Source organism: Homo sapiens, chromosome 2 (genome assembly GCF_000001405.40).
Source record: "Homo sapiens chromosome 2, GRCh38.p14 Primary Assembly".
Taxonomy (NCBI): Eukaryota; Metazoa; Chordata; class Mammalia; order Primates; family Hominidae; genus Homo; species Homo sapiens.
The window spans coordinates 236,305,088-236,878,001 of NC_000002.12; the positions used below are offsets into that span (position 1 = coordinate 236,305,088).

Here is a 572,914-nt window from a genome sequence, read left to right on the forward strand (position 1 = left end):
AGGGCCTTCTGGCTGTGTCCTCTCATGGTGGAAAATGGAAGGGCAAGTGAGACAAACCCCCTTTGCCACGCCCTTTTATAGGGGCACCTAATCCTGTTCATGTGGGAGGAGTCGCATGGCCTAATCACCTCTTAAAGGGCCCACCTCTTAATACTATCACCTTGGCAACACCTGAATTTTAGTGGGGACACGTTCAAACCATAGCAGCTATCAAGCCATGGACAGGCAATTCGGTTGGCAGCTTATATATTATGTCCTAGCTGCTCCCAGGCATGGTCCATTCATAAGGGGCCTCTGGCCATTTGTCTGGTGGCAAGAATGCCCACAATCTTCTTCAGTTTCTCCTCTTTCTGATTTTCAGTGCATAAGACTGGGTGTCTAAACAGAACTTCTGAAATCTTAATGTGCATTTGAGTCACCTGGGGATGTCAGAAACAGCAGATTCTGATACAGTAGGTCTGGGGTGGAGGATGTGATCCTGTATTTCCAAGAGTGTTTATGGGGACCTGCAGCATCAGTATCACCCAAAGACTTGTTAGAAATGCAGTATCTTGGGCTCCTACCTTGACCCACTGATAAAGAATCTGCATATTAACATGAGCCCCAGGAAAGTCAAAAGCACATCTAACACCAAGAGGCACTGCTCGTGGGGAGGGTGCAGCGTGGCACATATGGAATCCCGGAGCTGCAGGCGAACATCTCTCAGGCAACCAGTGCGTCGCGTTCTGCCAGGTGCCCTCACATGCACTGGGGCCCCAGTCAGTTTCTTTAAGCCCAATCCGGATCTTCCATCCTTTTTGCTTCCAGGCGATATTTGTGATCCACTGCTGTCTCTTCGTGGTGTCTCCTGATGACATCTGCAGGGGCCCCCTGTGAACTCTTTCTAGTTAACAGGCATCACTTTTGTGCAGTGAGCCTTCCTTTTGTGCAGTGAGCCTTCCTGTCCCCACTTACCTGCTCTGCCCTGCAATCCTAGGGGCCCTGGACAGAGATGGGGTCCAGTGGGCAGGGTCTGAGGATGTTTTATTGACCTGCAGCTGTCCAAGGGCTCTCTGGGAGGTCGCAACATAAGGCCACATCATGCTGCCCCTGCCAGCGCTCCTCCTCCTCACGGCTGTCGGGTGCTGGGCTCCTGGGGTAAAGTGCAGGGAGAGAGAATCTTAGGAGGTTTAGTGGCCTAATAATGCCAGCAGGACACTGTGGAAGACAGTGGTGTAATGTCCTCAACTTGTATCCAAGAAACCAGCTTTCAAGAAGATTTTATTGGCCCCAATATACTCATATCAGCCCCACTCTCCTGATCCAGCTCCTCTTATCACCCCGGCAATCTCCATTCCATAGGAATTCACCCAGGCAACAGGAGGAGGGCTTGGAAACTCCTTCTTGTTCAAGGGGCACTTGTACCTCTTCCCACAGTCAGTAGAAGTCATTAGGATGTCACATTTCCAATTATACATGTCACCCCACCCCACAATGAAACCAAATTAGATATGTCAACTGAAGTGTGTGTGCGTGCCCTGGATATGGTGGGGATGGTGGTTTGGTAAGGTCAACATAACTGTCATATTCTAATACAATTGGCCAAGACAAAGAGAAATTCATGGACAAACACATTTATTTAGCTTTGGGGAAGGCATGTCAGATCCCTCATTCTAATAAGGAAAGAAGGAGAAGGGGCCCATGTCAAATTTTCTATTCCTAAGCATTTCTTCCACATTCACTCAAATATGAAGCCTGTCTGGTTAATATCACACCTCTTCAAACATCGGCTCTTGCAGCCTTAACTTGCTAATATTATCCTGTGTGTAAATTATCACAGAGGCTAAAAGAGGTTATGTCCGTCCCACTGTATAATCCTCTCCCGTTCTACACCCCCTTCTTACACCATTGCAGCCCCGTCCTATAATAAAGTGAGGGAAACATTAGGAGGGATGGGGCGGGGTGATTGTGGGATGGAGTCTTCACTTGACCATCAGAGATGTTTGTCCTCAGAGTCAGGTCCTTCCTCCTCATGTGAGTCCTTCTATACCGTGCACACAGTACTGCCCACTCTAAGCAGTCCTGTCCTTAGGGATTTTGAGATTCAGGGAGGACATTTTCAGGTGGATTCATCAATTCCTGGATCGTCAATGCTCAGGACTTGCCTCTTCAACATCCGGCATGAGAAGAACCCATACAGAGCGCACATCTCAAGCAGACCCCCTGGCTCCTACGACAGCGCCCCAGGCTTAGAGGCCCGCGGGAAGGGGAGCCTGCAAAAAGCACCATTCAAAGGAGAGGGGAGGCTGTGAGGAGGGAGATGGCAGAGGCCAGTGCCTGCAGACCCCTGTCCCTGAGCCAGGGCTGTTTGAGCCACTCCCTTTAACATGCTATTTGTAAAGCTTATTTTTAAGCCTCACAGTGACTTGTCAAGACAGCAACTTCCTGGCCCCCTTGCAGTTAGAAGGCCCTCTCTCCATTGCCCATTTTTGATTTAATTCTGGTGTTTTCCTGCAGCCCAGCTCAGCGTCCTAACAGTGGCCCAAAGGGTGATGGCGGGGGTGTCCTCTAGGATCATCTAAGGCAGGGGGTGTGAGGATGCCAGACTCTTGCAGCAACATTCTATGGAGCTGCCTTTCAGAAATGTTCATCCCACCGGTGTTGAGGGTGTGGAATTAAAATCTGATGGAAGCATTTTCTCTACTCTCAATGTATTTGGAATTCATTTCAGCTTTTCCCTGACAATAGCTTCCCTGCTGCTTTCTTCTTCCCTTTTGTGTCTGGGTGTGGCTGGGAGGTCCTGGGGCCTTTTAAATGCACAGTGACACAGGTGTCCTCATATGCTTGCGGGGGCACAAGCATCGTGGTGTGCTTGCAGTGACACAAGCGTCCTCGTGTGCTTGCAGTGACACAAGCGTCCTCGTGTGCTTGCAGTGACGCAGGCGTCCTCGTGTGCTTGCAGTGACGCAGGCGTCCTCGTGTGCTTGCAGTGACGCAGGCGTCCTCATGCGCTTGCAATGATACAGACATCGTGCTGTGCTTGCTTTGCCAACTGAAAAGTGACCTGGGAGAGGGTGGAACCAGTCAGTGTCTGGGTTCCTCTGAAGGCATTTGCAGACACTGACAATTCAGAAAATGTCTCCAACCAGGCCTTGCTTCTCTCAGTGTGGAACACACCTGCCTTTGGGCAGTTCCTCTGATGGCAGGAATGATTGACAGGCATCCTCTGCTGGGGGTGTCCATCATCCAGGAGACCCCCCTTGGAGGGCTGGCAGGAGGCCGTGTCCCCTGGTCTGTGATTTTTATTCTTCACATCACCTTCTGTGTGTGTGAGCCTCCATGCAGCTGTGCCACTTTCGGGAACATACCCAGTAGACACAGATGCAGCAATGCACAGAGATCTCTGTGTGGGGATACTCGTGGTACAGTTGTGAGTGGCCCAGATGGGCAGCTGTGGCAGCTCACGCTAGCGCTGCTGTGTGATAGTGAGCCCTCTGTGGCCAGTGTGGGGGCTCTGCCTTCCATCCAGAAGGAATGTGCAGCATTTGTCCTTCTGTGCTTGGCTAATTCCACTTAACATGGTATCCTCTAGGCTCATCCATGTTGTTGAAAAGGAATTCATTGAGTTTTATGGTGGAATAGTATTCCATCTGTGTATATACCACATTCTTTTAATCCATCCCTCCATAGATGGACGCTAGGGTTGATACCATATCTTGACTATTGTGAATAGTGCTGCAGTGAACACAGGAGGGCAGGTATTGGACCACCACACTGTGCCCCATAAATATGCACAATTATTATCCAACAGTTAAAATAAAACTTAAAGCAATGAAACAACAACAAGAAAAAAGGAACACGTGCTTCTGCTGCAGGGGAGCTGTGAGTGGGAGCCTCCAGCTGTTGGGAGCTCTGGGGTCCACCTTTAAGCCAAAGTCTTTCTCTTCCTTTCCGGGCAGCACCTGGCAGGTGATGAGAAGCCAAGAGAAAAGGTTAATGGCTGATGACCAGGTGAGACCCACAAGAGAGGCATCAGAATACACGTGTTACCTGCGCTGTGCGTTTCCTATAGGACATAAGCAGCCGCACAGTGGCCGAGAACTCCCTCGCGGCGGCTCCCTGCTCCAGGCACTCCCCGAGGTTGTGCTGTGCCCTGGCCCTGTCAGTCCACACTTCAGAACCACACCGTGCATCACAAGGTCGATAGCTACTGGAGCCTTGCACAAAATCGGCCCAGTGAAAATGTTCATTAAATGAGTGTTTCTTTCAGTCCTAATTACCCTTCCTTCCCTTTCTACCAAGTCTAGCCCATCCCGAGAGGTTCCAGGGTCCCAAGGAAGAGACATCCCGTTTACTCACAGAGACATCCTGTTTACTCACAGGTGGTCATTGCCTGTGAGCATTTGCAGAGTGGGTGGGAAGGCAGGGGCAGGAGGAGGTGTGGAGGCCCCCCAGGCAGGCTCAAAACGGACATTCTTTAAATATTTGTCCAACATTTACTTACTGGAAATGGCGAATAGCTTATTTCCTGTTAGCAAATAAATATACTCATCCACAAAATGACACGTCTCCATCTTTATATTTAGAATAAGAGATTTCTGACACGCATGGGTCATCCTAGAGCATGTTCTTAACCTGGAATTGATGGAGAGCAGTGCTTGCAAGTCTCCACTTGAGGGCACTGTGACCCCAGTGTTGTGTTGGTGTCCCTTTCAACTGGACCCCGGGCAGGTGCCCGACGGTCCACCTCCTCATCCAGCTCTCACCGTGCTCCTGGAGGACGGAGGGATGTTTCCAGCCTCACCAAGGAGGGAGGCCTTGAGCTGAGTGACTGGCATCTCTGCTTGGGCACCCTTGGCCACCGGAGGAGCAATCTTGGTGAGAAGAGCTGGTGCCAATCCCTCCTGGGGTGGCAAGCTCTCTGGTGCTGCCTGTGCACCCGTGCCTGCCCGCAGTTTGATCAGTGATGGGTGTGGGAGAGGCTGGGTCCACCTTCCTCACAAAGAAAAGGGTGTAGGGCAGCCTGGCCACCAGCAAGGTCACTGCTAAGCCTAGGAGGACAGGCCCATGAAGCAGCAGTGGGGATCCTTTGCTGTCTGGTTGCCACCTTTGCCTTGGTTGACCTGGGAAAGATCTACACTCCTCCCTTTCCTGGGCCCAGGAGAAAAGGCAGGAGCTGGCTTCACCAAGGCCCAAGGTATCCCAAATCCAGATGCTAAGCATTTGGAGGATGGCACAGAAACATCTGCAGAAGAAACTCAGCCCTGGCAGTCCAGAAGTTCCTCCCCAACTGGACACGGCACTACTGTGCCCCAGGGACATACAGGGAGCCTTGATGGTTCCAGTTTCATCAACTCATTATTATCAGCATTATTTAATCCTGGTAGTGCCATAATCCTTTCCCCTGTGTATGTGTGAGTATGTATCATGCAAGATTCAAAGTCACTTGATGTCATGAGGAAAATAAAGACTCTCTGCATAGAGCAGAAATAATTTGCACGACCAACTTGGGGTTGAGTGTTCTCAAATGAACTCCAGTGGTCCCTGGGCTTTCAGAGGGCCAGACAGGCACCACTGTCGAAGGGCTGCGTAACAAAAGGCCCTGGCTGGGTGCATTATAATTTGCTCCAACCAGTTCCAAAGTACTCAGATTTCCAGTGATGTGAAGAGAAATACTAATGTCACAGGACGTGGGCATTGTGCCTCATATAAATACACACACAAAAGCTAGGCGAGGGTATTTTGGATGTCTTGTTGGGGAGGATGTAATTAAGCTTCCCTTAGAGAATGCTTTGAAGTCTGTGGCTCACTGTTTTATATAAAAGTAACCTCCCCATTCACCGATCTGTCAGTTGTAGAATTCTAGCCAATTGGGAAAGTTGCTGAGGGAGAATCAATTAGTTTCCACTTGGAGTAAAATCTATCTTTCAAGAGGGAGCTATCATGCCTGCTCTGGCTGTTTGAGTCAAGCGCCAACCAATCTCACCTCTGGGGACGACACACTGTGCTCAGGGAGCCTTGGGGGTCCCTTGGCCAAGTGCAGGTCTCTGCACAGCCCCCAGGTGTGTGCCGTGGGGAGGCATCGGTTTCTAGCTGGTATCAGCTTCCGCCAAGGCCTCACTGCCTCTCAATGAGATCTCCCCACCCTTCTGAGCCCCATATACACTCGAGCCTGGCCAGCAGGGCAAGCGCCACACCTGGGTGGGTTGTGTTGGAGGTAGCAGGTGGTGGTGCTCACTCCACAGGGTTGGAGGCAGCAGGCAGAGCTCAAGCTCCCTGTGAGCTCAGGAATCTGCTGGCAGTCTTGTGTCTACCAGTTTCTCCCGATCCCAGGGAAGAGGCTCAAAGTGGGGCCTTGCTCCTGTGTCTTATCAAGAGTGAGCCTTGTCCTTCACCTTCCCTATCTCATTCTGGTCACATTTCTCCAGACGTGGCCAGAACTGACCTTGCTCTGCATCCAGTATTCCTGTTTTCTTAGGATCCTGGAGGTCTGCTGGTTACTGTGGTAGCAGAGGGTGGTCCCAGTGAAGCAGTTATCGGGATACTAGGTTCAGAGCAGAGATAGTGCAGAGCACAAAGGGAAACAGCCAGGACAGGCAGCACTGTGGGCTTGGCCAGCTGGATGGGGTGCGTGTGTGTGTGTGTGTGTGTGTGTGTGTGTGTGTGTGTGTTGGGGCTCACTTTTGTCTCACTGGGCCTCCTCTTTGAGACAAGCTCATGCCTGGACATGCAATCCTAGGCCTTGGAGTGTGACAGGATGCTAAGCCAGGCTGGAGAGAGCAGTGGCTGCTAGTTGGGGATGCAGGTGGGGTTTGCAGAGGATGAAACTGTGCAGCCCCTTTTCCTCCTATTTCTTCTCCTCTAGTGTTTTCATTCTATAGATATGTTAAGGTGATGTGTCCCTTCACTTTCCAGGCCATTGTTTAGCTAAGTAGATACAAGCTTTTGTGTTGTTTTCTATAATATTTTAAATCATTAATTGATTCCTTAAAACTCACATTTCCCATTGTTCAACAGGTTACCCACTTTTCAAAAACCTATCCTAAGATTCCAGATGTGCTCCCTAAGGACATATAGAGATAAGGATTTAGTACAAAAATTAAAACTAACATCAGGACTGAGACACCACTGAATCTGCTTTTCCACAGTTACTCAATTTACAGAACTTTCAAAGCCATTTCAGTCTACCATGCCTTCACACAGAGCATTATAGTGGCCCAAGCCTCCATTTTAGAATTGTGATCTAATTTCTTTTAATTTACATGTGTACATCATAGTTCTTAAAAAAAAATATTGTATTCTAATTGCAAATGTAGTGTGTATTACATAGGAAAAGCCTGAAAAGTGACAAAGAAAATAAGCATTCCTATAACTGATTCTGATATATGCCCCCCTAATTCTATATGCACATAAGTATAGCCTAAAATGCATAATGATAACTATATTTCATACTTGGAGATTAAAGAAAATCTTAGTACCCAACAGGAGATAGATTTTCAGAAAAAATTGTATAGGTCTAAATCTATATAGTGAAAAGAAAAAAGTAAAAATTAATGAGTTAACTATCTTCAAGAAGAAAAATAACAGCAAGTTAAATCCCAAGAAATAGAAGGAAAGAAATGATAGAGATAAGAGTAGAAATTAATAAAGTAAAAAATTACAATAAAGACAGCCATCAAATAAAAAAACTGGCTCTCTGAATTTTTATTTTTAAAGGAAAGATAAAGCCCTGATGAAACTGATTGAGGGAAAAAAGAGAAAAGGCACAAAAAACTAACATCAAAGAATTAAAAATAGGACACTATTTCAGGTCTTACAAATATTAAAGCTAATAAGAAGATATAGTGAAAAACTTTATGCTGATAAATTTGAAAATCTAGATGAAATAGACAAATTCCTTGAAAAACACAACTTACCAAAACTGACACTAGAAGAAATAGAAAATCTGAATAGTCTTAAATGCATTAAGAAATTAAAATCCTTTCTATACAGATGGATTTACTCATGAATGCTACTAAACCTTTAAGAGAATATAATACTAGTCTTACAGAAATTCTTACAAAGAACAGAAAAAGAAAGAATATTTTGCTACTGATTTTATGAGGTCTTGATATAAAGACCTAACAAAGATATTACAAGAGAAGAAAGTTATAAAACAAGTCTCATTTAAGAACATAGATGCAAATATTCTAAGCCAAATACTACTAAAGAAAATAAAATGATATACCAAAAAAATACACTATAAACATAACTTTGTACTTGAAAATGCAACACTGGTTTAACCATTATCAATCAATCAATTATTACATATATATCAGGCAAAAAATTGTGACAATACCAAATGCTGATGAGGATGTGGAGAAACTGGATCATTCATACATTGCAGTTGGGAATGTAAAATGGTACTACCATTACGGAAGATGGTTTGACAGTCTTGACAGTTTCTTATAAAGCTAAACATACATAGAACTAGCAATTGCACTCTTGGGCCCTTATCCCAGTTTTTCACTGAAAAACATATTCACACAAAAACCTGTATAGAAATCCTCATAGCAACTTTATTTGTAACAGCTAAAAATTGGAATGAGCCCAGATGTCCTTTAACAAGTGAATGGTTAAACAAACTGTGATGAATCCATACCATAAAATACTATCAAACAATAAAAAGCCGTGAACCTTTAATACATGCAACAACATGGGACTTATTCCCATGGAATTATGCTGAGTGAAAAAAGCCAATCCTAAGGGGTATTGAACGTTTATTCCATTTATAGAACATTTTTAATATGATGCAATTTTAGAAATGGAGGATGGATTCTTGGTTGCCAAGGCTTAAAGGAAGAGGAGTAGGAGGGAAGTAGATGTGGTTAGAACTGGGCAGCATGAGAGATCCTCGTGGGGTTGGAATTGTTCTTTTGTATCTTGGCTGTGCTCATGGATACACAAACCTGAAAAGATGATAAAACTTAATACATATGCATATACACACACAAATGAGTACAAGGAAAATGGTGGAAATCAGAATAAAATTGGTATGTTGTATCAGTGATATTATACTATAATTGTGCAAAATGTTACCATTGGGGGAGATTGGGCAGCACCTATGCAGGATCTCTCTGATATCTCACTAAAAATTCAATTAAAAATCCTTCAATAAAATCAACATGGTAACAAAAGGAGAAAGTTATGTGATCATCTCCATTGAGGCAGAAAGAGTATTTGCTACAAGTCCACAACCATACATGATAAACATTCTTAGCACACGAAATGTGATAAAGTATAGTTTCAAAACTTTGTACCTAATGATAAAATGTTGAACATTTTCCTGCTGAAGTCTGAAACAAGGATGTCTTCTATGATCACTTCTAGTCAACATCATAACTAAATGGCCAAGCCAGTGCAATAAAGCAAGAGAAACAAAAAGCTATGAGAATTGCAAACAAATAAATAAAACTGTAATTTTCCAAAGGCAATATGCCTATGGACGTTTAAAAACACCACAGAATCTAAAAACAAATAATTAAAATTAGATAATAAGTTTCACTTGTTGCTGGATATACAACCAATTCAAAAAGTAAATTTTATTTCTATATACCAGCAACAAACAGGTATAAAGTAAAACTTAAAAATGAAATTTATAACGGAAAATTATCAAATATCTAGAAGTGAATCTAAGGAAAGATGTGTAAGATATCTACACAGAAAATTACAAAACATCATTAAGAAAATTTAATGGCTAAAACAAGTGCTGGGAAATATCACTTTCATGGACTGGAAAACTCAATAATGTAAAGATGTCTGTTCTTCTCAAATTGATCTATAGATTCAATATAATTTACATTAAAATATTAGTTTTTTGGTGGAAATGCATAAGCTGATTATAAATTCCTTTAGAAGTGCAAAATGTCAAGCATATCTAAGACACTTTGGAGAAAAACAAGGTGGGATGACTTACTCTATGGATGCAAACCATTATTGTAAAGCTACAGTGCTCAAGTCAATGTGATATTGGCAGAATGATAGACAGATGCAGTAGATCAGAATAGAGGATTTGTAAGCAAATCACTGTCTACATAAACACTTGTTTTCATTGTTGTTGTTGTTTTTAAATACTTGTTTTCAATGATAGAGGGCACTGAAAAGCACTGGGAAAAGAACAGTCTTTTCAAGAAATGGTGCTGGAGCTTTGGGTCAATCACATATTCATATGGCTCTGAAATAAGACTTGAACCATGAACAAAAATCAATTCCAGGTAAACTCGCAGATATAAATGTGATAAGTGAAACAATAAAGCTTCTGAAAAGGGGAGAAATAGGAACGTTTTTACACCGTTGGTGGGAATGTGAATCAGTTCAACCATTGTGGAAGACACTGTGGCAATTCCTCAAAGATTAAGAACTGGAAATACCATTTGACCCAGCAATCCCGTTACTAGGTATATACCCAGAGGAATATAAATCATTCTATTATAAAGATACATGCATGTGTATGTTCATTGCAGCACTATTCACAATAGCAAAGACATGGACTCAACCCAAATGCCCATCAATAATAGATTGGATAAAGAAAATGTGGTACATATGCACAATGGAATACCATGTAGCCATAAAAAGGAATGAGATCATGTCCTTTGCAGGGACATGGATGAAGCTGGAAGCCATTATCCTCAGCAAACTAACGCAGGAACAGAAAACCAAACACCGCATATTCTCACAAGTGGCAGCTGAACAATGAGAACGTGGACACAAGAGGGGAACAACACACACTGGGGCCTGTCGGAGGGCGGCGGGTTTGGGAGAGCATTAGGGAAAAGAGGGAATGCATGCTGGGCTTAATACCTAAGTAATGGGTTGATAGATGCAGCAAACCACCATGGCACACATTTACCTATGTAACAAACCTGCACATCCTGCACATGTACCTGGAACTTAAAATAAAAGCTTCTGAAAGCTATTAGCAACAATAGTGTCATAATCTTGAGGTAGGCAAAGAACTCTTAACATAGGACACAAAAAAACTGTAACCACAAAGACAAAGTTGATAAGCCAAGTTTCCTTAACATTAAGAACTTATTTTCTTCTCTCTCTCTCTCTCTCTCTCTCTCTCTCTTTTTGAGATGGAGTCTCACTCTGTTGCCCAGGATGGAGTGCAATTGTGCGATCTTGGCTCACTGCAACCTCTGCCTCCTGGGTTCAAGTGATTCTCCTGCCTCAGCCTCCAGAGTAGCTGGGATTACAGGCACCCACCACCACGCCCAGATAATTTTTGTATTTTTAGTAGAGATAGGGTTTCACCATGTTGGTCAGGCTGCCCTCAAATTCCTGACCTCAGGTGATCCACCTGCCTTGGCCTCCCAAAGTGCTGGGATTACAGGCATGAGCCACCGCAAGAACTTTCATTAAAAGACACCATTATGACAGTGAGATGGAAGCTAAAGAGTGGGAGACAATATTCACAACCATGCACCTGCAAACAGCTTCTCACTAAAAGTATAAAATTAATAAGAAAGAAATAGACAACCCAATGGAAAAATAGACAACCAACTCAGCGGGTTTTATTAAAAAGTACGGTAATATTCAAGTGATCACTATGCATATGAAAAGATGTGCAACCCCAGTAGTCATTAGGAAAGAGGAAATTAAAACCATTGTGAGATACGACACACTCCAGAGTGGGGACAATGAAAACGCCTGACCACACCAAGTTGGAAGGATGTGGAGTAGTGGGAGTTTGCATGCATCGCTGGTGGCAGGGAAATTGGAGCAGCCAACGCAGTAAACTTGGTGGCACTGCGACCACATGTGATGATGCTCTGGGGCGAGCAGCTGTCTTCCCAGGCATATACAAACAGCAGTGTGTGCACATGTGTGCAGAGAGACAGACACAGATGTCCACAGCAGCATCATTCATAATAGCCGCAAACTGAAGAAAAAATCATAGGCGCTCAGCCGGGCGAGGTGGCTCACGCCTGTAATCCCAGCACTTTGGGAGGCCGAGGTGGGAGGATCACCTGAGGTCAGGAGATCGAGACCATCCTGGCCAACATGGTGAAACTCCGTCTCTACTAAAATACAAAAAATTAGCCGGGCATGGTGGTGCACACTTGTAGTCCCGGCTACTCAGGAGGCTGAGGCAGGGGAATCACTTGAACCTGGGAGACAGAGATTACAGTGAGCTGAGATCGCGCCACTGCACTCCTGCCTGGCGACAGAGTGAGATTCCATATCGGGGGAAAAAAAAAAAAAGATAGGCTCTCATTAACAGTAAAATAGGAAGCCTAAGTATGGCATCTACAAGGAGATACTACGCAGTGATGGAAGTGGACGAACTGCGACTGCCTGCAAGGCTGCAGGAGTCTCACAAGCTAATGTTGGCTAGAAGAAGCCCGACGGAAATGAATACACACTCTTTACTTCCATGTACATAAAGTTCAAACCCAGCTAAAAGTAACCTAGGATGCTGGAAATCAGGACAATAGTTGCCTTTGCAAATGGAGAGGGCAGTGATTAGGAGAAGGGCTTCTCAGGAGCTGGGAGCATCTCCACTTTACATTTTGCTAGTTGAGCCCTTTTCTGTGCTTGTGTCATAATTCAACAAAAGCATACATGTTTACACCCCTCATGGATATTTACATTTTTCTAAAGGATGACTAGAAAGATTTATTTCAATATAAGGAGTCTGCAATGGCGTTTTCAGGCACAATGAGTGCTATGGTTAAAGTATTTGTCTCCTCCAAAACTCATGGCCCCTGGCATGTGGAGTGCCTCTATCTGAAGAACAAGAGGAACTCAGAGCTAGAAGCCTCTTTATGGGGATCACTCCAGGTCTTTTATTGATGAAGAAATAAATATGGCTTCCTGGGGTCCCGTGGGAGGGTCCCAGATCACCCCTCATTCAGTCTCCATCCTGCTCCTCCCAGGCAGACACCGGTCTCACGGTGCGGTGTAGGGGAGCCACACTGTGTCCTGGAAAGTTCATTAGCTTGTAAAGTGGTGCAGCGCTTCTGGCCTGTTGCCAGTCCACGCCACTCTCCTTGGGTGCAGCAGTCCCGCCCCACCCCGCCCGCCCTCCTTGGGCCCAAGGTGCAGCTGGGAGCTGGGTGTCTGCGTCAGCCTTTCCTGCAGCTGGGGGCTCCTCTGACTCCCACGGGGAGCAGGAAGCTGCTTTCCCGCTGCACTCGATGTAAACAGTAAACACATCCCAGCACCTGCCAGACCTCCCTGTTCCGCTGCTGCTGTCCCTGCCGCAGCCCTGGGAAGAGGCCTGAGGCCCAGGGGTGTGCAGGCCACCAGCATCTGCCATGAGCCCACCGAGGAAATAATGGCAGCTGTGGGACTGCACGCATGCCTACGTGTGCATGCCTGTGTGTGAACACATGCATGTGTGGGGTGTTGATGTGTTTGCATGTGTGGGATGTATGTATGCATGTGTATCTGTGTATGTGTGTTTTTGGGCCTGTATATGTATATATGTATATGAGTGTGTGTAGGGAGTGGTCCATGTGTGTGTTTGTGTGTACATGTACACATGTGTATGTATGTACAGCATGTGGTGTGCATATATCGTTTGTGTTTGTATGTGTGCATGTGTTTGTGTAGTGTGTACAGATCACATGTGTACACGTGCATAGTGTGTGGTATATATGAATGCCCTGTGTGTGTGCATGCATGTGTATATGCTGTACATGTGTATGTATGTGTGCCGCCAGATTGACCCAAGGTCACTCAGAAGGTTTCTGAAATTAGCCCAGCCCAGCGAGCTTTCCATAAAGCCACAACCCTCTTGACAGCACCCGGCTCATCTTCCTTTCCAGACAGGTTGGGAGTGAGGCCTGAGGAATGGTGGGCACCAGGCTGGCCAAGGGCTCCAGAGGTGGAGCCAGGGTTATTCAAGAGGTGGTGGACAGACGTGCAGGGCACCCCCAAAGCGGCCCCAGCAGGAGAAACAGAGCAGAGTGAAATGAGAAGAAGGGTAGTGGGAGGATCTGGAGAAGGGCCCCAGCTTTTTTGGGGCCCCAGGGGCTTCTCACAGGACCCTTCTGCCATGCCCCTCCTCCTTCTTCATCGCAGCCTGCACTTCCATTCCAGGAAGGTACAGCCTGCCCCATGGCACTTGTTCTGCTGGGCAGGGTCTGCTTTGGGCACTCAGCAGTAATTGAACAGCAGGTGGCGTTCACTGAGAATGTGCCCTCGTGCCAGGCATTGTGCCGTGTACACGGCTCAGTTTACTCCTCACGATAGCGCAGGGAGGCAAAGATGAAATGCACGTCCAGGGAGAACGCTGTGTGCTGAGCTGGGACTTATCCAGGCTCTGCCCAGGCTGCAGCTGGGATGAAGCCTGAGTTAGGGTCAGTCAGAACCTTGCTGTAAACCACTAGAGTTGACTGAAGAGACTACATTTCTAGGATGCTTAATCTCTTGATCAAAAAAACGTACTGTGTTTGTTTGCCACGTTGAGGAACTGGGTTAGTGGCCTTGGGAACTGTGACAGTCACCTGACAACAAAACCAGTATGCAGTGGAGAGGCCAGAACCTACCCTGCACTCCTGGGTTCCCAATCGACTCCCCAAAGCTCAACGTGAGAAACTCACTTACTGAATATCTATAAAGCAATAAACACTTGCTGATTGTACCCTCTGTGCCAGGGACCTTAAATACACTATCTTGGGTGATTATATAGGCGCTAGGTGCAGCTGTTAAGAAAAGCTAAAGAATCAGAGAGACCTGCCACTTCATCACGAACTCTCAGATTCTCCATCAGAAAAGGGTTCTTGCAGGGATGAAGCCAGGCAGTGCTCAGCCTGATCCCTCAGCCTAGGTAGGGTTTCCTCTTCCTCATGTTCATCGCATGGATCTGGCCTTGCACATTCATTTGTATGACCATTTTCTTAATGTGTCCTTCCCCCTCAGACTGCAAAGCAGCTCACTACTGCATTCTCAGCCCCTAGCACTGTGCACGGCACACAGAGAGTGCTCGGTGAAAGATTTGTAGCATGAGCCAAAAAACCACTGCTATGCTGCAACTGTGAATTTGAGTGCAGCAGAATTGTTAGGGGACCCTGCACTGACGAATGAATGATTCTAGTGGTGGAGGTTTCAGGTGCTTTCACACATATATTTTGGACCAAGGTCCTTTTGGTTTCCCACGTCCTGTTGCTGGGGCGGCTGCCAGCTTGGTTTACAGCCCACAGTCTTGGTCTGCTTGGCTTCGTTTCGCATCATCGCGTGCTTCTCTTCAATTAAAGTCTTAAGACTTTCAAGGACAGGACAAGCCACTTATGCCGGTGGCTTGGGTCCCACAGTATCATTAGTGGCTAAAAATCACGTCAGTCCTGTGAAACAGCCCTGTGACCACCTACCACAATTACGGTCTTCATATTAAATGTGGATATGCGTTTGAAAAGGGTCTCAAACAGATTCTTCAGCATCAGGGCCTTTCAATTTGCTGTCTCTGAACGCAGGTGTTTGGTGAAGCCCCGACGGTCTCCGTCTCAGGAGCATCTTTTCAGCAATGCCCTGACATTGGTTTTGGGCCTGGGACCTACTTATTCCTACATGCAGAGCCACCTGAGAGGTCAAATTGCACTTTAATCAGACTCCATCCCGCAGAATGCTCCCTTAATGAGGGTTAAAGGTATTAATTACTGTCCCCTCCACTTCAGAATGTGCTCAAGAGGAGCTAATTGTCACATAATGGCCCAGGGCGGCTGAGGCCCTAGCAGAGCTCTGAGGAGTCTACAGCTCCCTCCGCCGGTCCCTCCGCCGGTACCCCCCCGCCCCCCGCCATCGCCTTCCTCCCATTTCATCCCACAGAGCTGCTGTGCTTCCTCTCCCCATCAGATAAAAGTGGGAGTTCTAGGGCATGGCGGCCTCACCTTCCAGGAGGACTTTGGGTTTTCAGCGTGGATGGCCAATAGGCTCAGTTTGCTGACCTGCTCCGTGGATGACAAGGTACCATGCCTTCTCCTACTGAGTCAGTGTGACCAGTGCCTCTTTAGAGGACAGTCTGTCAATAGCTACCCAAATGAAAGACTCACAGGTGATTTGACCCAGTAATTTCCATTCTAGGAGTTAATCCTACATACTTTTATTTATTTATTTTTTTTTGGTATATACCCACGAAGACTATGTAAGGGCACTTATTACAGCAAGGATGGAATAGCAAAAGGGTGGAAATAATCTAATTATCTGTCAGAGTGGACTGATTAAATAAATAATGGTATATCTATAAAGTGGGGTAGTACGGAGAGAATACAAAATGAGGCCCGTCTGTATGTGCTGATATGAAACAATATTCAATTTACAGAATTAAGCAAAAAGAGCAAGAAGGTAGAACAGTATATATGTTCTAATGGCGTGTTACCATTTGTGTGAAACACGCAGAATATGAGTATGTGTGTGAGTATATCTAAGCGTATCTACACTCCCTCTCCACACCCACTCACACACAAAGCAGCAGGCTGTGATGTAAATATCAGCATGTGCTGAGCTATGGAGTGTTGGCTCTGGCGGACTTTGCAGTGACAGACAAAGGGCCCTCTGATCCATGGGCAGCAGAAAAGTGTATGTATCTTTGGCTCAGAGGAGGGGCTGGCTGACACTACCAAGCTTTCAGACAGAGCTCATGGCCCCATGTGTGACAGAGCAGGAGCACCGTCATCTCTGACAGTTCCAGCTCCCTTTCTAGCCTCATGCATTTCAAGGATATCACTTCTCTTCCAACTGCAAGCAGCCAGAAAGAGCAGACAGTAAGACCCATATAAGACATCTCGGGCACAGAGGGTGGGGGGGAAGTCTCTTGGGTAACCACCAACTTCACACTCATACAACGGGCCCCAGTAAAACAATGGACCCTAATAAGTACATTCCTTTCCCTTTAGATGTGCTAAGATAGGGGAGCTAAAAGCAGACTCGGGGGTATGCCTGCAGCTGCAGGAAGATATACGGGAACAGACACACAACTCTCCCTCCCAGATAAGTGAGGCAAAAAGACACAGAAACATTCCAAGCCTGTGATAAGCTCTCCTGCCCTAAACCTTTAAATACTCTTGGTCTGTAAGAGAGAATGCCTCTGACCTAACTCAGCCAGAAGCCCCTCTCAGGTTTATTCTCCAAAATCAATCTGTCTTTGACTCTTGAGCTGCTTTTCATGTTTCTTTCCTCTTTTTTTTTTTTTTTTTTTTTTTGAGACAGAGTCTCGCTCTGTTGCCCAGGCTGTAGTGCAGTGGTGCAATCTCAGCTCACTGCAAGCTCCGCCTCCCGGGTTCACGCCATTCTCCTGCCTCAGCCTCCCGAGTAGCTGGGACTACAGGTGCCCGCCACCCCACCCGGCTAATTCTTTTTTTCTTTTTTTGTATTTTTAGTAGATACGGGGTTTCACTGTGTTAGCCAGGATGGTCTTGATCTCCTGACCTCGTGATCCACCCGCCTCGGCCTCCCAAAGTGCTGGGATTACAGGTGTGAGCCACCGTGCCTGGCCTCTTTCCTCTTTCTTGAATTCTTACACTGTGGAAGTAGAGCACAAACTCAGCACTGGGCAGGGCAGGAAGCCATCCTTTGGGAAAAGGCTGAGTGAGGCCCTGGCAATCACGTCTCCATGTTAGTGTGCTAGGAAAAAGGGAGTGAGTGTGTAGACAGGATCTTTAGCTATCTTTACCAGTTTTTAAACTTAGGTTACTCTAACGCCGTCCTGCCCAGTACATCAGTCACACCAGCCATGTGTGGCTATTTAAATGGAAATGAACATTGAATACAATAAAATATTCAGTTCTTCAGTTGCACCAGCCACATTTTGAGTGCTTAGTAGCCTGGTAGCTTAGTGTGACTATGGACTACTCCTACTGGCAGATCACAGATCTAGAACTTTTCCATCATTGCAGAAAGTTCTACTGGATGGTGCTCTAAAGCATAAGTATCAAGTTTCCATCACTTAATTACTGTTTATTAAATGTTACCTGCACAGGTTTTTATGAGTTCTGAAAAAGTGTACTTGTCGTGAAACTAAGACCAAGTGAAATGGTATTTTAAAAAACGGTTTACTTTTACCCTCATAGTTTTCATTTCTTTGCAGTGCAGATGTCATTGCTTTGCAACAGACATCAAATCCCAGAGCCCTGATGTTCTCTTCTTGGGCCATAAGTGGGGTCCCATGACACGTGAAAGGATCTTGGCAGAACCATCTTGGAGACAGGAATGTCAAAGGGCTCTGGGATGTTAGGGTGGGGGAGTCTGCCATTTCTCAGGCCACCCTGGGCTTTGGCTAGACATAATCTGAAGTGGGTAAGGGGAGTCTGTGGAAATTGGGGCACCTTTGGTAATGAGAAGGCAAGTCTGTGGAGGGCACCCTGAAGCCAGTAGTTTGTTCGAGGGGACACTCAGGAGGAGGATGACTTCGTGGGGAGTGCGGAACTGTCCAGGGCACATCGGCCTGTGACTGTCTCTGTCTGTCCCAATTTGTATCAGTCTGCTGTGTACAGACACAGGCTGGGGGGTGTGCTGGTGGCCAGAAGACACCTGGAAACCACAAACCTTCTTGGCCATTGATGATCCAAGCCACTGGGAATCCTGGCAAAACCTGGATGCCTGACCTGGTCTATGCAGTGTGAGATTTTATGAATTTCTGTGGTCTAACCCCAAACTGTCAGACAAGGTATTCTTAAAATTCAAGTTAAATTCATCCCATCTCAATTGAAGTCTACTTCCTCTGACTGTGTTCTTACCACAATTTAGAAGTGGGTTACTTGCTATCTTCCACCAATAACCTTTCACATCCTTACACGATTTAAATTTCTCTTTTGAGCTTTCCCTACTCTTTAATCTTTTTCTTATGTACCCTGTGTTATTTCTTCACGTCGGCTTTCCCTTCTCTGCATTTACCCCATTTTTATGCCATGGTTTTCATCCAGTCATTGGCCTGATAATTTTTCAGTCCTTCCAGTGAGGACTAGGCGGGGTGGATGATGTCCAGGCTTCAATATTAGCAGTGGGACCTGGACTCCAGCTATCTCAGCTTCAAAATTAGGATGTTGAAATAGTTCATTTGTAAGATCCTGTTTTCGCTCCAGCAACCAAATTACCGAGTCAGTTCAAGGACAACACCTTTATTTCATTATATAAAATCTATTACTAGAGCAAAGAATTAATTTATTAAAATAGATGCAAGATACTATACAGTGTACATGGATTAATAAAAAGCTAGTGTACTGATGATATACTCATTGCTTACTAATTGTCAAACTAGAATATTCTTTAACTGTCACATTTTAAATTTGACAACTAGTACTGATGAGAGGAAGAGTCCAACTTGGAAAGACTGTGGAGGGTGTCAAGAGTGAATTTCAGTTATATACAAACTTGGCGTGGATTAAAGCTGTGGAAAGTTATGATGAACACCCAGCTAGGTGTCCAGCCTGGGAAAGGCATAACAGCACATGCAGTGGTTAGCGGGTTTGCGGCATCAGCTCACCTGCACACTGCTAAGTTCCTTCCCCTGAGGGCTTCTTCAGGCGGGCAATGGTGAATCTTTTCTTTGGCGAGTTGGGGTCCTCTCCATCCCAGAGAGACTCAAGCATGGTTCTTCAGAAAGGCATTACTTTTTCTTTTTTGCCTTTTTCTCTTTCTTTTATTTCCTTTTCCCTTTGTCCTTTGCCTTTTCTGTGCTGCCTCCTGTTATCGCCAAGGCACGTTTTTTACCCAGAGGAGTTTTGGCATACCAGTTCTGAAATACAATAGAAGTTTCGGAAAAGGTCAGAATGACACCAATTCACCGCAATACTCTTAAAAATAAAGAAAAGCCTGCTAAGCAGGAAGGGGCAAGCAGCCATTGTACTTTGGGCATTTAAGGTATGCTTGACACAAGCTCTTTCTCAGTGGGTTTTCCAGACTGTTTTTCTGCATGATTTGAAACTTCAACCTGTATTTCTGCATGATTTGTTAACTCAGGGAGTTAACAATTTCAGAGAATCTCAGGCTAAACCTAACCAGCCATCCTTCCCAACAAAGTTGCCTGTTTTTCCGGGGTTGGGTTTTCTTGGTAACGTGAAGGGTGCTCATGGTTCATATGTGGCCATGTTCAGTAAACAATGGGCGGCCATTCAACTACTCTGGGGGAGTTGCTGTTGAAACCACGGTAGAAATAATGGAGCCCAAATACTAACCAAGAACTTAGTGATTGTAACTGGCCCCACAATGGCATTTTTCTCAACCTTTGCGTTTTATTTGAAACCTAAGAGACATTTGGGTTTATAAACTTTATAGTAGCAATATTTCATTGCAGGATTATATTACATGTTATTTATCGATTCTCCTATTAATGGATATATGACATTTGAATTTTTGGTTATTATGAAGAATGCTGAAGTTCACAATTTTTACAAATCTCCTTGTAACTATGTGAGAGAACCTCTTTAGGGCACACATTTAGAAATAGAACTCCTGGGGTTGTAGGGTTTGAACATCTTCAATTTTACTTGGTATTGCTAAATTGCTCTCTGAAGTTCTGTAAGTGGGAAACTCTCTTGGTCTTTGTATGTCTTTTTTTTTTTTTTCTTTTTTTGAGACTGAGTCTCACTCTGTAGCCGAGGCTGGAGTGCAGTGGTGTGATCTCAGCTCACTGCAACCTCTACCTCCTGGATTCAAGCAATTCCCCTGCCTCAGCCTCCGGAGTAGCTGGGATTACAGGCGTGCGCCACCACACCCAGCTAATTTTTGTATTTTTAGTAGAGACGGGGTTTCACCATGTTGGCCAGGCTGGTCCTGAACTGCTGACCTCAAGTGATCTGCCCGTCTCGGCCTCCCCAAGGGTAGGGATTACAGGTGTGAGCCACGGTGCGTGGCTTCATATGTCTTAAAATGTCTCTTTTCTCCTGTCTCTTGTATGCCAGTTTAGCTGGATACAAATATTAGGCAGATAGTTGTTTTTCCTTAGTACTTTGTAGATATTATTTCACTATCTTCTGGCACCTATGGTTGTTAAAGAGATGTCTGATTTCCCAATTGTTTCTTTGTAGGTAATCTGGTAGGTTTTAAGCCTGGCTTTTAATCTTGTTCTTAAGTTCCCAACAATATATCTAGGTATAGATTTATTTGATTTGTTCTGCTGATTACTAGGAGTTTATTAGTTAATAAATTATTTTACTTGGAATTGATTTTTAATCCTTCTTTAATTCAGGAAAATTCTCAGTAATAATATCTTTAAACAATTGTTCCTCTGATACTTACTGTATTCTTTTTGTGTTCTAGAACTTATTGTGTTCTAGAACTTCCATTAATGAAGGTCAGTGTCTTCAACCCACCTTTGATGGATCTTTGTATTTTTATGGATTTTACCTTCTTGTTTTTTTGTGCTGACTATTTGGGGGTACTCCCCAGGACCATCTTCCTGTCCACAGATTGCTCTTTGATCATGTTTAGTTTAGAGTTCATACCTCTTTCATTTCCTTTGTCATTTTATACTGATTGCCATATTTTTAATTTCTAAGCTTTCTTTCTTTTTCTTTGCAATTCAGACCTTAGCTTCTGACTCTCTAAGCTTTCTTTTTGTAATATTTTTTCATAATTATCTCTTCTCATTTCATTTTTTTCCAAAATGTTCTGTGCATTTCTAATGGAAGTCATGCTCTCATTTATTTTTTGAACATCTTAATTATATTAATTTAAACATTTTGTCAGATTGTATTTAGCACTAGATTTCCTAAAATGTTTTGGAATTTTGATTTTCAGATTTGTTGTGTGTGTGTGTGTGTGTGTGTGTGTGTGTGTGTGTGTGTGTGTGTGTTTGAGATGGAGTCTTGCTCAGGCACACATCACCACACCTGGCTAATTTTTGTATTTTTAGTAGAGGCGGGGTTTTGCCATGTTGTTCAGGCTGGTCTCGAACTCCTGACCTCAAGTGATCCACCTGCCTTGGCCTCCCAAAGTGTTGGGATTACAGGTGTGAGCCACCATGCCTGGCCAAGATTCATTTTGAATGGGAAGTTTTGTTTTGGGCTCTGTCTCTCTCTCCTTATTCTTTCCTCCATAGCAGTTCTACAGCTGCTTCTATAAGATCCTCTAAACTCAAATACAGAACCAGGTCTTATAATGATGTTTTTGATTGATGCTTCCCTTAATGCTTCCTGGTGATATTAGGGATATCAAAGATCCAGTCATAAAAGAAGCAGGTATTATCATTTTATCTTTCACAAACTGTTCTTTTTGTTTTTGTTTTTGAGACAGAGTCTTGTTCTGTCACCCAGGCTGGAGTGCAGTGGCACGATCTTGGCTCACTGCGACCTCTATCTCCCAGGTTCAAGAATTCTCCTGCCTCAGCCCGGGACTACACACGTGCACCACCATACCTGGCTAATTTTTGTATTTTTAGTAGAGACAGGGTTTTGCCACGTTGGTCAGGCTGGTCTCGAACTCCTGACTTCAAGCGATCTGCCTGCCTTGGCCTCCCAAAGTGCTGGGCTTACAGGCATGAGCCACCGTGTTCAGCCAACTCTTAAACTCTCTTTGATTTCTATCCTTTATTTTTCTCTATGCTGCATTCTAGGCAATTTTCTTTGCTCCCTTTTTCAGTTCTTTTGTTTTCTCTTTAGTTTTGTCCAGTCCACAGACAATTTATTCACTGAGTTATTTATTTATTTATTTTTTGAGATGGAGTTTCGCTCGTTGCCCAGGCTGGAGTGCAATGGCATGATCTTGGCTCACTGCAACCTCCGCCTCCTGGGTTCAAGCAATTCTCCTGCCTCAGCCTCCGGAGTAGCTGGGATTACAGGCATGTGCCACCACGTCCAGCTAATTTTGTATTTTTAGTAGAGACGGAGTTTCTCCATGTTGGTCAGGCTGGTCTCGAACTTCCGACCTCAGGTGATCTGCCCGCCTTGATTCACTGAGTTTTTAATTTTAATGACTATATATTTTTTTCACTATCAAAAGTTCTATTTGGTTCTTTTTCAAATTTTCCTGTTTTTCCTCCCTAATGTTTCTGGTCTTTAATTTAAACATGCTTATTTTGTAGTCTCTTTCAGAATGTCCTTTTATCTCAGGTTCTTGGTAGTGCTATTCTGTTATTTGCATTTGCTGACTCTCCTTGGGGTAGATTATTGCTTGTGGCTCATAATTTTTTATTATGAACTCATCTTTAGCAAGGCTGGTATTTCCTGTAGGAATCCTATGTACCCTGACTTGGCTAAATTTCCATACAGAGTGGTTTTTAATTTTGCTTTTGATGTGACTTCAGGGGTTTTAATGATACCATTATCATTTTAAAAATTATATTAATATTTCAACTCGAGATTCTGGGACCATGGAGGTAGTACAGATTTGGAAGTTTGACATGCATGGTGTAGGCTTGGATTTTGATTTCTTATGGGCCACTTTTATTCCCCACCTAGATCCCTGAGAAGATCACAAGTTCCTTGATGCTTCCCCATGGCAACCTATAAAGTGTTCCAACTTTGTGCAGTTCCAGCATTCTGTCTCTCATGGGCCTCTCCTTGCCTTTCTGTTTGGATCTTATACACCCCTAGGCCACCCATGTATTAGCTCATATAGTTGTTCCTGTCTTTGAGATGTACCTCTCTGTTAGTGGCACTGGGGGATTCCCTCTTCCTTCTTTTAGCCTTGGCTCTGTTTTTAATGTAAGGTGAGGTGGCCATGTACTTAAGGCGATGAACTCCTAATTTATCGAGACCCCGTACAGAATATAGTTAATGAAGTTCGCTTTGGGGAAAGGTATGAATTTCAGCTCTGCTACTTTCTAGTTGTTACTTGCCTCTTGTATTGTTTATTTTATTGCTGCTGTGGCAAATTTCCGGAAACATGGTGGCTTTAAGCCACACATTTATGATTTCACAGGGCTGTAGGTCAGAAACCTGGAACGGGCCTCACTGGGTGACAATCAAGATGGCTGCAGTGCTGTGTCCCTTTCTGGAGCCTCCAGGTGAGAATCTTTCCCTTGCCTTTTGCAGCTCTCAGAAATCACCTGCTTTTCTGGCTTGTGGCCCCTGCTCCACCTTTGGATAGCAATGCTGGGCTACCTGGAGTACCAACGTGCCCTTCTCAGACTGCTCTCTCTGGTTTTCTCTTCCAACTCCCTCTTCGGCTTTTCATGATTACATTGGACTCACCAGGATAATTCAGGATAATCTATCTTCAGGTCAGCTGACTAGCAGGCTTACTCCATCGGCAGCCTTAATCCCCCTGTGCCGTGTAACCTCACTTATTTTCAGGTTCCAGGGATGAGGATGTAGACGTCCTTGAGGGGCCATTATCCGGCCTACCATGCCTGTCCATATCTCAGTTTCCTCATGTGCAAAACAGGGGGTTATGAGTCTAAATGAGTCAGTACAGTGGCTGGCACATAATAAGCAGTCAATACGTATTAGCTAACATTATTAGACTTACTATCATCGTTATCATACATATTCTCTCCATCATGTCTGTGGAGCAGGGTAGAACGTGTTTGGAGAATCTGCAAGGTCTTCATCTGAGATAACGTTGTCGGAAGCACAATTAGGTGAAATTTCTCAGGGTTTGCCTCATTAGAAGGAACCATAGCAATGGTATCACATTATTCAGGAGAGTGTGAGGGTGTCACTCCATCTATCCATGTGTTTAATGAATGTGTCCCTAAACAAATTTATTAAACATCTACTTGGGGCCAGGCACAGGGCCAAGCACTGTTGCTGTAATGGAGGCACAAAGGGATTGGGTGGAAAGGGTAATGATGGCAAAATGATGCAGTTTCTTTTGAAAATGAATAGAGCAAACAAATACACCAAGAATGGATGTGTGAAGCATATGCATTCTCATCCCGGGTCATAAAAGGGTAGTAATTCCTTTTCTTGAATAGTGTGATCAGACCTCAAGCACCTATAGATAGAAAAACTTCTAGAGATTACTTCGGAAAGTTAAAGGCTCAGCCACGAGAAAGGATAGGCTTCCACACCTTATCATCTAACTCCTCAAAATAAGGAGGAAAATTAATATTTTAGAAAGGAGAAAAAATGGGGAATTTCAGAAAAGAATATGATGTATCATTTGAAGAGGATAATATCAGCAATTATGAACAGGTTTAAACAGTTAACGAGAATATTACTAATAATTCAAATGCTTGGTAAACACTCAGCTAGAGTTACATTTTTTTTTCAGCCTTGCCAGAGCGGGGGTCAGCAAAATATGGCTGATGGGCCAAATTTGGCCTGTTGTCTGTTTTTGCAAATAAAGTTTTATTGGAACCCAGCCATACGCATTCATTTCTGTATTGTGTATAGGTGCTTTTGTACTATGATGCACAACTGAATACCTGTGATAGAGACTGCATGGCTCTCAAAGCCTAAAATATTTACTATCTGGACCTTTATGGGAAAAGATTGCCAAGTTCTGTGCTAGACCATTACTTCTGAAATCATTATTATGACTATTTTTCACCTTTCTAATGCTTCACTGAAGAATTAGGGGCAAACCAGGAAGGAATCATAGTTTTAGATTTGATGGAAAAGTGATGTGTTGCAGAGGGAAATTTTCCTGATGTTAAGCAGGCTCCCAGAGATAGGCTTGGATGGGAATTTCAGTGCCCCTTCTGGTGACTGCACAGCCAATATTGTGGTGGTCTTCAGTTGCATGCATATAATCTCTTACCTTTGGAGTTGGTCAGGGAAACTTCCTTCAGAAAGACAACACCACTGTATTTATTTTTGCTTAAAGGAGAGCAGGCAGAGTTTGAGGAGTGCCTGCTGGCCTGGGCACTCCTATAAGAGAGGGTGTTGGGAGAGATAATTCTCAAAGTTTCCTTCAGATCCAAAAAGTTCTGTGAATAGGTCAGAATGTATTCAAACATTGGAAAACTAAATTTTGATGAGTTATCTTGTGGCTTCCTATCGCAAATGAACTGAAACTGAAAAACAAAGTGTTCCATGACAATTGTGGGCCCCAAACAGCATTGGCTTGAACTATACTATTTGGGGAATGATTTCTCTACGCAAAACTTATTCCATAATACCAAATATGAAGTAAAAACCCAAATAAGTATATGTGTCTATGTGAATCCAATGGTGTTGAAGCTGCTACTCAATTCTGCAATTGGGCTGTTAATATATAAGGCCACACACCATGGTTTTCCTAAAATTTGGAAGATACATGCTTTACTGCCAAAACCCCAAAGATTTTGTCATCCAAAATTTCAGGTTTCCAAATTTCACTGTATATGGCCGAGTTCCAATTCACGAAACCCACGGAACTGCAGAGGGAGGAGGCAGCGTGAGGAGTGTCTGCTGCTAAGACTTGGTCATCAGGGTGTTCATTTACCTTAAAGCTCTCTTCTTCCTCTTTGTACACTGGATTCATGCTGGTTATCGCCGTAATAAACTCAACTGCAGTGAGAGGTTTATGAATTTGCCGCCGGATTCTCTGATCTGTGAGCACGCCTTTAACCACTTCGACTATATGTCCTTGGGTGAAGCCGTCAGTGACCTTCGCCAGGCAGCTGACATTCAAGGCACTGGTGAGGACTCCTCCATTGCGTTCAATGATTTGCTTCCACAGAACTGTTGTATCCAGAAAAGACACAGAGAACAAGGGTTACCACAGAGAAATCAGTGCCAGTTTCCCTCTCGGTTGAAAGTTGCATCTCATCAAGAAAGGAATACACAGAAGTCTACTCTAGCTTATTTGTAACTCAAATGAACCGAAGCCAAGTAACTAAATGCTTTCCTCTAGAGAATTTTCAACCATAAGCCATACATATCAATGACCCTGAGGTCTATAGATCCACAAGTGCCCTGCAAATTAACAAGGAGAAACACAAAACCACCGTCAGTATAGTTTTAATGTGGTACCTGTAAAGATGTTGACAATCTGTCAACACTGGAAATTTTCATAAGGTGTATAATGGCATCTCTTCTCATCAGAATATTGTATTTCCCAAGTAATTTGGGTAAGTAGTTTAACTTTTTTTTTAGATATAAAGTTAATTTCTCACATTATTTTTACATCTGGAATCAGAATGCAGATTCCAGTTTTCATCAGCTACTGCCAGGGTCAGTTCCCTTTCAGTGGAAGACACTGTATTACACATTTTATTAAATAGAGCAATTTGACCCTTATTCTTTCCCCCTCAGCAACTGTAAACACGCATTGGTTGACTAGAGTCCTTCAGATGAGTCCTGGGTGTTCTCTGGTTCGTGGGACCTGGAGTAAATGAGATATTTCAATCTGAACACAGGGATGCTGTGAAAATGAATTATGAAATAATTCTGGATGCTTAACTTTAGAGATGGAATGAACTCCTGTACAATCCTTAAAATCATTCTGTATTTGGAGAATTACCTCTATTCTGTAAAGGGAGCACAAGGGAAGTAAAGGAGACTTGCTGTAACTTATTTAATTATATCGAGACGGTGGAGAAGGGTGAAGGGTGTTTACAAGAGCATCTGTCAGTCTCAGCACTGGGATAATCTGGTCAAATATTTCTAAACCATTTTGACTTTTCTTGAGGAACACTTGAAACCATTTTTTAAAAAATGACCATGACTACCTGATCTGAGCATTGTCAGGCCTGGTAAGCGGTTAATTCTGAGTCTGTTAAATGACTACATCACACAAGTATGTTGATCCAAAAATGGCTGATAAAATGAAAAGATCTACTTACTATAAAGGAATAAAATGGCCTATAATGTAACTATGAACCAAGCTGGAGAATCTGGCTTTTGGGCCACGAGCTATTGCAGCAGTTCACTCCCACTGTCCTCTTTTGGGGGGTCCTTGGCCCTGTGGGTGAGCTGAGCTGCTGGGAAAGGGTGAACTGTACCTTGGGGCCTGCCAATTTCTCTGAGCTGTGGATGCATAGGCATCCAGGGTTTGGAGATCTGCAGTGAAACCAAGGAGGGCCACAGGGACCCCAAATTGGCCTAAAGGATCATGAAATCCCTGATCTACTCTGCTCCTGCCTTGGTGGGTTTCTTTGAGCTTGAGCCCCAAACTAGTCTTATCCGTAAAACAGGCATAGAAGGATTGACTTCTCAGTGCTGCTGTGAAAAACAAGCCCAAAAATGTTTGTAAAGCGCTTGGAAGTGCAGCAGCCCGGCACTTGGTGGGGACTTGACTTTCTGTGGCTGTGTTACTGTTGTTATTACAATGACAATGATTGTTCTTCATTCTATATTGCACTGAAGTTTCCTAACCCTCATTAAAACATCAATTACAAAAGACAACACAAAATAGGCTACAAGAGTGTTTCAAAGCCTGTTTGTGTAGCGATGGATGGCAGCCGGTGAAGATTATCCTTGTCTAAATATAACTGTTGCAGAGTTAGAGATCAGAAAACATAACCCATGGTAAAAATGATCATCACAACAACAACAACTAGCCCACATCTTCACTTGAGATCTGGTGTGTCTTCCGTCCAAATTTATAACATCTAAACAAAGTACCACCGGGTCTGAGTGGCGACTCTGGAAGCTGAGAAGGGAACATGATTTATGGGAGAGTCACAGGTAAGGCCCCAAAAGCTGAAGTTGACATCCCAGGCTGGGTTTCATGCTTGCGGACTTGGTTCTGGGCACGCATGAGCAAAATTCCTGCCGTGGTGCAAAAGGGAACTATCAGTGGGAAGGGGTGAGGGCCACGTGCTCACTGGCAACCAATAACTAACTCTCTCCCTGGCTTCTCTGTGAAGCCACAACAGTCACAATCTTGGAAGTTTTCTGCCCAAATCATCCAACCTTCTTGCAGGAGTAATCACTCGATGAGTAGAGATTCATTAGTAACGGTGTACAGTTACTGTACTGGGAAAGGGTGAACTGTACCGTGGGGCCTGCCAGTTTCTCCGAGCTGTGGACAATTAGGCATCAAGGCTTTGGAGACCTGCAGTGAGACCAACAAGGGCCAGAGGGACATGTAAACCCGCTGCTGCCCATTTAAAGTGTAGGATACTTGGTGTTCACGGAGAGTTTCGGTCAAGATTCCTCTGAATACATGACTCATTGGTTACTCTCCATAGATCACCATTTTTACTGGAGTTGCAGCAAGAGAGCTCTGTGAGACAGTCCCAGCTGTGGTGGGACCTGCCCACCTGCCTGCTCATCTGAAGATCCAGAGAAGGGGATGCAAAACCAGGCTTGGCTTCCTTCCTGCAGCTGATGAACTCGAGCTGTTGGTCTTTCAAAGAATCGCTTCTATTGCTTTTACACAATCACCCACTCATGGTTTCTTGGCCCTTAAATAGCTGCTGTAGGGCCCACGGTGGTGTCAGGTGTGGAGGGAGGCACAGCGTGGTGGGCTGGGTGGAGACTGGAGCCGGCAGTGAGCATGGGAGCCCCAGAGGCTGTGGGGTCTCTGGCCCAGAAGTGCAGTGGGGAGCACAGATGCACTGCAGTCTTGGGGTGTGGCAATGGCTGTGTTGGTGAAGACCAAGGCTAGGGGCCCCAGAGTGTTGAGGGCAGCAGAGGGGCTCTCCAGGCCAAGTGCTGAATTTTACTTTCCTCTTTTGGAGGCAAAAGGCTCCTCACATCTTCAGACCAATCTACATTCTCTTTCCCTTCTTTGGATGAAAGAGAATTTGGCCTTTGGCTCCCCTTCATCTGCTGTTGACATTCCCAGTGGATTCTGTCTTGGCTGGCGCTCGAGATGACGCAGTCTCTGAACATTCATTTTTATTTGGAGTTTTCCAAAAGCCTGAGAGGTGAATAATGTGATGTGGGTGAGCTTCTGACCCTCTGAAGCCTGGAATTGCAGAAAAGTCTGAAGACAGACCCTGGACCCATCCGACCAGACACTGGGTCTGGGTGGGCCTGTGATGAATTGGGTTATTAGCGAAATGCACCCCAAGGAGAGAGGCAAGAGGAGGAGGGCACTGGGAATGTGGAGAAACGGAAGCCCGAAGGGATTTCTGGGGACCAGACAGGGCATCCATCAGCCTGGGGGGTGGATTTTCTTTGCAGAGACAGCTTGGTCTGGGGGAAAGAAGGAGAGATTGAATGATGTTTGGTGAACCTGAGGGCTGTGTTTCCTCTACAAATCCACCCTTCACTTTTCAGCACCGTCTGTCCCCACGTGGCCCGGAGGAATTTGAGGAGTGGGGCCGCGGGGACTGCTGCACACCTTTGAGCTCCATTGCGGGTGGAGAGACAACTAAGCCACCGTCTATGTTACGGATTGGCAGCCCTTGCTTTATGGACTGGAAGATACTACTTTTGATAGCTGCAAAGACAAGAACAGTCTTTCTGTAAGACAGATGTCCCAGCCACTGTGGCTATGAAAACTTCAAGGTCACTGGAGGAAATGCTGGATGAGGGGCGATGACGTCGGCCAGAATGGCGGCCTGAACACATCACTCCCCAAGACAGAAATATTGAGGAGCTGTGCTTCAGCGGACAGAACCCAGGGCCCCAGAGAAGTGTCTGGTGCAGCTTTATCATTTGCCCACAGGTGGAGGGATGCTTTCTCTCCTTCCTCTCCCATCACGATGCTGTGAGGAGATTCAGGTAGGAATCTGCAGCGTGATCTGAATCCTAAGCGATGTGTGGTGTTTTATCAAAAGAACAAAATTGCTGACCATCCATCAATAGCTTCATTTTTAAAGGGCCTATAGTTTTGTCAAACAATAGAAACCATTCTGTCCAGAGTCCAGAATAATGCTCCAGCCCCTTTGAATTAATAATACCCTACCTTATTCCATTAACACAGCTTAAAATATAGATACCATACAAAAAAGGAAGAAAAAAAGAAGAACGCATGAGAGGAGACAGGGGTAGTCCTGCTAAGGCCAGGGGTGTGGAACCCCCGGCATTGGCTGTGTGGGCTGCGGCGAGACTGTGGTGCCTGCCCGTCTTGCGCTGTCTCCTTTCTCGGCTGGACAGCGCTGCCCCCTTCATCCATGTTTCTCATTCTGGCCAACATGATCTGGCTGGAGGAAATGTTGGCTTCTTCTGGGTCTAGTCCTTAAGATCTTCTGTGACTCCTCCATCCTGTCTTCCCTCGCTTCTTTGGATGCTGGCCAGGTGCAAAAGGTTCATGGGGGACGTTTTGAGGCCCTAAAAGATGAAGAAGGCACTAGATGGATGCAGAAATAGCTGGGCCTAAAGTGTTCCTGTATTTTGTGTATAACACTGATTTAGAAAGCCAGGATCACAATTTATCAAGACAGAAATAAGCACATGTTGCAAACACAGTGGCTAATAAGCTAGCTGTTTATAGCATGCAGGGAGTAGATGGTTGTTCTTTTAGCAAAAAAAACGGAGCAGCAACTTACGAACAGCCAGAGAGGACCGTATATGCCCTCTGCTTTGCGGTGCTCACGTGATTGGAGAAGGAAGAACAGAAACCAAGTCTGACCTAATCACTGTATTACTACCATTCATGCTGACCACCACCACCACTGCCACCACGGCCACCACCACTGCCACCACGGCCACCACCACTGCCACCACGGCCACCACCACTGGCACCAGCACGTCTGCTGCTCCTGCCACTGACCATCATCATCTCCAGTGTCAAATGTGACCTTTGCCACCATTCCCAACACCCTCCCCAGAGCCACCCACACCACCATCAACACAGTCACCCTATCTCCCGCCTCCTCAGCGTCACCCCACACTGCCTCCACCCCTACTGCCAGCAAGCACTTCTGTCTCCATTAGCACACGCTGTCACCTCCCGCCAATCCCCTCCACCATCTGTAACACCAACAGCACCATCGCCATCTTACCTCCAAGTCCTCACCGCTCCCCGCCAGTGCAGTGTTACGGTGGCCCCGCCACGAGCCACCCCTGTGCATTCACACCCGTGTGTCCTCGGCCTCCCTCGAATCTGGGCTGGCCCTGTGCCTTCCTCTTGACCACAGAGGGTGGTGATGGTGCCTCTGTGTGGCTTGTGAGGCTGGGTCACAAGAATCCTTTCAGCTACTGCTCCAACTTCTTGAAACATGTGCTCATGAGATAACCCGTCGTGGGACCCAGCTGCCAGGTCTGAGAAGCTGCACTGAGGCCAGGTGCAGCCTGTCCGGTCGACATAGGCCCCGCTCAGTGCCCACGACGGCCAGCAGCAACTCCAGTCACATGCGCGAGCGATCCTGGGTATCCACACTGTCCAGTCTCCAGACGAAGGAGACTCAACTTTCATGTGACTCTCACATCATGAGGTACATTAAGGAGAATGCCCCAGCTCTGCCCAGACAACCCTTGGAAGCACATGGTGGAATAACGTGCTGTTTGAGCCTTCAGGGAGGTTTTCACACAGCACTAGATAGCAGAACGGCCGCCAGCACTCTCCCCAGCTTCCCCTGCCGTTCACCACCCGTCCTTCCCTCCTCCTGCCCAGCCCACACCACCTTCTTCTCTTCCTCTACCTCCACTGCCACTGCCGCCAACACCCTTTCTCTCTGGGGGCCACATGGGGCCAGGTGCTCTGCTAACACCTCGTGAGTGTCACAGCAGCCCTGTGGCGTGAACCGTTCTCCTACTTCACAGATGAGAAGATGAAGGCTCAGAAGGTGACCGACTTGTCAGGGTCACCCAGCTATGCAGGGGCAGAGCCAGGATTCTGAGCCAGGCGTCCTGAGAGCCCCAGCCCAGGCTCCTCCTCGCTCCACTGCTTTGCCTCCCAGGGGCTCTTTTTTTGTGTCATTCCCATTAAAAAACATGTTTCAAAAGAAGTGGATTTTGAATCTATTTAAGGAGAAGGAATTGAAAAAGTAAGCTCTCGTTGTATTTTAATGTTCATTTTAAGTAAATCATTACACAAGTGGACTTTGAGACTGGAAGAAAAAAAAAAAAACCCAACCCGGTGAAAAGAAACTACACTCTATGAGGAAGACACCATCACCATGGGTGCAAGGTGAGTGATCTTAATCTACCCGTCCCAAGAAAAATCAGCACCCACAAGGCTTTTGTCACTGTCAGGGCCAGAAATCATAATCCTTGTCCAGTTTCCTTTTGTCTTGGGTAGAGAGATATATGCTAAGAACAGAACGTGACCTAGTGGTTTATATCTGCAGCACATGCTCTGTGTTGGGTGCAGGTGCACACACCCCACCGGGTGCAGGCTCCCCTCAACTCATCTGGCGCCCACCGGGTCCAAGGGCCGCCCTCCTGGCAAGCACACAGTGGACAGCCCAGCCTCAGCTATCATGCATGGGAAGGGGCTGGGGGTACTTGCCGTATCTGGAAGCATAGTCTGGTCTGGGCACCAAAATAATTTTCTGGTAAACTTTGCAGAAAGATTGGAGTTCAGCATCGAAGGGACGCCGTGTGGTCCCCACAATCAGAATCCGGTCATCTGGTTTCAGGAGTTTCAGGATTTGGGGAAGGTGTTTTTTCAGGCGTTTAGGTTCATTCTGGGAGAGAGAAAAAAAAATTGGTCCACATATAGAAAAAAAGAATGAAAAAATGAAAGAAAATTTACTTAGGATGCATTGCAGCATCCTTTGTTAAAGTGATTGCAAAGCTCTGACAAACACAATTTCTTAAGGTTTGTCCTGGGATGGGTCTCGGAATGTGCTTCCCAGTATGACCCAGTGGATTTTAATTGTCAGTGTTTCCTTTCCTCAACCTCTGGTGTCCAGATTTAGAGGGTGGGAAGGAAGGAAGCACCTTGGCCCTAGGAATGGGAAGTGGTGGCTGATTTACAAACGGAAGGAAGCTCACTCGGACCTGTAATGAGCTGTGGTGCTCCCATTTTCCTAAGTTGTTTGGAAGCTGGACACAAGACTTCCTTTGCTGATTGCTGGAACAATGAAGAGCCCAGCTCCTGCATCTCATGTCTGAAAAATACCTGGTTACATAAGGCTGTGAAACTTATCTCTCTGAAGCAGTTGGGAAATAGTTTGAACCTGAATTATTTTAGTATAATCTCAGCACTAATGAGGGAGAGGAATGAGCGAGAACAGGCTGGCTGTTCAGCACCCCAGGGAGGACGACTTCCAGCCCGTGGGAGTCAGATCTGACCATGTTGCCATGGGCAACAGCCTGGCTGCAAACGAACCTCGCCCCCAGTGCAGACAGCAAAGAGGAAGCCGGGGAAGGAGAAGCACACCAGGGGCAATGGTGAGAGCCTCTGCAGAGACTTCCCAAGCACAGTCGAGGCCATTTTTGCTCCCATTTGGCTGACGGCTAATGATGTTCCTGCGTCTTTTCATGTGCTTATTGGTCATTTGTGTATCTTATTTGGAAAAATGTGTATTTAGATTGTTGGCCCACTTTAAAAGTTGGGTTATTTGTCTTTTTATTATTGAGTTGTAAGGGTTCTTTGTAGGTTCTATTAATAGATAGAAGTCCCTCAATATTACATGGTTTGCAAACATTTTCTTCTGTTCTGTGGGTTGTCTTTTCACTTTCTTGAGGATGTCCTTTGCAGCAAAAAAGTTTTTAATTTTGATGAGTTGCAATTTTCTTTTTGTGGCCTGTACTTTTGGTGTCATATCTAAGGAACAACTGCCTAATCTAAGGTCACAAAATTTATGCCTATATTTTCTTGTAAGAGTGTTCTAGTTTTAGCCCTTATTTTTAGGTCTTTGATACATTATCAGTTGATTTTTGTATATGGCGTGAGGTAAGGGTCCAACTCTTTCTTTTGCAGGCAGCAATTCAACAGTCCCAGCATTACTTGTTGAAAAGATTATTCTTTCTGAATTGAATTGTCTTTGCACCTTTGTCAAAACGAACTGTAATGTAAGGCTTTATTACTGGATTCCTGATTCTGATCCATTGATCTATGTCTCTTCTTAGGCAAGTCCACACTGTCTTGATTGTTGTAGCTTTGTGGTAAGTTGGAAAATGAAATTGGGACATGTGAGTCCCCCAACTTTATTTTTCTTTTGAAGAATGTTTTGGCTGGATCTCCTGAATTTCTGGATGAATTTTAGGATCAGTTACCAATTTCTGCAAATAAGCTGGCTGAGATTTCATGGGAATTGCATTGAATATGTAGGCCAATTTGGGAATTATTACCATCTTAACAAGATTAAGTCTTTCAACCAATGAATACAAATGTCTTTCCATTTATTTAGGCTTCCTTTAAATTTTTCAGCGTTTTTGTAGTTTTCAGAAAAGTCTTGCACTTCTTGTGTCAAAGAACTTTGTGAGAACAATTTCTTTTATTTTTGAGACAGAGTCTCACTGTGTCATCCAGGCTGCAGTGCAGTTGCACAATCTCTGCTCATTGCAATCACCACCTCCTGGGTTCAAGTGATTCTTGTGCCTCCTGAGTAGCTGGGATTACAGGTGTGCACCACCATGCCCGGCTAATTTTTGTATTTTTAATACAGACAAGGTTTGCCATGTTGGCCATGCTAGTCTCGAACTTCTGACCTTAAGTGATCTGCCCGCTTCGGCCTCCCAAAGTGCTGGGATTACAAGTGTGAGCCACCGTGCCTGGCCCTAAGAACTTTGTGAGAACAATTTCTATAGAGTGGTGGGGGTAGCAAGCCGATGGTGGTGGGTTGAGGGGTGAGTAGGGTGGTGAGAAGAGACTTGCCTTAAAGAACAAAGCAGGTGGTGGGAGTGACTGGGCATTTGGGGTGCACATGTGAGCTGCCCAAAGAACAGTGGAAGTAGGACTGATCTGACAGTCCTGGTGAGGCTGGAGACTGAGAATCCATGGGGGTAGAGACACACCTGCATGGTCTGAGCCCACCCTCAGCAACCCAGTTGCCATGGTGATGGCAGTGTGATCCCTGCCCTTTCTGAGGCAGGAGATGACACTGTTACCTTTCTGTCCTGAAATGGCAGGGACATTTGAAATGAATCAGCCTATCTGGATGACAAACGTTGATTCTGGGCAATGTCCAGAGTGACATCCTTGCTGATGGTGAGGTGCAGTCCCATGAACAGGGGACAGAAATTGGTGTGTCATTCAACTGGTAGTTCCCCTACACTCAGACCACCCCCATTCCAGTGCAGAGCCGTCTGTTATGCACGAGACCTGTGCACTCATCCATCATGCCAGCAAACCACCCCATGATCACCTGGCCACCTCCAAAACCGCCGCCCCTACCGCGGGGCCTGCCAGCCCCTCACAACTGTATTACTTTGGGCAATTTCAAATTAGTGGCTAGCATCCACGCAGCAATTTCAATTTGCTATTCTGCAGTTAGCTCCACAATACAACCGCCACAGCCAGCCCCAAGAAAGCAGCGATTCCTTGGCAGAGGCACTATCGTGATGTCAGGGAGGCGCTTGCTAGATGAAGTAACAAAGGGTAATGGGGCAGAAAATGCAGGAGCAGCCCGTGCGCCTCATTCTTTACCGCCTTCACCTCAGATACAAACAACTGACTGAGCGCACTCGAGGCGCAGGTGGGAGGAGACGCTACTCTCCTAGGAGGAGGAGAAAGGAGCGGGCCTGGTCCAGGCGTCTGCAGGGGGCAGGGGTGTGTTTGTAAAAGTGGCAGGGGTTGGAGTGGAGGTACTTGGAGTTTGGACTTTGCTGAAATTCTAGAGGTGTGAGGGGTTCTTTCAAAGATTGCTGAGGACAGTGTGAGGGGAACAGGAGTGTGTGCAGGAGGACAGAGAATTCCGGAGTAGGGCCCATTTGGTTCTAAGACAAGAGGGCCCCAAAGGCAGGTTTTGGGATGATGTTTGGAGTGGCCCCAGGGCTCAGAGGGCCGCAGGGATGCGGTGTGGTTTAGGTGCACCAGGAGGGCTGACCCAATGGGCAGAAGGCGAAGCTGGTGGTTTCCCCCCCATGTCTTCCAGCCTGTGCTGTGTGTGGTGGGGAGAAGGCCCCATTCTGGCAACCTTGTTTCTGAATCCCAGCATGACCCGAGAGCAGCTGTGCGCCTTCTGGGAGCCTTTGTTCTCTTTTGTGTCACAGGGAAAACAATGCCTTCCTCTCAGGGTTGCCGGGAGTTTCCCTGACATATGTATTGTGCTTGGGAAAGAGGAGGTATTCAACTGATGTCCCCCACCGCCACCGGGGTCCTCCTTTTCCTGTCCGCAACAGTGTCCCTGCGCCCGGGAAGTTTGGCTTCCATGCTCGGGTGGCGTCACTGATCTTCGCCATGCCCCAATCCCCGGGTGAGCTTCCTGCCTCTTATTGCGGGAGGGGCCTCACCCAAAGGCAGAGGGGCCGGAGGGTGCATTCAGTCACTGGATTTTCAAGGGGATTTCCCGGAGTCCCTCAACCCCAGGGCAAGGTCGGCCCTGCTGCCTGTATGGCACCCGTAGCTGGTGGAGTGCCAGCCTCCTGGATGTTCTTCTCTGTGCCTCTGTGCCCTTGGGATCAGGGCAGCCTTTGGGACAGAGGCCGGGGCAGGTGGGAGGAAGGACTAGGCTCCCTAGGTGGCTGAGTGATGCAATGAGGAGCAGGTTACGATGCCTCCTGGGCTCCTCTCACCTGTGGATGCCTCTGCTGCCCTTGGCTTTTGGTCACCTTCAGAATGTGGACGTCCAATGCTCATGGCCACCTGGGGCCCTGGTGGCAGAGGATCTTGGGTGAGACACAGAGTCTCAGAGGCTGGGAAGGACAGCAGGACTGGCCCAGTCATGGCTCTGGAGACGCAGGAAGGCAGCAGGAACTCTGCAGCCCTGCTCCCTGAGGGGCAGGCCCCGCAATGCCATCACTGCACGGTGCAGGCCGAGTGGAGCTGGAGTTCCGTGTAGAGCTGGGCATGCACACGCAATGGTTTCCTCCCCCGCTCCTCTCCTGCTGCAGCATTGGAGCTGGGGGTGGAAATACTGGGGGTGGGAGGTGGAGGATGGCATTCATGCCTCTTGCAGCTCTGAGTCTGGGGTGGCTCAGGTCCCCTCGCCGGCCTTGCAGATGCTCAGGAAGCCAGGGTGCCCTTTGGCTTGCAGTCCCCTAGGACTTATCCCAGGGTGTGACTCCTGGTCCTCAGTGCAGTTGACCTCCCCAACACACGACGGACTCCTCTAATGGGAAGTGAACAGAGAAAACGTCCAGTTCATCCACAGCAAAGACCATGCCTCCAGTGGCCTTCATTTCCTACAGGGACAAAGCTAGGCATGGGCAGGGTTTGCGGGAATCGGGGATGGTGCTGAGAGGTTCGCTCTGTGTCAGGAGCACAAGGGCTGATTCAAGGCAGGGTTCCGCAGGCTCGGCTGCTTCTTCACGGCTTTCAGCTCCCTCCTCAGCGCGCCTCCTTCCCCTCACATCCACTCCCTTTATGCGAGGGTGTCTACAGGGTATATTTCATTCCCTGCCTCCAGCTTTCTCTCAGAGGCCCCCTCTCAGCGCTCCTTCCCCAGTGCTCCTCTGGCTCTCTCAGGAGGAACATTCCCGTTCCCCTTGCTCTCCCAGACTCAGATGTGCAGTGAGCAGGCAGCCGCAAGCACTGATGGCAAGCCCAGGGCACTGTGGGAGAATGCAGGGGGCTGCATGAACTCAGAGGCCGTGCGGGCTGAAATGCTTTCATTTAATAGTAAAGGAAGCGGAGGCTCAGAGAGGTTAAGTTACTTGTTTAAGGACACACAGCCAGCTGTGTGAATGCTGTTCACTGCTGGCCTGAGTTCCAGGCCAGTGTCTTCCACTCCCCAGGCTTATGTCTGGTGGGAGAGGGAGTAGCCCCTGCCCATGAATGAGCCAGGTTTCTGATAACTCCAGGTGTGTGACACGTGAGACGAAACACTGCCCTGCATTTCTCTTAGACGTGGGACCTGGTGGAGAACCCGGTCATTCCTGCCATCCATTTTGCATACCTACTTGTGGACCTTTTCAAGTTTTTCTGCAATGCAGCAACTTCGCCAGCAGAGGGAGTGAACTACAAGAGTCCCAGATTAAATAATAAATGAGTTCTCTGAAGACTTTCTGAAATGACAGGGCAATCAAGGCTCATTTGGGGAAGAAAAGATTGAGCTTCCACTCTTTATCCAAATCATCTCTACCTGCGAAAAGTGATGTATAATACATAAGGATCAAAAGTGATTAAAATCCTTATGAATTTAATCAGAAATTCACAGTTAACCACTATTTGCTTTGGTGCAAATTGATGTGGAATAACAATCTCGTGTATCTGCACATTTTTTTTAACTTGTGGGAAATTTGCTGGTGATTTGTGGGGGGAAGTGGTGGAGGAGGGGGACCATTGAAAGGAGAGAAAAGAAGGAAGGAAGCAATTGAAAAAGGACTCCCTGGAGGCCCGAATGTGGTGCACTTAGCAGTTCTGCTGAGGGTCTTTGTTCATCAATTGTGGGCCTTTTGCTATTTATTATGATGAACAATAGGAAATCCTAATAATAACTCCTATGTGTGCCATTTGCTTTAACTGAGCAGAGTTCTCTAAATTGTTTCTTACCTCTGAATCGTATGTTTGGGTGGAAAATCCCTCTCCCCTTTCTTCCACACTTTCTTTCCTTCTAAACTATGTCTCATAAAGTCAGACCACAGAACCCTTTCAAATACAGTTAGGGCAGACAGAGACCACTACAGAGAGCCCCAGTGTTTCCTTCCTCGCTTGAAAAGGCAAGACCTTCTCAAAAAGTAGAGGTAGGCCTTGGTAAGGGCCTCCTTTGGAGGAAAGAAAAGGCAAAAGTAAGGCATGAGAAAGTCCTCACCATCTTTTCTGCGTTGGGAACTTTTTTGTAGAAGGTTTTTTCTGTGTCTTCAATCCACACCACGGAGGGCTGGAGCTGTCGAGCCACCTGCAGAGGAAAAGGCAGGGCCCTGGTTGTAAATGCACTTCCCTCTCAGGTGTGCAGAGCCCTGGTTGTAAATGCGCTTCCTTCTGGGGTGTGCAGAGCCCTGGTTGTAACTGTGCTTCCCTCTGGGGTGTGCAGAGCCCTGGCTGTGAACGTGCTTCCCTCTGGGGTGTGCAGAGCCCTGGTTGTAAATGCGCTTCCCTCTCAGGTGTGCAGAGCCCTGGTTATAAACGTGCTTCCCTCTGGGGTGTGCAGAGCCCTGGTTGTAAACGTGCTTCTCTCTGGGGTGTGCAGAGCCCTGGTTGTAAATGTGCTTCCCTCTGGGGTGTGCAGAGCCCTGGTTGTAAATGCGCTTCCCTCTGGGGTGTGCAGAGCCCTGGTTGTAAATGTGCTTCCCTCTGGGGTGTGCAGAGCCCTGGCTGTGAACGTGCTTCCCTCTGGGGTGTGCAGAGCCCTGGTTGTAAACGTGCTTCCCTCTGGGGTGTGCAGAGCCCTGGTTGTAAATGCGCTTCCCTCTGGGGTGTGCAGAGCCCTGGCTGTAAACGCGCTTCCCTCTCAGGTGTGCACCTGCTCTCCCCGTGCGGCTCATCAGCTCTGCTGCACAGGCACAGAAATGTGTTCTGCAGCTACAACCTGCCCCACCACGTCCCTTCCTTCACAGCAGGACAAGTCCCCACCCCCCCCAACCGCTCCTCTGTCAGTCCTGTTCTGACAGGCAGGACAAGCTTGAGGACAAACATTCTGCTCTAGGACCTCAACATCCTCTCAGTTTGGCTTGAAAGAAACCCACAGTTTTCTGCTGAAAATGAATGGAGAACTGGGCCACGAGTTTTAATTACCGCCTCTGGCCGTTCCCGGGTTTATTCAAGTTTGCTTACCATGAGAAAAACCGTTTCAGCACTCGGGCCCCCACGAGGCTATTTGTTCATCTCTGTTTGGCTGTGCCTTTGTGGCCTAGGCTCCCCCTGAAAGGTGGCTCCGAGCCCCTCTGGACAAGCAGGGCCTCGCGACAGAGCTGGGATGGGACTTACCCTGGGCCCATGAATAATTGCTGTACACCTAACAATCTCTTCAAAGCACCCCTGTGATAGCGAAGTTCAGGTATTTTTGCAACAATTTGTGCTTTGTGCGAAATTGTGACAGATAAAAGCCATGGTGAATACAGCGTTATGTACTCCTATTTTTATATTTCTTAAAACATCATTAAGGCAGCAGGCATGATTTTAAACCAAGACAGTCATTCAGTGAGTGATGGAAAAATCGCTAGGGACACTCTACTGTGTCTGCCTCCCTGTCATTATGTACGAAGTGGCAAGTCAGGGCTATAAAGCAGATTATGCGCCTTCAAAGGCAGAAGTGGGCACTGATTGAACTGGATCCTTGCGCTGGCCCAACGCCTGGGCCGGCTGCATTCCCAGGCCCCAACACACACGGACATTCAGAGAGAAAAGAGTGCCAGCCAAGCACCATTTGATAGGTATTTTGCAGACCCAGAGTCACAGAATTTAGGAACTCAGAATCCCAAATTTTAATCGTGATCCCTGAGCCAGTGTGGTGTGATAACTGCAGTGAATGAGTTGGCAGACATGTGCCAGGCATCAGCCACCTATGTTGTGCCCAGCATCACACATGGTCAGAGCCAGCACACACCTGGCGCTGCCTCCTCCTGGAGGCCTTAGCACATGTGGAATAAACTGCTCATCTCATCTGAACCCTATGAAGCAGATAACAATGAACCATTGTTATCATCCCTGTTTGCAGACAAGGAAACTGAGGCTTGCAGACATTAATTGATGGCCCTGGTCATACAGGTCCAGTGTGGCAGAAGCAGGACTGGAGGCCAGGCTGGGGGCTACAATCTGTGCTGGCAGCTGAGGCAGCCTATGCGGGTTCCCTCATCTACTCTCACCACGAGCGTGAGGGGCCAGCCCTAGGACCTCTGCTTCGGAGCTGAGAACTGAGACGAGTAGGTGGTTATGTTACAGTGGGGAGCTAGTCGGGCATGAGCAGGGCAGGAGAAGGCTCCTTCCAATACATACACACACCAAGAATGTCAGGTGACCATCCCATGATGGGCAGGTGGTTGTTTTCTGTATTTCTATAATAATCATTGGTCACAGCCAGCACTAGCGAAAGGCAGTCTCCCAATAAACAGAAACACCGGAAGTGGGTGATCAGCAGCTTCCCAATAAGATCTCAGGGGTTGGGCGAGTGGGTTCAACCATGTGCATTAAGAGGCAAAACGGTGGAATTTAACTGGCCTATGACCTTCTAGGGACATTCGACTGGTAAGGGAGGAGCATCTCAAGTGAGCATGCGCACAACTCCAGTGAACACACTGTGCATGCATGCTCCCTCCCAAGTGCTGGCAGGCCACTGTGCATGCGGACAGCCCACCCCAAGGGAAGAATCAGGAGAGAAGGGACGCAAGACCCCAGAAGCATGCTAACATAGAAAACCCAGGCTGGAGTGCAGTGGCACGATCTTGGCTGACTGCAACCTAGAGCACGAGACCTCTCACCCTTCGTTCTGCTGAATGTGGGGGTGATCTGCATTTGTGAGCACTTTATTTTGGCCTTGCCACTAGGATTTTATTTTTTGGCATGATCAGGGAACATTTTTACACTGCTGGTGGGAATGTAAACTCATAGAGCTGCTATGGAAAACGGTGTGGAGATTCCTTAAAGTACTAAAAGTAGAACTACCATTTGATCCAGCAATCCCACTACTGTACCTACCCAGAGGAAAAGATACAAAAATGATTCTTGCACATGCATGTTTATACTTTGCACATGCAGCACAATGCACAATTGCAAAATTGTGGCACCAACCCAAATGCCCATCAACGAGTGGATAAAAAAACTGTGCTATATATATATATATATATGATGGAATACTACTCAGCCATAAAAAGAAATGAATTAACAGCATTTGCAATGACCTGGATGAGATTGGAGACTATTATTCTAAGTGAGGTAACTCAGGAATGGAAAACCAAACATCGTACGTTCTCACTAGGACGCGAAGGCATAAGAATGATACAATGGACTTTGGGAACCTGTGGGGAAGAGTGGGAGGGGGGTGAGGGATGAAAGACTACAAAAAGGGTGCAGTGTATACTGTTCAGGTGATGGATGCACCAAAATCTCACAAATCACCACTAAAGAACTTACTCATGTAACCAAATACCACCTGTACCCCCAATAACTTACGGCAAAAAAAAAAAAATCAAAATCTCAAATCTCAAATCAATGAGTAGGTTATTAACTATAGCACCTGCCAGTGGACTCGAGGAGCTAGTCTATTTCAAAGCCTAGCCAAGAAGACTAGCTGATGAGGAGAAACACCAAGCCGGGCGCTTTGCCCCCGAGCTTTCATCAATGAAACAGACAAAATGCTACAGGATAAAGGAACTCTCTCGTCTTCTCTCTTCATCTTTGATTTTTAAAAGAACGTTTAATAAAATCAGCTCTCTAGTAGATCACAGCAAAGTATTAAGTGATTCTCCAGCTTAAACATTCTGTGCTTCTACAAAGAAAGCTTTTGCATAAAATGTAGATTCGAAGGGGTCTCTGAGCTGGCAATCCGGAGTTCTAGTCAGTGTGCAGGAGAAAGTTGCCACAGGAGGGAAATCCAGGAGAAAATGTAGGGTGGGCTCAAGGGCCTTTGGAAATGGAGCTCGACGCTGTACACTGAGCTGATCTATACTGATCCCGGCTGGGCACCATACCCTCTGCTAGAGCAGCAAGGGCAGGAAGAGGAATGGGATGGGTCCGGTCCGAACAGGGTCACTCCAACCGGGAAATGCACCCAGTCAGGGGCGACAGCACCACGTGGTGTTGACAAAAACACATGCTTGGAAGTTGGAGAAAAGAGACCCCTGTGTGCAGAGTCTCACAGTAGCAGGTAAGTGAGGAGGGGGCGGAGCACAAGCCAGAGAGGGAAGCCTCTTTCTTCCCCTGACAATTCAGTGCTTCTCACTGGGATCACTAGGGGAGCTTTGGAAAGTACGACCTCCGGGTCTCAGCCCTGGAGATTCTGGTGTGACTGGGGTGTTGTCTGGCGTTAGCAGTTTTGAAAGCTCCCCAGATGATGCTGAAGAGCAGACATGGTCAGGAAGCCCCGCTCGGAAGCACAGATGTCTACTATGCACTGGCTTATGCACAGGTTCCCAAAGACCCTGCCCTGGTTTCTCTGCACTCTCTCAATACCACCTTGAGGGCTGATCTCAACCACTCTGGTAGCTTCAGCTGGCCTCTACGTGCTGACCACAACCAAATGCACATCCAGAGCTCCAGGCCAGAGTTTCCCATCCCCACATGGTGCCTGCCTACTGAAGCCTCAGAAGGCCACCTTCCCTCCCTCCATCCTGCCTCCTGCCCGTTCCCTGCGTGACTCTGCTCCTACCCAAGCCAGAGGCCTGGGTATCCACCCTTGTCTCATTCCCGACACCTAACAACCCCACAGTCTATTCATGGCACTTCCTAATCCCTTTCAACTCCAAGTCTTCCATTCTCTCAGCTCCTTGGTGCAAGCCCCCGATTTCCTTCCAACATGGCCTGGGCACTGCTGCCAAGGGATGGAGCTGAAGAGTGAGGAGGGGGCAAGCTCCAAGGGGCCATTGTTCCCTTACAGCTATTTTGAGTTTAAGTCAAAAGCTTCCCTACTTCCAGCTCCAAAAGTAAATAAGAAAATGAGACGTTGTATGTAAAAGGTTTATACTTCGTAAAGATAATTTGTAATAACAAAGGCAAGATCTTATTTTTTTTCAGTACCTCTTAAGAATCTCAGTTTTAGAACTGAATCCAATGGAGAAACCATCTTCGCATCAACAACTATCTCTTCAGATTGGATAAAGAAAATGTGGTACATATACACCATGGAACACTATGCCGCCATAAAAAAGAATGAGACTATGTCTTTAGCAAGAACATGGATGGAGCTGGAGGCCATTATCCTTTCCTTAGCAAGTTAATGCAGGAAGAGAAAATCAAATACCACTTATTCTCACTTATAAGTGGCAGCTAAACAGTGAGAATGCATGGACACGAAGAAGGGAACAGCAGGCACTGGGGCCTCCTTGAGGGTGAAGGTTTGGAGGAGGAAAATGAGTGGAAAAAATCATTACTGGGTACCGGGCTTAATGCCTGGGCGATGAAATAATCTATACAACAAACCCCTGTGACACGAGTTTACCTATGTAACAAACCTGCACACACACCCCTGAACCTAAAATAAAAGTTAAAAACAAAAACAAAAGCAACCGTCTCTTGTCTTAGCTGACTGCACTCGTGGCTGCTGTGGATCACTTCTCGCGATGTCCACGTGGCAAGCAATGGGTTTTCCATAGTGCCTATTGGGGCCTCTATTTTCTCAACCCAGATGGGAATTGCAGATGTGAATACCAAGTATTTCAGCGTTAACTTTTCTCTTTTTGCTCTTAACAAACTAAGCTGCGCAGCCTTGAAACAGGAGTCGCCCTAACTTGGAATGATTTTGAGACCCACAATCTTGTTTCCAGCATCAGATTCTAAATCAGTTGTTTTGAAAACGGCGGCTCCATTCTGTTGACTGTGAAGTTAGCGATTGTTCCTTTAACGTGTAGCTCCTTCAGAACTAATGGGGGAATTCCATGCTTCCTGAATTTTTAACACACACCTGTGAAGGAATTGCTCTCCCTAGTTCAGCAGCTTTGGGGGCACACAGGGTTGTACAGGGCACTCTGGAGTGATGTGGTTTGGAAGGGCTCAATTATTACCAAACAAGACAGAGAACGCTTCCCAAGAGTGTTCTCAGATGAGGATAACGATACAACTGACTTCATTTGCAAAGTGCTCTGGCGTCCAGGACACCATTTGCATCCTCACCGGACACATGCTCCATGTGTGCCAAGCACAGCCAGCGGCTCTCCCCTTTCACAGATGAGGCTGCTGAGGCAGAGCCAGGTGAGGGATGAGTCATGTGCTGGCTCAGCAACTGGTAAGTGCTGGAGGTGGGAGCGGGACCTGGGTCTGCCCAGCACCCACAAGCCCTTGCATGGACCAGGCGGCCGCCACACTGCCAGGGGAGATGGGATGCCTATTCCTTGACCTGTACCGCTACCTGATCCGCTACCATCTTTCATCCCAGCAGGAAGAATGCTAAAACCATCACTGTCTTGCCCTCCAGAGCTCGGATCTCTGGCTTTCCTGACCTTCCCCTGGGGAAGCTGAGGGGCCTGCTGGTCACAGGACCCCTGGTGACCATGTTCAGGTCTGGCCAGAAAGAAGATGGGCATGGAAACTGGGGCAGTGTCAAGCGGAAGCTACTTCGTCCAGGAGGGATGAAAGGGACAGAGGCTGCTTCTCTTGGAGAAAAGAAGACTTGAGGCTGGTAAGTTTGCTGTTTTCAAACGTGTGAAGGACTGCCATGGGGAAGAAAGGCAGGTTTTGCTATGTTTGGCCCTGAACGTAGAATGAAGGCTGTTCTTTCATTTCTTCCTTTATAAGACATTTACAGAAGAGCTTGGTATGCCAGGCACTGTGCTAGGTGCCAGGGTCACAAAGAGTAATAATGCAGGGTCCCTGACCTCCAGGAGCCCACCTGTGGTAAGGGAGAGCAGACCTGAGGTTGAGGGTGCTCCAAGGAAATCAGGGTGTCAGTGAGGGGCACCAATGACAGAAAGTGGGAGAAGTGGGCGGGTGGGGGGAACCAGGAACGGAGACCGCAGACAGTGGTTAAAGCAGACAGGTCTTCCGAGATCTCCAGAAGATCAGATGGTCTGGAGAGGGGGAAGCACCCTTCCTGGGCCAGGAGCCAGGGCACAGGGTGAGGTATCCTCACCTGGGGCACATGGGGAGCACCTGGCACTTCTGGAAGGGGTCAGAAAAGTGCACGGCCATGCTACAGAGGTTGCTTGTATCCTGGAGGCTGTGGAAGTCCTGGAAAGGACTTTAATCAAGAATTTTGATCCTTTTTATGTTACAGAAAAATCCCTCTTGGGAGTGTGTAGAGGAGGATGTGGTGGGAGCTGTGCTGGCCTTGGGGAGCAGGCAGGTGTGGGCGGTGGGCACAGTGAGGACAAGGCCCAGGCAGGGAGGTGCTGCGGGGCTGCTGTGGGGAGAAGATGAGAGCCCGCAGCGGGGGATAGGCAGGGCAGGATGGGGAGGGCAGGACTGGCCAGCCTCAATGACAGTGGGTTGTGGGTTGCAGGAGGGGTCTCGATGCTAGATGCCCAGTGGATGGTAATGAGGGGGTCAGTGCCAGCTGCCATGAGCCCCTGGGCAGCAGGGCAGGCAGGGAGGGCTGCTGGGGCCAGAGAAGAGGAGAGAGGCAAGGGCAGAAAGGGCCTCCGAGGCCACAGCAATGGCAGTGGACGCCTCAAGAATGGATGGAAGGAATTCTCGAGTAAAGGGGGACAGTAGATGAGGCCGGGAGAGGGTGACAGAGAGCCCGGGGCCACACAGGGAAGACGATGATAGAGGAGGAGGTCCGGGCTGCCAAGGGGCAGCAGCCGTGGATAGAAGGGATGGGTCTGGAGCGATAGCTAGCCTCGAAGCCAGGGGGCCAATGAGCAGGAGGGGGGCGGCCAGCGGTGGCCTGTGCTGGCCAGAGAGTTTGGTAATGAGGAGGTCACTGGTGGCCTTGGCGGGGAGTGGAGGGAACAGAGCCAGGTGACAGGGAGAGCTCCTTCACAAAGACGGGCAGACAGTAAGCCTGGGGAGGACGTGGCGCATGGGGTAGTCAGTGCCCAGGAAATGTCTGGGGATAGCGTGGGCTAGGGACAGAAGGCAGGAGGATGGGCTGGGAGGAGAAGGGCTCATCTTCCTTGCACCACAGACACTGGGGGATAGGGTGGCTGCTGCTGCAGGAAGTGTGCAGGCCAGACAAGAAATGTTGGCAGGCGCATCTGCTGGGAATAAAATCTGCCCTTAGAGTTTGTGGAAAAGCAGTGTTCTTTAGTAAAAATCTCAGAATATACTGAATGGCATAAACAACACCTCTTCTCCCTCCACCTAGAATCAACCGTTGAACACTTCCTGTCCTTACAGATCCTTTACGAAAATGGGATCTTGTTCAACACATACTGCTTTACGGGCTGCCTTGTTCATGTCATATGAAAGTTATTTCTCCGTTATCATTTTAACAGGAAGCACCAGCATTACGGTTCTAATTAATCCCCTGGTTTTGAATGTATAGATGGTTTCCATCTTTTACTACCCCAAATAGTACTTATTTAGGGCACCTGGCTGAGAATTTCCTTAGAATGACTGCCAGGAGAGGCTTCCAGGTGGAGGGGCCTGGACATTCTGTGCGTGTCGTTTTTATGCGTACTGTCACACTGCCCCCCCAGGGGTTCCATCTGTTTACACTCTCCCCAGGAATAAATGAGGGCTCTGGCTCTCTACACTCTTCTCCTCGACAAGTATTAATAGTAAAAAACTCTCTGCCAATTTGCTAATGAAAAATGGTATCCTTTGCTTTTCTAATTTTCATTTAGCTATGAAAAGGCTTCATTTAAATTACCCACAGATAGTTTGAGGTCACGGACAATTACATTAATTAATTCGTAATTGAACTTTCCAGAGTTCTGTCGGGTAGTTCACGTCACCTGCCAGTAGAGGGCTCTTCGCTACTATCAAATATCACTAGAGGGTTTTTGTTGTGTGTCAATTATGAAATAAAGACAAATTTCCACCGTGTGCCTTTTCAAATTCTAGGAAGTTCTAGCAAACAACTAAAGACGTCTCTATCCACATGCATTTTATGGGCTTGATCTTTTGTATTTTCCAAAGAAACACTGTCAAACATTCACCATCAGAATTAGATTCTCAGGGGATAATGGCTCAATTAAAACCTGTTTGTGTTTCGGCATGCATGGGTTATGAAGATGCTCTGCCCAGATGACCCCTGGACGTTTTGGAGGTTCTCTCTGAAAGGATCCTATTTTGCTTGCCAAGGAGAACTGCAGGAAAAAAAACAGCTACTATTTTTTTCAGCTGATGTGTCTCGGCTGAAACTCATTCATTCATTCATTCATCCCACACATATTTACGGAGCATCTGAGAGCTCTGTGGTGGGAAGCAGGGGTGTCTGGGAGTTGGGAGACACGGTCCCTGCCTGTGGAGGGTGCAGCTGCCTGTGTCTGAATGGGTGTCGCTGAGTGAGGTGCTGCGGGGTTAGGGGTTAGGGAGGGTGCAGGGGCGTAAGGCTTATTTGCAGGGGGAGGGGGCTCACTTTCCCATACTGTGGTCACTTGGATTCTGTTTAAATACTTCATATGACATTTTGGCCTGCATTTCCACTATTTAAAAATTACATTTTAAGTTTCTATTTCCTTGTAATACCTTTTATGTACTTGCGGAGGTTACTTCAAGTCCTCACTGCAATTAGCTGGATATAAACCATAGATGATCATCAAAAGAAGGGCAGAGGTATACTAGAATGAGAAGCCTGGCTGGGCTGGTAAACTGAGGCAAAGCAAAGAACTAGAGAGGAGCTGGGATGCAGGGGCTCACAGGAAAGACTGGGCACAGTAACTAGGAGGGGACATGCGTGTATGTCTGTGGTCAATGTGTGTGTGTGTCAATGTATGTGTGTGCATGTGCGTATGTTAGTATGAGGTATGTTAGTGTGCACATGTGTGCGTGTGTGTGTATGAGTTTATGTTAGTGTGTACATGTGTGCATGTGTGTGCATGTGTGTGAGTGTATTAGTGTGCATGTGTGTGTGTGGGGGGCAGGTTGGTGCTAGTAACAGGAACATGTTGATGCAATTAGTGCTTATCCAGACTGTGTTCAATGGGAAGGTGTTGGATGGTGGGGGGCGTCAGGCTTACAAACCACCTGAACTTAACTCTTGAAGCCCCGTCTCCTCCCCAGCCCACTGCCCACCACACTATGGCCAATGAATTCTCGCCAGGTGGAATGGACTCTAGCCAGCTTGGAGAAGCCTGTGTGCAAAGCCATTCTCAACTTCCCAAGGTACCTCCATCGCCCCCACCCCGAGTGTTTCTGGGTTGCCTAAACATTTTGAATGCTCGTGGCATCAAACCCTGGTCCCGCCTTGTCCCCACTGCCTGATACACAACACCTGCGGATGCCACTCTGTGTTTTTGGTGATTGACAGCCTGCAGAGTGTGTTTCCACACCTGACTGACACACAGTGCCCGGGGCCTCCACAGCCTGATGCCCTCCCTGTGTGGGGTGCTCCCTGTCGTCACTGGACAGGTGGAGTGGGACATGTATCCCGGGTCCTGGAGAAGCCTGGCTCTCTTGTTGCCTTCCTCCTGGGAGTCCCCTTCCCACGGCAGCCTCTGACACAGCTGGACCCGGCTACATGGCCCACCCTGGTCTAGGGGCCTTTCTTTTGTGTTCTTTTTTCTCCTTCTTTCTTTGCAGGTGCATGTGTCTGAATTCCGAGAAGTTTCCTATGTGTCGGGGTCTAGGCTCCCTCCCCACCCTGGGCCCCTCCCGGGTGTCTGGTTTGACGTGGCCTCCCAGGACTGACACCGATGTTCCAGGCAGGGGAAACAATGGCAGAGGCCTCGTTGGCCGTACAGACGCCGGCATCCCCACCCACAGTGGGTTTTGATGGACTCTGGGCGCTAGTGAGGTGTCTGTCTGTGTTCCTCACTGTAGCACATGGTCAGTGTGGCCCACTGTGGGGCGGGGAGAGTGGGGAGGCCCTGCCTATGTGGGAGCAGGCTATGTGGGCGCTCTCTGCACTTTCTCCTCCCTTTTGCCAGGAACCGAAAACTGCTCTGAAAAATAGTCTATGTAAAAAAGAAAAGGTTCTGCAGCCTATGTGCATGTCGCTCCTCAGCCTGCAGCTGCGTCCGCACGCAGTGGAAGGTGAGCCTGGCCTCTTCATGGACGACCCACTCAAGACTCAGGGCACTGGCCTCCCACCGTGTCCATACCCGAGGCTGCACTGGAGCCGCTAAATCCTGTGTCCCTCTCCCCATGTCCTTACTCCTCTCTTTCCTCTCCCCCTCCTTTTTGATTAGCCCTGTTTTAGGGGCCAGATGTAGGCCTTGGGTTATCCTTACTGATATTCACCTTGTAAAATGAGACTAACATATGTATTACACTAATTGTACATCTCTCTCTCTCTCTCTCTCTCTCTCTCTGTGTGTGTGTGTGTGTTTTAAATCAACCACAAATAGCAGCAATGTCTTTGTCTGGGTTATTAATCAGGAAGAGAAGTCTTCTTCTATGAGCTACAGAAACATACCTTTTATGAACTACAGAAATTGGCCAGGCACCTCTGCTGACACCTGGACTAGCTGTCTACACCACCACACACCACATCTGGGCAAGAGCCCTTGGTGTGCTGCCATAAGGCTGCTGGCTGTGAGCCCACAGAGGAGCCGGGTGGATGGTACTGGGGCACAAGAGCATCGAGGGTCCCTTTTGTCCAGATGCTGCAGACCACTGTGGGCCACGTGTCCTACAGCTGACACTGCCTCGGCCCCGTTCTCCCAGGTCCTCACTCTAACTCAGCCCTCAGGGGCCAGGTCACCAAGCAGAGGGGAGGAAAGCAGAACCTAAGAATGTCCAGGGGCAGAGAGGGCCCTCGACCCAGATCCAGGGGGCCGCTGAAACATTCTCTGCTCCAGCCTCCTTCCCTGCGCCCTGCCCTGGCCTTCCCTTGCCTGTCTAATGAGAGGTCTGGAGGGCGGGGGCCATTCTCACTGGCAAGGCGGATACAGGAAGAAGCAGGATGGCCTTCAGTTGCTTCATCTTCTCACACTGGGATATTCCCAGCAGACCCGCTGGCCCAGGAATGGCCTTGCCCCTGTGTCTTGTGGAGGGCACATCCTCCCACAGGGTGGGGCATGCGGAGCCGATGCTTCCCCAGAGGCCAGCTGGGGGGCCACGCGACGGTCTTGGGGCCTGACCTAGCGTGAAATCCAGAGGTCAGACCTCTGGTTCTCTTGCATTTTTGTTGACATTCAGCACTCTGAGTGTCACTTTTCTCATCTGTAAAATGGGCACGTTAATTCCTACCTCATCAGAGCTTTCATGCAATTAAAAGAGAAAATATGTGTAAAACGCCTTAGCATGTGCCTGACTCCAGGGCGGAGGTCAGAAAAAGCCCTTCCCGCTCCGCTGTCCCCTGGTTTACTATTATACAGACTCAAGGAGACTGGTACCTGGGGGGTGGCGGGGGTGGTAGGCAACAGCCCTGCCTTATAACTTCTTTCACCTGTGAAATGTTTATTGCATGTTCATCATTTGTCAAATATTTATCAAATATTTATACTTTTTATAATATGTATATTTATATATTATATATATTCATATATATTTATATATTATATATTCATATATCATAAATATATATATTATATATTCATATATTATATATCTATATATTTATATATTCATATATTATATATCTATATATTTATATATTCATATATTATATATCTATTTATATATTCATATATTATATATCTATATATTTTATATATTCGTATATTATATATCTATATATTATATATTCGTATATTATATATCTATATATTATGTATTCATATATATCTATATATTATATATATTCATATATATTATAAATTATATTCATATAGTATATATCTATTATAAATGTATATTCATATAGTATATATCTATATATTATAAATATACATATATTATATATTTATATATTATATATTCATATAGATCTATATATTATATATATTCATATATGAATATATATATTATATGTATATATATTATAAATATATTTATATAGTATAGATATTATATAGTATATGCATATTTATATTATAAATAATTTACATAGTATATGTATATTTATAAATTATATATATTTACATATTACATGTATATTTATATATTATAAATACATATTTACATATTATAAATATATTTATATATTATGAATATAATTTATATATTATTACATATTTACATATATGCATAGTTATATATTATAAATATGCATTTATGTAAATATATATTTATAAATATATAAATATGCATATAATATGTAAATATATAAATTATATTCATAATACATAAATATATATTTACAATATGTAAATATCTGATATGTAAATATGTATTTATAATATATAAATATACATATAATATGTAAATATATAAATATACATATACTATGTAAATATATGTTATATATACATATACTATATAAATATAGAATATATAAATATACATATACTATATAAATATGTAATATATAAATATATACTATATAAATATACATATACTATATAAATGTATTTATAATATATAAATATACATATACTATATAAATTCATATATGAATATATAATATATAAATATATATAATATATGAATATATACTCATATATAAATATATATGAATATATATTTATAATATATAGATATAATATGAATATATATTTATAATATATAGATATATATTATATGAATATATATTTATAATATATAGATATATACCATATGAATATATATTATACACTATATGAATATATATTTATAATATATAAATAGATATATACTATATGAATATATAATATATATACTCTATGAATATATAATATATATACTATATGAATATATTATATACTGTATGAATATATAATATATAGATGTATACTATATGAATATATAATATATAGATATATATACTATATGAATATATATAATATATAGATATATACTATATGAATATATATGATATATAGATATATACTATATGAATATATAATATATAGATATATATTTATGATATATGAATATCATATATAAATATATATGATATATGAATATATATCATATATAAATATACATATAAAAAGTATAAATATTTGATAAATATTTGACAAATGATGAACATGCAATAAACATTTCACAGGTGAAAGAAGTTATAAGGCAGGGCTGTTGCCTACCACCCCCGCCACCCCCCAGGTACCAGTCTCCTTGAGTCTGTATAATAGTAAACCAGGGGACAGCGGAGCGGGAAGGGCTTTTTCTGATCTCTGCCCTGGAGTCAGGCACATGCTAAGGCGTTTTACACATACTTTCTCTTTTAACTGCATCAAAGCTCTGATGAGGTAGGAATTAACGTGCCCATTTTACAGATGAGAAAAGTGACACTCAGAGTGCTGAATGTCAACAAAAATGCAAGAGAACCAGAGGTCTGACCTCTGGATTTCACGCTAGGTCAGGCCCCAAGACCGTCACGTGGCCCCCCAGCTGGCCTCTGGGGAAGCATCGGCTCCGCATGCCCCACCCTGTGGGAGGATGTGCCCTCCACAAGACACAGGGGCAAGGCCATTCCTGGGCCAGCGGGTCTGCTGGGAATATCCCAGTGTGAGAAGATGAAGCAACTGAAGGCCATCCTGCTTCTTCCTGTATCCGCCTTGCCAGTGAGAATGGCCCCCGCCCTCCAGACCTCTCATTAGACAGGCAAGGGAAGGCCAGGGCAGGGCGCAGGGAAGGAGGCTGGAGCAGAGGACGCTTCAGCGGCCCCCTGGATCTGGGTCGAGGGTCCTCTCTGCCCCTGGAGGTTTTTAGGTTCTGCTTTCCTCCCCTAGTAGACTATATATAGTAGACTATATATACTATATATATATAGTCTACAAGTAAATAGTCATTTACTTGTAGATACATTTCTTAAAAAGGAAACGCTTCCCCTCACCCCTCACTCATTATTCTATTAGTTACTGTTTGTAAAATAAATCCTCCAAACACAATGATCACAAAATGGATTTGAATTTACAGTTGTGAAACAAATCGGAGACTCATTTTCCCTGCGTGCTTCCACGGTGCTGTGAGTGAGGCGAATGCCACCTGCCTGAAGTGAGAAATGACAAGCATTTCCCTGTAGTTGCATTGTTTACCCTCCCGAGATTAACTTGGTAACAGGACTTCTCTCTAGGAAGAATCCATGAGGAATCAGGCCCTTCTGTTATTTCACCTTCTCCTGCAAATGCCATGAACCATATTTTGCTGCTCTTGAGCCACAGCCCGTGTTCTGCAGCTCACACGGCACAGTCAGGCCCTCCAGCTTCCTGCCGTCAACGTACCAGCACAAGCATCCTGTCCTGCTTGCCTTTGGTTAATTAAAAGCAAATACCTCTTTGCAGTGCAGATAGCTGCTCTGTCAGTCACACTGGGACACGGTGGCCTCACCGCACACAATTTTTAATTGATTGACTCCCACTCCTGAGACCTCTGGGTCTTTCATTAATCAGTTATATACACAAGAAAGGTGAAGTTTAATGAGGTGTGTGTCAGGCACTCTGACATGAAGTGGCCCAGGTGGGTGAATGTGGTGCTCCACATTTTAATAATTTTTGACACCCAGCATTTTGCAGTCCACACAATGCCAGTTTGTGATAATTCTAATAAACGCAAAGATCGCTTATCTGGTATCAAGACAAAATCTCTCAGCAGCAGGAACAAAGACTTTCCTAGAGTGAGAACAGAAAGATCACATCCTTGCTCTGTCCTAGATTCACACCAGGAGCTACTAAGCTGTTTGGTGAGTCAGAAAATGGATACTTAATTCAGCCATTCAGCCCTATTTCAGTGAGCGGCCGTATAATGCAGTTTTGAAACTTGGAGGCTCTGGAGCCAGACTGTGTGAGATCCTATCATTGCACTGCAACCAGGAAAATTACTAAAATGATTTGTGCCTCAGTTTTCTTAACAGTAAAATGGGTATAATGAAAGTGTCTACCTCATAGAGTTGTTGTAAGGACTGAGTGAGTTAATACGTAGTGATGTATGCAACAGTCTGGGATATATAGATGCTTACGAAACACTAATATTTTTATATTTATGTGCTTCTGTCTGTTACTTGACAAATGTCAACAAAATTTGATGTTTAGAATGAACAAATGCAGGTGTTCTTTTGGGCAAGAGGAAGGGTTCATTTTACCTTTCCTCTGAAGAACTTAGTGCTTACAACTTGGTAGTTAAGCACATGGAGGCCACAAGTCAGGCTGCCTGGCTTCAAATTCCAGCTCACCTTCAAATCATTGGCTAACTTTAGATGTGTGCTTGCGTGGGGAAAGATTCCAAGCTCAGTGAAAAGCAATAGATGAAAAACAGAGAACGCAGCACATTCCTCAGCTACTGCCAAGTCAGAGGAGCTTGGTAAACAGGATTTCCATTGAAACTCTGGAGTAAAGACCATATTCCAGGACTAAGAGATTTGCTTTGGACCACAGACGAAGTCAAAATAGACCCATATTAACAAAATGGAAAACGAAGTCTCTGCAAGTTCAAGCTGATCAGCCAGTAATTTAACTGCCTGCTAGAACAAAGCCCCGCTTGCTTCAGAGGCTCCACAACGTACCATCCACAATGTCTAATATACAATAAGAATTATCAATCAGATGAAAAACAGAGAAATGTGACACATGGTCAAGGGAAAAGCAGTCAAATAGAAATAGGCCCCATGATGACCCCGTTTTGAAATGAGCACATAAGGACTCTAAGGCAATTAAGTTCAAAGACTTGAAGGAAAAAGATGGTCATATGAAATGGGCGGATAGAGAACTACAGCAGAGAAATGAAAACGAGTAATAAGCAAATGTAAGTGCTAGAACTGAAAAGCAAAAGATAAGAAGATCAGAAATAAAAAATAAGAAGATCAGAAAAAAGAAAATTTGTTGCCAGCAGATCTTCACTAAAATAAATGCTAAAGGAAGTTCTTCAGCTGAAAGGGAAATGATACCAGGTGAAAACTTAACTTGACAGAGACAAAGAGAGTACTAAAAATGGCAAATATATGGAGATGTATAAAAGAGTATATTTCTTCTCTCAATTTTTTAAAAAGACAAATGACCATGAAATGCAAAAATAACATTCTATTGTGGTATATATAACATTTATAGATGTAAAATGTATAATAAGAAAATGAAGGACAGAGATAATAAATGGATTATGTTGTCACAAGATTCTCATATTTTATGTAAAATACCATATTAATTCTACATAGACTGTGATAAGAATGACTACAGTAATCCGTAGGCCACCACTAAAAAAGAAAATAAAAAGAGACCAAAAAGAAGGCAGGAAAAGAGAAGTTGAATGAAAGAGGAATGAAACAAATGGAGAACAAATAGCAAAATGGTAGACTGAACTCAATCATCTAAATAATTGCATACAAAAATAAACGGAGCAAATGCTCTAGTTAAATGACATATGTTGTCAGATTGAAGAAGAAAGCAAAACCCAACTATGTGCTATCCATAAGAAATGCACTTTAACTATAAAGACATAGACATATTGGAAATAAAACAGCATAAAAATATACCGTATACACTCAGCATAAGAAAGCTGATGTGGCTCCATTAGTATCAGACCAGGTAGATTTCAAGACATGGAGTATTTCCAGGACAAAAAGGGTCATTTCATAATGATAAAATAATCAACCAGGAAGGAAGACATAACAATCCTAAACGTGGATGTATCTCATAACAGTGCTTCAACATATATGAAGCAACTGACAGTACTACAGGGAGAAATACAGAAATGCATATAGTTGGAGAGCTCCTCAAAATTCTCAGAAATTTTGAAATACTAAAAAATATGAAATTAACCTAAACAATGAAATGAACCAATGAAAACAATAACCCAATGAAAGGTACAGTTGACCCTTAAACAACACTCATTTGAACTGTGTGGGTGCATATATACACAGATTTTCTTCCATCTCTGCCACCCTTAAGACAGCAAGGCTAACTCCTCCTCTTCTTCCTCCTTCTCCTCAGCCTCCTCAATGTGAAGAAGACAAAGATGAAGACCTCTATGATGATCCACTTCCACTTAATGAATAGTAAATAGATTTTTCCTTCTTTATGGTTTTCTTAATAACATTTTCTTTGCTCCAGCTGATTATAAGAATACAGTGTATAATACATACACCATACAAAATACGTGTTATTCAACTGTTTCTGTTATCAGGAAGACTTCCAGTCAACAGTAGGCTATTGGTAATTAGACTTTTAGGGAGTCAAAAGCTATACGTGGATTTTCAACTGCACAGGGGATTAGCGCCCCAACCCCTGTGTTGTTCAAGCATCAACTGTAGGTAAATGACTTGAATATAAATTTCAAAAAAAAGTTGTACAATGACCATAAAGTGCATGAAAATGGTGGTTACACATTGTATACTCTACAGTTTCCTCTCTGAACGCCTTCCTTACAAGCATGAGAGAAAAGGAGAGTGGGATGTCCTGAGTCGCTGCAGTGGGAGGGACCACGTGGCTAAGGGAAGAAATCCTACTGCTGTCGCTCCCTAGTTTTTTGGTGTATTAGCGTGACACTAAGGAGACATTCCTGTCCGTTTATCATTCCTGTAAACTGCCTCGTTGATGAGCATCTCTCATGCTTTACAGCCCCTTAGAAAGCAGATACAGAGCCAACACCTAGCCTCCAATATGGGACAGTGTTTGCCACCATGTAGGCTTTGATACAGTAAAAGCTGGCATGGCAGCAACTGAAATGAATAGCATAAGGCTAACCTGGAGGTTCTCAACCAAGTAGAAATTAAATTTTGTAAAGCCTTGATACTAAATATAAAATATCTGTATCAAAGTTCTTTCAAACGCATTCATTTTGTGATGATAAAATGGAGACCCAGGGAAGCTAGGAGCTTAGCTAAGATCACAGAGCTGCTCGGATCCTGTGATATCAGCACGTCTTTACATTACTCTGGTCGGCTTAGGTGCCTGCAGGCTTTTCCATCACACCTGTGTGAGGAGTGCACAGAAGCACAGAAGGTGCCATACCTTGGCAACCCATGTCATGTGAGGAAGAATCCAAATAATGCAAATATCTCTACCTGATGCCAATTATTACAGTGAGGTGGGCCGAGCAAAGAAATTGTGGGTTTAATTTTCAATGAGACATGAAAGCATTTCCAGAAGGGTTCCTGTGGCAGAGGGAGGGTGATTGGGATGGCACAGTAGGGTGCTTACGGAAAGAAAAAAGTTGTTTCTAATTGTGTGTGTTTGGCCATACGCAATAATGAAGTAATTTGCAGGAGTAGACAATGAGGAAATTTAAGACAGTCATGCTTGTCTGCCAATGGAAATTATCTGCAGGGTTTGAAAATGTAATTTGAAAGAGGGAGGAGAGTTGGAAACCAAGAAATGTAATCCATACCTTGAAGACTGCATGCAGCATCATTTGGAGGCCATTTTTGCCAGGGTATTTCCCAGCAATGTTAGAGGAGGACAAGTTGAAGAGGTTGGCTCCCGTTTCGGTGCAGATGGCATGGACCAGCATTTTCTTCCCTACCCCAGACGGCCCGGCTAACAGTAGCGATTTCACCAAAGGAGCTTTCTCATGCACTGCTGCAGAACCTAAAAAAGGCAGAGGCAAAGGTGCTAATGTTCTGCCAAGAAAATCAGTGGTTCTTCAACTAGGATAACTCAAGGTCAAAACTGCATCGTGTGACTCCACTTTCTGCAACAGTGATAAAGGCGTCCAAAGCATTTCAAACCAGAGACACGCCTCCATCCCAGCTGGCTCTGTGACACCTTTAATTTGTAGGTCAGGGCTCGTGGTAGAGCCATAGGGTCTCTGCGGGTCCTTAATACCCTTCTCCCCCTCTCCACATCAGTATTTCCCCTGAAATCATAATTTTAAAGAGCATTCCTGCAATAGCTTACCTCTGGCTTTTTTTTTTTTTTTTTGAGTGCTTTCTCTGCTTGTCGGCAGCAGCATTAAATTCTTTGAAAGCTTGGGAAGAGGAATGTGGAGACATAGACGATAAGGTTGACTAAGTGTTTATTTCCTTGCACCCCTCTTGCCTACCATTTAGTGATTCTTGTGAGATCAAGGGAGGATGGAGATGCAGGCAGCAGCAGCCTGAACTTCTTTCTCCTGCCCTGGTTTCTAGCTGTCAGTAGCGGCAGAGTTAACCTGACGCTTGATAATGAAGTGACTTGAATTACTGGAGTCATTCAGAGGTTCATGCCGTGTTCTCCACCACACTGTCAATTTCCTTAGTGCCCAGAAGGGGCCTCAGGTGTGGGTATTCTCCATTGCAGAGAACACAAGCAGAGCAGATATTGGGCACAAAGCAACTAAAAAGTGAACGGGATTAAATTCTGGAAAGTGCTGTGATCAAATCATTTACTATCATGTTAGTTTGCGTTCTGTCACTTAATGGGCTCTTTTTGATACTCTGTAAATGTCAGTATGATGATTATGCTTTTCTTTTTTCTTGTATAATTGAAAAGATACAGAAAATTTAAGTGATGATTAGACACCTAATTTTTATGGTTACCTACCATTCTCCACATAAACTTGGAAAATAGTTTTGAGCAAATTCTCTTTACCACGTAACTCAATGAGCATGCCTTTTTTGTGGTTAGTAGGGGCTGCGGCAATCTAATGGGATAAAGGAGAGACTCTTTTTCCACAACAGGAGAGAGATGCCATTCATTTGCCCTGCGTTGGACACCTGGGTATGGAAGGCTGCTCTGTGGTAGCCCTGGCTGGGAGCTAGTGTGGGGGTCCGTGGGAGTGGGGACTGTGGCGGGGAGTGACACAAATGTGGAAAAGACTCAGGATTTGCTGTGGAGAGTTCAGGCCAGGGGAGGAGCTGAACCTGAGTTGCCATAATGAGAACGGGAGGCAAGCAGTGAGAAGGTCCAGGAGAGCCACAGGGAGTTCAGAGAAGAAACTGCTCCCCGCGGAGGACTCAGGCTGGACTTCCAGGAGGAGGTGGCATCTGGGCCAGCCTCTGAGGAATGGGCAGAATGGTAGCATGCGGTGAGGGGGGTGTGTGGGCAGGCTTCATGTGGGGCCGGGAAGCCAGGCTGGCACAGGGAGGGGTGAGGAGCCAGCGGTCAGGGGCCCTGAAAGGTGGTCGGGGACTGCAGGTGCCAGGCGGGTGCTGGCTGAAGCCAGGGGGCCGGGAGAGGTTTCTGGGAGTGGTAGAGGAAGGAGAGAACAGTGCTGAGGACAGAGCCTTGGGTTGGGAGGGGGCAGCAGGAGGCAGAGGAGCAAGGGCAGGTGAGTGGACCCGGGAGAGTGTGTGGCAGTGACACAGGCAGTGGCCTTCCAGAGAAAGGGGGTGGTCACCAAGGTCACCCAGAGAGGTGAAAAGGTTGGTCCAGGGAGGCCTCTTCAACGGGGGCCTGGCTGACCTCAGGGAGGACAAAGGTGGACAGAGGGCCCAGGAGCTGACAGGACACACATGTGCCAGTGTCCACAGCTCTTCCTGCCCCTCTCGTAGAGTTACCAAGAGACACAGTATGGTTCCAGTTTTCGCACCTGAGCCCTGTTCAACTTTCCGAGAATTAAGAGATAACAAGGAGGCCAGTGTTCTCTGTCCTCAACCCAGTTTAGCCCCTTCCTAGCCCTGTGACTCCAAGGAAGTGCCCCTGCATCTTGGAACAGCTTACGAATCACTAAAAGCTGGACCACGTCCACCTGGAGGGGTCTGGCAGGAGATGAAACAGTGGACACGGTTTCTGCTCTGTGAGCATGCCCCCACCCTTCACTTCTCCCTGATCTCTACGTGGCAGTAATACCTCCAGGAGGGTGGGTGGATGCTGACCAGATACTTCCTGGGCTTCCTCTTCTCTAACAAGGTGGTTTCGGAGTCTAAGCCCTAGCCCCAGGCTGCAGCCGGTGTCTCCTGGCCAAGTATGTAAGCGGCCAGGAGATGTTCTCAAGGTCCTCTGCTGAGTGGCCAGGTTTTTAGTCTGGGCAGCCGCCACCATCAAGGTGATCTAAACAACTGGAGCCCCCAGACATTCCTTTTTATGACAGGATGTTATTTTAATGTATGAAATGTAAATCAGCCTCCCAAAAGCTTAACTGTGCACACAATTCATCTGCCTAACGTTTCTATGCATTCCAAACACTTGGCACACATGCCCTGTCATGAGAACAAATGCCCCAGCCAGCTCTGCTCTCCGGAGGACCTCATAGCCCTTTTGGACAGTAGGTTCCTCAGTGAGAAAGGGAGGGTGTGGGTGGGGTGCTTCCTGAGGGCCCTTCTGTGGTGTGTTCAAAGCCAGCTTGGAAACCACAGATACCACCTTGTATCCTTTGCAGCTGTGAAATACACCAACCTCATTAGGGAGGCGTTCCCTTCCAAACTTGTTGGCTCTTGGTTCTTTCTTTCTCTTTTATTCCCTCCCTCCCTCCCTCTCCCTCTCCCTCCCTCCTTCCTCCTCCTCTCTCTCTTTCTCTCTCTCTCTCTTTCTCTCTTTCTTTCGATGGAGTTTCACTCTTGTCGCCCAGGCTGGAGTGCAATGGCGTGATCCCGGGTTCCAGCAATTTTCCAGCCTCAGCCTCCTGAGTAGCTGGGATTACAGGCACCTGCCACCACACCCGGCTATTTTTTTTTTTTTTTTTTGTATTTTTAGCAGAGATGGGGTTTCACCATGTTGGCCAGGCTGCTCTCGAACTCGACCTCAGGTGATCTGCCCACACTGGCTTCCCAAAGTGCTGGGATTACATGCGTGAGCCACTATGCCTGGCTCACTGGTGCTTTCTGTCTTACTGCCTTCCATGATGCTTCATGGAAGTGTGAGGTCTCCTCTATTTTATTTCCATTGACACTTATACATTTATTCTGTTGACCACAAATTATGTTGCCCCTCAAATATGATATATTTGTTATATATAATATAAATTATGTGCTATTATATATTATATAAAACATATATATTATATATATATAAATGTATATTAACCCCAAATTCCATTTACTACTTCTGACATCAATTTAGAAGAGGAATTAACTATTTCTTGCCAATAGGCAAGTTCTGAAGTCTTAAGTTCTGAAGTCAAAGTGGAACAATAAGGGTTTGAACTACTCCCATCTCATTTTAAAGCAAATTAAAAACCCAGAAGGTGATTTCTATTTGAGAGTTGTTGTCAGAACTGAAACTCCTGGCTGGAGTTGCCATCCCTGCCCCTGGTGATTCAGGTCATACACATATCAAAGCCATAAAGAAAAAAAAAAAGAAAAAAGCGAACGTGAGCCGCAGATATCTGTGCTGTGGAGAGCCCATCTTTCCTGCATCGCCTGCACACCACAGAGCTCTAGTGTGTCTGTCTGAAAAAAGTCACAATTGAACCTCATTTAGCAGTGAGAGTAGACGTCGGTGAAAACTGGCAGGGCCTTAAAGGTGATCCTTTAGATCCATGAAACACACTTGCACTGACTCCTGAAAGGCTGCCTCTGTTTAGGACCTAGTAATAGGAGCCTGTGGGTAAAAGGCAAGTGGTAGCCCTAGCCCGTTCTCTAATTTGATTAATCGTAATTGCAGGTACTTGCTTTGCCTATTATCTCCCCAGCTCATTGCCTGTATGTCCTTCAGCCCAGCACTGCTAAGCAGGCACGCAGAGAGGGTGCAGAAGTGCTCTCCCTGGTAGTACTTTGTGTGCTGGTGGGTGCACTATCAAAATGAAACTGTGCCCACTCAGAATTCTCAGTAGGAAAAGTTAAGGAGCACTGTACTTTTGATGACAAACAGGAACACACTGTCCAAACCAGCAAGCGGTGCAAGCTGCTTTGGAAAAGGCACATCCGCGCACGCCGAGTCTTTACCTAATGGCCAGATTCCGTACAATGTGATGAGCTGTCTGACATCCAGGAGGGAGGGCATGGGTTCTATGGACACCTGGCGAAGAGTAGTCCCCAGGTAGCTGTACTCACCTGGAGAGAAAAGAAACAGAGGAACAATAAATGGAAAACAGCGCTGGTCTGAGCTGCATAATTTTGGCATCTGCAAAACGATCGGAGAATACAAATTGAACATTTCAGAGCAAAGAGAATCCTATTAGGAGAGTCATTATGAAGAACACATCTTTTCTCAGATAAAGGTTTGAAGAAAAGCTATCCAGGCAAGAAAGCCCTGCTCTACTAGCTAGAGTAAACTGGGAATGATGTTGACTATTATATTAGCCTCCTAATACTTTCTAAAACAACATTTGAATATAGAGTTATGTGAAATGGGACAAAGTGCTAAAAAGAAGGACACACAAAAAAGGCTGAAATATAGGGGGCTCTGCTTTATTTATATTCCAATAGATTATGTATAACATTTGTGCAAACTTTATAAATAAGTTATTTAAGATCGATGTAGAATTTGTATTGGAGCAGTGTAAATCTGAGTGTAAAATGCAGTCATTTGAAAGGAAGGGTATGAGTCTAATTTAGGATAAATAGAAACATCTCCTTTTGAGGGTAATATTCATTTACATTTTTATCATTTTTAAGAGAGTACCAAAGGAATAATGCAGAAATAAATCTTTACAGGTTTAATTAGAAGATATCAAAGGGCTTAATTGTAACTAGTCATAAATCTGAAGTGTTATTTTCTAACTAATTTAGATAAGGTCACCAAGAAAATTAGTTTGGCTGTCTCCATTTGTCATGAGGACGGACCTTTATAGGTTCATATGATTCTCTCTTGATCTGTATCTGAATCTGGAGTAAAAATATTCAATGAACGAATCACCATGTCTGGATTTTTTTCCCTGATGCTTTCTTCCTATAGCGAGTCCTGGTCCTGCAGAGCTTCGGATGCTACATGTGTACAGCAAGTACAATATGCACATTTATGTGTGTAGGAAACACTGAAAGTATCCCAAGCTTTTAAGTATTTTCAAATGCTAAGAAAATCAGAGTTAAAATTCAGACAGTGACCGCTGTTTTGTTGTGGGGCAGGGGGCAGCCTTTCAGAGCCTCCACATGAACAAAACGTCCTTGGCAAGGACAATGGGTATTGGTTGGGAGAATGAGTGATAATGAAAGCATCTATTATGGCTTCAGATACCACACTTTTTAATGAGCAGGTAATAAATAGAAGAGTGGTTAATTTAGCCTCCACTAGAATAGAAAGAGATCCTGTAACAACCGTTAAATCCAGCGCTCATTGCCAGTAAACATGACATTCAAGGTGACAGGAAAGTGACCCCAATTTTCCTGCTTATCTAAACCCATATTAATCTCCAGATGCACCATATTTTCTAGAACATAACAGATCTTGTTTAAACAAATTATATTCAGTTGAATTAGTGGGTGTTGGTTCTAACAGAGGCAAGGACACAAGTAGCCCCGGCTGCCTGCCAAGGTCTGAGACTCGCACTGAAAGCACATTCCTGTGTTTGCAGTGGCCCCACACAGAAGCCATGCCCCTTCCCATCCGTGCATTCGGAGCTCGGAAAGTCCAGCATTCCCGGCACAGACATCAGATCTTCCACAGGGGAGGGAAGAAGAAAGTGGCAGACGAAAAGGCATTTAGGATAGAGGGCGTGAAAATGCCAGGAAACCCAGATCAAGAGGGCAGAAAACCAAACAGCGGCTGCACGACAGGTGGAATCGAATCCCCTTGCAATTCTAAGTGGAAGTCCTAATCCCCAGCATCTCAGAACGCGACCTTATTTGGAAATAGGGTTGTCGCAGATAGATTTCATTAAGATGAGGTCATTAGAGTGGACCCTAAATCCAACAGGACTGGTGTCCTTATAAAAAAGGAGAAATTTGGACACAGAGACAGACATGCACAGAGGCAGAACACCACGTGAAGATAAAAGCAGAGAGGGAGGTGATGGTTTTACACCAAGCATCACCGAAGATCGCCAGCCACACGCCAGGGGCAGCTGAATGCCGTGCAGGTGCAGCCTGGGGTGCTCCATCCAGCCACTTGCTTAATGTTTACAGCGATTTAGTGAGGCATTTGCTGTAATTACCTCATCCCATAGTAGTGGAAACTGAGGCACAGAAAGAGTAAGTAAAGGCCTGGCATCTTGGAGGGAGGCAGCCTCAGAAAGACGAGAGGAAGGAGAGATTCCTTGAGCCTGGGAGGAGAGACCGGTCAGTGGTCCCTGAGCAGCGGGCATCCAGCCCCAGGCCCTGGAGGTCTGGGGGGCCTTCATGGGCACCGGCCCCCAGAATTTCTCTGCAGCACCCTGGTGCTTCCTGGGAACTGGGGGCCTTGAGGATACCTAGGGCAGGGGTGGGGACTGGCAAGAAGGACTGAGTTTAAATCACCTTGGTAGTATAGGGGTTGTGAAGCCAAATTAAAGTGATATAAAGAAAATAAGGAACTTGCTATTTCTTGCACACCTGAGATTGTGGCAGGTGCTTGCTGCTGGGCACAGGGCCAGTTCTGGAGCAGGGTGGCCATGCAGGGGTGCAGCAAGCAGTGGGGTGGGTGGTGGGGGTGGGCTGGTGGGAGCCGAGGGCTGGGCCTGGAGGAAGGTGTTGTCCCCAGCTCTGCAGTGCAGGCTTTGCATCCTCTGGCTCTGTTCCTCCCCTTGTCTCCTGTAGCTCTTATCTGCTGTGATTCTAATGACTGTTGAGATTCTAATGACTGTTGGGAGTTCAATGGTGTTGAGGACAGAGTGGGATTACAAATCTCAAGACTAAAAAAAGCAACTTCGTGTCCAGCGGCTGAGCACGCTGGATCTGTGCAGAGCATTCCTGGCCTGGTGGAGACATCCATCCGGGCAACCACATTCTGCGTCCGGGGATCCCTGCTCCTGCCCTGCCTGGATGAAGGGCTGGGGAGGAACAGCCCACATCCACCCTCTCTCATCTTCTAGAAGCAGGAGAAATAAACGGCTCTGGGCACTCAGGCTTTGCAGTGCTGGCCTCTGGAGCAACGGAATAGGCAACAGAGGAACCCTCTGGGCCATGCCTCTGTTGTCAAGGTGTTAAAAAGGAACCAAGATAATAAATTCAAAACCAGGGAACCCAAGGGTGAGTGAGGGTGCCTGGGTCCTCATCTCGTTAATGCTCTTCTTAGACAAGATGACGAGGCATGACTTATCTGGGTGCTGAGAGCAGTGTGCTTTCCAGAGGCAGGGGGGCATTCCCAAGCCCCCTGAGTTTATGTGATCAGGAAGAAGCTCCCAGCTGTGCAAGAGCCCAGTACCCCTAAGGTAGGAAGTCTGCAATGCCGTGTTGTCAGCGCACACCGCTCTTATGCATTGCACTCTCTCTCCTGAAGCCCTCACCTTGTCCTGGTTTTATGGGTATATAGAGAATGCTCACTACCAATCCTCGTGCCAAGGTGTCTCACGTCATTTTTGATTGTCAGTAGGTCATTCTTAGCAGATTCTTCAGGAAGGGCTCAGGGGGAAAACTGCTGAGTTCTTTCATGTTTATCAGTTTGTGTCCCATGTACTTGAAAATAAACTTGGCTGGGTACAAAATCCTAGGATCCTGCTTCCTTTCCCTGAGCATCTTATGTATGTCACTCCATTTACTTCTGGTGTAAAGCATTGCTGTGGAAAAGTCTGAGGGTAATCTAATTTTCTTTCCTTTCCAAGTCATATGATCTCTTTTACACAGATACCCAAAGGCACTTTTATTAGAATGTCTTCTTGATCAATCTGAGTCAATATTCTCAGATAGACAGTGTGGTCTTTCGTTATGTGGTTTTAATGTTTTTTAAACGTCTAAACCCTTTTCCCGTTTGCCCTGAGAATACTTGCCAGAGGTGCTTTCGACCGCAGCATTTACCCCAAGATAACTTTGCCACGAAATATCTCGTTTTTATTATTATTTTTGCAGAGCTCTAGTATACTGACTTCAGAAACAAAAGACATCATTCTATCTATAGCATTCTGTTTTCACTAGTGGTATTTCCATTTAGGAAATATAGTAATTCTTGATTGCCGAAAAATATCAAATCCTAGGAAACGTAGCATTCCTATGCATGATCTTGACATCGTTTTCCAGTGGTTGTTGGCTGAAGATTCATTTGATGAATCTGATTTTTTCTGAAATAGACAATTCTGATGATTCAGAAGATTCTGATATTAGTTCTGTTTAGAAATAACTCCAAGAACAGTTTTTGTATTTTATTTTCACATTGAAAATCAGTCAGATTTGCTTCAGCCTCAAAGAACACGTTTACTTAAAGTTAAATGATCATTAGCAGCGAGCTGCACTTTTTTTTTCCTAAACAGGAAAAGGCCTAAAAGAAATGTTCATGAATTAAAATTATATATATTTATAAAATTAAAATTTGAGACAAGGTCCTGCTCTTTCACCCAGGCTGGAATGCAGTGGTGTGATCTTGACTCACTGCAACCTTGAATTCCTAGGCTCAAGCGCTCCTCCTGCCTCAGCCTGCTAAGTAGCTGGGACTACAGGTGTGTGTCACCATGCCTAGCTACTTTTTATTTTTTATTTTGTAGAAAAAGGGTCTTGCTATGTTGCTAGGCTGATCTCAAATACTTGGTCTCAAGAGATCCTCCTGCCTCCGCCTCCCAGAGTGCTGAGATTACACGTGTGAGCCACTGTGGCCGGCCAAAATTCTTTGCATTTTTTCTGTTCCTTTGCTTTGATTTTCTTCTTTAGGGACTCGTATTATCTGTATGTTGGATTTTCTTTGTCTGTCGTCAATATTTGATATGCTCTTTGAATTCTTTTAATATCCTTAATTTCTAATTTTACTTTAAAAATTTGCCTTTTTGCCTTTTATTTCTAAAGCATTACTATTTTTATTTGCTCTTGTATTCATTATAATTTATTTTTTTCTAAAACATTTTCCCCTTTATTTATATTTATTGAGATTTGTCACCTCATTTCTGGGTTTTACTCTTTCTATTTTATGCTGTTCTCACACGTCTTCTATAATTCTTTAATGTATATTAACTTTTTTTTTTTTTTTTGCGACGGAGTCCCGCTCTGACCCCCAGGCTGCAGTGCATTGGCACAATCTTGGCTCACGCAACCTCCCTGGCTTCAAGCGATTCTCCTGCCTCAACCTCCTGAGTAGCTGGGATTACAGGTGTGTGCCATCACACCTGGCTAACTTTTGTAATTTTTGCAGAGATGGTGTTCCTCCATGTTGGCCAGGCTGGTCTGGAACTCCTGACCTCCAATGATCCGCCCACCTCAGTCTCCCAAAGTGCTGGAACTACAGGCATGAACCACCGCGCTTGACCTCTTACTGTATATTAACCTGTTTTGAAATAGGTTTCAGTATAGACCTGCTTTGTGGAGATGTCTTTTTGGGAAGTTAATGTTTTCTTATTCTTTTTTTCTTATGATAATTTTGCATGGGCATTGACCTTGAACTTTTCCATTGCTCAAATTTATATGAGTGAATAGTCCAATACTTTTAGAAGGAAGTGTGGCGCAGGATAGCTTTTCCAGTTTCACAGAGCTCCCTCCTCTGTCGTCTTTATAGATGTTAAAAATGCGGTGGTTTGCTTTCTGAGATGTTCTGGCTCTGGTCCCCTCCCCTAATTTCTTCTGGGCCTTCTCTATGCTTCATCTTTACTTTTCCCATCCTGTTCAATTTTGATTTAATTCCCAAGAGTTTCTTTGTAGTATGGGCCCTGTGGAGGAAGGCACTGGGGTGGGTCACCGCCCCAGCTCCTTCACACTTTCTTATTCCGGTCCTTTACACTCATCTGCTATTGAGGTGGGCCAAACCCCTCCTAGTTTCAGCTTTGATTCTTACCTGGCCCACTGCACATTACCTGGCCCATTGCTCTCTGGTTATTTTGGGGTCTCCTGTTCTCAGGTCCTTTGGTGTCCCTAAAGCTTGTACTTTGGGGCTCAATGGGGAAAATTTGTCATTTAGTTTTGGTGCAAGTGTTGCCTGGGGGGTTTTGGTCTTGTTTTCTAGTTGCTCTATTTTACTATGTGGGGATTTGGGAAGATACACTGCCATCTTTCAAGCTAAGGACCTTAACTGGGAAAAAATGAAAATATGGACAGGGGAAAAAATGAAAATATGGACAAGGTCAAAGTGTGCCAGATTTTGGTGGATATTTGACTACTTTGGTTAGATTGAGTCATTTTCACTTAGAGTCTGTATGAATTTGTTCTTGAATTGCTATAAAGAAATACCCAAGACTGGGTAATTTATAAATAAAAGAGGTTTAATTGGCTCACGGTTCCGCAGGTTATACAGGAAGCATGATGCTGGCATCTGCTCAGCTTCTGGGGAGGCCTCAGGAAACTTACAATCATGACACAAGGCAAAGGCGGAGCAAGATGTCTCACATTGTGAGAACGAAAGCAAGAGAGAGGAAAGGGGGAGATGCTACACACTTTTATTTTTATGTTTTTATTTGTATTATTATTATTTTTTGAGATGGTGTTTCGCTCTTGTTGCCCAGGCTGGAGTGCAATGGCGTGACCTTGGCTCACTGCAACCTCCACCTCCCGGGTTCAAGCGATTCTCCTGCCTCAGCCTCCTGAGTAACTGGGATTACAGGCGCGTGCCACCATGCCTGGCTAATTTTTTTTTTTTTTTTTTTTTTTAGTAGAGATGGGGTTTCTCCATGTTGGCCAGGCTGGTCTCAAACTCTTGACCTCAGGTGATCCGTCCACCTTGGCCTCCCAAAGTGCTGGGATTACAGGTGTGAGCCACCGTGTCCAGCCTGCTACACACTTTAAAATGACCAGATCTCGTGAGAACTCACTACCATGAGGAAAGTCCCAAGGAGGATGGTACTAAACCGTTCATGAGAAACTGCCCCCATGATCCGCTCACCTCCCACAAGGCCCCGTCTCCAGTACTGGGGATTATAATTCTACATGAGGTTTGGTGGGCGCACAGATCTAAACCACATCAAAGTCACTCTTAAACGGCTGACTCCACCCACTTTGATCTTAGGCATCTTAAAGATGCTTCCTGGAAATTGACAGATCATTGAAAAAGTTCAGAAGGGATGAGAAATTAATAATTAGTTGAGAAGTCAGTCCGCACATAGGTAATGAGAATCTACCACGTGCCAGGCACTGTACTCGGCACTAGGATCTTTTGTTCAGAAATCCAAACCATAAATAAGAGACAGTTCTGTTAAAAACAGCCATTTTAAAATATTAACAGAATTAACAAAACAGAATCAAGGTACAGGAGAAAATTCTCCAGCACTTGAAGAAGAAACACAGAAAGTAAAATAAATAGAAACCCAAAACATATCTTAATAAATATTCCAGCAAAATTCTTATGCTATTAGGAAATGTGAGGGCTCCTTTAAGCCCTCAAGAAGAAAACAAGGCTGTCTTGCAAAGGGATTAAAATAACCACCCTTTGATCAAAGGAGAATGCCAGCCTTCTTGCCCTCACAGACCAAAATTGGGTCAATGTAAATACCAGGATGGATAATGATAGGGACAGACGATAATACATTGAATAAAAAAAGAATCCATGTGTCTACACTGATAACGCAATTTTAAAAGATTCCACACTTCCTCACAGAAGAATGATATCTATTCAATGTAGAAGGAATGATAGAAAAATCTCCACTTTTACAACTGCTACAGCAATAACTGATGCAGATACAAAATCATCAGTGGGTGCTAAAACGCTGCCTGAGAGGCTGCTGGGAACAGAATCTCCACAGCCTCAAAATATCACCCCTTGGATTGATTGTTCATTAATTATAAAGGGAAAGATGATGCTTTACAGTGGAGAAATCCCGGGAACAGCACCTAAGCCACAGGATTAAACTTAACCTCACCACTGATGGGACAAAGTGGCATTAAGTGCCCCCAGTGGGAAACACTGACAGGGAGACACCATCATTTTCCTGTCAAAATGTTTAACCTGAATCGAATAATGAGAAAACCATGACACACATTCAATTGAGAGACAGTCTGTGCACAGCTCAGACTCTTCAAAAATGTCAGTGTTGTGAAAGATGGCGGAAGGCTGGGAAACTGTTCCTGACGGAAGGAATTACGGGAGACAGAAGAGACACAACAATCACTTGCACCATCCTTGGCTGGATTTTGGATGGAGAAAGACAAGTATTTATACAGGACATTATCAGGACAATTGGGAAAGCTGAAGGTTCACTGTATATTAGGTAACAGTATTGCATTTGATTTTCTGAGTGATTTTCCTTCTGTGGTTATGTAGGAGAATGTTGTCATTCATTGGGGGTAATTTCTTCATAAAAGTAAAACTAATAACTGCATTACGGTAGTACAGTTATGAGGAATTTTAAGCTTTAAGTGTGTTTTCAGGTCATCATGGTGTTTTTTAAAAATTTAGAGAAAACCATTAGGTGAGGCTGTGATAACAAATGTCCCCACCTCATTCCTCCCCAATATTTGTGTCTCTATTGGAAGGTATCTTTTGGAAAGAATTCCTCCAGTAAGGATTCTGTTGTGGAGGCCTTAGGTGCTGCCCCAGGTGCATTTTTTACAAGTGAAATCATTAACAATTCCCCATTTCCTTAAATCAGATTATGCCAGAAAGAATGCACCAAGGAACCTTGCTAGTAGGTTAAAAACCTGCTTCTATTACGTTAGGGGAGAGAGCTGCAACCATTTTATTAAGAGAATCTGTTAGTCCACAGCATCCTCTTAGGTTATTTGAATCAATTCAATCCAACAAACATTTACCAGGAGCCACCATCGGCCAGGTTTTGGCTTGAACAAAAATGTAAATAAAACATATTTCCGGCTGCTGGGATTTCAAAACACAAGAGGTGACACGTGACACATACATGTATTATTCTCTGTGTACTCACCAATGTAATCAGAGAGGTTGACTTTCAGAGCCTGGATCAGTAATCCTTCTTCCACCAGTTCCTTATACAGAGACTCGATGGTCCTGGGGAGAAAGCAGAGTGTCTGTTCCAGAGGCACACACACAGAAATCGGCGGTATTTCTGTTAATGATCACATACGCGGAGAACTTAAACCAGATCTATTTCAAAGTACATTTGTTCATATGCAAATAAAAGGATTTTTGAAGTGTTTCTACAATTTGGGGATAAATTAGGCTTTTTAAAAACAATACTTTCACTCATCCATGTGTGTATCTGATGTTTCCCATTAATAAGAACGATATCTTTGGGCGTCTGGGACCAGCTCTAACTCCTGCAGTCTGCCCTTCCATCAGTCTTCATGATGGCACAAATATGAATTAGAAATTACCCAATAATAGTAATGCAATGGACCTATAATTATATATTCGGCTAGCATCTTCAAGCTGTAGTACATCATTAATCCTTTGTGAAATTTATGTTTCCTTTTAACCCAATTGCACAATTGTTTGAAAGAAACATCTACAAAGAACAAAGACTTATACTGAAGATAATTCTTATATGGAAGATAAAACGTCTAAAGCAATGAGGGTGATGATTTTTTAGGAGGGTGTTATACTTTACAGAGTGTTTACAGATGTCAAAACCACTTCTCTAAAAGGACCTTGAGCATATAGCCAGCACATTGGTAATTTATACTAATTGAGAAAAAAATGGACATAGTATCCCACATAACGGATGAAACTCCCAATGATACTTGCTGGGGTTTGGCTTGCAGAAATTAGATAGGTTAAACTCAAATATTATTCAGTATAATCCTTCGAGATGTTTTGTCTTTTCCTCTTCTTTATTCTCCCATCCTACTCTGGTCTTTCTCTAAGTTGAGAATTGTAAATACAACTTTATTTAGACAGTTCTTCTGACTGTCCTGTGATCCAAGTTAGTGTGATTAAAAGATACCCAAGAATATCAGTTAGACCCAAGCCAAATACTATTCGGGGAAATGTTAATCCAATGACCCTAGTCTTTGGATGACTGGAGTTGTATTGCATCAAACATTTAAAGTAGTATGCCCTCTGCTGAAAGTTAAGAAATATTTAATTTAGTGGAATTTAGGATAGCAATATTTGACCCATATATATCAAGGAAGTATCAACTGTAGTGTTTTAACTTGAATACTTATTTAATATAAACAATATACGCATAAAATATTAACATAAATTTGAAGAAGATTCTCTAACAATCGAACAAATGATATTAAGAAGGTCTGAGGCTAGGTGTGATGGCTCACACCTGTAATCCTAGCACTTTGGGAGGCTAGGGTGGGCGGATCATTTGAAGTCAGGAGTTCAAGCCAGGCTGGCCAACATGGTGAAACCCCATCTCTACTAAAAATACAAAAAAATTAGCTGGGCCTGGTGGTGGGCAACTGTAATCCCAGCTACTCAGGAGGCTGAGGCAGGAGAATCGCTTGAACACCAGAGGCACAGGTTGCAGTGAGCTGAGATGGCGCAAGTTCTCTCCAGCCTGGGCGAAACAGCGAGACTCCGTCTCAAAAAAAAAAAAAAAAAAGCTAGAAGACACCGTGGCACAGTGTGTGAGCATGGGCTGCACCCTCCTCAAGGGATGGGACTCCGAGGCCCCTCTGCCCCCCAAATCTGCCCCAGGAGGTGCCGGTGTTTACGCATGGACAGATGTGTGCCTCCCCAGGAACTGGGGCACCTGAGACTCAAAACGCTGACCAGCTGCTTCTTCGGCAGCAGTCAGCCACAGCATCTCGACCTGGAACTGCTTCTCAAACAATGCAGCCTTGAGTGGAGAAACCTGCAGCCCCTCCCCCTATGGATGTCCCGTGACAGCCATTTCTCTAGAGAGCAGAAACCCACACTCCCCCGACTGTGTTTCCAGGGGCTGCTTGCCAGGGCCGCGGCAGTGTTCTGGCCTCCCTGGAGGCCACAGATGCCCAGTGCCCCTCTGGGTGCTCTGCCCTCCTCTTCCCCCCGCAGAGAGCTCTAGGCAGGGCTTTCTCCCTCACTGAGCTTCCCTCCAACAGAGTTTGGGGAGAGTAATGCTGGGACACAGGGAGAAGCAGGAACCCCCAAACAGGGTAGCGACAGGACTAAGGGAAGCGGAGGGAACCCCCAAACAGAAGAGTGACAGGACCAAGGGGAGGGAACCCCCAAACAGGGGAGCGACAGGACCAAGGGGAGGGAACCCCCAAACAGGGGAGCGACAGGACCAAGGGAGAGGGGAGGGAACCCCCAAACAGGGGAGCGACAGGACCAAGGGAGAGGGGAGGGAACCCCCAAACAGGGGAGCGACAGGACCAAGGGAGAGGGGAGGGAACCCCCAAACAGGGGAGCGACAGGACCAAGGGAGAGGGGAGGGAACCCCCAAACAGGGGAGCGACAGGACCAAGGGAGAGGGGAGGGAACCCCCAAACAGGGGAGCGACAGGACCAAGGGAGAGGGGAGGGAACCCCCAAACAGGGGAGCGACAGGACCAAGGGAGAGGGGAGGGAACCCCCAAACAGGGGAGCGACAGGACCAAGGGAGAGGGGAGGGAACCCCCAAACAGGGGAGCGACAGGACCAAGGGAGAGGGGAGGGAACCCCCAAACAGGGGAGCGACAGGACCAAGGGAGAGGGGAGGGAACCCCCAAACAGGGGAGCGACAGGACCAAGGGAGAGGGGAGGGAACCTCCAAACAGGGGAGCGACAGGACCAAGGGAGAGGGGAGGGAACCCCCAAACAGGGGAGCGACAGGACCAAGGGAGAGGGGAGGGAACCCCCAACAGTGGAGCGACAGGTGTTGATCCATTAATAAGACCTATGGGAAGAAAAATATACATTCAAAATTACTTCCCACATTATTAGGGATTTTAATTAAATTCCTTGATAATATTTGAAAACCTACGTACTATTTATTTTCAGTGTTAAAGTACTTTCAGGCCACTTCAAGTTAAAAATGAACACTTGAATTCATTCGTCCTGCACTGAAGCTGGGCCCATGAAGCTCTGAGAAAGGACACCGCCCTTCCTGAGACTGGGCCTCACTGCTCTCATTCCTTCCGCGGCAGGAGCAACGGCCTCAGCAGAGGCGCTCGGGCAGATTCCTGTCCTGTGAGAACTCAGAGTCTCCGTATTTCCTCAAATGCTTCACCAGGGTGTTATTTCTTAAACAAAAAACTTAAACAAAAAATTCCATGAATTTTAAAACTTAAAAAAATGTTATGACGTCAGAAGCCATGGGGGTCCAGGTTTGCCTTCTGGGCCACCCAGGCATCTTTCCAGTCTGGGATTTGTAGGGACTTAGAGGTGGCTCCCACCACTCCGGGACTGTGGAGGATGAAGAGGGCGTGGCATCACAGAGGGGGCGTACTCGGGGTTCCCTGTGCTGTTCTCTGGGGCTGCTCACGCGCATCACAACACAACGAGTCCATTCCTCACCTGTCAGCTGTCAGATCTTTATCCTTCTTTGCCTTCTTCTCTTTCTTTTTGCCTTTCTTTCCTTTCTTCTTTGGAAAAAAAGGAAATAACCAACAATTTAGTCAAAACAAGCAAGCAAATAAGTCCTAGAAATTAGCTAAGCACGTTGTTTTCTGGGGGTGGTGGGAGGTGGAAAGTTAATTGTGGTGGCGTGAACACAGAGCTGCCGTGTTTTCATGAACGTAGGGACTGGCCTGGAAAATCCCAAGTTGCTTATGTGGTGTGTCCTTGTGTGGACAGACGTGAGGTCCCCACTGTGGAACTTGCACAGGGCCAAATTCCAAACAGGGAAGAGCATTCTGACTTTCTGGGCTCTGGCTTGGTGTCCCACAAAGGATGAGAGTGCCGTGTGCACATACAGGAGTCAAGCTGTGCTCACCTTTGGTGCCTGATATAAGCTGAATGCTTGTGTTCCCCCAAAACTCATGAGTTGAAGCCTACCCCCAAGGTGCTGGTATTAAGAGATGGGGCCTTTGGGAGGCAATTAGGTCACAAGGGTTCCACTCTCATGGAGAGGTCTGAGGGAGCTTGTTCACCCGTTCCACCATATGAAGACACAGCTAGGAGGAACCATCTTTGAAGTGGATAATGAGGCCTCACCAGACACAAAATCACCAGACTTCGAGTCCGCTGGTGTCTTGATCTTGGACTTCACAGCTCCCAGAACTATGAGCTATTAATTTCTGTTGTTTATAAATTACTCAGCCTAAGAACGTTGTTATAGCAGTCCAAACAGACTAAGGCAGTCCCAATCGCCTTTCACAGCTCCCAGAACTATGAGCTATTAATTTCTGTTGTTTATAAATTACTCAGCCTAAGAACGTTGTTATAGCAGTCCAAACAGACTAAGGCAGTACCCAATCGCCTTTCGCAGCTCCCAGAACTATGAGCTATTAATTTCTGTTGTTTATAAATTACTCAGCCTAAGAACGTTGTTATAGCAGTCCAAACAGACTAAGGCAGTCCCAATCACCTTTCTCTGTTGGCATCTAGCCCCACATCTGGAGCCCTCAGGGCCTGGCAACAGTCTACCTCTAGTTCCCAAGGGGCTTTGCACTCAGGTACTTGTGACAGCCTAGAGAGACATGCTTCAAATGTGCTTATTTCATGTGCTTATTTGCCATCTGTACATCCTCTTCAGTGTGATGTCTCTTTATGTCTTTCACTTGTTTTCTAATTGGGTTGCTTGTTTCTTAACTTCTGAGTTTTGAGAGTTCTTTATATGTTTATTGTTTCAGAGTTCTATATATGTCTAGTATATGAATACTAGATCTTTGTCAGATATGTGGTTTGCAAATATTTCCTCCCAGTCTGTAGCTTGTCTTTTTATCCTCTTAACAGGGTCTTTCACAGAGCAATCATCTTTAGTTTTGATGAAGTCCAATATTTCCTTTTAAAAATTGTGTTTTGGATGCTAATTCTAAGAACTCTTTATCTAGCCTAGCCCCCAAAGTCTTCTCTTTTTGTTTTTCTAAAAGTTAAGTCTGTGACCCATTTTGAATTAATTTTTATATAATGTGTGAGACTTAGGTTGAGGTCCATTTCTTTTTGCTTATGGATCTCCAGTTACTCTGGCACTACTTATTCAAAAGTGTCTCTTTCCTCCTTTGAATTGCTTTTGCACCTTCATCAAAAGTCAGGTAGGCATGTTTGTGTGGGCCTATTTCTAGGATCTCTGTCCTGTTCCACTGATCTATGTGTTTAGCTCTTTACCAATAGCATACAGTCTTGATTACTGTAGCAATATGATAAGCCTTAAAATTGAGTAAATTGGTCCTTCTCACTTTATTCTTCTTTTTCAAAATTGCTTTAGTTATTCTAGTTCCATTACCTTTCCATAAAAATTTTAGAATAAATTTGTCTATGTCTACAAATTATATTTCTGGGATTTTGATAGAATTGCATTAATCCTATCCTATAAAAATATCCTAATGGACATTTTTACTATGTTGAGTCTTCCAATTCATGAATATGGTATGTCTGTCTATTCAGATCTGCTTTGATTTCTTTACTGGCATTGTGCAGTTTTAACATACAAGTCCTATACCTGTTTTGTTAGATTTACACATATGTATTTCATTTTTTGAGTGATTTAAAAATCACATTCCATTTTAACTTTGGTGTCTATGTATTCATTGATGATATGTAGAAATATAATTGATTTTTGCATGTTTATCTTATATCCTGCACCCTTGCTGATGTAAGCTGATTTGGAGTTTGTAGATTCCTTGGGATTTTCCACAAGAAAATAATGTCATCTGTAAACAAAACCTTTTAACCTTATAATAGTTTTAGATTTACAGAAAAATTACAAAAACAGTACAGAAATACCTCTCACATAATTTTCCATATTAACATCTTACATCAAGTATGGGACATTTGTCACAACTAAGAAACCAACATTGGTATAATATTATCAATAAAAACCCGAAGTTTATTAGGTTTCCACTAATTTTTCCCTAATATCCTTTTGTTTTCCAGGATCCCAGGAAGGTTTTGGAGTACTGATCTAACGTCTTTATTTGTTATTGGTGTGTTGAAGCTTTCTATTTCTTCTAGATTTGGTCTTGGTAGGTTGTATATTTCTAAGAATGTATCCATTTCTTCTAGGTTGTCCAACTTATTAGCATATAATTGTTCATAACAGTCTCTTATGATCTTTTTCGTTTCTTTGACATTGGTTGTAATTTCCTCTGTTCTATTTCTGAAGGTATTTAAATCTCATCTTTTTCTTAGTCTAGCACAGAGTTTGTCAATTTTTAAAATCCTTTCAGAAAACCAGCTCTTAGTTTTATCATTTTTTCCTATTGTCTATCTATTCTCTATTTCATGGATTTCTGCTCTAATCTTTGTTATTTCCTGTCTTGTGCTAGCTTTGGGTTTAATATTCTCCTCTTGATCTAGTTCCTTGAGGTATGTTGGTTATTTGAGATTGTTCTTTTTTAATGTAGGCATTTATTGTGAAAAACTTCCCTCTTAGTATTGCCTTTGCTACATCCTATAATTCTTGGTATGTTGTGTGGTCATTTTTTTTTTTTTTGTTTTGTTTTTAAAACAACTTTTTTTTTTATTATACTTTAAGTTTTAGGGTACATGTGCACATTGTGCAGGTTAGTTACATATGTATACATGTGCCATGCTGGTGCGCTGCACCCACTAACGCATCATCTAGCATTAGGTATATCTCCCGATGCTATCCCTCCCCACTCCCCCCACCCCACAACAGTCCCCAGAGTGTGATATTCCCCTTCCTGTGTCCATGTGATCTCATTGTTCAATTCCCACCTATGAGTGAGAATATGCGGTGTTTGGTTTTTTGTTCTTGCGATAGTTTACTGAGAATGATGATTTCCAATTTCATCCATGTCCCTACAAAGGACATGAACTCATCATTTTTTATGGTTGCATAGTATTCCATGGTGTATATGTGCCACATTTTCTTAATCCAATCTATCATTGTTGGACATTTGGGTTGGTTCCAAGTCTTTGCTATTGTGAATAATGCCACAATAAACATACGTGTGCATGTGTCTTTATAGCAGCATGATTTATAGTCCTTTGGGTATATACCCAGTAATGGGATGGCTGGGTCAAATGGTATTTCCAGTTCTAGATCCCTGAGGCATCGCCACACTGACTTCCACAATGGTTGAACTAGTTTACAGTCCCACCAACAGTGTAAAAGTGTTCCTATTTCTCCACATCCTCTCCAGCACCTGTTGTTGCCTGACTTTTTAATGATTGCCATTCTAACTGGTGTGAGATGGTATCTCATTGTGGTTTTGATTTGCATTTCTCTGATGGCCAGTGATGCTGAGCATTTTTTCATGTGTTTTTTGGCTGCATAAATGTCTTCTTTTGAGAAGTGTCTGTTCATGTCCTTCACCCACTTTTTGATGGGGTCTTTTTTTCTTGTAAATTTGTTTGAGTTCATTGTAGATTCTGGATATTAGCCCTTTGTCAGATGAGTAGGTTGCGAAAATTTTCTCCCATTTCGTAGGTTGCCTGTTCACTCTGATGGTAGTGTCTTTTGCTGTGCAGAAGCTCTTTAGTTTAATTAGATCCCATTTGTCAATTTTGGCTTTTGTTGCCATTGCTTTTGGTGTTTTAGACATGAAGTCCTTGCCCATGCCTATGTCCTGAATGGTAATGCCTAGGTTTTCTTCTAGGGTTTTTATGGTTTTAGGTCTAACGTTTAAGTCTTTAATCCATCTTGAATTGATTTTTGCATAAGGTGTAAGGAAGGGATCCAGTTTCAGCTTTCTACATATGGCTAGCCAGTTTTCCCAGCACCATTTATTAAATAGGGAATCCTTTCCCCATTGCTTGTTTTTCTCAGGTTTGTCAAAGATCAGATAGTTGTAGATATTTGGCGTTATTTCTGAGGGCTCTGTTCTGTTCCATTGATCTATATCTCTGTTTTGGTATCAGTACCATGCTGTTTTGGTTACTGTAGCCTTGTAGTATAGTTTGAAGTCAGGTAGTGTGATGCCTCCAGCTTTGTTCTTTTGGCTTAGGATTGACTTGGCGACGCGGGCTCTTTTTTGGTTCCATATGAACTTTAAAGTAGTTTTTTCCAATTCTGTGAAGAAAGTCATTGGTAGCTTTATGGGGATGGCATTGAATCTGTAAATTACCTTGGGCAGTATGGCCATTTTCACGATATTGATTCTTCCTACCCATGAGCATGGAATGTTCTTCCATTTGTTTGTATCCTCTTTTATTTCGTTGAGCAGTGGTTTGTAGTTCTCCTTGAAGAGGTCCTTCACATCCCTTGTAAGTTGGATTCCTAGGTATTTTATTCTCTTTGAAGCAACTGTGAATGGGAGTTCACTCATGATTTGGCTCTCTGTTTGTCTGTTGTTGGTGTATAAGAATGCTTGTGATTTTTGTACATTGATTTTGTATCCTGAGACTTTGCTGAAGTTGCTTATCAGCTTAAGGAGATTTTGGGCTGAGACAATGGGGTTTTCTAGATATACAATCATGTCGTCTGCAAACAGGGACAATTTGACTTCCTCTTTTCCTAATTGAATACCCTTTATTTCCTTCTCCTGCCTAATTGCCCTGGCCAGAACTTCCAACACTATGTTGAATAGGAGTGGTGAGAGAGGGCATCCCTGTCTTGTGCCAGTTTTCAAAGGGAATGCTTCCAGTTTTTGCCCATTCAGTATGATATTGGCTGTGGGTTTGTCATAGATAGCTCTTATTATTTTGAAATACGTCCCATCAATACCTAATTTATTGAGAGTTTTTAGCATGAAGGGTTGTTGAATTTTGTCAAAGGCTTTTTCTGCATCTATTGAGATAATCATGTGGTTTTTGTCTTTGGTTCTGTTTATATGCTGGATTACATTTATTGATTTGTGTATATTGAACCAGCCTTGCATCCCAGGGATGAAGCCCACTTGATCATGGTGGATAAGCTTTTTGATGTGCTGCTGGATTCGTTTTGCCAGTATTTTATTGAGAATTTTTGCATCAATGTTCATCAAGGATATTGGTCTAAAATTCTCTTTTTTTGTTGTGTCTCTGCCTGGCTTTGGTATCAGAATGATGCTGGCCTCATAAAATGAGTTAGGGAGGATTCCCTCTTTTTCTATTGATTGGAATAGTTTCAGAAGGAATGGTACCAGCTCCTCCTTGTACCTCTGGTAGAATTCGGCTGTGAATCCATCTGGTCCTGGACTCTTTTTGGTTGGTAAGCTATTGATTATTGCCACAATTTCAGCTCCTGTTATTGGTCTATTCAGAGATTCAACTTCTTCCTGGTTTAGTCTTGGGAGAATGTATGTGTCCAGGAATTTATCCATTTCTTCTAGATTTTCTAGTTTATTTGCGTAGAGGTGTTTGTAGTATTCTCTGATGGTAGTTTGTATTTCTGTGGGATCGGTGGTGATATCCCCTTTATCATTTTTTATTACATCTATTTGATTCTTCTCTCTTTTTTTCTTTATTAGTCTTGCTAGCGGTCTATCAATTTTGTTGATCCTTTCAAAAAACCAGCTCCTGGATTCGTTAATTTTTTGAAGTGTTTTTTGTGTCTCTATTTCCTTCAGTTCTGCTCTGATTTTAGTTATTTCTTGCCTTCTGCTAGCTTTTGAATGTGTTTGCTCTTGCTTTTCTAGTTCTTTTAATTGTGATGTTAGGGTGTCAATTTTGGATCTTTCCTGCTTTCTCTTGTGGGCACTTAGTGCTATAAATTTCCCTCTACACACTGCTTTGAATGCGTCCCAGAGATTCTGGTATGTTGTGTCTTTGTTCTCGTTGGTTTCAAAGAACATCTTTATTTCTGCCTTCATTTCGTTATGTACCCAGTAGTCATTCAGGAGCAGGTTGTTCAGTTTCCATGTAGTTGAGTGGTTTTGAGTGAGATTCTTAATCCTGAGTTCTAGTTTGATTGCACTGTGGTCTGAGAGATAGTTTGTTATAATTTCTGTTCTTTTATGTTCGCTGAGGAGAGCTTTACTTCCCAGTATGTGGTCAATTTTGGAATAGGTGTGGTGTGGTGATGAAAAAAATGTATATTCTGTTGATTTGGGGTGGAGAGTTCTGTAGATGTCTATTAGGTCCGCTTGGTGCAGAGCTGAGTTCAATTCCTGGGTATCCTTGTTGACTTTCTGTCTCGTTGATCTGTCTAATGTTGACAGTGGGGTGTTAAAGTCTCCCATTATTAATGTGTGGGAGTCTAAGTCTCTTTGTAGGTCACTCAGGACTTGCTTTATGAATCTGGGTGCTCCTGTATTGGTGCATATATATTTAGGATAGTTAGCTCTTCTTGTTGAATTGATCCCTTTACCATTATGTAATGGCCTTCTTTGTCTCTTTTGATCTTTGTTGGTTTAAAGTCTGTTTTATCAGAGACTAGGATTGCAACCCCTGCCTTTTTTTGTTTTCCATTGGCTTGGTAGATCTTCCTCCATCCTTTTATTTTCAGCCTGTGTGTGTCTCTGCATGTGAGATGGGTTTCCTGAATACAGCACACTGATGGGTCTTGACTCTTTATCCAATTTGCCAGTCTGTGTCTTTTAATTGGAGCATTTAGTCCATTTACATTTAAAGTTAATATTGTTATGTGTGAATTTGATCCTGTCATTATGACGTTAGCTGGTTATTTTGCTCGTTAGTTGATGCAGTTTCTTCCTAGTCTCGATGGTCTTTACATTTTGGCATGATTTTGCAGTGGCTGGTACCGGTTGTTCCTTTCCATGTTTAGTGCTTCCTTCAGGAGCTCTTGTAAGGCAGGCCTGGTGGTGACAAAATCTGCAGCATTTGCTTGTCTGTAAAGTATTTTATTTCTCCTTCACTTATGAAGCTTAGTTTGGCTGGATATGAAATTCTGGGTTGAAAATTCTTTTCTTTAAGAATGTTGAATATTGGCCCCCACTCTCTTCTCGCTTGTAGGGTTTCTGCCGAGAGATCAGCTGTTAGTCTGATGGGCTTCCCTTTGAGGGTAACCCGACCTTTCTCTCTGGCTGCCCTTAACATTTTTTCCTTCATTTCAACTTTGGTGAATCTCACGATTATGTGTCTTGGAGTTGCTCTTCTCGAGGAGTATCTTTGTGGCGTTCTCTGTATTTCCTGAATCTGAACGTTGACCTGCCTTGCTAGATTGGGGAAGTTCTCCTGGATAATATCCTGCAGAGTGTTTTCCAACTTGGTTCCATTCTCCCCATCACTTTCAGGTACACCAATCAGACGTAGATTTGGTCTTTTCACATAGTCCCATATTTCTTGGAGGCTTTGCTCATTTCTTTTTATTCTTTTTTCTCTAAACTTCCCTTCTCGCTTCATTTCATTCATTTCATCTTCCATTGCTGATACCCTTTCTTCCAGTTGATCGCATCGGCTCCTGAGGCTTCTGCACTCTTCACGTAGTTCTCGAGCCTTGGTTTTCAGCTCCATCAGCTCCTTTAAGCACTTCTCTGGATTGGTTATTCTAGTTATACATTCTTCTAAATTTTTTTCAAAGTTTTCAACTTCTTTGCCTTTGGTTTGAATGTCCTCCCGTAGCTCAGAGTAATTTGATCGTCTGAAGCCTTCTTCTCTCAGCTCGTCAAAGTCATTCTCCATCCAGCTTTGTTCCATTGCTGGTGAGGAACTGCGTTCCTTTGGAGGAGGAGAGGCGCTCTGCTTTTTAGAGTTTCCAGTTTTTCTGTTCTGTTTTTTCCCCATCTTTGTGGTTTTATCTACTTTTGGTCTTTGATGATGGTGATGTACAGATGGGTTTTTGGTGTGGATGTCCTTTCTGTTTGTTAGTTTTCCTTCTAACAGAGAGGACCCTCAGCTGCAGGTCTATTTGAGTACCCAGCTGTGTGAGGTGTCAGTATGCCCCTGCTGGGGGGTGCCTCCCAGTTAGGCTGCTCGGGGGTCAGGGGTCAGGGACCCACTTGAGGAGGCAGTCTGCCCGTTCTCAGATCTCCAGCTGCCTGCTGGGAGAACCACTGCTCTCTTCAAAGCTGTCAGACAGGGACATTTAAGTCTGCAGAGGTTACTGCTGTCTTTTTGTTTGTCTGTGCCCCGCCCCCAGAGGTGGAGCCTACAGAGGCAGGCACGCCTCCTTGAGCTGTGGTGGGCTCCACCCAGTTCGAGCTTCCCGGCTGCTTTGTTTACCTAATCAAGCCTGGGCAATGGCGGGCGCCCCTCCCCCAGCCTCGCTGCCGCCTTGCAGTTTGATCTCAGACTGCTGTGCTAGCAACCAGCGAGACTCCATGGGCGTAGGACCCTCGGAGCCAGGTGCCGGATATAATCTCGTGGTGCACCGTTTTTTAAGCCCGTCGGAAAAGCGCAGTATTCGGGTGGGAGTGACCCAATTTTCCAGGTGCCGTCCGTCACCCCTTTCTTTGACTCAGAAAGGGAACTCCCTGACCCCTTGCGCTTCCCGAGTGAGGCAATGCCTCGCCCTGCTTCGGCTCGCGACCGGTGCGCGCACCCACTGACCTGTGCCCACTGTCTGGCACTCCCTAGTGAGATGAACCCGGTACCTCAGATGGAAATGCAGAAATCACCCGTCTTCTGCGTCGCTCACACTGGGAGCTGTAGGCCGGAGCTGTTCCTATTCGGCCATCTTGGCTCCTCTGCCTGTCATTTTTGTCTTGAGATATTTTCTAATTTCCCTGCGAATTTTTTTCTTTGACTCAATGGTTATTCAAGAGTGTGTTGTTTAATTTCCGCATATTTGTGAATTTTTCTGTATTCTTTTTGTTATTGATTTCTAGTTTCATTTCATTGCAGCTGGAAGTTACTTGGAATGTTTTCAATATTCTTATATTTATTAAGACTTGTTTTGTGACTTAGCATGTGATATATCCTGGAGAATGTTCCATGCATACTCGAGAAGAATGTGTATTCTGGTGCTGTTGGGTACAATAACTGTTAGGACTATCTGGTCCCTAGTATTATTCAAGTCTGCTGTTTCCTTATTGATTTTCTGTCTGGATGATACATTCATTACTGAGAGTGGGATAGTGAGTTCTCCTACTATTATTGTATTGCTGTCTATTTCTCCCTTCAGATATGTTAATATTTACTTCATATATTTAGGTGCTTTGATTAAAGGTGTATATATAATTGTTATATCTTCCTATTGAATTGACCCTTTTATCATTAGTTAATGATCTTTTTGGTTTCTTGTGATAGTTTTTGATTTGACGTCTATTTTGTCTAAGTATAGCCATTTCTTCTCTCTTTTGCTTATTATTTGCATGAGATATCTTTTTTCCATCCCTTCACTTTCAGCCTATGTGTCCCTAAATCTGAAATGAATCACATGTATATAGCATATAGTTGGATTTTTAAAATCCATTCAGTGACTCTGTATCTTTTGATTGGTGAGTTTAATCCATATACATCTGAAGTATTTTTTGAAAGGTAAGGACTTACTTTTGCCATTTTGTTAGGTTATTTCTATTTTGAGGTTCTTTTGTTCTTCTCTGAAGTTACAAGTTGCTGTGTAACTTAACGATGTTTTGTAGTGATATACTTTGATTCTTTTCTGGTTCTGGGATCCAAAGACAGGCCCAACGCTGATTTTTGTGGGTGGGCCCACAAAAATAAAGCAGCACAATGGTTGCAGTAAATGACTTGCTATTACTACACCACAAAAGTGGAGAAAGCTGCCATAGAAGCAAGGTGCACCCAGGGTTTGTGGGAGGCCCATGGTTCTGGGGTCCAAAGACAGGCCCAGTGCTGATTTTTGTGGGTGGGCCTGGTGTCAGGGTTTGTGGGAGGCCCATGGTACTGGGTTTCACTGGCCTGGTGCTGAGCTCCATGGTGAAGTCAGATGTTCACTTCTCTGTCCCTTTCTTCCAAGATAAAACTCATGGGTCTAGGAGATCTCTCTTGGCACTAGGCTGTGTGGGCTTTGGGGTGACATGGGTAAAGTGAAACTTTCATTCTTACTCTCTTCAGTGCATCTTTTTTTTTATGATTCTGTGCTCCACCCAGGTGCTGCAGCCTCTCACCTGAATCCCAGAGCTCTTGTGAAGTTACTTTCATCTATGGATGGTTATTAAATTGGTGTTTTCAGCTTACAGTGAAAGATCTTCAGAACACCAATTCAGTTGCCTTCAGGGTTAAACCATAATATCAACACAAAATGGATCAAGAGCCAGTCATCCTAAAAAGACCACATGCATGGCCCCTGATCTAGCAAAAGTAGTCACAAATGCAGCTGAATGTGTGGAAACCTCTAAGAGAAAATGTGTGAATCACAGAAAGAGTGGCTCCAGTCATGGAACGTGGAGAAAGCTGCCACAGAAGCAAAGGCTGCCTATGCTCATGCCAGCACTGACAGGGAGAACTCTCCGCCCTCTACCTTGGGTATTCTGGCTCCAATGACAGGGCTGTCTCTGGAATGAAGGTAGAAGCAGGGGCCAAACTAAATGAACTTCAAATACCCTGATCTAACTAGCTACTCTAAACCACTGTGAGATGGATTGGTGGCAACTTACACTTCCAATTCATCCAATTCCTTTCCCTATGATTCCCTCACTCACAAAAACCTGCTCATTACCATTGGCCTCCCTTATAGATCTATGTACAGGAACAGTTGGGGGCTGTTTGGGGAATGTGCTTTGGCTCTTTTGATAGTTCCCATTCTATCAGTGGGGCTTGGGTAATATGAATCTGCAACTGACCGGGGCTGGGGAGATGTTACTCTCAGATGGTTGGGTTTATCCTATTTATGAATCCACAGGCCCAAAGGTTAAATGGTGGACCAATTAAATTTACCAAAGGCAGGCATGTTTCCCCGTGAGGTGTCCTGGCAACAGGCGGCCCTCCTGGACATGCCACAGCATGTCAGGGGCTGCTTTTCATGACTGAATCCGCTCCACCGCACCCCTCTGCAGGCTCCTTCCCCACTCACCTTGTCCTTTTTCTTTCCTGCTTTCACTGGGCGCTCCCTTTCTCTGTCCACAGCTAGCTTTAAGTTTTTAAGTTCCTGTCTCATCAACTCATCAACCTAGGAGAATACAAAACATACTACTTTTAAGTCACTTTGCATGTCTTGTGTTTTGTTTGTGAAGTTTAAAAATCCCTTAAATTATGGGGTAGGTCATTAGTAGGAAATTGTAAAGAAGCACAATGGTTGAAGTAAATGATTTGCTGTTACTACACCATAAACGTAGCTGTACCTGTATCCTGATCTCTGACTGTAATTCTTTTCGTTTCTCCTCTTTGATCAGTTCTGGATCATAGTCCTGAGAGAAATTCCAAGACTCATCTTTTTTCATCCAGATTTCTACACTCCAGAAGGGTAAAGAAAAAGAAAAAGAAAAAATTTTAAAAAGATATAGGTTAATGAAATTTTAAAAAGACGTAGGTTAATTGTAAGTTATTGCAATATAAACATAAGCCTAACTTTATATGTTATTGCATAGGATAAAAGTTTGAATAAAATAAGCTGGACAGATGAGATTCATATATGTGCTTGTAAATGCACTAAAAAAAGAAAAAAAACTGCTGATGTAAAAATATTGAGTTTTAGTTTACTCAATATTTTTTAAGTGTGATACAATAGTATTCTACTGTATTATTATAATCATGTAAAAACAATATGTTAATGCTGGGATTATACAATCACAGATGACCTTTTTTGTAATGTTTTATCTTACTTTTTTTCTTCAAATGATTCACTAAAATACGAAAGATTTTGTTGCCTGTTGAACTCTCCAGGAATTATCCCTTGCCTCCTATTACAAAACAGACAACACTAAACACACAAGTACCCAGTATTTCTCCCTAATTCAACAGCTAAATTTCTGAATTACTTTTTGGATGTTTTTGAAATCACACATATTTAAAATTTCCCTTTTGCCTCTTCCTGGTGGTTAGGAGGGTGGACCTGGAGAAACATGACCCTAGACAAAGTAAGAATAATTTCCCATCACTAAAATAAATGGAAATAGAGCTCCTTTCTCAGAAGGGAGGTTCCAAATGTATGCTGAGGTGTGGAATAGCTGGATCCTCGACGTGGGACTTGGAAGAGGTCTCCCATGGGAAGCCAAGACTTGTCATTTGGGGAAGGAGACATCTTTCTGGAATCTATGTCGAGAATGTAAAGGAAATTTGCTGGAATTTGTGAAGCTGACAACCGCCACCCAGTCTGGCCACTTCACTGGGAGCTGCCTTTAGGGTTCTGATGACCTTCAACCTAGGAAGGCAGCTGAGGACCCAGGGCACAGACAGAGGCTCCCAACCTCTAAGGGACAAGGGCTGCCCCTTGTGAAGACAGCAGAGGCTGCAGGCCTCCAAGGCAGGGGGTGGTGAATGAATGAGGGAGGCTTCTCAGCATGGCTTCCCTGACAAGCATGGCATGACCCACTGACCGAGAAGGGAGAGGGTGGTGCTCTAACTCTACATTGGGAGGAAAGTCATAGTCACAGACAGAAGCACAAATCTGGCTGCTGGAGACCCAGAGCCATCAAACGTGAAGACCTAGCATAGAGACGTTTCCCCAGAGAATTACATGGGCAAACTAATGGGAAGGAGGGGTTGAGTCTCTGAACAAACCACAGAGGACCAGGAACTGGCAAAAGGGATGGACAAGGAAAGGGGCAGGGATAAGGTGCTGTGAGACCCGGGAAAAGCTAGACTCTCAGGAGAGGTGGGGAAAGCCTGGGGAGACTCTGAGGCAAACTCAGAACTGGTGAATAGGCAGGACAATTGTCCCGAGGGTTTTGGCCACCTGCCACCTGCCTGGGGCAGCACAGCTTGGTGCAAGAGCCACTGTTTGTGGCCAGGTGGAACCCCTGCCCTACCACCTACCAGCTGGTGACCTTAGCAGGGGATAGCCTTTGCAGAGACCATTCCCCTTTCTGAGAAATGAAAATAACCCCTTCCTCACGCTGATATGGTGATGGTAAATGGAATAAAATATATAAAGTTGTATGAATAAATTAATTTTTAATAAATATTTATATATAAATAAATATATACAGTTCCAGTTTAGCCCCAAATAGTTGCTGCCATCCCCCAGGAAGCAGAGCATCTCACAGGGTCTTAGCCTACCTCATTGACACTCTGTACCCCTCGAGGGGAGAGGATAATGCAGGACAGCAGCTACACCAGAAACAGCTATGCCCCAAAGCCCCAAAGCAGGTGCATGCCAGCAAAGAGGAATAAGGGCCCTGGGGCCAGTGCCTGCGTCTTTAGTGGTCAGAGTCAGGACCCTCAGGACAGGACACCTGCAGGAAGACAGGACATGGAAATGCAGCTCCAGTTTTCAAAAAGAGTGGGTTGGGCCAGGCGCAGTGGCTCATGCCTGTAATCCCAGCACTCTGGGAGGCCGAGGTGGGCAGATCCCGAGATCAGGAGTTTGAGACCAGCCTGACGAACATGATGAAACCCTGTCTCTATTAAAAGTACAAAAATTAGCCAGGTGTGGTGGCGTGCACCTGAAATCCCAGCTACTCAGGAGGCTGAGGCAGGAGAATTGCTTGAATCCAGGAGGTGGAGGTTGCAGTGAGCTGAGACTCCAGCCTAGGCGACAGAGCGAGACTGTCTCAAAAAGAAAAAAAAAAAAAGTGGGTTGGGTTCACAAGCTGCAGCTGCTGATACCAGAGGTGAGCACAGAAGGGGCAGAAGGGGTTGTCTGCCACACACGGCAGAGGCAGGTCCACCTGCCTTCCTGGACAGACTACGGCACGGATGGCTCAGCAGGTGTCTGAGCGGGGTGGGTGGTGGGGGTTCCAGCAGGACCCAGCAAGAGCTCTTGGCTGGCCTACCTCCTACCAGCAAACCGAAGGGCAGGGCTGTGTGTGTATTGCTGGCTGAGCACCATCTCTGCCACAGAGATATGGAGGACCAGCCCGTGGTGGCGCAAGGGCAGTTGGGCAGGTTTTTGAAAATGATGCAGAAAATGATGCAAATTTCTTTCAGAATGGCTAATGTGGGCTTACAAACAGACAGAAAATAAATCACAAAGGTGGTAAATTTTTCATAGGACCAATGCACTTAGGCGTCCTTCCCCAGACAGGGCAGTCTCATAAGAGGTGGCCCAGGGATTGGGGGCACAGCGCTGGGGGTGGGAAGGGGGCTCAGATGGGACTCTGAAGGTGACTGCAGAGGTGAGGCCAAAGTTCAAGGGGTGTCTTCATTCACACGGGGCAGGTGGCCAGCCCAAAACAGGTGTGACGACAAGAGGGGAGAAGAGGCGAAAAAGGCTGATGGGCTGGAGTGGGCCTACAGGAGGCAGCTGGGAAGCCTGGGCTGAACAACTCTCTTTACACATAATCCTTTCCAGTGAGAGCCAGCCCGAGAGCCAAGGTATAGAAAACAAGCATTGCATACATTGTCTAAAGCATCCCATTGGTGGAAGAGATACTTCATGTCACTAATATGTGGAAGTTCGTTCTTTGCTCTGCACTCCCTTAGATTTTGTGGTTAGCTTGTAGGAGGTATGTACTCCAAAGGCCCGGAGAGTTTACGACTCCTGCATTTGAAGTGAATTGCTCTTTTCTAGTAAATTTTCTGAAATGTACATAAGCTTAAACTGTGAAAAACTTCAAAATGTAGGAATAACACGTAGTGATAAAACATAGGAAAAGGAATCAATGCTTCCTTTTATGTGTTTAAAATTGTAAGCATTCTCCTTCGAAAATTCTAGAAAAGGTTTAAATGTGTCATAATGTGCTGTTTACTAATAATAATCCCCCTTGTAGGATTTCTAAATCTTCTGCAATAGCAGCACCTACCTGTTACATCAGGGCATTTTAAACAAAACAGCTTTGTTAGTAACGGGAAGCTACTTTTCTTTTTCACTAGATTCACTAAAATCAGGAAATAATGTATTTAATAATAAAAGGAAGGCAGAATCTTTAACAGAAGGGAAACCATGACACGATTACTTATGTAGAAACAGTTGTACGGTAGAACACATTCTCATTCTGGAGTTGCAATTATATTTAAAATAAAACACTGCAGAGCCGTTTTGCCCATTTCCCCTCTAGATCGTTTAAATGGATTGAGTTTTCCACTGAAACTTTGCTTTTCTCATGACACTTTTGCGCAGGGCACTTTTCAATCCCTTCAAGAATTTCATGGACATTTATAAATGCAGGAAGCTATTCATGGCCCTCAAAGGGCAACAACTGCCCCACTCTCTCCTAGAGCGGAGAAAGAGCTTTTATCCTAAGAATGTGAAAAGCGAGGCCAAGGCAGTTTCACACGTGGGGGGGCAATGAAAGAGGGGCGGGGGGGGGTTAATCTTAGTGATTAAAATGCTAATGTTTTATTTGAAGAGGAAAACCTTTGATTTTTAAGAAAAGAATTCTAAGAGGAAGACATTTAATTCCTTGAAGTTACCAAAGACCTGGCAGATAACAAGTCCAATGCCACAACATCCAACCAGGAAAATGACACTACAGGCTTGCTTCTAGGAGGGACGCTGCTTGCTTTTTCAGTCTTAATGGAAACAGATATTACACAAAAGGCGTGGACAGTTTTCAGAGCTTTTGGGCCGGTCAGCAGGTTGCAAGAGTTGGCTTCCCATGGGAGCATTAGATTTCTCTAATGCTTAACGTTTGCTTGTATAGAAATAATACACATTGTTTTAAACAAAGTCAGAGTATTAAACAGATTATAATAAAAAACCTGTCCCACTCTATCTACCTGCTAATTACATTATCCAATGGCATTCTTTCCTATATTCATTTATTCATTAAAAATACATAGGTCAAATTCAGTTATTACATTTTGACTTTATTGAGCCGATTATAGGCCAGGCACTGCTCTCAGAGCAGGTGGATAATGGAAGGCCCTGCCCTCAAGGACTTGGCATTGCACTGTGAGAAGCATCCGTGAACACACACTCACACCCAAGTGGTAAGTACAGCGAGCAAAGGGTGGGCGCGGGCAGAGGGGGACTGTCACTCCACAAGGGCCCTCAAGGAAGGGGCCTCACTGGCACTGAGGCCCAAAGGGACAAGCATTCTGAGCCAGAGGAACAGAAAGCATGAGTGCCGGAGGTGGAGCGTGCCCAGCCTGCTGGAGGAAGCGCAGTGGCCACAGGGGCGTGTGTAGCGATCTGGTTTCGTGGAAGCTCTTTCGGGTGGTTTCTGTGTTCTTTTCCTAGTGTCTATATAACATGCTCATATGCTACTTCTTGATTTATCCATGTCAGACATGAGCCCCTGACTTCCTGCCATGGGACAGCAGGCTTCTGCTCTCTGGCTCCTTTCTTCCTGTGCCCTCATTGTCTTTACATAGTCGTATCAGAAGAGAAGGGAGCCCTGCTTTCCACATCCTGGGGCACCTACTGTCTGAGTGTAAGTGAAGGACAGCTTTCAGATGCCCAGGGCAGCCACAACTCCCCTCTGTGAGTCCCTTCTTGGGACATCCTAGAGAATGAGCTCTACCAAAATGAGGGAGAGGCAAGAAGTCAGCAAAGGCCAAGGAAGGCTCAAGGATCGCAGCTGAGACGGAGGGCTCCACAAAGGTGCTCTTCGGAAGAAAACAAATTAGTAAGTTACCTGGCATGTTTGAAGGTGTGGGAGTTATCTTATAGGTACATGCAGTACCAAACCAGTGAGGGTGGCTGTAAAGGCCAAATGATGATATGCAAAGCAGAGTCTTAGATGGGATGTTGTTGCAGACACATACCTGATGCCAGTGGACCCTAGCCAGGCCCACGGCCCCACTGTGTGGATGACAGTAACTCCCAGCAGGACCCACTGGATGTTGTTACTGTCATCCGAACTTACAGAAACTACTCAGTTTATGCCACTATCTCCACCCCATCCCACCACTGTAATCCCCAACATATAAGCTCATTGTTGGCAGGTGTTACCTTTATATCTCTGGGCTAGCACTGCACCTGACACCCTGGAAATGCTGAATGTTTGTTGAAGGAATATGCAAGTGAAAAGGTGTTTTTGATAGTGACTGCTCTGCACCATTAAGGAGTTGATGGATTCTTAAGCTTGGATGACAGCGGGGCTTCTACCAGTACCTGCCCATACGAGGAGAGCAACATTTACCTCCCCCAGTTGTTGTGAATATTAAATGAGATGGGCATGGAAAAACTCCAAGCCTTGCACGTCTTAGGTACTTAATAAATGTTAGTTTCCCCTTTTGACCTCCTTTCTTCCCAGTGAAAATGGATTGAGTTGCCAAATCCTGCCAGTGTCATCGTGTCCCCCAGGGTTCCCCTTTAGTTCAGCATCTCATGCAGTGGGGTGCCCTTGCCACTAGTGGTATGTAAGAGAATTTTCAGTGGCACACAGACATTTTTATCTTATATCACTAGCATATCAAACCTATGACCACATTCATATTGTTGCTTAGGATAAGGTGCAATTATTAAGGTGAAAGCCCTGAGTCAATTTAAAAATACATCTATTAAGTTAATAATATCCAGAGAAGACCAAGGTTGGGAAGGAGGCCACGAATGACTGCCATTTGGAAAGATTCCACTTCACATCCGGATTGCAACTTTCAGAAACTTCCACACTAGCACTAATGACTGAGGTCACCTTGGCAGGTCACTGTGTTTGGATTTATCTTGAGGGCACAGTAGAACCACAGGAGTTCGGTAATAGTTCTAGGAAATTAAAATGCAAATATCTGAAAGACCAGTTCCTACACTTGCGGATCCAGCCAGATGACAGCTATGCTCATCAGGCTGAACAACTGACAGAAAAATCGTGTGTCAGAATTGAGGCACACATCTTAGTTTAATAGGAATAAGACATTTGACTACACATACAGTATCAATTTTCTTAATTTAAGCAATCTAAAAATATGTTTCTTCCCTGCCACTAGCATGAAAACATTCAGCTGAAGTCTTAGGGGTTCAAAAACAGGATGGAGGTCTTGACTATCTTCTCATCCTATATGCATCTTGCCTTTTAACCAATTGTATGCTTAAGGCCACCAAAAGGAATTTTTTTTTTTTTTTGAGGCAGAGTCTCGCTCTGTCATCCAGGCTGGAGTGCAATGGCGTGATATCGGCTCACTGCAAGCTCCGCCTCCTGGGTTCAAGTGATTCTCCTGCTTCAGCCTCCCGAGTAGCTGGGATTACAGGCTCCCGCTGTTACGCCCAGCTAATTTTTTTTATTTTTGAAGAGATGGGGTTTCACCATGTTGGCCAGGCTGGTCTTGAACTCCTGACCTCATGTGATCTGCCCACCTCGGCCTCCCAAAGTGCTGGGATTACAGGCGCAAGCCACCTCGCCTGGCCAGGAAATTTAAAATAGAGACAGGCAGAATGTCTCGGTTGTGAGTGGCATACAGCAGCCTCCCGTGATGGGGTTCCCAGCACGTGCTGCTGTCTTGGTGACCATGCACGTTCTCCTAAACTGACCTTTGTATGCGTTACATCCTTCCTTCATTGCAGGAAGAAAAAGACTTGGTGACATTTTCCATTTTTCGTCTTCTTCCTGTTCAAAGCAGAATATTTTCGTTAATCTCAGGCAAGACCGGGCAGCAAAAGACGCAGACGCTGTGATAACCGTGACGAGGGTCCATGCCGCGCAGGCCCAGTCCTGGTCCCCCTGGGCAGTGCCCCTCTGGCCCGTCTAAGTATGGAGTGCTGTGTCCACTGACCAGGCATGGGTGGTCCAGGCTCACCGAAGCATCCCCTGCTGATACCGGCTTTCTCTTCTCAGTGGCCTCCCCTGGGGTACCCCATGCCCCGAGTTTGATCCTGTCTTCTTTTTTGATTAAAAAACTTTCTTTCTTTCTTTCTTTTTTTGAGACGGGGCTTAAACAATCCTCCTGCCTCAGCCTCCCCAGTAGCTGGGACTGCAGGTGTGCACCACCACACCTGGCTAATTTTTAAATTTTTCTGTAGAGGTGGGGTTTTGCCATGTTGCCCAGGCTGGTCTTGAACTCCTAAGCTCAGGCAATCTGTCCCCCTCAGCCTCCCACAGTGTTGGGATTATAGGCCTGAGCCACCACACCCGGCCTGGTCCTGTCTTCTCATGCTCTCACTCCTTCCTTGCTCTAAAGGCTGAGTTCCTAGCCTGAGTCCATCTGCCTCCCTCCTCCACGTTGCTGTAACCAGCCCTTGGAGCTACTCCGAGTCCTTTGCTGAGCTGTGCTGCTTGCCAGTTCTAGCACCAGGGCTGTTCCTTCCTCTCGCTACCTGCCCCATCCTTGAGCCTGGAGCTGCAGCCTGACTCTGGGGCCCTGCTTCCTTCCCGGAGCCAGAGTCTAGCTAGCCTCCCTACCCTGGGCCCCCCACAGCAGAGAGAGCCTGGCCACCATCCTTGGCTCCTGCTGCTGACTCTGTGCACCAAGATGGGAGATTGCGGTGCTACCCGCCGCCAGCCCAGGCCATAGCTCTGCTCTGAGCCCCAGCACAACACCCCCTCTGCCCCTCTGCCGCCAGGGTTCACCTGCGCCTAATAGTGAGAGCTAGGCCCTGCAAACCCTCATGTGATGTTTCTCTGCAATAATGTTGACACTGCCTCAATAGTCTGGTTTCCGATGACCACTATCATGGCTATTGCTACCCTTAGAGAGGGCGAAAGGAACAACGCTGGCCTCCATTTGGTCCTCGGGTTCCCGAAGCAGGCTCAGTACTCTCTATGCAGTGACAGGAGGGGCAGCAGTTGGGTGGCGCGGGCGTGCCTCCCCTGGGCTGCTTCCAGAGCACGCCCTGACTCTGGCACCTGATGGGCTCTTCCGTTTCTGGGCTCCAGGGTTGGGCTCCGGGATGCGGTGGCCTGAACACGGTGCCCCCACAGTCCCTCGTGGTTGTGTAGTATCCATGCATCAGATCCAGAGGTATTTCTCCTCTCTCTCCCCATGGCCAAGCAATCACCAAACCCCACTGTTCTGCCGTGGAGGCTTTCCTGGGGTCTCCCTGCTTCTGCCTCCAGTCCCACTGCCCTGGCCCCTTGCTCCAAGGTTGGCTAACGCAGGGTCACTCTCTTCTCTCCTGCTGGAAGGGGTCTGCAGCAGACCTGGCCTTACGACTTCCTTCCTTGGAAGCCCCACAGAGGCATTTGTCTTGGAGCTCCTGGGAGGCACCGTTCCCCACAGGACACAGTCCAAGCCCCTCAGCAGACCACACACAACCCCCACAGGTGTGGTCCCTCAGGAGTGCCCCCGCCCACCTCTGGGGCCTTTGCCCTTGCCGCCTCCTGCCTCTGCCGTCACTGCAGAGATGCTGACAAGGCCACCCTCCCTGCACCTGCCATGCTCTTTGCCCTGCTGTCCTGTCCGCTTGGAAGGCCACCCTTGTCCTACACTTTCTGATGAATTCAGAGTCTGAACAGACCTCCCGTCCTCCTGAAATCCTCTCTGATGGCCTTCCTGCCCTTTTGACAGGATTGTCACTTCCTAAGAACAGCCCGCTTTTCCCACCAGACACAGCAGGCAGGAAGGACCCCGCCAGCCCTGGGGCCTGGCCACTTGGCCTGTGTGCGACATTTGCTGGATGAAACAAGAAGAGGGAAAGTATAGGCTCAATCCATGGATAAATGTGTAAATACAATGTGGTATTTCCATACAATGAAATGTTGAACTCACCCACAGAAAGGAGCGAACACAGACACGGGCTACGGAGCGGAGGAAGCGTGAAGACCTAGGCTGAGAGCGTGAAGTCAGAACCAAAAGGCCTCACAGTGTATGATCCCGTTTATATGAAAACAGATAAACTCAGGGACAGAAAGCAGATCAGTGGTGCCAGGGGGTTGGTGCGGGGAAGAGAGGGGGGAAGGGGAGGGACTGTTTAATGGGTACGGGGTCTCCTTGGGGTTGATGAAAATGTCTCCACTGTCACGCTACTTCACTGCATCCCTCGTGATTTTTGCCAGATCTGAGAATCCCTGACCAGCAGAACCATCATTTCTTTAAAGACTCACTTAAACTTATGTTCTTTAAAGAGGCACTCTCTATTGCTGAGGTGAAACCATAGTGGATACACTGGTTTCCCGATACACATGAGAATACAACACAACCATCGGAATAAAAGAGGCTGGGTGTGGAGCCATTGGACTCTCCCCAGTGCGTGCCCCAGGTGGCTGGGAAAGCCAGGGCTTCCTGGAATCCTCCCCAGCTCAGGGCTGGCAGCGGCTCTTGCTCCCAAGACAGTGCTGGGTTACACCCTGAGCAAAGGCACACTTGGTTGCCTCAGTTACTTTCTGAGGCAACTGTAGCTCTGATCAAGTCACCTCCTGGCTCAAGTGTCCCCAGGGGCTTCCCACAGCCCCCTGAGACCACGGGTTACCAGCTCACTCAGAGGACACACCTCCTGCCCCTGCTGACTCTCATCTGTGGTCTATTCCCCTGTGAATCCACCACGTCTTTTTTCAGCTTTGCATTTCAGCTTTGCATTTTTCAGCTTTGCATTTTGCTTTGAGTCCACTGTGTCTTTCAGCTTTGCATTTGCTCAGGTCACCAGGAAGCAAGGAAGACGCAGGAAATGGGATCACAAGAGCTTCAGGGGAGGCCCGGGGTGCTCGGGAGAGGACTCTCACTTCATGGGGTGGGGGGGCATGGCAGGCTTGCCTGGAACCGCAGCCCATAAACCATGCAGGGGGAGCTGCAGCCAGCGGGGAACCAGGGAGAGAACCTGGACCCAGAAACACCAGGGGGCCCAAAGCCTATGACACAGCTCACCCACCTTCCAGAGCGCACACTAAATCAAAGCTCTCTGGTAAGAAAGTCCCACCTACGACACAAGGCTTGGGTTAGCTACGCCCCATTCCTGGCTCCCAAGAGACCCAGGCATTAGAGAAAAGCCTGCAAGAGCAGCAAGAAAAAGACTAGTAGTGGATAAAGCAAGGCCTGGGAGGAAAGAGGGAGAATTCATGAACGAAAGAGAAATTTAAAATCACTTTAATTAGTATATTTATCCTCAGATATATTATTTATCATCTGTCTGTCTGTCTGTCTCTCTCTTTCCAGGTATCACTAAGGAGTCATACATCTTTATTACTTTTTCGTCAATGTTATTGTCTATTATTGCCATTTTTGTTTTGGATACTCAGATTGTTCTATGTTTGGTCTCTGGGAGCCCCTACACTGGTGAGGCTGTGCTCTTAGGGATGGATGAAGGCAAGGAAGAGGAGGAGGGGGAGGGGGAGGGCTCCAGGGAAGGAGACTGAGGTGTGACAAAGGGTTTCCAGCAGAAGGAACAGCATGTGTGAAGTCCAGATGGGGAGGCTGTGTCTCACAGGGATGGCTGAAGGAGGTTCGGCAGCCGTGAGGACTGCGTGGGGCTGGGCAGACAGACATGAGGCTGGAGTGGCGGGAGAGAGAGAGAGGCAGAGAGAAGAGGGAGGAAAAGAGAGACAGGGGGACAGAGATGGAGACACAGAGAAAGAGGATGGCTCTTGAAAGGACCAAGAGCTGCAGGGAGCTTGGAGTTGGCTTATGAGCAGGGCAGCTACCCAGGAGCCTGGTGTGAAGGGAATGGCCCCTTGGGACATCACTCTGGCTGGAACTGGGGGTTGAGGGGTGGGGAGGAGGCTAGTTTGCATGCATATGTGATATCCATCTGTTATAGCAGAATCATAGTTTATGGCTTAAAAGTTTTGCTGGATGAATAGGTGTAACATGGTATTTAAAAAAAATTATATTTCTTTAGTTGGTGTGGCTGAACTTCATTTTATTTGCTTTTCATTTCCTAACTTTGTGGCCTTATCTTGATTTTTACAAATGAAAGTGCATGAGCCTACCTATTTACCTGTGAACCTTTCCTGAGCAGCTACTAAGGGTGGGACTCACTAGATACTAGAACTGCACAGGGCCTGCCTCTGAGATCCTTGAGTCCTCCTGCCTCCCCGATCCTCGCTCGCTGTGCCTCGGGGCCCCGACTGCAACACACCACAGCCCCTCTTCCCCCGATGCCTTTTACTAGGTGGTTCCCAGGTCCAGGGCTTCCCTGTAACTGTCACACACACGTTTCCCCGAATAGAAACCAGGGGTCGCCTTCCCAGATCCCATCCCACCACTGTGGCTGGCCTTGCACACTCTGGCCCACTTCCTGAGGTGAGGAAGGCTAGCCATGACCCGAGTTCTGATGCTCTCTTCCTCTACACAGGGTGGGTGGCCCACTCCACTGTCAGACAACTTTTTTGACTTAACCCAATGGAGAGTTAAAAAAAAAAAAAAAAAAGAAAAAGAAAAAGAAAAGAAAAGAAAGAAAAAAGAAAAAAAATCCAATGCCCCAGCTCTGCCCTAGACCAATTATGCTCAATTAAGTGAGAATTTCTTCCAAGGTGTGTGGATATTGGGAGTCGTTTTTTCCTAAAACCACCCCAGGCAGCTAGACTGAAGGCCATAGATTCATTGAAGTTGTCCTTCCATCAGCTGAGGCCCAGTTCCTGGAGCCTCAGGGAGTCTGCACCCTCTTCATGCCCTAAGTCTGCTCCAGATGAAGCCTTCCTGACTCCTATCCCCATCGCTCAAAAGAGATTTCCAGATTATTCGCCCTCCTGGCCATCTTCTGTGGACTGTTCTAGCTACCCAGGCTCCCAGTCAAGCAACGGTGCTGGTTTAATGGTCATGGTGGAGCCACGGCCGGTAACCTCCTTGGCCTTTGCGGCATGTGAAGGTGGCCTGCAGTTATGCCACTGTCTGGACATTCCCAGCACACCATGGGCCTGGAGTTAACAAAGTCCTCCTATCTTTTTAATGCATATACCATGTAGACAGATATCTCCTGCTTTGAAATTATATGAATGGTTTTTAGGTGTTTATTCGTAATGACTTGACCGGCTCAGGCTGCTATAAGAAAATAGTATACACTAAGTGCCTTATAAACAAAAGAAATGCATTTTTCACAGTTCCGGAAACTGGCAAGTCCTAGATCAAGGTGCAGATTCTGTGTCTGGTGGGGGCTGCTCTCTGCTTCAGAGACTGCACCTTCTAGCCATGTCTTCACTCCGCGGAAGGGGCAAAGCAGCTCTCTGGGGTCTCTTTCACAAAGGCACTAATCTCAATCACAGGGGCTCTGCCCTCAGGACCTAATCACCCTCAGAGGCCCCACCTCCTAACACCACCACATTGGTGATTAGCTTTCAATGTATGAATTTTTTGTAGGTGGGTGAACACAAAAATTCAGACCATGGCACCCAACAAATGTAAATTTCTTACATTTGGCCCACCTAAGTGACTTCATGCTTCTGGAGGGGAGTGTTTATTCATGCCTCCGCCATTTTCCATCTCCATTGCTTTCCACACTTGCTGGCTGAACAAATAATGAACAGGTGGGAGGAGAAGTGCGTTCTCACCTGCAGACCGACCTCAGAGTTGAGTCACTGTAGTATCTGCCTTCTCTGCTTGGCCACACCAGCATGCCATGATCTGTGGTTTGTTGCATCCAACTTTCTTGCCTTTTTTTGCAAACTGAGCCATTTCCATGGCTCCAGTTTTCTGGGCCTTGCTTTCTCTGGGGCTCCTCAAATATCACAGTTAGTAGTACTGAGACTTGACCTGCCCGGTCTCTGGGTACCGCTAAGATGCTCAACCGCACAGAAAGCTTCCTTTAGAGCAGACAGTTGCTTTCTCATCGGCCTCTCACTTTCTCTTCATGGCCCAATCAGTTATAAATCACTCAGGACAAAGCAGTTGTTAAGTGAAAATAAACTTATGGAGGCCTCTCGATTTGATTTAGACGATAGTAGTCCTCCTTTCTCCAAGGAGGATACATTCCAAGACCCCAGTGCACACCTGAAGCCTCGGATCGTACCAACCACTACATACACTATACTTTTTCCTATACAGAAACAGGCAGGTAGTGTATACAGCATGAACATGCTGGACAAAGGGATGATTCACGTCCATGGTGGGATGGGACAGGATGGTGTAAGACTTCATTCACACTGCGAAGAATGGTGCACAATTCAAAACTCAGGAATTTTCCATTTAATACTTATGGGTCACACTTGACCGTGGGTAACTGGAACTGCGAAAAGTGAAACTGAGAATAAGGGGGGACTAGTGCATATTTAAAAAGCTGGTTTATGGAAACTGACCATTTTTCGTAAGTTTCCGGCTACTGTGTGAACTTTGTCCCTTACACAACACAGATAAATGCTACATGGAGAACGTTTCTAAAGTTTCTTACTGAGAGTCAATGGGACATACTGAGAGATGCAGAGATGCAAATGCAAATGTTTCCAGAAGAGGCTTTGTTATCAAAATATCTTTGTGAAATTAGGAGGGCAGTCAGAGATAAACCGTGCGCCTTCTTCTTGCCCTCCCCAAATGTTAACTACTGCTATTATTTCCTGCCTGGCTTAAAGAGCGATTCAAATGCATGGAGGTTTTGTTGAAAATTTTCTATTGGTAAATATGTGCATCTGAAGTAGGCTGTTGAGGGATGGCTAACATCTCACACTGGTAGGGCTGTGGAAAAATTCAAATAGGGCTGCAACTGTTAGATTTTTTGAAATGAGGTTATATATTTTGAAATACATCTGTTCTCAGCGGCTTTCAGATTACCTGCTCCTCCCCTCTGGGTCCGTATCCTGGGGTGGGGGAGAGGTCGACCAGCGATTTTGAAGAGGCTGACGATTTCCCACTGATCTGAGAGTGAAATAATAATCCCCTTCTCTAGATTCAGAAGTGAAAACCAACCCAGAAACTATAATGGCTGAACACTATATTTAAAAATTAATATGCACCAAACAACGTGATAGCTTATGCAACTAAACTTGAAAAACAGATCAAGGATCTCCACTATTTTTTTTTTTTTTGAGATGGAGTTTCACTCTGTTGCCCAGGCTGGAGTGCAGTAGCACAATCTCGGCTCACTGCAAGCTCTGCCTCCCGGGTTCATGCCATTCTCCTGCCTCAGCCTCCCAAGTAGCTGGGACTACAGGCGCCCACCACCACGCCTGGCTAATTTTTTGTATATTTAGTAGAGATGGGGTTTCACCATGTTGGCCAGGATGGTCTCAATCTCTTGACCTCGTGATCCGCCTGCCTCGGCCTCCCAAAGTGCTGGGATTACAGGCATGAGCCACCGCGCCCAGCCACATCTCCACTATTTTTGAGCTTGCATTTAGCTCGTCATTTTACTTTCTGCTCATGCATTTGCGACAGCACTAGGGAATCAACATTCCTCATGGCTTTGAGGGCTGCAGAGTGCTACTCTTTCCCCCACAAAAGAAATACAAGAGATAGGAGAGAATCTACAGTGGGAAGTCTAAAAATGTACAGCTGTGTCCTAAATACATTTGTCACAAGTTTCTTTGATGGTATCTGGGTTAATTTTTGTCGGAAAGAGCTTCTTGGTTATGAGTACGGTAGTAAGAAATAAACCACATTTCTCACATGGGCCATGCAAGCTGCCAGCTGGTTACTGGCTCTCCAGTCCTCAGACTTGGGCTGGAGTCTACACCATGGGCCCTCAGCTCTCTGGCTTTTGAACTCTACCACCAGCTCTCCTGGGGCCCCCTCTTGTAGACGGCAGATGGTGGGACTTCTCAGGCTCCATAACCAAAGGAACCAATACCTTATAATGAATGAATCTTTCTCTATATAAATATAAAAGGGCACAGAAGATATCTATATATACACACACACACGGGCCACATGTACTTTTTATATATCGCTCTCCTATTGATTTTGTTTCTCTGGAGTGCCCTGACTACACTTTCTTCTCAAGCCTTCTCCTCACCTCTGCTGCATCATTTCCCCCCTGTGATCCTCTCTCTCTTTAAAGAACCTCCTCACTGCCTCCATCATAGCCTTAGTTTTCACTCCTCATTTTTTTTTTTTCAGTGGAAAATAACTTTTAGTGAGACCTCAGCAGCTGCAAAATCTATTCCTGGCATTAAGCTCCGTCTTCTACTGCAATTTGGTCTTTCTTGAGTGGTTTCATGAATATTTTCCATGAATACTTTCTTCTCTTCCATGGTCTGGGAGCAGCCATGGCCAAACTTGGCAGTGGTGTCAATGAACTTAAGGTCAGTCTTCTCCAGAGCCCGCTGTTTGGTCTCAGCCAGCAAAGACTTGTGGAGGGTGAGCACTCACTTCTTGGTTCCCACCACACATTCCTTCAGCATGACAAAGCCACTGGTCACTTCACCATATGGGACAAAGCCACCCAGAGAGTTGATATTCTTGTCAGGAAGGTCATGGTCAGTGGAGGCATTGTTCTTGATCAGTTTGTCGTCCTTGATAAGGTAGCCCTGGCCGATCTTAGAGATCAATCTTCTTGTGATCTCAGTGCGGTGATGGTAGCCTTTCTGCCCAGCACGTGCCACAGAGAAGGCCACACAGGCAGGATGCCATGCCCCAATCCAGGCCACCTTGCGCAAGCCTCAGTGGGTCTTGCAGGGTAGCTTCTTGGTGTGTCAATGACTTGTGACCCCTTTGTAGTCTTTGCCCTTGGTCACCTTGAAGACGTCAATCATCTCATCCTGCCCAAACACTTGGTTCACAGGTATGGGCTGCTCTAGCCTCTCCCGGCCCCAGTCCAGCTTCTTGGCCACGGTGCCTCTGTTCACCTGGATCTCCATCAGCGGGGCCTTCTTCTGGCGTGGAGGAAGCAGGTATATGTGGGTGTGGCAGTGACATGGATGACTTGGCAGTGCTTCTTCATGCTGCTGAAGTCCTGCTCCAGCTGCTTCTTGCCATCCATATTCTGCCATTTCTTGCAGTAATTGGTAAAGGCCTCCTTCTTAGATTTATGCCAGTTGTTAGAGAAGTGCTTTTTGCACTCATCGCTGATGTACTGAGCGAAGATGGTCTTGAAGGTCTGGAGGCCTTGAGGTTTGAGGGGTTTCCACATAGCCCACAATGCCCATAGCCACCATGGCAGTGTCTCCACAATAGTCACAGCCTCTACCACCTCCTTCTTGTTCACGTTGGATCCTAGCCTGTTGACTTCTTGCACGATGTGGGTCATGCCAACCTTGTATCCCAGGAAGGCTGCGAAGTGGACCGGCTTGGAAGGGTCATCCTTAGGGCAGCTCTTCACCTTCCCACGATGCGTGCTGTGCACTTCCGAGGCAGGAAGCCGAGGGACCCATGTCTGGGAGTGGAGGACTTCTTGTGAGACATCACGCCATCACATCTTGCTGGTAGAGCCTAATTTTTTTTCTTTTTTTGAGACAGAGTCTCCCTCTGTTGCCCAGGCTAGAGTGCAGTGGTGCAATACTAGCTCACTGCAGCCTTCCTCCCAGGCTCAGGAGATCCTCCTGCTTCAGCTGCCTGAGTAGCTGGGACCACAGGCACACACCATCATGCCTGGCTAATTTTATAAAAATTGTTTGTAGGTTTGTAGTTCTCCTTGAAGAGGTCCTTCACATCCCTTGTAAGTTGGATTCCTAGGTATTTTATTCTCTTTGAAGCAATTGTGAATGGGAGTTCACTCATGATTTGGCTCTCTGTTTGTCTGTTGTTGGTGTATAAGAATGCTTGTGATTTTTGTACATTGATTTTGTATCCTGAGACTTTGCTGAAGTTGCCTATCAGCTTAAAGAGATTTTGGGCTGAGACAATGGGGTTTTCTAGATATACAATCATGTCGTCTGCAAACAGGGACAATTTGACTTCCTCTTTTCCTAATTGAATACCCTTTATTTCCTTCTCCTGCCTGATTGCCCTGGCCAGAACTTCCAATACTATGTTGAATAGGAGTGGTGAGAGAGGGCATCCCTGTCTTGTGCCCGTTTTCAAAGGGAATGCTTCCAGTTTTTGCCCATTCAGTATGATATTGGCTGTGGGTTTGTCATAGATAGCCCTTATTATTTTGAAATACGTCCCATCAATACCTAATTTATTGAGAGTTTTTAGCATGAAGGGTTGCTGAATTTTGTCAAAGGCCTTTTCTGCATCTATTGAGATAATCATGTGGTTTTTGTCTTTGGTTCTGTTTATATGATGGATTACATTTATTGATTTGTGTATATTGAACCAGCCTTGCATTCCAGGGATGAAACCCACTTGATCATGCTGGATAAGCTTTTTGATGTGCTGCTGGATTCGGTTTGCCAGCATTTTATTGAGGATTTTTGCATCAATGTTCATCAAGGATATTGGTCTAAAATTCTCTTTTTTGGTTGTGTCTCTGCCCGGCTTTGGTATCAGGATGATGCTGGCCTCATAAAATGAGTTAGGGAGGATTCCCTCTTTTTCTATTGATTGGAATAGTTTCAGAAGGAATGGTACCAGCTCCTCCTTGTACCTCTGGTAGAATTCGGCTGTGAATCCATCTGGTCCTGGACTCTTTTTGGTTGGTAAGCTATTGATTATTGCCACAATTTCAGCTCCTGTTATTGGTCTATTCAGAGATTCAACTTCTTCCTGGTTTAGTCTTGGGAGAGTGTATGTGTCGAGGAATTTATCCATTTCAACCACTGCTCAAGGAAATAAAAGAGGATGCAAACAAATGGAAGAACATTCCATGCTCATGGGTAGGAAGAATCAATATCGTGAAAATGGCCATACTGCCCAAGGTAATTTACAGATTCAATGCCATCCCCATCAAGCTACCAATGACTTTCTTCACAGAATTGGAAAAAACTACTTTAAAGTTCATATGGAACCAAAAAAGAGCCCGCATCGCCAAGTCAATCCTAAGCCAAAAGAACAAAGCTGGAGGCATCACACTACCTGACTTCAAACTACACTACAAGGCTACAGTAACCAAAACAGCATGGTACTGGTACCAAAACAGAGACATAGATCAATGGAACAGAACAGAGCCCTCAGAAATAATGCCACATATCTACAACTATCTGATCTTTGACAAACCTGAGAAAAACAAGCAATGGGGAAAGGATTCCCTTTTTAATAAATGGTGCTGGGAAAACTGGCTAGCCATATGTAGAAAGCTGAAACTGGATCCCTTCCTTACACCTTATACAAAAATCAATTCAAGATGGATTAAAGACTTAAACGTTAGATCTAAAACCATAAAAACCCTAGAAGAAAACCTAGGCATTACCATTCAGGACATAGGCATGGGCAAGGACTTCATGTCTAAAACACCAAAAGCAATGGCAACCAAAGCCAAAATTGACAAATGGGATCTAATTAAACTAAAGAGCTTCTGCACAGCAAAAGAAACTACCACCAGAGTGAACAGGCAACCTACAAAATGGGAGAAAATTTTCGCAACCTACTCATCTGACAAAGGGCTAATATCCAGAATCTACAATGAACTCAAACAAATTTACAAGAAAAAACAAACAACCCCATCAAAAAGTCGGTGAAGGACATGAACAGACACTTCTCAAAAGAAGACATTTATGCAGCCAAAAAACACATGAAAAAATGCTCAGCATCACTGGCCATCAGAGAAATGCAAATCAAAACCACAATGAGATACCATCTCACACCAGTTAGAATGGCAATCATTAAAAAGTCAGGCAACAACAGGTGCTGGAGAGGATGTGGAGAAATAGGAACACTTTTACACTGTTGGTGGGACTGTAAACTAGTTCAACCATTGTGGAAGTCAGTGTGGCAATTTCTCAGGGATCTAGAACTAGAAATACCATTTGACCCAGCCATCCCATTACTGGGTATATACCCAAAGGATTATAAATCATGCTGCTATAAAGACACATGCACATGTATGTTTATTGTGGCATTATTCACAATAGCAAAGACTTGGAACCAACCCAAATGTCCAACAATGATAGACTGGATTAAGAAAATGTGGCACATATACACCATGGAATACTATGCAGCCATAAAAAATGATGAGTTCATGTCCTTTGTAGGGACATGGATGAAATTGGAAATCATCATTCTCAGTAAACTATCGCAAGAACAAAAAACCAAACACCGCATATTCTCACTCATAGGTGGGAATTGAACAATGAGAACACATGGACAGAGGAAGGGGAACATCACACTCTGGGGACTGTTGTGGGGTGGGGGGAGGGGGGAGGGATAGCATTGGGAGATATACCTAATGCTAGATGACGAGTTAGTGGGTGCAGCGCACCAGCATGCCACATGTATACATATGTAACTAACCTGCACATTGTGCATATGTACCCTAAAACTTAAAGTATAATAATAAAAAAAAAAGAAAAAAAAATTGTTTGTAGGGATGGGGGTCTCCCTATGTTGCCCAGGCTGGTCTCGAACTTCTGGATTCAAGTGATCCTTCCATCATGGCCTCCCCAAGTGCTGGATTATAGGCGTGGGCCACTGCGCCCAGCCAATTCTCACTTCTCATGGCAGAGGGACTCAGGAGGCAGAAAGAAAACCTTCCTTTTATCCTTCCAGAAATTCCCAGTTGGAAGACTATATAGGAAGTTCATGGTGCTGGATTTCTTCCTGCCTTCCATGCTGTTCCCATCCCCCAGTTGGTTTTAGCTCTTCCTGCTGCCTCAATATGTGGCTGTAATCCAGATTCTCCAGCCTCCATTCACATGAATTTTCCTATACCTCATCCGTGCCCCACCTTCAACTAGAGTTTTCCTGTGCAGGGATATGTCCTGATCCGCACCACTGGTCTTTATCTCTCCTGAGTTTGTCCTGAACTTCCAGCTGTTGAACCATAGACAATGGTTTGACTCAATAGCTCTAAAGCCAGCCGGTCCATCTGTTCTTAATCTTACCTCTGTTCCACTCAAGATACCTGGAGTTCACTTCAATTCCTTGGTCTCCTGTTTCTTCCACACGCTGTCAGCCAGGCAAGTCATCCTTTGTGGTATCTCTTGCATCCTTCGAGATGTCTCTTGCGTCTATTTCATCTTTTTATATCCAGTACTTTCACCCAAGGGCAGATCTTCATCTGAGCATTTATTCATGTCTTCAAAAATAATTACTGCATAGCTCTTGAGTTCCAAGAGCTGTCAGAGATGCCGATCAGAGTTTGGGTCACTCTAGCTGCTGTAGGGGAATAGGCTGTAGAATGGCAGGAGAGGAGGTGGGGGCACTGGCTGGGAGGCTGGTATAGTTGCAGCTGTGAGAGGCAATGATGCCTCTTGGTCAGGTGGTTGCCGTGGAGATGGGGAGATGTGGGCAGACTTGGGCTGTGAGCGTAGGCTCCTGAAAGAGTCTCCTGCCATTCCATATCCCTCATGAAGCCTCCCCTGCCACTCTGGTGCCTAAGATCATCACTCTCCTTTGAGTCTGCAGTGCCTCCATTGGCCCTTTGCCTGTGTAACCAAATATATCCTTTCTCTAAGCAGTGATTTTTGAGCTTTTTATAAAAGGGACCTCTTGAAAACATGAAGAAAGTCCACACACCTTTTCCCCAGAGAATGTTCCTTCCCATGAAAGTTTACAAACAACTGCAGGGTGTTTAACCATGGGGTCCCTGTTCCCTAGGCTAAGGACTCTATTATCTCTGTCACCCACAAGCCAACCTCTCACTTCTTTCCATCTTCTTCTCTTATTGTATTTCAGTGGGCACAGAAGATGCTCCAGACATACATTTCCTTGATGGCACCCTCATTCCTGATAACTTCCTTTGGAAATGCATGACATTCACTTGTCCATTTTTGTAAAGTCATGCAAAATTTGGTTTGAAATGTTCTAAAATAACCTAAGAATGTGGTTGGCTTAATGGTTCAATTTGGAGCACCTCTTTGGGCCAAGGGATTGGAGAGGAGGAGCTGTGGTCAGAGTTAGGTCTGCTGGCACTGCAGATAAACAAATGTTTTCAATGTGAATTGTGCTGTATAAAGGTCCAAGGGTCTTTCCAGAAGAAGTTAGCACTAAGTTAAAGCATTTTGAGGCTGGAGTGCATTTAGAGAAGACTCATTAATGTTCATGTGATCATGTTATGACAGGTCAATACCACTTTAAATCATTCCAAATGGTCTAACATGTGGCTTGAAAAATAACAGAGGAAACAGTTGTAAGGATGATTGCATAGTGCTCTATTACTGCGACTTTTGTTTCTAAAGCCAATGTGAGGGCCACACAACTGTGAGACAAAGGCGATTACTTTGGTATTGAAAGCACCTTTGCAGGACTGCTATCAGTTAGCAGAAAATGTCCTCCTGGCACTAGCATTGTCTTCTGTTAAAGTGCTTTCCACAGAGCATTCCTTAACTGCAGTCCACAACAATTCTGGATTTAAAACTGAGAACTCAAAAGAAAGACTATTTTTTTTGAGAGTTCTGTATATATTCTAGGTGCTAATCCTTTTCAGATAGATAGTTTGCAAATATTTTCTCCCATCCATAGCTTTTTTTTCATCCTCTTCACTGGGTCTTTCAGAGAGCAACAGTTTCTGATTTTGATGAGGCCCAATTTATACATTTTCCCTTTTATGGATCCTGCTTCTGGTGTCCAGTCTAAGACCTCTTTGCCTAGCTCTAGATTCTGAGGATGTTTTTCCTATGTTTTAATCTCAAAGCTTCATAGTTTTATGTTTAAGTCCATGACCGATTTTGAGTTTAATACTTGTGTAAGGTGTGAAGTTTACCTAGAGATTCATTTTGTTGCCTATGAATGAGAGACTAATTTTTAGAACCTCTTATTTGAATGTATTTATTGCGCTTCTTTTTTTGTTTTTAGTACAGATGGGGTCTCGCTGTGTTGCCCAGGCTGGGTGCCAACTCCTGGCCTCAAGTGATCCTCCTGACCAAGCCTCCCAAAGTGCTGGGATTACAGGTGTGAGCCACTGGGCAGGACTACTGTGCTTTTGTGTTTTCTCTTCCACTAGCCCTGAGCTGAAGACGAACATCCCAGAATGTTCTGTTTTCTTCTGTCTTTCAGTATCTCAGTATGGAGGGGCTCCAGATGGATCCAAATAAGGAACTGCGAACGTTCATATTTTAAACATTAAACTGTTTCACCAAGTTTCTTGATGAAAAGATCAAATGCAGGCAAGATTATTAATCACAAGATATTTTATTCTAAAATGGTCTTGTGTACAATTACAGAGATCCACCATGACAATCCTGCTCTTTCTCACTCCACTAGCCCTGCAATAAATTGGAAATTCACACAGAAACACTGATTCATTGTGAAATTCAACCGAAACATTCAGCAGTTCTCATGACTTTTTTTGCACTTATAATAGATTTTTTCATATTTATGTTAATTTGTAACGATCTCATGGACATGTAAAGCTTTTAGCTCTCTACCTGTGTGACATTCAGAAAATAACCTATTTTCCATTTAAAGAGGTTAGTTGAAATATTCAGATAGGATTATCCTATCTAATCCTATCTGAATATTTCAACTAACATATTAATATTTCAATTAAAACATGAGGTCTTTTCAAGTTTTCCAATTATGCATATAGAACTGGCAATTGATATGTGGTCTTGTCAAAATAGTGAAAGAACAATCATGCAGCTGGGCCCTGTGAGGGCTGGGATAAGCCAGCGTCCAGACAAGTTAGACACAACTATTTTCCTCTCTCTTCTCCCTTGCCCTCTAACCATGAGGAATTATAGTGCCTTTTGCTATAAGTCAAAATGTCAGTTCTCACAAAAGGATTTGAATAACTGGTCTCAGGAATGGTTTGAGGTACTCTAGGGTTGATACCAGAGTAAGACTTTTAAAAGTCTCTGGAAAGGGTAGCAGCATAACTTAAATATATCAATTTTTATTAGAGATGACCATTTCTTCTTTTAATAATCACATTGTCACTATGCAGATCTGCATTTTTCATGAAAAACTTCATTTCTGATTCTGAAGGCGTTTCCCCTTCATTTGCAAGCATTTCATAAATGCTGATGTTCTTAAACTTTGCTTTTTGTTCAAAACTGTTCATCGTTAAGTGACTCTTTAATAGCTAGTTAATAAAATACTTTCACCCAACAAAGACCAGATTGTGTAGCTGGTAATTTCAGATTTACACGGAACAAGCTTCACTAACAGCGAATTTTTAATTTGCAAGTATAAAACTCCCTTGTGCATATTTAGAGGAAGAGATTCTTAGAATAAAATTGGAATGCTTCCAATTCTCTTTATTCTTAGGCACTTCTTCAAAATTGTCTCGCAGAGTAAGAGTATGATTTTTAAAATTAACTGTATTCAGGGGGCTTTTTTTTTCCAGAACAAGCTAGAACTTCTGGGGTATAGGCAGAACAATAGGGCCCTAGGTGGTCTCCCAGATCGGGTTCCCTGGAAACACTCAGATGGAGATGGATGTAGGTGGTCTACTGGGAACACCACCCAGAAGGAAGAGAGGGAGGGAAGCAGCCCTGGGCAGAGGGAGAAGCTAAGTTATGATGCAATTGCAAGAGAGCTATCAGCTAATCCCAAAGGGAGCAACAGAAGCTGGGAGAACCCTTGGAGTTGTCCAGGCAAGGTGAGGGGGCTGGGCTTTGGTACTATCACGTGACTGTCCTTGGATGCAGCTGCCCCAGAAGTGGTGTAACCTCGCCTGTAGTGGCTCCCTTAGACTGGAGCAATTCCTGGGGTGGGATTTAGCTGTGAGTGTCAGCACTGTCATGTGGGGAGCCAGGTGCTTGAGTGCCTTGGTCCTGAAAGGGGTATCCAAGGGGCCCAACTCAGCATCTACTGCCAGTGAATTGGGTTGTGCCCCAAATGAGCAGTAAGGGGTCTCTTCTTTTGTTCATTCAGTGAACATCAGTGGAACGTGGTTAAAGAAAGGGATGAAGACAAATGGAGGCAGACGGAAGAACCACTGCGGGTCACAGTGCAGGAGCCGAGCATGTGAAAGGAACCACTGCCTTCAGTCGGCCAGCCGCAGTCATGCCCGGAGCTTTGAACACAATGTTGGCTTTTATTTATTTATTTACATATATATATATTTATATATATATATATATATATATATATATATATATATATATATATATAAATAATTTTGCGACAGAGTCTTACTCTGTCACTCAGGCTGGAGTGCAGTGGCACATTATTGGCTCACTGCAACCTCCGCCTCCTGGGTTCAAGCAATTCTCCTGCCTCAGCCTCCTGAGTTGCTGGGATTACAGGCACCCAAAACAATGCCTGGCTCATTTTTGTATTTTTGTAGAGATGGGGTTTCACCATATTGGTCAAGCTGGTCTTGAACTCCTGACCTCAGGTGATCTGCCTGCCTTGGCCTCCCAAAGTGCTGGGATTGCAGGTATGTATTTTTAGTAGAGATGGGGTTTCACCATGTTGGCCAGGCTGGTCTCGAACTCCTGACCTCAGGTGATCTGCCTGCCTCGGCCTCCCAAAGTGCTGGGATTACAGGCGTGAGCCACCATGCCCAGCCAAAATGTTGGCTTTTGTTACCATTGCCTACATCGTGCCAGATTTGGGTGCTGTGATTTTATGTTTACCATTACCCTCTCTCCCTTGCTCGTAACTTCTAACTCAAGTAGCTCGTCTTGCTTGACTGCACAGGCTATCCCTTTTCTCTCTCACTGTGACCTGGCACCAGGGTTCCCAGACACAGTCTGCCAGACCCTCGGAGCTGCTCCTCCCACACAGAAGTTTGCGAGTCTGTGTGCTGGTCAGAACATCCTTGTAACATGAGGAGCACGACTGTGGCTGTCTGAGCTGGAGCTGGGTCACTGCCTCTCAACAGTCACTGTGGATCATAACCTCTATCAATCCACTCTGAAGAGCTGATGCAGACTGGAGTCACAGCAGGATCATGATCTTTTTTTTTTTTTTATATTACTTTAAGTTCTGGGATACATGTGCAGAACGTACAGGTTTGTTACATAGGTATACATGTGCCATGGTGGTTTACTGCACCTATCAACCCGTCATCTAGGTTTTAAGCCCCGAATGCATTAGGTATTTGTCCTAATGCTCTCTCTCCCCTTGCCCCCCATCCCCTAACAGGCCCCTGTGTGTGATGTTCCCCTCCCTGTGCCCATGTGTTCTCATTGTTCAACTCCCACTTATGAGTGAGAACATGTGGTGTTTGGTTTTCTGTTCCTGTGTTAGTTTGCTGAGGATGATAGTTTTCAGCTTCATTCATGTATCTGCAAAAGACATGAACTCATTCTTTCTTATGGCTGCATAGTATTCCATGGTGTATATGTGCCACATTTTCTTTATCCAGTCTATCATTGATGGGCATTTGGGTTGGTTCCAAGTCTTTGCTATTGTAAATAGTGCTGCAGTAAACACACGTGTGCATGTGTCTTTACAGAATGATTTATAATCCTTTGGGTATATACCAGTAATGGGATTGCTGGGTCAAATGGTATTTCTGGTTCTAGGTCCTTGAGGAATCGCCACACTGTCTTCCACAATGGTTGAACTAATTTACACTCTCACCAACAGTGTAAAAGTGTTCCTATTTCTCCACAGCCTTGCCAGCTTCTGTTGTTTCCACACTTTTTAATAATCACCATTCTAATTGGCGTGAGATAGTATCTCATTGTGGTTTTGATTTGCATTTCTCTAATGACCAGTGATAATGAGCTTCTTTTCATATGTTTGTTGGCTGCTGCATAAATGTCTTTAAGAATCCACTCTTCAGAGCTGATTCCGACTGGATTTTGGTCAGCCATGAAGTGGTATCTGACTGCAACACACTCTACTTCAAACATAGTCATGTTTTAGGATGAGGCCATCTTCAAGCCTGAGATCCGTTTCTCATAGAAAGTGTTTATGCTGAAAGCATATGGGCCCTAAGAGTTCACTTCTCCTGCAGGCTTCACCATGAAGACCCCCCCAGTTATTGGCAAGTTCATTCCACCTCCGCTTCCAACCCCCCTACACGACGGAAGGACGGGCCCAATGTGACACTGTGTGAACTCTGATTTCCTTTGGTAACAAATACTTCTGTTAAAATATATCCAGATGTCAGCGCTAGATGATAAATTTGAACAAACACATTTTGGTTAAATTAGTATGATTATTTTGACTTTCCAGTGTTTACTTGGTTTGTTAAGCATTTTTACTTCTCTCTACCATTGAGGAAAGACAAGTGGGATAATTTATTTTGAGGAAGGAAAACTCAAAGCTATCACGTATGTGAAAAAACATGTGAGGTATCTGAGTTGTTGAAATCACGATTGATCCTAATTGATACTTACAAGTTATAGAAAATGTGGCAATGGATTGCCAATCAATATTTAAAAACTGAAAACCTGTTGGTAGATAACATGGTTTCTCTAGGAAACAAACGGCTGCACTCCCAACAGATTTGTAAATATCTCATTGACTCAAAGCAAAGAAGTCAATAAAAAGAAAATGAAATCAAATTTCTAAAATTTCATACAAATATTTTACCTTATTTTTCTCCTTTGTTCCTTTCTTTTGTTTTTTGGCTTTCTTGGGTTGTTTTTCCTTTTTCTTCTTCTTCTTTTTGTTTTTTTCTTCTTCCTCTTGGTTTGCTATGATATCCTCAATAACCTAGTGAAAACCAAAATAATCATACCATTTTCATAGATCCCTATCAAGAGAAGGACTGTTTTCCCTGTCTGAAAGGAAGTTTTTGTGCTGGTCAGTGTCATCTCTCTGCCTGGCCCTGGACCCTGCAGGCCGACCCCTTCTGGGGCATGGTGGGGCTCCTGCCTACCATCTACCCTTAGCTGGATTCATGAACAGGGGGCAGCAGCCTCAGTGTAGATGGAGAGAGAGTCTCGACGTTTCTGAGCCCAGTTCCTTCCCTAATTCCACCCACTCCAGCTCCTGGAGGTTCCACAAACTCTAGGGGAGGTCATAGCTTCCTCAACGTCTCAGCAACAGCTGGATGTGCCAGCCCTGCCCACAGCTCGTCAAAATCCAGGGGGAGGATGCCACTGCTTCCTGCTAGGCTCCAATGGCAACAGCCACTCTTGCAATAACTTTCATTTTCATGAGTTGGTTTCTTTCACCAGTGATTTAATTTATATCCCCTACAGTGACAAAAGACCTTTTATCCTCCTAAATTATAAAATATTTGTTAAAAAGTATCCAGTTCACATAGGATTAGCACTACTGGAGAATTATTATAGATTTGTTAAAAAAACATATAATTCAGTTCAATACAACAGTGTTCACTGAGCACTCACTCACTGCCATAGAGAGCTGTGAATTCCAGGAGATATAAAGGTGACAATGACAGGACACGCTTCCTGTTTGGCCCCCAGGGCTCTGCTCATGACTTGTCATGTGGCCAAGACAAGCTGCATAAGCTCTCTGAGACTCAGTTTCCTCAGCTCTAAAAGGGAGCCAGCATCTCCGTACATAGCACTTAGGATCCGCCAGGCATGCTTCTGAGAGCCTCACAGAGACAGACTCCTTTGCTGCTACACCAGACGCATGGGGGTTGCTGTTGTTGCCCTGTTTTATGGATGAGGGAACTGGGACACATACAGTGCAGTATCCCAGCCAGGGACACACAGCTAGTGAGTAGCTGAGCTGGGATTCAGCACGTGCTTAACCAGGATGAATTTCATAATGTAGGGAGAAAAGAGGCATAATGTATAAGAACACATGTCAACTTACTCCATCGTACAAAATGCACAGAGTGAAACCAACAATCCATACTCCAGTCTCAGGTACATACACATGTAGTCCAAGTACAAAGGAATGTAAGGGAATGACAAACTCCAAATTAAGTACAGCAGTTGCCTTTGAAGATGGAGCAATTAAAAAATTGGGGGTGGGGAGACAAGGGCTAATATCGTTTTATCCTAGTGTGGAGAAAGGCGAGAGGTGAAGCATGTGTTGTGAACATATTTGGCCATGCAAAAATGATCTTTTCCCAGCCTAGGCAACATGATGAAACCCCATGTCTACAAAAAAAAACACAAAACATTAGCCAGGCATGGTGGTGCACACCTGTATTCCCAGCTATCTGGGAGGCTGAGGTGGGAGGATTACCTGAGCCTGGAAGGTAGAGGCTGCTGTGAGCTATGATCCAGCCACTGCCCTCCAGCCTGGGTGACAGAGTGAGATCCTGCCTCAAAAAAACAAAACAAAACAGACAAAGGCTCACCTTGACTCACAGAATCAAGGTGTGGCTGCCCAGGTCTTCATTGTACTGGAGCACTTGTAACACAGACATTGTTTGGACCTTAGAAACTGTAAAACTTTTCTGCTTTCTCTTGTGGGCATTTAGTGCTATAAATTTCCCTCTACACATTGCTTTGAATGTGTCCCAGAGATTCTGGTATGTTGTGTCTTTGTTCTTGTTGGTTGCAAAGAACATCTTTATTTCTGCCTTCATTTTGTTATGTACCCAGTAGTAATTCAGGAGCAGGTTGTTCAGTTAAAATTGACACCCTAACATCACAATTAAAAGAACTAGAGAAGCAAGAGCAAACACATTCAAAAGCTAGCAGCAGGCAAAAAATAACTGAGATCAGAGCAGAACTGAAGGAAATAGAGACACAAAAAACCCTTCAAAAAATCAATGAATCCACGAGCTGGTTTTTTGAAAAGATCAACTAAATTGATAGACTGCTAGCAAGACTAATAAAGAAGAAAAGAGAGAAGAATCAAATAGATGCAATAAAAAATGTTAAAGGGGATATCACCACCGACCCCACAGAAATACAAACTACCATCAGAGAATACTATAAACACCTTTATGCAAATAAACTAGAAAATCTAGAAGAAATGGATAAATTCCTCGATACATACACCCTCCCAAGACCAAACCAGGGAGAAGTTGAATCTCTGAATAGACCAATAACAGGCTCTGAAATTGAGGCAATAATTAATAGCTTACCAACCAAAAAAAGTCCAGGCCCAGATGGATTCACAGCTGAATTCTACCAGAGGTACAAGGAGGAGCTGGTACCATTCCTTCTGAAACTATTCTAATCAATAGAAAAAGAGGGAATCCTCCCTAACTCATTTTATGAGGCCAGCGTTATCTTGATACCAAAGCCTGGCAGAGACACAACAAAAAAAGAGAATTTTAGACCAATATCCTTGAACATTGATGTAAAAATCCTCAATAAAATACTGGCAAAACAAATCCAGCAGCACATCAAAAAGCTTATCCACCATGATCAAGTGGGCTTCATCCCTGGGATGCAAGGCTGGTTCAACATATGTAAATCAATAAACATAATCCAGCATATAAACAGAACCAATGACAAAAACCATATGATTATCTCAATAGATGCAGAAAAGGCCTTTGACAAAATTCAATAACACTCATGCTAAAAACTCTCAATAAATTAGGTATCGATGGGACGTATTTCAAAATAATAAGAGCTATCTATGACAAACCCACAGCCAATATCATACTGAATGAGCAAAAACTGGAAGCATTCCCTTTGAAAACGGGCACAAGACAGGGATGCCCTCTCTCACCACTCATATTCAACATAGTATTGGAAGTTCTGGCCAGGGCAATTAGGCAGGAGAAGGAAATAAAGGGTATTCAATTAGGAAAAGAGGAAGTCAAATTGTCCCTGTTTGCAGATGACATGATTGTATATCTAGAAAACCCCATCGTCTCAGCCCAAAATCTCCTTAAGCTGATAGGCAACTTCAGCAGTCTCAGGATACAAAATCAATGTGCAAAAATCACAAGCATTCTTATACACCAATAACAAACAGAGAGCCAAATCATGAGTGAACTCCCATTCACAATTGCTTCAAAGAGAATAAAATATCTAGGAATCCAACTTACAAGGGACGTGAAGGACCTCTTCAAGGAGAACTACAAACCACTGCTCAATGAAATAAAAGAGAATACAAACAAATGGAAGAACATTCCATGCTCATGGGTAGGAAGAATCAATATCGTGAAAATGGCCATACTGCCCAAGGTAATTTATAGATTCAATGTCATCCCCATCAAGCTACCAATGACTTTCTTGACAGAATTAGAAAAAACTACTTTAAAGTTCATATGGAACCAAAAAGGAGCCCGCATTGCCAAGTCAATCCTAAGCCAAAAGAACAAAGCTGGAGGCACCACACTACCTGACTTCAAACTATACTACAAGGCTACAGTAACCAAAACAGCATGGTACTGGTACCAAAACAGAGATATAGATCAATGGAACAGAACAGAGCCCTCAGAAATAATGCCGCATATCTACAACTATCTGATCTTTGACAAACCTGAAAAAACAAGAAATGGGGAAAGGATTCCCTATTTAATAAATGGTGCTGGGAAAACTGGCTAGCCATATGTAGAAAGCTGAAACTGGATCCCTTCCTTACACCTTATACAAAAATCAATTCAAGATGGATTAAAGACTTAAACGTTAGACCTAAAACCATAAAAACCCTAGAAGAAAACCTAGGCATTACCATTCAGGACATAGGCATGGGCAAGGACTTCATGTCTAAAACACCAAAAGCAATGGCAACCAAAGCCAAAATTGACAAATGGGATCTAATTAAACTAAAGAGCTTCTGCACAGCAAAAGAAACTACCATCAGAGTGAACAGGCAACCTACAGAATGGGAGAAAATTTTTGCAATCTACTCATCTGACAAAGGGCTAATATCCAGAATCTACAATGAACTCAAACAAATTTACAAGAAAAAAAAAACAACGCCATCAACAAGTGGGCAAAGGATATGAACAGACACTTCTCAAAAGAAGACATTTATGCAGCCAAACGACACATGAAAACATGCTCATCATCACTGGCCATCTGAGAAATGCAAATCAAAACCACAATGAGATACCATCTCACACCAGTTAGAATGGCGATCACTAAAAAGTCAGGCAACAACAGGTGCTGGAGAGGATGTGGAGAAATAGGAACACTTTTACACTGTTGGTGGGACTGTAAACTAGTTCAACCATTGTGGAAGTCAGTGTGGCGATGCCTCAGGGATCTAGAACTAGAAATACTATTTGACCCAGCCATCCCATTACTGGGTATATACCCAAAGGGTTATAAATCATGCTGCTATAAAGACACATGCACATGTATGTTTATTGTGGCACTATTCACTATAGCAAAGACTTGGAACCAACCCAAATGTCCAACAACGATAGACTGTATTAAGAAAATGTGGCACATATACACCATGGAATACTATGCAGCCATAAAAAACGATGAGTTCATGTCCTTTGAAGGGACATGGATGAAGCTGGAAACCATCATTCTGCGCAAACTATCGCAAGGAGAAAAAACCAAACACCGCATGTTCTCACTCATAGGTGGGAATTGAACAATGAGAACACATGGACACAGGAAGGGGAACATCACACTCTGGGGCCTGTTGTGGGGTGGGGGGAGGGGGGAGGGATAGCATTGGGAGATATACCTAATGCTAGATGACGAGTTAGTGGGTGCAGCACACCAGCACGGCACATGTATACATATGTAACTAACCTGCACGTTGTGCACATGTACCCTAAAACTTAAAGTGTAAAAAAAAACTTTCAGAAATGTAAAGACTTAAAAAAAATAGTCGGATATATAATTATGAGCAGCTGAAAAGATGAAATCCTTATTTGTGGAGTATAAATTTCACTGTGGCCTTATCAGTTAAGCCTTTTAAAGTCTTACCAATTATATGGTTTATTTCATCTCTCTCCTTTTATAGTTTATTAGTTTAAATTTTTGAGTATTACATTTTCATGGTTCACAATTCAAAAGTTATGAAAGAGTAATTATACATAAATACAGTGAAAGGTTTCCTCCCCATACTGTTAACTAGCCAAGAAGATCCACTTTCTCTTTTTATTTTTTATTAGGGCATAATTGACAAAAATTTAATATATATACAGTATACAACATGATGTTTTGATACATGTACACATTGTGGAATGATTAAGTCAAGCTAACTAACATGTCCATCACCTTACATGCTTAGCATTTTTTGTGTGTGATGAGAACATTTACAATCTATTCTCTTAGCAATTAAAAATATACAATATAATATTGTTAATTATGGTCATCATGCTGGACAATACATCTCCAGAACTTTTTCCTCCTGTCTAATGGAAACTCTGTACCCTTTGACCAACATCTCTCCATTCCCTGATCTTCCCCTCCCACCCTTGGTAATCACTATTCTACTCTCTGCTTCTGTAAGTTAAATTGTTTTTTTAGATTTTATTTATAAGTGAGATCATGCAGTATTTGTCTTTCTGTGCCTGGCTTATTTCACTTAGCATAACGTCCTCTGGGTTCATGCATGTTGTCACAAATGACAGAAATTTCCTTCTTTTTTAAAGCTGAATAGTGTTCCACTGGGTATATACAATACATTATGTTTATCCGTTCATCTACTGAAGAACACTGAGGTTGCTTCCACATCTTGGCTTTTGTGAGCAATGCTGCAATGAACATGGTAGTGCAGACATCTCTTTGACACACTGATTTCATTTCCTTTGGATACATACTCAGTAGTGGGATTGCTGGATCATATAGTTCTATTTTTCATTTTTTGAGGAACTTCCACACTGTTTTCCATAATGGCTGTGTTAATTTACATTCCCACCAACAGTGTACAAGGGTCCCCTTCTCTCACATCCTTGCCAACATTTGTTGTCTTTTGTCTTTTTGATAACAGCCATCCTAAGTGTGAAGTAATATCTCATTGTTTAATTTGCGTATGTCTGTTGCGTTCAGCATTTTTCCATATACATGTTGACCATTTGTATGTCTTCTTTTGAGAAATGTCTATTCATGTCCTTTGCCCAATTTTAAATTAGGTTGTTTTCTTGCTATAGCAGTCTTTAAATTCTTTATATATTTTGGAAATTAACGCCTTATCAGATGTATGGTTTGCAAATATTTTCTCCCAATTCATAGGTTGACTCTTCTCTTTTGTTTCCTTGCTGTGCAGAAGTTTTTTAGTTTGGTGCAATCCCATTTACCTGTTTTTACTTTTGTTGCCTGTGCTTTTGGGGTCATATCCAGAAAATCACTGCCCAGATCAATGTCATGGAGATTTCCCCTATGTTTTCTTACAGTAGTTTTATAGCTTCTGGTCTTTTGTTCATGGCTTTCACTCATTTTGAGTTGATTTGTGTATATGGTGTGAGATAAGGGTTCAATTTCCTTGTTCTGCATGTGGATATATAGTTTTCTCAAACCATTTATCAAAGAGACTTATCCTTCTTCCATTGTGTGTTCTTGACACCTTTGTTGAAAATCAATTTGCTGTAGTGTGTGGATTTATTTCTGGGCTCTCTCTTCTGTTCCACTGATCTTTATGTCTGTTTTTATGCCAGTATCACGCTGTTTTGCTTTCTGTAGCTTTGTAATATATTTGGAAATCAGGAAGTGTGATGTCTTTAGCTTTGTTCTTTTAGCTCAAGATTTCATTGGATATTTGAGGTGTTTTGTGGTTCCATATAAATTTTAGAATTGCTTTTTCTATTTCTGTGAAAAAGTGTCACTGAAATTTTGATAGTCATTACACTGAATCTATAGATCACTTTGGGTAATATGTTCATTTTTACAACATTAATTCTTCCAATTCATGAGTACAGGATATCTTTCTATTTATTTGTGTCCTCTTAAAATTCTTTCACCAATGTTTTGCATGTTTTGTAGGTTTCAATACACAGATCCTTCACCTCCTTGGTTAAATTTATACCTAAATTAAAAGAATGTTACTATAAATGGGATTGTTTTCTTGATTTCTTTTTCAGAGAGTTCACTGTTAGTGTATAGAAATGCTACTGATCTTTTGTATGCTGATTTTGTATCTTGCAACTTTACTAAATTTGTTCGTCAGTTCTAATAGTATTTTTAGTGGAGTCTCTGGGGTTTTCCTTTTTCTTTTTCAAAATTTTTAAAAATTCAATACAGACAGGGTCTTGCTATGTTGCCCAGGCTCTTCTCGAAAACCTGTGCTAAAGTGATCCTCCCACTTCAGCCTCCCAAAGTGCTGGGATTACAGGCGTGAGCCACCGTGCCCGGCCTCTGGATTTTTCTATATGCAAGATCAAAGACAGGAAATTTCACTTCTTCCCTTCCTATTTGGATGCCTTCTATTTCTTATTCTTGCCTAATTGCTCTGGCTAGGACTTCTGTACTAGGTTGAATAAAACTGGCAAGAGTGGGCATCCTTATCTTGTGCAGATCTTAGAGGAAAAACTCAGATTTTCACTATTGAGTATGATTTTAGCTGTGGGCTTTTCGTATATAGTCTTTATCGTGTTAAGTTCCTTCTCTGCATAATTTGTTGAGTTTTTATTATGAAAGAGTTTTGAATTTTGCCAAATACTTTTTCTGCATCTATTAAAATGATCATATGATTTTTATCCCTCATTCTGTTAATGTGGTATATTATACTGATTGATTTGGATAGGCTGAACCACTCTTGCGTCCCAAGGATAAATCCTGTTTGGTCATGGTGAATGATTCTTTTAATGTGCTCTTGAATTTGGTTTGCTAGTATTTTGTTGAGGGTTTCTGCATCTATGTTCATCATGAACATTGGCTTATAATTTTCTTTTCTCTCAGTATCTTGCCTGGTTTTGGTATTAGGTTTATGCTGGCCTCATAAATGAATTTGGAAGTATTTATTTCTCTTCAATTTTTGGGAAGAATTTAAGAAGCATTGGTATTAGTTCTTTACATGTTTGGTAGAATTCACACAAGAAGCCATTTTATCCTGGGCCTTTCTTTATTGGAAGGGTTTTGATTACTGATTCAATTTCTCTACTCACTATGATTTTCTATTTTTTCATGATTAGTCCTGTTGTTGTATAATAATTTATCCATTTCTTCTAGGCTAATGAATTTGCTGGTATATAATTATTCATAATAGTCTCACGATCTTTTGTATTTCTATGGTATCAGTTGTAATGTATCCTCTTTCATTTTTAATTTTATTTGTGTGACTCTTTTCTCTCCTAGTCTAGTTAACAGCCTGTCAATTTTATCTTTCACAAAACCAACTCTTAGTTTACTTTTTCTGTTGTTTTTTTGAGGCTCCATTTCATTTATTTTTGTTCTTATCTTTATTTCTTTCCTCTGCTAATTTTGTACTTAATAATAGTTTGTTTTTCTTTTTCTAGTTCCTTGAGGCATAATGTTAGGTTGTTTGAGATCTTTCTTCTTTTATGGTGTAGGCATTTATTGCTAGAAATTTCCCTCTTAGTACTGCTTTTGTTGTATCTCATAGGTTTTAGTATGTTGTGTTTCCATTTTTATTGGTTTCAAGACATTTTAAAATTTGCCTTTAAATTTCTTCTTTGATCCATTGGTTGTTTAGGAGCATGTTGTTAATTTCTATCTATTTGTGAAATTTCAAAGATTTTTCCTTTTATTGTTCCTGGTTTCACACCATTGCAGTCTGAAAAGATATACTTCATATGATTTTGATCTTCCTAAATTTGTTAAGGCTTGTTTTGTGGCTGAATATATGATTTGTCCTGGGGAATGTTCTATGTGCATTTGAAAGGAATGTATATTCTGCTGCTGTTGGATCAAATGTTCTGTATATGTCTATTAGGTCCATTTGGTCTAAAGTGTAGTTCAAGTTCATTGTTTCCTTATTGATTTTATGTTTGAATGATCTGTTCATTGTTGAAAGTAAGGTACTGAAATTCCCTACTATTATTGTATTATAATCTGTCTCTCCCTTCAGATCTATTAATATTTGCTTTTCATATTTATATGCTCTGATGTTTGGTACATATATATTTGCAATTGTTATATCCTATTGATGAACTGATCTCTTTATAATTATATAATGATCTTATTTGCCCTTTTTACAGTTTTTGACTTAAAGTATATTTTGTCTGACATGATTATAGTTACCCCTGCTTTCTTTTGGATTCAATTTACATGGAATATCTTTTTCTATCCCTTCACCTTCATTCTATATGTGTCCTTAAAGGTAAAGTTAATCTCTTGTATGCAGCATATAGTTGGGTAATTTAAAAAAAATCCATTCAGCCATGCTATGTCTTTTGATTGGAGAATTTAATTCATTTACATTTGAGATAATTATTGATAGGAAGAACTTATTGCTGCCACTTTATTACTTTCTGATTGTCTTGTAAATCCTTCTTTCATTTTGTTCTGCTATTATTTTCCTGATTTCATTAACTAGTTTATTTGTATTGTCTTGTAATTTGCTGAGCTTCTTTAGAATACTTATTTTGAATTCTCTGTCATGTAATTCATGGATCTCCAATTCTTTAGGGTCAGTTACTGAAAGTTTATTGTGTTCCGTTGGTGGTATCATGTTTCCCTGATTCTTCATATAGTCTTATAAATGAGTCTGCAAATTTCAAGAAGTAGTCACCTCTTCCAGACTTTATGGACTGGCTTTGGTAAGGAAAGACCTTCACCTGTGGGCAGCAGGGTGGGGGGACAGAGGCATGCTGGGGGCACTGTAGCATCAGGTCTGGTGTTGTGAGGTACCAAGTGTTGGGGTATGTGGTGGCTCCGAATCTGGGGGAGCGTTCAGTCTTGCCATTTCAGGCAGCTGGAGTCTGTGATGTTGGCACCTGCTTAGTCCTTTGTGGCTGGGGTCAGCTGCAGGTGCACATGTGGCACTGGGGGCCAGCAGCTTGCATATGCATAATTGCAGAGGCCAGCTGCAGGTCATCAACACCATCTGCATGCATGGGCATCTTTAGGCTGAGCTGGAGGGGTGCATGCACATGTAGCTACAGGGACCAGCTCTGGGAACAAGCACAGTGTGGGGATAGTTGCTGGAGGGCATGGCCAACTGGTTATGCTCATCTAGTTGTGGGGGCCAGGCTAGCAGCTACTGCAATAGCCTGGCTACAGGAGTCAGCCTTGGGTGCATGCAGTGGTGGGGTTGGAGTCTGTGGTAGGGGGCTCCAAGGCTGTTTTCTGGCATGCATGCAGTAGGTGCTCTGGGTCCCTGGCCCAGAGAACCTGTGGAGGCAGTAGCTGGGGTGGTTTCAAGGAGATGTGGTGATTTAGGCACCTAGGGAACACGAGGGCCACTTGGGTGGGTCGGTGGGCTGTGCTCACTGTGGCAGGAGCAGTCATGTGGCTCTGGGTGGCTCCAGTGGGGGACAGGTAGGAGACTCAGGCACCTGGAGACTGTGAAGGTGAAAAGAAATGCAGTGTCCTCAGTGGTGAAAGCTGAAGGGGGTCCCCTGCTTCTGTGCAGGCAGTTGGTTTCCTCAGCTATGAAAACTGTAGGATCCTCTGCAGAATATGCTGTTGGGGTTCATGATAACAAACCCTGAGGGGTCCTCTGTGGTGAAAGCTGCAGGTGGTTGTGTGGTGGTCTTGAGTTCCTCAGCAGGGCTGTTGAGTTCCTCAGCAGGGGTCTGCTGGAGTCCTGGGCTAAGCAGGCCACTGGGGTTTGTGGTGACTTCCAGTGTGTGGCTGATCATAATACACTTGCTAAAAAGTCAACCCAAATACTTTGGATATGCTTCTAAAGACATTTTATATACATATATGCGAATATACATATAACACACACACACACACACACACACACAGAGCACACTGGCATTGTTGTGTTATGTTTGCCAATTGTATAGGTGAAAAGTAATATGTCATTGAAGTTGTCTCTTTTTTAAACCAATACAAAATTTATTTTACCTGCACTCTTCAGTTATAGCAAAATCTTCCAAGTGCACAGAGATGTACACAGGTATACACACAAATGCACATTATAAACATCAACTTGTCATTTTATACAAATGTTAGCGTATTATACATACTGTTCTTGTTCTGCGTTTTTCACCTAATAATATATCTTGGCCATCTTTCCTTAGTGGTACATACAGAACTTCACGGTTCATTTTTCACAGGTGTATTGTAACAATTTATTTGGCCATTCCCCTACCAAATAAGATTGAGGTTATTTCTAATAGTAATCTGCTACTACTAACATTGTTGCCATGAATAAATGCATGCAAATATCATTTTGCAGGTGGTGAACATATCTGCAGGATAAATTCCTTAAAGTGGAAATGCTGGATCAAGTGTATGCACATTTGTAATACTGTTAAACTTCCCACCATGGGTTGTGTCAATTTACCCTTCTGCCAGCAGTGTAGGAGTGGCCTGTTTCCCCATATGCTTGTTGTCACAGTGCATCTTGTTTGCCAGTTGCATGGGTGGAAAATGTAGTCGCTTTTGTTTTTTCAAGAAGCCAATATTGAATTTATTTTGCTCCTGCTCATCAACTTGAGCAAAATCTTCCGAAGTTAAAAGTGCACTTTACTGGCTATTAAGTCAGCCATCATTTTTTTGGGCTCAGGGCCAAATCTGGCCTGGTGCCTGTTTTCTCTTTTCAAAATATAATTTTATTGAAGCATATCATATACTCACCCATTTCAAGTGTGCAATTCAATAATTTTTCAGCAAGTATATCAAGTTGTGTTCCACTACCACAAATCAGTTTTAGAACATTTCTATCACCCCAATAAGATTCTCTCATTTCCATTAACTGCTAATCCCTTTTCTCTCTCCTTCCCAGGTGTATTAGTCCATTCTCATGCTGGTATGAAGAAATATCCAACACTGAGTAATTTATAAAGTAAAGAGGTTTACTTGACTCACAGTTCCACATGGCTGGGAAGGCCTCAGGAAACTTACAATCATGGTGGAAGGGGAAGCAAACACGTCCTTCTTCACATGGCAACAGGAGAGAGAAGTGCCGAGCAAAGGAGGAAAAGCCCCTTATAAAGTCATCAAATCTTGTGAGAACTCACTCACTGTCATGAGAACAGCCTGAGGGTCACTGCCTGCATGGTTCAATTACCTCCTAACAGGTCCATCCCACAACAAATGGGCAACATGGGAACTGGTATTCAAGTTGAGATTTGGGTGGGAACACAACCAAAGCACATCACCAAGCAAGCACTAATCTACTTTCTGTGTCTACAGGTTTACTTTTTCTAGACATTTCATATAAATGGAATAACAAAATACATTGTCCATAGTGTCTGGCTTCTTTCATGTTGCATAATGTTTCAGTATGGCATAACACTTTAAGTTCATCCATGTTGTAGCATGTATCAGTTGTGTGTTCCTTTTTAATTGCCAAATAATATAAAGTTGCATGGATATACCATATTTTACCTATCTATTCCCCAGTTGATATGTATTTAAGCTGTTTCAAATTTTTGGCAATTATGAGTAATGCTGCTATGAACATTCATGTACAAATGTTTTTGTGTGGATATATGTTTTCATTTCTGTTGGATAGAGTCCTAAGAGAAGAATTGCTAGGTCCTTTGGTAAATTTATGTTTAACTTTTTAAGAAATTGGCATGATGTTTTCCAAAGTGGCAACATTTTACATTCCCACTAGCAATGTATGTGGGTTCCCTTTTCTCCACATCTTCAGCATTTGTAATTGTCTTTTTTTTTGTATCCATCCTCATGGGTGTGAAATAGCATTACATTTCCATTTTAATTTTCATTACCCTAATGATGAATAATGTTGAACATCTTTTCATGTTCTTACTAGCCATCCATACATCTTCCTTTGTGAATTGTCTGTTCAAATCTTTTGCCTGTTTTTTGACTGAATTGTTTGTCTTCTTATTGAGGTGTAAGAGTACTCTGTATTTTCTGGCTGTAAGTCCTTTAACAGGTAGGTATTCTGTAAATATTTTCTCCCAGTCTGTTACTTGTATCTTCATTTTCTTAATGGTATCTTTTGAAGTGCAAAAGTTTTGCATTTTGTTGAGGTTCAGTTGATCAATTTTGTTTGTCAGTGTAGTTTTAATTTGCATTTCTCTTATATGTGTGAGGTTGATCATCTTTTCATATGTTGAACATCTTTTATTATGTTTCGAATTCATTTGAGTTTTCTTTTCTGAGCACTGTCTATTCATATCCTTTTGCTGTTTTTTGTATTGGGTTATTATTCTTTTTCTTGTAGAGCTGTAGGAGTTCCTTACATATTAGAAGAAAGGACTCTTGTCTGTGATACCCATCACAAATAATTCTCTCAGGGTGTCATCTGTCATTTCCCTTACTCAGGGGTCATTGTTTCCATGTAGGATTAAAACAATTTTGTGTGTGTGGTTGAATTTATCAATTTTTTTTTCTGCTATGATTTCTGGGTTTGTATCATAATTAGAAAGATCTTTCCCATTCTGAGGTTATGACATATTTCTTTCTTAGCTTCTTCTAGTCCTTTTGTGTTTTGTTTTGTTTTATACGTAAGTGTTTGATCCTTTTGGAATCATTCCAAAGTAAAGTATAAAGACTTGGGAATTTAATTTTCTTTTTTCTTAGATGACAACCTGGCTCTTCTTATACCATTTATTTCCTTTTTTCCTTTCACATTTGAGATGCTGTCTTTATTATAAATTTCCGTATGTATTTGGGTCTATTTCTTGATTTTCTGTTCTTTTCCATTGATGTGCCTTTTTAGTCTTTTGTCTGTGCCAGTGGGCTCCTAAGAATATGTTTTCATACCTGGCAAAGCTAGTTCCTCCTCACTATGCTTCATTTTCAGAATTCCACTGGTTATTCTTGGTTATTTGCTTTCTACTTAAAGTTTAGTTTGGTCATCCTCCCTGCCTCCTCCCCGCCAATGCCCCAATATAATGCTATTGGTATTTTCATTTGGATCATATTATGTCTATAGATGATGTTTAGGAGTCAAGGTATGTATGGTGTGAGCATTCCTACCTACGAGCATGATATGCTTTTCCATTTCTTCGCATCCCTCAGGAGTGTTGTAAGCTTTTCTTCACGTAGAATGTACATTTATCATTAAGCTTATTCCTGGGCATTTGACCTTTGCATTGTTGCTGTTGTAAATGGTCTCTTACATTACATTTTCTAGCTAGCTACTGTTTGCATGCACAACAGCGATTGCTTTCTGCATGTTAATTTTGTAATCCCCCCATCTTGCTTCTCATATTATTTAAAGTAGTTTTTTAGTTTATTCTCTTTGCTTTTTTGCTCTTTAGTTTATTCTCTTTGCTTTTCTAAGTATTGAACATATGTGCAAAAGGTGATCATTTGCCTCTTCTGTTCCCCTTTAGAACACTAGAAAGGGGATATATTATTTAGTAGTTCCTACAGGACAATGGTAAATAATAGTGGTGATGATGGCCATTCTTGAATTTTTCCTGACACTCACTAGTGGAAATGTTTCTAGTGAATTTCTTTAAGCATGACACTGGGTTTTGAATTAAGAAATATTTTATAATGTTCAACAAGTATCCATCTATTCCAATTTTGTAGAGTTCTATTTTTAAATATCAAAAATGGATGTTAAATTTGTAAAATGCCTTTGCAGCCTCCATAGTGAGGAGCTTATGGTTTTCCCTTTTGGATTTTTTAATACGATGCGGTGCATTCATAGACATCCTTAACCCAAACCATTCTTGCATCCTGGAATAATCACCACTTGTGGTGTTTTACTAATTTAATGTGGTGCTGGTTTTAGTGTGCTAACACGTTAGTTAAAATGTTTGTGTTAATACTCATAAGGGAGACTGATCTGTGTCTTTTTTTGTGTTCAATCTTTTTTGGGGGTTTTGATTCAATGTTATGCTCGTTTCATAAAAAGTATTTGTATTATTTTTGTTTTATTAATATATATTTCACCTTGTATGTATATTGTTATAATGACAATGCTTGGCCTATTCTCTATTCATACTATGACTACAATGACTACTATTACTGCTACTGTCAACGTTAGTAACAACTGCTACGATTTTCTGAAGGGTTTCAATATGCCAAGCTCTGTTCTAAGTACCTCACGTGTATTGTCTCATCTAATTATTACCTCAGTGCAGGGAGGTAGACGTTGCTAGTAATCTCCATTTATAGATGAGAAAACTGAATCGGAGTGTGGGGGGATGAAGCTTGTCTAAGGTTGCAGGTCTAGTGTGTGGGGGAACTGTGATTTGTAATCACCATGCCGTTCTGACTCTTCAATCATCTGTCTTTCAAGGCTAAGCTGCTTTGTGGTCTCCTCTGTTCTCTTTCAATGTGTTAACCAGACATTCTCAATTTTCTTTTGACTAGTATTTTTTAATGTTTCTCATGGCAATTTAGATGTTCTACCAACATTCTTAATCCTATAATCGCTACCTTTCTAACTGAACATAAAATGTGTCTGGATGCTTGCCATGGACTTTCAAGACACAACTTGTGCCTGGCAATTTAGCTGGCGGGACAACACCTAAACACATAAAAAAAGTGAAACAACCCCAAATCAAAATGACAATCACTCAAGGCAGGGCTTGACAAACTGCCAAATAATAGGGTCAATATTTGGTGCTCATGGAATTCAGTGAAGGAGGGAGGAGTCCTCTAGAGGGCTGAGGCAGCCTTTGGGAGCAGAGGCTGGTTTCTGATGGAGAAGTGAAGAAAGAGCAATTCCTGTGTGCTTAACTCTGAGGGCTCTTGGAGGGGAGCACAGGGACACAGGGAGGCTGACAGCAGGGTCAGTCATGCTGAAGTCCTGAAACCCCGAGCTAAAGCCTGTATTTTACTGCTGCAGAGAACTTCATGTTACTTAACGAATTTCCTGTTAAAGAACATCAGGCTGTTTTCTTCTTTGTCAATGCAATAAACAAGGCAGACGTGAACAGCATCCATGGCAGGGGTCAGCAAATTATGGCACATGGGCCGGCTCTGGCCGGCCGCCTGCCCATTTTTGAAATGAAGTGTGATTGGAACACAGCCATGCCCATCATTTACATGTTGTCTATGGCTTCTCTGATGCCGGTATTAGTCCATTCTCACATTGCTATAAAGAACTGCCTGAGACTGGGTAATTTATAAAGAAAAAGGGTTTAATTGACTCACAGTTCCACATGGCTGGGGAGGCATCGGGAAACTTACAATCATGGTGGAAGGGAAAGCAAGCATGTCTTACATGGTGGTAGGAGAGAGAAAAAGAGAGAGCACAAAGGGGAAAATGCCCCCTTACAAAACCATCAGATCTTGTGAGAACTCAGGATCACAAGAACAGTCTGGGGGAAACCACCCCAATCAGGTCTCTCCCTTGACATGTGGGGATTTGAGATGAGATTTGGGTGGGGATACAGACAAAGCATATTAATGCCATATTGGTAGAGTTGAGTAGTGCCAGCAGAGAATGTATGTGCCACAGCCTAAAATATTTACTGTTTGTCCTTTTACAAAAAAAGGATGTTGACCTCTGGCCTATGACAACTTCTGTTATTATTATTTATTTAGTATAAATTCCTCAAAGAGCATTTATGAGCCAAAGCACATACACATGAAAAGTTTTGATATTTGTTTGATCCACGTCACTTAAAAATGTCATGCTAATTTACATATCCAGTAGCAATGTATGAGAGTGACTTTTTCCCACATGCACACCAACTCCAGTCATTACAATGACTTAAAATTTTTACCAGTCCTATAGGTGAAAACAGATATGGCAACATTACTTTATACATGTAATTGCCAGTGAGTTTTAAAAATTTTTCTTGTGTTAAATTCCTGTTTATATTCTTTGCTTTTTTATCAGGGTGTTCCAATTTTTGTTATTATTTTCCGAGAAATATTTATATATGAAAAATACCCATTGTCATACATGTTGCAAATGTTTTTCCTCAGTTATCATATACCTTGAACTTCATTTGTGATTTTTTTTGGCCATTTTGCTATTTGAGTTTTGTGTAGTTAAGTATATGAGCAGATTCTCTTCATGTTATTTGCCTATGGTGACATGTTTATGAAATTTTTCTCCAATTCAAACAATTTCTTTAGTAATTTGTGGTTTAACATTTTTACATGTAAATATTTAATTCATCTGAAATTTGTTTTGTATAATAAGGAAGGCTCTACTTGATTTTGCCAAATGGTGAGCCAGTTATTATTTATTAAATAATATTATTTATTAGTCTGTCCTTCCCCATTTATTTGGAATGTCATCAGTATACTACTGAATTCTGATATATGTACCTGACTAAGTTTCTGAGCACACTATTTTAAAGTCAGACTCCTTGAGTATGAACCTCAGCTCCACAACTAATTTGGCCAAATTTTTGATCTTCATAGTTTGGAAGAATTAAATGAGTTGACTTATATAAAGTGCTTGCATGGTACCTGGCACAGAATATTTGTCCAACAAATGTTATCTGTTATTTTTGTTGTTATCTGTCTATTCATTTTCCAACATTGTGGTATTTTGGCTACTTTATATCTTTATAATTTGTTTTATATCAATATGGAAAGTTCCCTATTATAGCTTTTTTAAAAATTTATTATTATTATACTTTAAATTTTAGGGGACATGTGCACAATGTGCAGGTTAGTTACATATGTATACATGTGCCATGCTGGTGTGCTGCACCCACTAACTCATCATCTAGCATTAGGTATATCTCCCAATGCTATCCCTCCCCCCTCCCCCCACCCCACAACAGTCCCCAGAGTGTGATGTTCCCCTTCCTCTGTCCATGTGTTCTCATTGTTCAATTCCCACCTATGAGTGAGAATATGCGGTGTTTGGTTTTTTGTTCTTGCGATAGTTTACTGAGAATGATGATTTCCAATTTCATCCATGTCCCTACAAAGGACATGAACTCATCATTTTTTATGGCTGCATAGTATTCCATGGTGTATATGTGCCACATTTTCTTAATCCAGTCTATCATTGTTGGACATTTGGGTTGGTTCCAAGTCTTTGCTATTGTGAATAATGCCACAATAAACATACGTGTGCATGTATCTTTATAGCAGCATGATTTATAGTCCTTTGGGTATATACCCAGTAATGGGATGGCTGGGTCAAATGGTATTTCTAGTTCTAGATCCCTGAGGCATCGCCACACTGACTTCCACAATGGTTGAACTAGTTTACAGTCCCACCAACAGTGTAAAAGTGTTCCTATTTCTCCACATCCTCTCCAGCACCTGTTGTTGCCTGACTTTTTAATGATTGCCATTCTAACTGGTGTGAGATGGTATCTCATTGTGGTTTTGATTTGCATTTCTCTGATGGCCAGTGATGCTGAGCATTTTTTCATGTGTTTTTTGGCTGCATAAATGTCTTCTTTTGAGAAGTGTCTGTTCATATCCTTTGCCCACTTTTTGATGGGGTCGTTTGTTTTTTTCTTGTAAATTTGTTTGAGTTCATTGTAGATTCTGGATATTAGCCCTTTGTCAGATGAGTAGGTTGCGAAAATTTTCTCCCATTTTGTAGGTTGCCTGTTCACTCTGGTGGTAGTTTCTTTTGCTGTGCAGAAGCTCTTTAGTTTAATTAGATCCCATTTGTCAATTTTGGCTTTGGTTGCCATTGCTTTTGGTGTTTTAGACATGAAGTCCTTGCCCATGCCTATGTCCTGAATGGTAATGCCTAGGTTTTCTTCTAGGGTTTTTATGGTTTTAGATCTAACGTTTAAGTCTTTAATCCATCTTGAATTGATTTTTGTATAAGGTGTAAGGAAGGGATCCAGTTTCAGCTTTCTACATATGGCTAGCCAGTTTTCCCAGCACCATTTATTAAAAAGGGAATCCTTTCCCCATTGCTTGTTTTTCTCAGGTTTGTCAAAGATCAGATAGTTGTAGATATGCGGCGTTATTTCTGAGGGCTCTGTTCTGTTCCATTGATCTATATCTCTGTTTTGGTACCAGTACCATGCTGTTTTGGTTACTGTAGCCTTGTAGTATAGTTTGAAGTCAGGTAGCGTGATGCCTCCAGCTTTGTTCTTTTGGCTTAGGATTGACTTGGCGATGTGGGCTCTTTTTTGGTTCCATATGAACTTTAAAGTAGTTTTTTCCAATTCTGTGAAGAAAGTCATTGGTAGCTTGATGGGGATGGCATTGAATCTGTAAATTACTTTGGGCAGTATGGCCATTTTCACGATATTGATTCTTCCTACCCATGAGCATGGAATGTTCTTCCATTTGTTTGTATCCTCTTTTATTTCCTTGAGCAGTGGTTTATAGTTCTCCTTGAAGAGGTCCTTCACATCCCTTGTAAGTTAACAAGGATACCCAGGAATTGAACTCAGCTCTGCACCAAGCGGACCTAATAGACATCTACAGAACTCTCCACCCCAAATCAACAGAATATACATTTTTTTCAGCACCACACCACACCTATTCCAAAATTGACCACATACTGGGAAGTAAAGCTCTCCTCAGCGAACGTAAAAGAACAGAAATTATAACAAACTATCTCTCAGACCACAGTGCAATCAAACTAGAACTCAGGATTAAGAATCTCACTCAAAACCGCTCAACTACATGGAAACTGAACAACCTGCTCCTGAATGACTACTGGGTACATAACGAAATGAAGGCAGAAATAAAGATGTTCTTTGAAACCAACGAGAACAAAGACACAACATACCAGAATCTCTGGGACGCATTCAAAGCAGTGTGTAGAGGGAAATTTATAGCAGTAAATGCCCACAAGAGAAAGCAGGAAAGATCCAAAATTGACACCCTAACATCACAATTAAAAGAACTAGAAAAGCAAGAGCAAACACATTCAAAAGCTAGCAGAAGGCAAGAAATAACTAAAATCAGAGCAGAACTGAAGGAAATAGAGACACAAAAAACCCTTCAAAACATTAATGAATCCAGGAGCTGTTTTTTTGAAAGGATCAACAAAATTGATAGACCTCTAGCAGACTATTATAGTTTTTTAAAAAAACTTTTGGGATATTTCCATGCATTCATTCTTCAGATACTTGAAAATAATTATGTCAATAAAAACTTGTTTTGATTTTAATTGGAATTGCATTAACTTCATAGAATAATAAAAAGATAGTGTGTATTTGTACTTTATTGAGTCTTTTTATCCAGATAAATAATTGTTCAGTCTATCATTCAAGTCTTCTTTCATTTTCTTCAGTGAGATTTTGTCAGTGTAATTCTGTACAATCCTGTATAATTTGTCAATATAATTTCTTGTTAAATGTATTGGGTTTCCTAGGGAGATAATTACATCATGATCTTAAAACAATGATAAAATTATCACTTTAAAATATTTATCACTTCTTTCCTTTTTCTTATTTGTTTGGCATTTTTTATAATGTCCAGGGAAATATTCACCAATCGTTCTGATAGCAACTATTCTTTCTTGATCTTGACATTTTTTTCCAACAGATTTAACCTAACAATTTTATTTCCTTAAAAAAGAAAACGTTTTTAATTTAATTTAAAAAATTAGAGACTATGTTCTCATGGCTGTAAAACTAGTATTATCATTATTAAGAAAAACTAAATAAATATTGAGCACTTACTATGCACTCAATTCTGTGATTTTAAAGAATCGTAAAATATGGTTCTTGCCCTCAGAAGGTTTATAATCTCATGGAGAAGATAAGCCTTCTGTTCTTTTGTTCAGCAAATATTTGTTGAATGTTTATATATGCAAATTAAAAGTCCTTCCTCTTGAGAAGTTGACAGGCTAAGGAAGAGATAAAGCATGCACATGAATGTTATGATACAAGCTTGTAAATGGTGAACCAGTTTAATAGAAATTCAAATAAAATGCTGTATGTTTGAAGGCCCCCTACATTAAAAGAAAGGTGTCCATGTGAAGTAGCGTAGGGTAAATGTCAAATGAATGATGTTAATAGCGCAGGGCTTTAGAGGAAGGGTTAGTCACCCAGGTTGTGGGCAGTTGGGGAAAATTTTACTCAGGAGATAAGACAAATTGCCCTTATTGATTTTCATTTTGACAATGCCTCTAATGCCTCATCATTGAGTATAATGCAAATCTTCTCTTGGTTTCTATGCTAAATACTGTGAAGCTAAGAAGAGTTTTCCTATTCCTAGTTTATGAAGACATTAAAAAAATAGTTTTAAATGTCAATTTCATCAAATGCCACTGAAGCATCTATAGAGATGATCAAAGGTGTTTCACTCGAAAAAAGGCAAGGAGCTGGGTCTTGACAGCGGAGCAGGAGCTAAGCAGAAAGGCACCCAGAACTCAGGAAGAGCATGGCACACCCAAAGGAGCAGTGGCATGAGCCAGAAGCACAGGTGAGTAGGCTGCTGGAGCCAAGGGCCTGCTGAGGAGGTGGGGCTTGGAGATGAGGGGAGAGGGAAGCTGGGACCAGAACACAAAGGGCTCCTGCAGCCAAGCTACTCAGAATTTACTAAGAAAACGACCTTCACACATCATCACATCTCTTTCAAAGGTAAGACGGGAAAAAAAAATGAACTCATTTTGAATAAATATGAAAGTGTGTACAATGATGAACACCCAAAAGTATTTCCATGTAAATATTTGTAGGAAAATAACCAAGACCTAATAACGCTATAAACTCATTAATTTTAAAGTTTAAAGAAATGTCATTTGATATATTTACATTTTATTTCTCAAGCATATTTGTACCTGTTGTATGGTCTTGTCAGAAAAAATAATAGCTGACCCTCCTTCTTCAACGTCAGGGTAGTCAGGAAATGTCCCGGTTAAATTTCTGCAGGAAAAAAAATAGCAAATTAAAATGGAAATGAAGTCCTCTCTTGTTATATACCCCATTTATTTGCTTATGTTCATTTAAATGAGTGATGGTCATTAAGGGTGGAGGGTTCCCTGTAGATCAAGGGCTGGGCATGGTGTCTTGAAGAAACTGAAGGTACTGATTACATTCAGTAGCAGGTTTCCTTCCTCTAGAGAATTGTTAGTCTGATGCAAACATCTCTCTTTAAAACATATTGTACTTTTTTTCCTCCTTTTTTTTTTTAATGTTGAGATGCTCTGTGTTTAAGAATGAAGACAGAAGCACAAATAATTTCTTCCTGTTTAAAATTGAGGATAAACACAGGATTTCAAACTAAACGAAGGATGGAGTTGTGGAAATTACACAGTTAGTAATAATTGTGAAATATACACCCATGCTTTAGGTTTTAGTTAAATCTGAGGCCCTATGTTTTATGGGTTGCAAATAGTATTATTTTTCCATAATCACATAATTTCTACATTTTAATAAAGCAGACTTTGAAATTTAATGTTGAGAATTTCAGAAGGGGTAGACAGATAGTATTCTTAAAAGAAGTTGACTTTGACATGAATGTTATATTTATTGTACGTAAGACTATCTGCCAAGTTAGTTCCATTAATTCACAGAAGTACAGAATCTGAGGTTTAGAGGTGACCACCATGTTTAAAATGGCCCTTAAAAAACTGGTTCCCAAACTTTTGGCCTCAGAAGCCCTTTATATTCTTATTAATTTTTGAGGATCCCAAAGAGTTTTTGCTAGATGACTTACAGCTATCAATAATTTACTGTGTTAAATATTAAATCTGGCTGGGCGCAGTGTTTCACGCCTATAATCCCAACACTTTGGAAGGCTGAGGTGGGAGGATCACTTGAGTCCAGGAATTTGAGGCTGAAGTGAGCCATGACTACACCAGTGCACTCCAGACTGGGTGATAGAACAAGATCCTATCTCCAAAATAAACAAATAATTAAAGCTTAGAAATGTATAAAATATATATTTTAGTTAATTTAAAAATAAAGTAAGCTCATTATATGTTAACATAAATAACATTTTATGGATAATAAATATATTTTCCAAAACTAAAAGAAAAAACTAGCGAGAAGAGTGTCACAGCTTTGCATCTTTTCAAGTCTCTTTTGTGTCTGGCTGAATGGCAATTAACCGGATGCTTATATCTGTTTCTGCACTCAGTCTGTGGAAATCTTTTGTTTTGGTTGAAGTATAGGAAGAAAATCTGGCCTCAAATGGAAGAGTACATAGAACAAGAAGTATTTTAATAGCCCTTTTAGCTAACTGTGAATATTCTGCTTTGATACTACACCACAGCTAGACAACTGGTAGCTTCCTACAGGCTAGCTGTGATGTGGAATCTGAACCCATATCAATGAACTTTCCCCCTATCTGTCACATGAAAATCCATGGATTTGTCTCGTGCCTGGAATAGACCTTTTATCCATGCATGATTTTTTGTCCTCAGGTCTCGGTCACTGGAAAACGATGCTTTGCAGAATTATGTGGGTGTTCCCACAGTTGATACATTTCATCATATTGAAAAGCACATTAATTAATAACACTACAGATCTTATAATGGAAGGTCTAAGTCATGGGAACCTCTCCAACTCATAGGAGTGAATACAAATTTTCCAAAATCATATTTTTTTCTGGAAGGTTCAAATTTTACCATTGGCAACAACTGTTGTTGACGGTTTGTTCTTCTTCAGGTTCATCTGATTCACTTTTGAGGAAAAGTCTCCCCAAAACCCAAAGTCCAGAGTTTGTCAGTTGTTTTCTCAAGGGAAAGATGATGTTCCATTAAGAAATGGCTGGTTCAGTCTGAGCCTTAACCCCCTCACAGGTGTTTCTTGGAGACAATCTTCACGTTTTGGTATGCAGCAGAAGGGATTTATAAGCACTGCTGATTTTGTCACATAGAACGTTAAAAAGCTATGTGTTTCAAGGGTCAAGTCTGAATAATATTATTTTTTACTGCATCCTCAAGAACATTGTCAAATAAAATAAAAGTCGAAGGAAAAATAATAATTTTAAGTTGTGGGGTACATGAGCAGGATGTGCAGGTTTGTTACGTAGGTAGATGTGTGCCTTGGTGGTTTGCTGCACAGATCCACCCATCACCTTAGTATTAAGCCCAGAGTCCATTAGCTATTCTTCCTGATGCTCTCCCTCCCCGCAACACCCCTGCCCCAACAGGCCCTCCCCATGTGTCCACGTATGTTGATCCCATGTGTGTTGTTCCCCTCCATGTGTCTGTGGGGGACACAGGGTTCTCACTGTTCTCACTGTTCAGCTCCCACATATAAGTGAGAACATGCAGTGTTTGGTTTTCTGTTCCTGCATTAGTTTACTGAGGATAACGGCTTCCAGCTCCATCCATGTCCCTGCAAAGGACATGATCTCATTCCTTTAATATTCCATGGTGTATATGTACCACATTTTCTTTATCCAGTCTATTATTGATGGGCATTTGAGTTGATTCCATGTCTTTGCTATTGTGAATGGTGCTGCAATGAACATATGCGTGCAGATATCTGTATAATAGAATTATTTTTACTCCTTTGGCTATATACCCAGTAATGGGATTGCTAGGTCAAATGGTATTTCTGCCTCTAGATCTTTGAGGAATCGTCACAGTCTTCCATAATTTCCTTCCACATTCCCTTTTCTCTGCAACCTTGCCAGCACCTGTTGTTTCCAGACTCTTTTATAATCACCATTCTGACTGGCGTGAGATGGTATCTCGTGATTTTGATTTGCATTTCTCCAATGATCAGTGATGTTGAGCTTGTTTTGACATATTTGTTGGCCACATGAATTTTTTTTTTTTTTTGAGAAGTGTCTGTTCATGTCTTTTGCCCACTTTTTAATGGGGTTGTTTTTTTTCATGTATATTTGTTTAAGTTCCTTGTAGACTCTGGATATTAGACCTTTGTCAGATATATAGATTGCAAAAATTTTCTCCCATTCTGTAGGTTGTCTGTTCACTCTGATGATAGTTTCTTCTGCTGTGCAGAAACTCTTTAGTTTAATTAGATCCCATTTGTCAATTTTTGCTTTTGTTGCAATCGCCTTTGGCGTTTTCATCATGAAATCTTTGCCTATGCCTATGTCTTGAATGGTATTGCCTAGATTAAATAAAATTATTTTTAAAGGCAGGTGTATGGCAGTGAAGACTACAGTGTTTACTGCTGGAGCTGCTGGCTTGATTCTCTGCTACTATTGTACCATTGGTGCCAATGTCAACAAAGCAAAAATAGCACGCAATGTCTTGGTATTCATTTGAAAGCAGTTTGGCTTTTGGATTCCCTGAACAGATCTTGAAGGCCCCCAGGGGTCCTGGGACACACTTTGAGAGCCAGGCACCCTGGGGACCTGGGACACACTTTGAGAGCCATTCCCTTGGCCACTGCTGAAATGTTTCCCATGATGGTGAGCTCACTCCCCCAAGGTAGCCCATCCACTTCCGGATACTTTCTGACACTGAACTGTCATCTCACTCCCTGGACCACTGAGCTGCCCTCTGGGGCCAAACAGAACCTGATTCTCTTTCTCTACACAGGAGTTACTTTGGTGGGATCACTCACTTATTCACTCCTCCATCCATCAAACCTTTCATTCATATAGTCAACCAACAAATATCTGTCTAGTCCCAACTGGATTCTAGATGCAGTGATGGGAGACAGAGATCTGACATTCAAAGATGGCAGAGGTTGCCCTCACGCAGCTCACATTCCACAATCATATGGCCAGTGTGGATATTGGGCCCCAGGTGGTGCCTGTCCACAAGACTCATGTCTGAAACCTTGTTAAACTGACCACGCTCCGCCACAGACCCGTGCATCGCCCAGCCTGGACGGGGCTTAGAGAGAAACCATGAATACATTAGGAGTCAAAATGACAGCACTGTTTTCTTCAGTCCCACTCACGTTATTCCTTCAATAACCACTTTTACAAGGAACCTCATTGCATAATTTTATTTTCGTATTGTAAAGCTTGAGTGTTTTTGAGGACTCAAAACAAACTTAGTGACATATGAAAAAGCAAAAAGAATTTACATACATCATTTCTAACGTGGAATTCTTAATTATGGAACACATCGACTGTCATACTAAGATTTAATAATATTACATTATCATGGTGCTTTTGGCAAAGATAATATTAAATATATTATTTATTTATTTAATTTTAGACAGAGTCTTGCTCTGTCGCCCAGGCTGGAGTGCAGTGGCGCAATATTGGCTCACTGCAACCTCTGCCTTCTGGGTTCAAATGATTCTCATGCCTCAGCCTCCCGAGTAGCTGGGACTACAGGTATGCACCACCATGCTTGACTACTTTTTTTTTTTTGTATTTTTTGTAGAGATAGGGCTTCACCATGCTGGCCAGGCTGGTCTCAAACTCCCGACCTCAGGTGATCCGCCTACCCCAGCCTCCCAAAGTGCTCGGATTATGGGTGTGAGCCACTCCGCCTGGGCTATTTTTAATAGATGAACATATTTAGTTTTCCTTTGTCATGTTAGTTTATATAATTAGTCATAATCTGAAATTTAATTAGTCTTATCCTTAAAGAATGAAAAAAAAACTGTTGTAGGGTACACATTAAAAATATAAAATTTGTATCTAGAAAGTGACAATGTGCCTGATAGCTCTTATCACACATACACAGACACACCCACACATGCTTGTGCAAACAGATGGGTGTGCACTATCCCTTTCTTGCTCACTGCACTCCATCTGTCCCTCCCGTGGGTGGCTAGAAGGCCTCTGTTCCCACAGAGCTTGGACCCCTGCTGTGCGATACTCCCAGGGTCCCCTGGCTTTGCACTGACTGTCTCTTCTTGGCCCCTTCCCTGTGACTTGGCCACTTAGAGCATGTTAAGAGAGACAGTTATGAGTTCTATTTTATATTCCTGAGACTTTACCACCTTGGCTGTTGGATTTCTCCCTCCCTCGATTTTCAGCTGTGTCCTGGGGCACAAACAGGAACTCATCCTGACACATCCCGACTGAGCCTCCTCAGAATCAAGGCACAGTCGGTCCCGCTCCTGTTGTTAATCGTAAGGAAGCTGCGAGGTGATGAGTGCTTTATGCTTTGGGCTCAGCACGCTACACGAGGTGTAAAACCTTCAGAGGGGAGAGGGCAGATGATCACAGACCAGTGAATGGAAAATATTTGGCTCCCATGATGTTTCTGGTGCAAACAGATGGGGTCCGAGGCACTGACTGCAGGTGACAGCCCATCTGGGGACTTCCCCAGGAGTAACTCAGGACCCCAAATTACAGGGCGTCAGGAAGACGGTTCTCTTGGTTAAAAGTGGAAACCAAAGTCTCTGCTTTTTGTGGAACCTGATTCCTCTGAGCCGCCCTCTTGCCCTAATGGGCACTTACCCTGTCTTTGTTTTCTCAGGGTCTCAGGCCCCTGGAGAGGCACAGGCTGTCCTTTGGATGCTTGGACACACATGTTCACCAACCGTGGTGCCTGGGACCCACAGGCCGAATGCCTGGAAAACCCTCTTCTGTGCTTAGGGCTGCCACACGGTGTGGGCACCCACAGCATTCAAACAACTGGAATCGCAAAATGCTGGGCTCCAGGCCCTGGACAGGCACTGCCAGCCACACACTCCTCAGGCCTCAGGCACTGTCTGCCCATGTGTCCCAGGGAGAGGGCAGAGGGGAGCCACCACCTTCAAGAGCTGATTCGTCCACCTCGGACCTGTCTTGCCACTTCCCCTGACTGCGGCTGCTGGGCGTGGGGTCTCTTGGGCCCTTGGCATCTCCCACCTCATGCTCCTGGGGACCCTCTCCTCCTTCTGTGCCTCATCCCAATCAGACACTCCCCCGTAGATCTGCAGGATGCTCAGGTCTCACTCATTTAACAAACACGCAGCTTCCTGAGCTCCCAGCCTCCTCCAGTGACTCTCTCATCTCTGTCTCCTTCCCAGCCTGGCTCTTCAAGAACTCTTCATGGGACCTGTCTCCATTAAAGTAGCTCTCACAAGGGATGATGGGCTGTGCTGCATCCCCTGCCCCCTCATAGTCACATGCAGACGTCCAAGCTGCCAATACCTCAGGATGCGACCAGGTTGGAAACAGAATCACTGCAGAAGGAACTGGCAGAGACGCGGTCATGCTGGAGTAGGAGGGCCCCATCCAGTAGGGCTGGTGTCCTCGTGAGAAGAAGAAATGAAGGGAAGATGCTGTGAAGAGACGCTGGGAGCTGGCGAGGAGAGAGACCTGGACAGAAAGGTCCCTGGTGCCAGAAAGGTTGGGGGCCACTGTGTTACAGATTTCCTTATCTCCTCCATGACAGCATCAGCCACATGATGGGACTTACGTTTTAAGAGGATCACTCCTACAGAGGAGTGTAATTCCTAAGAAAGGCACCAGCATTCACTTGTAGGTGACCAAATGTTGACTAATGGTTCGGAAATACCTGAGAAACCTACAACGGTCTTACCAAATCAGCATCCACTTCCCGCACTTTGTGTTCCTGGGTGACCTTTGCCTTTCTTGTTTCTCCTCTTCTGTTTTGTTCTGTAGATTTGGGTGAAATGAGAGAGTCCTCACACAGATAGTCCAGGTTATATTTTTCATGTGACCACGTGATGAGTTCCATTTTCTGCATCGCTGGTTCCATTTGGTGGTTTGGATGCCCAATCGAGGAGTCGGCTTGGACCTTGCCTGTTGCGGCAATCTGAGAGCAAATGAAAGCTGGCCAGGGGAGGGTGGGGGAGGGTGGATTCAGGAATGACATTGTAGCACATGCTGCATGTCAACTTTGTAAATCAGCAAAACAGTTCGCAGATAATCAAGTGGCTTTGGAATTAAGATTCGAAGTATAATTGAGGGAAAGCTGCAATTTAAATAATTATTATGCAAAAAAGCAGCATATTTAACACAATGATTTTGCAGAGGATTTTGTGTTAAAATTGTTTTAATTAGGAAAGATCTCTGCATCTATTAAAATACTTTACAAACTGCAAAGAAAAACTGAGATAATCATCCCCTCAAAGCTTAACATCCCCCTTTTTCTCCACCCCAAAGATACACACCTCAGTAAGACCACTGGCTGTAAGATGAGAGGGAAATTATTTTATTTGATTGAAAAACTTATACTATACAACATAACTAGGGAGGACCTCTCTGATATGATGGCATTTGAGCAAAACCTTAAAGCAAGTGAAGGAATGTGCCACTTAGTATATTTTTAATTATTTACTTATTTTTGAGACAGAGTCTCACTCACTCTGTCGCCCGGGCTGGAGTGCAGAGGCGATTCTCCTGCCTCAGCCTCCTGAGTAGCTGGGACTACAGGCGCACATCACCATGCCTGGCTAATTTTTGTATTTTTAGTAGATACGGGGTCTCACCATGTTGCCCAGGCTGGTCTCGAACTCCTGAGCTCAAGTGATCTGCCTGCCTTGGCCTCCCAAATTGCCGGGATTACAGGCATGAGCCACCATGCCTGGCTGTATTTATTATTATTATTTTTCAGTCAAGGACACAGGCTCTGAGGAGGAGGCCTCCGGAGGGCCCAAGGTGCAGCCAGGAGAGCAGAGCAGCTGTAAGGCAGCGGGACAAGGCTGGTGGTCGGGGCAGAGACTATCACGCAGACTGTTGTAAGTGGGGGAGCCATGGAATTTCATGTCTAGACCAGGGCACCTTTAAGAATGACAGAGGGCGCTGTTAGTTTTTTATTTTTTATTTTTTTCTGAGATGGAGTCTCGCTCTGTCACCCAGGCTGGAGTGCAGTGGTGTGATCTCGGCTCACTGCAACCTCCGCCTCCCGGGTTCAAACGATTCTCCTACCTCAGCCTCGCGAGTAGCTGGGATTATAGGTGCGTGCCACCACGCCTGGCAAATTTTTGTGTTTTTAGTAGAGATGGGGTTTCACCATGTTGGCCAAGCTGGTCTCGAACTCCTGACCTCAGATGATCCGCCTGCCTCGGCCTCCCAAAGTGCTGAGATTACAGGCATGAGCCACTACACCCACTGGGTGCTGTTATTAATCAAACATAAACTGGGCCTGACACTAGGAAACTGGGACATAGATGAACCTAACCGTATGGGTACTGGTTTCATTCTGAGCGAGAGAACTGGGAACTCTGAGCCAACACATGGCATGACATGTCTTCTGTTTTAAAAGGATCACTCTGCTGTAGGAGGCACCTGCCCAAGGCACCATTCTGTCACGAAGCCAGGGCCAGCCAGACCTGCCCACTCTCTCGCCTCCGCCTCCGCAATACTTTATTTTGTCCACGGGGTGTTTGCCTGGCAGCCGAGTGACTCAGGCCGTGTTGCTGCCATTTCCTTATCGTACCTGGAAGGTTTTCCACCCGAGCCCCACAGTCCGGAGGCGGGGGCTGGGACTCCCCTGGGGCAGAGAAACCTCCTTTGCACTGTCGGAGGCTGTGTGCCTGCCTTGCTGGCCTGGCTAGATCTGTGGCACACTACTACTCTATTCAATTCATGTCAGTTTAGTTTATGGCTTTACAGGCATCTCTGCTAGCCCCGCAGCAATCTGTTCTGAAAATCAGGTGCTCTGTGCAGGCAACACTCTCTTGGAGGCCTATTTCTCATTATTTTAAATGGGAAAATTGAGACGCCTTACATGTGAACCACCTCCCCTCCCCAGCTAGTGTTTTGCCAGATGATGGAAGCACACTGGGCAAAGCCTGCTCACTTCCTGAAATAATAAGAGGAAAAACCAGGCTGTGAAAAGACATGAGTTGCCACTTTGCTTTTGGTTGAAAGAAAAAGGGACAGGAGGAGAAACCCCTATGTGTGTATTTACAGTTGCAGGTGCTCAGAGACAGGCGAGAAGCTGTCCACCTGGATTAGCTTGGAGGCATGCGACTGGAGGGAGGAAGACTGCTAATTTAAAAAACATATATTTCAGTATTATTGTCCTTGCTACAGCAAATAGGAACTATGTAATTAAATAAAACAATAGAATGGTTTATAATAAAAATAAATATCATGTTTGGCTTTATGTCTTAGTTTTAGAGTTTGATTATTGACTTTATAATTTTTACAGTGGAATGGGTCCAATTTTCTTTGAAAATATTTTTGTTTCTAGAGTTAGGAAATTGTGACCTGTCTTTAGGGGAGTTACATTCTCTATTTGGCTTTCTTTTTTCTTTTCTTTTCTTTTTTTTTTTTTTTTTTTTTTTGAGACGGGGTCTCGCTCTGTTGCCCAGGCTGGAGTGCAGTGGCGCAATCTCGGCTCACTGCAACCTCCACCTCCGGGGTTCAAGTGATTCTCGTGGGTCAGCCTCCCGAGTACCTGGGACTACAGGTGTGCACCACCACACCCAGCTAATTTTTGTATTTTTAGTAGAGACGGGGTTTTACCATGTTGGTCAGGATGGTCTAGATCTCTTGACCTCGTGACTCACCCGCCTCAGCCTCCCAAAGTGCTGGGATTATAGGCGTGAGCCACAATGCCCGGCCTATTCAGCTTTCTACTATTTGTTGGCTTTAACAATTAAAGCAATCTAGTTACTGCACCTCTGTTATTTTCCATTCTTACTACGTTTTTAACCTTCATTTATCATACATTACTCATTTCCATCGATTTCTGTCAGCTCCTGGCTCTCCACTTTGTCTGATGTATGTTTATGCTTTTGTATCAGTGTGATGCATTTACCTTGTTTTTCTTTATAATAAAGTTGACTATCCAGTGCCATTTGTCCTTCCTTATTGTTCTCATTTTATTTTAATCCTAATGACTTTAACAATTATGTTTTCAAGTTCAATAAATAATCCTGTTGGGATTTTAATTGAAATTGCGTTATCTCTATAAATTACCTAGAGCAGATTTATCATCTTTCCATTTAACCAGAAACATAGTCCATTTCTCCATTTATTCAAGTCTTTTCTCATTTCTTCCTTTTAACACTCATAGACTTCAATTTTCATAAGGTTCTTATACTTTTCTTCCATATTTAGCATATCCTTGATTGTTAAAAATACATTTTGCCACTTTCTTTAAAGTATTCATTTTTATTTCCTTTTCATGTCATTGTATTACCAATAATTTATATTATGGCACTAATTATATTAGGGGCAAAGGTCATCTACATTGTCCTTTCCTTTCCTGGGAAGACCTATAGTATTTCTCCATTAAGCTGTCTTGTTTAAAAAATATATAAAAAAGTATAGCTGTCTTGTTTAAAATAAAACAAAAACACTTTACATATATATATATATAGATATATATGAGTATAGCTGCCTTGTTTAAAAAATACTTGGTTTTTCATTCATTCCTTCATAACATCCCTGTAGACTATTTTTGCCAGATACTGTTCTGGGAAAAGGCAGTGAACAGAAGACATAAAAATCTCTGTCTTAATCGAGCTTACATGTTATTATGCTGTGAATTAATCTTTTCTATTTAAAAATTTTAAAAATAAGACGAGTAATTTTATCAAATGCCTTTTATGTATGAACTTAAAATGATAAGGCTCACAGGTGGGGAACCCAGTGGAGCCCACTGGCCAAGGACGCCACGCTGTGGGTGTGAAGGCTCCAATCAGAAACTTTAAAATAAAGCTTTACACCCGATAAAGAAGCAGTTGGGAGGCTAGATGTATAATGAAAATTGTATTTTACTGGAAAGGAAGCAGCCCAGGGCAGCTGCCATTGATTAGTTAGCTGTGCGATTTGGGCAAATCATCGTATCACAGTGGGAACTTGGTTAGTTTTCCTCTCTGCAGAATGGTGCAATTGAACTAGCTTTATTCATTTAGTTATTTAAAAATAAGTATGTATGCCTAGTAGACAATTTCCAGTTCCTTTCAGCTCTGGAAACTCTTTGATTTACATGTGTCAAATGCTGGGGAGGGCAATGTTAATTTTTTACATAATTTATTCCATGATTAATGTTACTTTCTTAATAGAAACACATTCAACATAGCCATCTGCCTTTACATTCTTTTATTTGCAAAAGCTGGATAAGAGAAACACGTATGCCTGCTATCTTTCAGTTAGCAAATGTGAGGTATGGAGCATTTGGTCAAGTTAAGGCCTATTAAAAATTTATGCATATTGTCAAAAATTCTTGCACAAATGTGAAAATGACCATCTCTGGAGTTTGCAGTGATTTAGAAAGCAGAGCTACTACAATGATCAATCTTTCCCCTGAGGTCCAACACTGAGCTTCAACGGGCCTCACATTTCAGACTCACAGGACAGAGATTTATCTGTGTTTCATCAAGTATGAAAAATATGTGGATGGAGGGGTTTCCAGCCGGTCCCCCCCAAGTCATCCAGCCACCTCCATTAATGTCAGCAGGCTCATAAATTTTTCCTGCGTTCTAAAGAAAGCAGCTTGTGCCACTGCACAGAAGCCTCCAAAGGTGGCAGTTGCTGCCTATAAATTCACTTACACTCAATAAAGGCAATTGACTGCACATGGACTTAATTACCATGGCCCTCCTTGGGAAACTGAGGGGCTCACTATTTCTCAAAGGAGGGGAGGAAAAAGTGTTATGCGAAGCAAGGCAACCTCTTAGCGGCACCTTACAAAATCTGATTTATTCATTGATGTTTCTACTTATTACTGGGATAGTCTTAGCAGTTATCACTCAAGACCGAAGTGTCCTTCTTGATTGGAAAGTATTATCTCGAATTCTCCTCAGGCTTGAATCCTACAGGAACCTCCCCATCCAACTTCCTTTTTTAAAAAAATTTTATTAAAAGGAACAATATATTACTCAGCACACAATTGGCTATTTCGGTTCTGGTTACTCTTCTACTCAGAAAATGGGATGCATGCTTTATTTTCACCTTTCTTCAATATTTACTTGTGTAGAAAAATGAATACCCAGAGAAGAAGAGAGTACCTTAGGAAGAGATAGAAAGATTTTCCCATTAAAGGCACTGTCATCCCTTTCTCTTCACCGACCCATCGTTCAAAACCTGCGCCATCATTCACCCAGCAACCCCTCCTCATTGATAGGAGCAGGTCATTCCCTTTTCTAACTCAGGAATCCAGAAAGCTTAGGAAAACAGACATAGGAGAAAGGTTAGCAAAATGTTCAGTCATTTACATTTGAATTCACTTCTTATGTACTACTTTTGAAAAGAAGTAATCTTTTACAAGTAGCAACAAGAGTGAGTTGAAGAAAAGGACAAGTTTAGGGTCTAGAGGCAAACTCTGAAGATCTCCCAGCCTTATTTGATCAAGTGCTAAATGAATATCTATCATATTTATGAAACACAAAGGCCTGATTGTTTCTGCTCAAAGCAACACATACATGTTGACATACATCTCCAAATGACACAGAAATTAAGAGCGTGCTAGAACAAACCGAATGGCTCTATATCCAAAGAACAGCTCTGTCCTCTGCCGCAGATGCGTTAAGTACTGTAAAGAATATGACTCCCAAGTCCTCTTACTTCCCCAGCTACGGTGACTGCAGCAGAGATGCAGTAGATTTGAGGTCCTCCACTTTCCCAGGATAGCACCAATTTTAATTTTTTTTTTTTTGAGATGGAGTCTCACTCTGTCGCCCAGGCTGGGGTGCAGTGGTGCAATCTCAGCTCACTGCAACCTCCACCTCCTGGGTTCAAGTGATTCTCCTGCCAAAGCCTCCTTAGTAGCTGGGATTACAGGTGCCTGCCACCATGCCTGGCTAATTTTTTGTATTTTTAGTAGAGACGGGGGTTTCATCATGTTGGCCAGGCTGGTCTCGAACTCCTGACCACAGGTGATCCACCCGTCTTGGCCTCCCAAAGTGCTGGGATTACAGGCATGAGCCACCGTGCCCGGCCCAGTGTTAATATTTTTAGTGGTGTCCTTCCCCTCTTTAGAGTGATTCTCTGCCCTGGATGGCATGCAGAGGGCAGCAGTGACTGCTTAGCCCATGGGTTCTTCAGGTCATGCCCCATCAGCAGCAGTGGGGAGCTCGCTTATCACTTGCATTCCAGTGGGATGGACAGAAAAGCACAATAGAGGGTATGCTGGACCCAAGGGTGCAACCTGGGACAGCCTGCGGGCCCACAAAAAGAAAATCCATTCAGCGCATTTGCCAAAGAGCCCCGAATCTGTCTTTCATCATGACTTGGTGCCCGGATAAACCAAGAGAGCCTAGAGCTGCTGGATGTTCTTAACTTGATTTACTGTGACGACCGACATCAAAACCTGTAATTTCACGCGAGCTGTGCACCTGTCCCTAAGGCCTCAGTGAATAATGCCTGGACCTTAAGTTCTCATCCCACCTCTTCCTCCGTTCAACCTAATATCTTTTCCACCAAAGCAAACAGTAGAAAAAGTTATTTTCCTTCTCATATGAGTAACCTACACATGGTTCACATCTCCACAGATCACAGCTGCTTCTGAGAATTTACTAAAAATATAATTACACAAGGAATTCAAAATAATGAGCCTCTAACTCACCTCTCTGCATGTGACCATCAGTCTCCCTCTGTCTTTCTAAAACCTCTTTTTTCATGCTGAAAGTAATTCATGCTCCATGCAGAAAACTTGGACTATAAAGGGAAAGAATACATACAGCCATGGTCCTCAGAAGATATCTATTGTGAACCTTCAGGTGGTTTCCTTTGATGTCCTTAGAAGTCCTCAGAGAGAACAATTCTGAACTTTCTCTTGAGAAACAATTCTAGTTTTACACAATGCTCGTGTTTCAAAAAGTCTTTACTCACCCAGATTGTAGTTCTCAATCTGCCAGTAACTAGGCAGGTTTTTAGCCAAGTTACCTGACTTTTCTGAGTCTGCTTTGTCATCCGTAAAATAATTGGGGCAAGCCACAGCCAGCTTTCTCAAATCCCGCAATTCTTCTCCTTCTCTCTTTCTCCCCTCCTCCATCTTTTTCTCTTTTCCTTTTAACTACACAGAACCATCACTATGCTCTGCATGAAGATGCTAAGAAGTAGGAGAGAGGCAATTAGGAGTTAGGAAAGACCCAGGTTCCTAGGTGGCACATAGTGAGCTGCATGACTTTGTGCAACCACCATCTGTTTCCAACAAAATGACGCTGACCACCTACCACTCCTCTGCACCACGTGGCTAAGGACATTCCTGCTGGCATGTTCGGAAGGAGGAGACCTACTTGGTGTTGTGGGAATCAGAAACCTGAATATGAATTCCAGCCTCGCCTATTATGAGCCATGAGCCCTGAGAAAGCCACTGAGCATGTCTAAGCCTTGGGTTCCCATGACAGCTTCCTGGGGCAGCCCCTGGTGCTGTGCCCTTGCCTGGCAGGAGCAGTAGAGAAATGCAAGTTCATCTGAGAGAAAGGACCAGCTTTTAAAGTCGTGACTAGTGATGGGAGGTGCTGCAGTCCTGAGAGCTCGGAGATACTAGCAGGGAGAGTATCAGGCTGGAGTGGAGGGAGGAACGTGAAGACGCGACATTCTGTCCATTGCCCGAAGCTCTCTGGACAGCGAGTATGGTCGCTCTCGCTATTTGTGGATTAGCTCTCAAATTCAACTGGCATCTACTGGGAAGATGACAGACAAGGAATCTGGAGGTCTCCCCAGGTCCCACAAGCCTTCGAACGACAAAGCTGAACTCGCAGAACTGTACACTGAAAGGGGAGAATTTTACTGCATTTAAGCTGTATCTTAATTTTTAAAATGAAAACAAAAATATAACGAAGCATTTCAAGACCTCCTCCAGAAAGAATGTGCATTTGCTGGCAATCTGGAGGCATGGTGCTCACCTGCCCTGGAGACTCAAGCACATTGCGTGCTGTTTTTTTTTAATTTTTAGTTTGTCTGCCCTGTTATTATCCCCTCAGCTGCATGCCCACCCCCACCACTGGCAGCCCTTGCTCTCCGCGCCTCCACCACCAGCCAGCCTCTCCTTTTGTAGGTCGGCAATGCAGCATTTTGACTGTGGGAGCCACAGAAGCTGTGTACAGCTGTGAATACAAAGGCCCCAGACTCCAGAATAAAAATATGGGGTACTATGGATATGGGAAACATCCAAATTGCAAGTCATTTATCTGAGAATCTGATGGACTTCCTATAGGTTTAACATGATTACTGAGGGTGTATCTTGTGCCACATATTGTTCTAAGGGCTTTATACTTACAAATCTATATTACTCTACCTATGAGGTAGGTACTATTACTACCCCTACCTCATTTTTAAGATGAGGAAACAGAGGCACAGAGAGGTTAAGAAACTGGCTCAAGGTCACGCAGCCCGCAAGTGATAGAGCCGGGATTTGAACCCAGGCAGCCTGGCTCTAGGGCCTCTGCCCCTCTGCATGTGTGTGGCATTTGCAATGCATTTGTTGATTAGAGATGCAGAAGACACCATCACATCACAAGACTGAAAGTGGTGGCTGGTCTACACCCTCAATCAGGCTCACCTGCTGAGGACCCCGATAACCTCAAGCCCCCGAGTTTTCCCAGGCCACCTCACTTCTGACTGATTATGTGTTGGCTTAAAAGATGGAATGTGGCTACCTAATTTACATCACTTTCAGATTCCTCAAGCTTACGTGAGTTAAAAGGAGTCTGCTAAAATCAGACTAGCAATGCCCCTCGGCCACTGCCAGAGCTGGCACCTGATGGGAGTGGGGTAGAGGGTGGGTGTTTACCTCCCTCTGCACTGAAGAATGAGCTGGATGTCAGGCATATTTTCAACAAATTAAGTAACAAGCGTAGGTGGCGGAGAAATGGCAATGCTCCACGATGGTGCAATTTGGAATTTTCAATTGGAAAGATCCTGAGGCCTAGAATCAGTCCCAGGGTCCAGAGATGACAGCCACTCAGGTGGCTCCAAAGCCCGTGGGGAGATGAGGAGAGGCTGCTGCATCTTCAGTGGCAGGAGCCCGCAGTCCCAAGGCTGGCTGTGGGCCAGGCAGCCCACCTGGGCTTCAGGCTTCTCTGTTATCACACCAAGGGGCTGGATGAAGTTACAACCAAGACCCCTTTACGATACTTTAACATGAAGCTTATTGATACATCCTGAGACCTAGACGGCAGTTCAAGCCATGAGAAATACCAATCAGAGCAAGATGTTTTCTGACAACAAGTGTACCCATGACTGCTTTGTCCAATATGGGAGCCACTAGCAACAAGGGGCCATCTAAGCTTAAACTAAAATGAAATAAGATGAAATGAAATTAAAAATTCAGATCCTCAGTCACCCCAGCCACCTTTCAAGTGTTCAGTTGCCACATGTGGCCAGAGGCTACCACACCAGACACTGAACATCAAACACGTTTCCACCACTGCAAAGTCCTATTGCACAGCCCTGGTCTGGACAAATACAAACGTCTATAATTTCTTCCTTCATTATGAACGCTATTCATGAATGAAAGCGATTATGGCGCTCATCTCATAGAGCTGTTGAGAGTTGTAGTAGACACTGAATAATGATCCCTAAAGATACTGAGTGCTAATCCCCAGGGTCTGTAAATGGTATCATATATGGAAAAAGGGGTTTTGTAGGCGTGATTAAGATCCATGAGAGGGGGAGATGATTGTGGATTAGCCAAGTATGTCCTAAATGCAGTCCTAAGTGTCCTATAAGAGAGAGGTAGAAGGAGATTAGACGCACATAGAAGAGGACAAGGTGATGTGACCACAGAAGCAGAGAACAGAGCGATGTGGCCACAAGCCAAGGAATGCTGGAAGCCCCCAGAAGCTGGCAGAGGCAAGGAAGGGAGCTTCTGGAGGGAGTACAGCCCTGCCAGCACCTTGATGTCAGTCTCCTGACCTGTGAACTGGGAGAAAATAAATTTCTATTGTTTTAAGCCACCAAGTTGGTGTCATTTGTTACAATTCAATAGCAAACCAATAATAGGGTTAAATTAGTTAATGTATAAAGCACTTCAAATTCCTGGTATAGAATTATAGAATGAGTGCTCAGTAATTGTGAGTCTCTATTATTATTATTATTGTTGAATACACATCTAACATGTCCAACCACCAAAATGGTTCTAATTACAAAGGAGGCCAGGGGCGGGGTACAGGGAAGGAGCCCACACTTGAGTTGTGACTCTGGGAGTAGGAGGTAGGGCCGAAGGTTTAAGTAGAGGGCATCAGTGTTTGCTTGATGAACAACTAAAGCATCTCCAAACCCAAATCATGTTCCTTAAATTGCAATATTTGACAAAAATCGCTATTTCAAATTGTTCATCCAGTACAAAGAAAAATAAACACAACTATCACACAATCTAGAAAATTCTAGGCCTGTAGAGCTTAAGTGTGAAGCAAGAGAAAACACACCAGAGTGGGGGCAGGAAGTAAAATCCAAGTGAATTAACTAAAAAACTACAAGAACTAATGTGAGAATTCACTTAGGGATGCACAAACTATATACAAGTATGCAACCAATAATAAGGAAAATATTTGAAGAAAACCTCATTCAAAACAGCAAATGTACATATAAAATGCATAACCCCAATAAGTAATTTGTGGGGCCCAAGTATTTTATTGGCATCACCTCATTTGACCCCACAGCATCAGAGAAGTGATGCCCAGGTGCTCCCAGCCAGCAAGGGGGCATTCGCTGGCAGAAAATGGGCAATGGGCTGCTGGGGACAGTATCATTTTTCTTACTGTTGCTTTCTTTCTCTCTCTTTCTGGCTTTCCTATAAGTCAGTTAGAAAAAAAAAGGCCAGGCATGGTGGCTTACGCCTGTAATCCCAGCACTTTGGGAGGCCGAGGCAGATGGATTACCTGAGGTCAGGAGTTTGAGACCAGCTGGCCAACATGGTGAAACCCTGTCTCTACTAAAAATACAAAAATTAGCTGGGCATGGTGGCGGGTGCCTGTAATCCTGGCTACTCGGGAGGCTGAAGCAAGAGAATTTCTTGAACCCAGGAGTTGGAGGTTGTAGTCAGCCGAGATCGCACCGTCGCACTCCAGCCTGGGCGACAGAGTAAGACTGAGGCTCAAAAAACAAAAAAAGGCAAATGATAAACTGAGAAGTCACTATTACAATAATTCAAAAAGCTTTAGCATCTGTAATACATATATAACTACATTTTAGAGATCACTTAAAGAAAAGAAAAAAACACCCAAAAGGGAAGCCCATAAATGACTGGGCATTTTACAATGCTTGCAACGAAGAAACCAAAAGATTATTTAACCTCCCTATTAATACAACACATACAAATTAAAAGATGACTGAGAAACCATTTTTCTTTTATCAATTTGGTAAAATATTTAAAAAGATCATAATCAATTAATTAACTAGTGCATCCATGCAATCGAAAGTGAGGCCATCAAAACAAAGATAGTTCTCCTTGGATGAATATTTTAAGGACAAGCGAAATCTCAATGTTAAATTTTTACAAATTGGAGAAAGAATTCCTAAAACTGTAATTAAAAAATATGTATACGTATATATGTATACGTATACGTATACATGTATACATGTATACGTATACGTATACGTATACATGTATACGTATATATGTGTATACATACGTATATACGTATACGTATACATATATACGTATATAAGTATATACATACGTATATACGTATATACGTATATATGTATATACATACGTATATACGTATATATGTATATACATATATACATATATACGTATATATATGAGAGAAAAGGACTGGAAGGAAATTTATCAAAAAATTTCATGGTAGCTATCTCTATATCCTCACAGATGATTTTAATTTTCCTCTTTAAGCTCTATCTTGCGAATGTTCTACAACGAACATTACTTTTAACATTGGGAAAAAAACTTCATATACAATAACGTAAGAATTGACTTAAAAAACAACCCCTTATGACAACTATAAGTGCTGACTCAATGAGATAAGCATAAGGATTCCAAATCGTGGGAATGCATATTAAGTGCAACTTTTAAGAATTTGTTGAGCCATCATTGTGTGTCCTATTGGAATTTATCCTGAGGACTGACCGTGTTTCATGTTTCAAAAAACAATATTTGCTTTTTATTTGCCTTTGATTTAAAAAAGCAAGGAAACGGATTTTATCAAAGTCAATCAGATAAGTGTAATCCAATTAAGGAAAATAAATTCACCCTTGACCTTCCATTACTTCAAAAAGAGGCATTTTTACATCTTTGTGAAGTCTGCACAGCACACCCACGAGGACGACTCTAACTGGACTCCAAACTGTCAGGTCAAGGACACCAGATAAAGTGTTCTCAAGGGACAGGCCGGTGAGGGCTGGATCTTCAAAGGGCGTCCATAAACGCTGGGACAACGGAGAGCGTGCTCCCAGGATGATATCCAGAGCTGCTCCTGTCTCCCATGACCCTGCCAGGACCTCAGGTGGGGAAGCAACTCACATCCACGGCCAGCCCCGTCTCCTTGCCCTTTTGTCAAAAGATGGTTGCCACGGGTGCCCAAGGTATTATACTCATTGATGTTTCTAAAATCAGGGTGTCTTAAAAATGTAAAATCAACCCAAATAGATGGCCTTTCTTTGTCCTCATATTTTTTAATGAGGGTTTCTATTATAAAAATAACACTTATTTTTTCTACTTTAAACAGTACAGAAAAATATGAAACAAAAAGTAACCCCACCACTCTAGCGGCTAGAAGTAGCCATGCTGACAGTTTCTAGTGTATCCTTCCTGAAATTTCCATCCATCTGCAAATACATATTTATTTTATTTATTTATTTTTTGAGACAGAGTCTCGCTCTGTCTTCCAGGAGGGAATACAGTGGTGAATTCTCGGCTCACTGCAACCTCCACCTCCCAGGTTCAAGCAATCCTCTCACTTCAACCTCCCGAGTAGCTGGGATTACAGGCGTCCGCCACCATGTCAAGCTAATTTTTGTATTTTTAGTAGAGACGGGGTTTCACCATGTTGGCCCAGGCTGGTCTCGAACTCCTGACCTCAGGTGATCTGCCTGCCTCAGCCTCTCAAAGTATAGGGATTACAGGTGTCAGCCACCGTGCCTGGACTGCAAACATAGATTTAGTAAGTTAAATGTGTTTGTGAATATATACAATACATATATTTTAGCATATTTGGGGTTACAGTTGTACATAGTGCTTTCAACTTGGTTTTGCCACTTAATAATAAATTAGATTTTACCCTGGCTGTATGAAACTAAAGAATCATTTCATTTACAGAAAATATATTTTTGAATACCTATTCTCTGACACACGAGAAAATGGGGAAAGTTTCGGATAAGGGAAATTCATGAACATTGAGCACACAGCATATAATCCTTGTTAATTATGGAAAGGAAAGTTTTAGGTGTAAACCAAAGTGATTTAATCAGAAGATTTAATTCTTTTGAAACAATGCCTTTCTACCTGCATTTCCATGATTGCAACTGCACAAAATCATCCCAAGTATATTTTCTCCAGACCCAATTATGTAATTGAATAAGAATGAAAAACTGTAATACCATTGGCTTGCACCATTCACTGCTTATTCATGAAATTTATATACCAGTTTCATCCTAGTACCAGGCACAGTCTTAATGGGACTTGCAGTTTACATGAGAGAGGGGGCATCTGAGTGAGCAGTGGTTACAGCCTGGAGAAATGACAGTGGCCCACACTTTGAGGTCTCAGCACCCTTCATCTGTTCACAACTCCATGAAACAGGGACAATTCTTGTCCTTATATCACAGATGAGGAAACTGACGCACAGAGAAGCTAAATGACTTGCCCAAGCTTACACAGCTATTTTGTGGGAAGCAATGGCTCCAGTTTGCATTCCTAATCATTGTGCCAAACTGCCTGGAGGAGCAAAGTGGAGGGGCTCTCAGAGCTCAAGGAGGAGACAGAAGGAACCTGGGAGGGAACAGTCAGGGGGCTTTCATAACAAAGCACTATCAACTTGAACAACAAAGTAGTGGGGCAGCACGGTGAGGGAAGGAAAGAGAGGAGTGAGGGTGGGGACCCTGAGCCCTTGGGCCCCATCCTGTAAGGGCCTCGGTCAAAGAGCGGGGTGAATGTTGAGACCCTAGCAGAAGCCCTGGGGTGGCTGAGAACTTCGAGGCGGTGCTCATCTTCCCACCTGGGCAGCATGGTGTGGGGCTGATGGTAGCAAAATGGAGGGGACCTGCTGGATAGGCCCCTGAGACCTGGGCCTGGTACCACCTATGCTCATGGGGGAGAACCAGCAGCCAGCAGAGCCGGGCTCAGACCCAAGAGGCTTGGATTGTGGGTGGCCAGTGCCTGGGGACACGTGGCAGAAACCATGGGCTGCAAAGGAAGTCCCCAACAGACCAGGTGGGCCGTACCAGTGCAGCCATACCACATGGCTGTAGAAACCCACCAGGCGCCGGGTGCGGTGGCTCATGCCTGTAATCCCAGAACTTTGGGAGGTCGAGGCGGGTGGATCACTTGAGGTCAGGAGTTTGAGACCAGTCTGGCCAACATGGTGAAACCCTGTCTCTACTAAAAATATAAAATTAGGCTGGTATAGTGGTATGCACCTGTAATCCCAGCTACTCGGGAGGCTGAGGCAGAAGAATCGCTTAAACTTGGGCGGCGGAGGTTGCAGTGAGCCGAGATCACATCACTGCACTCCAGCCTGGGTGACACAGCGAGACCCTGCCTCAAAAACAAACAAACAAACAAACAAAAAACCACCAGGGTATGAAACGGTGTGCCTGGCACTCTTTGCCCCAGCCGACAGCTGTTGGTGTAATTTCCTTTTACAGTCAGATGCAGTAAGGAGAAGAAAAATGGGGCAAGATTCTTGAAAGAGAGACATTTAAATTGACTTCAAATTTCCCCATGAGAGACAGTTAACATGAAAGAGACTACTTTAAATCAGAAGAGACAGAGTCACCTATAATTGGCAAATGCAAGTCTTCCCTCCCCCACTGCTTTTTAAAATTATTTATTTATTGTCTTTTTTACTGTGAGCCATTTTTGGTGAAGATGCAAGTCTTATACCACGAGCAGGAGTGGGAGTCTGAGAACGATGGTAGCACGGGAAAACTGGGTTTTGGTATTCTGGGTAACAGAATATGGTATTTTAAAGAACGAAAGCATTGGCATTTTTGCTGATATACTAACATTACTATGATATATTTCTAACAGCTTTATGAAGGCCTGAGTGATATATAATAAACTGATCATATTTCAAGGATAGAATTTTATAAGTTTTGACAAATGTATGCTCTCATGAAACCATCCCCAGAAAGCAAGGAGAAAAGGGATGGAGAAAGAGGGGTATGTGCACATCAATACTGTCTGCTCAATTAACAGCAGCCCTCTGTCTCCATTCATCACTAACAGTACAGAATTTACACAACATCAAATTCCTCATTTTAAATACCCCTTCATTCAAAATATCCCATTTTGCTATAAAATATACCTGATAAATAAGACATGGAAAGAAAACCTCACAAATGTAATCAATTCTGAATTTTTAAAAGTCATCACTTTTAAAATTGTATTGTAGGAAAAGATGGAACTCTCAGTCAAAAACATGTCATTGAAGCAAACATTCGTAAAGAAACTTTGATATAAAATTGAAGTATTATTGAGGAGATAGTGTATTAGGATCCCACATAAAGTTAACACAAGAAGTTTATAGTAGTTTAGGTTTTTGTAAATCACTGTAAAAGTAATTGATATGTATTAGATATCTATTGCTGCATAACAAGTCACTCCGAGCCTTAGCAGCTTGAAACAACAAACACATATTGTGTCATGGTTTCTGGGTGGGGAACCAGATGTGGCTCAGCTGGGCGCCTCTGCTTCAAGGTCTCTCACAAGGCTGCCATGAAAGTGCTGGCGAAGACTGTGGTCTCATCTGATGGCTCACCTGGGTCGAGGGGATCCACTTCCAAGTCTATGCCTGTGGTTGGTGGGCAGCACTTAGTTCTCAGGCTGCTGGAGGGGGCCCTCAGCTTCTCACTGGCTGTTGCCTGGGAGCCTCCTCCAGCTCCCTGCCTTGTGGGCCTCTCCACTGGGCAGCTGACACAATGGTCGCTGACTCTGAGCCAGCAAGGGAGAAGGCAAATGAGAGAGCAGGAAAGGTGAGCAGGATGAAAGTGATATCCCATCACTCTAGCCGTATCCTTGTCTTTGGAAGTGTTACTAGGTATAGCTCACACTTCAGGGGAGGGATCACTGGAGGCCAGCTTAGAGGCTGCCTGCCACAGATATCTTTTAATAGAATCTTTTTGAGAGAAAGTTTGATTTTTCTATTGCCAACATTTAAATTCTCTGGTCCTAACCACAGTTGGCGTCAGAGCATCTTGAGACCTGAAGTGATATGATGCAATACCCCATCAAGAAAACAGATGGGCAAGCTTGCCTTCTATGGCTCCTGGGACTGATCATAACAATCTGCCCTCTTTTCTTCCCTTCTTGAAATAAAATTGATTTAAAATCTCTTCTAATTAGGTTACCATCAAAGTGTTCTGCTGTGTAGAAAAATTCTCTGATGAATACCTTTTACAAACCATCTTTTGTAAACAAGTTTTAACTCATTTAACATTTCATTTAAGAACATTAAAGAACACCCTTAAATATGAATACGCCTGGAGCCTTGTCTCCAAAACTACCTATCTACCCATCTGATAAAGTTTGGATGCCCCCTCCAAATCTCATGTTGAAATGTGATCCCCAGTGTTGGAGGTGGAGCCTGGTGGGAGGTGTCTGGGTCATGGGGGTGGATCCCTCATGGCCTGGTGCTGTCCTTGCTATAGTGAGTGAGTTCTTGCAAGATCTGGTTGTTTAAAAGTATGTGGCACCACCCCCTGCCGCCAACCCCGCACTCTCTCTTTGGCTCTTGCTCTTGCCATTTGACGTGCCTTCTCCTGCATCACCTTCTGCCGTGAGTTGAGTTAAAGCTCCCTGAGGCAAACAGGAGCAGATACCAGCATCATGCTTCCTGTAAAGCTTGTAGAGCCTTGAGCCAATTAAGTTTCTTTTCCTTAGAAATTATCCAGCCTCAGATATTTCTTTATAGCAATGCAAGAACCACCTAACACACCATCATTCAAGGAGACCTGGTGGCCAGGTGTCTAGTCCCAGGAATCAGCAGCTGCCTCAAAGGATTATGACCGAGAGGGACCATGATTGAGAATCTCAAGCTTCTTACAAGTAGAGAGGCTGGCTAGATGCCAGAAGGGAAGGTTATTTCTGGGTCCCCTGACTTTTGGACAGACCTGGCCTGTGAAGTCCTGCCATCCTTGGGCTATGTCATGCACCCATTATATTCCAAGCCATGTGGTCACATAGGCACTATGTGGGCCGTTTTTCCATATTTAAAAAAATTAATTTCTGAATTCTTAGCCTTGGCATTTCACGTTTCTAAAACGAAGCCGAGAAACCTCATGACTCTATATCAATATGCTTCTGTGCTTAAAAACATACAATAACCTCAGCCACTAAAGAACAGACTGGATATGTCACGATGTAGCTCATGTTCACCTGCATTCGATGAACCAATGCCGGATCTGGTCTTGAAGGTTCTCCTTGATATCCACGCCTTCTATCAACTTTAGGTCATTCTTGATGGTAACCAGGGCTTCCCTGTAGTCCTCTTCATGCTTTATCTGCACCTCATTCCGCAGGCGGTCCACCTTTTCAGCCTGGATTACTGTAGCACTGACTTCATTAAAGAGAGGAGGTGGATTCTGAAAATATATACAAGCAACAAGGTTTGAGGTCATAAAAGTTACAGAGTTGGTAAAAATATCAGAAACTGAACAAATGTGTTAATATCTTCCATAGTGTCTAGCAAAGGCAAATAAGAAATACAAGCATCCAGAGGAAGCAAAGCTAACTGAGTGCATTTACTCAGTGTATTTAATCCAAAGTCCCTGACATAATGCTTTATGTTCTTTTGTTTTGAAGTTTTCAGCTTCAGTATGTTTGAGGTTTCTCTCCTGTCAACAACATAGATCTGGATTAAAAAAACTCAATCTGAGAATTATAGAAAAGAAAAATTTTATTCATTGTACAGAAGAAACATTTGGAGATAATCTTCTCAAGTTTTTTATCTAACACACTTTCTTGTTTTTTTTTTCTTCCTTTCCTACCTTCTGTTGGATTTATGTAGTTTTGTTCATTCTTGTCATGCAGTGGTTTAAAAATTATACATCTTATTTTAATCTTCTACTGGTTATCTTAAAATTTTAACATGTTACTTAACATCTACATTTCTATCTGTCTAGAATTTATCATAATCTAGAGCTTCTTTGAACAAGTATAGGACCTACGCATGTGTTCACTTTTCTTCCCACAACCTCTCGTTTTATAATATCATAGACTGCAATTAATTTTGAAAAGCAAGATATGTTTACATTTAATTATGAGATGTTCTGGTTTCTCTGTTTACCCTTTGCATTAGTCCATTTTTGCACTGCCGTAAAAGAATACTGGAGGGTGGGTAATTTATAAGGAAAAGAAGTTTATTTTGGCTCACAGTTCTGCAGGCTGTATGAGAAGCATGGTGCCAGCATCTGCTTGGCTTCTGGCGAGGCCTCAGGAAGCTTACAATCATGATGGAAGGTGACAGGGAGCCAGTGTCTCACGTGGTGAAAGGGAGCAAGAGATAAAGAAGGGGAGGTCCCAGACTTGTATAAACAACCAGATCTTGTGTGAACTGAGAGAATTCACTCATCACCAAGGGGATGGTGCTAAGCCATTCATGAGAGATCTGCCCCCAAGATCCATCACCTCCCACTAGGCTCCACCTCCAACACTGGGAATCACATTTCAGCATGAGATTTGGAGGGGACAAACATCCAAACCATATAACCCTTTTCTTCTTTTTTGTATTCAGTTTTCATTTTGCTGAAGTATGTCCTTGAGTGTAACTTTCAGAATGAATATGTACAGCCATAAATATTATAAGGACTAGCATTTCTAAAGATGTCTTCATTTGGCCCCTCCCACTTGAATGGCATTTTGGTAGTTCCCTTGAGGAATTCTACTTCTAATATGTAGAGTTTCCAGTTCCTTTTTTGCAAATTTAATTGTTGTTCCTTTGCAAATAAGCTGTTTCCTCCCTGAAAGTGTTTATAATGCTTTACTCTCAAGAGTTTTGAAAGTCCATCAAAATGTATGTAGGTGTAGGCATTTCTTCATTCATTGTATTCTCCTTTGGTAGGTCTATACAATATAAAGAATTGCCTTCAACTCTTCAAGTTTTCTTTCTATTATTTCTTTTTCTCCATTTCCTTGTCTGCAATAAACATTAGATAAATGCCAGAGCACCAGATTGATCTTTCATGACTCTGAGCTTTTATATTTTCCATTTGTCTATTTGCACTAGGTGATAGTGCAAATAGGAGAAAAAAAATCACTATGGTATGGTGCAAATAGGAGATTTCTTTAGCTTTATCTTCCAGAAACAATTTGACTTTCAGTTACGTGTATCATTTGGATTATTTAAATTTTGCAGTGGTTATTGTTTTAATTTTTGGCATACTCTTATATTCCCAGAATAGTTTCTTATTTTATACTTGTGCCTTCCTTATTTTTTGTGGTCACTATGGCGAACACTGTTGTGCTTCTGGTCATTAGGGCAGCCTGCACCAATAGCTAAGTGGGTGAAATCCAGGAATACTAGGGAGCTCTGGAGTAAAGAAATGTCCAAGGGTAAGAGAACAACATTAAAGTCCATTTTGAAAGCTGTGAAACAAGAATATGGCAACATTCAAGACCCTGTTTAGAAAAGACATTAGCAAAACTATAAACTTAGATCAATTACTTGGAAAAAAACATTATCTTAAAGATTCAATTCATGTCATAAACTAAAATAAATTTTAAACGAATTAGTTAAATGTAACACAAATGTACACACACATATACACACACTCTCTAAGAAATACCTATGAACCTCTGGAGGTGGAAGGGATTTCACAATGAAGATGTCATTAAAATACAGTGTCCACTCACCCCATAAAATCAGTTAAAAGAGAAAAGGAAACCACATATATCATACTTTGTAAATATATGCATTAGAAAATCCTAAGGAATTTGAGCCAATTTTCTAAGTTTAGTAAAATGAGAACATATAACTTTTCTTTTTTGGAGACAAGGTCTCACTCTGTCACCCAGTCTGGAGTACAATGGCACAATCTCAGCTGAACCTCTGCCTCCCGGGCCCAAGTGGTCCTCCCACCTCAGCCTCCCAAGTAGCGGGAGTACAGGTGCACACCACCACACCTGGGTAATTTTTTGTACTTTTTGTAGAGATGGGGTCTTGCCATGTTGCCTAGGCTGGTCTTGAACTCCTAGACTCAGGCAACTCGCCTGTCTCTGCCTCTTAAAGTGATGGGATCACAGGGGTGAACGACCATGCCCGGCTGAGAACATACAACTTTTATGATGCTAGAAAAAAACCCCTAAAAATTACTTTTTAAAGTAATATAAAAGCGAATATGGAATGAGAATTACAGAATCATTTTAAAGAACAATGTTAAAAACAAATGATCATTAATTGCCCCAATAAAGGTACTCAAAAGCATGACTTTTCTTTATATTATGTATTTTGTGTCAAAACTGAACAGTAGGAATTTCCTTTATATAATCATTAAAAATATCCAATTCTTATGTCGTCCAGGTAATGTTTTTCATTCCTCGTGCTTACATCTTAAGTGTGTAAGACAGAAGCATAAATTCATATAGAGACTTTAATCTCTCCAATGGCTAATTTAGTTTTCACGGAGATGTTAAAATGGATATCTGCAATAAATGACTCAAATTTCTTTTTGCCTCTGATGAAAGTGTAAAATTGTTTTGAAGTCTTGTATTAATAATGTCACAATTATCTACTGTATAATGTATCATCTGATGTTGCTTTTCTCCAAATTACGTTGTTCCTGTTGCTATTTGAAGATTTCCTTCATAGATGTTTACAGACAAACTATATTTTACCTGAGTCTTTTCTCCTTTCATCCCTAAAAATGAATGAATGAGCAGGTGACTTTGATTTGTGTCTTGTCAACAGCCCTATACGAAGTGTCCAAGAAACTTCCTAACACTTCCACAATCCATGAGTGCAACAAAACACTCAGCTGTCATTGGATTTTCCTGATAGCCCCTTGGCATGGTTCCCATCTTACATATTCCTGTACCGCGTTTCTTTATTCATGTCCACATCTATTTTTATTTTACTTTTATTTATTTATTTAGTTTTTGAGACGGAGTCTCACTCTGTTGCCCAGGCTGGAGTGCAGTGGCGCGATCTCAGCTCACTGCAACCTCCATCTCCCGAGTTCAAGTGATTCTCCTGCCTCAGCCTCCTGAGTAGCTGGGACTATAGGAGTGCACCACCATGCCCAGCTAATTTTTGTATTTTTAGTAGAGACAGGGTTTCACCATGTTGGTCACACATCTGTTATTTGAGGTAAGAATGAAGACATGACTATCCCACTTAACAGATGAGGAAACAGAGGTTCAGAACTCAGTGACTTTCCCGTCATTCCATGTTAATGAAGAATCCAGCAGTGAGGCTTCCCGGCTCCTTTAGTGCTGTGTTTCTCCTATTACACCATGCTGTGCTGTTAGTATGTGTGTATTCATGCATGTTTCTTGATATAGACTTTCTCTGACAAAAATACATTTGGGTAATTTGTGGCTCCTTTCTCCGGTTGCTTTTGAATTTAAAGGTTATAACATATTTAGGTCCTATGTTAATGAGCAGCTTTTCCTTTGGGCTAAAACATCTTTTCCTCTTTAGCAACTTTGGTCATGTGGAATTCAAATTTGTTAACTCACTGCATAAACAGCAACTCATTTAAAAATAAATTACAAATATTAAAGGAAGATAGAGAACACGATAGTATGCTATATATTGAAATACATCAGCTGTAGAATAATGCATCTTAATGAAGGCTTCCCATGTGAATAAACCATTATATTTACAAGCTTTCCATAGTTAATGACCCAGAACTGGATAACGAAACCTACATTTATAGCAAGGTCCTCCGTCAGCAAAAATATACATATTAATAATTGATGTTGCTGTAAAAATAGGACATAATGTGATGCCTCCTGAGTTTGCGGGGAAATAGGACTACATGGTCCATTAACTTAAAATGCTTATCTAATGTTTGATGGGCTTTGTCTTTAAAAATCCTTCTTCAAATTAGTAAGAGAAAATGGACATTTGTCCAAATGAAAGTCTGCTCAATTTATCAGCTGCAAATATACTTGCAAATAAGTGACTGAATGCTGTTAACTTTCTGGGGCAGCTCGCTGTCTTGCCGGAGTGTGCTCTTCGTGGCGCTTTGTTGTTACCAAAGGTGAAGAAGGAGCAGGGTAGACATCTATTCCCAGCAAATGACCATCCTGTGAAATTTCTCGCCATCGTCAATGCAGAGATTGATGAGCACCACGGCCCCCCTGGACACCTCAGTGTTCATTAGGAAGCACTTAGAGGCGCGTGTTCGGTCAGATCATTGGGCTCGCCACATGCCCTGGGTCTAATTTTGCACATGGAAGACCTCACGCTGCGGAATGCACCGCTCCTCAGTCGGTTCATTTCAAGATCATGCGAAGAGGGAGGTGTTCTTTAGTTTGTTAAAATCAGCCATTTTGTTTCATCATTTCATTTCAGAGTAATATATCTATATTTATGTATCTGTGTTTATACAATATACCTACTCATAAAGATGAACCCAGCAGGAGAAGTGAAAAAAGATAGTACAGATAGCTAGAGCTGATGGTTTGCTTTTGCCCTCTGCTCAGAGTAAAGTTATGGTAAATCTTTATCTCAGATGCAACAATTTTAGTGGGCACAAAACTATTAAAGAATAAAAAATGTTCTAGCCTGTTAAGCCTAATTTCTAAAAAAAATTTTAGTATATAAAAAAATTGCTTTATTAGGAACTGGGTTATAAGAGGTCTAGTTGTGCTTATAATTAAATAGTGGTGGGCTTTTCATCTGTTACTTTTGTGCACTACTTTCTTTAAAAATATATTAAACACTTTGATGGCATTTATGGTTTGCTAGGCACTATTTTAAGTGGTTGAAAAGTATTAACTCCCTTACTTCTCAACACAGCCTTATGCTACTAGGTAGCATTACTATCTTCATCTTATATATGAGAAAATCGAGGTACACAGAAGTCAAGGAACTTGTCCAGGGTCACACAGCCAGGAAGTGGCTGGGGCTTTGGCCTGAGGCATCTATTTCTGGAGTCTCTGTTCTTACTCTCCGTGCTTTGCTGTCTCTCTCTGCTGATAGGTTTCCTCTGACTTAAAAAAAAACACTTTTGGGTACTATAGACCATACTTTTATAAAAAATGTGCATTTGTAATTGTAATACTGCTGAACTACCTTGCAAAGAGGTTGGACTATTTACTCTCCCCTCACAAGAAGTGCATGACAATATCTGTGCTTCTATACCTTGCCAACACTGTAACGTTAACTTTTTTGATATTTGCTAACTTAAATAGGTAAAAGATGGCAATTTAAGAAGGACTTTTGAATTATGAATGATGTGAGCATCTAAATGCATGATTATAAGCTATTTAAAAAATTAATAGCTAACACTTACGTAGTGCTTACTGCATGCTACTACTGCCAGACACTAGTTTAAATCCCTTACAGACAGCAGTTTCTTTAATGCTTAACACAAATCTATGAGCTAGGCGTTATTACTACCTCCATTTTGCATGTATAGAAACTGTGACACAAAGGGGTCAAGGTGCCAGCCCAAGTTCACACAGCTAGAAAACAGTCGGATTGGAATCTGAACCCAGGCAGGTTGGCTCCAGGGTTCTTGACCTTAACGGCTTTAATCTGATGCATTAGAGCACTTTGCAATGAGCCCTCATATTAGATAAGTAAACACAGATGTCCTGCCCTAGAATGTAGACAAAAGATTCCTGGGCTCAGGGGACAAACAGGAGGGTAAGGAAGAGAATTATTTTCATCATTTAGTCTCTGATGATCTGGAGACCTGAGACAAGAATAAAACTGCATCCCAATACAAAGAAAAAACTAAAAATAAAACCAGAGGTTCCCAAGTAACTAGATTGCAAAATCCCACGTAATAGAAAAGAAAATGGTGACTTTTCCTTTTTTTCCCCAAAGCCTCCTAGAGTGGCCTTTTGAAACCACAGATGCTTCCAGGCGTCCTTCTTGAAATTCTAATCTCCTCACTCAGGTGTCTGATGGCCCTGAAGACACAGTTGTATAGGATGCACTGCTTGTGTTTGCAAACTTTTTGCTGGTGCAACAACACAAGCTGTGTGCACAGGTAGCACCATTTTTGCCTCCACAATTCCCCCCTGCAGCTAGCTATGGTAGACGCAGGTGAGATTTAAACCCTATGGGCTACTCCAAACCCTTTGCTTTACAGGATCATATTTTTAACAGACTACATTTTCAGTTCATAACTTCAGCAGTATATGATGACAAAGGCCAGGACGTTTTATAGTTGAAACTCAGTTGCACATGTATTTTACACAACAATCTATTTATTTTGAATAGTTTGTGTTTTGTTGCATGAAAAGTTATAGTTGTTGATAGTTTTCCACTGTATAAAATCAGTCAGATATCGTGACAACATACTATAATTTTTCAAGATAATTAATATCAGCCAGCATTCCATAATGGCATATCCTATCCCAAGCTCCAGGCTAGACCATTTTCCTTCAATCTGTCATAAGGGCCTCCTAACAGCATCTCTGTGAAATAGGTAGCACTCTCCAGCCCCTACAGAAGAAGAAACTGAGGCTCACTGGTTAAGTATGTCACTCAAAATCCTTCCATTGGCAAACTGCAGAGCTGGGCTTTGAGCCTAGCTCTGTCTGCCTGGGAAGCGCACACTCCCAACTGTCCCCCAATCCCATGCCTGGTTCTCCCTCAATGCAGGGGAGCAGGCCTTCAAAGCTGGTGCCTGGAAACTCACACTCGTTTCCAAGGTGCTGCTTCCTTCCCAGGACATGTAGGGAACAGCCCTTTTGCATTTAAAAAGTGTAACAAAACAAAACCAAAGCCAAACAAAATCCCACAAATCACAGCAAATGTATTTTTTGAGAATAATATTTTTTTAAATAAAAATAATCAAAGATCATCTGCAGCAAATATGATGAATAATGCACATGACCAAGCTAGACTACATAGTTTCATTTCATTTTGAAATGAAAGTGTGATCATCAAAGAGCATTTCATTTAGATTCTTTGCTCACTTTGGCTTTGACAGCAATTCCCAAAGAGGAACCCCATGTTCTGAGGGCAACAAAAGCACAATTACAATATGCACAGAGCTTTCCCAAACAGAGTCTCGGGAGAGGGCCACGCTCATTTGGGCGCCCAAGCTCGTACTTGAGGTTAGTTGTTAATAAGAAAGAAATTGAATGTATTGGCCAAAAAATAATTTAGAATACAGCTTGCCTCACGTTAGAATGGGAAAGTGAACAGGGTTTTACGATGCTTTTAGGATTCAGTAGATGCGTTTAAAAGTGACAGGTCTTCCTCTTTAATAAGTGTTTCCCCAGTGTTCTTTATTATAATGCAAACACTGATAGCTTCAGGGTAACATAAAATATATGATGGTCATGACTGTAGGACAAATTATTTCAAAGGGATCCACAAAATGAAATGTATTACAATCATTAAGTTTCCTTCTACTTGATCCACTCCATTGGCTCTGCCAATTAAAATAACTGCACATAAATTTTTAGAGTGCTATTTATTTTTCTTTGTAGATTTTAGAATATAAATATTTAAAATGACAATATCCAAAAAAAAAAAAATTTATATGACAATGGTAAGAGAAACATTCGGTCAGGAATTGAATGCATGATGATGTCTCTTGCTCTAATTCTGGTTTCAGTTACTAAATAGTCACTCCTAGAAATATGCCAAGCATCTCCTAAAGATACAAATATGGTTTTGATCAGATAAGTCAATGATTTCTACATTGGTATAGTGCAACAAAATGAAATCATAAAAAATAAATTTTAAAATGAGTAGGTAATATCTTAACCAGTGATATAGTGGAAAATATATTCAATTGCAAACATTTCTTTGATTTAGGGTGATAGATTTTGGATTTTTAAAAATGGTTTCCAGCCAGTGAACAGAAGACAACATTCTTTTAAAAACTGAATCCATATATCTCTCAATGGTGTACAATTTCAATAGAATATGTAATGCCAAGTGAAGACACACTCAAAAAAAAAGCAAACTGAAGAAAGTCACATTGAATACAAAACAGACGTTATTCTCTTTATACTATTCAAACTGTATTGCTGAAAAAATTAATACAAACTTCATTCATTTGAGCTGAGTACATGTAAACTACAAAGTAACACTAAAATAAAGTTAAAAGCATGTAATTCTATCTTTGTATGGTATCAGTGTAAGCTAGTAAGACTTTAGCATGAACAAACTGTGTTTAGCCATTGCCTAAGTTTCTGGTGTGTGGCACAGCATAGGTGTTCAGTAAATGTAGACTGAATTAAATAAAATGGAACTCTAATTAAATAGAAGTTGTTGAATCCCAACTGATTCTAAAGTAAAATTTCATGTTAAACTTAGACTGTACTAGATTAAATCTTTTGACTTCTAATTTAATTTTTAAAGTAGAAAACTGGACATAACAATTGTTTTTATCATTACATTCTATATCCATGTGTATTTTACGGGTGTTGAACAGAGAAATACTGACATATCATCATGTACCTACCTATCCATATACACCAAACAATCTGGAGATCTTAGGGGAAAAATTTATGAAACTCTACTGCCATTTAATATTACTTTTTTTGTTTTGTAAAATGTAGTACTATTTATTTTTAAAAATGAATGCATAATAGATATACATATTTTCAGGGTATACGTGATATTTGGATATATTTATGTAATGTGTAATGATCAAATTAGGGTAATTGGACTATCCATCATCTCAAATATTTATCTTTTCTTTATGCTGGGAACATTCAAATCCTACTCTTTTAGCTATTTAGAAATATACAATTGATTATTGTTAACTATACTCACTTTATTGAACTATTAAACACTAGATCTTATTCCTTCTATAGAACTGTATTTTTCTACCCATTAATCAATCTCTCTTCATTTCCCCTCACCCACCTGCCCTTCCAGTCCTCTGGTAACCACCAATCTATTCTGTATCTTCAGGAGATCCACTTTTTTAGCTCCCACGTACAAGTGAGAATATGTGATTTTTGTTTTTCTGTGCTGGCTTATTTCATTTAACATAATGACCTCCTGTTCCATTCATGTCTGCAAATGACAGGATTTCATTACTTTTTATGGCTGAATAATATTCCATTGTGTATATACATACCACACTTTTCTTTATTCACTTATCTGTTAATAGGCACTTAGGGTGATTCCATATCTTGGCTATTGTGAATAGTGCTGCAACAGGCATGCAAGTGCAGATATCTCTTCAATGTATTGGTCTCCTTTCTTTTTGATATGCACTCAATAGTGAGATTGCTGGATCATACGGTATTAGGTTGGTGCAAAAGTAATTGTGGTTTTTGCCATTACTGTTAATGGTTCTATCAGCCTAATAGTTCTATTTTTAGTCTTCTGAGGAACTTCCATACTGTTTTCCATAGTGGCTAATTTGCATTCCCACCAACAGTGCACAAGCGTTCCTTTTTCTCCACATTCTTGCCGGAATCCATTATTTTTTGTCTTGTTGATAATAATGTACTTTGATTTGATTTTGTATATGGTGAGATATAGGGGTCTAGCTTTAATCTTCTGCATATGGTTATCCAGTTTTTCTAGCATCATTTATTGAAGAGACTGTCCTTTCTCCAATGTAGGTTCTTGGAGTCTTTGTCGAAAATAAATTGGCTGTAAATGCATGGATTTATTTCAGGGTTTTCAGTTCTGTTCCACTGGTCTGTGTGTCTGTTTTCAGGCCAGTATCATGCTGTTTTGGTTACTACCGTTTTGTAGTATATTTTGAAGTCAGGTGGTGTATGTAATACCTCCAGCTTTGTTCTTTTTGCTCAGGATTGTTTGGGCTATTCAGTGTCTCTTGTGGTTCTATAGGAATTTTAGAATTTTTTTTCTATTTTTGTGAAGAATATCATTTTGATAGAGATTGCACTAAATCTGTAAATTTCTTGGGTAGTATTCATATTTTAACAGTATTAATTCTTCCAATCCATGAGCATGGAATATCATTCCATTTTTTGTGTCCTCTCCAATTTTTTCATCAGTGTTTTATAGTTTTCCTTGTAGAAATCTTTCACATCTTTGGTTTAAATTATTCCTAGGTGTTTCATATTTTTTGTAGCTACTGTAAATGGGATTACTTTTTTGAATTTTTTTTAGATTTTTCACTGTTTGCTATAGAAATGCTACTGATTTTTGCATGCTGGTTTGTGACCTGTAACTTTACTGAATTCATTTATAAATTCTCACAGTTTTTTTATGGAATCTTTAGGTTTTCCTAGCTATAAGATCACATCATCTGCAAAAAAGGCTAATTTGACTTCTTCCTTTCCAATTCTGATGTCTTTGATTTCTCTCTTTTGCCAAATTACTCTGGCTAGGACTTCCAGTATTATGTTGAATAAAAGTTGTGAGAGTGGGCATCCTTGTCCTGCATGTTTCATGTTTATTGATTTGTGTATGTTGAACCATTCTTGCATCCCTGGGATGAATCCCACTAGGTCATGGTGAATGACCTTTCTTTTTTTTTCCTGATTGTATTTTTTTTAAATTGTAATTTCCAGGGTATATGTGCAGGATGTGCAGGTTTGTTACATAGGTAAATGTGTGCCATGGTGGTTTGCTGCACCTATCAACCCATCACCTAGGTATGAAGCCCCACATGCATTAGCTATTTTTCTTGATGCTCTCCCTCCACCGGCCCTCCACCTCCAACAGGCCCCGGTGTGTGTTGTTTCCCTCCCTGTGTCCATGTGTTCTCCTTGTTGTGAATGATCTTTTTAAAGCATTGTTGAATTTGGTTTTTTAGTGTTTTGTTGAGGATTTCTCCATCTATGTTCACTGGGGATGTTGGCCGGTAGTTTTCTTTTTTTGTTGTGTCTATGTCTGGCTTTGGTACCAGACCTTATAGAATGAGTTTGAAAGTACAAATGACCCTTGAACAACATGGGGGTTAGGAGTGCTGGTGACACACACAGTAAAAAAATCTACAAATAGCATTTGACTCCCCAAAACTTAACTACTAATAACTGGTTGATCAGATGCCTTACTGATAACATAAACAGTCCATTAACACATATTTTATATATTACATGTATTACATACTGTATTCTTACAATGAAGTAAGCGAGAAAAAAGAAAATGTTATTAAAATCATAAGAAAGAGAAGATTATTTACTGCTCACTAAGTAGAAGTGCATCATCATAAAAGTTTTCATCCTCACTGTCTTCAAATTGAGTAGGCTAAGGAGAAGGAGAAAGAGGAGAGGTTGGTCTTGCTGTCTTAAGGGTGGCAGAGGCAGAAGAAAAATCTGCTTATAAGTGGGCCCATGCAGTTCAAACCTGTGTGGTTCAAGTGTCACCTGGTCTTTTCTTCTCCTTAATTTTTTTTAATAGTTTGAGTAGTATTGGTATTAGTTCTTTAAATGTTTGATGGAATTTGGTAGGGAATCCATCAGGTCCTGGGCTTTTCTTTGATGGGAGGCTTTTTATTATTGATTCAATCTCATTAGTCATCATTGGTCTGTTCAGGTTTTCTGTTTCTTCATGGTTCAATTTTGGTAGGTTGTACATGTCCAGAAATTTATCTGTTTCTTAAAGGCTTTCCAAATTGTTGGTGTACAGTTTTTTTGTCATAGTTTCTAACGATCCTATATATTTCTGTGGTATCGTTGTTAAGTCTCCTCTTAAATGTCTGATTTCCTTTATTTTGGTCTTCTCTCTTTTTTCCTCCTAGTTAGTCTAGCTAAAAGTCTGTTAATTTTGTTATCTTTTCAAAAACTCAACTTTTCGTTTTGTTGATTTGTGTGTGTGTGTGTGTGTGTGTGTGTTTTAGTCTCAATTTCATTTATTTCTGCTCTGATCTTTATTTCTTTCCTTTCACTAATTTTGGGTTTGATTTCTCCTTGCTTTTCTAGTACCTTGAGATGCACTATTAGGTTGTTTGAGCTCTTTCTGTTTTTCTGATGTAGGCCTTTATTTGCTATAAACATTTCCCTTAGTGCTGCTTTTGTTATAGCCCATAGATTTTCATATGTTGGTTTCAATTTTCATTTGTTTCAGGAACTTTTAAAATTTTCCTCTTAATTTCTTCATTGACCCATTGGTCATTCAGGAGCATGTTGTTTAATTTCCATGTTTGTATAATTTCCAAGTTTTCTCTTGTTATTGATTTCTAGTTTTATTCCATTGTCATCAGAAAAAATACTTGATATGATTTCAAATTTTTAAAATTTGTTTTGTGGCCTAACACGTACTATATTCTGGAGACTATTCCATGTGCTGATGAGCAAAATGTGTATTCTGCAGCAGTTGGGTAAAATATTCTGTAAATGTCAGTTAGGTCCATTTGGTCTAGTGTGTAGCTTAATTCTCATGTTTCTTTGTTGATTTTCTGTCTGGATGATCTGTCCACTACTGAGAATGGGGTGTTGAAGCTACCTACTATTATTGTATTGCAGTATATCTCTCCCTTTAGGTTGATTTAATGTCTGCTTTATATTTGGGTGCTCTGATGTTGGTTTCAGATATATTTATAATTATTATATTATCTTGCTGAATTGACCCCTTTATCATTATATAGTAGCCTTTTTGGGTTCTTTTTTTTTTACAATCCTTGGTTTGTAGTCTTTTTTTTTTTTGAGATGGAGTCTTGCTCTGTCACCCAGGCTGGAGTGCAGTGGTGTGATCTCGGCTCACTACAGCCACCACCACCCAGGTTCAAGCGAGTGTCCTGCCTCAGCCTCTCAAGTAGCTGGGACTACAGGCATCTGCCACCGCATCTGGCTAATTTTTGTATTTTTAGTAGAGGCGGGGTTTCAACATGTTGGCCAAGCTGGTCTTGAACTCCTGACCTCAAATGATCCACGCACCTTGGCCTCCCAAAGTGCTGGGATTACAGGCGTGAGCCACTGCACCTGGCCAGTTTGTAGTCTATTTTATCTAATAGAAGTATACATATTCCTGTCCTTTTTTTCCATTTGCATGGAATATCTTATTCCATTCCTTTCTTTAAGTCCATGTGTGTCTTTATAGGTGAAACTGGCTTCCTGTAGGCAGCATATGGTTGGATCTTTTAATTTTTAAAATCCATTCAGCCACTCTCTATCACTTAATTGGAGAATTAAGTCCATTTACATAAAATGTTATTTTTGATAGGTAAGAATGTACTACTGCCATTTACATTTTTTTTTCTGGTTGTTTGTAATTTCTTCCTTTCTTATACTCTTCCTTTGTGTTTAGGTGATTTTCTCTGGCAATATATTTTAATTAATTGCTTTTTTATTTTTAGTATATCTATCATAGGTTGTTGCTTTATGGTTATCATGAGGCTTACAACAAGTCATATAAGTTATTTTAAAAAGATGAGGACTTACCTTTGATCACAAAGAAAGGCATAGAAACAAAGGAAAAACTAAAACAACTACACTTTATCTCCCCCACATTTTGACTTTTTGTTGTCTCAATTTACATCTTTTTATATTACTTGTCTCTTAACAATCTGCTGTAGTTACTGTTAATTTTGATAGTCTTTTAGTCTTACTAGAGATATGAGTGGATTACACACCACAATTACAGTATTAGAGTAATTTGGCTTTGTCTGTATGCTTACTTTTATCAGTGGCTTTTAGATCTTTAAATGTTTTCTTTCTGCATGTTAGTGTCTTTTTCTTTCAGACTGAAGAACTCCCTTTAGCATTTCTTGTTAGATGGGTCTGGCAGTGATGAATTCCCTCAAATTTTGTTTGTCTGGGAAACACTTTATCTCTTCTTCATGTTTGAAGTTCAGCTTTGTTGCGTGCAGTATTCTTGGTTGACAGGTTTTTTTTTTTTTTTTCCTTTCAGAACTTAATAAATATGTTTTTCTACTACCTCCTGGCCTGTATGGTTTCCTTTGATAAGTCTGTTACCAAACTGGAGCTCCATTATATGTTATTTGCTTCTTTTCTCTTGTTGCTTTTAGAATCCCATTGCTGTCCTTGACTTTTGAGAGTTTATTATATACCTTGGGATAGTCTTATTTGGGTTGAATCTGTTTGGTGATCTCTAACCTTCCTATACTTGGATATTTTTATCTTTCTCTAGGTTTGAAATGTTTTCTGTTATTATTTATTTGAATAAGGCTTCTACCCTTTCTCAACTCCCTCTTGAATACCAATGATTCTTAGACTTGCTCTTCTGAGGTAATTTTCTATATATTGTAGGTATTCTTCATTCCTTTTCATTCTTTTTTTTCCCTCTGACTGTGTATTTTCAAATAGCTTGCCTTCAAGCTGATTCTTTCCTCTGTTTGATCCATTTTGCTGTTAAGAACCTCTAATGTATTTTTCTATCCAGCAAATGTATTTACCAGTTCCAGGATTTGATTTTTAGAAGTTATTTCAATATCTTTGTTAAAAATTTCTCTGACAAATTTCAAAGTTGCTTTCCTGTGTTATTTTGGAGTTTGCTGAGTTTCCTTAAAATTGCTATTTGGAATTATTGATCTGATGGCACACATGTTGCCATCTCATTAGTGTCAGTCACTGGCTTCTTGCTTTGTCTCATTGAGGTCACATTTCCTGTTTGCTGTTATTTCTTGTTGGTGTATGTCTATGTATTGTCATTGAAGAATTAGTTATTTATTCCAGTCTTTTCTGTTTGGATTGTTTTGGTTTCCTTTTGATATGTTTGCTTAGGGGTTCTTTACAATTTACCTGTTGAATTTCCTTTATTGCTAGGTAACTGCCTCCTTTTCAGTACTTTATGGAACCTTAAGCCCAGGTTTGCATTAGCTCTAGCAAATGTTTGGAGTGATGCCTGGCCCAATGGGGAAGGTCCCAAAGGGGATATCCCTGCTATGCAGGAAGGCTGGCTAGTGGTTTTTGCCCAGGGGACCTGTGGAGCCTGCCTTCTACAGTGTGGTGCTGCTGAACAGCCATTCTGACTTTGCATCTCTTTTGGCCAAGATACAGAGAAGAGTTTTGTGGGCTGGGGATGCTAGTCCTGCCTTTCCCTTTGTCTCTGGCTGCCCTAAAAGGTTTTTATCCTTACAGATACTCATGATGCTTCCTGTAGGTTGAGGCAGGGATAGTTCTCCTGCAAGGGAACCCAAGATGGGGAAGCTGGTTATTTACATTGATCTCACTTTTTCCAGGGTAGAAACCATGAGTCTGGGGGAGATTTTTTCCACACATGAGGTGCCTGGCAGATTGCGGGGAGGAGCACTGTGAATATAGAAGTCTGATTTTCTTACTATTGGCTCAGAATTTTTTTACCTCTCTGTGGCCCTGGAGGTCAAGTCATCCTTAAATCTGAGTTATGGGACATTGCTGGTGATAATCTTGGTGCTGGATATTCGTTTTTGATTTTCTGTTGGGGGGAGTGAAGCCAGGTTGCTTCTATTCTGACATTTTGGTGAGCTGCTTTTACTTTTAAATGTGTGTTTTTTTTCTAATTAACAAAGTAAAATTTGACTATTTTAGAAAATGAAGATGATTACAGACAAAAAAGAAATCTCCCAAAGCTCACACATTAAAACATCAGCTTTATTCAGACTTTGTGTATTTTCTTTCTTTCTTTTGTATGTGCATGGATGTGTGTATATACTTAGTTGAAGTATTTACACTTTAGTTGAAATCTATATACTTTAGAATTATACATATTATATGTATAACTATATGTATAATTCTATGTATAATTCTACATATTATATGTAGAATTCTATGTATAATTCTACATATTATATGTATAATTCTATGTATAATTCTACATATTATATGTATAATTCTATGTATAATTCTACATATTATATGTATAATTCTAGGTATAATTCTACATATTATATGTATAATTCTAGGTATAATTCTACATATTATATGTATAATTCTACATATTATATGTATAATTCTATGTATAATTCTACATATTATATGTATAATTCTATGTATAATTCTACATATTATATGTATAATTCTAAATCCTGAATTTTTACCTTGAGCATTTTCATGTAGTCAAAATTAGTCAGAAACATACTTTTTAATGCTGGCATATCACTACATTATACAGGGACATCATACATTATTTAACATTGTAATTATTTAACTAGATACATACTGTAAGAATACTAAAATAAGTTATTCCCAATTTTTTCGCTATTAAAAAGAACACTGTCAGGAACTTCTATGCACACACATCTCTATTTTTGGTGAGTATCTTAAAACAGAAATATAACTTAAGGATGAAGAATATAAATATCTTAACTATCCTGTGGCAACTTGCCAACTGGCTTTCAGAAAGGCTGAGTCCATTTAACTCCTTGTGTTAAGAATGAGCATCTCATCACTACCTTGTCAATAATTATAATTTTAAAAACTTTTAATATTTTGCTAATAAGACAGACACCACTTACCCCATTTCACTAATTCTAAGATGTACATTTTTCATAGTTTAGCATATCTGAAATTAGGGATGGGTGTGTATTACACTCAAGGTTGTGTTTTGGCTTATTTGGCAGCACTTTTTTTTCTTAATGGCACCTAAAAATAATGATGCATCTTACAATTGATGATATCTTAAAGATTCAATGAAATTACAGTAGAATCTCATGTAATTTTTATTTTGTATTTTTGACCACTAGCTAAGAGCCATGATTTATACAGAACCATTTCAATGTGCGAGTGAACTTTTTAAAACAAATTTAACTGTGGTAAAAGAACATAATATAAAACATACCAGTCTAACTATTTTTCAGTGTGCCATTAAGTAGTGTTAACTATAATCACATTATTGGGCAACAGATCTCTAGAACTTTTTCATCTTGAAAATGGAAACTCTGTACCCATTAAGCAACAACTCCCCTTTTCTCCTTCCCCCAGTCCCTGACAACCACCACCTACTTTCTGCCCTCATGAGTTTGACTACTTTAGATAGTGCATATAGGTGAAATCATACAGTATTTGTCTTTTTGTGACTAGCTTATTTCACTTAGCATAATGTCCTTCAGGTTTATGCATGTTGCAGCACGTGTCAGAATTTCCTTCTCTTTTATAGCTGAATAATATTCCACCCAGTGAATTTCTAAATCATAAAAATTTATAACAACTTGCAGAAATTGCTGACCCATTGGATTCTGACAGCACACCTAAACAACTAAAAAGCAAAGGACAGGCTGGGTCCCAAGGGGTTCCAATTTCCAAAAACAAATGTTGGCTTATTTTTGAAACACAAAGATCAAACAGAAATTAAGAATGTAGGTGATAAAATCAAGATATTTTTGAAATCATATCTGCTCTTCTGGTGTTATTTCTTATGTTTTTTAAGGCAGTAAGCTTGGATATCACAACTTGAGAGTTTACAAACACAGATATGGTAAGACCATGCCCTTCCACCAGGAAACTAGGCAGTTCCAAGTTTCTGGAACATGGACTTGAATTCTTTCCTCAAGCAAAATAATTATGGTGAACAACAAAGGCTGTGTGGAGAGGCCATGACTGCAGATGAAGCAATGCAGGATGAGGGGCCAGGGTAAAATGTAAACTATTCTAAAACTAAACGAACTTGCCGTGTCATTTAGAATGTGCCATTATAAAACTGATGAATATTACATGGCAATATCCTGAAAATTGAACTAAATTATATTTTAGTTATACTTAATACCACTGGCAAAACCTTTTAATTTATTTTAAATCCTAAAATCCCCAAAAAGAAAACTGAATATTTATACAAGAAGACTTAATTAAAATATGGCTTAAATGGTTAGGTTTATGGTTGATCATAGAACAAAAGGATTTAAAGTATCAACCACATAGTGGTGACCACTTTATTTATTTTCCCTGAAAGTGAAAAGAGGAAGGCAGTATTAGAAATTAACACTTAAACCTAAAAAGAAGATTAAAAAGAAAACCATATCCTCACATTGGTTAAAATGTCGTATTTGTTTTACTTCTTATGTTATTCTCTGACATTTCTACTGTGTCTGCTTTTATAAATAGACAGAAAAGAATCCCGATTTTTGTCCTACCTGACATATATATTTGTTAAGTACACAGAATTGGCAAAATGTATTTCAAATTGACTATTATTTGATGAAGGTACAATTTTAAAAGCTACAAATTATTTAAGTCATGATTCATGTCTTTTCCCCCTCTGACATAATTTTGAACATGCATTTTATCTGTAATTTTTTAGACATAAAACACATGTTTATTGCAGAAAGATGTAAGCTAAGCAAAAATTAAAAAACAATCATGGTGTTCATATTTTACATTTCACAAAATATGTAGAAACTCTAAAACATCACTTCTAAAGATACATAATAGGATATTTTAACTAATTATTTATGGGCACCAATTTCTTACAACTCTAAAGCTATACTAATATGAATATCTGTATATTGTATACTTTGCTCATATTCTTGGCTTTTTTTTTTTTTGTAGCAAAGAAATTCCAAGGGTTGGCACTACTGGGAAAAAAGGTGTGTTTGTCATGAGACAAACTGAACTTAGAAAGGCGGGCAATGAAACCCTCAGTAGCAGTCCCTGAGACTGTACTTGCCCTTGGGTCCCTGCCCAAACTGAGTCTCATCCTTACTGGGTCTCTTTTCTTTCGTTAGCATGGATTTTTAAAAGCGATTTAAGTTTCCTTATGGGCACTGTGCTGTAGGCGGAAACTCCCCCTTCTCAGCCCCCATTCCTTGGTGCCTCCTTCCCGACCTGCGTCGTGATCTGAGGGTTCTTCCTGCCTTATTTGGGGCCCTCCCTTTATTCTTTACAGACATTCTCCTACTAAATCTCTTGCATGCCTAATTCCATGCATGCTCTCACAGGACCCAAACTAACAGAAGGACTTTGAAAATCTTTTCAGCATTTGCTACATGGTTGTTTTATTAAGGTTTCTTCTCCTTTGGTCAGTTTCACTATTCATACTTCCCTAGACAGTTTTCTCTCTTCAATATTTTCTATTTTATGACCACAGTTGTTCATGACATCACCTAATAGTTTTTAACCTGCTAGTGCCTGTGGTCACTGTATACTGTGTATATGACTACATATATATATGTCATATATATGTATGTATATATATATAATATACATCATGTGTTTGTAAATATACATATACACATACATACATATTTGTCATACATTTGTATTTTCTTCTTTTCTTGATTAGCCTCACCAGGGCTCTGTATGTTATTAGCGTTTTCAAAGACTGAGTCATTGTATTTATCAATGTTCCTGTTTCAACATTTTTACCTGGGCACTGGATGGGGGTATCAAGCCAAGTAGCTCACCAGAATACACCTTAGGTCAATGCTGGAATGAGGCCCCAAAGGGCTTTGTTTCTTTTCTTTTTAAAATTACAATGTCCTTTAATGAAAACTGAGCAGGTCAACAAAGCCCCACTAGGACTGACTGGTCCCCTTCTCTGGTCATAATGAGCTTTGCAAAGAATTGGCTTCAGGGGGTTTGAGAGCTGCCTCCAAGTGCTTAAGGGATTGTCACATGAAAGGGAAAGAGGACACATTCCAAGCTACTGCAGGGACAGAGCCCAGCCTGGCAGTGGGATCTGCAGGAAGGCCAATTGCAGTTCAATGAAAGAGAATGGGCTCCTGTGGGAGGCAGAGGTTCTGTTTTCAGGAGGGGCTCGGGCAGAGGAGTCAGCCTTCCTCAGAGGCCATGCACTCGATGAGGCAAAGCATGCAGAAACATCTCTAGCAGCAGACAGACTCTAAGATGGTCCCAGTGACCCCGCCTCCTGGTCTTCTTCCCTCATGTAATACCTTCCCCTTGAGTGTGGGTGGCCCCTATAACTTGCTTCTAACCAATATGATAGGGCAAAGGTGATGGGATGCCACTTCTGTGATCATTTGCATAAGATTCTGAGCAGCCCCCCTCTCCCTGCTGGCTTAGACGAAGCCAGCTGCCATATGGAGAAGCACACATGGCATGGAGCTGGGGGCTGCCTACAGCTAACAGCTGGCATGAACTGTGGCCCAGGATCTGATGCCCTACAGGGAACAGAATCCTGCCAGCAACCACACAAGCTTGCAAGCAGGCCCTTCCGCAGTTGATCCTCAGTTGAGACCTCAGCCCTGGCTGACACCTTGACTGCAGCCTTGTGAGATCTGGAGGGGAGGACCTAGTTAAGGTGTACCCAGATTCCTGGCCCTGAGAAACTGTGAGACAACAAATTGGTGTTTTAAGCTACTAAGTTTGTGGTAACATTGTTATGTGACAATAGATAACTAATCCACCTAATCCACCTTTCCATCTCTATGATTCAGTAATCACCAGCACCAGAAAAAAAAAAAAGCCAGCTGTATCAATGCAAACCCACTGTTGTGACCGCCCATCCTAATATAGTGGTGTGCACTGCTGACATCAGACAGGAATAGCAGATTGTGACGGCTCCTAGCCTGTTTCCACATCTACAGCATTCTGCATCTTGCACAGAAATGTATAAATGGATATAACCCTGATCTCTTCAGATCTCCCTGGGCAGGCTTCTGTACCATATGGGTGACTCCATTCCATTAAATCATTTATTTTTCTTTCTTTCTTCCCTCAAAAACTCTCAGAAGAAGACACAGTCTCACATATTCTATTGTCTTTAAGAAAACCAGATGCTATCTCTTAAAAAAAACTTACCATACCCAGGAAGATCATCTCCTCTTCTCTCAGTTTTTCAGTTTCCTTACGTTGATGGAAACGTCGCCAAACCTAAAAACAAATAAATGGTTACTTGTTTAATACATACAAATATAAAGAAAACATGGCTTGCAGTTTCTCCCATATAAACTGCACATCTCAAAATGCCAACTAATCCTAAGCTCTAGGCTGTCCATGTGTGTGCTGATGGAATATTTTTTCTTCTGTGATCACAGGCAAAAACATTGTTAAAAAGAATGAACCACAGAACTAACCTATAATTGTTATTAGTGAGATTCCTTTACCTTGGTTTCTTCAAGAGGAACATTCTAGGTAGCAGGAATGTGAGGCTAGATCTAAGGACGGCACTTCATGGTTTTAAAGGAAAAATTTCCAAAGTAATGTGGGGAAATATAGTAACCTCCAAGAAATGTACAACTCAAGCTTTTAACTCAGATGCTACAACTTTATATTCCCACAGAAACCCGAAAGAAAACAGACTCTTATCCATCCTTCCCCATCACCTTCTCCTATTCCTATTCAGGGAAAATTAGGGACAGAGTCCTCATCTTCTGGCCTAATTTTATGTCCTTATACTTATTTTCTCTGAAACCTAATGCTAGTTTATATCACCTTGCCATCTGCTGTGTTTCCCTGTAAGTAACCCTAGCCTCTATTTGAAAAAAAAAATGGGGCACAAATCCATGGTGCTTATCTGATAAGGAAAGAAAACCTTACGGATTCCTTCTAGAAGGGACACTGATGTGCTGGTTATTAGTGATGGCTGCTGCATGTTTCTGGAATCTATTAAGGCCTGGTCCCTCTTCTGTAATTATATATCTGTGTGTGAATGTATTCCAAAAATCCATTAAGGATTTATATCCTCACTGCATTTCAGCAACATTCATTTCAACAATTACCAATGGTCTTTAACAATATTTGAATAAAATGCCCTGAGTTTAGTACCTATTTAGAGTAAAAATTTGAAAATATGACCAAGCTTAGTTAATGGTTTCCCCAGGGTAAGTTAATAAATCTTTCTGGAATGTAATCTAGTTCTATTAAGGGTAGGATTTGGTGTTTGAGTTTTGAAGCTCAGCCCCAAAATTGAGATGTATCTTTAGTGTATAAGGCACCTTGTACCCCAACTCCAGGAGCCCTAGGTTTGCACCTTCTGAATGCGGAGTGCAGCAGCCCAGGTATCTGTCACTTTCTTGCCAAGCATCTTGGATTGCTTTGCTCTATATTCTTGCAGATAGATTTGCTTCATGAATAAAGCCCTTAGGCGACCTTGCCGTGCCCTCTCAGCAATCTGGATTAATTTAACAGCCTCATCGAAAGGGATACTCTTTACAGGGTATTTCTGCAAAAAACAGTCAAGATAAACCAATGTTTGAACATGTTAACCACATCAATTGATCCCAGACACATCACATGCTTACTTCAAACACAATCCTGCTAAGGGTCCCCACGGCTGATCATGAGTGTGAGAACCGCTGAACACTGTTCATTTTTCCAGTGAATGATGTATATTTTGATAACATGACATGCTCATGCTGTGATCCCAAATTTAAGGGCCCCCTGACTTTCCTTTATCCTTCTGAACAAAATACTAATTAGCTCCACGATATTTTAGGTTGGCAGCAAATTATACTAAAAATGTCAATAAAATTGATTCAGTAAAACTTGAAATTGCTATCAATATTTCATTAACTTAATAGGAGAAACAGAGAAATGAAAAACCTACCTCTAATATGAGCTTTTAAAATTTAAAATATATATGAAGTAAAATGCTGATCTTAAAATCAAGTACAGAATGCCCAGTGAATACAACTAATATCGAAATCATTTTGGGGGCATTTAATTTTATATATGAAAAGTCTTCCAGTGTCTATAAACTTGCATCTTAAAACATTCAAACATGATGAGTACTAGTAAAACAGAAAAATCAGGGCTGGTAAGTAAAATGTTGTTTTGGGAGATCTCACATGGTGTATGTGGAGACAAAGTTAGGCGAGGGGCTGTGTCATTTTTTGAGGAAAGAGGGACAAGAACAAAGGGCTCCGGGTGCATGCTGGGGCCTGTGTGGGCTCTGGGTGCAGGTGAGGCCTGTGTGGGCTCCAGGTACATGCTGGGACCTGTGTGGGCTCCGGGTGCATGCTGGGGCCTGTGTGGGCTCTGGGTGCAGGTGAGGCCTGTGTGAGCTCCGGGTGCATGCTGAGGCCTTTATGGGCTCCGGGTGCATGCTGGGGCCTGTGTGGGCTCTGGGTGCAGGTGAGGCCTGTGTGGGCTCTGGGTGCATGCTGGGGCCTTTATGGGCTCCGGGTGCATGCTGGGGCCTGTGTGGGCTCTGGGTGTATGCTGGGGCCTGTATGAGCTCCGGGTGCAGGTGAGGCCTGTGTGGGCTCCGGGTGCAGGTGAGGCCTGTGTGGGCTCTGGGTGCATACTGGGGCCTGTGTGGGCTCTGGGTGCATGCTGGGGCCTGTGTGGGCTCTGGGTGCATGCTGGGGCCTGTGTGGGCTCCGGGTACATGCTGGGGCCTGTGTGGGCTCTGGGTGCAGGTGAGGCCTGTGTGGGCTCTGGGTGCATGCTGGGGCCTGTGTGGGCTCTGGGTGCATGCTGGGGCCTATGTGGGCTCCGGGTGCAGCTGAGGCCTGTGTGAACTCTGAGCAGGCTCAATGGGAGGCCCCAGTGCTGTTCCAGAGGCCCCAGAGCAAGGGAACAGGGGCTCATGTGGCCTGGCTTGGGGGGTGTCCATGCATGGATGGAAGCAGAAGGGACAGATCACTGGAGTCAGAAAAGCACCAAAGAGGCCAGGCACAGTGGCTCACACCTGTAATCCCAGCACTTTGGGATGCCGAGGTGGGAGGATTACTTGAGTCCAGGAATTTTAAGACCAGGCTGGGCAAAGCGGTGAGACCCCGTCTCTAAAAAAATTTTTTTTAAATTAGTGGAGTGTTGTGGGACACACCTGCAGTCCCAGCCACTTGGGAAGCTGGGGCGAGAGGATCACTTGAGCCCAGAAATTGGAGGCTACAATAAGCTATGATCATGCCACTGCATTGTGGCTTGGGCAACAGAGTGAGATTCTGTCTCTAAAAAGAATTTAAAAATAAATTTAAAAAGAAAAGCACCAAAGCATAGGTGAAGCCTGTTTCCAGGCCTCAGAGGGCAGCAATGGTTGCCACAGTAGGACAATGTGAAGGTGCTGAGGCTTCATGTGTGGGGCGCTGCCACCAGGGCCACTGCTGCCAGGATGATCCCTCTTCTGTGCAACAAGGCCAGGGTCAGGGGCACAGGAAGGAGTGAGAAGGAGAGGAAAGGCACATGTATACTGAGAACCTGCAGATGTCAGATGCTTTTTTTATGCATGCTCATCACATTCACAAGAGCAAACTCCAAGGCTGGTGTTACTGTGACCACTTAAGAGTGAAGACAACTGAGGATCAAAGAAGTAAGGTAACTTATGCAAGGCCCCGTGGGTAAGAAGAGAAGGAGCCAATTTGAACAGACTGACCGTCTTTCCACTAAGCAACCCACTACCCTTCAACATGGCACAAGGAATATGATTGCTTATGAGGAAGCTCTTTCACATAACAATCCCTCTGAGTTTGTTTTCAGTAAGATTTCACCGCTTCAAATTTGCAGTGAGCACACATTTTCAATAATGCACTTGTCAAGTTAGAGTAGAACGAGTATCATTCTGGCATTAAATGAGATGATGAACTTAGCATACAGTACCCAGCAAACATGAGTTAGTATCGTATTTCTTTCCTTTAGATTCCGGGCTGTCATTCTGAAAATAGTCGTGGCCATTATCAAATAATTCTAAGGGATTTTGAGTAGGGAACTCAACATGTCAAACATTTTTAAGCATTTAAGGAGGCCCACAGTGGATATTAATGTAGGAGATGGACAATAATTTTCATGCATCAAAATTCTTCTTGGGTTATATATATTGTGTGTGTGTCTGCATGCGTGTGTGTGTATATATATACATATACACATATATACATGTCTCATAAGACCCCTTTAAGCTGCTTATATACAGTACGTATCCCAAGAAGAATATATTGTGTGTGTGTGTGTATATATATGTGTATATATATGAGTGTGTATATATATGTGTGTATATATGTGTATATATATACAGTATATACCCCAAGAATATATTGTGTGTATATATGTGTATATATATGTGTGTATATATATATACAGTATATATATATATACACACAGTATATACCCCAAGAAGAATATATACTCTGTGTGTGTGTGTATATATATACAGTGTGTATATATATATATATACAGTATATATATACACACAGTATATATATATATATATATATACACACAGTATATATATATATATATATATATACACACAGTATATATATATATATATATATACACAGTATATATATATATATATATATATATACACACAGTATATAAGCAGCTTAAAGAAAGGGGTCTTATGAGACACCAAAGGCCATGGGGAAGTCGCAGCAGGGAAGTCCTTGTGGTTTTCTGAGCCCCTGGCACATGTGAAATGAGACTGGGGTGGAGATGAAGTACTTAACCCAGTGGAGGTGATAGGGGCTGGCCAAAGCTGGATGCTGAAGGAACACAGAAGCCTGTCTGCTCTGACTGAGAACAAATGAAGAGGAACAGTGAGCAGGACAAATGGCAAAGAGGAATTTTTAGGATTTCACTGTAGTGAGTGCAACGTAATCTCCCTTCTCCATTTTCCAACACAAAATCTTTAGTAATTCTGCAGTGCTCATCACTGCTTGGTGCAAAGGGATTCCTTTCAGGGAATGAAGTGTGAGTGCTTCGCTCTGACTGATGCATGGACAGAAAGCACAGACATAGGAGCCCAGTGGTGAAAGGATGGCTAGTTGACCCCCAAGTAAGTTGGCTTTGGAATGGACTTCAAGGAATTCATAATGTAAAAGAAGGGCCAGTAGCTGGGAGCAGGGGCACAGGAAGGAGAGGTCATCTTGAGTTAAATGGGTGCTATGGTTTAAACGTGTCCCACAAACTTCATGTGCTAGAAACTTAGTCCCCAATGCAACAGTGTTGGGATGTGGGACTTTTAAGAGGTGATAAGGTCATGAGGCCTCTGTCCTCAAAATGAATTAATACTGTTATCGGGGGAATAGCTTCCTGCTAAAAGGATGAGCTCACCGCCTTACTTCTTGCTCTCTTACTATGTGATTCCTTCTGCCATGTTATGACACTGCAAGAAGGCCCTTACCAGATGCAACTCCTCAATACTGGACTTCCAAGCCTCCAGAACCATAAGCAAAATAAACTTCTGTTGTCTTTAAATTACCCAGTCTGTGGTATTCTGTTATACCAGCACAAAATGGACTAAGCCAGTATGTCAGGAAAGGTTTCTTGAAGGATGGTGTATCAAGTTAGGCTCCGCAGAATGGGTACCATTTTGATGAGCAGGTATGTAAGGGAGAAGAACAAGCCCTCTATCCAGCAGGGAACATGCCTATGGGAAATGAGAGACAGCACTGGGCTGGCAAATACAGGGCATGCATTTCACCTCTCTTCTGAGGCAGGCACACAGGGCACTTTTTTCTCCTGCCATCCTCAGCATACACTTGGAATCTTCCTTAACACCATCACCCAGGCTGGCAATACCCAATGAGGGCTATTTGTAGAAAGACTGCAGGTGCTGGTTTACCCTGGGACCCTGGCCTGCAGTTGCAGCCTCAGCATAGTTACTCATAGTGCCCCTTTCACCCTGGAGTGTCCCAGCTTGAATGGACAAGTGCTGCCTTACAGCTTAGGACATGAAGGCCAGCCAGAAGGGTGAGGCAGTAAGTTACTGAAATGTATAGGCAGATCTGCCATCCTGCCAGAAGGTAGATAGGGCAGTGCCCTGTGGAAAGGGTGGGAAGAAGACTCCCCACCAGTAGGCTGCATGGGGGATGACTGCAAGAATCCAGGAGGTGGTCATGAGAGTCAGGCTAAGACAGCTGTGGAAACAGGAAAAAGATGCAGCTGCACAAATCCTGTGGACAAAGGAGGTATCGGGGCACAGAACTAAATGGATTCTGTTCCTTGCTTCCCAGGAGGGATCTTTATGGATTATTCTTCCCCCAATGACAGTCCATTCAAGGTGATCCAAGTGTCACTCAATGTATTAGTCCGTTTTCACACTGCTGATAAAGACTTACCTGAGACTGGGCAATTTACAAAAGAAAGAGGTTTAATGGACTCACAGTTCCATGTGGCTAGGGAGGCCTCACAATCATGGCAGAAGGTGAAAGGCACATCTCATATGGCGGCAGACAAGACAGTTTGTGCAGGGAAACTCCCCTTTATAAAACCATCAGATCTTGTGAGATTTATTCACTATCACAAGAACGGCACAGGAAAGACCCACCTCCATGATTCAATTACCTCCCACCAGGTTCCTCCCACAACACATGGGAATTGTGGGAGCTACAGTTCAAGATGAGATTTGGGTGGGGACATAGTCAAACCATATCTACTCAACCTGCAATTATAAAAGGCCAATCAGCATTTTTAGAAAGTGTAGTAACTTTCAAGTTCCTAGTAAGTTATGTCAGCACTTAATTATTTTACATGAACAACATTTAGCTTCTGACTTCAGCTAGATGAATTTGAGATGAAACATTAAACTGCGTTGATAATCAACAGATACTGATTTAAGTAGCATATCTCAGTGTCTAAGCTCTTGATCTCAGTGTCTAAGCTCTTGAAAAATAATGATTATATATCACCAAAAGCACATCCAAAAGTTATGCAACTTCTTATGTACTGTATAACGAGGGAGGGATCATTCTCTGCTTAAACTGAAAATAATCTAAGTGTTGCTCACACAATTAGGAGCAGCAGAAAAAGGAAGTTACACAGATTATGGATTAATGTTTGTTAAAATGATATACAAACCATGTCAGATGTATCTATTCCGCTGTCCGCTAATATTTGAGCAAGAATTTTCTCTCTTCCTTTTATTACTTCCAACTTCTCCTTCAAAAAATACTTGGGTATGGGAATATCTAATTGTTGCTAGAGAAGAGAAAGAATAAAAAAGAGTATTTCCGTCACAATGCCAGGACTAGAACTTTATTTAAAATATACAGTAAGGACGTGCACATCAAAGACGCTTGCTTTACTTCCCATTTTCATTTAAGAAAAAAAAAATGAGGCCAGCGGAGTGAGGAGAATTCATTTACTAAAGAGACACAAAGTCAGAAAGAAAATCATAACCATGCCCCTTGCTTTAATCATTACAGAAAAGCATCAAGAGTTCACATCAATTAGGCCTCAATTAACTAATGATTACTTAATAGATTTCTTTAAAGAAATACAATATTACCTCGTTTTACCTAAAATAATGGTTCAAATTGCAGTAGTAAAGTATTAAGCTGTAGAGATCTTTGAATTAAACCTAATAATTTATCATTAGCACCGACTATTTGTATGTAAATAGTCACATTTTTTTCTAGTAATTTGGTTTTATTTTTACCAAAATTACCCCATTGCAAAAATTATTTACAAAAGTAGTTTGCTTTATTGTGAAACTTGTTTTTATATAATAAACTTCTATCCTTCATTTGTGCATGTTACCAAATATTTCAAACCAGTGGGGGTTCAGATGAAAATTTATCAGTTCAAATTGAGTAAAAAGGAGTACAGAAGTGCTATTTAAGGATATGGGTATGCCCTTGGCCAATCCCACTGAGAAACATTATCCTAGAATTTCTGTCAGACCTGCCTGGCTGTTTTGACAGGAAAGCAAAGGTCTTTGTTTTCAGAATTGGCTACCTTATTTTTTTTTCCAATTCTAGGTGTGACTCCCCATAACCTCCCTCCAGCCCAGAGAATTTTGGATAGGCCTTCCCCTAAGTAAACATTTAAGCCTAAGAGGGTATCATTTTTAGGACCTGGTGGGACAGTATCCCCATGACTTCTGGGAGGTGACAATGTCTTTTGAACACCAAACCTTTCTGAGGCTCATGGAGTGCTGGGGGTGACGGGAGAGTGAACTAGCAGAGTCTAGTGGGTGGGTGTGGCCTGAGGAGAGAGGGCAGTAGGAGAAGAATGATGACACTTTGATTTAATGTGATTTTATTTATTAACAAGCACATTCAAGTGTGGTACTTTTATAACTTTGAAGACAAAACCTCATTGTCTTATAGCTCCATCTGGTCCATTTGGTACCACAAAATTATAGTTAGCAGGCAGGCGTGGTGGCTCATGCCTGTAATCCCAGCACTTGGGGAGGCTGAGGCAGGTGGATCACCTGAGGTCAGGAGTTCGAGACCAGCCTGGTCAACATGGTGAAACCCCATCTCTACTAAAAATACAAAAATTAGCCGGGTGTGGTGGCATGCACCTGTAATCCCAGCTACTTGGGAGGCTGAGGCAGGAGAATTGCTTGAACCCAGGAGGCGGAGGTTGCAGTGAGCTGAGCTTGCACCATTGCACTCCAGCCTGGGCAAGAACAGCAAAACTCCATCTAAAAAAAAATTATAGTTAGGATTTTGAGGATGAGAAAACAGAGTAACTGAGAATGGAAGAGAAGCAAAGAGAGATATTGGTTGCTCCATCTATGTCCATGATGCGTTTCATGTCCATCCCTGAAACCTTGAGGTTTCTCATTCCCTATGGAGTGGAATCTAGGAAACTTCTGGTGGTAGAGAAAGCCTCTTCCCCACCATATATGTCTCTCTATGAGGTGGGCCCATTAGGAAAGGTTCCTCACATGGCAGGTTACAGACATAGTCTTCGGACTAAGGGGCAGTTTAAGGAAGGATTTGGGGAACTCATGGAACCAAGGGCAGGAACCCAGCTGGGTGTTTGTCAGTACCAGGGTTGTGGCCAAGAATGAAGATGCCTTCAGCCCACCCCAACCAACCATGTGGGATTCAGTGACAGCACATGGTTCAGTCACTATTTCTAGGACTGCTAGGAAACACTGTTGACCGCCCTCTGCACGAAGGCTTCCTGGATGCCATCTGCTCATTTGTCACTGCTCTTGGTGCTTGGTGGCCCCATCCCCACGGCAACAATGGCATGTCCTTTAGGAAGATGATGTCCCTGGAGCAGAGGGGCCTGGCTGATGCAGCAGGAAAGGCAAGGCCGTGGAGTAGCCGCCACATAGAGCCCCAAATGCGCTATTCCTTAACAACAGGGGCATGACTTCCTATTCTTGAAATTCAACTAATAAATGTAATATTCATTAATTAAATTTAGGAATATGATTTAATAACTATTTGTTTCACAGTTATCCTAAATTGTTCATATTGTCACTTTAGTGAGTAAAGTGCACCAGATTAAATCTGGTGATTGGCCCATGCTCTTATAGATGAATGCAATAAACATAAAACTTTTAGAATAATCATCAACATTTTCATTCATTTCAGTTATTCTCATTACTCCATTCTGATAAAATAATAATGTGAGGAAAGCCTATCTCAGAAAGAAAGGTACCTCTATAAAAGCCCAAATATTTTCAAGGAGAAGAAACGTGAAACCCTCATGTAGAAAATTAAAGACTTTCTCCTTTCGATTTTACTTCAAGGAAATGTTCCTTTCAAAATGAAGGTGAGCTCCCAGGACCATGACACTGAGGGGAGGTGGCCAGTGGCCCCGGCAGCCCAGCCAGCCTGAGTCAGAAGAGAGGCCCTGTGCTCGGCAGGAACGTCGGAGGGCAGCAGCAGGGGCCGAATGCTCGCAGGAGGGGGCTGTGGTTGCCAGGCGCCAGCAGCAAGGGCTCCAGGGAGAGAGGGAAGGAAGGGAAGAGAAGCAGAGGGAAAGAGGGAGAGCAAGCACATGAGCTCTCCTTTGATGTCTGAGGCCCACTGCCATGTAAGCCATACATTCCCCTGGGTCACCACTGACCCAAAGTAAGGAGGAGATGCATCCACTTGGCAATAGGGAACCTGTGACCAACAGGCTACAGAGAGATTCCATGGAAACAGAGGAGCGGGCGCTGCTACTGGATGCTGGGAGGGTCTGTGTTTCAAGGGTGCTGATGAAAGGGCTGGCCCACTGCATTCCAACAGCCCTGGGCAGACACTACGATGTCAGGTAAGACCACAGCCACGACAGTGCCTAACACAGCCAAGAAGTGTGCAGATGCATCTGCACCAGAAAGAAAGGGAGCCCAATCCTTGTCCGTGACAGCATGGTGTAATTGAAGGCAAATGTTTAGATTTTCCGTACACCAACTAGTAAACACGGACAGGAAGTCTGTAGAGTATCGTGTACAGATATCGGGTACATATCTTATTTATAACAAAAAAAAGCAACTAATAAGAAAACAACAGAGTGCTTACGGGGGCCAGCTTGAGATCCTGCAGGATATCATCGAAATAATGGAACTCCGTGAGTTCCAGCTCCACCATCTCGTTCTTCAGCTCCAGGATGCGGCCCATCACCCCGTCCAGGACTTTCCTGATCAGTATTCGTTTCTGGGGGTGGACGAACTGGTCGTAGACATTCTCTAGGTTTCTAAAGATCTGCACATACTTTACGTAGAAGGTGGCTAATGTTTGAAAGATGAAAACCTGATTTCTTTGTGGTTCAATCATCTTCTGAGGCTCTTTATCGAGTAAAGCACCGAGGGCTTCTTGGGTCTGATGCCACATCTTATTATACATTCTGGGGGAAGAGAGAGAATTTAGATGATACAGTAAATAAAAATCACTTGGTAAAACATAAACATCGGGCCTCTGGTATAGCAAAATATAACACAGAATCAAGTGTGAGCTAAGAATATAGTTATATAGTTGCAAGGCTTGATAGACAATTTATATCCTGTTCTGATGTCCTTCTGATTTCTGAATATGTACCACCACTATTATCATCAAATAAATAGTTTAAAAAGCATTTTGTCTAAATGATATAAAGTTGTTCCTCACTTGGCCCATAAAGCCACTATTATTATACCCATTTAAAAGATGACAAAGTTGATATCCAGAATAGTTAACTTATTTGTCCATATACACAGCTGGTGAAGTATATTTTGGAACAACCAGTTTGGAAAGTAATGTAGCATTTTCTTATTAAGTTGAACGTGTGCATACCCTGTGAATGAATAATTATACCCTAGAGAAACTTGTAAATATGCATCAAGAATGATCACTTGCATTTTTTAAATAATAGTAAAAACCTGTAGATAACATAAATGTCCACCAGTAAGAGAGTGGATAAATAAATTGTAGTATATACACCAATGGACTATCACACAGCAGTGAAAAATGAATGAATGAAGTACAGCAAAAGGCAACCACTAAGAATCTTAGAACCATGATGTACAGTGTGAGAAATGAGGTGCAGGCTGGGCGTGGTGAGGTGCAGGCCAGGCGTGGTGGCTCTCGCCTGTAATCCCAGCACTTTGGGAGGTCGAGGCAGGTGGATCACGAGGTCAGGAGATCGAGACCACCCTGGCCAACCCCGTCTCTACTAAAATACAAAAAAAAAAAAAAATTAGCCAGGCATAGTGGCGCCCGCCTGTAGTCCCAGTTACTCAGGAGGCTGAGGCAGGGGAATCACTTGAACCCGGGAGGTGGAGTTTGCAGTGACCCGAAATCATGCCGCTGCATTCTAGCCTGGCAACAGAGCGAGACTGTCTTAAAAAAAAAAAAAAAGAGTGAGGTGAGGTGCAGACTGTGGCCTGGGAGGCTGAGCTCTCTGGAATGCACCAGCTGGGCTCTCTGCCCTCATTCCAGTGAGTTGAGTTAGTGGACTGAACAAAGAGGAAGCCAGAGAGCAGAGGAGTATGACCCTCTTGTCCACACCCTGGCGAGGCAACAAAGGCTGGGTGTGCCCTTCCACCAAAGCCTTAAGGTGGTGGTGGCTCTGCTGTGGCTGGCCCCAGAATACTGCCCCATCCTTTGCCGGTTTCCCGAGACTATGTCCACATCTTTGTTACTGGTCCCTTTATTAGGCCCTCATGAGTGTCCCCGCTTTTCCTGCCAGAGCCAATACCTTCATGGTAGAGATTCCCACCTTCCCCTACCAAATTTCAGGTGATTTTTTTATTCTGCTTTTACATTCAAGAACCAGGACTGAAAAGTGAACTGGAAAGTCAGTGTGTCTGGGAAGGAGCTTCACTGTAGAAAGTGGGTGTGGAGAGCCCTGATCATTGATGAAGGAGAAATCGAAAAATGTCAGTATCTCTCTGTAAGGCCTTTCCCTATGCTAAGGGGAGGGGGCAGCCCTAATCCCCTGAAGGAGAAGCAAGCCGGTCAAGGGGGCTCACCTCTTGTTTACTGTCAGCCAGGCCACTCATTCCCGTGCTTACCTGTGCCTGGCGTCCTGAGTCCAGGTTGGCTGCATGTGCCATTTTCTGCCTGGTTGGCTAGTGCCTTAGCCACTTGCTCTCTGGGGTGTACAAGTGATTGGCGGCCTAAATGTGGCCTATACAGATCTGCAAGCAGTCCTCCAATTTCAGCCCTGTCCCAGAAGAACCAGGCTCCCACCTGGCTTCCCAGGGAAACAGCTGGCTTTTGATCACCCAGCCCCACTCACTGGCTTTCAGGTCCCACATTCTCTGCCCTTCCTCCATTCCCTCTCATCCATGCCTGCTCTCCCTTTCCCACATTTTCTTTTTTTCTTTTTAGACAGTCTCACTCTGTCACCCAGCCCAGAGTGCAGTGGCACGATCTTGGCTCACTGCAACCTCCGCCTCCTGGGTTCAAGCAATTCTCCTGCCTCAGCCTCCTGGGTAGCTGGGACTACAGGCGTGTGCCACCACCTCAGGCTAATTTTTGTATTTTTAGTAGAGATGGGGGTTTCACCACACTGGCCAGGCTGGTCTCGAACTCCTGACCTCAAGTGATCCACCTGTCCTGGCCTCCCAAAGTGTTGGGATTACAGACGTGAACCACTGTGCCTGGCCTCCTGCATTTTCTTGGTATCTCTTGTCAAATGTTTTCTTTGTCCTTGTGAGTTCATAGCTTTAAAATCCTTTATTGCCATTTTGGAGGCAATTCAGGAGGAAGAGGAGATAAGTATCCATGGTTAACCACCCTGTTTGACTGGGACTCTCTCTTCTACATTCCCAAGTCATTATTAAGCAGCCCCTCCAGGCATCCTCTGCCCCAGGCTCACCATCTGCCATTCCTCAAACATGCTCCATTCTTCCCTACAAACTAAGCATCATTTATTGAAGCACTGATTAAATGTGCTTTTTTCACCTTTCTGGCGAAAAGGTAAAAGCGTATCTTGATGTTTGCAAGACTTTTGGGTTCAGATGATGATGATGATGATGATGATGATGATGATGATGGCGAAGGTAACAGCTTACATTTATATACTGTCAGTCACTGTCCTAAGTGGTTTCCATGTAATAACTCGTGTAATCCTCACAACAACCCTATGAGGTAGGCATAATTATTAGTCCAGTTTATATATGAGAAAACTGAGGCAAAGAGAAGTTACTGCCCAAAGTCACAGAGTTTGAATGCAGGACGTACATGTAGGCAGTCCGGCTCCAGAGTTCATGCTCTAAACCACTTGACTTCATCGCTTCCCGTTTGTCAGGGAGAAAGCAGACGAGGAAGGAGGGGTCCCGTGACACAGAGGTAATTACATCACAAGCAAACAGACTGAGCGTAAAAACCAACACTCTTCCCCCCAACACCCCACTGAGTCAGGAGACTGAATTCTGCCTTTAGAATCCCATCCCCAGCACGTCCGAATGCCAGATTTCTCAAAACTTAGCAATATTTAAACTATTGCTAGTGAAAGAGCACTCTTCCAGACCAGCTTATTATAAGAAAGAAGGTTATTATCAGAAAATTAGGATTCCACTTGGCACAGTGTATTAGTCCATTCTCGCATTGCTATACAGAAATACCTGAGACTGGGTTATTTATTTGTTTATTTTGAGATGCAGTTTCGTTCTCGTTGCCCAGGCTAGAGTGCAGTGGTGCGATCTCAGCTCATTCCAACCTCTGCCTCCCAGGCTCAAGTGATTCTCCTGCCTCAGCCTCCCGAGTAGCTGGGCAGGCATCCACCACCATGCCCAGCTAATTTTGTATTTTTAGTAGAGACAGAGTTTCTCCATGTTGGTCAGCCTGGTCTCGAACTCCCAACCTCAAGTGATCTGCCCACCTCGGCCTCCCAAAGTGCTGGGATTACAGGTGTGAGCCACCACGCCCAGCAAGACTGGGTAATTTATAAAGAAAAGAGGTTTAATTGGCTCACGGTTCCACAGGCTGTACAGGAAGCATGGCAGCATCTGCGTCTGGGGTGGCCTCGGGGAGCTTTTACTCATGGTGGAGGCAAAGTGGGAGCAGGCATCTCACATGGCGGGAGCAGGAGCAAGAGGAAGGTGGGGAGGTGCCACACTCTTTTAAACAACCAGTTCTCATGATAACTCACTATCAAGAGAATGGCACAAAAGGGGAAATCCACCTCCGTGATCCAATCACCTCCCACCAGACCCCGCCTCCAGCATTGGGGATGACAGTTTGACAGGAGAGTTGGGTGGGGACACAAATCTAAACCATATCACACAGAACACACATTGACTCCTGGCAGAATTAGTGACTAATAAACAATTACACTGATCAGGAACAACAACAACCATCACTCAAAAGAACAACAACAAAAGCAACACCTCATGCCAGTTCAAAGTTCCTGGGACCCTCTGACATTCTGCTTGTCCCACCTCAAATAGACAAGCAGGAGGGGCTGGAAGAAGCAAAGATGATTGAGATGATCAAGGGAATGGTTTGGCTGTGGACAACGATCAAGAACAGAGGATCAGCATGGTGTGAGTTTTCCAAAGTCCAGACTTCTAGGGCCCGAGAAGGGACAGTAAACCCAAGGCGCTCACTGGCCTGAGTGAGGATACAGGCTAGACATACTAACAGGTGTGACAACTGTTGACATAAAACAGAACCATGCTCAAGTTGCTTTGTGAGCTTAATAGGATTTGGGGCCCAAACCTGCCAGGACAACATTCAAGAGGAAAATGACAGGCTAATTTTGTTTAGAACTCGGATCTGAAACTCCACTTAGAAAACAGACTGCAGCTCCAGATCAAAAGAATTGTTCCCTCTAACCCAGGAGGGTTGACTGCAGGAGTGCTTTTCAGTTCAACACAGAGGAAAGCATAACTCCAGACAGCAACAGTCCAGCAAAACCCCAGCTTGTTTCATAGATGCCAAGAAGATGCTCAGTAAATTGTAACTTGCAGCACAGGCCTGATTAAAAATGCCCTCCCCACACACCAACAAAAAAAGAATGACGACTTCTTCAAAGTGCCAAAAACCAGTGACCCAATGGACCTTCAGTGGAGAAATGCTAGAAATATGCCCCCAAAATTAGCAGTAAAAAAGGACAAGGGGATACGTAAGTAATTAATATAAACCATTTTTTAACACCACTGCTTATAAATGGCATGACTGCAAAATCCAAGGAAATCAGTAACAAAAATACATCAATTAGTACAGCAAGGGCCAGGCGTGGTGGCTCACGCCTGTAATCCCAGCACTGGGTGACTGAGGTGGGTGGATCATTTGAGGTCAGGAGTTCCAGACCAGCCTGGCTAACATGGTGAAAACCCACCTCTACTAAAAATACAAAAATTAGCTGGGCATGGTGGCAGGCGCCTGTAATCCCAGCTATTTGGGAGGCTGAGACAGGAGAATTGCTTGAATGTGGAGGCAGAGGTTGCAGTGAGCCGAGATCTCACCACTGCACTCCAGCAAAAAAAAAAAAAAAAAAAAAAAAAAAAAAAATACAGCAAAATTGCAATACTTTAATGCAGAGAAAAAAAATGAAAGCAGAAACCCATTCACAGCACCAATAAAGAACAATAAATATTTAAGAATTCACATGGTGGAAGCCACATGAAATCTAGCTAAAGGAAATTCTAGAATGCTAGGTACAGATCAGTGCAAGCAGAAGTCACTATCTGCTCCTGTCTAAAGAGACAAACCCTGTCTCTACTAAAATCACAAAAATTAGCCGGGTGTGGTGGCATGCGCCTGTAATCCCAGCTACTCAAGAGGCTGAGATGGGAGACTCACTTGAACCCGGGAGGCGGAGGTTGCAGTGAGCCGAGATTGCACCACTGCACTCCAGCCTGGGAAACAGAGCGAGACTCCATCTCAAAAAAAAGAAAAGAAAAGCTATAAAGACAGAAGACTTTCAAGACATACATACAGATTTAATATGGCCAAGAATTCAGTAACAATAGACTAAAGACTATAAATAAATCTAGTAATAACTTTTAAATATGGGAGTGGAACAGACAGTAAAAGTTAAAAGGCATCTTATACTTCCAACATTGGCCACACCAACAAGCATTAAGTTTGTACAATACCCTGAAGAGGCTGCCTCCGTGAAGTTCAGGTGGGGTGATCTGAACCCCACAAAGACCCAAAGTCAACAACAGCAAGAGATCTCGGGTTGAAGAGGCTCCTGCTTCCACCAGGGGGAAACCACAGCCGACCTGATGGGGCAGAGCACAGCCAGATTTTCTGGATGTCTAGACCTGCTGTGGGCAGAACCATCCAGGGGAGCCCAGTCGCTCCAGGTCAGAGCCCTCATTGGCTTCAGTTGGGTCAGAGAAGCAGGACTTTTCCAGGGCCTCACGGAGCTGACCCATAACTGGAATTTTTGGTCAAAGACAGTCCTGGTGGCTTGAGCCTTCCGGGTCCTGCCATTTCTTTCTTCCCCAACTGCAGTCTGTCTGGGGAATCCCTGTCTGGGGGAGACCAGGCAAAGATTCCCGGCTGACAGGAAAATGAGCAGCTTTGAAAGCACACGGATCCCTGCATCATTACCTGTTTTCCTCAGCGCTGAGAGACGGCGTCATCTCCTTCCACCAGACCCTCTTCCCTCGAGACTGTCTCTGGCTTCCTGCTCCCCAGCTGTCCTGATGCCTCTCCACGTGACCACACCCCCTCCCACACTGGACCGCCAGGGACCTGGGCACCATGCCTCGGCCACGCCAGCCTGGGGAGCCCCCACTTTGCGCTCAGCCCATCTGGCCTTGCGCCCCACCTCCTCGCCCTGCAGCCTCAAGCCTCTTTCTGCTTGAGCCCAGCCATGAAGGTCAAATGAGACAAGAGAGGCGGCAAGATGATTTTTCATAAGAGCATTGATGAGAGAGAATTCACACAGCATAGAATTCACTCTTTTCAAGTGTACAATTCAGTGGTTTTCAGCATAGTTGTGCAACTACCACCATTATCTAACTCCAGAACATTTTCATCACTGGGAAAGAAACCCACACCCGTGAAGCAGTCACTCCCCATTCCCCACTCCTCCCTGCCCTTGGCAACCCCTAACCTAATTTCCATCTCTTTTTGCCTATTCTGGACACTTCACAGAAGTGAAATTACACGGCGGTGGGGGGGGGCGTTCAGTGCTGAGCTCCTTTCCCTCGGTGCGGTGTCCTCAAAATTCATCCACACTGTCGCATACTTTGTACTTCATTTCTTTCTATTGCTAAGTTTCCTTTGTACAGATACACCACATTTTGTTTATCCATTCGCCAGCCCATTGACACTTGGGTTGTTTCCGCCTTCTTTGCTGCTGTGAGTAATGCTGCTAGAAGCATTCCTGTGCGAGTTTCTGCGTGGAAATATGTCTTTATTTTCCCTGGGTAGGGCAAGGTGGTTTTCAAAGGTAAAAGTGCTCTACATTTAAAATAGAAACCAGTGTCCTGAGCAGCTCATCCCTGGAGGTCACTCAATCTCTTCATGCTTACGCCTCCTTCACTGGCAAACCTGGATGATGAGACCAACTCTGGACACCTCCAGGGACTACTGTGGGATGGTGATGTGGTTTGGCTGTGTCCCGACCCAAATCTCATCTTAAATTTTAGTTCCATAATCCCCACGTGTTGTAAGAGGGACCCAGTGGGAGGTAACTGAATCATGGGGACAGTTACCTCCATGCTGTTCTCATGATAGTGAGTTCTCACGAGATCGGACGATTTTATCAGGGGCTTTTCTCCCCACTTTGCTCTGCAATTTTCCTTGCTGCCGCCATGTGAAGAAGGGCATGTTTGACTTCACCTGCTGTCATGATTGTAAGTTTCCTAAGGACTTCCCAGTCCTGCAGAACTGTTAGTCAATTAAACCTCTTTCCTTTATAAATCACCCAGTCTCGGGTATGTCTTTATTAGCAGTGTGAGAACAGACTAATACAGATGGAACAACAGGTGTGAAAGTGTTCCTGGAATTTTAAATGCACTTTGCAAACAGAAGGTAATATTTTATCCATGAGACTACTTAACAGTTTTTGAAAGTATATGATTGGTTTCAGACTTGAGCATATGACTTAGAGATATGACAGATTTTGAAGTCAGGAGGCTTGTGGATGAAGACTGAATATGACAGTTAAAAAGACCAGACTGTTATTTCTACAGCTTGGCAGTTTTCCTATAACGGAGTGGGTAGGGGAGGGAAACACTTGAATATTCACTTGAATATATGCACTTCCGTGGGAACTCAAAATATTGCACAATGGGAATTCTTTTCAAGTTATTTTGCACAAGATAAAACCTTCTGAATCTTCCAATCTTAACTAGTTTGCTGTCTTCTTCCCCAAATACTCCCCCTGCCTTCTTGCTCTACGGAAGGCCTGTCTCTGCTCAGAAGCCCTCTCAGTAGAGGCTCCTGTTACCCCCAGAGCCCTCTGTCTCTGGCTGTGGGGCTGGGTCAAGGGGACCCCTTCTCTTCACTGCACCTCCAGACATTTGCCTTCCCTCCTCCCAACACTCCCAGGCTTTGAATCCCATTTCATCTGATGCTGTCACCACTGCCCCTCAGTCACCATCATCTTCCATCTACCATGATCGTTCCAGGCCACCTCCAGAGCACCCACCCACTGAATAGCATCTTGATGCTGCCTTCCTACCTGTTCCATTGTTAAGTGCTGAGTTCCTCTACCTAAGGCCAGCACCCCCTGGATCCCATGTCCTCTCACTACCAACGATGTCACCCACTTCTCCCTCCTCCTCCTATATCATTCTGGGCCATTCCCTTCCACACACAAACATTCTATTGTTTTCTGTCTTGGAGCCATGTCCTCTGCCTCTAGCTGCCAACATATTTCCTTTCCTCTGCAGCAAAACTCCTTTAAAGAGTTAGCTATGCTCACCATCTATAGTTTCTCTCCCCCTACATTCACTTGAGTAAGTCTTTCTATCTCATCATACCACTGAATCAGCTCCTGTCAAGGTCACTGGTGAACTCCACACTGCCAAATCAACAGTCAGTTCTCAGTTCTACCCCAACTTGTCTCAGGAGCACTTGATGGAGGAGAAAGAAGTTACTTCTCCTGGAAACACTATTATTTCTTCCACTCGCTTCTTCCTCATGGATCATGTCTTTGATTCCTTTGCCAGGTCTCCTCTTCCCCCAGCCTTACTGTGGATGATCCCAGGATCAGTCCTTACACCTCTTTATTAATATTCATTCTATGTCTCACAAAGACCATCACAGGCTGACAGTGAGCAAGTTTATATTTCAGACATGGGTCTCGCTCCTGAACCCAAGATCTGAATATTTTAATTGCCTATTTCATCTCCACGTGATGTCCAATGGGCACTTCCAACTCAATACGTCTTAAACAGAACTCTTGATCTTCCCCATTTCCAAACCCTGGCAAGCCTTTAACCTCTCTGCTCTTATTTCCTTGCCTAGAATACAGGGCACGTAATAGCAACAGTGCAGGCTGGAGCTACAGTGCCCGGCTTGGCACTGTTCACTTGCTGTGTGAACTACTTCACCTCTTCATCCCCAAGTTCCCTCATCTGTAAAATGGAAATAACAATATTAACAGCCCCTACGTTACAGGGTTGCTGTGAAGCGGTTAGAACAGTGTCTACAGGGTCAGCGCTGTAATACCTGTTGGAAATTATTCTTACGAAGACCAAATGAGGTAACTTTGTGCAAGTGCTGTGTAAACGACACAGTGCTAGGCACACACTTCTTTCAGTACCAATGCCACTCGAGTCTGTGAAAAGCAAATGTCAATAATGCTTTCCCAAGATCTTTCTAGACTTAAATTTCAGGACCTAGGTGTTTCCACAAAGCACCGTATTTGTTACCGTGAAAGATTAACAAAAAAAGCAGACAAAATGGCATAGTGCTTCTCAGCAATAGCCCCTAAGGGCTTGGCAGGTATACGGAAGACTGGGAGCTCATCCCCATGGGGTGGTGGGACGCGTAGGGGAGGGGGAGATCTAAGTGTATGATTTTCCTTGCTCACAAGAAGCAGATACTCTATCCCGAGGCATATTTGAATTTCCTAAAAGGAAAAAAAGTGGGGGAGAGGAGGGAAGTTGAGAGGGGAGGAGAAAAGAAAAGAAAAAAGAAAATAAGAGAAGCAGAAAGCAAGCCACCTTCTGGCTTGGGGAAGCCCACTCCATGGCTGTGGCTGGGAGCCCATCACTTACGCGTTCGACATTGCTGGCTACTTTCCCTCTTTTCCTCGCCCTCCGGGAAGCTCTTCCGTTGCTCTCTGAAGGACGGTGGCAGCAGGGGTCAGGGCACTACCAGGAGCTACAGAGGATTTGGGTGGGGGGTCTTCTGGAGGGAGAAACCAGGACTGCGAGAATCTTCTGCTTCGGGCAGGAAAAGGTGAGGCCGGGTTTGCTTCGCAGGCACGGAGCGCGCAGGCGCAGAGAGGTGTTTCACTCCTTCCCGTCGCGACCCAGAGACTCGCGAACCTCACTTCGGCCACTCAGGTGGGCGCGACGCGGCCCTAGCAACGGAAACGCCGCGCCTGCGCATTGCCTTCCGCCTGCCCCCTCCCCCCCCCCGCCCCCCGCATTCCGCGCCTGCGCCACCGCGGGAGGCCTGGGTGGGCGCAGCTGTGGGAGCCGGTCGGAGTCCGAGCGCTCCGTCGCGGGGCCCGGCCGCTTGGCGAGCCTGCTCCGGGCCCCAGCACTTAGCCTGTGGTCCTCCAGGCCGTCTTCCCGCTTTCCTGCTGGCCCCATTTTCATCCACTGTCAGCTCTGCGGCCTTGGGCAAGGCCCTTAATGATGGTGGTCTTCAGTTTTCCCATCTGTAAACTGGGTATAACAGTCGTTCGTTCAGAACTTTACTGGGCATCTATTCTGGGCCAAGTGCAGACTTAGATTCTGGGCACCCAAGACTTAGGCAGACGCGCCCTTCGGAGACTTAATGAGTATGAACTAAGGCGCGGGTGCGTTGTAAATGTAAAATGCAGTGTGGATGCTATTAACAGTTATCCGTAAGTCGCTATGAGTGTTGGCTTTCATTGCTCTTCTTTCTTCGACTTTAGTAACTGTTGAGGTTTATTTGCACATTTTAGACCCTGCAGCTCCTATTGGAACGCCAGGTTTAATGCTGTCAAAGGCGTGGAGAGGACATCCAGGTAAAAATTATAATCAGGATCACAAAACCTCTCCCCCACCATTACTAATGAAATGCGCAAAAGCATAGTAAAAGCCAGCCCTCCGCACCGCCTTCAAATAATGGAGCAAATTATTTCTCAGACGAGAAATTGAGTACAACCTTGTACCGTAAACTTCAAAAACTCAGTGAAATAGCAGCTTGCCGTGGAGAATGGTGTCCAGCCTCATCTCCACCCTCCCAAAGCCCTTCAGGGGGCAGAGACCAAGTAGACACAACACCAAGAATTCTCATTAATGCTTTTTGATGCAAAGAATACACACACTGAAAAGAAGGGGTATGAAAGGGTGAGCCGAACGAGGAAACACCTGGGGAAATCCGGCCAGATAAAACCATCCTGAGTGGAGGTCAATCCCTACCGCTCCCAGGACCTGAGCAGGGACAGGAGAAATCTCCAGGGCTTGCCTTTTTCTAGGTCCCTACATTGAATTGAGGCAAAGATTCAAAGTCAAAGGGCATGTTGTCACAGGAATAGGGCACACTCGTGACAAGAGTGGGAGGATGGTGGTAAAGGAGCTTATCAAAATCTCAGAAGAGAGCACAGAGCCTGGAAGTTGTGTGGATTCAAGGGAGCAGTCCTTATCCTAAATGTGTACTCAGGTTCCAGAAAAGCAGAGAAAAGTGCAGTATCTCAGCTCTGGAACTCAGATACAGTGAGAAGACAGTCAAAGAGAATTCGCCCACATTATATTTGAACAAACAGAACATTTTCAAAGAGCAACACGTGTTAAATAGGAATAAGACAGAAAGAAGCAGCATATCCACTGTCTAAAACCAAGACTTTCATAAAAGTAGAAGAAAAGAAAGGATTATAACATAGGCCAGACAAGTGAAAGAAAGTCTGGAGAAAATCTAACCAAATAAATAAAAGCAGAAAAATCTTTTTTGTTTGTTTGTTTTGAGATGGAGTCTCCCCCTGTCACCCAGGCTGGAGTGCAGTGTGTGATCTCGGCTCACGGCAACCTCCACCTCCCGGGTTCAAGCAATTCTCCTGCCTCAGCCTCCCACGTAGCTGGGATTACAGGCGCCTACCACCATGCTCAGCTAATTTTTTGTATTTTTAGTAGAGACAGGGTTTCACCATGTTAGTCAGGCTGGTCTGGAACTCCTGACCTCAGGAGATCTGCCCGCCTCGGCCTCCCAAAATTCTGGGATTACTGGCGTGAGCCATCGCGCCCTGCCAAAACAGAAAAATCTTTACTTGTGCTCCATGCTATAGAATAAGCTAATAAGAACATTAAGGTAATAAAATAAGAACTGGGAGAAAATATAAAACAATGGAATGAGAAAGGAAGGAAGATTACACAGCTAAGGAAACCAAAAGAAAAACAGAAGTAGTGCAATACAGAAAATAAGTTGGAAAAACCAAGAAATAGACCAGGCACAATTCAGCTGAATTACTGACTTAGAGGAAAAACCTGACTCAATTACAGTAAATGTAGAGAGGAAAGAGTGAGACACCTGAGCAATTTACAAAAAGGGTTAGTTGATATTCCTGCAAGAAAGACCTTCAACATTAGACTATTTTCAGAGATACAAGAAATGTTTTTGAAATAAAAGAATTAAATCTGCAGATCAGAAATTCTCACTGTGTTCCAGGGAAAACTGATATACAACACTCAACATCAGGAAATGTCCTGGATACATTATTGAACTTCAAAGAGAAATGGTAGGAGAAATCTGGCTAGCCTCAGATTTTGATGTCAGATGAAAATGAAGCAATATTTACAAAGTTCTTGGGGAAAAGTGTGACCCAAGACTATTTCTACTCATTCACGTTAATAGTCCCAATATGAAAGCCTTCAGGAGATACAGCACTCATGTGCAGATTGACGTGTTAACAAATGCAAATAATAGAAACCCAGTGAACATTGGCTTAAACAATAGGAAGATTTAAAATCTCCCTTAACACCAAGAATAGAGGTGGTGGCTCATGATCTCAGTGGCTCAGTGACATCATCAAGGATCAGTCTTCAATGGTCTTTCCATCTTTTGGAGCTGTCATAGTAACCATACGAAATGACTTCCTTTGTGGTCATAAAATGCCTGTCACAGCTCTAGGTCTTATATCCTCACACTGTGACATCCCAAGATAGAAAAAGAACCAGCAGGGAAATATGATACACATTACTGTTTTAGAGTAATGGGGATTTACCTGCATTAAGAGGTAGAGAGGTAGATGAAGGAACCCAATCAGAACTCTGTCAGCACAGAAGAAGGCAGGATTGGCTGTAATGTAGGCACCATTCAGTATGAGCCACCCATGAACTCTTCTAGCAAATAAATTACTTGATGATGAAATACAGACAATCAAAAGATACAAATCAGGTGAAAAAGATTAGCATAATACTCAATATGAGAAGACGGTGGAACAAGGTTTCTCAATTCTGCAAGAGAACAAATATAGTTCCTCTGTGATTATATCTTAGGAGCTTTGCCAGTTGCTGCACTTAATGACCTCTTGTTCTCTGTCAGGAAGTATTTGGGACCTGACATAGATCATTTATTAAATCTTATTAACTTTGTGAGGTAGGTAATATTTTCTTCCCCCCACCAACTTTTTTTTTTTTGAGATGGAGTTTCGCTCTTGTTGCCCAGGCTGGAGTGCAGCGATGTGATCTCGGCTCACTGCAACCTCCACCTCCTGGGTTCAAGCTATTCTCCTGCCTCAGCCTCCTGAGTAGCTGGGATTACAGGTACCCACCACCATACACGGCTACTTTTTTGTATTTTTAGTAGAGACGGGGGTTTCACCATTTGGCCAGGCTGGTCTTGAACTCCTGACCTCAGTGAAACCCAGAGAAGTTAAGCAACGGTATGTCCAAAGCCATACTCAAAATGATCATGTAGTTGGTATTCAAGTCACCTGGTAGTCTGGATTCAAAGATAACACACCTATTATCTTTTTGTTGGTAGCAACACCTACCTTACTATTTGTTTAAAAAAATAGGTTTTCTGCGAGACAAATGTTACTAAAAGCTGGTTCTCATAACAACCCATCCTTTAGGAAAAATCACTGCTACCTAGGTACATGGATACAGTAGAAAAGGTTACTTTATCCTCAACATTTAATAATTCATACAGCCTCAGAACCAGACTGCCAGGTCCCTGGGGAAATTAGTCTTCTCAGTCTTCTTGCTACATGTGACATTTGGGCAAATATTTATTGATACTTGTTCTGTGAAAAACACAATACTCAACACCATGCAATAGAAAAAAAGTTGGCTCCGATAGGAAGAATTCTGCCTGCAGGAGTGGAGGAGAGGAGGGGATCATTCAGCAGAACACAGGCTTCTCATCACACGTGCATTTTCACGTGGGGTAATAGGCCTGGAAGGGCTGTTCCAGGTTGGTCGTCAGATCTGCTTCCTTCAGATTCGTCCAGCCCCCAGGACCCTGCCACCTCCTAAGCATCCCTTCTCTGCCAACACACTTGCAGTGAGAGGGGCGCCTGACCCCTCTGGGAAGCCCATTCTGGTTTCGGAAAACTCTCACTATTGCTCTTTGGTTTTACATTGAAGCTCCAGGGAAAAACAGAACAATCCAATCCCTCTTTTTTTTTTTTTTGTTTGAGACGGAGTCTCGCTCTTGTTGCCAAGATCTTGTGCGATCTTGACTCATGGCAACCTCCGCCTCCTGGGGTTCAAGCGATTCTCCTACCTCAGCCTCCCGAGTAGCTAGGATTGCAGGCATGTGCCACCACATCAGGCTATTTTTTTTTTTTTGGTATATTTAGTAGAGATGGGGTTTCTCCATGTTTGTCAGGCTGGTCTCAAACTCCCGACCTCAGGTGATCCACCTGCCTTGGCCTCCTGAAGTGCTGGGATTACGGGCGTGAGCCACTGTGCCCGGCTTCCAATCCCTCTTTTATGGGAGCAGTCTTTGAAAAATTTAAGCCCATGTCCACCTGTCCACCTGCACCCCCCGCCCCTAATCAAAGTCCTCTTGGTTACAGAGTAAGAACCCTCAGCTTCTTCTACATTACAAGATTTTAAGTTGTCCTTCCCTCTGTGATGCTGTTAACACAACTTAGCATCCTTCAGACATAAACCAATGAAACAAAAGCTTCTAGTGGGAGGTGGTAGGCATTTCATCAAGTAGCAAAAGGGGCCCTTCCTTGAGTCTCCACACCTTAGATCCATTGTAGGGCGGTCACGCCACACCGATGACTCATGATGCCCATAGTCAGCTAACCCCCCAAAACTGCCTACAGTGTCTCCTGCTGAATGTCTCCTCTGTTATTCAGTGCATACATCATCCCATCCAGTTCCACGTCATCCCTCAAATGATCCATGCTATTGATAAACATGTTCTCAATGACAAAGCCAGGGCGCCCCACAGCATGGCACCAGAAATGAGTTCAAGTTAGCACCAATCCACAAGTTATAAACCTGCCAGCTGTGCTATCATCTGGCTTGTATTCCTCCTTGCCCTCAACAAATCCATGAGATAAGGATTTTCAAGCGCACAGTAATATGCAGCTATATCCTAGCTATAGCATTGCCTTATGTATTATGTTAGTAACTACAGAAATTTACAATTAGGCTGATCTGGCATGTCTTGTTTTTGGAAAATCCAAGATGATAATACTTGTTATCTCTGCTTCCTTTTCTAAAAACTCACAAATCATTTTAATGGTCTGGAATATTTCCTGTGATCACATGAAGTTCACTGGGCCAGAACCTGACCTATTTTATTTTAATGAGTCATCAGTCACTCAGAACCGCACAATTCTCTCCTGTAGTTTTTTTCATTATGCCATGACAATTCAGCCAAACCAGGGAACTTGTTTCTTTACCAGGCCTGAACCGGGGTTAAAGGGTCCCAAAGCAGCTCATCTGTCTACACCTCGGTCTAAGACAACTCAAGCTGCAACAGGAAGCAGGGCCTTTTCCTGCCACACGGTGGCAGGCCAGCCACTAACCAGTCAAAGTGGGGAGGATGCAATGCTTCCTGCTGCCACCTTCTCACCCAAGGACCCAGGCTCCTTCCTCACCTCCTTCGCTAACACCCCCTCCCATTTCCCCCAGTAACGGTAAGACTAAAGCATGACAAGACAGGAATACACTGTACCAAAAGATGAGGCTGTAAATACCAAGCACAGTGGACTGAGACCTTGCCCAGGAAGGCTCCTGGCAGCTTGCGGGAGAGCACTGGCCATGGAACTGACCATTAACATCCACCAAGGAGAAGCTACTTCCTTGAAGGGCCAGAGCAGGTCCTGGGCTTCCAGGGAGGACCAGAGCTCTGCTCCATCCACCCTGGTCTCTCTATCCTACTCAGTTCCATTCCAGGGTCCCATCCTGCCAGGCCTGAGTGATATTAATAAGCTTATTTTCTCTTCTTACATGAAAACTCTGAGCTTACTTGTTTAGTAACCATTCTGTGTACCTTGCTAGGCATCTGAGGTCCAAATCATTATTTTGATTCACTTTTCAAATAATTTCCTCTAAATTGGTCACTATTTCTTCCACAATTACTATGTTTTTGTCCTAAACAGTTGATGCCTTATTTTATGTCAAATGTACATGTCTTTATACAGCCTCATAATCAGACTGCCAGGTATCTGGGAAAATGTTTTTTTCTCCGTGTTCTCAATATGTATGAATTCAGTTGGGCAAATATTATGGACACCCATACTATGCCAATCACAATACTCAATGTGGTGCAATAGAAAAAGAAACCTTTGATAGGAATTCAGCCTTCAGGGAGTGGAGTAGAAGAGATAAAGGTAGGGGGTGATTAAATGTCACAGCACAAAGTCTTTTGGGAGTTTAGAAGAGAGAGGGGCTACTTTGCCCTTGGGAAAGTGGAAGGTGTTATGCTGGTGGGATTAGAGCTAGCTACGTAAAAGGTGAGTGGGGCTTTGACCTGAGGAAATGGGAGACCATGCCAGGTGAAGGAAACAACACGGCAAAGGTAGAGCAGCAGGAAAAGTACAGGGATATGTTCGTTCGAGAGCCAGTATTTGCCTTTGACCTGGGAATCGACTCAGGCCAGATGTTATATGGACTTGATAGCAGGCCGAGAACTTTGGACTGAATTGTACGGCGACCCTCAAACTATGGAGGTTTATGTGAGCAAGATAATTGCTCACAGGGTCATGAGGCAGGGGACAATTCAAAGACAAGAAGTAGAGATGAGTGGATAAACAAAATGTGGTGTATATGTAAATAGAACAACATACAGCTGTAGAGAAGAATGAAGTTCTGACACATGCTATAGCATGGATGAACCCTGAAAATATTACGCTGAGTGAAATAAGCCAGACACAAAGGAACACACTTTGTATGATTCCACATCATATGAAATGTCTAGAACAGGCAAATTTGTAAAGACAGAAAGTGGATTAGAGGTTAACGGGCTGGTGGAAGGAGGGAGTGGGGAGTTATTTCTTAATGTGTACAGAGTTTTTGGGGTGATGAAAAATTTTGAAATATAGTGGTGATGGTTGTACAACAACATTGCGGATGTAATTAATGTCACTGAATTACACACTTACAAAGCTAAAATGGCACATTGTATATTTGAGAGAGAGAAGCATGACAAGACAGAAATACACTCTACCAAAAGACCAGGCTGTAAAAACTAAGCACAACAGACTGAGGACCTCGCCTAAGGCTCCTGGCAGCTTGGGGGGAGGCACTGGCTATGAACTGATCATTGACATTGACCAAGGAGAAGCTAACTGATACCTAGACATTTTTGAATGAGAAACGAAGAATAGAGGAGAAGGTATAAAATGTTGAGAAAGTACAATTCATGGGATTGCGGTGTGGCTCAGAGAGGGAGAATTCTGAGCTGAGCTGAGGCTTCAGTGGCAGGTGGCTCGAAGGAGCAGAGCTGGAGGTTGGGCTGGGGAAGGAATGGAGGCTGAAGAATGGAGGAGCTAGAGCGAGTAAGTACAGAGACACCTACTGAAGCTTGGTGAAGGAGACAGGAAGGTAGCTCAAAAGTGATAAGCATATGGGAAGATGTTTCAAATTAGGGAGTCAGAAACTTATTTTTAGGATAAATGGAAAGAAAGAATTTGAAGATGTATTCCTCTGCCAAGTGCACGTCAATTTTTAAACCCTGGTCTAGAAGCACTCTTCTGGGATATAATTTGCACTGGCATCTCACCACCCTTATTTCTTTCCAAGAAATCCCAATACTCTGTGTTCTCACACCATACATAGACCCTTCCCTGAGAGTTTTGGTGGTGTGATTCAGCCTTTAAGGAACCAGCTGGAGTAAGTGGCAGAGTGCTGTTTTGGTAAGTCTTGAAAAGGTTTCTGTAACACCCCAGAGAAAGGCCAGGAAGGCATCATGCCTCTCTTATTGGCCAGGGCACAGTGGGGGTCACCCAGTGTCACACTGTGTCCCTTCCTTCCTAATTATAGGTTTCCTAAAACTCTCGCAATGTGTGGATCATGCCTATGAGTCTGTAGAGCCCAGGATGCTGCTTATTTTCGTTTAATATTTTACTTAGTTTATTGATGCTCAAAACTAGGTAACAATGTAGTCAGGCATGTTATAAGCTGGTTGTTCATTAGAAAATAAAAACTGGGCATTTGATTACTGTAAAATTGTAGTCAGTTGGAGCAACTGTTCCTGATTGTTCCATTTTCTCTTTCTCTTTCCTTCTTTCTTTCTTTCTTTTTCTTTCTTTCTTTCTTTCTCTCTTTCTCTCTTTCTTTCTCTCTCTTTCTCTCTCCTTCCTTCCTTCCCTCTCTCTCTCCTTCTTTCTTTCTTTCTTTCTTTCTTTCTTTCTTTCTTTCTTTCTTTCTCTTTCTCTCTTTCTCTCTCTTTCTCTCCTTCCTTCCTTCCTTCCTTCTCTCTTTCTTTCTTTCTTTCTTTCTTTCTTTCTTTCTTTCTTTCTTTCTTTCTTTCTTTCTTTCTTTCTTTCTTTCTTTCTTTCTTTCTTTCTTTCTTCAGTTTCCCTTTTGTCTCCCAGGCTGGAGTGCAATGGCACCATCTCGGCTCACTGCAACCTCTGCCTCCTGGGTTCAAGTGATTCTCCTGCCTCAGCCTCCTGAGTAGCTGGGATTACAGGCGCCCACCACCACGCATGGCTAATTTTTGTATTTTTAGTAGAGACAGGGTTTCACCATGTTGGCCAGGCTGGTCTCAAACTACTGACCTCAGGTGATCCATCATCTTGGCCTCTCAAAGTGCTGGGATTATAGGCATGAGCCACCGCGCCCGGCTGATTCTTCCATTTTCTAACAGTGTGACTTGGATAAAGTCCAGTAACATTTCTGAACCCAAGTCTATCTCTCTACAAAGGGAAGAATACCCACTGTGTCACTCAAAGCATTGTGATGGAACTCCTTGAATGGTTTTTAAGTTGCCTTTTGCTAGAAAACTGGTGTGACCTTGTGTACTTAGTATCCAGGTGATCATTTGACTCACATGTTTTATATTCCAGAGATTTCGTTCACGAAGTGTTTTTCTGAAAACTCAGTGTTTGTAGCGTTGTTGGAAATTTTCCTCACGTCCTCACTGAATTTGTATTGAAGGAATCGAGTCTTTGAAAGATGGGTTTACCTCCCTGTTTAATAAGTCATAAGTCTGTCGTTTGAGTTGTCCCTGAGTGTGAGTCCTGGAGTTTGAGAACAGTGACTGCTGTGATCCTACCGTGATTTGATGGGCACTTCTAGGCACAGTGAAAGGGAAGTGGAAGTTTCTGGTTGACTTTGATTCAGTTCCAACACGTTCCTCAGGTAGGCCTGCAGAACTGCAGAGAGTGAAGTCAGCGGAGATGAAAGTGAAAAGGTGTAAAGTTCACATTGAATTTGAAGGCCTTCTCCTCTAAACTTAGATGTAAGAAACATTTTCTATGCTTCTAAGTATAAAATGTCATTCTACATAAGAGGTGTATTTTAAAATGTCAGATATTAAACTGTCTGCGGTAACATTCCACTTTTCATGTCTAATGTTATGTCTGTATGAAAAGAAATGGATGAAATGCTAAGCTTGTTCAATTCGAATACATACCTGGAACTAAATCAAATGTGTTTCACTAATTCATAATCATTAAAAGTAAGCATTGGTAGACCCTTGGCCTAATACTTCGAGATCTAACATTCACAGTTTTGTCTTATTCTGAGCCACCCCTAAGGTCGATGGCATGTTATAATTTAATGCGGACAGTTCTACTTCCCTCAGAGGATTGCTGTAAGGATTAAATAAACAATGTATGTAAAGCACTTGGCACGAATTTAAACCAGCATGCTCTTGTGTGGCTGGCAGTCCTGTAAGCTACTGGGGAAGTCTAGAGGGCTGCTGAAAATCGGCATCTCAGTTAGCCGTATTCCTCAGTTTAGGCTTCACAGAAATCCCAGGTGTCAAAGACCCGTTCCATACAGGGTGTTCCGTTGAGGGCTCATAACATGCACATTGCATTCAGAACAATGATAACTACAAACTCCTGCAACAGCTGACACCAACATTCCCAAACAGCAAACAGTTTTGGTTGTGAATCTTGGCTTCTCTCCAGTCTGTTCCCGTAACATATCAACGCATAGTTTGCACTGGAAATGAATCTGAGTTGATAGATTTTGTTGAGAATATGCTAGTAAACTAATTTAAAGGGATATGAGCAATGTGTATGTAACCTTCTGAATAGAGTTCCAAAGAGAATAGATCTCACAAACACCAAAGCCATTTTACGTCAAATAAACATCACTTCCACTGGGAAATGAGTGTAAATTTGTGTGTGTGTTTCTTATGAGCTGCTGCTATTATCTATTAATAAAACTGCCCAGTGTGAGAAAAAAGAAAAAGGAACTAGCTGGAGGCAGGATGTTGGTTTTTTTTTTATTATTATCCTGTTTTTTTCACAAACACTGAGGCAGCTTTTGTAATCCAGATGCAGAGAAGGTCACTTTTCAATTGTTTTAACACCTGCTGTCTATTAAAATGAACACAATTTCCACAAGCCATTGATAAATTCAGTCTGAAACCTACCTCAAGTGACGGTTTCCTTTATTTTGATAAAACTTTTGAATAAATAATGTGTCTGTCCAATTTCTGGTGTGTGTGTTTGCTATTTGACTCTCATATCCCTCCTCTTACTATTTTATTTTCACAGTGCTTATAACAAAACAATAGTTTTTGGTACTGACAGTAGAAAGCTAATTACAAATAACAGCTGTGTTGTTCATAAAACAAAAGTGAAGCTAGGGCACAATGGTGCACACCTGTAACACCAGATACTTGGGAGGCTGAGGCAAGAAGATCGCTTGAGCCCAGGAGTTTGAGGCTGCAGTGAGCTATAATGGTGCCACTACCTGAGCGACAGAGCGAGACCCCATCTCTTAAAAATGTGACACACTTAGTCATTAATGAGACATACTTAAAGTCTTGAATTGGCAATGGCTCTGACTACATCAGCAATATGTAATTTAAGAGCAGAGAAAATGTCTACTTAATCTATTAATTAATCATAGAATACCACCAGACTTAATAGAAATATAATCTTGGTTTAAAAAATATCAGGCAGGAGGCTGGTAAGAATTCTTGTAGGCTTGTTTCTTCCTCCCTCTGTCTGCCAAATGTCTGTCTCCTTGTCCTCTGCTCATTCTTTTTTTTTTTTTTTTGAGATGGAGTCTCACTCTGTCACCCAGGCTGGAGTGCAGTGGCACGATCTCAGCTCACTGCAACCTCCGCCTCCCGGGTTCAAGCTATTATTATGCCTCAGCCTTCTGAGTAGCTGGGATTACAGTCACCCACCACCATGCCCTGCTAATTTTTGTATTTTTAGTAGAGATGGGGTTTCGCCACGCTGGCTAGTCAGGTCTCGAACTCCTGACCTCAAGTGATCCACCCACCTTGGCCTCCCAAAGTGCTGAGATTATAGGCGTGAGCCACCATGCCCTGCCCTGCTCACTCTTCCTACTGAGAAGTGCAGCACTTCTTGGATGAGGCATTGCTCTGTCCCAGGGCTGGAGGAGCAGCAGCCCTCACTGCAGGCAGAACGCTGCTAACCCTCGCCTGTCAGCTTCCCCCAAGGCGTCACACTGGTCTAGACCCCGTGCAGTCTGTTGCTGCTGTGGAGGTTTACATATTAAAGCCATCCTGGGCATGTGTCTGCCTAGTGTATTCTCAGGGAGTTGTTTACTTACACTTTCCATGCTACGAAAATGGTTTCAGATTTTGTAGATGTCCTGGGACATGAAATGCAGGTAAAAATACTAAATAGCTACCTTAAAAAGACTTTTTATAAAAGTATAAGTGCAGTAAAGTGGGCAACTCTTTAGCGTACAGCTCAATGCATTTTCACAATTCGAAAACACCCGTGTATGAAATACCCAGATCGAGACTCACGAGAATAGCAGAATCCCAGAGGCTCCCAGAGGACCCCTTCCAAACCCATTCTATCCCTCCTTCCCAAAGGCAAATGCTGCCTGACTAACACCAAAGGTTAATTTTTCCATTGTAAAGAAAGACTTCATATATAAGCTTTATGGGAATGGAATTATACAGTGTACAGTTGACCCTTGAACAATGCAGGGGTTAAAAGGGCACCAACCCTCCAGGCAGTCAGAAATCTGAATGTAACTTTTGACTCCCCAAAAATGTAACTGCTACCCACCTACGATTAACCAGAAGTTTTACTGATAACATAAACTGTCCACTAACCCATATTTTGTTTGTTGTATGTATTGTATAATGTATTCTTACAATAAAGTAAGCTGAAGAAAAAGAAAATGTTATTAAGAAAATCATGAGGAGGAGAACATATATTGACTGTTCATTAAATGGAAGGGGATCCTCATCAAAGTCTTCATCCTCATCGTCTTCATGTTGAGTAGGCTGAGGAGAAGGAGGAAGAGGAGGAGATGGTCTTGTTGTCTCAGAGGTGGTAGAGGTGGAAGAAAATCCACATATAAGGGAACCCATGCAGTTAAAACCCACGTTGTTCAAGGGTCCACTTTATTCTTTTGTATCTAGCACCTTTCAACCTACTTATGATTGATCGTGAGATTCATTCACGTTCTTGCATGTAGATGTAGTTTGTTTTCATTGCTGTGTGTAGTATTCCACATATGAACAGATCACAGCTTATTTATCCATTCCACTATTGAGGGACAGTTGGGTTGCATGCAGGCTTAGGTTATTGGGAGTAACACTGCTGAGATCATTCACATACATATCTTTCAGTGCACACACATACTCCTTGCTGGACTATGGGGTATACACATGTTCAGCCTCAGAAGACACTGACAAAAAAGTTTTCCACCATGTTTCTACCAATGTTTTCTTCCATTTTACCAATAAGAGTTCTGGTTGATTCCCAGGCTTCCTAACCCTTTGTATTTTCTATCTTTTTCTTTATTTTTAGAGTTGTAGTGTCATTCTCTCATAGGGCAGCCGTCTCCAACCTTTGTGGCACCAGGGACTGGTTTTGTGGAAGACAATGTTTACATGGACCATGGGGTGGGGGGCATGGTTTTGGAATGAAACTGTGCCTCTCAGATCATCAGGCATTAGTCAGATTCTCATAAGGAGAACACAACCTGTCTCCTTCTCATGAGCAGTTCACAACACGGTTCACAGTTCTGTGAGAATCTAATGCTGCCACTGATCTGACAGAAGGCAGGGCTCAGGTGGTAATGCGAGCCATGGCGAGCAGCTTTGCTTTCTCACCTGCCACTCACCTCCTGCTTTGTGGCCCAGTTCCTAACAGGCCACGGACCGGTACTGGGGGGTGGGCGTCCGGTTACAGGGGCTTTAATTTGCATTTCTCTGGTAAGAATGGTACTGAGAATCTTTCTGTGTACCTCTTTGACCGTCTGGATATTTTGTGAAGTGCCTATGGAAATCTTTTGACCCACTTTTATTGAATTTCCTCTATCTTTTTCTTATTGTTTGGTAGAAGATATTTATGTATTCTGGCACAAGTCTATGTTGAATGCCTTTATTGAAAAGATCTCCTCCCACCCTGTGGTTTTCGTTTTCTCTTTTTAAATGGTGTCTTCTAATGAACAGATTTTCCTAATTTTACTGAAATCTAATGCATCAACATTTTCTTTAAGATTAGTGCGTATTTGATGTTCTCTTTAAGAAATTTTTTACAAACTTCAAGGTGAAAAAAAATTCTTCTATATTATGTTCTAAAAGCTTCATTGCTTTATCTTTCACATTTAGATCTGTAATCTATTGAGAATTAATTTTTCTATGAAAAATGTGTGTGTGAAGTAGATGGATTGAATTTCTGTCTTTTCTATATTAAAATTCAAATCAATCAGCACTATTGATAAAAAGACCATCCTGGACCACCTGTAGTCCCATCTACTCGGGAGGCTGAGGCAAGAGGACTGCTTGAGCCTAGGAGGTTGAGGCTGCAGTGAGCTGTGATTGCACTACTGCACTCCAGCCTGGGAAACAGAGCATGACCCTGTTTCTGAAAAAAGAGAGAGAGAAACAGAGAAAGAGAGAGAGATGGAGGGAGGAGGGAGAGAAGGAGAGAGTGAGAGAGACAGAGAGAGAGAAAGAAAGAGAAAGAGAGACAGAAAGAGAGGGATGGAGGAGGGAGAGAGGGAGAGAGTGAGAGAGACAGAGAGAGACAGAAAGAGAGGGATGGAGGAGGGAGAGAGGGAGAGAGTGAGAGAGACAGAGAGAGAGAGAAAGAAAGAGAGAAAAAGAGAAAGGAAGGAAGGTGGGGAGGAAGGAAGGAAGGAAGGAAGACCATCCTTTCCCCACTGCTCTGCAGTGATACCTTTGTCACTAGTGAGGTGTCCATATATGTGTGGGTCTCTCTCTGAAGGGCTGCTGGATTTTGTTGAATGCTTTTCTGCATGTTTAGAATGATCATATGATTCTCTCTGTTCTGTTAATGGAGTGAGGTACATTGATTGATTTTTGTATGCATGTCTGGGGTAAGCTGCACTTGGTGGGTTACACTTATTATACACTGCTCAATTTTGCATGCTAAGATATTGTTGAAGATTTTTGCATCTACATTTATAGTTTTTAATTTTCTTTCTTTTAATATCTTTGTCAAGTTTTGTTATCAGGGTTATTTGGACCTCATAAAATAAATTAGGAAGTGCTCCTTTTCCTGTATTTTTTGAGAGTTTCTGTTATATTGCTATTTTCTTCCTTAAATGTTTGATAGAAGCCATCTGGGCTTGAAATTTTCTTTGTGGGAAGCTTTTGGCTAAGAATTCAATGTCTTTAATAGATATAGCACTATTCAAATTTTCCATTTCTTCCTAGTTTTGATAAGTTGTACCTTTCAAGTAATTTTATTATTTCATATAAGTTGTGGGGTTTACCATATGAAGTTGTTCATAATATTCCACATTATTCTTTTAGTATCTATAGGATTTATAGTGATATTCCCTTTGTCATTCCTGATATTGGTAATTTATATTTTCTCTTTTTTCGTTGATTGATCTTGCTAGGGGTTTATCATTTTTATCGATATTTTCAAAGGGGCAATCTTTGTTTTGATTAATTTTCTTTGTTGTTTATCTCCTACATTAGTTATCTATTGCTGCATAACAATTATCCCCAAACCCAGTGACTTAAAACAACGCACATTTATTAGCTCAGGGTTTCTGTGGGGTAGGAATCCAAGCACAGCTTAGTGGGATGCCTCTGCCTTGAATTCTCCTCATGAGGTTGCAGTCAGGGAGAAGGCAGGTGCCGTGGTGTCATCTGAGGGCTCGGCTGGGGAAACGTCTACTTCCAAGCTTACCTGAGTGGCTGTTGGCAGGATTAAATTCCTCGTGAAATGTTGGACTGAGGAATCCAGTTCTTCCTTGGCTTTCCTTAGTTCTTTTCCACACAGGCCTCTCCAGCTCACAGAATGGTAGCTGAACTCCATCTGAGTGGGCAGGCAAGAGAGAGCATGAGAGGAGCAGCAAAAGGAGAGCCAGGGTCTTTCTTTAACCTCCTCCCAGAAGCCACAGCTCATCCCTGTTACTTTTCTCTTCTCTCCGATTCTGCACTACCTCAGGTCTGAAAATGCCTGAAAAACAGACAATTCACAAATTTGATCCAGTTCTATCATTATTTATGATGGGAGGGCTGATCCAGTACCACTTAATTCATCAGGGCTGGAAAGAGTTATTCTTTTAATAAGTAATTGCTTTTGGCTTTTAGGCTCCATAGGACTTGTTGTTTCTCTGCCAAAAATTCTTTCTTTACACTTTCTGCTTCAGACTGTTTTGTTAACATCTGTTCTTTTTCTGTCTTTGCTACATCTAGATTTAATGACATCAGCAATAATTGTAGCATAAAGCTAATAAGAATGGCAGCACCTCCATTTGTAGTACTGATGGCTTTCTTGTGACTGTAACTGATTGAGTTTAAAAATCATTTCAGAAAAGCCATGGATCATGAGATACTATGCTATGAAATCATTACAATCATCTAGAATTTAAATGAATGGTATGTAGTCAAATTGTAATTTCATTTAACTTTTTAGTGTTCTATATACTTATTATTGTTATTGTTTGTGAATACAGCTTCCAATTATCTACTTCAAATCTAGAAGTGACCTGAACTGTGAGTTCGGTTTTAGTTCTCTTGTATAGAAAGATTTGACATTGGAGCATCCAAACTTCCAACCTTTGGCTCCTCTTAGAGAAGGCCACCTCCTGGGCATGGGGCCCTCATCCACATTCCTCTAAAAAGGCACTAGGAACAAGAGTCAATGAAAAGTGCCCAGAGACCTGGAGATGCAAGGAGGAGGACAGGTGTGCAGGTTGGCTAGGTGAGGCCTGGGCTGCTGGCCCGTTTGTTGGTATCTCCACATTGCTGAGACAAATCAAGAGACTCTGTTTCCCCTGCTTATGGTTGACAGAATGTCTTCAGACTCTGAAAGAGGTTCTGGTGTCCTCCTAGTCTGATCCCAGCATGAAGGTCTTGACCCTGTGCTCACACACTGGCCATTCAGCTGATCTGGGACAATCACGTGCCAAATCAAACCTTTTGGTTTATTTGTTGAAAATGCAGGGATCTCTGGTAAGAATAAATCTCTGTTTTCCACAGAACCAGAAGTGAGAGTGAGATTACTTTTATTTCTGCTTCTTTCAAGGTCTTGGATGAGTTAAAAAAAAAAAAAGAGCTGAACTAGGATTAACGAGGCTCACTTTTGCTTTTTTCTGTGATACGGAAGTTCTATTATTATTAAACAATGTAACGGATACAGAATTCAGACAGAGACAAATGGAGAAGATAAATAGCCAGATGTGGGGGGTGGGGGGAAGGCAAAGAAAGGAGAAATGGATAAACCATATAGAAGATGTGTTCTGTATTCATTTTTCATTATTTTGTAACTGATTGCCACAAACTCACTGACTTAAAACAGCCCCCATTTAGTATCACAGTTTCTGTTGTCCAGAAGCCGGAGCACAGCTTAGCTGGGTTGCCTTCCTGAGGTCTTCAAGGCTGAACTAGAGTGTTGACCAGGCTACGTTCCCTCCTGGAGCTCTGGGTCCTCTGGCAAGCTATTCCGGCTGTCGGCAGGACTCAAATGCCTGAAGTTGTGGCACTCCTGGAAGCCGCCCCCAGGTCCCAGGCACATGGTCCTCTCCCAGCATGGCAGCTCATTCCTCCAAAGCCAGCTGGAGAACCTCTCTCCAGTCCACTACAATGAAGTCTCAGCAAGGGAGCGAGTGTTTCATGCCAATCACAGTCCTGCCCACATTCGAGAGGAGAGGGCTTAAAGGCATATCTAACAGGGGTGGGAATCTGGGTGACCATCTTAGAATTCTGCCTGCCACATGCCATTAAATCAAGCATGTGGCTAATGAAGAAAACACTTTGGCTAATGAAGAAAACAATAGACGTATTTGGAAGTGACGTCTCCTGCTGGCCAGCCTCTATCGAATGGAGATGCTCTGTGAAACCTCTCTCCTACGTGGGGTTGTTGCAAGGCTGGTTGGGTCATGCTTGTGAAAAGCCTCTGCAGAATGGACCCTGCTCTGCAAGTGTAAGGGAATTAGAATGTGTGTGTGTGTGCATCTGTGCATTTATGTATGTGGGTTCGTGTGCATGGATGTGTATGTGCGTGTGTGTGCGCGCACATATGTGCATGTGTATGTGTGAAGCAAAGTATTCCACATCAGCTGTCTCCCTCTTGGCTCTCCCAATCCAGAGTGAGCCCACCTCTTGCCAGCTCCTCGTGGACCTTTGCTGTCTCTAGGTGCTTAACACCTCCCACCTGCTCTTGTACTGTTGTCCCCCTTTATATGTGGTTTCGCTTTCTCTGATTTCAGTTACCCATGGCCAATCATGGTCAGAAAATATTAAGTGGAAAATTCCAGAAATAAACAATTTATGTCTTAAATTGCATGCTGCTCTGAGTAGCATGATGAAATCTTGTGCCGACCCACTCATGGCATGAATCATCCAGTGTCTCCACAGTGTAGACGCTACCCACCCATTAGTTATCCACATCATCTTCTCCTGACATCCAACCATCCACATGGTCACGGCTCGATGATCCAGGGGCACCCAAAGCAGATGGTCCCCCTGATGCATCATCGAAGGTCAGTAGTAGCTGAATGCTATGTCACAGTGCCTAGGTCATTCCCTCACTTTATCTCATCTCTTGGGCATTTTATCAAGACAGACCATCACAAGAAGAGGAAGGGTGAGTACAGCACAATAAGACATTCTGAGAGCGAGACAAAGAAAGAGAAACCACATTCACATAACTCGTATCATAGTATATTGTTATAATTGTTCTATTGTATTAGTAGTTATTGTTGTTAGTCTCTTACTATGCCTAATTTATAAACATTATCATAGGTATGTATGTACAGGAGAAAACACAGTATATATAAGGTTCAATAGGTTTCAGGCATCCACTGGGGTCTTGGAACATATCCCCTGAGGATAAAGGGGGACTACTGTAATTTCTTTTGGACTTCGTATCCATTTCTCACCGCTTCACAACCTTTCCAACTGTAGAGTTTTTTGTTTTTTTTTTTTTTTTTTTTTTGAGACGGAGTCTCGCTCTGTCGCCCAGGCTGGAGTGCAGTGGCGGGATCTCGGCTCACTGCAAGTTCCGCCTCCCGGGTTCACGCCATTCTCCTGCCTCAGCCTCCCAAGTAGCTGGGACTACAGGCGCCCGCCACTACGCCCGGCTAATTTTTTTTTGTATTTTTAGTAGAGACGGGGTTTCACCGTTTTAGCCGGGATGGTCTCGATCTCCTGACCTCGTGATCCGCCCGCCTCGGCCTCCCAAAGTGCTGGGATTACAGGCGTGAGCCACCGCGCCCGGCCCCAACTGTAGAGTTTGCGCCTTGATCATTTTTTGCATTCCCTTTTGTGTCATGAATAAAGGAAGCGAATCCACTCTAGACGTGACCTCTTGTAAGGCTGAGCGCGGTCATGGCACAGTAGGGAGGGGCTGCTGCTGTCCTGAGGTCCTGGTAAGCGGATTCCACCTGATCCCTTCACTGAGCATCTCTTGAGTGCTTGCAGTCAGCCCAGGAAAACGTCATCTAAATGGCGCCACTCTCCAGGGCCTCTCCTGTTTTAGAGATGTTCTGTGTTTCATAATGGCACAAGACGCTACTTTGAACCGCTTTCCTTTATTACAAAAAATAAAAGGTGCTAAACACACACATGCTTTAAACACTGGCAGTAGAGTAGTGACCAGTAGCCTTCAGGGCAACTTGCAGTAGACCCTGGTGGCCAGCTTCACATGTGCAGGCAAACCCAGCTTGCAGGTGGTGCATCAGTCTCTTGACAGAAGCGAGGGGTGTGGGGTAAAGGTACCATCAGCAAGCCAAGGCTGTTTACATGGGCTCACTGAGAGCTGGCAAGAGGGCTATTGCTCATGGTGTAAAATAAATACTAGTGGTGGGGCAACATAAATCTTCTGGCTGAAGGAATTATTAGTGGCACATTGACCTGGTGTGAACTTGTAACAAGTTAAGAGGCATTATTGATAGCTTTTCTCATTCTCCAGGCTCAGAGAGGGTTACCTTTTACAGAAATGTAAACACACCAGACATGCTTTCAATAACAATTGTCAACCATGTCCCAGCTTAGACTAAAAATTCCCCCTTGGTTAGGTTTTTTGACACTGTACTTAAGACTAAACTTGTAACATGAATGCTAGCAATGTCGAGCACTTGGAATCTCAAGCTGTTTATCAGACGAGGGCTGTTCCTTATCTTCTCGGTGAAAGATAAACCAAAACATGCACCAGAAACCACCACATGTTTTCCTTCCCAATATGGGCGCCTTTTTTCTAGAGAAGAAAATTTTAGTTCCGTTTCTTCTTCCAGAGCTGAGACCTTTCACTAAACGACACATTACTGCCTAGCGGCCTACGTGAGCTCTTTCTGGGGCTGAGAACTGCAAGCTCCTCTCCTGCACAGCAACTCCTTCAGTTACTTCATTCCTGTGTGGCCTTCAAAGATCAGACGAGTCACACATTTGCCATGGCCCGCTCCTACCAGCCCTGTCTGTGGCCAGCTCTCCCTCATCTAAACTCCTGCAGGATTGTTTGCTTTTTTAGGTTGTAAATGGCGGGAAAAAATTGACTCCAGTTGGCTTAGCAAAAAGATATGTTTAGTGGCTTGCAAACCTGAGACACTGGGTGTTAACACTGCCTCCCCGCAAAGCTGAACCTGGGGCTTCCTCTCTTTTTCCCATATACTAGAATCTCATTCTCTGTGACCAGATTCACTGTCCCTGCCCGGCAATGTAGACAGGATACTTCTCTAGCTTATCTCAAGTCAGCCATGTATCTGCCAATATCAGATCATTTAAAGAGTTACAGGACTTACATCACTTTCATCTGGATCTCTTTCCCTCCCTCCCCCTTTTTCTTTCTTTCTCGTGTATAAATAAACAGATCTTGCCTCACATGCAATTAGAAGATCTGAGTACTAGGACATCTTTTCTGTTTTTCTGGGCCCTTGGAAGTGAGCTGGTGATTTATGTTATCAACAATTGAAAGCCATACTAATTGATGGACAATTAATACTTTTACTACTTATGGCAAATGAAAATGTTTGACTTTATAGTTATTGCTGCATTTCTTTTTTGAATAAATAAAACCATTCTTGTGACTAAAGTGAAAAATGTATCTTTATCAAACAAATCTCATTTGAGTGGCAAAGGACAAAGGGTTGGTTCTGCGTTTCCTTTGAGTCCTAGAAACCCAAGGGAGCATCAGCACTTCACTGTCCCCCACCATGATGCAGGGCCACTTTCCTGTGGCACCTCCACCTTGGAGCCTACTCTGTTCTTGACCTGCGCTCCTCTCTAAGAAGAGAGGGTGGGGACAAAGAGAAGGCAGAGAAAGCAGAAAAAAGCAAGATGGCAGGCTCAAATCCCACGACATCAATAATTACACTATATGCAAATCGCATAAGTGCTCTGGCCAGAGAGGAAGGCTTGAAACACCCTGAAATGCCTTGTGTCTCCACCTGGCGAGGTCTGATGAGGGAATCTGGGACCAGGCTTACAACCTACTGTTTTGAGTTGTGCTTTCTCCAGAAAGAAAAGCCCTGAATGACTCCAGACATAATCATTGTCTATGCTGCCTTTCTGACCCCATCAGTGGGGACCTTTAGAAGAAACGGCCAGGCCTGCATGGGCCTGGGTTTCAGTCCTGACTCTGCTACCAATCAATAGAGTCAGCTCTGGCTGGTCTTATCTCCATGCTTCGAAGCCCCACATAACTCCAGAGTCCTCATCCAGAAAACAGCTGTGATGGCATTTTTCCTACAAACTACTCAGGATGGTTTTGGGAACAAAATAATATCAAAAAACTGAATGTAGCTCTATTAGTCCATTTTCACACTGCTATAAAGAACTGCCTGAGACTGGTAATTTATAAAGGAAAGATGTTTAATTGACTCACAGTTCTGTATGGCTGGGGAGGCCTCAGGAAACTTACAATCATGGCGGAAGGTGAAGGAGAAGCAGGCACCTTCTTCACAAGGTGGCAGGAGAGACAGAGCGCAGGGGAAACTGCCACTTTTAAACCATCAAATCTCATGAGAACTCACTATCATAACAGCATGTGGGGAAACTGCCCCGTGATCCATTTACCTCCCACCAGGTCCCTCCCTCAACACTGGGGGATTACAATTCGAGATGGGATTTGGGTGGGGAAACACAGCCAAACCATATCAGTAGCATTTTCTTGTTTATAAAGCACCTTTCATATCTATGTCTGTATCTATATATCTATATATCTATATCTATCTCTCCTTTAGACTTTATAGTAGTGAGGCAAGCTTTATTATTGTATAAACATGAAAACAAAGTCATATAACTTTCTCAAGGTCACACAGCTAGTGTAGCAGAGCCAGGACTGACCTCAAGACTTTTACAGTCTAGAACCTCTCAGAACAAGAGAGAATTTGAGAGAGCTTTGCAAAGTGCATTACCACTGGAATCACTTGGCAAAAGGAAAAGAAATCCATGCAACTAACTTACACAAAAAGAGGATATGTTAAGAAGACTCAAGGACATATTCAGAATCCAAGATCAGCTAGACCTCATAAGGGCCATTGTTCCAGAAAAACTGCCAGGAACAGAGAGAGCCAGCCTCCCCCGTGACCTCACTCTCTCTGTGGGTCTGCCGGCCCTGTCCTGCTTCCCAGCGCAGCACTGTTCAATCCTTCTCTCTCTGCTTTTTGTCAGATTTCAAATGCCAAACCCTGGGCCTCTCAATCCGTTGCTTTTCCTAGGTAGTAAACATGTACTTGGTAAAATACCATATATGTTCTAATATATTGTTCACTGAGGAAATACTCAAGGCTCTATGAAGGGGAAATAGTCACATGTCAAGTTTAAACTGCTAATCATTTCTAAACAAAGTGGAATTATTGTTTTATATGCTGTTTCATACCAAATTTCATATATATATTGACATCTATTATTTCTCAAAACTTTTTAGCTTTCATTTTTTGTAATAGCATCTTCTCAATGTAGGACTTCTATTATATAGAATAATTACTGATCATCAACACTGACTATTAAACCTACAAGTTAAACTTGGGTAGATCATGATTTTTTTTCTGTAAGAGAAGATATAATTAGTAAATAAAAACTGGGCTATAAATCAATAATGAAATTTTCTAGAAAGCTCCAAAATGTTCATCTAAGAAGACAGTGGAACAGACAGCAGTACCAGGAGGTCTGTCTCCCAGCTTTCTCTGTTGCGTGTACAAAGACATTTGAGTTCATTCAAAAAATGATGAATTTGATTTGCTTCAGGACTTCATAGGATGCTCTGCTGTTGTGCACAGCATAGAGATGGATCCATAGATGGCTCTCAGGATCTAAAGTCAGGCAGGCTTAGCACTCATAGCTTAACTAGGAAAAGGTTACATTAGAATGCCCAGAGAAAATATTCATATTACATCAGGAGCCACACAGATTGATAAGAAACACACGAAGTAGTCAGCATGTGAATAGGCAGATTATGAGTAAACATCTTCACAAGAATCAGTACAAATAAGTGAGAAAATGTTAACTCCCAGGAGTAATCAGAGGACATAACTGCCCTCTACTGCTCACCCCAAGGGAAATGATTTAGAATGTTATGACCTCTACTTACTTCTGAGAATTTCTCCCAAGAGAGAAAAAGTTTATCTGCACAAATTAATTTTCAGTAAAGAAGTGGCATTCAATATTAGGAGAACAGTGAAATAAATTGTAGTGTCAGCCCTAATACAGCCATGATACAGTTAATTTTGAAGATTACTGGCAACATGAACATATTTATATCAGATTTTCAAGCAACAGTAAAACAATCAGAAAGTCAGAGCTGAATAGGTTCTGAGACATGGTAACATCTCCAAATCTTCCACGTATGTAATTCAGAGAATAGACTGTGTAAAATTGGGTTTGCCTTTCTCTAGTTCTCTACACAGGTTCTGAATATGACACGGATCTGGGCATACTAGCTGAAAGAGACAATGGGAAGTTTTAGAAGAGAGACACAACTGTCAGAAAATCCAGGGAGAGCTGTGGTGGGTGTGGAATTACCTGACATTTGTATTCACCCGCGTATTCCCCACCAATATATAAACTTTTTTAAAACCATAGAACCATGAAAAGAAAAGGCCTCGTTGCACAATTTGGTGCTCCCTTCATCTGTGGAGAGCAGGTGTCTGTGCCACAGCTCTGGTGGTCTAGGGAAGCATTCGCAGTAGACGAGCCAGCTGCCTCCCAGGCTGAGATCCTGGAGTCACCCTGTCAGCACGCTCAGACCCCATGTGGCTTCTTATGGTGCTGCCTCACTATCATGTCTTCCTTCTTTGGAGTTGAAAGCCTCTTCTTCCCATCTCCCCACTTTCCTAAACCCTCTGAAGTTACGTCCACACAACAGTCATGAATGGGATCCAAGGAGCTTAAGTACTACATATGAAAGGCTGGGAAACCTCAAGGCAAATACTGCCTTGATCACCTGGAAAATGGTCCTCTCTTTCACCATCACTCACAGGCCAGGTGCCCAAAGGCATTGCATCTGAGGTAAGCAGATGTCTGCAGCTGTGTGTTAGATACAGCTCCACAAAGGTAGACCCTGGGGTGAGGCCAGCCCTGTGAAGAGGGTCACACAGCAGGTGAGAGTGCCCGTGCATTTGGCCTGCTGGTCCACAAGCCAACCTCTGATTTCCTTTCGGGCATTAGTCCATGGTCCCTCCTTATTGGCAGCACATGGGAGTGGTGCCTGAACTGGGCTGCTGTATTTTATCACTTCTCTCTTTGCTGTTGAAGAACTGTGGGCCTTGAGTCCAATCTAGTAAATGTCCTCATTACACTCTCTCAGGCTGGGTTCCCAAAGTAGACTCTAAGGCAAGAAATTGAGTGCAAGTAGAGTATTTGGCAGACAATCCCAGAAAGCACTGCTATCAGGGTGGGAAAAATGTGACAGGACAGAAAAAGAAACCAACAAAGGGTGCAGGTTCAGGCAGGTTTCCACTGTGGCTTCTGGGGCTCCTTCCCACTGAGGAGTGATGATGAGACAGCCAGAGTTACTCCACCTGCAGAGCAAGGAAGCTGAAGTCTTTAACTTCCATCTGCCCCAGCACCGGCTGTGGCTGCTCCCTGTGGCACTACCTCTCAGAAAGCTCTCTGGTGGGAGTGGCAGGTGTCTGTCACAGCACACCAATGGGTGACTAGCAGGTGCCCCTGTGTTTGGGTGGCTTATTGAGCACCAGGGTAAGGCTGGAAGAAGAGGGTGTGGAAAACACTACAAGAGATTGGCAGAGGGCATGAATGGGCAAGTCATAAAAGAAATGCAAATTAAATTTTAAAAATTGTTTTGGATCTATAAATTGCAATGACTGGAAATAATGATAACACCCAGGAGTCAGTGAGTTATCTGGAGACCCACTCAGTTATATGCTGTGGTCAGATTATAAACTGGAATAAAGTTTGAAAGGCATTTTGGCAACACATACTTAGGAATGATTCTCATTAACAAAAGTAATCTGGGCATATCTCTTCCTGTCAACCTTAAATAGTCTGATACAGCTTAGAGAAGATATGGTGTGCTCTGTACCTATGGCGGTAGAGTCATTACAAATAATCAGGGACTGATAATTATCCTCTACTTAATAGTTCTTCCATGTCCCCCATCAACTCTTGCTAACTTTTCTTTCTTATAACTTCATCACCTGAAATTGTGTCATATATATTTTTGATCTGTTTACTGCCTAATTCCTTTTGGTAATGTAAGTTCTGTGATGGTAGGGACTGGTCTTAATTATGATCACCTAGATTTGTGCCTAGATAGTACTCAATGTGTATCTGGTAAGCAAATGCAGGGTTGCATAAATGGATGGATAAATGGATAAGTGGATGGGTGAGTGGATGGATGAGTAAGTGGGTGGATGAGTGGACGAATGGATAGATGAGTGGACAGATGGATGAGCACATCTTTGCTGATTATTCTTTAAAGGTGAAGAGGAGATGGTGGGTAGGTTGAGGTCTGGTTTTGCCTAAGTGAAGTGAAGCCATTGATAGGTTTGAGGCATGAACACCGCTTACCCCATCTAGTGCCAGTCTTACCTGAGGATGACTTGATTAGGAACCCATATGACACGTTGTACATCTATAAACTGATCAGACAACTCCTTTTGTGTGACCCCCAAACACTCATCCACAAAAATGTCCCATTTCCATTAGAAGAAATATCATGGTTCTCAGTCAGCTGCTTCTGCTGAGACCCCCACCTCCAGAAGATCTGGTAGAGGAAGCCCAAAGGCTCTTTCCATCGGAAGCATTTGCAGGTTGTAACACTTCTCATCCCACTCATGGAAGAGCAGAGACAGCCTGGTTGGGCGAGCACTCACTGTGGAGATGCACAGCCCTACAGGAAACAGCTGCCTTGTCCCTGTCCTGCTGAGTTTCATGGCATCACATGCTTCTGCCAACTGGAATCTTCTAGCGTGTGGTCCATGGGGATCAGATTTAAAGGCACCAAACTCTGAACAGTCGTACAGTGGCCTTGTGACAAGTAGTTTATCACATGACAATGGCATGGTGATGGTTACCTTCCCTAAAATATTAGGGAAAATTTCCCCTTTATGTAGTATATTTGCTAAAAATTGTATAAAAAATAGCCTAGTTCATAAAAGTAACACTAACCAAGTATACTTTAAAGATTACTTTTCTTGGACCAAGGATGTCTGGGCTCAATCTGCTTCCCCATCCAGGCCAGGCCTCTTGCTGATGGGCTTTGTGTGGGGACAGCAGGAGGACCACAACAGGGAGCAGGTGGGGAGATGTGGCTCACAGTTGTCCCCTGCTGCCCTCGGTTCCTCCAGCTCTGACTCTCCTGGCTCTGCAACTTCTATGGCTGACGTGTCAGCAATCGCTGGCCTTGCTCTGCTTTCTGGTGTTTGGGGCCTTTGCATTGCTACCCGTCAAACCCTGGTGTTCATAAGTGTTTGGTTTTATCCTGCTCAGTCCCACTGTCATACAAGACTCAGTCTTGGGATCTCAGGGAAACACGTGGGTCTCCTACATGAAAAGCATGGGGTCCCTTCCCTTTATGTCTCCAGCCCCGAGAGCGAGTTGCCTGATGGGAAGGAAATTCTTGGCAAATATGTTTGGGTGGAATTACTGTAAGGACTGGGTCTTTGAAGGCAGCACCTCCAAAGAATTCTAGCTTTTAATGTGGATGATTTGCTTCGTTTTCCTCGGAGTCAACTTGCCTGAGAAAGTTGTTGCTGAGTCCTTTCCAACTCAACAAGTTGAGGCAATATCTTGGAAGTGTTTTTAATGGGAGATCTCTGTTCTAATTCTCCTGGATTTCTCTTCAACTGGTTAGGATGGAGAGGAGGAAAAGAGGTCTGTTCTTGAATTTGAGTCTTGGTCTTACCACTACTGGGACTTGAGTGGTTAGACAAAAATGGTGGACAGACAGATATAAGGATTTGATGGTGAAGGAAAGGCTTTTTCACAATCTGTGTTTCTGTGGCCTTCCTGAGGGTCTCTTTCGTCCTTCATGGCCTGGCATAGGATTCTTCTATGTACTACTCAGATATAGTATGGCGCTATGGCTAGAATTTAGAGTTTTCCCAGCTCAGAAAGTGGGCAATGACCTGGACAGCCTCTTGGGATGCAGCTGGGATCCTAACTAAAAAGAAGCCAGGCTGGGCTTTCACAGGGGACAGTTGGGGTTGAGAAGCTCCATCCCCATGGCCTCCTTCCGCGGGACCCACTAAGGCTTGTTGGGACACGGCAAGCAATTTCCCATCATTATTATTCAGGGGAATTTCATCCATTCGAGTGGAGGTTTTGTCCATTTCTGGTTATTCTGAATTCCATAGGATTCCAGGCCCTTCCGGCTCTGAGGAGGAAACTTTCTAGCAAATGTGGATGCTTGTTTCCAGTCCTGTAGTTCCATATTCACATATTTTCTCACTCACGGAAGGGGTCAGGAAGAGAGCCGAAACCTCAGCAGGAAACTGGGTTGGGGGTCTAGGATGGAGCAGATTTGGAGCAATGCAGTGTTTTTGGAGCCAGGCCAGGGAATGCTGTGGTTATTACTCATTGTATTTCTAATGTTTCACAGGCAGAGCTTGGCGGTGTGCTTGATGCAAACATGGCAGATATGAACCTGGTGTTGTACCCGTGGGTCAGGATGAGGCAGGCATGGGTGTGTGTGAGGCCCTGGGTGTAGAATCAACCGAAAGTGGAGGCTTGCTAAGAAGACTCTATCTCCAATAAATCAGCTACCTGTGGGTCTGACTCCAGTCAAGATTGGCACCAGACTACCCTGGCTGAAGTGTCAGGGCCTCCCATCAAGGTCACGCATGGAAGGAGGAATCCGAGGGAAGCTGGGGAAGGTTGCTGGCTTCTCGCCTTGGGTGGAAAGGCGGAAGCCCTGGGGTGGGGGTTTAGGAGCAGTGCTTCTGTCCCCGCAGAGTTGGCTTGGCCATGACGGAAGAAAGCCCGGATCTCAAGCTGGGGCCTTCCAGAGGAAGGGGAGTGCTGATGTCAGGCAATCAGTCATGGAACTTTGATGTTGGGATCCAGTCCCTTGGGAGGGGAGTCCTTTTTTTTAAACTTTTAAGTTCAGGGGTACATGTGCAGGTTTGTTACATAGGTAAACTTGTGTCAGGGGGGTTTGTGGTACAGATCATTTAATCACCTAGGTATTAAGCCTAGTACGCATTTGTTATTTTTCCTGGTCCTCTCTCTCCTCCCATTCTCTACCTCATGATAGGCCCCAGTGGAGTAGGGGACCTTCTGAGTCCTGAGTCACAGCAGCTTTTATAAAGACAGGTTTTTCTTGGTGTCCGGTAGGCTCCCCTAGCTGGGCCAGCAGAGGGAGGTGGGTGCAGAGGATGGTGGGGAGGGCAGTGGGAGGAAAGGGAGACAGACAAGAGCAAGGGCTCCTGCTGGAGACTGGGTTCCTCCCAGGTATTAGGCCTAGCATGATGGGGTTTGTTCGGGGAGCTCATATCAGGGAACAGGAGCAGGGCTGAGAGAGTGAAGTGGGGAGAAGGGCAAGGTCTTCCACAGTGCTTCCTCAGGCTGGCCGCCACTGTGGGCTGCCGGATCCCATCCACTGGGCACTGAGGAGCTGGGGGGGACTTGCCTCTCAGAGTGGTCTGCCTGAGGACAGAAGGAGGAGCCGTCATCCAGTACATGCCTTCCCTTGGTCCAGGGCTGCCACACAGAGTCATTCCCAGGCTGTGTGGGCACCATGCGTGTGTCATAGAAAAGGTGCCCACAGGTACCTCCTGCAGGAAGCTTGTTGCTGCCACAGTGGCTGGAGTAAAAGGTGGGATGAGAAGCCGTGACGTTGAGTTCAAGCAGAGAGCTCTGTGATATGACGGGAACAAGAAAGGCTTCTGCACTGTTCATGAACTTGGTTGTAGCTTGTGGGTAACCCATGTCTTTCTATCTGGGGGAGGGAACATTGATCACCTTCAATTCCTGGGTTTCTGCTAGATGACCTGATTCCGGGGGAAGGTACCAGCTTTGGGAGTCAAGAAAAGCAACTCACCTAACGTATCTATCTGAGTCTTAGTCTTCTCACCTGTAAAATGGGAATAATAATTTATTTCCTATCTCCTGGGTATTGTGAGTTAATAGGGAATTACAATAATAAATTTCCAAAGGAAATGCCTTGCAGTGTGTAAATCCCTCTGCAGGTGTGAAGTGAAACTAATAGTGAAACACAGACGCATGTGAACTGTCGGCAGTTATGACAGCTGGCCCCTTGAGGGTTCTAGGTGCCTAGAGACTGTCTGGCACTTTTATATGCATAATATCATCTCATCCTCCTTGCAGCTCCTATGGCAGTCACTGTTATTATTCCCATTTACAGATGAGGACACAGAAACTCAGAGAGAGCAAGGGCCTTGCCCTGGGCCCTGCAGGAAGTGGTATTGGGAGGCTCCACGCTGCCTGTCTGCATTGCAGAAGCTCAGCCCCTTTCCTGCCCCAAATCTCTCACCACTGCTTGGTTAAACACGGTGTTACCTGGCTGTGTAGCACTGTGGCAAGCGGTCTACTAATCCTGATTGGATTCTAGGAATACCAGCAATGGGATGGCTGCCACCTGCTGACAGGGAGAATGGAGGAGGCCAAGGTCAAGCCCAGGGGCAGCCTGCCTTGGTCCTAAGTGTGAGCGGCTGGTGGAGATGAGCCAGGAGGAGGCAGAAGCTGGTAAGGAGGCTGGTTTTGCCTAGTACAAGGATTGTTACCAGGGCTCCATGAATAGGCTTGGGGCAGTGTCTCAGCCTCTCGAATGGCCTGTAAATGTATGGGCCCATGGGTGCATATGCTTTTTTCTAGGAAGCAGGTTCATCATTTTTATTAGTGTCATAATAATCCATGACCCTGAAGTTTGAACAGCAGTTCTCCATTGGGCCACCCTGGCATAAATGCAAGTGGTACAGGGCCCCTTGGATATCTCTGTACACATTGAGACCTGGACAACTTGTCCTTCTGAATGGCTTAAATCCCAAGAATTTTGCCTCTTTACGTGGCTGCTTTAATTTTATGTTTTTACCTTTTTGCTACTATTACTTATGAGCCAGAATTAGGAATTTTCCAAGAACTGGAGGGAGGGAAAATGTGTCCCAGCTTCATCACCCACGTGCTCTCTTCCACCGCCTTTACTTTTGTCTGCATTTTCTCCAAAAGGGTTAATGTTCTTATCAAATTCAGTTTTCTTTCTTTCACTAATGCGTATTCATGCTCTTTCAAGCAAGCAAGCAAATGTGCTTCTATTAGGCAATCAGTTCTGCAGATTACATTTTTTTAGTTGCTAGGCTAGAAAAATAAAAATAACCTAATAAGAAAGTGTTTATGTTGGAAGTAGGTATTCCAAAAAGAATAGTTCTTTTAAAAATAATTCCCCAAACAACTCTTAACAGGTCTTGATTCAAAGAGGTTTTGTTTTCTTTTTTTTTTCTAGCGTGAAAAGCAATATACATAAGCCAGATCCTTTCCTTGGGCAGCGTGGTTAATACTAGCACACATCACACCTGGTATTTGACTTCTCAGAAACTTGCTAAAAACCTTGTGTGGCCATAATCCCTGACTTGATTAACTGTTATTGAGTGTGTTCTGCAAAGTAACAGGAGCTTTAGATGTCTCCTGAAAAGAAAAGCAGAACAGACACAGATTGCCGAAATGAAACAGCAACACAGTGATGATATATTTTCACAACTTGAAATACTAAAAACGTGGTCAAAAGGATCCATCCGAGTCAGAGATTGGGCTCTGTCTGTGGCCACAGCGGAAGCCAGGTGCTGTGGGCTCACCACCCTGACCTTGGATGGATGGCAAGACTTGCCACCCCCACCCTCCTACTGAGGAGTCCCTTGGAGAAATCAATGGCAAAACTGGCCCCAAGCATGGAAAGGGGCTGCAGTTCTAAGGTGGACCGGGGCAGAGCTTGCTTTCTGTCTTCTGAGAAGTGGCTGGGGTAAGACCAAGTCTAGTGGACCTCTTGATGAGTAGATATCTGCCCTGCCCTTAAAAAGCCAACAGCAAACTACAGTGTAGGCACGGTTGCCAGATAAAATACAGACTGCCTAATTAAAATTGAATCTCAGATGAACAAGGAATAGTTTTTCAGTATAAGTATGTTCCATGCAGGTAGATGTCATGCATATTTCTGATATTGCTTGGGATATTCTTATCCTAAGAAGTGATGTGTGGTTTCCCTGAGATTGAAACTTAGCTGAGCATCCTGTATTTTTATTTGCTAAGCCTGGATACTCTAGCTCAGGGCAAAGTAGGCGCGGACAGGCTGTGTTGGCTCACCTTTCTGGTCAGGGCTATAGATTGTGCTCTCAGGTTCTAGGACTTCATGTAGCTGGAATGATGCAGTATGCCTTCTTTTGTGTCTTGCTTCTTTTACTTGGTATATTATTTTGAGATTCATCCCTGTTGCTGCCTCTATTGTAGTTTGTTCCTTTTTATTATTGAGTAGTATTCTACTGTAAGAAAATACTACAGTTTATTATCACGTCTGGATGGGCCTTTGGGTTGTTTCCAGTTCTTGTCTATTGTGAATAATACTTCTATGAGTTTTGATAGACACATTTGTGTGTGTGTGTGTGTCTCTCTCTCTCTCTCTCTCTTTGTGTAAACATTATTTTCATTTTTCTTTTCTTTTTTTTTTTTTTTTTTGTTTTTTAGACAGAGTCTCACTCTGTCACCCAGGCTGGAGTGCAGTGGTGCGATCTCGGCTCACTGGAACCTCTGCCTCCTGGGTTCAAGCAATTCTCCTGCCTCAGCCTCCCTAGCAGCTGGGATTACAGGTGTTCACTACCACGCCTGGCTAGTTTTTGTATTTTTAGTAGAGGTAGGGTTTCACCATGTTGCCCTGGCTGGTCTCGAACTCCTAACCTCAAGTGATCCACCTGCCTCAGCCTCCCAAAATGCTAGGATTATAGGCATGAGCATCCGCCTTGGCCTCCCAAAGTGCTGGAATTACAGGCATGAGCCACCACATCCAGCCATTATTTTCATTTTTCTTGGGTAAATACCTAATAGTATAATTGCTGGATCTTATATTGTATTAGTCTGTTCTCATGATGCTAATAAAGACATTTCTGAGACTGGGTAATTTATAAAGGAAAGAGATTTAACTGACTCACAGTTCTACATGGCTGGAGAGGCCTTACAATCATGGAGGAAGGCAAAGGAGATGCAAAGGGACGTCTTACATGGCAACAGGCAAGAGAGCATGTGCAGGGGAACTCCCATTTATAAAACCATCAGATCTCATGAGATTTATTCACTACCATGAGAACAGAATGGGGAAAACTGCTCCCATGATTCAACTATCTCCACCTTGCCCCGTCCTTGACACAGGAGGATTATTACATTTCAAGGTGAGATTTGGGTGGGGACACAGCCAACTGTATCATATAGTAAGTGTACATTTAACTTTATAGGAAACTGCAAAACAGTTTTCCAAAATGGCTGTACCATTTTACACTGTGGCCAGCAATATGTGAGTATTCCACTTGTTCCTCATTCTTGCCAACACTCGACGTTGTCTGTGTTTTTATTTAGTTATTGTAGTAATTGTAAAATAGTGTCTAAGAATTGTGGTTCTAATTTGTGTTTCTCTGATGATAATTCAGTTGAAAATCTTTTCATTTGCTTAATGACCATTCATGTATGTAAATAAATTTTGTGTTCGTCTTTTGTCTGTTTTTTTTTTTGTTAGGTTATGTGTCTTCTTATTGAGTTATACGGGTTCTTTCTATATTCTGGACACCAGCCCTTTGCAGATATCTTTCTCCAGTCTCTGACTTGCCTCTTCATTTTTATAGGTGTCTTTTGAAAAGCAGCAGGTTTTACTTTGATTAACTCAAATTTGTCATTTTTTACATTAATGTTTAGTGTTTTTCATGTTCTAAGAAATCTTCCTGCCTCAAGGTCACAGAACATTTATTTCCTTATATAAGTTATATAATTTAATCTTTTACATTTACATCTAGGATCCATTTGGAATGAATTTAATGTGTGGTGCAAAATAAGGGTTGAGGTTCATTTTTTTCCTCACGTGGTTATCCACATTTTTCCTCCATTTACTGAAGAGACCACCCTTTCCTCATTGATCGCATTGGTGTCTTTGTGGGAAATTGATCAATCATGTATGTGTGTGCCTGTTTCTAGGGTCTATCCTGCTCCATGAATTTGCACATCTGTCTTTACACAATAGCACACAGTCGTGATTATTGTAACTTTATAGTAAGTATTTAAATCACTTGTACCCAAATACCTGTTATAGATTACTCCACTTTCTGGCAGAATCCAAGCCAAGACAACTGGGGACATCTTACTGCACAGCTCCTTGCTAGCATCTCTACATTTTTACATTGGTACCTGTAGTGGCTTGGATCTGTTTCTGACCCTGTCTCTGGGCTAATCTATAAAAAAGCATTGACTGGCTATCCTTACCTGATATCACTGTAGAAAACATGTATTTTCCCTTCCTCTCTGCAATAATCGTATAAGATTATAAAAGTATAAGTTGTTGAAAGTTCTTAAAAATAAAGCTTACTTTGCATTTCTAATTTCTTAACTTTCAGTCTTTTTCTACTTTTGCTCCAAAAATGTTACCACAACAGACAAATGCCAGTGGTTATGTGTTAATACCAGGAATTTCAGCCTTTTTTAAATACCAAAGAACGTGTGGTTCATGAAACATCCCTCGTCTGACACACTCCCATAGCCTTATTCAAGTTTCTAAAGAATTCCCCTGTCCAAGAACTGGGATTCCACCTCTTTCTCTCCTTCTCAGAAATGTGCATCTAAGTCAAAATGATTGAGTCATATTATTATAAAGAAAATCTCCCAAGGGTCAGTACTTCTTATTTGGTACTTTATTGAGAGTAACGGGTTGCCTGTGTCCTAGCACAGACCTGCTGCTCCGTGTTTTGTTTGACTTAGCACAGAACCACGTACACAGCAGGGACCACGTACACTTAACGCCTGTATAGTGGGTATAAAAATGATATGGTTTGGCTGTGTCCCCACCCAAATCTCACCTTGAATTGTAATAATCCCAATGTCAAGGGTGGGGCCAGGTGGAGATAATTGAATTATGGTGGTAGTTTACTCCATACTGTTCTCCTGGTAGTGAATAAGTCTCATAAGATCTGATGGTTTTATAAATGGGAGTTCCCCTGCACATGCTCTGTTGTCTGCCACCACGTAAGATGTGACTTTGCTCCTCTTTCACCTTCTGCCATGATTGTGAGGCCTCTCCAGCCATGTGGAACTGTGAGTCTATTAAACCTCTTTTTTTTTTCCTTATAAATTACACAGTCTTGAGTATGTCTTTATTAGCAGCATGAGAACGAACTAAAACAACACATAAACAATCTACAAATTCAGCTGGATGCCACCATAATGCTCTGTATGCTACTGCAAGTTAATACAGTATGCTCAGTCAAGTCTGTCTACAGCAGGGAGATGTGCCTCCACCTTAGTGATGGACCTCTTGGTGATGAAAATTTAGGGCCTAACAAGAGACAGATTGCACTGTCTCTTCCCAAGCCCATGTTCAGTGACATCATGTTGATATTTTCCAATCAGCCAAGATGGGAGTTTTTACGCTATAGACATTGGCAAGAGCTAAAAATTAAAGCTTTTTTCCCCCTCAAGGAGCAGATTGTTAAACACCAGCACATCACTGGACATGACCTTTCTGCTGGTAGGGAGGCAAGGTAGCAGTTGACTTTTCATAATGTGCTGTTGCTGTGTGGGAAGAGGAAGGGCTCATCCTGACTGAGGCAGTCATTTTAGGGACCGACATCTCCCTGCTGTAGACAGACTTGCCTGGGGACACTGTATTAATTTGCAATATCATGTAGAGCATTATGATGGAATCCAGCTAAGAACAACCTCATAACCAGTCTCCAGAGGTCCGTCCAGGAGACGGCGTGGCCAGTGGTGGGCGCCCTGGGCTGTATGTCCCCATCTGTGTCTGCCTTTGTGCCACTCATTTACACCAGCAATTGCAGGAGACTGGGACCCCCTCTCTTCAAAATTACTACCCCTCTTTATGTAGAGGCACACTGCCTAAAAAAACAAGTTGGAAAATTTTCCAAATAGCTTTGACTCAATAATTATCCGACAGCATGTGGACTATCTCTTGGGTCTTTTATACCATCAAACCAAATTGGCAGCATGAATCTTATAATCCTATTTACACATGTTTTGGGTTAGGAAGGAGTGGTACAGATTTTGTTCTAAACAGCATCCATTAGTTACTACTTGTACAATACATTCTATATGCGGGCCCTGTGATAAATGTCAAGGCTACAAAGAATGTGGCTCTTGCCCTCCAGGACTACAAATTCATTGTGGAAGACTGGGAAATAAAGCAATGACAGTTGGGTGCAATCAATGCTTTACCGAACTTAGGAAGAAATCAGGGAATCTTCCCAGGTGAGGTGCTACTTGGACATATATTTTCAAAGCAAATGAGTGAGAGTTATTCTAGCAGACAAGGAAAATGAGGTTGCTTTGGACAGAGAGAGGTGAAGGTGAGAAGGAGACCCACTTGCCTCTGGGGATCTCTCTTGGACTCAGGGGATGTGGATCAGTGGCAGGCACCCATCTGGGAGGATGGGGCTCACGTTTTGTGGACCTGTGGAAATGATATGGAGCAGGATATAAAAGTGGAATCATTTTGCTCAGCTTCAGAGGATCCCCAAGAAAATGACTGCTATGTTCCAAAGCAAAGTTTGAGGCCACTCTGCAGGAGGTGGTGAAGAAAACAGGCAGCTTTATTACTCTTAACCCTTTACCCACACTGAGAGTATAGAAAAAGGCTTGGAGATAAAAAGAAGATTTTGGAGAGAGTTATTGATATGTCGTGAGTCCCAATCCCACCCCCAGGGGAGTGGATGGATAAATGTATACCATGGGTAAAGAGATGAAGCCCTCACCCTCCAGAGTGGGTGCCCAGTCTACAGAAGGCATGGACCGGCAGGGAGGGGTAACTGCAAGTGAAATCGCACATTTTAATGGAGTCACTACGCTGGATGTTTGAACTACTACCTTGGATGGTCACTTGTATTATCTGGAAGTGACCAGAATACTGATGAAATGTGACCTAAATTTCATTCAAGGGCAGGAGAAGATTCAGCATCCAGTGTAAATTTGAAAGATTGATGGGATTCAAAATAAAATTACTATATCGTTATATCCACGAATTGAATTGTGCTTGTTCAATGACATAGTGGTTACAGATATGTGCAATTTTTTCTCCTGGGAGAAGGGTATATATATATATATATATATATATATATATATATATATATATATATATATACACTTTTTTTTTTTTGAGACAGAGTCTTGCTCTGTCACCCAGGCTGGAATGCAGTATGTGATCTCGGCTCACTGCAACCTCTGCCTCCCGGATTCAAGTGATTCTGCTGCCTCAGCCTCCCGAGTAGCTGGAACTACAGGTGCCCACCACCATGCCCGGCTAATTTTTGTATTTTTAGTAGAGATGGGGTTTCACCATATTGGCAAGGCTGGTCTCGAACTCTTGACCTTGTGATCTGCCCTCCTCAGCCTCCCAAAGTGTTGGGATTACAGGCGTGAGCCACCGCGCCCGGAGGGGTTCATATCTTTATAAGGACAAAAAAGGATCCAGGATTCAGAAAGGTTATTACAGCTTCTGTGGATGGGGGGAAGGCATTCAGTTGGGTCAGGGGTCATCGTATGATCAGCTTTGCGTTGTATGCATCATATGCATCGTATGATCAGTGGCTTCCTGTCGGAGCAGGTCGGAGAAAATGACTGCTAGGTCTGGAGGCAGGGAGACCAGTGCCAGGGCTGGGGGGCTGCTGTGCGAGCACAGGCCCTGCAAGGCTGAGGGCTCGTAGCTTGGGTTGGAGAGCTCAGGGCAGGCTGGAGAGATGCCTGAAGGCCTGAGTCGATGGGAATAGGGACGAGCAGATGTTGAAGACGAAGGCAGAATGAAGACGGTCCCCGGGATTCTGGGCTGAGCCCCTGGATGGATGGTGGTCTTGTAACCGAGCTGAGGGAATAAAAGGAAAAGTGGGGTCAGGGGGATAATGACTGGCTCAGACCAGGAATTCGAGGTACCAGGTTTTGTGCTTGGGAGAGAGATGTGGGCTAGATTTGGGAGAAAGTAGAGACACGGAGTGCAGGCAATTGTTTTAGAATCTTAGAAAGTATAACATAATATAGAAGACAGAATATGGAGTTTGTTGGTTTGCTTTTAATTGGGGACACTTGGATATATTTGTAGAAAACTCAGGCCACTAGTTTTCACTCCAAAGAGGAGAACTCTGGTCCACAGGTGGTGGCTGGCAACCAGGGCAGAGCAGAGGTGGGGAAGACACATGGCCCCCAAGGAGCCTGATATCTTGGGGCTGCCGGGCATGCTTGTTCACTATAGTCACTCAGGGTATTCGCCTTCACTGCCCTTGGATTCTGTGGGACACCCCGGGTCCTTTCTGTGCCTTCGTCATCTTTAGAAGCTTCCATGTGGCTGGGAGGGCTTCTGTTTCTAGCAACTGAAGGATGTGAGACAAACGCCCTGACTTCCAGGGGCTCTGTCGCCCAAGGGAGTTTGAGAGTTCGTGCCTGGTGGGCTCACTCACGGGTCTGAAATGCCCCCTCTGCTGGGATCCAGAGCCCTCCTTCTGTCACCCTGCCTAAGAAGACAACACCCAGGCTTTCCGCTTCATTTACCGTCTCAAAGTCACATCACGTAGAAACTCAGGGTTTCTATTTGACATTTCTTCCGCATTTGTGCAGATGTCTGTAGGAAAGACACATGCTACACCCCAGGATCTGGGAGCCAGAGTGCCACAGGCAGCCAATCAATGTTTAGACGATGATGTTCAAGGTATGGCAAGAAGAGTGCACAAAATATTAGGGCTCCGGGGAAGAATGAGTGTATCAAATCGTCAATAAAAGTGTGGCAGACGGACAAAATCAACTTTCAGTGCTGCACTTTACAACTTGGTTATGAAACACTACGATTTCATGGTATATGACACGGAATCTCTTCTATCTGGGGATGTAAAATAAAACCCCTGGGAATATACTTTACAGTTCTTATGGGGAGAGCTCACTGTGTTTTCCAAGCCAAATAAATTTATATTATTAGAAAGAGAAGTCATGTTTATTTATTAAATTATTTGCCTGGTTTAGTGTATCATTGTTGAATTTCACACACCGAAAACATACGGCGTAATGAGAATTGAAAAGCCCCAACTTTAAAGTCTGCGAGAAAGGAAATGAAGTTGTGGACAGCTGTTCTCTGTTTCTCAGCACGACTACAAAGGAGGGGCCACGTTTCACCACTGTAAGTTTTGCTTCCTTTTCAGAGACTCATTGCATGTATTCCTGGAGAAAATACAGGACCACGTTTTGTGAGTTGTGAAGCACCAACGATGCGATGTTTTGCTCCCGTACCAGAATTTTCTTTCTAACGATTCTTGGTCCCAGGAGAAGCTAGATAATTAGCTAAGTTTGTTGAATTTGTGATAGGAAGATGATTTTTTACATCGTTGTAGGCACAATGGGTACTTTGATGACAGGTGTGCCCCTGGGGGAAAAGGACCTCTTTGAGGCCTCCTTCTGGAAGGACGGCTTCTCAGGGCCCACTCACTGACACACACCTCTTGACTTCAGTGATCAATGAAGTTCCCCCTCTGTCTCTCTGAGTCCATCTCTCTCCACAAGGGCAGGGCTAGTTCACATTGTGATTTTTACTACATAGATACTTTTCCACTATAAATTTAATAAAATTTGTTGTCAGTTTTTGGTGGTTATAATGATAAATTAAATTTACAGGTATCAGAGTGTGCTCTGAGATTTAAATTGTAACATCCAAAGATGAGCAGACAGCCAGTCACCGTGGAGAGGGCGCTCAGGCCTGCCAGACGTGACCACCCTCCTGCCTGAAGCTTTACTCACTACAGGAAGAGAGGGTTGGAGAACCTGGGCAGCAGAGAGTGCGCAGAGCACCAGAGGCAAACAGATGTGGGCAGTGCCATCCAGACCCTGCCTGGGGATGGGGAGCCTCGTTCAGGGGACTGGGCGACCCAGCCCACTGGCAGGAAGGGCAAGGAGGCTGTGTTTCCTGTGACCGTTATGCAGGAGGCTCACTTAGCCCACTTCCTTTGCTCTGAATCCACCCCAGTGAAAGCATGTTCTCACTATGTTTTGGCTTCTCTCTAAGAGCTGCCTACAGGGAGAGAAAGGGGCTGGCCTTGGAGGTGGTTGTTCCCACTGTAAATCAATGCAGCATTGGCCCTGTGACTTTTGTCTTCCCCTGAACAGTACATCCTCTCTTGTCGGGCTTCAGCAGCATTGACTCTAGAGTCAGAGAGTTGGAGGTTGGTGGAGACTTCTTATTCCACCTGTCTTAGATGGCATCCATCACCCCTGTCCATAGACACACATTGTCATGATGACAGGTGGTTGTGAGACCTCAGCAATAATGATTCTAGAAACTGCAGAAAACCTAGTACAGTGTGAAGAAGGAAATAAAAGTTGCCCAGAGCCTCTTTATAGAGAGCTAATGACTGTTTACAAATATTATTCTTGTTTTTTTCTTCTTGCTTTTTAACATATTTCAAGTCCTACAGTATAAAAGTGTTAGTATACTTATGGAAGTTCAGGTCCTAACTGAGAAATGTTCTTTAGAGAGGCAAATTTATCTCTAGGCTTATCTGTCAAAGAATGTATATTCTTTATACACAAAAGAATAGGCTCCACAAATATATGTATAAAGTTGGTTTGGATTTACCGACAAGCAGATTATTTTCTTTGTTCACGTTTCCTTCTTGCATATCAGACCATTTTTTTCCTGAGACCATTTTATTCCTTTAAGTAGTGGAACCTTTTGAGAAGTTCCTTTAAGGAAGCTTTGCTGGCAGAAAACTCAATTTTTTGATAGTTAAAATGTTTTTTAAATTTTTGCACTCATTCTTAATAGGTAATTATCCTGGGCTTACAATTCTAGATTGACAGCTGTGATCTTTCATCATGTTAGAGATATGAATCCACTGATTTCTGGCTTCCATTTTTGCAGCTGAAAAGTCATATTTCAATCTAATTGCCTATTCTTTGTGCAGTCTGCCTTTTCTCCAGGCTGCTTTTAAGATCTTCCCTCTTATCTTTCATTCATTTTTTTTTTTTTTACAGCGTATCTGGGTGCTAGCTCTTCCAATGCCTTCTGCCTGAGATTTGTTGTGCTTCCTGAATCTGAGGATTTGTGTCTTTCATCAATTTGGAAAACTCAGAGGAGCCACTTTCCCTGATTGTTGTGTCATCCCATTCTCTGAAGTCTTTCCTTCTGGAATTGCAATTAGACATATCTTCCACATTCCCACTGGCCTTTCCTAGTTTTCATTTCTCCTTCCCATTTCCCATGTCTATGTTTTTTTCTACATTCTAATGTTGCAGTCTGTATCTGATAATTTTAATAACTATAGTTTTACAGGTTTGATCCTGCTGTTTGTTGTTCCTGCTTAATTCTCATAGTATCTTGGGTTTTTTCATGTATTTTATGATTTAATTTTTTTTCTTATGAACTCATGATCAGTGGTATTCAGGGAATGGTTTGAGGCCTAGGTTGAGAATGCCTCTCCCAGAAAGCATGTGTGTTTGTTTCAATCTGGCTACTGCATGAAGGCCTACTTTAAACTGAATTCTTAGCCAAGATATTTTTGGACCACAAAGATGTTATGAAATCAGGCCCTAAACCCACATAAAGTCTGGTATGTTATTTTGAATTCTCAGGGAACATTTTTTCTCCCTCCCACCAGAACCTAGGTTAAGATGGTAAGATTTTCACCATCTCCCTCGTTAATCTTCCCAGGGAGGGTGTGGCATCTTGCAGGGAGGTCTTTGATCTGACTTCTCAGCTTTGTCACCTGCCCCGTCTTTCATGAGCAAACCAATTCAGGAAGAGGACAGCTGAGCAAGGACACTGTAAACCTTACGGGCAAGAGTTATCATTCAACTTAGGAGGAGAGCTCCATGTGACTCTCTAATGGCAGAGACTATGGAGCATTGTTTGAAGAGAGTTGCAGATGTTGACCTTCTCTGACATAACAGCCAATAAAAACTCACATAAGCACAGTTCAGTATTTATTTAATTGTGATTTATACTTACTGGATGAGTTTCTTGCCAACTAGCTTATTAAAAGCTCGTGCACATGCATCTAAAGAGGTCATACGATCATTCTGGAGTGTCATTCCTGATGACAAGCAACAAGGGCGCACATATTTAAAGCTATTCTTACAACTTTAACTTGAGCATCTTTTGGTCGAAAATTGGCATAGTTTAATTAAGTGAAAAACCTTAATTACCTTAGGTCCACCTTGGAAGGAACCTGAGACTGCTTTAATGTGTTACTAAGAACTCATGGTAAACTTTGCTTATCCAATATGAGATAAGCTCTTCTCATTTCCAACAAATTTGAGCAGAGACACTTTTCAGGTCCAGGTCTCTGCCCCTGCCCTCTTCCTGTGTCTTCTCCTCCAGCCCTAGCTCCGACCCTGCAGACCCAAAGGTAGAGTGAGCGGAAAGGGAGCAGCTTCCACCTTTGCCAGCCCCAGCCTGCTCCACGGTCCCTCCTTGGCCTCTGTAAGCCTGCCCATACCCTTTTGTGGAAGCCTACATAGTCTCCCCTGCTGAGGGCTCCATCAGTTCCCTGTCCCTGCCAGCAGGGTAACCTAGGTATCCTGCATTCCTCCTTAATGACCTGAAGGCTCACATCCTCTGGGTCCCCTCACACAGTGAGGTGGCATGTCTGTCTCTCTGAAAGATTAGTCTTCATGAGGCCTCTTGACTAAGTGGTGTGTCTGGTCTACTGGGAGATATGTGGCCAGTAGTTTTTCAAGCGATTTAATTCTTAACTAAATAATAGTGGAGTCAAGATGTTCATTAGGGCAGCACCCTCCTCCCTTGGCTGCACTTCTGGGTGTGAGAACAGTAGTAGGATCATAGTTGGTGCTGGAAGACTTGTGTGTGGTCCGTGTCCCACCCAACCCATGGGTGAAAGGGAACGAGCCACCACGGACCTGCCCTCCATAGCTGTGTCAGGTGCAACTATGGTGGAGCCCTGTACATCCCTGGGAAGTGTATTTTGAAAGTGGACATTATCTGTTTTGGGTTTGGCAGAAGAAAATTGGCTGTGAACTGTCCATCCATTTATTTCTGGAGGACTGATGGGTAAACAGTGTTTACAAATCATCTGTTTCTCTAATGTGACGGAGGGAATTTCTAGCTGTCTGGTGTTTCTGACATCCCCAACTGTGAGGGCCTATGCTAAGGCTGCCTGCTGTGGGCAGGGCACTGTCTGCCCAGGTACCCGGGGCCCTTTTGACAAGGGCTCTTTAAATGCAGGTTCATCAACAGCTCCAGTTCTATTGCCACAGCCAAACTGCAGCAACGTGGATTCCTGTGGGTGCATAGTCTGTTTCCATCCCTAAGGCCATGCGAGGGGCTGGCTCTTCCTGGCCATTCTGCACAGTGAAGGCGGTGTGTGAGGAGAATTCAACAACATCCTTCTTCGTGCCTGCCCCTGGTGTCCACTGGACACGTAATGTGGCAGTATGGCTTTGCAAGACGAGGTCCGCATGGGAGATGTTGGGGGTGGCAGGGTACCCGGCTGCGCACACATCTGCCAGGCCAGTGTGCACGCTGCTCACCTTGGCAAAAGAAAACCTTTCAGTTTCCATTGGTGTAGTTAGGGCTGATGTGTCAACATTCTTCACGTCATCGGGCAGTAAAATACATGCTGATTGATGGCAGCACCTTCTGAGGATATCCAGCTTGTGAGATTACTCTGCTTGGTTTCAGGTAGGTGGTCTGCACCAAGGGTGAGGCTAGGGGTGAGCAGGCCTGAGACTTAGCTTCCGGCAATGTGGGCTCTCAGAGAGCAAATGAATCCAGTCTCCCTCAGTCACCTGGGGACTGACCTGACATCTTGTCGCTGAGCAAGGCTTTGGACAAGGCATGAAACCTCTCGGAGCCTCAGCCCCTCATTGGTAAAATGGGTGTCTTAGTAATTCTCTGCAGGGCTGTCACCAGGGTTCAAAGAGCAATGCAAAGTCAAAGTCTCCATTAACGAGCGGCTACTCAATACATATTTCTTACTGCTGTCCTTATGTTTATTGTTCATGAAACCACTTTCCGTGTCATGTGCATTCACACACGGCTGCCCCGGCTGGGTGGCTGCAAGAATGACTCTTACCTTTCTATTTCCTACAGCTGGAAAGCCCGGGCCCTTCCTTTTGGTTTCGTATTACCAATCCTCCACCTTGTTTGTAAGTCCTTGTTATGGGGACAGTGCCTTCTTCCCTGTGGAAGTTTCTGCCTCAGTTTCCCTGCCTTCCTCAGCCCTGTAGGCACACCTACCCTGCTGGGCTCTTCCACAAGTTCAGGCCCTGCTTCTGCATCTCACACTTCCCGAGGGCAGGGCTGGGAGGAACCCGGCGAGCACCAGGAGAAGTGGAAGCTTGGTGCCTCTTCTCCCTCAGCCTCCCGGTGCTCCGGGCTCTGCATATGGGCACAGCCAGGAAGTCCAGTTCTCAGGCTTCATGCCCCAAGCCCCATTTCCCCTCCTACCCGGCCATTTGAGTCCCTTGTCAAGCCTCAGGAGACCCCACTGGTGGCTTGGAGCTGGAGGTGGCTGCCCCCAAGTCCAGCCTTGTGGCTGCAGGAAGGAAAGTGTGCTCCTGGCCCCCAGGAGGGACTCAGACAGCATTTCCCCTTGAAACCCTGAGGTACTGGGTGGGCACAGCAGTCCGGCAGTGCTGTGGGTGAGCTGACATCAGGGGCCATCCTGCCACCTGAATCTCCCAGTGTGTATTGTCTCTGTGGGAAAACTGGGTGCAGACACCAGCTGATTTGCAGCCTAACTGACTCCAATGTAAAAATGGACTGTGTCCAGACTCCTTCCCCTTTCCCCCTCTGGTCTAGTAGAACAATGGCTTCTAAAAGGCAAAATGGAATATTTGCAAATACCAAAATGTGCCTTGGACTGTTTGGAAACAATGTTATACTTCTCCTTTTCAGTGTGAACCAGCATTGATTTATATTTCAGCCCAGACCTCCAAGACCTTGATGGGCTTGGCTCCCTTTGCCCTTAGTTCTCTGAGCCTTGCATGTGGGACCCCTTACAAAAGGCTAGGAGGGGCTGGGCCCACCCGACTCTGAGACAGCGTTGCCCTGGTCCCGGCAGATCAAGTAGCCACGGCCTCTGCTCAGAGGCTCAGCTCTGGTCGGCCTGCTTGTCCTTCCCCTCCTCGTGGCTTGGTGACCCTCCTGTGCACTCGGGCCTGGCTTCTTCTCTTATTTAATCAGCATTTGGGTAACTGAAACCTGGTCTCTACCCCCGTAGAACTTTCTGCCTGGGTTTCCCATCCAATACTCTGATGCAGGGTATTTACAATTTTGTAAGGAAGACCCAGGGGATTTCCCAGAGCAAAATGGTGCTGGTCTTTTAAGATGGAAATGTGCATTGTGAGCCCTTGAAAGGAGAGTGAAAAGGGAGGGAGACCTTGCTGTTCAGTCGCCCTGGCCAGGACTTCTCAATGTGTCCTCCGGGTGGATGTGAGGGCGTCGGAGGGGACAGATGCTGGGGAGAGAAGGGCTGATCATGCATCTGAAGTTCATTCAACTACTTTCTATTATACATGGTGAAAATTTGAGGAAATTAGTAAAATCAGAACTAAGGGAAACTGTCAACAGTCCCCCATCACCTGAAGAAAGTCACTTCTCAGGTTTTGGTGTCTGTCCTCCCAGTCTTTCCCCCCTCCTTTTCATTCTTGCGTAGTGGTGATCACTATCGTGGCAGTGATTCAAAACAACTTTCCTTTTTGGGAGGAGGGGAGAGAGATAATTTTATTTGGAAAAAATGGTAAATGCTTGCTATTGTTAAAAAGGTAGAAAATATAGATGAACTATGATGATGCAGTTGGAATGGGGTGATTTCAGAAGTATTTGGTTTCAAAGGAATATTTACAGAGGCATGCTCTGCGTGTAGGAAACTTGGAGTTGAGTAATAACATAGAGCATGTAGCCACTGAAGGGACAAGGGAGGGAGGGACCCAGGGAGGGAGGGGACCCCAGGGCCGAGAAGTAGGGTCATAGGAAGGTTAAGGAGATATCACGCTGGCCACTTGTACGGGCCTCTTCCCAGGCCCTAGGAGAGGCCTCAGGATGTGTTCATGTTAGCAAAGTGTTTGAGAAATTTGCAGAAGTCACACATTTTAGCCAGGATCAGGTTATTCTATTTCTCTTCCCGTTCTTATTTCCTTCTGCACATTGGCCCATGCTTGGTGGTTGGAATGACACTGGCATTTTGTTTATCATGTGATACTCCTTTTCTTACAGGACTACCCTAATTTTGTCCGTTCCAGGCCGCACAACACCTGGCTCCACCTTTGCGGAGGAGATCCAGTTGCCTGCGGTTGGCTGCTTTGCAGTGCACCCTGGGGGGAGGGTGGGAGAGCAGGTGATATCCCTCTCCTCCTCCCCCCTGCTGAGGGCCCCATGGGTGAATCCCACTCCGAAGCCAGAGGCCCCAGGAGCCTTCCAGGCAGACAGTAGGTGGAGGAAGGCAGAGAGTAGACCTGGAGGGGCAGATGGAAGAGCTTGGCTCATCATATGTCCAACGCCTAAGGAAAACCACAGGTGCCATTTGGCAGATATACGCTTACAGTCCCTTAAGGGGAACTCTTTAATTTTGCTTGAGGCAGAAAAAAACAGGACATGGAAAAGCCAATAAAGAAAGGCCAGAGGGAGAGAAAACACATCACCAAGGTTCCCAGCATAGGAGAACATAGGCTGAGCTGGAAAATGACCTGGTTGCTTGGAACAGGATCACAAATTCAGTGAGTTAAGTCACAGATGCAGAAGCACCTGCGTAAAGTCTGAGAACCAAAAAGGAAGCTCCCAATTCCCTGGCCACGGTTGAAGGCACCCATGTGGACCAGCCCCTGAAACCCCTGAAGCTCAGGAGGGTTTCCCGCCATGCGGGAGGGGCACCAGCAAGCCTATGTTCAGAGAAGCTGCGAACTGCGAGTGCTGGGCTTGTGGAGTGAGGCCTCTTGGTTTGTCAGCGTCTGCTGCAGTAAAGGGAGTGGAGTGTCTCAGATGTCTTTAGAAAATGAAAATGTTTTCTTTGGTAATGTTTTGAATATTTCATCTCTACTTGTTTCCGTCATTCTGGGAAGCTTATCCTGTAGTGTTATTTAACAATCTGTTTGCGTAGAGCTTTATTCAGAAAATTGTTTCCCACCTGCTGTCTGCATCGTAGTTGGTGAGGGTCCTGGACAGAGGTTCATGAGGACACAGTACACCAGGAGTGACTCACGAGCCTCAGGGCTGTGTCCTGGGTGGATACAGAGCTCAATCTCATGGAGGAAGATGTCACTGGAAAAAGTCCTAGGTGGCTCTGATATCTGCCCCTCTCCCTTCCTCCCTTCTGGGAAAATAAGTGAGTAAGACATAGTCCCTTAACTTCGAGGGGTTATTAACTCTTCATGCATCTTATACAAATATGTATAATGTGGAGCATCACTAAGGATCCAGAGGGAGCAATCAATTCCAAATAAGAGCTATCCAGGAAGGCATCAGGAAGAAAGTAATATTTAGAAGAAAGGCAGATGTATCAGAGAAGGAAACTCCACAGTAACTTGAACAGGGAATATTTGATTCAAAGAATTTTTAATTATAACAGAGGACTGGAGTAAGGAGGGATTGGCTAGAAAGAAGTAAACAGAACTCTAAGGAAGATGGGATTAGCAGACATAGGAGCAGTCATGACCCCTAGGGCTGAGATAGGGCATCCAGGGAGAAGCCCCTGCCCCCAGGGCTGAGGTTTAGGTTTTGGAGAGAGCACTGCAGCACTCCCTGGGTGCCAGAAACCTGTCCTCTTGGGCACCAAGAAAGCTGTTCATGGGGAAGTGTCTCATTAGAGGCACCCAGCGCAAACAGCAGGGGGTGCAGGGAAGGGTCTGGCTGCCATGCTCTGGGAGAACTGGGCACCAGAGCAGGTGCGAGCAGGGCAGGAGCCCTAGATGCTAACACACCAAACTAGGAAACAAAACCCTTCCTCCTGCTGTATCTCTCTGGCACCCTCTCCTGTCAAGCTTAATATCATGCCAACTGGCATAGTAGAAATAGTTAAAGGGGCCCACACTTATTTTCACAGAACAGGCAAAAAGGGTGCATTTGTAGCTGAGAGGAGGTGAGTCGATAAGCATCAGAGTAGGGGTTCACTGAATGTCAAGTTTGGAAGGGGCTGTAAAGGTCCTATATTCCGTCCCCCGTCCTCAGGGTTTAAATCTCAAATCCTCACATGCCAATCAAGTGGTTGCCAAGCTCATGCTGAGGCATCCACAGCGGCAGGTGGCCTCCACTTCCTGTCTGAGATGCTCAGGAAGTTCCTGCTCACACTGAAGCAGTGCTGCTTCTGGAAATAATGAGGTCTCACCTGACAGCCCTTCAAATACATGAGCCGTTTTTCTGCTGTGCTTTTTCTTTGCTTTTGCTTTGTTTCTTGTAAACTACACATCTTACCTCTGTGACAATTCAGAATCTTCACTCTATACCAATCATGGGCACGAGTACACTTCTATAGGTCTAGGTCTCTGCAGGGGTGGGGAATATCTCCCCTCAAAAACTTGCTCCAGCTGCACTCTGATAGTGCAAAATGGAGCAGGACCATTGGACCGTTTCATATTTTGCCATTTCATCCATAACTGACCCGTTTTGCTGGTCATGGTGATTGATCTAGGGAGTGACTCCTGAGCTGTGTCAGAAATGGGACTAGGAAAGAGAAGTCTATTTTCATACCTGGTCATGAAACTAAGAAGAAATGAGCCCTAAAAGCTGCCTTCAGCTCTGATTCCAGCTTGAGAGGATGCATCCAAGAGGAGAGAGAAGCAGAGAAAAGAAACAGAGAAGACATCCTGATGTCATGACAGCCCCTGGTTCCTGTCATTCCTGAGGCCAGCTCCGCCCTCATTCTGCCTCCATGTGGTTACATGAGCCAGCAGATGCCTACTTTTTTGCTTAAACTAGTTCTAGTTGGGTTTCTGGAAATTACCAACAAATAATATCAACTTACATGGCCTTTTTACCTTAAAGGAAAAAAAAAAAAAAAAGAAGCAGGAGGCATTGGCTCACTCCTTTGCCACAGGGCTTCTGTAGAAGCAAATGTCACTTTAGCTAGAACTGGGAATTTGTTGTGAAGGATGTTTAGGGACAGCGTATTTAGAAACTAAGATCTTGCTCCTCCCCATGTCTTCCCTTTCCTTTCTCAACAATTCAGTCCTAGAGCAAGTAGGTGGGGGCAATCTGCCATGGGAGCCACAGAGGCTCAGAGTGGGGTGAGGAGGGTGTCCAGGGTGGGGGCTCCTGTGTGAGGAGTTAGAGTCCATGTGGGGTGAGGGGAGCATTTTCACAGAAGGATCACCCAGTCGGGGTATCAGGTCCCAGACAGGGTGAGGAGGACATCCACACCAGGGGACCAGGAACTTGGAGGAGTTGGAGCTTGAGCAAGAAGAGGGTGCTTGTGTGCAGCCAGGGTGGCGCTTGCCACGGAGATGGGAGGTCAGTTACTGTGGGAGGCTGGGAGGCTGAATAAGAGCCCCCAGAGAGGTCCACATCTTGAGCTCCAGAACCTGTGAATCGTCCCTTATATGGCAAAAGGGGTGTGATTAAGTTCAGGGTCTTGAGATGGGAGATTATCCTGAATTATCTAGGTGGAGCCACTGTAGTCACAATGGTCCTTATATGACGGGGGCAGGGGGCCAGTAGTAGGCAGTGTGAGGATGCAAGCAGAGGTTGGAGCGATTCGAGGAGGGGCCCAAGCCACAGAATGCAGGTGGCCCCTAGTAGCTAAAAAAGGCAAGAAAGCAGATGCAGCCCCAAAGCCTCCAGAAGGAAGGCAGCCCTGCTGGCACATTGATCTCAGCCCAGGATATCTAGAATTGTAAGGTAATACATCTGTCTTTTTGTTGCTGTTGTTTTTTGAGACGGAGTCTCACTCTGTTGCCCAGGCTGGAATGCCATGTTGTGATCTCCGCTCACTGCAACCTCCACCTCCCAGGTTCAAGTGATTCTCCTGCCTCAGCCTCCCAAGTAGCTGAGATCACAGTGCCCACCACCATCCCTGGCTAATTTTTGTATTTTTAGTAGAGACGGGGTTTCGCCATGTTGGCCAGGCTGATCTCGAGCTCCTGACCTCAGTTGATCCCCCCACCTCAGCTTCCCAAAGTGCTGGGATTACAGACATGAGCCACTGCACCCGGCCATTTGTCTTGTTTTAAGCCACTAACATTATGGTGATTTGTTTCAGCAACAATAAGACGCTAATAAAGTTACATCCAATGGGACTGAGCAAATAAATAATTATAACGAGGACAATGGAAGCTAGGTCTCTCACTATGGAGAAAGGAGTTACAAACATGGAAATGGAGAAAACTTGAATGAATTTTGTATAATGGATTGGAATTAGAGATGCTGGTGGGAACCAATTACTGTTAATACAGATATGTGCATATATATTTTCATGTGAACGTATGTGTGTGTGTGTGTGTGTGTGTGTGCATACGTATAGATGTCTTGGCTTTTACCACTGAGAGAGCCTGGAAGTTGCAACACACCAATAGCAAGGAGCACACTTTGCACCCAGATCTTGGCTTCTAAATCTTGTTTTCCACAAAGGCTCCTTGGAAAGGCAGATTCCAGGGAATCTTAAATAAAGTGCAAGATGAGCCCACACTGACTTTTTGTGCCAGAAAATGAGGAAGTATTCAAAGAATGATGGCCATATATTGAAAGGACATAGAGGCTAGCCCCCACTGGCCAAATCAGGAATAATCTGAGCTGTCAACTAAATACTGAGAGTAATGGATTATAACTCACGAAATAGAACAGTAAACCACAAGTTCATACAGATGGAAATAAACAGATGAATAAATTGAAAGTTTGAGAATGAGATATTTGCATACATTTAAAGAATCTTCCTTCAAAATACTTATTAATGACATAGAGAAAAGGGAGTGGAACAGCCTGACAGCCAGTTCCAATCACAGCAAACATCATCAGTCATGGGACAAATTGGTGTTGGTGACCACTGGATGGGTTGCCATGAGAACACACCCTCACTTCTATGATATGCATGCCAGAAACGTGAGACCTGAATCTTATCTTAAGGAACGATCAGACACACCCAAATGGAAGGATATTCTACAAAATAATCAACCTGTTATGTTCAGATGTGTCCAGGTTATGAAAGTCAAGGGAAGACTGAGAAACTGGGCCAGACTGAAGGAAACTGCAGAGACCAGCAACTAAAGGCACCACGTGATTCTGAGGAGTCTTTCTCTAGAACAGACACGCTCGGGATAGTTGTGATGCAGGGCAGGTTCTTGGCTTTGCTCAGGAAAGAACTCAACAGTCAGCTGGTGGTGGAAAAAAGCAGCTTTATTGAGTCCGGCAGTGATGCATCTCCGTGCCTGCTCCTTGGGGAGCAGGGCAACCCTATAGGCAGTGCGTGGAGAGTAGTAGCCTATGGGCCGCTGCTAGTCATATTTCCATCCACTGTTAATGACATGCTAATGAAGGGGCGGGTCATTCAGAAATAGCTAGGAAATGGGTGGTAACTTCCGGCTGTTGCCATGGCATTGGTAAACTGTCATGGTGCTGGCAGGAATGGCTAAGGGTGATGGGCAGCGAGAACAACCAGAGGCGCTTTTTGTGTCTTTTTCTAGTTTTGGCCTGTTCTCAATCTGGTCTGGGAGACGAATCCTGCTGACCTCCTACCTCTGCTGGCAAAACTCGAGTGGGGTCTGGGAACTTGAAGGAAGGAAAGTGTTGATGCTAACTTCCGGATTTTGTGGTTACATTGGGATAAAGCGGGAGAATATCCCTATTTGTGGGAAATACACACAAGTATTTTGAGGGTGACAGGATATGAGTTCAGCAACCTTCTCTCAAATGGTTCAGGGAATAAAGATTCTTTGTTCTTTACCTTGAAATTTTTCTCTAAGTTTATGGTTATTTCAAAATAAAAAGGAAGGAAGGGTCTCTCTTATTAATTAATTTTGTCTCACGTTGTTTTAAGCTCTTTAGAGTGTTTTCAAATGTAAGTGGAAACGAAAAAAATATAACTATTAGCATATATAAAATTTAAATCTTAAAACCATGATCAACCCAAATAATTGTAGTAGATATATTGAGATATTTATTCTTTAATTCCCTGCAGGACTTAGATATTTTTAAGCTGAATCATTTTTATGTTTTGAAGCTAAAATCTATATATTGATGTTTGAGGAGTGTGAAATCACAATACTTCAGAATGTTACCAACTTTTCATAAAAATGTGACCTGGGTTTGACCCTATGTGTTTAGTAGCCCATTAGGCCCTCTGTGCTTTGATATACTCTCATGGCAAAAGTTTCCTGGCCTTACTCAGAGATCAGAAAAATTCTTTTCTGTGTCAAACTTTACAATGAAGTGAAAGTAGAGAAAGTAATGCTTCACTCAGAACTTTCTATTCGGGGTTTTTTCTTTTCTTAAGAAAGCGAAAGCTGAGAATGAAAAATTTCAAATATAGGTAACAGCAAGTAATATAAAGTATGCCTATGTACTCACCAATAAGGTCTAACAATTGTGAATATTTTTGCCTAAAAAATAAAAATATTGTAGAGACGTTGAAAATATTCCTATGTATTTCCCTCCATCTCATTTCCCTCTCTCTGCCTGCCCCAGGGTAACCTCTGTCCTCAAGTTGGTACATAGCCTTTCTTCCATCTGTGGTTTTTTGTATAGCTCTACAAACAATATGTGCTTTGCTTTGAGTGCTTAGAACTGTACCTAAATAGTATCACTTTATCTGAACATTCTGCAACTTGCTTTTTTTATTGGGGTAAAATTTAATGAAAAGCACAGATCTTAACTGTACAGTTGATGTCCTTTGATAAATGTGTATACCCACATAACCACTCCTCCAGTGGGAACACAAAACATTTCCAGCACCCCCAGAAAATTCCCTTCCAGTCTGTCCCCACCTCTAGAGATGACTATTTGATTTCCGGCACCACAGATTAATATGACTGTCCTTCAACCGTCACATGGTGTTTTTGTCAAACAACAATTGACCATAGTGTGTGAGTCTATTTTTGGACTCTCTATTTTGTTTCCTTGCTCCGTTTGTCCTATTGAAAATACCACACTAGGTCCATTAATATAGCTTTATAATAAGTCATGAAATTGCAAACTGTGAGTCTTTCAACACTTTCCATTTCAAGAGAGTGTTAGCTATTTTTAGGTTCTTTGCATTTCAATAAAATTTAAAATCAACTTGCCAATTATGACAAAAAGAAATTTCTGGGATTTTGATTAGGACTACATTGAATCTATGGAGCAATTTGGGAGAGCACTGACATTAACAACATTTATTTCAAATCTTTTGAATACATATCCAGAAGTGGGATTGCTGGATTATATGGTAGTTCTATTTTTAATTTTTTTTGAGGAGCCCCATATAGTGTCCCATAGTGGCTGCACCATTTTGCACCCCTGCCAACAGTGTGTAAGGGTCCCAATTTCTCCACGTCCTCACCAGCACTTGTTGCCTTTTTTTTTTTTTTTTTTTGTAAAGGCCATCCTGATAGGTGTGAGGTGATATTTCATTGTGATTTTGATTTACATTTTCCTGATGACTAGTGACATTCAGCCATTAGTCTTGAGTTCGATGATCTTTTTTCATATGCTGATTTGACATAGGCATGTCTTCTTTGGAGAAATGTCTATTCAAGTCCTTAGCCCGTTTTTAAATTAGACTATTGTTCTTTTTTTCCCTGTCGAGTTGTAGGAGTTTCTTATATATTTTAGAGATTAACCCTTTACCAGATAAATGGTTTGCACATATTTCCCCCCATTCCATAGGTTGCCTTTTTACTCCATTGATTGTTTCCTTTGCTGTGCAGGTTTTTAGTTTGATATAATCTCAGTTGTTTATTTTGTCTTTCGCTGCCCGTGCTTCTGATGTCATTGCCAAAATCAATGTCATGAAGCTTCTCCCCTTTGTTTCCTTCTAGGAGTTTTACAGCTTCAGATCTGGGTATTTATCCAAAAGACTTGAAACTGGGGTCCTGAGGAGATACAAACACTTCTCAGTTCATTAAAGCACTATTCACAGTATCCAAGGTAAGGAAACAGCCTAAATGTCCTTTGTCAGGTGAATGGATAAAGGAAATGTGGTATATACATACAACAAAATATTACTCCGTCTTAATAAAGAAGGAAATTCTGATATACGTGACAACATGAATGAAACTTGACATTTTGCTAAGTGAGAGAAGCCTGTCACAGAAAGACAAATACTCCATGATTCCATGTATATGAGGTAGCTAAAATAGTGAATCTCATAGAATCAAAGAGTGGAATGATGGTTACTAGAGGCGAGAGTTTGGGGGATGGGAATTACTAATCAGTAAGCATAAAGTTTTGATGTATAAATGTATAACATTATATCTAGTCAACAATAATATATTGTACACTTAAAAATTTGTTGAGAGGGTAGATCTCCTTTTAAGTGTTCTTACCACATTAAAATAAAATCTAAAAAAAGAAGAGTATGGAAAGAAAATAACAACACAAGTGAGTCTCCCAATCCATGAACAAGATCCTTCTCCATTTATTTTATTTTTCTTTAATTTCCCTCGGTACTATTTTTGTTGTTTTCAGTTTAGAGGTCATGACTGTCGTTTGTTAAATCTATTCCTATGAATTTTATGTGTTTCAAGGTGATATATACAAACACAATTGACTTTTTTTTTTTTTGAGACGGAGTCTCATTCTGTTGCCCGGGCTGGAGTGCAGTGGCACGACCTCCGCCTCCTGGGTTCAAGCGATTCTCCTGCCTCAGCCTCCTGAGTAGCTGGGATTACAGGTGTGTGCCACCATGCCTGGCTAATTTTTGTATTTTTAGTAGAGATGGGGTTTCACCATGTTGGCCAGGCTGGTCTCAAACCCCTGATCTCTGGTGATCCACTCACCTTGGCCTCCCAAAGTGCTGGGATTACAGGCGTGAGCCACTGCACCTGGCCGCATGACTGACTTTTGTATACTGAGTTTGTATTGTTCGGATTTTCTAAATTGGCTTATTAGTTTTTGAAGTTGTTTTGTACACTCATCAGGATTTGCTGCATAAATAATCCTGTCAACTGATAATAAAAGTTGTTTTACATCTTTCTTTCCAATCCATATGGCTTTTATTTCTTTTCTTCTTCCTTGTGCATTAGCTAGAGATTCTAGTACACTGTTGAAGGGAAATGGTGAAAATGAATATCCTTGCTTTGTTCTCCATTTTAGAAGTGAAGTGTTCAACCACTGAGTATGATGTTGGCTCTAAGTATTCATATGAGGCCTACGTCAAATTCATACATGTCGAATATCAAATTGGGGAAGTAAGTCAAATCAAAATCATTCTATTTTTAGTGCACGTGAAGTTGTTATCATGAATTGATTTTGAATTTTGTCAAATGCTTTATTTTATTAATTTAGCAAGTTATACTATTTTCAAATGTTAAACCTATTTTGCATTTCAGGTATAAATCCCACTTAGTCACAGTATATCGTACATATGTTGGATTTGCTTTGCTTTTTTATTTTTAAAAGGGTTTTATGTCTCTCTTTATGAAGGATATTGGTCTATAATGTTTTCTAGTAATGTTCAGTTATTTTCAGTTTGGGTCTCTCATAAATAGTCCTGCTGTAAACATTTTTGAGTATTTCTTCTGGTGCAATGTATACAACTTGAAGTTGGGCATGTACCTTGCAGTGAAGTTTCTGGGTCACAAGGTAAGAGTATGTTCAACTTTAGTGAATACTGCCAAAGTGGACATGCCAATTCACATTCCTACCTCCAGGGACAGCAGTGTCCCTCAGAGTGTGGACTATGAGCTATTTGTTATTAGACTGCAACGAGATAAGTTCAGAAATTAAGCGTCAGCATTTAGAAACTTTTATAGAAATTTGATGTTGCTTTGACATACAAATACATAGGCTCTTCTCGTCCAGCAGTGCATTGACCAGTTTGGATACTGTCACACTTGCATTATGAGGCGGGTGTGGGAGGAGCTTCACGTGCAATGGGGACCATGTGTTTTGGTCTGCAACGGAAATTTAAAAGGAAAGAAAGGCTGGTCTGTCACCATGTAGCGCTGGAGAAGCACTGGTGCATGAGAATTCTGGTGGTTCCACATCCTTGTTCACATTCAGTAATTTTCATGTAAGCCCTTCTGGTTGGTGTGCAGTTGGATGGCATTGTGACTACAGTTTGTATTTCCCCAATAACTAAGGAAGTTGCCCAGCCTTTTCATAAGTGTATTGGTTTCATATGTGTATCTGCATATTCCTAGGTGTGAAGTACTTCCAATTTTCAAAGTATATGTGTTAAGTTTTCCTAAAACATTTACCCTGGATACTGTCCCCCTGCCCTACTCCCATATTTCCATGATGAAGCAGGTGGGCAAAATAGGGAGAGGACAAAAACCTGATTCACAAGTGTCATTCACCTGACTTTATTCATTTAGTCAATATTTATGGGCATCCGGCACGCGCCAAGCACAGTGTGTGGAAGCAGGGATGCAGCATTGAATAGAATAGCAATGTTCTTGCCCTCTAGGGATTTATACTCCAGTTGGGGAGAAGATAGATAGTGCACTGATACCTTTGGATAGTAGTAAGTGCCACGAAAAAATAGGATAAGAAGAGAGTAACTAGGATGGGAAGATTCTTTGGTTAGAATGTCGAAAGAAGGTTTTCTAAAGCAATTATATTTAAGCCTGCATCAAAATAATAAGGAGGTGGCCACATAACAGGCCAGAAAGAGAATTCCAGGAAATGAGAGGTGCAAAGGCCCTGAGGTAGAAGCAGAGTGGTCTGAGGATTAATTAGAGAGCACTCCTCCACTTTGGTCAAAATTGACATGAGAGATGCCATAGACAGTGCGGTGGATACTGGTGTTGCTGTTCCCAGATTCCGGGACCCCCTTAGGTTCTGATGTGCCTCCCCTCCACCGTTAACGTGGGTTTACTGCCCAGACTTGCGACTGGAACTGACCCTTGAGAGACTGTCTGTAGGTGGGTTACTGCAGCCGCTGTGCCCCCACAGGCTGTGATCAGGAAGTATCTGAGGGGCTGCACCCTCCCTCCTACCACCCAGCAGCCCTAATCCAGTAGTTGGAGGATGTAGGGGTATGAAACTCCAGCCCCTGTGACAGCAGCTGGGGTGAGGCAGGAGAATAGGGTCTGGAGACAGGGAGCCTAAGGCCCACCGGCCTCTGACTTCTTGGAATTGGACCGAAAGGAAAACTCCACCTTTCCATGCCCCTGCGACAGGGGCCAGAGGCCCCTCCCTCTGCAAAAACCCCCTCTCGGGAAATGCCTCTGATTGGTCAGAGGCCAAGCTTCACTTCAGCCTGATTGGTCACAGGCCAATCCTTCATTGGCATGAGGTGTAACCCAGTTGGAGGACTCTATTGGAGGCCTCTAAAGGGTACCTAGGGGTGTTACCAAATTCTTCTAGTTTAATAAAAACCCTAAAGAACATTGCAACTGGGGCTCTTGAGCCACCTGATGGATCCTGCTCCCACTCTGTGGAGTGTAGTTTCACTCAATACATTTGTGCTTTTGTTGCTTCGTTCTTTTGTTGCTTTGTTTGTGCATTTTGCTCAATTTTTGTTCAATGTGCTAAGAACCTGGATCACTCAGTGAAGACCTTCTATCTGGCAACAGGGGCAAACTCAGGGTGTCATTCAGGCTCAGAGAGCCATGGGGATCACACTGAGGCTGAGATTTAGCCAGAAATCATACCCTTGGTTGCCCTTTTCTCTTTTCCTTCCTAGTTTTTTTTTTTTTTTTTTTGAAAGCACTTCCTTAATAAATCAGTTGTCCCTGAACTCTTACCTTAGGGTCTACTTTTAAGACTTAAAAAAGTCTGCAGTCTTAGGACTTAACACCCTCTGCTATAGGTTTCTACAATTGTTTTTCTTTTAAGAATATATTTTTTCTGTGGTACTAGGTAAAAGCATGTGCCATGAAATCGGGCACGCTTGGATTGGAACGCCATGGCCATTCAGTCACAGCCACCCTTAGGCAGGTCACCTGGTCTCTCTGGGCCTCAGTTTCCTCAATTACAAAAGTGGGACAAAGACAGTGCCACCTTTATGGCTGCTGTGAAGATAAAATGAAAGAAGATAGGCAACATACTTAACAGAAAGATGGGAAAACATGAACACTCAGATTTACCTATGACTATAAAACCTTTCTAAACTTCATCAGAGAGTTCAAAAATGTTGTCAAGCCTTGGAACGTATATCTGTTGCATTCCTTTAAAACTGTATGCTATCACTGGAATTTGGCTGGGGACAGAGGAGAGAAGCGGAAGAGAAATAGCCATTCTAGATACCTGCAAGAAACCACTCATGTGCATCCTCTCGTTTAATCCTGACAAGCACCCAGCTAGAATAGAAGGCTCTATTATAATTATAAAGATAGGAACCTAACATTCAAAGAGGCTGTTATCTGAGGAGACATGGTGTTGAAGAGGTTAAAATATGCGATTCCAGCGTATTGACTAAGTTCAACACTTTAAAAACAGCAGGTGCAACAAGATGACTTTGACCTTCCTGCTGTTTCTTAAAAGCAGAGGGTGAAATTCCTATGTGAAAGATGCCCTCCCTAGATGATGCAACATTTTTATATAGTCAAAGTCGAAACTGGGAGAGTTCTGTACAGATCTTGTTAAAAATAACTCTTATCTTTTAAGCCTCTCCATATAATTTAGTGGCTTCTTCACAACTAACTCTTCTCTGTCCAATCCACTACATAATTAACTGACTTTAGCTACTTCTTTGGGGTCTTCATTTCTTTATGAGGGCTCCTGTGCTGCGTGAAGTTTGTATTAAGTTTTTCTCCTGTTAATCTATCTTATGTGGATTAAATTCTTGGACTCAGCTGGGACCCTAAGAGGAGGGAGGTAGACTTTTCCCACCCCTACAGTGTGTATATATCAGGGTTCCAAGCCAGGTTGTCTGGACAGAGGAACCCAATTCCCTTGAGTTGAGGGGCTGTCTTTGCTTTTAAGCCGTTGCCCTGCAGAAGGGGCTTGGTGTTGCGGTTATTCTGGGGGAGCGTCCAGTCCCAGGTGAAATGACTCCTGCCATGCCCAGCTACCAGATAATGAAGCTTCTTCCCAGGGTCACAACTCCAAGAATGAGGAACGCCTCGTCCTCAGGCCAGCGGCGCAGCTGAGCCTCTCTGGGCTCATATCACAGTCACCATAACTGCACTGTCTCCACTCTAACGGGGCTCCCAGATCACAGACCCTACCGGCCGCCGCTCTGGCCCGCCAGGATCCTCACGCTTTTAAGTCAGGTGCGGTTTCTGGAAGAAGCCTGGTGGTGCCACATCTACAGGCGAATCAGATCCCAGAGCAGACAGAGCTGACCACCTGCCCTGTGGGGCGTGCAACCCCAGGTGCAGATTACAGACAGGGAAGGAGGGAGGAGCTTAGCTGAAACCCCTTCCTGACCCCTTTCCAATAAGCACTCAGGGGTAGCAAAACATCCAGGAACTTTTAGTTCTGGGTCAGCTGGGACAGCGGTAGGGACAGCGTCCTGTTCGTGCCTTCTCTGAGTTTTCTATTAGGTGCCACCAAACACATTCCCACCCAAAAGAACCATTATATTGGACCTTACTGAAAAGGTTAAAATATGCATTCTGGCATGGTAACTGTTTCAGTGAAAGGCACTTGAAAAACAGCAGGTGCAAGATCACTCTCCCCATAGCAGAAGGAAGACAGCATCCTTATCCTTAGGACTAGAAGCTGCCAGCTAAAGAATACTGCAGAGCGTCACTCTAATCTTTTTAGTCACATTTTCAAAGTTTATTCTTCTCTGTTTAATCCAGTATTTAAGTAGTGGACGCGAACTGCTTGCTCGGGTCTGTCCCTCTTTCCTTCCTTTCCTTCCCTTCCTTCCTTCCTTCCTTCCTTCCTTCCTTCCTTCCTTCCTTCCTTTTCTTTGCTAGGGCCTGCCTTTCTCTGTTGCTTTCTTTCTTGCTTTCTTTGTTCGGGTCGTCATCTCTTTCCTCTTTCTTTCTTTCTTTTCTTTCTTTCTCTCTCTGTCTTTTCTTCCTTTCTCTCTCTGTCTCTCCCTCTTTCTTTCTTTCCCCAAGGAGGATTTGCCTGCCTGCCTGCCTGCCTTCCTTCCTTCCTTCCTTCTTTCCTTCCTTCCTACCTTCCTTCCTTCCTTCCCCCTTCCCTTCTTTTTCTTTTGACAGAGTCTCACTCTGTCACCCAGGCTGGATTGCAATGGTGCAATCCCGGCTCACTACAACCTCCGCCTCCCGGGTTCAAGCGATTCTCCTGCCTCCCGAGTAGCTGGGATTACAGACGCGCGCCACCGCGCTGGGCTAATTTTTTGTATTTTTTAGTAGAGATGGGGTTTCACCATGTTGGCCTGGCTGGTCTCGAACTCCCGACCTCGCGATCCGCCCGCCTCGGCCTCCCAAAGTGCTGGGATTACAGGCCTGAGCCACCGCGCCCGGCCGGGTCTGCATTTCTGTATGAGGGCTCCCATGCCGCGTGAAACTTGCACTATGCTTTCCTCCTATTCATCTATCTTATGTCAATTTAATTCTCGGACCCAGCCGGGACCCCTAGAGGATGGAGGTGGAGTTCTGCCCTTACACTGAAAGCACAATCTTCCAAAAGCAGAGACACTCTTCAAAACTTTGAAAAGAGACTTTTAGGTCCTAGGGCAATGGAATCTCGTTTTCTCAAAAAGCCCTGCTTGCTTACCCTCTCGTTTTCCCCCAGGCCTGTTTTCTGGGACAGGGTGGGAGGCCCAAGGAGACAGCCAAGTTCAGGCCCCAAGCACCCAGCTCCTCCTCCCAGGGTGGGAGCCTGGCCAGAGTTCCCGACCCACCCCGCCCCATTCCCCGCTGGCGCTTGGTCCGCCCCTCCCCGTCTGGAAGCCTCCAGCAGCCCCGCCCGGCGGAACTAGGGGACGGGTGGGGGACGTCGAAGGGCGAGGGCGGTGACCCCGGGGCCAGAATTCTCGCAGGCGCCTGGGCCGGGTGCCCGGCCGTGCGTGAGTGCGGAACAAGTCTGGGCGCGGGGAAGGGCGTGGGTGCGGGCCGTGGGTGGGTGCGGGGCAGGGCGCGGGGCTGTGGGAGGGCGCGAGGCCGTGTGTGGGTGCGGGGCTGGGTGCAGGCCGTGGGTGGGCGCGGGGCCGGGGCTGGCGGGGCAGGGCGCAGGCTGCTGCAAGGCGGCCTCGTGGATTCTGGCCCCGGACGCACGAAGCGGGTTCTACTTTTTAAAAAAACTGCGTTGCCTTTTCCTTCCTCTACGTTAGCATCCTGTCCGGGGTCCCCGGCCCATGTGGCCTTTCTTCCAGCGACAGTACACTTAGCTCAGAACGGATTGACACCCACTCTGTGTTTCCACCGGGCGCGCAGGCTCTGCAATGCGGAGCGCGTTCTCTGAAGGACAGGCCCCGGAGTCACGGCTACAGCCACAGAAAGCGGAAACCGAGCTGCAGTCCAGAGGGGATCCCCGTACATTTCCAGCGGGCTCAGACACAGGGTCCCCCACAAGAAAGAAACAGGACAGAAAAAGTCAGGACACGTATGCTGTGGAGAGTCGAGGTCTCGCCTAGATCTTGGGTGTGGGTAGACGCAGCCGCTGGCAGTTTTCCTTTCCAGCGTCTCTGGGGAGCCTGGAGATGTCCTTGGTGCCGATGTGACACGAAGAGTGATTGCGCCGCCCTGCAGAGGCGGTGGCGGGACGCTGCGCTCGGGCTGGGAAAGGCCGGCCCCAGGGCGACCCCTCCGGAGGCCCCCGGAGAGCAGGTGTGCACCTCGCCTCCCGCTGGGCAGCCAGTTCAGGAGAAAAATGTGAAGCTTTTAGCTAAACAAAATATTTCTTTCGTTAAGGGCTTTCTCCACACGGAGACTTTCTAGCCACGTGAGACTTTGACCTCCCAGTCCCCCAGATTCAGCGCTGGGACCGAGCGTCTGCTGTTATTTTTAGTAGAAGTATAAAAAGAATCTCGAAAAGTTTTAGCTCTGGAGAAGGCGTGAATACAGCTGGTGCCTTCATACACTCCACTTGAGCCGCTCTTTAAGAACTCCAGGAGATCAGAAAGCAATACGAAAGCCAGAGCATTGCACATGGGATGGGCTGGCGGGTGGCCTTTGGGTCCCTATCTTATGGACGATTTTTGTAAATGGGGCATTGGAGATGAGTATCACCTGGATCACATTTTTAGGTTGAATTCCTCCGTGGGGGGAACTTTAGCAATACGCATCCAAATAAGAATGTAGATTGCAATAATTGTAGTAAAGTGTTTGCCAGACTCATCTCAGAAAAAGACATTATCAAAAGGCATTTATTATCTTCCTAATGCGTGTCTGGCACTGGGCAGACACTGTAGAATACTATCTTGATTAGAGTCTCAAGGATTTTGTACTTAAAGTCCTTTACAAATAAAAGTATTCAAGTATAATCTATTATAAAGACTCTTTTCTCCACTTTGGGGATATACGGTGTGGCATCGATTCATTGGTCATACCAAAACTGTTACTTCTGTTTTGGAGGAATTAACAAGGAAAACCCAGGCTTAGTAAATCAACATCGAAGTTCAGAAGTTCAGAGTAATTTGTCTTGGGAACAAAGTCCTCCCTAGAGCGAAGAGGCATTCACAGGAGCTCTTGGTGTTAATGGGATTATTCAAGATATACCTGAGACCAGATAAATATTTGATGATTTTGCCAAGCACTAGGGTTTCTTTGCAGTTTGTCTTTGGCTGACGTTTTCCCCCCGTGGGGTTTGGACTTTGTGGCTTCACCAGATTTTGCAAATGAAAGAAGGCTGGGGTTTCCCAAGAGTACACTTGTGCAGGAAACAACAGACTAGTGAGGTTTACAAGAGGGGGGTGTGTGTGTGTGTGTGTCTGCCTGTGGGATGGGGGTGGCACGGGGGAGAGAGAGATGTGGGTTACAAAGCTGCCATCTAGAGGCTAGAGGCTCCTTTCTGCAGTGTATATAATGCAAGTCTGCAGCCAGCAGAGCTCACAGTTGTTGCAAAGTGCTCAGCACTAAGGGAGCCAGCGCACAGCACAGCCAGGAAGGCGAGCGAGCCCAGCCAGCCCAGCCAGCCCAGCCAGCCCGGAGGTAAGGAAACGGTGCTCGGGCAGCAGCTCTGCTCGGAAAGAAGGCACGGCTTCTGCTCTTAAGCCAAGTGGTCTTTTCAAAGGCCTTCTTTAAAATCGCTCAGATGGGTGCTTTTGAGTCTGCGGGTCTGGTTTCTGAAAACCCAGGCTGCACGCAGCTGCATTGCAAAGTGCTTTTGCTAATTCGGAGGGCTTCACCTTTCTCTTCAGAAAGCAAAGGGCAGTTTTCTTAAGTCACTTGCAGAAGGAAATTTCCATGTGTATTTAGGAATCTGGTGTTTATTTGCTGTGTGGCTATTTAAGCTCCAGTAAGCAGGGGAACTTTGCAAGAACACAGACTATCCATTCTGCCTGACCAATTTGGCATGGGGATTAGCTTGGCACCCACTGTTTACCTGTTTTGCTTCTAGTATATCAGTTTGGAAACAGATAAAATTGGCAGTAAATACGTAATTCCAGAATGATGAACACTTTATTAAGAGGCATCCTTAAATGGAGCAGAAAACTGCTGAGAATCTTTGTGAGTCCAAGATGTATTTGAATTCAGTACTTTGGGGGATTTACCAGAGTCTGTAAGTCCGGAAGCTATAAACGTGAATGTTAAACACAGCCCGGTCTTCTCTTCTCTTGATGGCACGCTTGCTAATCTAATTTGAGTATTGTTCTCTTAGAAGGTGTTAAGTCCAACTTCAATTGGGGTTGGGGGAAGCACACACACAAATCTACTATTTTGCAATTTAAATATACTCTTCAGGTAAAATGTGGATTTTGTTCAATTTTGTTGGCATGTGCAAAGATTCAAGGAGTGACTGAGAGAACTTTGGAGTGAGGTCAGGGATGGGTGGTTAGCCAAGACTTGTAACTTCCAGGGAGAATGAGAAGTTGTAAAAGTCAGACTGGCTGTCTCTCTTTCTCTCTTCCTCTTTCTTTCTTTCTTTCTTTCCTTTTGCTCACAACAGGATTACTTAGTGTTTCAAAAGTGGGAGAGAGCCTCCTTAAATGGTTTACAGCCCTTTGAATGTATTTGGTGCAGTGACATCCCCTGAAACTTCAGTCTGCAAAGTCTCAACATGGTAACTTTGTTCTTTTCTTTTTTAAAGGCAGATGCTGCTTTTAGTGTCCCTTTATTTATTCCAGGAAAAATGTGGACATCAGCTAGGCACGCCTAGCAAAGAAAGTGGAGGCTGCTGGTTTCTGTGCTTTAACTTTCCATAGATTTTAAATGGATAAACTGCTTGCCCTTCTTTCATCAGAATATGAGCTTTCCCCAGATGGAAAGTCTTTTCTAAAGCAAAGTTGCACATGGGAGCTCTAGCTTGGAAACAATTTGCTCTTTTTTCCCCAGTCTCTGCCATAAACACTTGAATGTGCACACAACTGCAGAGCTTAATGCCACAACCTCCAGGAGATTGGGGGGAGGGGAAAGCTGCCCAGGATGGGGGTGGGAAAGCGAAGGAAGATGGAGAAATGGCTGCAGTTTGCTGCCCATCAGCTTTTCTCTTTTAAGGGGCAGACATTGCAGACGTAGTTTTAAAAAAGTTCCATAAAGCATCGCCAAGGCAGCATGCCTGTGCGACACACGCAGGGCTTTGGGGGTGTGTTTTCCCCGTATTAACAGCAAGTCGTTGAAGCGTTGAGAAGGTATTATGATTTCTAATCAGGCCCAGAACAGGCCAAGTATAGGCTTTCTGAATGAAAAAAAAAAAAAAAAAAAAAAAACCCAAAACAAAAAACCCTGCTTAATCAGGAACAGTGGCTTTTTGTGTGATCATTTTAGGGCGAGAGCTCCTGTTTTCAAGTCGACGTGAGGGAAATTGGTTGAAGTCACTCAAACCTGAGGCTGAAGGGCAGTCACTTTATAAACCTTAAGAGTAACCGAGGGGAAAGAAAAAGACCTCAAAGATTGCAAAACTTTAGATTTTTTTTTTGTGATTTTGTAGAACATGAGGGGAATCTGGGGCCAGAAGGCATTTGTACCTTTAAACCAGGCAATCAAATAACTTAGTTTTATTATTAGAAGCAAGAATAGTATTAAAACGCCTTCAATTGGATTGCACGTGTGTAGGCATAATTCAGGAAGAAACTAAAGATCGTGTCATGTCAAGTGTTACTAAAGTTCAGGAAGGAAAAGACAAAGCTCCAGGACACGTATTTTCTGTTGAAATAAAAGAAAGCAAGCCAGAAATAGACAGATCAGGACAGGGAGGCGTGCAGGCGGTGGCCCTGATTTTGAATATTTGATGGTTTCCTTCAGGGAATGTTTGATGCTTTTATCGACTAATTTGGAATTGAAAAAAACAAAACAAAACACTATTGCTTCAATATTAAAGTGATCAGGGAATTGCATAATTTTATGGTGACAATTTTAAAGAGCCACAGGTAGTTTTGGAAGCAGACTGTGTTTTGTTCCAGGCACTGAAAAAGTGGATGGGGGCCGAGACTATCTCAGGTGGCCTTGAACCACTGTTGGCAAAGGGACAGATAACGAGCCCAGGGCAGTGTGGGGGACTTTGCGTTTTGAAGTCTGGGTCAGCCAGATAGTAAGCATCTTTTGCTTTTCCTGCTATAACAGATATGTGGCCATCCTCCCTCAGTTGTATATGCAGAGCCTAAGTTTGCACAGTGTCCTCCTGGGAACCCCATTGTGTCTGGCTTAGGGCGGGGGTGAGGAGGCTCTCCTAGCCTGGCTGACCTCCCACTGCCTCGTCCTAGTCCTAAGCTGGGTGGGAATCAGGGCTCTGGTTACACTGGGCCGGCCCAGACGGCAGCCTTTGTGACGTGGGAATCTCTGGACCTGCTCTTGTGGGTATAGCTTTGCTTCCCTGTCGGGCAGCTGAGCACAATAGACCAGATCAGGTTTCTGGACGTGGGATTTATTTGATCCCCCAAATCCTTAAAGTGGACGAGGGTGTCCCACGTGTTCATGTGAAGTATGTCTAAGGACCCTGGGAAGAGGTGGACTGTATCTGAATCAGGATATAGAGTTTTCTGTAGTTATTATTTTTTGCGTTCTCAAGTAATTCAAAGCAGTTATGTACTTGCATAAAATAAGATCACTCACGGTCACTAGTGAATGTGTAGTCAAGACTGTTTTCCATTTGCTGGCAGCAGAGGGGACAGACAGCTACCCATTCTGCTATCAGCCCTAGCAGATAGTCACAGAGAGTCTGCCTGGGCCAAAGCTCCCCTAGGTTACTTGGTTGGTTTCCCCATAGATTCGATGTAGCATTGGTTAAAAACACACAGACACACAGACACACACACATGCACACACACACACACCCCACTCAATGATGCGCAGTTGCCTAATGGTTCTTCAGAGGTAGTGTGGATTCTCCTGATCTAACTTGCAGGCTCAGCGTAAGCGGGGCTGGCCTGGTGGAAGAGGTGTTATCTGCTCAAGGAGACCAGAGCGTTTGCTTTTGTAGCATGATTCCCGCTGGAGAGTCCCTGGAGATGTTGGAAAGGGGAAGAGAACTCTGTTCTTAGCCACAAGCGCACCATAACCCAGTCTCTTCACCCGGCCTGGCCTCAGTTTCCAGGTGTGCAAACAGTGAGGGCCACTGTCCCAGCTCTTGTCTGGGACAATACCAAGTTTCTTCATGAAATTCCCTTGTAGGACACAGGTCTCACACTGCAGAAAGCCAGTGAAGGAGGCAGAAGTCCTGCAGGGCCCAGATGGCCAGAGGGTCCCCCTTTTCGGAGCTGGTCCCGGGGCCCCAGGCCTGGCCTGAGTTATCTTATCTATACCACTGTAGAGGAGTGATGTGTGTGTAGCAGCCTGGTCTGCACCCAGCTACCAGACCACCCCACTGCAAAGCTGCCTGTGGGGTTCGTATCACTTCCATTCTCAAAGCCTCCTCTGCTCCAAAGCCATGGCCTTGCTCTAGACTGTCCTGGCTCCTGCATGGACAAGCCCTGGTCATATTCCTTGCCCACCCTTTAAGGCCCAACTCTTACCTCCATTTGCTCTTCGTGGAGAGTCCTTGCCTCAGCCAGGCTGGGTGACTCTACCCATGGCTGTGCCTTCCTGGAACATCCTTGATCACCCCTACCTCCTTGAAGTCCCCCATAAGCCACCAGAGTAGAAACCCCTCATTTTCCTGCTGAAGGGGCATGCACCACCTTGCTCATGCCTGGGGGGTGATGGGCCTGCGTGCCTTCCCAATTAGCCGGCGGGGTCTCGGGGGTTGGGGGGAGATGTTTCTGATTTGTTGTCCTCACGTGCCCCAGAGCAGTGCCTCCTGGAACAAGAGGCTCAGTCCGTCAACACCAGCTCGGTGACGATTTCAGAAAAGTCTCTCCTGGACGCCCGTCTCCGCTGCTGGCCACAGTCGCTGGTCTTGGTGGGGCACGATTAACTGCTGGCTCATTGAGTACCTACTATGTGCAGCTGTAGCTGTATAGCTGTATAGCTGTAGCTACACAAAGTTACAGAAGACTTGGTGGGGGGTGCGGGGCCTGGTAGGAATGAGGTGGAGGGGCAAGAAACCTGAACAACGTGATGGTACAAAAGCCATTCCAGAATAGAGATGTGCAGTGTGGGGCCAGGAGAAGGTGGGAGAATCAGAAGGGCAGAGGGCATCAGTTGGGAAGAGTCTGTGGTTGGAGACTGCAAACATGTGGAAGGGAGTTTGGAGGGACACTGGCCAGGTGCCTGAACACGTGGCATTCTCTGGAAGGAACTAACCAGCGTGAGGACATGCTGATTGCATACTCAGCCACCACCCATGAAGGCTCTAAACCTGAGTACCTGTAATTCCGGCTTCACCCTCAGCTTGCAGAGTGAGCTCAGGGAGACCATTTGGATGTGGCTAAATACCCCAGGCTGCTTGCTGCAGCACGGTCGTTGTCAAGGATACTTGGTTGATGAATAAAACATCCCAGAAACGAGAGGTGCATCTCCGAGAAAGTCCTGCAATTGACAAGAGGAGCCCCAGTACCATCTGGGCTGTGAGTGACAGAGGAGTCCCTTTGCAGGCCATAGGCTGGCAGGGATGGAGGGCTGGACAGGTGCTTGCCCACCGCCGGCCACGGGAAAGTTCTCTCCCTGTCACTGCAACGTGCGACAGGGCCGCTAAAAAGGTGACCCCTGTACGAAGGAATGAATGAGATAAAACAGAGCAAGCGCTGGGAAAAAGGGAATGAAAGCTGACGTTCACTGCTTTTTGTTCTCCCTTGGGTCTCTGTGGTCCAGGAAAATGCAACATGAACCTCGATTGTTCTGTGGACCATTCCTCCCTCTATGAAAATTTACATAATTCTTGATGTCAAATTTCAAATAACACAGAAGTTTATAGAGTAAAAACTACAAGTCTCCTTTTGTTCCCTCCTCCTACCTTCCCAGCCCCAAGTTTTATACTTACTGCAGGTCTTTTTCTATGCCTTCGTGCACATGTATTTACATATAAAAATACACAAATGTAATTTTTGTGTTTCTTTCTGCATAGCTGGGGTTGTGCTGTGTGTGCGTGTGTCTGGGGTTGTGCTGTGTGTGTGTGTGTGTCTGGGGTTGTGCTGTGTGTGCGTGTGTCTGGGGTTGTGCTGTGTGTGCGTGTGTCTGGGGTTGTGCTGTGTGTGTGTGTGTCTGGGGTTGTGCTGTGTGTGCGTGTGTCTGGGGTTGTGCTGTGTGTGTGTGTGTGTCTGGGGTTGTGCTGTGTGTGCGTGTGTCTGGGGTTGTGCTCTGTGTGTGTGTGTGTCTGGGGTTGTGCTGTGTGTGCGTGTCTGGGGTTGTGCTGTGTGTGCGTTTCTGGGGTTGTGCTGTGTGTGCGTGTGTCTGCGTATTGTCTTTCACTGAACAGCATGTCGTAACTCTCCCTGTGCATGAAGGGAGGCCTCCCTCTCACAGCTGTATTATATTCCAGATGGCGGAGACACCAGGCTTTACTGAGTCGTGCCTTTGTTGAAAGACATTTACGTTGTCTCCAGTGTTTGCTCGTAAATAAATACTGCTTTAAAAAACATCTTGTGTACATTTGGAGACACATGAATATTTTGAGGAGAGAAACGTATGAATTTGTATCATCATAGAACTGGAAAGAAACGTCTTTTGTTCTGCACCCCCTCCCCTTCCTTCCCCCTGGAATCTTTTATGCAGAAACCTTAGAACCTAAGTGTCAGAAGTGGGTCTCATTCCCCTGCCTGCCCTGGCATGGGCACTGAGGCCCTAGAGACGCAGGCAGTGGGCAGGTTTGATTCACACCCAGACATGTTTCTTAGACCCTGGCCTCAAGCGGGAATGGAATTGCTGGTTGATTCCAGCAGAGGGTGACTGGTCTAAGTGGATGTCTCCTTCAGGCCCTGTGGCTATCGGCCTTCCCAACTTCCCAGCGTAAACAGACCCCGCACAGGCTGAGAGGCATTAAGAATGTATACAAGGACCCGAGGGCTGGCCCATCCAGATCTGTGCGGAATGCAGTCAGCTCTTTCTGTATGGGATGAGGTAATCCCCTGCTTTTGCTTGAGGGGACCTGTGATTTCTGTGCAGGGCCCGCTGGGGGTTCATTAGAGGCCTCCCTCCCTCTCTCCACTTTCAGATTTTGCAGGGAGCTTTGTCACCAGGCTTTTGAGAACCAGGGGCCCTGGGTACACATTTCATAGTTTGCTCTATGAAGCTTTTGTTCCTATCAGGGATTCTGAGAGTGTCACTTATTAAGATCTAAGCAGGTAATTTAGGAAGATTCTTTGCTCCAATAGTGGACGCACAACCATCAGTGAATGGTGGTCAATGAAAGTGGGCCCTGCCCACCCTAAACGTCCTGCACGCAGGCTGGGGCGGCCAGAGCCTTTGTCGCAGGCCACCTTCCATGTTACACGGCAGTTCCCTATTTTGAATAAGGGGATTGTCTTTGTCAAATAATAATCTGTTTGCTGGAGACAGCTCTTGTTTCTGAAACCTAATGCATGAAAAATACCGAAATGACAAAAGGGTAAGCTATAGTATGACATTTTTGTTTTTCTGTTTTTTGTTTTCTTTAGCTCCCATTTGAATTTGCAGAGGACTTGATGACTGCACTGTCTGCTTAATCTCCCTTTTCACTGTACTTTCCTTCCTATCTGACCCCTGGAACCTTTGGTGGTGGGAAGGGAGAGGCCCGTCCAGGCCCCGAGAGGAAAGCAGGTGGTCAGGGTGTGGGCCTCTGGCTTTGTTTCCTGGCCAGCCCCAGTGTGGGCTGCTGTTCCTTGGGCTGACTGGTGGTTAATGATTGAGGATCGGTGATCGGTGAGTGATGATAGGTGGCCGGTGATCGGTGGGGCAGTGAGGAGCTCCAGCCTCCGCTCTCTCATTCAGCCCTTGGGCAGCAACAGCCATGCCCTTGTTGGAAGTTTCCCACTGTGCCACCCGGGAGGGGAGAAGCAAGGACAGAGGCGAGGACGGCTGAGCGGGGAAGTGCCTATCTCAGAAATACTGTTTTTGACTCAGAGGACCAATGGTCCCTAAATCAAATTTTCGTCACCCAAAGAGGCAAAGGTAGAAAGCCAAGGGCTGGATGGGGGTCCCTGAGCCCTTTTCCACCTCTCAGTCCCACTCTGGGCTCTGAGAATACTGAAGGCTGCTGGTAGCTCAAAGCGGGTGAGTGTCTATTTTGTGCTAAGAGTGGAGGAACTGGAAGGAAGGACACACTCGAGATGTGGGAACCAGGCGTCTTCTCACTGAGTGACCCTGCCTCCTGCTGGGGCCTGTCCATGCTGAGCAGTGGCCAGGCGCCTGGCCAGCCGGCATCTGACATGTCTCTACACTGGAGGGCAAGTAAGACCTGAGCCAGAGGAATGTCACCATGGTGGGGGAGAGAGGTGGGGCGGATTCGGGATCCAAGTTCGGGCGAACAAAGACTGAGGGTCATTTCTTTCTAGCCCCTGTGAATGGCCCAAACCCCAGGATTTATGGCAGCTTCTGCTGTGTGGCTGTGCCAGTGGGGACAGAGCAGGGAGCCCAAGCCAGGCGCCAGCCGAGCTCCCTCTGGACCCAGCTGCTGTCCCTGCTGCTGCCCAGCTGTGGGGCGGTCCTCCATTCAAGCTCCTCTGCTCCCCGGGACTCTGGGGTCAGATGAGATCATGGGGGAAAGTGTTTTGGAAACCAAGCCATGATGCAAATGTGTTTCGTTTTAAGGAAATGGGAGAAAGGAACAAGGATTGTTGCAGTAGAGCCATGTGGGGAGAGCAAAGGTGAAATCCTTGTCTCCTGGCATCACGGGGTGGAGAGTGGAACGTCAGCTCTGGGTCATTTGGTGGCCAAGGAAAGATGGCGATAGTAGCTTCAAGGCACGGCCTGGGGTTGCCCGTCCACCCTGGAGGCAGTCTGGCAGGACAGGGTGTCCTCAGCTCCCTGCTGGGCCTACGTCCTTTTGGAGTTCTAGAGCTGCGTCTTAGGACAAGTGTGCCAAGCCTCCTGCTTTGAGTTTCTGTCCTGACCTTGACCTGGCTCACCTCCATGGGCAGCCTCCCATGCTTGGGCATCAGGGCTTGTCATAAGTCCGTGGTCACAGGGCTTGATTCCTCCTAGTGGGTGACTCTGAGGACGGCCAGGCCTCCCGCTGCAGGACCAGCGTGGTTCCCTCCATGGAAGGCTTTCAGAGTGTGGAGGGGATGCGGCTGTCTTGGGAGGCCCAGCCCTTTCTGTCAGCCGTGGAGGACACTGAGTCAGGTTAGGTCACGAGGAGGGGACCCCACAGTCATTTACATCCCGCAGAGGGAAGTGCCCAGAAGCCCGCAACAGTCTCCGCTAAGTGGGGTTCACGCCAGGTCCTCTGCTGTGAATGTGGAGGCTGTGGAGCCGAGGCCGCGAAATTTCTCACTTTTCAGGGATTCTGTTCAAGTTGTCCCAAAGGAGAAGCCCATCAAACAACCCAGTCTCTGTGCGAGCTCCCCCGGGGGCATTTACTACTCAGCCAGTGAGAGCCAGGTTTCCAGGGGAATAGAATTAAACAAGGTTCTGCTTTTTGCTGAAGGGAAAAACCGCTCCCTTAGGTGGGAGAATCCCCAGGGTTCTTTCTTCCTGGCCAGGGAGGGAGAAGGGGGTGACGTTTTATTGAGCATCGGCTAGGGCCAAGCTCTCAATTAGGCCCTTTCTTCTTTCTTCTTAGGGTATCTGTGAGATAGGTGCTGCTGTCCTGGGGAGGTAGATGCAGACAGATTAACTCTCAAGGTAAATGCTAATGAATAGAGGAGCCAGAATCCCAACCCAGGAATGTCTGATCTCGGAGTGGGCGGCTTCCCAGCTGTGGCTTTGCATACCGCTAGCGTAGCCACCCGGACCCTGATCCCCTGACCCTTGTCCTTGATCCTCCAGGAAATTCTCATATGTAACCTGGAATCCACTTTAAATGAACTCGGTAAATAATGTCTTGACTCTAGGCCAGTCATTACCTGGGACAGGTGAGGGGGAAGGGCAACCACCTGACTATGTCACTGTCAACAGTGCATCCTTGGGCTGAGGTTTTCATTTTACAGTGGGGTTCAGGCAGGGCTAATTGCTGACCCAGGACTGTGGCCTGGAGGGATTTCAGGGCCTTCCCATGGGCGGACTGACAGTAGAAGACAGCCCCTGTCAGTCTATCTGAAGAAATCAGTGCCAGATAACAATGGTACCCCGTGGCTGAATTCTGGCTGGGAGTGAAATGGTGATGGAGTGTTGGTCTCACCTCAGGTCAGCAGGGAAAACAGTTGGGAAAATGGTCAGCCCTCCTGAAATGCAGCAGGTGGTGATTTTTGTGTTTTGAGTCTTGGCACACCTTGCTGTTGAAGCAGTTGAACAAATAAAGGAATGGAAAAACAGGTGCTGACCCAAAGCTTGAGACAGCTGGTTGGTTGCCCTTCGTTGAAAACCACACGGCCAACCCAGAGTCTTCAGGTTTGGGGCGCAGTTAAGCTGTGGGGCACCCTGCGTAGGCTCACTGTGTTTCCAGAGGCTTTATGACTGCACACTGGGGCCGCCTGAGACCCAGGTTTATATGTGAATTTAGCAGACAAGTAAAAAGTGCTGAGTCACATTATAAATGCAAATTTGGAGGAGGATTTGAAATGCTTTCATTAAGACACCAAAGCAGGACACTTGTAATACAGCAGTGCCAGGAGAGGACAACCCTGCCATTCTTTGGGGACCTAGATAAAATGGCTCCACTGTCCCCTGCTGAGAGTGAGCAGGCCATCAGCATCGCGGTGGCCGGGGCTCAGCTGCCTGACGTTTCTTTGGCCCCTGTACTGTGTTGATTTCACACACTGGGCACAGCCATGCTGGCGGTGTCTTGAGAACACAGCCATGAAAAGATGGAGAAAGCAAACACAGTTTCTGTCTTGGAGCACCACATGGATTTAGATTCAGAGTATGATTTATTTTGTTTTGGAGAGTTTTATTATGAATTTTTTTTCTCCCTTCTTTGCAAAGACATTACAGAGCTAAACCCAAACAGCTGAGCCTATCAGGGCCTTGGAAAAGCATTTTTGCCTGAAACTTGAGTTTTTCCTAATGAAGTGACTTTCCTCTTCCATCTTTTTTGTTTGCTTGGTTTTCTCATAGGTCATTTGATTGCCCGCCTCAGAACGATGGATCTGCATCTCTTCGACTACTCAGAGCCAGGGAACTTCTCGGACATCAGCTGGCCATGCAACAGCAGCGACTGCATCGTGGTGGACACGGTGATGTGTCCCAACATGCCCAACAAAAGCGTCCTGCTCTACACGCTCTCCTTCATTTACATTTTCATCTTCGTCATCGGCATGATTGCCAACTCCGTGGTGGTCTGGGTGAATATCCAGGCCAAGACCACAGGCTATGACACGCACTGCTACATCTTGAACCTGGCCATTGCCGACCTGTGGGTTGTCCTCACCATCCCAGTCTGGGTGGTCAGTCTCGTGCAGCACAACCAGTGGCCCATGGGCGAGCTCACGTGCAAAGTCACACACCTCATCTTCTCCATCAACCTCTTCGGCAGCATTTTCTTCCTCACGTGCATGAGCGTGGACCGCTACCTCTCCATCACCTACTTCACCAACACCCCCAGCAGCAGGAAGAAGATGGTACGCCGTGTCGTCTGCATCCTGGTGTGGCTGCTGGCCTTCTGCGTGTCTCTGCCTGACACCTACTACCTGAAGACCGTCACGTCTGCGTCCAACAATGAGACCTACTGCCGGTCCTTCTACCCCGAGCACAGCATCAAGGAGTGGCTGATCGGCATGGAGCTGGTCTCCGTTGTCTTGGGCTTTGCCGTTCCCTTCTCCATTATCGCTGTCTTCTACTTCCTGCTGGCCAGAGCCATCTCGGCGTCCAGTGACCAGGAGAAGCACAGCAGCCGGAAGATCATCTTCTCCTACGTGGTGGTCTTCCTTGTCTGCTGGCTGCCCTACCACGTGGCGGTGCTGCTGGACATCTTCTCCATCCTGCACTACATCCCTTTCACCTGCCGGCTGGAGCACGCCCTCTTCACGGCCCTGCATGTCACACAGTGCCTGTCGCTGGTGCACTGCTGCGTCAACCCTGTCCTCTACAGCTTCATCAATCGCAACTACAGGTACGAGCTGATGAAGGCCTTCATCTTCAAGTACTCGGCCAAAACAGGGCTCACCAAGCTCATCGATGCCTCCAGAGTCTCAGAGACGGAGTACTCTGCCTTGGAGCAGAGCACCAAATGATCTGCCCTGGAGAGGCTCTGGGACGGGTTTACTTGTTTTTGAACAGGGTGATGGGCCCTATGGTTTTCTAGAGCAAAGCAAAGTAGCTTCGGGTCTTGATGCTTGAGTAGAGTGAAGAGGGGAGCACGTGCCCCCTGCATCCATTCTCTCTTTCTCTTGATGACGCAGCTGTCATTTGGCTGTGCGTGCTGACAGTTTTGCAACAGGCAGAGCTGTGTCGCACAGCAGTGCTGTGCGTCAGAGCCAGCTGAGGACAGGCTTGCCTGGACTTCTGTAAGATAGGATTTTCTGTGTTTCCTGAATTTTTTATATGGTGATTTGTATTTAAATTTTAAGACTTTATTTTCTCACTATTGGTGTACCTTATAAATGTATTTGAAAGTTAAATATATTTTAAATATTGTTTGGGAGGCATAGTGCTGACATATATTCAGAGTGTTGTAGTTTTAAGGTTAGCGTGACTTCAGTTTTGACTAAGGATGACACTAATTGTTAGCTGTTTTGAAATTATATATATATAAATATATATAAATATATAAATATATGCCAGTCTTGGCTGAAATGTTTTATTTACCATAGTTTTATATCTGTGTGGTGTTTTGTACCGGCACGGGATATGGAACGAAAACTGCTTTGTAATGCAGTTTGTGACATTAATAGTATTGTAAAGTTACATTTTAAAATAAACAAAAAACTGTTCTGGACTGCAAATCTGCACACACAACGAACAGTTGCATTTCAGAGAGTTCTCTCAATTTGTAAGTTATTTTTTTTTAATAAAGATTTTTGTTTCCTAAAAATGCATCAAGTCTCAGTTTTCAAAGTGTGTTTTGGCACTTGAATAGCACACATGATAATAATTCATGGATATATATGGCACACACAGGCCACCTGCATGAACATGCTCAGAAAAAGAGTGCTGCTGTAAAGCAAAAGCTACCAGGTTAACTTGTTTGAAATGATATAAAAAGAAAAAATCATTTGAGCACACTGCATGGTTTTTAAAAAAATTTTCAGGCAATAGTGTTTTTGGTGTGGGGGATGATTGCTAGGGTCCAGCTAGGAGAGAAGGCTGGCACAGAGAAGGTGCCACTTGCTTCTACTTCCTGCTGGCCAGAGCCATCTCTGTTCTGAACCTGTCTGAACTCTCCGTCCAGACAGGAGAGTTTCAGGGTGCAGGACTGGTGTCCTCATCTGTACCACCTGTGTGCTTCCAGGGCCAGTGGCACAGCCCCTTAAATCTCATCTGCTAAGGTAAACACCTCCAGGGGCAATATTTCCTATTGAGAGTTTTCATTTAAACCATGCCAATCAGCTACCCCCTTGAGGCCACACAATGAGCGAATCCCCAGCTTGCGCATGTCCTTACTAGTGGTTGGAAAGAGTGCTCTCAGAATGGCCAGTTCCTGCTGTGCCCTCTCTAACTCTACCTGGAGCCACAAGAATGGCGGAGACTTCAACAGACGAGTCAGCTGGGCAGGGGCTCAGAGAGGGGCTGGGCTCCCAGCACTGCCCTCACCACCTCCACCTCTGCCAAGACCTCTCTGCACAGAGAGCTGTTTGCCAACCCAAAGGCAGACCCAGATGCTCGTCTGACCTGTGGGCTTGGGCGCTGCTGCTAGGTTGGAAAGCACCTTGTGCAAGTCCTTGCCCCACAGACCCACAATGGGCAGCCCTGCAGTCCCCAGGGGCCCATAGACCGAGTGCACTACAGGGGAATCCTATTTCCTGCAAAGGTCTTCACAGCTTAGAGTTTTGAAACTAGGGCTGTAACTTACTGGAAATATGTTCTTGATACACATGTACATCCTCAGGTGCATATATACACCTGGTCTTCAGTGGGATTCTGGTCCGATAACAATGATGTAGATAGTGGGATAACAGCATACAAGAGGCAAAGATACCAAGAAGAAGGGAAAATAAGAGTAGGTAGGATGGCAACATGGAATCGGGAAAGTTCTCGACCCAAATATGTGTTCCTTGACGATAAAAATGGCTTGCATGTTTGCTGTGAGCCTTCTAGGGGTCAAGTTCAGGCAGAAATACACTTTTCCAGTAGTAAATTCAAAATGGGGAGGGGGAGGAGGGCATCAATTGCAGTCCACATGCTCAGCCTTGCAATAGATGGGCGGTAAAAGGCATTCAACTGAACTGCTATGCTGAATTGCCATCGCGGTCCATCCAGCGGTCTCTCCCACCCGCTTACCCTAGAATTTCAGTAGGTTCCCGGGGGCTAACAGTGCTGGGGTGGGTGAGGGTCTTTCAGGCTTGTGTGTCTACGTGGATGTCTGAGAGGACCTGTCGATCCTTCTGCAGGGCTCCTCTGCCACCCCAGTTCATGTGGCTCTTGCTGCTGCTTTTGCCTCGCTGGATGGTGAGACTGGTCTGGCCCTTTTCTGTTTTTCTGCTGTTCTGCAGCCTGGGGGCTGCCCCAGCTGCCTCCTCCCACACTGCAGTGGAGGGGGTGGGGAGGGAGGGTGACACTGAACTGGACCCGGACTCACCAGGTGGCACCTTTTGCTTTGGGGGGATTTTCCATCTCCCACAGGGCCCAGGGCACCGTGGCCTACTGTCCCAGACCCTCCGACGTCCCTGGGGTCTGCTGTCTGCAGGGGCAGGCTCCATCTCGGGAATGCTCCAGTGACTGTGTTCTTTCTGTTCCTTCTAGAAATCCCCTTCTTTGTCCTGCCTGGGGCTGGAAGACTTGCTGGTTTATTCCTAGTTATCTGGACTCAAAATCTCTTTCCTTTGATTTCCACTGCAGGGTCCTTCCCTGGAGCCAGGTGGGATAACAGAGGCTGGGTCAAGGGACACAGAGTGTCCTGAGGGGAGGGGAGTTAATACTGAAAAAAAAAAAAAAATCAGCCCCACCCTATGACTGTGGTGTAGAAGAGGCAGAGAGAATCCTGAGCTGTATTTGGATATGGGGTGGGCCTTGAAGGGAGGAGGGGTGGACAGGAGACCCCTGGCTCTCCTCAAATCCAGGGACTAGAGGGCCTGCAGTGCTGCCATTGGAGGGTCATTCTTTGGCGTCCTTTTCTCTGTACAGATCTTCCAAGACACCCGCCTCCTGATGTGGTAAGAAAGCTGTTAGCGCCATGACCTTGGACCCCAGGAAGGATGTCTGGAGCCCCAGGCACAGGGTGGGACCTCAGAGTTGGGAGAAAAGCAGCTTTGGCTTTCTTGATGGCGCTTCCTGGAGCCTCCTCCCATCCCAGGCTCTAATACTCTGCTCCTGTTTCATGGTTGAAATGCCCAAGGCATGGCGGGCGGTGGGCAGCGGAAGGCCACCCCCAGCAGCCCGGATGGCAGCCCGTCATCAGTGAGTCAGTGTTAAATGCTTTCCATCTGGTTCAACGTATGAGCTGCTGACCTTGATTGTACCCCAGGTTCCCCACAAGTGAAGAAGAAAAATAATGCCGCTGAAAAGCCCAGATGGAAAATCATCTGAGCACAAGGGAATACGATCTATTTGCTGGCTGATGGCTTTTGGTCCTTCCAAGAGTCTCGCAGCAACCTGGGATGGGACCCCACTGATATCTGTGGTCAGATCTGGGCAGAGCAGCAATACATTTTAAATCTTCTGTAGCCGATGCTTCCTGGGGCCTCTCCAGGAGGCAGCAGCTCCGGGGCATGGTCTATTTTATTAGGAATGTGGAAATTCTGCCTTACTGGGCTTCTACTCTGAGGATATTGGCTGTATATATGTAATGGATCTGGGAGACATCACATTTAGGTAAGCACAGGTGTCTCAGAACTCTGGGGAAAAGTGGCGTGCTGTGGATCTGTACTGTTGGGATGGATGGCTGAGGAAGACAGCAGAGAAAGTTCCCAGAGCTTTCTCCTGGAGGTATGAGCTTTTGCCCCTAAGTGCCAGGGATACCTCTGCATGGGCCTATGCCACTGAGATTTTAGTCCTTCAGGGGCAGTGGTTTCAGGTGGGCTAAATGCTTTAAAAGATCGACCCACCGCTATAGAACATTTCCCACTTCCTGTTTCTTAGTCTTGGATTTCCCAGGAAAAGCTCCCTGGTGGTTTGCATTTATGCAGGGACTGCTAAGATCCCACAGTCTCGATATCAATGACATTTGATATGGAACACGATTAGTTTGAATGAGGTTTGATAGGACATTAAACCACTCGAAAGTGGTTGAGATTTATGGTGGTTCGTTTGCCCTGAGGATGGCTGAGGACGGCCTGACTCTTCCATAAACTCTTCTGGCAGAGTAGCAGAGTTTGCTCACCTCGTGCAGTCTCTGACGCTCACACAGACCTGTGCATACACCTAGACTTGCTACCATCTGTGTGACCAACACACACTCCTGGACACAGTTTCCATGTGCATGTTTAGGACCATCCTAGCGAGAGCCTGGGCCACAGGGTTGAGATCCGCCTTCTCAAAGTCTCAGGCCTCTGCCAAGTGTGTAGCCCAAAGAACCATCACTGTTTACTATCCTGGGGAATGTGGGCCAGGTTTTAGCTTTGCTAAACTTAGCTTCCTTGTTTATAATGTTGGACGATGATAGTACTTGATTCATAGGGTAATCGTAATGATCAGATCGCACAGTCTCTGCAAAATGCATGTCACGGTGCCTGGGGCACACATAGTACATGCTCAGAGAACAACAGCCATTCTGACCACTTTCTCTGGGCATAATTTGCATTTTTCTTGAGAAGAAACAATGCATTTCAGAGAAATCGGGCAAGAGAATATCTGCCTGTGGGTGGTGAGTGAAAAGATGAGGCACATCTGTCTCAAACTCATTCTAACTGGGGACAATTTGCACCCCCAGGAGACATTTGTCAATGTCCAGAGATATCTTTAGTTGTCCCAACTTGGGGTGGGGAATGCTAATGTCATCTTGTGAGTCAAGGCCAAGAATGCTGCTGAACAGCCAGTTGTGCACAGGAGAGCCCCCAGACAGAGAATTACTGATATGGCTTGACGGTGTCCCCACCCAAATCTTATCTTGAACTCTAGCTCCCATAATTCCCACATGTTGTGGGAGGGACCTGGTGGGAGATAACTTGAGGCAGCTGGTAGAAAAGCAGCTTTGGCTTTCTTGATGGCGTTTCCTGGAGCCTCCTCCCAATCATGAGGGCAGTTTCCCCCGTACTGTTCTTGTGGTAGTGAATAAGTCTCATGAGATCTGATGGTTTTATATGGGGTTTCCCTTTTCACTTGGCTCTCCTTCTCTCTTGCCGGCCACCATGTAAGACATGCCTTTCACCTTCCACCATGATTGTGAGGCCTCCCCTGACATGTGGAGCTGTGAGTTCATGAAACCTCTTTTTCTTTATAAATTAGTCTCCGGTATGTGTTTATCAGCAGTGTGAAAACAGACTAACACAATTACTGAGTCCCAAATGTCAACTGAGTGGAGGTGGAGAGACCCTGGCCTAGGATAAAGCCAACCATTAAGACACAAGACTTCTGGATGCCATTCACTGCCTAGGGAGTTCACTGAGGGTACACAGAGCACCTGGGGAAAAGCATCTGAGTCCTTAGAGCCATGGCTTCTCCATTTCCTGCCCCTCAACTCAGCAGAACCCTAACAGGCCAGGGCAGCACAGACAATCATGCAATGTGGATTCACGCCAGCATCTCCACTGTGCCCAAATATGTTTCAACTACAGGAATTTGGGGCATTTGCCATTTACATAAAAGATGTACTCCTGAAATAGGAACACACAAATTAAACATTAGTAGACATTTTAAGTACCCTTGGGAAGCTTTAAATTGTAATTTAAGATTTAAAGTATTTTGCCTAAAAAGCTCCAGAAAGAACACGGTTAGCAGGACAGAGCTGTGGACAGGACTGCATGAGACCAGGGTGATAGATTCAGTTCTGCTTCTTATTAGCTCCATGGCATTAGAAATATTTCTCCTCAGTTTCCTCACCCTCAAAATTACCTCTCCACCTTTATTAAAGGATTGTTGTAGAGATTGAAAGAGAGCATATATGCGAATCAATGCAGTTGAGTGAATGGACAGAAGAATGAGTGAAGTACTTTGAAACCTGCGTAGGGCCACGCAAATGTTCCTAACCCTTTTCTAAGCTTTTTTTCGTTTTGTTATCGGCATGATTCATTTTTATATTGCCCAATGCTTAACCCACGTGCTGTCCAGTTATGTCACAGTATTGAAATCTATCACGCCTCTAGTGTGCCTCATTCGTTCCGGGTTTGTCTGAAGTCTACAAGGGGTTCATGTTCACCTGTCTATTGCTGTCAGGCGCGGTGCTCATGGCCTTTGTCTAGGTTTTTCAGGGCTGGGCTTCTCCAGCTCTGACATCAACAGCCCTGGGGACAGGACCCCTGTGAAGGGGGATATGGTTATCTGGATGGCATGGGAAGAGGAATGCCCAATTCTGGAGTTTTTCTTATTTTTCAAAAGCTTCATTTTTGTTGGCTTTTCATATGCTTATGCACCCAGACCTTTCCATGTGGGATTCGGAACGGCTGACAATCATGTCATTTCTCCCGACAGGTTGGGAGAAAAAAAGTGGTGGCTTCATCAGCCATTTGTTCCCTGTAATGCTCAGAAGCAGCAGAATGAAAAAATCTGAATTTCCATAGTTATTTCCGGAACTAAACTGATTAAAATCATTTCCTAGGTAGGTCGGCATCTTCCCTTTCACAGTTTTCAGAAGAAAAGGCAAAGAGAAAGTCATTGTGGCAATGGCATTAAATCTGCTTGGGTGACTCAGAATGTATGTTGGCACGGCAACATGTCATGGGGCGAGCGGCAAACATGTCCTGTCGGTGGCGGTGGCGTGTCTGAAAGGGCCTTGGGCTCCACCGTGCCATGCTGGATTTGCTTCCTTTTAGCCTTTCACATGAAAGTGTTTGAAGCTAATCTTTTCATTCCTTTACGCGGGGCTCGTCAATAGGACGAACGCATTAAAGGTTTCCCCACCGTTGCGTTTCTCAGGGCCGTTGTTAAAAGTGTGAATTGTGTTTCGTGCCACACTGTAATGAGAATTTTAATTTCATGCGCAGCCCAAAGTGTAAATGAAAAATCGTCCGTTGCCCAGCTATGCAGACGGTGAATGTCTTTCCCTGCGACATATTCCACACTCGTTCTTGTTAATTTATTCATCCATCCACACGTTTGTTCGTTCACTCACTGATGGACAAGCTTTAGTGCGCGACCACTGTGTGCCCTGCTCTGTGCTTGTCTTAAAAATGTCACAGATGGCCGAGGGTGATTTTTTTTCCTGTTAAAATGCTCCCAGCCTGGAAGGGGAGAGGGGGAATGAGACGTAGAGAAATCATTAAGGGGCAACATGGTGAGAAGGATTCTGGAAGGATCCTTTAGATTGGGGGAATTGGGAAGGCTTAAAAAGGAGTCCTCCTATCCTGGCCCAACGATGGCCAGAACCTCGGAGGGCAAGCCCCGGGGATGAGGTATGGGGATGGCAGGCCTCAGTTCCTGGGATGCCATCACTTTTGGGGGTAGACACTTCAAGGAAAAGCGGAGGTGTCTGAGAGGTGTTCAGAAGTTGACAAACACTGATGTTGTCATCATTGTGCGGTAAGAGCTATTGATGGCAGGAATCAAAGGTCATCATGGCCACTACCAGTGAGGACAGAAAAAGAGGCTTGGAGCCAGGAAGTCGGGAAAGTGGACAGAGAGGCCTCTGGGCTCTGCAGGTCAATGGCTGTAGCCTCCTTCTGGCTTTGCTGTGCAGCCAGGGACCTTGTCTTCCCCGCTCGGACAATCAAACAAGCAGCTCGGAGTTCATGACTATCTGGGAATCCTGCTTAGCCAAAAACGACATCTGTCAGATGGGTTTCCCTTTTTCCCTGGAGGTTTTCGAAAGCTCTGGTTGTTCTTGAGGATCGCTTGACCCCAGGCAGACCCTTGAGCCACACCCTTGCTGCAGGCGGTGCTCATAGAGTATGCGATGCTTGGTGGGAGACCCTCTGGAGCACTGTTCATGAGCACAAGCCTGGGCTGAGACCCAGACACCAATGGCAGCAAGCAGTTTTCACCCCCGCACCCAAGGCGGGGCCTCTTGAGACAATCACAGGATTAGTATAAATAGAACTTGTGGGGAAGCAAAATTTTAATTCTATCATGGCTCTCAGCTCTTCCCTGCTGTAGAAGGTACCACTGGACGTGTGTTTCCAGAAGGAAGGGGCAACTCTCTGTAAGCCTGAGCTCCTCTCCTCATCCCTGCCTGGTGGCACACACCGCAGTGGCCTATGCTGGTCTCCGTGGCGGTTCAGAGGAGGCGGAGACTACATTTTCATACTGGGTTCACGGTCTCACCTGGCCAGCCCTGACCCAGTGTCTCCATCGCTCACAGTCTCACCTGGTCAGCAAGACCCAGTGTCTTCGTCATATTGCACCCTCCCCTACACCAAATTTTTTTAAGCCAAGGAATTAGGGTCATCTCTACATGCAAAACCCAATCTGGGCACGGGCAGAGGTGCCTGGTGCCCACGGCTCTCTATCCCCTGCCCTCTACCCGGCCCTTCCCCACAAGGCCCGTGCACTGAGTTACTGAAAACTTGACCTGCACCCCTCAAGCTGTTGCCCTTGGGTACTGGGACCCCTCAACATAAGGAGGGCTGGACATGCCTTGGAGTCCCACAGTCAGTGCCTGGCAGTATGGCTGTGTAAGAGCCCAGCTCCTGTGCCACAAGGCAGGACCAGCTTCAGGGTGTGCGTTATGCTTTGAGTCTCCCCTTGATCACACCTTCCATTGGATTTTTCCCCTCCCCTCTCCTGCCTCACCCACTCCCTGACTGGGGTACTTGCTCCCAAATCCTCAGCTTAGGGCCAAAGGAGGCCCCAGGAGAACAGAGCTCAGATGATGTATCAGTCAGCTCAGCTGCTGCAACAAGACATCACGGACTGGGAGGCCTAAACACCAGAAATCTCTCAGAGTTCCTGAGGCTGGGAAGTCCAAGGTCAAGGTGCCCCCGAGGGAGGTTTCATTCTGAGGCCTCCTGTCTTGGCTTTGAGGTGGCCGCCATCTCACTGTGTACACACATGGCCTCTCTGTGCAGGGAGAGATAGAATGAGCTCTCTGGTGTCTCTCCTAAGAGGACAAAAATCCTATTGGTTCAGGGCCCCATCCTTATGCCCTCAGTTAAGCTTAATTAATTCCGTAGAGGCCCTACTTCAAATATAGCCACACTGGGGGTGAGGGCTTCAAAATATGAATTTTGGGGGGACACAAGCCTAACAGAGACAAAGTAATGAATGAAATAGGAGCAATTACTGAGCACTTGCTGTGTGCCTAGCCCCTCATGTACAGCCTAAAATTCAACCCAGAGACAGAAAGAGCCATTGTGTGCCGCCACAACCCATCCCAGCCAGGTAGGCAGTGCTAGTGCAAAGGACGAGGCCATTCATTTCAGAAAGAAGGGAAGCAGGAGTGGGGGTGAGGGGCCGCAGGGCACTGGCCTGTGAGCTGGAGTCTGAACGCCACTGGTCAGGGCTAAAGCCTGTGCCCAGGCATGCTGCCTGCTGCCTCCTGCCTCCTGCTCAGACAGTGTGAGGACTCTATTAGCTTCCTAAAGCCGCCGTGACCAATTGCCACAAACTGGTTGGATTACAACCACCGAGATTCATGCTGTCACACTTCTGGGGGCCAGAAGTCAAGGTGTGTTCAGGGTTGGTTCTTCTGGAGGGTCTGCGGGGTGGTGGTGGGTTCCTTGCCTCCTCCAGCTTCTGGTGTGGCCGGCAAGCCTGGGTTGGAAGATGCATCACTCCCGTCTCTGCCTCTGTCTTCACTCAGCCTCCTCCTCTGTCTCATTTTGCCTCCCCTTCTCATCTAAGAGCACTTGTCATTGGATTTAGGGCCCATCCTAATTCCAGGATAGTCTCATCTCGAGATATTTGAGTTAATTACATCTGCAAAGAGTCTTTCCAGTGAAGGCCCCATCCACAGGTTCCAGGGGACATATTGTTTTGGGGGACACTATTCAACCCACTCCAGGGACATTTCTGTCCACTAACAGGTGGACACATAGGTGTGGGCACTGTCAGACCTACACACAGGTGTGTGCACTGTCAGCCCTACATATAGGAGTGCACGCTGTTAACCCTATATGTAGGTGTGAGCACTGTCAGAACTACACACAGATGTGTGCACTGTCAGCCCTACTCTACACACAGGTGTACACACTGTTAGCCCTACACACAGATGTGCACACTGTCAGCCCTACACATAGGCATGTGCGCTGTTAGCCCTACACACAGGTATGCACACTGTCAGCCCTGCCTCCTTCCACGCAGGGCCTTGCTTCACGCTGGGCCACCCAAGCTTTCCCTCTTCCTCTCTTTTCCTGTTTCCTTCTTCTGTTTTCTGTGTTTCACATTAGGGCTTTTCTCAAATAGCTACTGATCTTTGGCGATGGAGTCACATTTTACGATGAGGACTAGAAGCCCGGCTGGAAGCTCTGTGCTGAGCTGGGCTTGGTGACCAGTGAATTTCACTGAGGTCTCCAGATGTCCCCCTGTGGTCTCCCTGGATGTTAGTGGTTGAGGGGCCTTCTTCTCGGGCTGGCCTATTTTTCCGGAGAAAAATTGTTCAATGTCCCTGGAAGTATCAACCTGAGAAGGGGCCTGGGAGGGGCATGGAGGAGCCGCAGCATCCAGCGTGTATCCTTCACATAGTTGCCCTATTTTTAGGCTTTGCCGTGTGCCCCCCATCGCCGGTGCCTGGTGTCCCGAAGCCCAGAGCCTCCGGTCTGCTTTCCTCATGGGGTGAACTTAGGTCTTCTGCCCAGGCAGGTGGGGCGAGCTTCTGACTGTTTGAAGTGAGGATGAGATATAGGGTCTTATATCCGACCAGGGTTTTTGAGATCATAATGCTTTTAATCTCACCCAGTGGGGTGTTGGTAGGTGTTTACATCTTGGGTTTCGTGGCACAAATAGGTTTGTTTCTTGCTGGTTTCTCCCTCTCTGGCCTTCTTTCATTATGGTTTTGGAAGATGACAGAAAGCAAAAGGTGAGAGGAAAAGGCAAATACACACACACACGTCTCTGTACGTGTTGTTTCTAGTTGTTGATTGTTATTTTCTCTGCTGCCACGATCATGAGGTTTTGGAAAAGAAAGCCAGTTATTTGCTGTTATGGGTCATATTCTGAGTATGAAACTTTCCTTGTTCAAATGGGCATCTCCTGAGTGGACCCCGACTGAGGGGTGATGGGAGATAAGCAATGCAGTCGGTCTGTGTTTACCAGGAAGCTGGAGCAATTTCCTTATGGGTTCACCTTCTCCACGCAGGCCAGTCCTCCCTGTCATTGACCACCGGGGCTGCCGCCTTCATCCTGTCTCTCTCGTGTCTCCTCGTCAGTTTGTCTCTGACCTCGTCTTGTCCATCCAAGTCACCCTTCACACGAAGGCTGGAGTAGTTCTCCCGAAAGTGCAGCACTGATGGCTTCAGTGTGCCCCTGCCCTACCAGCCGGCACAAGGTCAACACTCCTCTCATGCTTTGTCGGCTTTGTGAAGCGAGCTGTTAAGCCTCAGTCAACACCCCAGAGTGTGGCCAGTAGTGCACACGTGACATCATTAAACATAAAGATCATGTTTCTGACCCACAGTGGCGAAAGCGAGAAAGGATAAGGAAGCACTTCCTTTAGCAATAACAACTACGGAATGGCAAAAATGACCCAGCCTCCAGAGAGGACAGCTTGACATTTTGGGTGATTTTATGGGTGTATATGTGTGTGTGTGGTGTGTTGTATGTTGTGTTGCATGTGGAGTGTGTATATGTGCGTGTGTGTGTTGTGTTGTGTGTACGTGGTGTGTTGTGTGTGGGGTGTATGTATATGTGTGTGTATGGGGTGTGAGTCCATAGTGTGTGTATTTTGTGTTGTGTGTGTGGTGTGTGTATAGGTGTGTGAATCGGGTGTCTGTCTATAGTGTGTGTGTTGTGCTGTGTGTGGGGTGTGTGCATATGAGCGTATGTGTATATATGTGTGTATGGAGTGTGTGTATTGTGTGTGGCATGTATATGTGTGTGTGTGTGCAGTGTGTTGTGATGAGCATATGTATTTTGCGTATGTGGTGTGTATATGTGTGTTGTGTGTGTGCAGTATGTTGTGATGGGTGTGTGTATTGTGTGTGGTGTGTAGATATATGTGTGTGTGTATAGTGTGTTGTGGTGGGTGTGTGTTTTGTGTTGTGTGTGTGGTGTGTATATGTGTGTATGCAGCCTGCTGTGTTGGGTGTGTGTATTGTGTGTGTAGTGTGTATATGTGTGTGTGTGCAGTGTGTTGTGGGTGTGTGTATTGTGTTGTGTGTGTGGTCTGCATATATATGTGTGTGTACAGTGTGTTGTGTGCGGGTGTGTGCATTGTGTTGTGTGTGTTGTGTATATGTGTGTGCAGTGTGTTGTGTGTGGGTGTGTGTATTGTGTGTGTGATGTGTATATGTATGTGTGTATGTGCAGTGTGTTGTGGTGGGTGTGTGTATTGTGTGGTGTGTATGTGTGTGTAGTGTGTTGTGTGTGGGTGTATTGTGTGTGCAGAGTGTATATGTATGTGTGTGTGTGCAGTGTGTTGTGGTGGGTGTATGTATTGTGTTTGTGTTATTTATGTGTGTGTGTATTGTGTTGTGTGTATATGTATGTGTGTGTGCAGTGTGGTGTGGTGGGTGTGTGTATTGTGTGTGGTGTGTATGTGTGTGCAGTGTGTTGTGTAGAGGTGTGTGTATTGTGTGTGTGGTGTGTATATGTATGTGTGTGCAGTGTGTTGTGTAGGGGTGTGTGTATTGTGTGTGTGGTGTGTATATGTATGTGTGTGCTTAGCATGTTTGTGTGTGTGTGTGTTTGCATGTGCATGTGCACACACGTGTCAAGTGGTTGGCACTCAACGTTTTGGAGGTAGCACACTGTTGAGTTGCAAGGCTAACTGCTACACTTTTGCCAGTGATGTGTGGAGTGCTGCTGTGTCCTGATGTCCTGGCTCTGACGCTGAAAGCGGGCACAGCATCTCTGATGCGATCTCGGCTCACTGCAAACTCCGTATCCCGGGTTCAAGTGATTCTCCTCCCTCAGCCTCCTGAGTAGCGGGGATTACAAGTGCATGCCACCATGCTCGACTAATTTTTGTAATTTTAGTAGAGACGGGATTTTGCCATGTTGACCACGGTGGTCTTGAACTCCCGACCTCAGGTAATCCACCTGGCTTGGCCTCCCAAAGTGCTGGGATTACAGGCATGAGCCACCACACCCGGACCAGTAACAGGTGTTTAAAATTGCTTTTCAGGAACTAGGGGGCAGCTCTTGTCCAGTTCAAGCCATTTGAACCCACCAGCCCACCTGCGGGGGTGCTGGAAGAGTGACCTTTTGATATCAGAGGGCCAAGAACTCCACCCTCTGATTATGGGCCTGTGGCCATTTTCTGCACATCTCATGTGAAGAGCCACGTGGCTCATTTCCACTTGTGCAGATGCCCAAATTACCTCACTTTTCCTACCTGCCAGCCACCTTTCCCCACACTTTAGACCACCTGCTTTCTATCCTGTAAATATCCCTAAGCTCTATTTTCCTGGAGGCAGATTTGAGATTTGTTCTCCCATCTCCTCGCATGGTAGCCTTGTGAATAAAATCTTTTCTCTTTTGCAAAACCCATCACCAGAGTGATTGGCCTGCTGTGCACAGGCATAACACACCTAGCCAGTAACAGGTGCAGGTCAACGTTATTTTATAGAGAAAAAACAGATGCAGCACGGGCAGGTGACTTGCTTGCAGTCTGCAGGGGATAGTGTTAGGATTGTTCTTGGGGTAAGGGGTTTCCGCTGAGTTAAACTTCTAGCAGTACTCCCTGAGAAAGAGTGCTTTGTAGACAAATATGTGTAAGAAATGCTGCATTGCATTGTGGGAAATTCCCAATGCATCCTGGGCACATCTCAACCTCTGAGGAGTCCTGGAATAAAGCCTTTCAGCGTCCTTGACCATGGAGCCCTTTCATTGTAGAACATTCCAACTGGCCCGCAGAGCTCGTTTAGCCTGTTGTGCTAATATTGAACATGGCAGGGTCTCCAAGGCAGCAAGGAGACCCAACTGAGAAGGTTTTGAAACAAAAGAGATCCCTCAGGGTCTACCCGTGGAGCGTTTGGTGTAGGAGCTCTGGGGTAGGCCCCACAATGCGTGCTCTTTAAAATTTTCCAGGTGACTCTGATTATCATTCAGGTTAGAATGAGGACTCAGGTTCCACAGAGTCTAAGAGTTGAGTTTGGTTTTTCTTAAGTCTGAGCTTCCCAGAGGCAAACCAAATAGAGAGGTCAGTAATGGTGCAAATCCATCTTAGGCCTACCCTGTGGGTGAACATCTTGGGAAACATGATCTTAAGAGAGACCCTGATGGAGCATGCCTTTCAAGGGTTGTAAGAGATGGCTGTAGGGAAAGTCGCATGACGACAGTGCCTTGCATTGAGTGCAACGGAAAACATTTGCTCCAGAGGCACCTACCTGTACTGTTAAATAAGTAAGTCTTTTGTGGGGGGAGAGGGGGAGGATATGGTTTCTTCTGTGAATGTGTATTTATCCCTGGCTTGGGTGGCATCCAGGCAAATTATTATAATGCATGTCCACCCATCCCAAAAAATGTGTTCAACATAACATGGAAAAATTAAGTCATAGGAGACATATGAGATGTGTGTGAACCAATTTAAAACCACTCTAGGAAGAGCCTGAGGTTATGGATTACAACTGATCCGCAAGGTACCTTTTTGTAATGGAGAGGCAATTAGGCCTGTACAACTGGCTCCACTAAGGAGAGCCAGAGCAGGAGGAAATTCCGTGTGAACTGTGGAGCTCAGCTGCCTCCAATCTCATGTGATGACGCCATTATGTAGGACAGAGGGACCTGCAAAAAATGAAGATGTCCAACACTTGTGGAGCCTCATTACAATGAGTGGCTGTCAACAGCTTCTTAGAAAGACGGTTCCTAACAAACACCCTGGAGAGGCAGACCCTGCCGTAAATGCCCAGGAGGTGAGCCAGGTTGGCATCCTAAGGTCTTAGGAATCTTGCAGCGGTTAAGCTTGGCTACAGAAAAGAATCTGAAAATCAGTTGAATAAGTTACCTTTAAGTAACCATATCTCATCTTCAAGTTAAGTTACAAGGTTGTTAAAAGGTCTCAAAATCTTTCTTAGTTCACTGAGCATTTCCTTGTATGGAAGACTCAGGAGTTTCCTAAGAATGCTTTGCATATGTGCATTATTTTTTACCTGCCCACTCCACTACCAAGGTACCTGCAGGAGGCAGAGAGAAAGGGCTGGTCTTGGAGGTCTTAAGATAAACAAATAACGTGCAAAAAGATGGTAAAGAAATTGAGTTTTGGGTTCAAGTCCACCTGGGTTTTAGTTCTGACTCCCCCTCTGTGTGAGTTTGAAAAAGTTATTTTAATACCTCGGAGCTTTGGTTTCCACATCTAAAATAATTTGGGGATAGTCGCGTATCTTCTTCACGGGCTGGCTTTGAGGATTAAATCAGATAGCGTGGGTAAAGCGTATGGCATAGTGCCTGGTAACCTTGTGCACTCAAGGTAGGGTAATTCTTACCAGCAGATGCTTAGAAGTTATTTGTCTCTCTGGGCTCTGTAGCACTTTGACTTGCCTTCTTTTACCACACCTCTCTCCAACTAGAGTGAGCCTGAACTGGGAACCAGATTGTCCCTGTACACCCAGTTTTCAGCAGCTCGCCGACTCTTTGCCAAGTACTCAAGGCATAGTTGTTGAATGAATCAATGAATGAATGAGCAAAAGTCAGAGCTTCTAAGCCCTAAGCTCTTTGCGTTGCCTTGTGCTGCCTTTAGAGTTAATGCAGTGATAACAAACACTGTGAAAGCTGGAACATGATCGATTTAAACTGATTAAACAATTGTCTCACACTCCATCGTCAATAGATACATTCCAAAATTATTACAGAGAGAGAGCTAGAGTCCACCAACCCTCATCTTATCAGGAGACATCCTTGGAATCGGTCCTCTCACGATGTCAGATCATTTCCTGCTCAGTGCCCTGAAAACTGAGCTAGCGAATAGTATATGGATTTTCTTTTCTTTTTTCTGTGAAAGAAAAATAATTATCTCTATGGGCTTTTACTTATAAAGTAGTATCAGACCACAAAGTGAAAAGAAAAAAAAATGAAAAGGTGACTATGTTCTTGGTACAAAAGCAGGCGCTCCTGGCAGTCTTGGCTTGAGCTCTGGGTATTTTGAAGCTCCAGGAATGCCACCAGACTGGCCCACTGGACACAGCTGATTGGAAGTCCCTTATGTGGACCTCGGACTGGCTGGTTTTGAAGTCACTGCCACCATCCGGGGTGACTCCAGATAAAGAAATTCGCCTATGCAGACTCCACATCAGGAAACCAGTGGATATTCTGAGACAGTCAGCCCAGCTGCCAAGAGTAAAACATAGCCCTGCCAGAACTCCAAATCCAATTTACAAAAGAATTTTCTTCTTTCTTCCCCCTTTTTCAAGTTATAGTTTGGGCATCAGTCATTGAGTTGTTGGTTTCAAGAGCAGATACACCTGATGAAATATAGATTTGTTTTACAGAATTCTCCAAAGCCTGAAGTCATCCAAAGGCCAAATAAGATTGCATGCCAGGAGTGATATCTGAAAGTAGAAAATAGAACCTTTGGTGTTCCAGTCAAAATGAAGGGAAGATGAGAAGGTAGGTTTAACATCAAGCAAATTACACCAGCTTTTCAACTTTGAGGCTCACTTTTCCCCTCCTTTCTTTCTGATAGCTAGATTTGGTCTTAAAAGATTACCATAAGATTGTTAAACTGACAATTCATTATTTTTTCCTGACAGTGCATAAAAATAGTATGGATTGCCTTATGGGTAGAAAGTTGTTCTTAGAAGCTGGATCCCTGGGATAAAGACAGTCTTCTAGAAAGGCTGGAAAAACCAAACCATGTGGCTCGTTTTTGGTGTTAAATCCTGAAATATCTGAAATGAGGTACTGTTTTTAGGAGAGGCCAGAGGGACTTTGTGAAGATCCTTTACTGGGGAGGCCAAGCTTCCTGCTGTAGTTGTAATCTCAAAGCATTGCTTTGCTGTAAAAGACGGTCATTTCTGTAATAAGTTCTTCTCTTATATTTAGCGCCTACTTTCAGTCACTTGATCTAGCTAATGCCTATCTATTTGCATACTCAGCAGTGTTTTGTTAGGTTCTCTATGGTTAGTGTCTCATTGCATCATATTCCAGGAAAAGTGCTCCTTGAGGAGGTACCTTCAGTACCCCTGTATCTCCAGGTTCTAGCACAGGGCCTATCCCTTTCAACACAGTAGGATTAACAGAGGCTCTTGCACCTAATAAGCAATTGAATGGATGCAGGGAGATGATGGCTGTTTTTGTTAACCCCTCCCTTAGTTAGGAAACATACAGACAGAGGGGACCCATTTGGGTTTTAATTCAGTTCCAAGAAACTGCCCAGCCTGAGAAGATAAGGACCACTGGGGTCCGTTCTGGCTTTGAGCTACCGATGAAGTGTGTGTCATTCCATTTTGGGAACTGTTTCTCGGATGTCCCTGGCTGCGGGGTGAACCCCTGGACCCATCCTCAGTGGATCCCACCATCTTGGATCTGCACTGCCAGGATCTTGCTAAGCCCAGACTCTCATTCTGGACTTCCCTGGAATGGACTTCCCAGGGTACAGACTGGTTTTGGAAGCAAGGACTGCCGGCCCCAGGAAGCTGGCTCCTCTGCCTGCCAACTGCAGCCTGCTTCTCTCTCTGGCACATTCTGGTGCAGAGATGGTGACAGGGTTTGGGAACCAGACATACCTAGATTAAAATTCTTGCTCTGCACAAGTGACTCGGCTTCTCAGACAGAGACTTGATTCTCTCTGCTAGAACGTGGACCCCATACAAGTATCTGTCTCCAAGGGTGCTCTGCAAATTCATGGAGATGGTCCTATAAACCCCTTCTACACTGCTGTGCATGGTGTACTTGTCCCATTAGCTCTGGTTACCCTGGGCTCCTTGCTGGTCTGCCTTTTTCGTTTTTAGCCTTGCTCTATTGTTTGACATTATGGTGAAAAGAGGATTGAGAACGTGCGTGAGAAAGCTTTTGACACACAGGTGAATGCCTGGTGCCCCTCACAGGCGCCTACATACCAGAGGGGCTGGGAGAATGGTTATCAAATGAGCCAACTGATAAGCTCAATTTCACCATTGGCAAATGTGGCAGATTTAACTTTATCCAGACAGCACATTGCATTGTAGTCTTCTTGGTTATCTTAAAGAATCCTTTCTGTGTCGCTACTCTTCAATTTTTATTTTTTTTATTTCCTTAATTAATTTTTATTTTTAAGTGCCGGGGTACATGTGCAGGATGTGCAGGTTTGTTACATAGGTAAACGTGTGCCATGGTGGTTTGCTGCACCTCTCACCTCATCACTTAGGTAGTAAGCCCAGCATTCATTAGCTATTTATCCCGATGTTCTCCCTCCCCTCACTCCCCACCCTGACAGGCCCCAGTGTGTGTTGCTCCCCTCCCCATGTCCCTGTGTTCTCATTGTTCAGCTCCCACTTATAGGTGAGAACATGCGGGTTGTCACTCTTTTAATATAGATTTTTCAGAGGTCTTTGTTCTTACATTCCAAAGGTGAAGTTCTTTTCTATTTTAATAGTCCTCTGCCATTTGTTTCTAAAACCACACCCTGTGGTTACATGCATACTGTTTGAGGAATTCACGTGTTTCCAAACATTTGTAAAAGTGGGGAAAATAAATAGCAAGTTTACAGCCCCACCTGCACTGACAACTTGCATAACCCCCTGTCTGAGCCCGGGCCTGTGTAAGTGATGGTCACGCACCGTTCCCTAAAGTCACTTAACTCAGGATTGTTGGAATAGCATGATGTCAAAGAGACGGGGTTCCAGTTTGGTTTATCAGTCCCCGAGGGCTACCTGAAGGAGGTGGAATTCCTCTAGGACCAGAATCAGAATCTACTCCATATGCTCACCTGAGCGACTTTTTGACCTGACTGTCCCTGGACACCAGTTTGTCCACTGCTTGTCCGGCAACCTCGGGGATGGCCGAGAAGAGATGGGAACCAAGTTGCTTTGGCAACGCCAGGACAGGGAAGAATGTGGATCTCATTTGTGGGTTCTCCAGCCTCTGCTACACTTTTCACATAAAAGGAGATGGAGGAAGGCAGTGGAAGCAACAAACGGCAGACCGAGTCCTCCTCCTCTTACGTCTTCGGGTCCTCATGCAGTGCCCAGGACACAGGAGGACCCACACACATTTCCTGAATTTAGGAAGGAATGAATGAGTCCTGTGCCCTTTGTGGTAACAAAGATACTTCACTCATTCAGACCCAGCTGATTGTTTCATGCATGTTCATGAAACTCCCATAAATTTGGCCAAGACTTACCATGTCTATCCTTAGGGCAGACTGGGTTTTTGAAAGCAACTATCTGTGGGTTCCTTTAATGAAAACGAAAAAACATAAATCGTGCCAAGACACACAAGTGACAGCTCCGGGGAAGCGAGGCTCCTCTCTAATTACCTGCAGGAGCAGGTGGTGGTGGTGAGTGCTGAGTGTGGATAGATATGTAAACAGTATCAGTCATCACAACAAAACCTGTGTCATCACGGCGCACCCTCCCACGTCCCAGGAGTGAAGCGTCATGAGGACATTGCTTCCAATGGGCGATGGGAAAGCTTCCAATCCAGCCTCTGCCTGGTTCTCCCAACTCTCACCTCCACCTCCAGTACCTGGCATGTAACTTTCAGGAGAAGAGATAAACATGAAATATTATTTTGAATGGTATTTTCCCACTAAGAACAAAACTCACAAACCAAAGCTACTTTTGTTTGTCTAGCTTCACAGCTCATGAAGGACTTTAGCTATGCTACTAAATACTCTGTATGGAATGACTCCATTAATCATGAAACCCCGCTCTTCATGCTGATGTTGTAATTGATTTTTACCCGCAGGGGCCAAAGCGGGCTTTGGATGTTGCTTTAGTAAGAGAAACCTCACATGATGTTTGGCTAGAGAGAATTGCTGTTTTGGTCACCTGTGTATGGGTTGACCAGCTTTTTGCCCTCTGAAAGCATCATCTGGGAATACTCACTCTACTGAGATAAGATAACACTCAGACTTCAAGAGATAAGGCTAACTTCGTAGATTTTGAAACAAAGTTGTTTTTCAAAATCCCCAAGTGACATCATAACCACTCCTTTAAAATAAAAGCTCTTACTTCCGAAATGGCAATATTTAATAAAGTTTCTCTGAATGACTTTGTCAATTAGGTTTGAGTAAATGGAAAAAAATAGAGCACTAAGGGATTATACATGAAAAATTTATAGATCGGTAGTTGGATGGGTTTCCCCTATGACATAGCTGCTGAGCTGGAATGGTGAGGACATAGAACCATGAGAGCAGGGAACCACCAGGGCATGGAACCATGAGGGCAGGGAACCACCAGGGCGTGGAACCATGAGGGCAGGGAACCACCAGGGCGTGGGAACCATGAGGGCAGGGAACCACCAGGGCGTGGAACCATGAGGGCAGGGAACCACCAGGGCGTGGAACCATGAGAACAGGGAACCACGAGGGCGTGGAACCAGTAGGGCCCAGACTCCGTGGCTCCTGTGGCTGGCAGCCCCAAGCTGACACTGGCTGAGCCCACAGCCAGCCTAAACAAGGAGTTAACACATATTTTTTGGTTAATCCAAGAAGAATATTGTACAAGGTAGGTTTTTATGAATCCTGTTAATTTTATTGAGAAACACATGGCAGGCCACCTGGTCTCCTGGCAGCTGGAGATTTACAACAACTGGCGGTTGGCATTGGAAGGCAGAGCAGTCTCTTGCATGGTGTAAACCACAGTTCAGACCCCATGGCTGGGTTTCTAGTACTTTCTTAAAAGGGATGGTCTACCACTTGATCTAATTTGTGTGGGCCTTTCCATTGCTGGCACAAATGCAGGTATGCCAACATTTGTTTTTCCTCTATACTTAGAATTCTTTTGTGTGGCTGTTTACAAGACAATTCCTTTTGCCTTTATTCTTGCATCTGCATGTATACTGATGGTGGAAATTTTATGGAACTTTGAAGAGTTTAAAATGTTTTTGTTTTGTTCTTGGCCTAAGGTGTTCAAGAGATGACATTGCATAGTGTCACAGAGAGGACTGAATTGAGAGTTGGGGGGTCTGGGCTGAGCACCTCTGCCTGGACCCCAGGGGAAGCACATCCCAGCTTGCTTTTCTATCACATGTGTGGGGAACACAGCTCCCCATCCATGGATCTCCAGAATTCATAAGAAGAAGCCTCATGGGCATGGAGGCAAACTACCAAGTTTCCAAAAATTCATTTGTCATCAATAAAATGAGCGAAGAATTTAGTGGATGATGCAAGTGTGACTGACTATTTTTCTACAGACATGCAATTCCTTTAGGGACTCCTTTATGGACTATCCGTACCTTAGTAAGCCCCAGGAGAGAGCAAATGGCTTGTTACTGAGTTTAATTAGTCAACAGGCATCTTATCCCCCCTAAGGGATTTCTTTAAAACGTCGGAAGACGGATCCAGTGATACTTTAAAATGCCATGAAAATATCACGCCTGCAACATCTCTAGGACAGATCTCTTCAGCACATCTGGAAAGGTGTTAAAAATTTCAGAAAGCTGCTCCCTCTTCATAGGAGCACAAGGTACTTGGAGGGCGCTGTGACCTCTGTCAATGGAGAAAAGAGCTGGCAGGTTAGAAAATAGCCACACACTGCAGAGCTCACACTTCAGCATCACTTGCACCCCTAAAAATGCCCACGACATTAGTTACCCAGCAACTCCGAGGCAAGCGGCCAATTACCCCCTTGCATCATTAAGTTTCTAATGACTTCAGACTGTTCCTTTGCCTGGATAAGCCTTACGTTTTCCTGCCTCCAGCCTTGCTGGTCCCAGCTACCTGAGGTGCTCCCTGGCGCACACTGACCTCACTTTCCCTAGCCATCTGTATTGTATGCCGTGTCCAATATGGTAGCCAAGCGCCTCCTGTGGTTATTTAAATTTAAATTCTTTTTAAAAATTCAGTTTCCCAGTTGCACGAGCCAGGATTAAAGTGTGGCCAGGGCCGTCCCGTTGGGCAGCACAGATGATGGCGCATTTCCTTCCTTGCAGAAGGTCTAGTGGACGGTGCTGTGAAGCCCCAGCCCTGGGTTTACACAAGCAGCTCCTCACTCCCACTGATTCCAGGCTGGAGAAAAATCACATGACGTGTAGACTGGTGCCAATCAAGCGGGTGGATTTTCATCTGGGCAGAGCCCTTAGGCACTTGGCGACTGCACCCTTCTTCAGAAACCTCCTCCCTTCCCTGCCAGATGTCCCCAGCTCTCCCCTGGCTCCTCAAGCTCCCCCTCCAGCCCCCACCCGCTAGCTCAAACCCTACCTCTGAATGCAGATGACCTTGGAGAAAGCAGGGAGGAAGGACGGGCTCGCCTAGGCTTTCTTCCAGCACCCCCACCACAAAACTCATCTCCCCTTCTCTTCCCAGGAAGCCTTCCCCTCCTGCCACTCCCACCCAGTCAGGCACCTTGTCCTCCCCTGTTCTGTCTAAACATGCTGGTCAGCCTGTGTACCCCACCCCTCTCCTTAATTTCCCGTTGTAACAAAGTGCCCCAAGCTGGTACTTTCAAACAATAGAAATTGATTGTCTCAAAGTTCTAGAAGCTGGAAGTCCAAGGTCAAGGAGCCAGCAGAGCTGTGCTCGTGCTGGAGGCACTGGGAGCATCTGTTGCAGGCCTTTCTCTGGGTGCCTGGTGTCACTGGTCATCCTTGGCACTTCTTTGCTGGCCAAGGATGCATCACTGTGACCCTCGTCTTTACAGGGCTTCACGCTGTGTCTGTCCACGCGCGGATGTCGTCTTGTAAGGACACCAGCCACACCGATGAGAGGCCATCTTCCTCCACTTTGACCTCATCTTAACTAATTACATCTGCAACTGTCCTATTTCCAAATAAGGTCACGTTCTAGGGTAGCGGAGAGTAGGACTTCAACACAGCTTTTTTTGAGGGAAGACGCAATTCAACCCACAGCTCCCCCAAATGCGTTATTCACTCTGTTCTGTGCCCTGTGGCATGACCCTGTGGCCTGCCCTCTTTGCTGTGCTCTGGTGCTTTAGCCTCGGTTAGAATTCCTGCAGGAGTTTCCCAGGAGACCAGAAGGTGAGATGAGACAGCATCGGGCCATTTCTCTCCAGCCCTCCCTGCACAGTGTTGTGGTTCCAGCAGGCAGCACCAGCGCCCCGCACAGCTTCCATGAGGCACCTCCCCTTCCACTGCTCCAATTCTCACCACACGTGGGTGTCTCCGTTTCCCCCTCATCCCCCAGGCCTGGATGTTTAATGACATTGTCCTTAGGTATCTCAGGGCCCCTTCTGCTTCCCTAGGGCTGCCCACCATTCTCTCCATCACCCCCTCATTGAATTCTCTCCACGATCTCAGCTGAGTATGCCTTTTGTTTTATGCTGGGATCTTGTTGGTGACAACGCATTCCAGCCACAGACGAGCTACTTCCCCTCTTCTGTAGCAGCGGGCTGAGGCTTCTCGTATAACACACACGCTCTTTACCAAACGCAAAGCGAAACAACATCTAAAAATCTTCCCTGGATCCTTTGTCCCTTGACCCCACCAGCACTGCTGCCTCCCCCGTTCCTGTCCTTCGTCCACGCCTCCTGCGGCACCATGTGCTCTTGCTGTGTCCACAGGCTGAACTGCTGTTCGCTCCTTCCAGCCACACAACCTGGCTTTGTCCCTGTTCCTCTGTGGAAACAGCCCTTGCTTTTTGCTCATGAGTGGCCACATCACGTACTCTTCACCATAAGTGTCTATTCCTGGTGCTCCATGGACGTGGCTACCTCTCTCCTGGGTCTCCAGCAGCGGATCCTTCTCTGTAGCCTTTGATTTCCCTTTTGTCCTCGCCCACAACTTCCTTGGTTGTCCTCCGGCGATGCATTCCTCTGCTAGGGCGGCTGTAGCCGAGTATCATGGCCGGGGCGGCTCACATAGCGGAAATGGATTTTTCTCACAGTTCTGGAGGGTGGATGTGCAAGATCAAGGAGTCGGCAGATTCAATTCCTTCTGAGCTCTTTTTCCGTGGCTTGCAGATGGCCTTCTCTCTTCTGTGTCCTCACAAGGTCTGTGTGCAGACATCCCTGGTGTCTCTCTGTGTGTCCAAATCCCCTCTTTGTATAAAGACACCAGTCAGATTGGATTAGGGACCCCCCCAACAGCCTCGTCAAACTATAAGATGAAACTTATAGAATGTCAGGGTTCTGTATCAGCCAGCCCAGGCTGCCAGAGCAAAGCACCACAGACCGATGGCTTAAAACAAAGAAATTTATTTCTCCCAGTTCTGGATGCTGGGAGTCCCAGCTCGAGGTTTGGTTCCTCCTGAGGCCTCTCTCCTTGTCTTGTAGTTGGAGGCCCCACTCTTGTTTCTTCATTTACCCTTATTACCTTTTCAAAGGTCCTATCTCCAAACTCAGCGACATTCTGAGATACTAGGGGTTGAGGCTTCAGCATATGAATTTTGGGGGTGGGGGCACAATTCCGCCCATAACGTGTCCTTAACATGTGTTGGGCCTCCATGGGCCAGGCAGCTCCCTGCTTGGCGCGTCCAGTCCAGATCTCTTGTCTGAGACCTGTTCCCTGTTCCCATCTGCTCTCTGGACGGCTTCATGGCAACGCTCAGGAGCTCAGGCAAACTGGCCTGCTCACACCAACCACCTTTTCTCCAGCTGCCCCCACGTGTTCTCCTGTCTTCCCACCGTGTGAACGGACTCCATCATTCTCTGTTACCCAAGCCAGAAACCTGGGGGCCTGGGAGTCCTCCTCCCTCTCTGTCCTGCTAGCCCAGCCCATCCCCAGGGGCTCACAGATGGTTTTTTGTCCATGTCTCACGCCCACCTTGGTTTAGGGCTCACTGTGTTCACCTTCCTGCTGGCCCTGTGCCCTCCAGATTCACCCTCCTCCACAATGCCACCAGAGTGGCTTTTCCCAAAGGCAGATTTGAACATCTCACATCTAGATTTCAATTCCTCAAGGATGTCTCTTCACTTTCAGGAACAAGCTCAAACTTCGTTGTAGTCTTTTCTGCAACTACCTTTGCTGAGAAGACGTGCTCTCCTCCCTCTCTGCCACATGCCTGCTCACAGTACAGTTACTGGTTGGCTTGCTCCTTTTCGGTGAGACCCCATTCCCCCTAAGGGCTTCCACTGTGCTCTTGAACATGTGCTCTCTGGGATCTCCCACAGGTTTAACCAGTGTCTGATGTAGTCGGTTCTCAGGAGAAGTTTGATAAATGCATGAACCTGCTTTGCCCTGACAAGTAGGACCTTCCAGCCTCACCCCAGATCCACTGGTCCTCAGCCTGATCATGGACATTGGATGGCGTCCCCATCTGCCTCCTGCCAGTGGAGCGGAGACACTCCTCTTGGACCCTGCTTCCTGCGCTGGCTGGAGAAGGAGGACCAACAGCCCTGGCACCAAGGGCACCTTTTCTGAGACTGGCTTTCCTGACACAAGGGGCACCGCTCTGCTTTTGTGTCTGCACCCTTCGGAGATGGCCTCTGACCATCCCTGGGCTTCTGGGGTGGTGCCTGGCCAGGCTTAGCACAGTGTCCCGTGTAAAGCCCAGACCCGCAGCAGTCCCCTTCCTGGCAAGAGTGAGGTCTGCTCTTTTGACCTTGACTGCACCTCCCTAAACATATCCTAGAGTCCCTCTCAGGGAGCACTTGGGGCTCCGTCTTCACTTATTCATGTCTTTTTAGGCGCCGCAGCACGCACCCCACAACACGGTCAGCACAACCTTGTCCCTTGGCCCTGTGGGACTCGTGGCCTGGACCCATTGTCTGCTCACTTTCTTGGAATGTGGCCTCAGGCCCTGGCTTCCTGGGCCCTTTTCTAAAGAGGACCCTTCCTTCGTCCCTCTAAGATCCTCCCCTCACACTCCATGGCTTTGGGCTGTCTTATCAGCTGGGGCTGCCATAACAAAGAACCACAGACCAAGGGTTAAACAACAGGCATTCATTTTCTCACGGTTCTGGAGGCTGGAAGTGCATGACCAAGGTGCTAGCAAATGTGGTTTCTGGTGAGTATTCTCTTCTGGGTGTGTAGACAGCTGCCTTCTCTCTGTGTCCTCACATAGCCTTTCTGCTCTGTGTGTGTGTGTGTGTGTGTGTGTGGAGCAGGGTGGACTTGTGGTTCCTTCCTCTTCCTCTAGGGACACCAGTTCCAAGGACCCCACCTTTAGGACCTCATTTGACCTTAATTACTTCCCTAATTACTCCATCTCTAAGACACCTTCACACTGGGGTTTAGGGCTTTAACACGTGAATCTTGGGAGGACACAATTCAGTCCATAGCAGGGATGGGGTGCTCAGGGATTGTGGAGGGGGCCTCCCAGGGGGGTGTGCTGGGCGGGGACTCAGCTCTGCCACTTCTTGGCTGTGTGACCTCAGCCAAGCCCATGGACCTGCCTGACCTGCTGAACGGCGTGCTCCAGCCTCCTGGGGCTGGGGTAGTGAGAGATACAGACAGGCTTTACAGCGAGCAGCAAAGTGCCTTTCCCACGTGAAGAATGGGAGCATAGGCCACTTCATTTGTGAAAGTGAACCTTGATGACAACACGGTGGAAATGAGGTGAAATCACCAGAAAAACAGATTTGTTGCTGCAATAACATTTCTTTCAAGAAAACTTTGTCCCTAGAGGTAGAGCCTGGTTGTTGACATTCAAATACCTTCACATTTCTGAACATGGTTCTTTTTCTCCTATGTGACTAGAAGCTTAATAACATTACTGTCTAATGAATACCAGATGCGAGACCTGGAATGCCAGGGCTGCGGGCTGGTCCTAGACGCTCCTTGGTGTGTTTGTCTCACATGGTACCTGACCTGACATTTCTGCAAGCTAAACAGGAGATAAAAACCTCAGGCTTTAACTATTTCTTTCAAAGCTCATAGGCTTCATGAATAGGTGTCACCGCTGTTGCTAGTCCTTACAATCATTTACCAAGTCTTCTAGCAGAAATTGTAGGCCTCCGAGAAGCTAACCCACATGGAGGGGCTACGCCATATCTGTAGGCTGGTTTGTTTTACATTTTCCTTTCTAGAATAATCTCAAAAGATGCAAAAACCTCCCTTTCTTATCAAGTCCTGTTAGAAGAATGTCAGGTCTGCAATGCATGATTCTGTCATGTTGTAATAGTTTTATGTATAGTGTGTGATATAACATCCAATCATCCAGAATGGTGTGAGACCATTGAACAGGTAGGACCTTCCAGCTCATCTGGAAGACCCAGTCAAAAGATTGTGAAGTATGGCTAAGGTCAAGCATAAAATGATCTGGCTAATAGAAATTACAGAAATGAATGGAATTTCAAAACTGTGGTGGCTGCCTGAAATTTTACAGAGGATTCCAGGCTGGATCCTGGGCTGGGCTCAATTTTAAGGGAGCAGATCCCGTGGAGGGGAGCCTCAGTTTCCTTGTCCGTCAATAGGGTAGACTGTATCAGCTCAATGGAGCTACAAGATTTTTGAGATACGTAATCTTTTCTTTGGGTGCAATTAGACGCAGACAAAAGTTGAAGAACCCTGAGGCACTGCTCTAGCCACGGTGTAAAAGCATTGAGCCAGCTCATATGGAAGACCCAGTCAAGTCACCAGTATCTGCATTTGTGCTTGTTAACGTTCGTGGCTCAGGAGGCCTACCTTCTGATTAAGTGTTCTCATGTAAAATCATCCAAATACTCCCTATTAATTTTATTTTGATATATGGATGAATAATAAAAGATTATATCTCCATGTCATTTAGTTGAATTTGTTGATTCATTGAAATAATAATGCAGGCAATGGTTAATGAGTCAATAACGCTGTGACAAGTGGCATCTCCAAGGATGTTGGCAATCTGCCTTCTGCTCCCCATGCTCTTCCTCAACATGGCTTTGTCACCCCTCCAATAAGTAGAGTCCTTGTCCCTTCAGCCACCGTCGGTGGGAGTCCTTGTCAGTTCTTTTTCATATCTTTTCAGGCACTGCAGCATGCACCCATGGTGACACCAATATGTTCCAACCCAGCTACAGAATTTCCCTTCTTCTTCTGTAAGATAATTCAACAGGAACTTGTAAGGATGGAAGGGGGATGGAGTCCATAGGCCCAAACCATCTCCTTAAAATGCAAGACTCAGCTGAGTTACAGCTGATCCCCACCACTCAAATTACCTATTTACTTTCTCACTTTTGCTTGGTCCTTTTGTTTTTGTTTGTTTGTTTGTTTGGTTTTTTTTTTTTTTTTTGAGATGGAGTCTCACTCTGTCACCCAGGCTGGAGTGCAGTGGCTCAAACTCGGCTCAGTACAAGCTCCGCCTCCCAAGTTCATGCCATTGTCCTGCCTCAGCCTCCCAAGTAGCTGGGACTACAGGTGCCCGCCACCACGCCCAGCTAATTTTTTGTATTTTTAGTAGAGACGGTGTTTCACCACATTAGCCAGGATGGTCTTGATCTCCTGACCTCGTGATCCGCCTCCCTCAGCCTCCCAAAGTGCTGGGATTACAGGCGTGAGCCACCACGCCTGGCCTGTTTTTGTTTTCAAATCAGGTTATTGTATATATTTTTAAACCACATTGGATATATTGCAGCAGAGTTGGGGAATTAAACAAATAATGAATGATGAAATCAAAATTGCTCCCCATTTTTGTAGGACTAAATTTTCAAAATAAAACAAAGTTTTTAAATGATAGCTCCTTGGTGAAATATCACTAAACAAGAGAGGGGTCTTGGAAGCAGGTGGGAAAGGCCTGTGATATGGCAGGCGATGTGGACATGCTGATGTTGAAGAGACTTGGGTATTGAGTTGTGCTGTTCTGATCGCCAACAGACCCTACAGAGCGGTGGCCTCGAGGGAGACAGCCTCAACTCACTGGGTTCTTCCCCTGTGGGGAGGGCTTTTGTCAGTCATCTCTCATGGTCGCGGCCACCTTGCAAGACAGGGCCCCTGTGATCTCTCATACAACAAGGCAGGCGGGTGATGCCCTGGCCCCGCAGCATGGGTCTCCTCCATCCCTAGGCCTTGTTTTCTTTATGATAGAGTAGGATGGATTTTCTTTTTGATGTCACATGGTAGGAATTAGAAAGAGACGGTTTGTGACTGGCTGATGAAGATAAAGAAATACAGAGTCTTTATTCATAGCTGGCACTCTTCTAAGTGCCTTTTATATTAATGCATGCAAATCATAAAAGCAGGAAAGCAACTCCTACACCATGATGGCACACCAAGCACCCATGTGGCTTAATGTAGAAAGGCGGAGAGCAACGTGGCTGTTCGGGAATTTAGGGGTTAGCTGTATACCATATATACTTTAAAAAAAAATCACAAGTCATCAAGCAAACCATATATACTTTTTAAAAAAGAAAATAGTTTCCAGGTCCAGATTCATGTTCTTGTAAGTGGAACGCACCCAAAGGGTGCACAAGTGGAATCCATTGACCACCATGATCTTCAAAGGGGCAAATTTAGGACCATGAGGTCAAAGGGCTTTCTTCAGGTCACCAGCAGCTGCAGGAGTACTTGGAAAGTGAAGCTCCACAATGTGTTGGTCGTGACAATACAGAAGCGAGGGGGAAAGCCATGCTTTGGACAGAGAGTGGCAGGGACAGCTGCAACCAGAATGCCTCATGGGGGCATGGGATGGGGAAAAGCAGCCTATGCAAAATGCACCATTCAGGAGCATCTGCTTTCTCTCAGGACCTGGAGTGAGCATTGGGGTTCTTCAAGAAAGAAATCCTCATGTGTATTAGTTCCATAAATGTTTCATTAAAACAATGTCATGTTGATAGTGAGTCTCTGACGCTGGACTTGGTTCAAAGACAGTGGAGTGTGCATGGAAGTTTAGTCATACCTATCAGCCCTTTGAAAATAATCCTTGCTAATGCTTCAGTCTCGTGATGTAAGCTCAGTGGAATTACAGTTTAACTGTTCAAAATTATATAACTAATTGCATTCAGCTTCAGTAACAATTATTAATCAGCCCAAACCTTCTAGCTTGCTTCTTGCTGGTGGAGGGTTGAAGTGAACTAATCAGGTCCAAATTTATTTTGCTAACAATCTCAGATGAGCTGTGCCCTGGGGCCAGGGAGGCTTCGCGTTGCATGCTCAGACCCAGGGCAAGTCATGAGGGCTGGAGGCTGTGCTTTGAGGTTATGAAGGTCAATGTGATATTGAGTTAGACGAGCTCTTATGAAGTTGGGTCATTCACTTGGGTCAATCTGTTGGAATGAAGCTGGCTGAGCAGAAATATTTACAGGTCAGGAATGAAAAAAATCATCATTAAAATCTTCGATGTGCACAGCCGGTGTGGTTTATCTGTCGTTGTTCACTTTGCCATTTAGTCCAGTAGGTTCAGCTCGAAATCCTTTTAACACAGTGGTCACAGAAGCTACTGCCAAACAGCTGGAGTTGGCCCAGAAAGGGAAACTCACTGGCCATCTTAGCTCTCAGGGACCAGCGCTCAGGAAGCCTGAAGCTGTGGGGTCTCACATTGGGTCAGATGTGGGGGTCGGGTGGGGTCAGACAACCTGGTCATTGCCTGCTGAGAGGGTCAGAGCCTGGGCTTGGGAGAACGTGAGGTTGAAGCTCGTCGCTATTTAACTGTGTGTCTGACCATAATGGCCACGGGCTGAAGTCCCCTTGTTGTTAGCCTGCAAATCCCCCAAGGGCCAGGATTGTACCTGGTTCACCCACACTCAGCTGCATTGCCTTGCATATGGTGAAGGGGTGTCAGAAGTGCTTTTTTGTGAATGCGCTGGAACAGGATGCTCCGAAGAGAATGGGTGAACAGCTCACTCCTTGGAAAGCAAAAAATGATTGATCTTTAGTTGCTAATGTTTAGGTTCTCTTTTATGAGAAGGTTAATTTGGGAAAAACAATTGCTTTCTGCTATGAACAGTCCTGTGCACAGAAGCTAAGGAACTACTCACCCACCATCTTTCAAAGTGCCCTCCCTACAGAGGGCCTGGCCAGCACCAGGGGAATGTCTGCTGCTCAGCTTTTCGTGAATCCTGGAAACACCCAGGCCCCTGAAAGCACCCCCAGAGGGCTTCTGTCTTATGGATCAATTACATGCATTGGAGAAAAACCCTCTAACTGCTACCTTTTTGAGTCTTTATTCCCCTGAGGGTAAGTGGAGGTTAGTACCGACCCCAACCTGACTTACACAGGGAGTCCCGTGAAACCTCGGGGGTTACTCGCCCGGGATTTCCTACCTGACCTTCAGGCAGGGCTTATTCAGCCTGTCTGGCGTGCCCAGCTGGCTTGGGCTTGCCCTCCTGCCCATTTTCTACTTTGTCCATCCAGCACCTGGCTCGGAAGACAAAGGGCTCATGACTGCTCCCTACCTGGCGGTCTTTAAAACAACTGTTCTGACTTGAAAGCTTTTTGGAATCCCGCCCCAGCCCTCTGGACTCTCCCGCCCTCCTCCCTCTGCTCCATGTGTGCAGGACAGAAAGCTGACCTTCTGCCTAGCAGAAGTCTGTTCTGCTCTCTGAAGGGGCAGCTGTGCCTAGAGGCTTTTTGGTGGGGGTTGCAGGCCTCATGGATTATTGAACCCTGGGCCGGTCCCATGCAGTCTCACCTGGCTTGAAGCAGAACCCCTCAGCTCTTTTGTCTTGGGGTCCCTTTGCAGCTCCAGTGTGTGTCAGCTTCCTCCCTGCCACCTTTGCGTACATCCATGGAACAGTGGGAATCAAGGAAAAGCAGGAAGGCTGGTGGTGACGTTTTCCAATTGGTCAAGTTCCCCACTAGTACTGTCTTCCTTCGAGCTAAGATTACCAAGACCCACAGGGCAGCAGCCACCCCTTCCTAGGGATTGAAGAGATTACCCAGGCGTCAGGCAACTCTGGGCTGCCAGGCCCTCCCTGGTCAGAAGAGCTCTCTATTACAGGTTACCCTCCCCCACAGGACCCAGAACACTGCCCTTATTGTAGGGTGTGCATGGGAGCATGCAGGGGTGGTGGGCAAGCTGAGCTGGATGGAGGAGGGACTCGATGCCTGGGAGGGCCTGTCTCCAGCTCTGTGTCCAGTACTTGATGTTTGCTCATTTAGCCTTTCTTCCCATGATCACCCGTGCACAGATGAGGAGGCTGAGCTGGTCTGAGCATGGCCGGTCCATGGTGGGCTAGGCTGGGAGGCAGTCCCTCCCCTCCCACCTTGGAGGCTCTCCTCAGCTGACCCAAAGCCCTGGGAGTCTCCCATCTGGCTGTGGCCACATTGCCCCTTCTCCACGCTGACTGCAAGCTCTCTGATTCTGTCATTCCATCTGCTGGGTTGTGATTTCTCTTGAAGTCCTTCCAAGGTTGGCGTTGGCTGAGGCCACCAAATGAACATCTCCCTGCCAGAGGCACATTTTACATGGCAGCCAAAGTCAGGCTGTTGGAAACACATGCTTCTTTTTTAAATGAAAACAAAAATTACCACCTTTTAAAAAAGAGAATATTACGTTGACTACTTTAACCTTTGGTTTTACTCAAAACAGAGTTTTTGTGTATGGAAATCGTGTGTGCAGCAGTCTGTCGGGGCTGGGGGGGACCGCTGCTGATTCCTGCCCAAGTCCTTCCGAAAGTCAGCTCGGTCCACAGGGTTCAGGATGTGAGCACCAGGCCTGGGTGAAACTGATCATGTATTGTACTTAGCCACTCTTCCTTGGCTCCACAGTCACCTAAATGTGATGTCCTCGGAGTTTATCCAAAGCACCATTATATGAATGACCACGTTTGGAGCATCTGCCTGTTTTTGTAATACTGCAACCCAAAACTCTCGAAGTCTGTCATTGCTGTCTGCATCATCCAAGCCACGGGGCATGCAGGCTTTCTGCAGTGCAGCCTTATAAGAAAGGTCCCTCTGGCAGCTGCTTCCCTTCACTGGAGGACAGGAGCTGTGGAGTCATGAAGTCCTCATGGTGCCACAGCTGCCAGAGAGCTTGGAGCTAAGTTCTGTACTTTGATCCAGGTTGTTTATCTCACCTTAGGTTTTCTGGTAAAAATATTTGTCACCCCCACCTTATTCTCTGAGTCTTGTCTTTGTATTCCTGCTTCCGTGGTTTTCAGATTTATTGCAACTTTCTTAGTGTAAATTGCCCCAGACTTTCTCTGGAAATAGACCACTTTCTTCCCCATCTGCTGTGCAGGCTGGCAGATGGCTGAGGCCGACCTGCCATGGGGGAATTGAGTGTGTAAGGAGAGACGGGCCAGGCCTGGAAGAGCAGACCTGGGCTCACCTGACTTCACCTCTGTGAGCCTGTTTTCTCATCTGGGAAAAAGGAATAACCACACCAGGGCCTGGTGGAAACGGGAGACAAGGCTTTAAATTGCCAAGCCCTGGCACGCAATAGACTTCAGTAATGTTTGTGTCCTTCTTCTGAGTGGCTTTGGGGGTGGTCCACTCAGGGTCGCCCTCCTGGGTGGCTGAGCAGCCTAGTCACGGGCTTCCACTCAGAAGGGCCTGCACTTGGGGTTCAGGGCTCTGCGGTCACTGTCTGGAAGTCCTTCATGGTTTTATCTTTGCGTTTGTGTTTAGTAAGGGAAGTCGATGGGCCATTCAAGCATGTGCTGGGAACTGAGGTCCCTGCTGCTTCCCTGCAGCTGCCTGTGCCCCACCTGTGCCCGACACCCACTGCAGGCCACCTCTGACTCCAGGAGGGCCAAGATGGGCACAGGTGCCTTTGGAGGTCTATAGCTGCCTTGCATCCTGTGCCCAAGGGAGAGTGACTTCAATAGCAAATCACTACCATGGCAGGTTGGGAGAAAGGCCGTGGAAGAGAGGAGGAAGCATTTTCAACAAGACAGCTGGCATCTCCATTTTGCACTGGGTCCTGCAAATTATGCCGCCCACTTTGGGTCTGCTGGTCTCTCTGAGGGTACCGGAGCCTGTGTGTGGATCAGTCTTGGAAAGGTTTCATGTAACCAGGGTCCCTGACTTCATTCTCTAATGAGGGAGGAAAGGAATGGTGGTGTACAGTGCTCATTTTTGATGGCTGCTATAACCAAGTATTACAAACCGGATGGCTTAAAATGACAAAATGTGTTCTGTCGCTGCTCTGGAAAGACTAGAAGCTCAAAGTCAAGAGCCCGCTCCCCACTGGAAGTGTGGAAGAAAGAGACCCTCCTTGACTCTTCCTGGCTTCTGGTGGTTGCCAGGAATCCTTCATGTCCCTTGGACTGAAGGACTTGGACTGCACAGGTCAGTCTCTGTCTCTTTTGTCACCTGATGTCCTCCGCTTGCTTGTCTCTGTTTCTTCTCTTCTTTGAAGACCACTGATCATATTGGATTCAAGGCCTACCCTGATCCCATAGGATCTCAATCTAACTTGATTACATCTGTTGAAACCCTGTTTCCAAATAAGGTCACATTTGTAGTTTCTGGGTGCACTTGGAACTTTTGGGAACACTGTTCAACACAGTACAGATGGTCTTGGCAGGAATTACCCTGTGTGGTTCCTGAGGAAGACCCAACGAGAGCTGTTGGAGGGGCTCTGCCTCAGTGTCTCGGACAGGCTGTGCTCAGTGACCTCCACCAACCGCTTCCCTGGGATGGAATTTAGAAAGCACATGTTGGTCAAAGGACCGTGACGCTGAATGGTGGCTGACAGTGACTCAGGAAATGCAAATGAGTAGCTCCAAAGAGGCCTAGAGCAGTGAGCTGGACACTGCCTGCAGGCACCCATGACTGCAGGAGGCACCCACATGTGCCAAATTTTGCATGGGTTTCATTCATTCTTGTTTCCATTCCACACATATGTATTGGATGCCTACGGTGTTCCAGGCACTGTGCTAGGTACAGGGATGAGAAATGAGTCTGACACAGGAAGGAGTGTTCTGAAGACAGGAAGACCCATGAAGGCCCCAGGAGCAGTGTCCTTGGAGCTGAGCGTGGGAGGAGGAGCCACGTCTGGTGGACAGGCACGTGGCTGTGCAGAGCACATTCCAGAGAGACCACTGTGTGGGCCACGCCAAGGTGGTGGAACCACACAGACCTCAGCATGTGGCACATGGGTCTGCATGTGGATGAATGGTGGGAGACGCATCCCGGAAAGGAACCGGGGAGACCAATTTCAGCAAATGATTACAGAGACTTCAAGGAAGCACCACTAGTTACAGAAGATATTCGGAAACAACCACGATGTTCATCAGGAAGAGAAAAACTAGACAAACAGAAGGGCATCCACACAACAAAATGCTCTGCCGCCAGGAACATGAGCTAAGTAAGTTGATATACACAGATGAGGAAGGAAAGCCCACACCATCTGTTGACTGGAATAACCAAATTACAGAACAATATGCGGCATGTGAGCATGTGTATGTAAAAAGACCCAACCAAATATATATTTTGAAGGTATTTCCATGCAGATATTTTCCATAATAGCTTCACGTGTGTACATGCCTAAGAGACCCAGGAAGATAGACCACAAATTGTTATTAGTGGTTATTTCTGGGTAGTAGGAGGATTATAACAGAGATAAATGTGGGAAATGTACTTATGTTTCACATAAAGACTGTAGTCATCTCTTTATTCCTTAAGCTGTAACCGAAGTGTGAGCAAACTATGACATCGGCCAAAAAGAGGGAGAGTGTGCTTCTGAGGATGGAGGTGGAGGTTGGGATGTTTCACAGGCGGCTTGTGAATACCAGGCCCTCTTCCAGATCACCATCCCCTAATTATATATTGGTGGTTTGCTTCCAGTCCTCCCAAACTTATCTTTCTAGTTATACCGTCCTTTGTCTCCAATAAATGGCATGCTCCTAATTACTGATATCTGTTTTCTGTGGGGAAGATTAGCATGTGCTTTGGGCATCCAGCTGCAGTTCCTAGAACCAATAAGGAAGACTTCACTAATCTTTGTCGGAGGCCAGCATCCTGATTACCATGTGCTTTGCCTCCATGCCTCTTCGTGGGATCCCTCTGGGAGGGTTTTGCCTGGTGCCCTAATGCTAGTGGAATCTCACACCAAGGGCCGGGGTCTGGGCCTCTAGATAGGTGAGGGTGAGGAACGCCTTAACCAGTGCTTTCTTAGGAAGAAGCCAGTGCTGTCTTGAACGGAAAAGCAATGAGGGTGGTGGCAGGCTCCAGATTGTAGGACCTTGGAATGTGTGTCTAGTGGCCCCTAGAAGAGCAGACTTGGAATCAGGAGACATGGGCTAGAAGTGATCTGCATAGAGATCACTGTTGAGGTTTTCACTTCAACTAAGAAACAGAAGAAATACTTTCCTGACGACATAAAGCTGAGAGGTCTGTGAACAGCTTGCATGACATTATTGGCGGGGAGAACTAGATCCTATCTAAAGGATGGAGTTTTGTAAGGAAAATGTACTTGCCCTCCAAAACCAACTGCACGGACACAAGGAAGGTGTGTCTGCGTGTGGCGAGTGTGGAGGAGGCTGGGGATTCTGGAGGACGATGAGGCGGGTTCAGCTGTGGGGCGAGGGACTCAGCTGCAGGCTGGTTCACAAAGGCAAAGGCTGTGGGATGAGCTGCAGAGGAAGCCCCTGGACTCCTGCAGTCCTCAAGGGGTAGATCGCTTTCTCGGAAGTGGTTGGAAGGAGAAGTTTCCAAAGAGTCCTATTGAAAGACTAGACAACCAGAGAAGTCTAGGGATGAAACGGGCTTCCTTGGAGTGTAGTGAGCTCCCTGTCGCCGGATGTGTGCAAGCAAATCTCAAAACAGGGAGGTGAGTCCCACGGGGCAGGAGCTGTGTGTTGTTTTCGCCTCCAGTCCCAGCAGTGGCACCAGGCAGGACTCTGACAGGTGCTCCATAATGGTTGCCCAATCAATGAATTAATGAATATTATTAATCTGGAGAAATATTAGACACCCTGGAATGTTCCTTCCAGGCCTGATGTCTGCAGCACCATGAAATCCCCACTTGAGGGAAGAGGCCTGAGTGAGTTTCCTGTGCCTGCTCTAACACCTTACTGCACATTCTGTGGGTTAAAGGCACACACGTGTTCTCTCACAGTGCTGGAGGCCGGAAGTCTGAAATCAGTTTCACTGGGCTAAAGTTAAGGTGCAGGCAGTGCTGGTTCCCTCTGGAGGCTTCTAGTGGAGAATCCGCTTTCTTGCCTGTTTTGGCTTTAAGAGGCCACCGCGTTCATCAGCTTCTGCTCCTTCCTCCGTCTCCATAGGACATCGCTCCAATCTCTGCACTCTTCAATATATTGCTTTCTCTTTTTCTGTGGCCATATCTCTCACTCCTCATTCTTAGAAGGACACTGGTGATTACATTTAGTGCCTACGTAAATAATCTAGGATAATCTCTTCATTTTAACATCCTTAATCACATCTGCAAAGTCCCCCTTTACAAAGAAACATTCACATTCTGGAGATCAGGACGTGAGCATCTTTTTGTTGGGGAGCAGATGGGACATTATTCAGCTTAACCCTAGGCAGAAGAGAATAAGATTGGAAATGGGTTATTGAAGGCACCTCCATGTCTAGGGAAAAAAGTGGAACTAGAAAAGGAAGAAGCCATAGCATCGAGAGGCTCCAGGACCACGTGGGGACCAGCTACCCAGGGAGGAGAGTTGGAAGGAGAAGGGGTGGCCAGCGTGCAGACAGATCGGGGCGTGGCTGCCTCTTTCAGTGCAGGATACTCAGTGCTGAAGATGGTGCCTGGCGCGTACAGTAGGTGCTCAGTAAGTGTTGAGTGAATGAATGATTGAACAGTAGGTGAGGATGTTGCTACCTGCTGTAGAGAGACTATGTTGGTAGTGCTCGATCAGCTGCTTCCCAACGCTGGGCTTTCTAAATCCCCATGGGAAGCTGAGATATGGGGAGGGTGTGACCGTGAGACAGAGGAGAACTGGACCTGAACAAGGCTGGCTCCTCCACCTGCTCTGTTTCAGAGGCTTGGGGGCTGCCCTTAGAGTATGAGCTTTGTGGAGAGTTGCACTGGACCCACAGAGAAGGCGAAGGAGTGCCAACTGGAATTCTGAAGTGGATTTGCCATGCATAAGAAGCGAGAACGCTGTGAGGTTTCACGCCTTTGGGTTTTGTCCCACTTTCCGAAGGAGATGATGTTGAGACTCAGAAAGCACTGAGCATTGATTTCTATAAGCCAAGGAAATAGATTCGACTCCAACAAGATAACTCTATTATTCAGAAAACTTTTCCCCTCTTCCAGTCTTTCCTGCTTTGGGGACCACCGCCACGTTCTGCCTTCCACCTGTAACCCAATCATTGCAGCTGATTAAAGGGCAGACGTGGAAACTGACATGATGAGCTCTTTTCTTAACTGTCTCCCTTGCTTGCTCCATCCAGCAGATAGAGGATGGCTTTCCCTTGCTGTTCATTCACCAGAGCTGCTGGAGCCCTTCACATTTTATTATGTTTGCTTACAGAATAAACGTGGAATGAAATGTACAGAATTCCCTGAAGCTGATACTGCCATAGACAGGGATGAACGGCAACACTGCCTCCCCGCAGAAAGCTCCAAGGCTTAAGCCTTGCACAGACCAGTGGATGCTGCTAAACCCAGAGCTTCTTGAATTCCTCTTCCTGATTGGTCCTGTGTACATGTCAGCCTCCTGTCAAGGGCTTTGATACTGGATTTCTTAGAATTCAGAGGAAGTTGTTTTGCAGAGTTTGTAAGTTAGTGTAAAATGAATTCTCTGTAAGGCTCTATGTTTACTCTTAGTAGAGAAGACCCCAGGTTGCAGGTTGGCTCAATCAAGCACTCATTCATTTATCCAACACCAAGGAGTGCCTAGCATGTGCCAGGCACAATGAATGCAAAGATGAAAAGGGCTCAGCCACTGATGGCTTCTCAAGAAGTTCAGGCTGGTGAGTTGGTGGAGTGACAAGCGTGCAAACAGCCTCTGAGGCTTTGCATGAGAGATGAGGTCTTCATGAGACACTCCCACTGCACAGAAGCTGGGGTGGCCCATGACTTGGGACAGTGCAGAAAGCCTCCCAGAAGAGCGGCATTTGGTGGGATCTTGAAAGAGGAAAAGCAGTTTTCTGGGTAAAAAAATAAGGGACAGTTTGAGTGTTGGGCCCTGTGGGTGAGAGAGAGCTGCACCCAACCCCTCCTGAAAAATCTGTTCCTGTGTCAATGCAGGGAACACAGTGTGGGGGCAGAGAGACATGGCAGGAGACAGCTGGGGCGGAGGGTGAAGGGCCAGCAACAGGCTGACAGCAAAGAAATGGAAATAAAAGAGCAGCATGGCTGATGGTGGACAGTGGAGGTGAAGCAGGGGGATGGGAGCCCGGAGGCTGGGGGCAGGGGGAGCATGTCCCAGAGAGTACCAGGGTCACAGCCACATCACAGCTCAGCAGAGGGGCAGCCTTGGCAGGTGCTTATTTGGGAGGTGGGAAAGGTAGAAAAAGGGGGCTTCCTGGAGGCTATAGGCTACCTCTGCGATTTCATTCAGAGAGGTGACAGGTCTGTCATGGTCTCGGGGACACTGGGAAAGGAGCAGAGTTTAGGGGAAGAATCAGGGAGTTGATGTAAGATCCAAGAAATGGGCCAAGCAGGAAAAATCCAAGAGGGTAGGAGAGAACCAGACAGGGGATCTGTCCAGGGCAAGAGAAATTCATGGAGCAGAGGGAGCTGTGAGAGCAGCCCAGGGCTGCAGGTGCATCCAGCGCTCCAGTGCCCAGCACAGCCGTGAGCCGGGTCAGGGAAGCGGGAGACACCCGAGGACCAGGTGGTGGCCAGCAGCAAATGGGAGATGACCAAGTGGGGACAGGGGGAGCATATGCCTCTTTCAAAAGAAGAGAGAGGGGGAGCAGAACTCTGATGGGTACAGTTGAGGGAAGAGTTGCTCCGAGACGTGCGACTTGGCCTGTTTGGAAAATGGTGCCCCTGCTTACTCTGCAGGGAGCTAAAGCTGTGCAGCCCCTTCTCGCCTCTGCCTTCACCCCTAGAGCTCTTCTTCCCTCACCCTCACCTCTTCCCTCCCTCCCACCTTCGTTCCATCCAACTGTGGGGCCAGGTGGAGTGGATGTCCATCTTCAATCCTCTCTCTTCTGCTCTAACCCGATTCTGTTGATTTTGTGTAGCCCTATCTGCCTTTCCACTGCAGTTTTTGATTGTGTGACCATCTTGTTTCTTAGGGAGGAGGGCTGGTGCGTCCCTTGTCTTCTCGTCACCATCCCACAGAGGCCTGGACACAAGAGAGGCACAAAGAGAAGGGACTCACCTCTGTAGCTGGGAAGAGTCCACAGGGGTCACACAACCCCCAGGATCTGGCTGATGCCTGTGCCCTGCCCCCCATGGCATTCGCAGTCCCCAGGTGTGGGTCATGTGCTCCAGTGATGGGGAGGTTACCCCTCCGGAGCAGCCTATTGTTATCTTCGTAATCACAGTGACAGATACTAACACACCACAGGACTTGTGGCAGGACATTCACAAGCGGGTTCTCACTCCCTATGAGACTGCGGGTGGCTGGCTCCACTGCTCCCTCCACAGATACGCAAGCGGTGCTTGGAGCAGACTAGTGGCGTTGTGCAGGAGCACAAGGTACGGAAACAGAAGAGCTGGCTGGGAACCCAAACCCAAGACACGCGCTTTCCCCACCGTGTCGCACAGCCTCATGAGATCGCCATATGTGGTACCTCGTAGGTGTGGAAGGCACCTGGAAGGCACTAAGCTGTGCGGTTGGGTGGCAGAACAGGTCCTGACTGGAGGAGCTGCTGGCAGCACTCTGGTGAGAGGCTTTGAAGGGGACTGATGGGTTAGCAAGGTGTGCCTGGTGCCCGGTGGGTTCAGAGGCAGAGACCGGGTTTTAGCCTGGTACTTTCTCAGAGACCTGCCTGACAGCACGGACAGGCTTCCAGTCGGGTGAGTCACGGTTGGTCTAGAAGGGCATGAATCTTGTAGGGACTCCCCATGGAAGATGCTGGCGTGCTGGGGGTGGGAGGCCTGGGAGGCAGTGGAGGTGTGGGGGATGGAAGGGTGTCCTGGGGCCTCCTGGAAGGAAGAAGAGGCCTGCCTGCCTGGATGAAGTGAAGTCTCCCCCCAACCACCCCATGAACCCTGCTTCCTGCTTATCTTATTTTATAAACTAAGAACAGAAACAATAAAAACAAGCAGACAACAATACTTCAAACAATGAAAGGAAAACTGTGAGGCAGAGTGAACCCTAGGAAAAAATAATTTAAAACAATGAAGTTTTCAATAACGTAAAGATCATCTGAAAGCAACGCTGGGGTTTTGGGGCCCAGAAGCCTCCTGGGCTTCCCGTGGGTCCTCCAGGCTGCTAGGGTGCACAGCCACCCTTGGGACTGTGTGCTCAGCCCTTGGCCTCGGCTCCTTGTGGCCCCTCTCTCCCTGGTGGACCCCCCCACATCTGGTGTGCAGTATTCCTGACCACAGCGAAGCTGGCCAGTCTGAGACTGCCCCAGTTGGGATGCCATGTCGGCGTCTTTGGGTCGAAGCCCCTGGGAGGAACACAGAGTCAGTGCCCTTGGACCTGCCTGCTCAGTCCCGTGATCAGTGTCACTGGATGCCAATGTGGAAGACCCATGGCTGAAATTTGCAAATGACAGAAGTCTGTCAAGATGTTGAATTTGCTGGAAACAATTCCAGAGGCAAAGAGACCTCCCTGGGCTGGATTCTGCTGCGAACACCACATGCTGAAATGTGACTGTGATGGAGCTGCTTCTGCACCCCAGTGTGAGCTTCAGAGGCCTCTCCTCTCTTGCCGCATGAGGAACGCCAGCCCCACTGGGGGTAATTTGTCTATGATGCTACCTCATGGAACACATGGAAAGTTCCAAGTTTCATGGAACATGAAAAGATACACGATGCATATTCCTTTATGAATTCCTGCCAGGAAAAGTTGGTCTGGACTACCTGCCTAGTAGGCATCCTTTTACCAGCCATGGGAAACCTGTCATGCTTCCCTCTGTGCTCTATTTTCCAGGAAGCCTGCGCAAAAGCTTGCTTGGATGTAATAACCAGCTTATTTCAAGAAACTGGAGGACTTTTCTCTGCCAGGTCTGTTCTTTCATATACTTGTAGCTTCTCCATTTTGCCTTGTTGTGTGCTGTTTACATGCATGTTTTTTATAAGATATTCAAATGCCTGTGTAGTTAAGCAATGAGTGTTATTTCATTTTATTTATTTACTTATTGATATTTTGAGACAAGGTCTTAATCTGTCACCCATGCTGGAGTGCAGTGACGTGATCTTGGCTCACTGCAGCCTTGACCTCCTGGGCTCAGGGGACCCTCCCACCTCAGCCTCCTGAGTAGCTAGGACTACAGATGCGCACCACCATACCCGGGTAATTTTTGTATTTTTTGTAGAGATGAAGGTCTTGCAATGTTCCCCAGGCTGGTCTCAAACTCCAGGACTCAAGCAATCTGCCCACCTCGGCCTCCTAAAGTGCTGGGATTAAAAGGGTGAGCCACCACACCCGGCCAGTAGGGGTTATTTTAAAGTCTGACTCTTAGATACAGAAAAGCCACTGGTAAAGAATGGTCAGGCAGCAAAGAGTTGCTTTAGCAACGGGTAGGCTGAAAATGCCTTGGAGGAGTCAGGCCGCTGTAAATAGAGTGAGACTGGACAAGGGCGTGACTGTACGGAGACCTGAGACGGAAATAGCCAACCACGTCAAGGCTGTGGAAGATGCTCAGGCCACATCCCCTCTAGAGCATGGCCTCGAGTCCTAGGCTGGGCTTCAAGAGGGGTGGGGGCAGGCTCTGGGTGTTCAGTGTTCAAGCTGATGGGCCGTGTTGGTCAGAGAATGAGAGGGACTGAACCGCGGTGGTAATGTTTGGAGGATGTGGCTGTGGATTAGACTAATTCTGTGCGCTCCTGGCCCAGTGAGGAGAAGCTGGCTGAGTGCAAAGCCTCCCCAGGCCTTCTGCATCTAGTGGGAAGTAATGGTGATGAGGTCCCCGTCAAGGAAGGCATTCAGGAGGAGGCACTTGACCATTTTCCTAGGATGGAGTAGAGGGGCTTTGTGCATGAGGTAGGGTTGAGTTTCTGAACCTGAGAGTCAATTATCCACCTCCTATTGACAGGCTGACATGGGAAACCTCAGCAGATCCATGCAAACACACAGATTCTACCAGGGGCCATGAGGAGCGTCCCCGCATCTGAGCTGGCCTCCTTGTCTCCACTTTTTCAGGACCTGACACTGTGTCCCTCAGCCTGCTGTTCATCTGCTTGGTGTAGGTTGGGTAGCAGGTTCTGGGAGAAGAATGGGGGACTGAGGACTTGGAAACCTTCCTGTGGGATGTTCCTGGGCTGGGGGTGAGGTGTGGAGGGGAGGAGGGGCCTGTTGGTTCCTTGTTTCTGAAGCTGAGGCTTTCAGGCTGGAGCAGTCAGGTCTGCAGGAAACACCATCCCAGGCCTGTCTCCAGCTTCCCTTCACTTCTCTATCCTAAAGTTCTCCTGGGGGTTTTGGTTTCAGAAAAGTTCCTGTTGACATAAGGCTTTGGGCACTTTGGGTGACTTTGCCTCATTGGCTGCTGTATTTAGGCAGTGAGGAGGGGTGTGATGGGTCTGTGGATGTGGACCTCAGGGCCGGGAATACAAAGGTGAGGCGCATCCCAGAATGTCACCGTGACATTCAACAACTCCACTCCACATACATGGATTGAGCTCCCAGGAGCAAAGCCAGGGAAGCCACAGGGAACTCCTGAGTGCTCAGAGGCAGCGTCAGGAGCAGCGGATCCTCATGGAATGGGGCCAGGAGCTCCAGGAGGCAAACATAGGGTGCAGGATGGGAGGTCAAGAACAAGCCCTGCTGAGTCCCCACCCTGTGCCAAGTGCAGTGGGCACAGGGCTGCAGAAGTGTCCAAGGCTCGATTCCTGTAAGGAGCTGAGTGTGGAGGGCTTGGGACATTGGGGGAGGCCACTGTATGCCTAGGAACTGTAAGGCACAGTGTGGCCAGCAGACGGACACCCCACAAGGCCCATTCACCCATGATGTGGAGGGTCCCCCGGCGTTGGGCTATGCAGAAGTCCCAGTGGTCAGTGAATTGGGGATTTTGACACAAGAGCTAGAGGGGCACAGCAAGGGGCAGTGACTTGTGTGTGTGTGTGGGGGGGGGCGGGTCACAGTGAAGAGGTGACACCCTCATCCGTCAGGCAGGAAGTGAGGGCATCCATGCAGCTGGCGCAGGCGTCCACTCTGTGGGCAGCAAGACCAGGCGTCACTCCCCCTGTTTTGTAGCCCACTAACTCTGGGCCTTGTTGGCTTCCCGGACATTTGTTAGTAATAGAGAAACTGATTACACATGTGACCAGGCTCTCTGACAATGATTTCCCTCTAACAATTTCCAGGTTTTTAATCCAATTCATCAGCCATTCTAGAGTGAGTGCTTCACGAAGTCCAAGTAAGGAGCTGGCAATAATAATAAAAACTGAAGAAAGGAGAGAGGGGAAGGAAACTGAGGCCATCCCAAAGATTAAGATAAGTTTAAGCAAGCCCAGGAATGAAGAGCAGGAGTGGGGAGGCCATCGGCGAGGTGGAGCTGCTCAGGATGGGGCAGCTGCCTTGTGCTGGCCACAGGCCAGTGTGGGGAGGAAAGGGTGAGCTCTTGGAGCTCCTGGCTCAGCCTCGCTTCCGAAGCAGCATCCCTCATCTCAGTACTCTACCCCTCGTCTCAGTACTCCACCCCACGGCTCACTTTCTGTCTGGAAACCTTTCCACAGTCAAAAGACTCCTCTCAAGTCCCAAGAGCACCAACTCTCCACTGTTCAGAATCCCATCTCACCCACCTTGTTGCCCTTGTGACTGGATCCATGTCCACTGCGGAAGGAGTGTAGAGGTGTGAGAAAGGCCCAGAGAGGCGTCCCGGGTGGCTCCTTTCTCTCTGGAACCAGGACTGCAATGTAGCCTGGGTGTTCACCATTATGGACTTCCGAGCCTTTTAGACAAAGGGCCATTCATTACCATCAACGGTTCTCCGGAAAGCGCCCTAGAAGCAGCTCCCTCCTTGCCTGTGGGTCCAAGTTGTCAGGGTCTCCCTCTCAGTGTGGAAGCATCCTTGGGCTGGCCAGCCCCCGTGGAGTCACTTAGGGAATCTGGCAGGCTCCCATAGGCAGGGGCCACCCAGAGGAAGGACCTGCATACTACCACCCTCAGGGAACAGCCTGGCCAGGCTCTCAGCGGGGGCAGCATTTGAGGCTCTGAGAAGCAGAGCTGATGTCTGGCTCGGGCAGACTGGCCAGAACAAAACAGCCGATCCAAGGCAAGAGTTCCAGCTGGCAGACAAATTTCCCTGTGGGACCCACGGACCTGATGTTCTGCCCATGAGTCTCAGGGTGAGAGGGTGCTGGGGTGCGGTGGGCCCTGGCAGGACCCCCCTGTTCCCATCTCAACCAGAGAGATGCCACTGGATCAGTTTGACACATTGCAATCCCACGGAGGTTTTGGGGGATGCAGGGAGAGGTTTGCTCTTGCTGAGATGTTCGAGACCATTCGCGCAGCAGACGAGGCATGCGAGGCGCTCTCCCATGTGGTGGCTTCTTCGTCTCAGCCCCACCTGCTGCTGCCACATAAGTGCCTCACTTGTTTCTTCGTTGCCTTCCGTCCCCCCAGCACAGGAGCTGCCATGGGCTCAAGTTCTGTGCATTTTGTTCCTTGTTGGGTTCCCCACGCCTAAAACTGTGCCTGGTTCATGTCAACCCCTAAGAAATATTTGTTAATTGAGCAAGTGAAGTGCAGGGGTGGGATTCAGGAGACCCAGGTGTAAACCCAGCCCCACCGCCTGACTTTGATGAAAGGATTCAACATCTCTATTCCTGAAGCTGAGACCATCCCGGCCGCTACTGTCCACAGTGGGTGAGTCCTGGATTCCAGATTCCATCCGCACAAGGCTGAGGATGGCTCTCCTGTCTCCTAAGTGAATATCCGAGGTCGGTTCCTCCTCAGCAGCCCAGGGTGGAGGTGAGGCTGGCCAGCGGAGGGAGGCCCCACAGGTCATCTACCAAAAACCTACACTGGGACAGCTTTCCCCACACGGCGGGCAGCATTCTTCACGCTGTCCACACAGGGCCCTTCACTCAGAGCGGCCCACAATGCTCAAGCTCCCTGACACAGCCTTTGGGTCCCTGCTGATGTAGGGACCCCATGACCTGGATTCCAGGGTCTTCATCACCTCTTGGCCCTGTGGTTGTGGGAGAGTCACCTCTCTGGGCCTCGGTTTCCACATCCATAAAATAAAATTAAGATGCTCACATCACAGGTGACGGACGAGGGGTAACAGAGGTCACAGCTTGCAAGGCCTTTGGTGCAGTGCAGGGAACAGTGCATGCTGGACGCCCCGTCAGCCCCCATTGTCTGCCCCCTTCTCATTATTTAGGGTGCACGGGCTCAGACCCTCCACCTCAGAGCCCTCAGGGAGCCTGGGGACATTCCACTCTCAAACAATATCCCAGAACCCAGGGCATTTGAGGATTCCAGAGTGGAAGTTTCAGCTAAGCGATGCCAAGAAGGAATCTGCCGTTGAACTGAAGCCCCAGCCCACCTGGGGCAGTGGGAGCTGGTGTGGCCGAGGGCCTGGCTTGGCAGGTGCCTGATCCTGACCTCACGCAGCTCCTGGCCCTCACCTTCCTCCAGGCAGTGACCTGCAGGGGAGGGACCAGGCCATTTCAGGGATGTCCCTGGGAAAGCGGGAAACACAAGGACAAGAGAAATTTACTTACTGGTGTCACTCATGAGGTTTCTCTTGTGCTAATGAATTAGCCAAACGATTCCTCTTCCATGCCATCAGAGGGAGTTTTAGGGAGAAAAATCATGTCTGTGCCATTTGAGGACTCACCCGCTGTGGGACAGTAGTGGCCGGGATAGTCTCGGCTTCTAGAATAGACCGTGCATCTCAAAACGCCTGAAAAGGAGGGGAATGGATGCTGCCACCGTGAGGAGGCCCGAGCAGACAGCCCCGGGAGCCTGGGGTTCTCTCTGCTTGGCCCTTGCGACCCTTGCTGTGCAGCCTGTCCCATCCGCCTCCCTGAACGTCAGCAGGATGGCTGTTGCTGTTCCTGATGTCATATGCAGGAGTCCAGTGGACAATACAGAAGGACTGTCCCTTCCATGGGAAAGGAGCCTTTTCTGTGGCCCCTACCAGGCCCTGGTCCCACAATCAATGATGATGCCAGGTCTGGCCCATGGGCAGGGACAAGGCCAGTGCACACTGGGGTTCTGTCAGCAAAGAAGGGAGGTGGGCATACGGTGACATGACAGAGCCGACCCCAGTGACGGGTGGAGGACCTGCTTTTCTCCTGTGTGTGGGGACAGTGGCCCCAGTGACAGGCAGAGGACTCTCTTCCGTCCTGTGTGTGGGGACAGTGACCCCAATGACAGGTGGAGGACCCTCTTCCCTCCTGTGTGTGGGGACAGTGGCCCCAGTGACAGGCAGAGGACCCTCTTCCCTCCTGTGTGTGGGGACAGTGACCCCAATGACAGGTGGAGGACCCTCTTCCGTCCTGTGTGTGGGGACAGTGGCCCCAGTGACAGGCAGAGGACTATCTTCCCTCCTGTGTGTGGGGACAGTGACCCCAATGACAGGCAGAGGACCCTCTTCCCTCCTGTGTGTGGGGACGGTGTCGCCCAGGGGCAGGTGTTGTACAGGCCTCCCAGGAGGCTTCATGAGACGCGCTCAGCAGAGCCGTGTGGTCATCAGGGTGGTGGCAGGATCAATATGGCGGTGATCATTGTTCTCTGCCCTCCTTGCCTGCTCCCTTTTCCTGTGTCTCTCATCCCTCCCCCTCTCCCTCTGTTTCTGACCCTGGAGCGAGGCGGACATTTGAAGGCTTCATCCAACTTCTGCTTCCTCCCGCTCAGACCTCATTAGAGGCCAGGGTGTCTTCCACGGAGGCTCCTGGGCTCTCTTGGGGCTCCCTCTCTGGAGACCAGGGGGCTGCTGGGTGGGACAGTGTTGAGGGTGGGACTGGAGTGTGGGAGTGTCCCTGGTGCCAGCTTCCAGTGGTTCACACCTTTGTAAGCCTGGCTTGGACTTGAAACTGAGGATATTATATTAGTTTCCTAAGACTGCCATGAATCATGACCACCAACTGGGTGGCTTAAACCAGCACAAACTTATTCGCTTATAGTTCTGAAGCCCAGAGTCCAAAACCAAGGGCCACAGCCCCTCTGGAGGCTCCAGGGAAAAAACCCTCCTTGCCCCTTCCAGCTTGCGGGGTTGCAGGCATTCCTTGTTTTGTGGCCACATCGCTCCAGCCTCTCCCTCATCACGTGGTCTTCTCTTCTCTGTCACCTCCTTTTCTGTCTCTTATAGGGACACTTGCCATTGGGTTTGGTTCTCACCCAGTTAATCCAGGATGATCTAATCTGAAGATCCTTAACTTGAGAATATCTGCAAAGACTCTTCTTCCCAATAAGGTCACAGTCAGGGGTTGGAGGATGTGAACATATCTTTGGGGGCCACCACCATTCAACCCATCATACTCAACCTAAACCAGAGGTTCCAGGAGTTTTCACCAGCAGCCGTGGCCTGCTCAGCTGAAAGGCAGCCCCTCCTGCTCTCTCTGGAGTCCGGCCTGCTGGGATCCTGGGACTCGCCCCCACTCTGTGCAGTTGTGCGTTTTCTGGTGGCGCAGGACATAATAAGGGAAAGTTGCTGTGCTGAGACCTGGAGCAGGCTGCCTGGCAATACTGCTATCAAAGCTCTTAGGCACTTTCCTATGCCAGAGTCCTGGGCAGGAGAGTAATTGTTCATTTGAGAGTCTGGGCCTGATCTCCTGAGCTCAGAAGACAGGCAGCCTGCTGTCTTCACGGGGCCCTGGACCATGGGTTGAACCTGACGCTTTGACCCTGAGCTCCCCGTTCTGACCTGCAGCCTGCAGGGTTAGGAGGCAAGGGCTTTAACATTCCTCCCAGCTGCTACAGTCTGTGTGTCTTGACTCTGTCCAGGGTACAGCTTTGGCTATTGCTTGGGCCTGTCAGGGTGACAAGCAACCCTTAGTGGCCCTTAGTGGCCTTAGTGGAAATAAGCCAGTCTGTGCAGAGCCAGAAGCAGAGACTATCTGACTCTCATGGGGAGGGAGTTCACCAGAGGTCTCTTTATTGCTGTGCACGACGTCCCTCTCATCCCTCTCATGTCTCAGTGATCCAGCAAGACCCTGGATGCACCCAGGACAGAGCCTACAACAGGTCTCTCAGGCTGGGCCGCGTCCTCGCCACTCCATGCATCCTCTCTCCGAGCAAATGCTGTGATTCTATTTTTGTTCCCGGAGCATGGTTGTGCCTGGCCCAGGGTCACTACTCAAGCCCTCGCCACAGTGGCCCATTGTTTTGGGGGTTTCTGTCTTTCTTTTCTTTTATGCTTTCTGTTTTCCTTGAGATACATTTGTCTTTATTACTATAAATTATGCCTTAACCACCATTTTACATCTTTTTTTTTTTTTTTTTTTTTTTTTTTTTTTTTTTTGGTAAGTGTGGTAGGTAATACTCAGGAAAAGACTTTGGTTTTCTTTAGATTTGACCAGGAGGTTTGAAGGCATAGACAGGCTTGAGGGCTGAGCTTCAAGGTCTCATTTTCTTGCTTTAATTTTTCTGTTCAGATTTGTCTTCTTTTTTGATTTTCTCTGACTGCAGGGCACATGTGCAAATGCATTGAACTTGCTGTCCTCCAACTCTGAACAGTTTTAAAATTCACTTTTTATTTCCTACCCACAGAAAAAGAAATGTTTGCTTCAACACGTATTGTTACAATCATTTTGGAATTTGGGATATGTGGGAAAGGTAGAAGGTTAACGTCTCTTTTTTAATGGACTGTTTTCTCTTGACTTACAGTCGAGATAAAACATGCACAAGCATACGGAAGAACGATAGCAACGGGGTTGCTTTTGGCAAGGATTTAAACAACATGCACTGTCAGCCTAATCATATCTTTAAAAAATTAGAGGATAATGAGCATGCACTCTGTGCCAGACACTGCACTTGGCTCTTGAAATACATTATCTTATTTAATCCTTGCAGCCTCGTGAAGTGGATGCTTGTGTCTGCGTGTTCCAGAGCAGGCTCTGCAGCAGATCCACCTCCCGAAAGTCACATTCGTGGCTCTGGCTATCGGGCTCCAGGGCTTACTCAGTCTTTCCATGACGCTTAACTCCAGCCACCGCCACCCCCTACTTTCTCTGCCCCTCGGTGAGGATGAAGGGTGCAAGGGCAGGGCCTGCCTGGGGCAGTGGGGCCCTGGGCGCACGGGCTGCAGACCCTGTGCACCAGCCCTGCTTGCAGGAGTTTGCAGTGCAGCTGGGAGGTGGACAGGACTCGAGGACTTACAAATGAGGAGGATGGCTGCACCTTGGGACATAACTCCCAAGTGGTGATAGAGAATTGGAAGGGTGCAATTCACTCAGGTGGGCAGGGCAGCCCACTTGCAGGAGGAGATATTGAAGAGGGGACCAGAAGGATCGGAAGGAGCTGGGCGTATGAGGAGCACGCAGGGGAGGGCAGACCAAGCACAGGCAGTGTGTGTGAGCGGGGAAAGGGGTCCCTCCGGCCTGGCTGGCCTGCAGGGAGAAGAGAGCGGGGGTGACGTGAAGGCTGAGACAGAGGCAGAGCCAGTTCAAGCAGGGCCCTTCCAATCAGGGCATTTCATTCCAAGCCAAGGCCAGGGGTAATCACTGGGGAGACATGTGCTGTTAAAATAGGCCATTGTGCCTGCTAGGCGGGGACTGGCAGGGGGACCAGGCGAAGAGGGGCAGCCGCCTTCTTGATTTCCATCATGTGGCTGGTAAGAGTGATCTCCTGACTGTAAACTGCCGGAGCAACGCAGAGACCTACCCCTGCTACAAACCACAGGTTCAGACTCACAGCAAGGTCCTTCCCATCCTTTGCTTGTTTGCTTGGAGAGACTTGGGGTAGCACCATCACACATTTTCTAGATGGTCCCTCCATTTGGGTTCGTCTGTGGTTGTTGTCATGGTTAGATCGGGGTTGTGGGTTTTTGGAAAGAGCCCGCAGAGGGGACGTGCCCCTCTTGTCACATCCTGCCAAGGGTATAGGCGGTTAGTGTGATGTGTTCCTGAGGAGGGAGATGGAGTCTGGGCTCCACACACCTGTGCTAAGCGTCTCTTGTGTGCTGAGCAGAGTGGAAGCTCTGAGGATTTGGAAGAGGATGAGACAGGCCTCATGGAGCTCACAGCCATGGTGTGGAAAGGATAGGAGCATCCACAGGGCAGCTACGCATAAGTCATGTGAGCTGAGCAGGGCAGGAGTTCAGAGGGGCATACATTAGCTGACCTTGTGGGGGCTAGGACCATTCAGAGAGGATGCCCGAGTGGGGTTTCAAAGGATGAATAGGAGCTGGTCAGGCAGGTAGTCAGGGGGTAGTGCAGGCAGAAGGATGAAGAGATGAAGAGGAGTGAAGATGGGCTGGGAACAGTGGTGGCTTTGCATTCCTGGGATACAGTGTGGATAAGGCCAGGGGGAGCTGCTACACAGAGGGAGGACTTGCGGTTCATGCCTAGGGTCCTGGTCTTCCTTCTGTAGGCTTAGAGGCTGCCCAGTGTTCCGGTGGTCATGGAGCTGCTTGATGCAACATGGAGGGTGGGCTTGATGGGGATGTGGGTGGTGAGAGAGCAGACAGGGAGCCAGCTAGAAGCTTTTATCAAAGTCTTCCCAAGAGAGGTGGAGGAGGGTCTGCAGAAGGAGGTGTCTACTGGGGGCAAAGGAGTGGACAAGCTGAGAAATTCAGTGGGGAGGACAGAGGGGACTCGGAGTCTGAGTGGAGACTCGGGGCAAGCCTGAGACCCAGGGGAGGTGACACCCTCACTGCTTTGGGGTGCATGGACGGTGGGGGCGATATCCTGGCCAGGAACTATAGCCAGGAGAGCAGGTTTCCAGGAGAGAGGAGGCAGCGGGGACTGGCCCTTCTGGGAGAGAGGGGGCAGTGGTGACCAGCATGATGTGGACAGTTGAGGGAATTGGATGTGTGTGTCTGGAGCTGGGATGGAGAACAGGGCCAGAGGTCATTGGTCTGTACTGGGTGGGGAGCAGGGGGAGAAGGTGAGAGATGTGGAAAGAGGGTCCTACAGTGTGAGCATTGCAGAAAGCCAGGAGTAGAAGCCCAGGAAACATGAACAAAGGAACAATTCACCAGGTCTACACATATGCAACCACATCAACAGTATTTGAGTATGCTGGATAAATTTCATTACTATGCCTTTAACATTCTGGAACATTCATTGAATGGGTTTAGAGGCTACCCACTCTAACTCAACACCCACGTTAAGATCTGAATCAATACATTCAATGACCTACTCCTGGTTTGGGAAGAAAGCGAAGTCTTTGGCTGACGTTGACTAGAGTTGGGAGGAAACGTGGCAACTCTCTTAACAGAGAACCCCTTTATTCTGGTGTAAGGGGTGAGCCGGAGGCAGGAGCACCGCCTTATAATAGCAGCTCCCAACTAACATGCAGGGCGACTTCGGGCTGGCCTCCCAATTTCTCTGGTCGATGTCCTCAGCTCTGAGGTCGGGGCTGGCGGGGCGGCGGCCGGGTCGATGTCTTCAGCTCTGAGGTCGGGGCTAGCGGGGCGGCAGCCGAGCACTCTTTGTGCTCCACAAATCGCTCTACTTCTTTGTTTTCCCATCATTCTCTTCCTAGCTCTAAAACACAGGTGAAGGATTAATAACGTGGCAGGTTAATTAACTTTCCATATTTTCTTTTCTCTCCCACTTCCCTGTTCCTCTAAGCAGGTGACAGGTATATGTGATTTATCTGTCCTGCTGTTGTCACATTTTCTATTGTAATTCCCTCAGTCTTGGACCAGTGATCTGGAGACCTCACTATTTCTTCCCGGATTTCTGTAATTTTTGCAGAGGCTGCTTCCTGCGCCTTCCCTCTGAGCATCAGGCTCAACTCACCAGAGGCAGCGGAGCGAAGCCCCAAGCGTTGGTGACAGCTGATATGTTCCACACGAGCTGTGGAATGATCTGCATTAAATGAGGATTTATGATCAATCCTCATAAATTAAGGCTGCCTCAGAAGCCCAAGGTGAGGCCCATGCTAGTGAGCCTTTGTTAATTAGCATGGGGAAGCATCCTCACTTAGTCCAGGAAAGCAATGAGTGTTTGTTACAAGTGCCTGTTTCGATTTCATGGTGGTTGTAGCTGGTGTTGATGCCACAGACCCTCTGGGTGGCCGCTGCTTGCCGTGGGTCACCCTATGGGTGGGGGCCTGTGTTCCCTGAATAGACAGAGTCTACTCAAGGGAACTGCCTCTTTCAGGGTCAAAACCCAATGCCATCTCTAGGTACTCTGTGCTCTGTGCCTTGCCAGGTGTGTACCTGTCACAGTTATTGAACTTTTCCTCTTGTAAAGTGGGGATAATGCCTCCTCTGGAGTGGGTTGAATAGCATCCCCTGCCCAATATATGTCTATATCCTAACCCCTCGTAACTGTGACTGTGGCCTTATTTGGAAATAGGGTCTTTGCAGATGTAATGAAGGCTCTTAACATGGTATTGTCCTGGATTAGGGGAGGCCTAAACCCAATGATGGATGTCATTACAAGCAGAGGAGAGGACAAAGAGAGACACAGAGAAGGGGGCCGTATGCAGAGTTTGGAGAGATGCAGCCCCAGGCCAAGGGATGCAAAGGTTGCAGGAGTCACCGGCGCTGGGAAGATGCAGGAAGGGTCTTGCCCTAGAGCCCCTGGAGGGAGCAGAGACCCTGCCATCCTTCATTTCTTACTTTTGCACTTCTGAACGATGACAGAGCAAATCCCTGCTTTTTATTTTATTATTTATTTATCTTTTGAGACAGAGTCTCGTTCTTTCGCCCAGGCTGGAGTGCACTGGGGAGATCTCGGCTCACTGCAAGCTCCGCCTCCCCGGTTCACGCCATTCTCCTGCCTCAGCCTCCCGAGTAGCTAGGACTACAGGTGCCCGCCACCACGCCCGGCTAATTTTTTTCTTTCTATTTTTTAGTAGAGACGGGGTTTCACCGTGTTAGCCAGGATGGTTTCTATCTCCTGACCTCATGATTCGCCCGCCTCGGCCTCCCAAAGTGCTGGGATTACAGGCGTGAGCCACCGCGCCCGGCCGTCCCTGCTTTTTAAACCTGCCTGGTTTGCGGCACATTGGTAGGGTAGCCACGGGAGGCCGGTGCACACTCCTCTCACACATCGGGACGGTGTGAAGTGGGTGAGAGCACATGTCTGACACAGGCTGGCGCAGAGCCAACCCGCCGCACCTGCTGGGCCCCACCGGCTGTTATCCTGCCTTATCCACCCGCCCTCCCCACTCCCGAAGAAGGGCTCTGCCCTCTGCCTGGGGCTACATGGACAGTCCTCAAGAAGCAGGGCTGGGGGCCTTTCTGGCCTTTGCCCGTGGGCCTTGCACTCTCCGTGACAAGGCGACACAGGCAGCAGGCCTGGAGCCAGGAGGAAAAACATTATTTCTAATTCCTGATTATTTGATCATTTTATTGTAATAAACTTTGAAGGTGTGGTAAGCCATGCCAACTGTTTTGTGGGGTGAACTGGGGTGTGTGTAAACTCATAGGGTCATTAATTCCCTATGAGGCTAGCAGGTGGTTAAAATAGCACCCCACCTCGTGGGCGTGTTGGCATCAGCTTTTGTTGTGGTTCTGTGATGGGGTGAACTGGAGGGGCCCCAAGAAAGGCCAGAGGGTCATTTGTTGGGGCCAGAAAGGCCTTTCCTGGGGTCCTTACCACAGTAGGGCTTAGGGGTTCCCATCCTAGGCTGGACAAATGTGGAGTTTTAAAACTGGACTCCTGAGTGCCACCAGAACAACTCAGTCTTCTGGGAAGTGCCTTGCAAATGCATTCTGGGGGTCTTCAAGAGCTCCCGGGGGTAGCTGAGGAGAAGTTGGCTATGAGATCAGGTCTCAGGAGAGAGCCCTCTAGCGCTGGGAGCCGTGGGCAAGGGAGGTCACTGCCCCACACAGAGAGGGTCATCTACCACTCTTCTCCACAAGATCCCTGTTCAGCGGGGACCGCAGTCAGGGAGCTAGGTGGCTTCCCACTTTGCAGGGCAGCAGCAATGCTGATGGGACATGAAAACAGAGGAAGAGCTGTTGTGGGATGCTCAGTCATTCCTTGTGAGTCCACGTTCATTCCCAAGTCCACCAGGCAGGCCGGAAGCCTCCTTTTTGAAACAATTTTCAGTTGATTTGAAGCTTGTAGAAACCTATGAATAAAGAATGAAGTTAAGTGGGTGTCTGAGCAGTTTCAGATCGAAATCTCACCAAGGTTTTCAAATTGTAATAAGTCTTAAACACAGAATGGTTGATTTCAGCTCAGATGGATGTGGCGTGGGGTCAACAGAGTCCAGAAGAATCTGAATCTAGACCAGAATAGAGCAGTCCATGCCTACCAAAGGCAGCTTAGTGAGGAGCAGCCGGAAGGCTATAGGCCATGTGGTGTGCGTGTGTATATGTGCGTGTTGCTCTCTGTGTGTGTGTGAGCATCTGTGTGTGTGCACGTGCACATGTGTGCGAGAGATATCACGCAGCCACATAACAGTTCCCATTCTCATCCTCATGTGGTGGCTCAGTCTTTCTCAACAAATCCTGTTGTCAACCCCAGAAAATCCTGCACTTTCAAAAGGCCTCCAGAAAGTACTTTCCGTAAGAGGTTTGGAGAAGACACGGGCCATGCAGAACGCTGCTCCAAGAGGCTTCTTGGGTGCCATGAGCCACTTGGCACAACCACTGCCTACTCTGTGGCCTCCTCTGTGCCCTGAATCAGAAGCACACACTTGGCCCAGAAATACGTCTTCTCCATGGAGTGAGCAGAATGCGGGGGACTGTGTCAGGAGAGCTGGGTTTCATCCCCGGACTGGGGCCAAATGCCTGACAGATCACGGAGCCTGTGTGGTTCTCATCCCTCTTGCTTAGAAAGCGCGAAGGCTGCTCTTCCCCTAGGAGAATTCGTGGTGTATTTTGGGAATGCAGGGGGTGAGCTGGTCTTAACCTGGGACAGAATTCATCTCAGAGGAGCCCTCGTCCTTAAGGCATCTAAAACTCCTTCTCAGCATGTTTCCCTCTGACCACGTCCTTTCATTGGAACTCTCCCTGCCTGGTTTTCTCACCTCTTCTTCCCCTGCTACCTGCCATCTCTTTTTCTCAGACTCTTATGAGTTATCTTCTTCCCACCCCTGGCAGCTTCTATCCTTAGTTCTCTTCCCTTCCCATCTTCCCCCTGCCCCCACACCCCCCATCCCAGGCATCTCAGCTCTGCCCCAGCATCAGTGTCTGGAACAAGCTGGACACTGTTTCCATCTGTGCTGGCCCCATCCCATGGGCTCCAGGTCCATGATGTACCATGAGCAGGATGTCTCCAGTGGCAAGACCCTGAGTCACGTCAAACCAACCTTATCCCAAATACAATTCCTATCATACTGCCAGAGCCCTGAGAGCGACTTGGACTGAATCCTCTTCCTCTCCACCTCCTTCCCTCCTCCCCAGATCTGGCATCTGAGTCAGCTCCAGTCTGAGAGTAGCTGCTTTCAGACACAGACCAACATTTTCTCTTTTTTCCCTCCTCAAAGCTTTTGGCTGGATCCCCTCTCATTACGGCATCCGAGGTCTTCTTGGCTCACACTTTCTGGCCTCTTCCTGCATCCTGAGCTTCCACTCCACTAGCTCTGAACATTCAGTTGTCCCTGACCCCAGTTCTCCAGTGTATCCTTCTGCCTGGGTCCGTCTGGTTTCTTGGTGGACTTGTAATCACCCTTAAAGACCCTATTCAGGCCTGGCATGGTGGCTTGCACCTGTAACCCCAGAGACTTGGGAGGCTACAGAGGGAGAATTCTTTGAGGCCAGGAGTTCAAGACCAACCTGAGCAATGTAGTGAGGCCCTGTCTCTACAAAAAACAATTTGAATAAATAGCCAGTTGTGATGTGCATACCTGTAGTCCTACCTACTCTGGAAGCTGTGTCAGGGGATCACTTAAGCCCAGGAGTTTGAGGCTGCAGTAAGCTATGATTGCACCACTGCACTCCAGCCTGGGCAACAGAGTGAGACCCTCCTGCCACGGTGGGAAGAAGAGGAGAGCTCATAAGAAACTGAGAAAAAGAGATGACATGTAGAAGGGGAAGGAGAAGAGGTGAGGAAATCAGGCAGGGAGAGTTTCAAGGGACGGAAGTGGTCAGAGAGAAACAGGCCAGGCATGTTTTAGATGTGAAAACAGGTCTCGAGACTCTGACTCTAGAAAAAGAAAACAGACGCTGTTCAAAGGCTACCTGCTTTGGGGTAGCCTAAAGCATGGCCCCTGCACTCTCAACTCATGCTGCTTCGGCAAAGCAGGTCCTACTGTGCCGGGGTCATCTCTCTGCTCCGCTTGCCCCTCCTCCTGAAGGCTGTAGGAGTGCCCAGTGCAAGGACCACTCCTTATGCCTCTGCCTGTCCCTGGCCTTTCCCACCCTCTCACTCCAGCCCCCAGGCAGTCCTGTGCAGCCCGGGCTGGAGACACCTGTGAGCCCATCCACAGCCGGGCTTCGGGCAGTGGGGGTTGCAGGGGTGGGGGTGGGGCAGGAGGACACCTGCAGGCTCCTCACAGGGTCCAGTGCTGCTTTCCACCCTGCAGTGGGGACACCTGCTCCAGTTACTCTTGCAACACCATTATACTTTCTCTTCTCTTCTTCAATTTTATTGTTTCCTCTCTCTCCTTCTCTGAGTTCTAGGCAAAAGGGAAAAATGTTGTGGACAGGGTTTGGAGGGGGATGCGTGGGTCATCAGAACACGAGAAGGAATGAGAGAATTGTTGCTTTTTTTGTCTTCTTTTTCTGTTAACTTAGCTATGTATGCCTAGTGTTCCATTATTGGAACACTATGCATGCAGGAGTTATTTATATCCTACTGCTCAAGGTCATTGCCAAAGTCTGATTGCCAAAATTCAAAAAATTGCAACCTCAGGCATACATGGGTTAAAATCAAGATACAATTCTCATGCCATAAATTTCACCCTTTCAAAGTGTACAAGTCAATCATTTTCTATATTTACAAAGTTGTGCAAATATCACCACTCTAATTGCAGGAAGAAACCCATTGGCAGTCACTCCTCACTTGCTCTTCTCCCATCTTATTAGCTCCTAATTACAGCATTATAGACATCTTTTTCGGGGGAGGGGGGCGCTGGGGATAACATAAAAGTTAAAAAATATTTTACTTCTAATAAGTGTTAAATTATATAAATAACCCTAGTATCACAGACCTGACTGCAACGTGCACATGCTTTTGTGCACAGTGGTTTCAGGTGGAAATGTACGTCCCATAAGTTGATGTTTGCAAAGTGTTTAGAACTGTGCCTGGTACCTAGTAAGTGCCAGACTGTCTGCTAATGAGCTAACCAAATGGCAGCATTATCAGGAGAGGTAGGATTTCTGGACTGATGACAGACACAAGAATCCAAGTTTTCTCTAAAAGGATCAAATGGAAAATCCTATCTGTTCAAGTGTGGCCAAGCACCATATTTGAAACACAAGGTTGTCCTTAAGAGGGGGATGATTCCTTATTAAATGTTGGAAAGTATTCCTAGCCTCCCTCCAGGGAGAAGCCAGGGAATAGGACCGATTTCAAGAAAAATGCAGTCAAATGAAAGTAGAATTACAAGATTTTGCAACAATAATTCCAACAAGTGGATTCTTTCCATTCGTTATTAATTGTATTCCCACTGGACCCTTCAGAGTCGATGGTGTTTCTATTCTTATTAGCATCAATATTCATGAGGGTCTCTTGTCCCCTCTTCTGCAAGATGGAGGAGTTATAACAACATGGGTTTCTCATACAATGTTTTAAAATATAACTCTTAAAACTCTAACTTGGCTTTTGGAATTAACTTTTTTTTTTTTTTTTTTTTTTTTTTGTCGCCCAGGCTGGATGGAGTGCAGTAGAGTGATCTCGGCTCACTGCAGCCTCCGCCTCCCGGGTTCAAGTGATTCTCCTGTCTCAGCCTCCCCGACTAGGTGGGATTACAGTCGTGCACTACCACGCCCGGCTAATTTTTGTATTTTTAGTAGAGACGGGGTTTTGCCATGTTGGCCAGGCTGGCCTTGAACTCCTGACCTCAAGGTGATCCACCCACCTCGGCCTCCCAAAGTGCTGGGATTACAGGCATGAGCCACCGCGTCTGGCCATGGCTAGCAGGATGCAAGAAGACCTGGCTCTGAAGCCATGCTTAAGGACACTGTGCAATGGGGGACAAATCCGCAGGTGCTATGGGAACCCAGAGACCCAGCTGGAGGCTCTGGGAGGAATTCCATCTGGAAGCAAACATGCCGTGTCCAGAGGTCAGGGTGATCTGGCAGAGGCAGTGCTGGAAAGGAGTGTGTGCAACAGCAGGGCTGTGGCCCCAGCTGGAATCAGGGCTGCGGGTGGGGAGGCTGGAGGCAGCTTTCTGGAAATGACTTGGCAGGTAGGAGCAAGGTCCAGGTGGGAACCTTGAACACAGGGCAGAAGACAGAAAACAGGCTGGTACAACGGGACTCAGAAGTCAGGACCATGCAGGGCACGTGGTTTCCAGAAGTGAATAAAGGGGTGAATTGGCCACAGGAGGAGTTGGAGCCTGCACTGGCAGGAGAGGCACTGGGAGCAGTGCTGCCCTGGGGCCGAGTGGTCTGAGGAATGACGGAGGCCTTCTCTGTAATGCAGAGGGCAGAAGAATGGGGCCGCAGGAGAGTTCCCACAGCTGCAGCTGTGAGGAGAGGAGAGTCAAATCTGGGAAGGGCACCCAGCTGGTCTTTGCAGTGATGCAGTGTGAGTTCTCATGCCCGGTGGCCACTCTTCCCTGGCTGTGCTCCCATTTGGTCTAAGTGTGAGACACAGGACTGGATGCCGGGCTTCAGCAGTGGGCAGGCGGATGAGAATTCATGTAATGCCCAGCTCAAGGTGTGGCTCTGGAATAAGGCAGGCCTGGGTTTGAATCTCAACTTTCCCCCTAACCACTATCATGGCCGTGGAGCTGTTACCAACTCTTCTTGCACAAGGCTGATAACATGCACGTGTAAGGACGTATGAAATAATGTATGCAAACAGCATCTATGGTTACGACAAATGAAGCCCGTGAAAATCAGTTGATTGCGTTGGCTCGGTACTCTGCGTGTCCTGGCCCCCACATCAGTGTTCCTTAATCTTTTTTATTTTTAAAGGCACAAACTCCTTTCAAAGCCTGATTAAAGCTTTGCATGCTCTCCCCGCAAAACCCACGCATACATTTTTCAAGGAATTTCAGATGTTGTATGGACACTGGTGTTGAGAATTGCTACTCTTGACTTGAGGACAGGACTGCTTTTGTGACTGCCATCTTATCTGTCATTGCGCCATGTACAAGTATAATCCTACACAAATGCTTTAAAGATAGAATTTGCAAAACTGGCATTGTGATATGCAAGGCATCCTATGCATAGACAAAAACTAAAACCACCATAAAAGGCAAGTTGGGATAATTGGGGAAATTTAAGTTGGGCGGTAGAGAAGATGAGATTGTTAAATTCATGTTTCCATTCTTAGGGGTGATCACACCACTTCGGTCACCTAGGGGAAGATCCTTGCTCTCAGGGTGGAACTGTCAATGCTGTAGCTCCATGCTCCTGGGGTCTTACGGCTTTCTAGGTCCCCACTAGGAGTGGGTCATTTCCCTGGCCAGCTCCTGTGAGTGGTCAGTGAGAATCAACTTGCTCTATTCAATCTTCCCTTAACTTTGCCCCTCAAATTCCTAAGCTCTATGGAAGAAGATTTTACTTCTTTCATAAGAAGTGGAGAGTTTCCCTAAGCCCTCCTGGCCATGGTACAAATACTTTCTGAGCTGATGGGTTTCCAGCTCGTAAACGGCCTTGGCACTGGAGTGGGTCTTTCTTGCCATGTTTCCGAACTAAGCATCATTTCTTTACTTTCTTGATGGGAGTTGGGTTGGGTGTACCAGGATGAGGCATTCTGAATCCTCAAATATCTTGGGATTGATTCTTCCCTAAAAGGCTGTGGGCATGTGAAAAAAGTAAACACCGGGGAAGTTAGGAGGCTGGGGTCTGAATGAACTTATTCTGTGACCTTGGACAAAGCATTTGATTTCCCGGGGCCTCTGTGTTCTTGGAGGCTACCTAAGGTCAGTGGACTCAATGCCTCTCAGTGAGTGGTAAACGTCTGAGCCACTCGTGGAATATTACAACCACGCAGAAATCCCAAACTTCCAAACACATGCCTGGCTTCCACTCCTGGGAGCTCTTAATCAGCAGGCCTGGGGTGGGGCCCGGTCTAGGGGAAAAAGTCCGCGTAATATTCTGATGCACACGTCTGTTGGGGAACCACGGAGTGGAATGACGTCCAACACAGCTCCTGCCAGAGGAGGGGCTGTTAAGTGGCTTCCAAAACAAGCTGAGGTTCAGAAACACAGCCCCGTGAGGCTGACTCAGTGTTGGGGCCATTCACATTCTTCCTGGATGAGGTCGCGTCAGGCAGTGCTCTTTTCTCCTCCACCCGTAGCTTACAGATGTGGGGTGCCTCCCTCCAGCTGAGGGAGGGAGTGTTTTCACGCACGCTGGCCGGCCCTGTGCCTTCCAAGGGGTCGTTTGAACTCAAGTGCTGCAGTCGAGGCAAAGGAGTCCCTGGGATGACAGTTGAGGTGGGTTTCAAAGAAGCCTATTTTCAGCCCGGGAGGGGCCGGCTTCTGCACTCTCCGAGTTTCCCTGGAGTGCTGTCACCAGCCTCTGGCTGCCAGATTTCACAACCGGTGTCTGGGTTTGCTAGAATCACACCCCCTTTCCAAGGAGAAGCCAAGGCTTGACCTAGCCACGCTTTTTGTGTGTTAAACACGAAGCTGATTCTGCTCCCCAAAATGAGAATTAACATCCTGGGAGTGTCAGAGGCTGGTTTTCCTAAGGATTTTAGGGATTTTGGATCTTGTTTCTTCTAGGGTTCACATCTTAAAATATGGTAGCCCAAGTAATGAATTGCCTCAGAACACATTTATGCAGCCTCTAGTTGTCCTCTGTCCAACATCTCGAACAAACTCTGAATACCTTCCTTCTGGGCCCTTCTTTCTGAGAAGCCCAGGTGAAGGGCACTGATGCCTCAGTTGGGAGGGACTCCATGTTTGACTGGGTTGCGCGTCCTATAAACTGGCCACAGTTCTCCTCATGTTACCATGGTCCCCTGGCCATCACTGCCTTCCATGGCCCCTGGAAAGGAGTATTTCTGGCCCCTTGATCTCCTGAATGACACCAGGCAGCCCACCTGTGCACTCCAGGTACCATCTCCCCACGTCAGTCACGCTTCCAGACTCAGTCCTCCCGAATAGTACGCACTGCAGCCTATGAGAAAGCAGAGTAAAATGTTATCTTCAAACACTCACAAAGTATGTGTAGTGGATTGTATGGTGGCCCGTTTGAAAAAATATCTTCACATCCTAGTCCCTGGGACCTGTGAATATTACCATATTTGGAAAGAGTCTTTGCAGCTATAATTAAGCTAAAGATCACGAATGACAAGTGGTATGGTTTGAATGTGTCCCTCAAAAAGCATGTGCTGGAACACCTTCTGCCATGGGCTGATGCAGCAAGAAGGTCCTCACCAGATGCAGGCTCCTTGACCTTGGGCTTCTCAGCCTCCAGAACTTGAGAAATAAACTTCTTTTCTCTGTCAATTACCCAGTCTGTGGTATTCTGCTATAGCAGATGAAAATTGACTAATACAAGTGTCCTAATAAGAGGCATATAGAGGGGAGACACAGAGGACAAGGCAATGTGACTGTGGAGGGTAGAGATGGAAGTGATGAGACCACATGTCCAGGAATGTCTAGAGTTGTCAGAGCTGGAGGGGTAAGGAAGGACTCTCCCCTAGTGCCTTTGTGGAGAGCACTGCCCTGCAGACACTTTGATTTCAGACTTCCAGCCTCCAAAAATGTGACACTTTTTGCTGTTTTAAACCACCTAGTTTGTGGTTATTTATTATGGCAGCCAAAAGAAACTAATACAGCACATGTGTGAGCACGCACACACACACACACACACACAGACAGACACACATGAGGCAGCCATGAGCACAGAGGACTCTTGGAGGAGAGCAGAGGACATCTTGAGAGAAGCTGACACCGCAGCGGCAGCACTGATACCACGACCCACATCCTCCCTTGATGCCCTCATCATTTCCATCCAGGCCCTGCTTCTCGCCCAGAAGCCATCCACCATTCAGCTTGGTCTCCAGGTCACTGCCCCAGGAGGTACTGCTCTCAGCTCTGTGCCCCAACAGACCCACACTGCAGGAGGCTGACAGTGGACCTCCCCAGAGCCATCCCCACCTCAGGCAGATGAGCTCTGCCCTCCCAGGTTCAGGTGTTCCTCATCTGGCCCCCTGCTTGCTCAAGGGCCCTTCTCCCTTGACATTCAGCTCTGCTAGGCTGTTCCATCTTGCCCCCATGACCACAGGCAGCCCATGAGCCATTCAACTCTGCTCCTTCCAAACCTGTGCGTGATTGCATTTTGTCATGGACTGCACGTCCCAGCCACAGGAGCCTTGGACAAAGATATTTTATTTTATTTTTCTCCTGGAAATACGCTCCGGGAATCCTTTCTTTATCATATGGATTTTAAAGATGATTTGAGCCATTTGGATTTAAATAAAGAGAATCCTGAGGACTTTTTTTTTTTTTTTTTGAGACAGAGTCTCACACTCAGGCTGGAGTGCAGTGGCGCAGTCTCAGCTCACTGCAAACTCTGCCTCCTGGGTTCAAGTGATTCTCCTGCCTCAGCCTCCTGAGTACCTGGGACTACAGGCACCTGCCACCACACCCAGCTAACTTTTGTATTTTTAGTAGAGATGGGGTTTCACCATGTTGGCCAGGCTGGTCTTGAACTCTTGACCTCAAGTTATCCGCCTGCCTCAGCCTCCCAAACTGCTGGGATTACAGGCATGTGCCACCATGCCTGGCCACTGAGGACTTTCTGTCAACCTTTTTTCATGCGTGTGTGTCAACTTTGAGCCTGTTGATTTTGGGGAGTAGGCTGAAGTCAGCTTTTCCTTTCTCACAGAAAGGTTTTCAGCACATCAATACTGCGAATTATCTATCATTAACATTGCTCTGAGAGTAAAAGTTCTATATTCTGTGTAAATTTTCATAGTGACTATGAATATGTCTAAAATAGAAATACACTTTCTAGAGATGCACCAATCATGCTTTGTGTCACTATTTTATCTCTTAACATATGGAGTTTGACATTCCCTGGAATGGTATTTTCTTTTAATTTAGCGTTGATAAGATAGAGAGTCCCACATAAAACAAATATGCCTAAATAAATATAAAGAGGTAAGCAGTTCATGACTTTGCAAGGGCCAGATAATGAGACTATCTCTTTTTTATCTTCACATCAACTCTTACCAGGACCTTGTGTGGAGAGGTGGACGCTTCAGCTTTCACTTTCTCTGCTTCTTTGTAAGATTCTATGAAGTCTTGTTTCCAGCAGGATAAATCAGTTAGCCTCACTATGTCCCTCCTGTCTACAGGGCAATGGGGATTCTTTTCATTCCAGCTGGAAATTTATCTTCTGATTTTCTGTGCACATTAAATACATTCCTTCCGTCTGCCTTCCCATCTATCATGGTGGAACATTGCAGGGATGGGATCTGATGGGGAAGGTCAGATGGAACACCTGTTGGACACACTACTTTTGTCAAGTAATAACCAGAGAGAAAATAATTGAAAGAAGACAGATAACTCATTACCAATTATAGTGTAGGGCCATCTTGGCTTCAAATGTAGAGTTCAAGCTAAGAATATGTGGAAACTAAGTAATATTTTTAAAAGAGCGTGTTTACGTGTTAGACATGGTTCATATGTTCTGTTAGACTTCAGAATTGTAAGCCGTCAAGGAGAGGCTACAAGAGACCCAAAATAATTTAACTTTGCATCATGGGTAGTTCACTCTCAAAATAAAATCTTCCTAGTCATGATGTCATTGAATTACTAATTAAAGCAATAATATCACCATTTTGTAATACTCTAAAAATATTATTATTAGAAGGCTAAAGTGGGTGGAACTCACCGGATTACTCTGGGCTGACAGCAGGGTCTTGAGATAAACAGCCAGAGTTGGCATTTGAGGCAAATGGGCATCAAGTCACGGCAGTGAATCCTTGGGTGGCTGAGGTGGTGGTTGGGGACTGGCTGATGTACACGCTTAGGAAAACACACACTGCCTCTCTTCTAGCCCCTGCCTGAGGCATGCCTAACCCATGCCAGGACCTTTTGATAATATTAGTGTTTTGTAATTTGTTTATTCCATTTTTCTCTCCAGCTTTCAGGAAACTCAGAGCTAAATTTAGAGTTCATGAGTAAGAATTATTTCACATCAATCATCTTCCTCTGATGAATAAGGTGGTCTCTATTCTGCTTTGACTCTTAATCCCCTGTTACATTTTGGAAGTATGTGGGGACACCAGGACCCAGCTAGGAATCAGACTTTATGTTCCGAAGAAGAGGAGTGGAGAGGAGCAAGGTTGGATGAAGAGCTTGGGGCAGACTGGGCTGGTGGGGAAAGGTCAAGGTCCAGAAGAGGGAAGGAGTTCTGCAGGGAGCCTCCGCAAGTCTCCCCAGCTCTTCCCACATACCCTCCCCACCCCCCACAGTGTCCCTCCACCCACCCATCAGGATGACAAATGGAGGCAGCCATCATTCTCCCTGCAGAGGGGCGGGCTGCCTCTCTGATGAATCCTGCTGGGCTGGACTGGAGCTTAAACCTAAAATAATGCGCAGTTTCATTACCAAATTCTAGAAAGGTTTTATATGTATTCATAGTGGGAGATAAGGTGAGTAAAATAACCCTTTGCCCATAATTCTTCTGAAGCATGTGTTTTCAAAATATTGTTTTACCCAGAGGATGCCACCTTCAAATAGTTGAAGCAACTTCTAAGAGGGCCAGGCTGTCAAAATTGAGTTTAATGCATGAATTGTAGTTCAACCCTACAAACAAAATCCATTCTACTGGAATTCTTTACTTAATGTCTGTATTTTTTAAATGGCTTTTCCTAAATGTGGTCCAGAATGACTTGCTTTAGAATCATCTAGAAATCTGCAGACCTGTAGGGAGGACCTGTTCTATAACTGCTTAATTACAAATGCTCAGAATAGAGCATGGGCCTAACAGGTTCTGAAAAGATACTCAGGCAAAATAAAGTTTGAGACCCACTACATTAGGGGTTGGCAAACATTTTCCTTTAAAGAGCCAGATAATAAATATTTTAGGTTTTGTGAGCCATAGGTCTCTGTGCCAACTATTCAACCCGGCCATAGACGATACATAGATGGATGGGCGTGGCTGTGTTCCAATAAAACTTTATTTACAAAAATAGATGGTGGAACTGAATGTGGCCCACACCCTACAATTTGCCAATGCCTCACCAGACAGTGAGTTTAGAGAGTGGAACTGTATTTGTTTTGTTTGCTACTGTCAGAAATCAGCAAAGTGTGTATTATAAAATCGTCACTTGGTAAACACTGATTAAGTGCATAAATCAATGAATACTTACGATGGACACTGACATTCAAGGTTTCTTTTAATTCACATAAAGTATAATTCACTGTTTTTGGTGTACAGTTCGATGAATTTTGGCAAATTAGTAGTGTCATGTGACTACCATTGTAATTAGGATGTGGAGCAGTTCCACTCCACCTGGAACTGGCTACCTGTATGGTAGTCTCATACCATACTGATCTGTTCTCTGTCCCTGTGGTTTAGCCTTTGCCAGAAGGTCAAATAAATGGAACAATAGAGCCCTCAGTTTTTTGAGTCTGGCTTCTTTCATTTAGTTTAGTGCATTTGTGGTTCTTCTATGTTGTTCATGTATCAGTGAACTGAGTAGAATTTCATTGTGTGTAAATATCACAGTTTTTTTACCCATTCCTCAGTTGAGGGGTATTTTGGTTGTTTCCAGTTTGGGGCAATTACAAATAAAGCCAACTTCATGTGCAGATATTTTTGTAGCCATGTGTTTTCATTTACCTTGGGTAAGTACCTAGGAGTTGTGTAGTAAGTATATGTTTAACTTTATTAGAAATGGTCAGACTGTGTATTAGTCCATTTTCACACTGCTATAAACACATACAATTTATAAAGGAAAGAGGTTTACTTGTCTCAGTTCCGCAGGGCTGGGGAGGCCTCAGGAAACTTACAGTCATGGTAGAAGGCGGAAAGGAAGAAAGGCACTTTCTTCACAAGGCTCCAGGAAGAAGTGCTGAGCAAAGGGGGAAAAGCCCCTTATAAAACCATCAGATCTCATGAGAACTCACTCACTATCACCAGAACAGCATGGGGGGAACTGCCCTCATGTTTCAATTACCTCCACCTGGTCTCTCCCTTGACATGTGGGGATTGTGGAGATTAGGAGTGTTATAATTTAAGATGAGATTTGGGTTGGGACACAAAGCGTAACCATATCAGACTACTTTCCAAAGCTGTCCTACTTTGTGTACCTCCAGGCGACGCGTGAGAGTTCTAGTTGTTCTGCATTCATGCCAGCATTCAATAGTGTTATTTTTTAATATTACTCTAATAAGTATGTTACAGTATCCCCTTGTGGTTTTAATTTGCATATTCTTAATTAGTAATGATTTTGAGCATCTTTTCATAGGCTTATTTGCCATCTGTATGTTTTCTTTGGTAAAGTATTTTTTAAAATTTGGTCCATTTTTTAAAAATTGGGCTTTGGTTTTCTGTTGAATTTCAAGAGTTGTTTATATATTCTTGGTACAAGTTTATTGTCAGTTACGTGATTTGCAAATATTTTCTCTCAGTAGGTGGCTTGTCTTCCCATTATTTATTATAGAACAAAGATTTTTAAATTTTGATGATGTCTAATTTATCATTTGTTTTCCTTTACGGATTGTGCTTTCTTTGTCTTATCTGAGAAATCTTTGCCCATCACAATGTCACAGATTTGTTTCTTACGTTTTCTTTAAGGCTTTATAATTTTACATTTAGGTCTATAATCCACTTTGAGTTAAGTTTTATATAAGGTATGAGATATAGATCAAGATTTTTGTTTTTGCATATGGATGTCCAATTTTAAAATCCATTCGTTGAAAAGAATATCCTTTCTTCATTGAATTGCCTTGGTGTGTTTGTTGAAAATTAATTGACCGTATCCTGGGGGGTCTATTTTTGAACTCTCTGTTCTGTTTCATTGGTCTGTGTATCTGTTATTTCACCAATACTGCACCAACTTGATTACCATAGTTTTATAACAATTCTTGCATCAAGTAATCTGAGTTCTCCAACTTTGTTCTTTTTCAAAATTATCCTGGCTATTCTAGTTCCTTTGCCTTTTCATATAAATTTTAAAATCAGCTTGTCAATGTCTACAAAAAAAAAGCCTTGCTGGGATTTTAATTGGGATTACATTGAATCTATACATCAAAATGGGAAGAATTAATCCTTTAACAACATTGAGTCTTCCAATCCATGATCACAGAATGTGTCTCTAATTATTTAGGTCCTTTGTGATCTCTTTCATCAGTGTTTTATAGCCTTCTGCATACAGATCCTGAACATATTTTGTTAGATTTATACCTAAGTGCTTAATTGAGTGGGGAGGGAGAAGAGTGCTATTGTAAATGGTATTTTCTTAATTTCAAGTTCTAATTGTTCATTATTGGTATATAGGATATCAGTTGACTTTTTCTATTGACCTTGTATCCTGTGATCTTTCTCCTTGTGCAACTTGTATTTCTTTTAATTCTTTTTCTTGCATTATTGCACTAGTTAGGATTTCTAGTATGATGTTGAATAGGATTGAAGGGAGAGTACATCCTTGTCTAGTTTTTTATATTAGGGGGAAAGCATTTAGTATTTGATTATTAAGCTTGATGTTAGCTGTAATTGGTTTTATATACCTTTATTAGGTTAATGAAGTTTTCAAGTGTTGAATTGTGTCGAATGCATTCTGTTTTGCATTCATTATTGAGATCATTTGGATTTTCTTATCTAGCCTGTTAATATGATGAATTATATTATTGATTTATGAATGTTGAATCAGCCTTATATTCCTTAATGGAGTTCACTTGGTCTTGATGTGTTTATCCTTTTTATATATTGTTAGATTAGATTTTCTAAATTATTAAATATTTTTGCTTATGAGAAGTATTGGCATGTAGTTTTCTTGTTGGTGTAACATCTTTGTGTGCTTTGGGGATTATGATAATTCTGGATCCATAGAGTAATTTGGGAGTGTTCTCTTCTTCTATTTACTGGAAGAGTCTGTAAAGAATTGGTATTATTTCTTCCTTAAATGTTTGGTAACATTCAGCAGTGAAATTCTCTGGGTCTGGTACTTTCTTTTTTGGAAGGTTATTAGTTGTTGATTCAATTTCTCTAAAAGATATATGGCTACTTAGTTTACTGAATTATCCTTAAGTGAGTGTTGGTAGTTTGTGCTTTTTAAGGATTAGTCTATTTCATTTGTCATTAAATTTATGAACATGGAGTTTTTCATAGTATTCTCTTACTGTCTTTTAGTGTTCCTGGGATTGGTAGTAATTACCCCCTTAATTCTTTTTTTTTTTTTTTTGTGACAGAGTCATACTCTGTTGCCCAGGCTGGAGTGCAGTGGCATGATCTTAGCTCACTGCAACCTCCGCTTCCTGGGTTCAAGTGGTTCTCATGCCTCAGCCTCCTGAGTAGCTGGGATTACAGGCATGTGCCACCACACCTGGCTAATATTTGTATTTTTAGTAGAGATGTGGTTTTGCCATGTTGGCCAGGCTGGTCTTGAACTCCTGAGCTCAGATGATCCAGTTGCTTTGGCCTCCCAAAGTGCTGGGATTATAGGCATGTCTTTTCTTTTTTTTCTTGATTTAGAGGTTTACCTTTTTTTTTTTTTTGTCTTCCCAGAGGACCAGCTTTTGGTTCCACTGATTTTCTCAATTGTTTTCCTGGCTTAAATTTCATTATTTCTGCTCTAATTGTTATTATTTCCTTTGTATGATTGCTTTAGGTTTAATTTTCTCTTCTTTCTTTAGTTTCCTAAGGTGGAAGCTTAATTATTGATTTTAAATATATATAATATATATATAAGCATATATATAAGCATATATATATTTAGCATATGCATTTTAATGGTGTACATTTCCCTCTAATCACTGCTTTTGATGCATCTCACATTTAAAAAGAAAAAAATAGAGATGAGGTTTTGCAGTTTTGCCCAGGCTGGTCTTGAACTCCTGGTCTCAAGTGATTCCTGCCTTGGCCTCCCAAAGTGCTGGGATTACAGGCATGAGCCATCACGCCCGGCCCCCACATTTTTGATGTTTTCTTTTCTTTCTTTTTTTATTTTGTTCAGAGTATTTTTAAAATATCCTCTGAGACTTCTTTGATTCATAGGTTATTAAAAGTGTATTGTATAACTTCCAAATATTTGAGAATTTTCAAGCTGTCTTTGTGTCATCAGTTCAATTTTGTTATGGTCTTAAGAATATACTTTGTATGATTTGTATTTTTTGAAAAACTTGTTAAAGCATGTTTTAAACCCCAGAATGTAGTTTATATGGATGAATCTTTCATGTGTGCTTGAAAATAAGGTTTATTCTGCTGTTTTTGGATGTCAATTAGGCCACATTGACAGTGCTGTTCAGATCACTTATATCCTTATTGATTTTTTGTCTGCTTTCTTTTCTGATTACTAAGAGAGGAGTATTAATGTCTTCAACTCTGTGCATTTATTTCTCCTTTCAGCTCTATGATTTCCTTGCCTCATGAATTTTGACACACTATTGTTAATTGCACACATATTTAGGATTATTATGTTTTCTCTGATAAATGACAACGTATCATTGTATAATGTTCCTTTTTACCCATGGTAATCTTCCTCGTTATGAATTCTGCTTTTAAGTTAATATGGCTACTCTAGCTTTGCTTTGATTAACATTTGCATGGTATATCTTTCTCCACTTCTTAACTCTTAACCTATCTAAGTTTTTATATTTAAATGGGTTTTCTGTAAGCAACATATAACTGGGTCATTTTTTCTTCTTTTAATTTAGTTTGACAATCTCTGTCTTTTAACTGGTGGGTTTGGACCATTGCATTTAAGGTGAATGACATATAGGCCATCTTTACTTCACACAGTCGTGTGGGACTGTAAAAATGACCACAGAAGCTGAAACCATACAAAGTGACTTAATGATCAATGGGAAAGTTATGACGGCTTCATAACCTATAAATTTCTTTGTCAAAAGATTAAAAATTCTCCTTCTGTTGGTTACAAATGTATAGGAAAATGAAAAAAATAGTAAAACTAATATTTATCCAAAATATTAATTTTAAAACATTAGAAATATTGATAATTAAAATGTCTTATTCTTTACAAAAATTATCAAGAGTAGTGTGAACAATGTCTGCCTTCTTTTTATTCTATAACTCACAGTATATAGTGGACATCTTTTCTATGCCTTGACACACTGTCATACTCCTTTCTAAGCTGTAGTCAGCTTCCTACATTTCATCCTTTGCGCATTCTGTGTCATCAACTATCTCTCAGAGTTTCCATAATGTGAAGTTTTATCCTGATCCTAAACTCTAGAAATCTCAGTCCTTTTGGTCACAATCACTTTCTGCATGTATGTCAGGAAGTTGACCTTCACCAGGTTCCTCTGGCTGGATATATAGCATCTCTTAAATGACAGTAGTGTCAGCATTCCCACGGTCAGTTTCTTCTTCTATAACTCCATCCATGTTCAATTTGAATTTTTCTTGAGCATTATCATTTTCCATTTATTCAATGCACCTTCATGTTTCTTGGTCAATTTCCTCTTTTGATAACCCTTTTTTTTTGTGGTAAATATCCCATGGTTTTATCACTGGGAGATAGGAAAGCAACAAAACATATGTTGCTGGCTGTGAAGGAACTGAATAATGGATGCACAGCACCCAGTCACCAATAGACTTTGGAAGAAGTCATGAGATTGGTGGTTGGTTACGATGCACATCTATTATTTACGTAGTGATCTGTGGACTGAAGCACCAGCAGTGAGGTTCGCACATTATGAAATTACTCACTGTTAATATACAGTATTTGAACTGTGTTGTTGGGGGGACTGGCACTGTTGAACCAAATTATTATTGTCTCCTCTCTAGCTTTGGCCCTTCTCTTTGAGCAGCTCCTCATTGAGAATCTGCCTGTGACCACTCTCCCAGCTGTGATCTACTATTATTGTAATTGGAGGCCTGATAACATGGTGGCAGAGCGTGGAGGAGGGGAATGTTTTCTACCCTTCAGATTATATTTCAGTCTTTGCCCTACACAGTGGGTCTATGTCTCAGGGGTGTGGCCTTTACAACTGTTTCTCTCCCTCTTTCAAGGGTGGAACTTCCCCCTCTGTTCCCCCCATCCCTGACTGCACCATTCCTACTCTGTGTCTTTGAAGCTGTCTCTCCCATAGTTTAAGGCTTTCTTTTTCTTTTTGTTCCTTAAGTGATACAGGAGTACTGTAGTGAGGCTGGAGTGGGGTGGAGTTCCCTTTCACTAGTTGGATGGCATGTCATAGTGGCTTTCTGGCAATGTCCTTCCCAAGATGAAGGTTTTTGTTCTGTAAGCAAGAAATTCCTGGTTGGATTACATAACAGTTACTGTGTTTTTCCTCTCATCAGGGCCATGGAAAGAAGGGTGTTCCCTCTGGATCCATCTTGATCCTGTCAAGATTCCTAGAAGAAAAGCCTGCAAAAGGCTGTGCTTCCCAGAAGCTTCTCCCTTGGTATCTCACATGCAGATTCCACAGTTCGTTAAAATTTCTACTTTAATGTTCCTACTGGCTTAGTCAGTGCTTTCTGCTTCACGTAAACAAATCTCACTGCCTATATCTCCCTGGAGACCCCCATGTCTCCAGATTTCAGGATGGTGGTTTGCCTTGAGACCTCAGTTCTCTGATGGGTCCAATAAAAGTTGTTGATTTTCAGTTCATCCAGCTTTTTCTTACCGTAAAGATGGGAATGGTGACTTCCAAGCTCTTTATGTATCCAGCAAAACTGTGTTGGAGTTTCCTTCTCAACTTTCTGGTTGCAAGGCCCACAGGAAGGTAAAAGCCCCACGTCAAAGAGTCACTCACTGCAGGTCAGAACAAATGTGGTTCTCATCAGACCACAGGGCTTCAGTAGCGGCACCTCCTGGTGTCTTTCCCCAAGGGGCAGGGGAGCATCCACAGGAAACTCAGGCCAGCGGACACAAGCCTGGAGGAAGTGGCAGACCTGTCCTCCAAGTGCAGAGTGTCCTTCTCAGTCGATGGTGGCTCCAGCTGGGCCATCACAGTGACCCATGCAGATGGTGATTTGGACATTGTTTGGGTGCCAGACGCCATGCTATGTCCTCTACATGGATGGGGCAGGTGTAACTAGCTCCAGATCAGAGTTTACACGCCCTAGGAAACATCAACCATGACTGCATCTCCTCCACAGCTGCCTTCCCCAAAGTATGCTCTGCAATCTTGGTTTTGAGAGATATTACTAAGGGTTATGGGGCTTCGGCATGGAGAAAGGGAAAGCTGTTTGGGAAACTAGGCTGCCACTGGAGAACAACTCTGATTCCAAGCCGCTAATCCTTGTCCAGAGCTGGATCCTGGGGCTGAAGATGAAGGAGGTAGGGTCCATGGGGCAGGTCTCCTGGGAACCATTATCACCCTAGCATTCCTCTCAAATATCAAAGCAAGGGATCTTCAGCCATATCCAGTGTTTTCAAAAGTAATTTTTTTGAAACCAAAATTTATTTAGCTAATCTTATAACTAGAGTAAATTCAGCCCTTGGTAAAGAGAAATAAACCCTGAATTTCAAATACCTTCAATTGTGAGAGAGCGCACATAAATTTCTCACTATAGGTCATGTTATGGGGCTTTGTTAAAGGCCAACAACTGAAACACTATTCTTCTACCGGCTGGAGACAGAGGAAGGAGAAATAACGCACTTAGGAAATTTGCTTTTAAATAAGCTGCATTTATAAAACACTATCCTAACAGTCATCATTCCACTGAGCTTCCATTTGAGAATTTGTACAACCACTAAACTATTGTACTGAAACTGAATTAGGAGAAAATTTAATTTTCCTTTATAAGAGAGACAAAATTTTACTGTTAGTGGATCAGTAGATGTTATTAAATAGCAATAACAAAATGCTATTACAGCATCTAGAAATCAAATAAGATGGAAGCAATTTACTAATAATATTCACATTTACAAAATGTACAGTTATTAAACGTTATCCTAAAAGTTACACTCCCAGCAAGTCTCCACCTTAAGATGTTATACAATTACCTAAATAATGTAGGTAAAACCAGAAAACAAACATTTCAAAATTATTTTAGAAGGAAGGCAAAATAAAATTCTTGCTGTGTTTTTAGATTATTTTAGTGGACTTGTTAACAATAAAGATATTATAATTACACTACCTACAAATAAAATAAAATGGAATCAGTTAATTTATATGAATCAAATGTAAATAATCTATAGTTAGAAAACATTGTCTAAGAAGAATAAAATCCTATCAAGTTTCCATGTGGGCAAGTAAACATCAGCAGCAATAAACTAGAAGAAAAAAAAAAATCAAAATTAGTAGAGAGAAAAGCATCTTGCCATGGTTCTGAACTTCAGAAGTGGGCTCATTGGAAGGCAATGGCCACTCAGGGGAGACTCTCCTGCTGTAAGGCTGTGTGGACAGCCCTTGATATGGACCCATGTCTCTGCTCCTCAGTGGAGGACGTTCTGGGCTGGGGCTTCCTTCATGGGGAAGATTCCTAGGCAGTGTCATCTTCCCTTTCTGGAATCAGGGGAAGGACAGAATCCTCTTCCCAGGAGCTGACCCCTGGGCCCCTCAGACCCTCTGATGTCTGACAAGGGAACAAGGAGAGGATGGAGCTGGGTCAGCAGCACCCCTTCCCTGAGGGAGAGTTGGATTAGGGCAGCCCAGGGGCACCCTGATTCCATGGGAGGGTTTGATCAAGGTGGCCCAGGGGCACCCCATTCCTGTGGGAGGGTTGGATCAGGGTGGCTCCAAGAACACCCCTTTACTATGGGAAGGTTGGATCAAGGCAACCCGGTGACATCCCAATCCCATGGAAAAGTTGAGTCAGTGCAGCCCAAGGATACCCAGTTCTTATGGGAAGGTTGGATCAGGGTAGCCCCAGGAATACCACTTTACCATGGAAGGGCTGGATCAAGGTGGCCTAGGGGCACCCTGTTCCCATGAGAGGGTTGGGTTAGGTCATCCCAGGGGCACCTCATTCTCATGGGAAAGTTGGATCAAGGCAGCCCAGTGACACCCGAATCCCATGGGAAGATTGGATTAGGGAAGTCCAAGGGTCCTACTCTGTTCCCATGGGAGAGTTGGATTACAGTGGCCCAGGGATACCCTGTTCTCATGAAAGAGTTGGATCAAAGCAGCCCAAGGACACCCTGATCCTGTGGGAGGGTTGGGTCAGGGCAGCCTAGCTGAGGGGCACGGGAGCTGAGGCTTGCCATCTGGTGCAGGCTCTGAGTAGGGCTTGGGGGTCTGGTGGAGGCTCTTGTTTTTGGGCCTGATCCTGGGAGGGGCTGCACCTTGGGCCCTGGGCCCTGACCCCCCACCCACTGTGGCCTGGTGCTCCTGCTCTTCTGGGTTCCATCATCCCCATGGGCCTCTGCTGACAGCACACAGCAGCATCAGGGACATGAGGATGCCTTGGGAGCCCCTCGATCCTTCCTCCATAATTTATCTCAGAGCACATTCTCTTTCTTAGGCTGTGCAGATGTCTCTCAGCCCAAAGTGCTCTCAACTCATTCACATGAGCTTTTCTTGCAGGGAAAATAAGCTGTCTTCCATGATGGCCAGGGATTCTCTCCAGTGTTTCTGGGGAATTTGGCTTGCATGTTACGCGTCCAGGTTTTGCCTGTGTGGTGATCTTGCCATGTGCCCTGGAGAGAGTCCCCTCTGCCCTCACGGGGCAAAGGCTCTCCATCAGTATCTGCTGAACACTCCTTGATGCAGGTCAGGGAAACTGGGGGCTGGGGGGATGTAATATTTCCGGAGAGCTGAGCCTCCCCCTTCTGACCCTGATTTTCTGACTTCGGCAAAGCAGTCAAAATTGTGGGAATTTCTCAGGATCTTTAAGGGCATCAATTTTATCTTGTGCAATTACTTATTTCTTCTTCAAGAATTTTAAAATCGGCATTTAACTATGCTGCATCCATTGTCTCTTTGGAACCCCTTTTATCTTCCATGTGGTCTCTGTTCCCAATCTAATCCCAAGCTTCTTCCACTCTCTGTGGTGTCCCCTCTGTCTCTCCTCTTCCATAGGTGTCCACTCAGGGGCTCGTGTTCCCTTTCTTTAGGGGTTTCCAATGTTCTTTCTGCTGTAGGACAAGTTTCCTCCCTCTCCCCTTCGCTCATTGAGCTCTAATCATGCAAGGTCTTTTAGGCATGTCAGAAATGTTGGGTTTTATCCAAAGGGCAGTAAGAAGCCACCCCAGGGTTGTGGCAGGAAGATAATCTGATTGGATAAGAGTCTAAACAGACCATTCTGGCTGTCCTGTGGACATCAGAGCTGCATGGATAGGAATGGGAGGAGAGAGACCCAGCATGAGTTTGCTGCGGAGGCCTGGACAGGGAGGTAGCAGAGGACATGAAGAGAGGTGGCCAGGGTCAAGATAATTTTGGAAGTAGAACTGATGGGTCTTAGTGGTGGTGTGACAGTGGAGATCGAGTCCAGAAAGGCTGGTTGAGGTTGGCCGGTTAGTAAGGAGGGAATAGGATGCAGGATGAAGAGGAAGTCTGGGGAGATGAAGGGGGGAAATATCCTGAATGTACTTCTTATACCAATATACTAGACTTGGATTATCTCTGAACTCTAAGGGAGAGGAATAAAATGGACCCAGTTGGAGGGAAGCTTGCATTTCTTCCCTCCCTCCCTCCTTCTCTCCCTCCTTCTCTCCTTCTCTCCCTCCCTCCCTTCCTTCCTTCGTTCCTTCCTTCCTTCTTTCCTTCCTTCCTTCTTTCTCTCTGTCTCTCTTTCTTTCTTTCTTTTTAAGATTCTATAGTTTTTACTTCAGTACTTTAGCCGTGAGATAAATACAAATTTGCCAGCTTACAAAACAAACAAACAAAAACCTATTAGAGACAAACAGTGGTTTTTATCTCAGTAGAAAGGTAACAGCAGATTTAAAGCAGGCAGAAAATAAAACAGTAAAAGGGGACCTAGGAACTCTATAGTTTACAGATCAACCTTAGGGCTCTTTTTTCAGTGTAAATGTGCACAAAGACCATATTACTTCCATTTTACTCTGGCAAGTAGAGGTGCCATAAAACCTACAGAGTACAGAAAAGGGGGTCATTCTCCTTGTTTTCTCCTCATTCTTAGATTGTTGGTTTCCCACTTTTTTTTAAATTATACTTTAAGTTCTGGGATACATGTGCAGAATGTGTAGGTTTGTTACATAGGTATACATGTGCCATGGTATATCCCACTAATGCACATGTATATGGGTTTGTTGAACCCATCAATCCGTCGTTTACGTTAGGTATTTCTCCTAATCCTATCCCTCCCCTAGCCTCCCGGAGCTTACATTTCTTAAGGAAACCAGGGGCGTGTGCAGAACTAGTGCTCCATGCTAGGTTGCTCCGGGAAGCAGTGAGGATCCCTTTTTGCGGGGCAGGATTTCTTTCTCCCACTTGTGACCCAGAACGAAAGCCGCTTGGAGGTGGTGGAGGCGGAGTCAGGTGTTGGCATCTCCCCCTGTTCTCATTCACCACTTTCTTCCATGTTGCCATTTCTTTTCCTTCTCTACATGAGAAGGGAGGAGGGCCCACTGACAGCCTCTTGCATGCTGCCTCCTCTAGCTTATCCCATTTCCCCGCTTTTGGAGCCTCCTCTGTGACTGGCTCCTTCTCCACCTGTGCAGTAGAAAGTGGCATTTTGGAGGGCGTTAAGGAGTGAATGCCATGCTGCTCTGACTATCCACATTTTCTTTGGCAATGCTGGCTGTGCTGGTGTCTTTCTGTAGGAGATTCCCATCTGTTCCCTGCCTGGTGTAAGTCTAAGGTTGCAAGAAAGGTGAGGAGTCTGGCACCAGGTAGGCATGACCTCTCGGGCCACAGTTGGCTGGTCCCGGGCTAGTGCAATCGTGTTCCAGGACACAGAGGTCTCTGAGTTGGAATCAGGCAAGAGAGTTAAAGGATGCTCACACCCCAGCTTTGCACAGACACACTGCACGGCACACACCCAGCAGCATTAGTGGGATAAACATCTGTTTCCATAAGAGTCTGTCTTCAGTTTCACTTACAGAGCTTTTCTAACCTAATTACGTGTGTCAACTCTGTGGCTGTAATCACTGTTCTTAGGTTAACCTCTGTAAACCGTCGGAGTTAGATGGCTTTATGGGCTGTCTCAGGGAGTCTCTGGGTTACAGCAGACATGACTGATGACTGTGTGCTGTAACTGAACTATGCAGTCTGCTGGCCTTTAATATGCACATTAATGGTGACTGAGTCTTGGCACCACCTTGCTGTGTTGGCTCTTGAGTTGCCTTTTATATTAAATGACGCATGATAGCAGACCTGCCTAGCAAATTACAGAATGACCTGAGCTGCTTCCAAGTTAAGAGCGCTTGGTGAGTTTGCTTGAGAGGGAGTCCAGCAGTCAGCTCTGAAGTCATTCTTATCTCCCATTGCCCACCCCTCTCTGCCCCCCACCCCCGAGCCCTAGGTTAAGTGAAGGGATTAAAAATTGACCCAGTTTGATCAGCCATCAGGATAAAGCCATGCCCATTGTCTCCTTGAAATTCTTGGGGGGTGAATGGGCATTTTTTTCCTTTTTTCTCCACTCTTTCCAGCTGTTTTTGATCTGGCATAAGCATGAGGGTGAAACACGAGTGAGAAGGAACGGGCTTCAGGTTGATTTGGATGTTTATGTTATTTGATGTGTTATGTTAAAGATCATTTCCTAGCCTGACTAGGTTATTATTGAGTTTCTTTTATGTATATTAAGCCATTTCTCTTCCTGATGGTTAGTCCTGAATTTCCCATTTGCTCAATTTTTCTTTTTGCTCTGGAGAATTCTAGTAGAGCACACATTGTAATCCTATGACCGTAATTTCATCAAAAGTGGTAATTTTTTAAATGTTGAGGAAGCAGTGACCCTAATGTTTCAAGTCAAGCTACAAAGCTACCTTATTTTTGTTCTTACTGTCACTAAAGATACATCTAAAATTATAAAATAATTTCATGACAGTAGGTAAAGTAGAATCAGTTATTTTGGGAGACATTATCAATATTCAGCTGCAATAAAAAATTAATGGGTAAAAGCAATTCTGATGTATAATAAAGATTAACTTCATTTTATGAGGCAGGCCATTCTCTGGTTGAGAAGAATTGAAGAAAAATAAACCACCTTTCCCTCTTCTGGGAGATCAGAATCTAGCAGTGTTTGATGTAGGGTACAGTGTGTATTTTTTAGAACTCTCAGTTGAGTGCATTAGAGTTTGCTGCACTATTTTGCAGTCACCTTTTCTCTTATTTAAAGAAAAAAAAAGCAAACTAAAATATACTCAAACTCCCCTTTTGCCTTTTACAGAGCCAAAGTGTCTGGTTCTCCAGCCAAAAATGTTTTTAACCCTTTGGCATTTATGAGACAAGAGTAAATAAGGTATGTCAGAGCTCTGAGAGGGGGGTGGGTGCTACACAGGGGAGGGTGCCCTAGACTCTGGAATGCTGGAGATGACTCACACTTGCTTGCAAGAACTGTGGTTAAATCTGCAGGTATTGGGGGAGCTAGTTGACTTCACACTGGTAGTTTGACATTGGCCACAGTGGGAGTACTGACACCATGAAAATCGGCAAGTGCTATAAGTCAGGGCTCTTCCACCCCACTCACCCATGAGGTTAAGTGTCCAGCACATGGCTGCCTAGGCTAGAATGGAATACAGTGAGGAGGCAGTTACTCAGCCCTTCTCCATCACTAGGGACTCAGAGGGTAAAATGGGTCACTTCGGAGGAAATGCTTTGGAAAACAATAAGGCTTTGGAATGTAGGCCAGGGACTGCAGGGGGCTTGGTTGCTTTCTCATTAGCCTTTGCCTCTGGGATTCTCTCACTCACACTCTGGTTTTGTTGAGTTCTGGGACCAGGGACGTTTCTCTGCTCTGGGTCCTTTTTGTGTGCTCAGAATTACTCAGCATTTGGAACTGAGACAGAGACAAGAGCTCCTGGGACAACAGAAAGTCCTCAGGAGGTGTGAGTGGGGAAGCTGGTTCACACCCAGTCCCCACGCACACCCATGTGGGCCTCACAGTGAAGGTCCAGGTAGAAAAGCTTGAGGAAAGAGAACAGGGCAAGAGCTTGTTTAGAAGCAATCCTGTTAGTCCTAGCCACTGGTCTGAACATATAAAAGAAAATCAAGCCAAACAGATGTTTTCCTCAGAGGCAGCCAGTAAGGGAAGGAATTATCTCCTTGAGTTGACATCCAATGTTGGGCTCCGGGAATGAAATTTCACAATGCATTGGACGTGGATGGCATGGTCTTTCTTCCTGTGGATTTAAGAATTAGTTTCAATTTAAAATGGGATGCTTTGAAATCTCAGGTCAGACTTTCTCCTAAACTTTTAAACCAATTCACAGTTCTGGCCATATTTCAGCCAGCAATGAGGAGTCAGAAGGCTGGCTCTCAATTTTTTTTAAAAAAGATTTTGCTTCAGCCAGCCAGCCATTGATCTGAAGGGTTCTAAGCGATTCTATTTCATTTCATTTAAACATTGGCTCCTTTATTTCCTCCCTCTTCTCACCAGCTAAAATTACAGGAGACCACCATTTTCGGGTGGAAAGAACATTTTGTGAAGTTCATTTGCTAAGCTTCTGCTATGAACCCACTTGGCCAAAGAGGGAAATCCTCCAGGAATTCAGTTTCACCAACCCTTCCCTCCACCCCGGGCTGCCGCTCTTCCTGCTGCTTTCATTTTAAGGGGACTGGGCATTTTTGCAATTTTGTCTTGACCATCATCATCTTTTTATTACTCATGGGGAACTTTCAAAACACCAGCTCCTTTTTTAAAAGTAGTTTTGTGTTCTTAGTGGTTTCACAATCTGAACTGAGCTGATGATTTGAGAAAATGTGGGCAGTTCATGGAATCATGAATGGTTAGAACCTTTCAGTTGAAGGGGACCCTAATCAAACATTCTACCCCAGTGGTTCTCAGTCAGGAGGGACTCTGTTCCCCAAGGGACACTTGGCAATGTCTGGAAACATTTTTGTCACTGCGGGGAGGGGGTTGCTACTGGTATCTGGTGGGTAGAGGCCAGGGTGGCTGCTAAACATCCTACAGTGCACAGGACCACCTCGCAGAACAAATAATTCTCTGGGTGAAAAGATCCATAGAGCTAAGTTTGAGAAACTCTGATCTACCCCAAAATTGAAGCCCTTCCAGCATCAGAGTGGACAGCTCCAGGGAAAGAGCAGCTCAAGAAACTACTCATGGGAGCAGCAGCCCTAAACTGGGGTCGACCCACAACGTGATGAGTGGGTGGCGAACTGTCAGGGCGGCAAGGGACAGGAGACCCACGAAAATTCATTTGGGGAAAGGGAAGACTTGGATGCCCAGCAGTCATCTTCTATGCTTCACTGGGCATAAACATATTCATTCAGACATTAGGTTTGATCGGTATGATTCCAGAGGGCAGGTTTAGAAATGTTGGGGGGAAGCTATGGGGAGGTTGAATTTGGCTTGGTGCGGAAGCACTCATACAGTCTCACCTAGTGAAATTTCATAAGCTCCGCTGTGTTGGCTCTTGGTGAGTTCACAGTTAAGAAAATCTTGAGGTTTCATTCATGCACTTTATTTAATTCCGTCTCCAGCCTCCTGCTTAATCCTGTTCTTATGCAGTTGATTTTTTGGCACGAGTGAAGTTCACGCTGGGCTGGAGGGAGAAGTGGGGAGAGTGAGGGATGAAATTCCAGGAGCAGGCCTGTTAGACTCTTCAAGTCCACGAACGCAGCCTCCCTGGCTCTCCTCCCAGTTGGATTGGCTTTACGGTCCTGTCAGTGGGACAGGCTATCTTGGCCAAACATGTGAATCTCCCTGAATGGGAAAAAGAAAAGGCAGAACATTAACTTAAAGTTTAGGATGCATGTGGGGAATGAAGGTGTGTGGATGGCTTATAGGATATCACTTGCTCTCCCAGAAACTCTGGACTGCCCTGCAGTAAAAACACCAAACCTCCTGCGCTGGGCTGAGAAGGGGCTTGAGCGTCGCCTGGGAAAATCTTTGACAGGCTGCCCAAACCGCAGCCCTAATCACTGAGGCACGTGGCTGACATTTTAGCAAGCTCACTTGGACTCGGAGCTTTCACAGAATGGAGACAAGGGAATAATTTCACTTTGGAGGACTGCACTTCTTTCCTTTACACCTCCCACTCCATCCTTCTTGTTAGCAAATACCCTGGGTGGGCAGATGTCACAGGAGCCGGCGGGGATGCTGGTTTGCATGGCAGCATCCCGCGGCGGAATACCAATGGCACAGCTCATGCTCTTTACTGAGGGGGTGGGACTCTGGAATTTTGGCATGATTGTAGTTGTTGCTGTAATCATGTTTTACATTAACAATGTTTCTTTCATCCAGATGGATTCTTAAGCGCTCGACAAACTTTATTAAGTAATTACAACAAGTTATAGACATTTAATTTGTCTATCATTAGGCACAGTTTCTGGGTGAATCATGGGATTTTTTTTGTTTTGTTTGGCCACACACAGAAACAGGATATTGATAGGGGACAGAGTAGACCTAGGGCTGTCAACTGGGCTTGGAAGAAGCCTGTCCTTGGTCTGAATTGGAAAAGGCACTAAGGCAACAGCCTCCCGGTGCAATCGTGTGAGTGAAGATCGGTGCAATCATGCGAGTGAAGATCACGGCAAACTTGACAATGGAGAAGAGGATACAGAAGCATTTCACACATCCCTGGGTTATTATTATTATTATTATTATTTCTAAATGGTCTACAAAACCATATGGAATCTCAATTTAAATACAGGAAAAGGCCGGGCATGGTGGCTCACACCTGTAATCCCAGCACTTTGGAAGGCCAAGGTGGGCAGATCACCTGAGGTCAGGAGTTTGAGACCATCCTGGCCAACGTGGTGAACTCCCATCTCTACTAAAATACAAAAATGAGCCGGGCGTGATGGTGGGCACCTGTAATCCCAGCTACTTGGGAGGCCGAGGCAGGAGAATCGCTTGAACCTGGGAGGTGGAGGTTGTAGTGAGTGGAGATGGCACCACTGCACTCTGGCCTGGGCGACAAAAACAAAACAAAACGAAACAAAACAAAACATACAAACAAAACAACCAACCAAACAAAAAAACCAACAGGAAAAAAAGCACAGGACAGCCCATGGGTCTGGAAGGCAGAGGCTCAAGGAGTCCTAGTGCAAAAGGGGCTTCCAGGACCACTCAGGTGGGAGCCTTTCAACCTGTGCCTCCTCTGAGGGCAGCTCAGGGGTTCTACAGCAGGAGGGAGGTGATGGGTCACCAGGAGGCAGGGCTCTTGGTCCCCGACATCTCCTTCTGACTGGTTTCACATACTGCATTTTACTCAAGATTTCTGCTGAAGAAAGGGTACCACTGCTAAAGAAAAGAAAAATAAAATGTGCAAACCTGACTGGTCCAGTTCCTGATATTATATGCGATGACCAGAGAGGTTATGCAGGTAGTCTGGGGTCACATAGCTAATAATTGGCCAAATTGAAGTGGGACCACGCTCTTTGTACAGCCAGCCTGAGGTGCCACCAAAGACAGTGCCAATTTCAGCAGGAAGGAGAACTCCTTAAGGGGCTGCAGGACTGGTCTTCCCAGACAGCTGTCCAAAGAGCTGCCTTTCTCCTCTTCCTTTAGGTTAAAAGATGGCAGATGAGTCAGGGCGCAGTGACTCACACCTGAAATTCCAGCACTTTGGGAGGCCGAGGTGGGCAGATCACGAGGTCAGGAGTTCGAGACCAGTCTGGCCAACATAGTGAAAACCCGTCTCTACTAAAAAAAAAAAAATACAAAAAATTAGCTGGGCATGGTGGTGTGCACCTGTAATCCCAGCTACCCGGAAGGCTGAGGCAGGAGAATCTCATGAGCCTGGGAGGTGGAGGTTGCAGTGAACCGAGATTGCGCCATTGCATTCCAGCCTGGGCGACAGTGTGATACTCTGCCTCAAAAAAAAAAAAAAAAAAAAAAAAAAAAAGATGGCAGATGAGTCATGAGCGATATGAATGACGGGGTAGGGAGAAGTTGGTGCTTCTGTAAGATCAAAGGAGGGAGAGAAAACCAAGGATGGAATGACAGGAGCACAGACTGGAACTGCTCTGATGTGGCTTGCGTGGAAATTCAGCCACCACCCCAATGACCACGTGGCCACCATGACCACAAGACTCAACATAGCCTTGTGCAGTGATGCATCAGGCACCACCTGCGGTATCTCCCCCTTCCCACCACGCCCTCGGAAGTAGCCATTCTCATCTCCACTTTGCAGCTAAATTGGTGGAGTTTTAAAGAAGTGAATAATTTACCCAAAGACATGGCTTGAAACCTGGGGTCTCTCCACCTGCCCGCCCCACCTGCCCTGAGAATGTGGATGGCACCAGGCCTCAGCCACTGGGACTGTTCCCTACTAACCCGTGAGCTCTGTTATGGCAGCTCTCTCCTATTTATCCTCTTATTCCAAGCATCTGATGTAGTACTTGGCACATGGTGAGCACTTGATGAAGAGTCCTTTGAGTTTAATGGATTGCATCCTATTTTCCCTTCAAGACTGGCCTCAGCTGGTTGGAATCACAGTTGCACTGCGTTACCGTAATCTGTGTTTGTGTTTGCTCAGGGATGTATTTGCTAGAATGAAAATTCCTGCAGGCAGGACTTCTCCATTGTCTCATTACTCCTGGGAATATGACTGTGGTGGGCAGAATAATAGCCTCCAAAGATGTTCCCATACTAATCCCTGGGAACTGTGGATATGTTAGTTACAGGGCAGAGGGGAAGCAACATTGCAGATGAACTTGAGGTTGTTAAGCAGATGATCTTAACACAGGGAGGTCATTCTGGATTTTCCAGGTGGGCCTAATGTCATTATAAGGGTCTTTGAATATAGAAGAGGGAGGACGAAGAGTCGGTCAGGAGAGCAGATTTGGGGATGGAAGCAGAAAACAGCGTGATCTAACTGTGGGTTATGGAGATGGAAGAGGCCACAAGCACAGGAATGCAGGCAGCCTTGAGAATCTGGAAAAGGCAGGGACTGGATTCTCCCCAGAGCCTCCAGAGAGAGCAGAGTCCTGCTCACACGTTGACTTCAGCCCTGCAGACCCATGTCAGACATGCGGCCTCCAGAACTGAAAGATGGTAAATGTGGGTTGTTTTAGGCTACGTTGTGGTGATTTGTTACAGCAGCAACGGGAAACTGATCGAGGTCCTTGGTACCGTGGGTAACTCGGCTGCTAAGAATTCTCTGCATTCTCGGGAGAGCCAAGGCCAGGGTGGCTTCTACTGTCTTTTTTTGAGATAAGGTCTCGCTCCGTAGCACAGGCTGGAGTGCAGCGGCGCGATCTTGGCTCACTGCAACCTCTGCCTCCTGAGTTCAAGGGATTCTCCAGCCTCAGCCTCCCAAGTAGCTGGGACTACAGGTGAGTGCCACCACACCTGACTAATTTTTGTATTTTTTGGTAGAGATGGGGTTTTGCTATATTGCCCAGACTATTCTCGAACTCCTGGGCTCAAGTGATTGACCCATCTTGGCCTCCCAAAGTGCTGGGATTATAGCTTCTCCTGCCTTTAATGGGGTGAATTTTGCCTGTGATACCCACCTGCCCACAGGTGACTTCTCTGAGAGAACAGGTGTTAGGACGAGAGTAGTTCTGGTCACTGCCTCGGCTTACCCCAAGGATGGGCTGAGATGCAGGGAGGACCTCTCCGTTCACCTGAGCAGCCAGACAACTCGAGGTACCAAGAGGTTTGCCAAGCTGGGCACAGTCCCCTGTGTATCTTCCCTACCTTCCAACAGACTTTATGTATGTTTTTATACACAAATGGCCAAAAACCCTGTAAGAGACTGAGCTGAGGTGTCAGCACAAGTTCCTGATGGAAAGGTCCAGCATGTTTCTCTAAGTGAATACCCACTAGTTCAATCATTCATTCAACGAGCACCATTGGCCCCCGCCACAAGCCAGGCATCACGCTGGGGGCTGGGGGCTGGGGTATCAAGAGCACATCTTCATGGCACCACCCTCCAGGGGCCACAGCCTTAGCTGTCGCAGGCCAGGCAGGTCACAGGGAGGAGTGGGTGGCATGGGAGGGCTGGGGAGTGGAGGAAGATGACCCAGGCCCAGCCCCTTGGCTCCATCTGATGTTCTCCAAGCAGAGATACAAACCCAGGGCCTTTGGATCACTTTGGTTGTCAGGGGAAGCCAGATATCTGTATATCTTAAAATGTGAAAATTTAAAAAAAATTTCCAATTAAAATTAATCATAAAAATATTGGCAACTAATTGAATTTTTAAAAATAGTGAAGACAGAACATTTTTGGGAGCTGGATTCAACCTTCCAGCCACTGGTTGGGTGCCTCTGGGCTAGTGGGAACTGGTCTTGTTGAATCTGGATCAAATGGCAAAAGTAACCTGGGAGAGACGAAGGGAAGGTCACTGGAATGATTTGAGGCCACTTATCACTCAACCTTGATGGGGCTTGCAGACTGCTGTCTGCAACTACAATGTGAGGGTTAAATGTAATTACAGACAGACAGTGCTTTGTGGCTGAGAGTTCTTACTCAATGAGGAATTTCTACATTTACTGATGGAATTGTGTTGCTATACTTAGTAGAAAGAAAGAAATAACAGTTCAAGATGAAGGACATCTCTGTCTCATGCTCCATTTAAGTCTTCTCCTTAGGATATCAAGGATGAATCATTTTCTTGTAGGTTGAAGTTACAGTGGAAGTTTGGAGTGACCTGTAGGTCACGGCACACACTTGAGTAAATTTGCACACCCCGGGATGCAGGCACTGGGCTTTTCTATTGTGGTTCAGCCAGCCACACAAGTTGGTGGTGTTTAAATTCACTGTGTTCTTGGCAGAACCCAAACTCTGCCCACCTGGGGAAACTGCCCCTGTCATTCTGCTGGAGCTGGCAGCTGGAGGGGAGGTTGGAGATTTGGTGATAACTTCTCCGATATTCCATCTACGAGGAGAAGGCCAGGCAGGGAGCAGCTGCGACTGCAAATACCAGGCCACAGGGCAGCTTCTCGCTGGAGTGCAGAAGGCCTCTGGAGGGGCAGCTAGTGGTGTCCCCTGCTGCCTTCTGGGGCCTGCTGGGATTGTACCTCTAATGTCCATCTGGTCGGTGGGGCCACGCGATGAGTCCAGAGTTGTGAGCAGATGTGCATCATCTGGGAGTGGGGCATTTATTTGCCGAGGTAAGGCCCTCCAGGACCCTCTTTTCCCTGAGCCCAGTTTGAGATGGAGGCTGCTCCATCGACCTGGTTCTTGGAGTGGCTGAGAGCCCCAGCTGTCCCTCTGGGGACATGTGTCTAAGTGAGAAACACCCTCTTGTTTAGGCTGAGATGTGGGGCTAGGTTATTATACGGTATCACCTGGCATTTCCTGACACCTGGAGCCACTCCATCGCTAGCTGCTACTAACTCTCATGGGTCGGTGGTCCAGGTGATAAGGACCAAGACCTTATCATGCTCTGGAGCTCCTGACTTCTGTGCCCCAAGGGGCCTCTTTTTTATTTTTTGAGTCGGAGTCCCACTCTGTTGCCAGGCTGGAGTGCAGTGGCATGATGTTGGCTCACTGAGACCTCCACCTCCTGGGTTCAACCGATTCTCCTGCCTCAGCCTCCCAAGTAGCTGGGACTACAGGAGTGTGCCACCATGCCTGGCTAATTTTGTATTTTTAGTAGAGACGGGGTTTCACCATGTTGGCCAGGATGGTCTCGATCTCTTGACCTCGTGATCTGCATGCCTCGGCCTCCCAAAGTGCTGGGATTACAGGTGTGAGCCACCTCACCCAGCCCCCAGGGGGCCTCTTAATAAGCACATCCCAGTCCACACCCCCATCCCGTGTGGCTGCAGGAAGTTCGTTCTTCGGCCAAATTCCCCACCACACTTCTGGTCATCCCAGGGATGCCTGTTCCAAGACCATCCTGGCGGTCATGGTCACAGCAGCCAGCAGTCCCCCTGAACCTTGGCTCAGGGCCCTTGCAGACCCCCTCTGAACATCTCCAGGCTAATTTCTGCTACCTCTGAACCCAGCTTCTCCCCATCAGAGACACAACCATTTCCATTAATGACTCAAAGCCAAGCAAAGACAGAGCTTTCACATCTAACACAACCTGACTAAAGGCCAGGGCAGTGGGGAGCTTATGATGTGGGCAAGTCAGCTTAGCGAGGTCTCCCAGATCTGAGGACTCCTACTCCCAGATGTGCCTTGCTTAGGGTGGAACCTTCTGGCTCCCCTGGTACTCAGCTCACCCCTGCAGCTGTGTTTTAGGGACCTTCCCCCTCCCTCCCTGCTGGGGCTGCCATTGGCCACAGCCTCCTTGCCAGAGTCCATGACCCCCAAGTGCTTGGAAGGAGAACAGGGTTCTCCTTGTCCCCAAGGCTGGCTGCTCTCCCTGTCATGATTCTTTTCCGAGTTACGAATCTGCCTGCAACAAAGGCAGCCTTTGACTTTCTTTACTGAACACAAATAGTTTAGTTCTTGAATATCTCTAACATCCCCATCTTGGGAGAGGATTTTGGTTTTACCAAAGTTGAGTAGCAATCCGCCTTCAAAGATGAGCCCAAACTTCCCGCCAGAGAGGCGGAGGCAGCTGCTGCCACTTCCAGTTGGCATTTACCACCTTCCCGGCCAGCATGGTGCCCTGCACCCACAAGGAGCCTGGCTTGGAGCAGTGTCACTGACTTCTCTGTGTGCTGGCTGTCACCATGGCCTGGCCACATGTTCTGAGCCCAAGACGTCCGGTGGATCTGTCACACCAGTGTCCTCATCCCCAGGCTATGTGGCCATCAAGTCCAGGAGAGGCTCACTGTCCCTCAGTCATGTAGGGCTCCCTCATCCTGGAGAGGCAGCTGGAGTTCCTAAGGAGCCAGGAGTGGCCCAACTCAGGGAGCTACTGGACACATAGCAGTCACTCTCCCTCATGTCAGGCTAATGGGCCCACTGGGAGGGCTGGGGTCTTCATGGCACAGGATGCCATGATGCCAGGGGGTCTCGCTTCTTTCCTGTTCCCTTCAGTGCAGTCTTGTGCCCAGGCCTGAGGGCAAGCATCTGTCCTTGCTCTTCCGGACCCAGTGGAATTATCTGGACAGAACTCCTAGATCTCAGGGTGTAGAAAGGCTTGAAACTTTTGCTGTCCCAGCCTGTCTGTGGGTAGGAGGTAGAGTTCCTGGTTGTGGTCTTTGTGGCCAATCTGTCGATAATGGAGCTGCTGTACTACAGTGAGGAGATTTGCAGTGTCCCCCGGACACTTGGTTGAGTTTTGCTTGGACTTCCTTGCCTGGCCAGTCTCTCAATGACTGAAAGGATCATTTGTATGGGTCTGATCCTGGCTTCCCAGAACAGGTGAGAGGACATGGGCTAGTGGCTGCCAGGACAATGGCTGCAACACACATTATAAATGTCATCGAGCCACATCAAATCACATTTGGAAAAAAAAGGACAAAGATCATGTATGAAGTTTTGACCCAAAAATAGTCATGGTTTTCACTTGTCTGTGTTCTCTTGCATCTTTTTTTCTATTATTTCACATCCCAGCCCAAGCATTCCCCATGTTCCTATGTGGTATTCTTATCCATCTTTGAAATGGTTTATAATCAACCACGATTTGAGTAATCGTTGCCATTGGACTTTGTTATGGCTTAAATTGTGTCTCTCAATTCTTATGCTGGAGTCCTAACCCCTGAGATATGACCTTATTTGGAGAGGGGGTCTTTGCAGAGGTAATCAAGGGAAAATGAGGTCACTAGGATAGGCCCAGAATCTAATGGCTGGGGTCCTTATGAGAATGGGAACCTTGGGGGCAGAGACAGGCACAGAGAGAGGATGACATGAAGAGACGCAGGCAGGAGTCACATGCAAGCCAAGGGGAGGCATGGGACAAAAATCCCTCCCAGCCCTGCAAGGAACCAGTGCTGCCCTCCCTTGATCTTGAACATCTTTGTCTCCAGAACTTTGAGAGAATGAATGCTTAAGCCTCCCAGTTTGCGGTACTTGTTACTGCAGTCCTGGTAGATGACTGCAGCTGTTTTCATCTATTGTTTGCTTTTATAATTAATTCCACAAGAACGAAAGCATAAATGGGTTCATGCTTTTGCTCCCCTGTCATTGATTCGTCTCCCATGCGCATAGCTCCTGGGTGACCTGAGGATGGAAGGAGGTCCCATTAGTGATTTCCCAAAGTACAGGGATTTGGGCAGTAACCCCATATCATCCTTTAAGCCCTTCCTAACCCCCTGTTGGACTTGGGAGCCCCTCAGAGCCCCTGGCACCTGAGCCCATCTCACCAGAGCACTCTCCCAGGGGCCAGCTGCTGCAGCGACCCCTCCTCCGGTTTGATTGTCTTTGCACCAAACCTGACCTCTGACAGCTGCTGAATGAGCCCATGCTGAGTGTGCGGGGGATGTGGGGAAGCCTGGGGCGGTGGTCACACTTGGGGCTGAGGACAGGTCTTGGCTCCAGCTGGTCTTTCCCACGGGCACAGGAGCCCTCACATGTGTGTATAGGAGGCAGGTTGTGCCTGGCATCAACTCTGGCTGAAGTGGAGGGGCTGAGGGATGCCCTGGCCATCAGGGAAGAGATCAGGGAAGAAGACACGGCCACAAACACCAAGCGTGGCCTGAGGATCTGCCCCAAGCCTGACAGCGCCATTTCAGGACCAGTCTTGCTTTTCTGACATAGAATAAATTGATAATCTATTGGTGTCAGCTGAGTGGAATTCGTAAGCATGTGAAACGCTAAAGCCTGCTGCTGGAAATGTTGTCATGTGCATTTTTGAAATGGAAGTGTCAGTGTTCTAGAAGTAATACGAGTCAGGGTGCTCAGCTCATTGAGCTGCCAAGCTTCATCTTAACAAAATAAAAAAGAAGGCTCAGAGAGAGAGCAGCAGGGAATGTGGACCCTTCCAAGTGGGGTGAAGCTCGAGGAAGATCCCCAAGTATAGCTGGAACTCTAAAAACCCAAGCTCTGCCTGCGAGTGAGGGGAGGCTCCTCTCCGGCCTGCTCTGCCAGGCCAGGCAGGGCTGTGGAAGGCTGGTCCTTGCACAACCACATATAGCTGTGGGGTAAGTTGAGCAAATGTAGGAAGAGGCTGGAGGATTCTTGTCTAGTAAACCTGAATATTGTCATTGTGATGGCATCCATTGAACAAGCTCCCCTGTGACCTGAGGACGGGAGGGGCCCGATAGTGATTGCCCAAGTGTAGGGATTTGGTCAGCAACCCCATATTGTCAGCATGCATTTTTATAGGTTGCCTCTGTATTTTGGTGTGTAGGTGTGAGTTTGTGTATGCATGTGTATTTGTGGGTATGAAAGTGTGAACATGTGGGTACACATGTGAATACATACCAGTATATGTACACATTTGATCAGGTACACAACTGTTGGTGTGTGGGGGTATGTACATGTGAATATGGAAGTGTGAGGGTGGGGGAGGTGTGCATGTGTGTGTGAGTGGGCATGCATGTGTGTGCATGTGAGTGTGTGCACTTGTGAGTATGTGGGTATGCATGTGTGTGGGTGTGTATGTGTGAGTGGGTGTGCACGTCTGCGTGTGTGGGTGTGCGTGTGTGAGTGTGCACATGTGTGAGTGTGTACATGTGTGGGGGGGTGCGTGGGTGTGCACGTGTGTGTGAGTGGGTGTGCATGTGTGCATGTGTGTTGACGTGTGTGGGTGTGCATGTGTGTGCGAGTGGGTATGCATTGTGCATGTGTGTGTGTGTGAGTGGGTGTGCACATGTGAGTGTGTGTGGTTGTCAGCTATAACTTCCACTTCCTCCCACCACCTTCTGCAAGATGGAAAACATTCAGAGCAGGGCTAGAAAGCACCCACCTTGACTCTGAAGCAAGCAGGTGACTGACCTTTCTGGGCAAGGATGTGGAAAAGGGGATGAGAGGCGACTGCGCTGAGATTAGCCTGATGTCAGGATGGCTAGAACAATGAGGTGGACGCCGGACACTTCCTCTGGTGGCTGAGGGAATTTGCAAGACAGGATGCTCTCAGGAACACTTAGTTCACACAGGGGTATGAAATAGGATCGGTTTTCCCTTCATGTTTTATAGTTAGTACTGGTTATTGTGTTATCGCAGTGCACGGTGAAGGAATTCTGATTACTTACTGTCCAGCCGTGCTGGGGATGAGGAGCTCTTGTTCACAGGCTGGCCAGTGCACTGACCAGTGGGGCTCCCAAATCGCCGGCTCTGGGGCATGTCATGCACACCTGCACCAGGGTACCTGGGAGGCCCCGCAGATGCCATGGTGTGAAGCATTTGGGAGGGCAGCACCACAGGGGCAGAGGAATCCACATCTTTAGTAAGAACAATAGCCAACATTCCTCCATGCTTTGGGGCCTGGAGCTAAGAGTTCTAGGTGCATTATCTCATTTAACTCTCAGACAGACTCTGTGTTTAAAGAGCCCTCTAGGTCAGCAGTCCCCAGCCTTTTTGGCTCCAGGGATCAGTGCCATGGAAGACCATTTTTCCACAGAGGGTGTGGGAGGTGGGGGGATGGTTTGGGGATGAAACCGTTCCACCTCAGATCATCAGGCATTAGATTCTCATAAGGAGCATGCAACCTACATCCCTCTGGTATGAAGGTCACGGTAGGGTCGGTGCTCCTATGAGAATCTAATGCCACCATGGATCTAACAGGAGGCTGAGCTCAGGCAGTAAAGCTCACCTCCTGCTGTGTGGTCCAGTTCCTAACAGGCCATGGACCCGTCCTCGGTCCAGAGGTTGGGGTCCTCTGATCTAGGTGATGTTGTGCTTGGAAAGAGCCCTTGGGAAGATCAGGAGACTGGGTGCTTCTCCAATCCTGCCACAGTGGGGAAGAGACCGGGCCTCCCAGGTCTCTTCTACCTGTTATGCACTGTGAGTGAGACTCTGCCTTGTCGTCTCCTGTCTAGAGGGAGGGAGGATGACTCCTGGGGAGAGTGTAGTCATCCTCAGACCCCCAGAATCCAATGACCACAATTCACTGTCTGGGAGTCAGTAGCTTCCTAAGGGTCCAGATATCTGGCATTTATTTTCTCTTGAAGGACTGGGCAAGTTTGCAGTTTCTCCCCCAGACTTTAAAGAATAGATTTTCTTGGAGCCACGCAGCACGAGCGAAGCTCAGACCCCAATTAAAGCTGTGTCTGGCTGTGGTGGCGGCGGCTTTCCTGTGGCTCGAGGGCTGGGAGCTTGGAAGAAAGTGAACTTGTGCAAAGTTGGTCTGGTTGCATGCATGGCTTCCAACACCCACATTTTCCTCAAGGCTGAGTTGGTGGGCATTTATTTTCCATCGTAAGATTAGTTAGAGAATCCAGATGGTTTTCTGATTTGCCAAAAGCATGCATTCAAGATTAAAAAAAAAACACCCAAGTGCACTACTTTAGTAGTCATTTGGAACGTTATAATTTTTCCCCGTTTACAGATACAGAAAATATGCAACTCAGTGAATGTGAAAGTCTCTCTTGGGCAAACCCTGCCTCCCAACACAGGAGAATTTAATCTCCTAGGAAACATATCTGGACATGTACCTCTAAGTATTTATTCGGATGCAAGAATTCAGAATATGTGCTGAATTTAAACTCTGACACACAGGGACTGAGGTTTGCTGCTGAAAATACCCAGCGTTTTGTCAAGATGAAGTCATTTTCTTTTTTCTGTCAGCAGGTGATGGGGAAAAACTTAGACATCAAGGCTGATTAGAGAATGTCATTTCAAGTTTATTCTTGGGTATGAGTGAGGGTGTAAGCCTTGGTTTGGGGCTATTTCCTTCCAGGAATGTATTACTTTGCTTGCATTCTCACTTGTAATGCTTTTGAGAAACATGGCTGTTTGAAGAAGAGAGTAATTTGTATCTCTGCCCTCATTTTACAGATCAGGAAACTGAGGCTCAAGAAGGGGATTTGACTTTTGCACACAGTTAGTTCATGGCAGAAGTGAGATCAGACTCCAGAAATCTAATGTCCAAGTCTTGGGAATTTCTCTGCACCCTGAGATGTCTCCTGATTGATTTCCTGACACAGAATGAATGTCCTGCTTCTTAGTCATGATAATTCACTCAAGTCATGTCCTTATGAAAATTCCCAATGATAATGCACATGTTAAAGCAATGTAAAAGTTTTGAATTTGCAATTTTAAACTTTCTTCCAATGCAAGGAAAATCATGCTTTCTTTATAAGATGTTAGACTTCAAAATACACTTAATTTGATTGTAGGCATAGCTTTCTCTGATCGACTCAGAGAAATATTATTGTCATGCAAAGGCCGTGTAGTACTGCTGTGGTTTTTGCTGTGTGAACTTAAAAAAGGGAATCTTTTTTTCTATCTATCTTAGTCAACTGACGTGGGGGTTGATTCTCTGGTCTTTATACCAGCTTACATTCAGTCGTATTAACTGTAGGAAAATGCAAACAGGCTTATGGTCCTTTAGTTTTATTTTGTACTTCTGCTTTCCTCTATAATGCAGCAATTTAAAGAACGGAACAAATAAATGGAAGATATGGAAATGTGGTTAAACTGTTGGCTCAGAATAATAGAACCCTTTCATGTTCTCTCCAGAACTCCCTATTCATGTATCATGATGCCAAGTTTTGGCAAATAAGCCAAGTTTGGATTAAGTTACAGCCAAGTATGTTGCCTTTGCCCATTCAATTTATTCTTGGCAAACTTCAGAGAGTATTTATAATAAAGTCCCATTTCGAACATTCTAGTGCCCCAGTGGAGTTCTAATAACACTGGGTATTTATTTAATGTCTAACTCTAGGAGTTCAAAGCACTTTACAGACATTCCTTGACTGATCTTAATATCCCTGCAAGATTTTACAGATTGGAAAAGTCAATTGAGGCATGGAGACTTGCTTGAGATCACCCAGGAAGACCATGGGATCCCCTAAATTAATCACATACCTCCTGACACTTAGAAGTTTCTGTGCCTTAGATGGTGAAGCATTCCCAACCTCTTATCTAAATGTTGTTGAATGGAGAGTATTTGTTTATTTCTCCATGGAGATCTTTAATTAAGGAAAGTAGAAACCCCACAAACACCTCTGTTTATGTGTCATAGAATTAATTGGGCAATATCTCTTAAAAACTTTGATTCCTTGGCAATGAAGTTAACATTTTGGTAGTTAGAGAACAAACAGTTGGGAGTGTGTCCCATTTAGATGAAACAATGGTAGTGATTTTTCCATGGCTTCCAGAGAAGATTCTCAATAGCTTAGGGTGTGTGTGTGCGGAGGGGAGCAGGCAGGGCAGGGGGAGCTGGGGAGGTTTGGTGGGATCACACAGCTGCAGAGTGGGGAGGTGGCATCAAAGAAAAGTGTTCAAGTATCTCTGTGGTGTCTTCCACCACCCAAAAGACATCACCATTCGTCTCTCTGTGATTCTGGGGCACTGGCTATAAGATAGTGACTTAGCACTCTGGGGACATGCTTTGTATTTGCCAGGTTAAGTTTTATATTGTGCCTGAGATGGAAAAGACACCACATTGAGCTTGCTGCAGATGACTAAAAGAAAGAGGTAGAGTTTGAAGCCCGAGTGCTTGATGGCAACCTGAGTCCTGGTCAAGACGTTTTCCTATGTCTCTCATGCAAGGAAGTAGTGATGATTTTGCCAATTGCTTCTCTGAAGCACGTGTGGAAAGGCCATTTCAAGGGCTTCTCCCGATAATTGCAGAGGTGGCGTCTGCTCCAACAGTCCTGGCCTGGGTCTTGGGGGATCACATAAAAGAAAAGGCTCTTGTCTGTACAACCTGTTTATTTTACAACCGCCATATGGTCCGAGGTCTTCTCTGAGATTGTTTGTCGGAGCCAGAATTGAAGCTTGCCCTACCATTTCCCATGTTCTTCCTTCTCTAACATCTGGGCACCTAAATGCGGGATCACGCTGCAGCTGGGGTTGTTCTCTGCAGCACATGGAGAGGCATCTAGGGTGCACTCAATGCAGACCCTGGAGCTGGACTGAGTTTAATCATTGGAGACACTCAGCAGCTGTGTGACGGGGCATGAGCCACTTACTTCTTTGCACCTCAGTTTCCTCATCTGTAAAATGGCAATAATACTACTAATAGTATCTGCTTCATGAAGATGAAATGGACTGATAATATTAAACTCTTAATACTGTGCTTGGCATATAATTAGTGCCTTATTGGTTTAGTAGCTATATTATTATTCCCATGAACTGTCCAGATTCTCTTTCTCTCCTGGAAACAGATGGAAAGATTGACAATAAAACAAACATAGGTGGGGGCCTATGCATAGGGGGGTCATTAGCACTGAGAGTTGACAGGGACAACCTCCATGGCCGAGCCTGCAGAGAAACTTTTTTTTTTTTTTTGAGATGGAGTCTTGCTCTTTTGCCCAGGCTGGAGTGCAGTGGCACGATCTCGGCTCACTGCAACCTCCATCTCCCTAGTTCAAATGATTCTGCTGCCTCAGCCTCCTGAGTATCTGGGACTACAGGCGCCCACCACCATGCCCAGCTAATTTTTGGATTTTTAGTAGAGATAGAGTTTCACCACGTTGACCAGGCTGGTCTCAAACTCCTGACCTCAGGTGATCCACCTGCCTTGGGTTTACAGGCATGAGCCACCGCAGTTGGCCCTGATAAGGAACTTTTGCTGGATGAAATGCACACGGGACAACACAGCTGAGGCCGCAGAAGGCAGCACATTTTTCCCCAGGGATCCGTGAGGGCTGTGGCTGTTGGAAGTGGGTGTTTCAGGGAACTTCCTGAGACTCTAGCCTGGGGACGCAGAGCTCCAGTTGAGAGTGGGCCAAAGTGAAGACGCCTCTTGGCATCCCTTTGCCCTGGCAGAGCAGTGACCCCCAGAGAAGGCCAAGTTGGGCAGGGGGGCAGCCCAAAGACTTCTTGATGTGGAGTTTATCTCTAGGGAGCTTCTCCTGGCCCCAGCAGCAGCAGGCGACTTCCCTGAGCACTTTTGTGACCCACAGTTTCCTTCTGGGTGGGAAGAGGCACTCCCTCAATTTGGAGAGCGTGGTGCCAGAAAGAGGGCTAGCTAAAGTCTCCCAGGCACTAGAGTGGTGGCCTGGCTAGACGGACAGCCAGACGTGGACAAGGAGGGGTTGGTGTGAGGGTTTCACTTGCCGGAGAAGGCATCGGCAGAGAGCTTCTGACCAAGGGGCTGACAAAGTTCTGCTCGCCATTGGGCTGCTGAGACCCGACCGGCCTCCAGCTGGAAGTCTGGAGCAGGGGTAAGGGGCAGGAAACAGCAAATGTACCCGGAAAGAAGAGGACCCTCAGAGTGTCTCACGCTGTTTTTGGTTAGACTGTATCCTGTGACTGACCCAAGCCAACACGCTTATCCATGACAAGATTCTGCAACATTAAAGAAGGAGATTAACTTATATCACAGCCAACAGGAGAAAACAGATTTAAACACATTTACTACTGGAAACAGGAGGAAAACTTTGACATCATCTTCTTCCCCTTTTATAGATTCTGTGCAGTAAGAGATGAACTATAAGACAGGGATGAAAAAGGAAGTGGGAGACTTATGGAAAATTGGGAAGAGAAAAATAAGTCTGTAACAAACAGAATTTAAAACGGGATTAGAAAAAGTCAAAGTCAATCAAACTTCAAAAAGTTGAATCAGTCAATCTGTAAAAGCTCTTCTAAGTTAAAGTGAAATGGTAAAGAAATGAAGAATATTAGGAAAAATATAATAGCTATTGATGAGACATAATGGTTTCAAGGTACTTATAATTTCTGTTCCTAAAGAAAAATATCTAACAAAGGAAGAAAGCTATTCAATCAGACCATAGAAGTGATCTGCCTTGGACTTTAAAGCTAAAACCAAATAAAAACAACAGCAAAGCACTCTGAATTGACATTGATAAAAAGAGATTTGCCAGAAATAAGTAGTCGTGGCAGATAATTTCTTGGCTTTTAAGAAATTACTTAAAATGGAAAAATAAGTTAGGAGAGCAAGGATTTTAAGAATATGATTAATAAGCTTGAATTGAGAGCTAAGAGTCGACTGGTATGGTCTACAAAGGAAGACTCCAGCATCTTCTTACGTTCCCATGGGATAGTTACAAAAATTGACTGTATATTTAACTATTTTTAAAAATTCAATAAATTTCTAAGAGCAGAAATAGTACCATCCACATTCTTTGACCACAGTGCAATAAAACTAGAGTTAAATAATGAAGATATAAACAGGAAACTGCAGGCATTGGAAAATTAAAACAAAGCAAAACAAAACGTTTCTAAATAACTGCTGGGTCAAAGATGAAATCAAAACCACAACTGTAAACTATTTAAATGTATTTATGCAAAAGTTTAGCTTCAGCAATGCATATTACAGCATTGACTGCGGCAGTGAAAAAAATGGAACATCCAAAATACCAAACACAAGGAGCTAGTGAAAACATCAGGACGCACCCTTGCCATGGAACACTCTGTGGCCATTAAAACATTTTTATGGGCACGGCAAGATGCTTGGGATATGTCTCACATAAAGGAACTGTAGATACAGAGTCATCCCACTTTTTCAACTGTGGTTATGTTTTATCTGTGGGTGGTAGGGAAATATACATTTTTTCTTTTTGCTTGTGGCTATTTTCTACTTTGTCTTGATGGGTATTAACTACAGATCAAAATCAACAAACACGGAAAAAGGGGAGAAGGCCAGGGTGGGGAGATGATATATGTAATGGCCAAGGGAAACACCCAATTACTGTAGATGGGTCCCTGAGGGTGTGGAATTCACTGCAGCAGGCTCTGCCTGTCTGTATATAATCTTCAGAAAACATGTCCTTCATAGACACACACTTAAATATAGTTTCATTAGCAACGTTATGAATTTCCTATTAATAGGCCCCAGTTGACGATCTCCACTATTTGCACGGTAACTGCAACCCACTTACTAATTAGTAATGGTTTAGGGATCCTGAACTGAGTTGGTAATGTTTACTTTTATTTCCAGAAGTGGGTGGCATGTATAAACAAGACGAATTCCTCTGAGCCAAGATTCTGAGCGATGGCTGCAGGGTACAATCACCCCTGATACCCCAAAGCACACCTTGGTCCAGAATCTATTTGCCAGGGATTCCACTGGATGATTAGGTGATTCAGATACATGAAGCTGGATGCCTTCCTCCCAACTTTATTATAATGATCCTTGGATTGGGTAGAACGTATCCAAGACTTCTGCTGTCAACACACAAGTGAATTATCCATCACATGGCACCTGCTGCCCAGACAGCCCACTCTGCCTGGACCTAAAGGGCTGAGCCAGGAGTGATGGGGCCCATCGGAATCTCTATCCCACAATTTGTACCCAAGACCCGATGAATCTCATTGGTCTTTATTGGGTGTTTAGATGGAGAAGTGACGTAAATGTGGACCAGGGGAAGCTGTGAGTTCATTGAGGGGAGATCACTGGACTGCCAGTGAGGTCATTCCACAGGGTCGTAGAGGGTGAGTGATGAGAGGTGATGGTGGGAGGGAAGAGGGAGCCAGCACAGGAGAGGGGAATCTGGGAAGTCCCTCCAGAGGCCCCCTCTGCACTTCCTGCCATTGAGCTCCTCTGCCAGCCCAACAATCCCCCCTTTAGTCTCTCTGGGATTCTGTTACAGGCAACCAAGCAATTAACAGTCAGGCCAGTTACCTTGTGCTTGATATTTAAGAAACTCAGCTTCCACATATGGATAACAAAGCAATGTGAAACAGCTTTAAAACATAAGTGAGACTTTAATCATATTCACATTTTCTTCTTCAAAATGTAACAGCCTGCAAACCTTATAGACAAATTGGACAAAAAGCTTCTACAAACCAAAAAACAAGTAATAACAGGATAAATAACAGTTTAAAAATTATTTGCAGAACTTGATCTCAATGAATATAGAGATAATGAAGCAGTTGCAGGGAAAGTGTTGTCATGAACTAGAAATGCTAAACACCAAAAGCATTTAATTAAGAGCCATAATACGTACGAGGCAGCAGTGTGAACTGCAGAATGATTGGCCATTCCTAAAAAGAAGTGAAAAATGACTGCATGAAGGTAAACAAGATTACTTCAGATGCGATTGCCAGAACCGCCATCTAGTGTTCCCAGATTTAGCAAATAAATACACAAGACATCTGGGTAAATTTGAATTTCAGATAACCATTGACCAACATTTTTTAGGGTAAGCATATCCCAAATATTGCATGAAATATACTAATTTTTTTTTGTTACTGCTGATCTAGAATTCAAATTTAACTGGATGTCCTATATTTTATCCAGCACCCCTACCTGCATCTCAAGAATGGCTTAATGAATTTTAAAAAGTATAGGTTGGTACAAAAGTTATTACGGTTTCTGTCATTGCTTTTAATGGTAGAAATCGCAATTACTTTTGCACCAGCCAATAATATTCATGAAATTGCATTCAGCTCTCTCTCACTTAGGAAATTCTTGACCTTCACAACTCTATTTCATCTAATCCCTTTCCATTAAAAAGATATCCTTAGCAATGTGCTTTGTGTCAAGAGAGTTGCAATTCTGTTCATGTAGTGTGCCTGGTATTGCAAATGGTGCTGGTATGTTGCACACACAATATTTTCAATCCAGCTTCTAAAAGGTGTTGAGAAATGTTTGTTACTGCTGGTATATTTCCTTAGGAAGCAGGATACCAGGACATCTTGAGGGCTGGATAGGCAAAGTGGAAACCTGGTAACTAATCTCTCATCCCAAAACCAAAAAAAAAAAAAAAATCTAAAAACAATCATTGGGAAGATTATTTAATATATGTATTGAAAACAAAAGCCATTTCCAATGCATTTGTTGGTGTTTGATCCCATGTAGTGGAGGCCTTAGTAACTGGCTCCTTCCTGAGCTTTCTGGGACTTGTGAAGATCTCATGTGTATGTTCCTATGGGAACTTTGACCCCTGGGGACATCTATATAGTGAGAAAACTTAGTGGCGTTAACATTTCTAAAAGGTTCTAGAGTTATTTTATGCAAAGACCTTGTTTCACCTTCAGCTCCTTTCTCCACTGTGCCCTGAGCTGAGGGGACTAAGAAGTGCCAGCCAGGACTCTGGGTCTGAGAGATGCTGCCTGTATGGGAACTTGTGCTCTGCTGTGTGGACAAAAGGCCACCGTGAAGCATGCTTCTGGAGGCAGAGTGAAGTGGAGGTGGGGGCTCAGCTTGGAGGTCGGGACCTGCTCGTTGCATCCCTTCTGTGCCTCCACTCCTATGGAACTGTGTGACCCAGGGAGAGATGATTAACTGTCCCCGGCCTCAGGTGTAAGATGCCCAGTTGGCTGCTGCCAACACACCTGTCAACCTCGCCCTATCCCACAGCCAGTAGCTGATGCACCTCCACGTCCTTCTGCTTGCCATCTGAGGTCACTCTTTTGTAAAACCAAAAACTGCTTAGTCATAGAAATAAAATGCAAGTTCCAGTCTCTCCTCATGCTGGACTCGGATCACTGCTGCTCAGGCTGCTGCAAGGGAGCCAGGGTGGGAGAGAGGCTGGCCAGTCTGTGCTGTCCACTTCCTGGAGGTTCATGCTGGATGTTCCCTCCCCTGGGACCTTGCCTGTCCTGCACCTGGCTACAGATGCTGGGCCCACAGCCAGACGGCAGGGAGCACAGCCAACCGGCATCAGGGTCGAGATTAAAACCCGTCTCCTGGTTCCTGGGCCAGTGTCACTGGGAAACGGGCTCAGAGGGAGGAGTCAGAAGGAGAGATCCACACCAGCTCTCTCTCTCCCTTTCTCTCTCCGCCATCTTGCCTCTCTCTTCCCCTTTCCTCTGGTGCTAAGAAAGCTTTGTAACTCCCGCAGGATGACACTGCTCAGAGGAATCACAGGCTTGGGGGCTTCCAGATTTGTTCCCAGAACTCCACTTTTGAGCCCCATGAGTGCCTGGGATTTGGGAGTCAGGAATTTTTAAACCACCTGGGTCATTGTGGGATACCAGCGAGTTAGAAATTCAGTTATGTTGTGTTCATAGCTCAGAAAGCAGAGTCCTTTGAGCTGCAACTCCTGTTGTCCAACCTCTGGGAGCAGTCCTAAGGTGGGGGCACCGCAGCACACCCTGCTCCTGATGCTTGCCCAGTCCCCCCAAGCCTACTCTGCAGGGCGAGGACTGGGATGAGGTGGGCTAAGCAGGGCTCCCACTGTTGGATTACTGATGGAGGGTGTCCAGGTTCTTGGCGTTTTGAACAAAGATTTGGACAAAATGCACAAACAAAGCAAGGACAGAATGAAGAAGCAAAGGCAGAGATTTGTTGAAAATGAAAGTACGCTCCACAGGGTGGGAGCAGGCCCGAACGCAGGGGCTCAAGAGCCCTGTTACAGAATTTTTGGGGGTTTAAATACCCTCTAGAGGTTTCCATTGGTTACTTGGTGTACACCCTATGTAAATGAAGAGGATGAAATAAAGTTACAAAATCATTGACTTGGTGTACGCTGTATGCAAATGGAGAAGATATTTCCTGTCATAGCTGATGAGTTTCCGTTTGATTTAGTTCTAGGAAGTCAGCGTGAATCGGCTTTGCGTTCCCTGCCTCCAGACCCTATTTTCCTGCCTCATTTGGGAGAAGATTCTAATCCAGAACCCGTGGCTCTTCACGCGTACAGAACCAGCTCCACACAGAGACCCCAGAAACCTGCAGATGGTGCAGTCTCGGGAAAGTTTTGTGAACACATGGCGAGAAAATATCAGTGCCAGAGAAATAAGTGGGTGAAAGACTCTGTGAGTTTTGGTGATATTATGATATGGTTTTGATTTACTGGTATTGACTGAAAATAAAAGAGGGCACAGATCTTTTCTGAAAGTGAATTTTACTTTTGTCTCCGTGGACTTGAGAAAAAGAAAGTCACTACAGAGACACTCGCATCTGCCCAATCCTGGGAAGCAAGAACCTATAACACTGCGTTGGCCCTGCTTCAAAAACGAAACAAAGCAACTTCATAAATCCTGGGGCTTGGGCTGGTGCTTGTCATAGGAGGAACCATGCTGCCCCCTCTAAGATGTGCAAGGCTCTGGGACAATGTGCTGGGGGCTTAATGTAACCTGAGAGGTGGGCGGGGCCAATCACCTGCCTCAGTCTTGCAGCTGAGCCTAGGTGCAGAGGGGACCCTACCTCCCTGAGGCCATGCTTGCCAGTAACTGGCAGAGCTGGGATTTAACTCTCAGAGTGTCTATCTCCAAAACATTCTTCTTGTCTAAATTAGGGAGAAAGAGGCAAACCAGTGTCACATAAACACTGTGTGCCCCTCTTCACTTTCCAAATCTTTCTTCCTAACTGTGAATCCTTCCCAGTTTGAGACCCAACAGGCAAGCTCTCTCTGACCTTCCTCCCCGTGAGAATCCGCTGTCATTTCCTGTGCAGTGGACGGGGCCTGGTAACTCGCTGCTGTGGCCTCCAGGTGGTGAAGAGCATGGGGTTTAGGGAGTCTGTAAGAGCAAGTGTTTCAACCCCAGTTCTTTCTCTACATAGGGTGATGGCCAAACTCTCTAAGCTCTCTGTAAAGTGGAGACCATAGTATCTACTTTTTTTTTGGATTGCTGTAAGGATTAAGTGAGAAAATTCCGTAAACTTAGTAGCATGAAACCTGGCACATAGAAGGAATCCACTATTTAATAGCTATTATAATAGATTAATAATATTCATGTATTTTGCCATTATTTTGCCTCAACTTGACTTTTGTATTTTAAGCCTTTCTCCTCTACCAGGATTAAAAGACCTTCTGTATCTGACCCTCATGTAGCAGCAAGCATGTGTGACTGGAAGGACCCCACTATCACCCTTTGAATGAGGCTGGTCCCATGGCAATAGTCAAATGGCTGGTGTAGCCCAGTCACTGCCCTGGCACTACCCTGTTGTAGCAAATGCTGGCTGATGAACTGTTCTGGTACATTCCCGCTGGAATGTCAGAGTGTCAGAGTGGTGGACAGTCCAGGGTGTCTCCCCTCCTTCAGCTGCCTCTCTGTGCCTTGTAAGATGAAGACACCAGAAGCCTGCCTACCTTGGCTGCAGGAAACCTAGTTCCAGAAAAGAGTTTTTGAACCAAGTGCCCTTCTCTTCCTTGAATGAATCCTCTTTGTCTAACCTTTCTGGTAAGATATTAAATGCTGGTTTTGTGCTTGCATGTGTGTTTTTATTAGTGGTTAATTTTTGACATGGTAGATCCTCTTTTCTGGTATTCTGGAAGTTATACCTTTGCGCCCTATGTTCCTGCCCCTAGTAAAAGATTCTCTGGAAACAAATTGCATACTTGCTTTTAGTATTTGAAATGCTTGATATGAGCTGTCTCCTCCAAAATCTAAGTCAATTATGATCCCAACCTTGAGCCCTCAGGACAGGAGAAAGTCCGTGGGTGTCCTCACCTGCAGCAGTCTCTGCCAAGGAGATGCATCTGGCCAGCCCTGGCCTCCTGCCCTCTGAATGAGAGATCCTCTGCCAGCCCTAGCCTCCCGCTGGAGTCTCCACCCAGACATCCATGGGGACGAGGGTGGCCAGCCTCCTACCAACCGCACCCCCGCCTCCCTTGCTCATGCTGAGTTATCACGGACTGAGCCCCTGGTGCTGGAATTTCCTGTGTGCAAATGGCCTTGGTGTTATCCTCCTCTTCCTATGTTCTGGGCGAGTCCCAGGGCAGTGGGGCATTTGCTTTGGCCTCCCTGCCCACGTTGCCCTGCAGTCTTCCTCAGCCTACCATCCACTCAGTGGCTCCAGCCAGAGGCCTTAGAACAAACCATGGTCCCCTCTGTTCCTCACACACTGCATCCACGCCCAGATGGACCTTATGCCTTTCCATCTTTCTCCATGTGCCCGGGATCCCCGTTCTACTATATCCTGTCCCCTCATGACAGCCAGGTGACGTTTTGCAACAAAACCCATTATCTACCCCCACTCCCCAAAGCCCTCCAAAATATCAGCATTGCATTAAGAATAAAATCCCAACTCCTTGCTAAATCCTGTAACTTTGGGCCCCTGCCCCCTTATCTGAACATCCCACAGGCCCCTCTTCTCACTCTTTCTGTTTTGAACCTGCTGACTTTCTCTTTATTATTGACCACATCCAGCTGTTTCCTGCCCTGGGATCTGTGCTCACGAGACTGGTGGTCTGTCTGCCTCAGCTCTCCCTCCAATGAGCAGGAGCCCTCTTCTCCGCTTCATTCCTTAGTGGAGGCTGAGCAGTCCCTCCAGATGGGGCTTCCATGCCCCTGGGTTTTCCACCACTTGGCTCCCATCTTTTTTTCATAGCAGGTAGTGGGTTTGGTCACTGCCTCTCCAGTGAGCCTGGAGGGGCCACGAGGACAGGGCAGACCCCTCCTGCTCATAAGTGGACCCCAGCCTGCACAGAAACTGGCTCCCAGCAGAGCTGGTCGTGATCTGTTGATAAAGACACAGCACCCTCTGTCCCTGGAGGTGTGGCCAGGGCACATCTACCCCGCTTTGCCTCTGTCCTTCTCACCACAACACGCTTCTTATCACTGTGCCCCCAGAATGACAGGATAGTGGTGATTGGGAAGGGGCTGAAACACACCTGACTCGGTGGATGTAGCACTCCACTGTCACACCTCATCTGTGTATGTGTGTGTGTGTGTGTATGTGTGAGCATGTGTCCATGTGTGTGCATGTGTGTATCTGTGTGTGCATGTGAGGACAGCATTTTTGGCTCTTTAAGTTTGACCTGGAATGTCCACTTTTAAATAACTGATGGCAAAGCCAAGCTGCTTGCGAAAGCAGGACCCGGTCCCAAATGCCAGTGGGGATTAAGAGGAGGTGGGACTTGTGCATCCTGGGTGGACAGGAGTCCTGAGATGTGAGCCTGGGGCCTATCTGATGACCGTCCTGAGACCCCAGCCCCACAGCAGCCCCCAGCCCACCTGCCTTCCTCAGCCTGCATGGAAGCTCCTCCATTCCCTCCAGGCTTAAATGGGAAGCCATTTCCAGACAGGAAGTGGAGAAGGGGAAAGTCAGCCATCCCATCAGCCTTTTCTGGGTATGTGGGGCTTGTCAGTGCTTGGATGGGGTCCCAGGCGGCTGGGGCGTTCTCACCAGGAACTGGCAGTCACAGGGTGGCAGGCAGAGCTGGAAGTCAGGGCAGAGGGCGGGACAGTGCGGGGGCTGGGTCAGAGCCAGGGCAGGCCAGTGCGGTGCCAGCTCACTGCAGGCTCTGCCCAGAAGTGTGTGGCAAAGACAGATTTCAGGTGTGGGTGTCTGGGATGAAGGCAGAAAGCAGGGAGAACTCAGATGGAAGATTCTGGAATAGGATTCACAGAGTCAATGGTCTGGGGGTCTCAGTGTAACTGGTGACGATAGCAGGGAGGGGGCCTCCCTGGGGACGGGGGTGGGTACAGAGGAGACAGGCCACACCCTGCTGGGCAAGGATGGCTTCCTGTGGGTCACCAGGGAGGTTGCAGGAGAAAAAATTACAGAGCTTGCCCAGAATATGCCACCCTGTTTTTGGGGTTTTATGGTGGTAAAGCTAAGTCTGCAAATTGCACTTAGAATAAATGCAAACGTATCTGGTGGCATTTTGTTTCTCTCTCATTGCCAGTCTTCTGGAATCAGGGCTGTTGTGTGTTGATCTGGGACTCCCGGGCCCTGCCTCTGTCCCTGGCCTCGGCCTGCTGGCTTGTGTGGGACCTGAATTTCGGGAGCTGTGTGCTGCGTCCTCCCGCTTCCCTATCTGGCCTGTTCTGCAGGATGGGAGGGCCAGGGGCTGGGAGTGTGTCCCCTCCCACCCTCCCTTGGAGGCTGAGCTTGGTCCTTTCAGGAGCATCAGGGTAGAGCTCCACTGAGATGGAGCCACTGCTGACTCCTTTGGTGAAATGATCCATAAGCCCCTGACTTCTCTGTCCTGAGAATTTGATTTCTTACTTTTCCAGGCTCGTTTAAAAGGAGGCACGGTGGCAACTCAGCTTATTATGGAGACTCTTTACTGCAGCAAACACACTTGCTCTTTCTCTTCTAGTTTCCTCATCTGTAAAAACAATCACAATTGTCCCCGACACATCTCCACCGAGAGTTCCTGAATGCCGTGGGAATAGTGTGCTGTTAGGGGAATTATTCTGGTTTCCAGGGCGATGTGTGTGCTGGGAGGGCCCTGAAATGGTGGTTGGGGGTGGGGAGGGGTGGGAAGGATGTGGAGGAGGCACCCAATTTCTCAGGAGCTGGTGCTTCTCCCTGCCCTCCCTCCCATGGGAGGAAGCAGCCGAAACTTGATAAGGGTTGTATTGCTTTTACCAATAAAGGGTTTCTCCTGCCGCCGCAGGCGGGGTCTGTCGTGGCTCTGCAGACATCGCACACACTCCTTCTTCACTGGGCCCCGCAGGGACTCAGGAGACAGGGCAGTGGTGGACGCTGTGCCTGCAGAAAGGACCCTGTCCCTGCCCACGGAATTGCTGTGATGAGGATGCTCCGCTGGGGGACTCCTGGTCGTGAGTCCAGGATAAAAGAATGTCTTGTTCTCAAGTGGAGAGGGCCCCAGAACGGGGATTTGAGGTGGAGCATTTTGAATTGGCGTGAATCCAAATGATTGCATACTCCAAAATATGACCTGTGTTCTCCTGACAGAAATGCACACAGGGGAAATCAAGCAGCCCAGACGCTGCTGGGGGGCAAGCGCAACTGGCAAGAGGCGGTCCACTCAGGTCCCATGCCATGGTGCATTTCCATGAGCCGGGGAGTTATGGGATATTCTACCTGGGTAAAAGTATTCTTCACACTCAGAAAGCAATTGTGTAGCCCTTTAGAGCTCACTCGTGTCAGGTGCAATGCAACTAGCTATGTACCTGTCCACTCCTGTTGCCACTTGCAGATTCCCTGAGGGCAAGGACTGGGCCTCTCCTCCCTCCCTCCCTCCATCCCTCTCTCCCTCTTCTTCTTCTTCTTCTTTTTTTTTTAGACAAGACAAGGTGTTGCTCTTGCTCTGTTCTACAGGTTGGTGTGCAGTGGCACCATCATGGCTTACTGCAGCCTCAACCACCCAGGCTCAAGTGATCCTCTCTCCTCAGCCTCCTGAATAGCTGGGACCACAGGCAGGCACCACCATGCCAGGCTAATTTTTAAACTTTTTGTAGAGCCAGGGTCTTACTATGTTGCCCAAGCCGGTCTTGAACTCCTGGGCTCAATCAATCTTCCTGCTTTGACCTCCCAAAGCACTGAGATTGCAGAAGTGGCTTTCTTCTCTCCCTTCCTCCCTCCCTCCCTTCCTCTCCCCCTTCTCTTCCTTACTCCTTCTTTCAGATCCCCAAAATACAGTTGCTGGAATGTGTAAGTGTTTAAAATAGAAAATATATTTATCTTGCTGATTAAAGAGCAATACCCATTTATTGATAATAACTCGGAAATATAGAAAAGGGAAAAAGAGAAAATAATATATAATTCCGCCACCCAAAGGTGGCCACTGAATAGATGTTTGTTTTGACTTATTGAGGCATTCAAAGCATGTTGGTGCATGGTTTTTAGACTACTTTTACACCCATTGTTTAGTCACTTGAACTTTTATGTGTCATAATCTCTCCACATAAGCTTATTTTAATGGTTTGAATGTATCACAGGACGTGATGGATGAGGCTGTTTTTTACTCATATAAAAAACACTGAGAAAAACATCTTTGCAGGGATTTATTTAAATATCAGATTTGCTTGTCTTTTTGAAGACTTTCATGGATAAGGCAAATTATTTCCATTTGGAATTAAGAAGAAGGAGAATGGCATGGAACGTTTTTCATGGAAAGCAGCCATGTGCTGTGGCTGCTTTGGAATCCAGGCAGTGTGATTTGGGGCTGTGGCTCCCCCACCCGCATCTGCAGTTCACCGCTGCCTTTTGACCTTACCTTTCAGAAGGGCCACAGGCATATATCAGTATCTCAAATAAGAAGAGAGCTGGGGTGGTGCAGGCCTGGAAATGGTGTCCTGAACAGTTGGAGGAAAGGGAGATGGAGCAGAGAGGACGATCTGCACGGAGATGTAGCCACGACATAACCACAGAAGACACTTCATCTCCTCTACTGCGTCCTCAACCAGTGGGCTAGGTTTTTCTCTTGGCCCGGGCCTTCCTCCTGACTTCTCTGCTCTCATTGAAATGATTTAACATCCTACGTTCACTTTGAATTCATGGTCTCCATTCTGTAAAGGAAAAACAAAAACAAAACTGTCCACCTAAAAGTCACAACTCTAAATTGACCTTCACCTCCAGTCTCTTCCTGTCCCCTGCTGGCCCTGGCATGGCTGCCTCTGGGCTGGCTCTCCTCTCCTAGGTGGGGTGGAGGTTCTTGCTTGATGGTTCAGTTGTAGATGGTTTGTGCTCTTTGGTCCCGGCAGATGTCTCAGCTGAAGTTCTCCCCTAAGGCTGATTTTTTATGTCCTCAGGGGCTCCCTGTGGTGTGAGAGAGGTTTGCATCTAATCCTGGGAACCTGTGTATGGGAGGTTACATGGCAGAGGGAACCAAGCAGGCAGTGGAACTAAGGGTGTCAATCAGCTGACTTTTTTTTTTTTTTTTTTTTTTTTTTGAGAGGGAGTCTTTCTCTGTTGCCCAGGCTGGAGTGCAGTGGCGCAATCTCGGCTCATTGTGATCTCCACCTCTCGGGTTCAAACGATTCCCCTGCCTCAGCCTCTCGAGTAGCTGGGACTACAAGCGCCCGCCACCACGCCCGGCTAATTTTTTAAATTTTAGTAGAGAGGGGTTTCACCGTGTTGGCCAGGATGGTCTCGATCTCCTGACCTCATGACCCATCCGCCTCAGCCTCCCAAAGTGCTGAGACAGCTGACTTTTTAATAGGAAGACTACCCCAGACTATCTGGGTGGGCCTGATGTAATCCCCAGTGTTCTTATAATGGAACAGCGACCAAGGAGAGGCAGGTGAGAAGGTCTTGGCCACTGTAGCCGGCTTTGAAGATGGAGGAAGGCGCCACGGACCAGGGAACACAAGTGGCTTCTGGAAGCTGGACAAGGCAAAGAAATAGATTCTCCCCCAGAGCCTCCAGAGGGAACCAGCCCAGCCAGCACATTTGCTTTATCCCATTGAGGCCCATTCCAGGCTTCTGAACCCCAGAACCACCGGGTAATACATGAGCATTGTTTTAAGCCACTTTGTCTGAGGTCATTGTTGCAGGAGTGACAGGAAATGAATACAGTCTCCCTTATCTTTCTCCCCTGTGGCTCCTTGGCTGTGGGCACTGCCTCCCCTTGGCCATCTCCTGATCCTGCTCAGCTCCTGCCAGAGGGTTCACCCCCATGGGGCAGGCTGCTTGAAAGGCCCCCAGGGGGATCCATTTCTACCACAGATTCCACGTCTGGGCCCTGGGGTTCTGCACTTCTGACTCAACCCCAGAGCAGAACATGCCCCGACCTGTGTGTGGCCTCCTTCTCACTGCCACAGGCTCGTCATGTTTTCTCCCACCCGGGGCAAGCATGGGCCCTCGGGCCCTTGACCCTGGGATGCAGCTGTTTCGTGTCTACCACTGGAGAGCCTGAGCAGGTCCTGTCCTGGCTGTGGTGTCCTCCTGTGTACCAGGTCAGGCTCAGGGAGAGAATTTCAGAGATGGCTTTCAGCTGCAGACTGTTCCTAGAATGTATGACCTGTGCTGTAACAAGCAAAGCTGGTAAAAAAAAAAAAAAAAAAAAAGGAAGATGACCTGGTATAGTGGAGCTCTGGGTATCACTGGCAGCAAAATACCCTCAGTCTCTCAGAAATGGCACCAAATAAAGAGGAGGTGCTTGCCAGGGCCACAGTGAGGGCTTGCGGACAGCCTGGCCACACATTCACTTCCCAGAGGTGAGGCCAATTGGAATTTAGAAGATGCTTATGAAAGGGTTAATTATGCAGGGTTTTTTTTTTTTTAAACTAATATTGATGGAAGGCTGTTCCAACTGAACGTATATTAGGAAGATGATACCTAGATAAACACCAAGTCTGGCTGGGCTCAGTGGCTCACGCCTGTAATCCCGGCACTTTGGGAGGCCGAGGCGGGCGGATCACTTGAGGTCAGGAGTTGGAGACCAGCCTGGCCAACATAGTGAAACCCCGTCTCTACTAAAAAAAATTACAAAGAATTAGCTGGGCGAGGTGGCAGGTGCCTGTAATTCCAGCTACTCAGGAGACTGAGGCAGGAGAGTTGCTTGAACCTGGGAGGCTGAGGTTGCAGTGAGCCAAGATCGTGCCGTTGCACTTTAGCCTGGGCAACAAAGCAAGACTCCATTAAAAAAAAAAAAAAAAGACAAAGCCTAAAGCCATGAACTTACAAGTGCTAGGCTGGGACACTGCAGTCGGGCCGATGGTCAACATGAGCCTCAGGCCCTTGTCTGTGACATTTCTGCTGTATTTCATGTCACTAGGCCAGGGCAGCCCAACGCATCCATGTCCGTGGTGAACTTGCAACTGATATTGGCCCCATCATGCCTGTGCATGGTACACCGTCTCCCCAGATCCTGCCACTCACTTTCCCTGGGACCCTGTGTCCTGGGCTCCTCAGGGAAGTCACCTGCATCTCCCCTGTGCATCCTGTCCTTAGAGAGAAGGACGGCAGAGCTGTGTGGGCGAGGGAGCCCTGACTTTCTGGAAAGTGAAGTTTGCACACACCTCAGGCCTGCCCCTCATGTGTAAATATTATAGTCTAACTCTTAGGGAATTATTTGTTTGTCTTTTATAGTTCACGTTTTAAGGGAGTGTTCTGCCTCCTTTATTGGCTGTATGGCTGGAAACAACAGACCTTACATTTTCCTTGAAATTTTGAATCCACTCATCTGTAAATGGTTATAAGATCTACCTACAGGATGCGGGGAATCTCAATTCTACATTTTTAGCTTTAGATTGCATAAAATAAACTTGCGGATTTCAGTTAACCACACTGCATGTTTGCCTCATTGACATTGCTTTCTCCAGCGTCTCTCAGAAGAAAAGGGGTTTCAGGGCTGAAGCGTTGCCCAATGGGACTCAATTAGCAGGGGAAAGCCTTGTCAGTTTTGAAGGGCGGTGGGTGTTGGGGAATGCCTTGCGTCTACAGTCTGCATTCCACCTGGGCAGAGGGAGATTTACAGGACCTGTCAGTCATGACAGTGATTGGAAAGGAGGAATGCTTTCTCTTATCTTGGATTTGAGCTGAGACACAGGAATCCCACCACCCTGACTGCATTCATGGAAAAGAGGTACAGCTCCTGCCCTCCTGGTCTCTGTCCCCTCCCACTGCCCAGGCATCCCACCCACTCTGTGGATTCCTTTGTGCATTTAGAGTCCTGAAATCCCATCGGGAAGAGACCTCAACAAAGAGTCCCATAGCCTCTGTTTACAGCAGAGGAAAGTGTGGCCCGGGAAGGAAAGGTGACCAGCAGGCAGGACACCCTCACTGAGTCAGCTTCTCATCTGCGACATATCACTTTCTTATATCCTGTGGGATTCTTTGCATTTTATAGACAAGCAAACAAAAAGTCAGGGAGTTGGAGCTGCCTGCCCAAAGTTGAAGGGTAGCTAGCTACTTGTAGGCCCCTCAAATTCATTCATTCATTCATCACACCGTCACTGAGCTCCTGCTTGGGGGCAGTTGGCATGGAGAACAAAGAAGCCTGGAAATCCGTTCTTGAGGAGACAGACAGACGACAGCTCTCCTTGTCTGCAGCCCTCAGTGTGGAGGTTTTCTGGAGTCATGACCCACGTCTGCTTGTTCTCTCTTCCTCGACAGTCTCCCCTGTGGGGAATGGTTATCCTCTCTGATGAGTCAGCTCTCAGCGCAAGACAGAATGACCTCCAAGCCCCCATCTCCCTGTATAGGTATAGCTGCTGTGCAGAGCTCCTTGGCTGCCCAGTAGGGAGTTCCTGCCTAGGATGTGGAAACAGAATGTGTTAGCTTCCCTTCAGATGCGGGGGCACCTGGCCCGGTGCTGAGCATTCAGCAGGCTCCCCTCCCATAACTGTCCCTGGCTTTACTAAGGACAAAGCTGCCACCAACTCACCTGCCTCACTCACCTGGGTCAGGAGCCGCCCTCTGTCTCCCTCATTCCCTGAAGTTAATCTCATTGATTCCAGTTCATAAATGTCCCCAGCCCCTGAAGTGTGTGGTCTCCACACCTAAGGCCACTGCCCAGCCCTTTCCCAGGGGCTACTGCAGCTTCCTGGGTGGGGGCTGGGCCCCTCAGCCCTCTGTGGGGACATTGACCCAGCCGATCTCCACTATGAGGAGCCTGCCAGGCCAAAGGGGATCTTCCTCCCTTTTCTCATCCTGACTTTGTAGAAAAGAGAGCTTTACTCTGAGATTTGCTCCTAGGTCAAGGTCAATGGACTTGGCTTCTGAGATGGCTGCAGCAGCCTTGCCTGAATCAGCCGTGGGCCAACATGACCTACTCTGGCCGGTGGCACAAGAGAGTTTTGACTGGAGTGACCGGTGTGACTCGGACGTTGCAGGAGGGGCCTCTGTCCCTCACACACAGGGATGTCCCCTCTGGGTGCCTGCAATTCCACCATTGGGATGCTTCTAGCTGGGGAGGGGATCTGCAGCACTGCAGACATTGGATAAAAATCTCCAGAAGGTTGCAAAATGGCAGGCGGGAAAGAGGTCAGAAGAGGGAACAGAGCTGGCAGGAAGGCAGGGCTGAGGGAAGAGGTGGATGCAGCCCCCTCACATGGACCAACCCATCAGTAGGGGCTCCGAGGGTGGCAGTGGCATTGGGTGGGCCTGTGACACAAGAAGTGCTGACTTGGGTGGTGTTCAGTGCCCTTGTGTCTGCCTGCAGGCTGGTGGCTCCCCTCCCCATATTTGCCCTGGATGCTTGATGTCCCCGAAGTCTGAGGACATCGTCATCTGAGCCAGTGGCTCAGGCTCCCCCAGGGATTAGCCCAGCATGGATGTTCCTGGCTAATAGTGCCTTACCTCTGAGCCATCCACAGGGGTCTTTTCTGGCGAGATTCTTAGGAGTTGAAAAACGGCAGATTTCTAAAAGGGCAAAGGAATGTAGGCTTTGGTAATCCTAACATGAGATTCTCAATTGAGGCAAGGAAAGAGGAAAGGGGAGTTCCTAAAAATGAAAATAGTCCCAAAGGAGAAGTGCTGATGGAAGGGACTCAAGAAATCCAGTTCCACTGCCCAGGGGTCCTGCAAGTGCCCAGGTTGCAGATGATCCAGAACTGCAGAGGTCCATGGAAAGACCTGGGGAGGTGGGATTAGGTGGAAGGAGAAAACTTGTTTTGTTCTGTCTCCTCCAATGAGAAGAATCTCATCCTCCTGCTCCTCTCTGCTCTTCTGCAGCACTCGATGTAAGCTTTCCTTTTTAAGTCTCTCTCCACCCTGACTTCTGTGCACTGTCCTATTGTCCCTTAGGCAGAAGACACAGCCAGACTTGAACCTGGACCCCACGTACCTTTGTAGTTGGATAATTCTCTGTTATCGCTCATCTATATAAATGGCACAGCCAATGAGAAACATATGAGATGAAGATGCAAAAACATCTCACAGGGCCCTGGCCTGAAGAGGTGCTCAGTGCACAGTGGTCCTGTCTTCTTCTCATTCCCCTCCCCTGTGGCTCCTTTGTTCCTCTTCAGATGGCCTTGATGTCTTTTCCCATCCTCTAAATGAGGGCTCCTCAAACTATGGCCCTTGGCCCAAATCTAGCCACAACTTGTTTTTATAAATAAAGTTTTAGTGGAACACAGCTACACCCATTCATGTACATATTGTTGATGGCTGCTTTCCTGCTCCAAAGACAGAGTTGATTTGTGGCAACAAAGACTGTGTGATCCTCAAAGCCTAAAATATTTACTAGATGACCCCTGATAGAAAAAGTTTCCTGGCTCCTGGTCTTAACCCATAAAATTTAGGTACTCCCAAAGTTGCCTTCTTATCTTTTATGCCTTTTTTTCCATACCCTCTCTCGGTAGTCTCATTGATATTGTGACATCAACTTCTTTTTACCATGTCAGTTGCTCCCATATCTAAACTCCAGCCTTTCCCCAAAGTCTAGGCATACCTTTACAAGGCCTTATTGACTAAGTTCAACAAGCCTCCACTCAAACCCATTACCATTTTTCCCAAATCTGCATCTCTTCTGGATTATCCTAATTTGGTTAACGGCAGCTCTAGTTCCCCAGACTCAAACCCTTTGCTGAATCACTTGTGCTTTCTGGGTTTTATTTCTCCAATTTCCTTGATAAAGTATTTATCACTGTCCCTTTCTTCAAGAGGGGAGAATTGTCCTCACAGGGTTGGGAAGTGGTGATATAATGAGTTAATGTGTATTAATCATTTGGCACTGGGCAGGCACCGATAAAGGGCTCCATAATGCTTCTGCATGGCCAGATGGGTGGATATACTGATGGGTGAGAGGATGGATGTGCGGGTGGGGGACTGGATGGATGATGGATAGTTGAATGGGTGGATGGGTGGATGAGTGTGTGTGTGGGTGGGTGGACGAATAATGAATGGGTAAATGGGTGGAGGGGTGGATGAGTGTGTGGGTGGATGGGTGGGTGGGTAAGTGGATGGATGAATGAATCAATGAATGGGACATGCACCAACTGCCACACAAGGTTTGAAAAGTGTGATGTGATGAGGACTCTGCCTTTGGAAGCTAATTATGGCACACACTAATTCTAAGTATATAAAATGGTTGAGAGAGAGCAAACTGAAGAGGAGAGGACCAATGGGAAGAGTATTTCCATATCCCAGGTTAGTAACATCCTGTGTACCACCCAGGATGACAGTAGTGGGAATGGAAGTGAGAGAATGAGCCAGGAAGATGCTGCCAGAGGAATGGACAGTGACCAGTACTTTATCAGGCAGGGTAGGGAGACAAGTCTTGGAAGGTATGAGGGACTTAGCAAAGAAGACAACAGTGTTTGAGCTCTGGGGACCAAAATAGCCTACTCCAGAAAGGCGGCAGGTTTAGGGGAAATGGTAAATAGTTTAAGTTCAGACACATTAAGTTTAGTAAACAAGTTCTTATAAGGTTATCATATGTTCCAAAGTGGTTTAAGTTACCTTACAAAAAATATGCTATGAAAATAAAGGAAGTTAGGGAACTGGGGCTATTGAGAAGCAAGTTGAAGCTTGTAAAGTTGCTAGAAGTGGGCCTTGGACTCTCTCATAGCTTCTCAATAGCAGACAGATCCTGGAGGAGAATCTCCCACCTCCCGGGGTTTGTGGGGAGGGGTTAGCAGGGACTAACGCTTGCAAAGCACTCCACCCTGGGCAGGCACAGAGAATGGGCTCCATTTTTAAGTGCTCGCTATTCTTTATTATTATCTTGACTTTCTTATTTCTACTTTTTAAATTTTATATATGCATTATTTGCTTGATAGTGCGTTAAGATCCCAAGGGGGCTGTGTCTCATTGCCCTACCACACTCATTGAATGGCATAGTTTATGCTGGTGGATGAATGAATCCGTGGCTCAGACCCCCTTAGGTTGGCTCCTTTCTGCAAATCGGATTCTCCTGGCATGTAAGTGACGTTCCTGCCATGAGGAGAGCCCAGCAACAGCTCGGCTCCAAGCAGACCCCAGCCCATCCATCTTCCCACCCGCAGCATGTATTACGCAAGGCTTGGCATGTTCTGCCATCAGGAATGGGTTGCTGGGAGCATGAATGGAGGTTCTGGGGCAGGAGAAAGATTTACAAAGTATGCCGAAGGTTTTATTTAGTATGAAATAATTTCTCACTTTATTGCCTGGTGTTTTTTCCTTAGTGTAAGCACCCAAAGCCATGCTTAATTTAATAATGTATTTGCTTATTAATGTACTGTGTTTCCCAGTCATAAAATCTCCTAGAAGGATACTGAAAATTGGCAGATGTAAACACGCCATATGCTTTCTCTTCAAATCTGGCCATTTTGAATGTCAAAATATTTATTGTTTTATGTGCTTTATTATTATAACTTTTGTATTTCCACTGGAGTATTTTATTATTAAAAATGAGCATAATTTTCTATTTAAAAGATTTTCCAAATCCTCAGAAATACACCTAATTCTATTTTTAGATCATTTAAAGATTTGAGTTTTGAATGGTCAGTATCTGCAATACTTTTATTCTTGTCCAAAATTTTGGGGGGCAGCTTGTGCCTCCTGCCAGGGAGTTGGGGGAGAGATATCCAACCAGCTCTTCATTGCTGTGTGCAGTTTGAGGAATTCCTTTACCATGCCCAAAATGAGGCCTGTGTACTATTACTTGCTTACTTGCTTTGCAACGTCTAATTTAGCCTCTGATCTTTGGGGCTGTTGTTAACTTTATGGTTTACACAATTCAAAGTGTCAGGCAACTGTGAAGTGCTTGCTCAGGAAAGAAACCCAGAGCGAGACCACCTCAGCTGCTGAGCTGGCCTCTCTAATGAGCATCCTTAGGGATGCTTCTCTAAGCACGGAGAGCCCGAGCAAATATTTGCACAGTTGAATTACATTTTCTAAGGCTACATATGCAGGTAAAATTCTCTTTCCAAGTGCCTGAGAGACTTATGGGTTCCAGCTACCTGCCTGGGAAGGTAGAAGTGGCCAATCAATTCCCTTCAACTGGCTTTGAGTTGCTCTGTATACACCCAACTAAACACATGGAAAGCATGTAACAGGTGGATCTGGGTTCTGCATGGCATGATTTGAAGAAAATCTCCAGGGATATCTGTTGCAAACATATTCTTTGTGTTGTGGTGTGGTGTGTGTGTATGGGGGGTGGGGGAATATTTAATGGGCTGCTTCTGCTCTGGCCCAAGTTTAGTGTGTGTGAAATCTCAAGAAGGGAGAAATGGGTGGGTCACTGCAGTTTCAAGGTCTAGGAGGGTACTCACGTCTCCATCCTCAGTCCTCTAAGCCTTGTTATTATTAATACTATTGTTGTTGTTATTGCTATTATTTTAATTTTATTTATAAAACGAGGAAGAGAGCTTTGAGTGGCAGAGGCTGTTAGGAGCAGGTCAGGGCAGAAAGACCTAGGACAAGTGTCATGGGGAACAGAGAGGAAAGGAACAGGTACCAGCCCGAGGGATGGCTTCATCCTCCCGCTGCCGTGTCTCCTTCTGGAGAGATGGTGAGAAGATGGAAGGATGTAAATAGAGCGTTGGAAGTGACCTTGGGGGACTCTGTTAACCTCTTCAACTTGGAGTGGAGAGAAGCAGGTTCCCACACAGCCCCTGGTTAAGGGCAGAGCAGGGCCCTGCCCTTAACCAAGGGCTCTGGCATCTCCTTCTGCAGACCTTGGGCATGTCACAGAGGGCAGGGCAAAAGCAATTGTGAAGCTCATCCCCTCCCGAGTCTTGCTGCCACAAGAGAAGGCAAGGAAGGCATGAGCTGGGGCTGGCATTTGCCGGGTATTGTCATGAGTGCTTTCCCAATAGAAGCTTGTTTATTTCTCAAAGTAATCATCTGTGGTAAGTGTGACTTGTCCTGTTTTCATTTTATGATTGAGGGGACAGGCAGGGAGATGAATCAATTTGACCAAGGCTAGACAGTTTGCAAGTAATAAAGCCACAGTTTTTGTTTTGTTTTATTTTGTTTTGTTTTGTTTTTGAGACAGAGTCTCACTTTGTTGCCTGGCTAGAGTGCAGTGGCATGATCTCAGCTCTCTGAAACCTCCACCTCCCAGGTTCAAGCAATTCTCCTGCCTTAGCTTACCAAATAGCTGGGATTACAGGCGTGTGTCACCACACCTGGCTAATTTTTTTGTATTTTTAGTAGAGACAAGGTTTTGCCATGTTGGCCAGGCTGGTTTTGAGCTCCTGGCCCCAAATGATCCACCCGCCTTGGCCTCCCAAAGTGCTGGGCTTACAGGTGTGAGCCACTGTGCCTGGCCTAACACCACAATGTAAACCCAGGCTGAATCCAAAGCCAGCAGCTTGCAAGACCTCCTATAACAGACATGCCCTTCTAGACGAATATGCAGCCTCGTGTAGGACTGGAGTGGAAGTTGTGTCTGGGCAGGTCAGGGAGAGATGGTTGAGGACTGGGTTTTGGAATGGGGATTAAAGGCAAGTAGAGTAACATTTGGTGAGCACCTACTGTGAACATAAATGGGTTTGACATCTCCTTTAATTTCCACAACAGTCCTTCAAGGGCTAGAATTTTCCCATTTTGCAGATGAGGAAACTGAGGCATTGAGATAGACATCTTGCCTAAGGTCACATGACTGATAAATGATAGAGCCAAGAGTTATATTTAGGAGTGTCTTATTCTAAAGTCCCTGGGTTTTGCACAGTACTGCAATATGGCTGTGGCTTTCCCCAGTCATCGAGCAATGAGGCCTCCTGCCACTCCTTTCAGTTTCAGGGTGGTTCATGCACAGAGGTTGACTTTTTGGATGGACTGTGCCACTCCTCATCTGTCTGGTAATGGCGGTTCCCGTCAGCTCAGGACCTCAACAGTTACTCTTCACAGGAGAACAGAACCCAGGGGTCATGATGGCAAACTGGCTACTCGGGGATGGCCCAGTGCTGGGCTTGGGAACACTACAGGAGTGTCAAAGACAAGGTGAGGGGAGCCATTGATCTAGGGTGAACTTGAGTATCAGTCCTTGGGGTAACTCATGGAGGGAGGGCAGTGTGTGATTTGGTCAGGGGTAGTAGAAGAAGATGTGGCTGTGAGAGTCAAATCAGGATTTTGTGCCTGTGATGGGACTGTCAGTTGTTTTGTCATGGCGTCTCGTGGCCTATTACAAGGCAGGCACTGCCCAGCAAGGAGGCCAGGCGCATAGAATTTACACAGCAGTCCTGAGAGAAGGACTTCTGCTCAAGCAGCAGGGCTGGGGCCAGATGTACTTTTCAGGCCAGCAGGTGCTCTGGTTACTGGAACGTAACTCATGGGGACTTGGGGTTTGAGTGGGAGTCACAGAGGAGGCTGGAAAGCTGTGGTGACTTGGTTGTACTGCAGTGAGGGGCACGCCTCAGAGCCAGGAGTGAGTACAGGAGAGGCAGCAGCATGCAAGGACAGAGTGGGTGTGCAGGCAACAGGACCCCAGACATCCCATCCTTGGGGTTCTCAGAGCCCTGGGCTGATGCCGTAAGGCCTTCGAGTGGTCCGTGGTAGAGTATTAAGATGATGCTTCAAGCCCAGGGTACATTCAGGCAGAGACTCTCGTGCCAGGAAGACACAATCACCTGGATAAGTGTGTCTGTGGCCCAGGCTCATGAACTCAGATGACAAGGGTGAGTTGTCTGTTCCTTTGCTTAATAACAAGGGATTTGGTTGTCTTTGGGTCTGTTTCAGTATTCCAGTAACAAAACAGCTTTATTTAGGACTCCATGAATCAGCCAAATTTTTCCGTGGTGTTTCTGTTAGGATATCTGTCTGTAGACGATGGACAATGGAATATGATTTGAGTTATCTGTTTTTTCCCATCACTTATTGGCCTTTTGGCTAATACCAAACGTGTATCTTGGCGACTAGAAGCAGAAAGGAGCGTGGTTTTATATGGACATTTTTAGCTGACATTTCACTGGATACCTTCGGGTGTCAAAATGAAACAGAATTAACCTCCCTGCCCTGTTCACACATTATAATCACTACCATATTCCCATATTTATGTACACTGCTGGGTTACCATCCCTAGAAGGTCTTAATCAAATGGTTGAAAAAATACATTCTGCTTTAGGTCTGTCAACTGGCCAGTATTTTCCTATCACGCATAGTAATGACGTGAGCCATTGTTAAAGCAAACCTGACCTTTTTAAAGGAGGGCCCAATCAAGTGTCATACCCAGTGTTCAGAAATGACCTTGTAAAAGGCCTTCTCACAGTGAAAGCAATCTTGGAAGAAACCATTTCCCGAGAAAAGCCAATTTGGTATCCCGTAAAATCTGTTCGAGTTTCTTCTATCGGATTCTGTCCTGGGCTTCCAAGGGGATTACAGATTACAAACCTGAAGGAAAGCCTTTTCTTAGTTGGAAGAAAAACAAATGAAATATGCAAGATGTTTGTATTTCTAACAGCTAAAATATGTTTACACACACACAAACATACACATACACCCCACTAAGGATATAAACTTTCTAATGAGTGCCTGCAGTCCTGTCTCTTTTCTGTGCTGAGACTTCAGCATAAAAATCAGATTGCATCTGTCACCATTCAGCAGTATGCGCAATGAAAGCTCTGGAAATCTCTGCTTCCTTGGAGCCTGCACCAGCTCCTCGAAAGTGACTGTGACCTCTCCCGTGTTCCCCGCCCTCCCTACACTCGGGTCCTCTCCTGGCTCTCCCTCCCTTACCTGTCCAAGGAAGTGGCATGTGTTTACCACCTGGTGGTTACAGGAGACCCATGCAGGTGTGTCTGTTGGAAAGTGTAGCGAGTGGACTCTTTCCAAAGGGGTGACCTCATCAGTCCTGAAAAACAACTGCCCAAATGGACATTTGTGTAGCGCACTTCACTTTGCATAATGACCTCAGGTGCTCTCGGTCTTTTTCAGTCCTCAATGAACGCTGAGGTCTTGAGAACACTTGAGACTGGTTGTCCATTGAGTGGGATATTAAAGAAAATGCAATCTCCATCTGTAGACCCGGGGGATGGAGAGCAGAGATGTCCTTGTGTGGTATAACACAGTTCCTTCCCCGTGCTCTTGACAGCTGCCTCCTGTCTTCTCCTGCCTGCCGTCTTCCTCTAGGATTCTGTCCACGTGGCACAGCTAGGGGCTGGTTATTTTGTTCTCTGGTGCCCTTGCTAATGCGGGCCCCAGTCAGGACATTTTCTAAGGTCCAAGTCTTCAAAACAGCATCTCCTGGTCAGAACAGGTCTCACCCAGATGGAGAAAGGAATCCTCCACTCACCCTCCCTCCCTGCCCTAACCACCCGCTCCTGGCAGAATTCACCACTCACCCAGTGCCCTCTCTATTTTGAGTCAGGAGAACATCGATAACTTGGATGCACTTACCTGTGGTGTGTCCATCTTCCCACACTAGACTGACCTTTTTGAGGGCACTTCCTTCTCTAATATTTGCCATTCTGCTGAGCACATGGTACACTGTTTGCTTGGTCTTTATTTGTGGAATAAATTAAGGAATGCATTGTGTGTGGATGTCTGTGTGACTCCTGTTCCCAACTCTTACAAACTTGGGGCAATTTCAGTTTCATCAGTTGTAGATAGAAGTACAATCATATTGCAGGGCTCTTGAAATAGCACAGAAAAGGCCTCACATATGAGGTTGTCAAAAAATCCACTCCCTTTCCCGGCTGTCTTCAGCCTCTTGATGTCTTCATGTACAGGCTTTTATTACTAGCCATGGTGAGGCTCCATCTTATCTAGGACCAGCAATATGTCTCATAGGTTTTGGCATTTCCTTCCTCCCTTGCAAAGGCTTCAACCATCATTTCAGGTGCACGGTGAAGCAGTTGGTTCTTCTGAGCCAGCTCCAGGTATTTCCTCAGGGACAGTGAGGCAGGGGAGGGGTGGGGCGAAGGGTCCTCCCCTTGTCCCCATGAACCTCGCCCAGGGCCTGGGCCACCGCAGGCCTGTGTCCAGTCTGCTTGGGAACTGTGAGCTTTGCCTATAGGTCTGGCCCTCCCACGCCATGACTGTGGTGAGGCCTGGTAGGTCATTGTCATCCCCGGAAGCTGGCTGCTGAGGGCACGAGCCCCCACAAAGGAAGAAAGCGCCCATAAAACCCTGTACACAGACCTGCCCGAGGCAGTGTCTGCCCTTGGGAATGACAGCCATCTGTGTGCTTGGACGCAAGTTGGGGTGATCAGGGACAGGGCAGGTAGAGACCAACAGGTGGGGAGGAGCAGGTGTATCCTCAGCCTGGATATGCGCTCAGGTCAGGAATACAGTTTACATTACAGCACAGTGTGTGTGCAGGGACACACACACACACATGCACTGTACACACACACACAGAATGGAAACAAACATCTTATCAAAATCACACAAGATACATTCTGATCTCTTCTTTGATTTTTTTTATTCCACTCCAGGCTGGCCTAGTCTATTTCAATTTTTAAATGTTGGTCATGGCCATCTACATTGAATTGACATCCATTTACATTCATAGTTGGAGACCCTCCATTTGCAAAGTGGTGCCTTAAGCAATTACCCCCAACACCAGTGGGGACTTTTGAGCCCAGGTTTCTGGGCACGAAGGTGAAAGTAGGCAGGTGGTTGGGTTTCAGGAACCAGTGAGGACACAGGAAGAGTCAGGACTAGGGTGAGGCAAGAAAGGTGCCTAATTTAGAGGCATACAATTTGAAGAGGTGCTTACTCTCTGCCCTCACAGAATGTGAGAGCAGCTTTCAGTTTTGTGCCCAAGGCACCTCTCTCCCCTCACCCAGCCCCAGCCCTGGCTTCTAGATGTGATCATCCCATTTTACAGATGATAACTCTGTCATGGAGGTAACAAAGACTGCGACTGAGGTCCTGGGGCTGAGGCAGGATTCCAGCCTGGGTCTGGCTAACATGAGCCCAAGCTGCTTCCCAGGCATTCTGCATTCTCTGCCCAGCCCTGTGGGAGGTCCCTGAGGCAGGACGCAGCCACATGAACCCCAACTGAACAGTCAGCCCAGGGGAACACTTAACTTACACAAAGCAAAAAGAAACGGCTTTCAAACATCACTGTGGTACAAAATTAGGACCCCCGACGGATAGAGTGAGTTTCTGAAGACAGACCGGGGTGTGTTGGCTGGGTGGTTTCTTAGAGCACACATCCTATTCCACAGTCTTCGGGCTAGACTGGCTCAGCCCCTTGTGCTTATTAATGGATCCTTTCCCACCTGGCAGGACCTGCAGCATGGTTTGCAGTGGGGAGAATCTGCAGGCCGGCTGGAGCTACTGTCAGTGGAGGAAGCTTCCAGATGCAATAGGGCCCACGTCCAGGCTCAGCTCACCCCACTGTCGCTGTTTCACAACTTAGCACCTCCCAGAATAGAGGTCTAAGTGAGTGAGTGTCTGGGACAGGCTCTTTCTGGAGCCCTGGGACTTGCTCATTTCCTTCCCCTCCATGTGCTCCGCTGGGGTCCCTCTTGCTCTTGTTCCACACCCTCCTCCTGCACTGGCTCCTTCCGTACTGCTGCTGACATGCGGGACTGTCCCACTCTCAGTGAAGCCTCCCTTCTGCACAAGCCTCCCCGTCCCCACCAGCTGGGATGCTGTGGATCCTCTGGAGTCAAGCTGTCTGCCTGGGACAGAGCATGGCCAGCGTGGTTAAAAGAGCCTGAACCTGCCTCTGACCCATGGGCTGCCAGGCTCAGATGAGTTCACATAGGAATCACAGCTTAGCCATTACCTAGTCATCCTTCATTCCATCACCCGCTGCTCAAGGACTGGGGCGCTGTCACACGTGCATACCGCACAGCTTCTCAAAGGCCAACCTATCACAGTGTCATACAGAAAGCAGGCTTGCAACACATAAGTGTTGAATTAATAAAGGTCCCATGAGGAGAAAGTGGAGCCCACAGGATAGCAAGTCCAATTAAGAAAATCCAGGGGGCACTGGACTTGGAAGTGCAGAGGGGCCCAGCAGAGAAGCTTATGAATCAGGTCGAGAAGAGAGGGCTGTTGTCCCCTGCTTGAAGGTTGAGAAATTTAGAGTGGATTCAGCCTAGATTCAACTTCTGGCTGTGAGACTTTGGTCCATTTACTGAGTCTTTTTCACCTTTAGTTTTCTTATCAGGAAAAAATGGGGACAATAACAGCGGCAGCCTGCAAGGCGTATTTTGGGGATTTAATAAGATGTGAGTGGAAGGCCCATGCGTCATGATGAAGGTCAGCAGTTCGTCCTGAAGCCTGGGCTTGCTCTGCTCTTGGCAGAGGGCAGCAGCCCCCCCACACCCCTTTGCAGGTAGCCAGGGACAGAACAGTTCAGAGCTCCCCACAGGTGGGCCTGCCCTTCCCTAGAGCACAGCTCTGCGGAACTGGGCTGTGAGCCAATGCCCTCACCTGCACCCGGCAGCCCAGTCTGAAATCCGCTGGTGGCCAGGGTGGCAATGGCCATGACTTGGCTGCACCTTCCACAGCCTGATGTCCACGCGGGAGTCCTCATGCCAGAGTTTTTAACCCTTCAATGTCTAAGGTAGGCTTTAAAGGCTGGGAAGAGGTACCTCTCCATCTCATTCACATTCTGTCTGGGGTGCCATATATCAGAATCAGACAAACTTCCTCTCTCTTGGCCATCAATGCCATATTTGCTTAGGGTAGAAAATTAGGGAAATACAGAAAAGTGAACACACACATAAACTCAAACATACACACATGCACACATACACACATGCACACACACATACACACATGCATACACATACACACATACACATGCACACATACACATACACATGCACACATACACATATGCACACATGCATGCACACACACACATACACACATGCACACATACACACATGTATACACATGCACACATGCACACATACAAACATGTATACACATACACACATACACATACACAATGGCACACATACACACATGCACACATGCACACATGCACACATACTCACACATGCACACATGCACACATGCACACACATACATACACACATGCACACATACACACATGCATACACATACACACATGCATACACATGCACACACATGCACACACATACACATACACACATGCACACACACATGCACACATGCACATACACACATGCACACATACACACATGCATACACATACACACATACATACATGCACACATACACACATCAGCCATCATATCACTAACAAGAAGAAGACATGTTTAATATTTTATTACAATCTGTGTTTTTAAATACATTTTTTCTTATATAAATGAAATCCCTATGTAGGTAATTTTTAACCTGCTTTGGTTGTTGTTTAACATTAGAACACAAGTGTTTTCCTGTTTTGTTTTGTTTTTTGTTTGTTTGTTTGTTTGTTTTGAGCAGGGTCTTGCTCTGTCACCCAGGCTGGAATGCAGTATGTGATCTCAGCTCACTGCAACCTCTGCCTCCTGGGTTCAAGTGAGTCTCCTTCCTCAGTCTCCCGAGTAGCTGGGACTACAGGCATGCACCACCACGCCCGGCTGATTTTTGTATTTTTAGTAGAGTCAGGGTTTCGCCATGTTGGCCAGGCTGGTCTCGAACTCCTGACCCCAAATGATCCACCCACCTCTGCCTCCCAAAGTGCTGGGATTACAGGTGTGAGCCACCTTGCCTGGCCTGTTTTCCTGGCCTGTTTCCTGAATGCATCATGATCTACATACTCTGTTCCCTGACTTGAGACACAGATTATTTCTAATTTTTCTCTATTATAAATATAGCTGTGATAGATATGAAAATATATTTTATATCAAATTCTGCCTATATTTTTCCTGAAAAATATTTTAGCTAGATCTGATGTTGCTAAGAAGGGAGAAATAAGCTGGTTTTTAAATGTTTTTTCTCTAAAAGAGCATACAGTAAACATTTTTTGCTAAGTGCTCCGTAAAGTCTCCATCACAACTATTCAGCTCTGCCATCATACCACAAAAACATCCACAGACATTTGGGTGTGGCTGTGTTCCAGTAAAACCTTATTTACAAAAACAGCCAGTGGGCCAGATTTGGCCCGCCAGCCATAGTGAGCTGACCTGCTCTTCCAACACCAGCCTGGTCCACGCTCCGCCTGCCACTAAGGTAGCCTCTTTCTTCTTGCCTGGCTAACATCTGCTCTTCCATTAGGTTTCAGTAAATATTCGTTTCCCAGGGAGCTCGTTCCTGAGTCTTTAGAACGGATTCTGTCTTTTAGAACAGTTATCCCAGCTGTAATTAAAGAGATCTTTACAGAGAAAATCATTATTCGCTGATTCCCCTTCTTCATCTGAAATGTCAGTGGCGTTCTTGGCTTTTTCCTTCTTGGGTCTTCCAGGGCCTACCATAGATTTTCCACACAGAGGAAAATCTGATGTATTAAATCATGGGACGCAATGTACTTTTCACACCAACAATCCTGAGGCCCTGAAGGTCGACGCGTTAATCCTCACAACAGACCCATGAGATGAGCGTGGTTCTCGCTTTTACAGAAGAGCAAATGGAAGATCAGAGAAGCTCAATAACTCACACCAAGCCCCAGGGCTGGTGAGGGGAACGTTGACCTGGAAAAAGCTGCTGGCGTGCTCCACAGAGAGCTCACTCAAGGGACAGGAAGGCACCACCAATGGCCTCGATCCCATCGCCTCGCCTGGGGAGGGGAGCTGAGGAGAAGCCACAGAAGGATCGACTCATACTTCCATTTATTAGGCTTGGTCAGATCAAGGAGGCAAACTTGGCCTAGCTTTTACGCAGCCACTCAGTTTTCTAATCAAATGACTCCATCGAGTTATCAATTTGATCGACAGATATAAATTGAGCCTCCACCAGGTGCCACGCTGAGAATAGTATGGGGAGTGAAGCTGGCTTTCCCTGGTGACTCATGGAGAGGCAGACATTGAACTATCACACACACACACACACATGCACACACACAGGCACACACGCGCATGCACACACACACACATGCACACATGCACACACACATACATTCTCTTTCTTGAATTACAGCTGGGATAATTGTTTTAAAAGACAGAATCCATTCTAAAGTCTCCAGGAAGAGCTCTCCGGGACAGGAATATTTACTGAAACCCAACGGAAGAGCAAGTGTTAGCCAGGCAAGAAGGAAGAGGCTACCTCAGCGGCAGGCGGAGTGTGGACCAGGCCTGGAGTCGGAAGAGCAGGTCAGCTCACTATGGCTGGCGGGCCAAATCTGGCCACTCTCTGTTTTTACAAGCAAAGTTTGACTGGAACACAGCCACACCCAAATGTTTGTGGATATTTTTGTGGTACAATGGCAGAGCTGAATAGTTGTGATGGAGACTTACGAAACACGTATCCTCAAATATTTACTGAGTGGTCTTCTAGAGAAAAAGTTCCAAAATCCCAGCTGTGGAGAAATAGGACAAGGTGGCTGGGGCATGGTGAAAGAGGGGACATCGGTGGGACCCTATGGGCCTCAGGGACCACAGGAGAGAGTTGGATATGGTTTGGATTTGTGTCCCCGCCCAAGTCTCATGTTGAATTGTAATCCTCAGTGGTGGAGGTAGGGCCGGTGGGAGGTGATGGGATCATGGGTGCGGGTCCTTCATGAATGGTTTAGCGCCATCTCGGTGCTGTTCTCGGTGACAGTGAGTGAGTTACTGTGCTGTCTGGTTGTTTGAAAGTGTGTAGCACCTGCCTGCCTTGCCCCTGCTTTTGCCGTGTGAGCTGCAGTTCCCCCTTTGCCTTTCCTATGATTGTGAGTTTTCCTGAAGCTTCCCCAGAGGCTGAGGAGGTGCAGGCACCATGGGTCCTGTACAGCCTGCAGAACTGTGAGCCAATGAAACCTCTTCTCTGTATAGATTACCCAGCCTCGGGTGTTTCTTTATAGCAATGCGAGAATAAACTAATACAGTACCTTTCCTGAGAGATAAGAGAGAGCCACTGAAGATTATGAACAAACCAGTGAGAGGACAAGTTTATGTTTGTCTGTTTGTTTTTCTGAGACAGAGTCTTTCTCTGTCACCCAGGCTGGAGTGCAGTGGCTTGATCTCAGCTCACTGCAATCTCTGCCTCCCTGGTTCAAGTGATTCTCCTGCCTCAGCCTCCCGAGTAGCTGGGATTACAGGTGCCCGCCACCACGCCCGGCTAATTTTTGTATTTTTTTTTTTTTTAGTAGAGATGGGCTTTTGCTAAGTTGGCCAGGTTGGTCCCGAACTCCTGACCTCAAGTGGTCCGCCCGCCTCGGCCTCCCAAAGTGCTGGGATTACAGGAGTGAGCCACTGAGCCTGGCCTGATTTATATATTTTTTAAAATTACATATTTGACATAACAGTCCCTAATACTCAGCTTTAGGCTTGCTTTTCTTGATTTCTAGTAGTTCTTAATAAATATTTGCTAAATGAATGAAATAATCTTAGTAAAAGTTTTAGGTGACATTCAGATATAATGGAAACATGGTCATATCATGAAGTTCTTGATTATATTATATTTTTACCATAAGCCATTTCTTTTTAGAAAGTGTTCGTCCTGTAAATAAACAAACTATTCTCAAATGTTTTCTATTAACACTTTCTACAATTAATTGCTGTCCTTTTTGGTAGTGATATTCTAGTTCAATAATTTAGCTCAAAGCAGATTAGCTGTACACAGGGCAGGGTTATGATTGCCTTTATTTATTTATTTTTTTTTTGAGATGGAGTCTTGCTCTTTCACCCAGGCTAGAGTGCAGTGGCACCATCTTAGCTCAGTACAACATCCACCTCCCGGGTTCGAGTGATTCTTCTGCCTCAGCCTCCTGAGTAGCTGGGACTACAGGCGCCTGCCACCACTTCTAGCTAAATTTTTTTTGTATTTTTGGTAGATACGGGGTTTCATCATGTTGGCCAGGCTAGTCTCGAACTTCTGACCTCAGATGATCCACCCACCTCAGCCTCCAAAGTGCTGGGATTACAGGCGTGAGCCATTGTGACTGGCCTGATAATTACCTTTTGATTTTGCTGTGCTCGGTTGCTGCTGCCGTGAAGCCCAGTTCCCCAGCTGAATTGGGCATCAGTTCACAATGTAGAGCTTCCCAAGGATGCCAGGCCCAATGGGTCCATTTGCTTATTAGTGTTAGTTGACACTTACAGGTCAGAGCAAAAGTGTTAGTTCCCTCCTTGAGCAAGGTTGTCCTGGACAGAAGATACACGAACATCCCAGTATGACCATCTGGTCAACCTGACAATTAACTGCCCCTGCTGAAGCAAGTCCTGGGGGTCAAGGGACTGCTCCCTGGCCATGCCCATGCACACGAACACATACCCATGCACACATTCCCATGTGCACACACTTGCACACATGTATTTACCCTCATTCCTAATCACTTGTGTTCCAGTGGTCAGTGTGATGGGTAATTTTATGTGTTAACTTGACTGAGCCATGGGGTAACTAGATATTTGGGCAAACATTATTCTGGGTGTATCTGTAGGGCGTTTCTGGGTGAGAGCCACATTTGAGTCAGCAGAATGAGGAAAGTGGATGACCCTCCCTTGTGGGTAGGCCTCCACCCAGCAGCTGAAGACCTGGCTAGAACCAAAGGCTGAGTAAGCAGGAACTCCTCCTGCCCAACTATTTGAGCTGGGCCATGGGCAGTTTCCTGCTTTTAGACTCAGAGTGAAACACCAGCTCTTCTTAGGTCTCAAGCCTGCCAGCTTTGGGACTTGGAACTACACCTTTGGCTCTTCAGGGTCTCCAGCTTGCCGACTGCGGACGTTGGGGCTTCTTGGCCTCTATAATTGCATGAGCCAATTCCTTATAATAAATCTCTCTCTCCCTACACACCACACACACACACACACACACACACACACACACAATTGGTTCTGTTTCTCTGAAGAAATGCAGTGTATTAGATGAAGAAATACAGTGTATTAGATTAGTTAGTATATATAAACAATGGGATATAGGCATAGATATGGATATATATTATTATGGGAATTGGCTCATGAGATTATCGAGGTGGAGAAGACCCACAGGAGACCATCTGCAAGCTGGAGAACCAGGGAAGCCTGGTGGCCTAGCCCAGTCCAAGTCAGAAGGCCTAAGAACCTGGGAACTGAGAGGGTAACTCTCCGTACAAAGAGTCCTGGAGTCCCAAGGCCAGGGAACCTGGAGTTCTGATGACCAGGGGCAGGAGATGTGCGTCTCAGATGCAGAGACAGAGAATTCACCTTTCATTGGTCTTTTGTTCTATCTGGGCCCTCAGCCCACTGGAGAGTACTACCCACATTGTGTGAGGATGGATCTTCTTTACTCAGCCTGGAATCAAATGCTAGCCTCTTCTGGAGGCACTTCATAGACCACCTGGAGGTAACACTTTATGAGTCAGCAAGGAATCCCTTAACCCAGTCAAGTAAGCATCCAAAATTAACTCTCAGAAGCAGTCAGTATTTTCCAAACATGACTCAGCAATTCCAACTTCCCAGTTAGCTTTCTCTCTGCATTATAATTTCTGTCTTCCTTTAAATTGAATTTTTTTTTTTTTTTGAGACAGAGTCTTACTCTGTTGCCCAGGCTGGAGTGCAATGGAACGATCTTGGCTCACTGCAACCTCTGCCTCCCAGGTTCAAGTGATTCTCCTGCCTCAGCCTCCCAAGTAGCTGGGATTACAGGTGCCTGCCACCACGCCTGGCTAGTTTTTGTATTTTTAGTGGAGACGGGGTTTCACCATGTTGGCCAGGCTTGTCTCAAACTCCTGACCTTAAGTGATCCACCTGCCTTAGCCCCCTAAAGTGCTGGGATTACAGGCATGAGCCACCGTGCCCGGCCTGACTTATTTTCATAATACATTATGTTAAAAAGGGACCTTAGTATCACTGCTTCTCCTTGAAAGCCACCATCATTTACCATGAATAAAGGCCAAATCATGCTGTTACCCTTAGGGTAGTTTCTGTGACCTGCCTAGTCTCAGCCTTCTAGGCCTGCTCGTTCTCTCTGCTAAACTGAGAGATAAGCCAGTGCTGGATGTCAAAGGTGGAGGCAGCAAAGATAGAGACAGAGGCTATAAAGTTCTCACTGTGTGATTTATGACTCGATGGCTTGCACTTGTCCCACATTGCAGAACAGTGGCCGATCCCTGGGGTCAGCCCTGCCCCTGTCCCTGGGCGCTGACCCATAGACTCAGCTTCCCTTAATGACAGAGGTCAAGAGAAGGCCGGGGAGTGGTTCTCAAGCCTTATTTTACTGAAAAATCACCAGGAGAGTTTGGTAGAAATGCAGCTCTTGGGGCAGAGGAAGGAATCTCCAGAGGTTCTGATTTGGGGAGAGGTTGAGGAGTGGACACGTTTACAAGCATCCAGGTCATTCTTGGGCAGGTGGCTGCAGCCTGTCCTCAGAGACACAGCAGGGGGCTTGGACAATGAAGGTCTGGTTTGAGCGCAGTCTTTCTGGATGAAGGCCTCCAGCCAAACAACAACAAATAGCTCTCAATCAGCCTGAGACAGAGGTCTGGCTTCATTCACAGCACCGTGGTTCAGAAAAAAATCTATGCACTATAAATGTGCACACAATTCTATCTGCTTATAAGAGTGATTTTGGTTTGAGGCACTTTATTGCCAGATTCCTGGGATGAGAAGTTGTTGGATGTTTACTTAGATCAAAAAAGAGTTCATTAAAATATAAAATGCATTTAATATTCACTCTGGGTTAGAGGGGTACGTGCCAGCTGCCTTCTGGGACAGCAGCTACATTCAGGCAGTGAGAACTCAGAAGTTCCCTGCTCACCAGGAATCCTGAACAGCAGTTCATTTCCACTTTCTGTGGGGGGCTTCACAGCGGCCCCAAGAAGATAATGTCCCTCTCCCACTCCCTGGAACTGTATTACCTTACGTGGCACAAAGCATGGTTCGGTGAAGGGTCCTGGCCCTTGAGCCTAAAGTAATGGCAAGTGTTCTTGTAAGAACGGAGTAGAGGGAGTTCATACGAGCAGAAGAGAAGGGGCCATGGGCTGGTGGCAGGGAGGGGGCGAGAAAGAGACTGGAATGATGCTGTTTCCAGCCTTAGAGTCCCTGGAACCACCGGAAGCTCCAGGGAATTCTTTCCTAGGCCCTTGGGGAGGGAGCACAGCCCTGCCACCACTTTGATCTCAGACTTCTGGCCTCAGAACTATGAGAGAATAAATTTCCGTTGTTATAAGCCACCAAATATGTGGTAATTTGTTACAAATAGCAGCCTCAGAAAATGAATGCACCTCCTAGAAGGACTCAGGAATGGAATTCAAGGAGCTGTGGGTGTGGCTCTCTATAAACAACACAAACCTTTTGGTTCTCCACAAAGAGGGTCAGACAGACTGAACGGCTGAGTTTCTCGTGGAATATGGATGCAGGTGTACACACACACACATACACACACACACAATAACTTTGCTACAAAGATATGGGTTCTGTGCTCTCACCTGGGCAGGCCTGGCTAAGCAGACTGTGCAGCCATGAATGGGTAACCCCCCTGTGCTTCTTCACGGCCTGCCAGATGTAGGGTACTTTCCTCTGCCCCACAGAATACGCAGTCCTGCGGGGCACCTCTCTTCCCAGACTCCAAGAGGACTTTGGGGCCAGGCAATGGGGTTGGCTGTGCTTTCAGGAAAATCCAGAGCAGCGCTGCCCAAAGGAAATACAGTGTGAGCCCTATACCCGACCTTACATTTCCTAGAATCCAAGCTTTAGAACTTTAAAAATAAGGGTGAAATTAATTTTAATAATATATTTTATTGGTCTCAATAGATCCAACATTATTTTCACAGGTACCCTTTATGGGAATTATGTGTGAAATATTTTACCTTTTTTTCTTGTGTTGACTGCTAAATTGGGCATGTATTTTACACTTTCAGAGCATCTCAGTTTGAGCGTGGGCGTTCCCAGTGTTCATTAGCCACACAGCCAGTGGCCTCTGTGCCGGGCAACATGAAGTCAGTGCTCAGGGGACTGAGAAGGTAGCAGTTGGGCCTCAGGGGCTGCTGGGCTCCCTCTGGTACCCCTTATCTCTGGTATTTGATTTTCGAGGCCCCTGACGGCGATCCCTTGCAAATCCTTCCAAGGAGGCTGGGCTGCGTGTGCGTTCATGTGTGGTTGTGGTTAGAGGCTGGGTCCATGCGTCTGCGAATGGGGAACAGTGCCTTCAGGAAGTCATAGCCCGGATCAGAGAGCAAGGCAGACACCACGGCTATGATGCTGGCCATGGTCCAGAGAGCTGAAAAAAATTCCCATCAGCTCTGAGTGAATGCCTGGGGGGCTGCGGGAATGGAGCTGGGTTGAGGTCTGGAGTCCTTAAATCATGGAATCTTCCAGAACAAAATCTCCCCATGTTGCATCAGTTAGTGAAAGCCCTGGATAGTCCAGCCTTGAAGTATCTTTAGGGAGAAAATGGGAGGAGAAATGGTTTCACCTCGTTTTGAATGGAAAGTTAATTGCTTTTTGGAAAGTTGTTTTCAGCCAGATGAGGACCACACAGAGGAAAAATAAAACACACACACACACACATTGCCCGCGGATGGGAGTTTAGCCAACAGTGACAATAGCCGTCTGCTTCTCCGAGTCTGATGGACACTGAGGGCAACCCGAGGCAGGGCCATTGTTTACCCTGACAGCTTAACAGCAGGCTTGAAGGGAGGGGAGGCTGCAATGGCAGTGGGGAGCTGTGAACACTTAATCCGTCACAGAAACTTCGAGGGAATCAGGCGCCGTGGAGCCCAGACCGGCCAAACCCTTAATTGTTGGGCAATTCGCTGTCTTGGCTGCCCTCAACTGAACCTGTTAGATACCAGCACAGCACATCGGGCAAGGACCTGCCGTGTGGGAGGGCCCTCGGGAGGGTGTGGACACCTTGTTCCTCGGGAGACATGGGACATATGATGGATATTCACCTGTCCACTGTACTTGTCTCATTTATTCAAATTAACTGGTGCCCAGAGCTGGAAAGAAATGAATCTGGACTCAGACAAAGATGAATTGCAGTAAAAATGGAAATTACAATTCAGAAAACTAATATCGTCAGGCCACTGGGATTTTATTAGCTAATCCGGGCTATGATATTGGACTTCTGAAAATGTTGCTTTGATTAAATTTTTGCCTTGTATCCACAAGGACTTGTCAGGATATGTGTCTAGCGATGCGGGGAAGGAGTAGCACAGCCTGTGAGGAGCTGCTAACACCCTTTTCCTTTTCTCGTGTTTTTGTTTTGTTGCCCAAGTACATCAACTTCTTGAAGCTGACAATGCTTGAAGTCGTATTAGACCCAAAATGACAAGCCACCACATAAGACCACGGTCAAGCATTATTCAGATTTCTCAGGATGGCTACCCATCTTGTAGCTGGTATTGGGGTACTGTAGGCCCCCGGGCAGTGAGCGTGCAGCGTGTGAAAGGAAACAGCATGGCCGTTAACTTGGGATGCTCTTGCAGCTCCCCGCATCCTTATCTTGTGCATTCTCTGAATTGCTGATATTCAGCTTTTTCCCTTGACTATGTCTTTAGCACCTTGACTCCTTGACTCAGGTCATCCACCACAAGCTCTGGCCACTCCATCCTCACCACCCCTATGGCATCAGAACTGACCCTGACCTACACCCCCGCTGTGTCTCTAGGGAGGATCTTGCCAGCCCAGGCTCCTAAGCCTGCAGTATCCAAATCGTGTCCTTCTGAATTCGGTGAGGGGGTATCAAACCATTCCCTGCAGAGTCTCTGTACCTGAGATCCTCCAGCACAAGTTGTGTCTTTCAATTTCTTTCCAGGGCTTCCCAGGAAGTAGACTCTGCTAGAAACCCATTGTCTAAGTAGCAATGTAGATATTTAGGGAGCAGTGCCGGGAGCAACCCTCAACCACTGAGGAAGGAAGACAATAGATGATGGCCCCTTAGCCTGAATCCCTGGAGGGGTCCTTCCAAGGGTCTCAGGCAGGATTGAGTTCTCTCTGTCCTTGGTGAGCATCTTAGTAACATACACTTATATTGTCTTTCTTTCCTCTTCTCACTCCCTCAGGTCTTTTGCTCTAGTTCCCTGGGATCATCTCCATGAAAATCTAGATGCTCATAAGTGCTTTACTTCAGGGGCTTTTATGGAGGAGTCAGGGGATAGAGAGGCAAGCCCGCCATCTGCTAAGTCCCAAGTCTCACCAAGAGTGTGAAAAACAATGATAGCACTTAATTATTGCCCACTTCCAAGATGTCAGGTACTGTGCAAAGTGCTTTGTAGGCATTATTTTATTTAATTCTCACAAATATTTTACATGGTAAACACTATTTTATCCCCATTTTACAGGTGAGGAGACTGAGACTGAATCAACGGAGAAGCAGAGGAACTTGCCCAACCAGGTTCCATGGCTCAGACTTGGTAAAACTGGAATTTAATTCAAGCAGGCAGAATTTGGTCTGACCACGGAAAACATGGCCTCCACAATTAGTTAATTAATTTTTTAAAGATAAATGAATTTCCTTTGTACTGCTTGAACTTATGAGGCTTTCAGTTATCTGGGAATGATGGACCAAAAAAACAAACCAACCAAACAACGACGGGAGTTACAAGGAACACTGTTGCCTTGAAATGCTGAGCAGGTCTCTGAGACTCTGTAATTCAACCTTCTGCCTGAAGATAGCAAGGATCAGAAAACAAGGGTGGCAGTGGAGCTACATTAATTTGAAGGAAGGGTTGGCCCATTCAGTGCCCTTAGTCTTGTCATTTTTTAGGATAATTAGAAATGGATTGAAACCCAGAGAGCCCAGACTCCCCGCAGGACGTGTGCTTCCTTCTCAGGCAGCATATTAAAGGCCCTCCTGCATTCTTTCCATGTAATTTGATAATGCTGATAAAATCATTTATCATCCTGTGAGCTGCACTGACTATCTTATTAGAAAATATAACTGGAGGCTCTGAATGTGGCTGATCCTGACATGCTTTAATTAGGGCTTAAAAAATATGGGCATGGGTTTCTGTTGCAAGGTGGGGACGTAACTCGTGAGCGTTTAACTCCTACCTCCCCTTACTCACATGCATGATCAAAGAAACGTGAGAAAAGGAAAAGTTCTGTATCTTCACTGGAAAATAGAAAGGCTGCCATCAACAGGCTGAAAATGATGAGGAATTTCTGCAGATCAGAGGGACTAAGATGTCTATAACATAACAAAGCAGAATTCTCACTGGACACCCCCAAATCCTGGAACGGTTCTGTCTTCTTTAAAGTCTATGGTTGCACTGCAACGTGTCTCAGAGTTTCACCTTAGGATCACTGCGGTGCAGTCATCTGATTACAATGATGACTAACCTCAGGAGTACGGCCTTCCATGCCAGAATCCTTGGAGGTTGCTCAGGAATCTGCATTTGCCTGAAGTTCCCCAGGGATTCTATGCACAGACAGGGCAGCCTCAGCAACGCGATACACAGATTTTCGTATCGTAAGGTGACGTAAAATGCCAGGCTTTGAACACACACGTTTGCAGAAGAAAGACTGCCAGAGGCCAAAGCTACTCATTTTGAGCTTTTCCATTTCATTCTCATAGTGGCCAACAGACATGGTGGCCATTTAAAAGATTTCTGGGCTTCCCTGAAATGCTGTTTCCCTTCCTGCTGAGGTTCTCCTACCCCCAGAAATTGACAAAAGCCTGCACACACTCCTGTCTGTCCTCTCTCGCGCGGGCCATCTTACCTGTGGTGTGGATGACAAGCACAGCTGCCAGGCCATTCCCGGCTTGTCTCTCGGCTCACCCTCCCACCGCTAATCACCTCCCCTCACCAGTGCCAGAAAAACCCATCTGAAAGGCAAATCTCTTGTAGCACACAGGGAGAATCAGAGAAGCAGGAAGGAACAAAGTGCCCTGTAACTCCCTTTACACTTCTTTGTTGACTTGTCCGGAATGAATTGAGGAAAGTCCCATCGCTGTTTGGTTGGTTTGGTTTTTTTGGTCCATCATTCCCAGATAACTGAAAGCCCTCCAGCTGCATGTAGTTCCAAGATCAGTCTCATTTTAATAATTAAAAAATCCTGTAAGTTGTCATGTCAAAACTTTGAATGGTTTCCATCCAGTTGAGAGCATCTTCCCTCTCTCCAGCCCCCAGCTTCTGGCTTCCAGGGCTGAAGAGAAGTGAGCAGCTGATGACCCGCCTCTTCCACCTCTGGCATGGCCTGGGCCTGCTGTCAGAACTGTCCCGCGGGAGGGTCTGATAGTGCAGGGGCTTGGTGCTTACTGTTCTGGGCAATGCCTTTGCTAGTGCATGGACTTGGTGCTTATTGTTCTGGACAATGCCTTTGGAAATTTTCAGAGCTCTGTCTCAGGTCTTGGGTTCAGGACAAAGTCGCCTACTTCTTATCAAAACCCAGCACCGCTTCCTTTCCTCCTCGGGCTAAACCCAGTATGTCCTTCTACCCTGTCCCCCCCATTGCCAGAGCCTCGCCCAAGGTCTTCAGGCCCTTGTCCTGTACCTGCTACTCTGTCACTTGCTGTTTCCTCTGGGTGGAACGCTTCCTGCATCTCTGGCCCCTGGCTGGCCACTCCCATCTGGCCACGTCCCATTTATCTTCCAGGCCTCTGTTAGATGTCCCTTCCTTGAGGAGGCTGCCCACCTGGACAAATGCCCTCCAGTGTGTCCTGAGGACCCCATAATCCCCATCATAATGCTCCTCATGTTATAGCCACTGAGTCTCTCCTGTGCAGAACTGTAGGATCGTTGCCAAGCACAGAATCATAATAAGTACCTAAAAAATAATTGCCAAAAGAATGAATTAAAGACACGATTCTACAGCCTTGAGCAGCAGCACCAGGCAGGCAAGCCGTCATTCAGCCTGTCTCAATAGGCCTATGTGGAGCTGTGTCAGTGGCCTTACAGGAGCTCCTGCGGTCCATTCTGGCAAGTGTTGATTTACAGGTTTGCTTTTCCAAAAGTTAGTGAGCCCTCTAACGAGTCTGCGTCTTGTTCATCTTAGTAGAGGTATCACTCATGATAGTGCCCTGGGGTCTCTAAGGATTTGCTGAAAGAATAAATGGATGGATGGATTAATGGAAGGGAGGGGGAAAGGAAGGGAGGGAGGAAGGGAAGGAAGAAGGGTAGAAGGAAGGGAGCGAAGGACGAACAGATGAATGGACGGAAGGATGGATGGATGAAGGAATGAGTAAGTGCAAATAGAAATCTGATCTGGGAGCATGCGGCCCATTTCTCTGTGTTAGGACTCAAGTCCTGTGTTGGGTTGAAAATTTTATGTTTTTAATAGGTTGTATTTTATGTTAGTTTCTTCTGCATTAATCCTTACTCCAAAATAAAGGTATGTATGATTTCTCTGAATCCATCTAGTCATTTATTCATTCAACACACATGGGGTGAGGTCTGCCTCAGGGTTCCTGCCATTTCCCTGGAGAAACTGAGCACTAACCATTAAGAAAGCTTAGCTCTGGCTTAAATTTGTATCAGGCTTTCTCTGTAGAATAAAATTCAGGATAAGCATCATCTAGAGTGCCTTGTAATTCATCAACAAAGAAATAGTTTTTAAAAGAGTGACTTATGGTAACAGAGCATATTTTATTGTTATTTTCATTGTTTTTGTTTTTAAGAAAGCATAATGTACAATTTTTCCATTTTGTAGTTTATTAACTCATCTTAGTTCTATTTTTCCAGTATGTTTGTATGTATGTCTCTCTCTCATCCATCCACCTCTATCTGTCTGTCTATCAATCAATCATCTTTAGACTGCTTATTCTCATGTTTCTACATATCTTGTTCTTTTATATCTTGCATACAATATTCACACATATATAACAGTTCTCTAAATATAGAGTACTATATTGAAAAGTATAAAGTATATGAATAAAGCATACCACATATGTACCTGGCGTTTTCATGTGTGAATAATGAAATTTTGCTAATTAGCCAATTCTAGTGATCATAGATATAGGTCTCCGATTATTTGGGTGCTTCTATTTTTAGCTCATGTTTAAGTTTTTGGACACACATGAATGTCCTCTGGGCCTGCGTGAAGAGGTGCACTGTCAAGGCGGGTCTGATCCAGGAATGGCAAAACATGCCCCTCCCCAGCCTGGCAGCGCTTCCACGGTGACTTGAGATGATGTATGGCCACGCACGGGCTTGTTATGGCACATCCCTTGATAAGTCTGTGTAATTAATTGGATGCCATCTGATGCGGCAGCAGGTTAGACATTTAAGAAATAAAAAGTTGTCCATGCCCCACGGAGCACATCTGTTTAATGGCATAATTCAAATTAATTTCCAACGATTCCATAAGAGCTCATGGCACTGTTCCACGACTTTCTGCCTGATGGCCTCTCGGGTGCTGCAGGCAGGCTCCGGAGTGCCATTCAGTCTGGCAGCTCTTGAGTCTGGTCACATGACGCATGTCTTTCTTAAACTCTTATTTTTAAATAACTACACGCCTACAAAAAAATGGTGAAAACAGTACCCAGAGTTTCTAAATTCCTTTCCCCAACTCCCTCAAATGTTCAGATCATTATACTATAATGATCAAAACCAGAGTCTTATGATCAATACAACCCTATTAACTTGTATACAAACCTTATTTGAATTTTACCAGTTGTCCCCGAGATCATGTTTCTGCCTCAGGATCCAACCCAGGATCCCTCATTGCATGTATTTCTCATGTTCCTTTCTCATATTTAATTTGGAACAGTTCTTCCATCTTTCTTTGTCTTTTATGACCTCAGTGTTATTTTTAAGAGTACTGTTTCTGTTTTATTATTTTCTGTTTTATTATTATTATTGTTTGTTTCTGTTTTATTATTATTATTTTTAAAATAGACTGTGCCTCAAATTGGGTTTTTCTGTGTTTTCTAGTTAGGTTAAGATGATGTACTTTTGGGGCCGGGTGTGGTGGCTCATGCCTGTAATCCCAGCACTTTGGGAGGGCAAGGCCGGCGGATCATTTGAGGTCAGGAGTTCAAGACAGCCTGGCCAACACGGTGAAACCCCATCTCTACTAAAAGCACAAAAATTAGCCGGGCGTGGTGGTGCATGCCTGTAATTCCAGTTACTCAAGAGGCTGAGGCAGTAGAATCGCTTGAACCTGGGAGGCAGAGCTTGCAGTGAGCCAAGATCCTGCCACTGCACTCCAGCCTGGGCAACAGAGCAAGACTCCATCTCAAAAAATAATAATAATAATAAATAAATAAATAATTAAAAAAAGATGATGTACTTTTGGCAAGAATGCCACAGAAATGATACTGTGACCTTCTCAATGCACCATAACAGGAGATACGTGATGTGGCTATGTCTCATTACTGATCATTACTTGGTTAAGGTGGTATCTGCCAGATTTCTCCACAGTTACTATTTTCCCCTTGGTTTTTTTGTTTGTTTGTTTTGTTTTGTTTTGTTTTGTTTTGAGATGGAGTCTTGCTCTGTCACCCAGACTGGAGTGCAGTGGCACAATCTCAGCTCACTGTAAGCTCTGCCTCCCGGGTTCATGCCATTCTCCTGCCTCAGCCTCCTGAGTAGCTGGGACTACAGGCACCTGCCACCACGCCCAGCTACTTTTTTTATTTTATTTTATATTTTTAGTAGAGACGGGGTCTCATTGTGTTAGCCAGGATGGTCTTGATCTCCTGACCTCGTGATCCGCCCGCCTCGGCCTCTGAAAGTGCTGGGATTACAAGCGTGAGCTACCGTGCATGGCCTCCCCTTTGTGTTTATTAAGTATCTTATGGGGAGATGATTCAAAACTATGCAAATATCCTGTCTTTTATTATCCTTTTTGCCTACTCAGCATCTATCGATGATTCTTGCCTATGACAATTACTACTGTGATGTTGCGAAAGGATCATTTTCTATTTCTACTTTCTACTCCTTCTACACTGGTTAATTGGAACTCTCCTGTAAGGATGAGCTTAGTTACATCAAATTACTTCTTTGTATCACTATGAAAGGAAAGCTATTTCTTTCATTCTGTGGGTTATAATTCACTGATGTCATTATTTATTTTATTGCTCAAATCGTCCCAGATTTGTCTATTGAAAATGCCTTCTTCTTGTTTGGTTGGTTTTCGTTTTGTTACAAGCCTCCATCATTTTTTCAGCACTTGCATGCAGCATATCTTAAAATCCCCAGTTCTGTGACTGGCACTATTATAGGTCTAACGGAAATTAAGATGAGGCAATGTGGCATTCTCCTGACATTTAAACTGAGTCAGATAACAATGTCCCTAAATATAATATCATTATCATTTCTTATTTTATTTATTTATTTATTTTTTTGAGAAGGAGTCTCGCTCTGTCGCCCAGGCTGGAGTGCAGTGGCACGATCTCGGCTCAATGCAAGCTCTGCCTCCCAGGTTCACGCCATTCTCCTGCCTCAGCCTCCTGAGTAGCTGGGACTACAGGCACCCCCCACCATGCCTGGCTAATTTTTTGTATTTTTAGTAGAGACGGGGTTTCACCATGTTAGCCAGGATGGTCTTGATCTCCTGACCTCGTGATCCACCCGCCTCAGCCTCCCAAAGTGCTGGGATTACAGGCGTGAGCCACCGTGCCCAGCCATTTCTTATTTTTAAACAAAGTTTATTTATGTATTTATTTTTGAGACAGGGCCTTACTGTGCCACCCGGGCTAGAGTGCAGTGGTGCGATCCCAGCTCATTGCAGCCTCAACCTTCTGGGCTCCAGAGATCTTTCCACCTCAGCCTCCCTAGTAGCTGGGATTACAGGTGCATACCACCACACCTGGCTAATTTTCTGTATTTTTTTTTTTCGTAGAGACACGGTTTCAATATGTTGCCCAGGCTGATCTCAAACCCCTGGGCTCAAGAAGCCGAGGCAATCCACCTGTGTTGGCCTCCTGAAGGGCTGGGATTATAGGCGTGAGCCACTGTGCCCAGCAAATAATATCATTATAATTTATTATTAAGTAATTACTTTTTCATAGCTGGAAAGATTTTCTATTGTTGCCCCACTTTGAGTAAAATGGATTCCAGGCCAAAGCTTATTTTCACATCCTTTGTATTCCCAGAGCCTTGTGGAGTGCCTTCTACATGGTGGACCCTCAGTACACGTGCACTAAGGGTGTGGACAACTGAATGAGGCAGTCAGTAAGGGAAGGAGAATGTGGGATGTGGGGGCCAGACTGTTGGTTATCAAACCCCAGCTTCCCCTCTTCAGCATGCACATATATTGCTTGGGATCTTGTTCAAGGGCAGCTTCTGATTCAGTGGGTATGGCTGGGGCCCCGGATCGTGCATTCCCAACAGACCCTCAGGAGATGTGGATCCTGCTTGTTGAGAACCACACTTTGGATGGCAGGACGCCAGGGCTCACATCTACTACCTGCTAACCGGGCAACTTGCCTGAGTCATTTGCCCTCTTTCAACCTTGGTTTTCTCATCTGTAAAATGGGAACCATCATAGTTGCACCTCCCTCTGAAGATTGTTACCAAAAATAAGAAAGATTGTGCACGTGCTTGGCATTTAGTAAGCGCTGATTGATGCTTATATGTTGACACTTGTTTAGTTGGCAACAATAAAGAATTGTTGTTTTGGTGACTGTTTGCTTCTCTAAACAGTGGTTCTAATGAGCCCTTCTCCATCTTCCTTCAGATATTCCTCATGTCCTGGAATTTGGGGGCTCACCACTGAATCCTGGGGAAGCAGTTGACAGAGAGCCTGTCTGAGCATGAGGACCTCCAGTTCCCAGGTGAGCACCTGCTTGGAACCACAGGCACAAATCCGCAGGCATGGATGCTGATGGAAAGCAAGGTGAGAGGGAGTCAGAGGGAAAGGAGTACATACTTGTTGTGTTTGCCTCTTTCCTTGATGGCTTGAGGGACAGCTTGGCAATGAGACTGGAGAAGAATGGGAGCTTGCAAAGCAGGCGGATTCCCTTCGCTCCGCTAGTCGGTGGCGGGTTCCACAGCTGTGCGTGGTGGGGGTTCTCCCTACTGCAGACTCAGGGGGGAAGGGGCAGCCACTGGGCCATCACTGTGTCCAGAATTGGGGCTCCTTCTCTCTGGCAGAACACAAGCTGTTTACTGAGAAGAACAGAGAAAAAACGGTAGTGGGTGTTGGTGGACCTGCCCATACCTGGTTTTTAACAGGTGCTTCACACGTGGGGGCAGGTTAGGATAGAGTGCTCACATCATAGATGCTGTGCCCCAAGTGGAGTAGCCTACACACTGCCTCTTGGTCTTCAGTGCCCCACGGAAGGAGTAACTAGAGCAACCACTCAGCAGAGGAGGACATTCTGGCTCCGAGAAGGTGAGGAATGTCTGAAGTCACACCTGCCATTCTTGTCTGAAAGTGGCAGAGCCAAGATTCATCTGATTTCATCAGGTCCCCAGAGCCTGCTCCTTTGACCACACTAGCCGCCACATGAGGTAAGATGTCCATGTCTGTACCTGTGTCCTCCAGGACACAGAGCAGATGCGGCATAGTGCAGGACGTCTGAGGTGAGCTGTTGTAGCAACATCGCCAGCGGGAAATCCATCCTCACAATGCCCCTGAGCCCTCTGGTGAGCTGCTTTTGGAAAGTGTGACCCACCCCATCCAGGCTGCAAGGCACGCGCTGTTACGCATGTGTGGGCTTAATTATCAACATTGTTCTAGGCCAGGAGGGACACCCGTCTGCAAGGAGTGAGCTCTCCATTTGATTCCACTTGATATGATTTCCTCAGACCTCAGAGCAGCTCTTCACTGGCAACCCTCTCCCTCTTGTGTGTGCCCCTTAATTGGGCTCTGAAGAACACAAGTGTTCCCCCCAATGGACCCGTGACCCTTGTGGACAGAAGGACATAGCCTGAATTAGTGTTGCCACCACTGGAGGGGCCCAAGGACCACAGGGAGAGGTGTCTACAGGAGGTTTACCCAAAAGCTTCAAAGATGTAGTAGACAGCAGGGGAGAGACAAACATGCCCTCATTTTTTTATTGAGCAAATATAGGCAGGGGTTCAGCAATGAAGAAGGCAGATGAGGCCCTGGACTCATGGAGTTTATGTTTTGGGGTTGGTCAGGCAATTATTAAATAGAAGTATAGTTGCAATACAAATATAGAACAGGATGACCTAACAGAGGAGTTGGAGGGGTTGGAGTAGGAGTCAGGGAGAGCATTTCTTAGGATGTGACATTTAAACCTGACTAGTGTCCCCAGAGGTGGCTGACCATGGGCATCTAAGGAGCGGGCCACTGCCTGCAGAGATTGGATTCAGGGCTAAGTGTGAGCCAGCCTGGTGTGCTCAGGCTCTCCTGGTGCTCTCATAGATGATGCATTCACCTGGCGCCTGTCCCCATTCTGCCTGTCCACCTGATAGATCTCCATCCTCTGTTAGGCAAAGACGATGTGGCCAGTGTGAAGGACAAAGGCCTGTGGGTCACACAGAGGTGGGTTCACTTACTGCCTCCATCACTCCTTTTTTGGGTGACCTTGGACGAGTGGCTTACTTGTCTCTCTTAGACTCAGTTTTCTTATTTGTAAAATGGGAAGAATATCATCTTGCATAAACGTGAAGAATATAATGATACAGATAACTTAGCACAATGCCTAGTATACGAATCACACTGAATAAATATACGCGTGTACATACCGTGATGCCCTCATATGCTCATTACATGTGCATTTATATGTGTTGAATATACACGTGCACCTAATGCCTCACACACGTCTATGCACACGCATGCCGACACACTTCTTGAACCACAGATTCAATTAGAATTTATGACGGAAACAAGACACAGGAAACAAACAATCATTAAAATCTGATCATTTCTTGCTTCCGCTTAAGGCTGTTTTCCTGAGCCATCTGGGAACAATTTATTGAAGCTATAATTGTGCATTAAATATTGCGATTTGTTCCAGACTTTGTCTATGAAATGAACGATATAGAGATTTATTGTCTAGTCAGCAAATCGGACGGCCCTGCAGCTCTTCCTCCTGACATAATTTTCCTTGTCCCCACACTCGCTCCCCTCTTTCAGGATCCCATCACAAAAGTACATGCTGTGTCTCAATGATGGCATCAAATACACATGCAGGAGAAAGAGGATGGCAGGAGCGAAGGCCCTCTATGCTTAGCGACAGTGAAGGTGACGGGGGACGACGTCTGCTGAGAAAGACATTTCTCTTTATCAGGTTGAGGGTTCTTGGGCCCCTGAGTACCATGTAGCTCCCTCCTGGGGACAGAGGAGGGTGGACAGTGCATGGACCTGCCATAGGAGAGTGTCACCTCGCACAGCCTGGTGCCCGAGAGCTGGGGACTGTGCCCGCAGCTCTGTGTGGCTGCACTGTGGGGAAACGTGATGGTGAGATGGAGCAGAAACGGAGCTGATCCCTTGGTGGTGAGGTTTCTGTCCAGGACCAGTTGCTGTCAGTCATGTGTCTGAGGTTCCCTCCAAACAACTGTTTTTTGTTGTTTTGTTTGTTTGTTTGTGTTTTTGACAGAGTCTCGCTCTGTTACCCAGGCTGAAGTGCAGTGGCACTATCTTGGCTCACTGCAACCTCCGCCTCTTGGGTTCAAATGATTCCCCTGCCTCAGCCTCCCGAGTGGCTGGAATTACAGGCACCCACCGCCACGCCTGGCAAATTTTTGTATTTTTATTGGAGATGGGGTTTCACCATGTTGGCCAGTATGGTCTCAAACTCCTGACCTGAAGTAATCTGCCCGCCTTGGCCTCCCAAAATGTTGAGATTACAGGCGTGAGCCACTGCCCCCGGCCCACACACAACTGTTTTTTTTCAACCCTGAATTAGAATTTAAGCAAGGAACAAAGGGAAAATTGTCAATGCTGAAAAACTGGAAAAGCAAATGGGTTGAGGCTGCACACGGTGGCTCAGGCCTGTAATCCCAACACTTGGGAGGCTGAGGCAGGAGGATGGATTGAGCCCAGAATTTTGAGACCAACCTGGGCAACATAGCGAGAATCTGTCTTTACAAAAAATTAAAAAATTAGCCAGGCATGGTGGCAGGCACCCGTACTTCCAGCTACTCTAGCGGCTGAGGTGGGAGGATCGCTTGAGCCCAGGTGATGGAGGCTGCCATGAGCGGTGATCACACCATTGCTCGCCAGCCTGTGTGACAGAGCGAGACTCTGTCTCTACTAAAAATTTTAAAAGTTAGCTGGGCGTGGTGGTGCATGCCTGCAGTCCCAGCTAGTTGGGAGGATCAACGTCTCTTCACTACAGCCTGGGTGACAGAGTGAGAACCCATCTCAAAAAGTAAAAATAAAAAAAGGGTAGAGTCGCCAAAGCTTGGGGAAAAGAGAGCACAGAGAAGGAAAGTAATATTTGCTGAGCATCTACTATGTGCAAGGAGCTTTAGATGATATTTTCATGCAGTGCAACTGATACTCACTTTACACGTGTGCACGCCAGTGTCCTGAGGATCCAAGGAACTTGCTCTAGTTTCCACAACTAGCAAGTCCCAGAGAGAGATTCTAACCTCAGCTACCTGGATCCAAGCTGGGCCGTGTTCTCTCTTCCAAGGGTTTGGCTCGATGCTGGGCGGTGTCCAGGGTGGGACGGGTCTCTGGGGCATCCCCTACCTCACTGCTGTCACCCCACCTGCCTTTTCATGTCTTGGCTGCCCGGTGCCATTGTCCCCTATGTGAGGGTCTCCCTCTCCCTGACACCGGATCCTGCATGAGAGGCAGTTCGTTCCCCTCCCTGAGAAGCTTGGCTCAATGCCCATGTACATTTGGGGCGAGTTAGAGATCACACAGTGTCCGGTGAAAGGTGGAATAAATAAATGAGTGACTGACCATGGCCCTCCCGATCTTTCGTAGATTTCTGTTTTGCGTCACTGGCCTAGGCAAGCACTTAATAGTTAAACGGTTTCTCCACTCCCAGCCGGTTTTTGTTTTCTTTCTTCTTTGTTTTCTTTCCTTTCCTCTCCCACCCACCCCATTTGTTGTGGTGCCTACTTTGAACTTGTCATCAGCAATGGTGAATTCAGGAATAAAAGGCGACAGAAGCACAGGAATTGGCACTTCTCTGTGTCCCTGGGCAGCGCATGGCCTGGTTGTTCTGCTGTGACCTTTGGCCTATGACACCAGGATGAGGATAAACAGGTATACACAGTCCCTGCGGCCTTTGTGAACAGAGGGCGTTTGCAAAAGACAGTTGTGTGCTGTTTCTTTCTGAGTAACTTCCGTGGAGTCCCACTGCCCTGGAGAAAGAGGACAGGATGTGAGGGTCTGTGCAGCAAGTGGGCAGAAGGCAGCACCTGCTCCTCATTGTCAAAATCTGAGAAGGACTTGGAACTGGAAGAAAAACAAACCCCTGGGGACGGATTGGAACCAGGGCTAGGAAGGAGCTGCAGCTGGTGGGCGGGAGAGGTGGCAGGATGGGTAGCCAGGGCCTGGATTGTTGCTCCCTCAGCACGTGCTGGCCTCAGTGCAGGGAGGACTTGTTGCAGGCTCAGAGACAGATTTCCACCTGCAGGATCTTGGCAGACCCACTCAAGGCCTGCTCTGCTCCTTTCCCACCTGCCTGGACGAGGCGTCTCAAAGCTGCTGGAATCTCCGAGATGGGCAGAAGCCCATGGGCTGGGGCAATGCGTTTCTACTGCGCTTTGTCTCAAATGCTGAGTGGATGATGCTGCTTGGTGTCTGGGGAGCATGTGTAAACCTCAAACTTTTCTAAACCCTGGCTTTGTCGTGGCAGCCTTGTGGAACCGTGCAATCATAGCGTACCATTTCTGTAATGAGAACCATTTCCCGAATATTAAGCTGGGCGCAGATCGCGTATCTTAACAGGGAAGAGAAGAATCTCTCAATTTTGTTAAATAAATATATTTAACAAGAGTTTAGGTATATAAACACATAGAGGCACACATGTCTATGAGTGTTTGTATGTATGTATATATACCTGTGTGGGGAAAACACTCTAGAAAGCAACATATCACAAAGTTAAACAACTTTACCCTTGGTGGCAGTTGTTTTCCCTTTATTTTCCATTTTCAAAATTGTCTAAAATAAAAGAAGCAAATATGGTCAAAACGAACTATCAGAAAGAGGATATTAAATTGAAAAACATTATAAATATGCTTTAGATTGTTTTTTGAGGGTGGTGTGTTAGATTCCTTGAGTTCCAATCCTGTTTTCCCCACAGAGTCCACCAATGCATGATCTTGGATTTCCCAGTGCCTCAGCTTCCCTAACTGAAACAGAGAAGGAATAACAGCCTCCAGTAATGTTCTAAAAGTTTAAAAGTTAGTTTTTATACTTATGAAATGTATCACTGAGCATTAAACATCGTTTATCCGCATATTAATAATTCATTAGGTTTTAACTATTACATTCCAAACCACCAATGCAGCACATTGAAATAATTAGGCTGATCATTAATGGAGAAGGATGGGGATAAATGGTGAGTGCATCTACAGCTTTTTTTTTTTTTCTTACGAAAACAGCAGAGGGTAACAATGTTGTGACAAGGAGGCCGTTGCTTCGATGAGATTACAATCTTTGACCTCAGAAACTGCTGGTGGACTGTGAGTCTGGAAGACGGACCTGGCTTCTCTCTGCGGCAGGGAAGGCTGGGGTCACAGCAGGCCGGCTGGAGTTCTCTGGGTCACCTGGGGCTGCCAGCTCAGCTCGGTGGCCTGGCTCACATCCCCGGGCACTGTCCCGTGAAGTCACAGGAGCTGTATGCCCAGCCACTCTCCCACCTTGACAATTCTTCCTTCCCATTATTGGTCCTGCTAAATCTGCGCTGAGGCTTCCTAAGAGAGAACAAGTCCCCCGGGTCATCCTCAGGCCCTTTCAGTCCCTGTGCTGGCTGCACACAACCTCCCAAGCCAGAGTTAATGCACCCAGGGCTGACAGATTCAGCAAATTACAAAGATAGGAGCCCAGTTAAATGTGAATTTCAGATACATAACCAATAGTGTTTTAGTATAAGGGACACACTTAAACTAAAAATAGCCACTGGGCTGTTTCTCTGAAATTCAATTTTAATTGGGTGTCCTGTATTCGATCTGGCAGCCCCTGTGCACCACAAATCCAAACACCCACTAAGAGGTGTATTTCAATAGCATTTCAGGCAAGTGGTTAGTAATGGAAGGCAAGGCCAGGCACCGTGGCTCACGCCTGTAATCCCAGCACTTTGGGAGGCTGAGGCGGGCGGATCACTTGAGGTCAGGAGTTTGAGACCAGCCTGGCCAACATGGTGAAACCCTGTCTCTAGTAAAAATACAAAAATCAGCCAGGCATGGTTGCGGGTGCCTGTAATCCCAGCTACTCAAGAGGCAGGAGAATCTCTTGAACTTGGGAGGCAGAATTTGCAGTGAGCTGAGATTTTGCCACTGCACTCCATCCTGGGTGACAGAGCAAGCCTCTGTCTCAAAAAAAAAAAAAAAAAAAAGAGAGAACTTAGAAGGGGGAATATGTCCACCTCCGAGGGAAGTTCAGATTTAATTTAAACCAGGTGTTGGCAAAGTATAACTCATAGTCCAAATCCAGCCCATGGCTTGTTTTTGTAAATGAAGTTTTATTGGAATGCCACCGTGCCCATTCATTTACAAAGTCTCTATGGCTGCTTCCATGCCACAATGGCAGTGCTGGGTAGTTGCATCTGAGACCACATGTGGCCCATGAACCTGAAAGATTTAATACCTGGCCCTTTACGGAAAAAGTGTGCAGACTTCTGATTTTTAAGGCATGGCTGACAGCTGCCCGGAGCCGGCTCTGGTCAGAGTAAGAATATTCAGGCCCTGGGATGCCCCTGATGTCCTGCGTCTCACAGCATTTTTGTTTGCATTTGACCCTAAGAGAGAAAAAGAACCTAATCTAAGCATCTAGGACTCCCAGGCTGGGAGCCGCAGATGGGTCATTGACCCTAGAAAGTGGGGTGGCTACATCAGGCAGACTGCTTTGCCTATTCAGGACAGTCATGCGGGAGTGACCTCGTGAAGATCTTCAGAGTCCAGGCCCCAGGCATTTACCATCTCACCAGAATGGCCATGTCATCCAAGAATGTTGCTAGCCTGCTCACCCCTGAGATGAATATTGTGGGGTAAGAAACCATCGTGCAAGGCAAGGTCCTGTCACCTAGCATTTGAATCCAGCTTAACCTCGTCAGAAACAGCAGCGGGTTGCACAGGGCAGACTATCACGAGGTGCTCCTTGTCCAGGCAAGGCTCCCTAGGGCACTTTACCAGAGCCAGATCACTTACTGGGATAAAGGGCATGAGTCACAGGACCGGGCACGTCACCTGCTGGGAGATGCATCCTCATTTGCTGTGCTACCCTCAGCAAAGGCCGATCTGTGTCTCCTCAACCTGAGGGTCAGGGGGATTATCTTTGCTTCTTCTCTGACCAAAAGGCCATATAAACATTATCTGAGGGGAAGCAAACCAGAGCTGCCTTTCACAGCATGGTCCTCCCAGGAGAGCCTTCAGGTTACGTAAGCAGCTCAGCTGACTGCAGCAGCTCAGCACCAGATTCTCTGGCCCAGGCTCATGGTCCATCTGCCAGGAAATAGAAGCTCTGTTGCATTGCCTGGAAGAGATGCCACAAGAGGGAAAGGGGCAGAGAGTTAAAAAAGTTTAAAGAGAACAAGTAAATGACATTACAAGAAATAATGCATGAGAGTAAGTTTCCAGCCTTAAATGCACTGAAGTCTACCCAAGGATGTCTTATGTGGCAGCCAGTGACTCAAAGTGGCTAGTGACTTCCTGGTGGTTACCTGGCCTCCCTTCCTGGGAGTCCACCTGTCTAAGCCAGAGTTCATGGCAGGGAACACTTTAGCCCCACGTTGCTTTGGGCAGGTTCTATGTGGGCCCAGAGATTCAAACGACACCTTTTCTCTTTAGTTGCCATCTTCAGGTGCACGATGGGACCATCGCAACCTGCAGAGGAAGGGATTCCCTCACTCTCTTACTCCCTAACCCATTCATTCACTTTTTAGTATTTTTCTCATTCACGTATTTAATATCCTACTGTGCTGCATATGGTTAGATTTAGTTCATTTCTCTAGGACTCAATGGTTTTTTAAAAATGTAAGCAACAAACCAACATCTTACCCAGAATCCCAATATGTCCAACAAATAAGAGGTAGGTGGTAACTTTCAGGCAGATACAACTTATTATTTATGTATTTCTGTGTGCATGTATTTGCATGTATTTGGAAATCTTCTCCCTGGGCTCCTTACTCCCTCCTCCCCTGCCACTTTTCAGATTGGGGGAAAGTGTCCTCATTATTTCAGCTGAATTTGCAGCCCTGAGCCCCAGGGATGGAAGGCGTGAGTCCAGCATTGTGAGACAGCAGTGCCGAGAGCCTTCTCTGAGTAAGGCAGGAAGCCTTCCCAATTCCAGTCTCCAAGTTTTATTCTTTCCTGAATCAAGGACAATGCCAGGCTTTTGGGCGTGGAGGCCCTCTCTACATGAATTCCCATATGAGGCTCTTCTATTTCAACAGCCTCCAAATTGGAATGTATTTTGAAGCCCCCCATACAGCCCCCTGTTGTCATTGACCCTAAATCTGCAGGCACAGGAAATTGGTCCACACCCTGCTCTGTACGGCTGCCCTGTAAGTATTTGAAGATGGTTCTCTCGTTCTCCTGAAGTCTTGGGTTTTCCCCTTCTGCTTCTCACCATCTTTTCTTTCCATGGCTTCTCATGTATGGTGGATTTTGAACTTTTCCTGGACATGCTCTTTGAACCTCCTTCAGTCTACTAGTGTCCTTAAGGCCTCGTGTTTGTAGCTAAACCTGGCACTTTGGATTTGGATTTTCTGTAATGGAGCTGAGGTGATCCAGACATCATGCTCAGGGCATCGTTAACCAGCAGGAGATGGCTCAGTCCCTAGCAGCTCTGCAGTCTGTGAAGGTGCCTAAGTTTTCTCACGTGCATGCCTCTCTCAGTCACATCTTTTTCACTCTGTACACATTTAAGTGTATGTCTGAACCCAAGTGCACATTTTTTAATGATCACTATTGAATGTCTTTCTCTACATTTATTCTTCGCTCCAGTTATCAAGATGTTTCTAGACTTTCCCTTGGTCATTGTACTGAGTTATGTCCCCCAAAAATACATGTTCCACCTTCAACTGTGTACCTGTGAATGTGACCTTATTTGGAAATAGGGTCTTTGTGGATGTCATCAAGTTAAGATGAGGTTATACCAGAACAGGGTGGGCCCTATTCCAATGACTGGTATCCTTATAAGAAGAGGGAAGTATGGGGCTGGGCGTGGTGGCTCATGCCTATAATCCCAGCACTTTGGGAGGCCGAGGTGAGTGGATCACGAGGTCAGGAGTTCAAGACCAGCCCGGCCAAGATGGTGAAACCCCGTCTCTTCTAAAAATACAAAAATTAGCTGGGCGTGGTGGTGGGCACCTGTAATCCCAGCTACTCGGGAGGCTGAGGCAGAGAATTGCTCGAACCCAGGAGGCGGAGCTTGCAGTGAGCCGAGAACATGCCACTGCACTCCAGCCTGGGCAACAGAGTGAGACTCCGTCTCAAAAAAATAAAAAATAAAAATAAGAGGGAAGTGTGGACACAGAGACAGAGACACTCAGGAGGTGTTGATACCACGTGATGACAGAGGCAGAAATTGGAGTGATGGAGCTGCCAGACAAGGAATGCCAAGGATTCCTGGCAGCCCCCAGACACCAGGAAGAGGCAGGAAAGGATCCTCCCCTAGAGCCTTCAGAGGGAGGTGGCCCTGCAGACACCTTGATTTCAGACTTCTGTCACCTGGAACTGTGGGAGCGTAAATTTCCGTTGCTTTGAGCTACCCCTTTGTGGTACTTTGTTACAACATCCAAGGAAACGAATACAGTCACATAGTACATTGGTCTTTCTTCCCAGTTTTGTGTCATCTATCAATTTCATTAATTTGACAGGTTTCCATGCATTTCCCATGGATGTCTGTGGGTTGGTCAACTCTGGAAGCCATTCTCCTGATAGGCTGGGACCCACGGGAACTGGTCTGTTGTGGCCACCCAGAAAATTAGCATTGAGAGCCATAGCTTTGCCTGCTGCTCTCTACTAAGAAAATGAAGCTTCTCACGTTTCTTGTCAGTTACTCATCCTACCCTCCTGGGAATGACACCTAAAGGCTGTGATTGCACCGTGAGGTGACAATGTTGCTTTCCTATGTTCCCACTCTGAATGGCATTTGCAGAAGTCCCGGGAATGGGGAAGAACACTCTAAACTGCATGATGGAGAAGAAACTTGTTTCTTTACAAAGCATGGTATTTGACACAAAACGCTGTATCTGTACAATGATGCCTTATGAAGTTTACAAAATCAGGGCATCAATATTCTTCAAGCAATAGAATTACATCAAATATGTTATATATTATACAGTCACTACACAGGCAGAACAGAGCAGCTAGGCTGAGATCCAAGCACAAGAAGGACAGACTCTATCTTCTCATTTGGAAAGTGTCATGAAATTTCATTGTCTCCAGTTTGTATTACTAATATGTAATTTAGTGTTAAAATGTGTTCCATGAAAACGCAGTCCTACCAGACATTCTTTAAAACACAGTTTGTAGTCAGATGAGCTTCGGAAACAGCGCATATTATATTCTCCTCCTGGAGATTCGTAATTCACATTGTAGTATTAAAAACTAAAAGAAAAAAAAGCTGCTGTAAATAAACCTACTTAAGTTGTGTTTAATCAGTGATTTATACGCCTGCTTGAGCACCGGGCTCTTGGTTACTCACTACCTATCGCCGGCCTATGGAATTACTGCTCTGAAGGATATTCCTTGGGAAAGGCTGTGGTCCAATTTTCTCAAGGATTAGGACCATTTTCTTTGTTTCCAGATTCCTCCCTTTGCTAGGGCAGCCCGGTTGCAGGTGGCCCTGGTCACTGTGGGGCCACGTGTGAGGGTGCCGGGCAACGCTCCTTTGTAACTTTGTTGAAAGTTCATACAAACAGTCTAACTGAACCAGAGGTCAATGATAATTCCATTAAAAGAATCCTATCAGCAGTAATGCTTTTTAAAAGGGGAAACATGATACACAGTTCAAGTTGATAGTAAAATCCAGAAAGTTTGAATTCCTTTTGCAAAATAATTCAATCAGCATTATCCGTGAACTTTCACCAAGGTGGCTAAACAGGAATGAATACAGCCTGAGAGCCCCGCCTGCCTTGCCCCCACCAGCTGACATCACCATGGATGGAAAGTCTCACCTGTGCTTTGTCAGCAGAGCCCTGCAACTTTCTTCTCTCATCCTCTTCTATCCACTCAGACTCAGCCCAGTACAGAGCTGATGCCTGTTCAGATGAAAGCATTTGCTGGGTTTTAGCATTGTTCCTGCCTTCTCCACTGGTGGGTGTGTATGTGGCAGGGCAGGGGGTGGCTGGGGGGAAGCCCACCTTGCTGGTTAGTCGTGTGGGCTGTGTGTGTGTGCCCACATCTGCAGTGTGCTGTTGAGGGCAATGTCAGGACTGACCAGAGTCAGATACACACAGGAGCTTTCAAAAGCAGGAAGCGCCAAAGCGTGAACTGGGATCCAAGGAAAGAAGCTGAGGAAGGGATGAATGGGCAGTAGGAATCTGGGAAGCTACCGATGGGATATGGCTGGTGGAATCTGCAGGGAAGGCTGTGAGTTATGGATAGTGATCCCCACCTTGGAGTCTGAGCTCACTTCTCATGTTCTGTGGGACTCTCCTATCCTTAGATATCCCTAGGACATCACTCAAAACACATCGATATGTCAGATGGTGACAGGTGTTTGCAAAGACCTGGAGAAATCGGAACCCTCATACACTGCTGGAGGGAATAGAAAATGGTGCAGCCACTTTGAAAAACAGTCTGGAAGTTCCTCAAATGATTAAACACAGAATTACTATGTGACCCATTCATTCCACTCCTGGGTGTTATATCCAAGAGAAATGAAAACAGATCTACACAAAAACTTGTATATAAATGTTATGACAGCATTATTCATAATGGACATAAAGTATAAAAAACCCAAATGTCTACACCTGATGAATAGATACATAAAGCACGTTATATCCATTCAATGGGATACTATTCAGCCATAAAAAGGGATAAAGTACTGATAAATCTACCGTATGAATGAACCTTGCAAGCATTATGCTAAGTGAAAGAAGCCAGTCACTAAAGACTGCATATTCCATGATTCCATTTATATGCAATGTCCAGAATAGGCAAATCTCCAGAGAAAGAGGTTAGTGGTTGCTTAAGAGGGGTAAGGTGTTGATAATTGAAGGGTTCAGGATTTCTTTTTGAGGTGTTGAAAGTGCTCTAAATTAATGGTGGTGATGATGAAACTTATCTGCAAATATGCCAAAAACCCATTGAACTGTACACTTTAAAAGTGTATTGGGTGAATTGTAGGGTATGCATATGAATCTCAATAAAGCTGCTTTTAAGAATAAACAAAACAAACACACACACAACTACAGCATCTCCTCTAAGGGCCAAAGTGTGTTAGGCCCAGTAGCCCAAAGATGAGAAGTCCAAGGGGCTATTGAGACCCCAACACTTAAAGGAATCCAAGTCTGTGCTGTAAGGAAAATATCTAATTGCAAACTTTAGTAATATTTATTTGCTCTAAAAGAGTAAAAAAATATATATATGCACAAAAGAAAGGCAAGGGTATTATTTTGAACTCCTGTGCTTTCAGCAGGATTTAAGGGTAACCTCGTGATGGGCAGGAAAACAAGTGAAACAGGACAACAAATGCACCCTGAAGCCTAGGGTATGGAGTGGACACTGGGCTCTGACCCCTGCACTGGGACCCTTGGCACAGAGCAGCTGCTGGGCACCCCCAGGCTGGGGCTTGGCTTTAGTGAGTGAGGATGGAGTGGATGCCTCTCCTGCCATGCTCTGACCTTGAGGGTTGTGTGAGTGGTGACGGGGAACCTGCTGAGGATCAGTTCCCCAGCCTTTTGGTTCCTGCTACTGTAGGTGAGGATGAGGACTGGCAGGGACAAGGACTGCTGGTAGCTGGGCTTCCCTCTCCAAGTGCCCAGCAAAGCTATGCCTTGGGGCAGCCCATCTCCAAGTTAGGAGGTCCCCCCTTTCTATAAAGACCCAGCACTGTCCCCAGCCTTCCCAACATGTCACCTTCTGTCTCTGCCTTCGATGCCTGTGCCATTCCTTCCCACCCCTCCCTGCCATCTTTTCATGTGACCAAGCATGTTTTTTCTCCTCTCCAAGAACTGAAGGCTCCTTGAGGTAGGGGCCACGTGTCTCTCACTTTTGAGGCTTCCCCCGAGCAGGCGGTGCAGGGTAGAGAGTGGAGCATGTGCTTGCCACCACCCATGGTGAACACTTGCAGGGGATGGTAATTATTTCTATTTGCCCCCTTTTAAACTATATTTTGTGTTGTTTTGCCAATCTAATCCTTAATTTAAAAAAAATATCCAGACATTGAATACATTTGAAGGCATGGACAGCTCCCGCTCTGTCTATACTGAAAATACGTCTCCCTTACTCTCCTTCCACCAAATGTTAGCTCTTGTATTTCTTGCTTCGTTGAGTTTCATGTTAGTTTGTTTGTTTGTTTGTTTATTTGTGTTTCTGGCCAATTTTCTGTCATCTCAAATTCCAAATTATTGGTATAGCTAATGAAGCCATGATGTACTATTCTTTGAGGACAAAGATGTCACCAATGACTGACCGCCAGTAGGACATGCACTGTGGAGTGGCTTCTCTGACTGGAAGGATGTATCTAATATTTCTACTGAGTTATTGATACATATAGTTCATCAGGTAGGAAGGTGTCAGAATAGAGGGACGGATGGATATGTGGATAGATGGATGGATGGATAGATAGGTGAAAGGATGGATGGATAGATGGATGGATGGATGGATGGATGAATGAATGTGTAAGTATTATAGATAAGTGGGTGGGTAGATGGATGGATGGGTGGATAGTGGATATGCGTATGGATGGATGGTTAGATGAGTGAATGAATGAATGAATGGATAGATGGGTGGGTGGACAAGTGAATGTGTGGGTAAATGGATGAGTGGGTGGGTAGATGGGTGAATGGATGGGTGAATAGGTGGATGGATGAGTGGTGGATAGGATGGATGGATGCATGGATGGATGGATAAATGGGTGGATGGATAGGTGGATGGATAAGTGATGGATAGGATGGATGGATGAATAGGTGGGTGGATAGGTGGATGGATGAATGGTGGATCGGATGGAAGGATGGATGGATGTATGGATGGATGGATGGATGAGTAAATGCATGCATGTGTGGATGAGTGGGGGGTAGATGGACAGATGGGTAAGTGGATAGGAGGAAGGATGGGTTGGTAGATGAACAGTTGGGCAGAGAGAAATTCTTAGAGCTGGAAAGGACATTAGCCCAAATGACCCCTTTCCCAGGGAAGTCACATTGTCTAGTAACAATTGTATGGACACTGGGGTGTGACTGCCTTGGTTTAAGCCCCAGCTGTGTTGCTGCTCTGCTGTGGCTCTTGGGTAAAGGACTTACTGTCTTTGATAATTCATTTCCTTATCTGTAAAATAACACAATGACAGTATTCACCCCTGAGCTTCCTGCAGGAACATCAGGAGGTAATTAGCACAGTGTCTGATTTATTAATAAGTGCCCAAGGTGATAGCTGTTTTCCTTTTTTATAATTGTTATTTACAATTGAATGAGGAATTGTCCAGAGAAGTTTGGGGGAATTACCTGAGTCCTGCACAGTGAGATCATGAGAAATGAGGTCTCTCTGGTTCTCAAGAAGTGCCTTCCATTATAAAATGGTGTCTCTCTGGGTCAAGACTATTCAATGGCCAGGAACCAAGGAAAACAAACAGAGATGCAAGTGTCTAAGCACTATGATAATAAGGGTGTACCCACATATCTCAGGTCTACAGTAAGTTTCTTCATTTGTTCAGCAAATATTTCTTGAGTGCTACCATGTCCTCAGGGCTACCACATGCCCAGTACTGATCTAGATGCTGGGGGAAAAAATGAAACCATAAAAAAACTCTTTCTTCATGGAGCTTATATTCCAGTGGGGTTGGAAGGATGGAAAACAAAATAAATAAAAACCAAAATGTTGAATTGTGCTAAATGCTAAGAAGAACAGAGCAAGTAAGAAGGAAGTAGGTCAGTGTGTGTTTGTGTGTGTGTGTGTGTGTGTGTGTGTTGGGAAGGCTGTAATTTTAGACATAGTGGCCATGGAAGGGGAAGTGACAGAGGGAGCCATGGGAAGATGTACAGGAAGAGCATTCCAGGCAAATGGAACAGCAAACGCAGGTGACCGGAGTGTGGAGAGAAAGCAGAAGCCAGTGTGGCTGGAGAGAAGTGGGAAAGGATGGAGCAGTGACCGAGGGAGGAGGTGATCATCTTTGGAAGGATTTTGGCAAGGCAGGAAGCCACTGGGGGTCTTTAGATTTTAGCAGGAGACTTGAGCTCTTTTGTTATTGTAGCAGTATTTTAATCTTTCATTGGGTGTATTACCATTCTTTCCTTTTTCCCTTCTTTATAAAATTACTTTGAGACAGGCCTGGTATTTGAAAACCAAAGATAGAAAAAGGGACCTGGCTCGGGTCACACTCATCTTTGAGGAAGACATCCAACCCATCTCCTTTGATTACACCCGGAATCACCAATCCGGGTACTCCCCCCGGACCTGACCCACATCTCACCTCCCGCTGGACCGTGCTGCAGGAAGTGCTATCTGAGGCCTCTCCTCCTTCTCAGGAAGGCCTGAGAGCTCCCCTGGGGAGGCTCCTCTGAGTGCCTGGAGAGGTTAGGGAGACCAGCAGGTGAGGGGAGGGACGGCTTTGCAGGGCTGGCAGGCTCCTGGTGCTCTCAAGCACTGGGGGCTTGCTGGGGAGGTGGATTAGGCCTAGGGGCAGCCTGGCCCCACTATGGCCCCATAGGGCACTCACTCCTAAGGCACCTTCTCTTCAGGTACTCACCAGGAAATTCTAACTTCAGGGATTTAATGTTTCCCTCCAGAACTGTAATTCCTTTTTTTAAACTAACCCTGCTTTTCAGTGTGGAAGCGTGGAGGAAGCTGCAGGGCCTCCACGTTGCTTCAGCACCAGGGCTGGAGCAGGAAAGCCCACCCCACTCAGGGCCATGAGGTTGCTGTGGCGGGGCCTTTTTCTCCAAGTGATTTTATATTGTGTGTTTCCTTGCCTCTCAACACATGGAAATGGTGGGTTAAGTTCTACATCCATTGTGTTTCTGTCTATTTCCTCTTGATATTTGAACAGGATTCGCTTGGTATAATTCAGGGCTATATCACAAAGCAATGAAGGTTCATGGCTATGATGTCTTTGTCTTGGATTGTGTATTTAATTCCTATAAAATGACCAAGTCATGCTTTAAATGCAATGATAGTGCCGTCCCTCCTTTCATTTTGCCTAAATGACTGATATATGCTTTTGCTTTTTCACTTTTCCAAGTCATTTTGTTTAATGAGTCTCTTGAAGGCAACATTTCATCGGATTTACTGTGCAACCAAATATCTGTTCTGAGACGCCTTCCTAAGATGCAGAGGTGAGGCGAGCCTGAGCTGCTAACAGCATTTATGACACTGCAGTGCAGTCTTTAAGTAATGATGTAAGTTTTCAATTCCCCTCTTCCCCTGGACCCCCCACCCTGTCTGACCTCTCAAGGGAGCTTCATACATAGTTTCATGGACTGTTGGTAGAGATTATATTAGGGGCTAATTCTACACTCCTCTTGAATTTTCATTGAAATAGACTCTGGAGAAACACACCTCCAGGACATTCCATATCTGCTGAGAATGCAATCATTTTGATGCAAACTGCTAATAGTAATTTTTTTTTTTTTGAGATGGAGTCTTGCTCTGTCACCATGCTCGAGTGCAGCAGCGCGATCTCGGCTCACTGCAACCTCTGCCTCCCGGGTTCACGCCATTCTCCTGCCTCAGCCTCCCGAGTAGCTGGGATTACAGGTGCCCACCACCACACCCAGCTAATTTTTTTTTTGTATTTTTAGTAGAGATGGGGTTTCACCATGTTGGCCAGGATGGTCTCAATCTCCTGACCTCGTGATCCGCCCGCCTCCCAGAGTGCTGGGAGTACAGGCATGAGCCACTGCACTGGGCCAATAGTAATATTTTAAGGGTAAGAAAAATCAGTATCTTATAGAGTATCAATGTGCTTCCATGGACTGGTCTTGTACCTGCGGGTATCAGCCATTGCATTCGAGCAAGTGCTCCAGCCAGGAAGCTCCAACAGAAGCCTGCCCTTCCATGTGAAGATCTGTAAACCACTGGGAAATGAGATATCACCAGCCTATGGGAAATACACAAGACCCACTCCAGCAGGGAGAAACTCCATTACATCTCAGCCCATGTGACTGACTCAGAAGGCTGTGGAAGCAAATATGTACTCACATGCTCCAGCGTGAACTCAGCTCAAGAAACAAAGTGACCTTGGTTGTGCTTTGGGCATAGGTGGAGAAAAGATGGAAGAATAAGACAGCAGGAGGCTGACCCAGAAGAGCAGGTTCTGGGGAACTCTAGAGCAAGATGTGTCTCCTCTGGTTTAGCAGAGAACAAATATGAAGAGTAGGAATTCCCTGTAGGAGTCCCTGTAAGAAGAGCAGAAATGGCACATTATCTTCACTGCTTCTCACCACTAATTACATAAATCTAGAAGCTACTGTAAATGGCTACTTTTAAAAATACACTATTTTCGAAAAAGCTTGGCTGTGATGTAGGGCCTATAGCCCCAAAGGTTAACAGTATAGCAAACAAATTAGAAAGCAAGAACCCAGAAACAGAAGAAGAAAACGTATTCCTCAGAATGGACAATACATTGAGAATAGGCATTGCATTTGTTTCTGAGCATCCCAAAAAAACAGAGAGAAAAATGAGGCAAAAAGTTATATGACATGGTTTCCATTTTCAGAAAATAGGAAGTATTTCAGTTCCTCAGGGTTGACTCAATTGTCTCTGGAAATGAATTATTAAAACCAGAATTCCACTGCAGGACGATGGATAACATAATGAGAAAAGGCCTAAACAGTGTTTTTACAACAGATCTAAGAGCTATTTTCTTATGACAATTTCTTGCAATGAACCAAAGGCCAGGCATTGGCATGAAAGTGTAACTCAATAAATTAGATCCTGGATTAGGTTAAATTTCTGTCGTCCGAGTATGCAGCCTCTGATATCTTAATGCGATCCAGAGATTAATCTGAGGGAAGCAAGAGAGACACAGGGCAGCTGTGTCCACGGCTCAACGTCACTTCTTTTAGTTGGGACCTGTTTGGAGCTCCCTGGAAAGGCCTGAGGTCTGCAGTTCCTCACTGCTGACGGAGCACAGCTGGTGTACTAGGAAATCCAGGGGTGGGCTGGCAGGACCCACCAGCTCTTTCCAACACTGAGAAGTCCGTAGAGTGCTGTCCCAAGGGGAGGCTGCCTTCCTCGTCCTGGGGAGGGCTGTCACAGGCAAAATCCAAGAGTCTCTTCAGGAAGTATCTTTGGAACTCGTCTGACTTTAAATCTTGTTCTTAGTGAGACCCCAGAGTTCCACACTTTATGGAGTCCAGCAGAGACAATTAGCACCTGGAACATCTAGAGTGTAAGTGTTACCAATTGTTGTCACTGGAGACCTAGGAAGATTCCGGAGATAGCTTCTCTTACGTGTCTTGGAGCAGCTAAGGATGTGGAGGCTCTCACCAGGACAACCGAGCTTAACACATCAACTAGCTCATGAACTTACAGAGTGGCGACCCATGAGTTGTGGAGATTGTCTGCAAAAACAATGGTTTTAGGTCTGACATAATTCAGCTTGATTCATTCTTCCTGGCTGTGGTCAGATCTTTTGAGATCACTCCTAGTTCATGATAATAAAACTGTGTCATTAGCAGAAAAGAAGAGATTTATCTTCATTCTTACTATATCAGGGGACACACACGCAGTTCTTTAAAACTCTGTTAGACTATTAAGATACAAGTTCATGGGTAAGGATAGGAGGAGAAAATCCAGCTGCAACCTGGCATCACTGTCTGTTGGGCACCATTTCTGTCTCTTCTCATTTATGTCATGGTTTGAAAAAGGAGATCATGCCAAAGCCTGCAGAGCTGAGGAATTGTATAATTGCTTTGTTGGGCTGTACACCTTTGGCTTTTAATATGCCTCAGATTCCTAAGTTACAACCCTTTGATTTTCTTAGCTATTGGTACTGAAAGAACACCATGCTACTGAATTCACTCTCAGGGCTGTCAAAAAGAACTCTGAATGAAAATAATCAAAATTCATCCTGCAAATACAAAAATGCTTCGTGAAAATCACCAACACATCCCATTCACGAATGCTTCTGCATGTCAGCTGTACTTCATTAGCTGTAGACATTTCTTAAGCGCTTCATTTTGACCACAAATATGAAGTTGCTGACCATTGACTGTTCTCTTGGAGAGAATTACTGTGTGCGGTTGCTGAGTCAGCGCACAGACCCCCACAACAGACACCTTGGCCAAGAGACAAAAGAGAGGGGCTGCGTGCATTTATCAGTGCTTTAATAAGGCCTGCAGATTCTTCTTTCTTTGCCAAAAAGCGGAAAACAAAACAAAACATGGTTAGAGATGCAAAGGAAAATTGCTTCATTCAGAAAAAACAAAGCACAATAGTTTCTAGGGAGATACAGAGAGATGCAGCTTGTTGCATTTTTGAGGTTATTCCCTTTAAATGTATTATTTTGGTGTTTGCCCCAGATTTCCACTCATCACTGAACTTTGGCTAATTGCTCTGAAGGCTAAGAATAAACACAACATTCACACAAGCCTGGGGTGGGGTGGACAGCCACTCAGTGTCCCTGCCATGGGTTTCTGAACACACATTCATGACTTCCCCCCTTCCCCACCCTCAGGTACCCCATGTCTCCTGGAAGATGTTCCTTAATGCTGAGCTTCTGCAATGGAATTTAGCCTCCAAGCCACAGTTGCTATTTCTCTTCTAGCTAAAAACTTCTATTCATCAACCTGGGTGGTCTTTACAATATTAATAGCCGTAAGAATGTGAATTATTTACAGAATTTGTAGACATTATCACCAAAGGAGTAAATCAACATTTGCTTCCATTTAGAACCTAGATATTTGTTAAGAGATATTCTTAAAGTACCATTCTTAGGTTGCTGGAGAGCGTCTTCAAGGGTAGATAATTTCAGGAAACACATAAGTAGGAATTTGTTTCTGTCAGTTCTTTGTGACTTTCCCTCTTCCTGTCTCTAGGAGGGCTTTATAAAACTTTCTGAATGGTCCTCCTAAAAAAGTAATCTGGGAAAATAGATCCACACAACTATATCAATGTGAAATTTCACATAGATTTGAAGGGCTAGTGCAGTAATTTCTCGGAAAAAAATCATTGGGGATTTGTTAGATTAGTCGTGGTAGATTTGGGGGGTGCATCTCTCTTCTTCTATTAATAGAATAGCAATGAAACTTAAATAATTAATATAAATTCTAATTTAGATTAGAATTTCTTGATGTTCGGTTGGACAACTAAGATGCCTTTGTGGGGTTAACTAACAAGGACCCAACAAGTCCCAACTAACAAGGAAGGTTATTTGCAGGGAAAGTGGTGTTAAGGAGATCTGAAAGAGGAGGGCCAGGCTCCATAGCTCCTTGGGCTGCCACTCCTGCTCTGGACAGAATGGTATAAGAATATAGAACTGTTGGAAGCCTCTTAGGCTAGAACCCAAGATTACTTTACTTTGGATCTAAAAATAAAGTTCAAAATTCACAAAATTTATACCAGGAGTTTGTGTCTTCTAAATAAATTCATTTTAGTAATTCCTCCAGACTGATGGTATCTCTGTGTATCTTAAGACAAAGGTACACACATTCCTCTTCATCCCCAGCTCTAAATAGAAAAGGCAAAAGATTTGCTTTTCTAATCGTGTTCTGCATTGCTTTCTGTGTTTGCCCAAGTACATACCTGTCTCATGAATAAGCTCTCTGGTAGGAGGGCTGAGGCACAGTGAACAATCCCCCAGGGCGTGAGACACAGAATTGCACCAGTGGCCTGTCTGCCACCCAGCTCTGAAACACAAGCAGGCTTATCCCGTCAAGATTGAACCTGTGTGCTGAATGCTGTGAGCTCCCAGGCCAGCATGAGGGTGGCCAGGTGGGGAAGATAATCTGGATTTGCATGCCAGCTCCTTTGCTGGAGATGGCTGATGCTTTGTGTTTGTTTCGAATATTATTTCCATGGTTCTTTTATTAAAATCAGCTGTTGGGCTCCCACAAATTATTCTTAGCTCGACAGACCAAAACAAATGTCAAATAGTGAAAGTGTCATTCGAGTCCTAAAATGGGGAGTAGGCTGTAATCTTGTGTCTTGTAAAGATATAAAAATAGGACTAGGCAGAACCCTGTCTAAGGTATAAAAGAAAGAGAAAATCAGTGCAGAAGACAGAGTAGGAGATTCAGCTAGGATGGAAGATGAAAAGATACCCTTGGCTTTCTAGAAGCTTTCCCAGTTACTGTTTTGTTTGTTGTTTGTTGTTGTTATTTATCTTTTTAATTTCATCTCTTCTTTAAATCAGCCCAACAGAAACAGAAAACAAAAGTTCCTTTCAGTTTTATCAAATCTGGAAAAAAATCATTTAATCATTAAAAAAGTCTACTGTGCTACTTACAAAAACAAAAAAGTTGACTATTTCCCTCTGCACTGCTCTCCCCTCTTGAGATCAAGTATACAGAAGCACTTCGATGATCAAAGCATGTAGCCCCATCACATCAAGAGATGAGGATATCAGCTCCTTTCTATTTATTTCTATGGATAGGAATAGTGCTGTTATGTTGCCTCATCTCGATGGATTAGTGGAAAGCATTATGCTCTTCACAATGACCGTCAATACCCTAGGTGAGAGGCAGGGCTGGCCTCAGCAATTCTTCCGGGTGACAGCCTCTAAGCAGAAGCTTGAGGGGACAGTGCCATGGCAAGGCTGCAGGTGGGTGCCGGCAAAGCCAGACATCGGGGAGCTTGCAATTCCAATAACCCACCCCCTGGGACCCACAACAGGGAGGGTCATGACCCGAGAGCCACACTAGCGAATCGCTCCATCTACCTGGCAGGACCACCACACACGGTCCCCCCATCTCAGAACCCCATCTCAGCACCGGGGCTGTGGGGCAGGCGAGGCTTTGGGTAGTGGACAGGGCTGTAGAAGGACATTTCCTGGATCGCAAGACCCCTCTTCCCCTCACCTAAGCATTTCTCTGAAATCCAGGATGCAATTCCATTTATGTGGAAGTGTTTCCTTATTATTTCTATTTTAAAAAGTATTGTCAAAGCCCCTTATCAAATCAATGGTGCATCTGACATAAACATGAAACAGTCAGATGCCATCGTGGTGTGGCAGAGAGTGATGGGAAGATGAGGGGGTTGATTTTTATTCTTCCATTAAATGTCTGGGTTGACCCTGAGTGGAACTTAAATTCCTTACCTACTTAATTTAGTGTCTTTATCTCTAAAATGAAGAGGTTAAACTGGATTATTTTCAGGGTCTTTTTTGAACTAGCAAGCACAGGAGTCCACACATAATTAAGCGCTGCAAACGTGGGGGCGCGGATCAGAGTGGCCAGAGGCAAAGCAAGTTGTATGAGGCTGATGGAGGCAGGTCCCGTGGGATGGGAGGCCCCTCAGAGGGCCTGCAGGGAGCCCGTAGAACTCCCTGGGGACAGGCCTGAGTGCTCTGACAGGGGGATGGGGAGGTGACAGAGGGAGGCTGGGCACTTGGACCTGTGTGAGAAGGAGAAACGTGAAAGCAACTCTGTACCCAACAACAAGCAAATAAAAATGTAGTTCCCCCCCACCATGTGCCATCATGATAAAAGCAAAAGATGGCACTTTGTTGTTTTTAAAAGGATATTCCTTGCAACCCAAATATCCCCTAAATAATTTGTCACCCCTTCAGTTATGCTCCAAGTGGCAGTTAAGTTTCCCTTGGCACACAGATCCACTGGAGAAATGGAATATTTGGTTACATTCTCCTGTAGAGGGAGGGAGGCCTGAGGGTGTGCTTGTGTTTCTAGGAAACAGCCGGTGCTTCAGCGCTGACCCCACACCTGAGTGACTGTCCAGGTCTGGGCAAAGGGAAAGCCGACATTAGTGTCTGGGGACAGCATGCTCATTGCAGCCTGAGGCCTCATCCTCAGCCCACACACTGAAGGTGTGAGACGTGCAGGCCCCCACATGGGGACAGACCTCCTTTCTCCTGTTTCTGCTCGGACAACCTGTGCAGCTCTGCTCACTGCTGCTGGAGTTTGGGAGTTGGGACCCCCTCTCTACCATGCACACAGAATCCCCAAGCCCCAGACATCCAGGAAACACCACCAGATCCCTCATGTCTTGGTTCTGTCTTTTTCAGGCCCCCAGCAGGAAGTGGCTGGCTCAGGAGGTGGTGTCTCAGGTACTGCAGGAGTCATCCGTCTTCTCTTCTGCACTGGGGAGTCATTCTCTGACCTTGGGTTTACCTTTCAGAACGCTCCCAGCTCTGGACACAGGGCTTGGTGGGGACCTCCTTCGGAAGTGTCACCCTGAGGCAGAGCCAAATGCCGCAGCAACCGCCTCTCCTCCACCCTCTTCCTCCTTCAATGCAAGATTGCAATGAGATTGGCCCATAGGGCGGTTCAAAGAAGCAAAAAGTTATGATTAGGAAATACCGGTATTAAATAATTTCCCTTGGTTTCATTTCCTCTTATGACTGAATCCCAGCAGGGCCTCCCAATTCTTTTCCTTCAATTGGCTGTTTTATGTCCAATTCCAGGACGGGCTGGGTCCCGACTGTAAGCATCCCCCAACCCTCCCAATCCCTCCTTTGAGTCCTGACCATTTAGCCCAAGACAATTTTAAAATCGCAGAAGCTTAAGGCTGGAAAGCATTTTGACAGGTCCCCCAGGCTAACGTTATATGCGTTTTCTCCTGTTTTGCCTGAATTGAGCCAGAGGAGGGCTGAGCGCCTCATGTTCCCCTGAAGCATGCGGGCTTTGGAGGTGGCCAGGCTGGGCTGGCTCCTTCAGGGACAGCCCTGAGGCTCCCTCCCTGCAGCTGCTCACGCTGCAGCTGGCCTGCTGCCTGGACTTTCAGGGAACACCTACAGTGGGCCAGGCATTGTATGAAGGTAACTAGAACTAGGCTCCTGAAAACTTTAGTGGAAATAGCAGCGCTTTGCATTAAGTAAGATGTGGGCTACCTTACCCTCCAGAAGGGAGAGCATGTCCCAGTCCACATGTATTTCAACCAGTATCTTTTTAAAGAAGAATGGTACAACTAGAATACTCAGGGTGTGGCCTGGCTGGTGCCCAGGGTGACGGGGCCATGCCTCCGTGGGGACGCCACATTTGTAACTATGCCTGCATCTAGACCCATCTAATGTTTTAGTGTGTGGTTGATGAAAGCCACTGATATTTTTCTGCACCATGCTTTTGAAATTTGATATTTGGATGAATTATTCAATTCCCCTGATATTTCTGAGCTGCTTTTTCTGAGTCAGGCACTGGTGGTTTGGTGACACACAGGGAGACGTGCTCCAGGCCCCCGTGGCACTCACAGTGCAGCAGGAAGACAAATCACCTGCTTCACACAAGTCGGTGTTTGGTTACAATTGTGGGAAGAGTTTTGAGGAGAGGAAAGTGTGCTTGCTGAGGAATAATGGCCAGGAAAGGATTCCTGAGGAAGGGACATTCACATGGAGACCTCCAGGATCACTGGTGTCAGCCCGGAAGCAAAAGGAATTCCCAGGAGAGGAAAGAGCTCATGCAAGGACCCTGAGACCTCACACTGGGCGGAGAGAGACCCTGAGTCTCCACACTGAGCAGAGAGAGACCCTGAGACCTCATACTGGGTGGAGAGAGACCCTGAGTCCCCACACTGAGCAGAGAGAGGCCGAGTCCTCACAATGGGTGGAGAGAGACCCTGAGTCCCCGCACTGGGCGGAGAGAGACCCTGAGTCTCCACACTGAGCAGAGAGAGGCCGAGTCCCCCCACTGGGCAGAGAGAGACCCTGAGTCCTCACACTGGGTGGAGAGAGACCCTGAGTTCCCACACTGGGCGGAGAGAGGCCCTGAGTCCCCACACTGGGCGGAGAGAGACCCTGAGTCCCCACGCTGAGCAAAGAGAGGCTGAGTCCCCACATTGGGCAGAGAGAGACCCTGAGTCCCCACACTGGGCGGAGAGAGGCCCTGAGTCCCCATGCTGGGTGGAGAGAGGCCCTGAGCCCCTACACTGGGTGGAGAGAGACCCAGAGTCCTCACACTGGGTGGAGAGAGACCCTGAGTCCCCACAATGGGTGGAGAGAGGCCCTGAGTCCCCACACTGGGCAGAGAGAAGCAGAGTCCCCACACTGGGTGGAGAGAGACCCTGAGTCCCCACACTGGGCAGAGAGAAGCAGAGTCCCCACACTGGGTGGAGAGAGACCCTGAGTCCCCACGCTGGGTGGAGAGAGACCCTGAGTCCTCAAATCAGGTGGAGGGAGACCCTGAGTCCTCACAGTGAGCACAGAGAGATGTAGGTGGAGCTAAGGCACACAGGGGCTGAAGACCAGGCAAGGACATGACTCCTCATCCTAAAAGCAACGGGAAACCCAGGCCTTTGGTCTAGACTTATCCCATATTAGATTGGCTTTTTCAAGGGTCAGTTGGGACACTGTGTAGAGATTGGCGTGGTCTGGAGTTGGAGGAAAAGACAGCAGGCAGAAGCTGGATCCAGGTGAGTCATGAAGGTGAGGCTTCAGAGGGCAGGTGTATTGAGAGGTCCAGTGGACAGGACTTGGTAATGAACCGGCTGACCAGCTTGTAGACTTGGCAATGGAGGAGTCAGATGCTCTGAAAGGGATCAGGAGAAAGGAAGAAGGACTGGGAAAGGGATGAGGCAAGACTTACTCAGAGTTCTGTCTGATGTGCCTTTCAGTCCTCCGTCTTAGCCCATGCATACTACTGTAAAGAATACCTAACACTCAGTGGCTTATAAACAACAGAAATTTATTTCATATGGTTCTGGAGGCTGGAAAATCCAAGATTAAGGTGGTGGCAGGATTGGTGTCTGGCGAGGGCCTGCCTGCTTTCCGGTTTATAGATGGCACCTTCTTGCTGTGTCTTCAAATGGTAGAAGGGGTGAGGGAATTCTCTTGGGCCTCTTTGATAAGGACACTAATCTCATTCATGAGGCTCTGCTCTCACGATCTACTCACCTCCCAAAGACCCCACTCCTAATACCATCACTTTGAGGGTTAGGTTTTAATGTATGAATTTTGGGGGGAAACAAACATTCTGACTGTAGCTCCACCCACGGGAGATGTCAAGCATGTTGGCGGCTATGCTGGAAGAGGTATCAGAGAAGTCAGAGAAGTTCTCTGTCCTGAGCACCAGGAGAAACCTGGGTGCTCAGGGGGAATGCCTGGCCAGAGACACAAATGTGACAGTTGTTAGCAGGAGGATGTAATACCAGCCTCCAGCAATCTAGCCTTGGACAAGTCTGGAGGAGAGCTTACAAAGGCAGAGGAGAAAGCCAGCACAGAGCCTCAAGCCTCTCATATTTTAAAGAGGGGTTTGCCTGATGCTAATGCAGGCCACACATGGTATACACCGACGGCGCCCCACCCCCGCCCTGTGTTCCTGTGTCCTGGGTCCTGCTCTAATCACTTCACCTGCGTTACCTCATCGACTCACCCTGCAGTCATATGAGGTGATATGCCATCACTCCCATTTTACAGAGAGATCAACCGAGGCACAAAGAGATTCTGCAACCTGGCTTGGGCAGTCTGAGTTCTTCACCCCTGCCCTCCCTGCATGCAGCGAAGCAGCCCAGGTAGGGGCTGGGTAAAGTGGAAAGGCCAGGACCTCTGCCAAGGAAAGAGGTGACCACTCAGCTCTGGTGTCTTTGCCCTGGGGCAGGGAGGGCCGGGGTGTGGGATCTGGGCCTTTGGAGTTTTCAAGAGAATCTGGATTTCTATGTGTAGTTTACCAGTTTTTAAATACTAGCATTTGTTCACATTTTTAAAAGCACTGTTGGGGCAAAAAAAAAAAAAAAATTGGGGGGAGCTGACTTCAGATGGTAAGATTTTAAATCTCCGTCTAAGTTGCTAAGAGAAGAAATTTTAGGCGCCCTTACCGTGAAAAGCGGTAATTATGCGAGGTGATGAATACGCTAATTTGCTTGACTGTAGTAGCCATTACATCGTGTATGTCAAAACAACACCCTGTATGCCCGCCTTATAAATACACACACAAAAAAAGGTTGGAAGAGAAGGGGCTGTTCCAGGATTTGGAGGAATAGGGGTGCCCAGCGGGACAGAAGTTCTGAGCCCTGTCGTGGGCCGAAAGCCAGGGATGTGTCTGCCCAACAGAACTTCAGTTTATGGTTGGCTTCCTCTGTGCACATGTTGCTAGTCAACACAGGGACTAGTCGAAAAACTAGGTTTTTTCCCTTCCTGTGGTCAATCCTCTGAATTTTCTTCTTGTTTTCTTTGTGCAATCTTTCATTTATTTCAGATTCCAAGGCAGAAGTCACTGAGAAGTTGTTCAGTGACCAGGGTCAAGGGTTGGCCGTTTCTAAGGCTGAGTGTGGCAGAGGGCACCAGGAGCTTGTCTTGCTGGTGGAGCTGGGGAACCCCAGGACCCGTGCGCCTCAAACCTGGGCCAGGAGTGAGGAGCTGGCCTCCCCTAGGCTGAACTTGACTCACAGACCGGTTTGGTGTGGGCCATCCAGTTGAAAGGAGTTGTCAATGTTTAATATTTGCTAGGCTTCACAGAAAATTTAAACTTGGAATATTTTTCTGAAAATGTGGATGATCAGGACCAAGTTATTCTCCCGTAAGGCCACAGTCTGCTGGAGGTAAGTGGTGCTGACCACATTAGTGGGGGCTCCCTCTCCCCAATTAATGGCAGCCTCCCCTCCTCTGCTGTCTTCTCCTTGGCTTACTTTACCCATTTCCTTTCCTGCCTGGACTCTCTGCACAGGTGCATTTGAGACCCTGCAGGAAAGCTCAGCAAACTGAACAGCGCCCCCAAAGCCCTCCTCACTCCAGGAGACACAGGTGGAATTAAGGGCTGAATAATCAAACATACCCCCTGACAGCTCACACTGGCCCTACCTCATGTCCCTAGAATCACTGTCTGGGTCCCTAGAATCACAGCCCCTTGCATCAGTGGCAGAATTGGAGTGTGATTTGGGGGCTCTTTACCCTGTTCCTGGTCCCCACATTGGCTTTTGGGCTTTTGGGCTTGGAGGGCCACTGTCTGGTACTGACTACTTCCACCTTGGAGTAAAAAGATCTGGGCAAAAATGAGGCATCCAAAAAGCAGTGAGTGTGCCTCCGTCTCCTTCCCCCGCCCCAAATCCCTTATTTTGGCACTGATTTAAACAGGAGTAACGAAGTCACCTGAGGGCTCCCCCTCCTCCAGAGTCCTTGGGTCCCTGCAGTACTTAATTCCCATTCGGCCTCACTGTCCTTCAGACCCAGGCTTGGCATCTGGGCTGAGCCCTATCCCAAAGTGGTTTCCATGCTCAGACTGAAGCAGGATATGTGCTTTCTCCGTCCCCAGGGAATGACATCTCCAGCCAGCTCTTCTCCAGAGAACCCTGTTTCCTCTCTCCTGCTTACTCTTCAAGACTTCCCTTTGATGTCACCTGGTCTGTGAGACAGCCTTTCCTGGGACCCCCCCACGGAGAGAGAACCCACTCATAAGACTCCAAAATGCCAAGGCGCCCAGCTTCTCATGCCCACCTCTGAGCTGTGAGGCAGAGGCCTGTTTATTTTGGGTTGATGAGTAAATCATGTGGAACAGAATCAAAAGCTCTGCTGAAGTCAACACAGATGACATCTGTCACTTCCTCTTAATCCATCAGTCAGGGGGAGAGGGCATTGGATTAATTAGACAGGCTCTTTCAAACGTTTGCCAGCAATGACTCCATGCCCTCTTTCTCTCATGCACTGGTGAAGGAAAACAATGAATTTTCACCCTATTGTTTATCTTAGAAGGGTCAGGTTTTGAGGTCAAACATCAGTGTAAAATTTTGTCTTAAAAAATGCACATGCATTCTAACTGCTAATAGCTCATATGCCCATCTTTGAAATCAAAGTTCTTGTTTCTTTACGAATGTGCCCACTGCAAGGATATCAAAGCATTGGCAGACATTAAGTCAGTGGCTTTGCCTAAGCCAGGCTTTCTCTCATTGAAAAGGGAGGGATCTATTTGGGGAGAGAGTCTCTGGGGGCCGTGATTTATCCAGTTTGATTACATGGAACACTGGTCTCTGTTTATTTGCTGCAACATGGCATCTGCCTTGGGAGGAGATGCTCCACAGTCGACTAGAGCCTCTGCCAGCTGTGGCCACTTGTCTTCAGGCTGCACCTGTGTGAGTCCCTTACTCGGCTCACTGAGCATGACTCCTTCTGACCTCAGGGAATGAATGGCCTGTTTCCCAGGCACAGGACAGATCCTGAATGTCCCCAACCCTGAGAGTGTGTGCGTGCACCCTCCTCTCTTGCCTGATCTCGTCCTGGCCTTGCCCTGGCACTTGTTCCTCACTGTTTGGTTCACTAATTTGCTGTTCAATATAGAACTTTGTCCTTTCCTAACATGCTTGGAGTCCCCTGGGTCTTTCATTCTATTCAGTTTTCCTGAAACTAGCCTTGTCCTCATCCAGCCTTCTGGGCCTATGCGAGAGCTGCCTGGATTCCTCACTGGGGGAAGCGGAGGCAGGAGAGGAGGGGCCTTGGATGTGAATGCCAGCTCCTCCACTTACTACCTGGACCCTGCCAGAGCCACTTGACTCTCTCGGCTTCTGTGCGTTCATATTTAGAGTGCGCATAACACAGTCGGCCCTTGAACAACACTGAACTGCAAGGTTTGAACTGCAAGGGTCCACTTACACACAGATATTTTTAAATAAAATTTACACCAAGCTTGCCTTTCTCTCCTGACTCCCCTTCCACCTTTGCCGTCCCAGAGACTGTAAGACCAACCCCTTCTCCTCCTACTCAGCCTCCTCAACATGAGGATGAGGAGGAAGACCTTTATGATGATCCACTTCCAATTAATGAATAGTAAATATATTTTCTCATCCTTATGATTTTGTTATCAACATTTTCTTGTCTCTAGCTTACTTTATTGTAAGAATACAGTATACAATACATATAATATACAAACCATGTGCTAACTCATTTTTTAAGTTGTTGGTAAGTCTTCCAGTCCACAGTAGGCTATTAGTAGTTAAATTCTGGGGGAGTCAAAAGTTATGTGTGAATTTTAAACTGCTCAGGGGTTGGTACCCCTAACCTCCACATCGTTCGAGGCTCAAGCGTCTTATCTTTCTTAGAGACTTGCTATAGGGATTCAGTTAATATAGAAAAATATGTTTGGATCAATACTTGGCACAGGATGGTACTGTCCTGGGAGCTGTGCCTGAAAATAAGCTGTAGAAGGAAACATAAGACCTCTCCTTTTGCAATAACAAGAAACCATTAGATAAATCAAAATCAAACACTCTTGTGAAATTGTTGACACCCATAATGTGTAAAAAGCTAAATTCCAGAAGAACCAGCCCTTCCTGCATGATCAAGGGCCAGTTGTTGAGGTTGAGGCCCAGCAAGGAAAAGAGCAAGCCCCCCGCAGAGGCCAGTCTTCGCCAAATCAAGGAGAAAGCAGGCAAATGTTGCCAGTCAGCCAGGCTTGTGTGTGGGTTTGGCTGTGGAGGAACTCCAGTGTGCTAAGGGTTCTGTCTGCCTCTCTCCTATGGGAATTCCTCTGAGTTATCAGGGGTTGGGGATAGCAAAGTCATGTGACTGGCTGTTCTTCCATCTAACAGTCTTGAGATTTCACAGCCTCAAGGTTTATCATTTTGAGATCTTGCAATATTGAGGAGTTTAAGCCCAGAGCCTTTCTTGAGAGAGAGGCTGCAACTAAGCAAAGCTGCAAGCAGGTTTCCACCCAATTCAACTTCAGATGAAATCAAAGATACCAGTCTAGTGGGAGTTGAGGAAGTTGGAGGCTAAGCTGAAAAGCAAAGAGAGATCTCCTTGATCCAGTTGGAGTTGAGTTGATTGTATTCCTTTAGGAGGCCTTAAAAGGCTTTTATGCCTTTGTAGGGCCTTAATGTTTAAACACAAGGAGTTTAACTAATCAGCTCCTCACCTGAGATATGTAATAAAAGAAAGGACATTCCGTCTGATGGTGAATTTCATACATGTGTGTGTGTTTCAGCCTTTACTTTCTAGACACAGTGTCCAACATACAATTTTTTTAATGGTAAGGCATGGGAGAAGCAGGAGAATATGATCCACAGTCAAGAGTAAAATCTGCAATGGAAACAGGCCCACTGATGATCCACATACTGGAATTACCAAAGACTTTAACATACCTATAGTAAATATGTTAAAGAAGCTCAGGAAAATATGAGTGTAACTGGCAAAGAAGAGAAAAATCTCATCAGCCATGAAAACAATAAAAAAGAACTAAGTGGAACTCTTAGAATGAAAAACTGGAAAATGTAATAATTGTAATAAAACATTTTCTGGATGGGATAAAGAGCAGATCCCATTAAACAGAGAAAAAAATAAGTGGACTGAAAGATCAATAGAAAAATTATTGTGTCTCCAGTTTTTTTTTTTTTTTTGAGACAGAGTCTCGCTCTGTTGCCCAGGCTAGAGAGCAATGGCATGATCTTGGCTCACTGCAACCTCCGCCTCCTGGGTTCAAGCGATTCTCCTGCCTCAGCCTCCTGAGTAGCTAGGACTACAGGTGCCTGCCACCACATCTGGCTAATTTTTGTATTTTTAGTAGAGACGGGGTTTCACTATGTTGGCCAGACTGGTCTTGAACTCCTGACCTTGTGATCCACCCGCCTTGGCCTCCCAAAGTGCTGGGATTACAGGCGTGAGCCACTGTGCCCGGGCTCTCCAGTTGTTTTTTTAAATTGAGGTATAATTGATTAATTGATATACAGTGAAATGCACAGATCGCAAGTGTGTGGTTCGATGACTGGTGACTATTGCACCTGCCTATGTAACCCACATTCCTCTCAAGATGGAACAAGTCCAGCACTGCAGAAACATTTCTTGTGCTCCTCCCTAGTCAGTCCCCACCCATCACCCAATGACAACCACAGTTCTGATTTCTTTTACCATAGAATAGTTTTTGCTTTTCTAGAACTTCTTAGGAATGAAATTATACAATATATAGTATTTTGTGTCTGGCTTTTTTTTTTTTTTGCTCAGTATAATTGTTTTTTCAATTAATCCATGTTGTTGCATATATCAGGCTTTTCTTTTTGTTACTGAATAGGATTCCATTTTATGGATATCCTACAATATGTTTATCCACTCTTTAGCCCGTTTCTGGACTGATGGTCACTCAGCAGCCCCTTCTATTGGCCATGCCAGACACAGGGCCCAGGTAACATAGGGCCAAGGTCACACTTCTTGTCTGTGGTTTTCATGCCTTTTCAAGTTAGAATTGAGTAAGAAACCTTTCAAACCAAAATATAGAATTTTGGATGGTAGTGGAGGGGGCATTGGGAGGAGTAGAGCCCCACCTAACCCTCACCTCCCTCAGGAACTTGGAGGGAGCTCTTGGTCTGAAGGATGGTGCCCAAATGAAATAAAAAGACATCCCCAGCTCATCTCCCTCCTCAAAGCTTTCCCAAGGCTGCCTGGACCTTCCCCAGGATGGTCTAATTCTTGTTGCTAATTATTATTTATAATCCTATGCATTGTGTTTGAAAAGTAATATGAGTTAACTTACAAAGATACACACATATAGCAGAATACCATAATAGGAAAAAGTAGGATAAATAAGGAAATTGAAGTGAGAGCAAATGAAAGGGTACTAAGAGGAAGAAAAGTGAGCACTCAAAGTCCCAGGAATTTCTAGAGACAAGCCCAGACTGGGCTCAGAGGTTCTGAAGCCGAAAATGCTCTAAGGTCAAATACATTTGGGAAATACTGCTTACCTATCCCAACTTTGGAGATTTGCTGTGCACACTGGCATGCTAAGGGCTCTGGGCTTCTTTGTAGTAAAGAATCTACTTTACTTGCTTTCCACCTCTCTCTCTTGCTCTCTCTCTTTCACACACACACACACACACACACGATGCTTGTTTTTCTGCTGTTTCAATAGTGGGACACATTGGATATACTGTTGTCAAATCTGCTTTCTCCACTCAATATATAACATAAACATTTTTCCAAGCCATTAAATATTTTTCTCAAACATCTTCCTTAATAGCTATATGAGTATTCCATTTCATTGTTATATCATAATTTATGTCCCCAAATCCTACTACAGTGTGTGTAGGTTGGTTCTCATTTTTTTTAACCTATAAATAACTCCGGATGAACAGTTTAAAGCTAAATCTTTGAAGACGTTTGTGATTATATCCTCAGGATATATCTTTCATGGTGGCATTTCTGGGTCAAAAGATATATGGATTTTGAGTTTTTGGATACATATTGTTGAATGTTTACAATAATTAGAGCTTATTCTTTTACACTTTATTTTGAAATAATTTTAACCAGACAGAGAAGTTACAAGAACAGCACTTGGAACTTTGTCCCTGAACCATTGGAGAGGATGTTGCGCCATGTGCCCTATCACCCATTAGTACTTTACTATGTTTTTTCTGCAAACAAGGCCATTGTCCTGTACAACCATAGCACAGCCACCGAAGTCAGGAAATTAAAGTTGATACATTACTATTCTTTGATTCCTGTATTTCTTTAAAGTTTTACCAGTTGTCCCAATAATGTCCTTTAGATCAAAATGATTCCACCTAGGATTATGGGTTACATTTGTCCTCTCTTTTAGTTTAATTCCAGAACAACTTCCTAACCTTTCCTTGACTTTCATGAACTTGACACCTGTGGCGGTTGCAGGATAGTTATGATGTGATGTGGCCCTTAGTTTTGGTTTGTGTGATGCTTCTTCATGATTAGATTCCATCATTCATATTTGGCAGAAGATCATAGCTGCAATGCTGGGCTCTCCTCAGTTCATCCCACCAGGTGCCCAATGATTTCAATTCATCCAATTATTGGTGGTGTTGACATTGATCCCTTGGTTAAGCTGGTGTGTGCCAACCTTCTCTAATTTATTTCCATTTGTAATTGATAAGTATTTTGGGAGGATATATGTAAATATACTCTCCCTCTTCAAATACTTTTTTTTTTTTTTGAGACAGGGTCTCACTCTGTCTCCCAGGCTGGAGCGCAGTGGTGTGATCTCAGCTCACCGTAGTCTTGTCCTCCTGGGCTCGGGTGATCCTCCTGCCTCAGCCTTCCAGGAAGGTGGGATTACGGGCATGCATCACCACACCAGGCTAATTTTTTGCCTTTTTTTGTAGAGATGGAGGTCTCATGATGTTGCCCTGGCTAGTCTCTAAAGCCTGGGCTCAAGCCATCCGCCCACCTCTGCCTCCCAATATGCTGGGATTACAAGTGTGAGCCATTGTGCCCAGGCTGAACTTTTTGCCTACTAGTTTTAGCACCCACTGATTTGGGGAAATGAATTAATCATTACTATGTCAGTTGACAAAAATTGTGATTTTCTACTTCTACCATACCTTCCACGCTTATTAGTTGTCTTTAGAGTCTAAGAAAAAATGTTTTATTTTCCCTATTTATTTATTCATCATTCTATTTCATTCAGTGGGTCATAATTTACTGTATCATTACTTATTTTAATGCTCAACTTGTTCTGTATTTGGCCTGCAAAAGCGCTTTCTACCTGGCTTCTAGATGAGATTACCAGTCCTGAAGTCAGTCATTTCTCCAAGTGGCTGTGGTTCGTTTCAGTAGAGAACAGTAATTAGACACCACCATTTGGGTGCTAAAAGTGTTCATGGCCATCATGGTGTAGCTGCTGTTATGTCCCGTTAGTGGGCAGAGCTAGATCCAACATGTATGTGAGTTCATGATGATACTTCAATTCCAATTCAACACTGCATGGTCGGCCTGGACTGCTTTCCCATATTTGTAACTCCATTATCCTATTCTCATCAATAAGTTTGCTTGTATTCTTCTACTTATGTAACCAGTCCCTTGATTCCGTGCCTGGCTGCCCCATTCCCCTCCTGGTTTGACTCCTCACCCAGCTCCAGCTGTAGCCCCAGGATGAGTGGCACTGCCATCACCACCACTGCTCTTTCTCACACACAGCCTGGGATCCCGCCTCTCTTGACTCCACCGCTATTGGGGTTCCACCTCTCTTGACTCTATCTGGTGGCTGTTCCCATGAAAGTTTCAGGAAGGAGGAAGGAAGAAAGGGAAGGAGGGAGGAAGGAAGGAATAAAGGAAAGAAGGAGGGAAGGAAGGAATAAAGGAAAGAAGGAGGGAAGGAAGGAAGGAGGGAGGGAGGGAGGGAGAGGAGGGAGGAAGGAAGGAAGAAAAGAAAAGAAAGAAGGAAGGGAAGAAGGAAGGCTGGAAGGAGGGCAGGAAGGAAAGAAAGAAGGAAGGAAGGATGGGAAGAAGGAAGGAAGGAGGGAAAGATGGAAGGAAGGTAGGAAGGAAGCAAGGAAGGAAGGAAGGAGGGAAAGATGGAAGGAAGGAAGAAAGGAAGGAAGGAAGGAGGGGAAGGAGAGAGGGAGAGAGAGAAGAAGAGTTGGCTGTGATTACTCCAAATGAGTGTCATCATGTCAACTGGGAAAAGGGGACAATAATTTTTATTGTATTTTTTGCTCATCGGCACTTCAAATTTCTTTCTTGAATAAATATACATTAATTATGAAGTAGGAAAAATTACTTAATTTTGAAATATGAGTAAGATGCAACTTAAAAGAAAAAATGTGTTGTTAAGGTGTAAGAAAAGTGATATTACAAGTTCAATTCTGATATCCATACCTGAGAAAATAAAGCCTAGAAAAAAATCTCATTTATTAAATGATTTTAAAACAGAATAAAATTTGTAGGCCACAACTACAGAAGACTCAGCATGACAAAGGAACAAAATATAGTTAATATATTTTATTTATAATATATTAAAATTGTGGTTTTACTCTGGGAAGGTACAGTTAATTCCACATCAAGTGATCTATTCATAGAACTCACCTAGTTTAGAAGCTAAGGAGAAAAGCCATATGATTATCCTAAGTAATGGCAAGAAGGCTTTTGGTAAAGCTGGAAATGTAATTATTTCCAAAGCTTATGGTAAATTGAATAGAAAAATACTTCCCTTGTGTGATAATTAGTATCTACCCAAAATCCATACCTAGCATTAGTGAGGATACTTACAGTATATTGTCTACAAAACCAGGAACACATCTACATGTCCACTGTATAGAGGACAACCCACCTTGTTCTGAACATTTTTGAAACCTTAATGAAAAGCACAGCACAACACGGTCAATGGGCAGAATGTGGCATCTACCCTACCACGTTCCTTCACAGTCAACTCCCCTCCATATTCCCAGCCACTGACAATCATGGATGTGCTTTCTGGACCTACACACTTGCCTTTTCCAGGATGTCACAGAGATGGAATCAGGCAGTCTGTGTTCTGTTGGGTCTGGCTTCTTTCACTGTGCCTAATGCTTTTGAGATTCATTGATGATTTTGCACGTATCAGCAGTTAATTCCTCTTTACTGCTGAGTAGTGTGGCACTGTGTGGTTATATCACAGTTTGCTTATCTATTCCCCAGTTTAGGGACTTTAGGGTTGTTTTGAATTTTTGACAATTATGACTACAGTTGTTATGAGCATTTGTGTGTAGGTTTTTGCAAGGACGTATGTTTTCATTTCTTGTGGGTGAATATTGAGCAGTGGGATTGGTTGATCGTATGATGTCTGTGTTTAATTTGTTAAAAACTGCATTTGTTTTTCTCGATTTGTGTTCTCTCTTATTTTTCTCACCTTGATTTTACCTGCCCCTATTGTCCCTTCACATTGATCTTTTGACTTTAAAAAATTCCCTTCATCGTTTTCACCCCTGGCTGCTCATCAGAATCATCTCTATGATGTAAAACCTTCACTACAGATGCCAGGGATGTTTAGCTGGTCTGAGGAGGGAAGGACTTTTCTCTGTATTTTAAAAATTCTTCATGTGTCACTCAGGTTATCAATCAAGGCTGAGAACTCCTATCTGAAGCATATAATTTAGAGGTGCAGAGGGTGAATAGGAGAAACACTAAAGATGCTAAACAAAACAAAATCTAGGGCAGGTGGAGGGATGAAGCATACTTGCAATGTGCCTTTCATCTCTCAGAAGAGAAGGAAGTGCCAAGGCCTACCAGGCATGGGTGATGAGCTTGGACACAGATGTGTAAGTATATTGTTCAGTGCTGTAATGACAGCCCCAGGAAGAACTCAAACGGAAATGCTTACAGAGGTTGTCTCTGCACTGTGGGGTGGGGAGCAGGGGGAATGGAGGAATAACTTTTTCTCTTCATTTAACATCTTCCTGTACTGAGTGAAATATTTTTACCATGTCCATGCATTACTTTTATCATATTTTGGAATATGAGTTTGAATAAAAGATAAATTGCTGGTGTGAAGTGTGTGTTTGAAGGCATATTGGCAGTGGTAGTGGTTGGTGAAACATTTGTAGGAATGAATTCCAGCCTGGAGTGTTGGGAAGAGATGGAATCCAGGATCCAGAGAGAGAGGCCGGCTTTAGAGACGGTGGAAATCTGTCCTGGGTGGAAGGATGATGTGGGTGAGGGTCCTATGTGTGGAGGGTTGGTGAAGGCACTGGTGTCTGGTGGCTGCTCTCAACTCCTTTCATTCACGGAGGGTGTGGTGGATTGGTGATTTATGGAGAAGAGGCTTGTTGTCAGGGGTGGAGCAACTTTCGTGGAGACAGAGAGTGATGAGTGACTGCCCTGGGCAGTAGCAATAAAGTTGACCAGAATCCTGGATTCCGGGATGGCTGGGTCCCTGCCTAATGACGTCACCTGCTGAGACATAGGATGATGACTCCACAAAACCCCCATCACTGTAGCTCCCCAACATCCTGGAGGCCTGAGATAAAAGCAGGGGAGGATGCGTTTCATATTTTTTTAAATCATAATCATATAAGGGTTCAGATGTAGGATTGGAAGGGCAGGCCCCATTTGTCCCTTTAAGGTCTTCCCTCCCTTCTGGCCCCAAGAGTATGAGGGGAAGTCACTGGGATGCTGCCGACTGTCCCCAGGACACCTGGCATTGTCCCTGTGCTCCCTGGGTTCATGCTGACATTGTGGTGGGTAGGTGCCAATGTGCAGAGCCCACAAGGCAGCACCTCCTCACATTTCACACCCTCAGGGCCTCACATGCCTCAGCAAAGTGAGCCCCTCATCAATATCACGGCAATTCTAACTAGGAGACGCCACAGAGATGGCAAAGTTTATTCTTTTCTTTTTCATCTTCTAAACATAACTGTGGTTTCAATTTGGGAATAAGCGAATAAAGGTTTGTTTTGCGTCAGGAGATTTAATTTTTTTGCCCCTTAACTATCTTTCTTCTTGCTTTCCATGTGTTTCGAATATCTGCAGTAAATAGAATACAGTACTTGTAAGTCTTGAGAAACACATTGAAAACAGTTTACCTCACTGGACATTTGTAAAGAAAATTCAGCAAAGTGGTTTGCTGCCTTCTGGATGTGGTTGTGCACTGTTCCCACAAGGACAAGATTCCCAAGTTCTTGGCCACATTTTTAAGAGAAAAGCCTTAATTTCACAGGGAGCAGGTGATAGAAAATTTTCGTGTGCATTTTTCACAGAATAAAGCAAATGAAAGCCAGCATGTGAATCCCATTTGCTAAGTGTATCCTGACACAATCAGCTGATTTTTATGCATCAGAGCACCTAAAACTCCATCAATTTTTCTAAATTTTCATATGCATGTCAGTAAAGCTTAACAGTAAAAAAGAGTATAATTTTAAGAGTTTCTGATTTTTAATGATTTTACATAGTGTTCTTTGTCTTACTCTGCCTGTCCCTTCTGTTGGAAAAATTGGGTCTCATCACTCACTGGGTGAGATGACAGCCCAGGCAGGCTGCACAAATCACTCCACTAGCGGCAGCCCCGGAGCTCCTAATGGTGTTGGAAAATGTGTGTGCCTCGTGCACCCTTCTTTAGAAAATATGAATTTAGCGATGTGGTCATTGGTGTTTCTTCTTAAATTTCAGATGCAGTGTCCTAGCATCTATCATGTACAATAAATAACATGGGTGGACTCTTTGCAAACCACATATGGTTTCCACGTGCAGCATTTGTCTTCTCAGAAGCGGGATGACAACAGACCACACTTTGTCAGGCTTTGGGCCTAGCAAAGGTGCTTAAGGGGCAGAGTTTTCCCTTTAACTGCATAAGCCTTCCATTTGCCTTCTCTGATCTGAAGTAGCAGACTTAGGGCACATAGGTTACAGGGAGCTGACTTTTGCTGTGCAATTCCTGTGCCCCTGGATGTCAGATACTCAGGTGGCACATGCCCTGCTCAACCCAAAAGCTCGAGCAACATAACAGCTGAGTGGCTGCAACATAACAGCTATCTATTCCCCAGTTTAGGGACTTCGGGGTTGCTTTGAATTGTTCGAATTTAGGGTTGCTGAGTGAATTGCAGCAAGCAACAGATGCTGCAGTGTGTGTACGTGTCCATCTGTGATGTTGGAAAGGTGGGGATGGTTGATGTTGGTCATATCGGCACCCCTTTCCCATGCGATCTCCCAGATTATTCCAGACCTTGTTCAGGGACCTCCAGATGTTCCTGACAGGTGCCTTTCAGACACCTTAAGCCTCTGCTTTCCTTCTCTGCTTCTCCATTTCCCTCTGCAATGAGGCTAGGAAATCCATAAAAAATGCCTGCTCTTACCTCCAGGGTTATGTTGCTAAGTGACTCTGCCCTCCAAGTCACAAGAGCCAATTCCCAGGGCTTGGCCCATCTCCCTTACTCCTGCACCTTTTCCCTTGCCATCCCTGCCATAGCAGCTCCCAGGCACAAAGCTGGAGCAAAGGCGTGGGATGCCTTCGTGCATAAACTTGCCAGTTTCCTTTTCCCTGTTCATGTTGAAACTGGCAAGTTTATGCACCCAGGTGTTAGTGGAGGTGTTCTCTGTTTTGTTTGTTTGTTTGTTTTGGTCTTTGTTATTTTCAAAAGGAGACAGGAGACCACAAGCTTCCTGGCCAGCTAGGCAGAGAGGTCTCAGGCCTGGGCTGAACTCTCTGCACACAGCCATAGGATCTAGATACCTGGCCCTACAAGGTGTAGCCCTCAGCTGGCTGTGTGCAGACCCTCTCTCTGTACCTGCAACCTCCTAACCCCACCATGAAAAAGCCTCGTGCTGGAGAGATTGTGGTAGTGGGTACATCTGTACCTGCTAGTATGTGATTGAAGATGCATGCTGAGAAAATCAACTGGGAAAGACCCTCTTCCTAAAGTTTTCTTTCCAGAAAAACACCCTCAGGTGCTTGAGAGCCAGTTCCAGAAGTGATCATGATGCTGCACATACTCTCTAGTGGGCCTTTATTGCCAAAAAGTGACAGGCAGCTCATTGAGTGTCCAGCTTAAAGCGTCTAGAGATGTTGGCTGAGCTGGCCCTCAACGTTGGCTCTTTCTGGCTTTGGAAGTGCAGACGCTCTTGCCTGTGCCCTTTGTCTGTTTTATGGTTCCATTAAGTACATGATGGCTGATTTTATGAGCATAGCCTAAGATGACAGCACTGGGCTCTGCAAAGGCATTTCTTTAACTTCCTGAGGAGCCTTTATTCTCTGACAACCAAAGCCATTTGATCCCACCCTGCCCCCCAGCTCTGGGCTCTTAATCCCTCTTGTTTACAGTGAGTTTAATCTCTGTCATATTTCCCATTTAGCTGGACAAATCCCACCCTCCCTGGACTGAGCCATGTGACCACATCAGTTGGGTCCAGTGACAGGGGTTTTAAATGTGTCTATCTCTTGAAAGAACAAACAATCTTCAAAGCCTTAAACCCACTCCCATAAATAGTCTTTGAAGGGCATTTAAAGGCAAAACTTGATAAACAGGATCAGAGAACGGAGTGATGAGGACCACCCTAGCATAGAATAAACCAGGTTTTGAAATAAAAAATTAGTCAACTTTTCTATTCAATGTGTGTCTTATGAAAAGACTAAGACCAGTTTTATAACAGTTTTGCACTTAAAAAAGCAAGAGAAACTTGACCCATGTGGTTCACAGGTAAATATTAGGCTCACAGTACTCTGCCCCAGTGTGGGACTATCCAGACACGTGGGTGTTTGGGGCTGCCATTCAGGGACTCAGGACCATCAAGGCAGGTTAGTAAATAAACACTGCCAAGAATACTAGGCATCACTTTTGATGTTAGAAGCCCTCTGTCCATCTTAAGGCGGTATCATAGCAGCTGGGCTTCTTTTCTCCTGTGAACACTGGTAATTGGTTCATGGAACAAAGGAATATCAGAGACCTCCTTAACAACATGCTACAAAGCCCAGCAAAGAAGAGGGAGGGAAACAGAGATCGTAAACACAGCAATTACCCTTGGATGGATTAGTGACTCCTTTTGTTTCTTGGTACAAAAGCAAAACTGTTCTTACATTCGTTACTTGAATTTAACCCACCAAAATTTTTGAAAATTGTAGTAAAATACACGTAACTCAAAATTTGCCATTTTAATCATTTTTAAGTGTCCAGTTCAGTGGCATTAGCACATACATATTATTGAGCCAGCGTCACCACCATTTATCTCCAGAACATTTTCATCTTCCCATTCTGTACCCATTTCATCTTCCTCCCCACTCTGTACCTATTCTCCCTCCCCCAGCCCTTAGAACCCACCATTCGACTTTCTGTCTCTATGAATTTGACTATTTTAGGTACCTCCTGTAACAGGAATCATACATTATTTGTCCTTTTGTGACTGGCATATTTAGCAACATGGCTTTGAGATCCATCCATATTGTGGCATGTATCAAAATTTTCTTTATTTTTAAGGAAGAAAAGAATATAGACCACATTTTATTTATCTATTCATCCACTGATGGACACTTGGGTTGCTTCTGCTTATTGGCTGCTGTGAACATGGGTGTATCAATATCTGTTGGAGTTTCTGCTTTACTTCTTGTGTGCATATACCTAGGAGCGGAATTGCTGGGTCATATAGTCATCTCATTTTTAATTTTTTGGGGAATAGGCATACTGTTTTCCACACTGCACCATTTTATAATCCCACAGTAGTACAAAAGAAATGTTTTCCAGTTTCTCCACAGCCTTGCCAGCACTTGCTATTTTCTGTGTTTTTAATTGATAATAGTCATCACAATGAGTGTGCGGTGGTAATTCATTGTTGTTTTGCCTTGCATTTCTCTAATGATTAAGGGTGTTGAGCACCCTTTTGTATGCTTATTGTCCATTTGTATTTCTTCCTTGGATAAACACTCACTCAGGTCCTTTGCCTAGTTTTAAATTGAGGTTGTTTTTCTTGTTCTTGAGCCGTAGGAATTCTTCATATATTCTGGATATCAATCCCTATCAGATATATGATTTGAAAACATTCTCTCCCATTCAGTGGGCTGCTTTGTCACTCTGTTAATAGTGTCCTTTGATGCAGAAAGTTTTAAATTTTGGCAACCCACCAAGCTTTAATTGACATGTTCAGCACTCTGCTGGGTGCTGTGTACAACACAAGAAAGTTACAGGGTGGGGTTAATGAAACCGGGACCTGGATCCCTGGCCACACCAGGGAGGGGAAGCAGGGAGAGTGGTGTGAGAAATTAGGCCTCTTGGGTCAATAGAGGAAACCTGGTGCACAAATCCTGGATTATTTTTGTAATTGTGTGCTTGTGGGCTGCCTCCCTGTCTAGGCTGGGAGGCAGGACTCCCTTTGCCATCTTGAAAGCCTGGTGCCTGTCACTGGGTGCTTCTCCAGCTCTAATCAAGGAATGCACCATGGAGCACAGTGTCACATGACTAGACGACCATGGCATATGAAAGCAGTGGGCCCATGGGTCCATGACCTTGTGTCCGTGTCTGCACTGGCCATTAACCCCAGGGCCTCTTGCTGTGACGTGCCCTTGGAGGCTGTGAGATCTTCATACAGAAATTAGAAGCCCTGGAGGTCATGGGTTACACATCAAAGAATCCCTGGGTCAGGGGAAACCTGAATCACTGCATTAAGTAATTCCTTCCAGACACCCACGGCCCTTCCTGCCTTCCTCCTTTTAGACTCCAACTCTTGAGGTTGACCTATGGGCCCGTCCCATCCCAGCCTCTGGCCTGAGCCTGCTGGTGTCGGCCAACGTGAAGTTCAGCTTTGGAGTTAAACTTGCTGTCTTTGAGGTCACTGGCCCACCCAGGACTCAGCCACATTTCGGCACCAGCTCTGAGGTTTAGGGCGAATTTTCTGTCCCTCTTTCTGGCTGGTGCTCCCTGGGTGAGCTCCTAGATGATGCCAGGCTCAGGGCTGAGTGTCTTCATTTCAGAACCTCCACTCTTTCTTTGCCTCCCCAGGGGCATGGTGTCTGCTGACAATACAAAAATGCTTCCAATTCCAGATTTGCACCTTAACACAGAAACCTTTTCTCTTGGTATGGCACCGCATTGTGGAAAAATGGATTTGGCCCAAATACCTCTCTGACCCACACAGGTTTTCTCCACATTGTGGCAGGAATGAGGCACATAATCAGGAGCAGGCAGTGGTCACGTGGTGGGCTGGGAATGTCACCCAAGTGCCCCAGCTTCCCCAGGCTTCGATGATGACCTCTGTCTGCCTTAGAACCAAGTGACCAGAGTCAGGCCACTGATCAGCAGGACACAAGGCAGTGCAGTCCTCTCCCAGGGTGTCTCTCCCAGTGGAAGCCATGATGTTCTCTGCACCCAGGCAATGCAGGCTGCCTTCATCCCCCACCATCCCAGCCCTTCCTTCTGTGAGAGGCCCTGGCCTTTCTCTCTCCATGACTCCATGCTTTCTGTGCCAAATATTGGCTCTCTCAAGGCCTTATTATTCCCCTACCCCCTAGCATGAGAAATAGCTGTGGTTTTCAAAATATTTTTTTTTGTCCCAGATGAGCAGATGCCAGCAGAGCTCTAGATGGCGGGGGCAGAAGGAGGAGATTCCTGGAGAGGAAGGAGCCAAGGGGAATAGGGAGGGGCTTCCAGGAGCATCTGCAATAAGATGCTAGGTCCAGGGAGGGGCAGTGGGGTGGTTGGAGGGGAGATAAGGCTAAAAAGGGGGATCTGAAGTCTAGAATTGTCCTGTGGGTAAAGAAAAGTTCCTGCAGGAGGGACATGGGGCAGGGGGGCTTCATCAGGAAGTGCTGAGGGACAGGAAATCAGACAGAGATGGCAGCTGGGCATCCAGATGTCTGGCCCCAAGGCTCAGACAAGGGCAGCTAGGTAAGTGTTGGAGTCATCATGACTCGATGGGATCCATTCCATGGGACCATGGGTGCTATGAGAGCGGGAGGGAAAGGGTCTTACCTTCATATCTCCTATCCCAGCACAATGGCTTGGGATAAAACAAATGGCCACAATGAGATCCTGGGCCCAGGTTGGGGCACAGGATGAAGGGCAGAGTAGGACGGGCAGGGTGGAGGAAGGATCTCCAGGACCAGCGAAGGAGGTGAGCTCAAGGTGCTCACCATGGATGGTTCAAAAAGCAGTGTTCCCTGGCAGGTGGGCACTGACCTACCTGGTGCCCACTCCTAGGAGAACTGGGAGCAGACAGGGAGGCATCTAGAAACTTTAGGATGCAGTCTTCCCTCTGGTGACATTCGGGAACCAGCTCCGTGGAAGGTAATTAAAAATGGCCATCAGGTGTTTATGCTGAGCAAATCGAGGAACAGCTGGGGGGTGCCCAGCACCTTCCCCTGGGTGGGTTTATTGCAGATGCTCTCCCAGGGCAATGGGCAGGGGTGAGGTCACAAAATCGGAGATACCATCCTCCTCCCCCCACTGCTCATCTTCTGTGACTCTGGACAAATAAGAGCTAAAAAGATCCCCTTAGGTTGAAGGATACAAATTCCCTGCCCCTGAGTGTGTTGACCCTGGGGGTGGCTCAAACCTGATGAGCTGGGTCAGTGTGACAGGCTCCAAAGGCTGCATTCTCTCAGGGGAGAAGAATGTGAATGTGCTTGTTGCATCTGGTTTGGGCAAAATTCCTGTCTCTGTCTGCAGATGCCCTGCCTGGGTCGGGGTCTGAAAACCGCAGGTGGAGCAGACACTAGCTCATGGTGAGGCTGCATGCGGTGACTCAGGTCCCAGAGGAATCCAGGATAGCAGGCAAAAGTGTTCACAGCTCCGCCAGGCTCACCGTGAGGCTGCAGTGACTCAGAGCCCAGAGAGATCCAAGATGGTAGGTGGAAGCATGCTCAGCTCTGCCAGGCTCACAGTGAGGCTGCAGTGACTCAGGACTTAGAGGGATCCAAGATGGCAGTGCTCAGCTCCGCCAGGCTCACAGTGAGGCTGCAGTGATTCAGAGCCCAGAGGGATCCAAGATGGCAGGTGGAAGCGTGCTCAGCTCTGCCAGGCTCACAGTGAGGCTGCAGTGATTCAGAGCTCAGAGGGATCCAAGATGGCAGTGCTCAGCTCTGCCAGGCTCACAGTGAGGCTGCGGTGACTCAGGACTTAGAGGGATCCGAGGGACAGGTGGAAGCAGGCTCAGCTCTGCCAGGCTCACAGTGAGGCTGCAGTGACTCAGGACTTAGAGGGATCCAAGGGGCAGGTGGAAGCATGCACAGCTCTGCCAGGGTGGACCCAGGGCTGTGTGTGCTACCAGGGGTTCCGTTGGGAATTTACTAGCACCATATGGGGGTTCCTCAGAGAATTAAAGATAGAGCTACCATAGAATCTGGCAATCCTGCTACTGGATAAACACCTGAAAAAATGGAAACCTAGATCTTGAAGAGCTATCTGTGCCCCCATGGTCATTGCAGTCTCATTCCCAACAGCCAAGAGATGGAAACGGCCTAGATGCCCCTCCGTGGGTTAATGGAGAATGTGGTATATGCATACAATGGAATTTTGTTCAGTCTTAAAAAGGAAGGCATTCTGACACATGCCACAACATGGATGAACCTGGAGAAACATGGAAGAACCTGTGTGCTTGGTGGAATAAGCCACACACAGAAAGATATGCATTGCATGGAATCCTAAAATGAGGCAACCCCATAGAAGCAGAGAGTAGAATGGTGGTTGGCAGGGGCTGGGGGCTGGGGAAATAGGGAGATGTTAGTCAAGGGGTACAAAATTTCCCTTGTGCAAGCTAGGTTCTGCTGATCTAATGTGCAGCCTGGTGACCATAGGGAACAATATTGCATTGCACACTTGCAATTTGCTAAGAGAGTGAAAATTAATGTCTCAACACAAAAAGAGGCAACAATGTGAGGTGATGGGTCTGTCACCTGGCTTGAATGTGGTGATCATTTCACAATGTGTACATCTATCAAAACAACTAATTGTACAAATTAAATATGCACAATTTCTAGTTGTGAATTATTCCCCCAATAAAGCTAAAACAGTTAAAATAAGACACATTTCTTTCTTTCTTTTTTTCTTTTTTTGAGATGGAGTATTACTCTGTCACCCAGGCTGGAGTGTAGTGGTGCAATCTTGGCTCAGTGCCTCCACCTCCCGGGTTCAAGCAGTTATCCTGCCTCAGTCTCCCAAGTAGCTGGGATTACAGGCGCCCACCATCACGCCTGGCTAATTTTTTTGTAGTTTTAGTAGAGACAGGGTTTCACCATGTTAGCCAGGCTGGATTCGAACTTCTGACCTCAAGTGATCTGCCCACCTTGGCCTCCCAAAGTGTTAGGATTACAGGCATGAGCCACTGCGCCCTGTCTCTCTCTTTTTTTTTTTTTTTTAAGGATCTACTCCTTTCTTGTGAATCCACAATCCTGACAGCGTGTGCATTCCAGCTGCCACGGAGAAAGTGCTGGGTGCAGGGCCTGGGTTCAGATATAGAGTATTGGCCACCTCCAGGGTCCCCACTCCCTCAATACCCCTTTGGATGGGGCACCATGCCTGGAGGTGGGAGAGTGAGAGACAGGGAGGTGAGAGGGCTGGATAGCCCTCCTGGCTCTTGCCTTCTAGCAGGGGCAGCCACAGCCCTACCATGGCTGAGGGGAGCCAGCGCTCTCTGCTCTGGGAAGGGACTGCTTCCTGCCAGGTTCCCCTCTGAGAAGTGCACTTCCAAACCAAGTCCACAGGTGCCCCGAAAGAGACTATCCATGCAAGGGAGAAACAAGAAAGAGGATCTTTCCATTTCCGCTCCTCCCAGGTGGTGAGGATGTTCCAAGGCCAGCAGAAAATTTGTATTCCCCTCTGCAATGTCGGAAGCTCTGTGTCTTGCTATCTGCAATGATTTTGAGCTCTGTGAACAGAACATTTTCCTGCAAAGGGTGGGGAGCTCCTGACCCTCTGTACCCCTTTGCATCAAAGGGGACCGTCCCCTGATTCATGTGTGACTCGGGCCACCCAGTTCCATGTCCACAGACGGCATTCTGGTCACTTCCTTGCGTCGTTGTCTACGTGGAGTTCCTATCACTGCAACTTCCTTTATAATGAGTGAGATATCCTGGACGAAAGCATTGTGTGATCACGCTGCTGGGTGGCAGGTTTATTGATGTATTTCACCAACAGAAACCTTAGGATGGGATGCACTGGTCCAGCTGGTCATTTGGCTGGTGGTTGTGAAGATCCTGCCCCAGGGCTACCCCAGCACTTGGCCCTTTCAAGAACGGCTCGATTAGGACAGTGTTCCTGCCTCAGTCTTTGCTAAAGTGGCCGCCTCCTATGCATCTTTCATCACTCGTCTCAGGTGGCTGATTCTTCAGAAGCCTTTGTCCCTCCTGCTGACACTGCAACATATCTGTCCTCAGCACGACTTGGTGCTCAATTCAAACGTCTATGTCAGCACGCGAGTCCTGTGCTAGCTTCCTTGGACTGCTGTACTAAAATACTACAACTTGATGGCTTAAAGCAACAGACACTTGTTCTCTGCAGTTCTGCAGGCCAGAGCCCACAGTCAAGGTGTTGGCCGCACTCCCTCTGCAGACTCTAGGGGAGACTCCACTCCCTGTCTCTTCCAGCTGTGGGGGCTCCTGGCATTCCTTGGCTTGGGGCTGCACCTGCAATCTGCCTCATCTTCCTGGCCATCCCTGCTGTGTCTATGTGCTGTTATAAACTCTCTTTTAAGGATTTAGGGCCACCCTAATACAGGATGATAGGAGAAAGAAATCAGCTCAAACACCTCTCCACCGAGGGTGGCTGGGCTTCATCATCCCATCAGAAAAGAAGCAGGCACCTTTTCACCCAGTCGCCAGACCTTGTGTTTCTTTCTGGTGAGATTTGTACATGTTCTTTGAGCACATTTGGTGACACAGATCACCATCCAGAGATCCCCAGCCCTGTCCATGTCGGCACGGCTGGTCTCTTCCCTGGGATGGCTCCTGCCCTGGATCCACTCTAGTTCACGCTGTGCTTGATGCAGAAACCCACTCACGCCAGCTGTGCTGCCTCAGCATCTCCCAGGAGGAGACGGACACATCCCAGGGGCCTGCAGAAGGCAGGCCTCAGGAATGACAGGCCAGACATCGGAACACCTTTCACAGGCTCTCTCTGGACAGACTGGCGCTTGGCTTGGGAAGGGAAAAGAGGCCATCGATACCTCCTGGCCTTTTTTTTTCTTTTCTTTTCTTTTTTTGAGACAGAGTTTCACTCTTGTTGCCCAGGCTGGAGTGCAGTGGCACAATCTCGGCTCACTGCAAACCTCTGCCTCCCGGGTTCAAGCGATTCTCCTGCCTCAGCCTCCTGAATAGCTGGGATTACAGGCATGCTCCACCATACCCGGCTAATTTTTTTGTATTTTTAGTAGAGACTGGGTTTCTCCATGTTGGTCAGGCTGCCTCCTGGCCTTTTTAACTGTAAAGCTCTTAACGCTGACGAGGCTTGGGATCTCTTAGATCCAAACTGAAAAAATTCTGAGAGGTTTGCTGGCCTGGCTTGGGCCAAGTGTCCACCTCCTGGGGAACCAGCTGTGGCTGGGGGGCTGGAACCTGTCCTTCAATATCATGGGGATAAAAGGGGTGGGGAATGGGATGCTGTGGGGGCTGGGGCCTGGGGTGGACAGCACCGCGTACGCTTGCTCCTGGAGATGGCCACTTGGGCAGAGCTCCCTTCCTGGGGACAGAGAAGCCCACAGGCCATTCAATGCTAGTTAAAGTGTCAGGACTTGACAAGAGGCTTAGTATGAAGGAGAACACTTTCAGGGGACCAAGTCAGAGATAAGTCTGCAACCACAGCAATGGCCCTTTAGAAAGCATTTAAGAGGCCTGGTGCTTTTTGAGCTGCTTTGATGACGTGGCAATGGCTGGAGGGGAAAAGCAGCGGCACAGCTGCCTGCCATTGGCCTGGTCTTTTTCACTGTGCTCAGTGTTGTCATCACGAAGCCTCTCATGCAGCGCGATGTCAGGATGGGCCCATGCGCGGGTGGAAGGCATGTGGGGGCCATGTTGCCAGCTGCGGATGGACAGGCTTCTGATATCAGGCTGTGACAGCACTGTCATCTCCCAAGAATCCAGCATCCGTCTGCATGGATTGCATGCCATCCTTGAATCCACTCACTTGCCCAGCCCCTGAACCAACTGATGAATGTGGTGAAGTCTTCCCTTCGTCACCCCAGGTGCAGCCACAGCCTCTGCAGCCACCCTGGGGGAGAGACAGCTCCAGGTAAGCGCACCCGCCCCTGGTTACATGAATATCCGTGGTTGCGTTTCATAAATCTGGACTTTGGTGATGGGGGTGGTGAGGGGTGGAGTGGGGGTGATAAGGGGCAGAGGGGGGAGAATTGGTTCAAATTTATTTTTTTGCAATTTATGATGTTGTAGATCTACGTTCTATTGTATCAACAAATGAAGAAGATGGAATGTTCACTTCAACACTTTTCTTATTGTAGATGAAATATTTGCTCATGGAAATCATTTAGGAAATATAAAAACATGTAAAAAAGAAAATGAAAATCACTTGTAAAATCACAGTTAATCACTGTTAACATTCCAATGCATTTTCTCGGAGGTTTTATTCTTTATAGCATGGTTTAGAGCCATTTCTCAAAGCTGAAGGAACATATGCATCATCTGGGGATCTTGAGAAAATTCAGGCTCTGATTCAGAAGGTGCGAGTGGGGCAGGGTCTGGTGCTGATGCTCGGGTCCTGGAACCGCACGTTTGAATATGGAGGGTTAGAGCTGGGACTTGGGCTGCAAATGCCACTTTTACCAGGCAAGAGTGCTGACAGCAGATTATTTGACCTCTCTGAGCCTCAGTGTTCTCATATAAAATGGGGATAGTATCTACCTGTAGAAAGTTTGAAAAGAACAAATGAGGTAAACTAAGCTGAGTTTTGCCTGTTAACCTGGCATATAATGAGTGTTCCATACATTGTAACTACATTAAAATGAGCCAATTTTTCATCAGGACAATGAAGTTTGTGTATAGGGCTTAATATCCGGCTTACTTTCTCTTGACGTCATATAGTGAGCATTTTTCCAATATTAAAAATTCTCTGAAAACATAATTTTAATAGCTGTATTTTAACAACTCCCACTGTGCAGATAGGTCATAATTTATTTGAGCATTTAAGATGTGGAAATAGTTGCTTTTTTGTGTATTTTTAATAATCTAGTGAAATCCTGTTAACATAGTAGATATTTTATGAGAGTTACTGGTTAAAAATGTGTATTATACTTTCCTTTTCTGGAAAACGAGGGTTACAGGCATTTTTAGAAACAACAGCTGTAGCAACTTACAGACTCTCAGGCAGGGATTTTTTTTTTTTTTTTTTTTTAAGTTCTGAGGGTTTCTAACATCCTAAGGGCTCTTGACAAAAGTTAAAGAAAAACGGTTATATTACTCTTCCTCAAAGAACACTGCAACACAAAACCAACAAACAAAATCATTATACTTCTAACTACAGTGAGTAAAATTAGAGATCTTCAGACAAAGATGTTTCATGCCTTTGCTCCCAGTGATTGAGAAGATAACTATAGAGAAGAAAGTGAGCAAATGTGGGAATAATCCCTGACATTTTACAAAAGAATTGCAAACACTTTATGATCCTTTTGTACTTTAAGAGGTATTATTTTTGTCTATTTCATAGGCACTAACCCATTTCAAAGACATTTCATAGACACGTTATGGAATTTATTTGAACCTTTGGAATGATGTTCATTTGGAATCCTTCGTAGGCATTTTCCAAGGTTCCCATCTGAGTGGGCTCCTGGAAGCCTGCTGTGAACCAGGGCTGTGTGCGTGGTTATCCCCACAGTGGGAAGCCGGAGCTGGGTCCAGGCCGGGGTTGTGACCACTAAGGTGGGCTGCATGGCAAGGTATCCACCTTCGATGGAGCAGTTTTCATAAGACTAGGGGGTGCTTCGTTGGCAGCAGCTTTTGCCTATGGCACAGGATAAAGGTTAATTGTTTTACTATCTTTATCAAGGATTTTGAAGTGTGGTGAGCGTGAGAGACTACGTAACCAGAGTAGGGCGATGGCCTGTGGCCTCCATTCCCTTTGCCTCATAAGGGCAAGTGTAGCTGCGTGGCACTCAAACCTCTGAAAACGTTCTACTGAGATCCAGACCTTGCAGATGTGAATTAGACATTCACAAAAAGCCTCTGGTGAGAAGCTGTTATTCCCACCAAATTCTATTATTCTCTGGCTAGTAGACCCCAAAGTTCTCTCCCCAGAAAAGTGTGCAAACTACAGCTGAACCTTTTAAGTATCGTGGTCTACTCTTCCCCTGAGACCTGTCTCTCCATCATCCACCAGCCACTGGCTCTAGAAACACAGGCCTCTGGTTAAACCCTGTGTCTGCCCCACTGGAACCACTCTGCCAGGTCACCTCTCCTGGGATTTGTCATGGACTGAGCTCTATGCTTTTGGTTTTTCCTTGTGGGAATCATAAGAAAACCATGAGTCATGCCCGGTGTCTCTTGGCATATTTCTTTCTAGATTCCCGCAAGGAGCAAAGAGATTTTTGACTTTGTCTTCTTTTATTGACATTGAGGAGAAGCTTCTGACTCAGGCGAGCCTCACAATAAGCTGTTTTTCAACTTCAGTAGACCCGGTATGTGTTCATCTGCTCTGATACTGTTTTTTTTTGTTTTTTTTTTTTTTTTTAAATCAGTAATCATGTTTATCCTGGGCAGCGTTGCCAGGACAAATATTATTTCATTGGTTTTAACATCTGTTCACATGAAATCTGATATTCAAATTCACCCCGGCCTGTTCCCTGATAGTGAATATACGTTAATGTGCCCCAGGGGCAGCTCACACCCAGCGTCTGTAACCAGCACCAGTTGTTTTCACCTTTGGGGGATGTGTGCATTTCTTTTTTTATTTTCTGAAGTAATGCATGTTCATTTTAACACATTTAAATGAGACCAAAATAAAGTTACAAAGGAGTGCTTCCCCACCTTTCCTTTCTTCTCCTCCTCAGCAGGACCTGCTAAGGTGAGGTGTTCTGGAAGGGTCTCTGCTCCTAGCAGTCACTGGCAGCTTGCCCAAATTGGAGAAGTTTAACATCTCTTTTCTCTGAGAAGTAAAATGTGTTTCTTTGGTGGATGTGAAACCAACAAACCACTGTGGTGCCTCTCTACATCTGAAGGATGAGCCAGCCAAGCCAGGGGAACTGACGACCCCACACACGTCTGCACTGCTGTGGCCGTGTTGAACACGGACTCCTTCTTCAGGGCAGCCTTGGGCCATCGGAGGGCTGCTGTATGCAGTGACGGCCACCAAGTGTCCTTGGCCAGGGGAGTGATTTACAGGGACTGAGATCCTGACTTGTGACCCAGACACGAATGCATCCTTGTTCCATTTTGTTATTGCTCAACCGTCATCTGGCCATCCCCAAAGCCCACCTCTGTGAGAAAGGCCAGTGCTTGTCCTCGTGACACCCCTGAGACCTCGATGGAGCAAGTCCCAGGTAAGAAGGATCCAGGTCACTAACACACAGGGACACTTTGCTCCTGGACCTGCTGGCTGTCCCTCTAGTCATGGAAGGGTTTATGCTCACAGCAGTCCGAGACTGGAAATGTTCTTCCGTAGAGTGGGAAGTCACTTCATCCACTCAAGCTGCTGGAGGTAACTATAAGGGGCCAGGTTTTAAGAAGCTTGGCTTAAGAGCACCTTTAAAAATTATGAGTGGAAAACATGTCATGCCTAAATGAGCTGCTGGTGTCTGCCTCCATTCATGCAGAAGCTGGTCTGTGACCTTACACACATCTTCTTTTTTAGGAATTACTGTGAAGTCCAAATGGGCCCCAAAGCTGCCTGCCCCTAAGAAGGCCTTCTTATATTTACCCAGAGGTCTGTGCCTTGATTGAAAGGATAATATGAGGCAAAGGGAAGAAGCTGAAAATTTATTGGATGTTTTTAAGGAATTTATTTTATTTTAAAAATGTTTAATTGTGCTAAAATACATATGAAATGTATCATCCTAATCGTTTTAAGAGTACATTTCAGTAGTAAGTACATTCACATTTTTGTGCAATTTTCGTCAACATCTCAAGAAGTTTTTCATCTCCCCCAACTGACACTCTGTCCGCACTAAACGCTAACTTCCTACTCCCCTCTCCCTCCCCTAGTAACCACCATCCTACTTTCTGTCTCTATTTTCTGTCTCTATCACTTTGACTGCTCTAGGGACCTCCTATAAGTGGAATCATACAGTATTTGCTTTCTGTGTCTGGCTTATTTTACTTAGCACGTCTTCAAGGTTCATCCATGTCAGAGCATGTATCAGCCTCTTCTTCTTTTTAAAGGCTGAATGATATTCCATTGTATGGATAGACCACATTTTATTGTTGTTGTTGTTGTTGTTTTGTGACGGAGTCTCGCTCTGTCGCCCAGGCTGGAGTGCGGTGGCGGGATCTCCGCTCACTGCAAGCTCCGCCTCCCAGGTTCACGCCATTTTCCTGCCTCAGCCTCCCGAGTAGCTGGGACTACAGGCGCCCGCCACTACGCCTGGCTAATTTTTTGTATTTTTAGTAGAGACGGGGTTTCACCGTGTTAGCCAGGATGGTCTCAATCTCCTGACGTGATCTGCCTGCCTTGCTCTCCCAAAGTGCTGGGATTACAGGCGTGAGCCACCGCGCCGGGCCAGACCACATTTTGTTTATCCAGCCATCCACTGAGGGGCATTTGGGTTGCTTCCGTGTTTTAGCCATTGTGCGTGCTGCCGCTATGAATATTTGTGTATGAATATCTGTTGAAGTCTCTGCTTTCATTTCTTTTGGGTATAAATCCAGATGTGGAATTGCTGGATCGTATGATAATTATATGTTTAATATTTTGAGGACCTACCATTGTTTTTTCACAGTGGCTGCACCATTTTATGTTCTCACCAGGAGTGTACACAAGAGTTCCAATTTCTCCACATTCTTGTCAACTCTTATTATTTTCTGTTTTTGATAGTAGCCATCCAAAAGGGTGTGAGGTTATATCTCACTGTGGTTTTCATTTGTTCTTCCCTAATGATTTATGATGTTGTATTAGTCAGGGTTCTTTAGAGGGACGGGACTAATAGGATAGATGTATATATGAAAGGGAGTTTATTAAGGAGTATTGACTCACATGATCACAAGGTGAAGTCCCACAATAGGCTTCACCAATAGGCCGTCTGCATCAAATGGCCATCTGCAATCTGAGGAGCAAGGAAGCCAGTCCAAGTCCCAAAACCTCAAAAGTATGGAAGCTGACAGTGCAGCCTTCAGTCTGTGACCAAAGGCCCGAAAGCCCCTGGCAAACCACTGGTGTAAGTCCAAGAGTCCAAAGAACTTGGAGTCTGATATTCGAGGGCAGGAAGCTTCCAGCATAGGAGAAAGATAAAGGCCAGAAGACTCAGCCAGTTTAGTCCTTCCACATTCTTCTGCCTGCTTTATTCTAGCTGCATGGGCAGCTGATTAGATTGTGCTCACCCATACTGAGGTGGGTCTGCCTCTCCCAGTCCACTGATTCAAATGTTAATCTCCTTTGGCAATACCCTCACAGACACACCCAGGAACAATACTTTGCATCCTTCAATCCAATCAAGTTGACACTCAATATTAACCATCACAGATGTTGAGCATCTTTTCATGTGGTTATTGGCCATTTATATATCTTCTTTAGAGAAATGTCTATTCAAGTCCTTTGCCCATTTTTTGTTGTTGTTGAGTCATAACAGTTGCTTATATATTCTGGATATTAAACCCATATCAGATATGGAATTTGCAAGTATTTTTTCCCATTCTGCAGGTTGTCTTTCCACTCTGTTGACTGTGTCCTTTGACATGCAGCAGTTTTAAATTTTGATATAGTCCAATTTGCCTATTTCTTCTTTTAGGGCCCATCATACATTTTTAAAGAAAATCTTCTTTTGGTGAGAAGATCAAAGGGCCAGGCAGAAATGGAAAAGCACTTTCTGGCATCAGACTTCCTCTGACTTCTCCGGTTGCCACACCACTGAAAGACTGCCCCACAGTGCGAGGGACGTCCACATCTGCCTGGCTCTCCGAGGGATGAACAGCCTTCAGTTCAGCTTCCTGTCACACCCCAAAATCCACCAGGGCTCTGCAGTCATAGAGCCCTGGAACCCAGAGGTGGAAACTTAAAGGAATGAGTGCTCTCTCGCTCCAAAACCACAGATATCTGGTCCATAGAGAACCCACCACACTTGTATACATTTTCATACGTCTGCGCACATACACAAATGCACAAACACATGTTCAGCTGTTGATAATCATCTGATCTTTTGCTCTTTCGATGTAAATATGGCCAGATATCTCTGGCTTTAATTCTCATTAAAATTTTGAAAGTTATACTTTCTATACAATATACATCATGGATGTCCAATCTTTTGGCTTCCCTGTGCCAGATTGAAAGAAGAAGAATTGTCTTGGGGCCTGGCGTGATGGCTCATGCCTATTAATTCCAACACTTTGGGAGGCGGAGGTGGGAGGATCACCTGAGATCAGGAGTTCACGACTAGCCTGGCCAACATGGTGAAACCCCCCCATCTCTACTAAAAATATAAAAATTAGCGAAGCATGGTGGCACATGCCTGTAATCCCAGCTATGCAGGAGGCTGAGGCAGGGGAATCACTTGATCCCAGGAAGCAGAGGTTGCAGTGAGCCAAGATTGCACCATTGCATTCCAGCCTGGGCAACAGAGTGAGACCCAGTCTCAAGAAAAAAAAAAAAGAATTATCTTGGGCCACACATACACACATAAAATACACTAACACTAATGATAGCTAATGAGCTAAAAAAAATTTCAAGAATATCATAATGTTTTAAGAGTTTATGAATTTGTGTTGGGCCACATTCAAAGTCATTGTGGGCTGCATGTGGCCCGAGGGCCGCAGGTTGGACAAGCTTGATATACATATTATGTATATTATATATTTCTGTGAAAACAGAATAAATCCAAGACTGAGGATCTAATTCCAAAATTCATTTTTGTAGGCATTCTGAGACTTAACTATTTTTCTAGTCACATAATAAGGAAAGGATCCTTACAGAAATACTGAAAGCTCTTGGTTCTGCCTTTGCTGATGTTTTCTCTTTTCTCTATTCCCTCTCCCTTCACACTCGTCCTCATTCTACAGCCTCAAGCTTGTGTCATTGTTCACATCTGCTTCCCCATCTCTGGAGTCTCTGTCAAGGCTCACCCTGGATTTGAGGTAGGTTAAGTAGCCAATGAGCCCAGCTGGTCCACAGACACCAAAATTGTGTGTCCTGGATGAAGTCAGCATCTTTCCCTCGCCCTGTGCCTTTCTTGTCTGTTGGTTCCTATTTCTGTTCCTACTCACAATCTACCTCTGGGGATATCACCTGTCTTTGTTTTCCAGAGTCACCTCTGCCAGCCCAAAAGCTGCTGCTTCTAGAAAGTCACTACCATTTCTAAAAAGTTCCTTGCATCTGGTCCCCCCTCATCACCATCCCCAGCACCTCATCATTGCTGAACCACAGCCCATAGCAATCTCTTTAGTCAAGGTTGTGCTTCACCTTCCTTCTTTGAATCAATGCTCTTTGAAACAATATCCCTAGGAGTTACTTTCTTCGTGACCTCTTCCCTAGAGGACGGCCTCCTTGTCTGCCTGCGCCTGGCTTCCCTCCCACCCCTACCTTTTCCACCATCATAATCACTGCCACTACCTCACTGAGATCCTGGCGTGCAGCTCTAATTTTATCTCTGACCTGCAGAAGGTGTGTGAGAATGGACTGAGATGACCTGAGCACGGGTGAAAGGTCCGCATCAAACCCAGAAAGTCAGCCGAGATCCAGGGGCGGGTTCTCATCCTACGGCCTCTCTACATTCGTTTCTGAGACACAAAAGGACTTCACAGTGAATGTTCAAGCAAATTAGAGCACAAAAACAAAAGGGTTGTGGGCAAGCAACTGCGAAGACCACAGCTGTGTTTTGGTAAATTCCCGGGCGAGGAGGATATGCCGGGTGAGTGAGGGAGGCCAGAGAGCGACAGAGTTCTTGGGTTAACTGGAAAATTCAATTATCCAGAACCACAGTCCATCAGCAATCTGTTTAGTCAAGGTTTTGCTTCACCTTCCTTCTTTGAATCAATGCTCTTTGAAACAATATCCCCAGGAGTTATTCGCTATAGAGTAGAAGCACAGATTTTGTCTATTTAGCAAAATAGGAGACGAAATGGAATGCTGCTGGGCTAATTGCTTTGCAAGGAAGAAGAGAGGCAATACTTCAGCACTTTAACCAGATTCCCTACTTTTGCTTTTTCCATTTGATCAATTTACATGTGTACTGCAAGAAATTGTGTTATAAGAAAGCTGAGCCATTCTGGTGTTCACTAAGGAATGTAGCTTTGATTAGTCCTTGTGTTAAAACAAACATAAAGTGTACGGGCTGCCACAGAAATACTTAAGTAGAAGGAGCTCTTTGTGGGACAGTAACATTTCTGTCAGTTCCCATGTCTGTTACATTATTGATTCCATCATTTTCTAGGAGCTCCAAAGAAATTGTTTTCTGAAATCCATGTGGCTTTAGGATTCTGAGTACAAATATGCTTTATTTTATAAGAAGTGAATTAATTCATGCAGCTCTCTAAAGCCACTAGTCAGGAGTAGAAACCATTGCCAGTAAGAACAAAAATACTAAAGAGAAGCAGAAATCCTACGCACATGCCCTTTGTAACTGATGTAATTGGTTTTTAAAGTGATGTAATTTAAAAAATACTGGAATGTTTTGCAATGACTCATACCTTAAGCCACATGGTCGGCATCCGTGAATGCTTGGCCACAGGTATCGTTGACAAATCCTTTGACCCTGTCATTCTGAAACCCATGCTGTCAGAGCCATAGTTTCCATCAAGAAATCTGGCCAACGGGATCCATATTTCCAGATAGTGTCCACATCATCCATCTATTCACACTCTCACTCAAAAAATATATCCTGAACTGTTATTATGGACAAAGCGCCAAAAATGGTGGTTTTTATCTTTTCTTTTTTTTTTTTCTTTCGGAAATGTGGTAATTAAGTCAAGTGTCAAAACAAATGCAACTGCTTGGCAAAAAAAAAAAAAAAAAATTGGCACTATTTCCTCTGAAGAAACAGACTCTATGCATGGGAATTGCTGAAAATGGGGCAAAAAGTCCCCTTGTACACTCTGCAGACTGCCCCCCTCCCCTGCAATCTAACCCTCTCATCTCTTGCCTCTGCTCTTGCAGCAGTTTCTAGACTCCCCTCCCAGTGTCCACTCTGCCCTCATCATCGTCATCCATAGAGCAGTGGCAGGGATTTTCACGTGGATCCCCACACCATTGCCCTGAGCAGCATGGGGTGTGGGTGCCCCAGGACACTTGACTCTGCTCAGCCCGGCCCCCACCCATCTCCCGCTGTTCACTCTGTTTGTTCTCCTTGGAATAAGACAAGATCATTTTTGCCTCTGGAACATTGCACTTGGCTGCTTCCTCTTTCTGGACTCCTTTCTGGGATATTTGCAAGGCCTCCGTTCATCCCACAGAGGGTCTGCCTCTGACCATCCCATCTCAAATAGCTGCTTCCCACCCACTCACAGTGGCTGACTCACACCACCTGGTATGATTGTCTTTATCAAAATGATCAGCCATCGATTTGTTTTGTACCTGAACATGTTTGCTGGTTTATTTCCTCCCTCTTGTTTCTTTTGTTCACCTCTATATCCCCTGTGGTTTTGTATGCTCATCACGCAGTAGGTGTTCAGTAAACACTTGCTAAGTGTCTTTGTTTTCAATTGCTGCTGTAACAAATTACTGCAAGTTCGATGGCTTAAAAACAACACACATTTGGCCGGGTGTGGTGGCTCACGCCTGTAAGCCCAGCACTTTGGGAGGCCAAGGCGGGCGGATCACGATGTCAGGAGATCAAGACCATCCTGGCTGACACGGTGAAACCCTGTCGCTACTAAAAATACAAAAAATTAGCCGGGCGTGGTGGTGGACACCTGTAGTCCCAGCTACTCGGGAGGCTGAGGCAGGAGAATGGTGTGAACTCGGGAGGTGGACCTTGCAGTGAGCCGAGACTGTGCCACTGCACTCCAGCCTGGGCGACAGAGTGAGACTCCATCTCAAAAAAAACAAAAAAACAAAACAAAACAAAACAAAACAAAAACCACACACACACGTACAAACACATTTATCCTCTGACCCCTGCATTCCTTCTGCAAGCTCTGATTCCCGGCCTTTCCAGCTTTTAGAGGCTGCCTGCATTCCTTGACTGATGGGCTCTTCCTCATATCACTCCCATCTCTGCTTTTGTGGTCACTTCTCCTTCTCTGACTCTGACCGTCTTATGAGGGTCTCCCTCTTATGAGGGCTTTTGTGATTATATTGAGCCCATCCAAGTAAGCCAGCATAATGACTCCATCTCGAGCTTCTGAACTCACTGACACCTTCAGGGTGTGTCAAAAGACACCTTCTGCCATGTGAGATACCATATTCATAGGTTTAGGGGATTAGGATGTTGGCATCTTTGGAGTCCATTATTCTGTCTACCACACTAAGAAAAGACATGCATGAGTGTGATTGCTTAAGAATACATCCACAACCTCTTTGCTTTTCCTCCCTTCAAGAGATGGAGCTTAATTCCTTTCCGTTTGATTGTGGGCTGGACTTAGCAAATTGTTTCTAACAAAGGAAGATGACATAAGTGAAGGTTTGTAACTTCGAGACTGGGTCGTAAGAGGCATCCTGACTTCCTCCTTGCTCTCTCTTGGATCACTGGCTCTGGGGGAATCCGCTGCCGTGGTGTGAGGATGCTCCGGCAGCTCTATAGAGGACCCACGTGGCAAGGACTGAGGCTTCCTGCTAGCAGCCATGTGAGTGAGCCATGGTCTAGGAAGTGGACTCCCCACCTCGATCAAGCGTTTGGAGGACTGTAGCCCAGATGGCTACAAGTTGTCTGTAACTTCAAGAGAGACCCTGAGCTAGAAGCACCCAGCCAATCTACTCCTAAATTCCTGTCCCACAGGAAAGGTAACATAATAGATATATTCATTGTTTTAAGCCACATTTGGGGGATAATTTGCTGTACAGCAACAGATAAGTAAAACAAAAAGCTATTTTAGAATTCCTCCAAACAAAAGAAAACACATTACTTTGTGCCTTGATAGTCTTTGGAACTCTCTTAGCCAACCAGGACCCCACCTCCCTGCAGGACAGGATCATCCCAATAATCACACTCTTGGAACTACGGTCTCTTCAGTTCCTTCTCCAGTACTCATGGTGCTCCAGCACAACATGTGAGTGGATGAGCTGGGACTCTGACTCACAGAACAATACACACAGTACATTTCAAGTATATTTCATTAGTCTATTCAGATCTCTCCTCTGGGTGTGATCGTTTTCATTTTCTTTCAAATTCCAATTCTGTTATCTCTTGGCTGCTGTTACTCCCAGATATTTTCCAATGTTGCCTGGCTACTGACAGATACAATTCTTCCCTCCCACCCTTTCCTTTATTTGCTTCTTCGAACAGCACGTTCACATGCCTTATCTAATGGCCCTCTGGGTCCTGCTTATCTTCAAGATCCTTCTCCCATTTCTCCCCTCTTATGGCGCCTTAGGCAGACACAGCTGGTAGATCACCTAGAAGAGGACCGTCTTGCCTGGTTTCTTTCTGGGCTGCTACTGCTTATCCCATGGCTGGATGTTTGTATCAGTCAGGACCAGATAAGCTATGCTACAGTAACAGTCAAGCCCAAAATATCAAGGGATTAAAAACTTTGTTTTCATTTGTTTGTCCCCTTCTCCACCCTGTCCTTCTACATGTCCACTGCTTTCTGGTTGGGGGCATGGACTCATCTCCATCTCACAGACCCTGGCTGACAGAAGCTCCATTCCTATGCTTCCATGATAGAAAGGCAGAAAAAAGAGAAATATGTTGAATAATATTTGCTCTGACGTTTCTCTGAAAGGGATCTATGCCCTTCTGATCTCATTTCATTTGCCAAAGCAAGTCACATGGCCACACCTAACCTCAAAGGGAGCAGGGAAGGGCCATCCTAATATGTGCTTGGAAAATGGAGAGTTGGAGATATTTGGTGAATATCACCAATGACTGCCACAATGCCATTGGTCTTTGGCCTGCCTGGCCTCTGTCTAAGCTCTGTAGGTTCTGTGGATAATCAGATAAGGGTCTCTTAGTTGCAACTGACAGAAATGTGACTCTGGTTGGCCTAAGAAGAAATGAATTTGTTGGCTTATGTGATTGAAAGTTTTAGTGGAAAGCTAAATCTAGCTTTCCAAAAAGCTATTAATAGTTCCAGATATTCAGAAAATGATGTCAGGAGTTAGTCTACACTGCCTGGCTCTGCTTTTGTCTGTGTTAGTTTATTCTCAAGCAGTCTCCCAAAGATGGAAGACTTGGACTTACAACCAGAGGAGAGATTGTCCCAGGAATTTCAACCAAAGTCCCTGGGGAGTTGCTTTGTGACTATGGCTGGCTGATTTGGGTCATGTGCCACATGTCTCAAATTAATCAGTGTGGACTAGCGGCTGTGACATCTCATTGGTCCAGGCCTAGTTCTTAGCCTTTGCCTGAGAGTCAGGGATGGGTCAGTCCCCAGGGAACTACCTTATCTAAGAGTAGAGGAGGGTGGGTCCCAGAAAGGAAGTCCAGGTGCTATTACTTGAAGACGGGAAAATGGACGCAGGGCAGATGGAAATCTCAGATATCCTCCCAGATATTCTTCGTGTTTTCTATTTCCCAGGCCACAAATAACTCACATGACCCTTGCATTCCCCCACCGGCCTGTGTTGCTATGGACTCATCTCCACCAGGACTCGGCTTCTTTTGCTCTGGGTTGACCTTGGTGGCAGCCTGGGCAGTGAAGTGGCACCAACTCATCATCTCCTGGATGGCGGGGATGAAGCTAAGAACTCAATCGTGATCTTTTAAAAAATTTAAGCCCAAGTATTGCATCTTCTAAGGGAACTGAGAACAATCAGATTCAAATATAAGCCCTGATATGGTTTGGCTGTGTCCTCACCAAATGTCATCTTGAATTGTACTCCCATAATTTCCGTGTGTTGTGGGCGAGACCAGGTGGGAGATAATTTGAATCATGGGGGCGGTTTCCCCCATACTGTTCTCATGGTAGTGGGTGGGTCTCACAAGATCTGATGGTTTTATCAGGGCTTTCCACTTTTCCATCTTCCTCATTTTTTCTCTTGCCACCACCATGTAAGACGTGCCTTTCACCTCCCACTACGATTCTGAGGCCTCCCCAGCCATGTGGAACTGTCAGTCCAATTAAACCTCTTTTTCTTCCCAGTCTCAGGTATGTTTTTATCAGACTAATATAAGCCCCACATCTTCTAGAAAGCCAAATCCAAGAAGATTTTTTAAAAAATCACTATTATGAAAAACTCCTGCTCTCCTCTCCTCTAGCACTGAAGATGGACACAACATATTATTTTGAGCAACTGGAAAATTGTTCAGATAATTAGCATGGAAGTTATCTTGCAGCAGTGCTGGCTCCATTTTAGGCAACTACGCCTACGTGGTAGTTATTTCTGTAAAGCATGTGGTTCGTTTGAAAACTCTGACATAACACTTTCTATGCAAGGAGGAAGTGAAGTGTCTTCCCCAGCAACAGACCTGGGAACTGGATCCAACGGCAAGAATCGAGAAAGAAACAACTTTCAAGTAGATGCTTTATAGAGCCCTGGAGAGGGAAGGTGATCATTTGAAGCCAGCGGGAGTTCACTAAGGGCCAATCATGCAAGATTAGTTTCATTTCCTTATTTTGACAGGGAAATTGGACTTGCAGGGCTGAGGCCTTCTGTAGACATAATATATCGGGATGGAACCAACATTTTTTGAAAAATTTCTCATGAGGTCCTTTGGCTGTAGTGCTGAGGGAACCCGCTGGATTGGTAAGGGATTACGGACTCTACTGAAGTGGGGCCAAATGCTGTCAAGTTAGGGAACAGCCCTCAGGCTTTCTGCAGGTCTCTGTCATTCATTCTCTGTTGTGTAATATTTTTGTCTGTAATTTCAGCGATATTGATAGCACACTGGATCTTACTATTAATCATATTAGCATTTCTTACTAACTAAAATAATAGTAGCACCCACAGGTGCTGCTAACAGTTACTGGGTATACACTATATTCTGGGCACTATGTTTAAGGCATTATATGGACTAAATTATGAATATCCCATAACCCAGTAAGGTAGGAGCTATTATTTTTCTTTTTTAATGGCAGAAAACTAACATTGGCATTGAGAGGGGATTAACTTGGAAACCCCAGTTAGGCTTTCTCAGCTTTCTAGTATCTAAGAAAGACATTCAAGATGACAGAACTGTGGAGAACAAGAAGACAGAAAAGCTATATGGGACCAGACAGTCTCACCCATACCAAAGCTAAGATGCAAACTGGGCTCTGATCTCCCTGGTAGCCAAAGCAAGAACAGAAACAGGAATCCTCTGTTGGATTTCGATGTTTGTGAACAGAAAACAAATGAGTCCCTCAGGGAAGCAAAATTCCTCTTGGATGTGTGTGTGTGTGTGTGTGTGTGTGTGAGAGAGAGAGAGAGAGGAGAGGGAGACCACTTATCACAGTGGCTTCTTCAGTTCTATACACACTGTCCTCAAGGGTTTTTCTTATGGCCTCCATACACACATGTAGAAGGTTTAATGACAAAGTGCAACTCAGTGGCACAGGAGGGAACAAGACAATATCGAGTATTAATACTGTTTATTAACAATTTTTCAAAAAAAGGATAATGAGTTCATTTGGGCTGAGTTAGAACAGCAGAAACCATGCTGAAAACCACGCAACCTTGACCATGGTGTGACCTAGATGTGAGTTTCATCGTACCATCTTCAAGAGGAATGTGCGTTTAGCCCATGATTGCTCAAAACATTAACTACCTTGTATGACATTCATCCTTCTGGCAGTTTTCAATCGTTATGCTTTATTTAGACTTCTTATCTCTTTCACGTTTCATTGAAAAACAATAAATAATCTTGGTCTTTTCAGGGAGAATAATTGCCCATTACTTGAAAAGAAAGCAGGTTTTGTGCCATATTCAGATGCTCACATGACTCCCACCCCGGAATGCCTTGTCAGGGGCAGCTGCAGATGCAACAAGGATCATCTGGAGCTGAATTTGCACATCTCACCAAGGGACCCACTATGATGGCTGCAGCTCACTTTGCATAGCATTCCTACTTCCTGCAGAATTCCAGCCCTTACTGAATCCCTTCAGTTACCTTAGGCTGGATGCTGATAAAGAAGTGACCGTGCTACATCCAGCGTGCCTGTCCCCAGGACCCTGGGAGGAGGTGGAAGAGACGGCATCAATAAGTCACCGTGGTGTCAAGCACAGAGCTAGCTCTGCCCATGTGCACCACCTCTAATTTTCACTATGACCCCACATCCTAGGTTAGGGGTTGCCTTGTGTTCCCTGCAAAAATAGGTTGAAGTCCTAAACCCCAGTATCTCATAATGTGACCTTATTTGGAAGTAGGGTCTTGGCAGAGGTAATCAGGTTAAAATGAGGTCATTAGGGTGAGCCCTGGTCCAACAGGACTGGTGTCCTTGTAAAAAGAAGACATTTGGACACAGAGGCAGGGCTGTGTAAAGGTTCACACAGAGAACACCGTGTCAAGATGAGCAATGCTGTCACAAGCCAAGGAACGTCTGTAGCCACCAGGAGCTGGAAGAAGCAGGAGATATTCTTCCCCTACGGGTTTTAGAGGGAGCGCAGCCCTGACGCCATCTTCATTTTGGATTTCCAGCCTCCAGGACAGTGGTGCAACCAATTTTTGTGGTTCTAAGCCACCCAGTTTGTGGTACTTTGTTATGGCAGCCCTGGGAAACTAACAGACTGGACACAATTATCATCAAAGCAGAGGACATTGGGGGTCAACAGAGTGTAAGGAATTTCTCCAAGCTCATCTAACTGCTGTGAGGGAAGAATTCAGGTGTGAAGTTATCTTTAGAGTCTCTATGTGAGCTCAGCAGTCACCCTGGTGTAGACAGGAATGTTGCCTACAGATACCAATTATGGGCACCAGCAGCCCTGTTTTTGGAGGAAGGGGTGATAACCACCACATTTCACATGCCTTGCAGTGTTGCACACAAACTGCTTTCTCCAAGCCTCCCCATTTAGTGCAAAATATTGTGCAAAACATTGGTGCAAAATATTGTGCACCAACTCCAATACCATGAATAGGTAAAATGGGTACAATTATAAATGATGAAAGTTCTCCCCTGAGATGTTGGTCCCTGCTTTCATCCAATCTACAAGAAAAGGATGCACTTACCATCCACCCTGGAGGACTTGGCAAGGGCAGGCAGGTGTGTCACTTATAGACAAGTGGCAGAGCACCTTGCCAGAGAAAAGGGAAGAATTCAGTTTGATGGGCTGCAGGAATCAGAAGGTGGCATCTCAGCAACTGGCTTTGAACAAAAGATTTCAAGAGCAGGGTGACTTGTCAGCTCCATTCCTGATCATGTCCCAGAAAAGTCTGGGTTCAGGTACTCATGAAAGCTGTGATAGCAGGCAGCAGGCAGGACTCTGTGAAAGAGGTCAGTGTTGTATGAAACAGTGGAGCATTCTCCAGCTCCGTATTGTATTTCCGGCAGCTTCTTGATCTGATCACAGCAGCCATCTGCATAATGCAGGCACCCTTAATCCGTATTTTGGTAATTGTAACCATAGATCACAGGAATTCATTCCCTGGCACACAAGATAAGAGATGAAGAAACCGCTTTATGCATGCAAATCAAAACCGCTTGTATTCCTGAATACAATGATGGAAAAAAAAAATGTGAGTTTCCAGATGTGCCAGAGAGAGATTTTCAAGACGTACAGTCACTCCATAACACATTCTGATGAATTTTTCAGAGATGAAATATGCCTTTGATTAAGGAAGGCTTTTTTCCTCCTTTTTGATAAGTCCTGTGTGCATGGGGGTACTCATTTAGTCATGATGTCGTATGCAAAATGAAAGGATAAAACCTTCACTTTGATTTATGATCATGGTTATTAATTTCCGATGCAGCTTTTGGGTTTGGATTATTGGGGGGTGGAGGGATTTGGCAACGAATATGAAAAGCATGGGAGATTTACTGCGATAAACATCGCAGCAGAGGTCTTGCTGTAAATAACAAAACTTCCGAAAAGAAGTATTAAATCCCACATTATTAGTAGGTAGAGGAAGAAACTTAAAAATGTAACTTCTGATGCAGGTCAGGATTTCTGTGCAGGCAACTTCCAAAGGGAGCCTCTTGTGTGGGGACTAGAGGTACGTTTTCTTGTTTTCCGTGAGAACTGTGATTCCAAACCTGTTTCACTGAAAAAGGATGTTTCCTGGATCCTGGTGCAATTGGCACTAAGGCCATACTTGTGGTTGATGTTGCTAATGATCACCGGTCACAGGATAAAATTTTGATAGTTTATTTTCTATGTCTTATGTAAAAATGCACAGTAATGAGCTGGTTGTTTCAAAATTCCAGCTTTAATTGTGTGTTACATTCATAAAAGTTTTAGTCTGGATGTATCAGGTGACATCCCTTTCATGGCTTGGGCAAAAGCCTCAAGGTGAAGTGAAGATTTCAAGCTGGGCCGGGCGTGGTGGCTCACGCCTGTAATCCCAGCACTTTGGGAGGCCAAGGTGAGCGGATCACCTGAGGTCAGGAGTTTGAGACCAGCCTGGCCAACATGGTGAAACCCTGTCTCTACTAAAAATACAAAAAAATTAGCCCAGCATGGTGGCAGACACCTGTAATCCTAGCTACTTGGGAGGCTGAGGCACAAGAATCGCTTGAACCTGGGAGGGGGAGGTTGTAGTGAGCCAAGACCACGCCATTGCACTGCAGCCTGGGCAACAAGAATGAGACTACATCTCAAAAAAAAAAAAAAAAAGATTTCAAGCTGGCTGGCAGGAGGGAGCTCAGACCTGGGGGATGATGTGGGGAACAGTTGAGTACCTGCTATCACACAGGGCAGGGCCAGCTATCCATTCGCAAGTTTTACTCTTTTCAGGCTGGTTCTGGCTGGTGTCCATGACCGTGGGATGTACCTGACCCACAGTCTGCAGGCAGAACTTGGTATGGAGTCACAATTCCAGAGACATCCAACTGGAGCCCCCAACACATGGGGTTCAGAACCTTGGGTGGGACCCAAAGAGACTGGAGGTGGAAGTCAAGAAGGAAGATGCCAAGCAGGAGCGTCTTAGTCATTTGGGCTCTCATAACAAAGTACCATCAACTGAGGCTTAGAAACAATAGAACTTTATTTTCCACAGTTCTGGAGACTGAGAAGTCCAAGATCAAGACACTGCAGAGTGCATGTCTGGTGAGGGACCCTCCCTGGTTCACAGATGGCAATTTTCTCATTGTGTACTTACATGGTGGATGGGGTGTGGGAACTCTCTGGGGTCCCTTTAATAAGGGCACTAATCCCATTCACGAGGGCTCCACCTTCTTGACCTCATTGCCTCTCAAAGGCTCCACTCCTAATACCATCATGTTGGTGATATTCAATAAGTGAATTTTAGGGGGACACAGACATTCAGACCAGGCATCTTGGATATCTAGGTAGCTGAGGACTGGTTAGTACTGTGTACAAATCATCAATAAGGGCAAAGGAGCTGGAGAGGACAAAATCCATATCTCATTCAGGATCGGCACTTTTACCAAAGCACCAAGAGTTGAAGGGACCGAGACAGAGTGAGGAGAGGCCCGTCGGTGTTTACAGAGGCCCCTGTTCCCTCCCCCGGGGTCTATAGAAATGCAGCAATACTGTGACCAGAGAAACAGCGCAAGCCGGGGCGGGGAAATCACAAGCTGTGGAACTGCGCTGGCAGCTCCAGGTCGTGAGCCCAGACAGGGCCTCAGCTCCAGGTCGTGAGCCCAGACAGGGCCTCAGCTCCAGGTCGTGAGCCCAGACAGGGCCTCTCGTGAGCATCGCCTCTAACTCCCATGGCCACCCTCGCACCCAATGGCCTGGCTGAAACGGGGCCCCAAGGAGCCTGGGGAAGTCATGCTCTTTCCCTGCCTTGCATTTCAGCACTGCTGGCGCTGGAGAACTTTTGCCCCCTCCACTCAGCCAGACAGGAAAAGCACCCCCGGCCTGGGGTCGTTGATCCTATATTTTCCAGAAAACTAGCAAGCGAGATTGCCTTTTCTCAAATGCAGATCACAGGGGGATGTGGGGAGGGGAGGGGCAGGCACAAGGCTGGAGAACCACAAGGAGCCCCTGAAAGCACCGCCCAGGACGCTTCTCTGGAGAGAAGCCCGAGGAACGCAGAGCTGCTTTGAATTAGCCCAGAACCGGGCGGGACGACCTCAGAAGGCAAAACAGGAGGCGCCCCGTGCACATATGGACCCAGGCACCGACTGTTTACCTGCCGATTCTCTTCTAAACTCTTGGCAATAAGGACAGAGCTCAGTTTGGTGCTGCCATCTGAGTGCTGGCTGACTCTGGCTCGGCCGCCCTCCCTTGGCCGCGAAGGTCCCCACGAGCTCCGGGTTGCAGTTATCCCTGCAAAGCTTGCCAGCTCTGGCCCATAAAAGCCTCTCTGCAAAGCAGAGGAATAGGCCCATTTTGTTCTGAAATACTAGTATGGATTTTTTATCTTAAAGTGAGAAAAAAAAAAAAAAACTTTAGGAGCAGGGAAATAAACTTTTAACCATTTCAATCAATCATAAAATTACAGTTTATTTTCCCCACCCTCTCCCAAGTAAATTAAATTCAATGAAACAATAGGTTCAAGTTACAACTAACATTTAGGCAAAGCAGGTTTTTAGTGAATTTGTCGAGTGAGCAGATGACTCATAGCAATCACAGCTCAGTCAACAGCTTCGAAGCAGCTTGAGCACGCAGAGCGCAACGGTGTAAAGCAAAATCTGTTGCCTTTGAACGGTTTTAAACGAAGCCGTGAGAAAACAAACACATTTCGTGGATTTTTTCTTTTTCTTTTTTAAGTCTGAGGCATCTGCAATGTGGAATTCTTTGCAGTAATTAAGATTTGTGGATGGGTGAATTTTAGAAATATGAGTCCTTCAAGATGTTTTGTTGGAAATGTGGGAAAGGGGTCATTGCTGATAATTGTGTGATGAAACAGAATTATGAGCTCCTCTGGGCCAGGCTGCTCTTCTCTGAAGCTTTCTAATGCCGTTGTAAACCTCTGGGAAAGCTTTCTGGATTATTCTCTCACCACAAGCACCCACAAGACAAACCGGACAAGCTGTTAAGCACAGACGGAAGTTGCAGAAAAGTTTAACACTGCCAGGGAGTGTGTCTCCAGATGCACCAAGCTTGAGTGTGGCTGGCCCCACCTGGCTCATGTGCCCCTTGGCAGGCTGCTTCCCATCACGTTGTCCACAACACATGCACCTGGGTTTGATGTTAGACTCAAGAAAAGATCTATTTTCTTGCTTCCAACACCTCCCCTTGGTGACTCCCTTGGGCCCTCATCCTCCTCTCCATTGTTACATCTCAATGAGCAGAACCAGGACATGAAGAGTTGTTCTCCAGTTGGCCGCCTTTTCCCTCTTCCTTGGGCTCCATCCCACCCGGTCGTGAAGGTACTGTGGAATCACGACTGCTGACAGCCTCCCTCTGGCCACGCCACCCATCTCCTCCATACTTGGACACACTTGCTTCATCATCTCTCTGGAGCCCAGTGAGGCTTCACTCACCACCTGCTTTGCCTCCATCAACTTGAAGCCCTCCTGCCTCCTCACCTTGGAACTGCTCCCCACGGGGAGCCCATCCTCGGAGCCTTGCTTCCATGGGAAGGTGACTGTCTCTCCAAACGTCAGCCCATTTCAAGACTGGAGATGATGTTGCAGACACAGAGCTGGTCTTGGGAGCACCCGTAAGAGACATATGCGCAGAGCTTCCCGAGGCACACCCACTTGGCACACCAGTGGTTTGTGCCTATGCAGGGTTTAAAGAAATGGAGTTTGGAGAATTGGGCCAAAACCACAAATGGAATCAGCCCTTTCTGATGAAATCATCTGATTTTCTCAGAAAGCTGCTGGAGGTGATGGAAACTTGGAAAGATGTCGGTGGCTTTTGAGACATGGGATTTGACAAGGGAACTGCATCCAACAGTTTGTCAGAGGAGTTCCGAGGTGGCTCCTCTGAGAACACCTATTTTGTTCTTTCCCTTCTCCATGATATGAGTAAGTCCCTCGAGTTATAAATAGCTCTTGTTGCAGCTCAGGAGGGTGATAAACTGTGATTGGAATGAGATGTCGGTGCGGAGATGGGCCCAGAGGAGTGGGATGAGAGGCAGAAGTGAGGACCAGTAGGTAAAGCCCATGAAGCATGGTGGACAGGGCTGGGCTAAGGATCAGGGCACTGTGGCAAAGGTCTCTGTGAACTGATTTAAGTGTCCAGGTATGCAGGCAAATCCCAAGACCAAGAGCAGACAAGACAGGGGAGCCCCCAAATAAGCTTGGTTGGCTCAGATGGCTCACGCCCCCTCCTCTGGGCCAGGGATGGGCCCTGGGGCCAGAGGTGGATGCAGCCCAGGGGAAGATGAAGGCTGCGGCTGAGAAGCAGGGTCACGCATCCAGAAACACGTGGCCTGTCTCTGGATCTAAATCTGAGCACATTGTCAAGTCACAGGTCAGAGTCCAGGACCAGGGACTGCAAGCCCAGATTGGACGGATGCGTGCACCAGAAACAGCGGTGACAGGGCCCAAGGGGTGGGCTCCTGGAAACCTTGGGGGTGAGACCGCTCCATTTCCACTCTGCTTTAGTTGTTCATTTCACAGTCCCAATTTCTGTATTCTTGTAGAAAAGAACGCACTAAGAGATTGCCAAATGCTTTGCTAAAATATATGCATAACTTTATTCCATTCCTATTTTCTAGTCTAGTTCTCCTTTTCTTAGTTTTTAAAGACTATTTCATTATTTAAACAAAGTTATTCTCTGAAGATTGATACTGGCATTGAGTGATCCTCATGTCCATCCATGAGCACAGCCATCTGCTTGGTCGTCTGTTCTAAATGCTGTGTTGTGGTGTGGCAGAACGAAAGCAGAGTGCAGTACACACAACTGTGCTTTAAAAATCATGCATTTACCACCAACTGTAGGGACTATATCAAAATGTCAACTGTTGGCTTTAGGTGCTAGAACACTTAGGCAAGTTCTTTTTCCTGCCTTCCTGTCTTCCTCCTCCTTCCTTCCTTCTTCTTTCTCTCTCTTTTCTTTCTCTTTTTTCTTTCTTTCTTTCTTTCTTTCTTTCTTTCTTTCTTTCTTTCTTTCTTTCCTTCTTTCTTTCTTTTTCTCTCTTTTTCTTCCTTCTTTCTTTCTTCCTTCTTTCTATCTTTCCTTCTTTCTTCCTTGTTTTTCTTTTATCCTTCTTTTCTTTTTCATTTTTCCTTTCTCTCTCTTTCCTTCTCTCTTTCTTTCTTACATTTTCACAAACGTTTGTTCTGCTTTTATAATGAAAAAAATCATATTAAAACAAAAAAACCTCCAACAGATCATGAACAACCCTAGTCAGCCAGGCCCCTGACCTCACTGGGCAGATCAGACGTTTTAAAGGAACTTGAAGTTGACAGATTCTGGTGGACACTGTGTCATTGCTGTTGAGTCTCCTTGGAATACCAAGACTCCAACCCCATGAGAGTGGGTTTGTGTTTTGAAGGCCCCACCTTCTAAGTCCTGCTTCTGACATCTTCCCTTGCATGACGATACCAGTAGTAAGTGGCCAAAAAAAAGAACCTGCCTGCTGTAAGAAGCTTTGTCCTGGTCTCACCTTATAAAATCCTAGAAACTCATGAAGTCATATAGTCTTAGATCATCTATTTCAACCACTTAATGGTGCAAATGAGGCTGCATAGAAATATTAACCAGAGTCCTTCAAATTGAGAGAGTTGGAACTGGAGAAAAGCCTCGGACTTTTGTTTACAGTTAGATCCTCTACATCCATCACTTTCACATTCATTCACTTTGCCATTTTTGTGAGAGAGGCAGTAGAATATATCATCAGAAAATAAAAAACATCCATTTACATACAGTCATTAGGAATTAGACTGCAAATGCCATTCCCAAAATTAATCTGGCTTAGGCTTAAAGAGAGAAAATGCCTGTCTGGTGCTTCATTTATCACGGCAGGAGAGATAGAGCTCATTCTCTTTGCAAGCTGGCAGACTCGGAGCAAGAAATACAGGGTGCAGGGAGAAAGAACCAGAGGTCAGAATCAGCCCCTGGAGAGGCCCAGCTGTGTGGGACCTGAGTGTGTTCTGAACCAGACTGGGTGCGCACGGCTCACTTGGGTGAGGACCGTATGTGAAGGTTATCAAAGCATCAGAGTAGAGGGCGAAGACAAAAGGAAATGGTGCATGGGGTCAAAGGTCGAGGGTCAGCAGAGCATGGGGTCTAGGATGAGTATTGGGAAGGACGTTTGCAGGTCACGTTCTCCTTCTTCCTGTATGCAGATGCATGTGATGTCTTTGCAGTCTACTTGCAGTAGACTTTCAACAACTCATCACATTGAATTATAATCAAATTTCAATATTTTTCTGGGCTCTGTTTACCTCCTTGGTCATGCATTTTTGTCTCTTTTTTCTTCTTGTCTTTCCCTCCTCTCCCATTCTTCGGCTCATCTCTTGATTCTTGGTCTCTCCGTAGGATCTTTCCTCCTCAGGTTCAAGTGTCTTGGGTCCCTAAAGATCTTAAAAGGGCCTAGTATAAGCACAGAGCTTGAACTGCAGACTGGCGACGATACATTTCATTATTGAGCCCTTAACATCACAATTTAAGATATAGCATATAGGATCTATAAAAGGGAGATCAATACTGTTTAAGTTATTAGGAGGCTAAGAAGAGGGCTTAAAGTATCTGGGAATGTTACTATGATGGTCATTGCTTTTCAATCTTATGAAATTCTATTTTCTGTCTTCTAAATGTATGTTAATCCGTGGGCCCAGTTTCCATTTTCTTTCTGCAATGCCTTTCCCTTTACCAATAAGCCACCAACACTGACTCCTTTTGTTCTCTTTGACTGGAGATCCTTGAGGATTCAGTAAGTTCTCTGTGTAGAGAATTGATCACGTCGGAATTGGTTGAGTTATCCGGGAAGCAGTGCTGAGATGAAGTTAGGATGGAAGAGGTTTGCTTGAGATGACAGCTGTGAAAGTGACGGGGAGGAAGCAGGATTGGGCAGAGGAAGCCATCAGTCTGTAGTGCAGCCTGGCAAAGTCCCAGCCTCCCCAGCCTGGAGGGGGCTTTGGAGCAAAGCATGTCCTGCCATTCAAGGAGCCCTGCATTGGGCGGTAAGAGCCAGGCCCTTGCAACACCTTGCTAGCTCATTGTTGATGGTGCCTGAAGGAGAACATGACCTGAGCTCTACACTGAGGTGGACCCTGAAGGAGTCCATAGCTGGAAATGCCAGCTGAACATGCTCCTCCAACTGGGCAGCAAGTCATTTCTAGAAGGTTCACCTGAATGGTGCATTTCTGCATCAGCAACCATTTCCAATGAGCTTTTATGAAAGTCTGCTTTGTTGCCTGCCATTGTAGTTGATGAACACAGAGGTTCATCAACTACAGGTTGAGGATCACGTTTTAGGAATTTAAGATGCCCAAATCCAGCCCTGACCCCTGGCTGTGGGGATCCCATGGTTCTGCTTCGGTACTTTCACTCTTGATTGAGCTGCCATTGTTTTCCATGCAAGTGCACTGTTTTCCATGCTGGAGTGCAGCAGACCCCTTCCTACTGAGGATGTATGGGTTCTGGGAGGCAGCTGAGACCCAAGCATCCCTCACAGGTACAGTCTCATTTCCTTAAAGCAATTACCTCTGCAGCCAGGAGATTATATTGCACCAGGAGGCACCGGGCAGGCACTGTCCTGCTGATAGGCTGATGACCGGGAGAAACCAGGCCTGCCAGGGACACACGCACAGTTTTGATGGGTCTGGGACAGGCTGATGGTCACAGAGCAATCGGTATTCAGAACTGTGGTCCCCAAGATCTGTGTTTATTCCAGAATTTTCCACTCAGCGGATGATCTCCTGCTCTCATCGTTATGGAGAGCATTTCTGATTATGGATTACGATTGAGAGGTATTTTCAAAACTTCACTCTAAAAATATCAGCTTTGGAATGGTTCTGAGCAGCCTGCTAAGTATTTCAACATTGCCCTGCATCCCTGTTTCAACGCTTGCCTATGCAGGCCAAAACTGCTTAAGATTTATGAATCTGGCAAAAGAATGCTCTGGTGTTAAGCTCTCTGTAGAAAAACAATAATTAAAAATAACCTTAATTTGCCCATTTTAGTCATTACACCATAAAGCCTTGCAGAAGATTAAAATTTTCTCATCAAGGCAATCAAAAGGTTCTATGATTGGAAGGACATTGATTTTCCACGACACGTGTCCTGCTGTGTAAAATAACTTCTCTTTCCAGAATTGTCTCAGCTGCTTAGGACATTACCCATGGTCCATTATGAAACTTTCAACTTAGGAAAAAATTAAAGCATATAAAGTAGGAAGGAAAATGTGAATGTCTGTTTTTCATGGCTCTTTCACTACCACGTTAGGTATGAAGTTTAAAAAAAATTAAACTTTTGTTTTGTTTCTGATAAATTATCACATTTTATCTCCTTTCAGTGACTGGAAACTATGACTTTACCCTCCAGATCTTGACTTTGATTCTCAGTCCCACTCAAAGACATAGAGGCTAGAAATGAGGAAGCCACTCATCACTTAGGTTATTGTTTTATTGTATAATTTTAGCAACATGGATATCTGTGAGGACAAATGCAGGATTTATTCCTAGAGGTGTCATTTAAATGTTGTCACAAGTCTAAGAGTGCTTAGAGGAAAAAGCTAGAATAAGTTGAACTTTTTTGAAGTTGATTTTGGCCAATGGCAAATAAAAAGTGCATTTCTCCTTCCAATATAGAAGGCAGTATATCAAATGGAGGTCATATGTGTCAGCATAGTTTCATTTAAGATTAACTATGTAGTGTTATGCTCCTTTAGTCAGGAAAAAGTGTGTATTTATAGCATGTTGCATTACACAATCCTGGACTTCTTCATTTATTATCCTCTGTGTGTGTGTGTGTGTGCATACCTAATGTGCACGTGTGCATATGTGTGTCTTCTTCTTTACCTAGACCTACCACTACCATTGATGCTAAACCACACTACAGGAAGAAATTGGCAGGAAAAAAAGTGTATTAGTTTCTTGTGGCTGCTGTAACAAATGGCCACAAGCTGGGTGGCTACAAAGAGAAGACATTTATTATCTCCCACTCCTGGAGGGTGCAAGTCAGAAGTCAAGGTGTGGCCGGGCACAGTGGCTCACACCTGTAAGCCCAACAGTTTGGGAGGCTGAGGCGGATGGATCACCTGAGGCCAGGAGTTCGAGATCAGCCCGGCCAACATGGTGAAACCCCGTCTCTACTAAAAATACAAGAATTAGCTGGGCATGGTGGCGGGTGCCTGTAGTCTCAGCTACTCAGGAGGCTGAGGCAGGAGAATTGCTTGAACCCAGGAGGCAGAGGTTGCAGTGAGCCAAGATCGCACCACTGCACTCCAGCCTGGGAATAAGTCTAGGTGCTGCAAGGCCAGGCTCCCTCTGAAGGTGCGTGGAAGATTCCTCCCCGCCTCTTCCAGCTTCTGGTGGTTGCGCAATCCCTGGCTGTCCTCACAGATGCAGCGCTCGCTCCAATCTCCACCTCCATCGTCACGTGGTCTCTTTCCCTGTGGATGCTTCTCCTCTGTGTCTCTGTATCCAAATCTCACCTTCTTACAAGGACACCAATCATTGGATCAACACTCCGCCCACACCACCAATCTAGTATGACTTCATCTTAATTTACTGACATCCGCAAAACGAAGACCTTATTTCCAGATAAGGTCATATTCACAGGAGGCTTGAACATATATTTTGGGGAACATAATTGGACCCACAGCAAAGGGACACATACAGAATTAAGAGGCGACTAAATGGAGAACAAGACATCAAAGAACAAGAAGCAAGCAAGCAAATGATAAATCTCTGGGGTGGAAGTTGGAGATGAAGGCTGCGGGCATGGGTGTTAGGGCACGTGGCCTCCCTCATTCAGTGACAGTGGCAGCTCAGTTGTTAAGGAGGGTTGTGAGCCATGTGCAGGTTGGGTTGGGGACAGACGCCCTGATGACTGACAAGGTAACGAGATGTGTGATGGACATGGCAGGGAAGATGGAGGCATTTATGCAGCCGATCTGCCAACCTGGTTCATTGTTTCTTTGCTGGAATGCTCATTCATTACTGTTCTATGCCTGCATTGGCGTGAACCAATACATCAGTCCCCACATTCAGAAAAAAAGCTCTTAAATCTGACTCCCAAGAAAGATTTGTGATGCTGTATAAATGATAACTAATATGGTCTGCATCCTTAGATTTTTAGGGCCAAATTTTTGTCATCATCATAGGTATACACCCATAGAAAATGTATTTTTCAAGATAAAGATATATTCTTTCTGAAATTACATCATACAGCCTTGATTGGAATGCTAAGAGAGTTAAAGTTGCCTAGAGAGGAAAAAGAGAATTGTGTTCTTTTGCTCTTGAATGTTGCCTTATGAAAGTTTTATCCTATTGTTAATAAGGAACTCTAAAAAAAGAGAAAATAGTATGCCATTGTTCCCCTATTCCATGAGTCTTGCTCATAGAGTCTCCCCCACTCCAATCATTCATATATAAGATGAAACTTACAGAATATTAGTGTTATGTATCAGCCAGCCAAGGCTGCCAGAGCAAAGCACCACAGACCAGGCAGCTTAAACAACAGAAATTTATTTCTCCCAGTTCTGGAGGCTGGGAGTCCAAGACCAAGGTGTCGGCTCCTGAGACCTCTCTTCTTGGCTTGCAGATGGGGTCCCTGCTCTTATTACTTAATTTAAACTCCTTACTTCTTCATTTTTTGTTTTTCTGTTTTTGATTTTGAGATGGAGTCTCACTCTCTACCCCAGGCTGGGGTGCAATGGTGTGATCTCAGCCCACTGCAACCTCCCCCTCCTGAGATCAAGTGATTCTCCTGCCTCAGCCTCCCAAGTAGCTTGGATTACAGGTGCCCGCCACCACGCCCAGCTAATTTTTTGTATTTTTACTAGAGGCAGGGTTTCACCATGTTGGCCAGGTTGGTCTGGAACTCCTGACCTCAAATGATCCACCCACCTCGGCCTCCCAAAGTGCTGGGATTACAGGCATGAGCTACCGCGCCCAGCCTTCTTGCCTCTTTAAAAGCACTGTCTCCAAATACAGTGGCATTGTGAGATACTGAGGGTTAGGATTTCAATGCATGAATTTGGGGGGGAACATAAATTAGCCCATAACAGTTACAAAGGAACTTAGAGATAAACTTGTCAACTGTCCTTTTTATAGAGGAATGTGCATTTTGTGCCTTCTTCATGCTAGGCAAGTCTATGGGAACAAATCAAGAAATCTCAGCAGCTTAAAATAGCAAGGTTCATTTCATGCTGACGTTACCTGGTCAGCGAGGGTCTGTGGGGGCCTTGGATCCATGCAGTCACTCAAGGCCCAGGCTGACGGAGTGTCCTGAAGCTCGTAGCTGCACCTTCTAGAACATGAGGTCCCCAGGTGCCCGTGGCAAGGACAACAGAACATAGACAAGTCAGACTCATGTGGCTGGAGGTGACATGGGCCAGCTCTGGCCATAGTCCATGGAGCAGAACTGGTCACATGTCCACTGAATCACGGAGCCAGTGGGGGTGGGAAGGCATTTGGACATCTCTGCTACAACTTGATGGAGCAAAGGAGTCCAAGTCTTCACTCTATATAATTATTTTTAAAATGTACTATTCTGTTCCCTCCTTAGTCTGTGGTAGAAGGGATAAAAATGAATAAAATATAAAAGTAAAAATATGCATTTGTTAAAATTCCCAAGGTATTGCCATAATACGTTTGATTCTGTACTTTTTCAACAAATATTAAGCAAAAAGCTATTTTGTTAGGTGCCCAGGACATAACGACAAATAAGGCAATTCCTGACTTGAAGGAACTTTTAGTCTAGGGGTAGAAAACAGTCAAGGAAGCAAAGTGTGTGATGAGAACCGTGCTAGGTGAATGTGGATGGCATTCTAAGTAGAGAGAAGCTGCAAACGGCTTTCCAGGAAAGAACCCAGGCCGCATCTGGAGAGGTGCCCAGTATTTGTGAGGCAGAGAAGGGGATGCACTCCCGCGACGACAAACAAGTGCGTGTGTGCGGGGCTGTGTTTGCTCGGCTCATTTCTGAGTGCTCCCAAGTGCTGAGCACCGCTCGGCACATTGCCGGCCATTTGGCCCAGCACAGCCCCTCTGCTCCCGTCTGTCTCCCTCTGTTCCCTGTGCTGGGCGCGGGCCTGCGTGATCAGCATGGGGCTCCTTTACCCTCTGGCTTCGGGCTGGGATCCGTCAATGGGGATTCCCGGGCAGAGGTCAGAGAGAGAGGCAGGAGCACAGGGTCTGGGCTTGCGCGTCTCCTGCTTTCTTATGCGGGAGACATCTGCTTCCCTCACGGGCATCCCATTGCCCTTCCACACCAAGTGCCTTCCCCTGGGCTCCTGTTCCTCTCCCCTCCTCTCATTCCTTGCGGCTTCTGGGTGGTAACAGCAGCAAATGGTGCCACACGGTTGCCCAAGGACTGTGAAGGTGGCTAGTTGCAAAGGTGTAGGTTAGGTGGTGGGAACCAGAATGGGGCTTACCAGGTGATTGCAACCCCGTGGGAAGCAACCTCTGTGTAAAACCCCGTGGCCTTTTTTGTTGTTGTTTTTCTTTTGATACAGAGTCTCGCTCTGTCGGCCAGGCTGGAGTGCATTATCCAGAGCTGTTGGACAAATCCAGAGCTGTTATTGTACCTTCAGGTTGGTTACAAATTTTTTTCTTATCACCATCCTGACTAAAATGATATTTTTAACTAATACATCAAACACACCCCTAATCATGCTCTTTAGAAAGAATGCCAAGGAGTAGAAGCCTGGGGTCAAGAGCCGCGCACATTTTAAAGTTTTGGTGTTTTTTGCTAAATTGTCTGCCAGAAAAGTTGTACCAATTTTCATTTTGGGATGAGGGATGGGGAAGTGTATCTTCCTATTGTGTAAACTTGCAGTTCTTTGATTACTAATAATTTTAAATTTTGTTTCATATAATCATTATCAATTTATATTCATATGAATTTCTTGCTCAAGATTGTTAAATTTTTTATTCGTGTGTGTGCATATATATATATATATAGAGAGAGAGAGAGAGAGAGAGAGAGAGAGACAGAGAGAGATGGAGTCTCGCTCTGTTGCCCAGGCTGGAGTGCAGTGGCATGATCTCGGCTAACTGCAACCTCCGCCTCCCAGTTCAAGTGATTCTCCTGCCTCAGCCTCCTGAGTAGCTGGGATTACAGGCACCCACCACCAAGCCCAGCTAATTTCTGTATTTTTAGTAGAGACAGGGTTTTGCCATGTTGGCCAGGCTGGTCTCAAACTCTTGACCTCAGATGATCCACCCACCTCTGCCTCCCAAAGTGTTGGGATTACAGGTGTGAGCCACTGCGCCTGGCCCATGTGTTTATAGTCTACGTTAAAATTTTTTCTTTTATTCTGTACTTGTTATTTGTGCCCTTATCTCAAAAAGGTTTTGGTATAGCTTATTTGTTTAAAAGGTTTTAAAAATAAAAATAGATTTTAAAAACAAAAATAGACCAAAAGTAACAGAAAGGGAGAGAAATAAAACATAAGTAAACATACAGAACATACATAAAAAGGTTCCTATAACATCCCAGTACATTTAGGTCTGAGCTTCCCAATGGACAATGTGGAAAGGAAAAAACTTAACTTTTTTCTTGGAAAAGAAAGAGTATCTTTCTTCAAAGAAGATCAAATTAATGACTTTATTCAAATTTGAAGGAGTTTTTCATGTGGACTTATGCAAAGATTTTGGAAATCATTGCTGAAAATGTCTTTAGAAAAGAATATTAGACACCTAGTAGTTATTGTAAAATAATTCTGTAGTTTTAGATATGAAAACTGTTATACAAAGTCTAATTTATTGACTATTGGACTTTGGGATTTAAGAGACCACTTAAATACAACAAGCAAGATAAAGTGGATGGCAACAATACAATCATCAACTTCGAATTTTCTCATATAAAGATATTTCCTTACTCATATCTTATTCATATAAGATAAAAATTAAACTGTAAATAATTATGATGATGATTTCATTAATGTGTGTATTCTCTCACACATACACTCATAAAATCCCATTAGAAAGTTATGATATCAGAATAAAGAATAGAAATTTCCACAAACTAGCAGTTTTAATTACATGCACACATAGTCTTTTTTTTTTTCTTCCTTGTTTGGCATAGAGTTTAATCAGATTTAAAATGGTGAGAGTTCTGTCTAAGGTTGTTTGTCACTTTATTTTTATTTTTTATTTCCATAGGTTTTAGGGGAACAGATGGTATTTGGGCACATGAGTAAGTTCTTTAATGCACACATATTCTTGTCTCCAGGGTTTTCATTTAGCTATGCAGTCATAAAATCATTTTTGCTACTGGCCCCAGTCCCTGGACTGGTGTCTGGGAAGTACACTAATTCAGAAAACCGAGGCCAAGAAAATGTAAGTGCACTGCCTAAGATTACCCAGCTATTCAATAGCAAAGCTGGGAGGAGAGCCCCAGGCTCCTAATTCCTGTTTCCCTAAACAAGAACAATGGTCTGTAGATTGGAAGAGGAAAAGAATAAAAAAATCATAATTTTGATGTGAAATAGCTGGAGGGACAAAAAGAGGGTATCTTTCTGTGCAAAGGGACTAAGTGTCCAGGCTTAGAGAAACTGTGGAATCACTTCCCGGAACGTGGGGCCAAGCAGCAGATGTGGTGTACATCCGCAGACAGTAATAACTGAGGGACCGGGGAGGTGCCAAGAGGATGGATGTGCAAACTGTGGAATTCAAGGAACAGCTGAAGAACAGGGGCACAGCGGGCCCTGAAAACAATTAAAGAGGGATATTGTGTATAAAGTAATTTAAGTGGAGAGGTCTTCTATGCAATTCTGATTATAGAACTAGAACCAACAAGTTACTAGGAGGAGGATTTCTGGTAAATAATGAGGAATAGAGAAAGAATGTTATTTATTGTCCATTCCAGTCCCAAATCCCAGCAAATAAATATTTTAAAGAAATGTTTAATAAATAGAGCTTCACAGTGGTGAGTACACTGTCAAGAAGCAGTGAATCTTGATTTACTAGATATATTTAAACAAAGGGTTGGTAGAAATATGCCTGGAATACATAAAAATGGAAATATACTGTGGACATCTGATATCCTTGTAACAGGAGTCTCAGAAGGAAAAAGCAGATGACGGAGGGAAAAAATAATAGAAGAAAAATGTATTAAGCTTAGGAAAAATACCACTTTTTATTTAAAAAAGGGAGGGGGGAGCACCAAGCACCAAGAAAGAGTAATGAAAAAAGGAAGAGAAGAAGACCAATACCTAGGTATGTGCTATTGAAATTTTACAACTCTGAGCATAATTTTTAAACATCTTTTTTTTTTTTTTTGAGACGGAGTCTCGCTCTGTCACTCAGGCTGGAGTACAGTGGCGCAATCTCAGCTCACTGCAACCTCTGCCTCCCGGGTTCACGCCATTTTCCTGTCTCAGCCTCCCGAGTAGCTGGGACTACAAGTGCATGCGGCCACACCCAGCTAATTTTTTATATTTTTAGTACAGACAGGGTTTCACCATGTTAGCCAGAATGGTCTTGATCTCCTGACCTCGTGATCTGCCCGCCTCTGCCTCCCAAAGTGCTGGGATTACAGGCATGAGCTACTGTGCCCGGCCAATTTTAAAAAATCTTAATAGCTTCCTGAGAGAAAGAACAGGTTAGCTATAAAGAGATTAAAATAAAATTCAGATTATTTCCGATTCCTCAGCATCATGAGATAAAGAATAATGCCAAAGTTCTAAGAGAAAATTACTTTGAACCTGAAAATTTATACCCAGCAACACTATCCATCAAGTGAAGTCAAAATTATAACATTGTTGGCCAAGCATGGTGGCTCACACCTGTAATCCCAGCACTGTGGGAGGCCAAGGCAGATGGATCATGAGGTCAAGAGACCGAGACCACTCTGGCCAACATGATGAAACCCCATCTCCACTAAAAATACAAAAATTAGCTGGGTGTGGTGCCTCTGTGGTCCCAGCTACTCAGGAGGGTGAGGCAGGAGAATCGCTTGAACCCAGGAGGCAGAGGTTGCAGTGAGCCGAGATCGTGCCATTGCACTCCAGCCTGGTGACAAAGTGAGACTCCGTCAAAAAAAAAAAAAATTATTACATTTTCAGTGCAGCAAAGACAGAAAATGTATTCCCCTTGTACCCTAATTCACCTACTGGAAAACAATTTAAAAAACAGGTCATGTGGAATGGAAGATGCTATGGAAGCTGATTGGAACTGTGAGGAACTGAAATCATCTCCACCTGGAGCAATTAAACATGGACCTTGGAAGCCTTGCCTTTGAGAGGCCCAGGTGGGTCTGGAGACTTAGCATAATTTTTTCTTCTTTGCACATCCATTTAAACAAGTTGGTTCTACAGTGAAATATTTATAGTCTTCATTTTATATGGCTTGGAGTTTGGGTCATTTCCTTATATAAAAGGGGACAAGGTGCACTTGTTTTTTCTAAATCGAATTAAATTCAGTTTTGAGTACCGACTCGTCAAGGCTGGCAAGAAGTGTCTGCCATTAATGGCATTAATAGGCTTCTTGCTTTCCCTGAGCCCAGTGCCATGTGCCCAGAACAACAACGGGGAAAAGCCATGGTTCCTTTCCCTTCATCTGAGCATTGACTGTAATGTCCTTGGCTCCAGGATGCCGTGGTGAGTGTGGTCTTTAGCTGTGCGATGGCTGCAGCTGCTCATCTGCTCTAGGAACCCGAGTGAGACCCTTCCATCCCCCACCCGTGGTCCCTCCCTCTCCAATGTTTCAGCATGAAAGAGGGACACTCACTGGTCTCATGGCCTCACAGGTGGTCATGCTGCCCCATCTGAGGTCCTGTCGGCCCTGCACAGTGCCTCCTAGCCAGGCTCACACCATCCCTGTGTTAAGGGAGCCTAGCTCACGGTCTCCTCCCAGCCCTGGTTCAGCTGCCTCTAGAATGACAGTCTTGCTCCCTAAAGACTCCTCCCTTGATTTTGGTGGGGAACCTATCCTGTCACCTGCAACATCAGGGTGACCCATCCGATCACCTTCTTTTCTAGGGCAACCTGTCCTACCTACCAGCTGCCCCATCAGGGGGTAATCCACTGATCACCTCCCTCTGTTGGCACAGCAATCCTGACACCTACATCTGTGGGGCAACCTTCCCTATCACCTGCACCTTTTGGAATTTTGACTCCACCGTGGAGCCTAAGTGAAGCATGGAGTCTGGGAAAACAAAGCAGAAGCCACTTATTTGAAGAAAGAGAAAATCCCACCCATCCTTTCACCGTGAACCTGGAGTCCCACGGCTAGCTGCTTAGCTGGCTGCACTGTCGCGTTAAATAGTTTCCCTGGAAGAGAAATTGTCCTCTTAGATTTTCATTCGTTTTGTTGTTTCCTGTGGATTTTGGGGAGAGGAGGAGCATCTCCCCTGCACAGCTGCAAACTCAGGTTAGCTGGGTTATACTCCTGTGCCGGAGCTTGCAGCAGGTGATCAGGCCTGTGTACATGAGGCTGTGGAGAGGCAGGGTGGGTACTGGGGCCAGGGGACTTCCAGGAAATAAAGCTCCTACCTGAAATGATAAACAGAGGAATATAGTTTAGCCAATTAGAGAGAAATTATTTCTAAAAACTCAATAAAATGTAGTTTAACCTTTCTCTCATTTTCTGGTTTATTCATTTGAATTTTAACTCTTCAGATGGCAATTGGATAAGGAACGGGACAAGTCAGGCTGCAGGCCAGGGGTCTCTCCATCCTGGACAGAGCCCTTAGCAGATAAAACATCAATTCCATGACTTACTAATTATAAGTCATTAAGGCAAAGAGCCGCAGGGTCTAATTAAAGTTGAGTTATAGACTTTTAATAATGAAATCCTCTTGGTTAAAGCACTGCTACTGAATATGCCCCAAAATAAAACCCAAAGTTTAGCAAACAATAATGTAAGAATTATTTTTCTAAATCGGAAAAATAATGAAGCATGGTTAATTGAATCATCTAATTTTTCAGAAGAAGCTGACAAAAAACGGAGGTTCCCTGATACAATGTGAGTAAGAGTTTTTGGCATAAAAGGGCTTGAAATTAATGCCAGCTTCTGGAAACTGACCCAATAGTCCCATAGATAATTTTTTTGGATAAACATATGAATTGACCCTTTTGGTGGTAGCTTGAAACTTACATTTGTTTTATCTGAGTTCCTTTCTCAGGAAAGGACACCCAGGCATCTCAAAAAAAAAAAAAAAAAAAGTATCAAAGAACTGAAACTTACCAGATCACCGCATTCAGACAACAAGATGCCTCACTTCTCATTTGCCATGATTGCTTCCTTCCCCTCTCTAGTTCCTGGTTTCTTAGGCATGGTTACATTTCTTCCCTGCTATATAAACCTCTAGTTTTAGTGGGTCAGAGAGATGGATTTGAAACTGATCTTCCATCTCTTCAACTGCAGTACCTGATTAAAGCCTTCTTAGTTGGTGATACTTGTTGTCTCAGTGATTGGCTTCTGTGTGGCAAGCAGCAGGACCTAGACAGACCCCTGGTGTTTTGTTAACACTCTCTTCCCCTTATTTCAAGTCATACTGTCTGTTCAGGGTTGAGCAGGGAGGACCCTGCCCATGTCTCAGCATTCATGAATAAATGAGAAGGACTTAGAATGAGTTTATTCACATATCAATGCTGCTTTCTTAGAGGGAGGGTTAGGGTCACTGAAAGATTTGCTCCTGGTTTCGGCAAGGTGACTCATGCCTGTAATCCCAGCACTTTGGGAGGCCAAGATGGGCAGATCACCTGAGGTCGGGAGTTCAAGACCAGCCTGGCCAACATGGTGAAACCCTGTACCTACTAAAAATACAAAAATTAGCCAGGCATGGTGGTGCACACCTGTAATCTCAGCTACCCGGGAGGCTGAGGCAGGAGAATTGCTTGAATCTGGGAGACGGAGGTTGCAGTGAGCCGAGATCACAATACTGCACTCCAGCCTGGGCAACAGAGCGAGACTCTGTCTCAAAACAAACAAAAAAACAAACAAAAAAGATTTGCTCCTTTAGTTTTTAACATCTTGCCTCTAATCTAAATCTTGACCTACTTAATTTATTTGGTAAGAACCTTTCTAAAGTTAGAGTTTACTTTAGCTTACAGTCATCTGAATTATATCTCCTGAAATGGTAGATTCTAAATTAATAAATATATTTTTAAGTTATTACTCCACTTCTCACTTGGTTTATTCATTTGAAATTGCTGCGTTTTAACTCTCAATTGCTCAATAATGAACAGTCAGTGATTTGAGCAAGGAGGAGTCGTGAGTCAAAATGGTTCACAGCCTCCCTGGTTTCATGAGCCCTCATCTGGAAACAGCCTGGATGTCCTACTGAGGCAGGAGAATAGGGTCTGGAGGCAGGGAACCTAAGGTCATTTCACATTGACTTTTTAGAACTAAATTGAAAGGAAAGCCCTAACTTTCCATGCTTAAGTAACAAAAGGACCAGAGGGTACTCCCTTGGCAAGAAGCAACCAATCAGACATTTGCATAGGAGTATAACTTTGTGACTTCACTTCAGCCTCTGATTCCACAACCAATCAGACTGATTGCGGGCCAAGTCTTCGTTTGCATTGAAGTGCCACTTGGTAACTTCAATTTAGTCTCTGACTGGTTGTTTTCTGCAACCAGTCAGATGTCTGCATATGAATGTGACCTTTGTAACTTCACTTCAGCCTCTGTGGAAAGCAATCAATCAGGCTGATTGGGGGCTACCACTTAATTTACATGGGGTGAACACCAAGTGGCCAGTGTGAAACCTCTAGCAGGTACTTGGACTGGAGAAGATTCTGTATCGGGGCCCTTGAGCTGCTGCTCAGGCTGCTCCCACACTGTGGAGTGTACTTTCGTTTTCAACAAATCTCTGCTTTTGTTGCTCCATTCTTTCTTTGCTTTGTTTGTGTGCTTTGTCCAATTCTTTGTTCAAAATGCCAAGAACCTGGACACCCTCCCCCAGTAACACAACCAGAGACCTTCCTCTGGCCCATGTAGTCTCCCCAAGGAAATGGGAAAAAGGGGTGCTGTCTTGGTCAGGATCATGGCCTCAGGCCTCAGGCCTCAAGCTCATGGCCTGACAAGTGCCCCTTCCTCCAAGAAGCTACAGCCCCAGCCAGGTGCATGGCTTGGCAAGTTGAGTGTGAGCTGCATTCATCCTTCACATGATGTCTGTTGGGTGCTGTTGTGCAGTGTACAACCTGCACAGCCATACCTGGAAACCCTGTCGTAAAATAGAGGATTAGACACAAGCATCAGCATAAATACATAGGATGGAATATTATATGACTAAAAAAGCTATCAGGTGGTAGGAGAATGTTTATTGAACAAGGCATTGCTTTTAAGGTAGCATCAAAAGAAGAAAATAGAAAGTTCCAATGGTGCAAAGTATATACACAAACACTGGAAGCTCAGAGAAAGGCAAAAAGAGCATAAACCAAAATTTTCATTGTCCTTATCTCTAGGAGATGAGACAGCAGATGACTTTTTCCTTTGTGACTTTCATCCTTTAAGTTTTCCTCATGTATCACTTTTGTAATAAAAAAAAATTACAGTCATCCCTTGGTATCAGCAAGGATTGGTTCCAGAATCCCTTGCGGATATCAAAATTTGAGGATGCTCAAGTCTCTGATATAAAATGGTATGATATTTGCATATGACCTATGCACAACCTTCCATAGACTTTAAATGATCTCTAGAGTACTTGTAGTACCTAATGCAATGTAAATATCATGCAAACAGTTGTTATGCTGTATTGGTTTTAATTTGTGTTTAGTTTTATTATATTACTTTAATTTTTTTTTAATATTTTCCATCCTTGGTTGGTTGAATTCATGAGTGTGGAACCTGTGGGCACCGAGGGCCAACTGTTTGGCCGATTCTTATTACTCACGGTAGTTATGTTCTCTAAAGTCACCACAAACATGGAATTAGCAAATACTGGCCATCGCTTTCAGGGAAAACACAGGGTTAGTCCCCGTGAGCCCATGGCCACAACACTTGTATCCACTGATCGATAAGTCACCCTGTTTTATGTGTGTTTCTGTTTAAAGACACCTTACTGAATATATATTTCTTAAAAATAATTAATAATAGATAATAAAACATGAGTTGAGAAGGGTTTAGCATTTTCCTGACCCTGAGTAATATGATCATAAATTTATTGGGCTTTCAGCCTCACAACAGTGCTTTTGTCCCTACCGTTTATTTTCAACCAGTCCTCATCTCATGAATCCACACATTTAGCCCTTCCTATCTTTTCCATAGCTTCATCCCACACTAGCAATGCTAATACAGTACTTTCCAGGGCCACCTCATGTACAGATTGGCAAATTTCTGCTTCCACTTCCTTGATGTACCGTGTTGTCGATTCATGAATGGTGTCTCTGGCACCAAGGGCACTGCAGCCCTGCCTGCGCACAGCTTGCCTAACAATGCATGTTCCCTGTGGGCGCCTTGCCTTGCACTTAGGAACACCTGGGAGCTTGTCAGTATGACACTCAGGGGCCATTTAAAGCAGTGGAATCACCAAAAAAGCACAAAAATGCAACAACAACAACAAAAATGGCACTGCCAAAAGGACACGTTTTCAGTATTGAGGGCCATCAAAGAAGGCAGAGTGCTGCCTGCCCGATCTCGGGGGGAACAACGCGCACGCTGGGGGTGACCCAAAGTTCTTGCTGCTTTTGGTGCATGGGAGAATAACCTCAAAAGCACCTCAGGTGTTGATTTTAGAGAGAAGGTGAATTCGTAAATATGTGATCCCAACTAAAAAGGGCCAACTGTAATTAAAAACCAGCAAATCAGGTTTTCGTTGATGTCATTTTGATTACATTTCTGATCTCCTAGATAAATCATGTGGCTCTAAAATCACTAAATTGCCATTTTCTGAACACGGGGCTGCTGTGCAGCCTGACTGCTGTGTTCTTCACTAGGGAGTTATAATCCACAAAATTTAATGACATTAAATATGCTTTATGTTAGAGAGCAGTAATTTCCAATCAAAATCATTATGGCTTGGTTTTGTTTTTCTGTGTGGAATTTCATGGACAAAGCACTGAATGGAAGCACGTGTGCTGAAATCCAAGTGCAGCCCTGGTGACAGAGAGGGAGGCCTCTGGCATGAAGGGCAAGGTTACTTTTAGGGGAGTTTCACACTTGGGGGGATTGTATTTCACTTCCCTTGGCTTGAACCCCACCCAGCACCTGGGAAAATAGACGCCCCCTCTCAACCCCCTTGCCCCCCCAGGCAGCTCTGCCTGCCAGCACTGCTTCAGAGAGAGGTTTAACTTAGTTAACAGAAAACGGCATCAATAAACATCAGCTCTGTGAAGCTCTCACCCAACTCCAGGGCCCCAGGCTCAAGCTGAACACACCCTCTGTCTTGGCAGAGCTCCCTGCCTTGGTGGCTCTCCCACGTGGCTCTCTGGAAACCTCTGCCATCCCCTGAGAGGTAGGGAGACTTCATGGCCCCAGCCGTTCTCTGTTCTGCCTCCAGCTGGGGTCTCCACTCCCATTGCTAGGGAGCACCTGCTCCCCACGGTACCTCGATGGGGCTGGCATGAGGCTGGGTGGAGGAGTGGGGTGGCGGGTGGAGGCGGTGAGCAGGCAAAACCTTCTCCTCTTTAGTCTTTCTTCCCAAGACTTCTTCCATTGTCTGCATTAAGGATGGCCCTTGGCAAGATGGGCAAACTTCAGCAAGCACTATGAGTATAAAAAGGAAGAAATGTATGAACAAAAGGGTGCGTATTGATCCTACATTAATAGCCACAGGATTAACGGCAACCCTAGTTGATGGGGTTTGAGAAAGAGGGGTTTTGCCAGGTTATTTGCTCCAACCTGGTGGGCAAGGACTGGACATTTACATGGGGTCTGCCTTCCACTAACCAAGGGATGTGCAGAAGAAACATCCTTATAAAAAGGGAAAAATATTATGTAGCCTGCCCAGTGCCACAGTCTAACAAGAAAGCATAAGAGATGCTCTGAAAACTCAAGCTACTGCATTAATGTGATGGCTTATTACTGTCAAACAGCATTCTATGCAGGAAAGCCAGGCATGAGTCTTCCAAATTCTTGATTGCTTTTTAATAGCAATCGCAGTGTTCTCCCCTTTAACAGTTGACATTGGCACACATGAACGATCATAATATATAAGAACAAATATTATAAGAAAAGCCACAAAGAGATTTAGCAACTGTGTTTCTGTGCCTATTAAAACAGCGTTAGCATGTGGTTCCTCTGGCCCTCATAGACACCAAAGCATTATGAAGGCAACACTCGTGTTGCTAGGAAGATGATCTGTTCCAGGAATAACAAGGCAAATTAGTTTGACACATTGGTACATGTTGGGAATGTAATTTAAGCAACTTCACATGTGTTGGGCCGCTGGGTAGATCATTACTCTTCACTTTTCCTTCTGGGGCAAGAAGAGCAAAGTCTTCCTAAGCCATGCTATGTGGGTTGCTGTTGTGGCTGGACATGGCCATGGGACCAGGTACCTCCGGGGAAGCTGCCCAGTGCAAAATGGTCATGAGTGGGCCAGTGTAAGGAGGGACCACCCGTTCTGGAAGAAAGACGTTGTGCTGGTCCCATAGAATCTGAGAACAGGGCTAATATGTCTACCTGCATCAGGGCTCTCGCTCAGCTTTGGGGATCTTTTAACTCCAAATTTTATAAAGACCCCCAAATAATTAACTTTATGGTAATTGATTCACTAAAAAAATGAACTAAATATATGCATTTAAATATCTGCTTAGATACACTGTGCAATATACACAGGTATCTACGTATGCCTGCATATATATGGGTTGCAGATGTACATACATGGGATGCGTCTCAATTCACTTGCTGGTTGTCTGCTTCCATCCTCGGGATGCATTTCTACACAGAAAGGACCTCGTTTGTCCTGTTCACTTCCAAAGCCCAGGGCACAGAACAGTGCCTGGCACATGGTGATGATCAACGTGTATTTGATGAATCAAGGAATGCACAGATGGGCGACAGTCTTGGAGTTGACTCGGGTTCCCCCAGGACTGTGGTGGCATATGCACCACTTCGCAAACATGTTTCTTTTCTTCTCTGCCTCTATTAGCCAGTGCAGGAGAGTCCTCATCCCCGTCACATTTAGGGCCTTTCCCAGGACGGCTCCCAGGGCTCTCCAGCAGGTCTGGCTGGCACCTCATGACATCAGCCTCCTCTGGGGCGTGCTGCTGTCCCTGTGGGTGTGCCCGAGCCCACTGGTCCTTGCTGGTGTTTCTCCGATGACTGCAGTGCCCTCTGGGCCTGGCCTTCTCTGCCAAGCACAGGTGCAGTGAACAGACCCAGGGTTGCTGGGCTCCAGGGTCTCACACAGACCCTGCCTTTGTGCCTGCTCTCTCCTGGGGTACCAGGCCACCTCTGCCAAAGCACTGGGCGGTGAGGTTTTCCACAAAGTGCAGGCAATGCCTCTTCCTACATTTCGTGTTAAGAGTCTCTGCGTTCAGCAGCATCTTCCACATTCTCCCATGTCCTCACGGCACTTCTGTTTCTCCCATATGAATCCCTGGGGCTCAGACCAGGAGATTCAGTAAGTCCAAGGATGTCCTATGGTGTAGCCCATTCCCCCTGCCACTAAAGCAGATGCCTGCTGTGCCCACTCACTCTTCCCTTATAGTGAGCTCCTGGCCATCGTGCCCCCGGCAAACACAGGTGTGGGCGGCCGGCCTCGTGGGTCATCAGGAGAGCTCAGGCAGGGCTGGCACCTCTGTGGAGGCCCAGCAGGAGCTGCGGCTGGTGACCACACCCCTTGTGTAACACAGGCGTGCGGGCTCCTGCTGAGAGGTGAGTCCAGGTACCAAAACAGGGCTGCCCGGCAGGGGGCCTAGGAGACCCTGGCGCTGCTGTCTAGGGTGAGTTAAAGGCACCCTCCATGACCCTCTTCTGACACACAGGCACACCTAAGATGGAAGCTTCGCTCCCTGCACGGTGTGTGGCCATCAGTGACCTCCTGGATCATGCAGTCATTGCTGGGCCACCCTTCCCTCCTGGGCCTCCAGGCTCCTCCAAGCCTGCCTCTCAGCTCCTCCCATGGGAGAAGCTCAAACGTCCAGATGCAGGCCCCTGCCTCTAGCACAGTCTTCTCTTCTAGCTCTGGATTCCTCAGCATCGGAGCGTGGAGTCTCCATACACCTGCCACCAGGTTCCCATTCCGTTGTATTGGAGTCTGGGGCTTTGGCTGAACAAGGTCTGCTGTGAGGATCTCTGGAGTCTTATTTTTCTTGTGGTCTTGCCCCATGTCCCGTGATGCATGGCCTGGGTCTAGGCCTGCCCTCCCTGGCCCTCTCTGGGGAGGGGCTGGTCCTCGTCACCGTCTGGCCAGGCCTGCACGGCACCTGACAGTGATTCCTCAAGTCCCCTGGCCTGTGGAGGACAACCTTCAAGCCACCGGCATCGAATCCCAGTCTCGCGATGTTTCTTTGGCATTTGTTGTGGGAGTTGGTGGTAGAGGAGGTTCAGTGCATGGACTCAGATCACTATTCATACATAAAAATTCAATCGAACTAGGGTTTAGTTTACTAGATAAATAATTATTTAAGAAAACGACAAAGACTGTGGTCCTGCCTTTCATTCTCTCCCTTCCCTGGCCCTCCCTCCTTCCTTTCTCCCTTCTTTCCTCTTTTTCATTAATTGTTTATCTGCCATGTCTAAAAAAGCCTAAACGACAATGGCTTCTTCTGCCACCTCGGAACTCCATTTGTGGTGGCTGGCTCAGGGCACTGTGAACAGAACTAAACCTCTGAGGTCAGGTGTGGTGGCTCGCACCTGTAATTCCAGCACTTTGGGAGGCTGAGGCAGGCGGATCATGAGGTCAGGAGTTCGAGACCAGCCCGGCCAACATGGTGAAACCCCATCTCTACTAAAAATACAAAAATTAGCCAAGTGTGATGGCGTGCACCTGTAATCCCAGGTACTGGAGAGGCTGAGGGAGGAGAATGGCTTGAACGCAGGAGGGAGGTTGCAGTGAGCCGAGATCCTGCCACTGCACTCCAGCCTGGGGGGCAGAGCGACACTCCATCTCAAAAAAAATAGAACTAAACTCTGCCACGGGGGCAGGCTTCTCCACCTCTGCTCCTCGCTGAGCAGAAGGTAACCACTGGGCCCTCAGGGCTGGTCACTGAGGGCATGACATTCACAGTAAGGACCACTTTGATGTTAGGACCTGAAGGTGACTTGACCGACCTGGGTCTTTCCCACAGGAGTGCTTCTGGATCTTGCATTCTGCGGGTAGAGAGGGTGCGTTGAGTGGGATGGGAGGATTCCAGGAGAGCCCTGCATTTGGGTGTGAGTGCCAGGGAAGGGGGGCTGGAGCCAGAGTTTCTTTATGAGATGGTGAAGACTGGAGAGCGTAGAGACCACAGGTCACACGTGGGCACCAGGCTTGTTAGGTGTGCAGTCATAGAGGCTGTGCTTGTGGGTTGATAAAGGGAGAATCCCGATGGGTGCCAGGTGATACCCAAGTTCTTCATCCAGGGCAGGGACCAACAGCAGCACTGTCCTGGCAGATGGGACCGGGAAGGGCCTTGGGAAGAGCTAAACTCACCTCCTGATGGCACACAGGGCCAGGCCTGGGTGTGTGGCTCTCTGGACAGAGACAGCCACGTGTCCTGGAGGGGTGACGGGGCATCTTGGAAGGCTCCAGACCCAGCTCTCGGGCTTCAGTGTGCTCCAGAGTCACCCAGGTGAGCACTCAAAGGAGAGCAGCAAAGATGCCAACTCAGGAGAGCCACTGCTTCCCAGGCAGCCCTGACTCAGGAAGGTGAGCAGTGAGGACAGGTGCGTCCCAGAGGCTACCCCGGCAGCACCCTGCTGGGAGCACCGCATGCCTGGTGTAACTTTGGTCATGACTGAGAATAGCATCGGTCCCTCCTCAGGGAGCTCATGCTGATCACAAGCGTCAGGCTTTTGGCACGAGCTCCACTTCCTACGCTCCTCTTTCCCACCCGGCTCTTTACATTAGATCAGCTGATAAGAGAATGTCTAATCATAACATCTCACGAGGAGGAAAAGGATGTCAAAAGTCAAATAACCTGACCTCCTGGAGCATCAATAAGGCAAGAAATGACTTTTCCTGAAAGCTGGGTCCCCCGGGAATGCCGAATTCCAGACCTAGAGTCAGAGCTGAAACCCAGCCCATCCATCAGCTCAGACCCTCACCACCCCGTGGAGGGTGGAGTTGCTCACCCTGGGACTTGGGGGCCCACACTGCAGCTGAGAAGTAACCCAGCACCCAAGGACGGCAGCCTGTGGGGCAAATCAATCATGAAAACTTTCAGGAAATGCATGACCTGATTTATTCATGGGAGGTAGATGCCAAGAGGGAAATTAAAGCATTGTAGACCCAGATAAATTTCCATCTTGGAAAAAAATCTCTTGAGTAATGTAATGGCTGTGTCTGGGCTAAATTCTAGGTTTTTTCCCTAAATTATACGGCCAGTTCTACTGGACACCTACCATACAGGGCCACAAGGATTGGTTGTCAACAAAGCAGGGACCAGGAGGCTTGTCTCAGCTCTTTGTGGGAAGGTGTTTTGTGGTTTAGAGGCGGGAAGTTGTGGTATTGAAATTGGCTGGACATTGAGAATAAAATGTATGTATAGAGAGAGTAATGTGCAAATGTGAGCGTGCAGGGCAGGTGGCCCCGAGGGATGGAAGGTGAGGACACGGCAGGCCTGAGGAGTGGGCCACGTGTGGGTGACCCTGGTGTTCCTGCTGGGCATCTTGGAGGTGTCCAGGTGGCCATGGTCAGTGCTCACATGGAGCAGCCAAGGGCACTGGATAGATATGGTGTCTGCACTCAGGCAGCATGGGGTGCAGAATGAACCCACGTGTTGGTCACACACATAACTTAACCCTGCGATTCCCCTGTCAGGCTGGAAGACATTTCTCCGGCATTGCCCCATGTGGGAAGAGAATTAAGAACAGAGAAACCAGGTGAGTTTGTGGACTTTTTGGTTTCAATTTAAAAAAAAAAAAAGAACAAGGCGGGGAGTGGCTTGGATGTGCAGCCAAATTCTTTGCAGAAAACAGCAGTGGACGCCCCATCTGTTCCGTGAGTGTCCAGACAAGCACCACTCATAACCAGCAGGGCGGCAGAAGCAGCCAGCTGAGAGAGACATTAGAGAGGCAGAGACTTGTTTTAGGGCCCGCACTCTACCAGACCTCATCTGGCTGAGTACCAGGGGTGGTGGGCAGCAGTAAGAATCCACCTACGGGCTGGGCGCAGTGGCTCACGCCTGTAATCCCAATACTTCAGGAGGCCAAGGCAGGCAGATCACGAGGTCAGGAGATCGAGACCGTCCTGGCTAACACAGTGAAATCCCGTCTCTACTAAAAATAAAAAAAAAAAATTAGCCGGGCATGGTGGCAGGCGCCTGTAGTCCCAGCTACTCGGGAGGCTGAGGCAGGAGAATGGCGTAAACCCGGGAGGCAGAGCTTGCAGTGAGCCGAGATCAAAAGAAAAAACAAAAAAAAAGAATCCACCTACGTCAGCAGATCCTGCCTGCCGTGATCCCATGCCTTTCTTCCCAAGGGGTGCCAGGGCAGCAGAAGGTCTTGGAGAGAAGCCAGGTATGCAATGTGGCACCAGAATGGCAGAGAAGCAGTGGGCATGGAGTCCTTGCAGATGTACCTGTGGGGACTCTCAGAAGCCCCTGGACACTCAGGGGTGCAAATGGGTCCCACTGGGGCCAAAAAGGGCATGGAGGTCATCTGAGGAGGAGCAGCTGGCAAACCTGTACTGTCTGGGAGGAAGGTGTCCCCCACCCCCAGGAGCTGGATTAGAAGTGGTGACAGGGTACACCGCAGCTGCTGTCAGCTCTGGGAGATAGTGAAGTCTCAGGCCAGCCTGGATGGTCATATTTCAGCGGGTGACAGCAAGTGACCGTGGCTGAGGAGACAACAGGACACATGGAAGCTGCATGCACAGATATTGACTAAGAGTCAAACATTGGCTTCTGATGCCATGATGGGGTCAGGTGTGCACTGAACCCAGGTGTGACCCTGGAAGAAGAGCTCTGGAAGTGGGGGGAGGGAAGGTCCTGAATTGGACTGAGTTTAATCCTGAAAATACTAATAAATCACCAGATCTGGCTGAGTTTACTTGGAAGAGACTAGATTAAGTTCTCAATCGTCAGGCGGTAATGGAGGCTCAAAATACAAAGTCGGGATATGGGGAAATGTTTGTGTACCTGAGTTAGTGACTTGTGAAATTAGAATCCGCTACAAGTAAGTGTTGAATCCAGCGAGTGAAGTTTCCTGACGCAGGATCATGGGATGTTGAGCATCTGTCACCTCTGGCGCTGTGCTCAGCACCGTCCTGGCATCCATCAGCACACTCAGTCTCCACAAAGCTCTCCATTTAGAGACAAGGAACATGGTACGTGGAGAGTTAGGTGACTTAGCTAAGGTCACCCAGACAGTCAGGGTGACTTGATTCAAACCAGGTCTGCCTGACCACTGTGCCTGGGGATTCAGCCTCTGGTTGTGTTGGGTGGAGAGAGGGGAGAGGAGAGACTGAAGATGGGATCCCTGCACATCCCAGAACTTGAGAGAGATGGCAGAGGAAGGAACAGCCAGGGGGATGTAGAAGAGACAGAATTCAGAGACGACCTGGGAAAGAAAGATTCTGAGAAGGTGAGGGAGAAAGTAGGAAGGAAGGAGAGATGACCTCTGTCTCTTTCTCCAGAGATGCCACATAAGCCATGGTGCTCACTGGATTTGGCGATTAGGACTTCACTGGTGACCACAGCAAGAGTGTTGGAGGTAGAGCAGGGTCCAAAGAGAGATTGTGGTGGGCTAGAACATGAATGCAGCTGAGTAGGCTCAGATGGTGTAGAGATGGCTTTCTAATGAACCTCTTCAGGAAATCAGATAGATGGGGTCAACACTGTGTTTTATTACAATATTAGCAGATATTGATTATACTTATTTGTTTAGGCAAAGAAGTCAATAGACAGAGACAGACTAAAGATAAAGGGGAAAGTGCATTGCTGAGGAAGCCAGGAAGGAGAAGGGACCAGCTGCCAGCCTTTTATATGGCCCCATGAGCCTCTCCTCCTGCTTTTCATACCTTGGTGTTGTTCTCTCCAACACTGAATAGGGCTGCATGTAGCCTAAAGGACATCAGGGAACTGATGAAGTGCCACTTCTAGGCCAGGCTATATGAGACATTGTGACTTATACTTTGCTCTCTCTCTGGGGGAAGCCAGCCGCCATGTTGTGAGGATGCTCAAGTAGCTCTGCAGCAAGGTTCATTGTGGAGAAACTGAGGCCTCCTGCCAACAGCCAGGGAAAAATAGGCTTCTATACCAGCCATGAGAGTAAGACAGATGGGAAGTCAGTTGCTCAGCCCCAGCCAAGCCTTCAGATGACTTCAACCCCAGCTGACATCTTGACTAAAACCTTGTGAGGGACTCTGAGCCAGAACCCCCAGCTGAGCTGTTTTGGAATTCCTGGGCTTTGTGAGATAATACATGTTTATTGCAGTTCTGTGCCACTAAGTTTTGGAGTAGTGGGCTATTCAGCAAACAATGCAATGTAGGCAAAGGTAGATATGATTCTAGAGGTGGAAATGCTGGGGAAGTTGAGGCTATTTCTGCTTGGTGATTCCACTGTTCCTGTGAAGGGAAAGGCAAGGTCATCCACTGGATGTCAGATGATGGAGGTGGAAGAGGAAGGCTTGGAGGTCATGGAGAAGGTTCCACACCCCTTAGGAGGAAGAAGGAAAGAGGAGGAAGAAGGCCAAACCCTCTCTGTGTGTCACTGTTTAGACCTAATAATGGGAAAGATGCAAATGATGTTCATAGCACTGCTCCTTGTCTAAGAAGACAGAAATATTATCGGATCATTTTGGGGTTCAAGAGACAAGTCACAGGATAGAATTCTGCAGTTCATCCAGGCCATTTTAGGGAAGAGGGGAGGGGGAGGCTGCAGCAGGACACAAGATGAATGGAAGTGAGAAAAGGTGAAATAAAGGCCACCTCATCTTTCAAATGTGATAGTAACAGAGGGAGAGGTAGAATTGGAGAGGCTTTCCTTTCTTTTCTTTTTCTTTTTTTTTTTTTTTTTTGAGATGGAGTCTCACTCTGTCGCCCAGGCTGGAGTGCAGTGGCATGATCTCAGCTCACTGCAGTCTCCGCCTCCCAGGTTCAAGCGATTCTTCTTCCTTAGCCTCCCAAGTAGCTGGGACTGCAGGTGTATGCCACCATGCCCAGCTAATTTTTGTATTTTTAGTAGAGACGGGGTTTCACTGTGTTGGCCAGGCTGGTCTAGAACTCCTGACCTTGTGATCCACCCACCTCGGCCTCCCGAAGTGCTGGGATTACAGGTGTGAGACAGCGCACGTGGCCCTTTTTCTCTTTTTCTTTGTATCTTAGGATTCTTTATTTTTCTTTCTTAAAGATAGAAGATCCTTCAATGTGTTAATTAGTTTAGGAAAATAAGTCAGTATACAGGAAGAAACTTAAGATAAAAGAAAAAATAGTGTGTACTTTGAACAAAGTGTAGGTGCCATGAAAGCCTCCTTATCTTTCATATGGGGTCATTGATCCAGTAATTCCCTGTCTCCCACGTGTGGCCTCTGTGCGGGGTGCTGGGTGTGGGGAAGTGAGCTACACACAGAGCTCTCTGCCCGACTTCTGGGTCTAATGGGGGCGGCAAGCACGCATGCACACAGAGGGATCCCTGCAGTTTGTGAGGAGTGCCACGGAAGAAACGAACTGGGTATAGAGCCAGAGTAAGCACAGGACACCTGGCCAAGACGGAGCCCTGGGCGAGCCTCAGAGCTGGCCCTGATGAGCCAGGGGCCCTGGAGGCAGCGCGGTGACCGTCCTGCTGACCGCCCTGCTGACCACCCCTCCAGACGCGGATTCTCACTCATGGAGAACTTTAGGCTCTGGCCACCTCCTGCACAGGACAAAGGGAAACTTTTGGGCCTCTTCACTCTCGTCTCCCAGAGAGTAGAAAAAAAAATACCCTTTGATAAACTTCCATAGAACAAAAACAACGAACAACCAAGCAAAATCCTTGTGTTGTGAGCATTTACATCCTGAGCCGCCTGTGGGCTTCTTTCAATGGCAAATGAATTCTCAGCTTTGTCACCAGGTGCCTGTGTCCATCTGGCTGCCAGTGTCATGAAAAATAAAAATGAAAAAATGAATTCTTATCTCCCTCACGAGGGTCCCATTGTGTGCAGCAGTACCTTTCAGTGGAATTGGAATTTGTCTTCGCCCTACAACAGATTGAATAGGAAAGGAACGTTTAATCAGCTCTGTAAACAAAGACTGTCACCTTAGTTAAAAGGAAGAAAATCACTTTATCGAGGGTGAGAAGCCATTAATAAAACTGCAAATTAGAATCCAGGCTCTGATCTTTCAAATCAGGGCTCCATGCAATGGAGATTCTATAGGGATTACCTCTCCTGCCTGGGAGAGGCCCAGAAAGGCCTAAGAAAGCCCTGGAGGTGGGTGTGTGCTGGGGAGGCGAGCCTGAATCAGCACATGTTAAACATGTTCCTGAATGCTGAAGTTGATAGATGGTCATGGGATCATTTTGTTGTTGTTGTGAATAATATCATTTTGAATCACGGATCTGTCAGTAAGAAAACCTGCTTCTGCTTCATTTCGATGAAAGGGCTTTGAGAATTTCTGCACTGGGTAGGAATGGAATCCAGCCTCCTGTGTACCATTTTAATCAAAAGACACAGGAAATAAACAAGGTCATAATTACTAGAAGGATATTTTCTTCTAACCCTTTTTGTGTGTGTGTGTAAGTGGCTCATTTCTTTCTTGAATAGCAGGAAATAAAATGACATTTTAAAATATGGACGTATCATGAGCTCTATAAATCTGGTTCCCAGGTTTTTCAAAAGTATTTGTATCCTGAAAAAAGTGTATGAGATGAAACAAAGCCCATTTGTATTTAAGGGCAGATTGGATTGTTTCTTTGAAATACCATCCAGGGAGGATGACAGCAAGTCTGGTGGCATTATTCTTGTCTTAATTATTTTTCTTTCCCCGACGGGAGAAATCTTTCTTTGAAGGTATCTTGCCTCTCTTGGATGCAATATGCAAAAGGCTGCTCTTTGGTTGTGTTTGATGAAGGAGAAAATAATTAGAAAACCAAATCTGCATGCAAGCAATTAAAAATATCAAGGGCTTATTTTCTCAAAGTGGCAATTCTCTCTAACAAAGTAAATATCATGAATCAGATATTTGGATTGAACCTACTTTCCTGCATGGAGGATATTATTTGCTTGAGTAATTAAATTTGTTTTCAAAGAGTCTACAAATGTCAATATTGACAGTCATAAGGAGATGAGGTTAGGCCGGCTGTGCCACTTATCCAGGTGGCCTTTGTTTATGTAGGACTTTTGTAACTTGATAATTAAGCCAGGCGAACCCAAGGCCTGGCTGTCCTCTTGCCAGGCCTCATGCTGTCCGGGCCACCTGGAACTCCCTTCCCAAGCCACACCTGTCTAAATCTTGCCTCTTCTCCCAGACTCAGTTCCAATTGCACCCCAGTGATCAGATGTGGTTTACACAGTGTTGGCTACTCCTTTCTGTAATGCATTCTCTTGATTTGGCTTTCACCTTTGTTGATATTTAAAATAATTTGTGTAAGTGGTTTATTTGCTTATAGTAGGCCCTTCTTTAGACAGAGATTAGAACAATATTCATATACTTTGGAATTTGTTGTTAACTCATTGATTCACCTAAATTTGTTGGGTATAGTTAAAGTGAAGATGTAATCTTATTTACTTATTTAACCAAAGAGCCAGCTCTCCGGGTGCTTTTTGGTAAACATTCCCCTGGTTTCCTGGCTGGGCTGCATTCTCTGTAGCTATCAAGGTCTTATTCATACTGAAGCCCATTTCGAATCTCTTCCATTCCAGCATCAGTCTCTCTCCACTTGAATCAGTTCTATGTGATTTTAACCACGTCGGCTCCTACTAGCTCTGTTCAGGTAGCGTTGAGTGGGAATTCTTTCCAGAGTCTGGGAAATCACTGATTTATAGTCTCAGTTTCCGAGCTTAGGTAATTTTACAGCTTTGTGATTGAGATTCCGGGTGCATTCCCATGGGTTCAGAGGGGAGAGCAGGCTTGTGGCTGCACGCACAGCTCTTGCCTCTACCCAGAACCCCCTTTCTGGGGTCTTCCTAGTGGCTTCCTCTCCTTCTTTGAAGCCCTGGTGGGCGGCAGTGTCTGTCCTCGCACTCTTCATCTGATTTGGCACTTGTAGGGCTTTGGCAGAATCCACGTCTATACCTGATAGTACATCTGGGAGGTCTTCTACAGTCCATGTGGCTAAACCGTCATTTGTGACCTCCCCCCAACCCTCCCTGTGTTTCTTCTGCAGATCTTAGACTCATACCAGCTTCAGGCAGACACCTCCCTGTCAATGTCAACATAATTCCCAAATATATCCCCATGCAGGCCCTTTCTTTGTAGCCCCCTGCCAGTGCCCTAGGCCATCATCTGATTCCTGCAATTGCTTTTGCGCCTTTTCCCGCACATCTCCCTAGTTTCAGGGCACACGTGCGGACATGCACTCTTGTGCAGCTCCCAGCTCCTGGAGGGAAGCCACAGTGTCAGTGGGGGAAGCCACAATGTCAGTGGGGGAAGCTTGCCATTTTCAGTGGAGGAAGCCACAGTGTCAATGGGGGAAGCTTGCCATTTTCAATCTATCTGCGGAACCCACGTAAAAGGAAAACCTGTTTCCTCTCTACTCACACACAGCACTTCACTTCCAACACCAAATGTGTGGGTTTTCTTAACACTCCAATCAGTTCTCCTATTCTTGGAGGACATCAACTGGGTGTCTTACAATTCAATTCGGTTCTGATCCTATATGACCAGAGTCAGGGTCAGACCCCGTAAGCTAAGGGCTCAGTCCTACAACACTGCCCCCTCCTCAGATGCCAGGAACGAGACCAGACTGTCTCCTGTGCCTCTGACCAAGGCTGTAAATTGGAGGTCCCCATGATCTCCCTTTCACGTTCAATGATTTGCTAGAACACTTCACAGGACTTAAGAAAACAGTTCATTTACTAACTTACCAGTTTAATAGAAAAGAATGCAGCTCAGGGAGAGCGGATGGGAGAGATGCACTGGGCAAGATGTGGGGGAGGGATGTGGAGAATCCACGCCCGCTCTGGTGGGCCCCTGTCCCTGTGTTCGCAACAGGCTGGAAGCTCTCTGAACCCTGTCCTTTTGGAGTTTTGTGGAGGCTTCATTAAGCTGGCATGATTGATTAATTCATTGCCCATTGTCGACTGAGTCAGTCTCCAGTTATTCCCTGCCAAGGAGGTCAGGGAGTAGGGCAGAAAGTTCCAACTCTAATCACAGGGTTGCTTCCCCTGGCAACCAGCCCCATCCTTAGGGCCTTTCCAAAAGTCCCCTCTTTAACATGAGGGTGTTTGAAGGGGGCTTGTCATGAATAACAAAAGATGTTTGCTTTTCTGGGTTTGTTTTAGAGACAGAGTCTAGCTTGGTTGCCCAGGCTAGTCTCACACTCGGGCCCCAAGTGATCCTTCAGCCTCAGCCTCCCAGGTAGCTGGGATTACAGGTGCCCGCCATCTCACTTGGCTAAAAAATGTTTGTTTAACCTTTATGGCTCCAGTTGCTTTGGAAATTATAAGGATTTTAGAAGCTCTGGCCAGGAATCAGGAATGCTGACCAAATATATATATTACTTATTATATCACAATACCCCACCAGGTGTTCAAACACACACATTCACCTCCCGTAAACATACACCTAGAACAGAAACAAACTTCACAAAACAATAGTTCCTCTTAATCCGTGTAATGCCCCCAGTATTGCTATTCTATTCATCAGCCATGCCACCTATAGTTCATAAAACACTAACGTGAGTAACCTGAAGGACAAAGTTAGGCGCCTCTAGTATTTCAAATGTGGTTTGTCACAACCTGATACCAAATTATTATTATTTTTAGAATAATTTCTTCCCCATGCAGACTTAAACTCTAACTACCAGGGACTAAACTGGTTCTTCCAAAAATGCAACATACATTCCAATTTCTATCTTTACCATACACTTGTCCCTCCCATCCACTTACCCCACCAAATAGCTCGCCTGATGAGACCCTAGTGCCATTCCAGACCCAGCTCAAAGATCTCTTCCATGAGGAGCCCCATTGCCCTGGCCTCTAACATCTCCAAACACTTTCCCCACTGATAACTTTAAACTTACTTTAAAGATTAAAATAATGCATGATCTAATATTTTTCATTGCCCTGGCCTCTAACATCTCCAAACACTTTCCCCATTGATAACCTTAAACTTACTTTAAAGATTAAAATGATGCATGATCTCATATTTTTCATGTTAAAATAATACACACTCTAATATTTTTTAAGTATGATGCATAGACATAAAACAATGTGATATAATGAATAATATGTCTGGTCTTTGTTCCCAGCTCCCAGTTCCTGGCACAAAGCTTCAATAAACCTTGGTATTTCCTAAGTGATAGGAGTGTCCTTTGTTATTCGAATGAAACCTCTGTTGACCTCGCCTGAATGGATGCTAATGAGGCGGGACCTTAGATAGTTTCATGGGAGGGGCTGGCCATAGCCAGGACAAAAAGACCAAGAACCAAGAACCTAACCAGAGTTTTGGAACTTTCAGCCCCATGCCCTGACCTCTGGGGAAGGGAAGGAGGCAGAAGATGGAGTTTAATCACATAGTCAATAACTTAATCAATTGTGCCTAGATAACAAAACTCCAAATAAGAGCTCTGAATGCCAAAGCCTAAGGAAGCTTCCTGTTTGGTGAACAGGTCCACATGCTGATACAAACTCCAGGCAGTTAGTGTTAGAGCTGAAGGACACTATTCCTGGAGCCTAAAGAACCATAGTGATTGATGGTTCTTGGGAGCATGATGGACCCGATTCCACAGGGAAAAGTCGGGAAGATCTGTGCCAACCACCTGGACCCTCAAGACCTTGCCCTGTGTATCCCTTCCTCTGACTGTCCATCTGCATCCTTTAAAATAAAACTGTAATTGTAAGTATAGTGCTTTCTTGAGTTCTGAATTGTTCTACAGAATTAATAAACCTAAGGTGAGGATCTTGAGAACCCCCAAATTTGTAGCGAAGTCAGACAGAAATGCAAGTAGCCTGGGGACCCCATTTGCAGAGGGCTTCTTAAGGAAGGGCAGTCTTGTTGGGGACTTGCTCTTTAATTTATGGGATCTGATACAAACTCCAGGCAGTTAGTGTCAGAACTGAAGGACTTTGCCCTTAACTCACGGGGTCTGAGCTTGGGACCCAATAGGAACTCCAGGCAGTTAGTGTCAGAGCTGAAGGACTTTGCCCTTACCCTGTAGGGTCTGAGCTTATTCTGGCTAGTTAGTGTCAGAATGGAATTGAATGGTAGGACATCCAGTTGATGACAGAGGATTGGTTTTGGAACTGCAGACGTTCTCATCTCCTGGAATGCTAACAAAAACTCAGACCCCAGATCTTGAGGATCAGATAATCTGTGCCAGGGAATCCTCATTTTAGGGAGTACATAAATGATACTCATACACATTAAAATTTGAAAACCACTGACATACTTGTTAAAGCACACCTGTAAAATACAGGCAAGGAGAGTGAAATGAAAAGTAATCCCAATCCCATCGGGGTACATTTCTTTCTAGAAGCTCCGTGTAAGTGTTTTTGTTATGGTCTGGTTCATCCTATCTGTTTAGTATTATGCTCTGCTTTTTCCCTTTGACATCATATCAGAATTTTTTTTTTTTTTTTGAAACGGAATCTCACTCTGTTGCCCAGGCTGGAGTGCAGTGGTGCGATCTTGGCTCACTGCAACCTCCGCCTCCGAGGTTCAAGCAATTCTCTGGCTCAGCCTCCCGAGTAGCTGGGATTACAGGTGCCTGCCACCACGCCCGGCTAATTTTTTTTTATTTTTAGTAGAGACAGGGTTTCACCATCTTGGCTAGGCTGGTCTCGAACTCCTGACCTTGTGATCTACCTGCCTCGGCCTCCCAAAGTGCTGAGATTACAGGCATGAGCCACCGTGCCCAGCCCAGAAATTTTTTTTGTAATGTTAGACTCTTTTAAAATATAATAATTGCTTTTGCAAAACACTGTGTTTCCTTAACTGTTCTGTCTCTTTGGGAGGTGCTTACAATATTTTCAGTTTGTCATTATTATTAAGTATATATTGTGATGAAAATCTTTCTCTCTGAAGGTTTTACAGTATTTGTTTTTATTAACTTAGGATTCCCCAAAGTTAGAGTACTTGCTCTGTCCCCACAGATGGTTTCAGACCTCCGAATAAACATCGCACTGGCAACCTACAAGACCATGTTTATATACCTTCTCTGGCAACAATGTTTATTTTTTTAAACTTTGTTAACTTGATAGGTCAAAATGGTATGTAATTATTTTAATTGTATTTATTCCATCCTTAATGCTGCAGGAAATTTTCCCAAGTATTTGTTTACTAATTGCATTTCCTTTTGTGAATTCCTGGTTCATAACCCCCAACCCTTGGGGTTGGAAGAACGTTGGTAATTTGCTGTGAAATGAGCCCTCTGCCTGCATCTTTGCTACAGTTGTGTTTTGCATTCCATTTGCTATAAAAATTATGTTTAAAAAATTATGTCGTATTTTTAATGTATTGGCATTTAAAGTTATTATCCGGACAATTTTTTTCTTGGTGACTTATTCTACTGCCTTGAAATTTAGAAGGTCCAGTCTACTCCAGAAATTGGGTATTTGATTTTTGTTTTCTTGTAGTCCTGCTGATTTTTTTTTTTAAAGATAGATGATTAAATATGTCCCTCTTCAATCCACCTAGAGTGTATTTTGGCATACGGTATAAGGTAATCTAAGCAAGTTATTTTTCTAGGTATTATTGTTTTAAAATTATCTGTTGAAAGCTCTTTCCCTTCCTCTGTCATATCCTGGGAGAATTGGTTCTTTTGGGCCTTGCCATGTTACAGGACAACTGTGTGTTTACAGCGTTCCCTGAGGACAGGCCTCTGTTTCATTCCGCTCTGCACCTCTAGAACTCGGCATAGTGCAAAGACCGCCCAGAAAAGTTTGTGAATGACCATTAAAAACCCATAGAGGAAGAAAGAAGCCATGCCTATGGGGTGGCTACCCCAACAGGCCAGTGATTCCTGGAGGCTGGAGAACCATAGTGCTTTCACAGAATTAATCATATTTATTCATTTATTTATTTGTATTTCAGCACATGGGATTTATTTTCCCAGGAAAATCTCCATCCATTGGCATGACTGTTTTTAAGTTGTTATTTTTACATTGCTTATGTGAAATGGATATTTTTAGAAGTTCTCTATTGCCACAAATGGAAGAAAATGGTGAAGTCTTGAAGATTGCTTGTGATCTCATTTTATTGCACTCACATTCTCTGTTGGTGAGAAAAACGTGCTTTCCATCATACTAAGGCCCTCCACTGAACTTGCAGACTCCACTAGAGCCCAGAGAATGCAGGGCTGCTCTTCCAGTTCAGATTCACGTCATCTCACAGGCTTCTCATGGCCCCCAGGAAGTCTAGGTCTCTTGTACCACTTGACTTGACATCGTCATTTGACTTGTGAGATTCTCAAGCCTTTATGGACAGGGTCAGCTTTCCTATATCTCTTCTCTTCTTAGACTAAAAATGCAGAGAGATTCCTGCCTCTCTCCCAAAGCGTGGCCAGCTGTCTCATGGGGGACTTGAAGGTTGGTGTCCCCCAGAGTCGACTGGACTTCACCCTTCTTTCTTCCCTCTCCATGGATTACTGCTGAGGGTCTCTTCTGTTCCCTCGCCTTGCCATGTATAGTGGCTGATGACGCCTGGCTCTCCATCAGGGAAGGGACTGGGAGAGGTGAGTGAGAAGCCTCAGCTTCCCTCTTAGGCTCTGCCTGTTGCACAGTCTGAGATAAATGTGCCAAGTTTTGTTTGTCCTTCCTCTGATGTGTTCCTTGATTCTGTTTCCTTATTTCATTCCCATCACCATGACTTTAGTCAAGCCATTGTTACCTGTCACTGCAACTCAACTCCATAACTCAGTGAGTTTTCAAAGGCCCCTAAGGCAGTGGATCCCAGTTTTGAAGGTGAGGAGCAAAATGCATTTTGAGAAAGTGTGTTGTGTGTAATGTTTGGATAATGAGATAAGTTACACATTGTGCTGGGGACATAGATTCCAGGTACTAAGCTTGAGAGAAACGGCTTGGCTGACAGCTGCAGATACTTGTGCACGCGTGGGGAGGGGAACTGTGCAGCACCCCACTGTCTTCAGTGAGGCTGGGTGAGGCTGCACCTGATTTCTATGTTTACTAAAAAGGGCACGGAGTATAAAAGGCTGAGAAACACCGCTCGAACCAATCTGTCTGTCTTCATTTCTTTATTTAATTCAATAAACATGGGTTGAGGGTCTGGGTTATTCCGGAAGATGCCAGGGTTAAGGATGCAGGTATTAAGAAGACATGGCCCCTCTTAGGAGGGGCCTTCTAGGAGACACCATCTCTGGGGAGAGGCTGTGGTCAGCTGCAGATTCACTGCATGGGATCTGTGCTCCATCCAGGGGCATGTCAAGGAGAGCCCCTAACCCAAGCGGCACATCCAGAGCTTCCTGATGAGGGGCTGCCCAAGTGGGCTGTGAAGGGTGGGAGTGGTAGCAGGTTGGGGCCATCTCAGATTGTTCTGAAGACCCCCAGTGAGGGAGAAGCAGGCCTGGGAGCAGGTGGGGGCATCTGGTACATGTGCAGGAAGGAGGGTGCTGGGGTGGGCTGCTCAGATGACCTGGAGCTTTGTGGGCCATTTTAGAAAGAGAAGCCTACTCCTCATGGTGGGATTGGAAGCTCCCTGTGGGGCTGGAAGAAGGGGAGCCCATCTCTGAAAGCCAGGGAGAGACCACCTCCAGCCAGCTCTGCCAAAGGCTCCTGTGTCCTGAAGTCTCAGGCTACACTTTAATCCTGAAACAGGTACAGCAGGAACTGCTCCTGTTCCTGCACCTGCTCTGCCTGATGGGCCATTTCAGAGCAGGGAAGAGAATGTCCTTTATCACTCCCACCTGACCAAATCCTCACCATCCCGTCAGTGTGACTTGGGGCTGGTCACTTAACCTCTCTGAGCACCAGTGTTTTCATTTGTGAAATGAGGATAGAATAACCAGTCTCAAAGTCACTGGCTCTGGCACGTAGTAGGTACTAAGTAGGTGAGAATTGCAATTATTATTATTATCATTAATTGTTATTAATGACTGTGATTGTCACTGTTTCTATTTATATTTTTGTCTTTTCTGCCAGTCACTGGGTTCTAGAGACAAGGGGAGGGCTGGCCCCAGGACAGAAACCTCAGAAAGAATTCTCCAGTCTTGGAGTTGTGGACTTGAATTTCATTTCTTCTGTTAGGAACACAGGACTAAGTCAGAAGAGTAGGGAGATAGATATATTCTGAGCCAAATGTCACGGAATTTCAGAGCTGAGGATGGCCAAGGGTACACGGTGAACAGAGGCCATGGAAGGATGCATGCCAGAGTCTCTACCCCTCTGCATATAGCCTGTAATTGCTTTAGATTTTCACTAGTAGTTTTATACCATGCATGTGTATCAGTGGGCAAGTCGCTCTCTGCTGTGAACCTCTGTTTCTTTGTCTATAAAATGGAAATTATGGGCCAAATGATTTGCAAGAGCCCCGTCCACTGCTGCTCTAAGACCAGCAGGAATCACTAGATGGGGAATCCCAGTCCTCTCCATCTCTTCATTGGCTAGTATCAGGGATCCATGAGTCAGTAGGTTGACAAATGCCCCCTTAAACACCAAGTCCTAAACCAAGGGCTCCATGTTCCCAGACAGAGATGCCATTAGCAGCTTCTCTCTGCCAGCACCCCAGACAGGTGCATGCATTTTCCTACTGACATAAAACTCATGGTCAGGACCTACCTCACTGCCCCATTCTCATCTAAAAGGAATTTGACCAAGGATGGTGTCACTGGCATTAAGCTTCTCATGTGGGCCAAGAGATAAAAAGTTCACAGACTCAGCTGCAAGTTACATCCTGTTTGGCACTGTGGGAAATCACTGGGTTTAGGAACTTATTTCTCACCCTGAACCTCTTTCAGGAAATGATGTTGTCCTTTTTGATGCCCTGGCTACAAAATGCAATGGGGATTCCATTGCACTGTAGTTCTGCTACCTTCTCAGAGTTAAACCTGATGGGAAGAACACCAATCTTATCTTACTGGAAAAAAACACATTACCTAATAGGAAAGCCCTGGGAACAATTGAGAAATTTCCGAACTCAGTGGAGAATCCAAAATATAAATTGACGCTGGTATGTGGAGATCAACTCATGCCACCTCATTTCCTTTGGAGATGAAGAAAGCGTGGCACAGGGCATGCACTCAAATGCTGTGTGGTGATCATTTTCAGAGTGAACACAGGCCAATGCTTTTCCCTTCCTGTTTCCCTCAACTGTGATTATTCATGAGTTAAATGCAGGGGAGGCCTTCTTCTTGTCTCCACAGACCAGCATTTCTGGCCGAGCTTGATATTTCTGGCTATCGCTATACAGGTAGTAGGTAGCTACTACATGACAGGGAACATGACCTGTTGTAACAAGTTTCATTTTACCATTTATTGAGTATTTTTATAAAACGCTACTCTTTCCCTTTGAATCAAAGAAGGTAACAAAGACCTGAGTAACCTTGCTGGTGATGGGACTTGTGCATCTGAAAAGTCTGAGCTTCATTCATTCATCCCTCAAGCAGCATGCACTTACCAGGCAGGTGCCATGTGTTAGACACTGCCTTCCTCCATGGCCTCTGGCTGGACTTTGATCTCTTCCTGGCATCTGAGCCATAGTCTTCTGCTTATGCTCAGTTCTTAGAACTGCACCAATACAGAGAAAGCATTGAGCAGATGCTTTTTGAATGAATGGAATTTAAATGAATAAATGATACATGACCTTTTGTCTTGGTGACCCACCCTTCCCCAACCCTGAGTCCTGTTAGTTCTAGTGTCCTGCCCCAGCTCCACCAAGTGACCCACCATTGGGACAGGCAGTTGGAGATTCTGAGCAGTAGTTCTTGCTTTGTTCCCTGAGGATGTGCAGGGCCACCCTCTGGTTGGTAGGAGTCCCTGAACAACCCATCCACAGACCTCTCCAAATCTCTCACCAGTAAGCTTGCTCTAGACCTTGGTCTCTGCTCTGAGCATCCTGGGGGACTGAATCCCATTCTTGAGAGCCCCTCCCGAATCTCATGTCCTCACATTTCAAAACATAATTATGCCTTTCCAACAGTCCCCCAAAGTCTTAACTCATTCCAGCATTAACCCAAAAGTCTAAGTTCAAAATCTCATCTGAGACAAGGCAAGCCCCTTCAGCCTATGAGCCTGTAAAATCAAAAGCAAGTTAGTTACTTCCAAGTTACAGTGGGAGTACAGGCACTGGGTAAATGCTTCCATTCCAAATGGAAGAAATTGGCCAAAACAAAAGGACCACAGGCCCCATGTAAGTCTGAAACATGGCTGGACAGTCACTAAATCTTAAAGCTCTAAAATCTCCTCTGACTCCATGTCTCACATCCAGGCATGCTGATGCAAGGGGTGGGCTCCCACAGCCTGGGCAGCCCTATTCTGTGGCTCTGCAGGGTACAGTCCCTGCAGCTGCTTTCATGGGCTGGCGTTGAGTGCCTGCAGCTTTTCCAGGTGCATGGTGCAAGCTGTCAGTGGATCTACCAGTCTGGATTCTGGAGGATTGTGGCCTCCTTCTCACAGCTCCACTAGGCAGTGCCCCAGTGGGGACTCTGTGTGGAGGTTCACACACCACATTTTCCTTCTGGACTGCACTAGCAGATGTTCTCTATGAGGGCTCCACCCCTGCAGCAGGCTTCTTCCTGGCATCAAGGCATTTCCATACATGTTCAGAAACTTAAACAGAGGTCCTCAAAGCTCAACTCTTGTCTTCTGCACACCTGCAAGCCCAACATCACATGGAAGCCACCAAGGCTTGGGGCTTGCACCCTCTGAAGCCATGGCCCAAGCTGCACCTTGTCCTCTTTAGCCATGGTTGGAGCTGGAGTGGCTGGAATGCAGGGCACCAAGTCCCAAGGCTGCATAGAGCAGTGGGGCCCTGGGCCTGGCCCATGAAACCATTTTTCCCTCCTAAGCCTCCAGGCATGTGATGGGAAGTGCTGCTTCAAAGATTTCTGACATGCCCTGGAGACATTTTCCCCATTGTCTTGGCTATTAACATTTGGCTGCTTGTTACTTATGCAAATTTCTGCAACAAGCTTGAATTTATCCCCAGAAAATGGGTTTCTCTTTTCTACTGCGTGGTTAGACTGCTAATTTGTCAAACTTTTATGCTCTGCTTCCCTTTTAAACATAAGTTCAAATTTAAAATAATCTCTTTGTGAGTGCATATAACTGTACACTTTCAGGAAAAGCCAGGTCACCTCTTGAATGCTTTGCTGCTTAGAAATTTTTTTCTGCCAGGAATCCTAAATCACCTCTCTCAAGTTCAAAGTTCCGCAGATCTCTAGGGCAGTGGCAAAATGCCACCAGTTTCTTTGCTAAAGCATAGCAAGAGTGACCTTTGCTCCAGTTCTCAACAAGTTCCCCATCTCTTCTGAGACTGTCTTAGCGTGGACTTCATTTTTTGTATCACTATCAGCATTTTGGTCAAAACCACTCAACAAGTCTCTAGGAAGTTCCAAACTTTTCCACATCTTCCTGTCTTCTTCTGAGCCCTCCAAACTGTTCCATCCTCTGTCTGTTACCCAGTTTCAAATTCTTTTCTACATTTTCAGGTTATCTTTATAGCAGTACCCCACTGCTGGCACCAATTCTCTGTATTACTGTATTCTCATACTGCTATAAAGTTACTGCCTGAGACTGGGAAATTTATAAAGAAAGGAGATTTCATTGACTCACAGTTCCACATGGCTTCAGAGGCCTCAGGAAACTTAAAATCTTAGGAGAAGGTGAAGAGAAAGCAAGGCATGTATTACATGGCTGCAGGGGAGAGAAAGCAGGGGAAACTGCCAAACACTTTAAAAACCATCATGTATCATGAGAACTCCCTCACTGTCATGAGAACAACATGGGGGAAACTGCCTCCGTGACCCAATCATCTCCCACCAGGTCCCTCCCTTGACACATGGGGATTACAATTTGAAATGAGATTTGGATGGGGACCCAGAGCCACCAAACCATATCATTGACATTTTAGTCTACTTCCTAGAACCTAATGGGTTGGCATTCAAAAAATCATTATGTAGACCTAGATTATAAATGAGGACATCAAAGGGTAAAATTGTGAAGAGATTCACTCTAAGATGCAAAGGCAGTGTCTTTGATGGCTACAGATGCAGCATGGGGTCTTTTGATGCCAAATCTCACACAGGTGGACTTAGAGAAGAATGAAAAGATGAAGAAAAATGACGTAGAAAAATGGAGAAGTGAATAATTATTGTACTAGTTAAGGTGCCACCAGCTGCCTAACAAGTCTCAGAGAACGTCCAATAGAAGATCCCTCACCGAAGTCACTGTGCAATGCAGAGGCCCCTGGTCAGTGGATGGAATTGACTTGCTGGCTCTACTGTCTTCATTGAGCTTCCCAGGGCTAACTGGGATGTCGACATTCAGGCACCAGTCAAACAAAAAGAGAGGGAGGATGCAGGACTTATAAAGCAGCCTCCTGGCCATACTTAGCTACAAGGCAGGCTGGGGAACACCATCTACCTGTGTGCCCAGACAGAAAAGGAAGGTGTGGGGCTCAGTCTAGAGTCTTTTCCACAGTCACTGACAGAGTCTGCACTCTGGACTGGGTATTAGAGATAGTCTGAAGCTAATGTATGCCACTGCATCATGTGTGGAAAAATCCTTTACCCTACCAACAAGTACTTAGATCCTGGCTGGCTGGTCCCACAGTTCTTACGTTGATGGCATTGATTCTGTGCAACAGCCATGCTGTGTTGAAAACAATGAGGCACTCAGTACCAGTCATGGCTGAGTCTTACCATCTTGTGACCCTGAGCAAGGTCCTTACTTCTCTGAGCCTCAGTTTCTTCACCTGCAAAAATCAGAATCATGACACCTGCATCAAATAGATAAAGGAGAGCATGGCATCTTGTAGGAAGGGGATGCTATGCAAAATAGGAGGAATACTAATTTTATGTTTTACCATGGTTGCTATTGGGTGGGGGATACAGGTTAAATGCAGCAGAAATGAACAGCAGCAATGAGTGATTCTATTAATACGTATTGATATATTAATATCTCCACTACTTAGTACTCAGGTGATATGGTTTGGCTCTGTGTCCCCACCCAAATCTCACCTTGAATTGTAATAATCCCCATGCATCAAGGGTGGGACCAGGTGGAGGTAATTGTATCATGGGGGTGGTTTCCCCCATGCTGTTCTCATGATAATGAGTGAGTCTCATGAGATCTGATGGTTTCATAAAGCATCTGGCATTTCCCCCGCTTGCACTCATTCTCTCTCCTGCCACCCTGTGAAGATGCACCTTCTGCCATGATTGTAAGTTTCCTGAAGCCTGCCCAGCCATGCAGAACTGTGAGTCAATTAAAACTTTTTTCTTTATAAATTGCCCAGTCTCACGTATTTCTTCAAAGCAGCGTGAGAACAGACTAATGCACCAGGTATCTAAACTGATAAAACTTATGTTGACCCCAGACAAATTTCCAGCATGGATTATTATAAAAGTAACTTGGGAGTTGTCAGAAAAGGGGTATGATCAATGAAAGACAATTTGTTTCCATTAAGAGTCAATCCTAACAGTTTAAACACTTACTCCCTTTTTTCCCCCAAAGCCACATGAAATTGTTATTTTACTAATATTAGATATCAAAAATAGCTCTACAAGCTCAACAAACCAAATTGCTTTCATGTTTTTACTTTTGGCTCCCACTCTCTCTGACTGCATGCATATAAACACACAATTCTGGCATAATGAAATTCTTATGATTAGAAATAATTTTTTTTTGAGACAGAGTCTTACTTTGTTGCCCAGGCTGGAGTGCAGTGGCATGATCACGGCTCACTGCAACCTCCACCTCCCGGGTTCAAGCAATCCTCCTGCCTCAGCCTTCTGAGTAGCTGGTATTACAGGTGCATGCCACCACACCCAGCTAATTGTGTGTGTGTGTGTGTGTGTGTGTGTGTGTGTGTGTGTGTGTGTGTGTGTATTTTTAGTAGAGATGAGGTTTTGCCATGCTGGCCAGGCTGGTCTTGAACTCCTGACCTCAGGTGATCCACCTGCCTTGGCCTCCCAAAGTGCTGGGATTACAGGTGTGAGCCACCACACCTGGCCCTGGAAATAATTTTAGATACTGAACACAAAGTATGTGTTATTAAATAAAAAATGGCAATGACAATGTTAATGACATCAGGCTAGTCCACTTAGTTTTTATATCATCATTTACTTACCTCCTTATTATAAAAGTAACTGTTTTTCCACATGAATATCAATACTGTATTAAGTACAGACCTGGAGCAGCTTTGCTCCTGAGAACTGCTTCCAGAATGGCATTACTCAGTCAAAAGGAATGAACCTTTATGTGGTTCTTGGTCAATAATGCCATATTGACCTCCAAAAATATTCCTACCAATTTACATAGTTACATACAATGTAGGCCTGTGCTTGTTTCACCACAACTATTACAGCATTGGGTTTTTTGATTTCCTATTACTTTATTGATATAACAGATCTTAAGTGCTACCTCAGTTTTTAAATTTGTTTTTAGAATATAGTAAATTTAGCTTATTTTAAAAGAAGTATAAAGTACAGATATGCAAGGAGAACAAAACAGAAGCTACCTGTAATTCCATCTTCTAGAGATAGTCCGTGATAATAATCTCCTTCCAGAATTATCCCTATGCACATATATAAGGATACAATAGAACGTGCTTATCTAAATGGCTATGCATAGTTGTGTACTGAATACCAGATTTTAACCTCTTTTTCTTTTAATGTATCATATGCATATGTTTGAAACTGTCAGAAATTATATACCTGTTAAATCCATATTGTAGGACATTCAACTTAGTCTGAAGTCTTATTTTAAAACAATTAATCAGTCTTATACCTAAGCCTTTTGCTGACATTCTTAATGTTTCCTTAGCATAAATCATTGCAGTGGGATTTCTGTGTGAAAGTACTTTTGATGCATATTGACACGTTTCTGTTGGGAAAGTTTGCACCATTCCACATAGCTCTCATTTCCCAGACCTCATCAGAACTGAGTGTTATATGCCTTTAATCTTTCCATCTAACGAGTGGAAAACACATCCATTTTTAAGTTTGCATTTCTTTGGTTACTGAACAAAATTAAATCTTTTCAATGCTTTATCTATGTGCATTTATTATTGCATGAATAACTTATTCATGTTCCCTTATCATTTTGAGAAGCCTCCTATTATACGAAAGATCCCAATTATTTGTCATATATACTACAAATGCTTCCAATGCATTTTTTACTTTAAAATTGTTGTGGGTTATTTTTAACATCTAGATGCTTGTAATTTCTAAGTTTGAAAAAAATCAGTGAGCATTTTCTTTGTTTACTCTGATTTTGATATTATGCTTAGAAAGGCCACATCCAGTCCCAGATGTTTTTTAACTAACATTTTTTTCTAGCTATTTAAAATTTTTCATTATTTTATGATTTCATTTAAAAAGAATCTTTCTATCCTTAATCCAGCTGGAATATATTTGGCTCATCAACTGAGATAAAGATCTAAGCTAAACAGTTAACCAATTATCTCATCACTGTATTGAATGATACATCCTTTCAGCAGTTATTTGAAATGCCATCCATATAAGAGAATAAATTAGCACTTTTTTTTTAACCTGCGGTGACCTGATACCTATCTTCAAATAGTTTGATGCCGCTGACGTGGAAGGAGAATTAGACAGGTCCTATGTGGCCCAAGAAAGTGGAGTTGGAGCCTGGATGGAATAAAATGACCTTCAATGGGAGGCACAGAGGAGCTGATTCACTTGCCAGGTGGATGACACAAGGGAATTGCCTGGACTTCAAATGATCACCCTGGCAGTGGTCTCCCCCATCCCAAAACTGAACTAAAAGAGCTTCCCTAGGCATTTGGGGAAGATAGTTGTATTGAAGGGCTTCCTAATCACCCTCCAATCCTGAGATCCCCTGATTCTATCAACCCAGAGCAAGCTAGGACACAGAAAATTCCATTTCCATAATGTGGCATTAGAAATAGAGAAACCCAAGACTGACGATGGCTGCAACAAATCAAAACAAAGAGACCTTTCCTAGAGGGCCATACAGAAGCAGCAGCTTACTGACCTGACTATCTTGGGGCATCCGGTTCACACCGGGCACCCTTAAGCCAACTGAGCCCAGTGTGAGAACGCAGTCCCAGGGGAGGAGACCGATGGCAGGCGTCCACTCTCCTTGTGGTAAGGGACTTCGGTATCTGGGAAACTATTTGCTCTGTTTATTTTGGACTAGAAAATTGCATCTTGTTTGTCTGTGGTTGTTTAGTGACAGAGAAAAATTAGGAAGTCTAAATTTAAACAAATGCTAAATATATAATTGTTCCAATGAAAACTACGATAGTTATTTTCCCACCTGGTATAAACGTGTAGGAAATAATGCCCCTAGGATCCCACAGACAAAAAGAATGACTTTTTTTTAAAAAATCTTTGGAGTTATTTCTGGGAAGAGCATGACATTTCCTACATTAATTGAATATGGTCAGTTATCCCATCTATTTGAAGGGCATGACACTTGGTCCCTAAAAGTTGAAAAGACGAGGCAGAGTGCCCTTAGTTGGTGTTCTCAGCACACACCAAGTGGGGCTGGCCGATAGTGCTATGAGAAAGAGAAGCAGCCTCAGCCCAGGCCTCCCTCACATCACCTTGTAAGGGCATAGCTCCGGGGACCTCCGGGGACCTTCATGCGCCAAGGGTGAGATCGTGAGAGCAGCTCTGAGCCTTTGGCCTGGCCCAAGTGCCCATTGAGACATTTGCCTCCATCCAGGACAGAAAACAGAGGAAGAAGTGCCTGGATCACCATGATGGACAGCACTACCGGGCCCACCCCACACTTGTACTATCCATACAAGGGTTGTGGGAGGCCCAGGAGCCTGGTCTAGAGGTCCACCCTGACTCTAAGTGGATCGTTCATTTTCGCCAATCGTGACACATTGTCTCCCGGGGTGGCCACAGAACACAGTGGTCAGGACCCTGAACCTGCAAGGCTGCTTGGGATCGTGGCCAAGCCACCTATCCTTTATCCTCTATCACTTCCAATTTCCTCGTCTGCTCCCTGGGATGATGATACGTAGGACCCACCTGGAGTTCGTGTGAAGATTCAGGGGCTCCTCTTTCTCTCTCACACACAGTCTCATGCACGTGTATCCGTATAAGTGTTTCATCTTAGTATTTATTCAAAATATGTGCCACATGCTGGGTAAGTGATGAGGACAATGGCCCTGGTGAGAAACCCCATCATCACGTGGAGCCCCCTCCCCATCTGTGTGGTTGGCGATCCCCTGGGTATTTGCAGGTCTGAGGGATGGCGGAGATGGTTCTCACTGGCTTAAGTGTTCCAGAAAACGGAAGTAGCAATTCATAGTTCATGCTTTCCTGAATTTTTCTCTCAATTTTTTCTTTGACTAACATTTTGAAGGAAATAGGCACTAAGGTCTGAATACATGGAGACGAGGAGAAACGGGCTGGACCAGAGCCCTGAGTGGGCTGTGGGGAGATGCTGCTGTGTTTGTCAGCCCCAGGCGTGAGTTTAGTCTTGAGCCATAGACTTACATCTAGAAGGGGAGAGGGAAGGCTGTCTTCCCAGGAAAGGACGGCAGAGCAGTCTTCATCCATCTCCTCCTAGACTTTATCAGGTAAATTCCCAGTGACTGCAGAAATCAGATTTCAATTTGCGTAATAGCCAAAAGAAAGTCAGGCAGCAAACACACAAAAGCCCACCTCGGTGGCCCACGTGTGGCTGTCTGACTCAGTCTGTGGTTCCAGGCCATGTGTCCTGGTCTCATCTCCAGTGCCAGACCTGCTCCCACTTGGATCCAATTCCCACTCCATCCCTGGCTTCTTCTCCTGCCTCCCACCTCTGTACTTGTGCATTTGCCCCTGGTCCTCCCCAGCTTGTGACCTCAGCTCCCTGGAGAGAACAGTATGGTGGCTGGGACCTGCATGAGCCCCCTTCCGGTGTTGCCAGATGAAATACAGGACTCCCAGTTAAATGTGAATTTCAGATACTTGGGACATATTTATGCTAAACGGTGATTTGTGTTTATCTGAAATCCACATTTAGTTGATACCCTGTATTTTTATTTGAGAAATCTGGCAGCCTCCTTGCACTGGGCTACTTTGCAGGATAGACCAGCTCTCCCAATCCCTGGGACACAGCCCTACCACCCAGTGCCCAAGGGCGGGCTTCACTCCATCGCTGGCCCACCTCTCTCTTGGCTCTTTTCCTGTGTCCAGGAAAATGATTGGCCTGTATATAGCAACCTCTCCTCCGTCGAAGTGCAAGGGAGGTTTTACTTCTAGTACACATTCACTCTGTTCCCTGGGGCAGTCTCCCTCCAACTTGGCAGAAAATCAGCCATGGCTCTTGCCCAGGTAACTGACACATTTTTATTACAAATGTGCTAGGTTCCAGGCGAATAGCTGAGTTTGAGGTGTCTGCGTGGTCCACAATTCCCAATATCCTCCTTAAGAGCTGAAGTTTTCCAAATTTTTTGACAGACATGGGGCCAGGTTTTCATCTTACAGACAGGAATTCTCCCCAGGATTTAGGGTGTTCCCACAGAGCTCTGGAAAAATGGGAATCTGGCCCACAAAAGAAGAAAGCCAGCCTAGAGGGGGGTGTTTGACCTTTGAAGGCTGCAAAACCCAACAAAAGAAGAGAGAATAGACTTAAGAAAAAGTGTTTGCTCAAAGGCATTCTCACTGGGGCCACAAATTACTTATAGAGTGATCAAGAACTGAAAGTTGAAGGAGGATGCCGCTGAACCTCCGTCCACGGATCCCGTGATGAGGGTGAGCAGGAGGGGAATTGAACAGATGTTGTCCATTAATGCACACAATAAATGGGAAGCCAGTGCATCAGCTCCGTGACACCTGTTGCAGAAATCAGTCTGGCAAAAAGACTTCTGTAGGCATGCTTCACCTGCAGAATTTATATTAAGACTAGCACGGGAAAGGCAGATCTGAGGCCAGACACACGCAAGCAGGCAAGATGGAGAAATTGTGTATATTGGAGTCACATCAATTTTCTTGATATCCAGGGGGACAGACTCACACAATCCACTGCTGTGGGCCTAACAGCAGGTGGCTTTATTCCTGCTGGGGAGGACTAAAGTGGATCTGGAGAGGTGTGTGTACATTCACGGGCAACAGAGCAGAAAACAGACCAAAGAATGGGTCCATTCTGTGGGTTCAGAACAATCTTCTGTTTAAAAAAATTCAAGGTTCCCAAGTTTTGTTTAAGAATGGGGAAAGGGAGGAGGCAAGGTCTTACCAATTACAGATACGCAAAGTCTTTATTCATCTGATAAATATCCCGTGAATAAATATTTAGTTTTTTACAGGAAAAACTAAAGCCAGAAAGCACTTTTGTGGTGAGAGGTAGGACTCTGTTTGATGGTTGGTTGGGGAGTGAGTGACTCAGGCCCATGGGGTACACCAGGGTGCCTCCACTTCCAAATTAAAGTGCCCGGCCTATAGAGTTTCATGTGGAAGCACCTACCTTCTGCAGTGCTGGATGCATATCACACTACCGCACCTGGGGCTTGGGAGTGCTCGGAGGAGTATGGAAATGAAACAAGAGCCCATTAAAATGCCAAACACACCCATAGCAGTAGAGAGGAGCAAGGCTTCCCTAGTGCCAACTCCACTGTGGTCTACAATAGGAACCCAAAGCTCCAAAGGAGACAGGCTTGGGTAGACACCCTTCCCTCCTACACAGCTGCACTATCTGGGCTGGGTCCCAGGGAGGTCCCTCAGCTGCATCAGAGCATCATTGTCCCCTTCTACGTTTTCAGCCAGACTCAGGAGAGAGTCCTTCTCCACTTTAGAAAACTGATGTGGAAACCATTTTGAAGCCACCCTGTTTTTATTACAAGCATTCAGAGCCTGTATTAGTCAGCCAGGGTATCATAATGTTACAGGATCTTTGGGGTGTTGATTTTCCGGCCGGAAACCTCTGTGGCCATGGTGCCCTTGCCAGAGTTCTTGTCCTGCATCCAGGAAAAATGAGGTATGTAGACAAGTGAAGTGTGAACAAAACAAGGATGAGCTGTATTGAGTATTACAACAGCTCAGAGGAGACCCACAGTAGGTAGCTCCTCTCTGTAGGCAGGTCTTCTGTTGAGTGTTCAGTTCTCAGCAGGGAGGAGGCCCTGGAGAGGGTAGCTCCTCTGCAACTGGTCATCCTGATGTTGATAGCTCTCAGTGGAGAGGAGGCTCTGGAGGGTGACGGTGGCTGCTCTCTGCAAGCTGGTCATCTCTGCAGCTCTCAGTGGAAAGGAGGCCCTGGAGAGGGTGGCTCCTCTCTGCCAGCAGGTCGTCTCTCTGCAGCTCTCAACAGAGAGGATATTCCTCTTCATCCTCTGGCTGTCCACTGCCCTGCTCTGGTTAAGTCCAGGGCTTTCATGGACCTCAGAGGAAGAGAGGCCAGGCAGCAGGAGCAGATACCCCCAAGCCTGCAGGGATAGCAGCCTTCTTCCTGGAGCCCCCGAGGGTGCAGGCTACAGAGATGCCTAGGTCCTGTGCCTGGGAGGGTGGCCACAGCTGCACCTGGGAGCTCCCACAATGCCAAATCAGAAGGGGTGGGGCTCCCAGTTGTCCCTGCCTCCTGCCTGCTCCAGAAATCAGGAGGCCCATGTCTGCCGCTGCAGGTCTGGCAGCTGCAGCTGCATCCAGGAGGGCAGATCCTGCTTATTCCTGGACCCCCACAAGAGCACAGGGAGGCTCACATCCACAGCCACAGTTTGGACGGCTGTAGCAACACTGGGGAACTCCTGCCCCAACTCAGAAGGAGCGGGGCCCCACTGGCTCCTTGGAGGGTGCAGCCCCAGCCACGCCTCCCTGCTGCAGCCAGTGTGATGGCAGCAGCCACTGCCATCAATAACAGAGGACCGCAGGCTGGGGGCTTAAACAACACATTTATTTGCTCTCAGTTCTGAAGGCTGGAAGTCCTAGATCACAGTGTTGGCAGGGTTGGGTTTCTTTGGAGACCTCTCTTCTTGACTTGTAAATGCCACCTTCTCCCTGTGTCCTCACATGGTCTTTCCTCTGTGCGTGTCTGAGTCCTAATCTCTTCTTAAAAGGACACCAGGCATATTGGATTAGGGCCCACCTTAATGACTTCATTTTACCTTAATTACCTCTAGAGAGATAAGAGCTACTCATATTCTGAGCTACTGAGGGTTAGGATTTCAACATGTGAATTTGGTGGGATGCAATTCAGGCCATCACAGAGCCACACCACCCTTGTGGGCCATCTGCAAGGCAGTACTTACCCAGGTCAGTGGTTAAGCATCCTGCACTGTGTTCTGAAACAGCGCCGTTTCAACTCTCTGGAAATGGGGATAAAAACTCCTTTCTGGCTGGGCACGGTGGCTTACACCTGTAAACCCAGCACTTTGGGAGGCCAAGGCAGGTGGATCACCTGAGGTCTGGAGTTCGAGACTGGCCTGGGCAATATGGTGAAACCCCATCTCTACTAAAAATACAAAAATTAGCCAGGTGTGCTGGTGGGCACCTATAGTCCCAGCTACTTGGGAGGCTGAGGCAGGAGAATCGCTTGAACCTGGGAGGTGGAGGTTGCAGTGAGCCGAGATCATGCCACTGCACTCCAGCCTGGGTGAAAGAGTGAAACTCTGTCTCAAAAACTAACAAACTAACTCCTTTCTTTGGGGGTTGTTTCAGGGTTAAACAAGGTAATGTAGGTCAAATGCCTAGCCCTGGATTGCATTTAGTAAATACACAGGAGCTTCCAGAATCAGAAGAGAGGAAAGTCATGGTGGGTTAATGGGGTAAGCAGCGAGAAGACTTAGGAGTCACCTGGCCTGAACATCTACTGAACTGGATAATCAAAGTTGAGAAAGAAGAAGGCAAAGGGGTGAGGGCACAGGAGGCCTGATGGCAGGAGGGGGAGGGATCAGTGCTCCCCGGACATGAGGGCACGCTCTGGCTGTGGCAACCAGACCCTGAGGCCTGGTCTCCTTCTGAAGACTGAGAACGGCTTGCCTTGGCCATTCCTCATGTCTCGAATGTTCTTGGCCCAGATCTCTGTGAGGCTAGCAGCCTGTCTTTTAGATAACAGCACAAAAGTTCCTGTGCTGGGACTCTCATGGCTGCCCTGCATCAACCCTCTACCCTGCTCTGTGCTGGGAGGCAGACTGTGTTGGGCTGGGCTTGCAAATGTCCCCGGGATTTAACATTTTAGGTATGGGGAGACACAGACACAGACACAACTGCCTTGAAAGAAGCATTCCTTTGCTTGACCAATAGGAGTGGGCATGACACACCAGGCTGCACAGGGCCACGAGGGAAAGGACCAGGGTCATTCAGGAGGCAGAGGGAGCCAGAGGGAGGCAGGGACCGGAGCCTTTATTGCGGTTTTCTCGGGAAGGAATGGGCCAGGTGGGGTGGACATGCTGGGCAGGCTTGGGATAGGGCAGCTTGAATAATCTGGGGCAGCGGATGGGTCTGAGATATAGGGGTGGTCCCTAGTTGTCTCATCCCTGGTCCATACTCTGAGTAGATCTCCCAACTCTTTCCACACTATTGGCTTGCAAGTCTCCCAGTGGACTCTGTACATGTCTGAGTCCTAATCTCTTCTTCTTAACAGGACACCAGGCATATTGGATCAGGGCCCACCTTAATGATTTAGGGCAGGTGGAATATTGGCTTGGTGTGTGTGAGTTAGATAAAGAAGGGGCTGGGGATAGGGACTCTGAATTGGTTGATTTGCATTTGAAAGGAATGCTCTGTGAGCAGGCAAGTTGCTTGCCATTTCTAGGAATTCGCTACCCTGAGGAGGGGAGGGGCGGTTCCTCCCTGTGTCTGCAAGATCACTGGATGTCAAAGCATTATAAAATACAGAAAATATAAAGTGTGATGAATACGGGCTGCAACTGTGGGCTTCTGTCCTTCTGGCTTTTGCAGGGGTAGGGGTATAGAAGGAGGGGTAGGGGTGTAGGAGGAGGGGGAGGGTTGTAGAAGGAAGAGAAGAAGTGTAGGAGGAGGGGGAGGGGTGTAGTAGAAGGGGGAGGGGTGTAGAAGGAAGGGGAGGGGTGTAGAAGGAAGAGAAGAGGTGTAGGAGGAGGGGGAGGGGTGCAGTAGAAGGGAGAGGGGTGTAGGAGGAAGGGGAGAGGTGTAGGAGGAGGGGGAGGGGTGTAGGAGGAAGGGGAGAAGTGTAGGAGGAAGGGCAGGGGGTGTAGGAGGAGGGGGAGGGGTGTAGGAGCAGTGCTGTAGGAGATGAGAGGACAAGAGCAAAATTGGGGCAGTCACTCTCCTGTCCCCTCCCTGGCTGGCTGTGTTACTTCACTGAGTCCCTGCTTCTCCAGGGTGGGCTCTGCAGCTCAACTTTCTCCTTGGTTTCTGCCCCCCCTCATCTCTCCTGGGCTATAGTGCTGCTCCTTATGAGCCCCCCAAACCCTCCCCACACTTGTTGGGGGAAACTGTTTTCAACCCTTCTTTGAATTATCCTAATTTGAGTGTGCAGTCTGTGTCCTGTTGGGACCCCTACTAATATCTGAATAGTCCCAGAGGTGGACTCTATGGCCCTCACAATGGATTCTGGAATTGGGTTGCTCATGTATTCGACGACCTCGGGGGTAACCCACTTACTGGGGACATGATTAGAGCAGGGCACGTGCTGGCATCATGATGATCATATCATCTTCATATTACCATCAGTGGTAGCGTGGGATGAAGTGCAGGTGGAAGGCAAGGCGCTGGGAGATCAAGTGGCTGTGGCACTTAGTTGCTATGGCAACAATAGTGATGATCAAGATTACGGTGTCGTCCAGCTCCTGCATACCACCCAGGGAGCTTGCAGAAGCCATAAAGGGAATTAATGCCATGAATATTCAATTAAGAGCCTGTGTACAGAGGCCGCTCTCAAGGAATCCTCTCCTGTGGCCTCGGGACAGACATGAGTGAGGTTCTAGTTCACGTGCTGATGATTATAGGGTTGTAGAGTAGAGCACCGATTCAAAGCCCAACCCAACCAGGTCTCGCAGAGGTAAGGACAATGGGAAGAAGGACTCGTGGGTATGGTGGGATGGGGACATTTAGGCAGACGTGGAATGAGGCTACATTTCCCTAAACCTTCCTTATCAATATGAGTTAAAAAAAAAAGCAGTAAGAGCAGCCTTATTATTTTCTAATTTGGGTGTGCCACCTGTTTCATATCTTCCTATTGGGGCCCTGCCTGTCACATGTTTTCACAAACAACTTCCTCGCCACCTACTGAAGCCCACTCTCACCATCACCCAGTTACTCTCTGTTACCTTACTCTGTTGTTAGTGAGTTTTTGTTTCTATTATTTATTTTTACCAGTTTAAAAACAATGATCAGGCCGGGCACGGTGGCTCACACCTGTAATCCCAACATTTGGGAGGCAGAGGCAGGTGGATCACCTGAGGTCAGGAGTTTGAGATTAGCCTGGCCAACATGGTGAAAGCCCATCTCTACTGAAAATACAAAAATTAGCTGGGTGTGGTGGTGGGAGCCTGTAATCCCAGCTACTTGGGAGGCTGAGGCAGGGAAATCTCTTGAACCCGGGAGGCAGAGGTTGCAGTGAGCTGAGATGGTACCACTGTACTCTAGCCTGGGTGACAGAGGGAGATTCCGTCTGAAAAAAAAAAAAAAAAAAAAAAAAAAAGATCAAAATGAGTCTCTTTTAGGTACATGTCATGTCATTTTGTGGCCTGTGTCTTACTGGAACAGCAGCTGCCATCACATGGCAGATCCTGCTCTGTGAGGCTCACTCGTCTCTCTCTGTGCCTGGAACAGGCTGGGGACACAGCAGGTCCTCACACACATGATTGAACAATGGAAGGGATAAATGGATGGTCTATAAATGGTTATACTTCCTTGGTGGACACTCCAAACTCCTCCAAAAGGCCTTTGAAAAATTGTTTCAGCTTTATTGGGAGCAGGCAGCCAGCTTTCCAGTCTTGGAGTGACATGCACAAAGCAAGGTTTTGGGGGAGCTGCGAGGGTGGACAGGAAGGGTATAAATGAGGTGGCCAAGTCCACTGGGAGACTTGCAAGCCAATAGGATGGAAAGAGTTGGGAGATACTCACAGTATGGTGGTGACAGACGGGCGCATTCAAGAGACATGCAAGGGAAGAGTTGAAAGAAGGAGACTGAATTGGAAGTCCCGAGAGAGGGGTGGCCAAGAAGAACTGCAGACAGCTCAGTGGGCAACCTGGATGTCTGGCAGGATGGAGGTGCTGTGGGTGGACACAGGGCAAGTAGGGACAGGGTCTGCATGGAATCACTTGGGTGCCTCCCCATCCTCCTTTTGGCCTTGCCTCTGATTCCAGGCCTAGCCATGGTGAGGAGATGAACACTGACCTTGATCAGCGTTGTGCTGATGGTAGCTCATCTCAAGAGAGCACCTCCCATCCCTAACTTCTCATATGTATGCCTGCAGAAGCCGGATTGGAATTCATGGCCGGGCACCTCTGAAGTTGATAAGGGCTGACATCTCATGGACCAACCCTCAACCACTGGGAGACGGGAGCTGCTGGATAAATGATTCTGTCTTCTGTCCCTTGGGCAGATGATGCAGAGATATTTTATTCTCTTTTCATGATGTCCTGGTGATGGGATGGGGAGCTTGATACCACACTATAGTGTGTGTGGCATTGATGGCATTGGCTTTTCCTCCTTCCCTGTTGACCCTCACTAGCACCTCACTGGCATCCCTGGTTGACTTCCTGAAATAAACTACCTGCACACAGTCCTTTTCTAAGGCTGCATTTTAGGAGGGGGAAAGAGGCCACACCAACACAGATCTCTATTGGTGGGAGATCATGTGGCTGGTTTGAGGAGTTCAGAGTTTGATATTATTCTGGCATCTCTACACATGCTGGGTCTAAGATGTGCTACAGGGGTGTGGATTAAACATCACACACCCTAAAATGAGAGCTGTTGCCAGGAACAGGTACATTTCCTAAGAGAGAGTATAAGGAAGACAACAATCGAGAGTGCTAAAAACTGAGTCAAGGGGGAAAGGGTAGTGGGATTAATTCACCCCAGCATGCATTTTCTATTTGTCTACCACGTACCAGGCTGTGCCCGGAAAAAGACTACAGGGATGTGGTTTTTGACCTCATGGAGCTTACAGTCTATGGGGGGAGGCTGACAAACCGATGGCAGTCCCCAGAATGACAAATGTAATAACAGAGGCCCATGTATGGCATGACAGAGGATAGGATCCTCAGGATCCCAAAGATCAAAGTCTCCTCCTGAAAGAAATCTTCCCTGACTTCTTGCAACCAGCAATGGCCTCCCCTTCCTCTGAAATCCAGTTGCATTCCACATTTAGTCCTATCTTGGCATTTGTATTAGTCTGCCCTATCTTGGCATTTGTATTAGTCTGTTTTCACTCTGCTATAAAGAACTGCCTGGGACTGGGTAATTTATAAAGGAAAGAGGCTTAATTGACTCACAGCTCAGCATGACTGGGGAGGCCTCGGGAAACTTACAAACACGGCAGACAGCAAAGGGAAGGCCAGCCATCTTCTTCACAAGGTGGCAGGAAGGAGAAGTACCAAGCGAAGTGGGAAGATTAGCTTATAAACCATCAGATCTCATGAGAACTCACTCACCATCATGAGAACAGCATGGGGGAAACTGCCCCCATGAGTCAGTTACCTCTACCTGGTCTCTCCCTTACCATGTGGGGATTATGGGGATTACAATTCAAGATGAGATTTGGGTGGGGGCACAAAGCCAAACCATATCAACATTTTTCACATATCGCTTTCTGCTGTGTGCTTTCTTTTCTGCAGTGCTCATCTCTTTTAGCCAAATAGATGGCAAGCTCCTTGGTTCCTGGGTCAGGTCTTACAGGTTTTGTCCTTCACTGGTTCTCCCTATCATCCCACCACCTTGACCTTCATTCTTGCCCCAGCCCAAGTCTCTAGCACATGAGCACGCAATGGATCTTTGCATGATTTATTGATAAATGGACCAGCAGGGGGAAAGAGAAAAAAAAGCACAGAGATGAGGTGATTAGAGAATGAGGAGGGAACCAGGCCAGGAAAGATACACCATAATAGCTGGGGTAGGGGAAGCCTCGGAGAGGGAGAGTGTCAGGTGCCTCCCATGTAAAGAGGATGCATTTGAAGAAGTGGCCACAGGTCTAGATCCATAAATCCCCATGGCCCTGCTTGAAGTTTCTTTGCTTCCCCTAGCTTATATCTCCCTGACACCTATGATTTACCACCCTGTATGTGCTGGCGACGCCCACCCGAACACTCTAGTCAGAGCACATTCCTAAACTTCACATCAACACGAACAACCACTTCTAGGGCAACTACATTTGGACATTTCACAGGGACTTCAGATTTCACCTCCTCCAGGAAGGCTTCCAAGATTCCCCACTTCCCAATAGAGTCATTCACTCTTTACCCTTATGTTGTACACATCATAGTACCTTGTTTGCTGTATGTCTGTCTCCGTACCCAGCTGTGAGCTTCTCAAGGGCAGGAGTGTTTTAGCCACTGTGCTGCTCCCACACACAGCCCAGACTCTTTAAAGAATTAGTAAACAAATACAAATGTGAAGTGTTGTAGTGAATGGGAAAAAGAAATAGATTATTAATCTGAGAGATCGACTAAGTTAGCCACTGTTTTACCTAAAGCATAGAGCTATGCAGATGTAAATGGAAAGTAAAAATGGTCGTTGAACAGGAAGGAATATGAGAGGTGGGGAATTTCCACTTGGGAATTTCATCCAGCAGTTCAAAGTGATCCCATACGCAGCAGTTGGAGCGGAGGTTTTATCTCCGGACGCTGGCGGGAAATAATGCATTGTCTGGCTTCGTGACATGAAATTGCATTTCAGCTCAGCCTCACGTGGCGCCTCCTCCTGCAGCCCTTCCACTGCTTCCTCTCCTCCAGGCATGGGAGTCTTGATCACCGCCACAGCCCTCGGAGGCTATTAGAGAAACTCCTACTCCTCTCACTTTAGCAAGGTTGGTCTCAAGGTCTCAGTGTTCCTGAGCCAGAACTGGACCTGTCATTTCCATAGAATGAAATATTTCCCTCCCTTGGAGTGTGCTGGCTTCCAAATCACCGGCGAGCCGATCGCACCCATTTGGCTGTGCTACATCCAATGAAAACAGGCATGAGGACCCCACGGATCTCCTTTGGAGAACGTTCCAAGTCCCAGTCCAACTCTTCCCTTTCTGATTCCTGGGTCAGTGGCTCTAGATCTTGGTGATAACCAGCTTAACTCTCTAATCTACATTGCTCAAAATCCATTATGTGTCTCATCATTCCAGTGAGATAATGCACACATTGAGTGCTGGGGCCCTGCCCACCACTGCAGGGTGATGAAATCTGTGAATCCAAACAAATATCCCATGGGTGATTATTTTGAAGACTGGCAAAAAAAAAAAAAAAACCCAGAGTGAGCCCACTTTATGGAATTGCTGACAGGCAGTTACAAAAGTAACAGGCCTGCTGTTCCTTTGCTTTCAGTAATTTGTAATTGGCCTCCCTTACATGGAATCAAACTAGCAGTCAGGTGTAGCCGATAATAAATAACCATGTGAATTCCATTTTTACCTTTTCAACATTGTGTAGACAGCCTCACTCAAAAATAGTCACCCATGAAATCAAATATACCTGCTAGCCATAGCCCATAGGCCTAACCGCGGGGTTGTGTTGGGTGATGTGAGCAGCCTAGGAACAAGCCCGGAAAAGGTCAGCTCCAGGGAGGTCTGGCAGTCTCCATGGTGACATCTCAAATGACACTGGGGTCAGGGAAGGTCACACTTAAGCACAACAAAGCGGGGCTGCCAAGGTCCCCAGGAGCAGGTCAAAGGGAGCCCACTGTGCAGGGAAGACCTGCCAGACACGGCCCAAGAGGAACAGCAGCCAAGTCCGCTACAGTCCCCTGACCTTCTTCCACTTCTTTCCATGGGAATCTGTGTTTGTTTGGGAATTTGTTTCCTCCTAACTCCTCAGCTCTGGCCTGCCTGCTCAAAAGACCCCAGCGCATAAATGCAGACGTGGCGCGCGTCCATAATTCTATTTGGAAGTGGCCTGGCCGTTCCACTGGTGGCCTCCCAGGAGCTCTCAGGGCCTCTGTAGCAGCCGCTTCCACACTTGCGTCTGCAATGGGCTGGGCCACATCGGCATTGAGAAAGGGGCTCATTTTTTCATCAATGACACCTTGCCGAGTGTATCAGTTAGCATTTATGCCTCAGGAGGCACCTTGCATTTACAGGTATTATTTTATTTAATATTGGCAACTCCGTGAGCTTGATGTGACCATCCCCATTTTACGGATAGGGAAACTGAATTCACAGAGGTTAAGCAACTTGTCCAAGGTTACCCAGGCAAATGTGGCAGAGCTGGGCTCAAACTCAGGTGTGTCTTAACCCAAAGCCTCTGTTGCCTCCACGGCAAGTGATATTGTTCTGCATTTCTGGGTCTGATAACCCCATTCTTCCTAAATTCGCAGGCAGCTCTTCTGAGGAACTCACCCAAGTCCCAGGCTTTCTCAGAATTTTGAATGTCTCTGGTGTGGTGTAGGAAACTGGGGCAAGGGAGTTTACAAGATAACATAGCGGCTTGATGTAATCAACTTAGCCATTAATCTTAAAATCCCAAATCAATGATTTGACATGTACAGTTTGCATGATGACTAGATAGCCAGTAGTTATTTTCTTAATGAATTGATGGGATTACCTGATTAGTGGCCACTGAAAATAGTTAAGCCAGTTGCTTTTTGTTTGTGTTTTTTGAGACAAAATCTCACTCTGTCACCCAGGCTGGTGTATAGTGGTGTTATCATGGTTCACTGCAGCCTCGAACCCAGGCTCAAGCGATCGTCTCACCTCAGCTTCCCAACTAGCTGGGACTACAGGTAGGCACCACCATGCCTGGCTAATTCATTGTTTTGTTTTGTTTTGTGTTTTTTTTTTTTTTTTTTTTTTTTTGTAGAGACAGGGTCTCTCTATAATGCCCAAGTTGGCCTCGAACACCTGGGCTTAAGTGATCCGCCTGCCTCAGCCTTCTTAAAGTGCTGGAATTACAGTCTTGAGCCACTGTGCCTAGCCAAGCCAGTTGTTAAGTTATTAGAAGATGTAATAAAAAGATTTATTTCTATAAGGCATGCTGTTGAAAGGAAAATGCAACCCAGGTTAACGTGACGACAGTGCCCCTTCCCTTGTGCTGTCTGAAAGGCACTGGGCAGGGCCCTGCATACCTCCCCTGCCTCATCCTCCTTCTCCCACCCCCACCTCCTGCTCTATTGACCCAAGATGTTTAGGGGTCTCCAAACACCTCCTGGCGCTACAGACCATGCTGCCTCTACTCCCCTCTTTTGCCTCCTTGGCACGCCCTTCCTCTGGGCTTGCCCAGGAGATACTCACCCTTCAGTGCTCAGCCCAGGCATCTTCTCCAGGCAGCTCCCCTGACCCCCGGGCTCTTCTGTGCTCCCACAGTCACCCCTCCCTGCGGGGCACATGGGCATCCCTGCACATACCATGAGTATTAGTTCCCTGTCACTGCTGTCACAAACCACCACAAGTTTAGAGGCTTAAAACATGCACATTTATTATTTTACAGTTCTGGAGGCTAGAGTCCAAAAAGGGTGTCACTGGGCTAAAATCAAGGCATCAACTGGGCAGTGTTCCTCCTGGATGGTTCTAGGGGGAATCCATTTCCTTGCTTTTTTCAGCTTTTGGAGGCCGCCGTCATTCCTTGGCTCATGGCCCCTTCCTCCATCTGCACAGCCAGCAATGGCTGGTCCAGTCCTTTTCACGTGGAATCACTCTGATGCCTGCATCTGTCACCGCGTCTCCTTCTCTGACTCACTCCCTTGCCTCCCACTCATAAAGACCCTATGAGTGCATTGGGCCCACCTGATAATCCAGGCTCAGCTCTCCATCTCAGGGTCCTTGACTTGTCACATCTGCACAGCTGTTTCGTCATCTAAGGTAACATAGTCACAGGTTCTGAGGATTAGGACATGGACGTCTTTGGTGGGTTACGATTTTGTTGACCACACCATGTGCATCCACACTTCTTCATTCTCATGAGTAGCTCTTATTGGAATGTGAGCTCCCTGGGGCAGAGCCCGTGTCCCGCTCACCTTTGCAACCCTCTCACCTGCCACTGGATCTCACACACACAGTGGAAGCATCATAGGTTTCAGATAAACTGAGTTCAGCCGTCTCCCCTACTCCCCTAAATTGCATTTCTACTATCCCTGCTAACATCCTAATGCTTCACTTCAAAGAGCAGAGCAGAGCAGAGAGCTTTAGACACTGCCTGGGAAGGGCGTGGCCACGCTCACCTTGCACACATCAATCTTCAGACGACCGCCTCTCCTACCCTAGGGTGATGCATATTTGAATGGGAACTCCTGGAGACCAGAATCCCTGAGGCTTGGAGGAGTGACAGTTTGAAGGTGGAATGACAGGTTGCAGGACGGACTTTCTCAGGCACTTCTTCCCCGCACTGTCTGCTTGGGCGGGGCAGGAGCCTGGGTTAAACCACTCTCACCTGAGCAGGACCCAGACTGGCAATTTTATTTTCTAATATCTACGCCAATGCCTGGCTGCCTCCTGGTCTGTAAGACAGACAGACCAAGCCATCTGAGGACAGAAAGGCAGGGTGGGGCTTAGAGGCTGGATCTGGGGCACCTGGACAAACTGCCCTTGCCAGCAGTGTCCCCTCCGCTGGTGTCCGATGTGGGCTCCATCGTGGCTCAGGCTTCCATGTGCATCTCCAAAGCACACCTTCCTCTCCAGCAGGATCACTTTTACGGCTCCCACGTGGACAGGGTGGGCGTGGCCACGCCCCCTCCCCAGGCAGTGTCTAGAGCTCTCTGCTCCGCTGTGCTCTTTGGTCTGTCTCTGGGTTGGGGCCAGCCAGTTTGAACCTCAACAAAGGCAGGATTTAAAAAAAAAAAACAAAAAAAAAAACAACAAAAAAACATGCTCCATGCTTAGAGAGAATGAGATTTTAGACCTGTAATTGAAAAATGCCTAGGGGAAGAGTACCTAAATGGAACCACCAATAACACAGGAAATTGATTCTCTGCAGTTTTACAGACCAGCCGGGACCGCTGATGACAAGCCTCCTCCAAGCCAAACCCAGCAGTGCAGGCACTGAGGCCTTCTCCCTCTCTCTCTTTCCTCTCTCTCCCTCCTTCTCCCTCTCTCTCCTTTTTCTCTCTCCTCTAGAGACAGTCTCTTCCTCTTTCTCTCTTCTCTTTCCCTCCCCTCTCTCCTCTTTCCCCTGTCTCCTCTCTGTCTCCCTCTCTCTCTCCCGCCCCCTCCTCTTTCCTCTCCCGCCCCCTCCTCTTAACTCTCCCGCCCCCACTCTCTGGGGCTGGGTTAGCTATCTGTGAGGCTCCCAGAGCTGGAGGCACCGAGCCCACCCTTCTCCTAGACAAAGCAGCACACAGGCAAACTGGAGTCTGTAATTAGATGTCTTCCAGGGCCCTCCTGCCGGGCTCCTTTCAGCAAAGTTGCGACCCCTCCCGCTGGCCCTCTTCAGATTGCAGACCATCTTCTGACCACGCAGGGAGTCTGCAAGGCCTCAAGTTGCAGCTTCTCTGAGCTGCTCAGAGTTGCTCTGAAGGAAAGCAGACGACACCAGCCTCAAAACGGTGGCCACTCTGCCGGGCCCAGTTCAACACAAGTGCTGGCCTCTGAAGTCAGAACCGACCCAGCTTGAGTCTGGCTGCAGGGGGCAGTTGCTCAGCCTCCCTCATCTGTGCTAGATCAGGGGTCGGGGTGTAAATATTTTTGGCCATAAGGTCTCAATGGCCACTACTCAGCTCACCCACAGCAGAGCAAAAGCAGCCCTAGTCAATACGTAAACAAATGAGCATAGCTGGGTTCCCAAAAAACTTCATTCACAAAATCAAGTGGCAGCAGGATTTGGCCCAGGGTGGCAGTCTGCTGAGGATCATGAGGGTGCCTATCATATAGGAATGTTGAGAAAACCTGAAACGCCTGTTGGGCTCTTTGTAGCGCAGAAACACAGCCAGGAAACGCTGATTAATGCATGTGCATGGCACCCAAGCCTTGGTTCAGGGTCAGGACTGGTCCTGCATGGAGTCTGCTGTAGAACACAGGATTCGCCTTTGACCTCTCCAGGCTGCTGCATATGGAAAATGGGACGGTGAAATTGAATTCGCGTTGATGGTTCACAAATGTCAGATGCATCCACACCCTAACTGAGCAAATGACTCCTACACACTTTGACACACCTAGCCCTGGTGGTGGACACCCGGAGGCTGCAGCAAGAGGGGAGGTCCTGTTGATGCTATCACTAAATATTTCTAGACTCTGCCTTTCTGTTCTGTAACTTTGCATCTTCACAGTCACTGTGTCATTTCCCGTCTGCATCACGGATTCTGCCTCTCACCCTATCCACTGCAACCTTTCCTCTCCAGGCTGCCAGGCTGTTCTTTTGACAATGCAAGTCTGATGGTGTCAGCTCCTGTCTAAGATACTCAATGGCTTCTGCAAAATTCCACAAAGCCCTTCTAGTAAGGGGTTTATGAGCTGCTTTAGCTCATCAGCCCTTCACTGGAGGCATAATGGGCTGGAAGGGTGAACATGGAAACACTAGCTGATTATCTCTGTGGGGGATTTGGTGAAGACAAAAGGGGAGGGGGACTACACACACTTCTTATTTTATATGCATTTGTATTTCTTGAATTTGTAAATTATGTATTCGTTTTTTATTGCAGTGTACCAATTACCACTAAATGGAGCAGCTTAAAACAATAAACATTTTTTCCTCATTGTTTCTGTGCATTGGGAATCCCAGAGCAGCTTGGCTGGGAGGCCATGGCTCGAGGCTGCCCTGGAGATGTTGGCTGGAACTACAGTCATCTGAAGGCGTGAATGGGGCGGATGATCCACTCTGGAGCTCACTTGAAGCAGTTGGCAGGCACCTCGGTTCCTTGCTGGCTGTTTGCTGGCAGCCTCAGCTCCTTGGCACACAGGTCTGTCTCTCCATAGGGCTTCTTATGTACCTTCATGATATGGCAGCTGGCTTCCCCCAGAATAAAGGATCCAAGAGAGAGCAGGAAACAAGCAGTCATGCCTCTTATGACGCAGCCTAGGACATCATCACTTCTGCTGCATTCTGTTCAGCAGAAGAGAGTCATGAGGTCCAACTCACATTCAAGAGGAGTTGGGATTGACCTTCACCTCTGGAAGGGAAGAGTGTTAAAGAATTCATGGGTGTATTTTAAAAGTACCACACATTCATGTATTAATTTTCCCTCTTGGCCATTATCAGATCTCAAACAAGACTGCAATCTCCCCTGAGCTTCAGTTTTTAATCTGTAAAAGGAGAATGACGATGCCTAATTCCTAGGAACGCTAGAGATGAGCTGAAATCATGCCTGGGATGGATGCTAAATGAAACACACGTGGCTGTTATTTTGCAGTGCTGAGAAGGTCCCTGTCAGCCTCCTCTCCTGGCACCGTCCCAGACACCTTGGGCTCCAGCCACACCGAATGGCTGAGGTCTCCCTCCTGCTCTGTGCCCCTTCAGATGCCGTGTTTCCATGCGCTTCACACATCCTGCTTCTTTTGCCTACAAGGCCCTGCCCACTTTTACAATTATTCCTGCTTTTATTAATACTTATAAGTATCATTCTCTATATAGCCCCCACCAAAGGCTTTTTTTTTTTTCTTTGAGATGGAGTCTCACTTTGTCACCCAGGCTGGAGTGCAGTGGTGCAACCTCAGCTCACCGTAACCTCCGCCTCCTGGATTCAAGTGATGCTCCTGCCTCTGCTTCCCAAGTAGCTGGGACTACAGGCGCGCACCACCACGCCCAACTAATTGTTGTATTTTAGTAGAGATGGGGTTTCACCACATTGGCCAGGCTCATCTCAAACTCCTGACCTCAGGTGATCCACCCGCCTCGGCCTCCCAAAGTGCAGGGATTACAGGCGTGAGCCATTGCGCCCAGCACCAAAGACTTTAAATACCGAAAGAGCTTACATTTCAAATAGCTTTAGGACAGAAAATCAAACCAAAACAGGAGAACACTTCTTGTTTCCAGTTCCCTGCAGAGATAATTTTCATTTTCGGTGGAGAAGTGTGCTAGCGAGGAGTGCTGTCAGCTCCAGCAGAGCCAGGCACCCATGCTTAGGCTCCTTCCCTGAAAAGCGGCAGGAGGGCTGACCTCACCAGATCGTTTGGCTGATTAGACCTATTCGCATATTCATATGCAAAAAGTGCTGCCTCTGTCTTGCTGTTCACTGTCTCCGAGGCTGCAGAGGTGTGTCAGCAAGTCCTCTGGGTAAAAACCAGCTGGCTCCTGGGCCATCATGTGAAAGGTAAGGAAAAGGAAAAAGCCCCTGATTCTTAGAAACAGAAGTCTACAGGATTCCTTGCAGCATCTGTGTGTGATTTAAAAGGAATAGAGGCACTGTATGGCTTATCTGTAAGTCAGGTTTATCCAACCCGTGGCCCACAGGCCACATGCGGCCTGGGATGGCTTTGAATGCAGCGAAGATTACAAACACAAATTTGTAAACTTTCTTAAAACATTATGAGTTTTTTTGCAACTTTTTTTTTTCTCATAAGCTATTGTTAGTGTTAGTGTATTTTATGTGTGGCTCAAGACAATTATTCTTCCAGTGTGGCCCGGGGAAGTCAAAAGATTGGACCCCCCCTACCAAAGTATCCAACAGGAAAATAAATATGAGAATCCCAACTCTTGCAACTTACCCTATATCACAACCTTATCGTTTCAACAGGGTTTCATATTTTTTCATTAAGCCTCTCTTCCAGATTAGTGGAGTTGAAGGGGCAGGCATGAGAGACCCTTTTGTTTAGACTGAGTTCCTTTGACTTGATTGCATAATTAATTTCTATGACAGTTTCATATCATTTTTCATTTTGAAGAATATATATTTTTGCCTAAACGTTTATTTTCCACATATGTATTTGTGTGGCAATTTCCTTATTATTTCTCTCATGGGTTCTAGTGATAAAAATCTACCAATAATTGTACCATAGAGGGGCAGCCCTTCCAGAAAGTTCCCTGTGGACACATTTGTCTAGATACAGCACTGGGGCTCAGGGACCCCCACCCCACCCCTCACATAAGAAACAGGCAGCAGCTCCTCACACATCAGGCCCATGGGTAGAAATGTTATAAGAAAATACGGTGGCCACAGCAGGTTTCTGTCTCTGCAGGTTGCTCCCTTCTATCTTGGAGGATAAAACGTCATGTCACTGCGAGCGACAGCTTCATTACAGTGTGTGCCATGAACGCTGGGACTCATCAGCAGAGGGGTTCCTTGTGGCTCTGAATGGCATCTTGTCCATTTCTTTAGGGATTGGGCAGAGTCAAGAGAAAACCGATAATCATTTCATTGCCCAGGTGCCATTTCAACAAAGTTCCTGGGTAGTAAACATGTTTTCTGCCCAGGCCCATGGAAGGGGCAAAGCTCAAATGGCATTGGGAATCTCTGTGCTGGAAGCTGCCAATGGATCTGTGAAGGGGATTGCCTTGGGGAGGCAGGAAGGCTGGTGTTTTGCCACCAGAATGTTACAGCTACAGTCTTTGTTTCACTGAAACACTGACCCTACAGAGCCGGTAGTGTTCCCTGTGGGAACCTCCTACTAGGACCCTCATCGGTCACACAGATCACTCTAGGGACCTGAGTTAGGGGCTGATAGTTAGGGGCTAATAGTTGTGGCCGCTCTGCCTCTGGGGTAGACAGGTGTGCATGGAGGGTGCGGAGCCTGTTTGAAATACAAGTGAGCTACAAGCCCCAGGAGCCACAGAGCCATCTCCGTGTGTTGGGTACTGTCTGTCTCTGCCAGGTATTGCTGTGAGCCCCACGAAAACCTTGTCATCCCTGACTGTGATTTATCTCTCAGTTTCATTGAAAACATATCACTCTGGGTTGGGCAAAGTCAAGGTACCAAAAAGGCTTTTCACCTTGAATGTTAGCTCCAATCTAACAGTGATGTGAGACAGAGCTCTGGGATCAGTTATCAATGTCTCCCATGAGCAGAGAAGGAGGTGGTGGTGACATGCTTGCTCTGTCTTCCTACACTGGCCGGAATCCCTGAGGCAATGCACACCCAGAGTTATGAACTACACTGTCTCCCCTGACCATCCTACAGTGAGAAGAGAGGCAGTTGTCTTGGAGATACTACAATATCTTGGAGTTGTTCTGCAGGGTGGCCCTTAAAAATCCTTCAGGCAGCAGGCATCTGTTCACACCAGGTCTTTGAGAAACTGTGTCAGCATGGTATGGATGAATGGATAAGTGCTCCACAGGCTAGTAATTAAAACTGAGGGGCAGGTTTCCATAAAGAGGAGTGGAGCTCTTGCTAGGGGTCTTGTGCATAAGACCTAGATTTTAGACCAAACAAGAGAAGAGAAATGAAGCCAGCGTCAGCGCAGCGTTCCAGTGCAGGAAATGGGCGGTGAACACAGTGGGTCGTGGTAGCAGTGTGTAGTCTCAGGGTCTCCACGAGGCCACAGCCAAGTCCCAGGGACTGAGTTCAGAGGTTTTAACAACACTATCTAATTGGCATGCCATAGATTCTTGGGGTTTGATAGAACCTCTCAGGTGATCAAGTTCCCCCACTGTCCTATACCTCCTGTTGTAGCCCCAATCTCAGGAGCTAGGACAGGCTGATGTGAGAGGCATGGCTGTGGCTGTGGGCTGCAGGGAAGAACATCTGCCTCCTGCTCTTCCAGGCTCTCATCCAGCACAGTCAGATCAGAACAGCAGCCTTTGTTATCCTCCGTGCAGCCTTCATCCAACCAGTCATCCTGGCCTCTGCAGGACTCTGCAAAGGAGGCCATGACAGCATGGGTCCCGGCCCCTCTCTGGGAGGTCCCCCAGCCCCAACACTCCATCTGTCTTCACCCTGGCTTCACTCAAGCCTACAGTCACCAAGAATTGCCCAAGGGGCATTGTGGGTTGGCAAGGCCTATACCCAAATATTCAGAACCCCAAATTTCAAATCCAGGAAGAGCTTCCTACAGTCATGCACTCTTTGCACCATGATTAAAACCAGCAACATGTTTCCTTTTTTTTCTTCGTCCATACTCTTGCCGAAACAAATCATCATCTGATGCGGTAATGGCGACTGCCCTGCCCTGCCTTCTTCTCAGGGCCGTTGCAGGGGATGGGAAGGGAGCTGAAAGGCCCCAGTATACTGAGAGCATTTGCATGGCTGGCAGCTGAGTGCACATGTGAATGATTAAAATTCTTCTCCCCAGCAGACGTGACTCCACGGTTGCTGCCTCTCAGTGTCAGACAATTGTGAGTCAGATGCGTCATGAAGTTTCTGCTTCCCTGCTCTGCCACTCATTTCCCAGACACGCTCTGGCTTGATGACTGACACTGTGAAGCTGGTGGTGTCCTTTGCAGCATGGAGATGACAGTGGACCCCTTCATGAGCAGTAAACACTGTGTCCTCTTGTGCTTCTGGGTGCTGGGCTCCCAAAACCTGCCCCAGGGTCTCAAGGATTGTAGGTGATGCTTGGCCTAACTTCATGACCACTTCCTCTTATACCTGGGTTTTGTGGAGGGGAATTTGCATTGAAGCAGGGATCTGCCTGCACTTGAGAAGGTCCTTAAAGTACTGGTAGGATTAGCTCACACTGAAAGAAGGAAAATGGGAGTCATACTAAATGCTTTCAAGGTCAGAGGTGGTGCTATCTTGTTTCCAAATTTACTGTTACAGACAACTTGCTACCAGCCAAGAGGATTGCAAGGTCTGACTATTTCAGGTTCCAGCATTAACCACACATTGTTTCTTAAGCAAATCAAGCCAAAGACAGGTCCTACTTCTCTGGGCAAGTCTGAGGGAACTTCTGTAATCATCATAGAGGAGAAGGACCAAAGGGTCTGGCACTGCCGTGGGGGACAGGGATGGGCCTGGAGGACTCTGGAGGAGGACAGCGCCCTGGTTTCACACAAGGATGCTGCTGTGCCACACTAAGCCCAAGCTCTTCAGATGGGCCCTGGGACTCAGCCCTGTGCCTCTGATCCCTCTCTGGGCTGCAACATGCCAGAGCTCAGACCTTGGTCAAACCATAATCCGGATGGTGCCCAGGCCCTGCGTCTGGTCCAGCCATGTTCCTCAGGAAAGGAAATGATGGGCTGTGTGAAGTTCATTTTAGGTTTCAACTCGACCTGCCTCAGAGAGGCTCACATAGTTGGTAAAGTATTATTTCTGGATACGTCTGTGAGGCTGTTGATGGAGATTAGCATTTGAGGCAGTAGATTGGATAAAGCAGATCAGTCTCATCAATGTGGGCGGAAATCATGCATCCATTGAGGGTCCCATAGAACAAAAAGGCACAGCTGTCTTGTGAGCTGGGACATCCATCTTCTCCTGCCCTTAGACATTGGAGCCCCTGGTTCTTGGGCCTTCAGACTCCAAGATGAAGCCTCTGGTTCTTAGGCCTGTGGTCTTAGACTGAATTATGCCCCCAGCTTTCCTTCTTCAACTTACAGGTTGTGGGTGTATTACTCTGTTTTCATGCTGCTGATAATGACATACCCAAGACTGGGAAGAAAAAGAGATTTAATTGGACTTACAGTTCTACATGGCCAGGGAGGCCTCAGAATCATGGTGGGAGGTGAAAGGCACTTTTTACATGGTGGCGGCAAGAGAAAAATGAGGAAGATGCAAAAGCAGAAACACCTGATAAAACCATCAGATCTTGTGAGACCCACCCACTACCAGCATGGGGGAAACTGCCCCCATGATTCAAATGATCTCCCACCGGGTCCCTCCCACAACATGCAGGAATTATGGGAGTACAATTCAAGATGAGATTTGGGTGGTGACACAGAGCCAAACCATATCATTCCACCCCTGACCCCTCCAAATCTCATGTCCTCACATTTCAAAACCAATCATGACTTCCCAACAGTCCCCCAAAGTCTTAACTCATTTCAGCATTAACCCAAAAGTCCACAGTCCAAAGTCTCATCTGAGACAAAGCAAGTCCCTTCTGCCTATGAGCCTGTAAAATCAAAAACAAGCTAATTACTTCCTAGATACAATGGGGGTACAGGCATTGGGTAAATACAGCCAAACCAAATGGCAGAAATTGGCCAAAACAAAGGGGTTATAGGGTTCATGCAAGTCTGAAATCCAGCAGGGCAGTCAAATTTTAAAGCTCCATAATGATCTCCCTTGACTCCATGTCTCACATTCAGGTCACACTGCTGCAAAAGGTGGGTTCCCATGGTCTTGGGCAGCTCTGCCCCTGTGTCTTTGCAGGATATAGCCTCCCTCCCAGCTGGTTTCATGGGCTGGCATTGACTGTCTGTGGCTTTTCCAGGGAAACAGTGCAAGCTGTCAGTGGATCTACCATTCTGGGGTCTGGAGGACAGTGACCATCTTCTCATAGTTCCACTAGGCAGTGCCCCAGTAGCGACTCTGTGTGGGGGCTCTGACCCCACATTTCTCTTTCATATTACCCTAGCAGAGGTTCTCCATGAGCACCCTGCCGCTGGTGCAAACTTCTGCCTGGACATCCAGACGTTTCCATACATCTTCTGAAATCTAGGCAGAGGTTCCCAAACCCCAATTCTTAACTTCTGTGTACTTGCAAGCTCAACACCATGTGGAAGCTGCCAAAGCTTGAGGCTTGCACCCTCTGAAGCCACAGACTGAGCTCTATGTTAGCTCCTTTCAGCCATGGCTGGAGCAGCTGGAATGCAAGGCACTAAGTCCCTATGCTGCACATAGCATAGGGACCCTGGGCCTGGCCCATGAAACCATTTTCTCCTAGGCCTCTAGGCCTGCGATGGGGGAGGCTGCTGTGAAGACCTCTGACATGCCCTGGGGATATTTTACCCATTGTCTTGGGGATTAACATTAGGCTCCTTGTTATTTATGCAACTTTCTACAGCCAGCTTAAATTTCTCCTCAGAAAATAGGGTTTTGCTTTCTATCACATTGTCAGGCTGCAAATTTTCTGAACTTTTATGCTCTGCTTCCCTTATGAAACTGAATGCATTTAACAGCATCCAAGTCACCTCTTGAATGCTTTACTGCTTAGAAATTTCTTCCACCAGATATCCTAAATCATTTCCCTCAAGTTCAAAGTTCCATAAATCTCTAGGGCAGACGCAAAATGCCACCAGTCTCTTTGTTAAAATGTAACAGGAGTCACCTTTGTTTCAGTTCCCAACAAGTTCCTCATCTCCATCAGAGACTACCTCATCCTGGATTTCATTGTCCATATCACTATCAGCATTTTGGGCAAAGCCATTCAACAAGTCTCTAGGAAGTTCCAAACTTTCCCACATTTTCCTATCTTCTTCTGAGTCTTCCAAACTGTTCCAACCTCTTCCTGTTACCCAGTTCCAAAGTCACTTCCACATTTTCAGGTTCTTTTCAGCAGCACCCCACTCTACTGGTACCAATTTACTATATTAGTCCGTTTTCATGCTGCTGATAAAGACATATCCAAGACTGCGGAGGCCTCAGAATCATGGTGGAAGGTAAAAGGCACTTCTTACATGGTGGCAGCAAGAGAAAATGAGGAAGATGCAAAAGCGAAAAAGCTTGATAAAACCATCAGATTCCACTATCACGAGAACAGCATGGGGAAAACCACACCCTGATTCAAATTATCTCCCACTGGGTCCCTCCCACAACACATGGGAATTATTGGAGTATAGTTCAAGATGAGATTTGGGTGGGGACACAGAGCCAAACCATATCAGTGGGACTTCTTGGTCCCCAAAATCTCCTGAGCCGACTCCTATAACAAATCCCCTCTTAGACGTCTCTGTCTATCCTGATTGGTTCTGCTTTTCTGAAGAGCCCTGACTAATTCAGACAGGCAGTTGGCACCACTTCCTTCAACAGCCTGTCTCCTTTTGGCCTCTTCCCCATTTTTATAAGTGCCTACTATTGATTGTTCGGTTTGGTGGAATCTCAGCAGAATATTAGGGAGAATGAAAAATGTCTGATTCCTATAACTAGCAAAGAAGCACCCGCAACTACTAGGCATGACTGGCCTTATCTCTGGGTGGCCTTGGCCCACCAGAAATTCCCATGGCCACCCTGACCCCATGTTCTGCTCTTCACCACCTCTGTGGAGGCTTGGAATTTGACTTCTTCCCTAAGGCTTTGTCCTGACCTGATGGATGAGACACCTCCCAATGTCATCTCCTTGGCGTCCAAGGCCTCCGCAGAGTCATGCCTATGAGACAAGGTGCCTGCCACTAGGGCCAAGGCCACTCTGTGTATATTATGCATAACGATAGCACTGCTAGCATTTACTGCGTGCTTGCTACACCCCAAGCAGTGCCAGAACTTCACATGCCTTCATTCTTTCAGTCTTCACGACAGCCTTTGAGGTGGGTATTAGACTGACTTCCATTCATCAGACAAAGAACGGAAAGGGTGAATGTTTACTCCTCACCTCCTCTGTGTCCTTGACTTTGCTGAGTGCCCTAAGTACATTATCTCACTTTGTCCTCATATGGGCTCTGTGAAATGGGTGCCCATTTCACAGATGCGCACACTGGAATCTTGGAAGAGGGTAGGAAACTTGCCCAGGCCAGAGTTTGTAAGCATTAGGGCCAGAAGACTCAACCTCAGGCAGTCTGACTCTAGGGTGCCCACTATAGCTATCCTAAGACCCAGGTGCGCTTTTTGCTTCGAAAACACCCCAGGTCCTCAGTCCTACCTAGTGATTCTGCTGTACTGAGCCCTCGGAGGTGACCCTGGTGTCTTCCACAGAGGGTCCCATTTTGTGTAGCAGGAGATCAAGTCAATTTCCTGGGCTGCTAGGGCACCTGGTGGCAATGTAGTGACCCACTCTAAACCCCCCTGGGTGGGTGAGGGCTGGGATGTGGAGCCCATGAGTGGACATACTCCTGTTTTTGGGGGTGCTCGGCTGACACACCCCCAGAAAGCCTTGGAAAATGAATGTACTCGAAACATGGTGGTTAAACTCAATCTGTAGTAGTGGCGGTGGGGGAATGGGGGTGCCAGAATGGCACAAGAGAATTTTTACATAACGACAACCATATGTCCTAAAAGAATGGGAATGGTTTTCCCTTTTTGCACAAGGACCCTGGAAACTGCTTCAGGAAGTTAGCGTCAACCCTCTGAGTAAGTTAAACAAAACGTGTCAGAAAGGCAGACGAAGTGAAAATGTGCCCTCCAGCATCATGTGGCTTCTGACATTCCTGGCCATTAACCACATTAAATTGACAAAGACACTGTATGGAGACAAAGGAAATTTCAGAGTATCTTGGATGAAACGAAATCCTTCAAAGATCAAATTGTTTGCTTTTCATATAGCTCTCTAGGTAGACTTGAAATTTAATCTTGTACTGATGGCATTATTAGGAAGAAAAATTCACATGGAAAAGAATATGCATTGTTTACTGGCATTTGGTCTTTTTTTTTTTTTTTTTTTTTTTTTTTTTTTTTTTTTTTTTTTTTTTTTTTTTGAGACGGAGTCTCGCTCTGTCGCCCAGGCTGGAGTGCAGTGGCGCGATCTCGGCTCACTGCAAGCTCCGCCTCCCGGGTTCACGCCATTCTCCTGCCTCAGCCTCCCGAGTAGCTGGGACCACAGGCGCCCGCTACCACGCCCGGCTAATTTTTTGTATTTTTAGTAGAGACGGGGTTTCACCGTGTTAGCCAGGATGGTCTCGATCTCCTGACCTCGTGATCCGCCCGCCTCGGCCTCCCAAAGTGCTGGGATTACAGGCGTGAGCCACCGCGCCCGGCCTGGTCTTAATTTTAAAGACTGTGGTTAATACTAGGAACACACTGGTCTCCCCACTTATGGTAGCATTATACATAGATTTGTTTCTAGCATCATTTTCAACACGCACTCATAAGGACTGTAATTTGTGTCTGAAAAATCCCCCTACTTATGAAACCTTGACATTGAAATGAACAACAATGACCATATTGACTTCAGTGCCCCCATCACGGGACTGGCTGCTGCATACACTTCCAATTTCCTAAGCGTTTCTTTGTCAATTGGCATCAGATAATGGGCACTTAAAGTGAAGCCATTTCCTGTCCATTTTCTTACCTCATTATTCTGATTAGTGTGGAATGACACCACTTGAACTTAACTTTATGATCAGAGACAAGGGAAAACCAGCAAGCTCTTAGCCTTCTTGTCCCCTTTCCCCTCCTTCCAAACTGTAGACTCCGTGTGGAGCAATTCCTAGGAATCTTTTTCTTAGGACGGGAAAAGACTTTATTACTGAAGAAAACAAAAGCGATTCTGAAGGGTTTGAGAGCTGTAACTCAAAGCACACTGTTTAATAATGACATCAGAATCAAATGGTTCTGGGGCAACTAAGCATCATGACCTGGGATTGCAAGCATAAGCTTTTAAACCTCAAGTTTGAAACTGGAGTGACTTCTTTGTTTTTTGAAGGTTCTCTAGAAATGTGAGCAGGCATCTCATCTGTGGGCACACCGAGTTTAATGGGCTTTTATTTGTGCCAAATTAAGCTTTGAAGTGAGTGCTCCTTGCAATGCCTGAGGAAAGCTGATGCCTCAGTCGGTGCTTTTTATTTTTATTTTTCTCATCTTAGAGATGTGAGATGATGTACAAAGTGCTGGCTGATCTTCCTAAATGACAAGTTGTTGGAGATACTGCATTCCTGGTGACTTGGAAGGTGGCCGCATTTCCACTCCTGTGGGGTCTTCCCTGGATGCAGCTCTCTTTCAGTGAAGGAAAACTCTGTCTTTTCTGCAGAAACAGCCATTCTGAAATCTGAGGATTTCACTTAGCTGTCATTTTCAATCATCTCTGCTTGCATGGTGTTATGAATCACATACTGTCTTTTTGCGACCTTAAACTTTTTTTGCTTATTGAACTTCTCTGCTACCTCATTGGAATAAAGAATGGTATATACATGTCCTGGTACAGATCTATACAGCTAAGCTATCTATTGGCTAAGCTATCAAAATAGCCACAGCAAAAGAAAACAAGCCTTATGCTGTCTCCCAGATAAATGATAGAAAAAGACTCACTGTCAAATAAAAATGTAATACATTCCAACATACTTCAAGCTCCTTCAATATCCAGTTAGCGACAACTTTGGTAGACAGATTGTTAGATATTTTCTCTTTAAAAATGACTCAAAATCTGAAGATAAGAGATAGGTTCTGTTTTTGTAACAATCAGTATTTTGACTATTTTAACCATAAATGTCACATTTCTTAACCCTCTTCTGCCATCCAAGTCATTAAAAGCTAACTTCTAGATTATAACATACATAGTAACACAAATTTTTCCTTCTTTCATTTGATTTATAATCTTTGACACTGTATTTCATATGCAGTCATGCCTAAATCGGCATTAGTTCTGAAGAGCCTGGACATTTTTGCTTAATATCCTTTAAAAGAAAATGACATCCCAAGGTAGATTCCCTGTCCCCTGCCTCAGTAACTTATCTGGTCCTGAGGTCCCATTCGAGTCTCCTCAACATTGCAAAGTCTTTCCCAAGCTCACCTTCTCACTGTCCCCTGCCCTCACTGCTGAGTCACTACTTTGCCTTATAGGGTCCCTGTAGTTGAACAGTGATTTACTGATTAGACTGCACAGTAAAATGGATGGTTGCGTTTATTCCTAAGCAGTTGATTTTTTCTCACTTTGCACAGGAAGAACCAAAGCGCAGTAAAAAAAACAGTGTCTTGTTCAAGCCCACACAGCTGATAAGATTATGTTCAAGCCCACACAGCTGATAAGATTAGGCAGAACCAGAACCCACACCTTCGTGTGAATCTAGGCTCCTTCCAGCAGGCCACACATGGCCTTGGGCTATCATTTGAGTGTATATTTCACAGGGGTATTTCTTGATGCCATTTATGGTGGCACTACTTTTTATACCTTTGAAGTCCTCCCAGAGCCTAGTTGAGTGCTGGGGATACTTAGGCAAGTGTTACTGAGTGACTGAGGGAAGGTGTAAGAAGAAGGTAGTAATCACTATAAGGACATGATAGTCTTGCTAAGCAAGACAGGCACTGAAGGAAGACTCCCAATGTTGGAGGTGTCAAGGAAGGTAACACGGAGCCTCCCCAGCTTCCACCATAAGAAAGGTTGTCAAAAAGATTTTCTTGGGATTCTTAAGCCTCTCTGTTTAAATATACAAAAAGTTCGAGCTTTGGCTATTAACAATTAATGTCTAAAGTACAACCTAAGTACCAGAAATATAAATACATTTTTCAATATATGTCCCCTAAAGAATGAGGAACCAATAATTTATAATTGTCCAACAACATTCTTTTCTCCAAATGGAAAAGCCCCAAGTCCTTTACTTATTCAATGAGGAAAAACACAGTTACCCCATTTGTCTTGTTTTCTAAACATTTGACCATTTTCTTAGCCTCTCTGTGAACTGGCTTTTTGATAGCACCCTTCAATTTTGGAGACTCATCTGGAGATGGTTTTATAATGGTGGCCCAGTTGATGCCAAGTATCTCTTAAAATGGTCTTCTTGTAAACATGTGGTGACACTTTATTACCTCTTTCCATAACATGATTCCATTATGAACACATACTTTATTACTGGTCAGGAACTAGCTCTACATCATTCTCAAGGATGGGTGTATGTGAGCTCTCTTCTCTTGACCTATATTTACTATTCTAGTGATTCATACTCTGTGTATATCCCTATTGCATTACTTCCTGTTTGCAACAGAGCAACCACAGAACAGTCTGGACAAAGCCATTTCCTTCTTCTTTTAATACTTATTTACGTGTTGCTCCAGTGAGTATGTGCGCAGGGTTGCTGTGCAAAGTGTGGTGAGCCTGGTGTCCTCAGGAAACTAACACCAGCTGTCAAGAGGGCTTAGGAAAATACCCTGGAGCTGGCGTCAGCCACAGAATCGAGTGAGGAAAAGGGGAGCAGGCCTGACTATTTCACTGACTCATCCTGTCTCCTTTTCCAAGTCACTTCCTGTCAAAGCGGGAACTTCCCATTAGTTCCACATAAGTAGAGCTCTTCCAGACATGTACAGGGTGAGATCAGCAATACACTTCTTTCCTTTAGTAGCTTTCAAGTTACTATCATCGTAAGCTGGCAAATTTAATATTGCGTGTCTTGGATGGTGGGAGCAAAAAAGCCTATTTAACCTGAACAGAACCCACACTTGTCCATGTTATGCTTTATCTATTTGTTCATTCATTCATTCTGTCAACACACTTACGGTAAACTCCTGTGTGTAACATGTTACGCTTGTGTCTAGGTCTGCAAATAACCCCATGTTTAGAAGTTCATGGTCAGCAGGTTCCTCAGCAAACTCTGCCAGTGCCGCCCACTGACCCAAGCAGAGGAAGCAGATGCATCTTGAACAGATTTTCACATGGAATGTAGTATCTCTCCTCATGCTGTCTGGACAGGAATACAGGTTAACTCTAGGAAAGCTGCAAGTTACAGCAGATTGAGCGTGAACTTAGGAGCCAGCAGGTCAAGCCATGGCACTCAGTAGTTGGATAAACTTGGGCACATTACCTAACCTTCTGAACTGTAAAATGGAGCTAAAGATAAAACTCCTTCCAAAGAGTTGTTATGACAATTAAATGCAATGTTTTATATGAAGTCCTTAGTACAACTACATGCAGGAAGGATTTGCTCGAGTTTTATGGCTCTTATTATTGAAAACAAAGCATATCAAAAACAAAACCCTTTACCTATTTAATCTGGAGTCAATATTCTGCACAAAATGACACTTTTATAATTAGTTGCTATGATTATTCACAAAGCATTGAATAAGAACTAGTAGCTAAAATAGGCCAGTGTTAACAAGATTGACTTGGTGAGCTTAGAAAATACAGAAGATCTACCTCAGGGAATTCATACACTCCTTCATTTTCCATGGCTTATTGAATCCAGGTAATCAGGTAGAGGAGTTTTGCTGTTGTTACTGCTGCTCTTTGGCTTTTTAATAATGAAAGACTGAGGCAAATGATGCAGATCAGCAAGGGTCGCAAACATGCAGCAATTTTTTCCTGAATCCACATTTCGAAGGGGTGGCTTGTTGCTCATAAAGTTAGCTACAAACCGTGCAGGAAGTCAAGTCATTAAAAGGAATATGTGAAAACAGCTGTGAAATTTTTCATCTTTTTCAAATAAGGATCTGGGCATGAAGAAGAAAACATTGGACCAGTCACGCATCCTGAGCTTAGGTGAGACACATGGGACCTTTCATCTCCTGCTCATACGGGGTGGCTGGCGGTGGCCAGAGTGTCCACGAGCCTTTGGCACTTGCAGCTGTTCTTGGACCACAGTGAAATCAGATCCAAGGCTCAGGGCGGTTCTAGGGAACAGGTGTCTGCATGGCCCACGTTAAGTGCATTTTGTGAGGGACATGTAATCCCAGTGACTAGGTGGTCTAAACGATGGAATTACTCTGGGGCCCTCTGAAATCAATTTGTTAATCCACATGGTCACTAATTCTTTCTTTCTTTCTTTCTTTCTTTCTTTCTTTCTTTCTTTCTTTCTTTCTTTCTTTCTTTCTTTCTTTCCTTCTTTCTCTCTTTCTTTCCTTCTTTCTTTCTCTTTCTTTCTTTTTCTTCTCCCTCTTTCTTTGTCTTCCTCTCTCCTTCATTCCTTTCTTCCTTCCTTCCTCCCTCCCTTCCTCCCTTCCTCTCTTCCTCCCTCCCTTCCTCCCTTCCTTTCTTCCTCCCTCCCTTTCTTCCTTCTTTTTTCATTTCTTTTTCACTTATTCCTTTTTCCCATCCATGCCCTGTGTCATTCAGAGAATATCCTTGAGCACCTATTATACTTCCAGGGCTGTGAAGAGCAATTTTATAGATTCTCTTGGGCTAGAATTGGGGAAAATATTACAAGATTCTAAAAATAGCTCTGTGTGCATGTGTGTGTGCATATGTGTGTGTGCGCGTGGGTGTGTGTGTGTGTCATGAGCAGGAAAGAACTCGTTTAGTTGGAATAAGATATTGGAAAGGAATGGACATTTTTAGATTGGTTCAGAGCAATTATAAAAGGTCTTATAGCTTGAGGCTGATGATATCAGAGTCAACACAAAACGTTCTTAATTACAGGCTGGTTTCTGCATTCTTTGAAAAGTGGAAGATTATACTTAGTATTTCTCTAGTGTGTGGACAGAGCACTCATTCCTGTTCTTGGCCATTTACTCTGTTCTTGTTCACAGGTTTACCTGGCGAGGCAGGAATTTTCCTTCCAACATCTCTTCATAGATATAGGTGTACACAAAGTTTCCAGATAATTTGAGGCGTGCTTTTTATACCCACTTTTATACCCATGGCTGTCACTGTTATAGAAACTGTGTCCCTCATGCTGCAGTATCTCAGAAACAGAGGCAGAATTTAATCATCTCATCCTCTGATGTGAAGGTCTGTATGGTTTAATATGCACACATCACAGATTTCAAAATTTGCTGCTGAAATTCAGTCTTCAGCAGAAACCTAGCTGTCTCTTTGACTTGAAATGTGTTGTAAAATGTATAATAAACATCTATTAAACAAACAAAAAAGAAACTGTGGATAGCATACTCAGTACAGACCTTAAAAGTGAACTTCAGATGCATCAGTATTTTCCCCAAATGCTCCAGAAATTCTTGACCATAACCAATTAGACTTTATTGAAATTCTATAGAGTATAACGCACTGTTCTACATCAAGGGCCAATTGCTACAAATAAGAAATGATTCTGGCATTTTTTTTCCACCTCTCTCTTAATCTTAGGTCACGGTGCCTCTATATTTTTGCACCAAATTTACTTTCCTCTGAAATCTGTCAAATGGAAATAAGACGCTGCGTGTTGCTCCGTAGAGTCTCACCTAAGGGATCTAGCCCCTATGTCTTTGTATTCAGAAACTGGGGTCACGTGGGGCCAAATGGAAATGAAAAGGGCTGGGAATATAAGCATGCTTAGATGGAGACAGGCGACAGCCACTGGTGATGGACCCTTAAATTAGCAAAGTTCAATCCCACCCCAATTTTCTAAGAACTTACTGAGTACCTGGAGGAGCTGCCTTAGGAATGTATCTACAGCTAATGAAAGGTGACCCTTCCTGCGACTCTCCTGCCTCTTCAAACAAACAAGTTCTTCCCGCTGTAATTGGCCCATGTCTCCTGCCCTGTCCTTTGAACCTGCCACCATGCACTTTTGCCCCAGGGGATGTCAAGCTGGGTTTCAAATTTCTCTGGTATGCATTAGCTTTTCCTTTTATGATAAAAAGCTCAAACATCAGGACTCTTTGCTGGACAAAGCAGGGGAACTGTGGAGCCTGTTGTCCTTGAACTGAAGACGTCAGAGGGACCCTCACTGTGAGATGGACCCATAGTCACATCCATGCCTGCTGGCTGGGGAGGCTGGGACATTGCTATGAGGGTCCATGCCCATACACCTTGTGAAGGGGAGAAAAGGCAGCATGGCTGCCCCCACCCTCTCCTTTCCTTTCCTTCCACACTACTTGTAGGGGAGAGGCTTTTTGGTAATACTGTGTTAACTAGCCAGAGACTTCATTAGAGTAACAAGATATTGATTGAGTTTATTAAGCTATGAAAAGTGTTGAATAATAGCAAGAGACAGTGTTGTTTGTCTTAGAAGCTGGAAGAGCTAAAGCCTCAAGTATGGGCCATCACCCTCCAAGATAGAGCCAGTGCCTGGAGCGGAAGGGGACAGGGAAGGTCCTGGGAACCCCAAGAAAGGAGGTGGAGAAAGGCACGGAGAGAACCCCAGGATCCATCTGGCAGAAGATCCCAGGAGAAAAAGCAGATTGTGAGTGATCTGCTAAGAGCCTGACATTTTTCTGATCATGAGGATTCCCTATGCAGCTTTCCAGGAGCCAGGGCCAGCTAAGGGTTAGACAAAACTTCTTCCTACAGTTGCAACTTGGAGGCTATTTTGAGAAGGAAATATTATATTGTTCCTAATTGTCCCTGAAAGCTAGTAGGTTAGAATGAACATTCTGCAAGGACTTCAGAACATAAAGCAGTGTGCACCTTAGGCTAGGGTGGTACCCACCTCCCTACCCTACCAACGTGCTTCCAGACACACAGAGCAAATGAGTCATTGCAGTGAACGCCCAGGCTCAGAGGGCTGCAGGGAAGTGGGTGGGGACGGCCTGGATGGGAGCTGGCAAGGACACCTGCACTCCGTCAAAGAGGCCCCCAGCCACCCGAGGGGAAATCCAGTCTGCCGGCCCTATCTCATCCTGTCTTCCAGTCACCTGGCGAGGAAGAGGTCAGCCATGGGGAGAGTGATGGTGCCTCTGGAGCGGGGCCTTGACCTGCTGTCCAGATGGGTTTGCAGAGTCTCTGGCTGGAGGAAGGTGGCTGCCTCTCTGGCTGCCCTGATGTGCCTGCCAGGAAAAGGAAAGCCTGGTGTGTCCGGCCAGTTGTCCGGGCTGACCGAGGCTGCCGTGGACGACCTGCCCTCTGAGTTTCCTCTCTCCTTCTCTCCACCGCCTCTCCAGTGTGTGGTCCAGGCGGCTCTTGGCACCAGCTTGTGCCTCGGTCTGAAGACCTCACAGGCCCTCTGGGGATATCACTTTCCTCTTCTGCCCCAGCTCTGCATAACAAGGACCATGCAGAGTTCCTCCCTGTGATCTCATGACAACAAAATCAGATGCTCAGCCAATTCCATGGAAAAGCAGTCTGTCACATCCACCATTTTGCTTCATGCAGACCAACCACCCACTGCACCCATCTATTTTGGTGGTAATCCACATTGTATGATAACTGAGATCTATGTTTTTAGGCAGAGTGTAACTGCTATTTTATTAGGGGTTTTTAGCTCATCAAGATGGTGTTTGCAGAACCTAACAGAGCGATAAATTTGTTTGTTTTAATCGTTTCCTTTTTTTTCCACCAGAGGTTAATTGTTTGGTATTCTTTGTTAAACTAACACTTTCGATGGGTTAAGAACCACTAAAGCCACTTAAATAAACAGACTGTTCAGGTAAGAACAGGAAAGCTAGCATAGACACAAGCTATTAACTGTCTGGATTGGGGCCTGGACTGTTAGTTAATTAACATTCACAATGATGTGGATTCACTGGGAGATTTTTGAAATACCCATTAACTGCTTAAAAGAAAGTGTTGACTTTCTTTTTTAGGTAGAGGAAGAAAATTCCCGAAATTTTATCTTTTTAAATTATTACAATAAGCCCTATTAAGTAATGTCATATTGCCCTTCAAAGGTACCACCTACTTTCATTGCTATTATTTTTAATTTAATGTTTCACATCAGGAAGAAACATCTATTTCTGTTGTCTCATTGTTGTTCATAGGTTTTTAGAATCTAGATTATTCGAGCTTCATAAAATGATTCAAAGGAATATTCCATTTGTTTCTATGCTCTACAAGGAGTGTTATGTCATGGGAGTTATGTATGTCTTTTAGGAATACTTTTACAGTTAGAAAGTTGAATAATAAAAATGGTAATTATAGTAGCAATATGAAGAATAATCTGGAATAGGGAGATGCTTACTAAATGCTGGGTTCTGCAGAAGCCGAATCTGAGGCGGAGTATGGAGTGCAAGATATTTATTAAGGATTCACACGTATAAGAGTAAGGAGGAGGAAGCTGACGGGTAAATTGAACAGCATTGCAGACGCCCCGAAACCCTGGGCAGTCTGGCCTCGTTCTTCTAGTGAGTTTTGAAGTCAGTTATTGCAAATCCTCAATCTTTCTTCTTTTCTGAAATATTTTGCCTATTCTTTGGCATTTGAAATTTCATATGAATTTTGAAATAAGCCATTGACTTATTCAAAAACGTTCAGACAAAACCAGTCTGATTTTGATTGCTTTAAAGCTATAGAGTCGTGGGAGAGAAGAGATCTTAATCCTACTGAGTTTTACAAGCGAAAACATGTTCCGTCTCTTTTCATTTATTTGTCTTCTTTAATTTCTCTCAACAGTATTTTGTAATTTTCATTGTACAACTCTTAAACACATTTTGTTAAATTTATTTCAAAGCATACTGTATTTTTGATGTTGTGATTATTATTTCTAAAATATTAATTTCTAGTTGTTTGTCACTAGTATACAGAAATATAGGCTGGGTCAGTGGCTCATGCCTGTAATTCCAGGACTTTGA

At 45.4% G+C, this 572,914-nt stretch overlaps 2 protein-coding genes, 8 long non-coding RNA genes and 1 pseudogene across 31 annotated transcripts, besides 37 other annotated features; 7 read left to right on the forward strand and 4 right to left on the reverse strand.

Annotated features, from left to right (window-relative positions):
* Nucleotides 1-1,597: 1,597 nt before the first annotated feature.
* Nucleotides 1,598-202,389, reverse strand: DRC11 (dynein regulatory complex subunit 11). Of its 10 annotated transcripts, none has more exons than XR_007081589.1 (20): nucleotides 198,544-198,607; nucleotides 192,076-192,400; nucleotides 188,681-188,800; nucleotides 182,913-183,104; nucleotides 181,742-181,813; nucleotides 160,418-160,623; nucleotides 135,953-136,037; nucleotides 114,062-114,184; nucleotides 94,326-94,401; nucleotides 87,157-87,263; nucleotides 86,889-86,984; nucleotides 75,482-75,549; nucleotides 72,016-72,098; nucleotides 63,107-63,214; nucleotides 58,693-58,892; nucleotides 39,470-39,556; nucleotides 33,118-33,295; nucleotides 26,272-26,510; nucleotides 19,445-19,696; nucleotides 1,598-3,941 (listed from the first exon to the last, which is right to left on the reverse strand). XR_007081589.1 is itself a non-coding variant. In NM_024726.5 (19 exons), exons 1-19 carry the CDS (start codon nucleotides 202,178-202,180, stop codon nucleotides 19,601-19,603), a joined length of 2,469 nt encoding a protein of 822 aa, NP_079002.3. In that variant the 5' UTR covers nucleotides 202,181-202,389; the 3' UTR covers nucleotides 19,064-19,600. The 10 variants fall into 10 exon arrangements, 8 of the variants coding, with proteins under 8 accessions (NP_079002.3, XP_011510167.1, XP_011510166.1 ...); NR_073043.2 differs by lacking the exons at nucleotides 1,598-3,941; nucleotides 198,544-198,607 and adding exons at nucleotides 38,615-38,676; nucleotides 202,170-202,389 and having other exon boundaries at nucleotides 19,064-19,696; NM_024726.5 differs by lacking the exons at nucleotides 1,598-3,941; nucleotides 198,544-198,607 and adding an exon at nucleotides 202,170-202,389 and having other exon boundaries at nucleotides 19,064-19,696; nucleotides 75,482-75,546.
* Nucleotides 32,731-51,046, forward strand: LOC105373945 (uncharacterized). 3 transcript variants are annotated; one of them, XR_007088138.1, is made up of 5 exons: nucleotides 32,731-32,796; nucleotides 45,683-45,925; nucleotides 49,414-50,178; nucleotides 50,280-50,385; nucleotides 50,700-51,046. It is a non-coding gene; the product is annotated as an uncharacterized LOC105373945 (long non-coding RNA). The 3 variants fall into 3 exon arrangements; XR_001739947.3 differs by having other exon boundaries at nucleotides 49,414-51,046; XR_001739948.2 differs by lacking the exon at nucleotides 32,731-32,796 and adding an exon at nucleotides 39,069-45,532 and having other exon boundaries at nucleotides 49,414-51,046.
* Nucleotides 36,448-37,362: an enhancer, noted in NCBI's record as "H3K27ac-H3K4me1 hESC enhancer chr2:237250178-237251092 (GRCh37/hg19 assembly coordinates)". NCBI's record gives its function as "activates a minimal SCP1, AML or CMV promoter by ChIP-STARR-seq in primed H9 embryonic stem cells {active_cell/tissue: H9 hESC(primed)}" and the evidence as "EXISTENCE:reporter gene assay evidence [ECO:0000049][PMID:30033119]".
* Nucleotides 37,363-38,277: an enhancer, noted in NCBI's record as "H3K27ac-H3K4me1 hESC enhancer chr2:237251093-237252007 (GRCh37/hg19 assembly coordinates)". NCBI's record gives its function as "activates a minimal SCP1, AML or CMV promoter by ChIP-STARR-seq in primed H9 embryonic stem cells {active_cell/tissue: H9 hESC(primed)}" and the evidence as "EXISTENCE:reporter gene assay evidence [ECO:0000049][PMID:30033119]".
* Nucleotides 46,593-47,094: an enhancer, noted in NCBI's record as "H3K4me1 hESC enhancer chr2:237260323-237260824 (GRCh37/hg19 assembly coordinates)". NCBI's record gives its function as "activates a minimal SCP1, AML or CMV promoter by ChIP-STARR-seq in primed H9 embryonic stem cells {active_cell/tissue: H9 hESC(primed)}" and the evidence as "EXISTENCE:reporter gene assay evidence [ECO:0000049][PMID:30033119]".
* Nucleotides 47,095-47,594: an enhancer, noted in NCBI's record as "H3K4me1 hESC enhancer chr2:237260825-237261324 (GRCh37/hg19 assembly coordinates)". NCBI's record gives its function as "activates a minimal SCP1, AML or CMV promoter by ChIP-STARR-seq in primed H9 embryonic stem cells {active_cell/tissue: H9 hESC(primed)}" and the evidence as "EXISTENCE:reporter gene assay evidence [ECO:0000049][PMID:30033119]".
* Nucleotides 50,659-51,244: an enhancer, noted in NCBI's record as "H3K27ac-H3K4me1 hESC enhancer chr2:237264389-237264974 (GRCh37/hg19 assembly coordinates)". NCBI's record gives its function as "activates a minimal SCP1, AML or CMV promoter by ChIP-STARR-seq in naive and primed H9 embryonic stem cells {active_cell/tissue: H9 hESC(naive and primed)}" and the evidence as "EXISTENCE:reporter gene assay evidence [ECO:0000049][PMID:30033119]".
* On the forward strand, nucleotides 85,987-87,289 carry IQCA1-AS1 (IQCA1 antisense RNA 1). The gene is made up of 2 exons (NR_174961.1): nucleotides 85,987-86,381; nucleotides 87,208-87,289. It is a non-coding gene; the product is annotated as an IQCA1 antisense RNA 1 (long non-coding RNA).
* Nucleotides 86,307-87,506: an enhancer, noted in NCBI's record as "MED14-independent group 3 enhancer chr2:237300037-237301236 (GRCh37/hg19 assembly coordinates)". NCBI's record gives its function as "activates an origin of replication core promoter dependent on BRD2, BRD4, P300/CBP and CDK7 cofactors, and independent of MED14, by STARR-seq in HCT116 cells {active_cell/tissue: HCT116}" and the evidence as "EXISTENCE:reporter gene assay evidence [ECO:0000049][PMID:35650434]".
* RPL3P5 (ribosomal protein L3 pseudogene 5) lies at nucleotides 102,703-104,016 on the reverse strand (annotated as a pseudogene).
* Nucleotides 124,383-124,882: an enhancer, noted in NCBI's record as "H3K4me1 hESC enhancer chr2:237338113-237338612 (GRCh37/hg19 assembly coordinates)". NCBI's record gives its function as "activates a minimal SCP1, AML or CMV promoter by ChIP-STARR-seq in naive H9 embryonic stem cells {active_cell/tissue: H9 hESC(naive)}" and the evidence as "EXISTENCE:reporter gene assay evidence [ECO:0000049][PMID:30033119]".
* Nucleotides 134,817-136,016: an enhancer, noted in NCBI's record as "P300/CBP strongly-dependent group 1 enhancer chr2:237348547-237349746 (GRCh37/hg19 assembly coordinates)". NCBI's record gives its function as "activates an origin of replication core promoter dependent on BRD2, BRD4, P300/CBP, MED14 and CDK7 cofactors, with strong dependence on P300/CBP, by STARR-seq in HCT116 cells {active_cell/tissue: HCT116}" and the evidence as "EXISTENCE:reporter gene assay evidence [ECO:0000049][PMID:35650434]".
* Nucleotides 202,515-202,564: a silencer, noted in NCBI's record as "silent region_12475". NCBI's record gives its function as "represses an Ori minimal core promoter by ATAC-STARR-seq in GM12878 lymphoblastoid cells {active_cell/tissue: GM12878}" and the evidence as "EXISTENCE:reporter gene assay evidence [ECO:0000049][PMID:35858748]".
* Nucleotides 208,197-208,266: an enhancer, noted in NCBI's record as "active region_17355". NCBI's record gives its function as "activates an Ori minimal core promoter by ATAC-STARR-seq in GM12878 lymphoblastoid cells {active_cell/tissue: GM12878}" and the evidence as "EXISTENCE:reporter gene assay evidence [ECO:0000049][PMID:35858748]".
* Nucleotides 231,804-232,023: an enhancer, noted in NCBI's record as "active region_17356". NCBI's record gives its function as "activates an Ori minimal core promoter by ATAC-STARR-seq in GM12878 lymphoblastoid cells {active_cell/tissue: GM12878}" and the evidence as "EXISTENCE:reporter gene assay evidence [ECO:0000049][PMID:35858748]".
* Nucleotides 232,035-277,267, forward strand: ACKR3 (atypical chemokine receptor 3). 5 transcript variants are annotated; one of them, XM_005246098.4, is made up of 3 exons: nucleotides 232,035-232,260; nucleotides 255,694-255,802; nucleotides 275,353-277,267. In XM_005246098.4, exon 3 carries the CDS (start codon nucleotides 275,379-275,381, stop codon nucleotides 276,465-276,467), a length of 1,089 nt encoding a protein of 362 aa, XP_005246155.1. In that variant the 5' UTR covers nucleotides 232,035-232,260; nucleotides 255,694-255,802; nucleotides 275,353-275,378; the 3' UTR covers nucleotides 276,468-277,267. The 5 variants fall into 5 exon arrangements, with proteins under 5 accessions (XP_005246155.1, XP_047301091.1, XP_047301092.1 ...); XM_047445135.1 differs by lacking the exons at nucleotides 232,035-232,260; nucleotides 255,694-255,802 and adding exons at nucleotides 262,715-262,754; nucleotides 263,019-263,514; XM_047445136.1 differs by lacking the exons at nucleotides 232,035-232,260; nucleotides 255,694-255,802 and adding exons at nucleotides 262,715-262,754; nucleotides 273,920-273,981.
* Nucleotides 233,127-233,176: an enhancer, noted in NCBI's record as "active region_17357". NCBI's record gives its function as "activates an Ori minimal core promoter by ATAC-STARR-seq in GM12878 lymphoblastoid cells {active_cell/tissue: GM12878}" and the evidence as "EXISTENCE:reporter gene assay evidence [ECO:0000049][PMID:35858748]".
* Nucleotides 240,036-240,165: an enhancer, noted in NCBI's record as "active region_17358". NCBI's record gives its function as "activates an Ori minimal core promoter by ATAC-STARR-seq in GM12878 lymphoblastoid cells {active_cell/tissue: GM12878}" and the evidence as "EXISTENCE:reporter gene assay evidence [ECO:0000049][PMID:35858748]".
* Nucleotides 241,286-241,335: an enhancer, noted in NCBI's record as "active region_17359". NCBI's record gives its function as "activates an Ori minimal core promoter by ATAC-STARR-seq in GM12878 lymphoblastoid cells {active_cell/tissue: GM12878}" and the evidence as "EXISTENCE:reporter gene assay evidence [ECO:0000049][PMID:35858748]".
* Nucleotides 245,173-245,672: an enhancer, noted in NCBI's record as "H3K4me1 hESC enhancer chr2:237458903-237459402 (GRCh37/hg19 assembly coordinates)". NCBI's record gives its function as "activates a minimal SCP1, AML or CMV promoter by ChIP-STARR-seq in primed H9 embryonic stem cells {active_cell/tissue: H9 hESC(primed)}" and the evidence as "EXISTENCE:reporter gene assay evidence [ECO:0000049][PMID:30033119]".
* Nucleotides 245,750-246,540: an enhancer, noted in NCBI's record as "H3K4me1 hESC enhancer chr2:237459480-237460270 (GRCh37/hg19 assembly coordinates)". NCBI's record gives its function as "activates a minimal SCP1, AML or CMV promoter by ChIP-STARR-seq in primed H9 embryonic stem cells {active_cell/tissue: H9 hESC(primed)}" and the evidence as "EXISTENCE:reporter gene assay evidence [ECO:0000049][PMID:30033119]".
* Nucleotides 246,790-247,019: an enhancer, noted in NCBI's record as "active region_17360". NCBI's record gives its function as "activates an Ori minimal core promoter by ATAC-STARR-seq in GM12878 lymphoblastoid cells {active_cell/tissue: GM12878}" and the evidence as "EXISTENCE:reporter gene assay evidence [ECO:0000049][PMID:35858748]".
* Nucleotides 248,641-248,780: an enhancer, noted in NCBI's record as "active region_17361". NCBI's record gives its function as "activates an Ori minimal core promoter by ATAC-STARR-seq in GM12878 lymphoblastoid cells {active_cell/tissue: GM12878}" and the evidence as "EXISTENCE:reporter gene assay evidence [ECO:0000049][PMID:35858748]".
* Nucleotides 248,801-248,890: an enhancer, noted in NCBI's record as "active region_17362". NCBI's record gives its function as "activates an Ori minimal core promoter by ATAC-STARR-seq in GM12878 lymphoblastoid cells {active_cell/tissue: GM12878}" and the evidence as "EXISTENCE:reporter gene assay evidence [ECO:0000049][PMID:35858748]".
* Nucleotides 262,223-263,098: an enhancer, noted in NCBI's record as "H3K27ac-H3K4me1 hESC enhancer chr2:237475953-237476828 (GRCh37/hg19 assembly coordinates)". NCBI's record gives its function as "activates a minimal SCP1, AML or CMV promoter by ChIP-STARR-seq in primed H9 embryonic stem cells {active_cell/tissue: H9 hESC(primed)}" and the evidence as "EXISTENCE:reporter gene assay evidence [ECO:0000049][PMID:30033119]".
* Nucleotides 262,748-262,797: a silencer, noted in NCBI's record as "silent region_12476". NCBI's record gives its function as "represses an Ori minimal core promoter by ATAC-STARR-seq in GM12878 lymphoblastoid cells {active_cell/tissue: GM12878}" and the evidence as "EXISTENCE:reporter gene assay evidence [ECO:0000049][PMID:35858748]".
* Nucleotides 263,099-263,974: an enhancer, noted in NCBI's record as "H3K27ac-H3K4me1 hESC enhancer chr2:237476829-237477704 (GRCh37/hg19 assembly coordinates)". NCBI's record gives its function as "activates a minimal SCP1, AML or CMV promoter by ChIP-STARR-seq in primed H9 embryonic stem cells {active_cell/tissue: H9 hESC(primed)}" and the evidence as "EXISTENCE:reporter gene assay evidence [ECO:0000049][PMID:30033119]".
* Nucleotides 274,474-275,673: an enhancer, noted in NCBI's record as "MED14-independent group 3 enhancer chr2:237488204-237489403 (GRCh37/hg19 assembly coordinates)". NCBI's record gives its function as "activates an origin of replication core promoter dependent on BRD2, BRD4, P300/CBP and CDK7 cofactors, and independent of MED14, by STARR-seq in HCT116 cells {active_cell/tissue: HCT116}" and the evidence as "EXISTENCE:reporter gene assay evidence [ECO:0000049][PMID:35650434]".
* Nucleotides 274,851-275,503: an enhancer, noted in NCBI's record as "H3K4me1 hESC enhancer chr2:237488581-237489233 (GRCh37/hg19 assembly coordinates)". NCBI's record gives its function as "activates a minimal SCP1, AML or CMV promoter by ChIP-STARR-seq in primed H9 embryonic stem cells {active_cell/tissue: H9 hESC(primed)}" and the evidence as "EXISTENCE:reporter gene assay evidence [ECO:0000049][PMID:30033119]".
* A 10,815-nt stretch (nucleotides 277,268-288,082) lies between the features above and the next one.
* LOC107986001 (uncharacterized) lies at nucleotides 288,083-297,817 on the forward strand. 2 transcript variants are annotated; one of them, XR_001739951.2, is made up of 3 exons: nucleotides 288,083-288,136; nucleotides 293,004-293,121; nucleotides 297,562-297,817. It is a non-coding gene; the product is annotated as an uncharacterized LOC107986001 (long non-coding RNA). The 2 variants fall into 2 exon arrangements; XR_001739950.2 differs by lacking the exon at nucleotides 288,083-288,136 and adding an exon at nucleotides 289,562-289,608.
* Nucleotides 295,587-296,087: an enhancer, noted in NCBI's record as "H3K4me1 hESC enhancer chr2:237509317-237509817 (GRCh37/hg19 assembly coordinates)". NCBI's record gives its function as "activates a minimal SCP1, AML or CMV promoter by ChIP-STARR-seq in primed H9 embryonic stem cells {active_cell/tissue: H9 hESC(primed)}" and the evidence as "EXISTENCE:reporter gene assay evidence [ECO:0000049][PMID:30033119]".
* Nucleotides 297,818-297,916: 99 nt separating the features above from the next.
* Nucleotides 297,917-299,030, reverse strand: LOC105373946 (uncharacterized). Its single transcript, XR_924019.2, has 3 exons — nucleotides 298,856-299,030; nucleotides 298,403-298,663; nucleotides 297,917-298,144 (listed from the first exon to the last, which is right to left on the reverse strand). It is a non-coding gene; the product is annotated as an uncharacterized LOC105373946 (long non-coding RNA).
* A 76-nt stretch (nucleotides 299,031-299,106) lies between these two features.
* On the forward strand, nucleotides 299,107-304,270 carry LOC105373947 (uncharacterized). 2 transcript variants are annotated; one of them, XR_924021.2, is made up of 4 exons: nucleotides 299,107-299,631; nucleotides 301,531-301,652; nucleotides 302,238-302,557; nucleotides 304,037-304,270. It is a non-coding gene; the product is annotated as an uncharacterized LOC105373947 (long non-coding RNA). The 2 variants fall into 2 exon arrangements; XR_924020.2 differs by having other exon boundaries at nucleotides 301,531-302,557.
* Nucleotides 317,573-318,435: an enhancer, noted in NCBI's record as "H3K27ac-H3K4me1 hESC enhancer chr2:237531303-237532165 (GRCh37/hg19 assembly coordinates)". NCBI's record gives its function as "activates a minimal SCP1, AML or CMV promoter by ChIP-STARR-seq in primed H9 embryonic stem cells {active_cell/tissue: H9 hESC(primed)}" and the evidence as "EXISTENCE:reporter gene assay evidence [ECO:0000049][PMID:30033119]".
* Nucleotides 321,693-322,192: an enhancer, noted in NCBI's record as "H3K4me1 hESC enhancer chr2:237535423-237535922 (GRCh37/hg19 assembly coordinates)". NCBI's record gives its function as "activates a minimal SCP1, AML or CMV promoter by ChIP-STARR-seq in primed H9 embryonic stem cells {active_cell/tissue: H9 hESC(primed)}" and the evidence as "EXISTENCE:reporter gene assay evidence [ECO:0000049][PMID:30033119]".
* Nucleotides 356,075-356,751: an enhancer, noted in NCBI's record as "H3K27ac-H3K4me1 hESC enhancer chr2:237569805-237570481 (GRCh37/hg19 assembly coordinates)". NCBI's record gives its function as "activates a minimal SCP1, AML or CMV promoter by ChIP-STARR-seq in naive H9 embryonic stem cells {active_cell/tissue: H9 hESC(naive)}" and the evidence as "EXISTENCE:reporter gene assay evidence [ECO:0000049][PMID:30033119]".
* Nucleotides 366,561-367,062: an enhancer, noted in NCBI's record as "H3K4me1 hESC enhancer chr2:237580291-237580792 (GRCh37/hg19 assembly coordinates)". NCBI's record gives its function as "activates a minimal SCP1, AML or CMV promoter by ChIP-STARR-seq in naive H9 embryonic stem cells {active_cell/tissue: H9 hESC(naive)}" and the evidence as "EXISTENCE:reporter gene assay evidence [ECO:0000049][PMID:30033119]".
* Nucleotides 367,063-367,562: an enhancer, noted in NCBI's record as "H3K4me1 hESC enhancer chr2:237580793-237581292 (GRCh37/hg19 assembly coordinates)". NCBI's record gives its function as "activates a minimal SCP1, AML or CMV promoter by ChIP-STARR-seq in naive H9 embryonic stem cells {active_cell/tissue: H9 hESC(naive)}" and the evidence as "EXISTENCE:reporter gene assay evidence [ECO:0000049][PMID:30033119]".
* Nucleotides 386,446-386,946: an enhancer, noted in NCBI's record as "H3K4me1 hESC enhancer chr2:237600176-237600676 (GRCh37/hg19 assembly coordinates)". NCBI's record gives its function as "activates a minimal SCP1, AML or CMV promoter by ChIP-STARR-seq in naive H9 embryonic stem cells {active_cell/tissue: H9 hESC(naive)}" and the evidence as "EXISTENCE:reporter gene assay evidence [ECO:0000049][PMID:30033119]".
* Nucleotides 386,947-387,447: an enhancer, noted in NCBI's record as "H3K4me1 hESC enhancer chr2:237600677-237601177 (GRCh37/hg19 assembly coordinates)". NCBI's record gives its function as "activates a minimal SCP1, AML or CMV promoter by ChIP-STARR-seq in naive H9 embryonic stem cells {active_cell/tissue: H9 hESC(naive)}" and the evidence as "EXISTENCE:reporter gene assay evidence [ECO:0000049][PMID:30033119]".
* On the reverse strand, nucleotides 426,436-438,452 carry LOC105373948 (uncharacterized). 2 transcript variants are annotated; one of them, XR_924022.2, is made up of 6 exons: nucleotides 438,275-438,452; nucleotides 437,299-437,495; nucleotides 434,607-434,699; nucleotides 430,443-430,545; nucleotides 427,180-427,465; nucleotides 426,436-426,731 (listed from the first exon to the last, which is right to left on the reverse strand). It is a non-coding gene; the product is annotated as an uncharacterized LOC105373948 (long non-coding RNA). The 2 variants fall into 2 exon arrangements; XR_001739953.1 differs by lacking the exons at nucleotides 430,443-430,545; nucleotides 434,607-434,699 and having other exon boundaries at nucleotides 426,436-427,465.
* A 25,612-nt stretch (nucleotides 438,453-464,064) lies between these two features.
* LOC105373949 (uncharacterized) lies at nucleotides 464,065-476,306 on the forward strand. Of its 4 annotated transcripts, XR_924026.3 has the most exons (5): nucleotides 464,065-464,208; nucleotides 469,247-469,542; nucleotides 471,823-471,937; nucleotides 472,313-472,798; nucleotides 475,199-476,306. It is a non-coding gene; the product is annotated as an uncharacterized LOC105373949 (long non-coding RNA). The 4 variants fall into 4 exon arrangements; XR_007088139.1 differs by lacking the exon at nucleotides 471,823-471,937 and having other exon boundaries at nucleotides 472,310-472,798; XR_924024.3 differs by lacking the exon at nucleotides 464,065-464,208 and having other exon boundaries at nucleotides 469,436-469,542; nucleotides 472,310-472,798; nucleotides 475,199-475,680.
* Nucleotides 468,810-469,310: an enhancer, noted in NCBI's record as "H3K4me1 hESC enhancer chr2:237682540-237683040 (GRCh37/hg19 assembly coordinates)". NCBI's record gives its function as "activates a minimal SCP1, AML or CMV promoter by ChIP-STARR-seq in primed H9 embryonic stem cells {active_cell/tissue: H9 hESC(primed)}" and the evidence as "EXISTENCE:reporter gene assay evidence [ECO:0000049][PMID:30033119]".
* Nucleotides 469,311-469,811: an enhancer, noted in NCBI's record as "H3K4me1 hESC enhancer chr2:237683041-237683541 (GRCh37/hg19 assembly coordinates)". NCBI's record gives its function as "activates a minimal SCP1, AML or CMV promoter by ChIP-STARR-seq in primed H9 embryonic stem cells {active_cell/tissue: H9 hESC(primed)}" and the evidence as "EXISTENCE:reporter gene assay evidence [ECO:0000049][PMID:30033119]".
* Nucleotides 487,823-488,550: an enhancer, noted in NCBI's record as "H3K4me1 hESC enhancer chr2:237701553-237702280 (GRCh37/hg19 assembly coordinates)". NCBI's record gives its function as "activates a minimal SCP1, AML or CMV promoter by ChIP-STARR-seq in primed H9 embryonic stem cells {active_cell/tissue: H9 hESC(primed)}" and the evidence as "EXISTENCE:reporter gene assay evidence [ECO:0000049][PMID:30033119]".
* LOC107986002 (uncharacterized) lies at nucleotides 499,115-503,668 on the forward strand. The gene is made up of 3 exons (XR_001739954.1): nucleotides 499,115-499,195; nucleotides 502,743-502,857; nucleotides 503,588-503,668. It is a non-coding gene; the product is annotated as an uncharacterized LOC107986002 (long non-coding RNA).
* Nucleotides 505,926-506,508: an enhancer, noted in NCBI's record as "NANOG hESC enhancer chr2:237719656-237720238 (GRCh37/hg19 assembly coordinates)". NCBI's record gives its function as "activates a minimal SCP1, AML or CMV promoter by ChIP-STARR-seq in primed H9 embryonic stem cells {active_cell/tissue: H9 hESC(primed)}" and the evidence as "EXISTENCE:reporter gene assay evidence [ECO:0000049][PMID:30033119]".
* Nucleotides 512,990-513,490: an enhancer, noted in NCBI's record as "H3K4me1 hESC enhancer chr2:237726720-237727220 (GRCh37/hg19 assembly coordinates)". NCBI's record gives its function as "activates a minimal SCP1, AML or CMV promoter by ChIP-STARR-seq in naive H9 embryonic stem cells {active_cell/tissue: H9 hESC(naive)}" and the evidence as "EXISTENCE:reporter gene assay evidence [ECO:0000049][PMID:30033119]".

Excerpts from the sequence above, each read along its gene's own strand:
- DRC11 (NM_001270585.2), bottom strand. The coding sequence starts at position 198,575 with ATGACGCCGTCTCTCAGCGCTGAGGAAAACAG. Across the intron at positions 181,814-182,912 it reads CTGCACTCCGCATTCAGAAG|GTTTGGCGACGTTTCCATCA; the intron begins GTGCAAACCTAG and ends ATTTGTTTTTAG. Across the intron at positions 94,402-114,061 it reads GAACAAAGGAGAAAAATAAG|GAAGAAGACGAAAAATGGAA; the intron begins GTAAAATATTTG and ends TGCTTTGAACAG.
- ACKR3 (XM_005246098.4), top strand. The coding sequence starts at position 275,379 with ATGGATCTGCATCTCTTCGACTACTCAGAGCCAGGGAACTTCTCGGAC.